The 502,299-nt window shown below is 41.2% G+C and overlaps 8 protein-coding genes and 1 long non-coding RNA gene across 21 annotated transcripts; 5 read left to right on the top strand and 4 right to left on the bottom strand.

The window, feature by feature from the left end:
- Nucleotides 1–16,371: 16,371 nt before the first annotated feature.
- On the top strand, nucleotides 16,372–72,057 carry CHM (CHM Rab escort protein). 2 transcript variants are annotated; one of them, XM_032702032.1, is made up of 16 exons: nucleotides 16,372–16,458; nucleotides 26,278–26,344; nucleotides 32,371–32,443; nucleotides 33,573–33,697; nucleotides 37,038–37,395; nucleotides 38,848–38,964; nucleotides 39,604–39,724; nucleotides 41,622–41,847; nucleotides 51,338–51,415; nucleotides 54,989–55,093; nucleotides 55,623–55,686; nucleotides 56,326–56,422; nucleotides 58,800–58,892; nucleotides 61,816–61,982; nucleotides 65,478–65,654; nucleotides 68,307–72,057. In XM_032702032.1, exons 1-16 carry the CDS (start codon nucleotides 16,410–16,412, stop codon nucleotides 68,391–68,393), a joined length of 2,004 nt encoding a protein of 667 aa, XP_032557923.1. In that variant the 5' UTR covers nucleotides 16,372–16,409; the 3' UTR covers nucleotides 68,394–72,057. The 2 variants fall into 2 exon arrangements, with proteins under 2 accessions (XP_032557923.1, XP_032557922.1); XM_032702031.1 differs by lacking the exon at nucleotides 68,307–72,057 and having other exon boundaries at nucleotides 65,478–67,501.
- A 13,171-nt stretch (nucleotides 72,058–85,228) lies between these two features.
- Nucleotides 85,229–102,558, top strand: LOC116793840. 2 transcript variants are annotated; one of them, XR_004359604.1, is made up of 5 exons: nucleotides 85,229–85,368; nucleotides 86,057–86,146; nucleotides 91,882–91,962; nucleotides 98,139–98,266; nucleotides 100,656–102,558. It is a non-coding gene; the product is annotated as an uncharacterized LOC116793840 (long non-coding RNA). The 2 variants fall into 2 exon arrangements; XR_004359603.1 differs by having other exon boundaries at nucleotides 86,026–86,146.
- Nucleotides 102,559–109,336: 6,778 nt separating this feature from the next.
- POF1B (POF1B actin binding protein) lies at nucleotides 109,337–125,020 on the top strand. Its single transcript, XM_032702349.1, is given in 15 exon segments — nucleotides 109,337–109,666; nucleotides 114,980–115,018; nucleotides 115,446–115,547; nucleotides 116,631–116,831; nucleotides 118,072–118,202; nucleotides 119,254–119,281; nucleotides 120,130–120,204; nucleotides 122,176–122,268; nucleotides 122,933–123,046; nucleotides 123,199–123,351; nucleotides 123,435–123,545; nucleotides 124,012–124,140; nucleotides 124,419–124,492; nucleotides 124,814–124,958; nucleotides 124,961–125,020. Coding segments are annotated over 15 exon segments (1,785 nt in total).
- A 5,239-nt stretch (nucleotides 125,021–130,259) lies between these two features.
- ZNF711 (zinc finger protein 711) lies at nucleotides 130,260–151,005 on the bottom strand. Of its 2 annotated transcripts, none has more exons than XM_032701787.1 (9): nucleotides 150,942–151,005; nucleotides 146,052–146,156; nucleotides 144,706–145,236; nucleotides 136,689–136,847; nucleotides 136,190–136,336; nucleotides 135,464–135,601; nucleotides 134,269–134,316; nucleotides 133,601–133,744; nucleotides 130,260–133,145 (listed from the first exon to the last, which is right to left on the bottom strand). In XM_032701787.1, the coding sequence occupies exons 2-9, from the start codon at nucleotides 146,128–146,130 to the stop codon at nucleotides 131,968–131,970; spliced, it is 2,424 nt and encodes an 807-aa protein (XP_032557678.1). In that variant the 5' UTR covers nucleotides 146,131–146,156; nucleotides 150,942–151,005; the 3' UTR covers nucleotides 130,260–131,967. The 2 variants fall into 2 exon arrangements, with proteins under 2 accessions (XP_032557678.1, XP_032557679.1); XM_032701788.1 differs by having other exon boundaries at nucleotides 133,709–133,744.
- Nucleotides 151,006–153,740: 2,735 nt separating this feature from the next.
- On the bottom strand, nucleotides 153,741–164,137 carry LOC116793810. 2 transcript variants are annotated; one of them, XM_032701940.1, is made up of 10 exons: nucleotides 164,028–164,137; nucleotides 163,034–163,099; nucleotides 161,655–161,797; nucleotides 160,478–160,626; nucleotides 158,116–158,221; nucleotides 157,132–157,305; nucleotides 156,313–156,412; nucleotides 155,237–155,331; nucleotides 154,651–154,789; nucleotides 153,741–154,271 (listed from the first exon to the last, which is right to left on the bottom strand). In XM_032701940.1, the coding sequence occupies exons 3-10, from the start codon at nucleotides 161,672–161,674 to the stop codon at nucleotides 154,263–154,265; spliced, it is 792 nt and encodes a 263-aa protein (XP_032557831.1). In that variant the 5' UTR covers nucleotides 161,675–161,797; nucleotides 163,034–163,099; nucleotides 164,028–164,137; the 3' UTR covers nucleotides 153,741–154,262. The 2 variants fall into 2 exon arrangements, with proteins under 2 accessions (XP_032557831.1, XP_032557832.1); XM_032701941.1 differs by lacking the exons at nucleotides 161,655–161,797; nucleotides 163,034–163,099; nucleotides 164,028–164,137 and having other exon boundaries at nucleotides 160,478–160,889.
- On the bottom strand, nucleotides 163,451–177,263 carry APOOL (apolipoprotein O like). The gene is made up of 9 exons (XM_032701938.1): nucleotides 177,220–177,263; nucleotides 174,311–174,415; nucleotides 173,359–173,478; nucleotides 172,271–172,325; nucleotides 171,828–171,926; nucleotides 171,369–171,460; nucleotides 170,154–170,240; nucleotides 168,839–168,992; nucleotides 163,451–167,154 (listed from the first exon to the last, which is right to left on the bottom strand). Exons 1-9 carry the CDS (start codon nucleotides 177,229–177,231, stop codon nucleotides 167,057–167,059), a joined length of 822 nt encoding a protein of 273 aa, XP_032557829.1. The 5' UTR covers nucleotides 177,232–177,263; the 3' UTR covers nucleotides 163,451–167,056.
- Nucleotides 177,264–180,784: 3,521 nt separating this feature from the next.
- LOC116793858 (connector enhancer of kinase suppressor of ras 2-like) lies at nucleotides 180,785–352,731 on the bottom strand. Of its 4 annotated transcripts, none has more exons than XR_004359608.1 (25): nucleotides 352,281–352,568; nucleotides 287,611–287,774; nucleotides 267,959–268,161; nucleotides 266,593–266,680; nucleotides 260,047–260,088; nucleotides 255,790–255,909; nucleotides 246,455–246,514; nucleotides 242,700–242,768; nucleotides 233,478–233,624; nucleotides 229,230–229,363; nucleotides 228,441–228,646; nucleotides 225,617–225,703; nucleotides 224,179–224,432; nucleotides 214,995–215,029; nucleotides 210,714–210,762; nucleotides 208,200–208,248; nucleotides 206,691–206,866; nucleotides 205,176–205,249; nucleotides 199,605–199,676; nucleotides 188,867–188,937; nucleotides 188,056–188,159; nucleotides 186,190–186,697; nucleotides 185,665–185,864; nucleotides 183,668–185,020; nucleotides 180,785–180,797 (listed from the first exon to the last, which is right to left on the bottom strand). XR_004359608.1 is itself a non-coding variant. In XM_032702033.1 (25 exons), the coding sequence occupies exons 2-25, from the start codon at nucleotides 352,345–352,347 to the stop codon at nucleotides 184,805–184,807; spliced, it is 3,195 nt and encodes a 1,064-aa protein (XP_032557924.1). In that variant the 5' UTR covers nucleotides 352,348–352,354; nucleotides 352,616–352,731; the 3' UTR covers nucleotides 183,014–184,804. The 4 variants fall into 4 exon arrangements, 3 of the variants coding, with proteins under 3 accessions (XP_032557924.1, XP_032557927.1, XP_032557925.1); XM_032702033.1 differs by lacking the exon at nucleotides 180,785–180,797 and adding an exon at nucleotides 352,616–352,731 and having other exon boundaries at nucleotides 183,014–185,020; nucleotides 352,281–352,354; XM_032702036.1 differs by lacking the exon at nucleotides 180,785–180,797 and having other exon boundaries at nucleotides 183,014–185,020; nucleotides 185,665–185,852.
- Nucleotides 352,732–372,703: 19,972 nt separating this feature from the next.
- Nucleotides 372,704–416,528, top strand: HDX (highly divergent homeobox). Of its 4 annotated transcripts, none has more exons than XM_032701987.1 (11): nucleotides 372,704–372,825; nucleotides 376,902–377,047; nucleotides 380,600–380,746; nucleotides 383,874–384,992; nucleotides 389,317–389,370; nucleotides 398,450–398,596; nucleotides 402,156–402,363; nucleotides 405,108–405,187; nucleotides 407,896–407,979; nucleotides 410,030–410,152; nucleotides 410,391–416,528. In XM_032701987.1, the coding sequence occupies exons 3-11, from the start codon at nucleotides 380,600–380,602 to the stop codon at nucleotides 410,514–410,516; spliced, it is 2,088 nt and encodes a 695-aa protein (XP_032557878.1). In that variant the 5' UTR covers nucleotides 372,704–372,825; nucleotides 376,902–377,047; the 3' UTR covers nucleotides 410,517–416,528. The 4 variants fall into 4 exon arrangements, 3 of the variants coding, with proteins under 3 accessions (XP_032557878.1, XP_032557879.1, XP_032557877.1); XR_004359600.1 differs by lacking the exon at nucleotides 372,704–372,825 and having other exon boundaries at nucleotides 374,234–377,047; nucleotides 410,391–410,906; nucleotides 411,914–416,528; XM_032701988.1 differs by lacking the exon at nucleotides 376,902–377,047.
- Nucleotides 416,529–433,690: 17,162 nt separating this feature from the next.
- On the top strand, nucleotides 433,691–470,141 carry RPS6KA6 (ribosomal protein S6 kinase A6). 3 transcript variants are annotated; one of them, XM_032701827.1, is made up of 22 exons: nucleotides 433,691–433,805; nucleotides 441,523–441,582; nucleotides 445,266–445,382; nucleotides 447,706–447,787; nucleotides 448,552–448,632; nucleotides 449,176–449,255; nucleotides 452,056–452,162; nucleotides 452,434–452,471; nucleotides 453,429–453,571; nucleotides 454,369–454,439; nucleotides 455,703–455,791; nucleotides 456,181–456,245; nucleotides 457,811–457,913; nucleotides 458,949–459,073; nucleotides 459,371–459,493; nucleotides 459,946–460,035; nucleotides 460,650–460,808; nucleotides 461,225–461,386; nucleotides 461,783–461,859; nucleotides 462,551–462,668; nucleotides 464,046–464,186; nucleotides 465,084–470,141. In XM_032701827.1, exons 1-22 carry the CDS (start codon nucleotides 433,731–433,733, stop codon nucleotides 465,207–465,209), a joined length of 2,232 nt encoding a protein of 743 aa, XP_032557718.1. In that variant the 5' UTR covers nucleotides 433,691–433,730; the 3' UTR covers nucleotides 465,210–470,141. The 3 variants fall into 3 exon arrangements, with proteins under 3 accessions (XP_032557718.1, XP_032557717.1, XP_032557719.1); XM_032701826.1 differs by having other exon boundaries at nucleotides 459,368–459,493; XM_032701828.1 differs by lacking the exon at nucleotides 433,691–433,805 and adding an exon at nucleotides 434,235–434,253 and having other exon boundaries at nucleotides 459,368–459,493.
- The last annotated feature ends 32,158 nt before the right edge of the window (nucleotides 470,142–502,299 follow it).

The following is a 502,299-nucleotide window of genomic DNA, read 5'->3' as shown; positions in this document are numbered from 1 at the left end:
CCGGGAGCCGGGAGGATCCCGTGTCTCCCCCGCCTGAACCAGGTCGGTTGCCACAAGAACTGCCAAGACTTGTGCGCCCCTTCTCCCTGAACAAGTGGAGTCGAAAGATGGTCAGACAAGTTCTATAGAAAGGAGTCGAGTGACAGAATCACACCCAGCAGCAGCCAGGACACGCTGGCTACATTGGTTATTTGCTTATTACCCTCTCTCAGTGTACGTACGTTACATCTCTTAAACTCTTCCCTTTCTTCCTTTGCTCCTCTTGCCTTCTGTTTGTTCCCACTGTTTTTCAGTCTTTTATTTTTCCTTCTTTTCTAGTCCTTTAACTTTTTCACTCTCCTCCTCCTCTCTTTCTAGCATTCATTTCTAAGGCATTCAGTAAACAAAGCAAACAGTAAAGTATAAACAAAACTTTTCCAAGCAAGCAATACCAACAGAGCATTTCAGCTATTTCCATGATTCCATCTTCTCCTTCCTTTTGTCAGGCTTGCTTATTTAGGCACCTTTTCTGCGAAGTTGAATATTTTTGCATTATGAGTAATGAGGGAAGATGACTGTGTGCTAACTAAATTGCTATATTTGTGAACATAAATTATCTAAATTACACTCTGAAGGAACCTCCCCTTCTCCCCACTGATTTCATGTGTGTTCTAAGAAGCCTGGCCACTGGTTTTAGGCCCATAACCTGACTGCCTGAAGAATTTTCACATAAGTTAAATGAATGCCTTTCAATAAGAGTGCTCATATTTTAAACTAGTTTAGGATCCAAACCTTAGATTGGAAGTTCTGTGGGGCTGGGACTGTTTACCTTGGCAAAGTGTTTAGTACAACAGAGCACTGAACTCATCTGCAATTTTTATATACCGGGAATTATAGAAATAATAAATAACTGGCTTCAAATAGAAACTTTTGGGCGTTAATTCTCTGGACATAATTGCCATTAGGAGATCTAATAAATCAGATTCAAACACTGCCTTTTTAAGGACTTTTTTTTTTCCTTTGAGATTAATGTGACAATCAAAATCCACTGCGAGAATTCTTTTTCCTTTTTGACTTTAATATCTTCCATAAACTAAACATATTTCTAAATAAGCCTGAATTTTTGCAAGGCCAGAGGAAGCCTTGCGCATCAACACCCAGCAAGTTGGAGTGGCATGAAGCAATATAAAATCATAAAGGCTGTAGTAAAACCAGTACCCTTGAGAGGTGACTGTCCATGGAGAGAAGAACTGCTCTGAAACTTAGAAAATGCTCAAGGTTTGAGAATTAATGCCAGGCAGCTGTCCAGTTCAACTAAGCTTGTGCAAATCAACTATATCCATGAATATTATTATTTCCCTGTAATTTTGTTAAAGACAAGGCAAAGTTACCAAAGCCTAACAATCATACAGTAATATCTTGTCAGTTATAAAGTATCCAGATGGTTTATTTGAATGGAGTCCAGCAGGCTGTAATTTGAATGGGTACAAACTACTAAGCTTCCCTATAGCTGAAATAAATATTTTAGAATATTACTTTAAAACTAAAGTTTCAGTATTTTTGTTCCTTCCAGGCTGGTATGCAAAACGTTTTCTTAATTCTGGCAACTACAGCAATATTGGTGTATTAATCCTATATGAAAATTGGCTGTGTTTCTAGGGTGAAATGTCAAGCAAAGGTTCTATTTTGTTTGGGTTTGGTTTTGTCATCATTGCAGATGCCCCATTGGAGGGAAATGGGAAAGAACTCTTTCCTGATGCAGAAGAGAGAAGAGCCATTCCAGGCAGGGCCAGTCAACAGCGTTCTGGAATTCACTTCTTGCCAGCTGGCATAAACGTGGCTCCTGGTTCCCAGGGAGCCCATAGAGGAAGTGATGGGTGACACAACTGACTAGGAGGAGACAATGATAAAAACTAATGACAGCTTTCTAAGTGAGCACTAGGATATTAATTAAAAATAATAATTTTGCTTATAGAAGGCTGGAAAGCTCAATAGTGATGTTTGTGTTTCATCTCAGTTTACCGAGGCAAGACAATAAAAACAGGAATTCAGTGTAAAGATTCCTGGTGGAATTTTTTTAATATAAAGAATTTTTTCTATAAACTTCATATAGGTACGTCCAGTGTGAGTAGATTGTAGGAGAAGATGCTCCCTGTTAGTGGAGAACTTTGGTGGTCCTTAAAATAAATGTGAGTGAATAAATGTGCATATAAAGTTATGAGGGTCAGAGGTAGGCCCAAAATGAAGGATAAAAATAATTGGAAGATGTATTTGCAATGCACCCTGGTCATAATGAAATGAAACACCACTTTTTGCTGAATTCCAACCGAGTGACAATGACATTCTCCTCATCCTTAACAATGAGATTTCCCAGGCCCAGTCTAAAGCTCCCAACATACCCCAGTGATTTCTGAGCTTGTATCCTGAGCACGCAAACCACTGATGGTGCTAATTCTGAGTAAAGGCTTGAAAAGGAAGAAAAAACATTATTAATTTTTTGCTGGGTTAGTGTTTAATGCCTTGGATTACTTGGCAAAGACTAACCATGATTATATTAACTAATGTAGGCCACTGACGTGAGAAAGAGACTGAAATTAGTCTGTCATTCTTAGTGCCCACATTTTTCTAGACGCACTTGTACTTGACACTCGAATTCAATTTAGTTCTGACATTTCAGTTGAGGTTTTTTTGGAATTGTGGATTAAAACTTCCCACCTAAACATCAAAGATTTTACATAAAACTGATGAATCTAAATGTCTAAGTATCAATAGAAAAATGATCCCTTCTCTTAGGTGATTAAATGTATTGTATTAACGTGTGCATAATGCAGAATCAATAAATAATGAATTACCACTGATTGTAATTGAATGTTTTCATAATTTTATTGTCAGCCATGATAAATAATCAGTACGTTTATACTGCATTAAATTAATTAGTGTGTCATTTCTATTACATACATCAGCAGTGAAGTAATGCAGTGACATCTGTTTCTAATGTTTTAAAGATGTGGTATTCCTTATTAAGTAAAAGGAAGAGTTATTAGAGGTATTTCCTATGATTGGCAGTTATACTGGTACAGTCAAAGGGATCAAATAAAGAACTTGCCCTCCTGGCAAATGCTGCATTTCAACCCCTAATGGCAGTGAGTTACAATGATTGGAGTGAATTTTGCTTCTTCAGGCTTTCAGAAAATCCTGCCCACCTTTCTAGAGAAAGTAAGAACAGATCTTCTCTCCCTAATACCCTCAGGGAGATTCTAACATGGAAAATAATTAAAGCTTTACAGAAGAACCAAGCATCCAATCCATTTCTATATTAATTCTTCTGCCCCAGTCCTCTGCACATACAAAGGGATTCCCCTCATTAAAAAGTCTCAGATTAAGCCTTTTATGGCTGTGATGTTCTTACGTGGAAGGATCTGGACTACTGGGACCTTAACCTTTCCTTGGAAATCAGACCAATTTGATATCTCAGCACTTTGATGCTGTTCATGTACATTACTCGTAAAGGAAATGGGAAACCGAGTAGATGTTGCAAATGTGGGAATGGCAAAGGGAAAGAGTCGAGTAGGAGGAACAGAATAAATGGAAGGAACACAGGAATCAAACTGTGCCACAAAGAGGGCTGCTTTCTAAATGACCCTGGGTATTATAAATGGGGTGACCACCTGGGAGCAGTGATAGCAGTAAAACACACAGAGCAACAACAGTTACAGATTCCAACAGAGGTCCAGGATTCCTGATTAATGCTGTCTTTTCCAAGACATTTACGGACATCCTTAACTGCTCTGTACCATTACATCATCTTTTAAAAGAACAATTGGAAAGTCTCATGTTAGAGCTTATCTGACCAGAGTAATTCATCCATAAAGCAGCCCTTAATTTTAATCTTAAATTTTTCATACTACCAATGTACATCATGATATTTAAGTCCTCGAAAGTCCTCCACAGACACAGCCTTTGAGACAAGTTCCCAGTTCACAGAACTGCCCTGAGCTCACATGAGGCAGGAAGGATTGGACTGTTTACTACAGGAACCTGAGATAGCTAAAGCACAACCATGACTCTCAAACAAGGTCCCTTCTACTTTGCCCATTCATTAAAACTTCCCTTGGCTGCTCTCACTGAGGAGGGGTGACCTGCCAGCCTTAGACACCATCGTTTTTTGTTTAACCGACGTGAAAATGCCTTTCCCTGAGAGCAAGGAGTACACTTGTCATATAAAAATGGGAGTGGTAATTTTAAGCTTGTTCCAGTGAAATACAGGAGTACAAGATGCAGTTGTTGCTAATGATCCCCTACTTTAATCTGGATTTTGATTGAGGACAGAGGGCAGCAAAATTGCAAAGGCAGGACCTCGGTGTAACAGGGCTGTTTTACATGAGATACAATCATCATTAAGGTTCAGTGTTGTTTGCATCTTTTCTTCTTCAGGAAGAAAAATTAATACTATTAGATGTGTATTGAAGTTAAAACACACTTTATAGCAAACCACTGTGAACACAATTCCATGTACTCCAATATATTCAGTAAGTCATTACACCCAAATGCTTGTTACTATCCCCAGAGGAACAAGATTATCCTCATCTCTCACTCTCTACATTTGCAGGTCAGCTAAGGAAAGCAAAAGTTTTGCTGCTCTGTCTGTTTGAGCATCTCAGCCCTAATCTGAAGGCACCACCATCTAGTGGGACAAGAAGGTATTTAATTTTCTGTACATTTTTTTGGTATTTTTAAACATGGACATCACATTCTACTTCAAGTAACCAAAAAAAAAATCTATTTTTTTATATATTTATACGTAAGGCTCATGTGGACTTTTCATTAATTCTCATTCTCCTGTTTTAACTGCAAAGCATTTTCCAATAAAAAAATTTAAGAGTCATTTCCTTGAAAGTAGGTTTCTGTAAACAGAATTGTATCAATGAGGAAAATATTTATAGCTATCCAGGCTCCGTAGAAGTGTAATTGATTTATTGAATAAATATTTTCAGTATTTTATTGAATCTACTTTGTGGAAGTGCAAGTGGCAGAATTATTCATATTGTGAAAGTAATTATCTTGAGCTCATCTTTAAAACCAATATGTATTTTAGACAGTAAAGATCCATCCTTGCAGTTTTCCATAGAGCCATTAACTGCACAGCATTTGGTTGGAAGTAGAGTCTGACCATTAAGTCCCATCAAAGCCAAACTTCCAACCTGAATGCACAGCATTCCTTTCACCTTGATCTGAGAGTGACCATTTATTGTACTTTGCTTGTGCTGATACACTGACTGCCCCCTGCTCTTATTTGGTTTTCCTTTATGCATTTACAGTTGGGCAGGATAATGGCAGGGATTTTTCTGTGGGGGAGGGAGAAGCATCAGGGTGAGCAGTGTGTGTTCATTTATTTTTTACCAGGGAATGTGTGCATCTGCAGCTGTTATCCTAAGATGCCTCCTTGTGTTCAGGTCTCATTGATCTTGTTACAGCATTTCACACACACAGGGATAATTGATTTACAGCATTCAGGAGTCCAGATCTTTTATAAGCATGAGAGTAAATATTAAGAAATTACTATATTTTGAAATTCTGTAGATATTTTTGGTTTTTATATCTATACCAGTAATGCAATAATAAAGAATTAAATAATTCCTCACACAGATAATATTTTAGTATTCAGGATTTGAGCCTGATTCTGTTTCCATGGAAGTGAATGGTATTTTTGCCTTGGATACAACTACACATTTCAGTGTTTTACTATCCTCAAATTATAGAAATCTTATCGACAGAAATGGGGATCAATGGGTATTTTGCTTTGTACATCAATTTTATGATGCTGTCTTTTAAAACACTACCTTTCTTCTGAAAGCCATAACATAATATCAATCTATGCTGCCAATTCTTACTGAAATCCATCTGGAGTTCTGAGTAAAAATCAATGGAACTGGTCCAAACTGGTTGAGGTAGTAAATGCCAGTTTTGGCCCTTTGATCCCTAAACCATGTGCCTGAGAAGGTTCGAAGTATTTAATTTAGAATGCAAATTTAAACAATTGTAACCCCTTTTGTTTGGGATACTGTTTGCAGTTCATCAAGTCCAGGATGTTCTCCCTTACAGGAGCAAAATCCTGCCTGAGTAAGCGGTGTAGGATGTGTGGGGAGTTAAGAGGGCAGTCTGGGATGTACAGGGACATGTACAGGCCCTGATCTGTACAACTGCCCACTCCTGACTTCACCCAGACTTTGCAAAAACCTCTCCCTCAGATTCCTCATCTCTTTGTGAACTCCCCAAAGAGTGAGCCTGGTCCTGAGGCCTCACTGCCACTGTCTGCCAGCCCTCAGTCAGAATTTTTCACATGCTGAAGAAAACAGAGTGAACGTAATGTTTGTTTGTTTTTATAAATAAAGGTAAATATTTAGTGGAGTCAGTCACAGGGTACCGTACAGTTCTCTCCAGCAGGGACAGCCCTCACTGGGCTCACGCAGCTGTTTCAGCCCCGTTCCAAAGCACCACCTGCAGAGGCTGAACCCACTGCAGAACTGAGGCTGAGTCTCAGTCACAGGAACACACAGTGGGATCAGAGTTAAATATTTAACTCTGGTTTTAACTTGATCAATCTCCGTGCCTCAAAATCACTCTCAGTATGTTCTGTGGACTTTTGGATATAGTGGAAAACAGTCACATGAAAAGAAGTGTCTCTCTTCATCCCCAGGTAACAGTGACTTTATCAACCCTTTTCCTCTTCCTTACTTTCCCATCAAGTTTGATGTGATTGATAACCTACACAGAAATATGGAATAAACCTGGCTCTATATGCTTTAACTTCATTGACTTTCTGATGGAATTACTGGTGACTTGTGGAGGCATAAGGGTGATCAAGCCATAAATTTAAAGTACAGGTTGGAACACCTGTGATCTTAATTATTTAATGCATAACCCTCCTGTAGTCTGAGTTTTTAAAAATTCTCCTTACTCGTATTTACAATGCCAAAACCTCTTAGTGCCCTGTGAGACCACTACTAGATCTGTATTATGAATTTTAGAGTATTTTGCGCTGGGGAAGACTGTAAAGCAAAAGTATTTATTCAGATTTTTTTCTGAAGGGATGTCTTAGCACTTGATTCCATTATCTCTATTATTATTTTAAATATGCTATGACAAGATCTTCCCTAATTTTTTAATTCCACAAAGTCTACAAATATAAAATAGAGTACAGTTTAATACAGACCTTGGAATGTAAATATTTTTTTCCTAAAATGTAAATGTATGATATAGTTTTAAATACAAAAAAAAATTTCAGCTGTGAGTTCTTTTATATTTTAGATAGTCTTTAATTTGATATAAGCAAAAGAATCAAAGAAAACTGTTGAAAATAAAAAAAAATGTTTTTGTTTGGAGTGACAGAACTTCAGACATCAATTTGCCTTGCTACTTTAATAATTAATGTTGACTGAGCACATTGTTGTCACTTCAGTGCATGAAGTTAGCCAGGAATCCCAGGTTTGATATTTCCCATTAAGAGAAACTCATCTGAACCCAGTATATTGCAGTGCAATCCTTTTCTATACAAAGTATATGTTAAAAATTCAAATTCCTGGACATAGTGAGGAAGCAGAAGACTCTCAAAACGTCAAAGTCTGTCTTTTGGCCAAAGGTGTTGTGCAGCTGTGCTGCAACTCATCAGTTGTCAGTCCTTCTAACAGGCACTTCAGGGAAATCCTTACTACAGGTTCTCCCTTAGTCTGTGTCTTGGACAGAGACATCTAATCTGTGAGTATTTACAGCTCAAAGCGTGTTTTTTAAGAGTTGCTCCTGTCTTTCTGTGTAGTGGCATGAACAACTTCTATTCATCCCAAGAAAATAAGAAAGAAGACATCATCATTTTATTTAAAAAGCAAATAAGGCTTCCACTAGGCTATATATTCCCTATTCCTGTTTAGGGAATTCCTTGTCACATAGGAAACCATGTGAAAACAGACTATCAGGAAACTGCCTTCTGCAAGACTGCAGGGAGCAATTGTTTCCCCAAGGCACAGTAACCCTGGGCAGGCACAGGATTTTAACACTTGGCTTAGTAGCCCTTATGGAAGTGCAAAGGAACCAAATAAAATGAACTCATGCTAAAGGTGAAGTTATGGAAGATGAAGCCCTGTTTGTGACAGATGCCAGGTATCAGGAATTGCAGCTATCACACCAGCTATGATGATCCCTCTGTTGCAAAATGCTTTCCATAGTCATTTCAAAGCCATCAGGGAAATGGGAATTATGACACGTTTTTTGCTATGCACAGTACAAGGCCTTTGTAGTCCTGATTGCTCATCTCGGGTTTGATGTGATACTCAGTAAAAAAGAAACTGCTTTCACCAACAGATATTGTGGATCTGAACCCTTCATAATTGCCAATCCTGATAAACTCACACAATATAGATTTACTACTGAACACACAGGTTTTACTGTAGCAGCATTAACAGGGAATACAGAATATCAGCTGAACCACTATACATAGTATTGAAATAACAAACTATTAGTAACTTTGAGAACCTTTAGGAGCTCGATGTCTACCTACAGTTCCAGTTTATTAACAGACTTGAGTGATATCCTCATCTGGATTCACTACCACTTAAATGAGTTCACCTACTAATTTGTAGGCAACTGTCCCAGTTTCACCTCCCTTGTCTCGTTAAAAAGGCCAGATTTAGGTAGCACCTTGCTATTTATAATCTCTTTCTTAGGAGCATTTCAAAGTGCCATCCCACAACATCTATCCACAGGTTTTCTGTACAGTTTGATGAAGTTTCACTGAAAAAATAAAGTGTACATATGTAGTACTTCTAGATTTGACTTCTTTTGAAACATTTTTCCACCTTTTAAGAAAATTACAATAGCTTCCATGGAAAGTTCAGACTGAAAAAAGCAAATGAAAAACCCCAAGCACTGAAGCACAAAACAGAAAAGAATTGCACTGACATGTGAAATGTGTTAAAAATTCTTCTTTGAATCAGTCATTTAGACATACAAAGATAATGATGATGATTATGATGACAATAATTATAATCAACTAAAATTTAAATTCATCCATTTTCTTCTATGCAAATACCAATTATATTTCTTTTCTTTAAAATGAATGTGACCATTTTAAGTAGTTATTCTTGCAAATCTTCCTAATAATCTGCCTCAACATTTACAACAGCATAGCATTCTTCTGAGGGGGGGGGGGAATTCTGTCTCTTCTGGCTTAAGGGAAGGGTCGATACGAGGGTCCACATCAACTATCTGGAATTAATATTCAGATTGCACCCTCAGAGTGTGAGGAGCTACAGCCTATTGTTTTATCTAATCAAACTGAGGAGGAAGTGCTGCTCATAAGGTGCTAAGTAGGTGCAAAAAGGGGGAGTGGACACTGTGCTCTCGGTAGTTCTGCTTTCTGGGATCTGAGTCCCTTCAGGCACAGAGCAGAAGTGAGGTGGAATGGCTCAAAGTCTCCTGGCTGCCCTCAGAGAGTCTGTGGTGCAGAATGGCTGAGGGAGGTGGTTGTAGGAATAGCAATAGGAACAGGAATAGCTGCTCTGCTACTGGAGAAATTGCCCTGTCAGAGCTGTACTGTATTGTGTGGGTCTGTGATCTGCTAGGGCTGACAGTGACCAAGCCAACATCTTACCTTAAAAAGATGATGCTAAGACTAAACAAACAAACAAAAAAAGCCTTCTATTGAGTACTATGCATCATGATTTGTCACATTCGAACCTAAAATTCTCACTCACACTACAAGATTTGACTTGTTATTGTTTTCATTTGACACAATATCACTCTAGTAACACACAACCTGGAGAATAGCCTGTTATCAAGGCAGTGGGGTTGACAGTCAGGTTGCAGTTACGCTACAGTGCTCAGGTCCATCATCCCCTGAAAACAGATTAAAACACAAACATCTTAAAAAACTTCCAATACTTTAATATAGGTGGCACACACAGTGTTTTCAGTAGGAGCATTCTTTGCCTAGACATGTACAGTTTAATTGAAGTTCACTAAGTGCAATGTGGAACTCTTCTGCACAAGGAAAGGCAGCATTTAAATGGAGTGTACTGTGTTTGGATTAATGAAAAATGGATGTTAAATCATAAGTGTCCATCCTGAACTCTCAGAAGCATCACACATACATGCAGTCTGGCATTTGTTTCCATCACTGCAGCTGCAAAGCCTCAACTAAGTCTTTGCTCTTATGCAGAGCTCTAAGTGGAGCAGTGACAGACCCAGTGCATTGGGACTGAGGCAAATCAACCTCAAGCCCAGACCTCAAAGTAAGAATAATGTTTGCTTTATCAATTTATCCACCTGCTTACAGAATTTCAAATGCAGTCATTACACTTCATCTTTTAACTTAGTGTCATCACTGATACCCTGCCTCACCTGAAAGTCAGTCCCTGGCTGTTACTCCCTCCTAACTTTTGGATGTCTCTCGGATACAGTTTCGTGTTTGGGTCCTTGGTGACGTGTCTTCACAAGAATCTGAGCTGGCAAGAACTCATTTCATCTGAGGCCTTTATAGTCTTTTGTTTATGGTTTCTCTGGTGAAGTCTAGGTAAAAATACTGCATATGAGACACATCAATTCACATGGCTTTATGGACTACTTTAAACCCTTTTAATTATATGAGAATATTTATGGGGAGTTTCCTAAGGGACCTCTATCAGTTTCAGAACCTAAAGTCTTGGTTTATCCTCTCTTTTAATTTTAGCCAGGTGCCATTTATGATTTTCAAGACTTGAGAATACTGCTTTTTAAAAAATTACTCAGAAATCTTGCACTTGTCATTCTCCTCAAATAGGGAACTACAGCCTTCCACTCTGTGGTTGGTTGGGGTTTTTTTTGCTTCCTATGCTCTATCATCCATCTCTCAGATCAATTCCTGTATTTTTTTCAATATCTCTATGGGCACATTTTAAATATACAGTGAAATGAGATAATTACTCCTCTCTCCTGTTTAAAGCAACATACATTTCCTCTCCAACTGTAATTATTGTTGGTTAAACAACCAGAAAAGACCAGGATGGAGAGGCTGAACTTTGCATGGTAAAACTTGTGCTGACTGGAATGAAGTAGGAACGTGCCCTAATGGCTAAAGGATCTGTATCCATAAACTGGCAACAAGTCAAGAGAAATGAATAAAAGAAATGCAATATGAAGAAGAACAGGAATAGTTCCAGAGAAAAGAGATTAGTTTCTTCCATAAGCCCCAGTCTCCAGATGTGCTGGAAAAGGTACAGTTTTCCCAAACCTGGAAAGCACAAGTATGAAAACCTTACTATGCAATAAAACTGCTCCATGTAATATTGTAAATTAAATAGGGTAGTAAATGAATATCACGAGACACACTTGTCCATCTTTACTTAATCTTGATTAAATCTTAATAAATCTTGATTTATTGCCCAACTTTATACAGCAGTCCCATATATCCAATCCATTTCTTTTTTCTGGTGTTTACTGGCAATTCCAGAAATACCATGATTGACCAAGATGCTGGAATATACAAATAATGGAATTTGTAAACTGTTTTGTAGCATCCTGGTTTACAATGGCATAATTTCAGTAATTCTTCCCAATTTATTCTGCTGTTATGGATACCACATTTTGTTATAATGCTGCCATTTTCAGTAGATGAGAAGAAACAGAAGAGATTGGTTATTAAGAGTATTTAGAAATGCCAATCTTGGAACATGTAATTTAGCTATATAAACATTCTTTGATACATATACAAAATGCATTTATTCTCTGAGAGTTTATACTTTAAATCCTTAGAGGGTCAACTGTGGTCATTATTTCAGTGGCCACTACAAGAGAAGTAATCAAGTCAAATAAACCCATGACTGACCCTATATAATGTACACAATAACATGGGGTTAGCTCACTGTAAATCAAGATACAGTCTGATTCTACCACCACTAGTTCTCCATGTCTCCAATTCCTAAAGTAAGTTTTCCTCCACGTCTCTGAGAGACAAGCAATGAAAACTGCAGCATATTAGTCATCCAAAGTTCATCAGCTATTTTAAGATTAAAGATTATCCTGTAGCATAAAAAAAAAACCTGCATTTTGAGGCTGCTGCAAAGACAATCTCCTTCATCCTGCACATCTGTAGTTTTAGGAGACCTGGAGACCTGTAAAACTCATTGGTAATTCTCAATTTAGCTGGAGTGGAGCTTTCTTTCCATCCTCTGCCACCCAGGCTGGGCAGAGCAGCCTGATCAAAGCCATGATCCTGTTTTTTCTCTCCTCTGTGTTCATTTGGTACAAGAAAGTTTTGACTGCCATGAGAGACCTACAGAATTGTTGCAGATTGTCATTAATTAAAGGTTGGAAAAATAGACTCCTTGCCTTGCCTGCTTACAGAAGTCAAGTGAGATGTAATTCTCTTTCCCCATCTCCCTAAACAATCCTATCATTTACCCACATCTTAGTAATCAAAAGGGCAACTTCAACATTAGTTCCAGTGCTCCTTAGGTAGAGAATGTGGGTTTATTATTCAGAGTTTTTAAGCTGTGTTCAGTTCACTGATGTCCCAAGGCCAAGATGACTGTATCAGAGGAATATTCATCCCATCCATGGGAACTGAGTATCTCCATCTCATGGGAATTTGTACTTTAGGGTCTAATGCCATTAATAAAAGACAAGATTTGAGGGCACGATTAGGACTAACTACAGGAAGAAAGAAAAACTCAGTGGTAACCAAGGAGGAGATAGAATAAAGGTGTCTGGGAGTTTGGACTAAATTTGGAAACAACTAATTTTTTTTGCTAAACATGCTTGAGCACAGAGTGGCTGTTCCTGTGGTTAATGAACAATCCAGTTGGTTCATGCTTGAGCGAGGGCCAGTCGTGTAACTGCAAACTCCATATGAAAACCACGCAGAACTGCAGCCACACACAAACATGTCCCTGCTGCCTGAACTAATGAGCCATTTGGTTGGGATAAATCGGGTTATTCACGAGATGTTTCAAGCAGCTAATAGGCCCGATCCTGCTGCTGAGCCTTATTCAAACTGGTACTGGAGTAGAATTAAATTCTGTAGCCATTGAGGGAATAATAGAATGAATAATGAGATTTCACACGTGAAGTCACCGCAGGATAAAGAGGCTGCAACTCGAAAAAATTAAAATTCATCATAGGGAATATGAAGCATTTGCTGTTTGTTTTTGGAGGGAGACACATTTGATCAAATGATCTGAGACTAGATCTCGAAATAACTGGAAACTCCATCGTTCTAATGCTGATTCTTGCTGATTTTCCTTCGAGCTTCAGTGTTTCTCCATGGGAACATAAAAACATGAGGTTTTGCTCAGATTACTACATTTCTGAAATGCATTTTGATAGAGGTAAATGGTAACTACACAGACTTTAAAGGAACAGAGGTACTTCTATGAATATGTGAAAATCCCAAATAAAAGTTATAAAGCAAAACACCATGTTTTTAGGAGAGATGTTTTGCTGGAAATCAAAGTAGGAAAAGTTGCTCACAGAAAAAGTATTTAGAACTGCTCAAAGTGGAGTCTTAAAATTGATCTTTTTATGTGTCCTTCTGAATTGTTTTTGCTAAAAATGCTGTATAAATCCCCTGCAATATATAGGATTATAGGATATACTTCATAAAACATAGGGGAAAATGTATTGAATACAAATGGTTAAGAGAATTACATTTAGTTTTTCTGTATGCATTTTGGAATGCATTTTGGCAATTCTAATTGATGAGACCTAGTTTAACAAAATACAGGGAAATTCAGTAATCAGGCCACAGGATGTGCAGTTTAATTATGTTGGTGTGCATTTCTATTTGTTTCTAATGTAGAGGATCTATTGGTAAAATGAATGCCCATTTTGTGGTCTGTTATGCAGAAAATGTTTAATCCAGTGTTTGATTTACTCTGTTAAATCTTCTTTATTGAATGTGTTTATTCATCCATGCAGAATTGGGTATGCTGCTTTCTGTTAATATGACATTGCAATTAAATAGCTAAAGAGAAAAACATGGCAAGACATTTTCTCAAGGTCCATGAAATTCTCATAAAAATTATTCATACTTACATATTTCACTTCTTACACTTGCAGATATTAAAACTGTAAAGTGCAGAGAAATACTTTGGTGTTGTGTGGGACTGACAAACCTGGCGGTTAGAGATCCTGAATAATCATTTTTGTCAAATAAATAGTACTAAGGAGGATTTCTGGTCCAGTGGATAATGACTGTCATCATGAAATAGGATTGCACTGATTGCATCTTATGAATGAAGCTCACAGGAACTCACAGCACCAAACAACAGCATTCTGTGGTGGGATAAATACTTAAGCACTTGAGAAACAGTAAGACATTGACAGTGAAATAGCTCTGCTCCAGCGCAGTCCTGGAGTTATGTTAAACAATAACAAAAGGGTTTCACCATGATGTTATATTTTCATGAGTGTGCCCTCCCTCAGCAGGAAAAGGATGTGCAGGGGGAATTTGTCTTATCTGATCCAACCAATATAGTGATGCTTTGTTCCTCAACACAAGACATTTAGGTCAGGATGATCCAGCCCTGTGAGAATTCTGGAGCTAAATTTCCGTGCTGCATGTTGAAAAGTAGAAATGACAGCTCCATTCACATTATTGCAGAATGGAAGTCTGAATCAAAATCTCTGTGGGGTGATTGAAAGCATAAATATAAGAAATATAAGACTTGATCTTACTCCTATCTGAATTAATAACTACTCATTTCCTCTGTTATACATTTCTCAGTGTAGTAATGAAGCACTGATGTTTAAATCTATATATTTTTTGTCCTTCTGTTGTTTGGTGTTTCCTGCTAGACCAATTTCTGTGCTGACTCTGCTCTAGCAGGTCTGGCAGTACCGTGGGGGTAAAGGTGGGCTCTGGTTTCCATTAGTCACTTTATACTATTTTCACTATTCTTTTGCTATGTGAACAAGGAGCTTGTAATAAGGTGTTAACAGGCTGCTAGCTGGTTTATTGTTATTATTGATTTAAGGTGTTAAGACTTTAATATAATCATACACAATGAATAACATCAAGAGATTAGTTTAAAGCCATATAAGCCATTAAATGCAAAATAAAAAGCAAAACTTTCCAGAAATTTCCCGAGTATTCTGGCACAGGTGTTCTGCCTACGTTGCTGTATCTGGGTTTTTCAAATATTTGGTTTTATACTTGCTGTTCTTTCACTCAGACTGGTAATACAGGAGGAGTTACTCTGGACCAGTAGATCCTGGATTTCATTCAAGATTCCAACTTCTTTTCTTTGTAAGGTGCAGGAGGAGGCAAAGTGTTACTTTGGGCTTTAGAGGGAAATTAAAAATGAGTTAATTGATGCGTTGAGAAAAACAGAGAGGGTTTTGCACACAGAGAACATAATACAATCAAACATACAGTATGGCTGTTAATTAACAAAAAAGGGCATTAGATTAATGATTCACTTTCTAACTTAATGCACTTACACTAATAACTTAATGCACTTTTTAAATCTGCAGTTGACATGGTGGCTAAAGGAAAAAAATTATTGCAGTTGGGGAGTAAGGGAACTTTTTAAAATAATTAGGGAAGTACTTTCTTGGATATATTAATAAAAAGCACTAAGCAATGAGATTGAAGAAACAATAGGAATTCTTTTGGAAACAGCGCATGCAGGGGAAATAAGAAAAGTGACATCTGTTGTCTCTGAAGAACTGGTTAGCCAAGAAACTTCGGTGGAATTCACAAAATCACACGATGGTCTGGGTGAGAAGGACCTGAAAGCTCATCCAGTCCCACCCCCTGCCATGGGCAGGGGCACCTTCCACTCGCCCAGGTTGCTCCAAGTCCTGTCCAACCTGGCCTTGGACACTCCCAGGGATGGGGCAGCCACAGCTTCTCTGGGCAACCTGTGCCAGGGCCTCCCCACCCTCACAGGGAACAATTCCTTCCCGATGAAGAATTTCTTCCCAATAATCGACCCATAAATCATTAAAAAATACGTGTGTTTGCACTGAATTTTCTTGCATTTGGCCAAGCAGGGGGAATGCCGCCGTATGGCTGAATTTGCGGAGTTTACTCATGGATGCTCGGAGCTCGCGTGCCTTCACCGCCGCGTCCCACGACACTCCTGAATCCCGGGTAAAGGCTCGATCTGCGGACGAAGAGAACAGCAGAGGGGCGAGGAATGGGAGGGACGGCGTGGCCGAGGGGCTGAGAGGTGGAGGCGGCTCTGAGGGCTGGCAGGGCGCGCCCGGCGGGTCCGTGAGGGCGGTGCCGTGAGGGCGGTGCCGTGAGGGCGGTGCCGGACCACTCCCACTCCCGCTCCCTCGGGGCCCCTCCCTCGGGGCCCCTCCCTCAGGGCCGGCCCCGCCCCCGCCGCGGCCCCGGAACCCCCCCGGTGCCGGCCCCGCCCCTTCCGCCGGCGCCGCGTGACGGCGGCTCCAAGATGGCGGACAACCTGCCCTCGGAGTTCGAGGTGGTGGTGCTGGGCACCGGTACGGGACGGCACGGGACGGGCCCGGGGGGCAGCGCCCGCACGGCCCCTCGGCCGTGTCGCCGAGGGGGCGGCGGAGGGGGACGCGGGCGGAGCTGGAGGCTGAGGGGAGGCAGCGGCGTCTGGGCAGGGCGGGCTGGGGGCTCTGGGGCTGCGAGCGGCTGCCGAGGTGCCTGCGGGGACAGCTGCCGGGACAGCCGCCCTCACAGCGTCCCCGGCAATCGCAGCCCGCCCCAGGGTTGCTGATAACACGTAAGTGTCCAGATGTGTTTAGAAATAGAGATGTGGCGGAGGTGCGGGTGGGGCCGTCTCTGTGCGACCCCCGGCCCTGTGAGCGGGCACTCGCCCGTGCCCCGCACACCTGAGCCGGGGGTTCCTTCGGTGCCTCAGAAAGCCTTGTCTGACTGACTCTGCCTCCCCTGCCAGCCCTTTTTCCCGAAACACCGTCCTGCTGGGCAGGTTTGCTTTTGTGAGCCGAAAACAGCTCTGAAGAGCTAAACCCCACCTCGTTGCAGTATAGGTGGTATATGCTGATAATATATTTTTTTAATCATATCCTACAATACAAAAACTTTGATACTTAGGTTTTTTTTCCAGTCTCTATGCGTGCTTAAAAATAACAAAAATTTTTTGAGTCCTTCTCATTAAAGCATATTTTCTAATCTATGAACGATTGCACACACCTTAATTCTGAACTTCCTGCCGATTTTATATCCTGTACAAGTTCATCCTGTTCTGGTCAATAATGATGGAGACCTGGAATGTCTCACTGAAACAAACCACAGTGTAACTACTGGAGAAATTTTAAAATGCTCCTTGAGAAATAAGATTCTTGCTGCCTGTGGATTGAAATAATTTATATGTATGGAAGTAGATTTCTGTGTGTAGAACCCAGTGATAGTGGCTTGGTTCAGACTGGTCTTGATAAACCACCCACCTTCAATTCAGCATTGAGCTCTAATCTAATATTAAAATGCTCCAAATGACCACTGTTCGTAGGTCCCAAATTTACACCTGGATTTTGTTTGCCTTTGTGAAGAGCTCAGGGTGTTGATTGGAGCACAAATGGGAAGACGCTTCTAAATGTTCTTGTTTTCCATGTGACATCAGCAACTCTGTTTTTGGAGTCCACTAATCTGTCAAATTGTGTCCTTGGGATTTAAGATTTCCAGTCATTTGGAATAGAATGAGTGGGTTTCTTATTGTAATTTCAGTGTTTAGCAGGAAAAGAAAGCAATTCCTGTGCAGTGTTTGTGTAATTGCTTAAAGGATTTCTGATTTATTTATGGAGTTTCTGAGAGTTAAGAAAACATATTACCCCGCTGTTGACCATAACTCTACTAAAAATGCAAAGTTAAGGTTATTGAGCAAATGAGGAGATCCCTTCTGTGCTCTTAACCCTCTTGTATGGAGTGGAAGCCCTAAAAATGAGCCTGAAATTTTCATATGTCTACAGGTTTGTGAGTATTTTGTGTGTATGAGAAGAACAGTTAATAATGAAAAGCTAAAGTATCAAACTGTGAGGGTATAATATTAAAAATTGCATAACTTCTATGATTTTTGAGGATAATCCTTTCTTTACTGCCACGAAGTAAAGTGTTTATGTACATGATGCAGAAACTCAAAGGTTTATACAAATTATGTTAAGCTATTTAGCTGTTTTAGCCACTGGTATTCAGAGGTGACTTTTTGCCCACCTGTAGAGAGTTTTGCTGTAACCAGTCTCAGAATTCTGCATTTTAGGAATTGTTTTGTCTTTTCTCTGCATTCCCTTTTCCTCAGAACATACGTAAGTGGTGACTAACACTGTTGACTGACTGATGTTTTTAAAATCTCTGTTAAATTACTCAGTATGGAAGATTATTTGTAGTAAAACTTTCATCTGTCTTCTCTTTGGGAAGTGACTCCTGAGGGAATATCTTACCCTAGTCTTCAACTGTGTTTTGTAATGCTGTAACCAGTGCTGAGTGTACCTGTGGATATTTAATTGTCATATGAAATAACTAGAACCTTTGTTTAAATGGTATTTTTAATGCATAGTAGTAATTGCATTCTTTTCTGCATGTGTGGCCTTTTCCTGGTTTTGTAACTTGTACATCTGTTAATTTTAGTAATTAGATTGAGTGGTAAGGTTAGATTTGAATTTTATTTCAGGCTCATTTAGCTGTTTTAATGTAGGAAGCTTAATGCAAATGGAACCTCTTTTTTGTGAATTGATGCTTGTTGATTTTTATTGTCTAAAAGCCTGGAGGATCCAAGTTGGGATTTGGGAATTCAAGGTGGGCATTAGTCATGTTCAGCTAAGGGGGTTCATTATTGAAGTTGTCAAATAGGAGAATTCATAGGCAAAACATTCAGCAACACTGAATTTAGGGCAGAAGCTCCTGTAAGTGCAAAGATGTGCAGTGTGGCTCTGCCCTGTGCTGTGGTACAGGAGCATCCTTTACCTTGGGGTTTCTTCAGTTCATTGGGCTGTATTCAGTCTTGACTCCTTAAACTTGTTTCTGATGCTCCACGAGGCCTGCATGACTGCTGGGCAAGTTGGAGAGGATATGGCTCTTTAAAAGGTGTTGTATTCACAAGTTTGTCTGCCAGTAATTCTAATTTTTTTCTAAAAAGGAGTTATTTTTTATAAAAGCAGTCAGTAAATTTTCTAGTTCTATGCAATTTTCTTTCCATTCTGGTTTTCAGTGGTTATAAATAACACATGAAATGACTTTCAAGGTGGAAAGCAGGAATCCATTTTGAAATATTCTATAAAATAAAGAGTGATTTATGGTTTCATATGATTTTGGCTGAAAGCACTCGGGCTTTGCCAGGTCATCAAAGTCCTGTCAGGAGAATCTACTATTTATTGTTCGATATGCTGGGAGTGGTGTAAGTACTTTATGTTTATCTTATGTAAGTGTAGTGTTAGGAAAAATCACTTCCAGATACTAACACTATTTTTAAAATACACCTTGAAAAACTAACCTGAATATTATGGATGTGAATTTTGAAGTGAACACTGAAGGTTGATTTTAAAAAAAATAAATAATTCCTAATGTTTTTATTGTTGCAGGATATTTTTAGGATGTGCCAAAAATGTTTTTTAATACATCTTTTAGGCTGGTATTTTGGTTATGTTACTTTATATAACTGCACAATCTTCAGTTTCCATCAGCAGCTATTTAGAGTTGAAAGCTCGATGGCAAACCAGCTGAAGGTGGATATTTGTTGATGTCACTGGTCACTGTGGACTAACACAGTGGCACTGACTGGTAATGTTGATGTCTGGAAGGAGGAAATAGAGCCACGTTTTTATTATCATTTGTGAATAAGTCATTGCCTGTCCACGTGGATGTCAAACAAAATGAACACTGACTCACCGTCCTGTGCCGTGTCCCGTGTGTCCCCCTTTGGTTTTTTTAGTATTCTCCAGATGTAAACATGCCTTTGTCTTCTTTCTGAGTTTTTTTAACCTAGCTAAAATTGAAGGGTTGTGTTCTGGCCTGGTTTCCTGTCTGGATTTTGGGGTGTAGCAGAGATGCTGTGACAGCCACCTTGGAGGTCTAGGCTCCTACTGCTGCCTCAGGCAGGTTTCTTTCCCAGATCCTGTGCAATGTCCCTGGCTGCTCTTGGGAGAAAACTCATTGTTCTGTGAACCCTTTGTTGTCCTTCTCAGCCTGTTTGTGTTCTTCAGGTTTTCAGATTATATTGCTGATCTTACAAAATAAGAGATTGTTGGACTCCTGTGCACCTACTTTGAAAAATACAGAGTAGGTCATCTGCATATCAAGGTGACAAACTCCTTTAGAAAAAGGCTCAGCAAAGTTGTGGCTGAATCAGGAGCACTTGAAAAGACACATTTGTCTGTTCCACTAGGAAATGTCATTCCTTTCCTAAATAACATTTATTTGTACCAACTGTCAGAGTCCATGGTTTGCATTGCCAGGTTCCCCTGATGGGATACAGATAACTATATGGAATTACAGTGTAGGAGAAGAAACTCTTTACTTGAGGCTCCTTCCTTGACCAGTTATGATTTTTCACTTGTCTCAGTGGATTGACATTTCTATACCATATTCTGTAATGTAGAAATATTTTCTGATAGTGTTCTGCAATATGAGCACATATTAAAATTAATCAAACCTAATATTCAAATTTAATTAACTATCTTTAACTTGTTATATACAATAAATATTTTAATTTCCAATTAAATTATGAAATGCCTTTAAAGTTCCATTTATACCAAAAACACACCATGAAGATGGTGTGGTGAGCTCCTCCAGAGTCAGCTGCTGTTCTCTTCTTAGAAGTTCAGATGCAAGCAAAATTTATTGCAGCTGGTCAACTGTCTGACTCCAGAAGATTGTTTTGAAATTGTCTGTGTTCCAGCATTTTTAATATATTTTCCTTCAACTTTTATGTTATGAAAGAGCCACATGTGATTTATTTAGTAGATACAGTAAAGCAAATTAAACATTTAAGCCTTTTCAAGATGAATCTCATGTAATTCAGTAAAAACTTATCAGCTGGATGACTGGGAAATAGTTTGCAGTGAACAGCTTAAGGAACCAAGATACTTCCACACACATGAAGCTGTTTATAAATTGCTCAGGGCAGTGACTGTGTCCATTTAAAGGCAGTGCATCACTAGAGCATCATGTACAGCTGCTGAGCAGGAGGCACAGTGTGTAAGCCCAAAATTAATTTTTGATTACACAGAGGTGAGTTATAACTTTGAATTATTTTGTAACACTTTTTAAAATTAATTGGCTTTTAAAGCTGAAGAAAAAAGTTCTGTAGCTCAGCAGTTATCTCAAATTTGAATTTTGCTGTGTTGAAACTAAAAGTAGAATTGGTTTTTTGGTAACTAAATAATGTGTAACCAGTTCCTCTATTTCTTTTTTACTTCTACAACACTATTCTTGAAAGTGAAAGTGCAGTTGATTTTGCTTCATAGGGAAGCTCCAAAAATTCATGTAATGGAGATTATCTTGGTCAGAGGCTGCTGGAAACAGCCAGATGCAGAATTGAAGGTCAGCTTGCAGCAGCCACCTCTGTGAGATTTATTTGGATTCATGTGCCTGTTCGTTTCCAGGAAGGTGTGATGGAGACAGTGCTCAGGCAGTGGCAGTGAGAGGGGGCTGAGGGCACTGTGCTCTTCATCAGAGGGTTGTCCTGACCCCGTGGTTGTGCTCTGGGCTTGCTGGGTGCCTTCCCCCCGTGCTGCAGCTGGTTCTGGTGCAGCCCTGGAGTCTTTCACAGCAGCTCCCAGTGCCTTCCACACAAAAACTGGTCCTACAGACCTGATGTGGCCATGCCACAGTGTTTGTTAATCCAATTAGAGCCAGTGTGGTATGATTCAATCTGCTTGCCACTCTTTTTCTTTCCAAACAAGAAGTCCAAACACAGGAGGGCAGGTGTGTAGTCAGCCTTGCTCCTGGACCAGTACTGGGGACTCCAGTTGGTTCACTTTGACTTTGCACTCGTGTTTCAGTGAGGCACCAAATGCATCACCTGCTGGATGGGTATCAAGTACTGCCTGTGAAATTCTACCTGTTAGAACATGGTAGCAATCTAGGGATCACTAATGAGTAAAATCACTCATTTTATGTTTATATCTGTGTGCAGATGCAATGTCCAACCTCACTGAAATTTTAAATTACTGTTTCCCTGGCAAGGCCAGAGAGGCTAATTTAATAACTGCATCTGATAAATGAGGGTTAGTAAGTGGAGGAAGAAGGCAGTGGCTTTAAGGAATGATGATAGAGATTCCAACTGGCACTAACCAGTCCTCCTTCTTGAAGGAAAACTCTTTATCTTTCTTTTTCTAGTAAGAGAAATGAAGTGCATGACAATCTGACCTAATGCAAATATTTCACATGTAAGCATTCTAAAGTGGGATATGAAAGGGCCAGGAAACACAGAAACTATATAAACATTTCTTGGTAGCAAGCACTGCTATTTCTGAGTTGATTCTGCCTCAAATACGAAAAACTTCTGAGTCAGCACATTAAATGATACAAGTATTGTATGGACTCCTTATTCCTCCACATAAATCCCTTTTATGCTGCCAGATGTTTATGTATAACACACTGAAATCTGGATCTGGTGCTGCTTTCTTGTGGTTGGATCATGCAATTCCTACTCAGACTTCTTATTTCCTGCTAATACCATTGCAAATCTAAAAATTGTCTGGATTTGAACCTTATTTGAGGAAATGTTCTTTTGCAGTAGCCCTTTTCATTTCAGATAGAGTGAAATGTGTGCTGTGCTTCACAGTAAGGAGTATGCACAATAACTTGGTAGAAACATATTGGTTATTACTAATTGTAGCAGAAGGCAATGATGATTCAGTAATTTGATTACTGATTTTGATAGCAGTACAATCTTAGAATTCTTTTGTAGTAATCTAAAAGGAGATGTAGATTGTCATTTAGATCTTGTTGTTCTTAGTGATGCAAGTTCCTGGATCCAAATCATTACTCAACTGCCTGTTGAAACACTTCATGAGTGGTACAGGTTATAGTGCTAAATTCTGCATCCCTTGAGATGACCAAACCAGCAGATGCCTGTTCCCCAAGAAGGATAAGTGGCAGGAAGTGTTAGAATAACCCTCAGGAGGAAAACAGCCTGGAGATGCCCAGCTTTATTTACTCATTAGGCATAAGGGAAACTTCAGAATCTGGACTCTGCTCTGCCCTGTAGCGAGGGTCTGAACACATTTCAAAAGCTGGATATAATCCAGCTTAGGGTTTTTGACAAATCAAAGTCCAGAATAGAAAGCTGTTTCCAAGTAGGAACAATTCATAAAAAGATGGTAATATTTCTCTGTTATTGGATCATCTGGAGAGGACCTATCTTGCACCAGTCTGTGAGCATCCACTAGGAGACAGTTCAGCTTCCCGTGCTGCCATTACATAAATGAGCATTTCTGTGAGGAGGCTTTTCCTATTTAGTTTTATCCTAGATAGAGAAGGACTATCTGTACCTATATGATGATGGTGTGTTTACCAGAACATTCTTTCTTGGAAAAGGCTTTTGTCCAGTAGCCATCCTGCAGTCCAGATCCCACGTGGGAGTAACTGGCACTTGACAAAGCTGCCTCTTTCCTGTGTGCCTTTGTTTCTGTTGGAGAAGAGAATTCAGAAACTGGTGCCGCAGCACAGTCTTATTTCTTGGCTTTACTGAGGTTTTGTCACAGAACAATTGGTGTCTTGCTCTCTCAGGTTGTTGGAGAGCCTCTCCAAGAGGAGGAATTCACAGGCCTTGCCTTTCAGCCTCACTCTATCCCCAGTGGGTACGTGGGGGGCCACGGGATCTGAGAAGCAAAGGGTTGGTGCAGAAAATTGATGCCAGCTTTCAAGAGCAAGGAAGCTAATTCAGGGAACAATTTCATCCAAGGTTAATGGAAGAACAGACCTCCAACACAGTATCAATTGGATCAAGCTTAAAGCAATCAGTTATGCCCTGGTAGCTATAACTCCAGCCCAGGTCAGCCAGGCAGCACTGGTGATGTTTTACAACACTTTCTCAGTGGCTTTTATCAATAAGGAAGGAGAAACAAGTTTCTCAATTCCATTTCTGGAGTAATACTCTCTGTGCCCCATTGAGGGAAAGAAAACCTTTTCCAGGAACTCCCAACAAAATAGCAGTTGTAGATTCTATTCCAGATAGTTTATAGAGGGAGTGAAATGGAACGTGTATATAAATGGGGGGCAGCTGAACGTGGAGCTGCTCTCCCATGATCAGTGTGTGCAGCCAGGGTCTCCTGGCAGTTCTGAGGGGTGTGCTGCAGTGGAGTATTTTCTCCTTGTTCACAGTGCTCTGTGTTTTGAGTTCTTGCTTCCAAAAAATTCAACTCTAAAGGTTATTGGCCTTTCTAGGCTGCGAAACAAATGCCCAAGGAACTGGTGTGATTGTTCATCCCTCTTTCTACTCCCAGAGGTTAATTGTCAGCCTTCACTGCTGTGGAGTTTTGCAATGCAAAACTATTGTCACTTTTTCTGCTTTATCAATTCAGAAAAGGATTTTCTCCATCAAAATAGTATTCATTAAGCCAGAAAATTTGAAGGGAAGTTGTAGCTGTTTTCCTGGGAAATTTGTCATGCCTGTCCTAAAACCTCCATTGTGTTGAACCAAGCATTTATGCTTTTGGACACCACCGTGGAACTGCTCTCCCAAAAACTGACCCTTTGCTTGATGTAGAAGGAGGTCAGGAGTGGCAGAAGATCAGGGCCCAGAGGTTGAACCTCTTTATTTTGATGTCTGTGTTTGCCTTTGCTGGCTTAAAGGATTTGTGAAACTGTGGTCTAGTGTCTCTGAGTCCCACGAGATGTTTCCTAGACTGCATTTCAGGTTCTAGCATTAATAAAGGTTAGCTTAGCCATTTAAAATTATTTATTTGTGTCTCTGTGAGGGCTAAATTGTGCTTAATATCCCATTAAAGTCTAACAGCTTCTTACTCTAAGTAAGTGAAAACTGCTGCCTTACAAGTAGTAGGGAATTATTCAGTAACCTTTAACTATTGGGTTGTGTTTTAAATGAATCATCACATTGGTAACGTCAGGATTTATTTGTATGTGAAATCAGTATTCCTTCTGAGGAAATTGACAGCTGGAATAGGCCTGGAATTCTGCCAGAGATGATGTTTGTCATGAAGCAAGCCAAAAAAGACTGTGCTCTCCCACGCCTGATTTTTCCTCTTGCAGTTCTGTCTCTGCAGTTGCACTGGAGCAGCTGCTCCTGGCGCTGCTGTAAATCAGATCAGCCACAACTCCTTTCACTTTGTTTAATCTCATCCCTTAATTGAAGACGTGGCCTAAGTGTCTCCTAATACCAGCCCCTCAGAGTTTTAATCTCTGTTACTGAATTACCTGCTTAAACAGCCAAAAAGAGATTCCAGTGGAGTTAGTGCCGTGCAGCTCCTCGGCCCCTGAGCTGTCCTGCAGCTCCTCAGCCCCTGAGCTGTCCTGCAGCTCCTCAGCCCCTGAGCTGTCCTGCAGCTCCTCAGCCCCTGAGCTGTCCTGCAGCTCCTCAGCCCCTGAGCTGTCCTGCAGCTCCTCAGCCCCTGAGCTGTCCTGCAGCTCCTCAGCCCACGAGCTGTCCTGCTTTCCTGAATGTGCTCAGAGATCCCAGTCATCCAGCTGGGCCTGGGAAATCTGCTGAGTGGGAACAGGCATTACAGAACAGCCTCATTTCTTTATTAGACTTCCAAAGGGGTTCCTGTGCCACCCCAAGCATGTATTGCTGGTAGAGGAATATCACTAACCTTTTGGTGTGCTTTTTTACTATGTAATTTTCTCTAAGTGTAGTGAAGACATACTGATTTGACACAGTATAATTGCATGACATGGGAGATTTCTATAGGGATATCACTTTAAGGACAACCACAGTCTTTATGTCAGACACTTGGAAGTGAACAAAAATACACAAAAATGCCCTCAGGTAATACCTGTCTGCATCAGGAGGGATGCAGTTACAGAACATCCCACTAGAATTTGGGTATCAGTGTGCTGGCAAGTGCTCAATCTGTTTATGATCACAAGGTTTCTAGAGAAAACACTGGTGCCAAGCTTTAACTCAGTAGTCTTTGCAAGTCATGTATCATACAGTTACTAAACAAAAAAGTTTCTTTGCATTCAAGAGTGTCATAAGAAAATGTTAACACAAAATAGTGTTCATTATTTTAGTAGCACGAGACTGTTAAAAGTTTCAGTGACATTGTAAAATTTCTGTTGTTTGAGTTGCCTGCTTCTGACCAAGTTCTACTTTTATTTCAGTTTTTAATATATCTTGGCCTACTAAGTTCTAAAAACTGCCACTGTCATTCCAGGTTTGCCTGAATCCATTGTTGCTGCAGCGTGTGCCAGAAGTGGCCAGAGAGTTCTTCACGTGGATTCGTAAGTGACTCCAGTAATTCCTCTTTTTAAGAACTGAACTGTGTCTGTGTGTGTGCCAGTGAGCGCTGCAGGGCTTCTCTTGTGTTCATCTGGCATCAAGTAATGTTATGCTTCTGTCTCTGCCTTATTTTGGGGTGTTATTTCCATCAACAGAACAGGCAGTTTTTGCCTGCTGGCTCAGGAATTTGGAAAATCAGTGCTGTGCTGAAGGATGCTGTGATTGCTCCTTTGGTACAGGCAGCAATGGTCACAGCTTTAGTGCCCTTCATTCTCATTCCTAATTATCCCTTTCTGTTTGGTGAGGATAATTTCTGTTATTTCAGCATTTTATTTTCATTGGCTATCAAAGTCTGTAATAATATGAGCCCCTGGGTTTCTTTTAGCCATGCCTGTTTTTAGCTTTGATGGAGAGCTTTCAGAAGATTATAGGAGCAGCAATTAGAACAGTGGAATACAGATTTTGTTCATTCCTGTTTCACTTAAATGTGCTTATTTACATTCAGAAATGCTTTTGTAATGAAGTCCTCCACATTTGATGCCTTTCTTCTGTGGAGTTGTTTCCCAACTCTAGTGCAGGAAAAGGTGTTCTTAACCAAGGTGTTCTCCCCTCATATTAATAGCTGCCCCTTTAATTGGCATATGTGCTTCCTGGATCATGGTCTAGAATCCATACCTTGGCCAAGAAAAATAGAAATGTTTAACTGTAAAGCCCCAGCCCCATAAAGAGGGAAGCATTTCAGGCCATCTGCTTTTTGTGTTTAAGTGTTCTTGCAAAAAAAGCCTCCAAAACCAACAGAAAACCAGCACCTGATGCCATTTGAATTCTAAATGAAAAGTTGAGTCATGGAAAGGTTGCCATCTGAATTAAAACATTTTATTGTTACTTACTTTGTCTGGTTTAATATACTCGCTTCTAGATGAATTTTCAAGTTTTGTTTTACTGAGGTAACAGTATAATTGAAAATTCATCAACCAAAAAAGCTGTTTATATTCAGAATATCACTGTTTAACAGTGTATAATTTTCCTTCTTTAAGGCTCATGAATTTAAAATGTTCTCAGGGTACAAGGGAATGAGATTTGGGGTTACTGAAATGCTTGTGTTATGGGTGCTACTGTGATTAATCTGTTGTTCCCTACAAAGCTCTGAGTTAAGTTGGGCACAAGGTATTGAAAATGTATATGCATAAAGTCTTTGTTTACAGTTTACTTGCACTCATTACCTTGTGTACCTCACTTTATTATTTTTAATCCCCAGCCATGTTTGCATTTATCATAATATACTGCATAGGTGATTATGGGAGATAGTTTTGAAGTGGCCTATTATAAAATACTAAGTTCTAAGTTTGATTTATAAACACTGTCCAAGCATCACCATCAGCAGTAGCTAATCTTATTCAAAATAGTCACTTCACTGCAGTGTTGCCATAAATTCCTGCAGACTGATTTTAAACTGAAGTTAGCTTCTGCCAACTAGTAATTGAAGGAGCTCTATTTCTCTGTGCCAGCTATCTGTCTCAATAAACATAAAATCTGTGGTTCTTTTCAGAGAGCTACATTTACTGTAGATATTAATGAGCTGTTGACATGTGAAATTTCAAGGATATTTGTTAAGTGATTTAGAAAAGTAATTTGCAATTTAAAATGTGGAGATTGGCACTTTGTTTAAACTTGAAGTTGCTGAAGAAAGGTAGATCAAGACTAAAAGTGGATTACTTGAAGTGAATATACTTCCCATACTAATTGTGCTTATGCAAAGGACTTTCTCCTAACAGTCTGCTAAAGCTTCTGCTTTTGGTCCTTTGCTCATTTGCCTCTTACAATTGTATCTCTGTAATAATTATATCTCTGTTTGGATACTGAAGATGGGGCAGTTTGAGGTCAGGATGCTTTGCTACCTCTTGTGTTTGATTTTCAGCAGCTAGAATACAGCATTCGTAGGCTGTATTTTTATTATCTATGTCCTTCCTCATTGACTTATTCATCCTCTCATGCAGAATTTAATTAGAGGCAAAGGAATGTCAAGATGCAGAATTTTAACTTCAACAAGAATTAGAGTAACCTGGGCATGTCTTGCTTCTTGACACCTTATTTTTTGACCTTACTTTGCTTGAGCGTTCCTTGTGTCCAAAATTCTCCCATCTGAGCATGCAAAAGTGTGCTGGGCCCTCTCCCTGGACCTCCCCCCTCCAAGATACCTGCTTTATAGTTTGTTCCACACCTTGTTAGACAATCTATCTCATTTTTTTCAGAGCTTGTAAAATGTATGTTGTAAGAGAACCCTGTGTCTTCATCCAGCCTTCTTTTGGATCTTGAAATGAGGGAGCTGTGTAAGTACAGCAACCAGAGAGCAAAAAGGTTGCTTTTTAAAGCAGGTCAGCTTCTTGCAAGAAAAATAAAGGAATTCTTTAATTTCAGTAACCAATACTAGGCAAAACATCCTTAATCCTGGTATCTTCTGACCTTTTTTGGAAAAGTTGGTTTTATATTTATTTTGATTTAGGTTATGATCTCCAAAGGTGTTAGTAAGATGGTCTCAGCTGGTCCACGGTCACGTTCATATCCCAGGGTATAATGTGGTGTAGCACAAGTGGCTGCCACCATCACACTTGTTGGGTCAAGAGCTGTTTGGGTTAAACCCTTCCTCCTGGAAGGCCAGGAAGTGCAGTCCTCTTCTCGTGCTCCTCAACATGATCCCTCTGCCAGAATGGGAATTTTTCATACATTTAACTGTGTTCTTAGTAGGTAGCACAGGAAACTTTATGGGTTTGAAACATAAGTCATTTTGTGTTGAGCTCCTTAAAATCGATGTGGCAGTAACTTCCTTTGGAAAAGACAGCAGCTCTGATGGGTCAGGACTTCTTTCTGGAAGATCAGATGCAGGATGGACACAGAGAGGCAGCTCTTGGGCACAATTGTGAGGCATCAGCAGCTTTTCTCCAGCCATCACCAGCTCTGAGTGTTCCAGCCTGGCGGTTCTGACATGGCCTGGGAACAGGCACGGGCCAGGAAAGGCTTTTCCAGTTCTTACTTCTATTGAGTCGTGTTTCTCCTGCTTTCACAAGTGGCCACTTTCTCAAATTGCAATCTGCCTTCAAAAGAACACGTTAGATATTCTGTTGGTTCAGATTCCAAGATTGTTAATCAGTTGGAAACAAATTGTGGTTTCATGGTTCTGGACCGAGATTTGCAAATTCATTTGAAGGAAAATGGTGTTAATAACTGAGAAAAAAGTCACAAGCTAATGTAGGAGAAGAGAGAATTAAGCTTTTTGCAGAGGTGAATTTGTACTTGGGCTGCATTTCCAAAACTTTACCAAATGGCTTCAGTAGTTCTTCTGTTGACTCTGAACTACATATACAAGATTTGAAAAACGTGGAGTAAAAGCAGCAGTTTTGTAATTCAGGTGAAAGCCCAGGTAATACAGGAGGAGTTTTGAGCAAATATAACCTAGGAAGTAGTGTATGGTAGGAAAAGAAAACATCTGTGCTCTAACTTAGTAGAAAAAATGGTTTCTGCCTCTGCTGTTACTCCTTCAAAATATTTCCTGTTCTTAGTTAGGGGATAATTGAATTATAACCCTAAAAAAAAGAGAGAGAATATCCATCTTTGTAATTTGCTAGTAGAGCAAAAGAAGAGAGGATTTTAGTCCTTGAGATTTTGGGACAATATTTTAGCTTTAATTAGGCTTTGATCTTGACCATTACTTTAAGGAATTCCTCAGTTCATCTTCAGGGCAATTATAACAAAAATGTTTGGTTACAAAGGACCCCTGATTGTAAAACCATTAGTCAGCTCTTTTCAGAATTCCTCCTCAAGATTTTTGCTAAAAACTTTGCTCATTATGTCAGTAATCATGTCTCGTCTGTCTTCTTCCTGTAGTGTTTTCAGTTGAGAAAATTAAGCAATCTGATTCATCATGGAAGGCAAGGCAAACTAATTAAAATTCCAGGATAAAAAAACAACCTGGAAGCTGCTGCTTAAGGAGAAGATGATATTGAGCTTGGAAAGGGTGCTCACAAATAAACTTATGTAACTTCCTGTGAAGATAACATATTCATTTCTCTTACTGAGAGTTGTAACTTATTAAGTATTCTAAATATGTATGGATTTTACTGGTGTAGGTTCAAGAAACCCACTCCTAATTTTAGGCAGGTGTTTTCTGCAATTTTGGTGATCAATGGCCTTGCTTGCTCTGACAGCCAGATTGTATTCCATATTCAAGAAACTTGCAACTAAAGCAGCAGATTTCCTTAAAAATAAATCTTCATGGCTGTGTTTTTTGGAAATCCCAGACGTGACGGATAATACAGGGATGTTGAACTTTTTATTCTATGGAATCTTAACAAGCATCAAGAAGTTCACCTGCACCATTGGCAGGTCAAACAAAGCTGGAGATGATCACAACATGCAACTACCAGGGACTGGTTTACAGGCTGGAATCTGACAGAATTGGGTATTTAATAGGTTTAATCCTCATTGCTTTGTGTTCTATGTGACACCAAACAGCGGTACTTTTTGAGCTCACCCATGTCATTCACACAGCAAGGTAAGGACGAGCTCCTTGTTAAAGTGGAATGGAATTTCTGATTGGAAACCATCTGCAGATGGAGCTGTGGTGCTTGGAGTGACCAAACTGCAGGGTCTGGTCCCGGTGCCCCCAGCTCTGGGACACCACATTCTGTCGTTGGAGCCACCTTTACTCAGAGGGTGCCAGATTTTGTTGTCTTTGCACAAGATGTCCTATTTATGTTCTTCACTGTTGCCTTGCAGGAGCTGAAAGACTTTTTTAGGTCAGTTTGTAGTCAGGAGCAATTAGGCCCTGCTCAGCAGACATCTGTCCTTCATATGCTAAGTAAGCACCGTGGTCCAGAGCATCACCCTCTGGTGCTGGAGCGGGGCTGACACTCCTAATGAAGTCTTTGTCAGGGCAGATCAGCCCTGTCAAAAACATCCCATCATAAATCCAGGCAGGAGAATCTAACCTGAATTCAGCTGTGCACTGTTATCACACTTAGCTCCACAGTTCAGAAGCAGAGGAAATTATGATAAGATTTTAAGATCATTTGATTTAACAGCTTTTGCATTATTCTGTAAAATGCAAGCCCATCTTCCTCCCTAAATTTAATTTTATTTTTTTTTAGTGTTTGCAGTAACATTAGATAACCCTTCAGGAGGGTATTTTTGGTGTCTTTCAGGCTTCTGAACTGTCAGCATACAGTGCCAGAAAACAGAGTTAAATCCTGAAATGACTGTTTTACTTTGCAAGAACTGGTGATTTTTTAAAATGTAATTGCTCTTTTGTTCTTTCTCTCAGAGTTGTTAAATATTTAGGATGTGCTATGCATGACAACAAAAACTAACTTAATCTGACTGATGTTTACAGAAATGTTGATAGAACATTTTTAAAAAGGTGAGCATAGACTCCCTTTGATTAACAACGGAACTATTAATTTTCTGTGATGTAAAAGAAGTTAACTAATCTTTTTCAAGCAAGAAGGTGGTAAATAGAAACTGGGAAGTGCTCAGGGAGGGATGATCATTTTGTACAAATCAGTTCCTTTGGCTCCACCTGCAGTACATGGAGTTCAGTAAGAATTTTGCCAGAGCATCTTCACAGGCTGTAATAGGCAAAATCTGTTCAGCAGATAAACAGTAAAGTGAACTTTCCTTTATTTGACATCATGGGTAAGAGGGTCAGTCTTGTCCAAGAAGCAGATTTACCTGTATTTTCCTTTTCCTCACAGTATCCCACATGCTTTTCTCAGCATTATCCATTTATCCCCCAAATACTTTGATTTTGGACTATAGTCTGTTTGGTCAGAGATGGATACAAATGAGGAAAAAGGGAAATTTTGCATCTCATTAGGAGTTGTGAGATACCAATTTTTATATATTCTGCATCTGAAAAATCTGTCACGGAAAAAGGTTTTGAATGTCTCAAACTTTGTTGTTTTTTCTTTAATGTGAAAAGGCTGTGTTTTATCTGTCCATCAAGTTTTTCTGTTGGTATTTTTTTTCTTTACAGGAGAAATTACTATGGTGGAAGCTGGGCCAGCTTTAGTTTTTCGGGGTTATTATCCTGGATTAAAGAAAATCAGGTAAAAATTTCTTCAATGACTTCTTTTAGCCTTCCTTAACATTAAATCTGTGTTGTTTGCGTGATTTATTACAAGACAAATCACCACAATGCTCTTTTTCTTTGGTAATTTGACAGATCAAAGAGGTTTCTAGTTTCCAGCTTTACTGGTTGAGCCTTACCCATCTGGCCTGGCACTCTGAGGCTGTGCCTGGGTTGTTCATGTTACTGAGACCAGTCTTGTGCTCAGTCATACTTTGAGTTCTTGAATTTATGTAGAACCCACCAGACTATTGTTTCAATTCCTTTCCCAGCACATTCTGTAAATGATAATCTGGTCTTTTCCCTTTCCTGTTTGATTATTTTCCACTCCCTGATGTTTCAGTCCCTTCCGGTTTTCTCATTTGCATTCAGCTGATTCTTCTTTACTGGATCCTTCCATTGAAATGTCCTGTAACCAGGACAAAAAGATTAATGCTGGTAGTGTATTTTTCAATGACCAAAGTTTATCTAATTCATGACAGTCCACTAGAAATCTCCTGAAGAGGATATTTATTTAGGAGATGGAGCACTTGGGCTGCATTAGCAACTGCCTGTTCCTGTTATTTACAGAGGCGTTCAGAGCCTGTTGGGCCGTAGAAGATGGAAGTGTTTCAGCTCAGTCTCATCCCTGCTCATTCCACTGTGCTGCCTCCTGGTATAATCAGGGGAGTTGCTCAGTGACAGAACTTCATATTCTCAGGGTTCTGCTACATGATTTAGAGATTCCTGTGTGGGCAGATTGATACAATACCCAAATCACTGGTGTTTTTCCATGTGGTCTCCATTCAAAGAGTTTTGTCACAAAATTTGGATCTAACCTGGCTGTGGCAAACCTTAGTATTCAAAGTTACCTTCAGCTCACTACTAAAGCTTGTATTTCATTTAACACTGTGTTTTCAGATTACTGGAGTTAGTCCTGTAGTACAAATAGTTGGCATGCTGCAATAAACCAAGCAGCTTTATTGTTTTAACTCCAAAATCTGAATAGAAAAAACATTATGATCTTTTTCTTGTGTTAGATGGTACATATTATTTTGGACTGCAGAGATTTGTAGCTCAAGAACAGCTCACACAGTACAATGTGTAATTGTATAATTGTTCTTTGTAAGCAAAAGACAGATCTCGGTGATGAATGTGAAGACTGGAAAAAACTGATCCTTGAGGATGAAGAAGCCATTCCTCTGAGCAGGAAGGATAAAACTATTCAACATGTAGAAGATTTCTGTTTTGGAGAGTAAGTAGAAATATAGAAATGTGTGAATAATTTTATATGCCCAGAGGGAAATGATCATATTGTGCTCTTGGCTTCAAGCATTTCACCACACACATGTAAAATGAGCTAAGTACACAAGAACAGGAACACAAATGGATTTTAACTGTGAAATACTTCATTGTGCTAAAGTGATAAAGGAATATTTGCCTTTTGTCCTTTTATATGCAAGGGATTTAACTTACTGAGGTCAAATCCACTGAATATAAATTTAACTAACTGCACTATGTATTTATTTATCATTTTTATCTTCTGGATTTTGCACTGAACTGAACACTTCTGAATTCCTGAGAGGTTCTTTGTGATAGTTATGTAAGTTTAACCTTGAATCCCTTAGAAAATCCCTTAGGTAGCTAAATGAAATGTTGACAGATACTTGTACAGAAACATGTATTTCTTCCTGTAAACATCATAAGTAGGGGGAAAAAAAAGGTGTGAATTAGACTAATGCAGTCTGAAGGTCACAGGCTCAGACTTTTCCAGGGTTCAGTACTGCACAGTAATGGCTGCTTGACTGCATAGAAAATGGAATGCTTGTTTGAAAGAAATATCACTTGAATCTTGTAATTGTAAACCTGCTGCCATAATAAATATTGCTCAGAAGCAGTAGTAAATGAGATTTAAGGGCGTCATAGTCTCTTAACTTTGTGTATGATTTTTGACTGATGTCTGGCTCACAAATGAGTCCCCAAGCACTGAGATTTCACACTTTGGAGAAGTGAGATTATACTCGAATCAGGACCAACCATAAGATTTTGCTTTTAAGGATTTAACTCAGCTCAGCAGTCCAGAGCTGTCTGTCTTGGTTATCACCAAAAACCCCCAAACCCACAGGGAACAATGATAAGATTAATAAACCTAGCAAAGAAAAAGTTCTCCAAAAGAACTAAAAACTTTTTGAGAAAGTCACTTACTGTGTATCTGACAATTTACATGTTCTGGCTGGATTCTGTTGTTTTTTGCTTAACTTTTATAACTCCTATGAAGTAACCATTAAACATTTATTTTGAAAGAATAAACAGCTGGGTAGCAGTATAATATACACAGTGCAAGTCTGAAATGAATGGCCTTAGAACAAAGTGCATCCATCAAAGGAAAAGAATACTGTGTCTACAACAAGCTGTATTGAAAAAAGGCAAATGGCTGAAAAATAAATAGTGAACACCTGTGCTGAATAAATTAACCAGCTGGTTGGCAATTTTTCATTTGACCTATCTGAAGGGGTTGCTGTTACAAGGCATTAATAAGACACATTCATTTTAAGATATTCCTTTGTTAGTACCATTAATTGATGAATGGTGGAAGATAATATTCTAAATTTACACAACAATTTGTCTGCAGATGTATTATTTTTTTCTGAATTAGGAGAAGAATTGTCTGTACAGAAGTTCAATTTGAGTAATTTTTATAGACAGTTCTTACATTATTCAGAGATATTTGTTCCTATAGGAAGGATGTCATGAATTTATATTATATACAGTTTTTAGGCTTTCATTATAAAAAGTGTAGAGCTGCAAATCATGGAGATTTACGTATTCTTTGATGGGAAGTGAATAGAGATTTAAAATATGTAAATATAGCATTTCTGTTGCTCTGCTTTTCAGAGTGATATAGAAAAATACATATTATGAATCCAAGTTTATTTTGCTTTAAAAAAGTAATAATCAAGTATGTTTAAAATGGGATTGAAATGTACATTGAGATTGGGAGAAGGAAGAAAGAAAACCTTCCTCTGAAATTTTATGTTATGAAAAGGTTTAGGATGAATTAAATAAAAGTTTCACTCTTAGATAGTGCATTAATGGCAAGAGCTTTTGCAGTTTTCACAAATACCATGTTCTTAATTCCTGAAAAATAAAATCCAAAATCCAAACAGAACCTAAAAATTTAATTGACTTTCATTTTTATTTGTTGCAGGGATTCCTTTTTTACAAACCATTTGACCAAGTACTTAGCTTCCCTTGAAATTTTATAGTTATTTAATGCTTGCAATAGGAAGCAAGAAGACATAATTAATGTACAGCAGCAGACTTCTCTCGTTAGTGTTCCCTGTAGCAGTTCCTGTGTTTCCCAGGGCAGTATTTTACTCCAGTCAGGAGTTAAGTGCTTCCTGGTGGCTGTGCCCAAGCTGATACTCCTTCCAAACTTTCCATGGGTCCCTCAGTTCCCAAGTGAGAAGCAACTTGTTCCTTGTTGACAGAAATCCTGCCCCCTGCATCCGACTGTGAGGCTGCAGGTGTGTGAGGGAGCATTTTGGTGTGTTTGCTGAATAATTCCTCGCTGTCTCCTGAATTTTAACCATCCTGTTAGTGAAATTTGGTGCTCTGTGTTTGCAGGTCACCTTTAAAATCATAGTTCGTTAGTTTTCAGCCAAGATTAAATTGTTTATTCAGTGCATTAATGGCTTGTGGTATAAAGATAAAAAGATAGTGTGGAATTATTACTGAAGTCCTTTCACTTGCAATGACATTGATTTGATTCATCTCAGCTGGTAGTGTAAACTAAACCAAGTTCAAAAGTACTACTTTCTAAAGTAGGTGTCATTGAAGATCAGGATAAAAAGAGTAGATGAGATTAAAAGTGGAGGGCTGCTTTATAAGGGGAATTGTAAAGGAATGTTGTGAAAAGGAACCAGCCTGTACAGAGTTTTGGGAATGTCCCTCCTGTGAGTGGCTGCCTTCAGCCACAGCACAAACTTGTAACAATTGCATAAAAACAAGTATTACTTCAACAGCTAATTAGAATACAAGGGCAGAGCTGAAAAAGGAATCTGAAGATTTTACTTAAACTTTGGGTGAAAGTGGCCTGGTTCTGCTGAGATTGTGGCTGCAAAGGAGGCTCAGCCTGCAAAGCTCTTCTGTTTCTCTTCTGTGAGCTTGGTTTTTACAGTATCCTACCTTAATGAATATTTGTATTTCAGTTTCAAAGGTGTTTTTAATCCATAGGGAACACCAAATCAAATTGCTTTACTGTTTCTGTTTTAAAATATTACATTTCTGTTGTTTCTGTAGCTGTGTGCTGTTTCACCATGAAGGTCTTGATTTTCATTTTGAGTACATGTAAAATAAGAACCCAAATTTTTGTTGTTCTTTTTTTCTCAATAAAAAAAGTCCTCTTGAATTACAGCTTTGCAGTCAAAGAACTAGAGTTCTTTAGTGGGGAGTATACCTGTTTTGGTCAAGATAAAGAAATTCTAATGCTTTTCCTAGAAATACTGGAGGTTTTAATTCTGGCACCGACTCAAAACTTTAAAAAAGTTTTTAAGACTCTTCAAGACTTTTCCCCCCCTTGTGTTTTTAATCAGTCAGGATTCAGCTGAAGGTGTTGAAGAAGCTGGTGCACTGCCAAAGCTGCCTGTCCTTGGAGCCTCTGGTGCCAAGGGAGTTTCTCTGGAATCAGAGAAAGAGTGTCCAGCAGTGGAGAGCCCCTGCCCGGAGAGCCGGGAACCAGAGCAGGGCACGGGCACGGAGCCAGCGGGTGCCACGGAAGGGAATGGGGCAGGAACCACCCCTGGGACTGAAAGTTCTCCTGGAGAGTCCACTCTGGAACTGGGACAGACAGAAGCTGCACCCTCAGAAACTCCCACCCAAGAACCAAAGAAAATTACCTATTCCCAAATTGTCCGAGAAGGCAGAAGGTTTAATATTGATTTAGTTTCCAAGGTAGGAACCGAGTGACTTTTTTCATTGCTTTTTTTTACTTTGCTTGAATTGCTGAAATTTTAAGAAAATCTTCAATGTTGAGGAGAGTGACACAGTGCCTTTGAGGCAATCTTCAGATGTAAACAAGACTTGCTATCCTTAAAACAAATGGCTGTTTAATGTATGTTCTGAAGTGTTTGTTTATAACCAAAGAGACCATAAAACGTAGCTCAGAAATATCTCCGTAAAAGTGAATTTTATGAAATTTAGTACTTAAGTAATACCTGCAAAATTGCTCCTTTTAAATAGTACTGTTAAAAAATGGTATAAGGAAAATCAATATACATGTGGATTTTGGATCTTTTTAAAATGAAAAGTAATTTTCCTATTGGAGTGCTTCCTGGGTGTTTGACTTTCCTGTGAAACTCTCATTACTTCTCTGTATTCAGACTAAAACACTGAACTGTAATAAATTTTATTGGAAGGAACAAGTAATTACAGTTAATCCATAGCATACAAGGTGACTAAAATTAGTTATTAATGTGTTTAATTCCTGCTGGTGTGCATTTTACTTAGAAGAGAGAAACTATTAGTCTGACATACGTGTCGTGCTGTTTTAACTCTAAAATCTGCCTTTTATGTGCTTCAGAGTATTTGGATGTGGCCTTGAAAACTGTACTTCAGTGGAAATTTTTCTTCTGTGCTTTAGCCTGTATGTGTACTCTGCCGTACAGGGAAGTTTTTTCAAAGCTGAATGCTTAATTTTACATATTCTGCATGAAAAGATTTTTTTCAAACCTCTGGAAACCGGAAAAGAAACTTTCTTCACTAATACATTAAATTCTTTGTGAAGACACTAAAGGATGCAAACTTTATGTTCCAAATTTCGATCCCACTTCCATGGATCATTGCAAGGGCATCATGAAAACACCAGTCAGGGGACAGTGGTTGAGCAGATAATTTTATTTTATGCCTTTTCTGTCGCACTGTGTGACACGGTGTTAATTGCAGCGAATTCCAGAAATTCAGGCACAAGAACAGTCAGCAGGACAAGTCCAGTAGTTTGCACTGGTGTTTCCCAGGCTCAGGGACAGAGGCTTCCTTGTAGTGTCCTCACTGGTGTTCCATTAAACCTTTATTTGGAAAATTCCTGTGTCATCTTGCAAATTCTGTTACTCGAGACCAAAAGACTTTTCAATCCAGACAAACATCTTCAGTTCGTAGTTATATTTCTGTCCCTTCTGTATTTCATTGTATATTTGTAGCTTAGAGAAAGAATAAATGTAGCCAATTATAAATTAATAGAACAGAAGTGACTAAACCTTAACTGAGGGGTTATGGAATTTACCTGTGGAAAAGGTGACACTGTCATTTCAGGTAACTTAGGGAACAGCTACTGAGGATTTACACAAACAGCATCAGGAACTTCACTGACCCTCTTTGCTCACCCTTTTCTCTCTCCTCCCTGTGCAGTTGCTTTTCTCCCGGGGTCTGTTAATTGACCTTCTCATTAAGTCCAACGTGAGCAGATACGCCGAGTTCAAAAATGCCACACGAATTCTGGCCTTCCGGGAAGGGAGGGTGGAACAGGTACTGTGAAAGAACTGCTGCTTGGGTTTGATCTCATCTTTTTACACTCAAGAAGCTTGAAATCGGTGCTGTGTGAATTTTGTAACGATAAGCTGGTATTTTGCCTTAATTCTCGTTTTTATTTAATTTCTGAAAGAAAAGGTGTTTGTGTGTGTTATATATAAATATAAAAAAAAAAAACCAAACAAGATTGTGCAGTCCAGTAAATTGACATAAATCTTTGCCTCAGGCTAAATATTTAGGCTGTAATTGACTAGGCAGTTAATTCTTAAAAATTCATATGGTTTAGGTTTTAAAATTCATAGCATAGACTTGATTTGTGTCTCTGCTATTTGCAAGAGAAGTCAGTGTGGTAATGGCAACAGGAGATGTTGGAACAGTTAATTAATACAAACTCTGCTGATTAACTCTGCAGTCAGAGATGCAAGTGAAACTGAAGGGAAATAAAAAAGGGAAGAGGCTGAAAAAGATTTAAAAATATTCTTATTGTAGAGAATTGGTAACTTTTATTAGTTATAATAGAAAATAACAAAGAAATCTGTACGAAAATAACTACAGTAATCTAAAATATTTGTTAGGTATTCAGACTGATGTTGCTTGATGCTTTTACATCTGAAGTTATTAACAAATATTTTGCAGGTGCCTTGTTCTAGAGCAGATGTGTTCAACAGCAGACAGCTCACCATGGTGGAGAAGAGAATGCTAATGAAATTCCTGACATTCTGTTTGGACTATGAACAGCACCCTGAGGAATACCAAGGTAGTGTCTCCTTGAACAGGGCACAATCCCTTCTTAGCAGTTCTTTCAGTGAGGCACAATTTTGAGAGCTCTCCTGTGTTTTCACATGGTTTATTTTTATGGATTCATTTTCTAAGTATGCTTTGACCTTTTCATGACCTTTTCACTTCGGTGTTAAATTCTTCTACTTAAGCACTTGCTCTTCTAGTTCCCACATCATTTATTATTTACATTTTTCTTTAACAGCAAAATTATATATTACATCAAGGTTGCCGATTGCTTTTTATCACTTTTAGGTATTTCCTCCCCCTCCCAGGTGTTTTTTAAAATAATGTCATACATCTGATTTTTCTTTCTGATTTTTTGATACTGTGTAAATCTCCACAATATGTCACCACAAAATCAGAAATGGATAAAATGAAATTTTTTAACTTTGAAAGTAAATGTAATTTAATGCCTTGTGGTTGTAGAGGGCAGGTTCAAAGTGCCTTTATCAACTGTTGGCTTACTTAGATAAGAGGAAATCAGAATAGATTTGAGGTATAATGTGTGGAGAATAATGAGCATCAGGTCAAAGAGGGAAATTGGCTGACAGGAGGAAGGTGCTTTTGTTTGTGCTCAAAGAATGAAGTGACTTTCTCAGTTCTTGGGAGTCTAAAAGTAAACTAAGGCAAAGAAAAAAAAATCTATCAAAGAGAAATAACGAGGAAAGAGGAGTAGTTCAGGTATTGAAGTTTCAGACCAAAAGAGATCAGTGCTTTTGGAACTTGACAGTAGCTTAACCAGGCAGTATTTTTGCAGGAATCTAAAGGAGAAGTAATTGTTGGGACAGTGGTTTGAAGAGTTGAACAAGACTCTTAGATTAGTACAAACATAAGAGAAAATTAATTTAAACATATGCAAGAGAAAATGAGTCAGTACTGAGATCTGGTAAGATTAGGAGAAGGAGAGTGTGATGAACTCCAGAAAATCCTGAGGAGGTAAAGACTCATTAGGCTGAAGTGGTTTATTGATTACAGGTGATCCCAGTTTGCTGCTGCTGGAAGAAATGGAGGTTCCCAGAGTGAGGATCATAGTCGTATTTAGAAAATTTATTAGTAAAAAAAGGAGATGCCACATCAATTTTAAATGAATCCATTGATTCATGTACCTAAACATCAGATTTGTTTTACTTCCAGAGACAGTTAAACAGATTTTGTTCCTACATTTTAAAATAGCCTGGGAATATTTTGAGTCAGATTAGGCTACTGTAAAGGCTTCAGAAATTTAAAATTGCTCTTGGTGAGATCATTGCATTTGTGGGAAAGTAGACTTTTAATAGGGAGAGTTCACGAGAGTAAAGAATTTTTTAAAGCTTTTTTCTGTAAAATACAGAGTTATGTAAGAAGCTGAAGTGAGGAAAAACTTGAGAATTTTTTAGAATGATAAACCTCCAAACCCATGACTTACTACATGGCTGTACAAAGGGCAGTAAGGTACATTTGTAGTAAAGCAGTGGCTGACTCTTGAACAGAATATATATCTTGATAATACTGCTCTCTGCATTGATGGAAGTGTTTCTGAATTACTTATGAATTTATCCAGGACTTTTCTCTCAGGACTGGGAGATGGAGTTAGATCAAGTCTAACAGAATGAGTAGGTGAAGCCATATTTACAGTCTGGAGACCCACACAGTGGGTTTGTGGTATTTTGAAGTATTTTAATGGAGTGATATTTCTGTCTTGTGAGAAAAATCACCTTCTGGGAGTAAATTTCATGAACTTCCTTGACGTGGACGATCCATTTTCAGCAGGGTGTTTGTTGAAAAACTCACTTGCTTTTGTTTATTGACATGTAGAGGCACTTGTGTAAGTGGGAGCATATGGGACAATACAGAAGTAACGCTGTGCTCTGCACCTCAATGTGCTTTTTCCTCAGACCACGAGAGCAGCACGTTTGCTCAGTTCTTGCAGACAAGGAAGTTGACCCCCAGCTTGCAGCACTTCATCCTTCACTCCATTGCAATGGTTTCAGAGACTGAGAGCAGGACTCTGGAAGGTCTTCAGGCAACAAAAAAATTCCTGCAGTGCCTTGGCCGCTACGGCAATACCCCGTTTTTGTTCCCTCTCTATGGGCAAGGGGAGATCCCACAGTGCTTCTGCAGGTAAACCCCACTTACCCAATCCATGCCTTCCCCAATCCATGCCTTCCCCAATCCATGCCTTCCCCAATCCATGCCTCCTTGGTAATCTAATAGATGTCATTCAATAGGAATCTTCTTGCTACGGGTTCATGTTGGTTTTCTGTGCTTCACATTTTCATTGGCTGTGAAATTCCCCTCACTGCAAAAAGAAAAAGGAAAAAAAAAATTTGGAGAGGTCACTCCTGTAATACTCTGCAACAATTTTCATTGTGTTGCAAATGCAGCTTGTAATAGCTGGTGGCTATGGTGGCTGCCTGTGGTGATAAGTCCTAGGAAATGAGAAAGCCTTAATTTAACTCACGTGTAGCTCTCACTTTTTAAATCTGGCAGAGGAGGTTTAGAGTGATGTGTGTCCAAAAGGGTGGCTGTGCTTTGGGGTGGGTTGAGAAAATCTGTGCTTTAAGTCTTCCCTGAAGTTGCAGGAAGATACACGTTGTCAGTTTGTGTTTCTAACTAATGCTGAGAATGCATCTGCCATTTAGAGGTAGATATAAAATAATGGGCTGGATTTTTATGAAAGTAGCAAAATTGTGCCACGTGTGCAGTTTATTATTAAATTTAAATCAAAACCTAATTCTTTCACCTTTCTTATATATCAGACTTGTACAAACAGGGGAACTGATGTGAAATCATGTTCTTGTCCTCTTGGCATCATTCTGTAGATGTGTCTAGACCACAAGCTTCCCCCCACGAATTGAAGAGCAGAGAGGGTCCCATGCAGCCCTGTTGCACTGAGCCCCACACAGGCTGCAGTTTTACATTCCCACATCTGAAACAGCAGCCATATGTTCTCCACTCCTTGAGCCTTAAGTAATTAAAAAAACCCAAACAATTCATTCCAGGATAAAACAGGATCCACTTCAAGCTCTTTACTTACCTATGGTCAAGTGACAGTGTCCTTATCCTGAGGTGTCCTGTGGTCCCAGCAGCAGAGCTGGTGACCAATGCTTTTGTGACCCATCAGGAATCCCTGTGCAAAGGGCAGGTAGTTTTAATTTTCAGTTGTTTCCAGCAGTTCAACTGGCTTTCAAAAGGCTGAGGGTGTTTTTCTCCTCTCAGCTTTTGCTGGCGAGGCAGTGTTTCCATCTGCTCCATGTGGGTTTTAATGTGGTAACCTGTAGGTCTGAAGTAAACATTAGCTTTGTTAAAAAAGGCAGCATTGCCTGATGAGGCCAGTTTGGCTGAGTGATATATTTGTACATCAGTCCTTTAAATAGCAGTGCAGGCTCTTACCTGCTTTGTTTGTGGTGGACAAGTTCTTACATGTGTGCTACTATTAAATTCTGGTTGGCAACATGATGTTGGGCATTATCTTCCTGTCTTGTCTCTTTGATAGATTCTGTTTCTTTTTTCCAGAGCAGTACTTAAATTACTGCCAGAAAAATGGCCTTAGCAGCTTGAACCTGTTTGGCTGTATGTAGGATGGATGCAATTATGTGTTGATAGAAACGTTCTGGGATAATTGTGCTCCACTGAACAGAAATGTTATTTGGTACCATCTTTTGTCAATAGCCTTTCAGCTGTTCCTTACACTGTGTTTATGTGGCAATTTTAAAAAATGTGGATTTGTGTAATTAGGTGGTTGGACAGACAACCTGTGAACAGGAATTGTTTTAGGAACTGTTCTGAATACAGTAATGGAATAGAACTTGTGTTCATGGATTTTTACATGTGTGGACTTACTGAGAGACCAGGTATCTGTATGTGACCAACAGATTAATAAATCAAAATATTATCAGAGCCATTATACTGGTTGGGCAGTTAGACCTTCCTTGACTTCAAATACTTGGGAAAAAGAAGTGAATTTATATTTAAAATTAGAATTTTAGTTGCATTTTTCCTCTGTAGGTTCTTCTCCATATCGTTTTTTTTTGCATTCTTGAAATTCCTTTGGCTTTATTTTGTTTATTAGCCAGCACATGCAGTTTTTTGATCTGTAACAGCAGTATATTTCAAGAGTTAGCCCTAGTGCTGTCTAGAAGTATTATAAATATTCTTATCATAAAATCATTCTATGATGACAGGAATTCTTCAGATGGCCTCAACTTTCTATTTATGTCCATTGATCGCTGCATTTTAGGGGCTTTTTTGCTAAAATGTAAAGTCCTACAATGAACATGGTATTTTAATAGTTGAAGCAAATTAATCTGTCAAACCAAGAAGTAACTATACTTTCAAAAGGTTTGTGTTACAAAGATTCTAATACAATTTTTTTTTTTTAAATTACCTTTGGTTTTAAGGGAACAATTTAGGAGGCAATCACAATATTTTTTGAGCTGAATCACAATTTTTATCTGTGATCTTCCCTCAGGATTATTTCTCGCTGAGAGTGAGCCGTATCCAAGGAATGCTGCTCAGGCTGGGGAGCAGAGTGGTGACACAGAGCCTATAGATCACAGCCCAGAGCTTTTATCACCAGCTTATCAGAGGAAGGTGTCACCTGCCCTGTGATTTCTCACCACTGTTCTATATTCTGTTTAATGTAAAGCTCTTAAGCGTTCCTTGCAGCCAGTGACACTGTGTGTTCTCATCAAGGCTACTGTTATAAATGGCACACATGCATATTGATGGGAATGAGCCAAAGGCATTTGGAAGTCACATCCTTGCATCCCAAATGAATTCTGCATAAACACCACAACGTTTTAGAACTGCTGACGACACCTGAGCGAGTGAAAGCAGCGTTAGTTCTTTATTGGTTTAAGCAGGTATGGTTTAGGAGAGAAAATTAAAACTTTTATGTCACTGTAATGTACATCCCAGTATGTTGAGGTACAGATGTGAGATTTCTGTCTCCACAAATTGGATTAGTGGAACAAGGAAGGGCATTGGAAGCCTCGTGCTCTCCCAGGCAGCAAAACTTTACTGGCCTTTAACTGCTTCCTTTGCTTCAAACTTCATGGTACAAAACTGTTCTGTCTCTTCCTTTCCGATGATGTAGCAGTGGTTTGATGTTTAGCAAAAATGAATATAGTAATATCTCATCCTTGAGGAATATCAAAATGATGTGGTAAATGTAAGACACCAAAACATCAATGTCTGAGGCAGCCAGGGAAAGCAAGATGTGGTTTGCAGTTTGCTGTTGACATGTTGTTGCAAATCTGTGACCCAACTTTCCTTTCCTGGAACAAATGTCCCCAAAACAAAGCTGGAATTGGGCATTGCCGTAAAGTCAGTGATACAACAGCTAGAATACTTAGTGTGATTTTTGATGGAGGTGTTTTCTGGTTGTAGAAAACATTAGAAAATACCCCAAATATTTTCTGATTTAGGAGGTTAATGTTAAAATCGTCAGCTTTCAAATTTTCCTTTGTAATGGGGAAAAAAAAAGATATTTTACTTAAAAGTGTGAAAGAGTTGTTGAATAAGAGTCCATAGTTGCTTTTGTATGCTTTACAGGATTCCTCTTTGGTAAATTGAATTTCCTTTCTTCCAGTTTTTCAGAAGCAAAAAAACTTTGGGTTTTTTTATGATTTTCAGGGGTGTTTGGAATGCTATTTTCCAAATATTTTTTCAAATAGTTTATTTTACAGTTCAACTCTAGCATGCCTGTAATTTTCAATTTTCCTCAGAGAGGATTTCTTTCAGTTGTGCCTCTCCTCACCCCTGGCCAGTGCTTTCAGTGGGTGACAGTGGAGGTTGTGGCCTCACCTCTGTGGCCTTCGCTCACTTCTCCACAGGGTCTGTATTTGGTGGGCAGTGTCACCCTTTTTAGCAGTTGCTGCAGGTTCCAGCTGAAATTGGTAATTTTTGCCTCAGTGACAGTGACAGCAGTAATTTTGTGATGGAGGAAAGATCTGATTAAGAAGTTCCATCTCTTTCAGTCCCCATATTTACAGGAAGATTAAGAGTCTGGGCTGAGATAAGATGAATTGTATGATTGATTTGGAGGGTTCCTGTATGTATTTAAAAATGAATAATCAGTTTTTACCCTTACATGTGAACTGTTATCTGCTGCAAGTGTCAGAGCTTCTGAGGTAGTCTCAGGTCCTTTAACATTCCCAATTATGTCCCTGTTACAATCTCTTGGAAGGTTTTAGTGGTCTGAAATCAAGACCACACTTCAGGAAACCTGACTGTAATAAGCACTTAGAATTGATACATCAAAACTGGAATGCAACACCCTTTTCAATTAACTCCATTCATAAGTGTCATGACTCTACATGTAAGCAAAATACAGAAGTTTTCTGTTTGTTAATTGTGTGATTTGGCATTTTAATGAGAAATTCAGATACTGTTCATTCTTGTACAATCAGATGTGACAGATTTGAGTCTCAGCATGTGTGCAATCCTGTGCAAGTGTGAAACAGTCACAGGTGATTTAAAAACCATTGGCTGTATATGAGATAAGAGTTCAGTCCTCCATTTCATTTTCACATTTATATATCTCTTACCACTTACAATTATTCCATTTCTCTGCACCTCAAAATGTAAATTGAAATTACTGATAAATTGTCACTGTTCTCTGATTTGTACTGAAATACTGAATATATGAGTAGCTGTAGTGCTACTCTCTTTGCTTTCCTCTTGTTTCCGCCTGCATTTCAGGGAAATAATAAAACTTCCAGTGTAGTTGGGCTTTTAAAGACAAACTTGATGTATTTCTCCTCACTTTGTTGGCAGATGAATGTGAAACAGGCAGGCATAATTAGCAGGATTGTTTGTAGGATCAGTTGTTTGTTTTTCCCTCTAAGGAGAAACTCTTGCTTGGGATAAACATGAGGGAAGTGAGATAATCCATCATTCTGAGACCTGTTCACTAGTGATGGATGGATAGATTGGTAAAGTAACTCAATAATCTTCATTTTTTTCAGGTTATTCACAGATCAGTGAGCCTTGTCGTTAATAAAGCTATGGAATGCTTTTGTGTCCTTGCCCACATTATTCCTCAGAATTTGACAGGAAAGACTTTTAATTTGGAAATAACCTTTGTTGTGAAATGCATTAAGTGTATGAACTCGGAAAATACCTTCCCATTTTAGATATTTTTCTTTCTTCTCAGTGAGTGTTTGTCAGTTCTTTCATGTCTGGAAATTATTTCTTAAAAAGAGCTTTTCTGATCCTCGTTATTTCCCTGACCAAAAATACAGTGTTCTGCAGGAGTTTATACCTTCAGCCAATAGAATATATCACATGGGATGCTCTGGATCATATGGGTCTTGTCAAAGTATATTGATTTCAGATCCCTAACTAGGCATGGAAAGTTTTCAGTCAAGGAATTATAGGGGTTGGAATTACATTGTCCTACTCTCGATCATTCTTGGTACATTTGAAAAACATATTTGGAACCTAAAAGCACAAAAAACAAATGCTGTTATGAGAGGCCTTTTCAGGATTTAATAATTAGGACAATGATGGCAATATGAGGGAAGTATCTTTAATACATTATTTGGTATTGCCTCTTAACAGTCCCTTAGCAAGGAAATTCCCCTCTGGCTGGGTGGGGATGTGCAGATCTGACTTACAGGGTCTCCCTGAGAATTATCACTCAGACATGGGAATTACGTTCCAGCATTATCAGGAGATCTGTGGAAATGACATGATTGTTTATTATTGCAGCAAAGCTGAGATGTGAAGGCAAATTGCATTTAGCAAAGTCCTTTTTCATTAAACTAAAGACAGAAAGGGAGTTCCCAAAACGTGGCGGAATTAATAAAGCAGTCCTTGAATTCCACCGAGGGTTAAGATAACTTGAATTTTTATGTCTTTTCTGGAGGCAGAGAACAAATAAATGGGTTTTCTGGATGAGCTAATGCTTAGTGACTGGTTTCTAGTCACTGGTTTTGTGCCTCTGCCCACGAGTCTCTGGGGGGCACAGTTTGTTGTGTCATTGCAGCCGGATGACCTTGTGTGAGGAACAGCTTCTTCTGGAACAAGGGCGATGGAATTCGAGCCAGGCAGGTCCCATCCTTCCACCTTCCACGGGGATGAGTCTTGGGAGTGGGTTTGTAGTTAACTGCCATCACAGCAACACAGAAATAACTGGACTTTTTAAATTATTTTTTCCTTTTTTTCCCCTCTCCAACTCTGTGGTAATTTCTTACAATTCCCACAGTGTTTTTACCGTAATTTCTAGGATGCTTGTGAAATAGTTGAACATGTTTCCTGATGGATTCTCACCTCACTTTTATATAAATCATCTGGTTTTTGAGTTCAACATCCCAGAGAATGATGCTTAACCCAGATCCATTAAAAAGTGGTGTTAATTGCAGGATCTTTGAAAAATTTAGAGATGATAATGCTGTTATTTTAAGAAACAACACTTTTACATTGTGATTCTGGCCATTCTTAACAAAACTTCATGTCTCTGGAACTACTTACTTCAGACCTAGTCTCAAATTCTTCACCCCAAATTTTGCATTTTTGCATTTTGCTGACAATCACATCTCTCATTATCTTTGTACAGTGTCTGGATTTACTTTGCAGTTTCTGAAAACACAATAAATTCATTCTCAAACAGAACTTATTTATTCCCCTTTTTGCTTCAACAAGTGACAATATGTTTCTCATAATACTTTCATGGGACTTTTCCTGACTGTACTGTTACCCAGATAAATTTTCAGAACTTATAACTGTTTGCAAAAACTGTAATAATTTTAACTTCTCTTAAAATTTCCTTGTGAATAACTTTTTAAGTTGATTTGGTAAACACTGAACTTTGACTTTTGTATGGGAAATCTGTGTTGGGAAGATTAACCATCTATTTTTTTTTTAGCTGTAACCATTTTAATTATTTGATTTGTGTGTATTCTGCTTGTCAGGGTTTTTAGAACATGCAGCAACACTGGAGGAAATGCTGATGTTTGAGGGGCCTTCCAGGAAACACAGAATTTAACATAAGAACCAGGTCACAGCTTGCTCTGTGTGTAAAACTAAATTGAAAGAGGAAAATTCATTAATTCAGCACTTGGCATGTTTTTCTTTGATCTTTCTCCAAAGCTTACTGTGCTGGACATGCAGTGTTCAGCTTTAAGGAGAGAAGCAAGCAGTTTTTGCTATAGAAAACTGTACAGTTAGAGGGAAAAATAGTCAATTTTTAAATTAATTACTCCGTGAATTTCAGGAAGTAGAAGGCAAATTAGATGCTAGAAATACAAACTATTTTTTTGGTGTAAAACTGTGATACAGTTTTCAAATTTTTTTTTTCTGTAGTTTGAGTGAACTAAGGGTAAGTCTGTAATTTCAGTGTGTTTATGGTATCTCTGGGTTGAAAATCGAGATGTCAGATGGAGACACATTCTATTTTTGTTCAATTAATATCGGAGAGCATTACATCAAAGCAGCAAACTCCTCTTGTATCAACAGATGCAGCAACCCTGCAGCCTATTTTCTCTCTTGTTACATTAGTGTTTAATTAAAGAAAACAACTAGTTGGAGGCAGTTACTTTCTGTGGAATGTAATGAAGATTTATTTTGTAAGTGACCTTCACTGTATTAGCTGAATCAGTAATCAGTAAAATTAATAGAATAATCAAATTATATACAAAGTCATAAATCATGGTGAATATGCTGTCAAAACCTCAGCTTTTAATATGTCCTATTGTTTCACAGCTGTATTAAAAACTGCAACTGCTGAGTCCTGCCTTGATGGGGACTGAAATGGCATTTAAAGGCTGTGGATGATGGAGAGCTACCAGGCCAAAAATTTTCACAACTCTTAATTTAGCTGTAATATGATTTGATGTCAGCAGGGCAGAGTTGAAGCTGAGTACAGTGTTGTTGCTATCTTTCAGCAAAACTTGAATTATTGGGGTAGGCAGTCGCCAGTTAATTAGAGTAATATCAGTTTAAATGTCTGTCATTTAGGGTTAATGGTATCAAAGAGTTGCCTTGTACCTGAAGTACAGTCAAATCATCTTGAATAGCCCATTGTGTGAAAGTAATGTTAGCACAGTGATTTTACTTTGTCATAAATTACTGGGGTGCCATTTAGTTTAATATTTCAATTTCTGTATTTAAATAATTTTGGCAAGTTCTTCCCGATTGTGTCATTTTTCGTGCTGGGCTGTTTAATAGGTATTTGGGCTTTCTGTGATTGTTTAACAACACAATCAAAATTCCTTTCCATTTTCATTTAAAAAGAGAAGTTTTCTGCTGGCCTCTTATGAAAACAGGTCATGCCCTCCTCTTCTGGATAGAAGGCTACTCTTGGAAATAAGTAATTCACATTTTTGTGCAGCCAAGCAGCAAAGTTCTTTCAAAGCACCCTAGAAAAATCAAGTGCATATATCAAAAAGCCCCAGACTGTGGTTGAAGTCAAAGGAAAGATGTAATTTAATGTTTTTAACTAAGGAATCTTAGTTATAATTAAGTTAATAGCACTATTCTTACATATAACATATGAAATAAATTCATCTGAGTTGGTTTGAAAGATGCTGATATCTGCTTTGTCAGGCAAGGAGCCATTGATTGCAGCATTAGAGATAATCAACCTGTAGCTCAAGGCTCCCTAATAATCCTTCAGTGGATGTTTAACCTTTGTGTCATCTCCAACAATCTCCAGACAGCCAAGGCTGAGATTCAACGTGGGGATATTCTGCTGCTTCTGCATGAGCACAGGGGTATTTCCAGGGAACTGGGTGTTCCAGTTTGGGCAGTGTCAGTGCTGGTGCTGACAACTCCTTGGGCTGAGCCTTCTGGAGTGAGCTCAGAGGGGGTGTGGGTTGGGGACACACTTGCAGCCCTTTGCTGTGCTGCATCAGGCCATCCAGGTTTGAAAGGGGTTATGGGACTGACTGTCTTTGAATTGCCTCATAGGATGTTTGAGTGACAAAATTGATTCCACTTTAGGAAGTCACGTTTGGAAAGTGAAAGTTTTCTTTTCAAGCTGACCATCTACGAAGAGATACCAAAATCTTTTACTTCAAAATCCTAAAATTGCAGAATGGTTTGGGTTGGAAGGGACCTGAGAGACCATCTTGTCCCACCTCCTGCCGTGGGCAGGGACACCTTCCACTATCCCAGGCTGCTCAAACCCCATCCAACCTGGCCTTGGACACTTCCAGGAATGAGGCAACCACAGCTTCTCTGGGCAGCCTGTGCCAGGGCCTCATCACCTTCACAGGGAGGAATTCCTTCCCAATATCCCATCTAACCATGCCCCCTGGCAGTGGGAAGCCATTCTCCCTTGTCCTGTCACTCCAGGCCCTTGTCCAAAGTCCCTCTCCAGCTCTCCTGGAGCCCCTTTAGGCCCTGGAAGGGACTCTCAGGTTTCCCTGAAGCCTTCCCTTCTCCAGCTCTCCCAGCCTGGCTCCAGAGCAGAGGGGCTCCAACCCTTGGAGCATCTTTGTGTCCTCCTCTGGACTCATTCCAGCAGTTCCACCCTTCCGTGTGTTGGGGCCCATGGAGTCAATAAATCCATCCTACCAGAGGGCACAGAGCTTTGCCTGGCTGTGACACACAGTGATTACCATTAGCTGTGATGGGAATAACCTTTGTTTTTCCCTGTTCCCAGGCTGTGTGCTGTGTTTGGGGGAATCTACTGCCTTCGCCACCCCGTGCGGTGCCTGGTGGTGGACAAAGCCTCTGGCAGGTAAGGGTGACACAGTAACCTTCTGTTTGCACACCAAATGCAGGTGAAAAATGTGGGGAGTCAATTGGAAAAAAAATGATTCTTCAAAGATCCTCCTTGGTATTAATAACACATCAACCTTGATTAAAAGTAATTTGTGTATAGGTCCTCCAGAACAAGGAAAGTGGGTCTAGAATATAGAAACTAAATTAATTTCCCTCTGATATTACTACAGCTCCTGATCACCCAAGCTTGGAAGACAAATCATTTCAGCTGCCGGGGGGCTGGTGATGAGTGATGTTAGTTTTCCTTGTGGCCTTACCTACTCTAATTGATTTTCATCAGATGACAACAAAGCCCTCTGTTATTGCATTTTTAAAAATGGAGCTCACCTAAAGACTCATCGGATTAATCTTTGCTGATAATGCATGTCACTCCAAGAGAAAAGACTTTAATGAGTTTTTAGGTAGATTGTTGTCATAAACTATGCTGCCCTCTTATCCCAGAATAAATTCTTTTACAACAATATCAGACCTGTAGGCAGGTTTAAAGTTGAGCTAAGAAAAATCAACCCAGAGTTTTTCCAGTAGTGGCATTTTTCACACCTCTGTAAATTGTTATGTTTCTCTTACACACATTCTATCAGTTATCAGCCCAAACTGCAGAATTTACTCTCTTAAGAGTTTATTTTCAGCTTAGTTTATATAATTGAAAGTTTTAGATGTTCTGTTGAAAATTTTGAAAATTAAGTTAGAAATGATGTAGTAACATTTTATTAGGAAAACTAGTAGTTAAATGATGGGGGGAAAGTGTTTACTTTCCAGCTGCACTGCACATTGGATTCCTTGAGCTGCATTTGTCATGGCATGATCAAGTAGTAGCTGTTTTTCCCTGAAACTGTGTAAACAACAGATTTTATCTTTCTGTCAGTTCCTGCAGGTTCTGGAGTTCATTGCACACTTTCAGACTGTGAGATGTAAATGTGATAGCATTTCCTCATGTGTGTTGTTCTAAATGCATAATTCATATGCAGATGAAACTGTGCCCCTTTCAGAAACTCTGCAGTTTATTTTAACACTAATATTTGAACTGTTACTGTAGGAAGCTTTATTTTCCAATAATGTTTAAACAGTTAACTTACTCTTTCAGGGGGACATTCTGAAGACCTTTGAAAGTAATATTTTCTTTATAAGGTTATATGTGTTCCAAAAGAGGTGGAGTGCTGCTTTTCCATTAACATGCTTTTTTATGTTTTGAATCTAATAAGTTCCCCAGGGTTCAGCATAGGTTTCAAGTATCTTTTTTTAGGCTATTAGGCTGCTTTCCTGGTTCTCTTATGACATTTCAAAATTGAAGGATAGATTTTTGGGGAACAGAATTACTGAAATACTTTTAAAAGACTTTATCAGACTTTCATTATTCCAAAAACGTTGGGCTTTTAATAATGCCATTTTCTGATGGTGAATATGAAGAAGCACAACATATCCCATACCACTGTTTCCTTTTCTTTCTTCATGTTATCTCCATCCTCACTGTGTATTCCCTCCCTGCACCAGCTTGTATTTCCTCTTGGCTTTGGGCTTCGGTGTTTTGCCTAATAAAAATCAGCTATCAAGTTGTTAATGAGGCTATTTATGAGATACTGAGCTTTTGAGTCAACAGACCATTAATAGTAATTGGTAATAGGCAAATTCATATCTGGTTGTCAGTACAGCTGGCTCTGTGTTCCAGAGGCAGCTTCTCTTGGTTACAAATAGCTTACACTCCCCACAGGAGAAATTTAGTCACATTGTGGAGGATTCATTTTAGAGCATCTTCCACAGCCTTCCAGGCTTCACTCATATCTTAATGCAATTATTTTTTCACTATCTTTAATATTCTTGGTTTAATACCTGTAAGGGAAATTTATACTTCTATCTGCAGCCTTGGTTTTCTTCTAAAACTTTTAGTTTTGCATTTAATTTAAAGCCCCTAAATATCATCAAAGTTTATTCCAACTCCTTTCTAGACATGGCTAACATTGCTTTTTCACATTTTCCTACCCACACCTGTACATACAGAGAACAGTAGATTTCATCCCCAACTCTACAATTATTTTTCTCATTTTTCTGTAGTACTTTTAATAGTTTATGAAAACAGGATTCAGGGAAGACAGGGTGAAAGTATAGAAACTTGTAGACATCCCTATTTTAAGGTTTTGGTAATACACTTTAAAATACCTGGTCTTTATGTATTGTACCAGGTCTGCTGTTTTAATATGTTTGCAGAACATCCCGTGTTATTGGTAGAACTCTGATGCTCTGTTAGAAAATAAAAACCACATCATATTTCTGAGGCTGAGGAAAAAGCACATTGAATGCACGAATCATATTTTTGTTGTTGTTGCTTTTCTCTGTGTTTGTTGTAGGTCACTTTTGGGGGTACATAGGATAAAATTCCATAATAACGGGAGGCGTTTTTATGTTGATCACACTTTACATATGTTTCCAATTACATAATTCTGTCTCAGAATGGAAGAGATGTGACAAATGGACATTTATACATCTGTAATAAAAAGCTGTAGCAAACACAGTAATTTACATATCTGAAATACTGCAGGCTGGCTCTGGCAGTGCTGCTGAGTCCATTTCAAGGATGTCGCCCTTAGTCCATTAGTTTGGATAATGAGCCCTATAAAGTACATTTATAACTCGTGGCACTGCAAGGAGATGGATTCTAATTTTCATCCTTTTATCTCGACACATTGAAAGAAGGTCAATGGAGGGTTCGGGATGATTCATTGTCCCAACACAGATCAGATGACAGAGACCTGATAATGTCAGTGCACAAGTGTTTGCTGGATTTGGGAGCAGCACTTGAAAGAAATTCTCTCAGCATCACCCTTTGAAGTGAAGTGGGACTGAAATTAAAGCACTCTCTTTCCCTCTCTCTCAGTTTAAAATCTTATCACACGTATGACCTGATGCTATTCCTGAACAAAGGAGAGGAAACAGCACACTTAGCAGGAAAATAAAACATGTCGTTGCTTTTGCTGGCTTTGAGTGATGCAACATGACATTTAATCAACCTTTCCCCTCTGATAATGGTTGGGGGGTGGCAGGGAAATTGTTCCATAAACAATAAGAAAGGTTATAATTAGAAATGAACTGCAGCAGCTCCATTTCCTTGTTTATTTGCAGTATTCAAATGAGAGCTTGAGAATGAAATCACTGAAATTAATAGTAAGGGAAAACTTCTTAAAAGTTGCAAGTGAAGCACATGTTGAATAGAATTTGAAACTCTGAGAATGCTATGTGTTAAAACACTGCTTGTACTGTTACACTTCTTTTAGTTACTGTTTTCAAGGTACCTGTTGAATTTGAGTATAGGAATGTATGTAAAATTGACTGGTTTGAGTCCTGTATGTTAAATTGACTGAAACATTGATAAAGCCATTCAGAAGAATTTAATTTAAAAGAAAAGGTAATTTTCATACCTGAAGAAAAAGTTAAGTAAAGCTGATTTGCTTTATTTATTTATCAGTAAATGTTCTTATGCAAGCTTTTATTACCCTATATTGAAATTTCTTATTATGGTTTGGTTTCTTTTAAACAGATGCAAAGCTATTGTGGATCATTTTGGACAAAGAATAAGTGCCAACTATTTTATTGTGGAAGACAGTTACCTGTCAGAGAGCACATGCACAAATGTGTGTTACAGGTATGGAACAATTGGACATATCTGCCTTTGCCTTCAAAGCAGTGCAGATATTATTAGCAAAGCTGTAGCAGTGAGTGCAGTGCAGAAATAATCCTAGGCACTGGAGCAGCAGAAACTGCAATTCATGATCTCCCTGCTGTATTTCCCCTTAATCCCAAGTGTCCTGTGCTGCTTGGGACATTGAAGTCCTGGAACATGCTGCTGCTAATCTTGGTTAAATAGACAAAAGATTTTTTTTTTTTTTTTTTTTTTTTAATCAAAAGGATATTCAAACCTTTTTATACAACTGCATTGACTCATCATCTAGTTTGGTCACTGAAAATACTGCATTAATGTTCCAAATGTGTTCCTACTTCAGCAACAGGCAAAATATCCCACTAAGAATCACATTAATAAAGATTATATGGTGAAATAGCCTTAGTATTACCAAAACTATGATTCCAAATTGCTATTTTTTACATGTTTTATTTTTACATAATTATATTTTTTTATATAATTATTTTTACATATTTCTTTTATTTAATTGTAGGCAGATCTCCAGAGCAGTGCTCATTACAGATCAGTCTGTACTAAACACAGATCCAGAGCAGCAGGTACACACCAGTTTTGTATCTCTTGTCTTTATGTATTGTATGCATTAATATTTAATTGTGGGAGGAATTAATTCATGGTTTTGTTCCTGCTTGAATCCAGAATTACCAGTAATTGTTTTAATTTGTTTTAGTCTATAAAACTATTACAAATTTTAGTTTAGTTTAGTTCAATTACTTGGGTTTTCCTGTTTGGAAAATGACATTATATTTAATATAAAAATAAAATAATAAAATCACGCTGTAATTAGTAGAGTTTCTAAGCTGCTGTCTTTAAGGTAGTTTATTTTGCTTGCTTTTTGATTGCTTTGTAATAAACTGTTACCTTATCTTAGTATTCTGTTAACTGTTAATTATTTACCTTGTCTAAACTTCATTCAAAGTTCCTTTTTCTTCCACATTCTCTTTTACTGTTGGAAGATTTTACTATTCACTGCCAGATCCTTCCTTAAATGTTTCTGCTTCACCAGCCTCTGCAGTCTTTAATTTTAAAGGATACTAATCACCGTTGTGTTTCTTCTGTGCTGGTAAACCAGCAAACCAAATTGTGTCACTGCAGTTATTCCTGTGTTGAGAACTGTGCTGGTTGCCTCCTCCTCCTCCACAATACTCTGCTTTACCACAGGCTCTTCTGCTTCCCAGGTTTCCATCCTGACAGTGCCTCCCGTGGAACTGGGCAAACCAGCAGTTTGTGTCATTGAGTTGTGCTCCTCAACCATGACCTGCATGAAGGACACTTGTAAGTCGAGAGGGTTTTCCCCTTTGACTCTGTCAGCTCTGAAACTAAACTGAAAATGGTACAGTGGGAGCTTTTTATCTTCTGGAACGTGTGGTGGAGGTGGGATTATTTCCCTTTATGAGCATAGGTGAGAAGGTATATCATGGTAGACATATCGTGATATGTTTGAGGTAAAATGATAAAAATTCTTCTCAGAACTTCATTACCCCATTAGATGTTTGATTCTAAAAATATGAGAGATCACCTTTTCAGAAGGGCCATCCCAGTATTTGCATTAACAGTTTTCTAGGTACAGAGCTTTAGGACTCAGTTGTTGGTATTTTATGTGAACTGGAAATAAATGAGCAACAAAATGTTCTTACTGGGTATTTATTTTTCTTTCTAAATTCTTCTGCTGAATTCCGTTAAGTAGGACACTTGTGGAAGATAAATAGAATTGGAGGTGACCTAATGCTTTTTAACAAAAAATAAGTAACTGTAATAATAACCAATTTTTTTTACTGTTACCTAGGCTTGAACTCAGTTCTTTGCATATGAAAGAAGAGTGAACTAAATGATGAAGTCATTCAAAGTTATATTTCCTACTAAAATAATAATAAAAAAAATTATAAACCTGTAATTAAGAACTTAGTGCCATAAGGCATATTGTTATTAATTATCCCTTAAATAGCTGCTTTTTTTTTTATTTAAAGGTTCACAAAATATATATAGCAGAAAGTGAAACTAAAGAAGGATTGATGTTCAACAGATATAAATTACTAGTTTCTTGAAGGTTTTTATGGTGCTGAAATATTAAGATTTCAGTTATTTACTTTTCTCCATAAGTTCCTTTCATTTCAGAAGAGAAGGTACTGCCTTCCTTAATGAAATTTGTCTTCATGTGTTGAAATAATAAAGTTCTATATTAGGCATAGCTGAGTTCCAGTTATGGGACATATTTCATAATCTTTTAAAAAACTTTTACATCATTATCTGCAAATGGGTTTTAACCTGACTGATTTCTCCTTGGAACAATTATTTAAGATAAGTATACAAATACATCCCCTCTTTGATCACACTGCATAAATGACAGGCACATCATCTGTATTGCCAGTTGAGTGGAACCAAACTCCTTCACTTGCCCTAAAACTGGAGGCTGTAATGATGAAATCATGAACTAAACTCATCGTTCTTCTGGCTGCAAGAATTACTTGAAGACAAATGTTGGCAACCACTGTAACTAATGCAGTTATACCTGAGTAAATCAAATATAATCAAAATATATACTGATGACTGGGACTCACAGCCATAACCTTAAAGATAATAAAAAAGATTTTATAGAAAGTAAATGATGTGAACTTTAGTAATTTATAGCTGGCTATTTTTGAGGAAAAAATAGATTGTATCCCATTGTTTGGGATTGTAAACATCTAGTTAAGGTTACAGAGAGACTTTCATTATCATCACCAGTTTCCTTGTAGTTTTTTTAGTACATATTCCTTTTAGGCAGAAGGTTTGGTTTGGGTTGAATAAAAAATGAATATTAATGTTTGAATATAATCTGTTTGTGTGCAGCCTAAAGGAAGAGGAGCATGAAGGGTTAAATTTCTGGTCCTCATGGAACCAGTGTCAAACTGGGCAGGAAACCTCTTTAATATCTGTGTGATGTAGTGGAAAATAATGACAACAAAACCAGCCAGGCTTCAGAGGGAAAAGAGAAAAATGCCATATAGACTTAAAATAATACCCCAGCTCTGCATTGCTGTGAAGTGGATCAGGAATTTACAGTAATGAAGAAAAATTTAATCAGTCCAAACTTTGTACAGAGTTATGTTAAATTTCTTCATGATTCTCTGGTGGATACTTCTGTACTGAGGAGTTTCCAGTAGCAAATGAATCTGTTAAGGTGGTTTTATGAAAAGTTTTAAGATGAGGCTTTTAAATACCTAAATGAATGTGGCTGTAAAATCCAGCAGAGCTGCTGGTTCTGTGTCTGAACAGAAACCAGGGGAACAGAAAAGGGGTCAGGAGATGCATCAAGTGAGTATCTTTTTTAAGGAGTCCACAATTTCATAAGTTTTCAAAGCAGAGCAAGTAAAGGAATAGTTTAACAACTTTTATTTTCATGAAAACAAGTACATTAGCAAGAAATCTAAATATGAAATCCACATTATTCAAGCAAAACTGAATTTTCACAAATAATACAGCTGTACTGTATTATACTGTGTGCTATATATACACTGTATTTCCATAATACAGCCCTTCCCTGGATTAAACAAAGTGATTTATATGAAGAACTGTGATTTCTAAAAGCCTGCTGTGCCTTTTAAAAATTGTAAATGTTATTTATCTATCTCTGTATTGGTGATTGTAATTAGTTTGTGTTCTCTTTTAACAGATTTAGTCCATTTAACCTGTCCATCAACTCAAACAGCAAGGGAAGATTTAGAGCCTGTTGTACAGAAGTTATTCAATGTAAATGCAGAAAAAGGTAAGAATAAATAAATGAAGTATTAAGATATTATTTTACATAAATGTAATTTACCCTCATAAATACCTGTTACTGAGCATCTGAATCCATCATCAGAGGCAGCACATGGTGAGCTGCTCTTGAGATATCAGCATTTCAAAGTCAAGGGATTTATCTTGGGAGTGAGATTGATTAGACAGGTGTTGGGTTTGTTGTATTCCATGATCTGCTGTTCCAAATCTCCTTCAGCTGTGGTTTAACTTCGGTACCCAGAGGCTGTGAGTGTCTGAGACCTTTTTCATTTTCACACTTTCTTTTTACCACGGAACATATTTGCTTCTCAGCACACCTTCCAGGGATGCAGTAGGGAAATGAAATGTTTGTGAAGCTGATGTTTTCACACTGTCCTGTTTTAGTGGTTTCTGTCACCTGGGTATCCCTGACAATAGTTATCAAAACCCCAAGAGTTCATGATCTGCCTTTCTCCTCCAGCTGCCACATGTGCTCAGTGCTGGAAGCTGCTTAGTTTTCTTTTGCCTGCTCTTATTCCCAGACTGGTGCTCAGCCTTTTGTTGTCTTCAAGTATTTCCTTGTGTGCTGGTTTAGGTGAAATTCTCTGGATTCTGCTTGAAGCATAAGGTTGTTACATATTGTTACCAGAAAGACAGATTTCCAGGAATTTTCAGTAATGAATTATTTGGCCCTAAATTCAAGGAAACCTTGCCAGCTGCTTTCATGGACTTTGGCCTTGAGATGGAAAATTTCACAGCCCCAGAGCAAAGCAGCTGTTGACAAAGCAGGTGCTGCCTAGAAATTGTCCCTGAAATACTTTGGGCTAATTTCACACAAGTTTTTGAAATTTAATCCCAAGATTTTGTATTTAATCATATTTTTGGTAATGCCCACAGAATAGGTCATGTGCATATAGATGTTGCTGTGTCTAAGCCTGGCATTTTTAAATACAGTATCCGTGCTTCAAGACAGTAAATCATAGTTCTGTGAGGAAACAATGCTCAGCTGAAAGTGACAGTGGTTATGTTGCTATAAATACAAGTTACTATGATGTGGAAGTATTTTATAATATTTATAATTGTTCTATGATGTGGAAATATTTTAATATTTATAATTGGTTTGCCTATGATATGTAGAGTACAGGTAATAGTACAGGTAACTTTTTTTAGACTGGAGAGTTGCAAACACTTCTCATGTTGCTGTTTGTTAACTTGAAGCTTGCTAATTTCCAGCCTCTAATATTTAACTTAAATTCTCAAGGCAGTGCCATGTGTTTCAAAGACCCGGGTGAAGAGAAGATCAGCTGGCAGTTTAGTGTCTTTTAATCATTTGGGGAGGAGGAGCATTAATCTTAATGTGTAAAATGATCCAGTTCTGAAATGATATATTGTTTAGAACCTGGCTGAAATTCTTCTGGAGAAACTCTGTGATCATAGGGGTCCTCAGGTGCGCTGAGGCACTGAAAAGCTAGTTTTCCCTGACACATAGGCCTTTTTATCATCAGGATGAGGTAGTGGTCGTATTTTAATTAAAATGTCAGAACAAATACTGTTGGAGTTATTGAAAATGAATCACCAGATAAAGTGAGCACTGGGCCATGGCAGGTCAAAGAGGCAAAGTCACCTGGAGAAGAGGACTCCATTCATTTTCCTGCCTAAATGAGGAAGAAGTAACTTTTATGAGCAATGTGAACTTTTAAATATATTAAAGAGCATCTTGCCCTGTATTAAGGCTCAGACTTTCACAGGCTGATGAATTTAATTTATATTTCAAACTGTTCAGTATGGGTAGCACCTATTTTTTTTTAATTATTTGACAGTTATAAAAAGATACTGAAGGAATAGCATAGATTTATCTCTTTTTTTTTCTAATTCAACTGCTTTAAAATACTGTTTTGAATGCTGTTGTTATCTAGAAGTTTCTTTCTTGGAAAGAAGTAAATCTCACAAGGTCTTTTACAAGCTTCATTTATTTTAGAGGAGGTAAAATACCAAAAAGGGGACAGCAAATATGCCAAACAAATAGTATCTATTAAGCTAAGAATCTGTGTTGTGTATTCCTCCATTGCATTCTGGTCTGTTCAGAAGTGACCTTCATCTTCCCAGAGGCTTTTCTGCCTGTATGCAGAGGGATTAGAAGAATGTGCAGAGTAACTACAGATTATGAACAAAGAAGATGTAGTTCAGGATCATTTTGCATTCATGATGAGTATTGCAGCTCAGTAATTGTAGATAAATACAAATTAGTCATTTATTTTCATTTAGCTGCACTTCCACAGTTTAGAGATTCTCCATACTGCGTGTCACACATTTCAAATACAGAATATCTGGGGTTTGGTAATTCTTTATCAGAATTCTTTCTATTCTTCAATGTATTATTTGTGGATTTTTTATTTAAACCATGAGCATGAGTTAATCTCCTTAGGTTGTCTTGAACACTCTCAGTCTTAATGCACACAAGGGGGAAGAGTTCCTATACAGAGATAAACTATTAAATGGGAAGGGAGGAAAAATTAAACATCAAAAATATCTTTGCATAGGGAATGCAATGCCTTCAAGTTGGCACTGCCCAGGGAGGGCTTGTTCAGCCCATCCTGTGCTCTTGGAGTTTATCCACAGTAAAGCAGATAATGTGAAGTGGAAAGGTGTTAAATTTAGACCAAGCTCCTCAGGAGGAGGCTTATAGGTTCTGGTGTGGCATAGTGTGTACAGAGTAAGTAGAATTTACATACCCATGGTTGGAAAGGAAAGAAAAAGTATGATAAAAGACAATCTCAGAAAAAAGTGGGAAGTAAAATAATTGTCTTTTTAAAGAAAAAAGTCCTTTATTACAATAATTCCATGTTAAAAATTTGACTTTTAGTCTGCTAGATTATGTATTTACCTTATCACACAAGAATGCTGATTACTGCAAACACTTCTTTTCTTTTCAGAGACTGAAAATGAAGAACTGGAGAAACCTAAAGTCCTCTGGGCAGTCTACTTCAACATGAGAGATTCTTCAGGAGTTGAGAAAAATTCCTATTCTGGCTTACCCCCAAACGTTTATGTCTGTTCTGGGCCAGACTCTGCTTTAGGAAATGACTGTGCTGTCAAACAGGTTGGGCACATCAGTTTTTTGGTTGCAGAACTTTCGTTTTCAAGACTTAAGTCTGGGTTATTCTGCTTTATGCAGAAATATAGATGATAACTCCCCATAATTATACAGCCAGGTAACTGGAAAGATCAGGAAATAGCCACCATCTTTCACCTGAAAGGTTAGAGAGAGGGTCCAGTACAGGTCAAAAGTCACACAATCCTAGTTCAGATTGGAAGGATCATCAAAGAAGTTTGATACTTACAGGACATAGTCACAAACCTATTGGGGAAAAACCCAGCATAATTACTAATGTGGTAGATTAATTCCTGCCTCAGTTTACCTTCTTTTTGCCTTCATTTCACTGTATTAAAAAATGATGGTGTAGTTGTATCTCTGAAGGAATTGAGAGGAATGTTGTTCTATTTGTGACTCAGAAACAGTATTTGACACCAGATCACAGTTCTGGATTTTAGTTCTCAGTATTTGGGTGGCTGCAGATCTGGTCCCTGATAACTGGAACCCTGAACTGAGAACCCTGTAGTACTCCAGATGAGACAAACCCCCGGTGCTTTGAAGTGGGAGGTGAGGAGTGAAAGCCTTCTAAACAAAACTGGGGAGATCAGAGATGGTGAGACAGCACCTTCTGTGTGGCACAATGTGCAGGAACACCAGATCCTCAGAAAGAACCTCCTGTGGCACCTCTCACTGTGCCTTCCCCACCACAGTTGAGCAGAAGACAACAAGGTCATGCAAATACCTAAATTAGAACCTTTTCAACAAAAGAGAACTACAGAATGCTCCCCCTTCCCTTCAGAGATCCACCTCCATAAGGAAGGTGCAAATTCTTAGTCAAATCAACCCCAGCAGTACCTGTGGTGTCAGGGGCCAACACTTTACATCTTTGGAGGATTAACTGGCACCAGTCATTTTTAAAGCTGTTTTTTTAATGGCCATGCTCAGACAATGTGCATGCCATCTTCTAACCAGTTGCTGGATTTTTTTATGACTAAGTCATAAACCTCTTAAAAATAAGATTTTGAAGTGGAAAGGCTGACATAGGCTGAACTGCAGGGTCAGAACAGTGTCATTAAGGGCTAATAGTACCCTTCATTTTGCTTTACAAGGCAAAAATTTGCTTCCCAGAGGGATAAAGAACTGTAAAGACAAAAAATAGTGCAAGACTTTTTTTATGGTTGCAGTTTTAAATTGTAAGTGAATTTCTTTCTAAATTAGATGTTTTTAAACTGTTGTTTAAAACAGTGCAAATTAAAAGCTGTTTAAATACACTTAGCCTGTTTTTAATTCTGATAGCCACCTTTTGTAGCATTCAGCTTTGTCTTCCCTGAAGAGCCCTTTTTCTTCCCAATGAGTAATGGTGGTGTAGATCAAACCCTGTTTAAATATTCTTGGTGCTACAGTTCAGCCTCTGTGTTCAGTCTGGTGACCATCAGTGAGAGATCCAAGCAGATCTCAGAGGAGGAACCACCCAGAGCCTGAATCACTGCCTTTCAGACACACAGAGAGAGAGGCTGTGTTTTCTTGAACCTGATTTAAGTTTTGAAACAAATGGTCCCTCCTTGAAGTGACAAACATTTTAGTGTGAACATGTTTATAATTCAGAGTCATATGTGAGAAGAGTGAAGAGTAGGGTGAAGATGCAGCAGAAGTCCCAGCTGGAATACACTGTGCCAGGGACCTTCTAGACAAGTGGAAGAGGGAAATAGCTGGAAGCTGGTGTGCCTTCCACCCCCAAATCCCTGTCATCTTCCTGGCAGCGGGATGGGAATCTCCAAACAGGAAACATTTACAAACTCATGGATCAGAGCACTCTAAAAAATAAACAAAACCCCACTGTGTGCATTAGTCTTGGAGATAGCTGGGAAAATTGAATCTAATTTCCCCTTATAATTTTGGGATTAGTGTTTAAATGATACTTGCAGTGATTTATTTGTTCATTGCCATTAACATTACTGACTTCTATTTGTTGCATTGATGGTACATTATTTAGAAGGCAAGAAATCACAACTCTTCATGGGCAACTATCCATCTACACCTCAGTATACAAATTACTCCATTCTTGTTGTATTATAATTTACTGTTAAATTTTGAGTGTGATACTGAATTAATGTTGATATTTGCATTTCCTTGCCCTGAGGACAGGCTAAATGAAATGAAAATGCCAGCTAGGATTCCTTCAAATCCTGTATGTGTAGATCCAGGAAAGCATCTGGCTTCCAGTTTTCTGCTTTTCACTGCTGCAACCTGACATGAATTATTATGTTCTAAAGTAATGTGTTCCCTGAAGTATCTCAGATTTCTGAGGCATCTTCATGTTCATGAGAGGATGCACTAAAACTGTCAGGCCAATATATGTCCTTTAACCTGTTTATGTTTGTTTTCTATATCTGGGAGGGTTTCAGAGTTATTCAAGTGTGTTGTATTTCCAGCTCATCTTAGTTTGGTAGTGGTCCCTGTAAAAGTTGCTATGAAAGCCCACACAGCTTGTCCACGAAACAGGAACAAAATTTAGTTTTATTCGACTTCAGTTATCAAATTAGAGTATACAAGTTCATTACATGCTTGTGTCTTAATGCTTAATTCAGTTGTACACACACTTTTCAGCTGATAGACTTTACTACTAAATATTGAGGGAACTATTTACTACCTTAATTATTTACAAATATCAAAGTGTTACAATGAAAAAATTGTTGATTTTTTCTTGTTTATTCTGTATTACTTCAGCTGGATACAGTTAACTTAAAAACTTGGTAGACTTGAAAGCACTCCATGCCATTAAATTGTTCAGTTATAATCAGTGTCATGATGTCCTGCATAACATACTGAGAATTTCTTTCCTTGTTCAACCTCGTAATTGTTTGAGCATTTTTGGAGTGGATATTCACTGACTAATTGCACTGAATAATTGGTTGAAAACTGCCTAGGAAATATTTGTCTGCTTTCTCTCCACTGGGTGAGAATAGTTGTCAGTTGAGCCACGTTTGAGCTGTTCAGAAAAACAGAAATGGAAATTTTTTTACAATGTTTAAATTTAAGAAGGAAATCTGTACAGATATGATGTGGGTTGTACATATATGCAATTTCTTGGGTTTGCTTGTGCTGTGAACTGGATCCTTCTCTCTGGAAAGGGGCAAGATCTTCCCCATGATCTGCATTTGACTGCAACATGAGATACTTTTATAGGTAAAAAGATCATATTGCTTGCAAAAAATCCCCTTCTTTGTTCTCAATACAGGTGGAATGACCAACACTTTTCCCAAAATCCCATGCTGTGACTTCCCCAGTAGAACAATGTAAAAAGATAAATTGCTTTTTCTTTCTCGAGGACTGCAAGAAGGAATGGATTTCCCATGTGTTTACAATACTGTCAAAGTATTAAATCACTATTGATTTGAAAGGATGGAGGTTAATCTTGAATATCTGTACAGTATTGCCTCAAGGTATTGCATTTCAAGGGAAAGTTTACCTTCTTCTTCTTTTTTTTTTTTTTCTGAATAGGCTGAGACTATTTTCAAAGAAATGTTTCCAACAGAGGAATTCTGCCCCCCACCACCCAATCCAGAAGATATTATTTATGATGAAGATGAGATTGAGCGAGAAGAGTCTGGATTGAGTAATCCAGCAGAGACAAAACCTGAACCCTCAGCTGAGGGGAGCAGTGATGGAGAAGCTGCTGCTGTTACAAAGGAAGAATGAATGAATGAATGAGTGAATGAATGAATGAATGAATGAGTGAACAGTGTTCTCTTAGTAGGAGAGTAGGTTGACCCAAACTAGAACATAAGGGAGTAAGGTTAAGAAAAAGAGGTTTAAAACCCCCAGAGCCCTGGTATTTGCGATGGCCTTACTTCCCTTCAGCTTGAATCATCTTTGTCAAGTAGTTTCATTGATATGAGACATTCATAGGTCCACCAGATCCAGCAGGGTTTATAACTGAACAAAAAACCCAGAACAAATTTGAATTTAAAGTGCTAAAATAGGATTTATTGAGAGAATTTGGTTTTGTTTCACATTTTTTGAAGGAATCCTCCATCTTCTAAACAGGCAACAAGTCAACACTAAGCGAAAGGAAAAAAGTGCAAGCTTTCTGTCAGTGAGATGATCTTCTGCTAAGAATCCTTGGATCTGTGCTGATTAAAGTGAGGGTGAGGCTCACAACCTGTCTTCAGTGCTCTTATGAATGGAACTGGAAGGCAATAAAAGTGACACTTCTGGAGTGGCTTTCTTGTATGGTTTTGAAACCAATGCCATAATTTAGAAGCAAATATAATCCAAAAAATGCTCCTCACAGGGAACAGTTTTACATTCAGGGTTTTTTTAATAGGATCTAATAGATCACACGTTTTCAGTAGTGAATTAATTTACTGTAGTCAGGAAAATAGCACAATTTAAACCCAGTGCCAGATTTCCCAACAAAATTCCAAGTCATAAATGGAACATACCTGTGTTGGTTTCCCTGGATTTGTTGCAGTGTTTGGGCCTTTAGTAAGCCAGTAGTTAATGTTTTGAAATATGGGCTCTGAGAAGTTTAGATGATCATCAGTTGAGGGATTTTGTGGTAGTGGAGAGAAGTTTCAGCAGATAATTCCAAAGGTTTGTGTTGATCTCAAACAATAGGATTAAAATTCGTGTGATAGCTGTAAACTATGCATTTTGTAATGATAAATCATGAAGCATTTATACAATAAAATGTATTGAAGTATTTATAAACCTAGTTTGTATGAGAAAAGTATAAAATGAGAAAGCTCTTGTAAATGACCATATTAAACTTGCACTTCTTCTGAGCAATGCTTGAAATCAGATATTCAGATGATAAAAAGTATTTATCATGTACTTAAAGATTTACCTTAAAATGTGCACCCAGTAGATCAGTGAGTTTTGATGAGTTGGGGGGGTTTAAACTTCTACCTGAACGTGATACAGTTCCAGCAGTGCTTTAAATACTGTAAGTAAATAAAAAATGCCATGGAGTGATGACTATTCAGATCTGCCTGGACGTGCCACAGCCAGGTCTGTACAGTTCCCTGGTGCCCATGCCTGCCTTGAAAGTGGCTCCAGGCCAGAAAGGTTATTTATTTATTTTTTTACAGCATAACTGTTACCTTCACTTTGTCCTGCATCATCTGCCCTGTCCTGTTTAGTTCAGAGCCTGGGTTGTTCGTGTTTGCATCTTTTGTTTACAGGATAGCTCTGTGTGTATGTACCTGAATCCCAGAGTCCTCAGAAAATCCGTGGCTGAAATGTTCCCAGTATTAAATAACTGTAACCTTTGGATGCTTGTGATTGAGCAGTTATTTATATCTAGTAATCAACAGGCTGCCTCTTCATTTAGCTGCAATTCCTGTGTGTATTGGAAAGCATGAGTGTCTGGTGATTGTAGTTAACATCCACAGATCTGTAAAAGAACTAAGTGCAGGACTAGTCCCTGTTTGTCTCTCAAAAATAGGGATCATAGGATTTCTCATCCTCTGTGTTTACAAGGAAGTTGTTTGATGAAAATTAAAGGTTTGCTTGCAAGTGCATTGTTCTGTGTTTCCTTTTCATTTGTTTTCAAAGCAAAGCAGTTCTTCTGTTAGCTGGGATTTCCTGGTGATTCTGTTGTCTGCCTTCAGGATCTGCAGTAAGACTGAAGTTCACAGGTGTGACAGCATGTTTGTCCAAGTCAGCCAATTTATATAAAGTTGTATCTTGGTGCTTCGTGTCCACGTGATGCCAAGTTGGAAATGCTGCAGATTTGATTTCAGATCTGATGGAATGATCTACAAGTTGTGGGCTGTGACTTTACACTACATTGATTGCTTAAAAACTGTTTTCATGTCTCTCTCATGGGGTGAATGGAAACATCAAATGTTTTTCCTATGGTACTTGAGTACCCAATAGCTCACTCACAGTAGCAGTAGATAAGACACTTGTATTTTACAGAAATCATGCTCTGAACTGCATTTTGTTCTTTCTTTAAGCACACAAAGTCAGGGTTAGGCTGATTTGAAGTCGTTTTTAAGGCTTGTCATACACGATGTATTCAAAAGATAACATGACTTTTTAAAAACTGGCAATTTATCTGTAGGATTATTAATAAATCAAGTTAAAGAAAGATAAGGTTAATTGAATTTTTAAACAAGTAGCTGTATTATCCTTCAAGCACCTTGGAGCTCATACAATATTCACACCTTTTTTTTCTAAGGAGTGCTTTGATATGTTTGAATTCCTTCCTTAATGAGTACTTTCTTTTTAAATTGGTTAATTGGATTAACCCTTAATAATCAAACAGCGCATTTTGTGCCATTTCCCCCTCTGCTGTTGTGTTGCCTCATCTGTAGGACTCAGGTAGTTACTGCTCCTTTGGAAGGGTTTTCAGCCATGAAGCTGCTTCGTCTGCTTTTTCTGGTGATGATGATGCTCAGGCCCATTTGACAGGTAATCACTAGAACTTAGATCCTTGCAGACTATGGGGTCCTTTCTCCTCTCATTGCAGGGAGATTTATGTGGGTAACTGCTGTTAATGTTGATGGGACTTGCATGTGTAAATCCTCCTTACATCAATGGGAAAATTGACCCCTGGAAAAAATACCTCTGTGTTGGAGTTGCTGATTCAGAAACATCCAGGCACTGTCAGCCCCGGTGTGGGAATGTGGTGGAGCGTGTGCTGTTTAACTGGAGTGCTCTGAAGAGGTTTCAGGGGTTTATCTTTTACATTGTGTTCTGTATTTTCCATAGACTGAGTCTTGTCAGAGTTCCCCCAACATTTCTCCTTACACAGCTGGGACCAAATCCCTTTCCACGCTCAGGGGGTTGTATGGCTGCTTTGGCTTCAGACATTGTATTTTAGGCTCCTCTCTGTCCCCTCCAAATTTTTGCATCAGCAATGTGATTGCAACATCTTAATTTCAAGAATAATTTGCCAGTAATGTATTGATTAATGACAAGTCAGAAGTATTAATGTGCTGGTTTCACACAATAAGAGACTGGGTCACTTACAATCCATAACCTCTTCTGGAGAAAGGGTAAAATTCATTTCCTCAGCACTCAAACATGTTTCAGTACCTTGGCAGGATAAATAAGAGTGTTACTGTTTGTAGGTTTGTTTATCCATTCTGAATTGTGTATGTTGTTGCTCAGTCAGGTACTGCTGTAGATATTTTATATAATCCTCTGCAGTACACCTTTGGGTTTTACTTATCTGACAATTTTATATCAGTAGCAACTCATCCTCTTTTAAGTAAAATATTCCATGTTTGGAACTACTCTAAACTTCTCCAGAGATCTCCCCTGGTTTTGCTGCCATAATGAGTGTTCTCTTTAGCCATTAATTGTTCATAGTCTCTGCAGATTCTGGTGGGTTGTCTGCTGTTTGTGTCCTTTCTTATTTTTCCTGAGGATTTTGTGACTGCCATTAATGCAGTTGCTAATTTTCTGATGAGGGGAGCAGTTTGCTGAGATCACATCACATGATCTGTGTGCATGTACTGTTCCTAACAATTTTTCTGAATGAGTGTGAATTAACTTTGTGTGTGTGTGTGTGTTTATATCTTATGACAAAATCATTAACTCGTGAAAGTTTAGCATTTAAACTTTTGCAGAAATCAACCACTGTAGAATGTCCAAAAGTTAGAATTACATGTGTTACAAAACTGTCAAAAATATGTGGGAGAGTTGTGATGGCAGTTGTTTGAATGCCATGGATAAGTACTAATGCCAGGTATCTTTGGTAAGATGTAGAAGTAGTTGTGACACTGGAAGTTTGTGACACTGCTATAAAACATTCATTTATTGCAACCCAGTTTAAGACTAAGATTGCTTCAATAATCAGATGGAAATCTTAACTTAGGTGTATGATTTGAAGAACTTAGTTAATGTGATGGAAAGTTCCTGTAGAAGGATAGTTTGGGACGTAGAGGTGAGTGGTAAGAGATGATCAACCATGTGGAATTCATGTTGTCAGCCCCATCTCCAGCAACAGAATTACTCTTGGTGGAAATAGAGCTTATTAGCAATTCCACCATTATGTTTATTTACAGGCTGCCAGTTCCTGTTTGTAAGAGTGAGTGGTTCTTCCAAATCTGACTGGGAAGCCCAGCAGGAATGCTGTAAATCTCAGTGACATCTGAGATTTACAAAGTTGACAGTGAAGTATCAGGAAGATGCAGTTGTTGCCTGCATGGGAGTTCTGATCAGAGGGGACTTTAATGGAAAATACTCTTCCTGTCACCATTCCAGCAGACAATATATTTTACACTGCTTGCATGCATTGACAAAAGAGATGGAAGGTACCTGCCTGAGTGGAGATCAGACCCAGCTGTATTTGACTAAACAGTTTAGGAAGTCTCAGGACACCCACATTTTTAGATACAGGTTTTCAGGATCTCATACTTCCTTCTGAGGTGCTACCCCATAATTCATAGTATATTTGGGTCTCTGGAGAAGGCTTTAGTGCTGTCCCTGCATTCTGTATAGTCTGGGCTGTGCCAAAGCCTATGGACACTCCCATCTGTCCTTTCAGACAAGGAGGCTTCTCTTCTGAGGTGTTACTGCATGACAACAATCACCACTGGTGTCAACCAAATGTGGCTTTGGCTTTTTTAGGTGCTTTTTTGCTGCTCCAACTTCAGGGAGCCTATTTTCATGAGCTCTCATTCCTTTTTTTTTTTTTTTTTTTGGTCTAAGCATGAAGCTGGACTGAGAAATGCTTCTGTGTTGGAAGTGATTGTTGTCTGGATCCTGGAGCTGTGAGGTTGGTAAGGATAAAACATCTGGATAACGCTGTGCTGGACTGCAGCTCCTTGGCACCTCAGGACCCATTCACAAGCCATAAAACCAGTTTGGTGGTTGCTGGTGAGCTGGTCTGTTGTACCAGAGCTGAATATCCAGAGTGAGGAACCACTTTTTAATCACTGGCAACTTGAGTCTGGGAAAGGATGCGAGAGTCTTCTCTTCAAACCCAAAAATTTAAAAAAACCCAAACACTCCTGGACGGTTTTAGCCTCTGTGCATAATGGCCAATGTGGAATTCTGAATCTCAAACCTGAGCATATTTCTGGAGCTCACCCAAGGGACAGCCATTTAATCATGATGAGAGAGCAGCTGTCAGCCCGATGGAACCAAACACTTCCTGCTCTGGGAACTTTTCCGTAGCGTGAAAGTCACTGCAAGTCATGGCTGAGTCCTTTGTTGGGGATAAATTATCCAGTGAATTCAGCCTTTTCTCCTGTGCAAAAATCTGTATAAGTACTTTCAGTGACTCATTTTTAGACTATAGATTATTCAGAGAGAATCCACTGTGGGGTTCTTAGAGCAACTCATTAGCTAAGTCGTGAGGTGTTTTCCTGCTCCATATTTGAATACAGAAATAATACATAACAACGGATACACCTTATTCAAAATCACATCAGGCATTTTTAAGGCAGAAAAGGAGGCTTTTACGAAAAACAACAACAGAGCAGGACTCCCATGAGGCATAACACCAGCAGTGGGTGATGGATCAAATTGGGACTCCAGAGAAATGGATGTATTTTTTGGTTCTGGCACTGGTTTCCTCAGTGAACTTGGTTGAGTCATTTCCCTTTAACGTCGTAGTAAAAAGATGTAAAATGGTGACAGGTATTTTCTCAAGCCTTTTGAGGGTCCATAAAAGTAAATGTATCTGAGAAAGAAGATGAACAGTGTTAATGATACTTACTTGAGTAGAGGTGCCAGTGATTTTCTGAGGAAAAAATCAAATATAACTATTATAACGTGACTGGGATAGCAGATGCTTTGTTATTCAAGTCCTTTTTTCCATCTCTGACATTTTCCCTGTTTCTCAAATAAGGTTTCACCAATCAACACAAACTCTTTGTTTACAGCTTAATAAAAATAACATAAAATTATACTTATATTTTGAAATCTTTTTCTGATTATGCATATTTGGTGGCAGATTGTAATGCATATCGCTTCATTGTTTAATTAGGACTTAATGCTAATGTCATTAACATTCTGTGGGATAATTCAGTAAGTTGCCTATTTATAGACATAATGAAAGTCATAACTTTTTGTAGTAAAGTGCTTTTGACTGTGCTATTAAATTAAAAATAAAGTTCCTCTAACCTGACATTAGCTTTCAGTTTCGTTATCCGTGGTCCAGTGAATCTGAAAAATGCTGCTGCATGTACTAAACGTGAGGGGGTTTAATTATTACAATTTTTTCAGTAAAACCTTAATTCATTTCCTCTGAGAAAGAAAAAATAAATAGGCTAAATTAAGCAAGAATCTCAGAAAACTCCAATCTGAAGTTTGTAATATTGTCCTCCTTGAAGATAATTGGGATTTGGAACACTGAATTTAAGCAAGCAGAACCTTATCCAGTTTTATTCTGTGGTACTGCTTATAAATGAAGTAATTAGGCAGCACTTCACCTTTCAGTTTCTTACCACACATATGTGCTTTATTTGTGGTTATAAAGTGCAAAATAACTGCTGAATTTTGTATTCCATGTAATGTCTTTAGTAGGGACAATGAATTCCATGGGTTTCTTTCTTCATGGCATTCCTCTAATATATTACTTGCATAAATGGGCTTTTGTAGGACAATTTTAAAAAAAAAGCAGTGAGTTTGGATACCTGTCCCAAAACTCAATAAGCATGACCCTGTTTCTGACAGTATTTCCCTGCTGTCCTGAACTTCTAAATGCAGTATATATACAGTGACCAGATTGTGCATGTTCTTAATGTACCTTTTTACAGCTTGAATTATGCATATTTGTAGGCCTCAAGTTCTAAACTTTGTAGCACGTCCCAGTTTAATTAAATGAGTCTTTTTATGGTGTGCTCTACACTCTTAAATCTTTGAGTCAGATACCATCAAGGAGGTTTAATGGTGCCAGGTGGGAGTCAAATTTGGTGAGAGGTGATGAAACAGTTGGTGCTCCAAGCTTTGCACTTGATGAATTAGGTTTTCTCTGACCCAAGTGGGAGGGGCTGTTGTGACACCCCAACATCCAGCCTGGAATTTCAGCATCAGTGTTATCAGCAGTATTTCCAGCAGTATTTTCTGCACTATTTCCTGCAGTATTTTCTGCAGCAGATGAAGTGATGAACCAGCTCATCTTGCACAGGGACAACTAAATGCGGCTCTGGATGTAAACTTCGGAATTTTGTGATGTTTTAGAGGGGTATGAGGTAAGTTTTGAGTTCCATCTGGACACTTCAGTGGCTGCCATCCTTGGGGATTTTGCAGAGCACATTAACATTAAACAAGGTAAGAAAATTGTTCTCTGGACTTGACTGGTGTGGTATCTCTGCACTGCTGGGCTCTCTGGTGGATCCTGATGTACAGTGCAGGGTCTGGTTGGAGTTCTGGATGCTCTGGAGGCTTCACACTGGGGGGCTTAAACCTGTTCTTCCTCATACCAATTGGTATTTTTCTTATAAAGCCACCTGGAACAGTTTTTCTAGTATTACTGGGATTTTTGGCTTGCTGCAGATCAATTCATTCTGTTTCACAGCACTGAGTTACAGCATCCTATCTGTTGCTGGTATATCAATAAATGTCTGAAGCCAGCCTTAAAACCCAGTTCCTTTGTGAAGAGACTATTTTAAAGAATAAGCAGGAAGGATTTTTCCAAGATGCATCTTTTTCTCTGAGTAATGTTGCATACAGGCTGGAGATTGCTACTTCTATTGAATAGCATAATGAAAAATCAATCAGTTTAATGGTTGACAAACTTTGACATTCAAATAAAAATGTTGCTGGTATTTTCATAAAAGACCTGTAGGCATGACTAGATTCGGGGATTTTAATTTATGCAACAGTAAATGTCTGCCAAAACATTGTACAAACGACTGTATAATGAGGCAATAACAACCCGGAGGAGCGGAAGGAAAGCGAACAGAGGCCAAATTTCTCAGTTTTTACAGTTTATATAATTTCACAAAGCCTTTCAATGTAAAGTATGTTTGTACAGCCTCCTTTTCAACACCACGTTCTGTTTTGAAAGCAATTGCTCCAAATCATCCAAACACATTTATCTGAGGCTGTTGTGTGGTATCAGATGACAGTGTTCAGTTTTTCTACAACTTGGTTTTTCTGACTGTTTGGGGTTTTTTATTTTCTTTGATTCAGAGGGGAGAGAAATCCCAGGAAGGGAAGAGGAGGCCCCTCTACTCATCCATTTCTGTTTTTCTGTGTTTGAGCACCAGGAGGAAGCACAGGGAGTGCTGAGCTGTGCTGCTTCTGGGCACTGCCTTCCCACAGCACCAGGCTGGGTTAATAAATCCCACGAGCCTGTTCCTGCCCAGGCCTGGTCTAGACACAGACTTCCCAGTGCCCCTCAGCCCCATAGATTCATTCTTCCTCCAGTCACCTTTGCTTTGCTCTTTCCTTGCCCTGTACCTACATCCTTCTTGGAAATCTCCCAGCCCTAGGCCAGGCTGCAGGGATGACTTCAGGAGGATGAAGAGATCTCAGACTGAGAGACTGAGGGACACCAAACATGGAATTAAGAACCAGTGTCTTGGAGATCCTACCATCGACTGGAATTTAAAACAACTGAAGGGGAATTCTGCTTACCCAAATCTATTCTTTTCCCCCCATCCCCTTTGATTCCCAAGCATGGCTGGAACCACAGATGTGAGGTTTGGCTGTGACAGGATTTTTGGTCTCTTTGGACACAATGTCTTTGAAGGCTTTGTTAATGCCAGAACAGTGACTGGAAGTCTTGCCTTGCTCTTCTTCTCTCAGCACTGGGAGCTACTCCCCTCTAGTAAGCTTTGTGCAGCTTCCAGCCCCCCTTCCTGCAAGCTCTGGGTGTTTTTGTTCATTCTTTTTACCATTTACTACACCAGCTTGACCCAGTTTGTCCTTTTTTCATTGTCCTTTCATACATTATCCCAAACTTCGAATACCTTATAAAAGTGACTTAGAAGATTACTACATTTTTTTAGCATAATTATGCATCTGAATTCAAGATACCAACTAAACTGGATGTGGCTCTTACTGTACTAACAAGGAAAAAAAAATTAAAATTACTGCTGTGCTGCATTCATGCCCTCACAAGGTAACTGAGCTGCTCTACAACCACCTGCCCTTGTCCCTTCAGGTGTCACCTGCCTCTTCATTTGACTTGTGTTCAGTTCTCCAAGGCAGTGACTGTGTCTCTTTCACTAATGTCCACTAAACTTCATGGTATTATGTTAAATAATGTAACTTGCACATTACCACTGCTTAATTTTGCCTTTTCTCAGGAAGTTCAGGAGACTATTCCCTTCTCTTTCCATGGGATTCATGGTAATTACGCTTCTTTGCCCCCTTTAACACTCTTCTGATTTTTGTTTTGATATGATGACTGATTCTATCTCTGCTTTATAACTGCAAAAACAAATTGAAGAAGTTAATTGATTTCCCTATGGACCAAATGGTAGAGCCCAGTTTAAAGCACTGTTCCCATTTAATCCTTCTAGCTCAAATTAGAGAGAAGTTCCTCTATACCTTTGATTTCTATAGTATTTTGTGTGCTGAACCCCCAGCACTTCTCTGTCAAGAAGGCTGTGTGTTTTATTCAAGAGCTTTCCATTGCCACAGATGTTAATGCCTAGATGGAAGCTGGGATGTCTGCTCTCAAGTGTGAAAAGGGTTTGATATTTTAGCTTGTTTAAATATATCCAACTGTATTTGTAGTAATGGTATTTCTTTCCCTGTCATAGATGTGAATGAACTCTTAAGCACAGAGGATTTGGTATTTAAAAACTTCACCAATTCCTCATGAGGACACAGGTTGTTCTCAGAATGTGGGAGATTTATGTTTGCTGGGGTGAATGTAATTTTTTTCCAGTGATCCTGCATTCCCAGCATTGCTGGATCCATCCCCAGCCCTGTGGAATCTGTCATAAGTGGGACAGTGACAGCTGCTCATCACCATCCCATGGCATCAGGTCATTAGTAAACTTCCAAGGGGGGTTATTTTTGTTGTCTCCTTCCCAACAATTCAGAATAAAAATAGTGATTACAACTCATCCTCAATTCTCCCCAGTGCCAAGGCCTGGAGTGAGCAGCCCTGTGCACCAAGAAAGTTACTCATAAAAGGTCTTCTCTTCCTTCCTGATATGTAAAAAACATAAAAGACAAGATTTTTTTCCCCAAAGTTCTGATTTAGAATTAGATGCCTGAGAAGAGGCTGGTGTCAAATGCCTGTGTCTGCCTTTGAAATTACCCCTAAAACTATTCTATCCAACAAGGTGATAAACATTTTATGTATTCTCACTTCTCTAATTGACTCAGAGCTGCTGAGTTGCAGATGTGCTGCTGCAGACAGTCAGTGGGGGAAACCTTTTGCATCCAATGGTGGATCTAACTGTGTTTTTTGAGCCAGAAGGACTGAATTTTCTCACTTTGCAGCTCTGAAGTCCCAAATACCTTCATTTTCAGACTCTACATCTTTGAAGCTGTGGGTGGTACAGATTTGGCTTAGGTCATTCTTTAAAAAATGCCTTTTATCCTAAATTCTAAGGGAACCAATAGCCCCAGAATATGAAAATGTCAATCAAAATGGCCAAATTTCCTAAACATGTTGATTTGCATGGTTATATAATTTACTGTAAATATCAAGCACTGTATAAGATACTTAATAAATTAAGAAATAAGACTGATCCTGCTGATGTACACAATGGGTGTTTCATGGAAGTTGTGCAAAAGATTAGTGAACTGAGGCTGCTGCTGGCTTTAAACTCATATAATGCCCAATGCAGCAACAAATGAACATTGGGTATTTCAGGTATTTCAGATGTTAGATGAATTAGCATTTATTTCTCCTTACAGTGCTGTAGTTCTAGATGTAATCAATAAGCTTTCTGTAATACCAGGCCATGATTATTTCTGTGAAAAATGAGTTGCAGTGGGTTTTTTGCACACCATCACCCTTTTTTGTTCATTGCTAAAATGTCACAGAGTACTTGTACTGAAAGGAAACACTGAGTTAAATGATGAAGTGACTTTTAGTGTATCTTGTCCTGAAATAGGAGTTTCCTCCAGTAGGGTTCTTGAGGTTCTAAGCTAGCTGTTCATTAGGTATTATATAATTTAATTTTCATATGAAAAAAACAGATCTTAATTATATTTCCAGTCTAAGGGGCTCCAAGGTGAAGCTTGCCCGTAAAGAGTGGCTTGGGTTTTATTTCAGTTTTATTTTGGCTAAAATTAGTTATTTATTTAAACGTCCTTTCACACCAGAAAATGCAGAGACACGTGGGGGAAGGAATCAAGCTTTAAGGTACTGCTGAAAACTCCAGAAGATATATTTAGTCCTTTGTGTCTGAGTTAAAGTGAGGGGGCTTAAAACTGCTACTTCTTTCTAAACTCAGCTTCAGTTTTGGCAATTTTGGCTCTGGAGCAGCGTTGAAGTGGGAGCTTCATAAGTAAAGAACCGAGTAATTAAAAATGAAGCAGCAAAACTCCTCCTGACTAGGGCTGCTTCCTCAGCAATAGAACTCAGTTTGCTCACCTCCAGCACTTGTGTCAGCAGCCAAATTGAAAGTATTTTTTGTCACCTGCACTGCTGTCAGCAGGAAAAAAAAAAAAAAAAAAAAAAAAAAAGGCAAGTAGAGGAACATAATTTCAGCGCTAACATAAGTATCAGAATGATTTACCTGTCTGTTCTGCTTCACTTTCATCTCAGCTTTCAGGGCTTCATTCATCAATCTTTTATTTACACACGCATATCTCATTTTTACACAATTCTGCCTCCCTGACCAGATGGCTGCTCCCTGTTCATCAAAGGCAGGGAGAAAACACACGGATGCCTCGTGTCAGCTGGGCAGGACTGGGGGAGCTCTGCTTTTCAGCAGCAATCCTGTAAGTATTCGCCTAATGAAAAAGAGCACTTGGACGTTTCAGGAAAAAACCAGAGTATACTCGGGTTTTTAAAGGCATTACTGGCTTTTATCTGGCTGAAAATACTGTCTCTCAGTCTGGGCACCAGTTTGTTCCATCCCACATGGCCATTGCAGTGGCAGTTTAGCAGGATTAATACTGAAGTTGGTCAAAAGAAGAAAGGTACATCTTAAATAAAATGAAAAAGTCATTTGTTTTTTAATTTATTAATATTCATTTGAATAGCATATACAAGTGCTGTAGTAGTTCAATTTATAATTCACTTCTAGGACCCATTTTGTCTTTATACAGTTCTGGTTTTAGCACAAGCTCAGTGACTTTGTTTCCTGTGAACTTCTCTTGAAACACGTGGGACTTTTTAGGAAAAAGCTTGTTCTATTCTTAAAATGCTTTCAAATCTTAATGTAACTTTTAGCAAGTTGTTCTTGTCTAATTTCACATCCTGTCTTGTCTGCAATATTTCTAACAATATTTTGTTCCCTCCTTAGCTTCACACCTGAGCTCAGCCTATGGAATTTAGCTTTAGTGGGATCCAGTCATTTTCCCACCTTGTTCAAAATTTAATAGACTCAGTAGAAATAAATATTAGTAATTATGTTTCTGATTTTTCTGAGTCCCATCATCATAAGTTACATATTTCCCAAGTGTTTATTTGCTCTTTTTTGACCAGACTCGGTTCCTAGTTTTTATTTGATAAGCAGAATTTATGAGAATTACTTATAGACTGGTTTACTTTGGTAACCCCAGACAAGGAATGGAAAAGAAAAAGTTTGCAGGGAATTCCAGTCCTTTTGTCAGTCAGCACTGTATTATGGATGTATTATGGACTAGATCATTAGATGAATTTTATATCGTTCCTCAAAATTAATGTTCATAAAGGTATTTTTACAGGTGTAATATGTATTTTAGGTGCTAGCTGGGCTCCAACACAACAAATGATCAGAGGATTATGAGCAGAATGTGTGTAAAATAGGTTTGGATCAGCTCTGAGCCCTCACCCAGGAGCCAACAATGGCAAATACACTTGGAAAGGCAGCATTTCTGTGGAAAAGTGTAATGTCTTTAATATTCTTATCAATAATGTAACATAAATATTGCACTACCACTGAGGACATTTGCCACTGACAAAGTGATTATGGCCTAATGAGCACTGGCAGGGGCAGGGCCATTGTGCACAGGAATACAGTGGGAATGGGGAGCACTGGCCATTCCAAGGAACCTGCTGATGCTGCTGCAGCCAAATGTGTTCCTGGGCAGGCAAAACAGGGTCTCACTGCAGCAGGGACACCGTGGCCAGGCAGGGAGGGACTCTGCAAGGACTCTAAAAATAATGGGTGTAAATGACTCAGCAGAACCTCCCAGCAAAAGCTGTGTAATGTAGGAGAAATTTAACAATAATATAAAAATAGCCCTGTGCCCTGCTGGGGCCAGGAGGCTTTCTGTTTGGGTTCTGCAGTGTGTTGTTATTAATTCTGGTATTTAAATTGTAAACAGTGCTGGAGAACTCAGGGGATGGAGAGAAGAGCTTCAGGTGGGAGTTAGGCTGGAGAAACAGCAGCACATCCAGAAAAGAACTTAATAGGATGACTGTCAGTGTTCAAATAACTTCATTGGATCAAGGTTTGTTTGCTAAAGCCCCTTTAACACACATACAGAAAGGACCAGAACTTCAAGCAAAGTAATCTCATAACTGAGAACTGTGGCACAAGCAACCAGAGAAAGTGATGGCTTTGCTTTCTCAAAAAGTCCTTAAAATCTGAATTTTGCCTAGTTACTGTAAGGCAGGTGAGCCCAGGCAAGGCATGTAACAAATTGCTGGGATTTAAGGCTGAAATTCTGTGACTATGATCTGGAAATCAGAACAGCTCAATTAAAATGAATTTCTACTCTTTAAGTTAAAAAATACATGGTAATTTTTGGATATTGTCACTGTGATGGCAGAGGTGTGTTTGAATTGACTGGTTCATTTACTGCAGAGTAAAAAGAACAGAGCCCCCAACCAGTGGGGTCTCAGGACAAAGTGGAGGAGCTGAAGGGAAAGAGCCCAAAGTATTTGCTGGGGTGATTTAATCTCTTTGACAACAACCTACAAAACTGTTTTTACTTAGTCTGGGGAAGAGCTGATGGACATAAAAGAAACTGAGCAGCACTGAAAGAGATTTTGTGTTAAATGAGAACCAGGAGTCACTGAAGTGAAGCTAAACTGAAACACAGCCCTCCCCTCTCCTTTTTGTCTTTCCACTGAGATCACCTCCAGAATCTCTGCTGAAACTGCAGTGTAAGAAAATTATGCATTTACATCATTTATTGGTTTAGTATTTTTAGAAGTTCTATATCTACTGTTGAAAATGACTTTTGGCTCTGAGGACTGTTGGTCATTTTATATTGGACCATTTAATATGTATTTCCAGAGGAAAAAAATGCAAATGCTGAAATGTTGTCAGACCTGAAGTTGGAAACATAAAAGATTATGGCTCAGGGTTGAAACTCAGAGAGAAATACAAAGTTCTCTGAATGTAAAACAATGGGGGGATAGGGATTGCAGTTGGCCAGGGTCAGAGTTATGCCATTTTCCTTACAAATTGTCCACACTCTTGATCTTTTTGAATGAAAACATAATGCTACAGAACTCAAGGTGCTCAGTTTGCCTTTTCTGTACAAGCACTTTAAAGTTCAAAATTCAAAAAAAACCCCAGTGCCTGCAGCTCTAGTTGTAAATAGTCACAAGATCTGTCTGTGAACTTTATTTTAACTACACCTATTGTTGCACGTTATTTCCATGGGAGGAAAAAACCAACCAAGCCACAAGTTTCTTGCGAATTGTGGCGGAGAATCGAATTTCTCTTTCCTATTTCTGCCACAACTGCATCGTAGTTGTGACACGTCGATTTTGGAGTGAAGGAGTAAGAATTTGGAACGCTTTAAAAGGCTTTTTCTCCCCGCAGGGGTGTACCAGGCTGTTGTAGAGTCCTCCTCCTCCACTGCTCGTAGAGAACACTGCCATCTGCAGAGAGAAGGGAGCCGTGTGACACCCGAGGGCAGCAAACAGCCGAAATTCCGAGTTGCCGGAGTGACAGGGGACACATCTTCCCGGGGCAGCCTAATGGGCTCTGGGGACAGCAGGACATCACTTACAGCCGGCAGGACGACGGTGATTTCCGTGATGGAGTGTCCTCACCGGGCATCTCGGGGGCCAGGAATGGTGCATGTTAACAATAACTATCCTTCTGAGGCTCTGAACTGCCCCGGGAATGAGTATGAGCCCGCGCAGCATAGAAATGAGGAACTTCAATTTCTGCTGAATCATTTTTCTCTGTCTTGGAAGAGAATAGCCATGACAGATGCCCTGCAGGGGAAGAACAGGAGCTTCTGGAGTTCCATGCATATCAACAAGTTTCCAAGCTGCTATCCCTCCATCTTTACTGCGATATAAAAGCTATCAAAATCCAAATACCTCCTCTCCCGCCTCCTTTCAGCATTATGGGCCTTAATCCACAGCATCATTTGTTAGGTTGATAGTGTTTTTGCAATGCTGCTGTTGGCACAGCACATTGTGGGGTGATGAACACTTGGAAACCTCATAAACAGGGCTCACATCCCCATTTGGGGGAGAGAAAACTCCACCAGGAGGTTGTGACCTGCCCAAAATCGCAGGAGATTTAGGTGTCTTGGGTGTCAGAGGGTGGCTCAGTCCACAGATTTACCACTGCACAACCCATCAGATGAAGAGTTTTCAACTTCAGGGAGAAAACATTGAAGTAAAGTGGTGTGTGGGAGGGAAAATTAAGTGATTGTTGGGGATGGTGGCTGTAACTCAGGTCTAACCATCACGACAGAGGTGTTCATTCTTCTTTGGAATTGTCAGCCTGGAGTTGCTGCTGTGCCCACTGGCCACTTGGAAAGAGAAATGTTTGAGAGACAGAAAACTGAAAATGAAGATGCTCCTTCTCAGGTGAGGCCCTGCAAGTTATGAAGGTCACTTCTGCTTTGGCTCAGAAATAGCGTTGCTTCCAAAAGCATTCTGGAAAGCCAGGACAGCTGTAAGGAGGCAGTGAAATGATGGGCAGGATGGGGCAGGTTCCTTGCAAGGAGGGACTGAAGAGACCAGAACTTTGCAGCTTCCCAACAACCACGTTAGGACGAGCTGCCAGCAGGACTGGGCATCACCAGGGGGGTTTCTAACCAAACAAATTAGCCTGAAGAGATGTAGGATTTTTGATTTTGGGAAAAGGTCTAAAACCTTTCTAAAATTGAATTGGTACAGTTGCAGATACTGGCCATTTTTAGGGATGTGTAGTTGTGTGTTCTTATTAATAAGATCCTTGTTTCATGTGCTGCCTGTTGGCAATGCATTTCACAGATTAATTAGTTTTAAGAAGAGTGGGTGTTTTTAGCTTTAAATATACTTCTATTTTCTGCCTCTGTTATGAGAGTAAACAATTTACCTTCTTAAATGTTTGCTATTTTATCTATCACATCTTCTTTTGCTCATGTCTACTAAAGAAAAATGTCCTATTTTTCACTCATATTTTTTCATAGCTTTGCTCATTTTTGTTCCTCTTCTCTGGAGCCCTTTGGTCTGTTCTGTGCATTTTTATTTTTTTTTTGAAGGAGTGTGATCAGAATTGAAGACAACAATTGAGGGAGGAAGCTGTTTCACTCATTTATGAGATAGATTCATAGTAACATGCCTTCTGCTAGCAAAATAAACTTGCTTGACTGAAGAAAATCCTTAAAATTCCTGAGACTGCTCTGTAAGCACTTGATTTAATGTTCTTGGTAATTTATGACAATGAATTTGCATAAACTTCCCCCTTACACTTCTGCTTTTTCTTAGCTGCTCAGTATCTGTTTAGATGAGGATTTTCCAGGGCTTTAAAGGACTTTATGGAGCCTTTCTCCCACTGAATTTCGAACTCCACTAGACTCCTTTGAACATCCCATTCTTCTTAAAAGCCATTTTTCTGTATATCTCTGTATGTTTAAAGAGTTCTTTAAATTTGAAAGAAATAACGTAAATAGCTGTTTCTTTCAAGGATTTGTTCACAGTTTGGACTCATGTTTATACGTGTGGATATGTATTTTAACTCCATTCCATTATTTTAAATGGAAGAATTTATTTTAATTATAACATTGAAGACTGTGAATGTGGAAATTGAGTGTGCAAGGATGGTTGTCATGTCTGGAAGAGTTACCAAAACCCCCTAAGAGAAGACAGAAGATTTTTCACACTTATTCATTTCATAACTTACTGTCACAGAGGTTCATGAAAACGACTTCACACAGAGATCAAACTCAGACAGTGATGATGACCCAGAACCTTCTGGGTTGGGGGGCCCTGTCTCTTGGCCGAGGGGTCCCTCCCTTCCTGTTCCCGTCACAATTACGACCTACAAATTTTGTCATTCTAATTCAGGTGTCAGGAAAACATATTTCCACGTTCCTGCTGTGTTTTACACTGCAGTATATTTTTAATCTCCTCCTTACCAAAGGCAGACTCAAGGTGCTGCATCTCCAGACAAGAACTCCCAGCTTTTCCTCTTCTTGTTCCCCGGACAGTGAGATTCCTCGACAATGCCGGCGTCCACCCCTTTGGCTCATCTGGATGGGAAAGAACTATGGAATCTCCCAAAATATCGTGTGGAAGCAAAGCCAAAGGGTTTGTGATTCAATCCCCAGCCCAGTTAGGGATGCAAGACTGCTCCTCATTTCTGCAGGCAGTTGCCATGACTGTGGATGTGCATTGGCTAATTGCAGGCACAAATGACTGCTGGCATTTGCACACACATTTATCCAATTAGGGTGTGCAATCAAAGCCATTTCATGCACAAATTAGCTGCACAATTGTGTATGCCTCCTGCACATGTAATTGTGTGCCTAATTGGTCTGAAAGTCTTGTTCACAATGTGTGTCTTGATTTTATTGTAATACGACGTAAAAAACAGGTTTATTTGCAGAAATGCTGATTTTGCATAATGGTGGCATTTAGAAATAACTCCAAATTCTCTTTATGGATTTCACAAAATCAACATTTCTCTCTGTGCTACCTGTAGCTCACATTCCACAAATTAATGACAGCTGAAAATGTAACTTGCTTTAAGTTTTTGAATAATTACAGCTTTAATAAATCCCATAAATATTCTGTCCTTTACATAGAAATAGGGGCACAGAATTGCACTATTTTTTTGTTCCTTGTATGCTACATATAACATTACAAAATAATATTTTCTTATGAATGCTTGCATGCAAACATTGTTAAAAATATTGCCATGGTTTTATATTAAAAGAAAATGTATTAAGCAATATATTTAGCTCATATAAGCATGAAAACCCTATAGAAAATTGGAACCAGTGAATTCATCATTTCATTTGATGTAATTATTCCACATTTGATCATGTGCTCAGATCAGGGCTTTATTAACAGTGAGTTTATTTGGTTTATAATCATATTTACTGAGGTCAGTTGTTTTAATCTCTATTATAACAAGGAAATCAAAAGCTTAAGAAGGAAGGTCTATTTTTCTTCTTTTCCCTAATTTCTTCTTTTCTTTGAAGTGCCATCAAAAAGGTAAGTTTTGACCAGGCTGTGTAAAGGAAGCAGCTAAAGTAGAGAAACATCTATAATGGATATCTGTTTATAAATCATTTAATTGCCAAAGTTTGTCATGGCTTTTAGTATTCCAAATAACGGGGTACAGTATTTTTTGTGCTTTCTCATCTTGCCTACTGAGAGGTCGGTGTGGGAGAAGAATTTATAGATTGTGCCTCAGAAAAAACAACAACAGAGATATTGCCTGTCTTTGAATTTCCCTGGATTAGTTTTTAACTGTTTTGGTGGGTTTTTTTAAATCTGGTAGTCCTAAAAGCTGGCTTTCTAAAACCACCCCCAAAAACTTGCTTTTCCAACTAGAAGAGCTCTTTGTTAATCACAGTATCAAGGAGAGGTGATAGGTCAAGAACATGGCATCAAACTGCCTTTCCTGTGGGGCTGCTCAGGTGCCCCCTCAGCATCTGGACCAGCAAGTTAAGGTTTTCTTCTGAAAAATTAACCAAACTTTAGGCCACAGAATATCCAAAAAGGTCTCTGTCACCGTACGGGTCACAAGTAGTAAGTTCATTGTACAAGTGAACCCTCTGTCTCCATGGAAAAGCTTAGTAGTAAAGGGAAATCCTTGGCACAGTTCTTAAAATCAAGAAATTTATGGATATCATACTAAAAACTAGTTGGGCCAGACATAAAAAATGTTGAAAATTACTAACAGGTTTAGCTTTTAACTTCTCCTGGACCACACCTCAATCCTAAAGTATTCTCACTCTGTAATCCCACTGCTTGCAGCATTTACTTAAAGTTTAGTTGCTGAACTTCTGTTCTCATTCACTTTTTTTTAAAAAAAAAAACCCCAATAAGCAGGAATCCTTCCAGTCATCCAGAGATGGAGTTTTGCTTATTTGGAGCAGAAAATTATGACAAGAGCTGCCTCTATCACTGCTGATGGTGTTTCTTTAAATGAGTCATCTCCTATCCCTGAAGGTACAGCACAAATCCTATTTCTTTTTGCTTGGTTTTTAGAATTCTTTTGGGAATGCTTAGCACAGCAAAGCCAGCCTGCTTGCACGTGGATTTTAGTACCATGCCTGCATTTGACCAAACTCTTGTCCTTTTGTAACCCACGGGTTACAGGATAACTGGGGGATCACAGGTACTGCAGCTGACCAAAGTGAGAGTTGCCTCTGGGAATATTGAATAAAAATCTCACCTTAAAAAAAAAAGAACCCTGCACGTGTAGCACTTACACATTGCCAAGGCTGGTTTTTGACAGACAGTGATAGAAAGCCTGCACTCATCTAAGCTCATGCCCAAGACTCCGATTCCAAACTAAATTCAAAATAAAATAACTTCTAAACACTTAAACCCTAACCATAATATCTCAAAAAAGAGAAAGCTTGCACTGACACCAAATGATAATTGTAATACTTACTACAGGTAGCTGCAGGAGTTTTTGTTAGAGTATCAAATCAACGGGGGGGGGGGGGGGGGGCAGAGCCATACTTTTGGTATTGAGAAAATTTTTCCTTTTTCGTGTTTGAATTGTAAGATAAGAAGTAATTTCAAGTGTGAAAAATCATGAGAATTGCAGAAAAGACTAATAATTAATTTTTACCATGGTCATTAATTAATCTCTTACAGTTTGGTCCTTTACTGCATGACCTTCCTGCAGACTGTTGGATCGTGCCTCACCCTTTTGGGAATGCAGCTACATCAGGGGCTTTCACAGTCAGGCCTGACTTGCAGGGTAGGCAAAGCACAGGTACAGCCAAGGAAAGTCAGATTCAAACTGATCACAAATTTGGTTTGGGAAAGGCATCCAAAGTGTGTGGATGTTTTATTCAGAATTTATTTTAAATTAACTTTGGTGGTGAGTTTCTGATCCAGCTGAACCAAGGGGCAGATTTCCCATGGACTTAGAAGGGGGGGGTTGGATATAACGGTTGGTATGTGGAGAAGTGATTGGAAGTAAATGCAGGATGATTATTCACTGTTTCACTTAAAAAGCAGTCAATTGTCAACGTGGTGCTTTAGAAGAAGTAAAAGGCAGTACTTGTTCACCAAAGGTGGAGCTTTTAGTATGAGAAAAGAGCACAGTCTGACTGGTTCCTTATACTTTTTCCTTAAGGATTGGCTCCTGGACCATAAAGGCAAGATGCTCAGGTGGGTGCGGGTGCAGTTCTGAGCGCAGTGTGGCAGCTCTCTGATGCCCTTATTTGATTTGTTGGGACAGTTCTGGAGCTTAATTCTTGGAGCTTGGAATACAGTGTATTATCCCGGGTGCATTTCTACTTCCAGCTTTGATCCAGCCCTACTCCAGCAGCATTTTTTCAGGAAAGCACCAGCAGAGAGAGCTGTTCTCTCACTTTCCTACCGGCAGCCACTCTGACGTCACTCCCAAAAATCAGGTTTTCCCCAGGATTTGAGCGATCTCTGACTCCAACAGCTCTTACAGCGCTTTAAACGCTTGGTGTCTAAAACAGAAGGTGAAATAATGTGGTAAATGTCCAAGGGACTCAGCATATCCTCCGGGACTGAATGTGAATGTGTCCATTCAGGCACTTGGAAGGTTTTGTAACATTCAAAGGCAGACAATTCTGGTTCTGTAAATTCAAATAATCCCACCAGGGCTGACTCTAAGGCATATATTTTAATGAAAGTAATTTGGGCATGTTTTATGGATTTTGTGTGTCTGGAAAAACGTGATCATTGTGATTATTTTTAAATTTACTTTCGAAGGTCAGATTAATTGTTAAAATGTGATTCCAAGTTCTGACCTCCTTGTGGTTTCTTAGGGCTGGTTTCTGTGCAGTCATACAAATCAGGATGTGCTGAGCTGCATCTCCTTCCCCTCCTTGTTAATGTCCTTTGTTGCTTCCTCATTCTTTCACTGTCCCAGGAATCCAGTGCACTCCTCTCCCCTATCCTGCCCACACTCTGTTTTCTCTTACAGCCTCCCTGCATTAATCTGCACATGGTTTTCTCTTTTGGACACTCCTTTTTTCAGGGCTCAAGTCTTCTTCTCTCTCACCTGTCCTTGCCCTCAGTGCCTTTGGGGCCATTTGCTCCTTGTTTTTCCCACACAGGAGGACTCTCAATTTGATATATTTTGATATATTCTCTTATCACCCACTTATCACCATATTCAGACCCATGTTCCTCTTACCCTCCCCTCTCCATATTTCCTGATGACAGCTTTGCTTCTATTGAACCGTGAGGGAAACAGCATCGCATGTTGAAAAGTGTGTGGTCTCAATCCCAACAAAAACACGGGGACAGAGGCAAGTCCCCCTGAGCCAAATGTTCCCAGAAAACCTGCCACAGTTTGTGTTGAGCCAAACATTGACACTGAGCTGGTGGTGGCAGTGGAAGTGCCTGCACAGCCCCGGCTGGATGAGGTTTGTTCCGTCAGGGGATGGAAATCGGTTTTGCCACACCAGACACAGGGATCCCTTCCCGGCTCCTTCCAAAAGGGTTCTCACCCAACCTCCCAGTCACCTCCTTTGTAAAATGGGGGAACAATTCCTGCTGCCTTCGTGTGGGGTTGCTCAGCAATGGGGTGTTTGAACCCTGCCTGGGCTCTTGGCTCCTGTCCCACAGCACCTGTCCCTCTGTGACGGGGCTGTTTGTCCCTGTCCCCACCACGCCGGTCACACACACATTCCCAGCTGGCAGCCATATGGCACACTCACTCCTGGGCTGGGCCTTTGATTTGGTATTTTTCTTTCAATTAGATGGGGATTGTCAGATTGGAAACAGAAACACGAGGAGTGGCCGTTGGTGGAAGGAAGGTGAGGGCTGGAGGAGCTGGGAAGGGAGCGGTGAGAGGGGATGGGAAACGGGCACAAAATGTGGGACCAGGCAGTAAAACCTCTGACAACAGCACGGAATTGCACACCCACAGTTAGTTCTAAAATAGGGTTGTATAGATCAGCAAATTATTACCTTTGGTTTGCTTTACCAGAAGACAGAAACAAACCCTTTGTTAACCTTTTTTGTTCTTCACCCTATGAGTTGTTTTATGTGCAAATTGCAGTGGGACATTTATTTTCGTGTGTCTGTTCTTTCCTGTATGGAATCACAGAATCCCAGGCTGGTTTGGGTTGGAAGGGATCCTAAAGATCATCTCCTTCCACCCCCTGCCATGGGCAGGGAACCTTCCACTAGTCCAGGGTGGTCAGAGCCCCATCCAGCCTGACCCTGAACACAGAGATATTTAGGACACATGCTCCCGTTAATTTGGGAGTATGAAGGTATGAAAACTGTTGGTACATGGATACAGTTTATCTCCATAGATTCGTAACAAGTAATGTAAAATTGGCATTTTTTTCCAGTCTTTGTCACATATTTAATTTAATTCCTGCTGTGTTGTTTTCAGTATGGGGGTATTAATATGTGCAAATACCTGAAGCAAACTTCTATCACTTTTCCTAAGAGAAAATAGTTTAGATTAAAGTATTTTGCAGCATGGACAGCATAAAAAAAAATGCAACTTTGACTTAAACAGTAGAACATACACATAGGCACATTTAGAGAACTGTCTAGTGCTTGCTGGGGTTTTTTTACCATTAATATTAGCAAAACCCCACAGTCAGTCATGCTAAGAGTGAATTCTTTCTGCTTTAGAATGAACATTGCACTATTTTGACTTTAAAACCAGCAGAGGAATGCCCACAGTGCTGGTTGCTGGCAGGTGAACATGGAATATTAAAGACCAGGACTGTATTTTCATAGAATTTTCATGAGCAGTTATTTAATTTAGGATTGTAGTTATTGTGTCTACTCCTATCAAGCCATGTCATTGCATTTAACAGATACGCCTTTAGACACAATTTATATTTGCATCCAGAGAGAAAGTGTCATTAGGGAAAATAATTTCAGATCAGCCACTTTTGCATGTCTTGCTGGCACATAAATGGAATTTGGCTGGTATGGAAAATCTGCTAATGTACAGAGCAGCATCGAAGTTGGAATTCAAAATCCACCCCCTAGAATTCAGCAAGGCTTAAATGATGGAAACTAAACTGCTGGGGGTTGTCTAGTGTGTAGTACAGTAAATTTATTTTTAATTTCTGTGGTAGTTGTATGGAATCTAAAAAATGGTTGATTTCTTATGGGAAAAGTTACTAAGAACTGAGTTTTAACTGTGTCCTTGATAAATGGGATTTTGTGTGGCCCTTCATTTCAGAAGATTTAGTGAGGACTTCACAGTGATGTCAAATTAAGAACAAGTGAGCTCATGAACAAATCCCCCCTGCCCAGCTGGTAAGGGGAGGCTTCTTGATCTCACAGTTTGGTTAAGGAGGAAAAAGATCTTGAATTTGAGTGTAGCATCCTAGAAAAGTCCTGAGGGACAGCAGAATCATAAAATCTGCATGGAATAAGCAGATTGAACCATTCAGCTTGAGGCAAGTCACCGTTCCTCCATTCCTGTGCAGTGAGTTGCTTCAGGTGGAATTATCCTGAAGTCTCACTCCAAGAAGGTAAATTCATAACCTGACTAAGAGTGATCACTGGGCCAAAAAACTCTGCACAGTTTAAAACACTAAAGAAAGAGACATTAAACACGTCCCCGAAATCAGATGTGTGAGAACTCTGGAACCCCAGGCTCTGGCACATGTTTGTTCCACATGTCTGTCAGCTCAGAATGTGGGTTTTATGACATGTCAGTAGGACATGTCATTTAAGTGTTGATTTCGAGGGAATAAACATTTGAAAGTGAACAGGCTTGCTACTTGCAAAGTATCTTTGAATGACAGCTGTTCTGTTTTCCTAAATTTCAACAGGAAAACTGGCTTGAAGTGTTCAGGAGCTAAATCTGTCAGCTTTCTGATACAAAGGAAATTTTGCAGGGCTGGAGCACTGACAGAAGTGGTGGTGGAAGCACAGTGGCAGAACAAAAATCAGAAACAAATACAGCTTTACAAATACATGCTTGCCATATTTTAGAACCCAAGGCAGGGGTACTTTAAGGCCACTGCTAGTAAAAAATGTTTTTTGAAGGGCTGTGGGAGTGTTATTTGCCTTCCCCAGCACATCCAGGGGCAGTCAGAGCTGGGGCAGAGCTGGGATGTGAGACAGAGGCAGCACAGCTGGGGCTCTGCATCCTCAGGGGAACCCCCCCTGCCTCCTGCACTTGCCATGGGTTTATTGCTCTTGGGAGTAAATGATAATGATGATGGTAACCCCTCCCCAGGCTCAAACTCTCAGTATCTGGTGCACGGTTAGAAATTAATAATGCTTTGGGTATCACATCTTTGTTTCTGCAACTGCTGCTAATGAAAGCTCTCCCTGTGCAGGTTTTATTTAAATCCTCCTTTTCTTTTGATCTCGCTGTCAGCATTTGAAGTTGGCTGATATTTATCACTGTGTGCTCACTGCCTGCCCTGCTTTCCCTGGTCCATACCCCATGGCCCTCTTGCTTAATGCTGAACTGGCAAAGATGCTGCCAAGCATCAGACAGGCTGATGAAGGCTGACTAATGACTTAGGCTGGGTTCTGATCCCGAAGCTTTGGCCGTTTTGGCTGAGGTATTTCTGTGTTTGGATTTGCTCTGCGAGAGGTAAGGGGTGTTACACCCAAAAAAACCTCTTAGTGTGGAGCAGACACTGAGCCAGCTCAGCTAGTCTGAGCTTAATGTTTGGGGAGCATTCAATGATCCATCTTGGAGGCCTGGAGTGAGTCAAATAAGTAGTTCAATTCATGCACATTTCTCCCTCTCGTGGGTTATTCATGTGAAAAGTGGCCATATTTTACTGTCAGGACCATTTGAAAAGGAATAGTGCTCGTTTCAGTATAAATGAGAGCAAAGTGTTACCATAAGACAAATTTGTGACGAGTGTTCTTCTGTTGGTACAGATGGCATCTGTGTATTTTTATCACTACAAATCACTCACAGTTGGGAGTCATACTTAGTCCAATATCTTGCTTTATGTTTATTGACATAATCACAGTTTTAGAGACGATATTAATCAGTTCTTTGGAAACATTTGGATTGGTAGATGAAAAAACATATTTATTTTGAGAAAGCAAATGTTGCAATTAATTTCCACATATTTATGCATTTGTGAATAATAAACAAACTATATTGCAAACCAGTGAATTGGTACATTGAAATATTGATTTGTAAACCTTCTTTTTCTCATACAATATGCAAGTGAATGATAAAATAGGACTTCTCTAGTACCAGGAAATGCACTGGGGAGAGTTACCTGCATTTAAATGCAAACTGTATTTTTTCATGAGTTTGTCTGACTTGTACTATAACATGTACATAAAATGAACTATGAATGCCTGTAAATGATGCTGGAAATGTTCCACATCACAGCAGGAATGGGCTGTGGGCTGTGCTCCCCTGTGCTCTGTGTCTTTGCAGAATGGTAAAGAGGGAGCAGGTTCGCTCCAAGCTTTGCAAACAAAGCCCGAAGGAAAACAAAAAGAATAATTTCTTCATTCTCTCAAATGAAGAACATTTAATTTGTCCCCCGCTTTCCACAGGCTGTGTGAGGAAAGTGGGCCTGCATATCCAACAGATGTGGTGATGCCAGCTGGTTGTATAACCTCTGTGACCTGACCAAGGTAAATGACTTCTTACTCACCCACTAGTTTTTTTCATAATTAATGCAGTTTTCCTTTTCTGAACCTCAGCAATTACCCAGCTGAATTCACTTTTAAAGACTGGTATTCAAACTATGAAATACTTAAATTCAGCTAAGATGTAGCCAGCTAATTTTGCACCAGTAACACTCATTGAAAACTAGAAGAAAATGTGTGTTTCTATAGGCAGACACACCCAACCTAACCAGTTTCAAATTTGTACACACTTGCATTGGCAAATTGAAGCTTGCTTTGCTCAACTGAAGCATGAGTCATAAAGATATCAAAGAAAATAACATCCAAAATTCCACCTGAAGAGTAACACATAATTATAAAATTGGTTGACTCAAAGCAACAGCCTTCTTCATAAGCAGAATTATCTTCAATGACCTTCTATCTAAATGTGCCTTCACAAAGGGCAGTGCTCACTGTCCCTGTGCATGGGAACCCTCTGAGCAGAATTATTCCAAAAAGCCAGGATAGCTTTGGCACTGCTGGGGTGCAGGAACGTGGGAGGTGGGCTTTTAGTTTGTTTGTTGATCCTGTAGTAGATATATCAACTGGAATGTAGTGGTAATTACTCTGGGTGTACCCCAGGAGAACAAGACATTTTTAACTGTGGCATAAAATCTACTCAGAAAGAATTCCCTGTCCTCACTGGATTGGTGAGGGAATGGAAAGGAATGGGAAAAGAACAGGGAAAATTCTTCACCTAAGTTTTTCTGAGGGGAGTAATTCCATGGACTCCATGGCAGTTACTCAGTATTTAGTGCCACATCCCTGAGGTCACAACGTGCCCCCTTGGATTTGAGAACACTCAGAGGACAGTGGTGAGAAGATCACTCTGCGGGAGGCTGTGATGGGGAGAAAGGAGTATTGCAGAAAACAATTTGCCTAAGCTATTTTATAAATTCGTATTTACACATACATTCATTTATATTTACATATTTACACATCATAGGAGAGGGACATCAAAAGTCCCCCAGCTGCAGCCGCTGTGATGAGCTGGATCAGCTTTGCCTGGAGCCTGTTACGTGAGAAGGGATAGTTTACCACTGGGACTTGGAATTCTGCACTTCATAACACGGTGCAGGCAGCAGATAGAAAGGTTTTAACTTGAGTAACCTGGAGTTCATAACAGAACTCGAGAGAAAAAAGCCTCATCCCCTACAAACACATTTTCCTATCAACTGAGAATCTTTGCTGTCTTACCGTTCTAATGATGGATCTGTCACACCTACCAGCTGGCACACTCAAACAGGGGGGTTTTCTGTGGGGCTGGCTGATAATACTTTACATATTGAGGTGTTGTTAATGCTTGGAATAAATCTGGCTGTACTAAATGTACAGCATTAGCCATGCTCATAAACAGAAATTCGTGCTATTAAGAGATAATTGGGTGTATTTGTAATTAAGTAACATTCTCTAATGAAATGATACACGTTATACTTCCTATATTAGTTCAAATGTCATTAATACTAAAATACAAGGCAGACTTCTTTCAAAGTAACACCAGAAAAATTTTCATTTTAAAAAATGAGGTGCATTATGGGGTTATTTTCCTGTGTAGCTTTCCGTATCCACAGAGTCTGGAAGGAAGAGCTGGAGCTGTAAGAGCTCAGAATTGAGGTACTACTTTGCAATTCCTTTGGAATTTCTCTGTGAGAAATTAAATGTCAAACATGTCTGCAATGCCCTTAGAATCACAGTGACCTCAGGAAGGAACTTTTCATTTACTTCCTCCTCCTTCCCCTTTATCAGTCAGTTCAAGATACCAGCATTCACTAACTTCTTGTATGATCTTTATTAATGTCATGATGTAATAGCAAACACAAAACCCTATGGGAACTCCATATGAAAATACTGTATAATTATTTCTTGCACTGATTATAAGTGTACAGCAAGATTAAAGAAAAATATTTAATTCACACGTATAAAATATTGCTGGAGTTACAAACTGGAAGTTATCAGATATGAGAAAGCAGAAGCAGTTTCCCCACATGTGCAGGAATGCCCTGGGTGAGTTGACAGGGCAGGTTGTGTAGTTTTTCCACCAAATTTTGTAAGACTGCTTTGTAAGATCTCTGCCATCTGCACCTCGTTTCAGTGGGACCAGCTGTGCTGGTGTTCCTTTGACCACATCCAGTTATAACTGCAAAATTCATCTTTTAGGCTTTTGGATTTCATCTAAAATAAGATTTGTAAAGAAAAAAAACTATAAAATGGCAAACTGCAACACCAGATCCTGCCCTGCCTGTGCCTCTGCACTTCAGATGCAGTGGCTTTACAAGTCATATTCTGGCTCAGCTCCAGAATAAATGGGAATGAAAATCCAAAAATCCCATCAGAATCCCTTTTATCTGAGTTCCTATGGTGTATGTGTAGTAACAGGTTATACAATGGCACGTAAGCAAAAGATTAGATAGTATTGAAGCAAGGTTTTATAAATCTGTCTCAGACATCACACATGAAAGAGATATTTAATAGATGGGATTAAAAGTATTCATAAGTATTACAATGATTTAAAAGTTCTTCTTGATAACTTACTGCCTTGAATAAAAGAATGCATTAACAGAAAATTACTGGCATGTATTTACAATTTTTATTGAGAAAATAGTTGTTTAGGTGTTTGATGTCAAAAAAATATAAAATACTGTGTATGAAATGGTATTAAAGTCTGTGTGCAAAGTGCATCAGAGTAATTCTAATAACTAAACCTTTCTCCTTCTAATAATTAAACCTTTCAACTCCACCCTTCTGTTTAAATAAAATGTTATTTCTATAAAGATTTTTCTCCCTGCAGGTACTAAGACAGTCCTAATCATTTATTTTGACACAGCACTTAGATTAAAACCTATAATGATCTGTTGTTTGCTCAGATTATAACCAAGTTTTACAGTTTATATTTGTGTACATAGGCTCAGCTGCTGGGGTGCTGTGACTCCGTTGGCAGGTGAGGACCACGGCTGTTCCTACATCTTGTTTGTGGTTTTACACGAGTATTTCAAATGCAAATGCCCGACATTAACTAATCTTGGCCTCATCTTCAGCCCCAGTGCCTTGACACCCCTGCTGCATCAGGGAATATTCAGGAGTTTTAAATGTCCTTTTACTGGCTTGGAATATTATATGTTTCTTTTCTACAGAAGCTCAAAAGTGCAGCCTGTGTTCATTTAATTCCTCTGGCATTAGCTGCTGAAGAAAGGGAATTTATCAGATGGAATAGTTAATCCAGGGACTGGTTTATGTGTTTGATAATGCAACTTGTTCTGCAGTGGCTATGGACAGGTTGCAGCTTGCCTATAATTATAGATCATACAAACACATTACAGCAGGAGTTTCTATAGGCACAGTTCCAGGAACAATCTGGGTTTGTTCTAAATAACAAATATAGCAGCAGTGCAAAGTGTGGGAAACAGCACATCCCATCCAGTGCAAATGCTCCTGCTACTGGGGCTTCCATTTGGCTGCTGTGCACAGGAGAATAGAGGAAAAAAATTAATTAATTGGGGATTGTTAGGAAGCAGTTGGAAGTAATTGTTTTGCCAAATTAGGGGCCTTGAAGATAAGACCAAGTTCGCAGGAAAATTCCTTCCTGTCACTGTTTGGCAGGAATATGTGGAAGGGAGGTTAATTGGCTGTTCTTTAAAATAATTTTAAAAAGCTTTTTTTTTTTTTTTTTTGAGAAAGCACCTCCTTCCTGCCAGGCACTGTTCCTGCCCAATTCCTGCTGCAGGTACATCCAAGGGAGGGATGGACACGTGTGAAGAATGTGCAGAAGCATTTTTGGTTGGTGACATGGACCAAGCCGGGAGATTCTTGCGGCTCCTCATGACTGCATTCCTCTCTTTATCCTGAGAGGGAATTTTCTCCATGGGAGGGTAGCTCCTGGAATTCAGGCAGTAGCTTTTGTTGCATCTCTGCACTCAAAACTAATGATTTCCTCTAACAATTCTTCTCTGTAACTGTTTTTATCCTCCTGGAATACGGTTGGAACATAACGGATACCTGGCTTTTCCAAGGACTCCTCGGAACAGCCTTTCCTAACCAGCAATAAGGATATCACTGGTGTTTTTTGTGCTGGGTGGAAGTGGCTCTCTGAAAAATAAACATACAAAACCTCACAACAAAAGAAATTGGCTTCAAATAACCAGCTATTACGTGTGCTGGAAGAATTGGGAATGCATGAGGAAAAGACACAAAACCCACAGGAGGGACTGCTGAGGTCCATGGACTCATCTTTTCTTTTTCACCCCAAATACATCAAAACCTGCACTTTTGGGGGGTTTTGGTTGGGTTTGGGTTTTTTTGTTGTTAATGTTGTTTTTGTTTGGTTGGGTTTTTGTTTGATTTTTGTTTGGTTGGGTTTTTCCCCCCCCTTTTTTTTATGTTTCTGTCACATTTTTATTGTTTTAAAGTTTTACTCATAAGGTCTGAGGATAGGTTTAAAACACTCATTTACTGAAGGACAGTTTATAGAATTCCTGTGCTACAGAAATAATGAATGGATTTATCTAACTCAGTTTCTTAGGTGGTAAAGGAAAGTGGTGTAAAAATCAGAGAATAAAAGTGAGGAATCTTATTCAGGGTCTGCAGTTGCAATAGTATTTATGAGTTGTAGTGAATCAATCATTTGCCTTTACTTGCTCTGCCTCCTGTAATGTGGTGCAAAATGACAATTTTTAATTAATGTGTCCTGATTAAAAAGAGAAAATTATTTCCAGTCTTTATAGGGATAAACAGGTGCAATACAATGGCAGAGGATAGTTGTTGTTCCACTTGATGAGTAGGAACCGTGGGATTCTTTGCAAAGTTTCTCTTTAAAGAAAGAAATTTATCAGATGTTCCAAGGAAATATTTTGGACAGTCTTTATGCTCTGGAACGACTTGTCTGTAACAACTTTTAGAAACACTGGCCATGGGATCTTGGCTCGTTCTCATGACTTTTTGGTGATGATGCTTATCATTCTTATTACTATTATTATTTTTATGCAGCTGATCAAATGTCATAACACTTGGAAATTAGTGTCCTGTTTAATTACAATAGAGGGACAGCTGTTAGGTGTAGTGATGACTGGTCTTTATTTCACTGCCTTTGAAGTTTAACTCCACCCTACAAAGCACCTTCTTCCTGATTTATACCCAGAATTCCCCCTGTAAAATGCTTGCACAAGACTGATGTTTGTTGCCATCGACTCAAAACAACACCAGGGTTACAAACCAAAACTGGTTTGAGTCTGAGCCACCGTGAAGTTGCCTCGTCACTTATCTGTGCCAATGCTTTGGGTAAGACAATTCTGTAATACCCCCATTTCTGCTCTGATCTGTAAGGAAAGTCACACAGCCTGACCTGTGCTTTTCCAGTGTTATCTGACTAGAAACATTTGAATCATGAAACTAAATTACATACGCTTATTTTATTAAAATTAGCCAGATCACTTGTGTTCAATGCTGTATTATTTTGCAATTTTTCTATATTTTACCTTCATGGTAATTTCTGCCAGCTCACTCACTGTCCCTCTGTGTTGAATTTTGCCCAGTTATTGGCCCAGTAAGTAGTGACAAAGCTACTTCAAATTCAAGAACTTTTTTTCAAAGTTTGCTCATATTTTAGAAATCCCAGAACCAGGTAACTTCTAGAAATTACAACACAAAATTGGTCTCAGTGAGAGAAGTAAGGTGCAGAACATAGAACATAACCCATAATTTGTAAAGTTAAGGAAAAAAAGGTTGAAGATTCTCAATATTGTGTTTTATTGTTTGTCTAAAATTACTACACAGGGTAAAACCCATCCCCATTCCCATGATGCTGTGGGTTTGAGTTGCTGTGTGAGGCTGTTACTCTCTGTCTTTGGAGGCAACAAACTTGGTGTTCTGCAACAAATTCTAAATTCTCTCCTGTAATAATTTATAAAAGCAATTATGACACCCTGATGACCCTTATTTTGCAGAGAAGCTGCCCCATCCCTGGAAGTGTCCAAGGCCAGGTTGGACAGGGTTTGTAGAAAGCTGGGCTAGTGGAAGGTGTCCCTGCCCATGGCAGGGGGTGGAATGGGATGAGCTTTAAGGTCCCTTCCAACCCAAACTCTTCTGTGGTTCTATGAAAGTTCTGAATCTTAAATCTGAAATGAAATGTTGTGTTCTTTCCCCTTTTGAAGGCAGAGATTGGAGTAAAGCACTGCTTTGGTGCCACGATGGGGCCCCTGCTGGGTTTTGGTACCAAAGGTGGTGGTTCCTGGTTTAACAGTCCCGTGGAGGTCCCTCCCCACAGGAAGAGAACATCCAGGTAATCAGATAACCTGTCCCCTGCAATGAGCTCCCAAACACCCTGTCTGGCCTAAGGGCAGTTGGTAACTTCTTGAGCAAACCCAAACACCTTCCAGGCCAAGTGCAAGATTTGGGGGTTCTTTTGAGCACTTTTGCAACCCCTGACTAATTCTAGCTGCGTGTGTTTGGTTTGCCCAGAGAGGAGAGCCTGCCAAGACTGATTTCTCTGTCTGGTGCTCTGTCAGGTATTTCTAGAGAGTCTGTTTTGGTTTTTTTTTTTTTTTTTTTTTTAAGTGGAAATTTCTTTGAGATTATTAAATTTGATGTCTTACAGCCTTTGAGAGAGGAAATGGCATTTTTCCTTCTGTTTACCCCAAACAGTTCTAGAAATAATGGTCTTAAATGGCAGCAAGGGAAGTCTAAGACAAACTGAAGAAAAATACTCTGATGACAACAGTTAAGCTGTGCAATAGATTGTCTACAGAGGTTATGCTGTTGCCAGAAAGGGATTGACAAATCAGGATCAGCTATTTAGGTGTAGCTGATCCTGCCTTGGCACTAGCACACGTGTGACAGGACCTCTCAAGGTCCTTCCACCTTTCATTGACAGTGAATTAAGAAAAGAAATTAAGCTTATCTCATTCCTTTTCAGCCTCAGAGAGGCTGGATTAGATTCCTTTCCTTTCCTTTTCAGAAGTTATGACCCTGACATGCTTTTAATCTGTTGCTTTCTTGGTTTATCACCTCTTCAGTTTGTGTGGCTGGAGGAGCAGGTTTTGTGACAATCCATGACAGAGACTGTCCTGGTGCTTTGTAGATCTCTTTCACTTTTCTTCCAAGACTGACAAAGGATTTTACAGCATGAATGGAATTATAACGGGCATTCTTACATGCTTGAGATGCCACAGTCATAAAATACACACCAACAAATGCAAGCCCACACAGAAGTGTTGAAGGACAGAGGTGAGATTTGCGTCCTCAAAATCCTGTCCCTCAAAACAGGACACAGGGGGGAAAAAACCCCACCAAACTGTTGTCCCTAGGGAGCTGTACTGCATTTTTTCCTTGAAATATCTGTCATAGGCAAATTCAGAGTTTGTCATTTCAACTCTGAAATCCTAATCTGTGAAGCCAGGACAGTTTTTCCAGGTGCAAAGGTGTCTGACTCGCTGGGAGGGGGGAATGGTGGTGAAGCTCATTTGCCAGAGAGCTCTCTCGTGTCCGAAATCCCAGAATGAAATTCTTTGCACGTGTTTATGCATTCAGTGAAATCAGAGGTCTTGGTACTGTGTTTACTGAACAGCTTTTCTGAGATATAAATACCAGCACATTCTGGTGGGTTTCTAACAAACAGAATGGTCTGCTCAGCCCCAATATGGTCCTGTGTTAGAGCAGATTGGATGGTACCCTTCCATGATGGGAAATGCATTTCAATCCCATCCAATGGCAGGGACGGTTTATAAATTTAGAGAGGCTGTGGGTGTAGAGGAGCTGATTGTGTAGCATTACTCCTTACATGCCTTATATCAAGTTTTGGCTCCTATCCTGTTCAGTGATTGCACATTAGCATTCTTCTTGATCTTTGGTGCGTGACGCTTCCTGCAGGACTGGTTTGAACTAGTCCTCCTGCTTAAAGAAGATTCTTTCTTCTGCTCCTGTCATTAGAAAAACTTATTATTGATAGTTGATGATTTTCCAGAACTCTTCCCAGTTCCTAAAACTCCAGACTGGATACTCAGAGGCCAGCCATGTCTCTGGAACAGCGTTGATAGGTGGAGAGATGGATGGATGGACTGATGGATCATTTAGGAAAGGCTCCTGATGGTCACCTTCTACTTTGGCCACGGGTAGAAGGTTCCTGTGTGTCTTTCTGGCTGATCAGTTGGGTTGGCACCTGAGTTGTAATTAAAATAATGAGGTAATTACTAAGTTGAGTTCTAGAAGTGATAGTGGAAATTGCACTGACCACAGAATTAGCAGCTTGTGAGGAACACAGTTCTCTCTCTCTCCACTCTCACTGTCTGCAAAGCACCTGCCTCTTTCTACCACACTGAGTTTATTCTAACTCTGTGCTCTGTGGTGTAAAATACTTTCTCTTCCACTTTGAGGTTAATCTTCCTCAGAGACAGAGAAGCTGAGCTACAAGGAATGGGGAAACACCTTTTCTGATGCAATTAAATGGAGCTGGTGGTCATTGTTGTTAGTATTATTAAGCCAGATTTTTAGCAGTAGCTTTAACATATGATAAGAATAGCTGAGAAGTGAATAAAGCCAGGTATGGCACAAACCATCCCCAAGGACAGACACTTAGTGAATGAAATTTGCCACTTCTTATTTATCCTTCTGTTTTTAACTTAAGAAAAAAATTCCAATATTCTTATCTTAAAATAGTAAATCTTGTTTTTCAGATGATATAAATTAGCATGGCAGACCAACGGAAGTAAAATGCCAATTTCCATTGCAAAGGAGGTAAAAATGTCTCAAGTTGATTAACTACAACAGCCTCCCAAGTAAGGACCGTTCTCCTTATGGGTGTTACCAAATATCTCATGCTGCCTTCAAGATTTTATGCAAACAGGGTAGTCTTAAAACAGCCTCTTTAAAAGTTTTCAAGCCTCTCTTAATTTGCCTTAAAGCCTGAAGCTGTTTGTGACTGAACATCTCAGCCTGTTCATTGGTCTAACAGCAAGAGGTAGTGGGGAAGTTACCTAATATTGATGATTATTCCAAGATACTTGTATCAATTTGTGTAGGTCAGTGACTGAAGGGACTAAATAGGAGTGAAAATGTTGCTGCCAACTCCAGCTGCCTTAAGGTCACTTCTTTCAGCACTGTGGACAGAACAAAGGTCTAACACAACCCTTCACTCAAGAGATGCAGTTTAACTCTTGGTGAATAAATTGTCTGCGTAACAGATAAATTGAGATGGAAAATGTGTCTTCCTGAGCACTGAAATGTGCTCCAGGCAGAACTGAACTGCAAAGTGCTCCAGAACCTGCTGCTGTCTGAGCAGCTGGAAGGAAGGGGTTGTGTTATTCCATTGTTTCAGGACAAAAGAAACTGAGTCTTAAAGCAGATTCTTTAGAACTGAACTAATGCAGCAACAGTACATCAGGCAGAGGCTTGTTTTGTGTCTCTGTGTCAGTAAACTTGCTTTTTAGTATGTGAATACCTGAGAAATTATGCAAGGGGAGACTATTCTTGACAAATATAATAATGCACAAATAAAAATAACTGTAAAAGAACAGTTATGAGTGAACCAGGCAGCTGAAAGCAGAGCAGGGAAGCTGAAGTGTTACCTGTATGTGAACTAGGTAATATAGGAAAACACAATCTGGTGGTGTTTAAATGCATCTTTGTCAAATGGAAAAATGTTTGAGGAAACAGTAAATAATCTGATATAAACATAAAAGCACCAGCTAATTCAGATAGAAGTAACAGCGCAAAATGTTGGTATTGTGCCCACATAGGCTCACAAACCTGCTTAAATCATCAGCAGTCCCACAACAGGGAACCTCTCCAGAGTGCTGCTGGCTTAGAACACCAAAATCCAGGGATGAGGGGAAACTACTGGTTTGTTAAGCTGCTGTAAATGAGGAAAGGGAAGGCAATTAGTGAAAGCCAAGACACTTTAATCTCTCACTGCTCCATGGACTTTGTTCTTACTCTGTGGCTTTTATATACACTCTGTGTGTCTAGACCTACCTCGGAGGAAGGTGCAAAGTGTAACTTATTCCTAATAAACAAGTAATGCTCCACATCACCATATCACGATCTTCCAGATCACCAAAGGGTGTTTTAAAACGTCATTTGCAGCCCAGCTGAATGTGGTTGTCTGAGCCAGGAGGAAATTTCTGTAGCTGACAGAAGAGTTATCAGATTGAGAGGTTAAAACTAGAAAGGGCTTTGAGTCAGTGACAATGCTGCCCAAAATGGTGAGGTGTGTGTTACCCCACACCTACCAACTGATTCCCGAAATGTTGATGAGGGGGAAATCCTGAAGGAGAGAATCTTGCAGGGTGGATGTTTGCACTTCCCAAAGCTCCTTTCCAACACTGGCTACATTCCTGGCTCGGGGCAGTGGCTGGTTTTGCCAGCAGCATTGGACAGGGGGGGCTTTGCTGTGGTACAATTAATTATTGTATCCTAGTTTGGGTAGAGGGGCAAAGCAGACCGGGCAGCTGCTGTGCTTCCAGTGGGCACCAGCAATGCAAGGGTGAGAATAGACAGTGGAACTGGGTCAAAATAAAAATGCCTTCCTCAAAAAACCCCAGCAGTCCTGGGTTTAAACTGCAGTCGTTCTAACTGTGAAATTGAAATTAAAATCAAAATACGTATTTAAGTGGAATGGTTTGATTTTGACTTTTTTCCAACTTGAAATGTAAATAGTGGTTATAAAATGGAGTGTAACAGCAGATTCTGTCCCTATCAGCACAAGGATCTCACTTTTGGAAGAATAAATTAAAACTTGTCAGGTGGCTTGTGGGTTTAAAAAAAAAGAAATCCAAAACACACCACAAATCATACAACACAATCAGGAAACCGAATATTCATCGCTTTACATGAGGCTCCCCTCTGAATTCCTTCTTGTGCTAAAAGGTTTTAAAAGATAACTCAAACTTTTATGCTCAAGTGGGTGATAAAAGCCTTAAATGGGAGCTCTCATAACCAAAACGCCAAGTCCCATTTAAAAGAACTGTTTCATGTTTACTCTGCCAAGTTGCTGATGGTGCAAAAAGTTGTTCTTTTAATAATGAGCTGGGTAGAGGAACGCCCAGCACCCAAAAATGTGTTACCTCCTCGGAGATCTACATTTTAATCAGCTGATGAAACAGATGTGGGAGGATTGTCAGGAGCTCTGGCTCTGAAATCCCAGAGAAGCAACCACAGATCCAGGGGGGAAAGTCCTAATTTAAGGTCTCAAATTGAATTTTTTTTTTTTTAAATTAAATTCTGCACAATGTTCTACTTCGGCAAAACCAAAAACTCGGTAAATGCATCCATAACCTGGAAACTTCTCCATGTTGCATAAAGACTGCACTCACAGAAAATTGAAATGTCAGGTGTAAATTATAGGAATACAGCAAACTTTGGTCACTCACAGGTAGAGGGACTATGGAAAACCCCTTAAATTTCACAACAGAAAGATATATATTATAGTATATAATATTTAGCCAAATAATCTGGTGTAGAAGAGAGGACAAGGTGTTCCAGTCACCCTGTCTGGCTGCTACAGTTGTTAGTAGTTACTAGTGGCCCAGTAGCATGAAGCAGGTTAAACTATCCCTATTTATAATCCAGTTTCTGCGCCCAGATTGCCCAAAATATTGAGATATTTTGTTCTAACCTGTGTATATCCAGGACATGCACTGAGCAAAGATTTCCTTGTTACACTTGTTATTTTAAATTCCAATCACCCTTCACACTTGGCCATAGAAATCTTACAGCAGCTGAATAATATGGAGATGATGATGAATCAGAAATTAGGTATATCTTAAGCCATTCTTTCGTCTTGATAAGTTTTTGGGTGGAAAAATAGTCTATAAAATCTGTAGTAGATTTTATTTACAGATGTTAAGAACTTATTCCCTTGCTTCTAATAATTTTATATTCTAACCACTTTTCTGTGTTACTTGCTTAATGATTTCAGATTTTCTTTAAAGACACACCAGCTGTTTCTACAACATGTTTTAGTCGTGTCCAAGTAAGAGCAAAGATAAATAAATACCCAAATACCTGCCTTGTTTTCCTAAAGAAATGCAAAGTACCAGCCTTTATTTTAGTGTGTCCCAATCTCAGCTCCTTTATCTCCTTTAATAAAGAGGATTGTTCCTCAGGGAGTCTGTCCAGGAGAGGGAAATGCAAATTGTTGCTTTGGAGCTGAACTTGTTTCCTGCTCTTTGGTCATAATGAATGTAATATCTTGGCGTGAACCTTGAAATATCTGAGTGCTCAGATCAGCTGCTGTGTTCACATGTCTGCAGGCCCTGTCCTTTATCAGCTTGCTTGGAGCATCCCTGAACTAGAAATTAGACCTGACACCATAATAGAGACACCACTGCTGGCTGCTCAGAGGGCTTCTGCAGTGTCATGAAGAAAGTTTAACATCATCTTTTTATTTAGTACTAAGCCTTATCGTCGGGTAAAATCTTATCTTTATCATACAATGTTATCTTCCTGAGGTTTTTTTTTTTTCTCCCAGTCAATATTTGGTAAATGATAACTGGCAGTGTTTTATTAAACTGAGGCTTTCAAAGCTCCTTAGGATGCTGAGTAAGGTCTTTAATGGGGGGGAGAAAAGTTGCTCAGCGAGGGGTTTTTTTCTGTTTGATCACCAATCTCCTGCATAGGATCAATTATTTGAAACCAAGTAAATTGACTGTTAAATAACCTCAATAATTCAAACAGGAAAATGGTTAGAAAAAAGGAGTGACTTCTGCTTCAGAGTAAGGACAGCAGGGTATTGTTTCATTTCATACACCATCTTTTGAGTAGCTGAAGGTCGTGACAGCCCTCACAGTGTCCTTAGGAAACAAAGTCATTTATTTTATTCCATCTTGGCACTCCATGTACTGTTGTTATAGTATAATACAAAGTTTATTTTTCCTCTCTGCTGGTACAGGAAAAGTAGAAGGAGTGTATTTGCATGTTCCTTGACAATTTTGGATTATAATCATCCTATCTATTAACCAATAGATACAATTTTTAAGTCTAGATTTCTTTGTGTTTTCCAGTGGTTTCTCTTTCTTTTTGAAGTGTATAAACTTCAACTGATATCACAAGGAATATATTCATGGGATAAGAGAGTTTTCCTTCAAACTTTATGGTCTGATAATGAGTTAATGCCATCAAGGTAAATAATAGTCTATAAGCCATACCCAAAACTCTGTTCAACCACTGAATGTATAAAGAGAATTAAAATTCTAAAATCACATAAGAAACATTTCAGATCCAATCCTGCTGCCAGTATTGTGAGACATCTTGTTAAAATATATTTCTAAATAAAATATAAAATGATACAGCAGATAAGAGGTCATTGGAGGGGAGTACACAGTGATGCTTGTGTGGAACATGGGAAATGATGGGCTCTGAGCAGCCTATTGCTGCTCCAGTGCAGGACTCTGTGGTCAGGACAGATAATTCCAGGGAAACACCAGTTTAGGAGCAGTCAAAAAAAGCAAATCAAACATTAGAAGCTGTTAAGAAAATAACAGAGAACAAAAAAGTAGACATTATTTAACCATTGTGTAAATCCATGATTTTTCAACACCTGGAATATTGGTCAAGGGTCTATTAGAACAGGAAAAGGGTCATGAAAAGGACATTAATCACCCACTATATGGAATAACATATCTGTGCAGAAGATTGAATAGGGCTGTTCATCTCTAGACTGGAAGAGAGAGGACTTAGTGGAGAAATTATGAAGTTGCCTGGAAGAACTGAACTAGGAGTCAGGATCAAAAGGAGGTTCTTCAGTGGCAGATCTGCTGGAATTCCAGAGGACTGTGTGGGTGCCAAAAGTTTACATGAATACAAGGAGTGTAATGAGCAAGGCCATATACGTGAGACCAGAGGTTACTGGTGAGAAAAAACCATATTGTCCTTATGAAATACCCAGAGCTGAAAATAATTAATGAGTGGGAAAGTACTGAGAGAGAATTGTTACAGTGGCTCTTCCTCTTGGGACACTTTTTGGAATATACTGATGGTTCTTCAGCACCTGCTTCTGCTTGAGGTCTAGGTGGTGTCCTGATCTGAATTGGAAGAGCTGTTCTTATTTTTTTAATTAAAATATAAATAACCAACTACTGCTGTCCTAAAACAATTCAAGGTATTCCCACTATGTGCTTTTTAATTTTTTTTTTCTTGTGGGAAATAGAGTATGTTGTCATTGCAGAGGCATGAACCAGAAGGGCAAAGGATCAGGCAGCATGAAAAACAACTTGTCATCCTTTCTCTCAGCATTCCCTACCCTGCAATTCCAGTGGAAATGTGGCAGATGGGAGTCCAGGTGCCACAGAGCCAACACTCCAAGCCAACACTTTCTGGGTGGACCCCAGAAAGCACAATCTGCTTATCCAAACAGCTCCAGAGAAGTCAAGGTCACGAAGCCTGACCTGCAAACAGGGAGATGTGGCCATCACCAAGTCATTTTTGCCATGAACACGCAACTTCTGACTGAGCAGAGCTCAGCTTTTTAAAAATCAATGATGTACTTGTGATTAGAGCAGCAAGTTCTAGACATCTGCTCTCATGTCTGGAAATGCCTACAGGCATTGCTGGTGCTCAGGTTTAGCTGGGACCAGAGCAGAGCACTGTAGCCAGGCTGTCCCAGCCACTTGGAAGGAGGAGAGAGGCATCTTCCTGCTTTGATTCCCTCTCTGCCAGGTGTTGTCCCACTATCAACACGGCCTGATATGGATAGTCCAGGGTTAAGAGGTTAATAGGGATGAAGTGGGTGTACTGGGCTATCTGGATCAGGTTAATAGGGACACACTGGGTGCACTGGGCTATCTGGATCAGGTTAATAGAGATGAAGTGGGTGTTCTGGGCTATCTGGATCAGGTTAATAGGGACACAGTGGGTGTACTGGACTATCTGGATCAGGTTAGTAGAGACACAGTGGGTGCACTGGGCTATCTGGATCAGGTTAATAGGGACACACTGGGTGCACTGGGCTATATGCATCAGTGACTGCAGACAGGGCACCTTCCACCAAACCTCAGGTGCACTGATGGCTCTGCCTTCAAGGGGAGGATCACAAAAACAAAGCCTCTGCTCACCAGCTGGTTCTGACTTCACGAGCCTTCCTTTCAGCTGAAAGCAGATTTTTATCTCTGCCTCATCAAGATGCTTAAGGGGTGCAGCTGCCTGCCAGGCTTCTTAACCCTCTCTGCCTCAGTCCTTCAGACAGCTTCTCACCCCCACGTGACAAACAACCTAAAGGTTGTAAATATTGTTTCTTGTTCACTCTTCCCAAGTGAGTACTTTCCTATTTTATACCCAAACATAGTTTTATTCCTCCCAGCCCCAGCTGTCACAGCCAGAACTCCTCCAGAACAGGCAACATCCTGCAGGACACAGTGCAGTATCACCCCAGGTTTGGATGTAACTTTGGTCACATTAAAATTCAAAAGCTTTGTTTGAGGCTCTTTTTATTACCTGGTAGGGATATTACTTACTTTTGTGATTTATGACTCCAATAATCCTCCACATCTACAAAGCTTTCCGGAAGTTGTTCCCTATTTCCATTACAATGGGATGACTTGGGGCTTGCTTTGTGCTGACCCTTGTAGAAATTTCTTTATTAAGCAGGGCAATATGCTGCACACAGGTAACATTCCTGAGCTGGCAAACAAACAAAGTTCCCACACTATATATTACAGAAGCTTTCTTTTCCCTGAGGAGCATTCCTGCAGTTTCTGTAGTATCCTATTGAAGTATAGAATAGTTTCTTATGGTCTGTGTAAAACAGAGACTGTGGCTTACGGCTGTTGTAACCATATTTTATTCCTTCCAAGAAATGGTCTTTTTAAAATTGTTTTGTGAGAAACCTCCAACAGCTTTTCCAAGCTGGTGAACCAAAAATAGGGCTTTAAGAGAAGGTTTTCTTTGCATATATTTCCTTTGAAACCGGTGGGATAGAATTTACCTCAAATGCTTTTTATACACACTCCCATGTAAAGTAGGATGTCTGTTTGGGTTTAATGCCTGAAGGAAGAGTGGAACTTCATATACATGATGAGTATGTCTCCAGATTTCACAGTACCTTAAAATACTGAATTGTTGTAGGCCCTCACTCTAAAATGGATGCATTCCACAGCCTATTGAACAGATCTGGTGAGCACTTTTTAATTTCACAGAATAAGTGGCCAGTGTAGAACAAGGCAGCCAGTGTTGCTCCATCACCTCAAAGGAGTTTTGCCCTAACATGGTCCTATAGAAACTATTTTCTGTTCTGTGTGACTGTACTGTGTGACCTTACAGCACAGTAAGCATGCAGGGGAAACAAACCGACAAAATAAAGAATCTTAAGGTTTATTATTAAGGGTAATATTTATTACACAAGATTGTACAATTATGTGATTGCTACATTACCTTGCAGAACGAAGTTATGTTCTCAGTTAGGGCTTGCCTGACGCTGCCAAAGGAACCCAAACCAAAATATGCTGGATTGAGAAACTGAGTTCACATTTTCTCTGCACAGTGAGATTTTGAATCCTTTCTAGATAAGTGCTATGTTGTATTCTGTCTGTAATGATGAGGGATTTCTGACAAGGGCCCGGAGTGACAGGACAGGAAGAATGGCTTCCCACTGCCAGAGGGCAGGGTTAGATGGATATTGGGAAGAAATTCCTCTCTGTGAGGGTGGTGAAGCCCCGGCACAGGTTACCCAGAGAAGCTGTGGCTGCCCCATCCTTGGAAGTATCCAAGGCCAGGTTGAACAGGGCTAGTGGATAGTGGAAGGTGTCCCTGCCCATGGCAGGGGGTGGGCTTTAAGGTCCCTCCCAACCCAGACCTCTCTGTGATTCTGTGACCAGTACTGTTCCTGAAGGTGGTCTGTGCTCTCCATGCAGTTGCAGGGATCCATCTAGAGAACATTCTCCTTTCCCAGGCAGAGTTTGCTGCGTGGGGGTCAAAGCAGCGGCTCCTGCAGATGCGAAGGGCTCTGTGGGGAAGTTCATCATCTCCTGTGAAAAGTATTTAAGTCATTTAACTGAGTAGCAGACAACTACGAATTTACGCTCCTCCACACACGCTGCAAACAGATAATAACAAATGGCTTCACTGAACACGGTGGTGCTTTATTTTTCTCTAATTTTTGCATTAGAGGTGCTGTACCAGAAGCTCGGGAGTGTGGCAGGTACCGGGCTGCAGGTGACTGTGTTGCAGCTGCAGCCCGGGACCCGCGGCGGCCCCGCTCCGGTGCCATGTGCCGTGTCCCGTGTGCCGTGTCCCATGTCCCGTGTCCCGCCCGCGGAGGGGGAGCGGCCGGGGCTCCCCGCCCCAGGTGCGGCCCGCCCAAGGCGCGGCTCTGCAGGTACTAATCGCGTCCCGCCGCCCCGCCGCACTCGCTGCCGCCGCCGGGATGTTCGCGGGGCAGCAGCAGCCGCAGCCGCCCGCGCTGCCCCCGCACCTCCCGCAGCCGCACCAGCAGCAGCACCACTACTACCGGCGGCAGCAGCACTACAGCACCCTGCCCGCCCGCCGGGCCTGCCCGGAGCCGCCGCCCTGCCCCGAGCCCCCGCCGTGCCCGGAGCCGCCGCGGCCGCTGCCCTGCCTGGACCAGCCCCTGGACGGGGCCGTGGTGTATGACCGGGTGCGCACCTACGGACCGGGCTGCCGCCGGCTCAGCGCGTCCTGCTCCTCCCGGGCCGCCTCGCCGCTGGACTGCGGCCACGGCTGCGACCCGCCGCAGGTACGGGCACCACCCTGCTCCCGCACCCCGGGCCGCTGCTCCCGCACCCCGGGCCGCTGCTCCCGCAGCCCCGGGCCGCTGCTCCCGCAGCCCCGGGCCGCTGCTCCCGCAGCCCCGGGCCGCTGCTCCCGCAGCCCCGGGACGCTGCTCCCGCAGCCCCGGGACGCCGCTCCTGGACCCGCTCCCGCAGCCAGACCCTGCTCCCTGCCCGGCCTCGGGCGCTGCTCCCTGTCACGCCCGGGATGAGCCGTTCCCGGGCTGCGGGTCCGCCCGGCGCGGCGGAGGGTCGGGTCAGGTCGGACCGGGCTCCCCGCGGGGGTGGTTCGGGTCCAGCCCCTCACAGCCCCGCGGGTTTCCCTGTGGAAAATCCGCTTGAGCCGCTCCCCGCCGTCCCCAGACCCCCAGTGCAGAGACCCCGTCGCCGACGGGCGATGCCCCGTGTCCGCCCCGCAGCTCCGTCCCCCCTTTTGCCCCAGAACACCGCTTTTGCCCCAGAACACCGCTTTTGCCCGTTTCTCCCGTGGAACAGCAGCGATCCCGGCGGAGCCGCCGCGGGCGCTGCTCCCTTCCCACGCCGGGATGTCCCCAGCGCTGCTCTGCTGACTCGCTGCTGCCCACGCAAATACAGCATAAATCTGTGTACTTGTTAGTTCTCTTTGAATCGATGATGCTAACGAGGTCCGCACAGAGGTGTTGGAGTTCAGCTTGGAATGCCCTCACAATGCAGTTCAGCAGGTTTGGTCTGTGTGTGTGTTCAGGACGTGGCTTGAAGGTATCGATGGAATTTAACGTAGTTTTAACACATGCAATTGGTATCTGAAAACTAGAAGCCAATAGTTTAAGAACAGATTTGACTACAAAAACAGAAAAAGAGACCAGAATTTATTCTCAAACCATTTTTTCCTCATACATCAGTCTGTCATTAACATTAATGGGATTGCTCTGCTATACTCATAAGGCAAAGGACAGTTGTTTCAAGATGAACTCCTACTGAATTTTCTTCCCTGTGATACAAAATATTTAATTGTCAAAAAGAATCAGGATTAAGCCCGATACGAGATCTGATCTCCTTTCAAAGTAGTGTTTGCAGAGTTTCAGTTTGCCTTCCTCTCTAGGATGGCTCAAGGACAAGAGGAAATGGCTGCAAGTTTTGTCAGGGGAGGTTTAGATTGAATATTAGGAAAAATTTCTCCGTGGTGGTCGAACATTGGAACAGGCTGCCCAGTGAAATGGTGGAGTCACCATCCCTGGAAGTGTTTAAAAAACATGTAGATGTGGCCTTTGAGGACGTGGCCTTGGCAGTGCTGTGGGAATGGCTGGACTCGATGATCTTAGTGGGTTTTCCCAACCCGAATGAGTGTCTGATTGTAATATTTTTATCTGACTTGGTTATGGCAGAGCCATTCCCGCTGTTTCCAAGCTGTTAATCCCTCTTTTGCAAGATGCAGGGCAGGAGTGTAAACACTGTGTCTCACCTCCCAGATAAGTGATCTGCTCACCTAGGCTGGATGATAGTCTGAATTGCAGTCAATTAATTAAATATTCATTGGAGTAAACACTGCAGTCCCAGGCTTCCTCTGCCTAGATAAGTGTGAGCAGTGATTACAGACTCAAATGCTGTCGCTGCCCTATGAAGGATGTTTAATTTTCAACATCTCTTTTAGTCACTGAATCCATTAAGTCCTGCTGATGAAAACTAATTTCTTGCTGAAGTGTTTTGCTGGACGAGACTTTAAAGACAAGAGGGTGTAGCTCAGTCAGGCTCTGTGTGGGTTGCAGTTTCAGCGGCGGAGAGGGAAGGTGCCTAATACAGATTATTAGGAAGTTAATAAAGAAGAAAACAGTAACTAACAGGGAAGTCACGCACTTGGTGCTGAATGGGAGTTGGCAGAGAGAAGCCCTGGGAGGGGTGTAGGACATTCCCAAGAGCTGGTTCAGTTGCCCTTTGAGCTGATTGTGAAGTGAATAATGGAACGACACCAAACTCACATCCGTGTTTTAATGGAACACGAGCATTTTTGGTCAGTGGCAGCCCAGAGCTGTAGTTGAAGCTTTGTACTGCTGGTAAGGCATAGGGCTCTTGGAGCAATATTTAATTTGCTCCTGCAGACCTTGTGTGGATTAATGATAAATGTCTGTGTCCCTGCAGATACAGCCCTGGTGTTCAGTCACGTGGTTGGTGTGTGCTCCTGTGTTCATGTGTGTTTTTAGGGAGAACGAGAGGGAGGGGGAATTTGAATTTGAAAATTGGTGTGTGCACAGAGCACAAGTGTGGGCATTTTGGGGGGTTCAGGATTCAGTGGTTTTTTTGCTTTTTTGGTGTAACTTTGTAGGGGTCAAATGCTGCTCCCAGCCATGGCAGGCTTCATCTGGTTTAATTCACAGCAAATTTTGTTCTGCTTGATCTAAGTGAAGAGTGTTGTTTAGAGTAATTTCTTTTCCAGAATGGCTTATATGTATGAACCCCTTCACCATGTCATGAAAAGGTGCATGCAAATTGTTTGCTGTTAGTGCAGAGGGCAAAACCCTGCCAGGCTTTGTAGGGGTTGTCTGTCTGTATGAGAAATTCTGTCTTTCCACAGCTGGGCTCAGTTCTGTGACGTCCAAAAGGCTCTCGTGAAAGTGGTGTAACATTAACCAGCTTTAGGGTTGGTCTGTGTTGTAACAGCCTTCAAACACAGCCTGCCATTTCCCCATTTCACCTGCCAAATGGAACTCATAAATCCTGGTTAGATGGCTGGATTGCTTGTAATTAGCAAGACAATGTGTTATGGATCAAGGGTCTTGACAGAGGTGGAATTCTCACCTTCATCGCTGGGTTGGCTGAAGTGAAGGTAAACCTGTTGAAATAAAAGTGAATTTACTGATTGCTTCTGCATAACATTGCACACACTAAGTGGATGAATCTATCAATTTATTTTTTTTAATTTAAAAATCTTAAAGACTAACAAAAGTATTTATGAAAGTGTGTTACCTTTAGAAACTATCCTTATAAATCCCATGGCAGGGGTTGGAACTGGATGATCTTTACAGTCCCTTCCAACCAAAACCATTCTGTGATTCCATAAAACAGACCCAGACCGGCTGGTCAGGCTGTTAAAAATTCCAGACTCAGTTGTGCCACTGAAATACACAACAGCACTGAGCTCTCCCCTTTGGAATGCCACCTTCCCCTTCCTTCTCCCGTGCAGAAAACACTGCATCTCCAAAGCATTGCTGGAAATGAGAGAGTAGCCAGAGCTGCGGCTCTTGGGAATGATGGAAGATGAAGTAGCAGCTCCAGAGGCCTTGGAGGTGGCAGCTGGTTGTGCAGAGTGAGGAGCCATGTGTGGGGCAGTCCAGGCTGGCACAGACACAGGGTCCCCTCCCAGCCTGTGCCAGCCCATCCTGCTCAGCAGGAATGGGAGGAAGGGCAGGCAAATCCGTGTTGGTAAAGCAGTGAGGGAAGTGTATCTGCATCAAAGTTCTCTGGAAATGAAAGAGTTTGGGTATCTCAAAAATAAGCATAATTCTATCCAAGGAAAACATTCTTAGGTTCCATATATCATTGCACATAGGACTAGCGTGTCCTTGTGAATATTATAAAGGCCTATTTAAACTTAAAATGCTCCAGTCTTCTCCGTTCTGGATGTGTTCCTCTGGGAGCACACAGGTAACAAGGTAAAATAACTTCCCTTGTTATCCTCCCTAAACCAGTGAGAGTTATGTATCCCACAGCCCTGTGGCAGCGTGGTTTACTCCAGGCAGGTTTGTCCAACTTCCCAGTGAATTCAAAGAGTGCTTTTTGTGTCACACACAATGGTTGTCTGGTTCATGTGCTGTTCTGTCAGCGCTGAGTGAAACAATCCCTGCTCTCCCACGGCACTTGGGTGTCGCAGCTCCGAGTGCTCCGGGACAGAGCCAGTGACAGGCACTGGGATCTGGGCTGGAGGAAGGACCAGTGGGCGTCCATTTGTTGAGTATTTTACTTTTCAGTTCAAATTCTGCAGGTGTCAGTGGTGCAGGACTGGGCTGTGAGTTCTAGAGCTCTGTGTTGTGTCCTGGTACAGTCCGTGGGTTCCCTTCCACGCCAGACCTCCCTCTGGACAGTGTGGGAGGAGCACTGAGCAGCTTTCTAAGCTTCTGCAGCAGTTATTATTTTAAATTTTGTTTTAGTTTTTTAATTTTGAAATGTCTTAATTACTGCAATTGCTGCTAAAAGAGTTTCTTTCCTACTTCGGCTTCTCTTTCCTGATGCTGTTATGATTCACTTTTGGGAGATTTGGAAAACTGCTCCAGGCTTCCTAAACTTATGCAACAGCTGACCTACTTCAGAGCTGCTCTCACCCAGCTGACAATGTCTCCAAGACTGAACTGCAGCCACATAAACTTCCCCACGGGTTTGGGGAAGAAGTGATTTATTATGAAAATTGGAGGTTTTGTGCTGTGAGGAAAAATAATCAGGATGCTGTAAACCAACTAGTTGCCAAATCCTTAGATTGGATTAAGTGGGAATGTTGCTTGCTTGGATAAAGTATTGGTTGTGGAGACCTGAAGCAATGTGTGCAATTTATTAGAGCTGGTGGTGGCCCACAGGATGGGGGATAATGTCTGCAATTGCTTCTGGACAGCGCTGGGGAAAAAGGGAAAAAATAAGTTTGAAAAATGAACAAAGCTGCTGCCACTCATGGGTTCCTGTAATTTAAAAAGGCACTTCTCATTTTTCACTCAGGGATGGGTAGATGTTCCATGTGGGCACCATTTCCATAAGGGGCACTTGTGAAGTTGTGCCCTCTGGATATGACCCAGAGGGGTTGGTGGGCAGCTCCTCTGCCCTTCCATTTCTGAATTTAGGCAAAATACAAGTTTTCTTCCCTTAATGAAACAAAAAGTGTTGAAAATGCACCTCCATATACACCATCTGACCTTGGTATGTAAAATGAAAAATTGAAAGTGAAGGAGGGTGTCTGTGGAACAGGGAGAGGGAATCCATGGAGACCTCATCCAGTTTTGATTTGTAGCCTGTTCTGCTTACTTAGAGAAAATAAGGACTGATTCCATCCCACCTGCTAGGAGGTGATTGAGAAAACCCAAACTAATAAAAAGGAGAATGATGGAATGGGTGTTGCTGTGCTGGGCTAATTCCTTTGGGGTGGGAAGGCCCTGGATTTAAAACATCTCCAGGTGATTGTGGCCCGTGGATCCCAATATATTTACAGCCAGTGACTGTATCCAGATTACTTTGGGAATCCATGTGTTTCTGAGCTCTGCCAGAAATGTTTTGGAGATGGAAGTGCAGTAATACTGAACCTTTGCTTATTTTCCTCCTTGCAGGGCACTATTCGAAGGATCATTATCGAGAATCCCGATCAGGTAGGAGAGTGTTCAGTGCTGGAGTTCCCTCAGTTGCCCTCATTCCATGAAGTGCCCAGCTGCATCCCGTAGGGATGAGAAACTTTGGGATCACACAGCTCACACCTCTGATGGTGACAGATGGAATTACTAGGGATTGAAAATGCTGCAGAATGGCCAGTCAGGCTTCCACCTTCAGCAGTGAAGTTTTATTAAGATTAATTACTAACTGTTCCTCTGTATTTATTTCACATGGTCTCCATGGAAGCACAGCCACTTAGTTTCCAAATGGACGTACACTCAAATGGACACATCCTAAAGGAATGTCCTACAATACATGTGTCTTCAAATTACAAAAATCCCTTGTAGTTTTTTAGTCAAAATCACACTAATCCTGAATTTGCTGTTTGACAACGTTTATGGATGTTTTTATTTACATGTCTTGCAGGAGCCATTATCCCCATTTCTCAGAGCGGGGACTTTCGGTCCTGGAAATAATGTCATCTATGAAAAGACAATAAGAAAATATGAGCTATTAAATCCCCTCCAAGTAAGTTGAGTGTTTACATTATCTATTTTAAAAAACAATTTGATATTTCTGGCTTGGTTTGGTTCTGGTTTTTTGTTTGGTTTTATTGGGAATAGCTGCCAACCTGAGAATTGCCTTGCTGTGATACAGGACACAATCTCAAAGTAAATCAAGCAATATTTATGGAGAGCAGAAACTGAAATGTTTGCTTTATAATTCCTAGTAATTTATTCTTGCAGAATAACAAACTGCCATTGTATCTCTAATACTGTCAGTCAATATCCGAATAGTGACTGAGAATTGGTTTCTTGCAGTAACTCCACAACAGAACGACCAAGATAATTCTTTACAAAAAAGGCATTAATAAGACAAATTTATTTTTTTTTTACTCTTGAAAAAATGTATTTGGCAAAACTGTCTGGAATTTCATCTTAGAACTGCTGTTTTGTCAATAGCAAAAATACTACTCCTTTTTCTATTGCTCTGAAACATTTCCCAAGGAGAAAAGAATTGAAATTAAGGGTATTTCATAATGGTTTATCTGGGGTTTTTTTACTTTATTATTTAAAACTGAAGTTTTTGTGCCAGTCTGGATTTTAATAGGTGAATTAGGTGTAATATACATTCTCTGAAGTGGAAAAGGGGAGCGGGGGTGGGGAGGGGAGGTAATTATAAATAATAGCTTTTTTCTTTCCACAGCTGGTGTGCAAAGAAAATAATAAAAAATTCTGGAGTCATATTTTTACTTCTGGGGTTTTTTTACCCGGGGTATATCTAGATTTAAGTCAAATCAGGAGTGTAGTTTTGAAGAAAATTTCCACATGTGGTTAAACACACCATGGGAAAGGTGTCTCTTCTGTGCTTCTCACTTGCAGCCTCTAAAAGGTGAGGGGCTGGTGAATTCCAACCCTGAAGTACGAAAGCGTGAGGCAAACTCATGCTCAGTCAGGAAAAAAATGAAAAAGGCAATTTTATTGGGATTATTAAAATATCTGAACCCGCCATCAGCCTTCCCAGTCCCGAACACATTTCATTCATTTCGGTATCGAGCTCCCAGCTCGCAGGGCCGTGTCCAGCAGCTGAGAGCACCCTTTTTGTTGGCAGGAGAAGCAGTTCCAGGTGTCCCAGCTGTGCCAGCAGGCAGAGCAGTGCCAGCCCTGCCCGGAGCCGGCCCCGGTCACCCACCAGTGCCAGCACACCCAGACCAGCAGCCCCGGCGAGGTGTTCCCGGTGTTCCCGGTGCCGGGGAGCGATGACTGCCGGGCCCACACCGTCAGGAGGGTCCCCCTGCACTCCTGCGAGCCGGTGAGGGCCACGGGCTGAGGGTTCTGCTGCTCCTTTGGTTTGTGTGCAGAGGACGAAATTTGGGGGATGAAGGGGTTTGCGTGTCTGTGATCCCCGGGTTGGGTTCAAACCCTTCGCAGGTGATTCCTTACGAGCGCGTGGTGCTGAAACAGCAGAGTCCGGGGGTGTGTTACAGGGAACTTCGTGTGCTCATTGCAGACTGGTCTGGGACTGTCCAAGGCTCTCTCCTGTGCTGTTGGGGGGAAAAAAGGCTGGTTTAGGTGTTGTATCCTATTTCTGGTTGGCATAGACCTGTGCTAAGGTGTCTTGGGCATCATTCCGAGGTCCTTTAACTGTGTAAAGTCTTGCCGATTTGTTTGGGTTTGTTTTTCTTTGTCTGGGAGCGTTACCATTGACTGAGTCAGGTTTCCTCTGTCAGTCTGTGCAACAAAGACTGAGGGATGCACGACTTCTGCCCCTAGTTTTGGAGAAAAGACATGTTGTTCTATAACCTTGACAAGCATCAGTTCAGGATTTCTTTCCTCCTACGCTGATCAACAAGGGCTTCAAATGCATTTCAATTTGATGCAGAAGTTTTTGACACAGATTCACTGGAAATACTAAATGTTTGTTTCTGTTGTACCTGTACCCTGAGAGTGGAGCTGGGGAGGGAGTGCAGAGTCCCTCCTGAGCACCCAGTCAGCGTTTGGGTGACAAGACAAACATCCTGGGGACCTTGGTGTCAGACTTGTGCAGAACCTTCATTGCCAGGCACTCCCATAGACCAGCTCAGGCACACTTGGCTCGGGCTGCCTCTGGAATTCTTTTGTTGTTCACAAAGGAAAACATTTGGACTGTGCAGTGCCAACCCCACTGCTGCCCTGGGGGATCCTGCACCCGCCTGGTCCCATCTGGGTGCTGCCCACGGGTGTTTTATCCACCTCAGCTGTGGCAGCAGGTGTCTGACAGATTTCCTAGTTCCCAACACTTCCCATTTTAGCATCCTGACGATTACATTGCTGTGGAAGAGAGTACTTTGCCTACTTCTTGTCGTTGTAAAGGAAATCATTCGTTTCTGTGCAGTTTACTGAGAAGCAGGAGACACAAAAGACTCGTTACCAAGGAAAAGCACAGCGTAAACAAATTGCAAATTAGTACGAGCAAACCAGCCCAAATCCATCATACCTGTAGCATTCTCGTGTTCAGCTTTCACCCCAAAGAAGGGAGCTCCATTCTGACCTCCCTGCCTGTGTCCTGCCAGGTGAACTGCTCCCAGGAGAGCCCGGACCAGCTGGACTGTCGCTACTTCGGGGAGCTCCTGGCTGAGCTGCACCGCAAGGGCAACGACCTGTACAGCTGTTTGCTGCAGCACGTGGAGAAGATTGGAGGCAGGTACTGGCATTGGATCTGTGCTGCCCTTCCCATATCCCAGAAATCTGTGCACTGCACAGCTGAGAGGACAGTGTTGGTTGAGAGTTGTGCTTTTTTTTTTTTTTTTTTTCTTCCCGGACAACTAGAATTGACTGCATGTTTTACACGTTCATAATTTGCAGAGTAACTGAGGACATAAAAATGCTGCAAGCCAAGGAAATGTATTGAATTTGATGCTTTTTCAAATTCATTAAGGAATATGTATCCTGTGCCTGTTTGCACATCGGGCAAACAAGTACTTACAGCACACTCTGACTTATATTTAATGACATGATTCTATTGCTGTGTTCTGAAAAAATGACCCAAGTATCCAAACTTCCTCTGTCCTGTTGCGCTGCTGTGTCATAAAAGACAGCCACCATGAGGCATAAAGCCAGGTCTCTACATGCAAATTAACATCAAGCACGTTTTCTGCAGAGCCCTGCAGACTGTCTGTGGGAAGAAATGCAGAGTCACAGCAACCACGGCTCTGGGGCTCCACAGCCTTCCCACCCTTCCCTCACAACCCCCTTCACTCCCAATCCCCTTCACTCTTCCCTCTCACTTCCAGTCTTAGTGCTTCCCAAAGCCACTGAAATTAAGGAAAGTGGTCCCGTAAGCAGGGAAAAGGGGAATTTAACCATCACAGAAACCCTGACGCTGCCAAGTAAACACTTTCAGCATGTCAGTGGATTGCAGCAGAGTTGTGGGCAAACCATTACCCAGGCAATTAATGTAATTGGGTTAACTGCCCATAATTGAGGTAACTGCCCAAAGAAATGGGGATAGTCAGCCTGTGTCAGCTGTGCTGCTGTTGGTACTCCAGGCTCCTCAGGAATTTCCCCATGGAGCGGTGTTTGACAGGTCACATTGCCTGGCACCCCAGAGGGAAGGAAACGGCTCTTCAGCTGATGAACACCCTTCCCTGCTCAGTGTTTTATAGACAGGCTTTCAGCGCTGAATGTGGGTGTGAATTCTTAAAGTTCTCAAGCAGCTTTTTGTTAATGGATCCTTTGAATTTTGTGTTTTACAGGAACCATGACATCGAGTTCACATCTCAGGTGAGCACAGGCTGCCCCCTGATGTCAGTGCTGATACCAGTGAGGGGGGGCTGCAAGGGAATTAAGCCAAGCTCAAGCCACTTCACATAAAGGAGGCCGGTCTTTGTTAGTGAATGATTCCTGCTTGGCATTAATATTCAAAGCCTGACACCTACTGCCAGGCAGGTATTTGCAAATGTGATAATGCTGAAAGGAAACTTCAATAATTTGCATTATTGCAGTATGAGAGTCAAATTTTAGAAGTCTTCCCTGCAGTGTCAATAATGGTTTCTGTGGAAAACAACTTGCACAGGTACCTGTATTCCACAGTGTGCTTTTGAAAAGGATCCTTCACTCTCTTGCCAGTAAAGCTGCTGCTGAGCAGCACGAGCTGCACCTTTAAAGGCATTGTGTGTGTGGCAGAAATACTTGTCCAGGGTTCAACTGCAGACAGCAAATGCCATTGAACAGCTGGCACAACCTCCTGTTGGTCACCTCGTGTTCAATGAGTCTGTCCACTGGTCAGAAACACGAGATTTGACCCGACCATAAACTGCTGGGAGTTGCTGTAGCATCAGCTGTTTTTTCTTGGGAGAGGATTGGTTTGAATACTGTTTTTAAAATAAATGTGGAACTCGAGGATTTGAATATATGCTTTATGTACCACTTCATCTCACTTTGTATATGCCCCAAATATAAAAGACTGGAATTTTTTTTAAATATTCTTTAATCTATTTTCATTCTTATTTGCCTTGTTCTAAACATGTTTTTCATAGTAGGGCTGTGTAATTAATGAAGAAACCACATTACTATCTACCAGGCAAAATTCTTAATCAAGGTGTCTCCCCTTTCTTCCCTTCTTTGCTTAGACTGAAGATATTGAAGAATTAATCCCCAAAGGACTGTCTGAGGCAACAAAGCAGCAGATTCGTTATCTCCTCCAGGTATGGGAGTGTGGAAGCCAGCAGGAACTTGAAACAGCAGCTGGCTTACTCACAGCAGGGACTTTGTACATAAGAGAGTTCACTCTGTACTCCCCTCATTCCATTTTTCTGGTGTGCAGGGGATGGAATGGTCCAGGTGGCCGTGAGGGAAGTGTGGCAGCTGGACCTACAGTCCCATTTTTTAGACTGAGCTTTACTGGTGCTTTCCTGCAGTTTCACTGGAAACTGTCTTGGCTTTTGATCACTGACAGCAGAAACTGAGACCTTTCATCTTTCTGTCTGTGTTGTGTATTAATACTTTGCTTTAAAAGCCAAAAACAAATAGTAGGCACTGAAAACACATGGCAGAAAGTATTGCAGTGCTGGGAAACAACTAAATGCCAGCCAGGAGCAGAGCCTGCATCCCAACTGCTCACAGCCCAACCCCATGGCTGGGGAGGGAGCTAAAGAACAGATCAGGAGGACAAAACCCTTTACAAATGGAACCACAGCAGGAATGGGGCTGTTTGTTACCGAGTGCCACAAGCACAGCTCAGCACTTAGTGCTGCGTTTGCCAGGCAGGAATGTTGGGACAGAATCCAGAACAACCTGCACTGCTCTGCAGGTGTGTCCTGAGCCAGGCTCCCTGAGGTGGGGGTAGGGTGATCCTACCTGGGAGCTGCACACTGGAGTTGCTTCCTGTTAAAAAAATATCCATGGAAATGAAGTTGTGAACAAGCAACCTGGCCTGAGCTCAGAGCTTGTCTTGCTTTAAGCAGGAGGCTGGGACAAGATGAGCTCCCAAATCCCTTCCAACTTCTCTTAGAAGGAGGATGGACATCAACACCCAAGTAATTGCTGAGTGGGGTTTTATTTAAGTTTTATAGTGTCTAAATTCAAATATTTTGACTTAATTCCTTCTTTTAAACTGCTCTATAGTGTATTTAACAATAAACCCAACAAAACCAGAAGTCAAAACTGGAATTCTGCTTTAATTAAAAAACAAAGAGGTGGGTGACAACAGAAATGTGATTTTTGAAGCCTCAGTCACACAATGGCACCAGTGGGGATAAAAAAATCACACAAGGGCCAATCCCCACATGGATGGAACTGCGAGAGCATCCTTCAGCTGGGATGAGCAACAAATCAAGGGAACAGACAGGAAGGTTCCCTTTTGTCCAGGCAGTAAAAACCATAGCTTTTGCACAGAATATTCAGCCCTTCCAGGTGAGTCACAACTTAAGGATTTACTTGTGTGTCCTTTCAAAGTCTGTATTTCTTCTTTAAAATACCAGAAATGTATCATGAAATGCAACAACTTGTGTTTTCACCTGAATCAATAGACAGCTGTCACAGGCATTAAAATTAACATTCCAAAGGAGAACAGTGCTTGGCTGTGATGCACTTCTGCCTTTTTCTTTTATCCAGGTGACTCCTTTCATCTTTGGGATCTTTCTCCTTTTAATGGGAGGAGTTGGTTGTATGAACTTTTTTAATTTAAATTTTTGAAAATGTTAATTAAATTCCCTCACCCTTGAGCCCAAAGCCTTGCCAGATCTCAAACATGACTCATTCCATGGCTTCTCAGGCAGGGCAGTAATTTTTTTAAATCAGTGTAAGCATAAAGCTTTGAATGCTCAAACAATGATCGTGCAATATTAGCACGTTCATTTTTCCCTTTATTGGTATACAAAGGCAGTTCCTTACTCTCTTGTTCCTTCCATTTTAGAATGTTGTCCTGTGTTGCAAGGCAGCAATTTAAAACTATGGCATTTGCAGAACAAAGTGCATGAAAATGTGTTTCTCGTAGAAATTGTGGGCACTTCAAAGGATGTGCAGTATTTTAAGACTGATTTTCAGCTGTACAGCAGTTTCTGTTCTACCTCTTGTCAAGCATATTGTAAACAGAGCTAATGAATCCCAATTATCCATTTCATTTTGTAAACAGAGCTAATTAATCCCAATTATCCATTTCATTCTTTCCCTCCTAGATGAGAGCGACGTCGGATAAATCCCTGAGACTTGTGCTTTCCACTTTCAAGAATCTCCGTGAGGAGCTGTGCCATTTGCAGGATGATCTGGGGGTGAGCAGGTTCCTCCCTTCCCGGGGCTCATCCACCTGTTTTCCCTGGCAGCAGGAGTCCAGCGCTGACATTCCAGTGCTGGATCCAGGCCGGGGCTACTCTGCTCACGCAGCAGAGGAGGTTGGATGGTGCTGGTGGCTTTGGCAGCTCCAGAGGTTCTCTGGGTCCAGCGTCCCAGTCTGGAAGCTGGAGCTCTGTGGCTGTGGATACAGAGAGCTGTTAGGGAAGCAGAAATGTTTCCCACACCAGCCCAAGTGCTTGGCACCACTGGGAATGTCACAGCATTCTCCTGTAAAATGCAAAGTTTAGGGAGAGGGTGTTTTAACTGTCATCTTTAACAGAGAACAAGGAGGTCTTAGTTTTAGGTTGGTTGGGGTTTTTTTGTTGGTGTTGGTGTTGGTTTTTTTTTTTTTGGTGGGATTTTTGTTTGTTTGTTTTCAGGTTTTTTGTTTGTTTGGGTTTTTGCTTGTTTGTTTTTGTTTAAATTCTTTCTGGGGCAGACTGGAAGAGCAGTGTCCAGGATCCCACAAAGCCACAGACACTGCAGGGTGTCCTATGTTGACTATTTTCTCAGTTCTAGAACGTCCCTTCAGTGTGTTGCACTTCTTGGGAAGAGTGTACTGAAAAACTGCAGCTGTTGACTGTGAACACTTTTGTCCCACAGAAGCTGGAAACCGACAATGTGTTGCTGAAGAAGGATTTGGCTTTTAAGGATTCTCAAGTAAAAGAATATGAAACCATGCTGGCTTCTCTAAGGGAGAACAATCGTCAGCAGCAGGTAAATCCAAATGTAATTCAGATTTCAGCATAATTCCAGTCAGCCAAAAACTGGGCAGTTTGCTGACTTTTGGGTATTCTCTGCTGCCTGGTGTGTGTGGTGCTGTTACTGCCTTGAGGAACTCGTGCACTCACTCCCTGTGTGTTTTCCAGCAAGGGCTGAGGGACAGCACTGCCAAGTGCCGCTCTCTGGAGGAGCAGCTCCTGTCGCTGCGGCTCAGCGAGGGCGAGAAGGACTGTCAGCTGAAGGAGCTGGAGTACGGCAAGAGGGCCCTGGAGCAGGAGATCCAGAGCCTCAAGCTGCAGGTAACACTCACCTGCTCTGGGGGCAGTAGCTGGTACTCACAGACAGATTAAAGTATGCAAATAAAACGACTTATTTCCTGCAGAGCTGCTCCAGCCCCACGCTCCAGACCACCACAGATGAGCTCTCCAGCAGATACGTGGAGATGATCAATAACCTGAGGGAGGACAAGGACCGGGAGATCCGCAGCCTCAGGGTGAGTGGTTCCACCTGGAACGTGTGTGGGAGCAGGAAAAGAGCTGCTCTTGTCCCTAACAAGAAGAATGAGCTACCACAGGTACCTTTTGGTTCTGCAGTTACTTTATTCAGACACTAATGATGGCTCAGAAACCCTTATATAGAACATAAAACCATGATTAAAAAAAACCCCAACGTTTGTTAGATGTAGAAATTAGGGATCAGTCCAATTAGCAGGCTTTCCTAAGGGGTTATCTTGTGCGTCCTGATAAGGTAAGAAATTAGTCAAAAGACTGAGTTATTAAACTATTAAACTGATACTGGGTTGAATTCAGTCCAATCAGCACTTTCTGAATTTACTGTGCTGCTCAACTTTCTGAGTTGGAAATCACTGGGTCTTACTGTTCGTGCTGGTAATGAAAAAATACACCCTTCCTGCCTGGAGCACACATTCCTGACTGCTCTGCTCCCTGCCTGTTTTGCAGTCCCAGTTATGCCAGTTCCAGCAGGACATCTCCAGGAGGGAGGGGAGCAACAGTGACTTGCAAATGAGGCTGCACGAACTGACATCGATGCTGGAGGACAAAGAGGCTTTTATTAAACAACAGCAAGAGGTAAAATAATACAAGTTGTTTCTCTTTTAAGAGTTTGTGTATTAAAACCTCCATGTCCTGTGTAGGTGGAAGCTCACTGGGAAGTCACTTGTCCTCCCCTGGCTCAGGAATCAGGGTTAGGATTTGTTCTAACTGAATCCTCTGCCAGCCTTCTGGAAGGACAGACTTTTCAGACTGTTCTCTGGGAAGAATTTCTGCAAATATTTTGTAGCGACTTTACTGAACTGATGCTTCAGAAAACATTATTTCCTGTGAATGTTTTCTGTTGGTTTTCCCAGGAGCTCTTCAGACTGAAGCACGAGAAGTTATCGGGCAGTCAGTCCCCTGGAGTGACAGCCATCATCACTAAAAAGTAACGTGGTTATTCACCTTCCTTAAAAATACATCCTTTGGGTTCTCTTTCCTCTCTGCTAATCAAGCTATCCCTGTAAATGTCTTAATCCTGCCCGTTCAACCTAAAGGGGAAAAAGACAAGAGAGGTTTTCCTGTACAGGGAGGGTTCAGCACTGGGAGGGGGGTCCAATGTGTCACAGTGACACTGAAATGTCTCTGCTGGCTTTGTGCAGCTCTTTGGGGATTAAGGACTGGCAGGGCTGTGGGGCAAGGTCACAGTTAGGGATTTGGACACAGGTCTGCAGATCTCATTCTACAAGTTGGCAATTCTCTTTCACAGGTACAGGAATCAGTACCCTATTCTGGGCCTCCTGTCTGATGACTACAAGGTCACATCACCTGTCAATAAATCCCAAACTATTGTCATTGAGAGGACTGGGGAGATATGGAAACACGTAAGTTTACCTGGAGAGGGGCTGTTCCCTCCCAGCAATCCCCAAGTGTTCAGTTTAACTCCAAAGCAAGTATTGGCCAAACTGGCAGCTGAGAGAGGCTCTCATGGTAATTTAACTCCACAAAAAGCAAAGTGACTGATCACAGTTAAGGAACTGTCCCGGCTCTTGCAAGCTGCAGTAATTGGTGGGTGGGGTACAAATAAAACCTTTTGTTGCTTTCTCTGGCATGCAATTACCTTGAACAAAAGCAGCAGGGCTGCTCTAACACCAGTCCCGAGGGTGTTGCTGTACTGGGCAGGTGGGAGGGATGTGTCCCTGCTGTGCTCTCAGGTGAGGAGGGTTTTGGGTGGGCAGTGCTCCTTTGAATCAGCAGCATTAATGACTCCAAGCTATTACTAAAACATACTAAACACCACATCCCTGAAACTCAGCTTGAGCCAGGGCAGTGGCTAACCCAGGAATGCAGAAAAGGGGTGACACTTTAGGCAGTGATTCAGAGTGCAAATAGAAAATAGGGCTGCAGAAGCTATTTCTGTTACAGGGCAGGGGCTCGTGAGTCTGCTTACACCAGACTCAAAATAAAGTCCAAGGCTGGAGAAATGTCAAGGTGCTGGTCCCCAACAAGGTGTTCTGGTGCCTGCAGGTGCAATGACACAGCAGCACATGGACATGGGAGTTAATAGTGTGGTTTGGGGAGATACAACCAAGAGACAGTCGAAGGGTAACACACCTGGTGTATGTTACCTGCAGTAGGATTAAGTAAGTAAAAGGCAGAGCTCATTGGCCAACAGCAGAGTTTTATTACTGATGCCTAAAATTCACCAAGTTGCATTGCAACCTAGTGAAATGTCAAGCAATTAAACATTAATACAAAAGTTAAAAAATAAAGAGTTTGGTACAGAGGAAGGGCTCACTGGTTCCCTCAGACACTCAGGCTGCTGGAGAAAACAAGTAAGATGCTTTATTACAGGTAGTTTTCTTTTAAAACAGAACTAAGTTTGTTTCTAACCAGCTGCTTGTTTCTTTCAGGACTGAAAGAAACCTCTGGGCCATCAGAGCTGTTTGAAGGAGTTCACAGCCACTACAACTGCTTTACTTTCTGCTACTCTGCACCCAGAAAAGGTTCAGTCGTGACAGTGAGGAGGGCTGGGAACACACTGAGGACTCACTTTTCCCTCAGAAGAGCAGGATGCCATCCCTCTGTGGACTTCAGCTTTTCTTGACTAACTCCTGTTCTTCAGCCAGTCCTGAAGCGATCTAAGAGACAGAAGGAAGACACCTGAAACCTTTTCCTCTTTGTCCTGGTAGCCATATTCCCCTGTCCTGTCTCCTCATGCTGAGAGTGGGAATGGCACCCATGTCAGTCCCACACATCATGGGGCTGCTTCCAGTGCAGTCTCAGGCTGTCAGCTGGAGATGATAAAAACCCCAGAAACCACCTCCACAGGGAACTTCAAAAATACCTCACTGAAAACTGCTTACCTTCACCTGCCTCTGTGTGGGAAGCTCAGACACAAAGGACAATTACTTAACTTACAGCAGCCACACAACTCCTCAAACCCAGCTTCTGAACTGGGAAATGCCAGTAGGATCCAGTTCAGTGAATGTTTGGGGAAATGGTCATTTTAGAGAATGTTTCTGACCTCAGAGGTGATGTATGTTCAGCCCCAAAACAGCTGTAAGTATTTATTTGCTGTGCTTGAAATTTTCAAGAACTTGGTATATTTTTATATAGAAGAACTTTGTATGAAAATAGCTCATGGACTAAATTTCCTCGTCAGACCAACCTGCCTTTAACAATTTCTGCTCCTTCCAGGCCCACAGAAATTCTTTCAAAATAATTCAGTATTCATGAGTAAGTTGTTGTCTGAGCAACACAGCACAGAGAATCACAGGGCAAAGTTTAAACCAAAGGTGCTTTTTATAGTGGGGTTCTTGCTTTGCTTTACTTCTGCAGCCATTTCTGCTCACAAATAATATATAGCACAGGCAATGCTGGAGGATACATGTAACCATGAAATAAACCCAAGTGTAACTTTCCGAATCACGTCTGTCTGTCCTGGAAAGAGCTGGAGTGGGGAGTGAGGTGGTGTGGTGCCCTGTTCCTCCATGTGAATCTTGACAAGTGAAAGACCAGTGCTGGATCCCTTTCCTGGCCCCTGATCCCAGGCCTCCCCAGAGGTGATGCTGGATGTCCAGCTGGGCTTGTGTTCTTCAGAACTGGAGAAAGAGCCACAAGTAAAACCTGTTCCTGGTGCTGCTCTCTGAGTGTGTCCAGGCTGAGATGGACCAGGAATTTCAGGAACCAAGTAAGAGTTTGCACCAGCAACTATCAACCACTTCAGCCTGGCTCTACAGAAAAAGGGTTTAATTAGTTAAATGCCATCCTTTGAATGAGGATGGCCATGCCCACCTGAAACCAATTATTATTCTGAAACAACCCCCCCCTTTCTGTAGAGCAGTGAGATGTGGGGTACATCTACAGAGCTAACAGAGAAGTGACACAGAACAGCGTCAGTGTCTTCTATCCCAATAAATAATCTTACTTAGACTGTCCTTAAATGACTTTTCACCTTTGGTGATCTATGGGAAAAAAAAAAAAGGCTTAAAAGAGGTAGAAGGCCATGTTTGTTTAATGCCATCACTTACCTGTGCCTGACTGGGCAGGGGTCCTGACTGCAGGTGCCCCAGGAGCACAGGTGCCTCGCTGTGGTTGTGCTGGGCAGGGCTCTGGAGAGGCTGCAAAGAGCAGAAATGTGAGTTACTGATGGGCACAGTTACTGTGGGCTGGTGTCAGCCATTCAAGAGCAGTGCACATCTACTGACCATGCCCTCAGTGACACCAACCCGTGTTTCCTCAACTCCCTGGCACAGCAGAACACACGCAGGGAACGCCCCTGAGGACAGACACAGACTCTGAACAGGAGCTCCTGGGTGTGGTGGGACAGTTCCCTGACAAAGGCCACCATTAGGCAAATGATGTGTTTTGCATATGCAGCTGGCAGGATGGTAAATCCCAGTGAAAACAGCACACCTGTTCCCCACACTGGAGCAGAGAGGCACAGGCAACCTGTTCAAAACGAGCCCAGTTTGCTGCTCAGGACAGGTGGCTGTACTGGAGGTGTAGCAGGCTCAGCTCCTCAAGACTTGGGGGTGTATTTGAAGACTGTGCACTGTAAATGCTACAGAGCACAGGTCATAACAACACACTGTACTCACAGATAAAGCAACAGAGAGTTGTTAGAAAGCTGAATTAGACTAGTAGGTAAAGCATATGTCCATTCCTTTATGGGCTGGGTTTTGTTTTCAAACCAGATTTATTTAAAAAGTAGATTTAGTACTTTTCATTATAAAGTACCTGTTACTTGCTGTGGTCTCAGCTGTCACCTCTTTTCTGTTGCACTGGAACTGATTTAACCTAAAAGTGCTTTTTGCTGGAGTTTACAGAAACACATTTTTCTCATTTACTCAGCTCTGTAAATGCTAGTTATAAACACTTTGTTTGAGATAATTTCCCACCTCAATGTCAGGCAACTGCAACAAGATTTATACATTTTTTTCCAGGAACAAATTAGAAAAATCGGACAGCATTTACTTCATATATTTACAACAATACACAGTCTGTCCTATTTGACTGTCTTTATCAACAGTGTTATTAGATAACCTCTCACTGTCTGAACAGAGTCTGGTTTTGCACTGAAGAGCAGGAGAAAAATTGTCTTCTGGTTTTTGTGACTGACCTTTCTGTAACAAGGAAGTTTCTCTCCCTCAGCTGTGAAATAAAAGCCAAAGAGAGCCCTGGTTCAGAAGTTCCTGACAGCTCTGGAGTCACACAGACCACACCCAGTAACTCACCCTCACTTCCAGAGTGTTGTGCTTCTGCTCTTCCCTGTTTTCTCTTTATTTTAGTAATTGTGGGCATTTGAAACCTGAAGAAAGAAAAACATAGATGATCAAGACTCGAGTAATGTTTTAACTGCACCTGTCAGTCTGTCACTCCAATAAAACTGCACCAAACAACTGCCATTCCAGAACAACCCTTGCACAGTTTGGGAACTCCCCTTGCTCAAGCACCATTTGTCCATCAAATCCAGCATGGCAGGAGCAGAGGAGGGACACAAACAACAGCTGAGCTTCCTCCACCTGCTCCCAGCAGTGACAGCCCCACCCACAGCAGGTACTTCACTGTACCCTGTTCCCACTCCAGGTTCTGTGGAGTGGCATCCCATCACAAACACTGGGAAAGGGACATGTGGAGGTACTTAGAGACACACTTTACTGTGTCTTGACAGGAAGCATTTTTAGAGTCGTGACACCTCCATGGTGACAACACAACAACAAAATTCTCTTCAATATTTACTGGGAAAGTGCACTGAAAAGGGACTGTGCCTTAAACTGCTGAAGAGTCAGGTGACATTTTATTCTCGCATTTCAGAAGATTAAAAATGCAGCTTTCTAGTAAAATCTTATGTCAAGAACAGCAACCAACCTCCTGCTTTGCTACAGAATTATTACCTGATTATTCTATCCACATGTAAGGTGGAGAAAAGGAGCCAGCAGGGCCGTGGGCTTTGTCACAGTGCCAGGGTGATCATCTTCGAGCTGCTGCAAAGAAACTCTTTCAGTCCAAGTATTCAACACAATGTTTGGGAACAAAGCATTAACATGGTCAGAAAAGCACAACTTTTTTTTTGAATGCTACCTCTGACTGCTGGGCATGCAAAGCAAAGCAGCAGCAACAAGAACCAGATAAATTACATTCTCCCTGTTTAACTTCTGCTTTTTGGTGCAAAACCTACGAGTTCAGTGGCTCAAAGCCTGTTGGAAATCCTTGGTGAACTGTTTGTTTAAAATCACACTTCCTTCTTCAAGTTTTTAATCTACTACTGATGTTGTAATTCAAGTATCCTAAAAAGAGAGGGAATTTAGGATAGCAGCATTTTTACTATTTCACTCTGCAAGCTGTTCTTATTACACAGATAAAAAGAAAAAAAACAGATAAAAAGGAAAAAAACGTACCTGAGTTTTCCCAAAACACGTGAGAAGTTTTATGTTCTCTTAAAGGAAAAATAATGTCAAAGGAATGTCAGTATCACATTTGAGAATAATTTTAGAAATAAAATAAGCACATTACCTGTAAGTTTAAAGGGTTAGTCAAATCAAAGCCAAAGCTCTCCCCTCAACAGCCTGACAAATACACCTCCAGTAACCTGCTTCTGGTTAAATGTTATTACATACTAATCAGTGAATAATGCAATTAAAAATATCAGGTAAATTTCCACAGAATGAGACTTTCCTAAACACCATAAATGAAAAGCAAACTCCAAGAACTTTGGAGTGCAAGAGATGCGTTTTATTGTATGCCCGTTACGATGAGTAACACATTTAGAAATAATAATCCCACAGAACAGTGACAATCTTATTTTACAGCGTGTACATCATTTTTTACAGCCACATAAAACACGTATTTGTCTAAGAGATTTCCCAAATTTAACTTTCTGAAGTTTAGAAATATAAAAAAAATTTATTCTCAAGGAACTGATTCTCATCTGGTGCAAAAAAAAAACCAAAACCAAAATATGAACATTATCTGGAACACAAAGCCACAATATAGCATGAAGTTACAATTTCTCATGTGAACAGCTGTGTGCAAACATGAAGCAACTAAAAAAGTAAAAAATACACATTATATGCATAACATTTATGACCAGGTTTTTCATTAAATAGCCCTAGACCAGCTCGTTATATAAGCGCCATTGGATCTGCAGCATGCTAACACAAAGCATTGTAAAGGGATGCATATTTTAAATGTATACACTGTAAACTCAAGATCCACCTCCAAACTCTAGTGGCAGCAGATTTTTCTGGTTAAATACTGCATATATACTTTCTTACAGATTGAAAATGCATGTTTATAGCATGGTATAGATCTTTTTTTTTTTAAAAAGAATCCACTGAAAGGTGCAATTTTATGTCTATATGGAAAATTTCCTATTAGGAGGTAGGACAGTAATTGTCATACCTGTTAAGAACACTGTCCTAAAGAACTTCTAAGTACTTTGAATTTTAATTAAAAAAAAAAACAACTCTACAGTTTTCAACTGTTTTTAATATTCTTTTTTAAAGAAGATTTTTAAAGTAGCGAGAAGAAAAACTAGTGTTGTCACAACACTATGAGCTGCATCCATTTTATCCTTAAAAAAAAAAGTCAAATTCAAAGTTAATTTTGTTATATGTGCCATACTGAACAACATTCAACTGTAGTTTCAGATAAAAAAAGGGAAATTATGTACATATATATCTTTAACCCTAGCACCAGAACACCACCTCTGAGACCATAACATAGTGCTCTATTTCAAACATCAAATCCTGCAATAAAATAGGTTAGCAGCTTTGAAAACCAGTAAAAAAATGCTTCTTGGACCTAAACTAATAAAGGAAACCAAAAAGTTTCCTGATGAAATGTTCAAAAAAAGAAAAATAATAAAAAAAAAATCAAACCAAACAAGGGACAACCCCCCCAACTTTGAGCAGTTCTGGAATTCAATTTCTAGGCACAATTAAAACGTTGGGATGAAGTGACTGACTAAAACCCCCCCGTTCAAAACTGCACAAGAAGTGAAGACTGGGCTCCTTTGCAAACCTTTTGTAACTCACCCCACCACGACTCTGAACTCTTTTCATATTGGAGACAAACGTTACTGACAAAATGGGTCACACAATCAGCTCTGCTCTGTCTTCTGTACTTAGCCATGGCAAATACTATTCACCCGAAGACATTCATCCATCTTCCTGCAACTTTAAGACATTCATCCAACCTCTCCATTCTATAGTGCTCTTTAGGTTCTGATAAGCAACAATCGTAGGGCTATGAGATCCCCTGCCAACCCTAATACTTTTAAGACTTTTAATACAAAGAATGTAAAGTTATGGTTTAATATCAAGCTTTGAAACCAGGAGAAACAGTTCGTGAGATTTATTTTTTTCCCCAATTAGCATTATCACAGTTTCTACACCGCCTCCTCCTGCAGCTCCTCGGTCACATTATGGCCTCCTTGTGGTGCCTCATGATGTGCTGATTTTTCTCGGAGGGCCTGCGGAAGCCCTTTTTGCAATACTCACACCTGTGGGGGTAGTCCTTGGTGTGGATGGAGATGACGTGCCGCTTGAAGCCCGACGCGTCCGTGGTGCTGTACTCACAATACTGGCACTGGTACACCTTCCTCCCACTGTGGGTCTTCATGTGCTTCTTCAGTTCGCTCTGCTGCCTAAAGCCTCTTTTACACCGTTTGCATTTAAAAGGCAGGTCCTTGGTGTGAACTGAGAGGATGTGCCCGCTAAGTACAAAAGGATCTGAGGTTTTGAAGTCACAGTGCCTGCACTGGTGGATCTTTTTCCCTTTGTGGGTCTCGCTATGCTTTTTGAGCTCCGAGGGCCGGTGGAAGCCCTTCTCGCACACCTCACACTTGTGGGGGAAGTCCTTCGTGTGAACCGAGATAATGTGTCGCTTCAGGTCGCTGGAATTGGTGCTCTTGTGGTCACAGTGGGGACACTGGTGAGTCTTGTGCCCTTGGAACAACTCCATGTGCTGCTGCAGCTCCTTCTCGTCGGCGAAGGCCTGGGGACAGTGCTCACACTTAAAGGGCAGGTCAGTGCCGTGTTTGGTTTTGATGTGAGTTTTCAGGTTGGACTGGTCAGCACACCTGAACACACAGTGCTGACACTGGTATGGCTTTTCCCCCGTGTGGGTCCTCATGTGCTTTTTCAGCTCCGAGGGGTGGCGGAATCCCTTCCCGCACTCCACGCACACGTGAGGGAAGTTCTTGCTATGGACTGCCAGCAGATGTCTGTTCAGTAGTCCCTGCTCTGCAGTCTCATAGTCACAATATTTGCACTTGTGTAGCTTGGGCTCCTTGTCCCTCAGGATGAGTTTGTTGGAACTCAAGGGGCTCGCTTCTCTGTATCTTCTCGTGTACTCTGTAAACTCATGCGTTTTATCAACCTTATTTATAAGTTTATGGCTTTCCAGATGATTGTGGAAACTTACTTTTTTGTTAGTTGTAAAGTCACAGTCCGTACACTGGTACTTCTTCTTAATCATATGATCAGGATGGTTCTTCATATGCCTTTTCAAGAATCCTCTGGATTTAAATTTTTTCCCACAAATATGACAAGGGTAAACTGTTAGGGGCTGTCCATCAGGACCTATTATAACAGCTGTTTTTAAACAAACAAAAACAAGTTATGAAGGAAACACATTTACTGATGAAGTTTTAAATCAGCCAAGTGCTGTTCAGATTCATGCACTTACACTTGCAGCAGAGAGAGTGGTTCAGTAGTTTAAAAACAACCAATCCACAGCACCTATAGTTTATATAATTCTAGGAACTGCTCCAATAGATCAGGAATTATCACATGTGCAGTGAATATAGCCACAGTTACTTTCTAATAGCTTGCAACATTCCAATGAATTGCATCAGCCCTGAGTGTACTGACTCTGAATAGCAAAAATATGACATTTTCTATGCACAGAACTGGAGGGGGGAAGGACACAGGAAATATGCAAATCATCATTTAGAGCTTTTAATTCTGCATCAGCTTAAAAAAGAGAAAAGGAATAGCACAGGAGCAGGTGGCACTCCATGACAATACCGTAGCCATCCAGTGTTTACCTGTTTGCCATTGCCTGGCCTCTCCTCTCCTCCTTTTCTTGGCTTTTTGTTTGAGCACTCTATTAGTGCCAATGCTATCACAAATCTGCAGGTACTGTGTTGCATTACCGTTTTTGTTTTCTAATCGTGTATCCAAGTTATTTCCTAGAAACAAAAATTAGACACCATAAAAAACCTTAAACAACTTGTTTCTTTGGGACTGATGACTGGAATTGCACAGCAGCATTTTAAAAACAAATATTGCCCTTTCCTCTACCACGAACACACATAAAGAAGAGAAATGCCAATATAAAGCACTCTCTCTTTCCTGGCAAAAGTCAGGAATATAATTGCTTAAATACTGATTAATTTTTAAATATATTTCTTGATTTTTCTTACTTCTCAACACATTAATTTCTTATGAGTTATGCTGGTTGTTCCCTTCTACTTAACTTATTTTTACTTCTTAAGAGCTGCATTATCCCTCTTCTGTCTGCAACACTGCATTAACAACCTGGCAGTGCCTCCCAACTTCCCACCCCTCCAAAGGCCTCCAGATATCTAGAATTGCTTTAACTCAAAATAGTAGAGAAAGACTGTGGAGTCCTTCAATACAGAATTCCCTGACACATAAATGTACACATTTTCAAGGACAGCACAGCAGTTTTAATGTTGTTACAAGTTCTCACCTGCCGCTTGACCATCTTCGTATCTTCGGGGAAGCCTTCTTTCATCTCCTGCAGAAAATAGTATTTTAGTCATTATAAATTAAAATTATTTTTAAACATGATGGCTTTGAAAGTCTGATAATGAGAGAAAACTAACTTAGGTAATAAATAACAGCTTGACACCATCCAAAGGGAGATGTGCAGCTCACAATCAGTTCAGCGTTCTGTAATCACGAGCCCCAGGAAACAAAATCTCATCTTTGTGGAGAGTTAATATCCACTAAATCTGTGCTTGCATGCTTGCCATGCTGGCTTTCCTCCTTTTCAAAATTAACATGCTTGTTTCTGCAAACTTTTAACCTCATCTATCAGCTCAGATTCCAATCCAGAGGTTATCTGCAATGTTCCTGAGATGGAAGCACGTTATCTTTCTGGAGTAGGACCAGACTAATAAGAGTTCTTGGCCCTGATCAGCTTCTCAGCACTGATGTACATGAGGCCCTGGGAAGTTCTGGAAGATGTACAAGGAATACCTTAGGAGTGTATTCCCCATTTTGCACTGGAAGTGTTCACTGCTATGTGTCAAAGCTCTGTGGTTCTGAACCCTTTCATCAACCCGGGCTCACATCATCACACCAATGAATTTTAACTGACTTGATTACTTAACTGTAACACAAACCACAGATGACCCAATACCCTCTTAACAAACATTTAATGCACCACAATCCAAGAAAATCATATAAAAGAATAGACAGAATTCAGAATATATCCTAAGACAGTTCCACTATTTGAAACATGGCTACAGAGAACAAATCACCTTTTTTCTTTCTGTTTCTAACCTGAAGGACTAACAGGCTTACAACACTTGCATAAACTGAAATTATTAGGAACATGTTTACACATTTATTCCTACTTCAGGTTTTCCCCCCTTCCCCCCAGCCAATGTAAAATACTTAAGGCTGTTCTTGTTGTTCTAAGACCTTCAACAGTCACCATGAACCATCAAACCCCACACACGTCTGAGCTGGGATCAGGAACAGCATAAAACCTCTCCTAACAGCTTTCCTTTCTACCTCATGAAACAAAACAGAGATCAGGAGGAGCTGTTTCCAAACTCCTAGGACGAGGTGAGAGATCGTCACGTTTGCCCAGAGATTCTGGAAGCTGGATGAGGGAGGGAATAATGGATGGGATTTCAGGAAATACAGATTCCTACCGTAAGCAGCAGCCCAAGCAACAGGGACAAACGTTTTATTCACGCCAGAGTCCTCGAGCTGGGTGTCTGGAAGGGATGTAGCTTCTTCTTCACCTACAATAACTTCCATATAAACTTCATCTGCTATTTCAGCACAGCCTGGACAAGGGGAGAAGAATAAATCTTCAGTTTTATTCTGCTCATCCTAACTTTTCCTTCATTTAATTTGCTCCCACTCTGCTTGATACCCGTTATAAACTACTTTTCTTCCTGTGGCATTTAGAACCACCCCTGCCCTTAGGGCATCACTGGTTATTCAGACATTCCTTAAAGAGAGAAAACACTTATCAATAAATGCAAATCCAAACCAAATACCAACAGAATTTCACATATGCAAACTTACAACCTTGCAAGTGATGGCATTTTCTACCTTGCCAGAAAGCTGCTTAATTCACAGGAGGAAAACAGAAAAATGAAAGTTTGACTAACCTCATTAACCCCATCCATGGACATGTTAGATTTAACATAAATAATGAAATGACTGCACACAGTAAGCACAAAGTGCACTATCCACAACACTTTAAAATAATCATTGCCTGCTTTTTATTTTTAGGGAAGATGAGCTTAGTTTTCTACTACTCCAGGCTGAAGAATCCTTCAGAAAAAAATTAAAAATGTCCTTGAGAATGATGGTTATATTGGCATACAAATAGCATGAGAAACAAAAATGTTTCTTGTTATGCTTACTAATATCTTCATCTTCCTGAGAGGAGTCCTTAACAGCCATGTAAACCATTTTTTCTCGCTGCATTCTCCCAACACCTCCTTGTTCAATCACTCCAGCTACAGAATGGCCATTGTGAAAGTCACTCTCAGTGACAATTTCTGTCCCACCTTTAACAAAAAGAAATAACAAAGTTACACATGTTAAGTAAATGTGAACAAAGCCACCTTTAATTTCTCATTTAAGTATTTTTTCCTGTTTACAACAAAACTGTTTTTCCACAAAATTCCAGTTAAGTGTTTTTACATTCAGGTCTGTCACAAAACCACACAGGTTTGATACTCCAGAATAGAGGAGGAAAAAGGTCTCTCAGTGTACCCTGAAAAAGTCAAAGCTGAACAATCCCCATGTCTTGTCCTACAAAACACTCCGCTCACTGGTTTACGTGGAATAAAGAACAACAAACAAAAAGACCCTGAAACTCCTCACACTACTGGAAGAATAAATAGAATTTAAAGGTACCTATTTCAACATCATCTTCAGCTTCAGCTTTAAATATGTACACTTTGATAACTTCTGAGCCAAACCCATCATCTTTGGCAACGTCATCGTTCGCCACCTCGGTGCTGATCTTCAAGGGAGTGCTTCCTATGTGGTCCAACTTCTCCCCAACATCATCCACTGTAACGAGAAGAGAACAATAATGAGGTTCAAACACATTTCTAGAAGTCAAAATAAACCAGCAGCATGATTTTCTCCACTATCCTCCCCATGCACAGTAAAGGTTTGTATTCATAAGTGGCCTTTACAAAACAGTTCATCTCAAGGAGATTCCAGAAGTTCAGTATCATTTTACTGCAATTCAAGGAACACAGCAGGAATTACAGAATGAAGGACACAAGAGGGAGCCTGTCATCAAAGGGAATGAGATAACTGGTTATGGCTGAAACTATTACATTTAGAGAGCAAAAATGTATCAATAATTTCACATCTATCTGATAATGTTAAAAACTAACCCAGAATTGCCTGTTACAGTCTAAGAGTCCCCAAAAGTTTCAGTACTCTGACACACTGGTGACTCAGATTTAGTAGCTGAAACTAGTCAAGTGTGATGACTTGGAGTATATTCCCAGTTAAAGTGTGCATCAAAAATCTGACATCTTCTTCCTAAAAGAAATTATGATTTTATCCACTTTATCACTTGAAAACGTATTAATGAAGATTATAGTATAATACAGAGCTGATTAAATGATGCAGTGACAATAAATCCAAATACTGCTATGTGAGATTGACTTCTCATCCTTTATGTACACAACTCACTGATTATTTGGTCTATATAATCAAAATGCTCATTGTAGTTGTACAACAAAGAATACATTCAAACTACTAAAAGTAGCACTATTTTGGTAAAAAGGGCATTCTCATAGATGTCCTAAGATTTATCCCAAATTGCCAGCACAAAGGCCACTGAACTAAGCATCTTTCTGACATATGTACCAAGACACTTCTCTTGGGGGATAAAATTAGCTCCTGTGCAGCACAAAAATGGGTAGCACAAACCTGTGTGATGCTCAACACCCACTGAAGGGGTCTAAGTGGAGGAGAATTCCACAGAACGGAAACAAAACCTGAATTAAACCCATTCCAGGGAAACAGCAATTTACTGCACACGGGACATTAAAATATGTGTACACGAGTTAAAAAATTGGTGGCAATGAGCATTAAAGTGACAGCAGCTTCCAGGACTCCGTGTGGATCCCTGAGGGAAGGTTGGCTCACCTGGGGAGAGCTGGGCTGGTCCCCAGTCCCCTCCCAGTTCCTGCCCCAGGGCAGTGGTGACAGCTCCCAAGAGCTGCTTTAACCAGCACTGGGCTGAACTGGAGTTACTGGAGCCTTTAACACTCCAGGCAGTCCCAGGAGGAGGGTCAGAGCCTGCCAGGGAATGTCCCTCCTGCAGCAGGGCAGGAATCCACCCCAGTAATCCCAAACTAAGCTCTTCCCCCTCACAGACAGGATTCCACAGAACACTATCCAACTACCACAGCACTGAGAAACTCATCTCTGCTCCACTAACCTTGGATTGCAGCACATGAGCACAGAAGTTACTGTTTACACGACTAGACAAAATGTAGGTAAGTACAAGGAAGTATTTCTTTTAATTTTAGAACCTCTGTAAAGTAAGAAAATTAAATGGAAAACAATTAAAAAATGCTGGTTTAGCTGGGGATTTTTGTATACAACAGATTAAGTACAATGCTGAAAAAATACCAAACTTGGATCAGGAGAAAAAAATTAAAAATCTGCTTGGGAAATTGTTTTTTTTTAAATAAACCCCATTCTAAATATCTACTGAAATTGATGCCAGCAACATCAGCACCTTAATCTGGGAGAGTCTGACATGTAGTGCATGGTGTTCATGTTACCTGGCAGGACAGAAGAGTCAAACACCAGAGCTGAGAGAGCCACAGAGCCTGGAATATTCCTTTGACACTCAAGTTTACCAGGTTATTAGAACACCTTTATATCCACTTGGGAGTGTTACAGCACCTGCTGTAACAGACTGATATTTGTTATGCTGCCATGGTGGATTTATTAGAACTCCAAAAGGAAAAGTGGAGAAGCTAAAATATACTTATTTTGGAAAAAGTATTTCCATACATTTACTATGCTTGAATTTATTAAAGACCATTTTCTTTTCTGCAAGGCTTTTCTAAAAAGTTTCTTACAAAAGTTTCTTATCCATATTCTTCAAAATGATAAGTATCTGTTTTGAGTTTTAGTACAATGACCATTTCTGCTGCATGTCTGAGTCTTTGAAGGACTGGAGGTAACTCACAACTCATACAGAGTTGTATGACTAGAAATGCTGCCAAAACCCTGAGAGAATATTTCAAAGCTTACTAACTGGAAGCTGTTCCTGTAAATTTAAAATTGGGAGGTGGTAATAAAGTTATTTTCAGATCTTTGACTCAAGCAACGCCAACTTTTTCTAAATTCCTAAATTTTATAATGTTGTAACATTTTAATTTTATAACATTATCGGTTTGACAGAAATGAGTATTTCTTTATTGGGAGGTTATTTAACAATGGCAGAACAGGGGGGCAATCACATATGTGATAAGAAGTTTTCTTTATGGCAAAATTTCCAACTATTTAACTAGCATTGTGGGCCAGTGACTGTGCACCACTGTGGAGCTGGTGAAATAACGTAAGAAAAAACCCACATAATTTCAGATAGTTGCCTTCAGATCAACTGCAATGCAACAAAAATCACATAAAGGGAAAAAATGAGGATTTTTTCAATTTTTATAGGAATATTTTCAGAAAAAAAACCCCAAAACATGAATATAGCATGTACACTCAAATACTAGGTTCTACTATTTCAAGTAAAACCCCCAAATCTTCAATATCCTTTAAAAAATGGGGAGTTCTGTCTTAGAGGGGCAAACTTACAACAGTACTATTAAAATTCATGGTTACTCCCACACATTAACCATCCTGTGTATATTCAAAGACCTTCAGTCTTTACAATTCAAGCTTAAAAAAAATGGAAACCTAACAGGAAATCTGTGTATCCAGGGGCTCTGGAATGACTTTTCTACAAAAACAAATGCGTAATACAATGAAATTTGGAAAATATAAACTGGACTGAGAAAATGATACCAATATAGACTGTTATCTGTAAGATGTGCCTTTTGTTTCAAATACCACCACAACAAAACACACTGAATTGCCAACTGCTGCTGCTTGAATTGCTGTCTTAAATGAAGGGAATTTCGTGGTTTCCATCTATTTTTTAAACACATTTGTATAAGAGGAAAGCAACCAACACAGCAGGACAAGTAATCTTTGTCAGATTAGAAAATGCTACTTTTTCTAAAAGCAGATAATGAAAATATTCTATTGTCTTAGTAATATGACTTCAATCACTGCTACCCCATCAGTGCTAAGTTATCCCTGCTTTTCCCAAGGATGGCTCACAGCAACAGGAATGTTTACTTTCCATCAGTGGAATATCAAAGTGTATTCCAGATCTGACTTATCCACCAGAAACACTATGTATTATTATCTTGTCACTTAAAAGTGAGTGAAAAAACACAGCAGAGAACCTTTATAAATATATGCTGAATCCTCCTGAATAAACAAGGTTTAAAGGAAAACTCAGCACAGCTCCAGTGTTAAACTTACCTTCCTTGGCTGTTTTCAGGTGTGTGATGTCCAGATTCACCGTGGATTGCCAGCTCCCAGTCCATGTGATGCCTCAGCATGCACTATGCTGGTGATATCACACCCACCACAGGAGCCAGAGGGACAACACGAGGGCAAGATAAGTCCCATGGTTTGACAATTCTCCGTGTTTTTCTAATGTCTGATCTACTTGCGTCCCGTAAAATAGAGGAGTAGGAAGACTAAAATGCTTAGCAAATTATGCAACACTGTACTGTAAGACACTAAAAAGGAGGTGTTGGTGGCACAGTACCTTACCCCCGGGGCCAGCTCCAGGGTGGATCTGTGGTGGGATGGGGGTCACCAGCACAGTGCATGCGGGGCCGGCACACGGGGCGGGGGCTGGCAACCCGCCGGGGCTCTGAATATCGCAAACCTGAAAAACAAAAGAGGGGATGCTTTCAGCTCCAGCCTGCCCACTGCCCCCTGCACACAGGGGGCTGTCACAGCCTGCCCACTGCCCCCTGCACACAGGGGAGCTCTCACAGCCTGCCCACTGCCCCCTGCACACAGGGGAGCTCTCACAGCCTGCCCACTGCCCCCTGCACACAGGGGGCTGTCACAGCCTGCCCACTGCCCCCTGCACACAGGGAGCTCTCACAGCCTGCCCACTGCCCCCTGCACACAGGGGGTTATCACAGCCTGCCCACTGCCCCCTGCACACAGGGGGGTTATCACAGCCTGCCCACTGCCCCCTGCACACAGGGGGGTTATCACAGCCTGCCCACTGCCCCCTGCACACAGGGGAGCTCTCACAGCCTGCCCACTGCCCCCTGCATAGAGGGGGTTATCACAGCCTGCCCACTGCCCCCTGCATAGAGGGGGTTATCACAGCCTGCCCACTGCCCCCTGCACACAGGGGGCTCTCACAGCCTCCTGCCTCACCACAGATGGGCTGGCTCAAGAGCCCACTACTGCACTCATTTCCTCTCCATCAAGCTATTCTGATGATTTAAAACAAGGGATTGTGAATATACCCCATGGTATTCACACAGAGAGATGTTGTGAAGGTATCAAATGAAGATTTTTACTTTATGCTTATAAAGCTGGTTTAAAAAAAGCTGAATTCATCTGCACTGAGACACAGCAGAGAGGTGATAACCCTGTGAACATTTCCAGTCACAAAGTCACATGCAGCTGGTCACACAACTATCACGACAAACTTACTGTTCTCCAAATAAAAAATATCACTATCAAAAGTGTATAAAGTACCTACAAGGGAATGTCACCTCAGAATGGTGAAAAATTGCCTTTCAGCAAGATCCCTTCCAACCCAAGGTTCAATCATTTAAGCCGTAACTCCCAGCAAGTTAAAATTCCACACTCAGCTCAGCTCCATACACTAAAATGAAGCATTGTGGAAGTTCCCAAACAAGGAATTCTCCAAATGATACCCATTCTCCAAATTATACAAATAAACTAATTTCTGTTCCACAGAACAGCTCATGGTATTCCCTAAGGACATTATCTGGCATTTTAAGTCTCCCCTTTTCAGGTGCTAAATTTCATTAAAAGACAGTTAAGTATTTTGAGATTCTTTAAAGCTATCACTTTGATGTGATTTACATAATGAAATAGTTCAACAGCCCTATATGTCCCAAAGGAAATACCATTATGTTCACTTTCTACAGTATTTACTGAACACTTGACAAATTAAAAATATAAATAAATAAAAAGGGTTTTGACCTGCTTGATTTTTTTTGAGGTCTATCCATTCTACACAACAGATTATATTCATATAAAAAACATATTCAAGGCTAATTTAAAAAAAATTAGAAAAATCCCCCCAAAATACAACTGCATGATTAATTTTTGCTGACAAAAATACAGTAGTAGATACTTTGTGGGGTCAGGCTGTCATACCCAGCACAACACAGCCTCAGAACAGCAGGGACAACAGACCTCATCTGTACCAAGTGTGGCCCAGGGGATCAAGTTTACAGATGACACCAAGGTGGGGGAGTCTTGATGTGCTGAAGGGCAGGAAGGCTCTGCAGAGGGATCTGGACAGGCTGGATCCATGGGCTGAGGACAATGGGATGAGGGTCAACCAGACCAAGTGCCAGGTCCTGCACTTGGGTCACAACAACCCCATGGAAAGCCACAGGCTGGGGCAGAGTGGCTGGAAAGGAGCTGGGGGTGCTGGTCAACAGTGGCTGAACATGAGCCCAGACAGCCAAGAAGGCCAAGGGCACCTGGGCTGTCCCAGCCATGGTGTGTCACAGCCCCAAGGCAGTGCCTGTCCCTGTGCTGGCACTTCTGGGACCCTCAGGACAAGAGAGACAGTGAGGGGCTGGAGCGTGTCCAGGGAAGGGAATGGAGCTGGGGAAGGGGCTGGAGCACCAGGAGCAGCTGAGGGAGCTGGGGGGGCTCAGCCTGGAGCAAAGGAGGCTCAGGGGGGACCTTCTGGCTCTGCAACTCCCTGACAGGAGGGGGGAGCAGGGGGGGCCAGGCTCTGCTCCCAGGGAACAAGGGACAGGACAAGGGGAAATGGCCTCAAGCTGTGCCATGGGAGATTTAGGTTGGATGCTGGAAAAAATTCCTTGCCTGAAAGGGCTGTCCAGCCCTGGCACAGCTGCCCAGGGTAGAGGTGGAGTCCCCATCCCTGGAGGGATTTCAAAGCCATGAGGATGTGGCACTTGGGGACATCATTACTGGTGGCCTTGGCAGTGCTGGGGTAATGCCTGGACTTGATCTTAAAGGTCTTTCCCAACCTAAACAATTCTATGACTGCCTTAATTTATCTAAATGATTACTTAAAACAAAATCCCAGATGAATAACGTAGCTTCCAACTGTGATTGTTCAGGCACACCACGATTATAAATGTTAAATAATTTGCTGAAAACCAGGTCTCAAAGTGGCTTTGACACATTGCAAACACCATGGGTAGGTCTGGGAACACCTGACAAGGCCAGGACTGTGTCAGACACACCTGGGGCCATCAAGTAACTGGAAGTTTAGGATGCTCTGTTTGAAGTGCAGTGATCACCAGCATCAATGACACTTTCTCTGTCTCAGAAGGAATTCCAAAGAGGGCTGTACTTACAATTACAAGGGTGCAGTGGAAATAGCGCAGTTACAGAATAACAAGTCAGCAAGTACTCTGTCAGAAAGGAGGAATTTGTTCAGTGAAACAACTGACTGCGAATATGGTGCTCCTTTAGTTACAAAAACACACAGGATCTTCTTGTTGTAGGTCTAAATTGCTTTTGAGGTTCATTTTTTTAGTTCTTTTTTCAAAAAAACCCACCTTCTACTAGTGATGGTATTACAGTAATGATAGAGTGCTTTAAAAATCATTGCTGTTCATCCCATACTGAATAAGTATCAAAAAGTATTTTGTATAAGGGACATAAATGCTATGAAAGATTGAAATCATAATCATGAATCAGTTGTGTCCTCTGTCATGAAATTTTTAATAAATGCAGCTTGTTGTGAACAGACTGACACTTTGACACACTTGGCATTGACTTTTTTCAACATATTGCTTCTGACTAAAATCTGTTTTGACCTACTCACATTTCAACAACTGATTTGGAGAAGTCAAAAATTATAAAATTAATTATCATATATTTTATCAAATTTGTGTAACAGTAACAACTGGTACCTTGGGTATAATTTAACCACTGAGGAAACATAATACACTCAAGGTCCTTTCAGCAGCTTGCACTCAACAGGTAGTAGAGGACCATACAACTTCCTGGAGTAAATGCTGTGTGGGAACTGCAATGGGAAGCCACTTTCCAGTGTTAATGAGCCAATCAATTAATGCACATGACCCCCTAATGCCAGGTTCAGCCCAAAACAGCACAACAGACAATGAAATGCCGATTATAATTTTTAATACACTAAACAAACTGTATTTTGTGGACACACCGAGAAAACTTTTGAGAGTCAGAGATCTTAAAACCCTATTTCTTTGTGGATTCTCCTGATTAAACCCAACATGTTATTTTTACAGGAACCTGCATAACATTGTAATATACCTGTGGATTTCTTTGAAGAAGTGGCATACTCAAACTAAGCGGAATGTTTAGCTTTCCGAGGTGTTTTCCTCAATTTCCTGGAATATCTAGTTTCAGAGACACAAACATACACACACACTCACTCAACAGCATGAATGTCCTTCTCTTTCTTGCTGTATCACCAATAAGGGATTTTCCACCAAAATACCCTAAGAATGAACAGGGCACCAGCCTGAGCGAGCATTCCAGGATGGAGTGAAGCAAGAGTCCAGACACAAAAACTTCTCCCCACCAGACACTTCTACTCCAGCTACTGCCTGTTTGTATGTACCTCTGTTGAACTTACAAGAGATCATTAAGTAGTCTTCAGATGTGCTCTTGCCATCATCGTCATCCTCTGTTTTGATGGTCACTGTGGAGCCAGGCACAGTCCCAGCTGCCTGGATGACCGCTTCCGAGTCCGAGTTCGTCACCAGGACCTCCTCCGACACCATGGTCGGGGAGGCGGCTCCGGACACCGAGTCCTGCACCACGTGCTCCAAGTGTCCCTCGGCACCCGTGACGAGGTCGGCCACGAACACCTGGTCGGGCACTCGGACGGTTTCCGTGATTAGGTCAGAGGTCAACACGTGGTCAGTGGTGTCCAAAGCCTCTTCGATGGCCACGTCAGCCTCCAGCACGGAGTCGGGCACAATGACCCCCTCCGTGACAACGTCGGTCTCGGCGATGATGTCGGGGCCCTGGACAACCTCGGCTGCCAGGCCGTGATCCAGAGTGATCCCGTCGTCCGTGACGACATCGGACACCAGGACAGCTTCGGGCACGGACACCACAATGTGGTCTCCATCGATGTGGGCAGTGCCAGCCATTCCAGCCACTGAGGAACAAGGACGAGCCAGGAGAAAAACGTTACAATCCTTGCACTAGGAACTGGTTTGTGTAAGGAATGGAATTATAGAGACAAGTTACACACAGATATAAGAATCTGTTACTTCTCAACATCCACATTAGCCCAAGCAGCCCGTATCCTTTAAATTAAGAAAAACAAAACATACCACTTCAAGATATAATGTGGAGTTTTCCCCAAATTTAGGTCTTTTAATACTGATCTGTTAAAAACTACAGGCCAGTTTATAATTTAGACTTTTTTTTTTTTTTTATTCCAGTTAGAAAACATTTCATTACAGCAGCAATTTGAACATTCACAGAATTCTTGCATGAGGCTGGAAGTGTGGTGACAAACCATTAATTGCTGCTACAATAAAAGGACTCTTCATCCTTTAGATTGCATGGGCCTTGAGAAAAATAAATGCTCAGTTGTATCCAATATTTATAGTACAGTTTCCCACAAGTTGCCACATCACAAGGAATGGCCAGAGGTAGAAACCTGGTTTTCATTAACAGACTTGACTGGCTGACTACTCTTCTAGACATAACAAAGAATGCACAGTGAATTATTTTAACACATACATAAATAGCAATTTTAATCTTAATGAACAAAACACTCAAGAAAATGATTCTTATCAGAATGAAAAAAAAAACCCCTGGCATTATTCAGTATTGTACTGCAAATGCAATTATCTTGGTACACTCCGAGGGGTATTAATTCATGTTAGAACAAAGACATGGTCCTTCCTGAGAAGGCCATCTCCTGGATTTTACTAATTATTTTTAATAGTTAAAATAGTTTACCAAAATCCTGCATAATCATAGTGTGAGGCATTTTGGATTCTTGTGTTTGCAATCCCAAACTTCCGCCACCTGGATCCATATTCAGCTAAGTGCATTCACAAATAACTGCAACAAAACAAAAAGGAGAACTTATGGTCAGCAACGTTATTGTGTTATCAGCTTTACTGGATTAATGTGTCACACTGACACACACAGAGAACTATTTACCCAAAAATGCAAGAAAAACATAAGCAATACTTTGTACAATCCAGTTTGCTTTATTACTTTGCTTTCTATCTTAGCATAATAATATATATTAGCTACTGTGCACAAAGAAGTCACCTTTGCTCTGCCTGTCTGTCTGTCTCCAGGATGCTGAATCTCTTTGTTGAGGCACAGCTACACAAAGTCACTTCCAGAGCAGGAGAAAGCACGTTACCTTTCTTTGACAGTGTTTCCACAAGATAGCAGGATAAATCCCCATTCCAACATGCTATTTGCATTGCTCCTAAATACTGAACTGTGGGGAATCTGAATTATTTTGCAATTTGCTGCAATCCAATAAGTTGGGTTTTTACCCAAGTTCTCAGTGCAAGATGAAGTGGCTCCAGGTCACACAGAGCTCAAGGCTTTCCCAGGTGAAAAACCCGTGGCCAAAAAAATTCTCTGCTGCACAAGATTAAAAACTTGTACTTTCCTGCCCTCTTGTATCCAAGAGTCAGGAAAAAGTGACAGCATCACACCGAAGACAAAGAGTTTTAGGAGCTGTTGGAAGTGAACAGAGAGTAACAGTTGAACTCAGAACCACATGAACTGGGTGGTGCAGAGAGGAACAGGGAGTGCAAGTGCTTTTGTGAGTCTCAAAAGTATAGTCCTTTCACTGCTGTAGCATCAACCTTGACTTTGCTCTTCTGGATCTCATAAAAAAAAATTACCATTACCTACCACAAGAATTGATTAAGTCTAAGCATCGAAATCCAAACCATGATGGAAACTCCAATGACTTTGGGGCAGAACACATCTGACAGCCCCACTGCCATGAGATCCACCCCAGGAGCCCAGAGTCAACAACGGCCAAGGAAGGTGGACAATAAAATAAGCCAGGCTGTAAGAATAAAGGCTGAAGTGCCCAAAACCTGAGATACCTCTAAGGCAGAATCATGGGATCCCCCTGACCTCTTCCAGCAAAGGGAGCAGCAAGTGGTGCCCAGAGATGGTGATTTCAAGGGGAAGCCACTGATCCACCCCAGAATATGAGACTGAGAACACAAAGGAGCAAAGAACTCACATCCCCTGACTGTGTGCTGTCAACACTTCCTCCCCAAGTCATTTACCAAACCTGCTTCTCTCCAACTGGCTTTAAAGCTCCAGCACTAACTTTGGGGATGATGAGGTAACAATCCTTCCTGCAGAACTACAACAATTCCCCAATGGAATTCCCCGATGGTGCCATAACAGAGTAAGTCAGGTCCACGGATCAGATAATAATATAAACACAAATGTGAAACATTACCATTAAGGATTTTACTAACTCAATTCTGCTCCAAAATCAAATTCGTTCACCATTTTAAGGATTACAAAGCATCTTCAGAACCTCAGTGCAATGCTCCATCACTCCCAAATTATGGTCACAGCCATCTGAAATTCCTGCAGTAGCAAATGAATACCTGCTAGTACAAAATATGATACAGTTCTAGACCATAAATGGCTAATTTAATGTAACTATCCCAGAATTAATGCAATGCTCTAGCATTTCCTGACCACAGCCTTTACACTCAGTTAATCCTTCTTTTTTAATGTAAATGGATATGAAAAATTATCTTAAATTATATCAACCTGAGATTACAGGAAGAATATGGCAGACTCTTCTTCCTTTTTTTTCTTCCTTATTTTCAGTTAAATAGTTAGATGCACAACCAAATTACATATTGTGCTACATGAAAACATTCAATACAAAGTAAGACTATAATTTAAATTTAAATTCCTGCAAGGAAAGCAATATCAATAACATAATCATTTTCCCAGTAGTTAGCAGGACTAGAAAAATTCCTAAAGTCATGGGATGGCACCTTCTGTGGATGGAGTACTATGAATCCCTTAGCCTTCCCCTAAAACCAGAGAGGAGGATGACACAGTGGCAACAACCACAGTGAAGCTGTACCAACCCTACTGAAGTCTGATCTTCTAAACCCTCACTGCAGACAAAGGATGGAGTTGCATCAACCATACAACCACAAATGTATTTGTTATATCCACTTTGGGGTCTTGCAGGAATGCAGTGACAGCAGCAAGAGCCCTTCCTGCTAAAGCTGGAAGAATCCCCCATGGATAAGGCCCAAGATTCCCCCCAGGAGGGTGGGTTTGCTGCCAGGTTGCAGCAGTGCAGGAGATGCAGTTTCACAGCCACATGTGCAGGGAAACCTTGTTATTGGAAAGAGCAAAAAAATGCAGAGCAGTGATTAACTGTGGTTCTTCACAGCTTCCTCCTGTAGTACACCATGTTACACACCCACGCAATCCCAGATGGATCCAATTGTGGGTTTCCAGCAGAGAAATCAGGCATAAAGCCACAATTCCATACATAATCCAAACTTATCCATTCCTCTCTCGCCTCTAACCAGTAACATCTCAAGCTTTTCCTCTCAATTCCCCTTCTCCTCTGGGTATTTAAGACAGTGAAAACACTTGATTAGCATCAGCCAATAAAATATTCACTTTACAACCTTCCATTAATATTTGCATTGATTTTTTTAATTACAGCATGTTATCCTGGCCCGGGAAGGAGCACGTTCCCACCAGATCCCAAAATGAAGTATTTCACGAAACCTACACTGAGACTGCCAAAGCAGTGTCTCAATGTTAATTTTTTAAAAATATGTCCGTATCTAAAGTGGTTTTGCTTTTCTGAAAAATAACAGTTCTCTTTCTAATGAGCTTGAGCTGATTTCAACCTATTTCACTCTTTATGCCAAAGCTCTTGCTTAGGACAGGGCTCAGCTGAGACAAGCAATGAATTTGAAAGCAGAAGGGGAAGGGATATCTGACCTCTCTGTCCACAGACAGGAACACCACTGTAAATTACTCCTGCATATGGCATTTTTAAAAATCAAAGACAATGGCTGGCAGTTTGGGATGACCTAAGAACACACAACAGCAACACTCAACCAAAAAGCTGGCAGAAGTTCCCAGCAAACACACTGATCTATTCTTAGCTTACCCTTCCTATAAAAATATCATAACCATTAATATTTTAATTTTTGAGAAAGTTTAAGAAAACACCCTAAATGGAGAGATCTTCAGCAAAGCATTTTAAGGAGGAGGGATAAAAACCATTGCTTCAGGACACACGGGGTGTCATTCGTGTACCCAAGGGTGCAAGGAAGCTCCCACTTCCTACACTGGCTTCCAGGCACTGCTGCCCTAATTAAAACACATATAACACAAACAACATTTCTGCAAAATGCCACTTGCTAATTAAATACAGGCTCTTATTTATGAATACATTTTGTTATACCCTAAACAGTGTGGTCCTGCAAATGTTAAGCATCTCCCCAGTCTACACATGATTTATTCCCAGTATGTTCAGGTGATGCGTTTTCACATAAAGCCTAATTACATGGTCAGCCCTTAATCTCTCCTTTAAAGGAGTAGATTTCTTCTAAATAATATTATTATTTATAGTATATAATATTATTTCCTCTAAACCATATTATTATTTCTGCTAAATAATATTTAGGTCTTGTTTACATGTTCTAAAGGAAAACACACCACCGTGCTTTGTCGGTGTTTTGGATATTCACAAGCTGCGTAAGATTTTGATTAAACCAAAAGGACCGGGCTCAGATACAGAGCAATGGAACAAAAAATAAACCAATGTAACAATAAATAAACTTATACGCAGTTGAAAAACACAAACCAGATGTTTTGTAACCATCTTATTTCTTAAATAATATTTAACTTGAAAAAGGGAATAGTCTTCCTCTTATGACACTTCATGTTTTGGGGATTTTCCCCCTCATTTTTAATGCAGCAACCAACAGAAACGCAGTGAGAAAACCTTAAGCAGAAAACCAATTAATAAAATACGGTGCAGGTTAACACGGACCCTTCGCAGAAAGGCTACGAAAAACCAACACATCCATTTAAAAATCCTTTATTGTGTCCACCTACAACGCACCCAGGAGAACTTATACTCTAAAACCATTTAAAACGACACAGACAAAACCAGCGAGCGAGATTTTGTCTCGCTGCCTAAAACGCGCTAAACGCCCGTAATAAAAAATAATAAATAAAACAAAACAGGGGAAAAAAAAATCAATGTGCATCCGCGGCAGTAACAAAACTTCCCCTGGTAAATAAAACCACGGTAACGGACGCGGCTGTTTGAGGGCCGGGGCTGCCGGTCCCCGACGGCACGAGCGGATCCCGGCGCATCCCTCCCTCCTTCCCTTCTTCCCTCCCTCCCTCCTCCCGCGCGTGCCCGGCGCGGGCGCGCCCGCGGTGTCGCGGGGCGGGGGAGGCGGCGGAGCGAGCGCGGGGACAAAGGAGCGGGAGTCCCGCGGCCGCGCTGGCCGAGGCGCGGGGATGGCGCCGGGATAGCGCCGTCCCGGCGGGAATAGCCTCGTCCCGGCGGGATCGCCCCGTGCCCCGGCGCGGAGCCGAGGCCTCCCCGCCCCGCGGGCCCGGCCCGGCCCGGCCGACATCTTGTGTTCCGCCATTTTCTGCCCGCCCGCGCGGCCCCTCCGCCGCGGGGCCCGCCCGCACCACCCGCCCGCCGCGGCACCGCCGGGCCCGCCCGGGGCTCCGCCGCCCGCCCGCCCAGGGCCGTCCGCGGCCCGCGGCGCCCGCGGCGGGGGGCCTGGAACGCGGCCGGCCCGGCCCCGCCGTCCCCGCGCCCGTGCCCCGGCTCACCTGTGCAGGCCCGGGGTGCGCCGGGCCCGCGGGACTCGGCGCTGGGGCCGGGCCGGGCCTGGGCCCGCTCCGCCCGCAGCCTGGGCCGGGCGGCGGCCGCGAGCGCGCGCGGCCCCGCTCCGCTCCCCGCGCACGTCACGCGCGCCCCCGCGCGCCGAGCAGGCGCAGCCGCCGCCGCCCCCTCAGACCCCCCCGCGCCCCCGGCGCCGTGAGGGGCAGCGAGGGGGGACCGGGTGGGACCGAGGGGTGACCCCGCACACACCCCCAAGGGGACCGGGCGGGACCGAGGGGTGACCCCGCACACAGTCCCGAGGGGACCGCGGGGTGACCCCGCACACACCCCCGAGGGGACCGGGCGGGACCGCGGGGTGGCCCCGCACACACACCCTGGGGGCACAGTGAGAGCATGACGGGGACCCACCCCCCAGACCTGTTCCCTGGAGGGCAGTGAGATAATCTCCTGAATAAAACACCCAACCTTTAAATAGCCCGGAGCATGGTTTTGGTTCTGTGGAGCTCTTTTATCAGCATGGAACCCCTACTTATTTTGTTAAATGTGAGATTCTATATGAGGTTGAAACAATAGTATTTTAATACATAAAAGAAGTTAGGATACAGATATGAACCTTTTCATGACAAGCATAAGAACTTGTTTTGGGAATTTTGTATTCCTGTTTGTCACAAGATTCAGAGCCTGCTGTACAAATATGAGCAAAAGAGGACTTGGGCAAGGCTTGGCACACCTTTTATTCATTGGCAGCCAGGGAGAAATCCAGACCCCAGAGCTGCGTTTCCAGGTAGTTTGCAGTGTAAAGGCAGAAGTGGATCCCTGAGAAATGTGACCCCAAACCCTCATATGTTGAGTAGGGTATTGCTTAGACACACCTGGGGCAGCATGGGGGGACCACACCATGAGCTGACACTGTGTCCAGGGGCCAGGAGGGACAATGGGATCCTGTGGGGCATCAGGAAGAGTGTGGCCAGCAGGTCAGGGAGTGATCCTGCCCCTCTGCTCGGCCCTGGTGAGGCACAGCTGGAGAGCTGTGTCCAGTTCTGGGCTCCTCAGCACAAGAGAGACAAGGAGCTACTGGAGAGGGTCCAGCAGGGGCCACAAAGATGATTTGGGGTCTGGAGCATCTCTCTTACGAGGAGAGACTGTGGGAGCTGGGCCTGGTCAGTCTGGAGGAGACTGAGAGGGGATCTCATCAATCCATACAAATATCTCCAAGGCAGGTGCCAGGAGGATGGTGCCAGGCTCTTTTCAGTGGTGCCCAGCAACAGCATGAGGAGCAATGGCCATAAACTAAAACACAGTAAGTTCCACCTCAGCATGAGGAAGAACTTCTTTCCATGAGGGTGGCAGAGCACTGGAACAGCTGCCCAGGGAGGGTGTCAAGTCTCCCTCTCTGGAGACATTCTAAACCCACCTGGACGTGTTCCTGTGTCACCTGCTCTGGGTGACCCTGTCTTGGCAGGGGGTTGGACTGGATGATCTCCAGAGGTCCCTTCCAACCCCAACTATTCTGTGACTGCTGGGTGCCCCCACCATGTCCAGGGGTCTCCATGGGGGCAGAGCCATGTGGGTGGGATCACTCGAGCCCCCATTACAGACCCAGCACGGCAGTGGGAGCTGAGGGGTCCCATACCAGCACCATGGATATGTGACAGCATTGCCTTATCTCTTCCTCCTATTCCTTTTCAAAGTAGTGGTGGAATATCAAACTGAACACTCCTGAATCCTGTGGTCACTCTGAGGTTGGTAAAACAGCTGGATCGAGGTCAACAACAACCACAGTTTGTCAGATTGTGGCACTTCCTGAGGCTGAGAAGGGACAGAGAAAGGCAATTCACTGACACAATTCTCTGACACCTTCAGATCTGAATTTCTGAGGTCAAAAGGGCTTAAACCGATCGCCTGGGATCTAAACAGATGTGCCAACACCATTTCTGTGTGTTTCTGAAGATAACAGAGAGGGAACCATTCTCACTTCTCTTATTTCTGATAGAAATTGAAAACCAGCTGGATGACAGGAGGATGCTGTTACTGAACACGTCTGTTAAAGGACAATGGGTGAGACAAGGAAAAGCAGGGACATCCTTCCCTCTTCCCCCTCTAGTGACTCCAGCACAAGATGCTGCTTCAAGCTGGCTCTGCAGGTGTTACCACTATGAACATTCAGCTTCTTTGTGCTTTAACCTGCAACTAAATTCTCAACACTGATAAGCACAAGCATTACTTTAAGCTGGCTGCACTCTCAGAAGACGTTGCAATGCAGGTTTGCAAGCAGTCCATGCCCAGAAAAATCTTTGGATTCTTTTTGATGAATTTCTGTGCCTGTGATTTCAACTATCCATGAGAAGTTCCTCTGACAGCATTAGTGATTTAACAGTTGGCAAATCTGCCCTCAGTAGTTTCAGACTGTTGTGAAAGCCAGTGAAACTTGCCTACTTTGGGTATTTGTGACTTTGGGGGAAAACCAAAAACCAAACCAAACCAAAAAACCCCCAACCTTTCTAAAAACCTTACGATTCTGGTTTTGTCTTATACTTTCACATATTACCTAACACTAAGGAAAAGTGTTCTAATATAAATCTCAATAAAATGTGCTTCAGACTTTTTGGAAAATGGGAAATAAATCCAGGACTTCAGCCTCTTTAATTTGTTAGTGGCAAGGTAGTCAATCTTCCACAGCTTCATTTATTTTCATCATTTACAGAAAAAGTTACAAAGAAAGCCATGGCAGTTTTAAAGGCAAACTATTCTAGCTCAGAATTATATGTAATTTTTTGTTTTCTTTCTTTAAATATTGGCCGTTAAGGGGAAAAGCAAAGCAATGTCAGTCAGGGTGCAGCAGGCTCTACTTGCTACAGTGCCCTGAAGAATCTTCAAAATTAGAGCTAAGAGAAATTCATGGCCCTGTAAACAGCATGAGTGTCTTCTGAGGCAGCTTCTTGTGACAGGGACTTCTTGTCATTTAGGCACAGGGCACGAGGTTAATCCCAAAGAGCCCGTGTCCCAACAGATGTGCAGCCACCTCAGCAATACTGAGCAGCAGCTCTGGGAACTGTAATGTCAGGCATTCACAAAGAGTTGCCACCAATTACAGAGTAAACAATCAGGTGCTAAGATCATGTAATATCATGTTTTGGTTTATAATTCTCTTCTGTACCTTTTCTTTCCAATAACTTTTAGTGCTTTCTAATAGTGATGCCCAATTCCTCTGTGTCCCAATCCACAGGGTCTCACTGCTCTCTCAGCATCTGGATTACCCAGTGATCAGCAGCATTCCAAGATATTTGTGATATAGCAAGCACTTGTTCTCAGTATCTCTGTAAAGAGATTAGAATTAAATTAGTAGCATGACACACCCTCCTGCTTGTTATTAAAATAATTGATCTAATTAAACTACATTTATATATATTTCTTTTGTTAGTATGTGCTGCTTCTGAGTGTGCACTCACCAGGAGCTTTGGGAGGTGATTTTCACACAAATAACTGAATGTATTAGGACTGTGTCCACACAAACTGAAACAGGTTTTGAAATATTTAAAAACATTTCAGCAGGGGCAGTTCCTGTAAAATTCCTGAAGAAAACACCCGCATAGGAAAAGGTGGCTTCGATTTCTATTCAGCACCAAGATAGATGATTAAATAATCTATATACATAGGTATGTAATTAGTATGCATAGGTATGTAATTAATATGTACCTGATATTGTCTCCCCCCTGCATAATTTGCAGGAGGCAAATTCTTGCTGGGATAGTCAAATCCTTCCCATTGGGGCCTGGGCAGAGAGAAGCGGTCTGTGGTTGGATCTGGTCTCCTCAGGGGCTGAGAATACATGGAACTGTGCAAAAGAGAAAAAGGTTATTAAAAACCTGTGTTATAATACCCTACAAATTGCACAAAGTGTTCCTTTAAACTGAAATGTAAAAATATTTAAGCTCACTACTGCATTGAGGCAACACCTCTGCAAAACTTGCAGGTAGGAGCTGCAACAGTTGGCTGGATAATGGGGAGGGTCAAAGTGAGGAAGCACAACAAAGGAAAGTGTGTTTCTAAAAGTAATGAAAAGGAATATGTTTGGAATTATTAGAGGAAAACCACAGAAGCCCCTGGATAAATCAGTACTTTAGGATTTATGTATGGGAGTGTATGTCCAGTCAAAAGCTTTGCCATTTACTGGACCTTTGTTGGTTACTGTGCCACTGGCAAAGCTACAAAGTCATTCTGAGTCTCCAAGCCAGAATATAAAGTGAAAATGAGCAAATAATACAGAAGAAGAGCAGCATACCTGTCATTCCCTCTTTGGCTTGGGATTGAGATTTCATCAAAATCTTGTCTTCTCAGTGAAGCTTTCGGAATTTGTCCACCCCAGCCATCCTGATCCTGATGGAGAGGATCAGGTGGTCACACAGAGCAAAATGACAACAAATGACAAACCCCAGCTCACCAGGTACAGTGTGTTGGAAGTTATAAACCAATCCAGCACTTACAAAACATAATGTTTGTTATGTTCACATTTTCAAATGTATAAATTCAATTTATCTAAAAGACTCGGTAGAAAAGTCTTTATAGACTATATATTATATAGTCTATATAGATATAACAGAGAAATACCCACCCAGGTAAGTCTTTGCACAATTAAGTAAACCAGTTATTAACCTCGAAAACAGCATTAGCTGAACCAAATTCTGAACTAGTTCAAAATTAAACAGCACCATCTCCTGGTGAAGGCAGGATCAGGCTGCTGCATTGCCAAGATAATGATGCTTTACAGATAGATTTAACAGAAAATAATGGATCAGAATAGATTCCTTTCTTTCTTTTCTCAGGCAGCCCACAATGTATTCTTGTCACACCCTGTACACTTCTTAATATGTAAAATAATCACCTGAACTACTGAATGAGCAAATGAACACACACAAATATACTCCCTTTCGTGTTTCTTTTTATTTCATGTTGGTTTTTAACTGCATTTATCCATCTTTTCCATTAGTTCAAGCAATGATCTCTACTACATCTTGTCTAATGGAGAAAACTGGCCCAGTAGAGGGTGACCCTGGCTCAAAAGGCAGCAGCTGGTCCTCTGGGGACCAAAACTCAAATCCCAGCTCCATCACAGACTATAAAGGTGGTCCTATAAAACACTCTACTCTGTCTCACAGGAGTCTTGAAGAGTTTCACCTTTCTCACGTGCATTCAGCTGATCTTGGAAATCAAATACTGGGGAGATTTTAAACCTGGAGTACCTTTAATTTTACCAGATGACCTTTTCTTTTTGCTATTCATATACTGTTCTTCTGAATCACACCCCCCTGCCTGGCTCCCCCAGCCCCAGGAACACGTGGTGTGCCCCCCCTCTCTTACCCTGGGTGGCTGTGGGTACCTGTGCCCCGGGTGGGCGGGTGTGTCAGCACTGAAGGCAGGGTTGTGCTGTGCCTCAAGGTAGGGAGAGTTTGGCTGCTTCCTGCAGGGGGGAACAGTGGGAATTTAGAGCATGAGCAGTGCTGAGGGTCTTGACAAATGTTTTTGTCCTGCAGATTGGTTCAACAGCCGTGGCACAGCTTCAGATGACCCGTGGCAGTGGCTGTACAAGAGCTATGTATTATTACAGCTTTTCTGTGACACACATTACTGGGGCTCAGTGAAAGAAAAAAACCCATACTGTCTATGTACTGGGGAGAGGTATCAGTGGGGAAAAAAAAAGTGTTGGAAGCAAAAAGCAGCTCCAGTTGCCAAAGTCGGAGACCAAAGAACGGGAGGAATTGAGTTTAATTGCCCAAACTCTTGTCAATGTTTTGGCCTTGTTCCTTTTTTACTAAACTTGTGAAAAGCAAGCCAATCCTTAAGAGCAAATAAATCACAAAGACACATCTGGTAGTCTCGAGTTTAAGTAGCAAATGGACTTATCAATCTTTAAAGCTTGTCTGGTGAGCCCTAAAGAAAAGAGGCAATGACTCAGAGTGAAGTTCTACACGTAGTAGTAAAGTGCTGAGTAAGTGTTGAGTGCTCAGGGAAGACGCTTTGATTTAGTTTTAAATTGTACAAACAGTATTTTGGCAGAGGATGCTCCAGGGCAACCTTGTCCATTTAAATATCCAGAGGTTAAAAATTAACCAGAATACCAGACTCCTTTTGCTTTCCTTCCATATAAAACCCCTTCTATCTGCACCCAAAGTCACTTACCCAGGTTTTTCACTTTTACAGCAGTAGAAACAGGAAAATATTACAGTCACTATGAGAACCAGTACTACTGCAGGAACGGTAGCCACTAAAATGAAATCTAGAGTGTTCCAAAGGTGGTTACATTTGGGGCCCATGTACCAGTAGTCCTTCCAGCCCACTCTGAAGTAATCACATCTGCAAATAAAAATACTCATTTTCAGCAACACCATTTTAATTCAAAAGTAAGTAATACCCAAAAAAGGTAAAATATTTTGCTATATAATTGTTTATTATTGAATACTGCAGGGGCCAAGAGATTCACTGGTTTTCCAGTTTGCCTGAAGGTGTTACTTTTCTTAGTAACACACATCTTTTCCCAGATTTGATGCAAAAGCACTTTGCCAGGTTCTGGGGCAACAAGTCCAGGTTGGCATTTCAGGAGGAGATAATGAGCTTTTCTGGGAACAGGGTGCAGTACCCAAGTCATGACATGACTGAGGGCAAAGATCCCTGTGCCAGCTCTAAGCATGACAAAGGTGCTGAATTTCCAGACTCTGCAGATGTAAGTGAAATGTGACAGTGATATCTGTCATTATGACACTGATTTTTTAAAAGGAAAAAAACCAACTGTGTAATGGAGAATAGAACATTAAGATATCCTCTTTGGGGTTTTTTAACTCTAAAGAAAATTTGATCAACCTGGGAAAAAAAAATGAACTGCCACTACACAGATAATGCAGTTCTAAAGTAAAATATCTGAGACAAGAAGGAGCATGTGAAAATTAAGGATTACAGTGATTACCTACATTGGGAATTGCTTGTTTTTAAAAAGAAAACTCTGAGCCCAGATGCTTTGTACCAGAGTTATAAACTTATGCAGATTGTGAATGAAGATCAACATCTACTTTCGTGGATCACATTGCAGGGTCTAAATTTAGTTCATCCTTAAGAATATATTTGACATTTACATGGTGTATATTTAAACAAACCAACCCCACACCCTACCTGCAGAAAGGTTCTTCATTTTTACACAGACAAGGAATATTAGTAGGGCAGAATTGAGTTGTGTTACCCAGGCAGGCCTCAAAGTCCTTAACTCCACTGCAGTTGGCTGTGAATTAAAACAAATCAAGTACTTAATGCAATTATCCAGTAACATACTGTCACTGGGCTGGATTGCTAATGGCACCAGAAATTTAAGCTTCATGACATACTCTAGATGATACTAAATCTTACTTTTCAGTGCCTTGCCCTTGGAAATTTTTGAAATTATTTGAGAAATGAAGATTTACCTGCTTAAATTACTTTACCCTGAATGGGCACCCATCTCCCAGTTGCCCAGTAAATTGTGTGTTATTATGATTTTTATCACATCATTTAAGTGTGGTTGTATCTGAATTCCACTGTGTATTACCTCTGGATTGCTGGGAAAGGCTGAAAGTCATGAGATCCATTTGAGATTCCAACCTTCTAATTATAATCCCAATTAAAACCTTTGTGTGTGTTTTGCATTGGGATTATTCCTTATTTTGGCTTACAAAAGGATCTGGTTTGTGTTAATTCAATTCTCAGCTGTCTCCTTTGCTGTGTAAACATTGTGGGCTGTAAATCATGATCCAGAAGCTGAGTGTTTACATATCCACAGGTGTGTGACTGGCTAAAACACCTTCCTCAGCAGCCTTAGGCAGACATCAAACATCACCAGGTTTGTCCCTCACACCCTGCACTCTTTGCTACCTGTTTCTCTCCCACGTAGGACTTGGACTCAACACTAAGCACCAACCTGAATACTCAAAAAAAGCCCCAAAGAACCAACACAGCTGAGTATAATTTGTCATAACTGTTCCCAGTGAGAGGATACACATTTAGAATGAAGCCAGAGAGTCAGAACTGAAAGATCTCTGGGCAGATCTTTCCGAGCCCCCCAGAGAACTGACTGGAAGCAAGGAGTATCAGAGCATCCCTAATGTTGCTGCTTTTGTGAGAGGGATTTCACATCATGAACAGGGGCACTACAAACTCCTGACTAAAGCTTTATTAGCTAGAGAAACTCTGCTCTGAGCAGTCTTGATTTCAAAAAGAGGTGGGAGCCTCCTTCCTCCCCAGTCTTCAAGGCAATCTAATCCAACATTTCCTGCTAACTAGAGATAAATCTAAATGATTACACAGTGAATCAAGGCTTGCATTTGTACAAATCTATTTTCATGTACTGCAGGCCTTTCTCTCCAAAGGGCATCAAGCACTGAAGCATTTTCCAAGACAACCTCAATACAGATCCCATGTTACGCCTATAAAGCCCAGAACAATGAAGTCTCAAGTAGCATTTGGCATGGCTTAGGAGATAAGCAACAGTAACATAATCACAATTCTTTTAGCAATGTTTCAAAAAATACTAAGGGAGCAGAAAATAACCAGCTGTGACTGTGCTGGGGAGAGAGGGAGTGTGTGCCCTTGGACATTAATGCTCTAATATTCCCTGTCATTGAGGAACTCACTGCTGAGCCCTTCACAGGACTCGAGTCTATATAAATGCAAAGTTAGCCTTCAAGTGGGAACTTTTTGTTGGTGATTGAAAGGCTAAAGCAGCAGAAAAAAATTCCTCAGATCGCAAACCAAAACTAGTAACTAGACAACAGTACCTGCAGCTGGTTTCCATCACTGTCAGGTTAGTGATACCTGGTTACTAGTAACTGGTAGCTACCAGGTAAAGAACAGTGATGGTAAAATAAATAAATATATAAAATCAATCAGTAGAAAATCCTCCCATTAAAAAAAAAATCTGACCAATACTGTATACTATAAGAGAATCAGAGACAATTCCATATTAATTAGCTTATTTAAAACTACTTTGCTTTCAATGCATTCTTGTTGTCCTGCTCTTAATTACTGATGATTTTCTCTGTTAGTATCAAAAAATCTAAGAATACTTGTTCTCAAAAGAATGTGTAATTCTTTAACCTCTGTACAAAGTATTCCTACTGAAAAAGAACCAAGGCATTCAACTAATTTAAAAACATCCTTTTGACATGGAGAGACTGACTCAAAATGATTCAAAGCCACCAGAAACGTGAGTATTTCAGTTGTAACTCATATGGTTGGGACCTTTTTGATGTGCAGAAGGACAGAGTAACAGGTGAAAGCCAGAGCACATCTAGATCTCTATGGAATATGCTCTTGGCAGTACAGAACTCAAGAATTATGACACAACACAGGAAGGCAGCTGTTTTCCTGTAATTTAAAATAAACTTCACCTAAGGCATAAGGAGAATTCCCATTGGGACTGCAGTGCCACAGCAGCACTCCCACAGTGGATGGACATGGACACACCCCTGTCCTGACAATCAAATCAAATCCCACCATATCTTACGTTTTAGAGCTCCATTTTCACCCAGGGATCCGCTGGCCAGGAACAGGACACAGAGCAAGACTTCCAGAAAGGACATCCTGGAGCCAACTGGGATAAAACACTGATTCTTCCAGACTTGCCAGCAGCAGAATGAGCTCTCCTTTCTGCTACTGTAGCAGAGTCAAGGATTGTGGATTTTGAGCTTGTTTTACAGCATCCTTCTCTATGAAGAATTACTAATTAACTTAAAGCTGATAGAAACGCCCTGATAACTTATCCAGCATATTTTCTTTTACGAAAACTGGGTAGTTCCATAAAAATGTCTCATTAATCTTGCTACTTCTGAATTTCTGAATACATATGTAAAGTATTCATTTCAGGACATAAGTTTCAACAGACTGAGGTATCAGTCAGGAACATTTATCTACTCTCCTTTTAGGGTTATGTTACCTTTTACAGATAACACACTTGGAATGTATTTGAAGACAAAGTTCCTGGAACAGATATTGTTTTTAAAGACATGCCAAAGCCACGATCCTGAAGCCAACTAACAGGGATGAGACAGGGCCAGGAGGGAATCCTGTCATTGTATGCATCTACCATTAAGTTTCATTGGTTAATTTTTCACTTTTCTGAGAAGAGAATGGAAAGTCCCCCTCTGGCAATGATGAATGACAACAGAAACTGATGCCTTAGCACACCCTCAAACTGTCATCTGGCCTTTTTATTATTTAAAGATTGTCTCTAATATTCTCAACATTCACTGCACGAGGTCTTCAATATGTGGTCACTTCTATGTGAATGATTTGTCCTCCTGAACACTGTACAGGACAGCCCAGAATTTGTGAGAGGGGAAGTGTGTTGCAGTTTCAGTTGGCACAAGTGTTTTCAGGATGGTGCCCTCCAAGTTTCTCCACCACTGATAAAATCCCGATGTGGATTTCCTAATTTGACAGGAGCTGGCTGCTTATGCAAACATGCCAACCACAGTTATATTAACAGCAAAAGGTAAACTTTAACCTTTACCTTTCAGGGGATAAATAATGATCTCTGAAAATCAATGCCTAGCAAATTCTTTAAAGAATACTGCTCTGGCTGAAAGCCCAACAGCACTTAATTTTACAGCAGGGGATAAGAGATTCTCAGCTCTGCCAGAAGATTGCTGTACAACACCCAGGATCAGAGAAATTACACAGACCTCAGTAAAAGAAATTGCATGATCCTTCTTCAGATGAAGGCAGGAGTGTGAAGAACCAGTTCACACAGATGCTTTGTTCTTGTGGCTCACAGGGAATCCTGCTCTGGCTCCAGCTCACAGCTGCTGAGTGCCGGCGCTTCAGGCTGGGTGAGGAACAAACACCTTGACCTGGGGCTTTGAGATTTCATTCAAAGATGCAGAAATGCAATTTGCAGTTTTTACTTGGGTGAGATGTTTTAATGAAGCAGATCACAACCCCCAAACTCGTGACTTTGTTACACCTTTGGCATTTATGAACACAGCAGGTTTGGACATGGTTCCACAGAAGGGCTGCAGAGCCCATCAGGTTTCTCTTTTTAGTACTCACTTGGGTAACAACAAATAAACCCAGTGCCAACAGACCTACACAGCTGTGAGCATTTTATTTCACAGCACACCCATTTCCTCCTCTTGTCTGAGTTTCTGGAACACAGCAGAATCTAGTGCCAAGTTATGCATTCTCTGACTAGACTAGGTACAGTACATCTAGACTGATCTCACTTCCTCAAATACAGAGCTATAACTAAAGCAAAATTACTGTCCAAAATGAATGGTGAAAGATGGTCAACTGCTCATTAGCTTTACTCTTAAATAATTTTAGATGTGGTTCAAGATGGCTTTGCAGAACACCCTCCAATCCTGCAGCATTGCAGGGGTTCTGAGGGCAGTGCAAACAGAACACAAGCTACAGAGTCCTCAAATATTGGTACTGGGAGTGCTACAGATACAGCACAGGAAGGGTTCCCAACACTTAAAACCAGCACAGGCTCAGTTCAGACCCATTCCCTGCTCACAGCAAGGGAAACACAAACAATTCCTTTCAGTTGTTGCAGCAAAAATCCATCTCCTGCAGCTGTTCACAAAAGGGCAAAGAACCCTGGACAAGGGTGGTGGGACTCTGCCCCAAAGGGACCTCAGGACCCCACTCTGGTTTGGACTCTGGCTCTGGGCTGCAGGAAGAGCACAGCAGTGCTGTGGTGGGGTAAATAAAATGCTGATTTCTGCAATGTGTTCAATCACAGCCCTTCTTGACTGCAGTTTACCATCAGCACAGGGCTGAGCTTTGCTTCGTGGAATCCCTGCCATTTAAAATAAAAACTACACAAAATCTAGTGCATACTGATACTCCTTTATAAAAAGTCAAGGCTTTGTAGGACCCCACTTTCTTTTTGGATTTAAAATACATTTTCAGTATTTCAGTGTGATTCAAAAACACTCCAAACTTTCACTACAATGTAACTACACTGATGCATTAAACTACCTTCACAGTAATTCTTTCCTAAGTTATTGAAGAATCACAATGACAATGTGCCATTAAAACAGCCACGTTTCTTACTCACACAGTTTGTCTCCTTTTGAGTAGTTCACACTGCAGGTTACACCACTGGCCTGGCAAATGACTTTACCTGGAAGATCAGCACAGAGCCACACCGAGATAAATACATTTATCTGCCTCAGTCTTTAACAGTGTGAGCCATTCCTCCAGCATGGATAAAAGCCTTCGTTTCTCCAAGTCCTGGGCTATGGAATTCTTTATAAGGAAACACCAAGGAAAGAAAATGGAAGCACTTCTCAAAATTTAAGACATTCAGCATTAATATGTCCTGTCTGTTATTTCAGTGGTTTCTTCCAGGAATGTTTCAGTACTTTGGGGTGAAGCTGTTTCCCCAGGTGTGACTTAGTTACATTTACCAAATTAATTCTTAAAGAGGAAAAGAACTGACAATTTGTCCTACAGATGAGACAACAGACAGAAGTTCAACTTAATTTTTAAAAAGTGTCTTATCACCCTTTATTTCCAGGTGCTTCACAGCGATATGACAAAATAAAGTATCACAATCAGTTTTATGTAAATAAAAAATTAATATCAACAAGTTCCAAATCTCCCTATATCGAATACAATCAATCATAAATAAAAAAACATGCATTAAAGCTATTTCTGTATTAGAAAATACACGTGACCCAGTTCTTTAAGACATTGAATTTTTCACAAATATATAACATATAAAAATTACTGTATATGTTCTTACTGTATTATTGCATTATGAAATAGACTTTAAGTGATACATTTGAGAGACATTTCAAACTGTTTCACTATAAATTAATAAAACCATGTCTCGCAATGCAACTTTTCCCCTGGCTTATGTTTTCTTTGTAACAGATTTGCCTATTGGGTCTGAAATCTTGAGGAGATCAAGTCAGGCACATATTTACACTGAAGACTCACAAGCCATGGCATCATGGAGATCTGAATTTGCTTTTTTAAAGCCACTGCATAGCACCTTTACTAGAAATTACTAATACAGACATGTGGCTACAGTTGCTTGCAGTTACCTGGAACAAGTCACCTGTAGAGTATTATATAAACCCTGGAGGCTCAGATGTCTGACTTGAAAGCACAGAACACACCACACAGAATACAAAACCTTCCACACTTTTGTCCCACTTTCTCTGGCTGCACAGAGGGAACAGTTTTCTTCAGCTGGATGTGTTTCAGTCCTAAAACCCAAGCCTCTAATCTTAGCCCAGCTTTTCAACTGTGGAGGGATATTAAACAAAAACTGTTGACACAAACGAAACAACCAGAAAATTACCTTGCCTTGTAGAGAAGGATGAGAAGGAGAAATCTCAGCTGATGGAAAAACTAAGAAGTGACACTAATATCATCATTATGATGATAATGATGGTTTGAGTTGGAAGGGACCTTACAGACCATCTTGTTCCATCCCCTGCCATGGGCAGGGACACCTTCCACTAGACCAAGTTGCTGAGGGCCCCAAAGAACCCAGCCTTGGACACCTCCAGGGATGGGGCAGCCACCTGGGAAACCCTGGGCTGGGCTTACAGCTCTTACCCACCAAGAAATGACTCAGCACAGGCACACCATTCTGTGGGCTCTAGGGCTGCATCCCTCATCCTGCTCATTCATCACAGTGGGCAGGAACAACAATTTTAAGTTATGTCCCAGAAGATGTTTGTAAGACTTCAGAATGCTGATTTAACTCTGAGGTGTAGGTCTATTACAGTTTTGTCCTGAGCAGTAATTTGAGACTGAAATACAGCCTGAGGACAGCTTTGTGTACCATGGCCATGCACAGCATGAACAACTTGCAGAATCAGGGGGTGTAACACAAGCTGTTTGCATAGAACACCTGAGTCTTGTCTGCCCAACCACCCAGGAGCCAAAGGACCTCGTGCAGACCAGACACTGCACTGGTGTCACAAGGCTGGAATGGAAATGCCCTCAAAGTCTGGGAAGGCCCAAAGCAGCTTTTGGCACTTCTCTTTGCCTGGAAAGGGCAGACATGCTGGTTCCCTAACAGCTATCCAAGGTGGCTTCTCTCCCTGCTCCCAGGAGTCCTAGTTATATTATTACTATTACTCTTAGTCATAGTTTTTCACTATATCCTGAAAAATCTCACCACAGTAAACTCCTACAAAATCCAACCAAATCTGCATCCCCTTACCTTTCCTGTTGACTTGTGGTAGCACATCATCAAAGGGCAGTTAGAATTTAACAGAATCAAGGAGTAGAGGAGATGGGTTTTCCTTTATGTTTTTTAACCAGAACCTGATCACAGGGAGACATAATACAATTTCTGCCATCCAGTCTTGCACTTGAAAATCATAATTTCTCCACCATTTCCACTTCCTGCCTTATGTCTTCACCTGTTTCCCTGGAAATGGCATATGAAGCCCAGCCATCTAATTTTTCTACTCCTTTCTCTGTGATGAAACACTAAATGTGTCTTGTCCAGGAGCTCTCTGAAGACTGATTTAATATCCCTCTGATTGCTGCCTGAATTCCTGGGCCTTAAGAGATGATTAAAGAAACAAAACACATCAAATCCTAAGTCAGCTGTCCCAAGCCAGTTGAACTAATAGAATTCCTCTTCTTTAAACTTCACATTTACTGACTTCACCTTCCAGTGGACCCTGTGTAACAAAGTCTGACACTCTGCCTGAAATTTGGATTTTAAAATACCAATACTTATCTGTTTCTGAACCATCACAAAAGCTTTAGTACTTCTTTTGCTCATTCACCACTTGTGCCTCATGCACATTCCATCCTGCAGCATCTCCTCACAACTCCTGCTGGTTCCACAGGGACACTGGGAATTCTGTTTCCCTGTATGTCACCAGTCATTTGCCTTGGCATCGGCAGCCTTGGAAGAAGGAATCAGGTTGTGAAATCTCTTCTCATGGAGAACAGGAGCAAACATCCCTTCACATCCCAGTGCTGAGAACACATCCACATGAAGCAGCATTTCAGGTTTTAGCCTATCTGCTTGTATAGTTTGTTCTTGCTTCCACCTCTACTTTATAGCAAAGCCCATAATTTCATGAATTGGCAGAAAAAAGAATGAAGAGAAATGGAGGATGAACAGAACTAGAGCAATAAACACAATGATAAATGTAATGTTTGATAGTTTCATCATTAAGGAAACTTAATGAACTTCTAATCTCATTCTTATGGAAAAAGAACATCACAGAAATCCTCCCAAGGTCAATGGGTATTGCATACAAAGTTCTGGGGAGAAAAAGTTGGCTGTCTCTTACTTCTGCATTTTTAATATCTGTCGGCACTTAACACCTTGAAATTACAGGTTTCCAACATCCTAAAAGTTGTTAATGGATTTTATATAATCTCAGTATCACTTTCATGGATTGAGCAATTTACACACAGTTCTTCAAAGTATTAGAAGCAGGTGAAAAGTGATTCACGGTCTATAAAGGATGTTTAGAGATCAGTTGTGTGTTTTTCCCACCTTCAGCGACACTTAAAAACATCAGAAGCAGGACAAGGAGCTGTTTCCATTCACCTCTGTGAAAGAGGCAAACAACATCAAATTATTTTGCAATGAAAAAAAGTTTACAGAAGCATTAAAAACAATGCTGTTCATACAATATAACCACGAGCTTTCAGGGGTACTCAGACCAGCAAGAAGTTGCACTTCATTCCAGAGCTGAAAGAAAGCAGGCAAAGAAGCCTTTGTGCAAACCCCATCCCTCACATTCCTCTTTCAGATCAATGAACATCTGAGCCGAAGCAGAGATATGTTTACATTTCCAAATATCCTTTGTGAAGTGACATTTATTAACAAGTTTGGCACAGAGAAACCTCACTGGGAGAAGACACTGACAAACCTCATTTTCTCAGTGTCTCCCTAATGGCACTGAGTGAATTCTCAGTCAGAAATAAAATATGGACTAAACAGAATCTTGGAAGTCAATAATGCAAACTGAGATAGGAAAATGTCTGATTAAATTATACCTCACAGAGTATGTATTGTAAGGATTATTCCTTCCCTTCTCCCCTCCCCCTTATCTGTGACATTTTGCAGTTTGTAAGCAGGCTTGGCTTAGCTTCTAGTACTGTACATATCCACATCTTCTGGGCTGGACTGTCCATGGTCCATAAGTTTGGGATCAGGCTTAAATTTTGGTGTCTTCACTGCTCCTGTTAGAGATGTTAAAAAATATAATTAAAAATAGACATGTATTTGAGCTGTAGGGGAAAAAAGCTCAATGACACATTTTGAGAATTTCTGTATTATCAGACACTTACAAAAGATAAAAATCTGTCTGTTCTAGTTCAAACTCTGGACAAGGCAAAGGGGTTGGAATTATGAGCATACAGCAGTGGATGGAGAGCAGGACTTCCTCCCACCCTCTCTCCAACACCACTTCCTGAACACAGCAGAGTGAGAGAAGAAATAGTGATGCTTTGCCCTACACATGGAAAGGAAGGGAAGTTTGAGGCATGGAAAATATCTCCAGTCTTTCTTGCCCCACTGCTCCCAGGAGCAGAGCTGTCTCCCAAAACCAGCCCAGTCAGGATCTTCCCTGAAGCTGCTGCCAGATGGTAAGAATTCCAGATGAAGACAAACACTCTTACCTACTTTCACTTCATCACTTCCAAAAGCCTTGAACTAAGTTTTTGAAAACACTGAGCCCTCACACTCACCCTGTATGATCAGGCACAGACTGACAGGCTTAATAACACTCCAATTCCAGCACAGGGAATATTAAGGCAGGTTTTCCAGGGCTGTGCCTCCTGCTCCTGGGCTGCTTCTTTTCCAGCTACATCCCTTGGTTTAACAAAGGGTGCTGTGTTCTCCTGAAAGCTTTGCCCCATTTGGACTAGAGAAAATAAACATCTCTGACAACACAGATTAATTTAGGGCATGGATATTTTTGGCTATATTAGGGACATGAACTAATTCCACCTATGAAAGCAGAGACAGAAGAGATCTACATACACAAAACCATTAAAGACAGTCTGGCCTGAAGCAAATGTAAAAATGCATCAAAGCATTCCACAAACTAAATCAGAAAAAATACAGGTGCAAAGAAAAGATGTGAATTTAACTAAGTGAAAAAAAAAATATTAAAACCCCCATTCAAATACATTCTGCTTCTTTTCCAGGAAAAAAAAAAAGCTCTGGTAAAGAACACAATAAAGAGAAGTAACAGGTTTCAGTAACAAAATTCAGAAACTGCCCTTACAAAGGTAGCAATATTTTAAAACAAATTTAGTTCTCCTTTAATAGGCAATTCCACTATTTCCTGTAACCAATTGGACTACCAAATATTTGTCTGTAAATAGGCTGTCACATGATCTAGCTGATTATCTCAACCACTTGAGATGCACAAAGAACCCCTGCAGAAAACCTGCAAAATAAAATCCAATGCTTCATCTCTCAGTTACACATTCCTCTTTTCCATTGCACTATGTGTCATCTCTGGATTGCTGGCAAAGGCTAAAAGTCAAGAACTCCATTTGAGACTTCAACCTTCTAATTATGATCCAAATTAAAACCTTTCTGTGTGTTTTGCATTGGAATTATTCCTTATTTTGGCCTACAAAAGAAGCTGGTTTTCATTAATGTCAGTTCTCAGACATTACTGAGTGAACAGCAAATATATAGAAATTCTGATACTGTGACAGGGTCCACAGTGAGAAAATTATCTCCTCCCTGAGGCTCTGAAATATGTATTAAATGAGAGGGTGTAGAATATACTCTCAAGAATAATATGCAGTGACAGTCTGCTCCATTTTAGAGCAAGAGTAACTAGAAAATTAAGTCAACTAATTGGATTTGCAAGTTGCCCTGAGATTACACTTGAAACATTTAATTCACCTGATGAAGGCACTGGATCTTTATTACTCCAAGACTCTACTGGAGAAGATTCTGTTCTGTTCAATGATCTTGACTCAACAGCAGACTCAGGTTTGTTACTAGAAATTCCTTTCTTCTTATCTTCTTGTGTAATTGGTTTTGACTCTGGCTGCAGCTGTGAACCAAACATTAATAACAGAAAGCACATGAGGATATGCTTAATATATTATTATCAAATCAAACTTTCAATCTGGAAGCTTCTCTTCTATGAAATTATTTTCAGATATGACATCATCCAGTGATATTCAGCTAGTCAGCTGCACACAAGGAACCCAGCTGGAAAAAAATGAAATGCATGGAAGAACCCCACAGATCAGACAGAATAACTTGATTATCATGTGAAAAGGACTTTGTCATGAGTATATATTTAAGTCTGATACTGTGTTTTCACCTGAGGCTCTCAAAGCACTTCACAAGTTCATTTACAGCCCAGGAACCTCAAGCCTTACACAGGGTTGAAATAGCATTGAGTTTTTACAGAACACTTACTACCCCTAGTTAGCAGAAGAAGGAAAGATAAATCATAGTAACACCCTACTAATGAAAAATAATATGTTTGGGGAACAGGGTTCACTCAGGGAAAAAAGATGAAGTTAACAGAAACTGTCTGTACCACATCAGTTCTTGTTTCACTCTCAGTTTAATGCCAGTTATCTGAATGTCATTTTCAAAACTCAGGATTCCATTTGGGCTCCTCAGAGGAAATAAAAGGTGAGGGCTACATAGCAATAAGCACTGTAAATTTAAAGCAAAATTCTTCTAAATGCTAATATAACTGAGAAACTTTCATTTTCTTTGAAAGAGTAAAAAAAAATTATGTGCAAAGCTAAAATTTTACTCAGAGAAGTGCTACTTTTGTCAAGAGTTTTTAAGTTTCCACTTGAGAAAAAACTCTTTCAGGTTGCAGAAACACATTTAATTGTGGGATCACTAACCCAAATTCCAGATGTGATTTACAGGGGGTTAATATTCCCCTCTACTCACTGTTGGCAAGGCCTCAGCTGGTTTACTATGACCTATTTTGACCACTTCACTTAAAAACCACAAACACCACACAGAATCCCCTAAAGACAGAGAAGAAGCAGAGAAACCAGAGAAAATTCAGAGGAGAACAAGAATTATGTCACGGTTAGAAAGTGTCCTCTGTAAGAAAAGGTTATCCTGGAGAAGAGAATGTTAAAACCCAGGATAAATTTTCCATATGCAACAGGTCAATATAAAGAGGTTTTTTCTCCCTCTGAATGTATGAGTTGCCAGCACTTCACAAGTCTCCTACCTTGGTGACAGGTTCCTTTTCTGCCCACAGTGATCTCAGAGCCTCATAGGTCTGACGACTCCAACAAAGTAACTTCTTCCCTGTTACCTATTTTTTTAGAAAAACAATTTTACAACAGCTCTAGAAATACAAAAATACACAGGTGATTCAAATGCAGTTCATCACATTTGCATGAGAACATGTTTGGCCCCACACCCAGACATTTGAATCATCTACTTTTCAAGATCTACTGCCTGTTTCTCTTACATCAAGCAAATCCCAAATAATGCTTCAATTGGTATTAGAAATCCACAGGTAACATTCCCATGCTAAATTCACCTCCAAATTCAACTCCAAATCAAATCAACATTGTTTTGTTGCCAACAACTGTTTTGTTGCTAACAGTGTGCAGCGTTGGCACAACAGGCTGAATGCCAGTTTGAAAGGATCCAAACTTGTCTCACTAAGTTGGAAATGATCAAACACAGAAACAGAAAAGCAAAAAGTCCCAGGAGATGCCCTGGCCCAGTTTTTTCCCAGTCAGATTTCAGGATAATGTTTCACGAATCTTTCTGTCAAAACTTAAGCCTCACCATTTAACTAAAAGATTGGTAAGTCCTAGAATCAAACACAACCAACTACATTTTCCTGTCTCATCCATTTAATACAGAAGTGAAATTTTGAAACTATAAATCCCGAGTTCAAGGAACTACAAGGAATTCTTATGGAGCAGTGTGTGCTTTTCTAAACAGGGAAACACTGGAAGACTTTTTAATTTCCTTTTTGTGCAGAACAGTACTGGGTGCTAACAATTCTTGCATACAAAATAAGAAATAAGGTTCTGCTTTTCTACATAAACAGCTAAGCCCTAATCAGGTAGACAATGGCAAGCTGACAGTAATTGGAAAACAAGGAATTCTGACAAGGGAGGTAATTGAGCAGCATCTCAAATTGCATCTCTATGAAATTCATCAGGGCTTTATTTTATTTCAGCAAATAAAATAATCTTCGTTTACTTGAGAAATGATGGTTAAAAATCAAAGAGACTGTACTTTTAAATTCAGTTCTTTTATTGATTTTTATAGCCATGCAATTAACACCTGTGATGCACTACATGTTTTAATGAAGATGCATGTGGATTCTGACTCCCAATCCCACAGTGCTTAATTCAAATGAAATGGGAATGCTATGACCAAATTCACTGTTAATTCAATATTCAAATACCAGTAAACTTACCTTAGCAATGACCACTGACTGAGCTGGGTAACACACAGAAAACCCTACAGTGGTAAGTCCCAATGGATAAGCAATTTTCTTAAATCTAGAACCTGTATACAGCCAAATATTTTGAATAATTAGACAATAATAATGAAATGTAAAGCTAAGTAATTGTAGCAGTTAAACACAACTATTACTATATGTGCAAGGAGATACTGATATTCTGAACTAGGCTTTCCAATACTGTGGAAAATGAGAAGAACAACTGTGTCATTAATCTGGCTAATCCTGCTCTGTGAGCTCTTAGCCAGCTTCTAAAAGTAGTATTGAATAATGTCCCTTCAATTTACCAGGAAGGAGCTTTTTAATACAAGTTACACAGGCTTTTGGCAACGTTTCAGAAAAGTCTTCTAACCATTGAAACTCTTACATGCTACAGATTCATCACACCAATAATGAAAATAAGCAAACTCCTACCTTGTCTTGCCAGTGCCACTCCAGCCAAGCCTGAGACTGTAATTACACCAACCTTGGGAAGAAATTCGGGTGGGGGGTTCTTCAGGTAAACATAAGCATCTTAGAATTAAAGAAAAATAAAGAAATACAGCAATTAACTTTAAATCCTTTCCTTTCCTACTTAAGGAATAAAGATGGAAGTAAAATTATGACTATCCAGAACTGCAAAGAGTCCATGACTGGATATTTTTAATGAATGAGAATGTGCATTTTCCAGATGTGTTATCAGAACCAGAAGCACAGCCCTCAAAACACAGCAAAGTTCACAGTTTTTCTCCATAAGTACTTTTTTTTGTGGTTTGCAAAATGTTAGAACTAAGCTTTCCTTTTTCTTTGTTAAAAACTAAGTTTTGATTGTACTGTGAGTTAATATAGATGAAAGGAGAGATATGAGACTTGCTTACCTTTTCCAAATTGAATTGAATCCGTTATTCCATTTTTAACAAAGACATAAGCAGTCTAAAGAAAAAACCAAAGAAGGATTAAAATCTCTGCAAAAGTAGATGTTTACATATGGCTTAGCACAATGAGACAAAGAAATCTTGTGTAACTTAAAAAAAACAAACAGATCAGTGAACTTCTATGTGCAGAGATCTACCCCCTTTGTGACAAAGGTATTTATACTTATAAAACTTCCAGTGACAATTAATTAAAAAAAAAGCCCTTTAATGTAAGCTCACTTTCAAAGCTGACATCTCAGGAACAAAACTGTAGAGTAGGAAGACACCTGGACACTGACTGTATAAGCTAAGAAAACTCAATTATAAAATATAAACTTCTCTTCTCTAGAGAGACCTTCCCAGGAAAACTGACTTTGCCTTTTAGTTTGTAAAAGCAACAGGGAATTTGTACCACCAGAGGTCACTGCTACTCAATGTCAGGAACTCTCACTCAATGATTAAGGGCATGTAGAAGGTTGATACAGATTTATAACCAGATTATTTCAGCCATGCAGTCACTGACAAGACTTTCACAGACCAATGGAATCACAATTTCAAGAAAATACAGGAAGAGTATTTTTTTGCCTTTTTCAAATATTAGGGTCTAATTTGTTTGTAAGAGCAAAATACAAGCAGAAAATCTATTCACAAAAGCCAGGGTAAAGGTGTTGTTTACCAGCAGGTATCCCAGTGACAGGTATCCCAGTTCTACACCTCCAACATGCAGTAACAGCAGGGAGGTTGGATGACTAGTTAGTGACAGCCTGTTTTAACAGGTACATGAGATGCAGTTTGTCCTCCCTAAGTACCTAAACCAGGTCTTTTAACCTGCCCTTTGGAAGTAGCTCACTCCACGGACTGGAATTCCAGACTCCTAAACGCTACCAAGTTCTGCCAAGAACTGACCTACTCCTACCGTGGAAAAATGGTTCATTTTCCCATCCTAAATCATCAGTGTATGCTAAGACAAGGCCCTGCAGAGAACCCTGCAGGGTGAAGGGAGCTGTTTTTCAGTGCTGTGGGCAGTGCAGGGAGCTGTGGGTGTTTCTGACCTGGCACCAGCCCAGGTAGCGGCCGGTTGTCTGTCGCACTGTCGAGAGGTGTCTCTGCAGCTGCCCCGGCTGCTCCTCGACGTACCTCGATGTCACGGGGGGTGCACTGTAAATGGGGAGCTGCAAAAGAAGGAGATTGTTCTGTTTTCTCATACTGGGGACACTGAAGAGGGGTTTTCAAGCCTGCAAACCCTCAGTGTTCCCATCACAGCAAACAAAGCCCCCGCACGGGAGTAGGAAGAACTGACTCCGCACAAGGGTGACCTCACGTTATTCGTTAGAAATCAAAACTGAAACTCTTGTACAGGATCTGAGAAACACAACTACTGAGTGTGACAAAAGATCTTTTGTTCAGCAAAGGCATGAGCAAGAACAGTTGGAAGATGGATGTGTTTATTACTAGAAACTGCACAATAGCAAAAGACTTTTCTGGCGCCAGCCTGGATATATTGTAACAAAGAAAATGAGATAAAACTTCACTAATTTAGTATTGCAACACTTCAGGTTTTATTGTTGTTGTTGCTGTCTAACCCAGTGAATTCCTGGTCTAAACAGTTTTTCATTTGTTTGCACTGTCAAATTAAATATATAATGTGGTGGTTTGGTCCCCATCTCCCTTGAAAATAATAATGCACAGCTAGATATGGTTTAAAAAAGTGGCTTTAATGATCCCTGATATTTAATGTATTTGTATAGTTTTAAACTGTGTACCAAAATAAACATACTTGAGGGGTTTTTTTAACAAACACTTGATGATCTCAGAGGTCTTTTCCAACCTGTTGATTCTATGATATGATTCTATGATTTGAACTATAGTGGTCAGTTATTTTATTATCATGTATTTCTTTGCTGTGTGTTTGATTTACTGGGTAACACAATCCAATGGAAAGAGCTGGCATGCTGGGGGTTTTTCTAGCATTGGTTAAAGAAGAACAAACAGTAACATCTGTACCTGATCTGGCTTCACCAGCTGACTTTTTGATCCCTTTTCTGTTGCTGCATAGACAGTAATACATATAAAAGGCAGCCCAGAAGAAACAGCTGCCAGCTTTGCCACCTGGGACACACAGAGGAAAAAAGGAAGTCAATGCAGAGATAGAAATTCCCCTTGGAATTTTATACACCTTATGCCTTTTAGGAACCTCTTCTGACTTATACAATGATTTTCTCAAATTACAGCGGTAAAGAAAAAGTTGGAGATCACTGACAACAGTTCTGTCTAAAATACCAGGAAGAATTCTGTGTTCAAAGCCACGCTGATGCTTCCATCACCCCTTAAGGAAAATTAAGTTCTAATCCATTCAGCACAGAGGTACCTCAAGGCAACTCTCCCAGCACCCAACAGCTCCAGGATACAGAGAACAGGTGAGAGAGGAGGGGGATAATCAAAATAAGTCCCAATTAACACAAAAACTGTCTTTCTGACTGTGTGCCTTGGAGCAAAATGCCACAGTCTGAGCTACAGAAGAGTCTCTGTAAAGAATCTAGGAAGGGATGTCCATCACAATAAGTCTGTATGTTTGAAGATTTATTGAAAAAAAACCTGTTTAAAACCTATCATAATTCAGATTGCTTATTTCAGTACAAAATGCTACCAGGACAACATCAATTTTCTGGAGCTACAAGAAGAAAAACAAAATTTAAAAGTGAGAAAGCATGAAGAAATTGTTTTTGTTTATCCTGTTCCTTACCTAATGATCGGGTGCATTAAAAAGACCTCGATTACCTAAGTTGTTTGTAGTATCTATTTATTAAAATTATTTTATTAAAAATTACTTAAAAAGCCCTATGAATGAAACAAGAAAATTCATGTTTAGCTAAAGAAATCAAAAATCTTCCTTTTCATGAATTCAGGAAACAGCTGCAGCTACAACAGCCACGAGCCCAGCTGATGTCTCTGGATTCTGTCTGGACACAGACCCAAACACCACCAGAATTACAGGCACTAAAAATTACCAGCCAGAATGTTCTGGAGGGAGGGAAGGTCAATGACAAGAGTTCAAATATTCTCTGTATCACCACTGCCATGCTCCTGCCACTGCAGCACTTAGAACCAGCAGGTTTGTTTTCCCCAGGCATGAAAAGCACACCAAAGAAAAACAGACAGGGTGTTATTTTTGATGAGAAGACTGAACTGCAATTATCTGCTGAAGAAATGTATTAGAGGCTCTCCCAGCAGGAAATTGTTACAGCTACGCCTCTTAACAGTAGAACTAGAGTAAAACTAATCAAAATAGCATAATAAAACTGTCAAATGTACCTGGATAACTTTGGCTTTAAGTCTTTGCATTTCAAACAATCTGCTTCAAAGCGTTGGAATCTTATCAAGTATCAAAAATACAGATTCTATTAAAAAAGAAGTTAAAAAGCTGCATCACTACAAAGAATTCACTATCTTCCACTCAAAAGATGCAGACTACAAACTAAACCATAAGAAATCCATATATTTAATTTATGCTAATCTCCAAGACATTGTTTCTCACTGAAACTGTAAATTCTGTGTGCTTGCTTCAAGAACTGGAGCACGAGTCAGGAAACTTGTCCTGAAGGCAGGAACTGCCTCAAAACAATCAAGGTAATCAAAGAGTGGAGTATATGCAAAAATCTGATGCATTTATATACAAAAAGACACAAGTTCTCTATCACAAATTGGAACAGATTAAAGAAAAATTAACACTTAACAGTAAATATTAATTAAAGAATAATATCATGGGTTTATGGCTTTCTCCTATCACTCAGATGTCTTGAGGTAGATCACAAAAAGGTCTCACATATTTTTGCTTTATTTTTCCCAGCAGTTACAAGAGACATGAGGATTGCCAGAAGCTTCTATGCCAAGTCCAATATCCTAATTTGGGTTTGTACTTATAAATCTCTAATGACAACTATGAGAAAAACCACACACAAGGGCGGCAGAGCATCCTCCTTCCACTTCAACTCACTGACACTCCAGGGATTTGGTTTTAATCTTTGTGTGCCACATGGGGACCCATAGAATGAAGTGCTATTAACTTTTTATAGTAAATAATAAAGAACATACGTAAAGTTAGGTCACCTCACTAAAGGTACTGATACATTCAGATTTATGTACTGATCTATAACAGTTTAAGATCATCCAGCCAAATAGCAAAGCCAAAGCAGGTCCTTTTCCCATAATACACTAATGTAAAACGCTTCATTTTCATTTCTCTGGCTGTCCTCACTTGCGTCAACGTTTTCTTTGTGGATATAAATACATTTTAAATACTCTTATAAAGTAAATATGAAGATTCAAGTGAGAACAACCTATTCATCAACTTAACTATGAACACTGCAAAACCTGCCTAAACACTCGAGTAAAAGCCTAGGCCCTTACATGCACGTTTTTCTATGTTTAAAGACACTGCATTGTCTTTACAACTAAAGGTATTTCAGAAACTCGCGCCCCTGTTAGTTTGTAACAGCGCGATTTCGTAGCCTTGTTTCAGTGATGCACAGCACCACCAACACTTCATAACGTTACTACCGAACTATCGCCCCGATATTCATCTCCCCGGCAAAGAGCTGCAAGTGTTTCAGGAGCTGCAAGTAGACGGAGAACAACCAGGAGAGAAATACTTATTTTATTCCCTGCTGCACAACTGAACCACCCTCTTGAACCAGCTCCTTCCACCTACAGAGCCCTGTCGCTGCCCAACTCCTTCACCTGACCCCGCGTTCCGAGGCACCCGGGGCTCCTTCCCGGCCGCACCGGCGGGGTCGGGCGTTTCTGAGCGGCCCCGCGGAGCGTCCCCGGCTGCCCCGAGCCCGGGAGCCCCTGAGGGGAGCGGGGCCGGCGGGGCCGCGGGAGCAGAGCCGGGCTGAGGGCAGCGGGACACTCACCTTGGCCGCCATGTTGGGCAGCGCCGCGTACGGCGGGCGGGAAGGGCCGCGCCGGGCGGGGCTCGGGCAGCGGGGCGGGATCGCGATCGGGCGGGGCGGGAGCGCCCTCAGGGGGACGGGGAGAGCGCTCGGCCGGGGTTGCTATCAGGCGGGGCTGGGATCGCCTTCGGGGCGACAGGGATCGCCTTCGGGGCGACAGGGATCGCCTTCAGCCAGGGTCATCCTTAGGGGAACAGGGATCGCTCTCAGCCGGGATCGCTCTCAGCCAGGATCGCCCTGAGGGGAACAGGGATCGCCCTCAGGCAGACAGGGATCGCCCTCAGCCGGGATCGCCCTCAGGCAGACAGGGATCGCCTTCAGCCAGGGTCACCCTTAAGGGAACAGGGATCACCTTCAACCAGGGTCACCCTTAGGGGAACAGGGATCACCTTCGGCCGGGATCGCCCTGAGGGGAACAGGAATCGCCTTCGACCGGGATCGCCCTGAGGGGAACAGGGGTCGCCCTCGGCCGGGATGGCCCTCAGGCAGACAGGGATCGCCCTCAGCCGGGATGGCCCTCAGGGAAACAAGGATCGCCCTCAGGGGAACAGGGATCGCCCTCAGCCGGGATCGCCCTCAGGAGGACAGGGATCAACCTTAGAGCGGGCAGGGATCGCTCTCGGCCGTGGCGGGATCTCCGTCAGCCGGGATCACATATAAACCCCCACAAACATCCTTAAACACACAATCTAAGTGCAGATAATTCGTTTATTGAAGTCCAAATTTACAACTGAAGTTTACAACTTTGTTTGTTTTTTTTTTTTTAACCCTCCCAAAACAAAAGCTTTGTTTGAATTTAGGAAGAATAAATGTTTTTTTTTCCTTTTCTTTTTTAATAATGTACAGACTATATCTCTTAAATAAGTTAATATCTTTGAAAAAAGAGCAATATGTTCCTTTTTTTTTAATGTTGCAGTGCAACTTACAACTTACACGTCTGTGCAATGTACCATGAGGTATATGCCCAGTGAGCAACACACAGTGAAGTTTTCCATTCATAAATTTTCATTGTAGACACACAAAAAGTTAACAAGTTAATAATCTGTGATAGAAAAAACGCAGCCGGTTACAGTAATTCACACAGAACTCATCTGGAAAGAGGGAAGAAAAGAAACCTAATTTTCGTTGCCTATAGAAACTATTGGGTCATCTCTCAACATAGACAAGTATAAAATTAAAAATACTGTTGGGAAACTGAAGAAATACTGTATTATCCAGGGGTTGAAACCTTGTTTGACCTGTATTAGTCTAAGCAGTTAATTTTGTCTCTGTAGCATCTGTGAGCTGAGGATTTACTGTGGAGTATCTGCTCAGAAAAGCGCTTAAGCAAGGTGGGCATTATAGAAAAGTTGCAGAATGCTCAAAAAACTTACAACTCTGACGTTTTCCCTGGCATGGACAGGGGGTTTGCCATTACCTCTCAGTTCTGGTTAGAAAAACAAGGCTGAAACATGGAAGATTGCTCGTATTTGAAGCTTGACGCTTCAAACATCTCAAGATGGCTCTAAAATACTTACTTTTTCTTAATGACAGAGAACATCTTTTTGTTTAAGAAAGAGTCATCCACAACATAACTTTGTGATAAATAACAGTTCTGCCTCTAATACATATATACATACTGCTTGTAAACAAAAATGCCCACAGGTCATGGAGTCTCCATGATTTTTATACAAGGCGCTATAGATTTATTCTTTTTTTTTCTTTTTTTTTCTTTTTTTTTTTTTTGTTATTGAAAACAGTCCTAGTGAAAGTTTGGTTTAGAACCTCCTATTGCTACAGAAACAGTAAGAATGTTTCTATTTACAAAGAAACAAAGACCATGGAGACCCCAGAGCGTTATTTGCTAAAGGTTTGAGTCCGTGGGGTTTGCAGAACACACGTGGGACAGGTTGAACACCAGCAGTACGATACTCCAGTGCTTTGGCATTTCAACCCCTGAATATACAAAGACATTACTACAGCCTACTTCACAGTTTAATGCAAGTAAAGTGCAAGCCATAGTACAAGGGTGTCATACATTTTCATACATGGAAGCGTTATCTAAAAAAGGCTCTATACAAGGTTTATTAGCTAGTTAGTAACCTAGACAGAAGTCACCTATGGCCCAGCAATTAATGGTCTTACAAGGATATTGTCTTTGTAATACAGTATGTGTCAAATGTAAAAAGTTTATTAGTACTAGTGCATTTCTCTTATATCCTAACCTGTTTTCTCATCAGATTTTTAAGCTGAAGTCCTTGTTTCTCAGTAAAACAGAAGTCTTAAGTGGTAACAGGGTCTTACTGGTATTTTGGCCAGTGAACACGGTTTGTTAAGACGTATTTTCTTCGTGGTTGCTAGTGAAAAAATGCAGTAGTTAATATGTTTAATGGGACATCCTTAGTTAATCTGCAGCATTCGGACAGACGCACTTACCGTCAGTAAAAAGGTCTGTGTTGATACCCTCACCAATGCCTGAGGATGAACAATATTCTAGAAATGTGAGGACAGAAGCTAGAGGGCTGAGCTGCTCAAACAGCAGGTTGTCGACGTGTTTTGTCATTTATACAACATTACTTCCTGTCAAATACTGCTCATACAGTGGCATTAATGCATAAAGTCACTTCTAACACACGTGTGTGCTCGATGAAAATAAAGATAGACCTGCCTGGCCTGCATTAAGAGTGAATATGGTTCTTTTCCTGAAGGCAGTATCTGTCTGAATTATATAAATTATATAAATTAAGAGTAGCTCCCAGCAGTATATCACCTATCTCAAAACCTGATAAAAGCTTAAACAATATTATCTCTAATCCTCCTCCTGAATGTGCAAGTGTGGTATAACCCGTAAAATGTAGAAACTGAGCTTTAAAAACCTGTTTCTCTGTCAATTAGTTATATCAAGAGTAGAGAGTCCCCTGCCTACATATTAGTGAGTGGACCTGATGAGAAACACATTATTATGCTTGTATGTAAAGAGTAAAGAAAATAATTATAAACATCAACTAAGAAAACACAATTTACTAGTTTTGGTTTAAATAAACATGTATTTTCCATACATCAGCTGACAGAGCTCAGGGGTGATTTTCAGATGTGATTTTCAGATCTGTGCCCACTTAACCCACTGAGAGCCTCAGCCACGCAATGTGAATTCCTCTGGGATGGGACATGGGGGACCTTTCCTCACAGCATTTTGCCTGGAAAACCTACCCTGAGCCTTAGTTTTAATGAGGGAAACATTCCAGAAGAAAAAGAGCTTTTTATTACTGAATATAAATTAATGAGCTAATATTGCTTCTTCAGTATTTTCTGCTATTACCCATTTTGTCCCAGTGGTAAATAAACATCATTTGGCAGCAGGGAAGACGCTGTGCTGTCTCTAATGAGATTTTAGCTCAGTGGCCTAAGGCATGTGGTACGTGGAAAATCTACCATGGAAAACCTGTGCCCTTCTGTCTTCCCTGGAAACGCATCATTTCCCTTCTGTGAAAACTAAGGAGAAATTAAAATCCTTTATGAGATCAAGTCACCACTTATTTCTCTAAAATTTCCCTACAGGACTCTGGGTGTCCCATAAATGGGGTGTTCAGGCTGAAGCCCAGTAAATCAGACAGGCCTGTGCTCTCTTCCTTAAGGAATCTCCCCAGGACTGGATCCAGATTCAGAGTCAGGATCTCTTTGTGTTCCAGTTTGGGGGCAGCTGCCAGCTGTGGCAGATGGGGCTGGATTTGTTGAGACAAATATAAGAATTTTCTTCATTCTCCTCAGATTTGTGCTAAGTTAAACAATTCCTACCAGATTCTTCATTTTTCTCCCAGAAGTCCCATTAACATTTAAAGCGAAGCCTTTTAAAGGTCAGCAGCAGAATTCCACAATTTTTAAGGAGACTGAGCCCTTCCCAGTAAAGTAACTCCTTCCAAGGTCCCTGCCCTGTCCTTCACAAGACCTTGGACCAGAGGGAGTGTTCTGGTCTGAAGGGCTGTGACTGCTGAAGAGTAAGAACAGAGTTAAGGGCCATGTACACAAAGCAATTCTCTGCAACACTCCTTTCATTTTCCTTGGAAAAAGCCAGTGGAGCTTAAAAGGCAGCAGCCTGGAGCTGAATATACAGACTGGTGAGAAACCGCTGCTCCTCCATTGGTTCTTGTTCATATCAATTAGAGCAAGCTCAGGGAAATTTTCACTTAAATTATTGAAACCAAGAAAAATGTCTCAGTTTTCTCAGGAAGTGACGCTGAGAAAGAGCTACCAAGATGCTTTCAGAGATCTGAGATATCACCTGAATATAGAACAGTATCAAAACAAGAGAGGAATCAGTAGCTCAGGGGGAACATTAAATCAGTTGTAATGAAAAATAGCCAGTTACAAAAAGATTCAGCTTGTGGAGTCTCAGGAGAGTCTGTGGGCTGAGACATTTTACCTGCAAGAATTCTCAATGAAGACACTAACTTTAATAAGATCCAGATCAATAAAACACATCCAAATAGTCTCTTTGTGTAGCTGTGCATGTTAAGAACCCAGTTTTACCTGAGCATTCAGGCAGGAAATCTTGTAAATTAATAAATGTATTGTACTGGGACTGTTTATTTCCCTTGATGAGCTCAACAGCCAAGACTTGTTTTTTTTCTTATTGAAAACCATGGGATCCAAACTACCACAACAATTCCGGCTGCTTTGTACAGTGTGTTTAAGTACCTGTTGGTCTAGGAAAATTTAACATATTTTAATACAGAAGCAGGATGTGGTGCATGGATTTTTAAGTACAGTGTCTGTATTGCACTTTGCTTTCCAGTGATTTCAAGGGTGGTGAGATTCTGGGTGACTGTGCCACCGTGACTTTGGACATTACTTTCTGCAGCACAGCCAGGTTGGTACCTACAGCCAGGAGGAAGAAACTCGTGGTGGGGAGGGCAGGGCTGCAGGTTGGAGCTGAGTTCATATGCAAGAAGTATGACAAGTTCTTCTGAAATGACTCCCAAAAGCCAGCTGACATTTGGGAAAGAATAAAGTCTTTGTATTGCTTAATTTAGCAATTAGATTTTGCTTGCTCTAAGGCACAAGCAACGCCAGATAAATCTTTCAGACTTTTCTCCCAGTTAATCTTAAGCCCATTACAGGAAATTTCTCCAGTGTATCTCATTTCACCTTATGAATGTCCTGGATAATTTATCTGGCCTGTTCAGTGCAAATCACGTTTGCTGAGAGCTGCTCTCCAGGAGCAAAAGGCAGACTCACGATTCTGAGAATTTCAGAATGACACTGCAAGATTTGAAAGATAAGCTGAGCAAAAGTATGAATTTGCAACTATTTCTCTCTTCTACTCGCATTTCAGAAATCTATTTTAACTTAAAATTGAGATCATCTACTTTCCTTCCTATTTGTGTTAGTTCTGAGAAATATATCTTCCAAATTATGTATATCATTTTCAGCTGCATCTATAAGTAGCATTTTAGAAGAGAAATACCTTATTTCCCTGTTTACTCAGACTTCACTGAATAGGCTCAGTGGACAATTGTAATTTCTCTCTTGAGTGACAATACAGTGGAAAGCTATTTAAAAATAATATAGATCTTTTTATTATGAAAGCACAAAACATCTTTTGGGTTTGAAACAAAAGGCAAATTTAAATTTCTTTAGGAATATTGAAAGTTCCATCTATTTAACTAATTCTGTGAGCATCCATCAGTGCTTGCATGTAAGTATGAATTGCTTTCTAAATAGATTCTATAATTTATACTGTTGCTTGCTGGGAATGAAGGGATGAAATTGAACCTGGAAAGAAGAGAGGAGGCAAGGGAAAGGTGTTTTTAATTTGTCTTTTTTTTTCCTCACTATGCAACTGTATTTTAAATTGCCAGTAAATGAATTTTTTCCCAAGTCAGGATTGTTTTGCCCATGATAACCATTAGTAGGTGATCTCCTTGTCTTTATCTCAACCCAGGAGCTTTTCCATGACATTTTCTCCACCTGCCCTGTTGAGGAGGGGGAGTGAGGGCAGGTGGCCAGCCAAGGTCAGCCCCCCCAGCTGCTCTGTGGAGACAGAGCTAAACACACAGGATACCTTCACCTGCTTCTGGACTTGGGAAAAATTAAATCTCTTCCTGGATACTGGGACCTCACTGAGATAACATTTTAAACTAAGTTCAGTATTATGTTGAATGGCATGGATTTTATACACCTTGACGTATGGGAGACAACTATGTTTATCTTGTGAAAAAATTCTCAGTGAATGTCTGTGTTTCAGTGAAATGACATCAGTTTTAGTCACATCCCCTTCCTTCTGCCTTTCAGAAATATTCTGGTAAGCAGAGTCAAAGAAAACCGTGAATGTGTTTGAGCTTCATGTTCACTAGCATTCAGAACAACCTTTTTTTTTTTTTTCTTTCCCCAAGAATACAAGTATTTTCTCCAAAATCTGATTCTTAGAAACCGTTCTTCACCCAGGCAAGGAAGTGAAATACCCCGTGTGACTTGTGTGTCTTCCCAAACCAACCCATACAGACTGATTTTCAAGTGATGCTTTGAATCACTTCACCCACGTGCTAAAAGTACTGCTACCAGTTAAAAATTATTGCCAGACATTATATAACTTTGAATAATTTACTCAGCTATAGATGTCACAGAATGTAATTGATTAGCTCAGGAGTTTTTTAAACTTCCTTCTCATTCTCCTTTTGAATTTTGTGACTCACAGTCATGTGTCACTTAAATTCACAGTGAAGAAAGGATGAAAACCTGCAGTAGGTACCTTACTCAGCCCAGATGATTTTTTTTTCTTTCACCATGAAATACTTCAAATTCTACTAAAACCAGTTGAAGTTGCAGCATTAGTGAACAACCAACATTGTTCTACCTCTGTGCCTCACCTGCTTGCTCCTGTTCCCTCGTTGGAAAGGCAGGCACAGCATGTTAAAAACACAGTATCTAATGGCATGTACAGAGTGCCCATAGGGCCAGACTGGGGTCTATTTGTTAGATGTACAGTGTACATTTTAAGGCACACTATAGGGATTGAGTTTACATTTTGCTAACTCTGTCCTTTTATTTGCAAAGATGGTCACTACCTGGAGATGTTGCAAAAATAAACGGTCATCTCTGAGAGCGGCCAATGGATTTATGCCTTCGTTTTTATATTTTTTTTTCCCTCAAGGAACAGTGTGTGAAAATGTGAACTTTAGGGCATTTTAAAAGGAAATGTCAACTACCATGTTACATTTTATATACATAGATATGTGTTTATATATATCTAAATATATAAAATGATTGTAGGAGCTCATACTATAAGCTTAATTTTAGTACAGTACTTTAAATATACTGGTATTTATATTCAGTTACACTTCTGCACCACTTCTTCCTAATGCAGAGCTTGATACGGACATTGGTCGATAACAGCAAACAAAAAAAATCCATTTAAAATATTATTGTCTTCTCATGCAATGTAGGAGGCATCCTGTGGCACTATTCTCTTACCCAAGTATTTACAGTACTGCTGAGCGTGTTATCAATAAATATGCCAGTGTTTGACTCGATTTTCAGGGCACCCAGCAGCTACTCAGGCTGAGTCCTGTCACACGTGGGTCTCGATGAAGGAGTGTGTGTGTGTCAGCATTGGGGCTGAGCTTCCCAGTTCAGAGGCTCCATTTTGGGATTTCCCAGCACCACTGTACTCACAAATGTCCAGGAAAAACTCATAGTTCTTTAGTTTCCAATCTTTGAACTTCTTTGATGTTAAGTTGGGATCATCCAGAAGGCTGTTGATAACTGTGAGGTCCCCTTCCTTTGCCTGGAAAATTCCAGAAAGACATGTCAAAATGAAATCTTATATTTCAGCACTTTATTTCTTCTTTTACTTTAATGCAAAGTGCCAGGAACACTTTAATATTTTACCTAAATTCAGGAACCATAACAGCTTAAACTATTTGACAACTCAGTCCATGGCACTTGCTACAACATGCCTATACAGAGTGCCAAATATTCATTCTTTTCTTTCCTTAAGCTGGAACATGTTTGCTTTCAAGGAGTTTTAGTTTATTTGCAACTTAATTTTAAAGCTACAAAGAAAGCCTCATCCACGGAAAACATTAAGAGATTTAGGGCACAGAGTGACACGACAAGGGGGAATGGCTTCCCACTGCCAGAGAGCAGGTTTAGATGGGATATTGGGAAGAAATTCCTGACTGTGAGGGTGGGGAGGCCCTGGCAGAGGTTGCCCAGAGAAGCTGTGGCTGCCCCATCCCTGAGAGTGTCCAAGGCCAGGTTGGACAGGGCTTGGAGCAACCTGGGCTAGTGGAAGGTGTCCCTGCCCATGGCAGGGGGTGGGACTGGATGAGCTTTAAGGTCCCTTCCAACCCAAACCTTTCCGTGACTCTGTGATTACACTTTTACAAGGTTATGTTCCTTATCCCAAAGCCAATGCTAAAGCCTTACTTTTAAAGTGCTCTTGAGAACTCTGATGTGGTGCAGCTTTTCATTGATAACGGGGTCGTTGCATCGTTTCACGAAGGACTTGCGGAACTCCTGCTTGGTGGAAGGACGCTGCTCCCCAAAAGCTGACAGACTGGCTTCTTCCAGGGTTTTGTACAGCTCCTGCAGACCATCTGTGATTTCTTCAATCTCTTTTATGTTTTCTGAAAGAAAATAAAGAAACCTGACAACAAATCCAATTGCTTCGACAAAGTCTCTAAACCCAGCAATACTGCAGCTTCATGAGTAAATTAACCCTATTACACAGTTCTCTGGTGTTTGTCTTGATAAAACAAGAACTTTTTGATCATCCCAAAGCTCTATTCTTAGTGTTACCTCCTGGAATTTCATATATGAATTCCTGTGTAGTGATGGATGAATTTGCCAACGTCCAGCGGTTCAACCACAGAAAACTTGCTGGGAATAATGGCAATACTGCCCTGGCTTTTGATGGCAGTCAGGAGGATCAGAACATCTCCCAGAGCTCACCTTCTGCACAGAAACTGTTGTGCCTCCTAATGGGAACTTTCTCTTCCAGACTGTCATCCACCCCTTCGATGGACTTTACCCGGCCCTTGCCCCTGACGTCTCTGTTCCGGGGGAGGCTCTGGCTGCGTTGTTTTTGGGGCCTGCCATGGGAGCTGTGTCCCCTGGGGCACTCCACCAGAGGGAAAGGCCCGTCCTGCTCAAAATTATGTCGCCTCTGGACCGGCAGCGTGGCTTGTCTTCGTTTGTCCGGGGACATTCCGGGCCGGCCGCTCGAGTACTCGGCCTCGGGAGGAACAGTCTGCAGGAAGTGCAGCCCTGAACTGGTCAGGGGGGTCTCTATGAGGTCCTGCCACGAGCGCCGCTCTCGGTAGGGGGGTCTGCATCCCGAGGAGTGTGTGCTGCCTGCTGCATCCTGCCGGGAATCCTCGGCAGAGGAATGGGAATACGTCGATTCGCTCGAAAAGTGTCGACCTTGTTTGGCTTCGGGGAATGGGCTGGAGGAATTCACCTGGGAAGACACAGAAACACCTGACCATGAGACAGGGTTTTGAACAGAGCCAAGGAAGGGACTGTGGTGTAGAAAATTATGAGATATATATAGTAATCAATGGACTGATGTGCTTGATATGTCATAACATGAACCTCTGGAAACAGAAGATAATTAGAGTAAACAGAAGATAATTAGCAGTGAGAACTTTTATGCAAGTGCTATATTTTAACCACTCCCTATTCTTGTTTTGCACATTCTCTGCCCACACACAACTCCTGATGGAAAGAACAGTATAACACTGATGCAGGTTTCCTGAAGACCTGCCCAGCTTACACTCAGTCCCACAGTATGCCATGAAGACATGGGAGTCTCCAAAAAGAAACCATAATTGGATTTACTTTCTCTTTTTAGGGGATATGTATCCACCCAAAGGAAAAAAACCAAAAACTAAACCCAAAGAACAAAAATTTCAGCACCCAGGAAGATTTTTGACTGGGGGACTGCTGAACTTCTGGAATTATTTGAATTAATTCTGCTGGGTCTGTGTATAAATTTAATTCAAAAACAAAGAGAAAGGCAAAAATGTGGAAAAACAGAAAGGGAGGGGCTTAACCTGTATCCCAGTTGATAAAACAGCATCACATGGGTGAAAATCAGTCTGAACTTCACCCATGTGATGCTGTTGTCTCAGTCACTCTTTCTTTGGTTCTGGCTGTGTGAGGATCATGTCATTCACGCTGAAGAAAAATCTGAAAGAAAAATAGAGAACAGTCCTATCTGTGTTTAGAAACATAGAATAATTATCACAGCCTGTCTGTGTTTTGTCTAATAGAAGCGTTCTATTTGCAATACTATCAATACCATGGTATTGTGCACAATATTGTAACAAAAACCCCCTACCTAGAAAGATTTGTTCTGAGAAGAAGAACTAAAACCTGATTACTGCGTGAATGTGAGCTGACCTTAATCTCCATCCCCCAGTATCCAATACTGATATTTGAAAAACAGTCTCATTTAATCCAGACTATCCCATCCACCACATTCTTTTCGTGCTCTGCAGTGAAGTCAACATTTGAATATTTGTTCCTATTATCAGGTGTAGTCTCACCAACCCTAAAAAAAAAAAGGTCATATTTACAGTGTGGTGGCAGATCCGTGTCAGGAGATATTTACCTCTCCTTCCTTTGTAACTGACTTGCTATGGAAACCTCCAGGTCTTGGCTAATGAGGAACAGCAATAATTTCACCCTTACAATGAGATCCGGCTTTATTCCACCTTGACGGCAATTAAATGTTCCGAAACGGGGAAAGTGCAACTCAAGGCACACAGAGATTTTTTTGGTGACCTACTGTCAAATGCAACATTTGGGACTCACTGAGGGTGTTCGATGGTAGGTGTCACACAGTGTTGAGGAGCCCTCCTGCTTCAGGGTGAGCGAGCCATCGATGTCGTCCTGGTCACTCTCGCTCCAGTAATCTGCTAACAAAGCATTCCTGGTTTCACTCCTGTGCTTTTCCACAACCCACATTTTAAAAACATCGTTAGCAAGGCAAGGTAAGCATTCCCCAGTCACCCACAGGGCTTGGCAGCCACAAGGAACAGGCCTGTGGAAATGTCTGGCACTGAGATACACAGATCTGCACGTGAATCTCCAAATGCTTTAGGGCAGCGCTACAGAAAGCAGGTTGGGCACCTGACTCCCACTGCACCTAAACCCCAACTTCAGGTCACAGACTGTCAAAGAGAAACTTCATTCCAGATGCCTCAACACTTTATTGAGTCAGCATAATTCCACTGTGGGTGGTGGGAAAAGGCAAGGCTGGAACCTGAGCTCAGGAGGCACAAAAAGCACATGTTGCCTGGGTTTGTGGTGTCTTCACTTGCTTTAAGGGGCATCCCTGAGGGCTGAGATTTGGGAGACAACACCTCAACCTGAACCCTGAATTCTCTTTATCACTTATTTTAAATATTTCTAAAAATATTACTCAGGATTTTATTTTCTTTATTTACTTTCTCCAATAACTGGAGTTCTTCAAGGGCAAGGATTCTTATAAAAGTTGGTATTTGAAAAGATACAGCCAAATGTTAATAAAGGAGTCAGTTATGACATCTCCAAGTTTGTTGAGACACTGAACAGATCTCTGCTGTCTGCTCTCCTCTCCTAATTATAATCACTGAAGCATTACCTTCATCTGGATGAATGTCCTTGTCATCAGGTGTGTAACCAATTGCTGCGAGACCCAAACGATTCATCCATCTGATAGAATGACAAAAAAATGAGGAAGAGATACTTAAAAGGCACATCTCATGTAAATCTGAGGGCACACACATTCCTAACATCCGGAAAAGTCAGAGACAATGGTTACTGCAAAAGCTGAGCACTGTTCAGGCTGTTAAAAGCACAATCCAGGCGTGTTCAGAGGTGAATAACTGCGAGTGAAGGACATCCCAGTTCAGGCCACTGCAAATGTTCTTCTGGACTCATGGTCACATCTGCTGGAGGTCTTTACCTTGAGTAGGATCAGACCTTGGCATTTTATTCTGCTGCCTGGAACCCTGAAGGACCAGGACATCAATCATCCTTCTATCATCAGGAAAGTGTGAGCTCACATACAAACATGCCAACTTCAGCAAAGAATAAGTGGGATTTTTATGGGCTGTGAAGAACAGAGAATGTCCCCTTAAGCAGAACCAAACCCTCTCTAAGCTGCTTCTGCAAATTTGTGAGGAATGATTTCCAGAGACGCGGTGTGCAGGAGCACATCACATTTATTCTGATTGCTACTCCTATTAATTTCAAGAACTTGCCTGAATTTCCAAAATACTAGAAAATAGAATGATGATAATTATTTTATGAAAACCTGTATTAGGGAATAGCTCGTATTAAATTTGCATCCTCAGAAAGCTAAAACAGCCTAGGGCAGAATTCCACTCTCTATTTGCTAGTTTGGATTCACAATACTGGTGATATAAATGTTTAGTCTGGTTGAGCTGTGATATCAAATTCATTTTCCTTTTTTTTTTAATGGAATCTTAGTTTCTAAACCAAAACTTGGTAAATTGAAAGTACTGCAAATTTTGCATTTCACATCAGATGTTCTGGTTTTTTTCTTTATCCCAAAATTAATTAGTCTGATCAAAGATAAGATTTTCTGCTTCACTGGGAAAGTATTTCAGTTTATTTTAGGTTCAGAGTTTTCTTCGTGTGAGATTACTGGATATTCATACAATATATAATTGAAAAACGAGAAAAAAGGGAAATTAGCACACAGAGGGGAAAGTTACTTCTTAATCTTCAGCAACTGGAAAATCAAGAATTAGCTTATTTTTGTCAAAAAGGAAACATAACCAAAGAAAAAGCCCTTTAATACCATCTGTAATGGCTGGGATGTTTTCTGAAGCATCTCCATACTCAGTGACTAAAATTATTTACCATGTCATTAATTTCCCAATATATTGCACATGAAGGTTTTCTAGGAGCAGCTCTTTTTTCTGTTTTAACATTGCAACATCAAATTTGTTAATAATTATGTTCTTGGTCGATGAATAATGACAAAAACATCTTTCAGAGGCTTTAAGAAAGACATTAGTGAGCAACCTGTGCAGTATCATAAGGACAAGTTGCTTTGCAGATTAAAACAAGGAAAATATCCAGCGTAATTCTTTCCCACTTGTAATAGAAGAGAAAAAAAAAGCTTCTGAGGAGATGTGTGATTATTATTCTCTATGAGGGGTGTGTGGAAGGTGGTAGGCACAGCAAGGAGGCAGAAAATGAAGGAAGAGTGAACTCTCCACTAAAAATAGCCCCCAGTTCAGCAGTATTGATCTCCTGGTGGAGGCTCTGCAGAGCCCAGAGCCACGATCTTAATCTGTAATATTGGATACAGCACTGACTCACTGCAGCCTTCAGCAAAGCCCTCCACGGATCTCACGGCTTTCCTGAGGAGCCAAAGGGAACAGCAACATTTCCTCCTTACAGGGAATTGTGAGAGGGCTTAATTTACTTGCAGAACTATGAAAATATAAAGGATTGTACAATCACATTGCTTTGCCTTTCAGGAAAACAGAAGTGAGCAAATTGGAAATGAAACTGGGAATGAAGATTAGTTTTTACAAATACCAACTGCAGGGTTTTAGCACTGCTTACAGACGTTGTTTGTATCAGCACATCAATAACTCATCTTTATCACCAAGAAAGTACATTTAAAATGGATTAACAGGTTTGCAGAGCAGCTTTTCCACAGTGCTCACCAGCAGCATTTCACTCTGCAAATGATCGTTTGGCATTTGCTGCCCCTGCAAGGCAGATTCTTTATGGCAGGAATGGAATGACATCATTCCCTGGGCATTATTAAGGGTTTGTATTCACTAGTTTTTCAACAGTTCCTGAATTTCTATACTCATTAGCATTGGAGCAAACTAGTTTTAGTCATACTTTGCCATATGCCTCTGGCAATTAAGCAGGATGGCTCAGTGCCTTCAACTGAGGTTCTGCTTAAGCACCAATGATAAATTAGGACTAATTACCATTTTCCAAGTTAAAACAGACTCAGCCATTTGGGTGGGCAGTGGATGGAAATTCAGATTGTCTTAAATGTCTCGCCAAATTTCTCCTGTTGCTCATTGTTAATTTGAAAGTTTCGGATCTTGGAAGCACACATAGAAACCAAAGTGTCAATATTGATCTCCCAGAGCACATGGATATCCTTAGGATACACAGAGTATCAGCTTTACACATGGCCAAAGCTGGAATTAGCTGAAGATAATCTTCCTTCTCTAAGGCTGCTCAGACTTTTCTCTTTCAAAGGCCAAGATGATCCCCAGCTCTAGTTACAAGGACTTTCTTACCTCAGTTACCCCAGTTCAGAGTCAGCTCTTTGTCAAGCCGACATAATGGGTTATCTGATGACATTCAGTGGTTTATAATGATAAAATCTCTTCTGAGAAAAGAAGTAGAATCTCCATTTTAGGCTTTGTGTTTTTTAAAAAAAGCATGAGTGAATGTTTTTGAGGTTAATCAGGAGTTATACAAGTGCTGAGATTACAGATCATTTTCTTATGGTTAACATTTTTTTTTTTTCCCAAGCAAATGCAAACTCAGTTCAAAAGGAACGCTGTATAAACTTGATGAATTTCCTTGATGAGCAAACCACTCTCATTTTTAGGAAAACTGGCAGTCAAGGTTATCAAAAGTTCTTTATGGGGAGCTTGGAAACTCGGGCATTTGGTTCTGAACTGTGCACTGAAAGCCTTGGGGGCAAAGGGCAAGTCCCAGGAAGGCAGTGGGAGCATCCATGAGCTCTGGGCTCCTCAGGGATGGATGGGGAGCCCCTGTGAGCTCTGGGCTCCCCAGGGATGGATGGGGAGCACCCATGGGAGCTCTGGGCTCCCCAGGGTTGGATGGGGAACATCCATCAGCTCTGGGCTCCCAGGGATGGATGGAGAGCACCTGTGAGCTCTGGGCTCCCCAGGGATGGATGGGGAGCACCCATGGGAGCTGGGCTCTCCAGGGACGGCTGAGGGCATGTCTGAGTGAAGGTCAGGCAATGCCAGGCTGTGTGTGTCACACCTTACAAGCAGCTACAGCAAAACCTCTGTTTGGGGTTGGTCTAATTTGGTTTTTAAGCTGTACCCCAATAGCTCTTTGACTGCCCTGTGGTCACAAGCAGACACACATGTTCTGGCAGGTGTCATTTGCAATCCCACTGTACCTCAGCTGGACTCCTCTCTCCCCACCACCAAATCACACCCTTTTTCTTTGGCAATTTCAAACCTCTTTTCTTTTGATAAATAAACAACTTAACCAGCATGTTTCACTAAGTTTGACTCTAGGCCACCCAACAGAGCACGGGGTTTGCATTTCAGAGAGAAATTGTGATGACATGGAGTGGCACCAAACAGCCCAGAGATCCTTTGCCTCAACATTTCACCTTCACTATTGTACAACATCCCCATGGATATATAATCTCTGTCTTACCAAGGCACGCTGTAACAACCTACAGGGCACCAAGAAATGGGTTAATTATCTTTTATTGCCCTGGTGAACCAAAGGCAGGGAAAGGTGAGCCTCAAGTAAAGTCATTAAAATGCATAAGTAAGTTTTATACTTTGCCTCAATTAAATTCTAAATAAATCAGACTTGGCTTTAATTAATTCTGTTGGTATCAAACAGGCACTGTTGTCATCGCTTTGGGATAAAATAGAGCTGCCTGGTAGGATGTTAAGTTAAATTTACTGAGATAATTCTGGTTAGAATGAGGGGTTACAGCCCAGGGCCTCCAAGAGTCTGTCCCCCCCCCGGCTGGACAGTGATGAGCACGAAGGCACCCGGGGCACAGAGGGACTGACGAGCTGCTGCAATAATCAAAGCTTGGCACTGCAGAGTGAATCATGCCTGAACTGCCCCCAGTTGTCAGGAGCACATTTGCTTTCTGATCACCCAACAGAAACACTGGAAAATGTTACAGTGGCCCAAACAACCAGGAAACTATTTCATGTTGCCTTGCTCTTCAACACACTGCGTTAAAAACAAGAATATGCCATCCCTCAGTGTACAAATGCAATAATTTCTGGTTCCTGGCTGCTGGAATTTACTCCTGCTGAATGGGGGGCTGAGCCAGCCCAAGGTCAGAGGGAGGTTCTGGAACTAAAGGCAACTATGCTTTTCATAGTGGCATCACATTCCCCCCCTTTTTCACTCTCTTCCTTTGTAACAGCCCAGAGTCAGAAAAAGCACAATTAAAAAAATAAAACAACTCGACAATCCCAGTCATCATAAATCAGAGAGAACTAATACCTTTAGAGTAGAAGAATAAAAAGCAAAGGCAAGAGGGAAATTTTTTTAAAAAAAAAGAGCTGCAAGGCTGTTATTTTTAGGGTTACAGTTAAAAACTGTTTCATAAACTCACAGATAACAGGTCAGGAAGAAGTGGGTTGCTGAGGCTCAGATAAGTTTCATTTGCTAATATCCTCTGCACACACTTATTGCACACACCAGATGGCTGGTTTAGAGAAGAAACTGTTTAATTCAAGTGAAAAAGTAAATAAAGAACATGCCCTGAGAAGGTGTAAATTCAAGAAAAAGTCCACTCACTTTTACTACTTCTTTCTGTTCCTTTAAAAATTAAATCAATGAAATCCTGAGGTATTAAAAGATAGAATAAATAAATAGGTACATATTTCATATATATACATATAAATAAATAAATATAACTGGAATGCAAGAACTGCTTTCTTGCTTCTTTTCATCAATAATTCTTGCACTCCTTTGTCACCTCAGGTTTGAGTTATACATGTTTCAGTGCAGGAATATCTCTTTCTTCACTTTTGAGATTGCTTCTACAATTGAGATTTTTTGGTTAAAATGAAAAACTGGAACTAAAGTGGAAGTTAAATTTCACTTGCATCGAGTTACCTTTAAGTCTATTAAAATAGAGATTGCCTTGAACCATTTATTTAATACACAGAATTTATTCAGTGCAGTTTATATTTAATTTCTAATCAAAAGCTTTGTATTATATTTTTTTACATCAGTGGGATAATCATATTTCAGAATTCACTGCAAAATTCTCTGCAACACAGAATTAGATCTCAAAATTGACTTTGTACTTGTTATGCTGCTTCTCCCTGACCATTCTTTCCTACTGGACACCTAAAAAATCAATACATTTCCCATTTGGGTTCCTAAAGTACATTATTTTCACTGTTTCCTAAGGTTGTTCAGGTAACACGTTCATTTAACAGGATAAAGCTTCCTGTGATAGGGGTGGTTGAAATGATGCTTTGATTTTCCTCAACACAAAAGAAGCCCAAAAATGTCTCCCAGTGAAATATAACACAGAGCAGAGCGTTCCCAATGAGCTCATCCCTCCCAATGTATCAACCCTCAGCAGCCCCTGTTCCCACTCTTTTATTTGTCACACTTGCTGGGATTTGTTAAGTAAAATCATTCATGGGATAAACTGTAAGTACTCTCTGATTTGATAATTTGACATGACTGTTGATCTTGTTTCATGCATTGTCTTCTTAGATTTGTCAGCCTGGAAAAACAGGAAAAAAGCCCCAGACAGCTCCCGAGCTGACAAGTGAACCGTGGCAATTCGTGCCCTCCTCGCATGTGCATCTACTTCATGCACTTAATGGGATATTTATTTTTATTTGCAATTTTTTTTTAAACTTCACCCTGTCAAACAAAGGCACAATTATGCCTCTCTACTCAGAAGTCTGGTTTGGTGTGGGTTTCTTTGTTTGGTCTTGGTTTTCCCCAGTGGGTAACAGACAAAGGAAGTTTATTATTTCTGTAGCAAATAAATTACCCTTCTGGTAGTAAAATAGCATTTGTGGTATAAATATAGTCATGTAGCACCAAGAATATGCACACAGTAACTGATAGACTATAATTTCACATAAAACCAATAATAATCCCTAAGAAAATCTACCAAAACAGTCACAAAAATTCACTCAGCTGGAACTACTCTTTAGTCATTTATTCAAGTCTTTGCCCCAGCTTTCACCAAATGATTGGGCCGAAAGAAAGCTCTGGAGAAAGGAAACATTCCTTATAAGCAACAGAACTGAGTTTAGCATGATCTAAAGTTTGGGTGGGGTTTTTTTGGGATTTAGAGGGGATTTTTTTTAAGAAATGGGATGATTTACTTGAGAAATTATGTAATTCTACTTTCACATAGTCTTAAAGAAATCAGATCAAATAGGCCAAACAATCCTCTTAAGTGCCCAACTATTTAATTATGATATTACTTATTTGTCTTACTAAATCTTCAGGTTTGGCAGTGTTAGCTCAACGTCTCACACCCCAGTCTGGACTGGGACACATGCAGAGCTGGAATCACTAAACCTGCAATATTAAATGCAGCTGAACTCTTTGGCTCCCAGAAGAACTGGATCAACCCACAATGGTATTATTTACAGCAGAATATGATTAAGTTAATTTTGTAATTTAAATTAGTGCAGAAAGCCAATGCAGATCCTGCTCCTGCACCAGGGAGGAATTCACACCTGAATGCTAATTTGGGTGGATAATTGCAATTGTGGATTGCAAACTCCTTTAGTGCAACTCTATAAACCAGGGAGTCTCAAACTGAATTAAGGGGGAAATGGTAATTCATGGCTCTATAGTAAGTCATCCATAAATCCTAGAAATGAGGAGCTGGGTGACAAGCCAAGGAAAGGAGATTTGGAAGACTTACAGCTCACTCTTAGGAATTCCTGGTGTTCTCCTCCACTATTGCCCTGCTCACTCCCATAAATGTTGTGGTTTCACCCCGTCCCCGGGCCTGCAGCTCATTCTGATCACAAAATTGTTCTACTTGTGCTGAAAATTCTGAGCTTTTATGTGAGAACAATAAATTAGAGGGCTGATGTGGCCTCGAGCACGGGTTTGAAACAAGTTTATGGGAATATAAAGGAGGAATGGGAAAACCTGCTCTCTATGTCTACTTACAGCACCATTGGGAACTTCCATTTCAGGGATTTCTGTTTGAAAAATACCTTTCCTGTTCTGCAGAATTCTCTCCTTGCTTTTCATGGAGTAAGACCTCTGCAATAACTCAGCCCTATTTTTAAAGAACTGTTAAATTAGGCCAGGCAGATGTGACACTTCTCCAGGAGCTCTTGTTTTAGGGGGAAAATGTCTAATAGGGCCACATGTATGAAAGTTTTAATTGCCAAGGCCTTTTCTGAGGTGTTGGTTTCTTTAAAGTGAAGATAAAGTACATTGAAACTGTAAAAGCTGTGTCAATCCTGGCTCACCATCTGATTTGGCCAAGACCTCTCAAGGACACTAAACCACCCCAAATTTAAGGGAGGCAGTTGAACAAACTTTAGTAACAAACAGGATGATTTAGGGGAAGTCTGGAGTAACTCAGTTATACTCCATACATAAATGTAGATGGGAGACACCGTAACATTTGCTTATAAACAATAGAGACTTAATTCACAATACTTCAATTTCCAAGCAGTTTCATTTGAAAAGAAATATTGAACTATAATATTTCAGGTCTTTCCTTGAAAAATATTGGGTAACCCCTATAAAAATCAATCATTATTCTCTTTCAGTAGCAGATTTTTGTTATGTGTTTTGAATGAATGCAAAAGATTTATTAAAATTGCAAAGTTAACCCAGTTATTCAAATCAAATGTGATCAGATTATTCAGCTTAAAATAGAAACTTTTTTAAATTTAATATTTGGAGCCCATGAGGAGGTTGTAAATGCACCGCACTGCAGACTTCAATGACATGGAACTTTTAAATAAAGTAGATATTGTAAAACAACCGAATATTAAACTCAATGCTAATTAAAGCCATAAACAGGTTATGTGTGGGGTGGTAATAGATGAAGCACTTCTGGGAAATAAGGCCTTTAACAAGCCTGGAGTAGCAAGCAAAAGATGAGCTCATCAATTCCATTATTAATTCATTTCCAAGAACACGACTGTGCTCGTGTAAGACCTGACAAAACAGCACGAGCATTAATTTTGCAGAGCCAAGTGTGTCTGCACTGGAAAGCACAGCAGGAAAAGCTCAGCCCCAGCTGAGCACCTCGATCTGTACAGACAAATCAATTCCTGCCTGTTGGGTACAACCCCCCCACCAGCAATGCTGGGTCAAAGGCAGATGAAAATATTCTGGAGTGGGAAAAACTATTAAAACAGGAAACCTGATGTAAGAAAGTCTAAAAAGAGCTGTTAAAACAAGAGCTGGTGGCAAAGGCAGCTGAAGAAAGAGCAAAGATTCCCCACATAGTGAATAAAGAATGCTCCTCTCCACGTTAGAACTCCTTTCCTTTTCAGCATGAAGGATCTACCCTTCTGTCAGCATGGAAAATCCAGTTAAATTTTGTGGTGCCAGCAGGAAAGGGAGATACCATGCAAAGCATTTGCCCTATTTCCTCACATTACATGGTCAGCAATTTGCTGGGAAGAGAGAGATTTGTGAAATTAGTATTTTAAATGCACTTCTCCTCTATGAATCTTCCTTCCTCACTTTGAATTTCACACAGGGCGTGTGGGAGAAGGAGTTCCAGGAAGCATGGAAAAGCTGCAGGGGATGCCCAGGGATTTCACAGAGGTAGCAGAGTCATCCATCATTTGGGTGAGGAGAGAATTCTAAGTGTTCTACAGGAACAGTGTTGCTGAACGGAAAATGCTGCACAAAAACACTTCAAGCAGAAGTTCACCCTTTGCCTTCTCCTGTGGGAATCAGACCCAAAAAATCAGGAAAAAGGGTCTTGTAAATTCCAAAGTAAAGGATGTGAAGTGGTGGTATGATATGAAAAGACGTGCTGGCACCTTCCCAGCTGTTCCTCTGCTCAAAGGCTGTACACTGCCATAAAGGCAGCTCCTTTGGCTCCCCGTGGAAAAATCAATGGATATTATAAAAGCAGGTTACTGAATTATGTCAAGACTTGCAGGTTTTCCTTGAGTCAGAACCCTTTATGTATAATAGATAAATATGATCGATGGCACTTCAGCGAGCGAGAGCTCCCACAGTAACTAAAGCCAAGGCAGAGACCACGCTGAGTTAAACAACAGAACACCCTCCCTTTGGTTTAGCCTGAACAAATCTGAGCCACACAACAGAACTGAACAATGGAACATTAACAACAGGGAAAAAAATACGTTTCAGCAAATTTATACCCTGAAAGTATCCTGGTGACTGAACCTCATCATCCTCCTCAGTGGACAGTAAACTGGCCTGAGCTGCTTCAACCCAGCCAGTCTCCTACACCAACACAGTGTCCTGAAAACCTTGGAATAGAAATGTTCAATTCGATAATAATTTTTAGGCATTAGTATTCCAAAGAAAAATCCAGCTGTATCCTGATGTAGCTCTGTCTTTCCAAGTAATAACAAAGTAAATCTCAAAGTTTTAGACAACTGTGCCAGGAAAGATTTCAGACTTCCCAATGTGGTGACATTGTCCCACGTGTCCTTGCTTTTCACCTCAGCTGGGAATACACAAACTCCTGATGTAACAGGAGGGGGTAGGACATTTGACTGTGCCTTTTAGAATCAAAGGCACCATCCCACCTTTTCCTAAGCTCTCCTTTCATCACTGAATCACCAGAGAAGCACAGAGTAATTTGGGTTAGAAGAGCTCTCAGGAGGTGTCTGTTCCCACACCCGCCCAGGTAGGACCAGCTTTAATGTGGGATCAGGTTGTCCAGGGCCTTGTCCAGTCAGAAGTTTGGAATGTCCTCCCAGCACACCCAAGGACATCTAAAAGCACACTACAGCCCCCAAAATGGAACTTTGCTGGCCTCTGCTGTGTGCTGGGACAGTGATGTGGTGAACAAAATTAGTTACTTCTGAGTTTCAATGTTGGGGTTTTTCCTTGGGGGCAGGGAGGAAGTTGATTCTTATTTCTTTTTATACATATATATATATAAATTCTGGCATAAAAAATAAATGCATCTCAATTTCAATCCCGTTCCTGTTACAAAAATTACTCCAAATTGTTTTTCTCTGGTTTTAGGTCCTGTCATGTTACTGTGGATTTTCACCAGAGCTAACTTTAAAATACCTTATCCCATCACTGGGCATACTCTGCATGAGCCTTGTTGTGCTTGCATTGTTTTTATATAAGAGAAACATTGATCCCACTAAGACTTCCAACCTTGATTAACAAAAAAAATCACAAGTGTGATAAACCTTATACCCATAAACAAACCCCAATTTCTAATTAATGTAGATGAGACCAACACAACTGACTTTCCTTTGCAGAAAATTTCAGCAAAGTGAGCCACAGAATGTGATGTGTTTACTAAAATTAATGGAAGCCTGAGTGGACTAAGTCCTGAGAACCCCATCAGCCAGCATGATCTCCAAGAGTATATTCCTGTGGAGATGAAATGCTGAAGCACCAGGATAAAGAACATCCCACGATCAGGAGGAGACACAACTCACCTGTTCATTTCTTCAAGGCAGTCGGTTGCAAAGTAGAAGCTCTTTATTTTGGGGTGACATGCTTTGAAGGCACTATGAAAAGAGCACAAAGAATAAAACCCACCTTTTTTCAGCTTATCTACAAATACACAAGATTGCCCTGCTCAGTGATTCCTCAGCATGGGACAGGTTTCACAGGCATTTGTAACCTTCAGGCTGAATCTTGCTGCACAGATTTATAGCTGCATTCCTCCTGCTCTGGTTACATCTCCATTTGTGAACCTCATGCTTTGTAAAAATTCCAAAAGCCCTTGAAGGACTTAGAAATATAAATCCTTTCAATAACCACTGATGTTTCACATCTAACAAATTCATGAAAATCTTATTGAGTATATTGAAGTACATCCTAGTTGTATTCCAAAGATCAGCTAGAGGAATAAGGGTTTGATCCCCCCACCTCTGCTCATATATTTGGATTTTTTTGTGTCCTACAGAAAGAAATATAGAGGGCTGCCAAGTTCTGTTAAATTAGAAATCACTGGAATAATAGATAATAATCAGTCTGACAGCACGGGTGATTATAGTTCACATAAAATGCTTTTTATTAATGCTTTTATGTGATCTAATCCCTGGGCTCTCCCTCAGCTAAGAACAATAGTCATATTTTTACAAATTTTTTGTATGGGTATAATGAAAATGAGCATTGCTATCAAGGAAACCACAAACTCCCAGCTTTAATGACTATTAATTTGATTAGGTGGCAAATGTTAAAAAAATGCCACACTATCATTCATAACATTTATGTTAAAATACTGACATTTAGGTAGTAATTGCCAGATGTAAGAACCAGATTAGGAATCATTACACGTGTAATTATGAAGAACCTGTGATGCAATGTTTCCACTATTAATAGCTTAAATGCAAATGAGTGTTTTATTAATTACTACAATTTCTTTCAGTTTTCAGAGACAAAATGAAAGCTGAGGAACCTTCCCTTGCTCACACTGATTTTCCTATATATTGTATAAACTAAAATGCATCCAGTACCAGGCTTTCTTAACAAAAGTCCTACAGAAGAGTTGTATTTATGTGCAGTTTCCTTTTTCGTGAGATTAGAGGTATAAAAGGGTGAGGTTATCTTTGCACAGAAGGTCATCATAAAACATCTAAATTCCATAAAGAAGACTGGAGAGGTATTTCAGCATTGTTTTGGTGTCTGGACAGTGATAATTCCAACTGCAAAGCTTCATCCCCCTGGCTACTTCTATTTTGCGAATAAAAGCAGTGACTAAATGTGAAATCCCACACGGGGTAGAACCTTTCTGCTGCCCACTAGATGGCATAGGCCTGTTAATTATACCTACTTGGGATCATTATATAAATGTAGTTTAAAGGGTGCTCTGATCAAATTGATGAGTTCTTTTACCCAACTGGTATAACAGGATTTTCATGTCAAAAATTCTCACTATTAGTGTCCTGCTTCTTGTTGCAGAACTTTTTTGCTCCCCTGTGCCCACCAAGTGCCAGCAACTCCAAGTGATTCTGTGAAAACAGCTGTCTGTGGGTAAGAAAAGTGGAATAGTTTTGTGCAAGCCTTTATACCCACGTGAATTAGAGCAGGACACTACACATCATTAATTACACAGTAATCAGCAAACACTGCACCTCCTCACAGAAATTCCTCACAGGGCTAAATTTTTCATGCTCAAAATAGAAAGTCATGACTGAACAAACACTCCTGCAGAGTTATATTTTTGGTCTGAACTCTGTGCAACATCTACACCTTCTCCTGTTCCATTTGCCCAACATCTCCCAGTGCTGAGGTGTAAGGATTGGCTGGAACTGGGGAGGATTATGTGGTGGATCTAAAGATCCTAATCCTCTCAGCTAATCCTGAGAGAATATCACATGATGGACTGCCTGCTTGTAAATAAGATTATTTTCCTAGACAGGACATTTACATACATAAAGGCATTAAAATGCCAATATTGGGGTTTCAAATGAACCTTTTAAAAGTTAGAAAACATCAGAGTTAGTGTGATAAACACAATTTAATTTGGCTCCACTGTGCTCTTGTAATGTCATCCAATCTGTGATCAGTGGATCATTTTCTAGTGGAAGGAGTCCCTGCCCGTGGGCAGGGGGTTGGAATAAAGTGATTTTTAAATGATCTTTGAGGCCCCTTCCAACCCACACCAGTCTGTGATTCTGTGATTATTTATTTGACTGTTACATTCTCACAGGAACTCCACCTCAATTAAGGGACAGGGAGGTGAAATCAGGACTATGCAACAAATAAGGCACCACAGGCTCCTGTCTCAGTTGGTAAAGAATTTGTGAATGTGTCATAAAATGCAGAAACAGCAAGAATTTTGTCAAGGGTAGATCAGTTAAATGCTGCAGGTCTTCCTGCAGAGGAGTTCTCACATGCCAGGTCTCAGCAGACTTAATTGGCTACTACGTGAATGTTCCTTAAGATCTTTTTGCCTGATATTTTGTTGATTCCCTGAGATGGTGACAATTCCAGCTGCAATAATGGATTGCACTGTTACATGTTTACAGACTCAGAAAACAGCCCTTTATTGTTATGACATGGAGATCCTAATTCTGTGCAAACTCTTCACTGAAATGTTTTGCAGTTCTGTGTCAGGGCTGCAAAATATGACAATAAATCCATCTTCATCTCCCAGCAGTGTCACCGAGATTATTATTAGGGAAACATTTAGATACGCCAGCATTTGGAACAGAAGAAAAGTCTCCAGGGAAACAATTCAAGATGCATAAATATGAATAATGCAAAAGAATGATATCTGTATATTTTACATTTTGCTTGTTTTGGAGGGCCCCAAACTGGATGCAATGATGTAGATGTGGTGTAATGAATGCCAAGGATAAGGCAATAATCACTTCTAATATAGCCCAGGAAGCTTCTTCCCTGTGGGGACCCAGTAGTTGCTCAAGTGGGGTTTGCTGTCTGCAAGCCTGTCAAGTTCTTTGCACAAGTAATAAAAATTACTAAAACTGTAGTAACACTTAAGCTAGAACTTCATCTCTGTGTTGCTCAAAACTTCATGTCTACTTGTACCACATCAATGACATTTGTGTAGAGCAACTGCACAGGCTCAATACAAAGTGCCAATTTATCCTTGATAAACTCGAGACCTAAATTTGCATTAACCAGGCAATGAAAGTTTTCACTGTGTGGAAATTGCTGAAGGTTCAGGCAAAGCACTAGTTAATAATGATTAATGATATTACTAGTTCAATTAGTCTTTATATCTGGGGATCAGCTTCATCATGGGGCATTATAATTACCAGTGTCTTTGAAAATAACACAATGTTCATGTCATGCCACAGCATGCAGACTGAAATAACTATGATTCCTCATACAGGATGACCATTTTTAATCAGGAAGATGCAGGTGTTGCCTAAAAGCAGTGGAAAGGTTTTCAGTGTCAGTGCAAAAAGCCTCCTTTCACAGGGATGAGGTCATTCTAGGTCCAAATATAGCCCGGAGAGCTGAACCAGTCTGAGATAATAATCAGTGTACCTTCATTAAATGCATTACTGAGGCAAATCATCAAACCATACAGAATAATGCAATTACTGTATATTCTTGTGAAAGCTTTCTTAAGGCTATTCCATTCCCTGTGTGCTGTGGACATCAGGAGCAGCGAAGCTATGGAACAGAACTCTCCATCCAGCAGAAGACTGGGAAAGAGAAATCCATTAATTATCCCAGTAAGACTTCAAATCCTTTTGTTCAAAGGGGTTTGAACATTTCACATCAGTGGCTCTGAAAACAACAGAAATCTGAGGGGAAATCCAAGCTGAGTCCCCAAATGTTCTTAGCTTTGCTTTGAGAGAGAGCTGAAGAAGTGACAGTGGGATTTTAGCTTTTCAGTGGAATCAGGCAATGGAATCAGGCTCCTGTCCTTGGTAAGACAGCACAGGACAGGGAATGCTTTCCATGTGTGCTGCTGTGGGTTGGAGCTGGCTGGATACAAGCAGGACCCTCCACTCCCACATGCTGGATATACCAAATTTAAGTGAGCCTGACACTGCACTTACATCCTCTGCAGCTTCAGAGGACCAGATAAAACAATGGCAAATGTAAACTGTGGGTTTTATGATGGGGGAAATATATAAATGATAGTCCATGAAGGAAGAAATCAAAGGGAAATTCAGCTCAGGAATAAAGGGAATATACTATGAACATCTTCATTATACTTTTACCTCTGGACCTGCCTCTTTCTGAAAGGATTCAAAGCCTGAAGGTTCTGAGCTTTCAGCCACGTGCAAAGTTTCAGTTAATCAGACTTTTTCCTGAGCACACACCCTCCAGAAGTGCTTCTCTGAGCAGAGTTCTGAGGGATTGTGCTCTCATGCTTAGAGGAAAGCTCTGGAAGCTATTTCTAGCTATGCACAACGACCTTCTGTTTGATCTTGCTTAATTCACTTGAATCTGTTAAGTGCTTTATATTCTAACAAAAGGGTATTATTTTTCCTGTATTTTTGTTCAATATCATTATTAATATCTACTCATTGCTCTGAGGTATTTATAGTGCTCAGTTCATGTGTAATTTCTATAGTGATACCCTCAGCTGAAAGGAGGAATAGAAGTATAAATTACACTATCTTGTACTTCTCAGACACAGTAATAACATCTCCATGTAAGAACAGGCAATGAAGAGATTTGATTTTCTGATGAGCAGACTCTGTTGTAATTCATATCTTCAATATTTCCATTGCACATGTGTTCATAGTCATAGGACTTGTGTTCCTCAGACTAAAACTGCATTCAGTCATTGGAAAAGCACACCAAAAATCCAGGATGCTCAGTTAAATTATGAAAGCATAAAGAAAACAAATGCAAGTAACTGAGGAGATACCAGCAAAGTGCTTGTCTGAAAGCATTGGTATTATTCTGTTAAACATGTTAATTCCAATCCCAACACTGCTTGGAAGTAATTTCCAGTGAGTGTCTGTTATTAAATATGCCTTAATTATGGAAAAGCTTATAATGTGCTTTTTACTTGGAGCAGAATGTAAAAGTAGCAATCTGCACATAAGCAATAATGCAATGCTCATTTTGCATATGGAACCTAAATATTTTAGCAGTTGAGAACAACACAATATTGGGTATGTAAAGCTTCCTCCATAAAGGAGAAAATTAAGATTATATTTACCATCCATTGCTATGACATTTTTAATGCTGTTTCCTACAGGCAATTATTGCACACTTGATTCTTACCAATGTGGCTGTTGTGAACCTGAGAAAGTTTTATCTCTTGAGTAAAGTGTTATCTATGTTTTACTTTACTTACTTAGCTGAAGTTGTAACTGGTCTATGTGGCAAACTGAGCAAAGAGACTCAATTCACTGTAATCCAGCTATGAAGTTTACATTACATTATATCTTCTATAATAAAAGAAATACTAAAGCTTAAGGGGATCTATGCTGCATCATTTACAGATGTCAAAGTTTTCTGAGTAGCTTCCTTTGGTGGACTTTGCAAATGTTTATTACTATGCACAGTAAACTTCCAAGAGCGATCCTTTGGTTTACAAACAAAACTGGCACTTTACTCACTGTTTTCGTCTGCATTCAATTGCTCTGTCTATCCTGAACTCGGGTAAACTAATGAATCCTTCTGCTTTCTCATCCTGCCAAAAGAGGAGGAAAAAGTGATGGTGAGGGAGAATATCAAATTAAAGAAGTGAGAAATGAGCACCAGCCATTTGGGTTTTACACACAGAACAACCACCCAATCAAACAAAATACTGAACATATTTTCCCCATACTGTTTTTACTCTGAAATGTGTTTAATTCATCACACATTGTCAATAACTTTGTGAAGTAACTCAACTGACAGTTTCTCAAAGGAGGCCCAGCCATTCTAATCCCCCTTTGCTGAAGATCATAGAAAACCTTCCAGCCACAAACACAGCACCTAAATTTGCATTTAAGGCCTTAACAGAGAAGAATTCTCAAGTTTCTTCCTGATATATCTGCATTTTACAGGTGTTTGGTGGATGTCTCCCATTAAAGGCACAATTATCAGCCCATCTGCCCTGCTGACAGTAACTGAGGAGGCTCCTGCAGGGACCTCACTGTGATTAAACGGAGAGGTAATAACTGGGAAGTGCATCTTGTCACTTTTTTTACTTCTTTTGAAGTAATTCAGCAGGAAAAGCAAGGAGATGCATTAACACCTGTCAGATTTTTGAGAAGTATTAGCAAGTGCATGATGAAGTCTGGCTTGGATGTACTGACAGCCTGATTCTCAGTGGGACCCCCAGTGCCACCACCCCGAGTGCAGCACTGTCACCAACACGTACAGCACAGAACCCGAGGGCCTTCATCACCCACACTGCTTTGGCTGACAGAAAAACACAAAAACGAAGGGTAATCGTGTTGCTAAAACTGTTCTCCTGAAGAAAATGGGAGATATGGAGTAAAATATCCAACAATCACTGCACCTGCACGCTGGGGCTCCCTGCAAACAAATGGAAAAGCAGCACTGAACCATTTGGGGCTTCTCCCTCTGTTATTTTCCCCTACATTTCTGCAGATTGTGCCAGTGGTTTTCAGTAAAATTTCACCAAGAGCAGCGTTTTACACACGAGAAACTGCAAACTCCAGACTAATTCAGCAAAAAGCAAGAGGAGCATCTACATAAAAATAACTTTTAGAGAAAGAGATCTACACATTCAGATTTTCACATCTGCTTCCCACAATGCTTGACTAAGACAAATACACTTTATGCATATTACATTTTATGCATCCCCTCACACAACTGAAACTGAGGAGGGCTGAGTGTGAACACTGTGTTAGTCCAAATAAATACGACCTGTGGAAAAGTATTAACCACTGACATATTCATTTCTTTGTGAGCATCAGGAACATCTGCTGTTTTATTAAGCTTGAGCATGGACTTATAGACCTTAAAAAAGGATTTCAGATGAAATATTTCCAGCTAGAGCAACCCAGACCAGGCAATTAAATTGGCAGTTCAGGGACATAACCAACCATGCAGTAAAAACAGACTTTAGCCAAAAGAATTATAAAGCCGACGGTTTCAGTTTTACTTTCTGCAATACTTACATTCTGGTTCGTGTACCAGTACAAGGAGGAATCCTTCAGAATGAACCAGTACTTTTTCCATTTCTGTGTGAAATAACCTTTGGCATCCTTTTTCTTCCAGAGCCAGCCCTCGCAGTCGCCGTGCCCCAGGTCTTTGCAGGAAATGCGTCTCCTGCTCACGCTGGACAGGGAACTCCCTGAGAACACAACCAGGAAAACCCTGCTCAGTATAAACACATCACTCATTTTTTAATGATGGTTCAATTCAAAACCCTCCAAGCCAAACCCTCTCCAAGTTTCTGGGAGAGGAGGTGGAAGGAACAATTTCCAAATTCCACAGTGCTCTGCAATTTTGGTTCCAGAGTGAACACGAAATAAAAAGGGCCTGGTTTGTGCAGTGGTTTATTTAATCCCTTGAGGTTCATCCCTCTTAGGGCTGCACTTTTGTCTGATTAAGAGGGGCAGCATCATTCCAAACTAAGAATTTGTATTTATTTATTTATTTATTTGTATTCATTTATGTACTTATTTAGCCTCAGTCAGAAACTCAGAGTATGACACAATCTGCACACAAATGTAGATATTACTTTTTCCTCTTAGCAGCAGAAGGCCTGTCAAATTCTGGGAATTTTTAAACCCAATTTTTATGGTCAATAAAAAAGAAAGATTGTTCATTTCCATAACAAGGCAATGCTTACATGTCTTTTATGCTGAGTTTAAGTGAACAGCAATATTTTAACTTCACAGCATTCTGTTAAAGGCACAGCACCAGGAAAAGGTTTTTCCCTTGGTGTTATTGCAGTAAATCCTAATGAAGAGGCTTAGAACTTTAGTTGTGCCTTGTAAATATTATAAACCAGGGAGTTTAAATTATAATATCATTTTTTCCTGAAAAAAAACCTCTGTAAGAAATTTCCTTAAGCTATTAGACTTTTTTTTCTAAAAGTGAAAAATCAAGTTTATAAAGATACAAGAATTACATTTGACCTGCAGCTGTGAAACAGGGAAGAAATTTAGAGAACATCAAAACACTGTCCTTTGTTCTGCAACATTCCACAACCAAGTTCTCAATGATTTTCTCATTTAGAGTAACTATATGAGCTGTGTCCTGGGCTGGTTTAGATGTTCCAAAAGCGTGTAGTATAATAAAAAGAACATTTTAAGGAGATTAAGCCAACCAACTGAATTAGAGCCACGTATTTTCATATGAATTTATTAGGTTATAACTATTTTTCTGTTTATTGTTTGATGTCTCAAATAGGCCATAAATAAAGAAGGAGGAAATAGCAAAATATACAAATACTACCTGTCTTCTTCCTCAGTCAAAGGAAATTGTACCACTCAGCCAAGTAATACTATACCTTATAACACATTTATTTCGGTATTTTAATTCGGCATTTTACTTTGGTGTTTGCCATCACATTTAGAAACACTTGAGTTAAGGTGAACTTTGGCACTTGACCGAGCTCAGTTGTTATCAGAGAAGGAGCCCCAATTTCTAATTTCAAAATGTTAACTGCAATCAGTTACCTTTTGACCATTTCCTGCTCTTTACCCTGAGGGAAGCGTAATGGAATGACTGTAAGAAAAAAAGAAATAATTATGAAACACCAGTGCAGGTAATAATAAAATTATTTGTTACTATTGCAATCAAATCATCAAGGATTATCTGCATGAACAGCTATGATACAGTTTGAAAATCAAGGATACAAACTCACATGAATGATGCATAAATGACTGATACTTGAAGTTTATTGTAAGTATCAGCGAAATAGTCGTACAAATATTCATTCAAAAAGAAATATCCACCCCAAACATTATATAGTTAATGTGGAAAGTCATGTGCTCAAAGACATGTTGAAGTCAGGTTCTTTAATTGTTTCCAGCCACAGAAACAATGAAGTTTGTTGGGTTGGTAGGTTGACAGAATACCTCTGAGGAGAAACAAAAATAATTCTTTCTTTTTTTTGTGGCTGAATTAGGAAATTGTTACAGATTCCGAAGAAAACCCTAAAGGTATCTCATTATTTAGACCTTCTAAAAACAGGGTTAGTACTCAAAAACTGGAAAGAATTTACCTCAAAGATGTAAATGTTTAAGCGCTCTAGAAAATAAACAGCTGAAAACAAGGTTCCAGCTACTGGAGAGACCAAGTTTGATTTTAAACAAAAGTAGAGGAGGGGGGAGTGGTTCTGGACATTTACACACCTATTTGTAATTTAGCCCATTCACAGCTTTGAACATTTTCTAGTGACTTGCAGGAATCAGCAGTTCCTGAGCACTAGAGGAGACAAAGGTTAATATTGCTCCTGTGCTGGAGGAAATGGAGTAAAATACAGCCACAAAACCAAAAGTCTGTAAGAAAGTATCAAATGTGCACAACAGCATTGGGGGTTTTATTGATGTGCTTCCAATCACAGCAGCAGCATTGGTCAGTCATTTGTGGCAGCTGCAGGTCTGTGGTGACTGGGACTGAAACAATCTGTTCAACGTTCCTGCCTCCATAAAAATGCACGAGGGCAAAGCAGATACCTTTCTGAAAAGGACACCACCAAATTTTGCCACAATTTAGATTAAAGAAATATAGTGATGGAATAAAACCCTATAATTAAATGACAGGTGATTAAATTTAAAGAAGTGCCAGCCAAATGGCACATCTGGAGGAGATACACATTAGGATACTCACCAGAAACTGGTGTGCCATCATTTAATAAAAAAGTTTGAAAAATAATGAAAATACAAGCACAACAAACCAAGGAGAGCAGAAAATATTAGTTCTTCTAAAGAGCTAAGTTAATTAGTCTTACTCTGTTTTGTTTCTGCTCACATATAACACATTCAAAGCAAGAAAACCAGAGAAAGTGAAAGGTTTACAATACCTTGGGAATCAGTAGTTAATTAGCACTGCTAATGTACAGAATTCAAACTCCATATTCTGAGAGATAAAGGAACCACTCTGACATAATTAACTTGGTGGCAAACACTGTAAGAAAACAGTCAGAACTCACAGCTCTGAGTGACTCAGAGTTGCCATGGGAGACAGGCAGATGAGGGGAGAGCTCACCGGGGCTGACAGCGTTTCAATCCTTGTCTCAAAACCACACCACAGAGCAAATGTCACAGAATGCACACCCTGCCACCCCAGCCCAGAGCAGCACGGGGGGGGAAGGGAAAAAACCAAAGAGGCAGAGCTAAATCTGTGCCCCACGAAGGTGAATTAATGAGGTCTCAGCGTAATCAGAGGAAGGAGAAGTGCTGTCACCTGAACACTAAATGAAAAGCAAAACTGGCTCCTTGTACCTCCACTAGTTTGGACCTTAGGAGTTTTTAAGAAAAACTATTGATCAGAGAGTTATCCCAACCACAGAATGGTTTGGGTTGGAAGAGACCTGAAAGCACATCCAGTTCCACCTCCTGCCATGGACAGGGACACCTTCCACTAGACCAGGTTGCTTCAAGCCCTGCCCAACCAAATCCCTGTAAAAAGTGCCAAGTCAAAGTGAAGAACTGACATCCTGCAAATGACAGTTCTGTTTTTTGTCCTTTGTATGAAGTATTTGCCAAATACTAAAAAATAAAACAATGTCTGGCTATTTTCCATCGAAGAATGGAGTACCTCAAAATTGGTACAGCAAAAATACTTGAAAAACTTAATCTCATCCCTCCCTATCATTGTATTTATACTGTGTAAATATTTTTTAAAATTATTTTAAAAACTTTCTTTACCTTCAGGGCAACCCTTCCTCCAGAGGTATTTTCTAAACTAGACGTCGTGTGTGATTCTTCACCCCAAACTAGCACATACTTCAGAACTCACACTAAGGTTCCCAAACTTAATTAGTACTGCAGACACACTGACCTGCTGTGGTTGCAGCAGCCAATTTTCTGAACATGGAAATTATGTCTAGATTTTTGTTTTCAGCTGTTTCATAACAGACAAATGTCAGAGTTTGGGATATCTTAAATATCTTTTAAAAATATGACAATGAATTAAACAATTGAGGATTTTTTTCGTTCATTTAAAGTACATTTATAAATCATTACCTTCCTCATGGATGTGTTTCCTGGATGGTCAATGGCAGAACTTGCATATCTAGGACAGAGAGAAGAAAGATGTCAAATAACCACAGGAGAAAATAATAATCTGAATATGTGGTGCATACACACAGACACTGTGCATTCCCAAATCTACCCACGACATCCTGCAGCAGAGAGTTTGTAACATTTTGCTACAGGATGCCACAAACACAAAAAATTTTATACTTCAAAATGCAAAAATACTCTCTCTGGTATATCTGAGCTTTCTCCTGGAGTTCTCTGGAAATGGAGAACAAAGCAGGGCAACATCACCAGAGGCCTTTCTTTGTATGGTGCAAACAGTGTTGGCCATTGATGGAAATAGGACACTGAATCAGGGTCAAATCTGTCTGATCTGGAACACAAATTTTTAAACACATTTTCCACTCATGCTTTCAAAAGCAAGGAGAAGGAGAAGCCTTAAAATCGTGCCTGTGTTTCCCTTGCAGGCTTGGCTGGTGAGCAGAGCAGGGAGCTCTGCACAGCCCAGGGCTCCGTGGGGATGGCACAGTTACATCACGCGCTCGGGGAAGATGTCAAGGTTTCCTGTCATCAACTGAAAAAAGTCTCCTAAAGTAAAATAAGGATGAAAGAACACAGAGAAGCCTGCTAAGCACGGAGTTTTATAAAAAAGCTGCAGCAGTGACTCCAGGGTGTGTGCCCATTACTGTTTTCTGCCCCGTGAATGCCCAGCAGGGCAAAGGCTAATCAGGAAAACAAAGTGGGTGCTGCTCCAGGAGCATTTAGTTCAACTTGCCTTCCTAAACCTCAGAACACTCCCACATGTAGTGATTCCACCTCCAGTTGCAGACTGTCATTTCCTAAATCACAACACCTGCTCAGAAGTGGAGTCACAACTCCCTTGTGTCATTTACCAGAAGAGCTTCTCGAGAAATCTTAGTGTGCAGGAAACCACCTGCACGTTGTGGTTTGGGTTCTGCAGTGTCTCCTGCAGAAAGCAATAGCATCTCATAGTAAGAGAAGTTTCTGAACATCATAGTTGGAGACCAGGAAGAGGTTTGAGTTAAAGCATGTTATATTTACAGAAAATTACCTGTTAGATAATTTAAAAATTGGTATTAGTGTAAGAATTAGAAACAGATTTGATGAATGGCTTAAAGCACCACACTGAGTACTAAAAGAAGGTTATACTGAAAGGGGAAACATAATAATGGAGGAGGAATAATAGTGAAGCTGCTCAGCTGAGGTAGTAACCAGTTTTATTTTGTATTTTTGCTAAGAACTATGGGCTAAAATGAGGCCCCAAAGATGGGGAAGACTGAATTTCCCAAAGGGACTTGCAAATGTATGAGAGGAGCTAAACTACCTCCCTTGTAGAAATGCATTTCAATTTAGTGATATAAAGTGATGTGCCAAGTCCTGATTCAGGTAAGTAAACAGAATGTTTGCTGTCAAACCATTCAAATTTGGTAGTAGGGAAGACTGAAGCAGGGTTTGAGTGTGACTGGACAGTGTCCTACACCCGGGGGGGGTGGTGGAGGTCCAGCCCTGTGTGAAGTGCTGGCCCAGCTCTGTGGATGTGCCAGAAGAGATTGGTGAAAGCAGAGGTGTCAGGCACAGATACCTCACTTTTATTCTGCTAGAGGCTGTCTCAAAGCTGCTGGGCTTGCCCTACATTCTGCTCATCTGAGGGGTTTGAGAAGCTCCCTATTCCCAGTGACACTCTGCAGCCTCGTGTTCCTCACACAGCTCCTGGGGCTTTCAGCACGTGTTCCCTGCAGCCTGTGAGATGTTCTTCTACGTACAAGAAATGACTTCTGTTGTTTGGCTTTTGGTTTTGTTTTTGGCTTTTTTTTAAAGCAAAGGATACAATAATGTCACAGAAACTCAATAGGTCCCTGAACAGTTAAAATCCCAGAATCCCAGACTGGTTTGGGTTGGAAGGGACCTTAAAGCCCATCCAGTCCCACCCCCTGCCATGGGCAGGGACACCTTCTACTATCCCAGGTTGCTCCAAGCCCAATCCAACCTGGCCTTGGACACTCCCAGGGATGGGGCAGCCACAGCTTCTCTGGGCAACCTGTGCCAGGGCCTCCCCACCCTCACAGGGAAGAGCTCCCTCCTAATACCCAACCTAGATTTTCCCCTTTTCAGTTATTGGAGGTAATGTTATTTCATCCAAATATATCAATCTGTCCACACAGTTTGTCTCCCACTCCCCAAAGCCTGACTCTATGGGATAAATATCTGAAAAATTGGTTTTATTTTGGTTTAAGCTGTTCGAATCACTTAAAAGAAGGTTATTAGGGGGAAGAAGATGTAATTCTGCCTCTTAAATTATTTTTCAGCATATTGAAATGATATAATATGGTTGTGTTTTGGGCCTGAAATCTGTGTGGGAGAAGGATTAGGAAAGGGAGAGTCATTCTATAAAAGAATATAAAAGAATAGCCTTTTGCCATGAAAGTTTGCCAAAATTTCATCAAGTCATATGTCCCTGGAAACTATCTGTTGGCAGATGTCCTGTGGAGACGTGTGTCCTGTCCACCAGGGATGTTCCATCTGGATTGTGATGTCCCTGCCAAACTGAGCATGTGCAACCCTCAGAATAATTAGACACCCTTTGCTCTGTGAAGAACAAAATTCCTTTGCAGCTCTTCCTTGTGGCTGCACAAAACTGTGGCTTGGAGAAGGAAATAAAAAAGGGATGAGGCGTGGGACTGTGGTTTTGTGAAGGGTCTGTGGTTTCTTTCTGATACAGAAAGCCAGGGTGAAGGACCCAAGGAGGGCACAGCCAGAAGAAAGGGGAGAAAAGAGAGTGACTAAACACAAGGAGAAGCAAGAGTGAGGGAAGAACAGGACAACAGCACCTGGAAAAGAGCTGAGAGACTAAGTAAAAACAGTAAATAATTTGGATTTAAAGACAGCAGTAGGTGTCGAAAACTCAAGTATGAGATAAGAGCAAAAGGTGAAATCCAGTTGTTACTTAAAAAGAGACTGAGAGTGACACTTTTCCCCAGGTAACCCTGCCCTGCTCAGGATGGGGAATGCTCTGGGTCAGAAATGGAACAAAATACTGAGCAGGCCTATATTTAACTTACTGCAAAAATACCCCCCCATTTAGCTGAGGTAGTGATGGTGAGATAACAGAGTATGCCCTGGTGATAATGGAGAGACAAGACTGACTTTTGTAAGGTGTCCCTCACTTTCCTCTCTGATCCCAGTGCTGCTTGATTAATTAAATGCCATTTTAACCATGAACAGCACCTACACCTGAGAAACACCAGCACATTCTTACCACTAGAACTGCCTGGCAACTGAACTGCTGTGTTTACTACTCATATAAAGAGGTAAAAATGCTGCCAGTCCTGAAAAATCAGGCACGAAGTAGAGTGTGTTGGGTGATCAACAACTGGTCCTGTTGTAGCTCTGATTTGAGCTGTAATGCAGAGGTGTTTGTGGCACTGAAGGAAATCAGCAGCAGCTGTAAATACTTTAGATTGGCCAAAGCACTCGAAATGTGATTAATTATTTTATATCCAGTGCATGGTTCAGCTTCTTAAATAGGTTTAGTCCATATACCGGGTGAAAAAGTGTAAAAAAGAACCAGTATCTGTATGAACAGATTCCAATTAAGCTTAATTAGGATGTATGATGATGCCAAAGTATCTTTTATTTCGAACTTATTCTTTTAATGTGACTTATTGGATGCAACACGAACATGAACAGACATCATCAGACAAACTGTAAAGGAACAAAAGAAAAAATCGCTGTTTTCTTTGTTATAATTAATTGATTCACTTCAGATATAAAGGCCAAACTAAAGACCCCGTTCTTAGTATTTATCAAATATGAGTCACAAACGTAACCTGTAATTTTTTACTGACTGAATTAGCATGTAGGTGTCCACTGAAACATTCTGCCTGTTGGTTTCAAAAATCATGTTAGACACACATTGTGGTTTCATCCTCGGAGCGAGTCAGAAATAGTGCATTTCAAAAGTAAAAATAAAATATGGGGCAAAATGTATACTACTTTGTAGAAGTATAATTTCCCCCTCCTAGTAATATTTGATAAACTTATATTTGCACCTTTGTAATCTATGTTTATATCAGATGTTAGCAAATGAAAGTTCTGACAGTTACTAGATGATATTAATGCTGATATCTCTAGCCCCTGAAAATTTATTGCTCAAATGCTGCAGCAAAGTTTCTCAAAGTAAACCAGTAAGTACAATTCATAAATATATTGTTTATATATCTCAATAGAGAATAAGAGAAGTATTACCTTTCAGTATCTCCAGTGACTGTGTCCCCTGCTCTCTGTGGAAGAAAAATAAATAGTATTAAGCATGACTATAAACCAGACTTCCTTGGTGCTCTGAGCACATCAGTGTCTGCAGGGAAACAAGTCACAGAGGCAAACCACAGTCATTCTGTAACTCTAAGGCAAAGGAAGTGGAACATTTAGTTCAATTTCTAACTAAATGTTATTTTAAAATGAAGATCATATTTAAACCAACTTGTATCTGCACTTGTAAATTAGTTTAACCACTGTACAAGTGTGAGTAAAGCTCTTCAAAAGAAGAAATTTGTTCGAATGTCAGTGTTTGCAAACATGTTAACATTTGAAAGAGAGTTGAAGTGTAAAGGGCAAGTGTTACAGTACAGAATACAGAATATCAGAAGGACAAACTGTCATCCAAAGTTTCTTTTATGACATTCTTACACAGCTTTACAGAACTTGATTTACTACACCGATTACTTCTCTGAGGTTTGGAAGTGAACATGTCTTTTAGTGCTAAGTAGTAACTGATTTAGGATTAAAAATAAAATCTTCAGGCTGTTTATGTTACTTTAAACCAAACTTTATGTGGGAGAAGTTTTCCCACAGCTAAAAAATTAAATTTACAAAACCTGAAATTACAAAAAAAAGAGAGCATTTTTTAAAATTAATGTGTATTTTTTTACAAATGCAGAAACATGCACTTGCAAAATCTTTGACAATACACTTTTCTGAATAACCAAACAGCAAACACATAATTTTTTAAGTATGATGTTCATGTTTTAATGTCACTACTTAGGCCTACAGGAGGTGTTTAATCTCTCATGGCTTCAGGGCACAGCTACAAAACCAAAATGTAAGAGGCAGGAAGTTTGCTGGGGCTGTTTGACCACAGGGCCCTGCACAGGGATATTTTTTCATATTTTCTAAGAAACCCTTAAATGTGCAGGGGACAAGGACACTTTTTGCCACCTCCTTCTTCTCAAGCCCCACTGGGGGACCCACCTACAGAACCAGTTACCAGCTTTTACTGGGCTGTTTCTGCTGCAGGAAGAGCAGAACTGCCACCTGGAGCAGGCAAAAAACCCTGAGGTGGTCAAGTAATCCCCAAAATAACCAATAAATTTGAAGGGATTGATGATCCCACAGTGATATTAAGATACCTCAGGAGCTGAGTTCATGCCCTGCTTGCACCCAGTAAGACTAAGGGCAGAAAGACATTTCCATGTAGATCCACACAACTACTTTCCTTCTTTAAGCATTTGTGATATTCAAAGCTTTCCTCAGATCCAAAGGAGAACTGGGAACATGCTTTTACCTTCCACAATAATCAGGATGCTACAGATTTTACAACCAGCTTCATTTCCTCCTGTTGCCACATGAAATACCAGCCTTTTACTTGTCCTGCTGGTTGCCTCAGCTAAAATATTCCAGCCACTGTGAGTATTACAGATGGTACCATGCAAATAAGAGACCTTACCTGATGAAAAATAATGAAATAGTGCCCTTACAGTTAAAAGCAGGGAGTTCTCTGACACACCTCGTTGAAATCAGGCAGGGTAGAAACTCCCCATTGAGGGAGTGGGTACACAAAACTCTAACAGGCTTTGCCAAGTGCCATAAATACCTCAATTCTCCTTAGAGGACACTGAAATCCAGCCTAGAGAACTTATAAAAATAAAATACCATCTAGAAATATTCCCATTTTCTCAGAGCAGACTGTAAGAGGTAACAGCACACACAAAATATCTGCTTGAAGAGCTGTTATTTTGGTGCTGCCAATGCTCTGCTAAATACCAGTGAACCAGTCTGATCATCCCTGGAATTACTGTGGGCAGCCCAGGAAAAGATTGTGTGGCCAACCAAGCAAAAGCACTTTGACAGCAGCACTCCCCATCCTGCTGTTATAAAAATAGAACTTATTCATACCAGAAGGCTCAAAGCTTCTCTTATCCCTCTGACTTCTAGAGTTTCTAATTTTAGCAACTAAAAGTGGGATTACTGATTCAGACGGGGTTGCCCATTCCATTTCTTCATTCTCTTTTTCAAAACTGCTCCCAAAGTAAAAGCAAATGGTTCCAAACCAGGGTTTATTCACCTTCTCTCCCAGATGGGACTCATCCCACACTCCCTTCTCCCAGAAAGCTCAAACAACCCCCCTTACACTTTGCTGCCCGTTGTTGTTTCATCACCTGTGTTACACATTTTCACTGCTGCTGCAGAACTGACTTATTTCCTGCCAAACAAATGCACAAAGAACACCCACATCACAGGTGATCACCTTGGATCGTGGTTCCCAGATTCCTTTTGATCAGATATATTCCATCAGCTGTAAACTTTCACGAGGGCCATGTGAACCTGCATATATTAGGCTGAAAAAAAGCCATGCTGGAGTAAAATGTGCTCCTGTTAATAAAGCACATCTTTCTAGAGGTCAGTCTTTCAACACCACCAATTTTCTGCATTACCAAGCACTAATTTTCAAAGATATTGAGTAATATAATGTAATTAACTAAAGCATGGTTTGTAGTAGGGAAGTGTAAAATGGTTCTATAACATGGGAAAAACAAAAATAGGAGTTAAGAATTGAACTACTCATAGATTATGTAAATTTTAACTGCTTATAAGTTCACTGCAACTAAGAAAAGAGTGAAGAAGAGCATCTACATAAACACAGAGAGGGAGAAAATAGTTGATATGAGTACTTGAAAGGTAGAAAACCTATTTATGACCTTTTAAGTTTTTATCAATACTTAATTTGTTAAGAGAAAAATCTCTGTTCCTGACCAGTGCATTACTAACATACAGATTATTACCAGTATTTAAGTATGGACACTGAGTTTACTACAGACCTTTATCACGTATTTATGACCTTTTATTTGACTGATTATTTTCCCCCAAAGAGGCTGCCATGGGAGTACAATCTAGTTGCTACCAACCTTTAAAAAGGATTTCTGACGGTATTTATGGAAACACCCCCACACTGACATTTCTATAAATGTCTACATACAGATATAATTAATTTCCTTGTGTAATTGTAATTACATGCAGATATAATGCTGACAATGATTTCCATGTGGAAGAGTCCTACCTGCAATTTCAGCAACCTTATACATAATTTTTGAGCAGTTTGTGATACTTGAGAACAAATTGTCTTATTCCTGTTCCCAAACTAAAACTTCATCTTTCTAAAAGGCCACTTTCCTGACTTGCAGACGTGTGGGAGGCTCAGGAGGCACAAGTCTTGTCGTGCTGTCAGAGACTATAAAGCGCAAATTCTGTGAAATTCAGGTCACTGGCACCTCTCAGCCTTCTTTAGTCAGCTCCACATTTAGGGAGCTCTAGGGAATCCCAGGGATCTGCTTCTGCCTTGCACGAGTAGAAATTAAAGGACAAAAAGCCTGTTATGGTCTCACAGACAGATCTGAGGGTCCTCTCCCAGAGGAAATCCTAAAACTTCTATAAATAACTTATAACAAAAAAAACGCTTCCCTTGAATCAGAATTTCTTCTTCTTCTAAGAAACAGAGAAATCACACAAACTACAGAAAACAAAAGACCCCTGATTTGCAGAGATAGCGTGGAAAAAGTCATTGTTTACTAGAGGAAGACATTAGAATGAGATTAATGAGATTAGAATTGTTTGATAATGTGTGTCACTAATCTCAATTGTCAAATGCAATCTAATCATTCCATCTGGATATGTCATTTATTCAGATGCATAAAAGATTCTTTATTCTAAACACTGCTCTTCCTTTCTTCTGTACTCAGATACCGGATTATTATTAATAAAAGTAAAAAAGCAGAAATGTTTCATCTTCTGCTTCCTTAACTCACACATTCAATATCCTAAACATTTCTTTACAGGGTGTCTGCTCAAAACTGGCTTTGTTGTCAGGAGCTTTACTTATCTCCCCACCTCAGTGAGCTGATGCTTCAGCCACTGAACATACTTTCAAAATTATTATGCTCAGCTAAAAATGAAAGTGGCCTTTGAGGGTTTCATTCGCCTCCGTCTTGCTGAGGGGAGAGATAATAGAGACAGGAAATCATCTAATGCAATCTGCATCTGTGTACGGTTCAGAGGGACTCAAATTCACGCTGAAGAAACAAAAGGGGCAGGTGAGAAAATTAACTGGAGGCAGAGGCAAATTATCCACTCGGAATCTGTAATTATGTGGTAATTCTGAACGCTATGGCAGCGCTGTAGGTAAGAGAGGAGGCAGCAAAAGGGGAGGGAAGTGGAAGAGGGGAGTTGGTTGTTGGTTAAAAGGATGCAGTGAAGCTCCAGAAGTTACACAGACCAGGGAAAACCAGTCAACTCCCTCCCCTTCCTTCTCTCACTTTCCTGCCGTGCAATGCTTTGGTCCTATAAACCCCCACCTCCCGCTGGGGAAGGGAGGGAGCCTGAGAGGGGAAGGGGACCACGGACTGAGCCAGGGACTGCAGGGGAAACTCAGAGGAGAGTCCCCAGAGAGTTCCAACTGGCTTCCCCCTGCACACTGATCCTTTCAGCAGCAGCAGCAGGAGATATTTGGGTGATAATGGCGATATTTGTATTTGGTGCATCTTCTGGATGACAAATATTGCCATTATCACAGCAGTAATATCACTTGTAGCCAATGTTTATGAACAAATGCGGAATTGTATCAATCTGAGTGGCTGTTAAGTTTAGCTTTAGGCTACATATCCCATAAACCACTTTTTTTTTTTTTTTGAATCCTGGTGATATAATAAAAACAAACCACAAATTCATTTGCTACAATAATACAAGACAGTGAAATTTAGTTCTGTTGTGACTTCTGGAGTCAAGAACTCGAGAATACTTTACAAATGGCAATTTACACATGAAGGTACAGTAGGTTAATAAAAGCTTTGTTTGCTGACCTTCATTAGTAGTTTGTAGCAGTTTGTTTGGAGACTGCAGAATATCATAATTTAAGTACGCTCTAATACAGCAAAATTACTTGTGAAAACATTGCATATGTTTGGATAAAGACAGCTCATATTTGCTTTGCTGTAAGGTGTCCTAATATAACTAACAATTTAGAGAATTCTAAGCCAGCAAGGGAACCTAAACATTTGGAAAATGTGCCGTAAAATACCTTTTTCCTTTTGAACTGTTTGTAGATTAATGAGGAGTGCAGTTTAGAGAATCATGTCTGAACAGGACTGCAAGGAAATACATTACTGGATGATGCTCCTCAAGGATCCACCTCACAGTCTAAGAGAGATACTTGTCAGCTCAGCCTTTCCTGTGACTGTTCTGGTACAGTACAAATGCAAAATAATAGCATTTCACAATCAATACAGCTGGATAGAGTCAGTTTGCAGCTACAGAAGCCAGAAATACTTCCATTAGTTTCTCTGAGCAGCCAGAATCCAGACAATCATCCTCAGAGTGATTCCCCTGCGGAAATGCACGGCAGGGAAAGAAGGTTTTCCATGTTACAGGTACTTAAACAAAAAGCCAAGGTAAAATTTATTCAGCAATTCAGAAAGGAAATAAAACTCTGAAGAAGGTAATTCTCATCCCTGGCAGCACACTTTTGTTTCTTCCTGGAAAAGCAGGAAGGAATAAATAAAACATGAGCACTCTTCCTGCAAAATTGGCAATAGAAGACTCCCCCTTCAGTCAGAGGAGCTGAATACATGATTCTCCCAGACTATCTGAATTAATATACTTATCACACTAGCACTCAGACTGCCTATCTCCCAAAAAAGCATCTGGAACATCTGGCACATCCCAGCATGCCCACACTGCAGGAAAACCAGCTCTTCATTGGTTTTGCACACGTTGTAGTTCTCAGCATGTGCCGTTAAACTTTATATCATTTCTCAAAGCTGCCTCCGCAGCTCCAGGAGAAATTAAAGAGCATTTCCATCACCCCGTGCTAAAGGGATGCATTTCCAGCTTCCTGTCAGCAGCAAGAAGGAAATAAAAAGCAAGTTAAGCCAGTGCTGTGTAACAATGATTAACCCTAAACTACTATAATGCTTCAAATTACCTTTACAATAAAAAGTGACTACTGGCACAGCACTCTGGATGACTACCCTAAAGCAGCCATTATTTCTCTTTTACTATGTAGGGAACATTGGAATGAAAGAACTGATCTTAAAATTCGTTAATAATTAAGTCTTTCTACACAGTGAATTCTAATTCACAAAAAAATAAAATAAAATTAGGAGATTCCAATCCATACTCCAGTTTCTTAATGTATGATACTACAGAGCAAAGTATCCAATTACTTTGTAGATAACAGGCCCAGAACATTTATTGCCAAGTAAAACCAGATGAGAGGTCATTATCCTATTGGAAAATTTAATGTAGAAACCAGCAAATTGAACTTCAGAGCTTCAGAAACTCGTGTAAATCTGAGGCAAAATCACAAATTTGAACACCAAGTGGATTTCCAGCCTGGATCTGGAATAAGAAATTGAATAGTCTTTTTAGATGGAAGTTGGTTCCCACAGAGCAAAATTGAATCAAGCAGCAGAAAGTGTACAATTTTCTGTTTTTTTTTTAAAACCATGAAGATTTTTTCAAGACTTTCTGTGTTTTGTTTCATGGGGAGAAATGAAAAATGAAAAATTCCTCACGTACATCTGGTCTAATGTGCAGAAGTCGCACGTGGCAAGTTAATTTTCTTCAGAATGAGCTCTGGTAATATAAAACAAAAGCATGTTCAGATTTTAACTCTACTCTTGTAGGCCCAGAGTTTATTCCAATAGTGCACTTCAACAAAGCTACAGTGGACATACTTTTGTGATCTTCACAGGTACCTCACTGTTTGGGCTGAACCTGGTGAGCTCTGTCACCCCAGAAGTGAAGCATTAGTAAACACAGAAAGTCATGTTCTAAGAAACACTCTATTAATTATTAATTATTTATAACAGCCTTGCTAATTGTAATTGACTCTTGCTCAGGTTCTGGGACATGCATCACAGAGCTGCATATCAATTCAATTAGAGTAGGAAATACATCCTGAAAGGGGGCAGTGTTTCTTGACAGGAATATTTTACTGCAACGTGGCTTCATGCATCAGTTTGTATCCTGGGCATACTGCCAATATTGCATTACCTAAATATCCATTTTATATAGGAACTCTGCATCCTCACAGCAACTTATGAAATCAGGCTAATTGTTTAATTTTAGGTTCCAAATCAACATTCCTTGCAAAGCATTAATCTGGTGGTGAATCTCTGCAATTACCAATTTTGCAAAACTTCTTATGCCTGGTAATTTAAACTACTGTTAAATAAGTGCTTTTTTTTTTTGTTGTCGTTACATATTTGTGTAAGTGCTTAGAAAATAAAGCCATGGCTAAGTGATGCTCCCTTTCTCCTGCCATCAAGCCATCTTTGTTTGCTGACAAGACATGTTGATCTACACCCAGAAGTTGTACTGGGCATCTGTTAAGTGGAGAGGAATTCATGGAAATGTGATTCTAACAGTTCTGCAATTTTGACTTCCATTAAAAAACCCAGAACAAATTAAAAAAAAAAACCAACAAACAAACCAAAAAAACCCAAAAATCCCTAAACCAGTTTTGTCAAGTTTTCTAATACAAATGTAGCAAAAGGTGTTTTAAGGTGATTTGGTTGGGTAATTTTTAGAGGTATCTTGTTTTGATTAATCTTAGTCTTGTTGCAAAATGGATTCTTGACAGAATAAAATCTCCTTATCCAAACAAGCAAACATATTAAAATGCTTATGAAAATCCTGACAAAACCTTTAGATATTAAGGAAGTTGAGCTGACCTACTTAAAACCTAAATTTCTACCTAAGGACACAACATCTCTGATACTTTTCTTTTTCGATCCCAAGCTGCCATGAAACGTTCTGTGATATTTACCATTTTCACTCTGGGTTGCTCTCTTTCAGGATAGATATGCCAATTTTTTTGCTTTGCTTTTCAGAATTCTTTCAATGTTGCAAGTGGAAAGACGTTAATGTGGATGATTCTGTGCTGGCAAGGACCCAAAAAATCTGTGTCAGCAACTCTCGTGTGTTTGTCGACTCAGTTCCTCTCGAGCATTTAAAGGCAGTTGTCGAAGTGCCTGAGATATTCTGATTCCTGGGATTATCTCCTGAAGGGCTGCAAGGGTCTGTTTTAACGTTGTTGGAAAATTTATGGTGATAAAGGAATTGATACCACTCTGTCAGTCCATGAATAATCATTTTCCATGTGCCCTCCTCCACAGTTACTGCCCATTATAACAGATTTTATGGGACAGGAACTGCACTGATGTGTAGGGTGGACCAACCACCACATGTAAAGTTGTCTCTTCCCATAATAACACCTGTTTTCCAGTTTCCTGCACTTCCTTCACACCTTTTAGAGTTGACATATTATTTCACTGGGGTATTTTTTAATACTTATTATGCTACCAGACGATATTGTACTGCTAATTTATCATGGCTATTTCAACTAGTTGCATGATGGTGTGGAAATCATGCCAGAAAATACAATTTCAATCCTGAAATCCAGGGTGTAATTAGCATCTTACCCCACAAGACCCATTTCCCTTTCTTCAGAAGTTAGGGGAATCAACAGATAATCCAGATTCTTCCAAAAATTGACTAAAGCCAGCTGATACATCTGCCAAGTTATGAAATATTGTTGGGTTTTGTTGCAGACTTGTCTAATAATTTTCTCATTTATCCTAGTAAATGAGCTACTGCTTTTCTCTCTGGGTTTGAAATCCTTTGCTTTGACTTTGTGGTACTGATAATCTCTGCAAGAGATTTAAATCTCCACAATTTAAATAAATAAATTTAAATAAACAGTAACTCCATTAAGCTCATCTGTTTTTATAAGACATAGTAATCAAAGTGGAAATATAAAGCTTCTAAACTAATCTATAATAAATTATTATCAGAGGCTCAGTACAGGATCGTTATGAACCTTCAGAGATAATACAGTCAAATTAAACTAAATCAGCGAGACTGAGTAATTAAGAGCACTATTTTATTAAAGCATCTGATAACTAATGATCCTTGCCCTGTATTTTTCTGCCTTGTTTTGACTCTTCTTAAGAGAAACTCACGACACTGGCACTGAGCAACTTCCTCGGACTATAAAATACAGCATTAAAAGGCAAAGTGGAACGTACAGCTGTACCAATCCTAAAAATGGAGCGTTTCCCATGTGGTTTCTGGAGCAGAGGTTTGTTGAGGCACTTACATGATAAAGTGGGACCGTGTTGTTCTCTGCCAGGGAGAAGCTGAGCACGTCCTGCTGGGCGGGCTCCAGCCTCACGTTCATGGTGGATGTGAGCACGGAGGGGCTGATGGGGTAGCTGGGATTCCCTGGGGGTTTGCCCTTTTTCCTTGACCTGCGCCCTGTGTCCCTTTTGTTGTCCTTCTGTGCCAACGGCTCCTCCTGGATCACCAGGATCTTGTCGTCGCTCAGGTACCGCAGCAGGGAATTCTCAGAGTCAGTTGTTGGAGAGGGGGAAAAAAAACCAGAGAAAAGGAAGATTAGGAAGAGGAAACAAACAGAGAAGCCTTTTGGTTGGCCAAGGACTATCACTTCGTGCTTTTAAACTTGGAAAGAACCATGTGAAATGGTGGGACTGCCCTGGACTGGGTCCCACATGTAGTGACACCATCCCCTGCTGTCTGAGGGGACAGGGAGTGCACACAGACTGTGTCATGCAGGGAGCATCTCTGGCACCATTCCAGAGACCAGGAAAGTCCTGTCAGGGAACTTGACAAACTGGAATAATGGTCTTAGGGAGATGTGCAGTGTACTTGGGCACAGTTTCAAAATGGGACCCGGCCAGGCAGGGAGCCTGAGGAAAGGAATCTGTAGCAGTGAAATAGAAACTAAACGTAAATCAACAGATTTTGGAATAAATCAGAAAAGGCTTGTGCCTTAAATGAAATTTATTTCTCCTTGGAATGGAAGATTACTGAAAAAGTAGTTTAAAATCCTGTCTTGATTTTCAAGAATATCATTGTTTTTATCACATTTAAAGGAGTCAAGTTGAACTCTCAGCTACCAGACTGGGCCTTAAAGATTCCAAAAAAATAGTATTTAAGAATCTTTAGCAATTGGCATCACAATAAATGTTTGTGTATTTGATGACTATTCTTCTGATTTACCTAATTGTTTTCCATCAGAGGAAATAAAGGGAAAAAGGAACTTTGCTATCACCATGGTTCTTGCAAAGTTGGTAATTCCCTCTGGAATCAGTAGAAGTTTATATGACTAGAACTGCTGGTCTGAACACTGACAGCACAATTGCTGATTCTTGTTCCAAATTTTCATTCACACTAATCAAAATGTGTCTTCAAAGGATGCTATATCTGTAACATCACTTATTGTTTTCTAGAACTGTGAAGACTTAAAGCTGATTACAATTAACATATCTCCTTCCTTAGAGTCTTCTAAGTCTTTTTTCCTTGATGTTTGTCATTCTCTATATTAGAATTAAATTCCTCTTACTAGTATAAACTTTTTAATTTTCAGAAATGGAAACACAAAAGCACAAATACTAAACAGGCTCTTTCACATTCTCGGGGACACTCAGAAAAACAGATTTGGTTCCTGTGATGCTCTTTATGTTAAAAAAGGCAAAAAAATGTCAAAGAACAGCAGAGAAAATAAAAATACTCACCTCTGCTCCCCCTCTTGTACATGTTCTGTTCTTTGGACTCCCCTATCCAGCTGTACTCAGTGGGCATCGAAACAGGCCTTAAATCTCCTGGAAACAAGTCAAGAAAAAAAATATGATTTTTAAAGACTAGAAATAGGAGGCTGTAGAGCCAGTAATGGCAGTAAATTCCAGGCATGGCATGACCCTCCAGAGCAATCCATTCCTGGAGCTGCAGCATCCAGGGTCAGTTAAACCTCACGTGTGCTGGGTTCTCCTCTTCATCACACCAACCTGAGGGGAAGGACCACTGGCTGTGGTGAAATTAGTTGTGAATGTAAACAGATTGCAAATTTATTTTGAATAATTTAATAATTTCTTTTGTTGCTCGCTCATTAAACAGGGGAGTTTTTTTTCGGAATAAAGAGAGAAGCAGTTTTTAAGTGGACTAATATACTTCAGGAAAACTAGAAAGACTGTTAATGTAGATAAAACATCATAGATCTACCAGTGAAACAGTAAAACCTGACCTGGAAAATCACATGGTGAGTAATGAGGGGATCTCATTTCCAGGAACATTAATTTCAACTGGCTTATAAAGCAAACATGGAGCACAGTTTGGTAACAACAACCACAACAAAGAAGATTCAGCCATTAGGGGTTTAATTAATAGGATTTTAGGGCACTATGGCTGTAAGATCCTGATGGGACTTAGTCATTCCCTAGTGGAGTATCAGGAGAGCACTGATGGCAGCAAACCAGGAGCACCCCAGAACTGCCCAGAAAGCATCAGCATCACAGAGAAACACCCTCCAGATCATGGGTTAAATTCCTTCTAACTTGTGAAGCCAGGGAAATTTAGTCTGTTATTTTAACACTCAAGTAAATTTTTTTAAATGAGTTTTTAACTGTTTTTTTTCTTGGATAGTTACAGAATTTAAATGTGAACAACATTTCCACTCTCATTATCAGTTTCACCAGGTTTATTACAGTGTCAAGGTATTTCTTGTGGATTATTTGTATGCTAATATAGTTTTTGAGTCACCATTCTTCCAAAATACAGCTTTTTAGTTACTAATATGTTAGGAGGGTTTAAGAACAGGTATATATGACAATTATTCCTCTGGATAAACATGATTTTCTGACAATTGAAGGGGTAACTGAGATTTTCCCATATTATACTTTGGTTCCTATTTTAAAATCAAATTCCTTCTGGATTTTCAAAGTTCCAGAAAACCAGAGCTGTCCATCACAAACAAAAGCAAACTCTTGTGTATTCCTGGGATCAGGCAGAGCGCCCAACATTTGAAGTCATCATGCAGCAAGAATTCATGAAAGCAAGCCAACTACCTCCATCTGGCTCCAATTTTAATCACAGTTAAGGTTTATCTTTATCTTTCATTCTAATTTTGTTATAAAATAATGTCACTTAACAGGGAGATAAAGTTTGAATAGTACTAGTCTTAAGATGGAATCCTACTCTACAGTGCCACAGCATCAAGTAAATGGCTGAAGAAGTCACTAAAATATCCTGTGTATAACAAAGAGTTATTACAATTTCCAAATTCTGAAAAGGTTCTGTGTATATATACATTACCAAGCCCATTTTACAATTGATATTCTGCCATTTTTTACCATAAATCCAGCAAAATACAAAAACAGGAACTGCCTTTGGGATTTGCTGCAGCACCAGTTTATTACCTGTGTTCTTCACAGGCACATCTCCCTTTACTACTCTGAGCCTGTGAGAGGTTTTCCCTTTCCTAGATTTCAAAGACAAAAATTTAGGAACTCTTTTTTTTTTTTTTTTTTTTTTTTTTTTAAGAAAACGAGAGAAAGGAAAAAACCACTTTGTCTCAGAGTAGGCTTCCTATGTATATATATATATATATATACATATATATATATATATATATATAATGTATATATATGTAAAAAAAGATAACAGTTGCCCATAGGGAATTCTATGATGATTGCTTTCTCCAAGGTTCAGAAATAATGACATTTTCAAAATCAGATATAATTACAGTTTTAAAAGAAATCTCTTATCTGAAACATTCAGGCTTTACGAAAATATCTTACTGCCTTGAAAATAAAGCCACTGAAAACACATGGAGGATAAATACACTGCTGTATTCCAGTAGTATTTTTCTCAAATTCACCAAACACCAACTAAATCAGTTTAAGCAGACAAGCAAAACCAAAATTTGTCAATTAACTTTTAAGAGTAGCTTTTATAAAGATCCATATACTCATACACAAACACATATTGATATACCTGTACACTGAATATGGATTTACACATACTTGAAATTTCAATATAAACCAGAGTTAATTATTGTTTTAATAGTTTTTTATACATTTAAGCAGTCCCCATTCTAAGATTTTGGAAGATGGTTCTAGTACTAATAAATGCACTGCAGGAAACTCCTCCTGCATTTAATGCAGCACTGAATTTTGGAGGGCCTGACAACTTGGAGACACTTTCATACCACGAGTCTTTGCAGGCCCTTCATTGAAGTTTAATAGCCCAGAACATTGCAAAGAGAAGCATCTCCAAGAGCTGGGGAGGGACAATGAGTAAATCAAGATGCTGGCTATCCAAATGATAGGAGCTTAATTATCAGTCAACACTGAAGTATGTGCTGCAGGATAAATGCATAAAAATCCTACTCCTGATCTTGAATGTTAGAGTGCAATTATACTGATTATTCCTTCACATAAGCTTTTGTCTGGTATTCAGAGCCAACAGGCCTGACAAAGAAGGACAAATTTGGGGGTGTTGCAGCGTTAACAGCACAGTTTGTGAATTTAGCCAGTCAAAGAGGGGTCAGGAAATGCAGTTTACCATGGGTAGGGGTTTTCTCCCTCCTCCTCACTCCTGCAGCTCTGCTTCTCTCGTACTCAGAGCCCCCGGGGTGGCCTTCACCTTCCAGTAGAGTGTAGTATTTCCCACTTTCGTGCTCCAGAAAATAGTTTGGAGACTCAGAGCCTTTCATCCCAGACTTTCCAAATTTGCTGATGTCGTCACAAGACATTATTCCAACTTCATCCCTAAAAAGAGCAAACCAGATAATGGAGAAATTAACCATTTTATGACAAAGTGCACACATAAAACTGTTTCTACCAAACACTACAAATAAAACATCCCATAACTGAAATGCTCTATGTGTGAACTTTCATAGAAGTGACATAATTCAACAAATGTGTATGAATTAAATAATCACTAAGCTCCATTTTTAACTGTAAGATAAACATAGGTATTCAGGAATTTTCTAGTATCTGAAAAGGAACATAAGGAATTGTTATAAGCTGAGCAGACAAGAGTTTCCTTTGCAGAAATGCTCGAGAATGAAATACAAGTGAACACAAGAAAGTAAATAAAACTGATTAAAGACTTCTGTAAATACTTTGTTTAGGACTAAAACCAGGTTCTACTTGGCTTGTATCTAACTAAGTGAAAAATAAGTCACTCAAAACAATGATATGCTGCTTAATGTATTTATAGCCCTTTAATTTTACTAAATATTTAGTTTGATTGTGGGGCTGTTTGGTTTGTTTTGCTTTTATTAATTGAATGAAACAAAGGTGCAACATTTTATTTTTCAAAACCTGACATGAGTCAGGCCATAAATACCTGGGCCCATAAAGTCCTGACATAGGAGAGAGGATGAAAACATCCTGGAGTGCTGAGTTGTCCATCTTTGAGGACATGCCCATCGTGCTCGTGGGTGTTGTAGAGCTGCTTGTTGGGCTGGTTGGAATCACAGGCTGGAAAAAAAACCAGGATAAATTAATGTTTTCTGTGCTACAAGTAACAACAGAGTCAATCTGTATAGTTTTAGGAGTCTGGACCTCTTTTTTTTGGATTAGACATTTCTTGAATTTCCGAAGTTTCCTCTAAAAAGATGTTTATTGAAACACTCTTGTACCAAAGACCTCAAGACTAGTTATGAAAGAAACTGATAAAAGACCATTAAATTAATTTAAAAGCCATCTCATGGGAAAATCTGAGACTCAATCAAGATATGATTTTTAACCAAAGCAGAAAATCAATTATATAGGGAGGAAGGACATACTCTGTTAGATACCATTAATACAAAAATTAATTAAAGAACTCTGGAAAACTTGTACTGAATGAAATTATAATGTTGGTTTCAGTGGAAGACTTATTGTTAACAAGGACAGAACACCTTGATTTTTTAAAGGAAACAGAATTCCTATTAATTTGGTTTCCACAGCTGTGATCATTGTACCACAGTGATACAAATACAGGTTCTATGGAAACTAGGAAAGAAATAGAAATTAACCTAAGCAACAAATGTGAGCATCATAAATACTAAAAGTAATAATAAAGTGTGAGAGTCCTTTCAGATTTTTATTTTTTAAAGTTTTACATGACATTAAACAGGATTTTTTTGATTCAAATGTCTTAGGGAAGCTCAAGTCAATGGTTGACAAGAACTAAAAGGACTATAATCAAATATTCTGTGCAGGATATAAAGGTAGAAACAAAGAATATTTTTCAACCAAGGTGCAGCCTGTGTTGATATTCAAGAAAGAGAAAATATTTTTATTTACAAAATTGTGCTTTAATAGATACAACCACTTTTCTACAGGAGGAAGGAAAACACAGTGACCTAAAATTTGGATGAAAGCTACAAAGACCAGCTACAATATTTTTAACTACAAGGCTTTCAATCTTCTAGAAATAAATACTGAAATTAGTTTTGTGTAATACTACAACTGTTTAACTTGCCCCCAACAGTGAGATAACCAAGAGATTTTTAAAAATCTAACTTTATCACACGATTTCCAAAATCTGAAATGAGCTACTTAAACAAAACTTATTCTGAAGCTCCTTAGAAAGCTGCAGAGCATGACATGTATTTTCTAACACGTCAGAAGAATTATAAAACTGTCCCCATTGACATAAGCTTTTCTACTCATGTCTGCCAGATGCTGTGTCTCAAACTAAATCATAAACAGTGTAACATTCTGGATCAAGCAGTTGTGACAGGAAGGATTGTTCCAACTGGAAACTTTCTGCAAATAAAAAGAAAAAAAATCCAAGAAATGTTGTATTTTATGGGAATGCAGTTGCTGGTGTGCTCACTCGAAAAACAGAGAACAATTTGTCGTTGCAGATGAAAGAACCATTTTTTCTTAAGTGGGAAGATAATCACAGAGGTTAAAAATTCAAATAGTCTTCTAATATCACATAATGCCAACTAGAGACAAAAGCAGAAAGTGGTGTCACTGATGTGTGTCACTGAAAGATAACGCAGCACAAAACTTTGGCAAATATTGCTGCCCTGCTGTTGGTAATTAAGCATCAAGGGAAACTACACAGCAAAGGAATACTACAAGAAGATCAAGAAATACATTTTATAAGGATTCACAGACTCTGTGTCATCAATAATTTATAAATTAACTACGTGGTGTAATTTTAAACATAATTATTGTGGAGGAAATATTAATAACATCTCCAAGTGCCTTCAGCAACAATAGAAAACATGACATCTTTAATTTAAAAATTCCTGCTGTGCATCAACCTAAGGTAGCAAATATTATTCCTGGCCTCTGAATTTCAAGTTCCTGAATCCTGTTTCCTTTCTACCTTCCCTAGTTATGCATTGCTTTTGTTTTGGTTTTTTTTGCCAGCACTACACCAGAATGGAAACATTTCTCTGCGTGTGGGTACACAGATAAATGGAGTGCACCACAAAATAACATTGCAGAGCAATACCTGTGGATCCATACATGTAACACACCATGAAATATAACATTATCCTTTTCTGGAGCAGTCTGACATTCACTGAATTGTTTGCAGTTTTGATCTACTTTCGCTGAGATATTTTTCTACAGATTTGCTTCGCTGGCCATTGCACATGTTACTTTTTTGTCGGGAGAAACCTCCTGTCTGTGCTGAGTGAATTCTGCTTATTCCCCAAAGTCTGTCAAAAACCTTGTTCCATGAGATCCAATTTAATCCATTAGTGGTAGAAAACTCCAGAAAAAAAAGCAAAAAACAAAAAAACCCAGAAACCTTCCTACCAATTGAACAAATTAAGCTGATCTAGGGGGTCTAAAAAAATGCCAAAGTCGAGCAAAGGCGAGGGCACTCTGAGCCAACAGGAGAGGGAAGTGAGATCACTGCTTCCAGCAGCAACAAGCTGTTGTGTCAGCTGTCCAGGAAGCACAGGCTTTAGAACCATCTTGAAATTTAATTCTGCTAGTTCCAAGTCATTACTGACAATAATAACCAGTACCAGATCCAGGTGAGAGCTGTAGGAAACAGGCAAACCCAAAACCTGCGCCCTGAAACGGATCCAGGTCTGAACACTCGAGCTTGTATCCCTGGCAGGAGGAATAAAAGACCTGAAGATGCTAAAAAAGACCTAAAGTTGGCTTACAGCATCTTATTACAAAATCTACTGTTAAGGAGTAACACCAACAATGCTCTTTTTATTTTCCAAAGTGATTTATATTTTTATTTAAATCCCTCCCCACACTACTGTCTGGTATAGAAGAAATATATCCCAGTAGGGAGGACACTGAAAACACTCTTTGATCCTCAGGGGCTTTTGCAATCTGGGTGATCAGGAGAGGACACATCACAAAACCAGAACTGTTGGTAATTCCACACAAACAGCTTGGTGCACTTCCACTTTTCTGGCTACCACGCCAAAGGTTGGCATGCTCTGTGAACAATGCTGTGCCATCTTTACAGTACAGACTGTTCTCACACTGACAAAGCTTCCAGAACTGGTTCTGCTTGGGAATTGTGACTCTTTAATATATGAATATAAAGGGAGGATCTCCATGGAAGCCCTGTGCAAATGCAATTACCACTTTGCTGCCCCTCGAGGTTCCCAAGTAGATACATTGTGATCTTGGCAGAGCAAAGGATGTCATTGCTGCAGCGTTGTGACAGAAAAACCCCCCTGGGTGTCACAGGGCCCCTTTCCTCTCCCCCAGAGGCAGGCACAGAGAGAGGAGAGGTGGCCCTAAATCCCAGCGTCAGCATTCCTGAGAATTCCTGCAAGGATTACACAAACTCCTGAAGTGAAGCCACTGCGTAAGGATTCAGGCACTTTGAGGAATGAAAGATTTAGGAAGTGCCAGGCAGGGAGGAAATCTGCCAGGGGAGGCTTGAGGGGTTTGTTTTTTTTCATTAATTGAAAAATCATTCAGAAGCACGTTCATGTATTGTTTGATCCAAACAAAACAGCTCTGAAAAACTTCCATAATATGTAAGTGTTACATGGCATTAATGACAACCACAAAGAGCTACTGACTTACTGAAAAACCTTTCCTTTAACACTGACATTTTTAGTTCAGGGTTTCACCCAGTTTCTCCTACATATTGTTGGTGCTGCAGGAAAAAAACAGCTATGAAGTTCACTCTTATCTTTTTTTTTGGTACCAACAGGTTTTCAAGGAGCACACAGGAAATACCAGAGGTTCTATTAGCACTGCTACCAAAATCTCAGCTTGATGACGGGTGTGGAACAGAAGCAGAATTCTCCTGAAATTTAATAGATCTGACACACTTGATTATGAACCAAGTAGTTTTGACAGATTAAAATAATGGAAACAGGGAGGCACTGCTGCCTCTGCCAAAGCAGCTGCTGAACCTTGTTCCTCAGAACATCATCTGTAAATATTCTTTCCTTCTACGAATTCCTGTGGCTCCCAATGCCACCAAAACATGGAGAAAACAACCTTGATGACACACAGAGCACTGCCACACAGACTTATCTTGGCACCCTGTTTCAAAGGAATTTGGGACAGGCTCTTATTCCTTTCACTGGAAAAATTCCAGTGTTTTCTCAGGAATAAAGGATTTACCACGACACCAGTGTTCCAACAGCTGCCTTACCTGCAGTGCAAGAGGCTTCCACCTGACATTCTTCAGAAGGGCAGGAGCAGAGACCAGGGTGTTCTGAGGACGTTTTTTCAAGGTTAAAATCACTCCATTTGGGTCTTCCCACAGTGCATTTACCAGGTTCTTTAACTGCCAGCCAACCTAAGGAAAAATTCCATCACTGAATTTTGAAAGCTTTCTGTTTAACTTGAAATGTGAAGAAAATCTTCTGTTAACCAAAAAGGCCCATTACAGCCTCTCTTTGCAAACATAAGCAGTTTTTATAAACTCTGATTCCTCCTGTTGGACTGAAATGATGCTGCTGAAGTTGGATTTTTATAATTATTTTAGTTCTGTTTCTCAACAAAATAAGGCAGAAGTGAACACTGTTTCCCTTTTGATCATTTTCGAGATCTCTGAGCATTTTAAATCATAAAATGAGGATTAGAAATCATGTTACAACAACATATGTAACAGGTATGTAACAGCTATAAGACCCTAAATGGAGATAAATAGTCATTTATTGATTTATCTATACAGCCCCTGGACACAGCTGAGTCACCAACTTACTATTAAATGCAAACAGAACCATAAAAAAGGACATCACTGGTACTGAAAGGGAAAAAATCTACTTAGAGACATTTCTTAATCTTCTTGATTACTCAAATATTAATTTACCATGAATTATTTACACATGAAAACAAAAAAAATATTTTTAGGGCTTTCCTTTTTTTCTCCCCTCCCTTTTCTGTCCCAGACATGGTAGATTTTTACAGTGGTAATAAATGGCCACAGTAAAGAACCTGCCATAAATGTTATGGTCATCACAAGTCCTAAGCCCTGGTGTTGAGCAGGAATGGGAATGCAGCATCCACACAGCAGTTTTCCAGACACAACCTCCCTGAGGCCAATTGCAGCAGCCTTAAAGTGAAGATTTCAGAACAAAAATCTTCAAAAATCCAAGAGCAGAAACTGTACAAATTTATGCCAGTCAGTGCTGTTGTGTCTGCTGTACTTTTTGGCTGTGTTTGACCTCTCAGAGTTTTGGTTTTTTTTGCTAAAATTAACGAGTCAATCATAAATTTATTCTCCTGACTAAAATATGTATTCCCACTGCTATTAAAAACCAAGAAAATAAAATATTTAGGTGCTCAGAAACAGAGCAGTCTACATATATCTCCATGTTATATATATATATAGATATAGCTATATATAGGTCTAGTTTATAATTATATAGGTATAGTTTATAATTACTTCCCCTTAATGAAAGATAATATCTGATTACACATAAAGGTGGAGGGAAAATAATACAGGCAACCCCGAAGGGATTTTAATTAAAATCCTCTTGTAAGGGCTGAAGAGAAGTTGGGACACAGACTGCAGGGTTCTGACCTGGCCAGAGCCAGGATCCCAAGTGGGAACATCCACCCTGGGTAGAACTGCAAGATCTGTCACCATTCTAAGAAGGATTTTAACAGCTTTTTAAAGTTTTATTCTATTTTTAATGCTGCTGTTCTATTGAAAACTTTCTAAAAATGCTCTGGCCACAGGAAACCAGAAAGCAGCAGTAATTATAGACAGGTAAGAGCCAAACAAATCAAGGCTGTCAGCTTGGATCCCCAACACTCCTCCAGTCTGTGCTGTGTTTGGAAAAGGACAGAGGCTCTCTCTATTTTTTTCCCTTTTACTCAATTGTAGAAATGAAAAGGAACTCCTTTTGATTTTTATAGATTGCTGTAATTTTCAGATTGCTGAAATCTTTAGAGTTCCATGAGCTCCTTTTAGAAAAGAGTGATAAATAATTAAGTTAACGATAAATTATTCCAATGAGAACCTTAATGACAAAACCATTAAATCCCAAGATCTATTAGAGAAGAGTCTGCAGTCATTACTACTGGGTGATGATAAAATGCTCTTAGGAATTTGGACATGTTATTATAAATTGTATTACTAAAAATACCTTTGGAAAAAAAGAAGCCATTACAGTGGATTAAAAATCTCAGTTGAAAACCAGTCCTTGAGACAGATTTTGACATTTGCTCTTAAAGAATCAGTCTTTAAAGCAATTACCAACTTCCAGCTATGGTGAGACGGATTCACCAAAAGGGTATTTTGCTCCTTTAAGATTTTTGGCACAAACATTCAGTCAATCAGATGCTACAACATGGGTTAAAATATTTCAGCAATGCAAGTTAAATTAAAATTTGACTAATGAAAAAAAGGCTAATATGATACTTTCTTTTTTATTTTCCTGCCTAAATGAAATTGGATGCTAATTTAGATTCTAAATATGGAATAAACCCAGAAGAATGTCAAAGAACTCACTGAAAATGGTCAGACAGGCAGAAGTTTAAAATTTTGCTGGTTACTCTTAGGATTACTCTAATCATTAATTTTAATTTGTTTGTACATCCTCAGTGTGGAAAGAAGTGCTCTAGGGAAAAAAACCCCAAACCTGTGTACTTCTATCTATATTAAAGAATTTGTTAGTTTTCTCATGAAAATAAAGTGGAAAATTAAGAATATATCAACTTCAAAAATGATAGTTCCAAAAATATTAATCCCTCCTACAGTAAATTTCTTTACCAGAAAAGTCCAAAATGCTGTGGCAATTTTGTAGAACTAAATTTGATAATTTTCTACACCTAAACCTGATAATTTTGTGTTCCTAAACCTGATAATTTTGTATCTGGGACTGCATGACTATTATGTTCAGAAAAAACTCACTTTCATTAACCAACAGTAAAAGAAGGTTTCCTAGTTCTCCAGTATCTTCTTTAGGTTCTCTCTATAATGACTTTGTTCCTTCTCATTCAGAAGATCTGGATTTGCATGGATGGGATTTGGGATGTGCATTACCAGCAACAGGGATTTCAGTATTTTTATAAATCCAAACTCTGTTCCTGCTGGGCAAGCACCTTTTTTCCTTTTTAGAAATGAAGTCTACCTGGCCAGTGATGACTCACTGAGGATTTGCATGAAAAACAAACTAATGCCAAAAATTCCTGACGTTACAGACACACAAAAAAAAGCCTGAAGAGAACGCAGGCTGGTGCATTTGGGGGTGACTGCAGAGGCATGAAGTGCATGATACACTTGTCTACTAAAAGGAGCTGAAAAAGCAGCTGAACTGGTGAACGTGGTGATGTTTACCACAGGATTCCAGGGCTCTAAACCACCCCAGCACTTACTCACCTTCACACCAATTCCAAAATACGTTGTACATATTTGCCAGGTTAAAATTTGGAAGGGAAATTTAGCTCAGGTAGTGGAACCAGGGGTGCAGAGTGGATAGAGGACATCTGTTCCTTCCTCTGCTTGCCCTCAGAATTCTGGGGACAAGGCAGGGATGTGGTTCCTCAGTTCCTTCAGTGCCTTATCAAACCCCATCAGGACTCTGAAGGATGCAAAGGTTCACTCAGAGCACTCCCAGGGGGAAGGCAGGTTACACCTGCATTTGTTTGGGAGACTTGTGCCTGTTCTGTTCACTGTATCACCTGTCAGCTTTAATCTTACCTGGGGTGGAGAGAGACAGAGGGATTTAAACTAACAGGAATTTAAAAGCTCCCTCGTTAAGCATTTGGTCTGGAAATCAATTGTGCAGAATATTTCCTAAATATTCAGCTCGGATGATATTGCACAGCACCTGAAAACAAGGAATTCTGCTCTGACTGCAGTAACCCCTTCCATGAACCAGGACAGATGTTTCCCCTCAAGACTCTTCAAATACATAAGCAAGGCCATCTGGATGTTTACTCAAACCTCCAAAATTTGACCTCTTTTCTTGTTTGCATTAAAAAAACCCTCAAAACAGCAACTTGTGTAAACTCAACTTTTTTGTTAAGGAAGCAGACTATCATCCTTTCTTATTTTAAGTCTGTAATTCACTTTGTGTCTTTAGGGAATTAATCAAGGGAACTGGTTTGATTAACATGGAAATCAGAAATTATTATTAGCCAAAAATGTGCTGGAAGATCATAAGACTTTCTGTCACTGAAGGGGAAGCTCGTCATTAACACCTGTAGCTGATTCACCCTTATTAATATTCTGTCTGTTCCCAACAATAATTGATGATGGAAAACCAAATGTTCTCCCATTATCTTACATAGTTATTTTCATTAACTAATGGAGCAACACGGCAAGAATCCAAGCAGCAGCAAGATGTACTACTGGAAGACTTGCTTTACTAAGCCTTTTTGAAAGGCAGAATCTGGAGAATAAGTAACATGTGGTACTTTGTTTGGAAACAGAAGGACATCTTTTGGGGAAAGAAGCTGTAATTCTCATGACATCTTTTGTCCTTTTTTTTTTTTTCCTGTTTTTATTTCACAACACCCAGTGTGCTGAAACACAGATGGTGTGACCTGGCACCGCATTTACAGATTAACCTCCACCTAAAATGAGCTCTCATTAGGACTCAAATTTACAATTCAACCCTACACTGAGGGTACTGATTCAATAACTACCTTAACTCCAATAAATTAGTGCTGAAATTATTTCATTGTGACAGGTTCTTGACACACTTAATTTCAAGGATGTAATTTGACAGTGAATGGTATAAAAGGGCTGCTGGATCATGTATTTTGAATCACAGAATATTCTAGGTTGGAAGGGACATTTAAAGGTCATCTAGTTCCACCCCCTACCATGGGCAGGGACACCCTCCACTAGCCCAGGTTGCTCCAAGCCCCATCCAACCTGGCCTTGGACACTTCCAGGGATCCAGGGGCAGCCACAGCTTCTCTGGGCAGCCTGTGCCAGGGCCTCCCCACCCTCACAGCCAAGAATTCCTTCCTTATATATGGTCTAAATCTCCCCCTTTTCAGTATAAAGCCTTGCCCCTTGTCCCACTACTAAAAAACCTGTCCCCATCTTTCTTCAAGCACTGAAAGCACAACATCCATCAGTTCAGGGAACAACCTCGTCCAGTGAGAAAATGCAACTGTTTTAGTTAAACTGTTCTCTTTAGACATTTAAAGAAAACATAAGAAACATGTAACAACACATTTATTACAGATATTTCTATGGCTGTTTGCTCTTGCACAGTGTTTTATACCATAAAGAGTTATTTCTCTTTCTGGTCTTTATAGTCTCTGCCTGTTAAGAGAAAGTAATTCTGTCTCAGACCTCACTGGCTGGGTTACTCAAACTGAAATCCTTAAATAATTTCTCTTCCTATGAGACAGATGACACATTTACTCTTTTGCCCATTACATTTTTGTAGTGCTCATATCTAACTTAACACCTTTGGGGGCTGTAAATGACCTGCAGATCACACAGTATTTCAGACCAGATATTACTAATGTCAAGACAATGGTATCAAAACTCAGTTTCTCCTGGAAACCTGTTCCTGATTAATTCCAAGTTCATCTTTGCCATTTTCAGTCCCATCAGCTCTCTGGTGCTCAGCTGGTTTGGGATTAATTAATACATTCTGGCTCCTGGAATCTTGCCAGTTGCTCCTAAGTAACATCTACCTTTCAACAGGAATTACTAAAAGCATTATTATTGCTCTCTGTCCTATGAAATAACCTTCAAATCCCAACCCTAAGAAAAAAAAAAAAAAACAACGAAAAAAAGAAGAAAAAAAGACAGAGAAAAGTCAGTTTTCCCTAGTTTACCAAGCACTTTTCTGTACAGAAGTATAGAAGACCTTTCTAAAGAATAAACCATTCTACAGATGGTCAGGGGGCTAAATCAACACTTGCTTGGATCTCCAATGTTTCTGTTGTCTGACAGATTACCAAAAGTGGAACATCAACACAACTAAATGTTCATAAATTTATGCTGAAAAATAATCAGATTTACTATTTCAACCAAGCTGTAGAAAATATCCCATCCAAGGAACCCGAGTTGTAGTTGTGAACTTTGCAAACGAAGAGATGCCACAGTGGCATCTTCAGCACTTCTGTATAATCTTTATGAGAGAGGAAATAAAAATCCACAATGCACAGGCAGAAATAATGCCTGTTGTTATTGCAGGGAAAAATAAAGAGTCAGGGTGGCAGGAATTTAGAATGTATAACTTATTTTTAAAGTTTCTTACGCTTTTTTTATTAAAATCTGAGAAGCAAGAAGAACAAGCAGAAAAGCAAATAAGGAAATTGGATAATGATTAAATGATCTTAACAGCCAGTGGTGAATCGCCTGATTTAATTAATTTCTTGCTTTAAGTACTATTATTTTTTCTTTGATCTTTATAATTATATTACAGAGTGTTCCTTGGTTAGACCAGATTCCACGTAGTAAGTCTTTTATTTCTAACTCTTTCAATTGTTGAATTATATAATTTGGAAGCAGCTTTCCTTTGATACTTTCTGAACTCTTTTTAACTCTCAACTCTGTTGAAAAGCTACTTGAAAAGTAAAGTAAAACTTATAAAAGTCTTGGTTTTGTTAATAGTTTATTTGTTAATGTAACAGAAAAAAAGAGTATAAATATAGCTACCTCCTAACTATCTGATATTTCTTAATAAAGAGAATGCTTTGTATAAAAGGAGCATATTTCAGGAGCTATTTCAGCACCAAGTTTTGCTCTGCCTAGGAATGAGCCCTTCCACTGGGCAGCTCCATAACTCTGTGTTAAAAATGCAGGGTTTTACAGTTGTCAATTTAAAGAGGTTGCTGAGGAGGGTCATGCATTAGGATGACAAACTGGAAGTGCTCAAATTATCCAGCTTACTAAAAAAAGTGATGAGCTAATTTGATTGCATCCTGAAAACACCTAAAAGAGAAACCTGCTCTCCTGCAATTTAATAGATAAAAATATATCAAGATCAAAAGAACTGGAAGCTTGTGCCAGACAAATATAGACTACAAATAAAATGACTTTTTTCCCCCAGCAATGAGAATAATTAACTACCGGAACAATTTATCACAGGTTGTGGGAACATCAATGAAAGTTTTAAAACTCGAATGATTATATTAAATGAGTGAATATGAATTTATCTAGAAAATACATTGGCCTAGTTCAGTCAAAATCAGATTAAATGATGCCAATAATCAGCTATAAGATTGGAACCTATTAAAAGAGGTTCCATACTTTCTCTACCCAGGGGAGTGTTTTCACTAGTGGCAATAAAAAAATTACTCTATATAATCATCTTCAGAACAGGTTCTCTCAATACATGCTGTGTTGAATGAGATTTAGATCTGATAGACTACCAAAATGCCAAAGAAACATCAGTATTATAAAAAGGTCTTTGTTAGGATAACAAAGATAAAATCTTCTCTAGAAAATCTGTAAGAACTCCAGAGATATGGAAGCTCTCTTACTGAGCTGAGCCCCCAGTCATTAATTACAATTGGCTTTCACCTCTTTTTATGAGCTGGTCTTGCTAATATTAAAATATTGATTATGTGGGAATTTAATGAGCTGCTGCCTTTGAATTATCCCAGTCCACTAATGGAAATAATGCTAATTATAAGCATGATATTGATCACCACAAGGGGATAACTTGGGTGAAGGAGGAACGCAGCTAAGTGGAGTTTGCAGCAAGGTGTCTCAGAAGTGACTTAAAGGACACACATGAAGATCTAAGGGGTATTTAAAACATTAACAATTCTAATCCATGAGGGAAAGAGGATTGGACAGACACCTCTGAAACATGCAAACACTCAGTATTAATCTGTCTTTCCAAAGTCCCAGGGCAGACAGAATGAGGCTTTTCCAGCCATGTCAAAGGAAGAATAAATTTCCAAAAGAAACACGGTGCCATTTATCTCTTCCTTAGCCTGTTATAAACTTCAGAATGAATAATTAATGTATTAGAGGGCTTTTAGAAAAAAAGAGTATTTTATGCCACTTGACTCAGCTGTTGCTCCTGTGTCCTTATCTGGAAAGGGATTACAAGTATCCACCACTTTGAACCTGTTGTAATAACAGCCATGGAAAGAGTCATTGTCCAAAAAGTCAATTCCTGAGCAGCTGAATGTGGGGATTTCACCTATGGGAGTAAAGATTAAATCAGATCTGTCTCTTGAAGAGTGTGTTTAATGGAGAAAGTCAGTCTAATACATATTTCAACTTGTAACTATGACAACTCCTAGAACCTCTTTCATACAGATAAGAGCTGTGTGTTGCATTAACATTTAAAGTATAAATGAATAAGTTATACTTCTTTTCAAGGGAAAATATTTGCTCTCTAATCATAAGATTTTAATAGTCAGCCTTTCATATTTCCACTTCACACAAGTGACAGACAGAAAGAGATTTCTAAATTTTGCAGCTGCTCTGTCTGGAGATGGGGTTCAGCAGGACAAAGCTAAATGGCTCAATTAGAAGTTTATTAGGAAATTATCAGGTCATTGTCACAGTGTTGCTCATGCCTAAGAAGTAATAAATGCCAGTGTTCCTTTCACCTGTAGCTCCAGCAGCACTGCTCCCATTCTTCTGCAACACAGAGTTATTTGTTTTAAAAGGCACAGTCTCTATGACTTCAGACAGCACAGGACAAAATTTGACTGCATTTTTTTCCAGTAATCATCAACTTTGGAACCAACATCAGTTATAAGGAGCAGCTTGTGTCACCACAAAACAGGAAAAAAAATACAACCATTCAGCCTTGGGTGAGACTCTTAGAGAGGCCTTTAGAGCTCAATTACAAATAATTCGATCTTTACAAAGAATAAATTATTATTAAATTAATAAATATATTTTTCCTTACCTGCAGTACACAGTACAGCTCACATTTGTGAAAGGAATTCAACAGTGGACATGTTTAAACGTATTGAAATATTATATTGCAATACCTGAGGCTCAGCATACATTTCTGCAAACATGTGCTTATGTGCATCTTAAAAATAAATCCTCTTGCAAGAATTCACAGACCTAAAACTGACAGTTTTCTATCAACACTTTAATAATTTTTACATTTTCCCCCCAACAGCACTTCTGCATTATTTATCTGACTCCTGCATTAAACAGAATGCAAAATTCTGATTAAGAGGAAAAGTTAAACCAGCTGGCATATGCATAATGAGAAGTCTAAGAAATTCAAGGAAATATTCTGGAATCTCCTTATATAAAGAATAAAATATTGAACAGCAGCTGTGCAAAATGGAAATTTGGCTTAATCCTTCCAGGCTGGTAACAGACTCAACTCATGCCTTTAAGCACAGGTTTTAAAAGACATAAATAATAATATAGTTGGGCAAAGTTACCTTCCAAGAAGAATTATTACCTTTTCAGTAGTGGGAATAGGCAAAGCCTGCAGGACAGAATTTCAAAAATACTTACCACAGTTTGATGGTTGACCTGGATCACCTCATCACCAGCATGGATTTTCTTACACTGGTCAGCAGGAGACTAAGGACAAGAGAGAATAATTAACTTTACATGGAGAGCGTGGAGGGGGAACTAAAAGAGCAAGAATTAAAACAATGAATGCTGAAGGCAAGAAAGCTGTGCTGAAAGTCTTATTGCTATGAAATAATTGGTCATATTTATGAAAACTGTATTTATAAGGAACAATTTTTTTCCTGGTCACATTCAGTGAAGTAATCTAGAATTCCACTGCCATTTTTGACTGGTGGAACTATTCCATCTTGTTTACCTCAGCAGTCCCAGTCTTGCTGGGCATACACTGGGTGAATTTACATTCCAGAGAAGGAGATCTTTAAAGTCAACAATCACAGAGCTGGACCAGCTGTGGTGGAACAGAAAAGCAGGTCTGTCCTTTATAGAGCAGTTTTACTGCACTGAGGATACTCAGCAATGTAGAGTATTTGTACCTTCAAACACAGCTCCAGAACTACCAGGACAGCAGATTCACCATTTGGACACAGATGGATAATGTCAGCAATAAACTTGCTGTTCAAAAGATTTGATGTACACACACACTATTCCATATACACAATTCACATAATTTTGGGATCACTGAGCTGACAAAACACCCTTATTCTAAATATAGCTGCTTCTGATCACATTAAAGCGGATTAAAAGCCATTGAAGAGCACTCGAACACGGCCAACTGCTATTTAACAACTAATTTTTAGATGCTTTAATGAAACCAGCTCTTAAATGTGTAGGACAAATCCGTAGGGCATTCAGGAGAGGAGCAGCCAGGGCGTGCAGGGGATCAGCAGTGACACTTGGGAGCAGAGAGCTGAGAATTCAAAGCAATTTGCTGGCACTGTGATGAGCTCACAAGAGTGTTCTACTGACACAGAGCACACAACTTGGCAGTCAAGAGAAAACAACCAGGAAAGAATTAAAGAGCTGAGACATCACCTTGAGAGATAAATCCCACTGGAAATTAGCTACTAATGAAGCAGACCAGTAGAAAGGTTGAATGTTTACTTGCTAGGTATGGGGTCAGAGAGAGGAGAGGAGAGGACACTGTCCCTTCTCAAACAGTGCAGAAACATTTAAAGCAAAATGCTCTTTGAATAACAGTTCAAATTCTCTGTCCAGGTAAAGAAGAAAAGCAGAAAAAGAGCCACTTGTGGCTACAGAGAATGGCCTGGCTCTAATGCTGTCGAAGTTGTTACTCACAGAAAGGAGTTATGCTACCAAAATTTAGCTGAGTGCCTGGATGTCTTTTGGAGCCAGCATATAACATAAATTGTTAAACACAATAAGCACAAGAGCCAGGTGTCAATGCCAAGGAAGGAAAGATTCATCTGAAGTAAATGTGATGTGTAGATGCTCACAGTCACGACCTCAGTGTGTACCAATCCTGACTTCCAGGGAACAGGCAAGAGCTCTTCAGCTGCACTACCTTCAACCTAAAATCCCACCCATCCCTTCCGTGGATGCAGATTAAAAACATAAGATAAACAAATAAAAGGGACAAAGACAAGAGGAGACAATACAACAAAACCCCCAAATTACCACCGGGAAGAAAATGACTGCAATGATTTCTGAATTAAACGCAAAGAGACTCCTCTCTGAGGGGGTCAAAGAGCTCAGGGACAGTGGCATCTGCTGCCTGGTGAACAGGCACTGCAGAGAGCACAGCTGTGGAGAGCAGGAAACCTCGGGCATTGTTCACCCAGGAAAACCCCAGCCAAGAGGGCAAAGAGCCAGTGGCTGACACAGCGATTCCAAGGGTGGCACAGGTGCTGTTCCAAGCACAGCTTTTTCCTTTGGCCTGCTGCTCGTTTGCCATTCCCAACCTCCCTGTGCCCAACACAAGCTGCATTCCAGCTCCTCACCAGCTTGGCTTTCAGAAGGGCTTTGGCCATTCCAGTCTGGAGCTAAGCCCTGGTCATTGGAGTCACCTCCGGCCACCTGAGTCCTTCTGCACTGCAGGAAAAGGGATTTCACCTGCACATTTTACAGGATGATGTGAAGAACCACCCGGCTCACAGTCACCTTCTCCTTTCAGTGGGACCTGGCAGAATTTTGGCTGACTGCTCTTTTGCACGGGACTAAGCATGTAACAGAAATATTTCTAGAATTCAACATCAATACCAACTTGATTGCTTTAAATGGTGAGCAAGGTGAGCAGGAAACTGCAGTGAACACCACCATTCTTGATGTTTAACTTCAGCTGACATGAGGTAGAAAAGCAAAGGCCTGGCTCTTTCTCTTTTTAGCTCCTTTCCTGACTTGGATGAGGCTGAGTTAATTAAACACTGGCTCTGAGGTCAATTATCCCTTCAAAAGGAATGAAAAATCAATTTGCTGAAACACCAGAAATTAAAGGTCTTTGAAGCTGGTTTATCTGCACATGTGATTACACTTCCAGCAAAAACAAAAAAGCAACTTCTGCTGGTGGTATCCTGTCAAAAAGTTTTGGTAGTCAAAATAAAAATAAAAATTTTAGTGGCTGCCAATTTAGTAACTCTTTCTGTGAATTTCAATTATAAATATATAAATATTTTCCCTACCAACTACATTATATTTCTGAAATTAATTAGAATTACACTAAAAAACTGGATTAATTACAGCATGAGTAATTCACTCTATGAACATAATCTGTCCAACATAATCAAGATGGATCATTCATAATTTCCAGGACTCATGATACACATGTAGTTATTTAAAGACTTCTAAATGTTGCCAGTGGTGACAACATAAACAAGCAAACAAATTTTGATTTGCATTAGAATTGTCTTCCCAAATTGTGACATACAAATCATGAAGCTTCCCATGGGTTTGCACTGCCAAAGCCCATATGATGCAATATTGGTCAATATACAGAAGTCAAAGAGGACAAAATATGACACATGAAGCTCACCCACATGGGCCAGCCAGGATTTCCATCTTTGCCCACCCGCCCAGTGCCCCTTTCACGTTCCCTGGGTGTCAGCAGTGCAGAATTTTTCAATATTAGCTTTATAAAACCTAAGCTTGTCGTTTCCCCGGCTCTCCCCTGTTAAACAGCCCCGAGCCTGAATGAGAACAGTGTGACTAAAAGCTTAGATGAAAACCAGAAGGGCCTTGTTATGAAGCCTGTCACAGTAATTAGATTGCAGCAGTTGAAGTCAATTTATTTTTTTCACATTTCTAATTATGAATTGCACGTTAAGTAACGGGGAGGATGTTTAGAAGCTCCGTCGTTCCCCTTGTCACACTGTTCAGTTTTGCTGTGATCACTCACACTGATCTATGGGTGCTTTTGGTTCAGATTTGTCTCACAGTAAAAATGATCATTAATACATTTTTCTTGATCCCGTCTGCATTTTTACTACAAATGATGGCAAATATAAAATACAATTTATTTCATTATAACAGAACCCATTTGTGCCAGGGAGAATGTGGGCATGAATACAATTAGAGAGGTGGATTTGAAGAACCCTTCTGGAGAGAAGTTCAAGAATTTACTATTATTATATTGTTATTTATAGGTAATTTCAACATAGATGCTTTTCTATATCTGTTTTCAAGGGTTACAGTTTTTACAAAAGTTATATATATACATTAAAAAAAATTATTAATAAAAACTGACTTGATTAAAAGCAAGTCTTCATGTCACAAAATGCACTGCACATACCCAGAAAATAATTGTATGCACGATAAAAGTATTTCACAATAAAGAATCTTACATTTTCAGTTGTTCCTGTGATTACATGCAGTCCATCATATGTTGATTTGATATACATTCCCTGGAAAAAAGAACAGAAAGGGTAATTAATGTTTGCAGGAAACAAATACATGACATTTGCATGATAATTCAAATAGAAGGTTTACTCCAGTCTGAAGCCCATAACATTTGAACAGACTGGAAGGAACGGTGGTCAATTAACATTTGCAAATCTAAGTTGAACAAATATATCTATGAAGGCCATTATACATAGCATTGTTTTCTCCCTTAATGCTTTTATTTTATTCCAGAGTTTGTGGACAGAATTGAACACTGAGCATCAGCATAAAGGGTGCCTATTCAGTACCTGAAATATTTAACAGGACATCATTTTAATCCCAGTGATGTGAAAGAATGGGAGGAGCTTTTAAACTTAAATGCCCCATTTTCAGCCAGCTCCTGATCCAATAAAAACCAAGCCACAGCCTAACTCAGAAAAGACACAAGCTCATATTGCCAATTTATGGAGAAAAACGAGCTGGGTGAACTAACAGGAACTTTGTAATTAGTCCAGCAAGAATTCTGCTTCAAGGAGGTGACTGACAAGACAAAGAGAGACAGGCAGGGTGGGATCTGTGGAGCTGTGCACAGACACAGAGCCTTCAATGTCAGGAGCCTCAATTGCTGGTGTGCCTGTGTCTCAGGAGGGAGGTCAGAGCTTCACAGCTCCATGTACTGTGCTTATTCCATCACATCTTGCAGTCTAATTAATCTAATTGGTACATTGTACTGCTGATTTATTGCCCTTTCAGTAATTCTGCCTCACCTTGTGCTGTCAAAACCCAAGCTTAGAGCCCCCAGCAACAAGGAAGAACATTTTGTTCAGTGAAATCAGTTCCAAGATTCCTGAATGCTAATGAAGAACTTTGGGTGAGGTGTTCACACGAACACCACCCCCAGTCCTCCCCCCAAAACCCCAAAATTAAAAAACTACAAAGTTTAGATGATTTTGCTCTCTACATCTACCTGAACTGGAGGACTAAAGAGGAGGTGGAGCCAAACTCTTCCTAAAAGTGGAAGGATGAGAAGCAGGGGACACAGGTTGGAACTGAGTTAAAGAATTTTTATTTTTCAGTTTTATCATGAGGATGATAAAACATTGGAACAGGCTGGCAAGGCTGTGGAATCACTGACTTGGAGAAAGTCAGGTCTTGATAGGACAAGGTTTGAGAAACCTGCTCTTATTGCATCTGTTTGGATTTTTCATCAGCAGTAAAAGTGACTTCTGCCTTAATGTAAACTAAGTCCACTTCAGCAAGTTTTAAATTTGTTTAAATCTTTAAAATAAAGACTGGGTAAACCTGATAAGGTTGCTTAACTCTGCTGCATAAGAAACTCCATTTCAGATTTTATTCCTCATGACAAGATATTTTCTTTAATGAGACTGCTTTATGAGCTACTTCATTTGTAAAAACCAAAGATGTCCAAATTAAATCTAGCAAGTCTTGAAACCACTTTCATAAAATATGATTATTTGGAAGAAACAAGTTTGTGGTGAGTCTTCCAGGATATTCTTCTCCAGAGATGGTTTAATTTTATCAGTGTTTGCCATTCCAGTGTCTCTGTGGTACCTTCAGCAGTCACTGACAAACATCTGGTTCTTTCTCTTTGCCATCTCGAAGACAGAAACAAGAGCACCAGATCCTGAAAAACTGGGAAGGTTCTCATGGAGAATGGGATGTGGAGCCTCCATATGAGCCATAAATAGATATTGAATCCCTCCAGTTTGTGTTATGCTGGATTTCCAGAGTGAACTTTTAGCCTGCATGTTACACAACATTGCTGCCCACACCGAGGGAGGCTGTTCTTTTAGCACATGGGAGACCTCAATAGCACATTTCCAGCCACACTTTTAATATCAAATTTGATATCACAGCTCTGACATCCTACTTGCTTTGACAAGATTCATTTCCCACTCAACAAACCAACTCAGTAAGATTTTTGAGGCCAAAAGAGGACACGGTGCTAAACTTTTCACTAAATTTGACCCCCTGTTTCTTCCTGAAGTTCTTAGCCTCTTGTTAATCTCTGGGTATTTTTGGAAAAAATCAAATTACAATTTCATCTCTTAACATATGCCATCTGAGAGGCATAAAACCTGACTAATGACAAAGAATTACCCTACATTTTGCTATCTACTCTTTCATCTCAGCTATTAGAATTTAAGAATATATAAAAAAATAAACAATTTTAGTGAATGACTCATAGCCTACAAATTATCTTAGACAGAGCTTTCATCCTTATTTTCCCAAAAGAAAGATAATGAGCTTGTTTCTTGTTGACCATTATAGGAGCAGAGTATCCCCTTGACATCTCTGTTACCTGAAAACCTGGAAAGATTGTTCTATGTAAAAAAATAAAGAAAAGTTGTGGGTTTTTTTTTACTTCATGTAGTTGAGAATGCAAGGTACTTTATATAAAATAGGTATATATTACACCCACATATTCTACACTTCAAAAATTTAATTTGCTCATATATATATATATATATACACAAAGTAGTTTGTGGATATAAACAAAAGGTTTTAAGGGGATTGCTTTTATCAAATTTCCTGTGAAAAATCAAAATTATCTGTTCTGGCTTATAAGGAACAGTCAAAACTGCAAAACTTAGTCATTTAAAGAGCTGTTAATTCTGTGACCCCTGAAAAAGCAGGCAGGTATTCGTGGGCTAAATTAGGCAAAAGAGCTGGACCTTTCTTTCCATTTAATGGGCTATTGGCTGTCTTTGTGTTCATCATGGTTTCATTCTGTTTCCACTTATGTAAGCATTTTTTAAGGTTAATAAACCTAAAAAAAAAAAAAAAAGGTTCGAAAAATTTTGTCAGCTAATATAAGTTCTGGGCAAATCCTGATGTAATGCTGCAGCTGAGGAACTGAACCATAACCCTCTTTTTCCCAAGCCCAGATCCTGTTGTGACAACTGCTGACACAGCTGGGACAGTTGGGGGCACTTCTTTGGTTTAAAATGATTTTCTCTTTTACCTGTGGCTCAAAGCAGTCACATTGATGCAGCAAATTCAAGAGAGTCACATTCTGTAATTTGGAGGTGTTGGAGGTCAGGCTGAGTACCCTGGGCTAGTGGAAGGTGTCCCTGCCCGTGGCAGGGGGTTGGAATGAGATGAGCTTTAAGGTCCCTTCCAACCCAAACCTGTCTGTGATTCCGCTATTTTTACATAAGCAGAACCTTTAATTAACTGGTACAGTAATTAATTAAAAGAGCATCCCCATATCTGCTATTTTGATCCTAATCATTTCTGTTATAAAGCCTGATGGAAATTAAGATATTCTCTTGTAAACTAATTACTCTCATATAACTTTTTACACAAGCTGCTTGCAAACTATTTCATAGGTTTCAGTCATAAAATAGCAAAAACACTGGGCTAAGACTAAACAAGAAGAACCTTTTGTCAGTGGTTTTCACAGACAAAAACCACATAAACAAGGGAACTTCTGGAATCTTAGAATCCATTAGGCTGTGGATGGGAGACCCTCAGTGGGAAATGAGGATTTTTTTCCTGTTGTCTCCCACATCCTTCCATGTCCCCCCTCTCAATTAAGTCCTTTTGCCTCTTCAGTCCCCATAACATACTGGTCTATTTTCTGCCCTTAGAAGGAGACTTTCACTGGAGTCCTTTTTCAAAATTACTCATCTCCCCTTTTTTTAAAGAATGGGGTTTTATTCCCTCTGGTTTCTTCTGGAATTCCACTGATGGTCTCAGAGCACAGAACAATGACAAGCTAGACCCCTTATCTCTGGGCAAGGGTGGAGGATTATCCCTCACTCTGGGAAGGTGGCTCAGATTCGTCAACAATTAGTGGGTTAGAAATAAACAGCTGCTCTTTAACAATAATTATAATAGTCCTCAGACAGGAAACTCTGAAAGGTATTACAGAATAAGGAAGTTTTTTACAGGCATCACATCAAGAACCTCACTGTTCCTGAGTAACTCTGTCACTGTCCCCTAGTGACAAAGTGAATTAAAAGTTTTTAATTAAAATCTGACCTTTGAAAGCATATGGGGAGGCATCAGCCATTCAAAATCCCATTTTGAAGAGACTTTTCCCCAGAAAACATTCCCTTTGTCAGGGGAATTTCCTTGAAAAATTTCTTGCAGAGTCATCTTGTTAATTAACCAGGATATAATGACAGCAGTGTATTTTTAAGTGACAACATTTATTCCCAGGTTAATTTGTGGATATTTCAGACAACACTTGAAGAGTTCTGAATTTAACAAGAATAAACTCTCCTAGGATGAGCATTTCTGGCTAGCTCTTCCAACACTTCCAACTGTTGGCCATTACTCATTCTTGGGTATCAAGGAACTATTATCAGATGATTCATGTTTGCATAGCAGTTATTTCCTGGAATATGACAAAACACCACATAAAAAATCTGTTTGTTGGATTTTTTTCCCAATGATACACAGCTGGTTTTATGAAAATGTTTATTCCCACAATCTTTGCTTTCCTTAAATTCTTAAAATGAAAAAGGAAAAGTTCCCTCTGCAGAAAAGTTAACGAAGTTGTGGATATAAATGTACATCTTAATTAAATTGTGTCTGATTACACTGTTTCTATCAGCAGTAGGAAGCTCAGACAAAAGAAAGAACAACTAAGTAAGTGAAAGGAAGAGGAATAAAAGTGCTCCTGCATTCCAGAAGGAAAGAAGCAAAACATTCCTCAGACATCAGAAGATACAAACCCAAACCACAAAACCCCAACTGCCCCCCTGTTTAGAATCTCCTGCGTAAGAGGAATCATTAATCTCATCAAAGCAGATTAAAGCTGCATGTTACACAGAAGTATCTTTAAATATATGGACAGCACATCAAGTTCAGAAGATTAAAAAAAAAGTTTAGTCCAAAATAATACTGGCTGTGATACAAAAAAAAAAAATAAAAAAATCTCCCACTCCACACAATCCCTGATCATCCAAGAGCAGGAGGGGGAAAAAAGCCCCAAACCTCAAAAAGCATTCAGTGATCCCATCCTATGGAAAATCTCTATATCCACCATCTCAAATAAAACACTGCCTGTTTATCTAATGCTAAAAGTGCTCCACAGCTGGCTCTGGCCTTGGTCTGAGGTGATTGATGGTGAGGTTCTCACAGCCTTTCACCTCCTCTCACCCTCCAATTTAGCAGCAAGCTCAGGAGCTGCCAACAGTAACACAAACTCCTGACTCAAGGGCTTGTTTCTTAATGTGGACCCATGATGCCAAGAAATTTGAAGTGGGAAAAGAATCATCATAAATCATTATTTTACTCTATTATATTTCCTACAAATTTAAGTGTGCATGCTCTGTTGGAGCTAACAGTGGTTCTCACAATCTAACACCTTTTTAGTACAGGAATTTACTTGAAATTTGTCAAGTTGACAGTTTGAAACAAAGCTTTGCCTTCCAGACACCTTATTCAGGCTGATCACTTTGGATATAAATGGTATTACCATATCCACTACTTCAGTCCAGGAGAAAAAGTGGTTTACAGTCTTTAAAGTTACTTTAAAATGAAACAGAAAATTATTTGCCACAGACGATTCAGTGGCTAAACAGGGAAAAGGAGGAACTGGTACAGCTTGGGAAGGGATGGGAAGACAGAGGAAAAAAAAACCCAGTGTGTTCCTGGAGGCCAACAAATGCCTGCAGAGATCAGGATGCAAGCACAGCCATCAGGGCTTGGAACGGAACCTACAGCCTGTATTCCCCAGATCCTTTTGCCCAGCAAACTGCCATGAAAATGCCAGCAGAGAGGGGCAAGGCAGGAGATAAGGTTGTGTTTCAGTAAAGCAAACTGGAAAGGAAGGTATTTTAGAGAGGGGGGGGGGGGGGAAAAGTTGACTTTAAGGTCGTGAAAGCACAAACAGAAAGTCAGAAGTGCTCAAACTGAAGATACACATTCCAAAGACTTAAAGTCCCTTTGTGAAAATGCTTTGTGATCCCGAATTTATTTACACAATTAAACACACAGACACTGCTCCACAGGAGCCCTGACTCCGTGCAGGAGCCACATGGACTTGGACCTGGAAATTAATTCCCTTTATGTGGGAGCTTGTGCAATGTCCATAGGATTCCTGGCTCATTTGGTGTAGAATTAAAAGGCACATAATAAAAATTTTGCAAATGGAGTCTTGAAAATAGTGAAAGACTCGTAATTAAGTCAACTGAATATCACCCCAGATAACCGAATTTGCATAAATCTGAGTCATTTACAACCCATTTTTCACCAGTGGTGAACAATTGTCTTCATTTTCCAGGTGCCAACCCTGTGTGAACCCTGTTCTCAGGAGCTGTGGAAATCTTAGCTACACTTAAACCCAAGAGCGGTTGTTTTAAGCTATGCTATGAAGGTAACAAATGTTCTGAAAAATTATACACTAAGCTGCTCTTGAAAAGCAGATTTTTGGTGACTTTGACACAAATTGCTGTGTTAGATTCCTACCTGTAAAACTCAAATTACAGTATCCTTTTCACAAGCGTGTTGGGAGGACGAATTAATTAGTGTCTGTGAAGCACTCAGTAAGGCCATATAAAAAGTAGATAAACCAACTCACGATGAAATTAGTAACTCCAGGGAATGCAAAGCTTAGCTGAAGTGTGGTAAATCAGGCCTCAACCCCTACACTGAATGATAAGGATAAAAATGGAACTCTGAATACTTTCCATTCACTGAATAGTGCTCATTTTTCTCTTGAATGGAGCAGAGATCCTGTGGAAAAAATCTGCTATACAATCATGAGAAAGCCATTTGTAATTCATTACTGTGTTCTATATTTGATTCTGATTAATGTTTTCTTTTCCTTTTCACATGATTTTTCTTTTATTCCCATTTATAGTCCTTTTTCATATTTTCTTCTAAACAGAACACAGCGTCAGCAAAACTGAGTACAAGGAACTTTCCAACCTAACACGTTATAGAGCCTTCACAATTAGGCACAGAAAACTCAGTCATTCACTGTGATTTCACTTCATCTAAGGGAAAAAAGGGGGAAAAGAAAGATAAATTGTCAGGCAATTTTGATTGCAGTATTTGTCTCATGTCCTCTGTCAGCAGTGCCCACTCACTGCCCTGTTGTTGGCTCACTGAGGATGGAGAACTACACAGTGGTTCTTCCACCCAGAGAGAGTCCATCCAGCCCTCACCATCAGCACAGCACAAGGGATGTTCTGCCAGAAAAAAGGGGGATTTAGGACAAGTGTGAACCACACAGCAGGCCACACCAGCACAGTCAATATCTCTCACCGTGGTCACTCCTGCCTTAAAGGTTTAAATCACACCCCAACACTTTATGGTCAGTTCATTAGAACATAAACCTGTCACACCCAAAGTCTCCTGGCAGGTACCTGTCTCAGCCTGCACACCATTACATTTTCAGTTTTCCATTGGACATGTTATTTTTGGAGCTGGTTCCACTCCTTCTGTCCTTCCCCAGCCTCCACCCCATCCTAGATCTAGAGCCACCACTGGATGGGAAGCACCAGCAGTGCCAAGCCCTGCTTATTGTGCTCCATCATCTCTGAGGAAAATACATCCACTCTGTGTTCATGTTCTCTTCAGCACTGATAACACACTTTCCTCTTATTAGTCCAGCAGAAATACATCACATCTGTGCACAGAAAGGAAAGCCATCCAGAGAGGCAGAGTGCTGGGTGTGGGACTCTTGATGCAAGTCAAACCCACGGAGATTTACAGCATATTTACTTCAGGAGCTGCAAATACACCAACCTGTATTTCCTGGATACCCTGCACTAACCCAGAAATCGGGGCTAGAGGGGAAACTGAGCCATAAATGGAACATGTTTGGCCATTAGGATGCAGCAGCACAGCAAGCAAATTATGTCCATGTTCAGGATTACACACTGGGCTGAGCATCTGCGATGGCACAGAATGAAAATGAAATGTGCTTTATGCTTGGGAATGTTCTTTATTGACTAAATCAGTCTAAGAATAAAGTAAATTTGTGCACAACCCTCACCCGCATGTTATTAAAAGACATCATTCCCAAATTAATATGCATACCTCAGAATAATTATGCCCTTGTAACTTTGACAGGATTTGCATATGATGTTCGTCACTATTCAATGTCAGAACAAAGGGGAAGATGCTGAAATAATACAAAACGTCTCAACTGGCAGAAATTTAAAATAAATCCGTAAATCACGCTGAATGACAAGCAGGAAATGTGCCACACTGTGTACAGTGGCACTCAAATGGATTTGAATTTGTCAGTTATGGAATTTTCTGCAGATAAGCCTTAAAGATGCCAATTTTTCTACCCCCTTCTCCCTTTTTTGCTCCTCCAACTGCTTCCTCCAGAATGAACATTCCTCTTGTAGGGAAAAGGAAGAAATTAAAGAACTTCTGAGAAGGCAGCTGAAGACACTCTAAGAGGTTGTACTGGGAAAAGCAGCCTGGCTCTTGAGGAGAACACGCGAGAACATCCCAGTGCCACCTTAAATTCCAGCTTTTATTGGGATCTTAGGTTCCCAAGCACAACCCTTATCCTCCTGCAGCCCACCAACATCAGAATGAATGGTTGTAACGTGAGGGACTGTTGAGGGGGAGACAGAAACCTTTGCCAACCGAGCGCTAAAACTTCACAAAAATCCATTGTCCAAAAAAAATACAGGCCATGAATATTTAAAAGCTGTAGCCAAATAATTCCAAAACTCATCCCTGCAGAACATTTCGGTGCTGTGACCCATCACTAACACAGAGCAGCTGGGATGTGCAGGGGACACCTGACCAGGCTACTCAGTGAACAATTTACAAACTAAAGGGATTTTATTTTGCTTCTGGGCTGCTACTTCTGAAAGTTTGTTTCAACTGATCACGGAACTATTTTTATGCAAGTCCAAGAAACAAACCTTCCCCTGACCATTTTCAAATGATTCGATGTCATTCAAATGGTTAAATGTCATTAATTTCATGAAGGACATTTAGTTAATTTTGTTTGTGTGTCTTTGTATTTGGGGATTATTTCAGTACATTCCAAAAGCTGTAATATCACTATCAGAGGACCAGAACTTTTCTTTAGCTGCTCATACAGTCACCAGTTGCACATGAAGCCCTGGGTAAAACAGGTTTTAATTAAAAAATGTAAAATACAATCCCTTTACTCAGCTAAATGTCAATTAAATTGCCTTTAGAAATTTGATTCAGCTTACTAAAAAAGAACACTGCTTAAAAATACATTCTGATTTCTTGATAAATTCAAAAAAACAAACCACCCTGAGAAACTGAGGCTTGTGTTGTGTATTCTAAGAGTTAAATTTTAAACTGCTTTGCTACTTACCAGCCCCTCACTGGGCATGATGCTGGTGAGATGAACTACCTCAAGATGTGCTGACTGTGACACCAGAGAATCAGATGAGAGCGAAATGATGTGGTCACAAATCCCAGACAAGGTTTTACACTATAGAGAAAAACAAGTCAATGCAATTCCTTGTATTAAACAGAAAACTACCAGCAAAATTCTTATCCTAACTGAGAACAAACAGACCATTTTAATTCTTAGCACCCTAAAAACTACAGGGGTACGAAAGTCAAGAACAAGAGGTAAAGGGAACAGAAAACATCCATAAATGTCAAGCAAATGTACATGTATGTACAGTTCTGCTGAAAGGGTTTCACTGTGCACTGAGGACATCTGTATCTCTAAAATATCTTCTCCACTCCAACTATGTGCACTTCAAAAACAAAAAAACAAACCCAAATCCAATGAGCTTTATTTTATCTGTCTTTGTAATGTATGATTCTGAATACAGTGGAATTCAAGTGAAATATGTAAAAAGAAATGTCTTATGAATAACCTATTTTGGCTCCCAAATGATGGGATCATCCCTACCAACTGTGAAAATTAAGTGAATTCTGCTCTACAACTTGGAAAATTTTTCCTTTGTTAAAAATTACACTGACAGAGAAGTGCCTTAGTTAATCCATTTCCTGAAGTAAAATTCTTATGCATCTTTGAACACATCCTTTAACTGATATTCCAGATCACTCCAACTATGCAATAATTTTATTTTATCCTGCCTTCCAGCTAAAGATCTCAAAATCTAAATGCCAATCCACACAAACACCTTGCATGGCCCATTGCACAGATGGTGACAGTGGGTCTGACAGATTAACCCCATCCATCAAAGGCAAAGTCCAAGGATCAGAAAGGAGCTGAGCTGTTCCAGGGAACATTCATGTGTAAAGATTTATTCCCAAATTTCCACGTGTTGCTTAAAGCTTTCCTTCAAAACAACTATACCTAAAAATGCTTGAACCTAATATGAAAGCATTCGTTTAGATGAATTTCAGGATGGGTTTCCAGTTGAAGCTGTGCATCTATTTTCCTTTGGGGATTATACTCTCATTTTTTCCTAATTATAGCAAAGTCTAGTGAAATCCCTTAAGGGAAGTTTTATTTCAGGCATTTGCAAAAGCACGAGGCTTTCTAATATCTCATTTGACACTATACATATAAGTTAAACAAATAAAGTTGTCACAATGAATAAGTTAACTGCCTGAATTTATAGGCTGTGTTTCCATTCACTGTGCAGTTACTCATGTGGAAATCCAAGGGCAGCTCTGGAGTACTGGACGTGGCATCTGCATCTTGCAGCAGCTGCAGGATGCAAAGCATCCCAGTCAGGTGTGTGTGTGGCTGCAGCTAAAGGGCACCAGGAACAGAATTATTTCAAACAGTTCGGGCCAGAGCCCTGAAACAAAACTTTAGGTCCTGTCTTCTCCCACCTGAGATGGAGAAACTGGTTGGCTCAAAAAATGGACAGTGCTGCCCTTCCACAGAGGAACTGGTGGCTGCCCCTGCCTGTGAGCACAGCCCTCCATCCAGCTTTTGGATTATTGGGCTCTCAAAACATTACTATGATTTCCAACTGAAACTTCTCTTATGCCTTAAAATTCAAGGGCATATGTACAGACTAGATGCAGAGTAAATCCCAGAGAGAACACTTTTTATTTTCTGATGCAACGTTATAAAACTTTAGAGTTGTCTCATGCAAATACTTTTTCAGGAAAAAAACAACAAAGAACTTTTCAATCAAAGCAGCCTGGTCTGATGGAAAGTGTCCCTGCCCATGGCAGGGGGTTGGAACGAAATGATCTTTAAGGTCCCTTTCTACCCAAACCGTTTATGATCATATGATTCTATGAAATTAATTCTGTGAATCTTTAAGATCTCCTCATGATTCCAAAAGTCAATAAAAATCTATGTAGGAAAATACTTTAAAAAATTGTATTAGACTAATTAAAAGTACCAGTTTGCTGGAAAAGTAGTTCAATAGGGGCCTGAAACCAGCTGTAAATAATGCAAATAATGCTGAGACTGTATAAATGGGAACAACAGAACAGAATTTATGAATAAACCACAGGCTCAGGAAGTACTGTTTGGTGTGGTACTGGCAACATCAGAGAGTACATTAGCAAATGCTGAAGTATTTTTGGCATAAAAATACCAGAAGGGACCAAAGTCTTGTGTACTAGTTCCAAACCCATGGAGAAGCCAAGTGAACTTAGGAACATCTTGAACAAAAATGGTTCCTTCAAGAAGTTCAGTTGCAAAGGAACTTCCCACACGTTTTACAGGCCATCCAACACCTAAACCCATTTATTACATTTCTTTCAATGGGCCATGACAAGAGCAGAACCTTTAGGAAACCACTAAGTCTTGAACAAGTTATGCAAACTTCTACATCAGAACTCATTAATTTTGAGTGCTGCTCAAAACTAATGCTGGGGTGGTGCAATGGATTAAGTGAATAATCTATATTTACTGCTGAGAGAAAGAACAACTGGCAGGTTGCAGTTTTTAATTATCTCAGGTATATTATATTAGCCTAAAGAACTGATATAGTCCTGATAACCACATTTGGCTGCATAGGGATCTAAACAAGTATTCCAAAAAAGGACACCTGGCTCTGAGACATGCAGTTCAGGTGATCCCAAAGTGATCACTCCTGCATAATTTAGCTTTCCCCCTAATGCCTGGGTTGCAGAGTAGACACAGTCTAATCATGGGACTAGTGAGGGAATGGGAACTGTGCACCTGCAATCACATCTCCTGAGCACACCCTGCCCTGGAGCTCTGCCAGGCAAATCTGCACCTCTGTGAATCTCTCCAGTAACCAATGAAGAAAATCAATCATGGAGCATAACTTTACAAATCTCCTTTGAATTCTAAGTGTATCTTTCTCAGTATCTTTCAGAAATAAAACAAAATGCCATGTGGTGTTTAAAAGTCAGAGATTCTATGTCTTACAACTGTAAAATTTTACTTTGGAACATCACAATTATTTTTCTTGAGTATTTTCTATAACTTTGGGTTTGATTTTTAGGAATAAAGTGACCATAAAAAAAAAGGACAATTCATAAATCTTATTCTTGAATTCAGTATCCTTTAAGTAATTTTTGCTTTTAAGATGGTGTGAAAAAAATAGTGATTCTTCTCATTTCACCAAAAGTTACAATGCTAAAGGGGTTGATTCTCAGAGCCTGGGTTCTCTGAGATGCTCAGGTTGTTTCAGGTGATTTTGCTCAGGTTAAAAGGAGTTCTACTGCCTTGGGATCCAGGCTCCCCAAGGTTTATAGCACTTTCACTTCTGAGCCTATGGAATACTTAAAAATGGAAACTTTTCTCTTTTCTATCTTTGTAGGCTTCCGTTCAGAACAGGCAGAAAAGTCAAAAGTAATATTCCTGCTAAAGGTGTATTTCTAGAAGTCCTACTCAGGTAGGATTGTGGACTAGAAGATGTATATACATGTGTATGTATGTATGTATATATATGCATTCCAAATTCCAAAAGATATCAGGTGCTTTTAAAAGTTCTTTGCAGACCCAGGTTTGCAAAAGTACACTTTTTTTTTTTCCCCCTGAAAGTCACTGCATGCTTTCTGAATTTAACAGCACATCAATGTTTTATGAAAAATTTTAATCCCTGCTGGAAGCAGACTATGTGTAAAAGACTAAAAAAAATAAAAAACCAAGTCAGGCACTTGGGCAGAGCTTGTCAAAAGCTTATCTGAACTTGTAAATCCTTTGAGAGTTCCCTTTCACCACAGGCTTTAACTCTATCTTAGTGTCAGGACAGGTTTTCAGTGCTGGTATCAGGAATACATGAAATATTTGAAGTTAAAGGCTAATATCTAATCAATAATCTTGAATAAGATTCTTCCATTCCCCTTTGTCACCAGATTTTTTGAACATTGAAGGCACAAAGTGCTCAGTCTGACAACCAGTGATGCACCAGGTCTGTGGCTCTGAGGGCTGGAATTCCACACCAGCAATCCCAGTAAGACTATAACACTGGTAAGGATACTGTGAAGCTTCCAAATCAACCTAAGAACAATGACTATATATGCAATTAACTGTAGGTATAACAGACAGCAACACTGCAGGGAACTTTGACTTTTAGCCACTGATACAATTCGTCAGAAATTAAGTCAAATAATAAGGAATTTCATTTTCCTAGAGTAGCCTTTTTTCTTTTTTAATCATTAAAGCATGCAGGGTAAGATTAGAGAATACCAAAGTAGAATTACTTACCACATGAAGAATTTTATTTTCTGTTTCATACACTGTACAATCCTGTGGTAAAACAGAACAAAAGCAATTAATGAACATCACATTAAATTTCCTGCTAAGAAATAAAAGAAGGCTTTATGCTGTTAACTATTTCTCAAGTATCCCTGATGAACCTCTTAGTTAGCTTAAAAGTTGTAACTTTGAAATAATAATTTGCTTATTTTAGCTATCATTTTAAGAATAATTGATCTTACCAGTCCACAACTGCAGCATCACCACACCCTTACCTTGGCTTTTGATACAGTGATATTACAGGGGCTAGAATGTTGATTTTCCTCCATCAAACAACCATACAAACTGTTAAGAGAGTTCTGCTGCCTCTATTGCTTATTAATGTTTGAAAAGTCCCCAAGTACAGCCCTCTGGACAGCAGGGCACAGCCATGGCATGGTGGCAAGAGAGAGCCCAGATTAACTGAGGCAGCTCTGCCCCCACCTCCTCCTGCCAGTCCACACTTCAAATCTCAAGCTATACTTTAGTAAAATGGAAAATAATAAGGGAAATATGGAAAATAACTCTTCCAGGCAGAATGAGAAGAGGATAGAGCTCCTGAGAATCTTGGTGCCCTCTGACAGCAGCCCCAGCCCTGGCCAGGCTCCCTCTGCCCTCAGCCCCACCTGGGAAACACCAGCAGCTCCCATCTGTCAGCATAGAGGGAATTTCTGTTATAAAATCCGAGGAGAAAATGTTCCTGAGGTATTCCAGGAAGGCTGACCCCCATCCCAGTGGTTGGTGGGAGTCCCAGACCCTGGGAGGGAGGGAAGGAGCCTCATCTCACCGGGCACGTTTTTGGCACAGGGATCTTGTTTGTAATGCTACACTGGCACAGATCATTTACATTTAAGTGAATTAATGGCTAAAAGCACAAATTGTGCTGGGGAATTGTTAAATGCTTCTCCAAGGGCTATGCCACTTTGGAAAAAGCTTTGTACAAAGCCAGATATGGATTTCAGGACGTGTTTTTAAGGATGAGGATACGACGAGTCAAAAAACCTGTCTCATTTATTGGGTTTTATTTCCCTGAATAAGTTTTCAAGTAAAATTTAACTGTGATATACCTGAAAGATCCCTTCAAGTAACTTAAGATTCCCTAGTCCTCTTTCCTGGATTTTAATATGTTAGCAATAACAGTTAATTGCTTCACCTTCCTAGGACACAATTCCAACATCCTCACTCCATGCACTCCAGGAGCAGGTCAGTGTATGGTCAGTTTGGGCTGGATGCTCTCTGCCAAAGAAATGGGAGCTGCCTGGCAGTTCTCTGCTCCTCTAGTTCAGCATCCCAAATCCTTAGCCAGCTCCCAAACCTTCTTCCTTGGGTGCCACTTTGAGGATGTTGTCCCTGATCCCATCTGAGGCCGCTGCAGAGTAGCTTCAGTCTATCCAAGCCCTCAGCCCGGGCACAGGGAACTGTCACACCCTCAGCTCTAAAGTCAACTTTTGTTTTGGTGCTTCTGTGGAGAAATTAATTTCTAAGTGAATGCAGCTTCAAGAAAATTGCTATGGAACAAGAAAGTTAAAATCAGAAGATTGTGAGCGCCAAGGAACGCAGAAGAATTTATATTAGCATTTCATGGTCAAGTATCCCTTTGATGTTTCTTCTGTATTCTAGCTGTTATTTTCTAGAGCACAAAAAAGAATTCAATTACTCAGTTTGGTTGACAATGCCCAAGGCAGTTTTTCCTACAAGTTTTACACACTTCAAACAGCACGTCCGCCGTCTCCTTTTAACCCTCCCTGCACCAAGAGAACAAAATGATCACAGCAGGGCTTCCAGCTTGACTTCAGAGCTAATGTTCCTTTCTAAATTATTCCTTTAATTTCTGCACTAGAAATACAATATGAGCTTCATTCTGAACAAACTTAATTACTTCAGGTCAAAGAATAGAAGACTTATGTGTAGTAAAACTCAAATTTTACTGTTTTGTAGAGCAGAATTAATGTTAGCTGTACTTATGTTGCACATTCAAGATTACATTAGCATGAAAAATGTTAATGGCTTTGGGATTCCTTCCAAAATAGATGCATATTGACTTTTTTCTTTTAAATACATCAGACTAGTTTAACTGAGAGGTTAAAAGCACTTGCAATATTATACTAAAACATTAAGATATGTAGGTCACAATATTCTTCTGATTTATTTCTCTCTGATACACAGCAATGCACTAGGGATCTCATTAAAAAATAATCTTCCAGGCCTACCATTTATAGAATGTTGATCTATTTTTCTTAGAAAATAAATAACAGTTATGGTTGTATTCTTTCTACATCCTCCAGTAACAAGATGACACGATAAAAATATTTCTTCTCAGAGTTTTAAAATAATCGTTAAAAAATTAGAAGCTGTGTTCTGTTTCCCCTCTGCAAAAGGAAAAAAAATACAGGAATTACAAAACCAGTCAGAGCAGCAGTACTGCAAACAAGCCAAGTTCTGCTCTGTCCTGAACACCCTACCTTTCAAAGGTGCAGTACACCTTCATCACTCTGATAAAGTGAAACAGCTCTTTTTGAATATTCATGAAGAGAAAAGGTCAGGAGGACTCGTGCTCACCCACGCAATGTTCAAAATTAAAATTTCTAATTCCGAGAGAAAAAACTGCAAGTACTACAGAAATTTGCAGAGGCCATAAAGAATGTTTTATGGCGAGTCTTGAGGACAGTTAACTACACATAAAAATATGTAAAATACTTAGTTCATTAACTTAGTACAATAAAGCAGCGTGAGTTAAGTCGACTACTAAAAAGAAACAGAGACCCTATAAAGCAGCAGCTTGGAAGGGAACTTAAAACTTTGTGGTGTTTGCCAGTTGACTGACATTTCCCAAGATAACACTGCAGTAAAGTCCTACATCAGCCTTGGAGGGGTGGATATGACAGAGTGATATTTAAAGATATATTGCTTACACACATAAAATGAAAGACTTCTGAAATTCTCCCATTAAACAGAAAGAGGTTACTCTGAAATTAGGCAAAGATAACGGTAAATGCACCAAAGCAACTTATTTTACCTGAATTAATTAAGGTAGAGACTTGATCATAATCTATATTTAGAAAAGAGTGAACAGATGTTAGATAACCACACGTTCTTTAGCAAATGCAAGCAAAATAAGATCGAGGGGCTGAAAGCTGAAGTCTGCAAAGTTCAACCTGAAAATAGCACCCACATTTTTCATGGCAGTTGCTGAATCACAGGATAATTCAAGTGGAAGGGACCTCTGGAGGTTATCTGGTCCAAGTGCCTGCTCAGGGGAGGCTAATTTAAAAGTTGCACCACGTACAGGAAGCTACTAAGAAACAACAATTTCTATCAGTTGCAGTGCAAACAAGACAGCTCTAAAAAAACCTTCATCCTAAACACACTGTATTTGACTAAAAACTGGGTAAAAATTCATGATACAGTCTCTGAATTTATCTCAGTGAGGTTAATTAAATATTAATAAAGAACAGGCAAAATTTTGTTTGGCTTTTGTTGGAAAAAAGGCTGAGTTGTGCTGACATCCTTTGGAAACACACTTTTTGTTATGAGGATGGTTGTTCAGGCAGGTTAATGGTGTATAAAAAGCATCTATCTCAGGTTTAAACGTCATTGACATGATCAGGAAAAAATGAGTAGAAACCCAACTTTCACTAGAACTGCTGAACTCTTTCTACTCAACAAAAGATTAACCAATGGCTACATTTTATGAACAAAAGTGGAAACTTATTTTGTCCCAGTTATTCCAGTTGACTTTCCCTCGGGGAAGTCTTGGTGCTAAAGCAGGAGCGAATCCAAATTCAGGGAAGTTAGTCTGGTGGATTCCTTTTCAGAGCAAAAAGTGTGCCTTGAAACTAGAGCTATATTTCAAAATTAATCCAACTGAGAGCTGAAATGTTTCAAGACTCTGTTCTAACATGCTTTTTTGCATACTATTATAAACACATTTTGATGGGACATTGCATCTCACAATCAGGATGTCTCTGCAGTTTTCTGCATGGTGCTATTCTTTTATAGGAGTTTAGGGGAGGTGATCAAAGAGGTTGAGAAAACTGAGTAGAATAAATTACATTTCCAAGCATAAATGGAGTACTTAATAGAGCTATAAAACTCCCCTAAAATAAGAGAATAAAGATCAGTTTTCTCATAACCAGTGTGAGAAGATGCTGTTTACAGATAAACAAGTGACTATTCATCACAGCATTTACATGGTATGTAAATAATAATAATAACAATAATGATACATAAAAATAAAATTTTTGAATGATCTCATCTTCACACTCACACAGAGAAAGAACATGACCTAGAAGCCAAAAAAGCTACTGTCTGCTTAGATCTAAGGGTATGTCACTCACATCATTCAGTACATGAAGATTCACAAGCAATATCTGTGTTAAACTAAGGTTCCAGAGTCATGTCCCCAGTTCAGAAGGAAGTTCACCTGGAGTGGCAGCTGTGAGTTATGCACACAAAGCCTGTTCATTTTGCACAAAACAACTCTACATGTTGAAGACATTCCTCACTTAATGTGCCAAATGGGTAGCCTCGACTGCTGCTTTCACACTGGCTGAATTAGGTGTTTAAAATGCATATAATTCATAAAACAAGGATTATCTGAAAGGTTCTGAGACCTAGGTTTGCATTAGTTATGCCTTTCAGTTCATATTTCAGCCTACAGTTCAGACTGCAGTTCTGGCTTAGGTGACACATTTCTGCTTTCACACATTAAGATCAATTTTCTTCAGATTTAGTAACAGCAAAACTGTCTCTCTATGACTGAGTTGGTTTTATCAGCTCTGTCTGATGCTAAGTTTAATACACTGTAAAAAGGTCATAATAGACATCTATCAAACAATCCAGATTTGACAAGAAGATAAGGCAAAGACAAAACCTGATTTGTAGCCAACCTGAAGTACTAACTAAGCATTTTTCACCTTGGAAGATCTTGGAGTTTATGCTAAAAGATTGGTTTCAAGTTGTCAAAAGAAGGACAGCTTTGGGACTGGAGCTGAAGAACTGGAAAAAATAGAGAACCAAACTATTGCTGGCAGAGGAGAACAGAATTTCATCTGCCAAAAGCAGGGACACGAATGACAGAAATGGAGACAGCAATCCAAAATTACACTTTTTTTTCACCCAGACCACAGGGAAAAATCAAACTCATACAAACAAAGTGCAATATCAGCTGAAGGGTGGAATCGGAATCCAAACTTTTTATACTGTAGAGAAGGTCTTTTTGCTTAGTCTGTAAATCAAAAATAGCCTCGTGCTATAAACACCTTGTAAGAGAAAGCTTAATAAAGATACATAAATAATTAAATGCCGACATAGGAATTTTTAAACTAAGAAAAGACAAAAAGGATCATTGTCTTGCACTGCAAAAATGCATAAAGGACACAGTTTCCAAAAGGAATAAAGCTGAATACTACAAATTAAGGATAGTCATGCAAAGTACAATGGCATATTTATCAGCCTTAGTTCTTTTTCTCCAAGAACTGAAATAAATTTGAAGAGGAGGGGGAAAAAAGTTTTCAGAATGTTCCTACTCCCAAAAGCTTCTGGAATGAAGTGAGTTCTATGGTTGGTCTGCTATGAGGTTACACAGAAAACTGTGCCAGCACAGGACAGAGGCAGGGGAGTCCTCTGGACAGGAGGCAGGGCCAGCTTAAGGTCCTCACAGAGCTGAGCTTTAGCTAAGCTTGATTCTTCTTTCCCCCTCTACAACTCTTTCATCTTTCTCTTTTACTTCATTCCAAGACAGCCCATTCCTGTCCTCTCCACGTATTCCAATAACACTGTTCTGTCTCTTCGATATTTGTATTCACTCACAGGGGGAGAAGCTCTCTGTAAACATTTGTAAAACTAATTTACACTCAGTCTTTCTCTACCTGTGTGTCACCCCTTGTCTTACTGCAGGGGCAGACACTGTTAGAGGCTATTGTTATTTATATACCATATAGAACTACAGACCAGATAAATTAATTTCATGTACCTGTGGACTGTGCCATATCACAATTAATTAATGCCAGTGATGATAATACTACTACCCTTATTTGTTCCTTATTTGGGTTGTTTAATGTTATAAATATTTAACGTTCATCACTAAACAACTTCCATGTAACTGGCTCTCCTTTCAGTGAAGAGGCCACAGTACAGGTTCAGGATATATTTGTATGTATTTTAAGACCTTGTCCCTGAAAGATTCTGGATCATTCATATTTTAATCTGCAATAACCTGTTAGCAGCAGTTAAGCTGTTTCCCACTGTGGCTTTTTGTGTAACATTGCATGGTGGGAGATAACCTGACACCAAATTGTCTACTCAACAGCAAAGAGGATTAAATTCACACTGTCCTTCAATCTCTCCAGGTGTATGAGGATCACCAAAGCCCAAAATTTTTCCTGTCACTCCCAGGGAATGGGAATATATGCTATAACAGCTTTTCTGGGGATGTAAAAGCTCAGCTGTTTTTGCTATTGCAGTTTTTCAGCAGAGGTGTGAAGAGGGCTCAGAGCAGAAGACAACCCCTCCTACCTGTTGCACAATGGTTGTGAGTTCCAGGCACAGTTGGACAATGTTGTTTTTCAGCAGTGAATATTCTGTCACGCTGACAAACGGAGACCTGTGAGAGGGGAAGGACAGGTTGAAACAGCATTAGGGGGTTTAAGTCCTGATTACAGCATAAGCAGATATATTTCACACAGAGATCAGTTTTACACCACAGAAATATGGAACACCAAATTATAATCTCCAGCAGCAAGTTACACAACTTTTGTAATGTATGCCTTTGAAACAAGAAAATACGTAGGCAGGATGTAAACTGGCTTTTGGCCAGAACACCAGAAGTTTTCATTCTTATGGAGAGCAGAAACAGGATTTTTTAAAGAACTCTAAGCAGCCCAGATTCCCTTTGTACTGCTCATTAAAAGCATGGCTTTTGCAGCATGACATCACTCTTCAGCAGCAATCAGTACCTTCTTTCAGGGAGCAAAGCAATGCTTACTTAGTCACCAACAGCTTCCTGCACGCTTGGATTTTCTTCAGGCTTTCCAAACTCCAGCTGAATCTGACCCCATTTGAATTCATAAGAGCTGACAAGGTCATAGCCTGAGAGAATATGACTGCTGGCATTAGGTTAGGAAGATGTCACCAGGATTATACAAATCCTGTAAAGGAGGGTGATTCACTCTCACTGTGATTTTTAAGGTGCCATTTATAAGTTCCAGAGCATTCAGATTCAAGATAAAGCTATTCACTGCTATACCTTCAAAGAAAAACAAACCTTAAATGCTCTGATGCTATTTTACATTTTGCTTTCTGTCTTGCCACAGTCAGAGAGATACTTTTCACCAAATTCTCAATTCCTAAATTTAAAAAAACAGTGGCTGATTACTAACCATTAAACAACACAATTGTATCTAACACATCAAGCCTACTCTTGACAAAAACTCTAATAAGAAAATTTAATTTTCAGACTAAGCAAGTGCTGTAATTTATTTTGAATATTCTTAATTGGCTTGCTCAGCTCCAGGTTTTTGTGTCTTTTTCATGGCTGAAAGACAGTTCAGACTCTACAAGCTTTTCTTCCTTGCCCTTCACTCTGAAATTTCCAGTGGCATTGCCACTTGCAGCAGTGAGATGTCACCTTGGAATGGCACAGAAGTATTCATTTCACACAAAATCCAGCTGAAAGAGCAAACATTAACACCTGCCTGAAAGACAAGGGGACTAAATTTTGCCTCCGACATTCGAGAAATCCGTAAAATAAAATTTAGAGCCAAAATTCCAGCCCCGCCAGTTGAATATTAGAATGACAGAGCATAAGAGACAAAGAAAGAACGAATGCAAAACTCCCCAAAGAATTATTCCCACGCTAAGGGGTCGAGGAACAGTTAATTACCTGTCCAGCCAGGCGAGCAAGTTCTTGGCAGCACCAATCAGGTCAACTACAGAGGTAAGGAAATCGTTTGGCAGCCGTCTGGAGGCTCTGCCGTCGTAGTGGCCACTCCTCCTCCTACCCGTGATAAAGTTCTGAAGGTTTTTGGCTGAGGCATTCAGCTTGTGAGACAGAGTCCTCAGGTTTTCGGTCTCCAGCCCATAATTCTGAGGGGAAAGAAGAGGATGAAGTGATGCCGTGTGCTGTCAGCTCTGCAAACACCACCGTGAGGTCACACAGCCTGAGTGGCACTGCCTGAAGGGACGGGGCGGTTGTGGACACCTGGTTGGACACTGAACAACAGGGTGCTTTGTCCAGAACACACAGGGGGCACCCACAACCACTTGGGTCTGACTGAGTCCCTGAGGGAAAGGCAAACACCATCCTCATGTGCTGAGTGCCAAGGTCTGTCAGGAGTCAGTGCCCTGTCCCCTCCCCGTGCCTGCCCATGGCAGTCCCACTGCTCCAGGTCTGTGTGAGCCTCCCTACCTGCCTGGAATCCCTTCCCCTGAGCAGAACTCCCCTTTCACCTGGGCTGGGAACATGGTGTGCAGCCCTACGTGGCTGACAGGTTTTTGCAGGAACGTTCCTTCCTGACCCCTGCTATTGTTGGAGAGCAGCTGTCCCCCATGGAATGTCACATGGGAAGAGTTGAACCAGGTCAGAGCAGAGACGTGGTGCTCCTGCTCTCAGTGGCTGCTTAGGGAGGAACCTGAGAAGAGAGCAGGCATGTATGAACAGCTGTCCTGGTTCAGAGACTCCAGCCAGCAACAGTGCTTCCTATTTAACAGTTCTGACTGGGTTTTCATCCATTGTTCTAATTCTGAAGGGTTGAATCTAATTAAAGGTTTCCAAACCTTTATCCACATTCCTTCATCCGTGTTTCGGTCCTTTAATCACCAAGCCAATTCCCTACTTAGACCAGGTAAGAAGCACAAAGATATCTCAGTTCAAAGACATTAAATAATTCAAATTCACACAGAAAGTGTCAATCATGCTGAATTGGACCCTGATTTCTTGCAGTCCCAACAGGATGTAGCACATTAAAGAATTTAATGAGCATTAAAACAAAACCAACTCTCAGAGTTTGAACTGATTGCCCACTATTAATTCCAACTATGCTTGTGTTACAGAGGATGACTGACTATGAACATCACATGTTAATTTTTTTTGGCTAAACTGAGAATAAAGAACTGCAAAGAATATACTATCCTGAGGGATAGATATTTGTACTAGAAATAACAATTTTCAGCTCCATAAAGGAAAACATAGTGACCAATAACCAGCTTGTGAAATGGGATTCTGCGGAAGTCAAGCAAAGTAAAAGCAAACACTTGGTGAAGTGCTTTGGAGCACTTACAGTTGGCACTGAGCACGATGCCTTCTCTGCCAGACATTCTCCCTGTCAAAGTTCACTCAGAAATAAATCAAACCCTTGCCTCCAGCTTGGAGGGCGACCTACAGGGAATGAAGCATTTTGTTATCTCATTGAGCTCACTGTGAACTCAGACTTAAAAATGATTTTGAATATTAGGGACAGAATTAATGCTGTTGTTGTTGTACACATATCATGCCTAAAGCATCATGATCACTGTGGGCTGGAAGATCCAGATGAAGACTGAACAGTGACACAAAATAAGTCGCTGCAGATGAGAAAAATTCATCTTTTTTTCAGAACAAATTCTGGACAATTAGCCACAATCATTCTATTTTGGAAAAGTTTAAACTTCAAAGACAAGTTCTATTTCATATCAGTATGCCATCTGTGTAATACTGTGGGTAATCTTTCTATTATTAAAGCACTGAAGGAATTTCCTCCCCTACTGTATTTTCCCCTCAGCTTCTACTCCTGCCAAGGTGATCACTAAGTGGATGTACTGGGATGGCTTTTCCAGCAACAACCAGCTCAACAGAGTTTGGTTTTCCCTCAGAAAGGGTTTCATTTTGCACACTCAAGAACATGTTACAAGAATGATAAACTAGATCCTCCTGGTTCTGTTTCCCACTTCAACATTACTTATTCCTGTGGAAACAAGTAGAAGACATTTTTCCCAATAATTCATTATCACATAAAAGCTCTGGAAACCTGTCACTTTGCTTTTAAGAAAAGCTAAGCATGAAAGAAAACACTTTAACCACTAAATGTATAAAAACCAGAGAGAATGTGAGATATCAACAAGTGTAATCAACCAGAGCAATTTCTCAAGTCATTGGAAAACACAGAGGATTGAACAGGAAATGTGTTTGAGGGAATCCACCCAGTGAAGAAGTTCTTTGTTTTATCTTCAGGTTTATTAATTGCACACCGCTGGCAACCTCGATGTCAATATAAAATACAGCACAGCATAGATAAAATGTGTCCATAAAGATAATCAGGAGATGAAAGGGATTTTTTCAGCACAGTAAAAGTGCTGATGCAAGTTGGTGGTTTAGCTGAGACTGAGTGAGGTACAATAAATGGAAAAAGATAAAGATATGATGAAAATGACAGTGAATCAATACCTTTGGAGAAGACTGAGTCATTGGATTGCTCTTGATTTCAGCTTGCCTCAAATGCAAGCTTTTAATTTTTGAATTAAACAACTATAACAAGCTACCACATGGGAAAAAGGTGATTAAAAATAGTCCTTGAAAGCATCCCCTCCAAGCACCTCATCCTGATGCTCTGAGGCCACCAAGCCTCACAAGCCCTATTCCATTGTCAGCAATCAAAGTGATGGCAAAGAGAGGAGATTGTTCCAAAGGAGAAAAGAGAAAGAGAGCAGATACATCCCCAAGTTTGAAGTACATGGATTATTATTCAGTGGACACCTTTGGAAGTGAAGAGCTGTGGTTGACAATGAGTAGGTGAGGAGCCTTGTTGTGTGTATGTGGCACTGCCAGTCCCCAGATCTCCTCTAACTCCTGTAGCCATCTCATCTACGTGTTGCCAACTGAGAGAGTCTCCAACCTGCCAGACTAAATCACTGTCACAGCTGACTTCAGTTTTCACAGCCACACTCTGCCCTCCCCGTGTCAAATACATGCTGTTATTGTGAGCCACACCACGGAAACGATGCTCCCGAGCCTGGAAAATTCTGTCTCCTGGCAGGTGATTTCTCTCTTGCACAGTAAATCCTAGATAGAATTTCTGGTTTAAAAAGATAGAAAAATAAAAGATAAAACCTCTAAAAGGGACAAGAGGGTGCCATTAGCGTAAGCAGGGTTATTTTTCATCCAAGAGCAGGAGAAAAAAACAAGCAGGATTTGTTACGTTCCCTGGTTTTGTTTCATGATGCTTCAAGGTTGTTGCATCATTGTTTTTATCAAGTGACTGAATTAATGGAAATGGATATACAGGTTTAGAGAATGAATCCTGACTGTTAAAGCAACTCCAGATGCTGTCTGTCTAGAACCACACAGCCAAGCAGTTTGTCAAATTCTCATGATTTCTGGATCAGAAACTGCTTAGTGGGAATAGAAAGTCAACTACGCTCCTTTTCAGTGAAAGGGGCCTGGACAGGGACATTGCAGAAAGGGCAACTGCTGGAAGGAAGGGCTGAATAACAGCCCACCTTGAGCATAGAAAAACATGACTGGTAAAGCTGTTAAATATTTACTTAAGCTTCTTCCCATAAAAGCACAGTTCAAACAATAAGCAATTCTGTATATCCACTAAGTCTAATATATGACAGCATTATTACCTGCACACACCCCAAAGAGCCCCACACAGATTATCTGATTTGCTCAGTGACAGATTGATTCCGTGTTTCAGGTTGGAGCTCAGCAATTCCTGACGCCCTGTTCAATGACAGGACTTGGAAAGAAGGATTTCAAGAGGCAGAAAGTGTGAGATCAGAGGCAGACAAGCTTATTATAGAGGAATATCATTAGCAAAATGCCAAGCTGGAGCTGTGCTCGCAGTGACACCTCTCAGTGAGATACACAGCTGATTTAGGTGGAGGGATAACTCTGCTAGCAGCCTGTGAAACACAGCTTTCAATCCAGCAATTCCATTCCCTAATGCTCCCAGGCTATCAGGGAGCATCCCTGCCCTGCCCTGGTTCCCCTCTCCTGGCTCAGGCTGAGCTGCTGTTTTGCTGTTCCTGGTGACTGGGGTTATTGTAGGTGGTGAGGGAACAGACAGCACAGGTCCCCTCCAGGGCTTTCACACTTGATCAGCTTTTCTGAAGTACAGAAAACAGGTGGCTGTTGTCAGAAATGGTAGAATTCAGGAGACAGGGGAAAATGCCTTTTTTTTTTCTAAGCAACCTGAAGCAGGCTGTTATTTTTATTAGTGCAGAGTAGAAGATGTGGTGTAAGGGGTAAGTTGTTGAATACTCCACAGAATTAAAAATGCATACTGGAAACTGAAAAATAGGAAATCCGCCTCCAAACAGATAGTTCTTCCTTTTTATGTCATAAAATCAAACATGCAGAAATAGCTAAACACACCATGGTCATGAACCCTCCCACCTTGTGTCTGTGTCACAATTCCAGCTGTGACACACAGCCTGTTTCATACATACATCCTGGTTTGAAATTCCATTTTTTAAAAGACAGAGAGAAAATTAAGACAATTTTTTTAATCCATCTAACAATACAAGATATGAGGTTTTTTACATTCAAAGGAATGGAATGAAAAAAGTCTTCAGCAATAGCTTCGGGTGTTTTCATACCTTACTGCAGGTATGCAATAACATCACAAATTAGGATTTTATGCTAATAAAGCAATCCAGAAAAATTTTAGCTACCAAGATAAAAATAGGCCAAATTATTGTAGCAAACATCAAGATAAAAAATAACAAGTATAATGGGGGGAAAAAAGTTAAGTGCTAATCAATGTTTTTGTAGACAGCAACACCCGAAGATCAAAAGCGGAGCGAGAAATCCCTGTAACATAAGAAGAGTTTATTTCTTTTGTGGAAACCCCCCCCAGCATCTTCTCTTACAGGTACTCAAATTGTTTTGCTGTAACGTGACATACAGTGATAAAAATAATGTATGCACATCTAAGTTTAATAGACACAGGATATGATTTTAGCTAAATAGTTTATGTTGCATAAGTAATGACTTTAACTTATCTTAAAAACAGATTTCTTTTTAATTATAGTAATTTTTCTTTATGTTGTCATTCATGTAAGTAGTCAGAGTAATATATGTATAAATACATGTATAAATATGTATAAACATGTGGGTACATATACAGTTTTTCAGTAGGTGATGCTCTGAGACTTAAAATTTTCACTCAACCGACATAAAAGCGCAGGGTAGGAGATCTGAGCAAGGAGATTAAAGGAAACAGCCCTGACTGAAATTCAAGTATCTTGCATAAAATTCACCATGTTCAAGGCATTTCAAGCACCACAACCTAAATCATGTGCCACACTCCCATTTGTATGTTTGATGCACAAGCTGGAATCCCCCCCATTTATGGGTCCAGTCCCAAACAGCTCTGGACCCTTTGTGTGCCCACCCAGCCTTTGCCCCCGTGAGTCCCCTCCTGCCCCAACACCCCGAAGTGCTTCTCCCCATCCTGAAGGCAGCACATCTGGCCCCCTGGCATGCTCCACTCCCCCTCAGGGCTCATTTCCCACTTGCTTTAAGCTGATTTACCTGTGAACTGCCCCAGAACTGTGTGCTGTGCCCTCTTCCCAAGGCCTGGCACCACTGTGCAATGAGCAGGCTTAGGAAATTAATTTAAAAGCTCCATCTTCAGGCACATCTTCCCCACTTCAGCCTGGTTTTCAACCCACCCTGAATCACCCATAATTGACTTAGAGTTGCTGTGGACCTGCACAGCTGAAGCAGCTCTGCAGGGATGCTCCAGCTCAACCCTGGTCCTTCCAGGCTCCCTCCTGGTCCCCAGAGCCCTGTGCTCACAGGGACAGGTACCACAGCACATCACCTCTGCCACCTGCCTCCCTGGGGCTCTCAGATCACTGGGAAAGAAATCCCCAAAGGAGGTCTGGGATTTTGGAATCCCCTTTGGGAAAACACAGCGTGCCAGATGGGATCCCACCCCTCCCTTCTGTGTACACTGCTGTGGCTGCTGCTCCTTCTCTTGGCCATGGAAGTGACAGTGTTTGGGATAGCATGGAGCCAGTCAGCACTTCATAAAACCAGGCAAACACAGCCTGTTCAAAAATAAAATAATTAAAATAATAACAAACCCAAAAATCCCAAATAATCACGGACTATGACTTTAGCATAAATAGTTCTGACACTTAACTAGAATAAAAACCATCAAAACACACTTTTAAAATGAAATTTCCTTCCTGGAGGTATGTTTTTAAAGGTTAAGAGCCTAACAGATAACACAGTGCAAACCTGATTCTAAAACACTTATCTCTGTAAACATTTCTTTGATTTCATCAGAGATCCATTACAATTTTGTGGTGATGTATTTCTGATGCAACTTTAAATTTAAGGTATCAAACCAGTATGAAGTTAAAGTATGTGAGGCTGTGGATTTCCTTAAGGTGTGGTAGTTTTTCCTCTCTAAAAAGAATTTACAGGCTGACTGTCCTTTATATGAATAGCAGTTTGAAGAAGTAGGTAAAATAAGTTTTTCATTAGTGATCCTGTGAATCGGTGCACAAGTTCATGTTCTAAAGAAGTTCAAGTCTAGAGACTGGAATCTAAAACTTGACATTTCCTGAAGGGTAAAAAAATGGGACAATGATTATAATCAGATGCATGTTTTGACAACACTTGAAAAGTTAAACAAAACACATCAAAGAAGCAGTGTAAGTTGTATTAAAGAGACTCCGTGTCAGATGCAGTTCACGCACTTTATACACTAATATATTCAATAATTTATGTATTTTATGTCTATATAAAATCCTAGCACTGTTATTTTGAAACTTATAAAAGTATTAGGAAAATCCTTTTCATCTTAATGGCGGGGGACTGCAGTTGCACTAAAACATGGCCCAAAGGTGCTTAATTTTTTTCTCTGAAAGCTCTTCTCCTTCTAAATCAGTAAATTAGCCACTCCATACAATAAAACCAATCCTTCTCCCTATCTTTAATAACATTTGCCTATCATTTCAGTTAAATTGCAGTATTATAATGTGGTTTATGTGCACAGAAGGTGATGTTTCATAAAAATAAAAGTCTGGAATTCATTAATAACTATGGTAATTCTATGCAAATATGCAACATCATACTACAAATCAGAGTCTATTATCTGAAACACCTCAATGCTTTTTTATGTGTAGTTTTCCTCCCCCTTGTTCTCCCTTCCATTATAATTATCCCACCTTGCAGGAGCCAATTGTGTCACAATTCTTTGTCTCCTGAGTCTATAATTTGGAACTTGTCACAGTGCTTCTAACACTTCATATGCCTTCCTATTACCTTGTAAATAGACAAATTAAGTAGATCTAGAACTAAGATTAAATATTTTAACTTACTAAAAAAATTAACATTTGCATTGTAGTTTTTACCTCCTGAAGGAGCTTTAGCCTTTGCATTGTAATTGATATATACAAATGTCATCAAGCATAATTAAGGTGCCCTGGAAAGTATTTTATTTAAAAATGTGGGGTTTATTTCGGAAAAGAATTAGAACAGGATGGTCTTTCCTTTAAAAATCAGACTCAGACTGTAAGAGCAACATCTGAAATATGGGGTGTTTTCTTTGGTTTTTTTTTTTAGAAAATGGTATTTAAATAAATTTTTAAATTTAAGACTTAAGAGAGTCAGATGAGTGGGCACCTGGTAAGAGCTGGAGAAAAGCAGCAGATGAGGTTACAGACATAGAAGCAGATTTGTTGTTCATGGGTCTCAGGAGAAGAATCACTGATTACACAAGACTTACCCCACTCTAGGCCAGCCTAAAGCTGCCCAGTGCACCAGTTGCTGTCAGGGAATGATTAGGATGATCAAGAATTAACCGGATTTCTTATCTCCTGCCTAAACATTTTATAAGTAGCTTTTACACTGCAGCTCTTGCTACAGATCTCTGAACAAACTCTTCTTGGTCTGCTTAATCCTAATGAAGCAACATGATTTAAGTTGTGTAATAGCCAAATACTCTCCCTCATTGGGTGAGCTTGAATAAACTGGAACATGCCAGTGTTTTGTTTATGTAGGTCTATGCAGCAATCTATGGAGAGAGAGAACAGATTACTGGGGGACAAGGATCTAAACCTAAAAAGGTACGAGGAGATTTAAAATCATTACACGAAGCACAGATATTAACCAACCAAAACCACTGATTTCATGAAGATACTTGTGTGAAAAGTGTGCATTTTAAGAAAATGCATTTCAAGTTCTCCCTCACAGTGCAATCCAGCACATCCTGACACGTCATCAGTGGCATTTTGGGTTTAGACCTGTAAAGTCTGCTACTCGCTTATATACCACTGCTGACTGCCATAGTGACATAAAATAGAAAGACAGTGTAGCTTGATGCAAACAAAAATGCTGTGATCACTATATGACTTGGGCCACTGGTCTGAGAGACTTTCAACATAACCAAGGTTGACTTTATGATAAATACAAATACATTTTTCAAGACCACGCTGCTCTGAGTAGCTGACCATGTCCAATGAATACCTTAATTACATTTTTTCCCCATATATTTTTTGTTTTCTTCCTTTTTTCCCCACCCCTTCAAGAGATTTTATTAATTCTTTCAACATCTGAAACTTACTTAAATTTTTCACAGTTTTAGATTACCCATTCAGCAAGTCCTTGAATTTTATTCTGTTTGTAAACAGCCTAAATACCTGAACATTAACCAGATATTTGTCTGTGCAATGCCTATGCTCAAAAGTTCTAAGAAAGGAAACTTTTAAGAGAAGAGATTCCCTCTGAAAGGAGAGCTCATGTCTCAGCTGTAAAGTGGAGCAGCATCATTTCCACATCTGAACCACCAATAGTTATTTCTGTGGAGGCATTGAACCATCTGGTTCAGAAACAGGAGAGATTGACCCAAACCTGTGCTTGGAATAGTGCTTTAATTTATCTGAGAAAACCCTTTTCCTGTTTTCCTGTGAACCTCAGCAGCATCCCTTGGATCTGTTCCTGAGTGCCCTCCCACTCTGCTTCTAATTCACATTTTCTGCTCAGCTCTGGCTTCACAAAGAGTTTAGATCTAAACTCCCAGGAAATAAATTTGCATTTTAAAAAATGTCTCCATTTCAAAATGCATTCAGTGCTTTCTCGTGGGTTTTTTTGGGTTTTTTTGAACAAAACCTTAATATTACAGCAGCATGAAATAACAAAACCTTCTCAGAACCATAATAACCTTCTCAGAACCATAATAACCTTTTCATAACCATAATAACCTTCTCACAACCGTGCTGGCAAAGGGGTGAATGCATTGCACCATCCACTCAGCGTTTGGCCTCTGCTAAACCTGACATCTGGGCATATTTAACAGCTTCAATGTCAACTCACAGCAAAAACACCAGTAGGAAAAAATCAAGCTGTGGCAGCATTTCCTTTCTGATAGGCACAAAGGCAAGACCTGTGCCTTTATCCAAGAGGATAAAGGGAGTTGGGCTGTTTTGTGGCTTCTTTTCACATCCCAAGATGAGTTGTTTTATTTCAGCATTAAGGAAGGCCTGATCTGCGTATGGCTGCAATTAAAGAACATATGCAAGCCAGGCAGCCTGGTGGCTTGACCTCTTCCATATGTGTGGGAAAACAAGCTCTGAGCAATGTGCTGACTGGGGATACCAGGATAAACAAACAAGAGCAAAGGATGACTAGGAGATATTGCCTCCAAAAAACCAGATTGACTGTGATCTGCTGACTGTTCAAAGTCAGTAGCAATTCCTGCCTGCATTAGTCATTACCAAGCCTGGTGGTGCTGTTCCCCAGTGTGCTCCTGCTGATATGTCTCTCTTAGGAACACCTAAATTACACCCAAATTCTTCTTTAGATTCCCTGTTGTCAGTCCAGGGAGCTCCACTGGCTTTATTTCAAGGATAAAATGTTTCTAAAATATATATCCTTCCAGTACTCTTTGATCTTTATGGATGTCCTGCACCTTTCTCCTCTGTATCTTAGGAAGCTGCACATGTGTAATGTGCTGTTAAACAACCACAAACTTTTATTGTTTGTTACTAAAACCTTGCATCCAGTTCAACTTTGCCTCCATAATAATCATAGTTTTGTGTGAGAACCAACCATCTGATCATAGGAAGTCTCATTTTCTCAATGTTTTTAAGTACCTCTCAAAATGAATTATGAGGCAGAAACGCAAGATTACGGAGGAGAAGAGATTCAGTACATAACACAAAATTAGAATTTTAAACAGTGCTGAATTATTCAAAGTTCAGAGAATAAGTGATAGGTTTGTCTTGGAAATACAATGTCAACACTGACCATTTCACCTGGGCCAGACATTTAACTCAGATTCCTGCAGAAATGTTAGTTGCACATAAAAAATCTGTCGTTCAGGAGAAATGTTCCTTCTATTCATAACAATTCAGAGAAGCATCTAGAAATTAAATTAGTAACAGGATTCTTCTGAATGGGCATTAATGAGTGTATGAAAAAGTTCATTTATCAATTTTTATCGTGAATTTGCTGCTCAAGCAACTCAGTCAACACCAGTGACATGAATATGCATGTGCATGCATATCTATTGGCATGCATATGAATTTATCTCTGACAATAACTGATCACAGATAATTACTCAGGAATTCAGGCACCTCACAGCCATTGATAAAGTAACACAGCAGCATGAAAAATGTCTCACTGGGAATTTATGAAGGAAATTGCTCCTTGCAAATTAGAAAAGCAATTTTCTGGTAGGGAAGATGTCATAGTTTTTAACTTACACTGACCCACTCCCTGTGTTTCCTTGGCACAGAGAATCTCCGTGGTATTGCAGGGTAGCAAGATATAACATAATATAAAACACTCATTGCATATTATATGTTATTAATATTATTATTAGTGCAGATTTCAAATCAGGATCCTAAAGAAAAAGTACTCTTTCTTTCTGCAAGGGAAAGAAGATTTTGCAAATGAAACACACAAGCCATAAGTACAATATAATCATTTCCAGTGGAAAACAAAATTTAAATCTTAGGAAAAAAAATTAGATGCTAATTTTAGTTGTTCATAATATTATTTATAGCTAATTATTTGAAATACTGTATAAGTAACAGTGCAATTATTAAAAGCCTAAGAATTACCAACGTACTTCATATGGATCATTGGAGACAATAATTTCTTTGATGTTTAAGATTTTGAACCATGAACAAATCAAAATAATTTCTGTGTATCACTGAGCTTTTGGGTTATTTTAAAGAAATTTAAATCCACTAGCAGTGAAATTTAGATCTACTATTAGAATATTTTTTTTCATGGAAAGGGGAGAAGTTAACCTCTTCCCTACAATAGTGTGTATTATTCTTCCTTTTTGTTCCAAAAATAGAATCCTCTATCCTCTTTAATCTAATGTACCTTCCCCCTCCTATTTAACATGATTACCTAGGACTGAATCAATATCCCATTAGCTGGATCCAGTCAATGGAGTGTCCCTCAGTGTCTGTATCCATCCAGTTCTCAGGGATTCAGTCCTGCCACAACCCAAGCAGGAGTGACTGGAATACCAGGAGCCATGCACAGATATTTATCCATTCAACACAACCTCAGCAAACCTCATCTGCTTTGGGAATGACTCCCATTTGGATGGTTGGCACACCCACATCAGTGTGGGAGTTCAAACAGCTTTGGCAAAGACTTTTAATAAAGCACACCAAGTCAAAACTATCAACCTCAGCTGGCTAATGGATATAAATTATATATTTAATGCAATGACATTCAATTAAGAGTTGTTATGCAGCAACAGACCCAAACCCCACCTGTTTCTGACAGAAAACACAAAGCCCTCTGTGCTGCAAGCCATGGCTTTGGAAAAGCAATGTTTTCCTTTCATACACCCTGGTTGAAGTCTGATTTCTGTGTTTGAAATAGAAGAATCAGAGTGGAAATGTTACCACTGAGCACTGCAGAAATCAGGACTTAAAATTACTCTGTTTAACTCCTGTACAAAAGGATGGTGGTTTAGTGGCATTTTTATGAAACCACAGCAAACTGCAAGATCTGGATTTTTCGGCTTTACTGAACAGAGCACTGGCATTTTAAAATCTCAAAATGAGAACAGGCCAACAATTCCCAGCTCTGTTCACTGTTACAGTGATGTGAAGTCAGTAATAAGAATTGTTATATATAAGAATTAGCATATATATGAGTCACATATATATGACTCATATATCTGTAATAATCTAATAAGCAATAAAATGCAAGACAACAGAACACAGAACTGAAAAGTTGCCAGTACTGAAATGCAACTCTCACCACTGATAATTTTCGCCTTCATGATCAAGAATTCAAACAGGAAGGATAAATTAAATTAAATGACCATTTTCTGAAGGCCCTGTTGAAAGATAAACACATTCTCAGCTCAAAGTACCCCACAAACATCATCCAGAAATGGAAAAAAAAAAAAAGTGTAAAGGACTATTTTATCTCCTAGAGATTGTTTGTGGGAGCAGTGATGAGAATCTCTCACAAGATTTCATTTTGTGGAAAGATTTGGTAACATTAGCATGTGTTTGATTAAAAGTAATGTAGGAATCCAGCAATACATTTTATCATGAGTAGGAGATGAGACAGGATGCAAATATTACAAACATCCTTCTCTCTAACTCCTTTAGTGTAGAAAGCAAAAGATGGAAAAGAGGATGTGAATGCTCTGCTGCACAATGTGTTCATGTGTCACTGGCAGGACATTCCATGCTCTTCACACTGAGATTCCAGGGAAAGCAATAATTCATATACGTTAATTGGATCTGTCAAGTCTAATTGTTCCACAAAGGCCAGGTGAGCATCCTTGGGAGACCACAGGGTATGCCCACATTTCTGCACACAAATCAAGTATCCAAATTTTGGTTAGTCTGAGAGCTCAGACAGAGCAATTTAGGTTAAAATTAAGGTTAGAACACACAAGTTCGCTGTCCTGCTTTCTTTCTCCACTGGTTTTGGCAAACTGGATGACTGTGCAGGGAAGGACTCCTGTGAAAGCCAGAGAAATCAAAGCAAAAGAAGCAACAAAACAGTCACTTAACACTACTCCCTGCAATGTCCCAGCAGCTGGTTCCAGTAGAAACAACCATGGAGTGAAACATGGTGTTGCTTTATAGGTTTTTCTTTTATCTCTGTGCAGGGAAAACGTCCATTCCTTCATCCCCAGGAGTGACTGTGATCAGCCTTGGAGAAACCAGACACCCAGAAGGGCTGAAATTACAAACACAGTCACTGTCTCTCAGCTCTAAACCTCGAGAGAACTGAAATTGTGCCAGAAAGGAATGTTCAGTTCATGTGCCCTAAACCAAGGATACAAAGATACACACAAATTATGATGTATTCTGACACTATCTGGATTAATTTAAACCAGTGTTTTCCCTCTTGCCCTGGTCTACAGTGTCAGACACGTGTGGTTTTTAACATCATGTCATTACCTACCTATTCATTTGCCTAAATTTCTGCAACTGCATTGGCCTAATAGGCAGCAAAGCAATTTAACTGGACAGGTCAAGGTGTGCTGTCCTCCACCAGGGAGGGACAGGAACTCAGAACAGGCAGAGGGGTCCAATGCTCAGTGACTGAAAACCACTGAGTTTACCCAGACACACAACCAGCGTAAAATACAGCACTGGATTATTGTAAAGGGATTCTTTGATACATTTATAAATGGAAATAAGTACATTTATTTCTCAGAAGCATGCAGGAGCTCCTGGAGTAGCCCATTCACCAGCCCAGCCTGCAATGGATTAGGATCCTCATTCTCACTGGTGCTTAAACAGATACGTTTGCAGAAGGAAATTACAGGCTTTGGAACAGGTTTAACACTTTGAATAGAACATGTTTCTCCCCGTTTTCTGAAATGGAATTATTGTGTGACAAGAAGACATCTCTCAGCTACGTCCAAAGACAGGAAAAACAGAACACTCTTTCCTCTTGTTTGCCCATTAACATCTGGTGAGGGAGCACTGGGGGCTTTCAGAGAGGAAGGATTTCACTTGTGTAGGTAGTCAAGACAAACAATATGGAATTACATCCAAACTTCTTTTCCAGCACACCAGATTAACAATACCATGGAATTCTTGCCTCTTCCCAGTAAGACAAAACTATTATGCACAGACATGTGTAAAATATCTGTAAACAGCAGTACTTCAGGCTACTCTGTACAACTACCTTCCTTCCCTGCCCTCATCCTAAGAGATATTTGAAAATGCCAAAATTGTCAGCAGGTTTTAAAAGGAAAAAAACAACAGCCAACCCTTAAAATAAGTTATTTTTCCAAACTGCATGATTTGAAAGAATGAAGCTGCTAATTAGACTAAGCAAAAGATGATCCACACTTTTCTAATATGTGCAATAATTAACTAACTCAATTCAACAGTATTAATTCAATGTTTTGGCACTGCACAATAAATAGCACTGGACTGCCAAAAGCTGAACTTCTTCTCCAATTGAGATTAATAAAGCTCTCTGGATGCATAGATGTTTGTACAGCCAAAAATAATGGATGTGCCAGGTTCCTCATTACACTGAGGAGATGGAATATCTCTCCATCTCTCACTAAGAGGGATGGTATTCCACTCTAAAGAAAGAAGATTTATGTCCATATACTCAAGCATCAATATATATATAAAATGAAGATTTTAGTCTAGTATAATCACCTTTGAATAACCCCTGAAATATGGGTGGAAAATAAGTATTTGACATATTGAATGACTTTCTAAAAATGAAACCTGATTACAAATCAGGTAAAGTAAGAAAAAATACTTCCCAATATACTCCCAGAATTGGTAAATCAAAAAGTGCATTAGCAGAATGAAATATTAAAAGGATCTCAAGAGAGATCATTGTAGGTATGGCCACTAAAAGGTAGTATTAAAGTAAAAAAAACTTGAATAATTTTAATTCAGAAGAAACAACCTCATCAACAGACACAGAGACACCTATGAAAGGCTGGCTGCTTCGTCTCCAGCATGGAATGCTCCAAAATAAATCCCTGCAAGCTGCTTCCCAAATGACCAACAAATCCCCATTGCTGTTGTAATTTTGTTAGAGAGATGCCTAATAAAGAAATATGTCAGAAAAATGATAGGAAAAAGATTTTTTTGGTAGCTATGCCCTATATATTATTTTTTTTAAAAACTGTAAATATGCAAATAAATTCTACTCCTGCCAGTTGTCATAAACATGTTGACCCACAGGTGACTTTGTTGTTCCTTCTGTTGGAAAATCCACCCTGCCTGGATTGTAGCTGTGAAGGATCTGAAGAGAAAGTTTCCAATCTTTATTTCTCCTTGAAATCTCTCCACAATACAGGGCCCAATTGCACTGGTTGAATGCCTGGGAATTAAGAGTACTTTTAATTACTGGAGATACAATCTCCATTGGAGCATTCATTTCATTTCCCATTCATTTTTCTTCCTTTCATTATCAAAGTCTTCCTTCCCACTGGAGTGTTTATGTTTTAATTCGTGCAGACCTTACCAATATACTGACTCCAATACTGTCCTAATTAAATTAAATTTACTTGCACAGGTTTGAACAGCAACCCATGTTGACCTCAAAAATGTTCCTCTTCTCATTTCCAGTATCCTTTACTCTCTAGCAAAAAGTGATTTTCCCCAGGCCCTACTGCTTCTTCAGATTCAGCCTCTGTGCAACAAGTCCTCCAATACATATCTCAATTAATATTTCAACTTTTAAAAAGTTACAGTCCAAATCCAAAGTGGCCCACACTTTTTAGTCCATAGATGTTGTTTAGATCACTTCAAATAAATAATTGCAGTTCCTGACCACACCAACGAGAAAGGACTTTGATGTTCAAGGTAGGATTTTCCCCCCCCAGCCATCATTCCCAATTTTCTTCATAATTAAAACCCAACTCAAAAATGTCTTTCCAAAATAGTCAAAGAACTGAAGCTGAAAGTAAGGCTTACCTCTGACTTTCCCTTTCATAGCACATAAATTCAGCCCTGAGCAATCCCAAGAAAGTGCCTGTACTTACTTTCCCACAGAGAAAATTGCTCTCACCTTTTGCACTTTGATTTTACCCTTTCATAAATGAGATTATTCTAACATTTTAAATTATTGAGTTTTAAGGTAAAATCCATATGCTTCTATATCCCTATACAGCCACTTCTCTTATTATGGGTGTATCAAATACTCTTATTATTCCTTATTTACATTTCTTATATTTCCTTCTTTCCTACTGCAGGTCATCTTCCAGTTTGGAATCTTTCCTGCATAGGATTCTCATGTGCAATGCCTGGTTGAAGAAAGCTCTGAACTCAGTTATATTTCAAAAGAAAAATAATGATCTGTGATTTTACATATTAGTAGTATTTCTCCTGGTTTTATTCCAAAATAACATCGTGGTCGAATCAATTAACAAAGACATAATATTAGTCTCTGTTTCTCATGGGGGTTTTTCTGGAGAAAAGTGGGCATGAAATCATTGCAAGGGAAGATGTGTAATAGTTTGCATTTAATAATTTGCATTTGGAGTCTGGCTAATAGGTGGTTTGGGACAGGGAATAAAAAACACAGGAGGTGCCTCCTTTATTTTTTGTTTTCTCTTGCTCTTAGAAACCGTCCCTGTGGGTCAGCACCTGGATCTGTGTGCTGTACAGGATTTTGCATCCCTGTGACAGAAGAGCAGTCTTGCTCCTTGGTGTGTAATCCCACCAAATCCCCACTCCCAAAAAATCCTGGACTCTCAGGAAAGACAGGTGGAAAACATGGCACAGCAACACACACGGAATTCCTGATCATCACCGAGCCTGAGCCTGCCTGGGAGATTCCTCCAGAGCATTGGAGCTGCTCCTGCTCCAAGCCTTGCACAACCCAGCTCCCTGAGATCCTGCTGACACTGCCTGGGAGAAATAGGTCGTGGAGCCTGGGCACTGCCAGCTGCCAACCAGGAACCGATGGAGAAATCCATGCTTGGAAAAAAACCAAAATAAATGGGTGCTCATCGACGTGGCCCCAACGAGGGGGGACAGGCAGGGCTCAGAGCAGGGCTGGTGGGTGTGGATATGAACAGGAACAGGGCTATCCATGATCCAGAATGGGAGAAAAAACAGTGGATGCTCTGCTAGCAGGGCACTGGGAGTTCTGGGAGCTGAACAGGCAGAGGGACAGAGCAAACTCTGCTCCTGCTGCTACCCGCTCTCCACAGGTGGGATTTTGGACCACGTTGTTGGAGTTGCTGTTTCCCCTCTTTTATTTTATTTTTTTTTTTAGAAGAAGCTTTTAAAAAAAATATTAAAGTATATATATTTATGAATCTACAAACACACTGCATTCTGCCATTCACTGCATTCTGTCCATACACACAGTGCATCAAAGGATTGACTCCTGACTGGCTGGGGCTCTGTTTTAGCTGCTCATAAACTGCATTAATACAACGTGCCTCAGGGAATCAGGGGTAAACTGACAGGCTCCTTAAGACTTTCTGATTCTAATAATTTCTTGTATGTTAATTTCTGTTTAGTGGCATAAACAAAAACCAGACACTGCTATACCCCCTTTAAAAAGTACTTTTAAAATAAGGTATTTCCTCTGGTTTTTTTCAGACTAGCTAATCTAAAAATCTATAACAGTGAGGAGCTCCAGTTCACAATTTTCACTAGTCACCAGCAGTCAGGTATCAGTATAATAATATATTAATGTTTCAAGATTTAGTACAGAATAGGAATAAAATTGTGATATTTTAGAAGTGTATTTCAATTATTAAAGGCAGCATCAGATCTTCTACCATCCAATAATTGCCATCCTTTGAAAGGATTGAAGAGAAATTCTTAATAATGCTTTTTGGTTAGATGGATGGAAATTCTTCTAAATTATTATAGTTTTTAAATAGCTATTATACTTAGTCTGGTGAAACTTTTCCTTGTGATCCTGCAAGAACTGAAGGATGTGCTGTGCATGGCAGCAAGGCAGAAATGTCAGAAGCAAGAGAATAGCCCAAGAGCAGAGCCCCAGGCTCCAGACTCACTCAGCAGAAAGCACACGGAACAGGCAGGGAGAGAAAAATTTAGAAGCAGGGGAAAAAAAGAAAAAGGCATTTTAGAGCAGAGTGAGAAAGGAAGGGTAAGGGTTTAAAGGCAGGAGGCTGAATAAATGATACCAGGAGCTGGAAAATCCCCATCCTGCTTCAAAAGAAAGAGGAAGGTCACAGACAGCACGGTAAGAGCTGCACTATTGACCAGCAGCAAGAGGTACATTTTCTTTGCTTAAGAGAGAAAAAAAAATCCTCATCAAAAAGCCCAGCAAGGGTCCTCCCAAAGGGCACAGAGACTGAAGGGGAGCTTTGTCCAGGGGAAACTTCCTGGCTCTGCTGTTGCTGCCCGCTGTCAGGGCACGGTGGCACCGCTCTTTAGGTGACATAACGTGACACTGGGGGTGTTGTGGCCCTTTTCGTGTGGGGCACAATGTCTCAGAGGGAAAACTCTGGAGCTGGAGCTCCGATGTTTCCAAAGCACAGCTGGTTGCTGGTGGTGCAGCCCAGCCACAGGTACAGCTGCAGCGGGGCCGAGCATCCCCTGCTCTGACAGATGTGTTCTGGAGTTTGTAAGGACACATCTCGAGCTACACTGAGTCTGTTTTGTCACTCAAGAAGAAGACTAATAAGAGGTACTTCAAACTGGGTTGTTGTTTTTTTTTCTCCCTCAGATCAAGTGCATTTTACCCCATTTGTTTTCCGTCTTACTTTTTAAGTGCCAATTTCCCTCTCGGAGGCAATTTATCTTATCAAAATCCCACAGGATAGCTTAGTTATGCAAAAGCAGAACTCCTGATAAAGAACTAAAATACTGGGAGTGTCATATACAATTTACCCACATAATTTTACTGTTGACTTTTACTATATTTTTTCACCCATTCAAGTAGAAGAGAGTTATTTCCTCTTTAGGGTTAATACATTACATTTTATTAGCTGGCGGGAATTAAACAGCAGAGGAAAAAAGATTTCTTTGATATCAAATGCTTTGTTAAGAGGCTAATTGAATTAATAACCTAATAATTAATAATATGAAAAAACAGTGTTCTTCCAAATGCTTGCAGGTTGCTAAAAAAAACCCCAAACCTAACTTTTAATTGACACACATGTCTGTAGTTTGGATAAAGTCAATTTTACCATTCCAGTCTTGTCTTAAAGCTCATTTCAAACAATCTTCCAGTCTAATTAGCATTACCTCCTGGCTCTGTAGTACCATCCTTTTGAAGGCTGGCATGGTTAAAGCACTCAGGTCTGCTTGGTTCAGTACAGTGTGGCAAATGTCCGTGAAATACCAGGGCATATGGCATATAATTACAGGACCATATGGATGCCAGCAGTGATAGTCAACAGCATTTGAATTCAGGAGCAAGAAATTCAGAGGAAAAAGCAATAAAAGACTATAACACACAACCATAAAATCATTAAATTATAGTTCCTCTACAGCTGAGAGAAGCCAGGACATGCCTGTCCTTCAGTGAAGCAAAGCCACTGTAGCTGGAGAGAACATTCTACATTACTTTTATGCAGTTTGGAGATTTATAAACCCAGATGATTAAGGTGAGTGATGCAAGAAATCACTTACCAAAGCACAGAGCAGATCAACTGCTTCCAGGATCAGCTCCTGGTGGCCGATGCGAGTGACTCCCAGCTCCTCCAGCTCCTGGTGAGTGATGTGCAGCAGCTGCTCCCCATTGATCTTCTCCCTTTCAAAATTTTTGATGTATTGTTGGAGGCAATCATCCAGGCCTGTTTGGAAAAGCCAACAATGCATATTCAGAGAGCAGAGAAAAGAAAAAAAAGAATCCCAGTTCCGTAATTCGTGAATAGAGAAATTTCTTGGAAATGCAAGTGTACTACTTCCTTGTTTGGAGCTATTATGGAAAACGTGCAAAAAAGTGGTTACTTAACTTACATAATACAGCACATGCTGCTAAAGAGGAAAGTTTAGATTACTGATGTTATTTACAACATTTTTATACACTTTAGTACTGATTTTACACCTTCATGGTACTTCATAAGGAGACCAGGGAAGGATGAAACAGCACAGAGAGTGACATTATAGAAAAGCTTTTTCTCCTGATGTCACAAAGACCTAAATATAAGTTTATCTTATGATTAGGAACATATTCTTCCTGGTACTGCTCTTCCAGGACTCTTCAAAGTCAGAAAGTATGGCTATCACTGGTTGGGAAGGGTGTTTTTAGGATCAGTTACCACCTGCACTAACTCTGCTACATCCACTGCCAATTCTCCCCCCAAAGTCAAATTTTCCAGTTTTCTGAATCTCAATAACACACAAATCATTTTGTTCCAACACCTTCAATTAATAATCCAACTTTGCCCATACACAAAGAATTGTTCTGTTTCTCCCTGAGACTTGATCAGGGGGAAAAACCAGATTATTCTATTTCTCAGACCGGAGAAGAGGCCGATGAACAACATCAACTAAAACACTTCTCATTCCTCCAAACCTGTTTACCCACCACACATGCTCTGAGCTTCCAGAACAATTAGCTGAGCACAAGGCTCTAGCACTAAAAGCTAAAAGTACTAAAAGCTACATGAGGTTACTCAAGAGTTCCCTCAAGGACTCTGTCAGATCAACCATAGCCTGATATGCACACGGTTTTCTGGAGACCTACAAAATTCACCTTCAATGACTTCACCTACCAAGCAGAGTGAGTAAAACACTTTGATCCTCAGTCATTTGATGCAAGTAAACCCAAGATCCATAAAACTACAGATATCCAGAAAGCACAGAAATAACCAACTTGGGCACTTAAGGAAGACAGAGCTTTGAAATATAATTTCTGCACACAGCAAGTTACCAGTGGGGCTCAATTAGGGAGAAAATGTGCAGCCAAGCTCTAAAAGACCACGATGTATCTAAAGAAAAGGAAAGCAACAGGCACATGAACAGTATTGTTCTCATTAGTCTGTTTAAAATTCTCACAAATGCAATAAAAACAGAAATAAAGCAAAAGTTGATGTTGTCTTCATTTCCTGGACTGTTAATCTGAAGAAGCAGATAATTCTGTCATGTGCTTTAGTGTCCCTTTAAAGAGAATTTTGTAATTGTTTTAACATTTTTTGAGCCACAAAGGTCCTTTTACTTAACCAGATGGTACAGTTTGGCAACGATGAACAGAATTATATTCCTCTAAATTAGCAAAGGAATGCTAAATGAGTTAAACAAGACAGTGTAGGAATTTCACCAAAGACAGATTAGAAAATTGCATTACTATCTATTATTCCATTTCTAAACATACCTTCTTAGATAATATGAAGTGATTAAGTTCAATCTATTAAAACTGGTTAATTTAATTGCCATAGAAAGCATTAACACATTACTGACAGGGAAGACCTTGGCCTGAGTGAATGCTGGGATCAGTGCCCAGAGATGAATTTCTAAATGTTATATGAGAAGTTATCAGAATAACCAAACCATCTTGTGGATATTCAAGTCAGAAAATGTGAAATATATGAAATTTAAAACTATCCTGTAGGCAAAAATAGTTGATATTGGCCACGTTCTGCAGAATATCAGAGAAAGAGAGATCTGACACCTTGTATTTGGCATGTTGGGTGTCACCACTGTGAGTCTCAATTAACACAACATAATTCAGTTGAGACACAAGAATTGAATAAAACACAACAGTGTGTGTTTGTCTTCTGTTCATAAATACAAGGGGATATATTTCAGTTTCATTTAATTAACTTCTCTTTCAGCACGATCCAATTATTTACTCTGTAAAGTGATAGTCCTAAGTTATGGTATAGGTAGAGCTCATTTATCATTTACCAAGTCATGTTCACAGCTTTATAGGCACTTATACCCCATGCAAAATTAGACCAGTGTTAAAAATATCATATTTCATGTTGTAATTCATAAGCAGGAGGTAGTTTGGGCATTTTTTTGGGGTGTGTGTGTTTTTTAAAGCTCAACTCAGCAGTCTGTTTGCAACTAATACCTAAACCTTTTCTCTGCTCTGGAATGGTTTGCAAGTAGAACACTATTTCTCTGCATCTGCTCATTATTTCAAATAATCTCATGAATAGTTTTACGTAAGTGTATTTCAGTTTGGATTGGTTGAAGGCTGTTCACTGAAAATTCTGCAATTAATATTTCACATTTAAATTCCAAGCCATTACACATTTCTCTTCCCTGCCTGCCCAAGAACAATTCTTAGAGCAAAAATTCCGAGCTCTACATATTCCAAATTTGCTTTTAGTGAATATTTCCCTAAAACTCAGAAGAAATCACTGAGACTTCTACTAGATAATAAATTATATTGAAGCAAAGCAAAGCAAATTAATTAAAAAAATTAGGATCAGTGGCCACAAATAAACATTTGTATATTAAGAGAGATTTAGAAAAACCCAAATGAACGTGGCATGCTATAAAAACTGCACAGTGAGAAGTATTAAACCTGCCCTTGTGCCAGAGAGGATGTCTGACAGCAGAGCAAAATACGAAATTTGTATTATTGGTCCTGCTCTCTAATAGCTCCCCAGGGCACCTTTAGAAGGCTTTACTTACTGGTGCAAACAGTGAGGCAGCTGACACCAGGATCCAGGGATGTGTCATTAAAGGGCCAGGCTGGCTCAGGGCCTGACAGCATCCAATAAACATCCACAAAGAGAGACATTTGTCCATCTGGGTTTTTTTTCTGTCTCTCTGGGAGCCAGGTACTGCAGTGTGAGAGGTTACCCAGCAAAACTTCAGCCTCCAGGAGCTTTGCTCTTCATTGTCATGGCTCTAATTGTTTTTAGCAGGAAAATATCGAGGATGCAATTAGGAGGGTACAGGATGAGATCGTGTTGACTCGCCAAACCCAAATGAAATATTTATTTCCTCAAGCCACTCAGGCCTCATTAGTGCTCTTTATGCAATTCCTGACATAATTTCTGTTTACAGATAAGTCCTAAAGTAGTTAAGATTCACAACTACAAAGAAGTAAAGGGCACTAGCTCTGCTTAGATGTAGGTAAATAAAATTAAACCTCTATTCCCAAGTTACACAGTATCAGTGTCACAAACTTGCAGTTCTGTTACTGCACATTGTTTACTTGGGTACAGTTTATAAGTAAACTATATATCCTTCAGAACGCAACAAATTGATTCAAGTAGAAGTATTTAAACATATATATTTTTTATTTTGAAAGCCAAGGCTTAACACCCACAATGAGAAAACTACGGTTGGTGGTGGAAGAATTTTTATTTTTCCAACCCAACTTGGCTAAAGGACTTAACTCACATTAACAGGGAATCAGTGAGGGTTGAAGACATTTCCTAATCTTTCAGTATTATTTAACAGAGCACAATCCAACAAAAGAGTTCTCCATTCAGTGCTGACTGAATCAGCTGGGAAGCAGCACTGGCTGAACATAAACCCACATGCTCAGCAAATGGTCTTGTAGAAAGAAATTGGGTAAAACACCCCATAAACCACATTCACCTGAAAACCCTGATGGTTGGGCTTGATGATCTTAAAGGTCTTTTCCAACCTAGAAAATTCTATGATTCCATCTTGTCTCTTTCCATTTTTAAGTAAAGGAAAGTTTAATAAATCCACATGGACCAGGAAAACTCTCTCTCTGAGCAGAGGAAAAGTAAGCAACTCTGATATGTTGACTCACCATGTTGATGATTTTGCAAATAAGACATTGTCTAAATCATGGAAATGTGAAAGAGAAAGGAGGCGGAAAAAATTAGAGAGAAAGGGCAGGAAAAAAAAGCCAGTTAGCTTGAAAATATTTATTTTCAGAAATGCATAATTGGGAAAAAAAAAAAAAGTCATTGAAATAGAAAAGCAAACCAACATCTTAAAAAAATTCTCTGTAACACTGGCTAAAATCAGATTTAGGAATTAAATCAGAGCAAACATTAAAAAAGGGATGCTCCATACTGTGACAAATAAAGGTCCACTGAGGTTAAATGAATCTTTCCATTGGTGTCAACAAATGCCAGGTTTGGTTCACATTAAAGCACAAACTTGGTGCCATGTTATGCAAAGATCTGTCCCTTCCTCTGCCATTGGCCAGAGATACTGGAAAATATTACCATTATTGAAAAAAATTACTATGGAATAAACAGAGGGAAGGCCCAAGTTTTTGCTCTTTATGCAGGAATGATGCAGACAGGGCAGCTCTCACAGGGAGAACTGGAGGGACAATAACTTTGTCAAGTGCTATCCATCACAAAAATAACTTCTCATTTAAAAGTCTGTAACTTCCAATTTTTCATAAACCTCTCCCTAAGCTCCGTTTACTCACTTCTTCTTTTTCATATATTTTAATATGTTTTTTTATTACTGACCAGATGATGGGCTTGCTGCTGCTGCTGCATCATCATTCCCAGGGGAAAATCCAGGGCATCTGGCTGGAACAGCAGGACCCTGGCTGGGAAGGGAGGGGTCACGGGGAGGGCCCTGCCAGTCCAGGCTGTCACAAACACCACTGCTCTCCCCAGGTCACCCTCCTGACAGATGAGGACGTGCAAAACCAGACCCTCTGTGAGGAAAATGCAGCCTTGCTCGTTCTGCTTTAGGGATGAACAAGTAGGAAAGCAGCTCAGTGGAAATGCTTTGACCACTCCTGACTTGGGCAGCTCAGCACTGATGTACGAAGTGTTGGAGTCCACTGACAGCCAGCTGGGCAAAATCACTTGGATTCAGGGCCTGAGAAAGTATTGAATGTTTTTCCTAGTTAAAGTTATCTTTAAAATTGAAAGCACATAGAATACTAAACTCACAGTTGCACAGCAGCTTACACACAACAGCAAATCTGAGGTACAAATGTCCGTGGAATCCGGATCTGAAGGACAAAACCTCAAAGTCGATGGAACAATCTGATTGCTCAAAAGAATTGGGCTGCCAAGATAAATTAATAACCTTTTAATGTTCCTCATTTGACTAGTAAAAGCTATACAACATTCATATCTCTGTTGCAGAATGGTGACTTGTGAAAAAAAGAAAAATCAATATATCAAAGTGAGGCAGGGACAAATACCAATTTTCAAATGTTGCTGTGCTGGATGTTGAAAGGAACCCACTAAATTTGCTGTGCCTTTCAGTGGAGATAAATGCCAACAGTGACTGTGCTCAGTGAGAGCTGATGTCTTGTGTGACATATAAGGCTAAAAAAAAGGACAAACACTGCAAAGAAGGGCAAAGAAAAGGCAAAAGACAACCAGAAGTTGTGTGTGCTTTGAGAAAGGGCATAGACAAAAACTGCTCAAGTAGGTTTGGAGCCTTGAGTATGGAAACATTGTTTGATTCCTGCTGGTTTTTGCAGGTGAACTCACACACGACCTTCCAAACAGAGAGGGCTGCACCTGAGACACCATCTGAACCACCAAGGGCTTCTCTTCCCAGGCAGAGCAACTTGCAAGGGCAGAAAATTAGATATTCACTATTAGGTGAAATGAAAACTCATTTCTGTGTGGAAATTCTCTTGATTAATTGGGGAAGGTAGCACAAACTTCTGCTCCTGTCACAGCCTTCAGTTTACACATGCAGATCTACTTAAGTACATCCAGTGTTTAACAGCATCCACAGCCTCAGTTCAAGTGATGGTTGTTACAGAAACCAAAGAAGTTTGGGTTTGTTTTTTCAAAGAAACACAGGGTATTTTCCATCTAAAGCAATATTTAGCAGAAAGATCTGGAAGAAGTTGACTGGTTGGCTGACAGAGAGAAGGAGGTAGAGAAAACATGCCTTTTCCTAAATGTGATTTTATTCAATACACACATCAATTCATCCATGTTCTCCATCCAAAACCTCTCTGATTTATTACTCTGGGCTCAGTCCCAGTGGATCTTTTTCCAATTCTTATATAACTTGTAACAAGGACAATCATCAGGTGGGTATTTTTGCCAATGACATTAAAAAGCTTTTTAAGAATTATTCAGTCCAAATAAAGAAAAGGAATAATCCTCGAGGCCTGTTCACACTAAGCTGACTCTCAAATACCAGATATTGGTTCTTAAGCCCTTCAGGAGAAATTAAAAAAAAATACGAAAAAGTGTTTAGAGTGCCTGAAGAAAAAGATCTTCCCACACTCACAATTCAGAGAGACAGAGGGGATGTGTTTGAGGACATTCTAAAACATCAAACTCAGAGCATTTCATAGAATCAGAGAATGGTCTGGGTTGAAAGGGACCTTAAAGATCATCTAATTCCAGTCCCCTGTCGTGTCCAGGGACACCTTTCACTAGACCAGGTTGCTCAGAGCTCCATACAGCCTAAACTTGCCTGAAGTTTAGAGTTCTATCTGTAAACTGAAGATTATCTCAAGGACTTTGCATCTTTAAGCCTACATGTCACAAATCTGATCTTCAGCAATATTGCAGCTAGATTACAAAATTTCCTACAAAAACTCCATTAAAAACCGCCAGGCGCAGCAGGAAGGCACAAACACACAAAAAGGAGAGAATTCAGATTATTCTGAAAAAATTAATCCCTCAGCTCTGGCATTATCTGACCTTTAAATGCTTGGCTGTGCAAGTAGAATGGGTTTAAATGTTGCTTCCCGGCTGAGTTTCCTCTGCGTCACTCCAACATTCACAGGGATACAGATGGATGTTTTACATGCAAATACAGGCAGACTCTGCTGCTTGAATTTACAGATCATCATCTGCATGAACAGGAACTGGGGCGGGATGAGCACTTGGCATTAATGTTTCCCAGGCACCAACTGACACCAAAAATGTTGGCTTCCATTCCAGGCTGCAAAGCGGATTGAACGTACTGGACATAAACTCTTCCACTTGTGTCAGACCTCTGGCTAGGGCTGTGCAGGTCCACAAAGTACTTCCCTCACTCCAATTTCTTTCCTGGGGGTACCAGGATCCACATCTGTCCCATCCAAGCCCTCTGCAGACACACTCAAGCCCCAGGACCCAGCTGGGCTCTTGGCAGCCAGAGCACTTCTCCGCTCCTGGCCCTTCATTCTGAGGGTTCTCTGCTCCTCATCCTCTCCATCCTCAGCCTGCAGCTCCATGCCACACCCAGCCACTGGCACTGGCCCAACAGTCCCTGCCACAGGTATCCTCTCATCACAAAATTCTCAGACTTTTCTCCCTTAACAAAATCCTGTATATCTTCAACTCCTTTCATTGACTGACAGCTTCTATTTCCCAATATCACATTTTTTCCTCTTTCCGTGCTGTCTCTGCTCTTTTATTTTCTATATGTGGACTTGGTAGCTTTGTCTCCTCCATAGCCAGCAGGGAAGCAGTGTTGGGAGATGGAGGCTTCCAACCTCATTCCTCTTCTCTTCCCAGAACAGGTCAGAGCTTCACTCGCGCTGACAGATCTCCTCAGCCACAAACACCTTTTGGAAAAGGGACACAACCCAAAGCAGATCCCTGAGCATCAAAACACCCTTTTTATCTCACTCCCAACTGTCCTCCTCTGAATCAGGACAAACATCACTGCCACTCCATCACAGTGCATGTCTGAGACACAAACCAGATTCTATTCTGAGACACAAACCTCCCAGATTCTATCCCATATGCAAATCCAGTGGGAATACCACATCACTGTAACTTCAGTATTGTATTTTTAGTATGGCTAAAGCAAGGGGCTTTCCCATAACCTCAGAGTCTTTAACTCCAAGCTCTTTTCAGCAGCAATTTTCCAAGATAACTATATTATCAAGACAAAAGCTCTGCTGAAATTATGAATATTTTAAGAGTTCACAGCAGCTGAGAAGGTTTCGTAAGGGAATGTGTCAAGCAATATTAATAACAAATGAACAAACTGCTGAACTAATAAAATTTGATTTAATGATATGCCATCCCCCTTAAATTGACATTCATATATATGAAGTAAATGACTTAATATAGTTCTGCCTTCATTACCTGTGACTGAATAATAGGAAGTGAGGACATTCTAACTTTGTCCTCGACATTTGACAGGTGTTGAGCTGTGGTATTACCACTGAAGTAATAAACAGCATTTTCTAGAAGCTTGGTAGAAATTAGTCCTGACCTTAAAGAAGTTCCTGGAAGAAAAGGGTGTCACAGAGAGAATGGATCACATTTTCAGGCACAAGTCCATGTTCCTGGCTGTCACATTCCACAACAGTCTTAACCTCGAGATATGTCACTAATGCTGTTACTGATGAATTTCTCATAAAAGTGATAAAAAACAGAGATGTTTTAATTAGCTCTTTGTGCCAATGCAAATTTACATCTTTCCTTAGCCTCATTAATTCTCTCCTCGATGAGGATGTATAACAACAGCCTCCAGTCATTTCTGAAGCAGCAAGGCTGAAGGGTGACCTGGAAGTGCCCTGAAGTCCTGTGTTCACACCTCCCATTAGTTTGATGAGATGCTTCCACATTCCAGAGTGACCAAGCTGAGGATACTTGCTCCCTGAATTTGCCTTGTTACACTGATTTTAAAAGTACCTTGCATTTGGACAAAGCATTCCAAGCACTCCTGTACTTCCTACACCCTAAGAAATCTGCATTTGATAATCCTTAGTTTTCTCTCTGAACTGCTGAGATGACAAACTGATGATCATCATCCCACCCACTATTCCAGACATCCTGGAACACATATCAAGATTTTAAATAACTTTTAGAATCAGCTAAAAGGACAATAAAAGAAAACAGATTCACAAGGGCAAAAATAGGTTCATATTTAGAATCTTCTTGATTTATGCTCAAACCAAAATGCAGAACCAGCACAACTTAAATTCTCAAATCACTTTGCCCAGTCACAAAGGAGTAAAGATCTCTGCATTGGAATGATTTTGGTGAAGAACAATCATCTCTAGGATCAGTAATAACAAACAACATCCACCCTGCACACATGTTCTTAGAAGTGGAGAGTTGGTGTGATTAGGGTTCATATTGCTCCTTTTTGCACTAAGTACCAAAGGTTGTCTTCACATCTCCCAGGGCTGGAGGGCAGTGATAGGTGATTCCAAGAGCCTGTTCCAGTTCTTTGCTTCCAAGAGGATGTTTTTGCAGTAACCACCAACTTGCTGCCAAAGATGATGGGGGGAAACAACTCAGAGTAATAAAAACTACAAAGAAACCACAACACCCCAAAGCCACCAAGAAAAAGGAATGATTCTTAGGTGGAAAGAAAACCAGGAAATCCATATCATTTCCTTCACTAGAGCCTGAGCACATTGAAAGGAGTTCATTTCAGACCCCTATAGTTTCCATTTTAGAAAGGTCAGGAAGTCTAATAAGGAAGGAACAGCATTAACCACGTCTCATCTGCCAGGACTGATCTTAAAAGTAAAAGTACAAGAAAAAATAAATATAACTGAAATCTCTATTCTCTGGCTTCTGAGGATTTATCCCCCTTGCACTCTCCACAGGAAAGTCTTAATCACAGACTGACCTGCTAAAAGCTAGTTTGATATCATACAAACCCAAAGAAAACTATCACACCAAGCAAGTTCTTGTACAAGTACTACAGGGATGTGCCCCACTTGTCCCTATCTTAAGAGTGAAGAAAAAGAAACACTGAAGAGAGAGATAACGAGTCTGCTTCGGCTAATCAATAGAGAGACAGTGACTTGCCAGACAAAATTCATGTAGTAGCAAGGCAGACAAAGTTGGGTGAAATGAATCCTGACCTAAAAGTCTCTCTGATCAACTTGTAATAGGGCTCCACATTAATTCAATTCATAATCATATCAAAACCCACCCAGGCACAGACGGCTCAGAACAGTGACTACCCAAAATACATGTAAAGAGACTGAAGTTTTCTGAGGCTCTTACACAGCTGTGGAATGTTATCAACTCCCCAAACTCACCCAGGACACCAGAATTCCTGATCATGCCCTCCCTCAGCGAGTGCTAATGATGCAAAGCTGAGTGGGGATAAAGAGCTGACAGAGGAGGATCAAACAGAAAGTGCTACAGATGTTTCAGTGCCAAAATACACTCATTCTTGTACCAGCTTCACTGACATATTTTGCTAAAAATCCTGGATATCAAAAGAACAGCCAAATTCACTGTAGGCTTTGGGAGTGAAAAGCCCAAACAAATCAGAGTTCTGCTCAACCCAATTTCTTCAGCAGCTACAAATCCACAACCTAATTCATGTGTAATGGTTTAGACACCTGCAAGAAACAATCCCAGGAGTAGAAGGGAGCCTTAGTAACTCCTCACACAGTTCTCCACATTGATGCTAAAAATCAGATTGCTGCAAGAAATAAAGAAAAGGGGTAGGATTCCCTTTTTTCTCAGGGATATTCAGAAGCTTTGGTGAAGGCATCTGTTGGCCAATATTTGGGCAAGGCTGTGGGTCAGTTGGTCTGGGGTTTCACACACATCCCTCTCTTTCCTTTTATTTCAAGGAAACCCTGAGGAAGCCACCTGCAGCATTCCTGGTCACCCTGGTGACTCTGTAAATCTGGATGATCTCAAATTAGGCTCTTTCCTTACACAGCTTGGAGGGATTGGATCCAGCAGACAGTGCTTAGCTCAGTTAAAAGTCAGCTCGTTAGCAGGAGTTGCCAATTCACTGTCAGGAAAATCCTGAACTAGGAATCCATGTTTTTATCAATACAAACTATAGGAAGCCAACAAAAGTAGGCAAATGGGAAGAAAAGAATCACAGGAGAAATAAAAATCAAACTGTAAATCCCACTGGAAAATGAAGCTTTTCTCTTTTCTTACATCTACCCGTTTTCATTCTCCATTTCTGCTGCATGGTGATGCCAGAAATTTATTATGGTTGTTATTGAACAAAACGAGAGGTAGAAATTTTTGTTCACTACCACTTTTTGTGGAGTACCAGCTTAAGACAGATTAAATCTCTGGCTTCAGCTACACGATGGAAAACATTACTACATCTTAAATCACTGTTACTTTGTGTTTTAAATTCTGAATTCTAAATGTTTTGCTACTTGATCTAGACATAGCTTATCCAATATTAAATACTTCTATGAAGTAACACAAAACAGGCAAGAATCTTATCATATCTAAAGAACTATATATCCAAAAGTCCATGAATAAAGTGTGATTACAGCTCAACGTAAAGAAAATTTTAATCCATTCAGCAAAGCAATAAATTTGCTGGTAATTCAGTACCAAAAAAAATTAAACCCCGAGTGATTACAAAACATTTCAAAGCCACAGGATGTCACTCACTCATGTTTGAAATAAGACTTTTTAATATGCCTAAGATGATTAAATCTTTTACATGGCAGCAGGCAAAAAAGGGACATAGGGCAGGACTGGTGCTTGAATTTCCATCTCTCTGACAAGGAAGCATCAGACTGGAAGAACTGCAGAGTTCCCTTCTACCATTCTGAGCTATTTTTATGCTCTTCATAAGGAAATAAAGTTTTTTTCTCAAGTCATCAGACAAGGAGTAAGAGATCCCCAATAATAACATGTCAGCAGTAAGCACTGTCCATAAAACCTCGAAATAGAGCTGCTGGTGAAAAGGTAAATGTAATAACTCTGTGAAAAGGTAAATGCAATAACTCTAAAAATACAGAGCCCACAGCCCAGAGCAATGCACTGGAGTGAGCAGGATAAATTAATTCTGTGTCAGCAAAAGGAGCACAATATGAAATAATGTTCCTGGGGACATTCCTCATGGCTTCTTCTGCACTGCCCTTGCAGCCATTCCCAGGAAAGCCTCAGAAAAGAAAATTATCTTCTGGTTTATTTGTCACATGTGCCAGAGAACAGAACATGGAAGGGTATTAGAGGTTGGTCAGTTCCTTAAGAACATTTAGGAAATGGGTTGCTCAAACAGGATCAAGCAAAGTGTAACAGAAAAAAGAAAGTACTGGAAAAAAGGGTTTCACAAATCAATTAAAGAACTACAGGTTTCTGTATAAGAGAGCTGCTATAAAAAAAAAAAAAGGCAGGAATATTAAGATTGAGATAATCCAAAAAGGTCAGAAGAGAGAACTAGACGTGGCCTTCATACTTATGAAACATTTTGTCTTTAAATCATTACGTGATTAGCTTCTTCCAAATTGCCATTTTCCTGAACTTCCAGAAATATGACACAAAACAAAAACAACTTCATCCTAAGAAATTAAGATAGCATTCAATTCTCCATGACAATTCATTTTGTTACCTATCACTGCAATTGTTTCTTCCTGTAATATTAGCAGGTAAATCTGATGGCTCCAACCTCCCTCAGCACATATGGAAAAAGCTCAGGGCATCCTGGAGCCACGAGATTTTCTTTCCAACTTTTACATATTAGTAAAAGCAAAAAGAAAACCTGAGGAGTTTGGGGTTTTTTTGTGATTATAACACCTGATTTCTAAAGGAAACGTTGCCATTTATAACAAAGTGCTCCAGCCACATCCACTGGTTCAGTGATTCCAAACAGGCTGAGGTGCTGCAGACTGGGAAAAGTGCTGGATGAGCAGAGCTGTTCCCGGGGATTCATTCCAGAGCTGGCCCGTGGTGTATCCCACCAAAAGAGCAGGCAAAGAGCAAATGTAACTCGGGTGCTAATTCCCCAGAGCACAGCAGAATTTCAGGCTGCTTCAGCACTAAGAGGATTTATCAAACAGGGAGTCACAGTCTGTGCTTCCCTCTCCGGGAAGGGGAGCACAGGACACCTGCACTAAGAGGATTGGGAAGGTAAAGGGGGGAACCTCCAGCTTCCCTCAGCCAGGGGCAGGGAAGCGTTTTTATGGCATTAGAGGATTTGATCAGGAGTTTGTTACTGCTGGGCTGTAGCTGTGTGGTGTTCCAGATGACCCCACTGCAGTTCTAAAACCCCAACCCCCCTCCCCACACAATCCCCAAAACCATCCTCCCAAGGCTAAGCCCGAGCTCCAGCCTTCCCAAACCCCAGCCCAAAATGCAAAACCAGCACAAGGAATTTTGGAAACGGATTCAGTCCTGGGAAATCACCTCAGGTTGCATTAATTGCATTGTGTAATCTTAATTTTTATCTTTTAAAAATTAAGTGCCAAGTGTATTACTTCCCCAAAGCAAACAAAGTACTGATTATTTTACGTTTGGAAGTGAACTTAATTATTTTATATATTCTACATGTGTTATGATCCTTCATTTTAAAAGCTTTGAGATCTGCTTTACATAAGGCATTTCTACCATCATATCCCTCCCTAGTTCAAGGCCTCTGCAATTGAGAATTTAAAGGTCTTCAGAAACAAAAAGGTGTCTTTTTGATCTCAAACACAGGAGATGTTTAAAATTGAATTTGGATTTTTCCTTTACTATCCTTTTGTCAGATAGGTTACACTCTCAAATGTAGTTTAAGTAAGCTGATAGCCTGAATGAACTGACAACACCATTAACAGTGTTTCTTTCCCCTAAAAATGTATAAATGGAACAGGAAAAATTCAAACATTGGTAACTTTTAACACACATCTAACCCTGTGAGCAATTTAAAAATCTTAACTTCAAAAAAAAAAAATAATCAGGTACCTGCAAAAATGCTAAAAGTGATTTACAAAACTGGAATGTCCTTGACTTACTTTAGGCATTTTCAGGGACAGGCTGAAAAATTAGTATTTCCTCTAGAGGGCTTCAGGCTCTGCATTATTTCCCAAGTCACCCAAGTTATATTGCACGAAGTGGCTGCACTAGTGAGGGTCAGAAAGGCTCTTTGCTGTTCTGATTGCTCCTGCTTGGGGAAAAAAATAATCACAGTTAATTAAGTGCAAGAGAAGCCCCTGTGATCCTGCCATGGCTGGTGTCCTAACTTCCCAACACCACTGCCAGAAGCCAAAATTGAGATGGTTGTATGATAATTTGTACTAGAGATGCTGAAGTTAATCAATTTTCACTTTATATTTCCCTGGAATATTGCTCCTTATGAGACCTAGTTCTTTCTTTAAGGATTATCTTAGTATTATGTTAATATGAATTTAGATTTTAACAAAACTATCTAAACCAATGTGTATATGAAACTCATACACTAAATAAAGTATTATTTATTAGTAGTTCTAAAATTTTTCTCTAAGCCTGTGTTGTGATAATCTTGCTAACCAAGCTCCTGAGTCAAAGAATTTATGTACTAATAGAAAATTTTACCAAAGTTTGGAACTTCAAATTTAATCACTCAATGTTTCCATGTTTCCTCCAGAAATCCTGGGCTTGATCAGCCAAGATATTCTATACTCTACAATTTTTCCTCTATTTTTGTGCAAAACTTGTCCTTCTATGTCTACTTTACTCCTGAGCCACCGTGTTATTCACTGCCTCTCAGCAGCTCTTACTTTTCATGTATCTGATGTGTAAACCACACTTCTAAATAGGATATATTTCTTATCTTTTCAGATATAAAAATGCCTCTAAGGGTGCAGTTCCAGAAGGGGGTTAAGCCAATTTCAGGCCACACCACTGCCAAAAGAGGCAACAATTTTCCTCCCCTCTTCTCTTGTGTTGGTGTTAAGAATTTCATGGCAGCACAGGGAATCAGCTCAGCAAAAAGAAGGAAAAAGGAAGCTCAGCCTTTCTTGTCAGCAACCTCTGAAATAACTTTGCTTTGAAAATTCAGCAGCTAAACCTCTCATTTTTTATCTTCTGTGCCTCCCTTGCTGCTCCCTCCCAATGCCTTTGTAGCTGCGTGTTCACTGAACTGGGGAACTGATCCATCTGAGAAATAGCCCAAAAAAAAGGAAGGAAACCAGGTTATTTTTTTGGCAGATGAATGTTCTCCAAGCCAGTTTGCAATGCAGGCACAGAAGCCAGAGACAGGGGTGAGGAGGAGCTGCAGGGACATGAGCAGCACAGGGAGAGGAACAAGGGGATAGAGCTACATCCTGAAACCAGGATTGCCAGGAACCAAGTTGTTTGATCAACTATATCTGTGAAAAAGCTTGGAAAGGAAAAATGATTCTGATGTACCAGACTGTCCCTACTTACTACAGCAAGATTTAAAAAATATATTCCAGAGCACAACAAACGAGTCCTTTTCCCACAGGCACAAAGTGTCTCAGTCTCAAGTGTCTCTGGTGGGACGTGTGGTCCTTTTTATAGATATGTGATGCAGGAAAGGAGCAGGAAACTGAAAACTATGTCAATGAAACTAGAAAAGTAATTTTGAGATCTTGCACTAGGAATTAAGAAACCATCAGTTAAATCATTGACAGTTACAGGAAACCTTCTTAAGATGTGTCTTGTGTTTAAATTCATAACTGAAACAGCTGCCAACCTGTACAACTCCATAAATCAAACACATTCTCTTTTAAATTGCAGTCTAATCAGATTTATCTCCAGTTTGATGTTCGTCAGATACTCACAGTCTGTGGAAATCAGAGCACTAAAGTTCCCACCAGAAGATCCCCTCTTCCACAAAAACCATTACTGGACACTTTTTTATGAATTCTGGTGATCCTGGAGGGTCTCATCCTTGGTACCACTCATGATTTAATACAGGAAGCACTGCAGTGATGATTTGTGAGTGTGGCCTTGATTCAACACAGAACTTAAGTGCCTGCCTCACTTCTCTGCCTGTTGCTAATCCTCCAATTGATTTTCACAGGAATATTCACCATTCAAATCAGACTTAAGTGCATTGCTGGAGCAGAGCCAGAGTGCTCTGAGCATTGCATGACTGAGCCCACGCCGGGCAAAGGTTTGGAGATGGTCCCATTCCACCTCACAGATCGAAATTCGCGTCTCTGGAAGGACAACCCACAGAAAATTTATACCTCACTTAAAGCCTCCTCCCTTTTGAAAAGCCCTCTGCAGGAATTAACATCTCCCATGATATTTCCTGGTTACATGAGTGCTAATTTCCTCAGTAAAGATGTTTTTTGGTGGCATATTTACATTTTCCAGTACTGACTGTTGCACCACTCCTGATGCCTCTTCCACTCCGGGATGGGCAATGATGTGATCTAACACCTGCTTGTAAAGAGATTACATTCCTCACAATACTAGAAGGGTGATGATTCATGGAAGAGAAACATTAAATAAAATTTCTTGTTCTGTCTCATAATCTATACATTAACATCCTCTGTCATAACCTTTGTATAGTACTCTGAGAAATTTGTTATAAAACCCTTTAAAATGTTACATAAATATTAGTTCAATCAAGAAAATACTGTATAACCTTTCAGGGACTCAAAGTCGTGGCTTTTCAGTTGACTGAAAAAAAATAAATCAGGGGATGGAAATATGAGACCAGTGGTCACATTCAACAAAGTGAAGTTACTGATCACAGAAGGATGATGAGAAGAAAGTTCCTCCAGACCATGACTGATGGTTGGGTCAGTGCTGAAGACCTGGAGCCAGTGGGGAGCCAAGAGAGGTGGGAGTGTCCTGCTGGGCACTTTTCAGCCAAGGGACAGGAGTGTGAGATACAGGGATGAAAGAAACTCCCAGTTCCATTTTCCCCCAGACAAGTCCCTCTTGTCAAGGTCAGAACGGTGCATACCATGAGTCTGAACTGAAACCAAAGATTTGGGTCTATTTATGGGAAGAGAAAAGGTCAAAACAAGTTTCTTTTTCAAGGATTGAAGGAAAAAAAAAAAAAATCCTTGGAGGTCCCACTGATAACAGATGGTACCTAAATGAATCCTTGAGACCTGGCAGATCCACTGAAGTGATCACCCAGGTTTGAACAACAAATCCAGGGGTGGAGCTCATCAGGGGACAAGTCAGGGCATTTTTTTCTCCCCTCTTTGCATCTATAAATGCCCAATCAAATTGCACGTTTTGATGAGATGGCCTTGGCAGGACTACGTGCCTCTTCAGTTCTATTAAAAAAAACATACTTTAAAAAAAAAAGGATGATAACAAGGCTGACAACAACACGTAATGGGTTTATTTTTCATGTTAGGAAATTTTCATGTTTCTTTCCCAAACAGGTTGTTACATCTTGCTACTACAAAGTTGGCAGTAGTGCTGTATTTTGGATATACTGTGAACACATTTTGATTGGGTTCTGGCAGGCTCCCAGTTAAGCTGAATTACAAAGAATGCCAACAACACATTACAATTTCTTTCAGTAAACATGAGCCCCAGCTCTCAGGCGAGCAGCCATATGCCATGTTCTCACACTCCTCTTTTTTAACCCAAAGAGCTGAATTTAGCTGTTGCTTATGAAGGAAAAAACACAGTCAGTGGATCTCCTCTCGTACTTGAAGCTGAGTTTGTCTCAGTGCCAGGCAAAGATCTGTGTGAAATGGCACTTTACACGTTGAGAAAGGTAATTCCACTTGCAAGGAGCAGGGACAGGTGACAGCAGGGAGGTGGCACCTCTGGGTTGACAGGAGTGGGGGGGACTGGTCTCTGTGCTCGTGCACAGGTTTCACAGCTGCTGCCAACCATCAGCTCCTGCTGCAGACATCCAAGCCTGCCAGCCTGAGAAGTGTTTTCAGACTGAAGAGAAGCCCCTTTGAGAATACAGAAATCCATTTGAGAGAGAGTTTCAGAATTCCTGTTAAAAATGCACGAAGAAGAGCCAAGGCACGGTCAGAACTCAGAGTTCCACCCTTGGAAAGGATCTCAGTTCTCACAAGGAACATGGATGTGACATGAGCTTTCAGCCAACTAAATATGGAGCTCCACAAGCTTCTCAGAAAGCTGTGTCTCTTCAAAGTCTACTATTGATGAAAACACTCCCAGAACTTCACCATTTTTTCGAGCCAGTTCTGACAAAACCCTTCTGATGTGTCAGTGACAGGCAGAAGGACTGATAATCTTTTTAAACCTCACAAAAGTGACAACTCTCTTCATTGAAGCCTGTCCAATATACAAAATGCAACAGGAGAGCTAAAAATCATCTAAAGAAAAAAAAAAACACGGGGGGGGATATTTTCTAGACTGGAGCACTCCCACAGGTGCAATCACCCTCCTGCTGCACGGGGTGGTGGTGATGGGCTCCTGCCTTTCCTGCACATTCTGATGCACTTTGCTGGCAAAGCTCAGATCTCATCATAATTCCCTATTTCACAGGTAGGAAAACTGAACTGAAGAAATGCAAAGCAATTTTCATCAAATCACATCAAAGAGCAGTGAGAGAAGTAGATAGAGACCCCATGTCTGCTCACAGATTTCAGGCATGGGCTTAATTAACTGGGAAAAATTAGAATCTTCTCTAACCAAGAGTGAAAGGAAGCACACATACTATCTGATCATCCACCAAAATATTCATGGTCTTGGAGAATAAAGGAAAATTGATGGCGTACACTTCACCCTTTGGTTTTTTAAAAGAATCTTTCAATATTTGCAATAAGCCCCGTTCAAGCCACATTTTCCTCTAATGCATTTTAGTTCCCAAGTGTTCATAATCAAAATAAATTCCAAGTACTGCAAATGAGACATGGAAAATTACATCCACTCGGTCTGCCCCATCTTTATCACATTCTTCATGCCAGAAAATTCAAATTACTGTATATTATGTATTCACACATTCTGTCGCTTGCTCTTTAACTCGCCTTGTTTTCCCACACATCTCTTGTTCATTTTGCAAATGTTGTCTTGTCCTTTTTGGTTCAGTCCTCTGTACTCCCATTGCTTTATCTCAGTGCCTCAGTTTTCAGACAGCCCTTCTGTTTATCCCATTTGCATCCTGCAATGTCAGCTCCAACCCCCATCTCCTAACCTGCAATTTGTGTTGCCATTTCTCCTAATGTGCAGCTGAGTGGCTGCTGAGAGCACAGTAATGATGTAGATATATTACAATTTGCAGTCCATCCCTCCGTGCAATCCACTCCATCCCCTCCTAAACAATTTTAATTCCACTCTAAATACGTGGCACTCCCTTTTTTCTCCCCTCCCAAAACAGCGTGCCAATGTTATGTCCAAACTCGTCCCCTACAAAGGCTTTTTTAATAAGTTAACAAAACCAAATAAATTCTATATTTCTCCAAAATTTAGTTGTGTACTAGCATAAAAATTCTTACTCCTTGATTTTCAATTATTTTAGCCCAAAGTGTTCTCAGAACTCTCCCACAATCCCCTCTCTCACTGCAGTACATCCCCAGTTCTCTGCATCTCCTCATGGTCTCAACCTCTGATCACTCAATGGGTCAATTGAAGAGTCAACTTCCAACTGCAGGAAAAAATCTTGGGGAAATTTCAGGAAGGTGTACAACTATGACCCCTCGAATATATGAAGCAGTTCACCATTGTTTCCACAGCTGAAAGCTATCATGGACTATAATATGAGTAAATTCTAACAGAAATAATTCTAGAGTGGGTCTAAGGTGTTTCTGCAGTGGCAGCAGCTCTTGACCCTCCACCCAGATGAGGGAGAGCCCATTCTCAAATTTTCACACCCAACTCTGGTGCAAATTCTGTCTTTTCAGAAGTTCAAGCAAGAACATGACTGTTGATGTACAATATCACTCTAATGTGCTGCAGAGCATCAGACCTCAGCTGAAAGACTCTTCATTCCAGGGTCACCCTCCAGGAAAACTTGTGTGATTTCACTCTGTTCATCTCACAGACATCAAACACTCAAAGTGTGAGCAAGTCTGCTTGGAACTTCTGAAACTAATTTTATTTGTGTGCTGCTGGATTTGCTGCCATACCTTGAACTCACAGGTAGAAAATGATTTAAGGTTCCCTCAAGTTTCCACTAATTGCCCAGATCTATTTTGTGAATTCTCACACTCACAAAAATATCTTTCCTCTTTGAGTCTTGCTCTCCTTATCCTTTAATTACTTTGCCCTGTTTCATCTTAAGCAGCCTTTGCCTCTTTCTCTCTTGTAAAAACTTCATGTCTCTCTGGGAATCCACCTCCAAACTCTTTATAGCTCCTCCACCACTTCACTTTCCAAGACTAATGGTGTATTTTCTTTTTCCTGCACACGTTTCCTTTCTCCTGCCTTTTATAAATTGGCTTCTTCCATCAAAACTACTCCTTTCATTTTCATAGTCAGAGTAGGCAGTGTGTGCTCAGGAAGCACATTAACAATAAACTTAAAAGGCTGCATCAATAAAAAGACTGAAATATTGTCTGAAGAGAACCGTGGGGCTTTGAGAACTAGCCCAGTAGGAAGGGAATGAAATACAGTAACACAACAGGTCGTGCCATCTGGGGACTATTAACAGATTACTGCTACTGTGAGGAGAGGCACCAGCTCAAGGGAAAAAGATAAAGAAAGAAAAAAAAGGAAAGAACCTGAGCATTCCAGTGACCAACAGCACTAAGATGGAGCTGTGAGGAAGGGAAATCCAATTCCCTTGAGCTTTGTGAGATAGATTTTTAGTGTTTTAATTTACTCATACTAAAATTAATCGAAATTCTGTGGAGGTTTCCTCCTTTTCTATTGTAAATCTGTCAAAGTTTCCTTAATAATCAGCTTTATTGCTGTTAAGCAAAACCATGCTGCTCAGATTTTGCCACAAATAGAAACTACTTGAAGCACATTCTAAAAGCTGATCGTCTTACTAAAAAGAGCAAATATAAAATAATTAAGTCAGGAAAGCCATACTGGATTCTCTTCAAATGCAGAGCCTACAAGGTGTGTTACCTGTCCACATTTCTTTTCCATATTCTAGCTCTTCTTTCCCTGAAAGCCACTATCATCCACAGCGTGGCCAAAACAGGGAGAGAGATGCATCTTACTCTCCCACCCACTGACACGAGAGTTAGCTGAAGAATTACTTTGCTTAACTAATTTTTAGAAGAGGATGTAAAATTTCAAAACAAGATCTAAAAGGCCACAATCGAATCAGCAGAGCAGCTTTCTCACAGCACCACTCAGAAAAATTAGTTCTCGCTTCCAGGTGTTTTCTGCAATGCATCCTGCTCCATCAGCATTTTTCAACCCCTCATTTTCCAGGAAAAAAAAAAAAAGGTAAATCACAAAATTTAGATCTTCACATTTAGGGTGTTTTATTTTCTGTTCAACTCGGTGCAATTCTGATTTCCAGATTTATCATAAATTGCCGGGTTCATGTCTAGGAAACTTCCCAGGAAAAAAACCAAGGAGGAGGAACAGCAGCACCAAGGACGTGGTGACAGAGCCCTGAGTGTGACTGATCAACAGAGTTTTCTTTATGACAGACCCATACACAAGAAAAATAATAAAGTGGAGTTGTATAGAACAAGTGAGGGATCCCATAGGGACAGTTCTCTTTTCCTGCTACATCTGCTCCTACAAGCTTTCACAAGAATTATCCTTTGCCTTGTCAGGTTTCGAGCGCCTTAGGAGATATTTAATTCACTGCCACTGAATTCAGCGTGTATGCAACCACCAGTGTAAGTTGCCAGCATAATTTCTGGGTTAACCAGGCACTTTTTCACATCACATTACATTAATACAGTGTAAAATTGGGTATTGTCACATTTATCAATTTATCAGATTACCAGTTATCACATTTTTCTAGCACCTTTGCAGTGCTTATTATATAACACCAAACGACCTGCTGCTCCCTCAGACTTTATTTAACTTCCATGTCATTTTTTTCAGGCCTGTGAAACTTTGTGCACAACTCTCAAGACTATAAATATATCACAGATGCATTAACAAGAATAGACCTGAATGTAAAAATCATCTGCTCAGGTGTGCAAGTCTTGCCATGGAGGGATAAACACAGCAAGGCTTCCCAGTGTAAAGAATCAGAACTGGAGGAAATAACCAACAATTAAAAGGGATTGGGGTTTACTGTTGTCTAAAAAAAAAAAAAAGAAAAAAAAATAAAGCTTGGAGCTCAGGTCTTACACATTAAAAAATAATCAGTACACAAACACTTGTAGGATTTGGCTGCAGTATTATTTCACCTTGGATGCTTGTGGTGTTTTTTGCCCCCTTTAATGATAAATTAAAGTCATAGTTGATATTTATATCTCATATTAAGGCAGAATGCCCAGAGGAGTTTTGGAAACAGTGAATCAAAGGACTATACTGAGGAGATTATAAAGTTCTACTTGTAGAGACCCAACCATTATGCAGGAAATACGTTCCACTGTTGCAGAGGAAATATTGATTAATGCTCATCTGTTATTAAGGCATTCCTTACAACATCTTCAAAGCAACCTCCCATCAGAGGTGTCAGAGATGCTGAAATGTTCTTTTTCTAAACATATCTGAATTCTTTAATCTTCTACTAAAATCTCCCAAAGTCATTCACGGTATCAATCAAGTGGCAGATCTGAGCAAGGAGATGTCCCAGAAGCAAGTAGATTTTGATTTTAAGTATTTTTAAAGCCAAATTAAGCCCCAGAAACAGCTTCCCAGCACGGTCACTGCAACTGCAGGAGTCAATGCTGCCAAACCCAGCATTGGCACCACTCTCTATGTCTGCCCTCAATGCACACCATTTGCAGCCAGCAGGTTACACACTAGAGCTTACATTCAAACTTTACTCCTTGAAGTATATGCATGTTTGAAATGTTTAATGTAAGGCTTACAACTCCTCCCCCTGTGAGTGGTACAAATGGGAAACACAAAATTAATATTTTAAATATTAAAACTCCGTTTTCAAGGGCAAGAGTCTCCTTTTGCTCTTCTCATGAATAAGGCAGGGGAAGAAATATGCCCTTTTTTAGTGAATTCTAACAGCATTCAGCTGCAATTAAACCTGGTCTATAAAATGAAGGGAATCTTAAACGCTAAGAAGACAAGAATTGCCTGTTACATCACACACAGATGTGAGATACCATCAACCAGATCAAGGGTGTCTCCATCTGCATGTTCACCAACTCCCACCAAGAACTCTGGCAGATATAAAAGCACAAGTCCATTTCTAAAACCCTTATTGATTCTTCTCAGTGTATTGTATTTTTTTCATCTAAATCTTAATTCTTAACAGCAATTTCTACCAAACTTGCCTAGCAGGGAAATCGGATTTATTTCTCCACTATACCACGGTCACATGAGAATTCCTTTTCAAGATTTATATTTAATTTGCAATCTTCTGCCCCACTGGTACTAGAACTGATTTGAACAAAAGGTTATATATCCATTATCTCACAGTTTGAAGGTTTGTTGCAGTTTGCTTTGGTAGAACTTTTAGAATCACTTTAGTAGGACAGTATGTACCAACTCCTTGTTGTCCACCAGTCTGTTACATAAACTGGCTGCTAACACTTCCATTTGAGACAAAGCTCCAGACACATTTCCTGTAAAAAACATCCTCCTGACCTTCTCTAGCAAGGAGTTATTTATTTAACATTATATCTTCAAGTCAGCAGACAAAAGACAAATGGTGTTATGTGTAATACAGTTTAAGAGGAGCATATAATGCTCAAATTAGGCAATTACTTGTAAAACAGTCGTGATGAATATTGCACTTAAACTAAATCATGTCCTTTTTTCAATATTTTTCCTCTACTGTGTACAGGCCACAGTTTCCTAATAGATGTAGATATGCAAGTACAGAAATGAATCATTAGCAGACAAATTAAACTTGTTATCCAAATGCAACTCCATTGTTAACAGTTGAAAAATGAGTGGATCAAATGAAAATCTAATAACAGCTCATCTGCCACCCAGCATCTCCTGCCACAGCTCTTAATTCATAGGAACACACTCTCACCAATTATTTTGTACCTGCATTTGTTTTTCTCTCTCTAGAGTCATTTCAGGGTTCAGCTATGCAACTTAATTCCTGAATTAGTGGTTTCCAGGGAATGGGACAGCAGAGCAATAAGCTGAAGGAAAAGAAGGGGGGGAAGAGGGAAGTTGGGAACCTTCTTGGAAAGCAGTAAGAAAAGTCCTTCAGTGTTTGATCATGAAATGATGGGCAGAAAAGAAGAGTCTACAATTCAATCATGACCTTCCCATCTCTATGTTGAGCTTATTCTGAAATTCTTTGTTGCAAAGACAGGATGAGAGAGAGGAAGGAGACAGAGGGACTGAAACAACAGCACACAGGGTCTCCATGTCACCAGTGTCAGCTGCGGAAACGTGTCCAAGTTTTGCTTTAAATACCAAGAGACTTGTTCATGTCACAGCAATCCCTGAGAGAGCAGGTCAGGGAACACAGACAGCAGTGCTGCACTAACAGGGTCCTGCCTTGCAGCAGTCTCTTGGAATTGGAGCTCTCCAGCAAGCAAGGAGAGAATCCTACTTTTGAACAGGAATTTTGCCAACCAGAGTGCTGAGGTTTCTTGCTCAGTGGCTCTCAGAGGTTTTACAAGTAATATTCTGTAATATATTATATAAAGTCCAAGGGTGAAGGGGGGACACAATCACAGCAAAGAGGCCTCAGAGTTTTGGAACTTTGCTGCTAGTCCAGTTAACACCTGAGAAATAAAGGACATTAGATAGAAGCAACATCACACAGCACAGCAAAGGGAAACTCCTGAGGGAACAATCTGCTGCTGACAGGAACCTGGGATAAGCTTTAAAATGCTGGGTTAAAAAAAAATGCTTTTCTAAAAATGAGAAAGCACCTCTTACTTCTTGACTGGCATTTATATGAATCACAGCACTGTGAAGAAAACACGGATTTGTCAGTTATATTCATTACTTTTCTGCTATGTTGTGATGATTCTAAAATGGCTCATCTGAACCATCAGTCATTCTGTGATCTTTGGGTTTTGAACTAGAGGTACAGGAGTGCTGTGAGACTGCAGCTTCCTCCTGCCTCACATCTGTACTCCAGTGGGGCTCTTCCCTTTGCTGGCATCAGGGAGAGCTGATTTCTCCCTAAGGAAAGGTGAGCTGGGAGCCAAGGGTGACGCCAGCACAGACAGGGTGTGATCCCAGCACCCAAATGCAACGGGCAGAACTGGTTGCAGGTAACAGAGTCCATCAACAGTGATCATTAAATCATATTTCTGATGATATACTAATAGATACAAACAGCACTTGTCGAACCACAGCTGATATATGAAAGGAAGGAACTGAAAAATTGAAAGGTGATCATCACACAGTGGAAAGTAAAATATACAGGCATCAATGGGATAATAAATCCTCTGACAGTATCTGGGAAAGCTCTGGAGCCGTCATGCCATTATTCAAAGTATTATTAATGTGAGGGAAATCTTCCTAGGAAGATTACCCTTATCTGCCTGTGAAATCCATGGTGCTTTGGAAGAAAAGCACCAAATTTTTCCATGCTCAGCTTTCCATCACAATCTCCTACTGATAACTTCTGCAAGCCAACCACCGAGGAGGTGGAAAAGGCTTTTGCTTGGGGTTTTTTAGATGGCAACAAAGGGTATAGCAAAAAAAAAAAAATCTTTTTATGCCTGGTTCACTTCAACCCTGAATTTTCTCATTTTCCTGAAAGGCAAAATACATGAGTCAAAAGGCAGTGCTTGACTCAGCAGGAGAAGGAGTGACCACCTTCATGTGCAGATCTTTAAAAGGCACATCCTTCATTTTCACAAGTATTTTGAACCTATTTCTGTCATCTGTAGTATTAGGAAGCATTTACAGCTTCACAGCTTTTTCAGTTCACTGCCATTATTTTTGTATTTTCACAAAAAGTCTCTCCCAAACACAGGTCCTGAAGTCCTCATCCCCATAAAACGCACGGCCGAAAACACGGCAGAGCGTGGAGGCCACTTCCTTTGTGCGTGTTATTTCCATAAATTTATTTCAAGCAAAAGGATTTCTTAAAATTGCATTTCACAGCTTTAAAATTTACCAGCCAGTAATTGCTTTTACCGACAGACTGAGAGAAGCCATTAGGATGATTTCAGTTCTGTAATCAACACACACTCCCAGCCACACAATTCCGTCTGACTCACTCCCTGCACAGACTCTAATTAACTTCCCAAGGAAAGCCAGGGGATTCCTGTTGGAGTAATAACGCTGTGGAGACATTATGCAAAACTTCACCTCTAGGAAACGATCCTGTCTACCCTGATTGCAGCAGCCAAGCAGAAAGCTTTCTAATTTGGTCAGGAAGAGAATGAAATCAATCTCTAAGCAGAGTAAGGGAAGAGTCAGTGGCTTTTTTGCTTTTGGAGTGAAACCATACCCAGAAAAATGATTTGGGAAATGCCATAGTTAAAACTGGATCCTACAAGTTTAGAATCCACACAATATTCAGGGATCAAAATAGGAAGTCAGTGGTTTCACACTCAGCATTGCTAAGGCTGCCCATCACCATCAGCTTCCTCCATGGACAGAGGGGAAAAGAACCAAAAAACCTCACATAACTTACAGCACATCTTGGAAATGGCAGGACTGAAAAATACAACTGAGAAATCCCCGAATTTTGATCCACAGAGAATGCTTTGGTTTTGGGGTTTTTTTTCAGTGTACTTTAAATTTATTTGAAAAAACATCCTAATGGGACACTTTAAAAGAGAGAGGCAGGCAAAAAGATGTCTAATTTCAGTTATTTGTCTTATATTTTTTTGCTCTCTTAATTATATAAGACATTGTAGTCCCTTCTCCCCTTCCTATCCAATTCCAACAGGATGTTGGAACTGGACAGGAAATTTACAGTATTTGCACCTTGTCTGCTTCTCCATCACAGTAAAAAAATCCTCATTTTCACATTGCAAGTCATTCTTTAACCTCATTTAATTCCTTTTGTGCATTATTATAATCATACCAATCTTTTTTTTTCCATTCCTTCCTTTGAACCAAGTTTTTAATGTCTCTTCATTATTCCCATCCATTGGCAGGTGATTCATTTTTGACATGCAATTACCACAATCTCCTTCTGCCCTTCATTAAAAGTTTCTGCTGGTATTAAATATTAGACCACTGCAAATAAAATGGACAGATCCCAGAGAGATGGATAAAAATGTAAATAATCATGACATTAGGGCAATCATCCAGCACAACGTGGATCATTCAATGAGCTTGATCCCCTCAAAGTAAATTTTTTAGCTGGCCAAGCCCATTTTACATGTTCAGGAAGGACACACTCTCAGAATGGGGCACATCAGGGAAATCAGATACTCTGGGAAAGACTTGAGATGGTCCAGTAAATTAATCTGAGCCCCAGGGTATAATTCCATGGTGAAAGACACGACTCAAGCTTAGATAAATATGTAAGAATGTACTGAGAGAAATAGGGGAGGGATTTCACCAAGGCTGAAGTGGTACTTAAATATTGTACCCAGTCTGATACCTAGAGTTTTAGGATGTTAATAAAATAAAACCCAGAGAAGACTCATAAAAGTGGTGCAGGATTTAGAAGAACATCCTCAGTTCATCTCCTCAATTTATTTAATTTATAGAAACTAAGACCTGAGTGATACAGCTCCAATTTATTTGTACCTGTTCAAAGAAAGGAGATACCAGGAACTGAAGCACTTTAATTTCAGCAGTGAAAGACTGGCTGGAGATTAAAGGCAGACAAAGAGATGGGAATGAGCTGCTTCCAAAAACAAACAAACAACAGAACACTGGAAAAGGGGTAGTGAATGTTATTAAGCAGAAGAACAAGCACCCCAGAGAAGGGAGGGAAATTCTGGGGTTTAACATTTGAAAGTGTACCTCTCTGGAAAATTCTGCTTTAGTAACAAGTTTGCAGTGCTTTGCAAATGGTAGCACACAAACCTTCCTGATTCTCTTAGAGTTGTTATTCCATCAGCTCTACTTGTCATAACTTACTGCTCACATAACTGTTAATTAATTGCCATATTACTATATTTAAATACTATGTGTAGTTACCAGTTTCAGTTCTCATTGCAGACCTTCAAGAAGCTCAAATCAACAGCTGGAAGCCTTAGGAAAAAACCTAGGGAAACCAAAACTGAGAAAAAACTAAGGTGAGATGGAGAATATATCAGGCACATGAGAAAAGAGCCAAACTGCTGAGCTCTCTGTGCTGCTCTACAGGTTCTGTGGGGTTCTGTTTTATTTTTATGAACATCACCTGGCTCAGTCAAGAATCCTCATTTTCCCCCCCCCTTGACTTTGATTCAATCTTTTTATTGATCCTAATCTGCACTTCCAGGAATGCTCTTCCATGTAAATAAAATCTTGCCCTGGGCAGCAGGTTCTGAAGAGTGAAAAAACAGCACTCGAAGGTCGTTAGAGAAACCTTGCAGGAGCCTTAAACGTCAAAAAGCAGCCTTCTGGTTGGAAAGGGGAACATTAGAGGGACTGTATTAGTGCATCATATTTATTTATCACTACCCATTTAGACAATTTGCCAAATCCCAGAGCAGGAATTTGGGCTCTGAGCAATGTGTTCGTGCTGTTTCCATTCAGCCAGACTGGGGGGGTTGGTGTAGATGTGCTCCCACTGAAATATTTTAAAAGATTATGTGGATAAGAGATGAACAAGCTCTTCAGTATCTCTCTGGGGCTTATTTTTGAGGAAACAAATGGAAGAGGGGGGGGAGTGGAAAAATAACAGAACAAGATTTCAGAAATCATCATAGTGTCAAAGGGTGTTTATGGAGTCAGATTCTCTAGACTTACAGCAGTAACACTCTTCCTTGCTTTCCAGTGTAATCTGGATTATTCTAAGATCCTTGGGACATATTTTTCTCCACTTAAACAAGAATCCCTTGAGATGGACATGATTAACAGTTGTTTCAAGAAACCAGAATGGGGAAACAAGTTTTTCTGGGCTTTTGTTTAAGCTTTTGTTTGCTTTTGTTGTGTCTTTACTTTACTTTTGTTTGTGTGTTTACTTTTGTTTGTTATGTTTCTGGGTTTACTTTGTTGATATTTTTTCTTTCACTACACACCCAGTATTTGCTTAGAGTTACACAGTTTTAGGGCCCTCTGAAAAGATTTTTTCTCCCAGCTGAGGGCTGGAGCTTGATTTTTAAAACTGGACTGTAACTTGAATTGTCATTTGCTGACCAGCACAAAATGTTACAGAATTCAGAGTCCTCAAGAACATGTTGGCTGTGCTGCAATTAGGGCTGCAGGTATTCTGCAGAAATCAAGCAGAGCTGTGCAAGGCAAGTCACATCACTGCCAGAAGAGATTCTGTACAACTTTCTCCCCTCCATCAGCAAAACCACTGGGAAAGGTCTCTGCCCTCTTTGCAGGATCCCTGACCCATCTGTTGAGCTGCTGAGAGGCTGCACAGAGCCACGTTATAAACAGGATTAATGACATGATCTCGCTTAAAATTGACCCTGGAGCAAGAAAAGGAAGGGAAAGAGGCATTTTTAGCCCAGTGATTTATTTCCCAGTCAACCCTACATATGGTTGGTACTTGCACAGGCAGGAGATGGGGACCCATTGAATTGGATTAGGCTGAATTTGATTAATCTCACTTAAATTAGATTTATCTAAACCTATATTAAATCGTGTTCGTTGAGCAGTAAAATGATAATCTTTGCTCCTCAGCAGAGATTCCTTCATGTAGGTGCTAAAAATCTCTGTATTACAGTAAGTACTGAATTGACAGAAATGGAATATAGCTGCACTTCTGTCCAACAGCTACGGTTTGAGTTTGAATTATGGAGTTAATTACTCAGTGGAATTAAATAACACCTATTAAGTTCACTATCGTGTGAAAGCCACTAAGGTTTTGTGTGTGAGAAAATCATTTGCTGCCCAAGCTCCTTAATTAAAGCATCAATAATCATAATCTCCACCTGAAATCTTGCCATCTCTAAAAGTCACCCCTATGTCAGAACTAAGATGCAGAAAAGCATAAAATCAAGCAGTGCTGGCATTATTTAAGGTGTAATAAAAAAAAAAAGAAGATAAAACCAACCCAAATCCAAACTTCATAGGTAGAAATGACTTGAAATAAATCCATATTTTCTAGATAAGAGATAAAAAGCTGGAAAAAGTGCTTTTTTATTCTCTTTCAATGAATTCTTGGCTATCTCCATTTATAACTCCAGTCTCAAGGTCTCATTGCTACACCTTCTTTGTACCCTAATTTCAAATGCAGGGTCTTGGTGATAAAAAGCATCAAATGTTCATATTTGCCAACAGGATAAAAACACAAAAGTGAACAGGAAACCCACAAAAATACAGCGTCTAACATACCACTGAGTATAGAAGGAAATTTCTCCACTAAAACAAGCTCTAAAGTAGCTGAGAATTTCAGATATCTTACTCAGGACAGTCAGAGGTAAAGACTAAATTTTCAAGGAATAACAGCAGAACCAGTCAGACCAGTTGCACACTAACACAGTCAGATGCCTCAGGAATCAGCAGAAGGTCATTTTGGACAAAGATATTCAGCACATGCTACAGTGACATCGATATTGAGATCCAGATCTTCAAAGGGCTTTCCCCAAATAATGAAATGCATGAAAGGGCTGTGGTTTTCCAGAGGGACCCTCCACCAGCCAGAAGACTGCAATAGATTACTGGGATATTTAGGACTGACCTTTCACAAGCACCATCAAGCACAGCAATAAATCACAGCTTTAATCCCCTTTCACCCACCGCACACACAACACCCAAGATTAATCCAAAATATTAAAAGAGAGTCGCAATGAAACTTCTGTCATGGACTCTAAACCGATAAAGGCAATATCTGAGAAGGGCAGCAGCCAAGTATTTTATATCTCAACCAAGATTTACTAACCCTTTTCTTATTACTAACCCTGATATGAACCAGAAAACTTCCCCTGGAGGTGACTGAAAGGAAAAAACAACCCAAAGCAAACACATGCCTCCCCCCCAGAACTGGGGGCTGAACAAGTTACTGGGTTGGGAAAGGTATTCTGGAACAGGGTAAAAAGCCTCTATTTCTCATTAAATCAGCAGTGACTCTGTCAGAAAAGTAGCATTTTCAGTGCAACTTGTGTTTCCAAGTTGTTATTTAAAATATCTTCCCTAAAACCACAGAAGTTTCAGGATCATCAAAGAGTTGTTGTGTATGATCAAGGGAGCTCATGAACCCACACTCAGCACTGAGGAGTGAAAGCTCATCAATGCATCACCCTGGCACTGACAAAGCACGAGAGAACTTTCTTTAGACACAGAACTGAAAGTTTAGGAGTTTTTTTGAATTGCAATACTGGATGATTTATCTATTTATGTTAAGGCTTGTTTCTTACTTGAGCATAACTACATACCGTGCCTAAACCACAGTGATCAGGAGCATTTATCCATTTCACACCTCAGAAATCATGGCACAGATTCTGCTACAGCAGCATATCCTATGGTATAAATGTGCAAAATTAGGTACATTAAAAAAGATTTTTTAAACTGAAGAGATATAAAGCAATTATAAAGAAGAAGAACAAGTTATGTACCATTTGTATGCATTAAAATGACTGAAATCCATCCAGGCTTTATAGAAGTCAACTCTGATGTTGTAACCAAAAATAAACTGATATTTTCATAGTTTTTCCCAAATATTTCAAGAGTTACTTTACCCTATACCTGGAATAGCTGAGGCTATCAAACATGCCTGAAAGCATTTTGAAAATGGAAAAATTTAACATGACATACCTGCTTTCTTCTTTAAACATCATGAAACCAAATATGCTTCTCCTGAGAGAACATGTAGCAAAGATCTCTTGGTTTTGAACCCATCTGAGCAACCACAGCAAACAAAATTCACCTCCTCAGGGGTCACAAACTCACTGGCACAATTGTTATGGTCACACACACATAGTGCTCTACTGGGAATGAAACTGGGCTTTTTAAAAAGCATTACTTAAAAATATATATTCTAGAACTGCTTTCCAAGTATTCCTTTTAGCACCAGAAGTAGCTTTGGGCTTAAAAATGAAAATTTCTCTAATATAGGTGTTTAGGGCACAGTACTCCAAGCCCATAAAAACTCTGGTCTAGTTCTAGGGAAGTAATTCCAGCAACTACCCAAAGCTGAGCAGAGGGAAGGGCTGCCTGAATTTATCCCCTCCCAAAAGGAAATCAGGCAATCACATAATGGAGACAAAAGTCTGCACCTGAGAAAGGTCAAACCTTTGCTTCTCAGATGATTTCTCCAGCTGATCTGATAGGAGGGGTTTATCATTAGCACATCATCTTTCATAATTAAACAGGAATTCAACAACCACAGGCAAACTTTGGATAGAAGTGGGTTCATCACCCTGAGAATCAGCCTCTTTCTATCATTAGCAAGCTCATTATTTACACTTCCTGAATACATTTCCTTGTTAGCAGAGATCTAAAAGTGGCTCTTTGCATTCAGCTGAAATGCTTGGAGCCACATGCCTAAAGCTGAGTTCATACCACCTCTAAAACACATAAAAAATAAACCCCAAACCCCCCAAATCCAGAGTCAATAACCCCTAAATCCACAACCAATAACTCTACAGGGAAAGGAAAGTATTTACTGTGTTCAAAACAAATCAAGGCTCAGCTCCGTGTCTGAATAAGCCCAGCAAAGAGCAATATAACATCTAATGAGGCACTTGGCAAATTACACAGACTGCTCCTTATTTTGGAGGGAAATGTGGCATAAACAGAAACATGGATTCTCCAAAGGATGACGTTGCACAGCCTGTGCATTAAAAATAATGTCCAGCAGAATCCTGCAGATATGGAACAAAATGTCAGTCGAATTTGCCCAAATTGTCTGCAGATGTTTGCTGGCCATGCAATCAGGCACAACCAAATGGATTTAATGCAGCCCTGAAAAATCAATTACACAGGATCCCTGTCCTCCTCTGCTCCTGAAAAATGCCAAAGCTCCCTGTACTGGTGTTATTTTCACTCATAAATTCCCATTAGCCTTGTAAAAAACTATTTATTCATGAAAGTTTTTATTGTGTCTGACCTCCAAATCCTTACTTCTACCTTCATGTGTGTGGATGCCACGAAGCCTCTGGAATAATCAGAATCTTCACATCATGGCAACAATTTGAATCTCTTTTCTACACTCTAATAAATTCCAAAGCCAGGATAAATTTAAGTGTATTGACAACAATATGCTTAAAAAGGAGATGTTGGAGTCAGCCTGTCCACAGAACCCCTTCAAAAGGAGCCCAATAAATTGGCAATTATTCTAGTAATGATTAACATTTACTGCATTTATATAGAATTAAATATAAATGCATACATCATCTTAGGAATGGTATTTTTAAGAGTATTCACCATTCCAGTTCTCACACCTTGATCAAATGTAATGGACTGTAAATGCCAAACACTGGTCTTTATTAATAATAATTAAATAATTAAAGTATTTGTTATGTGCAAATATAGCATTGTGTCACTGGCACGTTACAAAAAGGTTGAAAGGAGTTTTCCTTAAGGGAATCCATTTTTAGAATCATTCTATTCTGCTTTTAGGTCAAAGTAGATGATTCACACCAAAAATGTAAATGCTTAATGTTTCTATTTTCACAGGGTACTTAATATTTCCATTAATCAGGCCAACCATAAAACTGTACAGAGATAAATTTTATATCCTACAATTTCATTTTAAAATGAAGACATGTAGTAAATAAGTCCACATGCAGCTCAAAAAACTCTTCTATTTATAGATTGAGAAGGTTTTATCCAACTTCTATAAAACATAGAATGGGGGCCATGTTTATTTTCCTTTCTTCCAATTCCACATGCTGTTCAAGAACTCAGATAATAATGAAATATATGAATCCCTCTTAGCTAACAAAATAAGAGTTTTATTCAGCCAGTATATTTTCAGCAAGACTGATTTTGTGAATTTTAACACCATAAAAACTGCTTATAACAGCATTAATCGCTATTTGTTTTTCCTTCAACAACTGGCCAAGTAATTTGCTTTCCTTAATAAAACTCAGCTTTGGCCAGAAATGGCTTGAATTAAAAAAAATAGAGAGGAGTAGAACTATTCTAGCTGATATTGTGCATATCTTAGCAAATTTTTAAGTCACATTATTATGTTCTCGATAAGTCTGCATTCAGAAAATGCACTAAATGAGCAAATATCTGCTCATTCCTCCTTGCAGCCCTTCAGACTGAAGCCAACACTTATCTGCAACTGCTTTAAAATCTACATTTTGTTGTTTGGTTTCAAGCCACTTTAAAGGTAACCCGAAAATTTAGCCAAATAAGCAGTTAAAGGTTAAAAAGTAACAGGGAAAAGTTATGTTTCATTTAGAATTTCTCTGCAATTAAGTCTATTAAAATACCAATGGGAACAATTGCATAACTAATCAAAACTCCACCCTTTCCCTTGTTGGTTAATACGTTTACAGAGAAAATACTACAATCCATGAAATCAGAAGCTGAATTTTGAATTCCTGATTCAGAAATGAAAAAAAAAAAAAAAAAAAAAGATAAAAAATACATATTTCTTCTTGTTGAAGGTCTTGTAGCAGGGCTGTGCTGCAAACACACCCACATTGCTACCAATTTTGTTGTTCCAACCCCCTTCGGAGCACACTCGTGCTGGCATCAACACAGAGGGAAAAACTGGAGCATGAATAACTCCTGAATCACAAAGCCATTAAGGCATCACACCCATCTCCTAACTGGGAGCAAGTTTTAGAGATCTTTCAGCAGATATATAGGTCAGCATCTGTCACTCAGAGCCCCACTTGACAGAGCTTCTCCCAGGGAATGTTGGAAGCCAGGTTTGTCAGCAGGGCCTGGTGCTGGGGGACCAAACAGCACAAAATATTTACACTCAGCTCAGTTATCCTCACTGAACACACTGCAGATTATTCCCCTTCCTCTTCCCCCCCCCCCCCCCCAAAAATCCCTCATGCAAAAATCAGCAGGAATACAGAGTGCTGGTTGGGACTGAGATTTGCTCAGTTTTATGTATTTAATTACTGGGCCAGTGTGGTGATCCTTATTTACTATGAATAAATTGGACATGACTGCTTCTTGTATAAAACTAGGAAGTTTTGCTGAATGTCAATTGTTGTATAAATTCAGTTCTTAATATTAAAAAAAAAAAGGAGGCTCTCAACTGTAGTTTTGATTGAGTCTCTCAGTGTTCACTGAACCTCTTGAATAACTAAAATATTTTTTGGTTGTGAGATACGACTGCAAAACATAAGAACGAGACGCCAAGCAAACAAAGAGAAACTTGTTACAATCCTGCTGTTCAAATTAGTTTTTCATTCCACATGAGATACCTTCTTGTTTCACACCAGCAAGAATGGAACAACTTGGAACAACTGGAACAACTACCAGGACTCTGGTCTGGTAATCATTCCTTAGGATTGAGGGAAAAAGTTGCCTGGGAAGAATGCAGTGGCTTTCTGATCATAAAAAGTGGAATTATCCCCGAGAGATCAATTTGTGGGAAGATGAAAAATTACTACCATCATAAGCAAATAAAACTTTCCTCTACTTTAAATGGTAGAGAACTTCAGGACTGAAGAAATGAAGGCTGCACTCTTAATTCCCTGCATCTGTAGGTTGATGAGTAATGTATTTCTGGAAATTGTTGCTCTGGTGTCTGCAATGGAGCCTTGAAATAAAGTGAGTGAGCTTAAAAGCTGTCTGGGAGCAGAGAGCCAACCTTGTTGTTGTGGGTTGGTTCACTTTTGCTGGCTGTGGATTTATCTGGAGTTGGATTTGAGGGCACTGTGCTGCAGTTCTCACTGCAGACACTCCATTTATTTCCATTATCCTGATTCCTTTCGGAATGCTCAAACCAAACAAGAACATTTTTAAATTAACTAAAAAAACAGACCGAAGCAATCCCTAATGCCAAGACTGGTCTCAGAAAAACAAGATGTGCATGATCAAAAGGAGATGCTGTCAACAACACTATTTATAGTGGTTTAAAGTGTTAAATTTGTCTATTTTATCTTTACAGTTTGTCCAGGATTCAAGATTGATTTGTGGGAGTATTTCTCTGAGCAGCACAGTTAGAGGGGGCAGTAGAAGAGTTTGGCCCTTAGGTTGCATTGGAAGATTTCTCCATGGCAAAATCTGGAAACACTTTGAGAGCAACATTTCAATCCTTTATAACCCTCGCTCTCTTATCAGCGAGTGTTTGCAGACAAAAGCTGCCCAGCTATTTGTTATGCCCTTGTCCAATGACAAATATCCCACTCTAAATTCCTGGCAGGATTCCTGGCACGTGCCCCACACAGGAACAGCTTTGGTGCTGATGGACCAATCTGAGCAAAGAGTAGGATTTTGTCCAGGAAACATTTCTCTGCTGCTACAAACTCCTGAGCAGGTTATTTCCTTCTAGGAGTGCTCACACTGTGGCAGAATAACCAAAAACATTGCATGCAGATAATGTTTCTCCCAATAAAAAGGGATAACCTGGAGCTCTATCCAGGATGCAAACTGGGCCAATGTAACGGGTTCCTTTGAAATTCCAAGGCATAGGGTAAAATACCCTTTTTTCCTCCCATGAATATGTAATTACTATCTCACCTATAAGGTCTCCACCTTACACATTTTGCCCATGACTTGTTTGTTTAGAAGTGTACTCTTTTTACTTACATGTAAAATTAAGGGGCATAAGATTAATGTTTAAAACCTGCTGAATAGCCCCTGAAGCTCCTCTTTAACCTATATAATCAGGCCTTTGTTTGATCTCATTTCCCTTTTTTTTTTTCTCCATCCCAATCCTCCTTTCAAGTGTTAGACAAATCTCCTCCGGTCTAACATCAAACATACTGACAGGAATAAGAGCTGCAAGGCTGCTGAGCTCCTCTCAAGCAATGCCACCCATTGATCCATGAATAAATGTTCCAGCTTCAGGCACATCTCTGCTGTAAAGTTATCTCTCTGGGGATTCAAAGAAGAACTCCTTGTCTGGTGCCCAAAGATCTGACAACCTGCCGTAGTAACTGGAGGATTCAGAGACTTGACATCATGGTTTGCAGCATTTGCAGGATTACCCTCATTCTCTATGAAAAAGCAACAGAATGTTACAAGAACCACCTGGAAGATTTAAACACTCTATTTTCACATGTTGGCTGTCGGCTGCCAGTTTAATAACTGCTTGAAATAAAAAAACACCCTGTGTTCCAACCACTATATTACATATTATGATTACGAACCAAATTACCAAAGGTCTTTGCTTCATTTTGTGACATTGCTTCATTGTGGTGATATTGTAACAATACTTTACCTAAAAAATTAATAGAGCACTAACATTGCCTATGATATTCAAGGAGTATTGAAGATGTAACTGAAATTCTGAATTTCGAAAATCTTTGAGAAATTCTCCAACAATAAGAGGTTTTCAGGTGCCTGTGGTTTCACTGCCACGTAATGAATAAAACTCAAAATATGCAACTTCTGCCATTTTGCCCCAAAGGCCACTGTGAAGGAGTAGCCTAAGTGGATACTCAGACTGTGTTTAAATCCCACCCAAGAGTAGCTCCTGGAAATGGTGGTACAAGTGCTCCTGAATTACCTTCCACATTACATGTGACGGAAACTTGTTTTCAATCTCTGTGCCGTTCACAGCGTCAAACACTCCCTACTATTGAGAGATACAGGCTGAAAAATGCTAAAACATCTACACTTAAAGTGGGTATCTATAACAACACCATTTTCCTGAAATTTTGTGGCACTATTTCATTTGGGTCAAGTGCTCCGGTTTGTAAACAAAGCTGAATGAGACTGTCCTGAAAAGAAAAGGGGAGGAAAAAAGGAAAATAACAAATGCAACTGTTCTCCTGGGTGAACCTTATCTGAAGAGCTGTGATTGAATGCTGCTATAATATATCAAATGCCAGTTAACAATAGTCGCTACAAAAGAGCTGGCTTTGGGAGATATTACTCACGTCATTCTTGGCAAGCACTCAAAGTATGAGTCAGTCCGGGAACATTTAATACTACTGCTTTACAGTTAAAAAGAGATTCAGGTCTGACTATTAATATCCAACTCACTTTTAAAAACTGATTTTCTGCGTGACCGTTTCTTAAATTCTGACGTTTTAAAGTATATTAATTTTCTTTTAAGGAAAAGGTACTGTCTTGGAAGCAAGAGCCTATTTGTGAAGCAAAAACAGCGACATGCGCTGACTGAACCCGGTTCAAATTTATCTGAGCTAAACAGTAAAATTGAAATATTGGCTCCAACTAAGCTGCCCAGCTGTTTCTGACAGGGTTTTAGCTCAATTCCCTCACACCTTCTCCAACAGCTGCTGTATTTGCAAGAACTGTCATTAGTTTTCCAATGGAAAATGACTGTAAAATCTGTTCTGAAATCACACCAAGTTGCCAGAACCCCAAACACCACCACCTTTCAATTACCTGAAGTAATTGAGAGTCTGGTAACACAATTAAGGAAGAAACCAGTGGTTACACAAACACAGGCACAATAAACGGCAGAGAGCAGGGAAGCACCAGGCAGGTTGAGGACTGGGAGTGCAAAGATCCCACAGGGAGCACTGACCCAGGTCCCAGCAGTCCCGGATCGCGGCTCCTCCGCTTCCACACCCACGCAGCTCCAAGGGAAGCAGCTCCACAGAGCTGCACCTGCAGCCTCAATAACTGAGAGGTGATTGCAGATGGAATCAAAGAAAACGAGCAGCTTTTACCTTCTGCAGAGCTATTTATCACAAAAAGGCTGACTGCAGTGCATATGGATTGTAATGGACTAGGGAAGGAGCGGGAAATAATGGACCAGTGCTTCCCTCAACAGCTTAAAGTAATGTGGTTTCAACTGGAATATACCTCACCCCTTCCTAGAAAATTGTAGACACAAAACTTGCAGCAAATGTGGAATTTCAAATGCGATTTGGAATTATATTCCATCACATTCTCTAAGGACATTAGATAATGATAGTTATTCGTATTTGATGTATGAACAAACAGACACACACCAACACACACTGAGGCTGAATATAGGTATTTTTTAGTCAATAATATCCAAGGGAGAATTGCAAGTACTTCAGTGAGCTGTTCCTTTTGGCAGAAGGCACTAAAACTGTTGGGAAGAAAAATTAGATAGGAAATCAAGGTGTGGATGAGGTTAGAAGTGAGTGTGGTGTTTGTTGTTTTGTTTAACGGCCAGCACTTACTCAAGTCTGTGCTCAGGTTAAGAAACTAAACAGACAAAGCAGCGTGACTGACGACTCTGATTTTAACAGCTCCTCATCAATATTTGGGAAACAACAGCAGCATCTCCTTCACACATATTTGCTCGGTATCCCCCACATGGCATCTGTTTGTCCTGCTCGCTCCCACAAGCGAGTCAGCGAGCGTTCATCCCACAGGAACACCTCGCTGCAATCTGCATCCCGAGTGGGCTCCATCATACAGCCATGGATACACACAGTGTACAGAGAGCACACAGAGAGCACACAGAGAGACAGGCACTGATGTACCATGGTTTGCAGCAGTGGCTTGTCCCCTCTGCTCCAGGGCCACATCCAGGTCCCCTCCACGTAACCCTTCATGACGACGCTCTTCCCGCTCATTTCGGGCACAGTTTGGGCCCTCGCGCTTTGTGGCATTCTTTCTGCTAATGCATAGCTAGATAGATGGACAGATAGATAGATATGTGCATTGTATAGATAAGTATACACCATATGTATAGATGGGTATACACATCCTCATCCTCAGACACAAACTGGAACTTTTCCCCCCTCAGCCCTCACCCCAGACCCTGAGGAGGAAGCACTCGGGAAGGCAGCAGGAGTGCCCCCGGCTCACTGGTCCCAGGTCCTGCCATCCCGTTTTTTCTCACATTCCCATTCTCCTCCACCATCCCACCACCCTATCTCCTGGATGCCCCTCCAGAAACATTCCAGCCCCTGGAGCACCACATGATGTCCACTGCACCCTCAGCACCCTGTGCCCGTCCCACAGCCCTCCCTCCTGAGGCACAGCCATGCTTCCCCAATCCTGCCCCCCCTCACATTCCCACCTCACCCTCCAGGCATTCCTGGCCCCCCAAGCCCAGCTCACAGCAGCTGTGACCCCTCATCACAGCACCATTTTCTGAGGAGCGGGTGGCAGTCCCTGGGGTGAGGGTCCTGCAGGCTGCCTGGAGGGGAATCCCCTCCTCAATCCTCCCTCTTCTTCACGGAGAGCAGAGCTGCTGCCCAAACATGCCCACTCAGACAGGGAGCGTGGCTGTGACGCTCCTCTCCATGTCCCTCTGATGCCTCAGTGACTGGGACCACCTGTATTGCTCCCGGGAGGAAGGCTCGGAGCTGACGGAGCCCTGGATGTCACCCTGCCCTGGGCTCCATTCCCATGCCATGGGATGGACATGGCACAGGAATATCGCTGTGTTCATTGGAATCCTGGAATGGTTTGGGTTGAAGAGACCTTAAAACTCATCCAGTCCCACCCCCTGCCATGGGCAGGGACACCTCCCACTAGCCCAGGTTGCTCCAAGCACCGTCCAACATGGCCTTGGACACTTCCAGGGATCCAGGGGCAGCCACAGCTTCCCTGGGCAACCTGTGTCAGGGCCTCACCACCCTCACAGGGAAGAATTCCTTCCAGTACCCATCTAAATAGGAACACGAAATCAAGGCAGGAAATGCTGACAGAGTTGATCCAGTTTCTGAACAGCATCATGTTTTTGGAAGTGCTGTCTCTATCGTATTTCCACATCCTATGCAGTATGTTTTAGTACAGCAAAATGCAGAGAGGTTTGTTCACATTTATTGGTTATTAAGATGTGTTCATATTAGATTTATCTATTCAAAGTGTCTTTTCTTGACATCACCTTGGTGCTGTAAGCATAACATGTTATTAGCGTGCAATGTGATAATTTTTTAAATGTAAATTATTTCATGAAAATTATGTTTTAAATTCACACCAAAAAATCCATATCTCGTATACCTGACACCCATATAAAAATCAGGAGCAAGTTTTACTTGGGCAATTTTGTTATCTTGGAGACTCAGGCAATTAACTAAATGTCCAAGTGTGTTACTTAATCAGTGACAAGTGCTGCAGCTTTTGCTAAAATAGCTGGAGGTGGTATGAAAGATGTGAGTTTTACAGAACCTCTCACACCTTACTCCGTGTATTGGAGATCAAAGAGGACTCTTGAGTCTTTTTCAGAGCAGCTTTCTGGAGGCTGCAGGGAGAGCTGGATTCATAATCTGTTGCTCTTTTCTGCTCTGAAATGTTTCTATATGCTCAGGATATTGGATGTTTAAGGCATGAACAGCTCTGAGCTGATCAACTGTATTTTCTGAGTGCAGCTCAGTGTTAGCCTGGGTCCTATTGTGCAACATAATCATTAAAATATTGGTTCTTGGAGCCAAGCAATTTTGGTAGTATGTTTAAAATAGCACTATCTGCACATAGACATACCTTTTTCAAAAGCCTACTTAACTATATTTAAGAAGATAATAAACACCAAATAAATAGCAAGTCTTTTTAATTACAATTTGTCAGTGTCCAACATTTACATTATACTGGGTAGATACTGTGGGCAGATTTATGGACATTTAATGGTTAATAGATGAGTATCATTCATCAGTCCTGCTGCAGCCTGGTGCAGAAACACTGTCAGACTCTTGTAATGGGCTTTCTTTTCCTTGGATTTTTTAATTACTGCCTAAAAACTTAAAAATGAACACAATAGAAACCAGTGCTAGGCAAATAAAATAGAGACTACACACTGTTTTCATGTTTCACTCGCTTTGCTTTCCTTTGCTTTCTGATTATTTTGGGAGAAAGAAGCTCAGGAGAAGGAATTGATCAAATAGAATAGGAAAAGGCAGGAAGATCCCATCTCATGTGGAAGAACTGCACTGGACAGAGGTGAAAACTGCAAATCCTCATGCTAAAATGGTGGGAAACTTAGACAAACCCAAATGTATTTGCCTGAGGATCAGTCAGGTTGCGCTGGCATGTCTATAATTGAATCTGCCTCCTTTAAAAGTGAGTAGATAAAAGTTTGACCTTATCAAATCACAGGAATACATGCATTAATCTCTGTCAACAAAATATGTATGGCAATATTGAGAATAAGGATGCACATATATCGCTCTATATATACTATATATGTATATATATGTCTGTATGTATGTATCTTTGCAGGAATCCAAGAAACAGTCCTTTTGTGTGCAACTCCAAGGACATTAATTCACTTTCTGATATGGATGTGACTGGCAGTTTTCAATAAGGCAGGACCACAGTATTGGACTGACTGAGGTTCACTGTAAGACTTTTTCCAAAGGCTGAGTAGCTCGGTACTCAACTCTCACTTACATATTTATGTTGTCCTTCTTTCCAGACAAGTTACCTTTTGAGTGCTATTAAATATTTACATGCTGTCAGGAGTCACAAGAATGGAATAGGAACTGACATTATCAAAAATAGTAAAGACACACTTAATCTTACTTCTCTAGCTTTATGAGGAAAAAGACCACCGTCTGCTAAATAATTTTGGTAGTTTTTCCATGGCCAAGAACTTTGCAGAAAGCACTGGAGTTCAGGATAATTTATCTGCCAAGGAGCAAGCCAATTTCACATGTAAATATATATATGTAACTGAAGAAAAGTCTACTATCTGAAAACTGACCTCACATAATTATGCTTCCATTGCTGTATAGTTTTAGCCTCATGTTAAACCACAAACTTTAATTTTTTTTTTATATCAATGTGATCTAGTTCCTTATTTGAATGCATATGAAGCAAAAATACTACTTGTCTGCATTTAGCAGAAGCAAACATTATTTGACTCGGAATAATGACTTATAGTCATAATTTTCATTATTTTCTCTACCCTATTCCATAAAGAGATTAACTCAGAGAAGGTCTTCTAACTTCAGCATTATTCAAGGGAGTTGCTGATATATAGCTGTAAATTTAAGCAATTGTTCATTAATGGACATTGGCCTTATTATCAAGTTACAGCATTGGGGGTTTTTATGAGATTCAGTAATAAAGTGCTTACAAACAATTACTGAAAAATTGCCATTCAGTATTTTATTTGCTTTTCTCTTCTTAGCTCAAGCTCCTCCTTTCACATCAAGCCCCCTGTCTTTTTTGCACATGTGATCATCATTTATTCCTAACTTTTAGGATAACTCATTAGGATATGGGAAATAACACTGTTGCAATAACCTGTAATAATTAAGATCCTACAAATGCTGCCACTTTAAGCTCTGTTAGGTAAAAAGATCTGTTCAAGGCAATATTGGGGATTTAGGCCCAAAACTAATATAACATGTAGGTAGTTTTGTTGCTACAAAAGGAAAGGAAAAAACTGTTTATTTTGAAAACTCTCTTTTGCCAAAGAGAGTTTATTTTACAGGCTGTTTGTCTATGTTTCTGGATTTTATAGGTAAAGAAGACAAGGGACTTTTAAATTATTAAACAAGTAGCTGTCCCTTACTTTTGTGACATCTTGATGAAACCAAATTGTTCTTTCGGTTTTACACTTCAGCTTTGCAAAAAGAGTTGGTATAAATTATCCACATGTGCACATGAAGTTGCATTTCACAGCACCCACATTACTGCCTTCATTCACTGCCTCAAAAACACAAGAGAGACACGGTTGAAGCCAACAAGTATGAAAGGAAATAACTGACCCATTTATTTCGGTAGACTTAATTTAAAAAGTTAATTGAGTAACCTGCTAATTGGACAAATCATGAGGATCTGTTGGTAGAGATGCATGGTAATGCAGCACAACCTGTGGGACACTTCCAGGGCTCCAGCCCTGATCAAGGCACTGATTGCATGGCATCACCTCACTGGCAGAGTGGGCTGCTGAGCCACGGGATGTGACAGGGCTGCTGAAAGCAATTTCCTGTGTAACCCCTGGACTGGACTGAAATCAGCTGTGAAAGCCATCTAAACATGCACTTTATCTGTCAGACTGGAGGATCCCAGTGAAGTTTAGTGGGTATGTCTTCAACAGGATTCCTGCATAACCTCTCCAGGGAAATACATCTGAAAGGCAGCCTGCACACTGCTCTTCCTGAAGAGAAGGCAGCACAGTGAGTCATTGCTGAGCTTGAGACTGCTCAGGATTCATTCACTGCCTCTACCTGGAACACTGACAAAACCATCAGCACAGCCTCCCTCAGCTCCCCTCCTCCTCTTCCTCCTCTGTGGGTTCCACTCCTCCCTTTGATATTCTATTAAATATTACGTTGGGTGTAAGAGCTCTCTCTTGTGTCAGCGCTTGCCATAATTCCCTGTCTCAGACAAACCAACCAAAAGGACCACCCTTGTCAGATTCCAAGCTTCCCAACACCAGTTCAGGTACTCTCAGTTTCGTGTGGATACTGGAAAGCTTGGGAATGGTCTTCATTAGAAGAGCAAAGCAAAAATCCAAGGTCATCTAAACGAGTTAGGATCTGAGTCCAGAAATGGATGTGAAATTCCTGGCATTTCGTGGCACGTTAGGAGGCACCAACAGATGGATCATCAGGTTTCCATCGTGTTTCTTTGTCCTCTTCCAGAGGTTATTTGGTCCTTCCCCCACCACGTCTCTGGGTAGAAGCATACACATGCTGTTTTATTACTAGGCTGTCAAAAACCTCCAGGTTAGAAACCCTACCATTAAAGTTTGGACTCATTCAGAGAATTTTCAGAATTGATGTTCCAGGTAAGCAATTCCACTGCTTACCAAAACTGTAGTCACAGAATCACAGAATCACTGAGGTTGGAAAAGACCTCCAAGATCGTTGGGTCCTCTTCAGCTGGTGGAAACCAGCAGGTATTTACAGCTGGAGGCACATGGATCCCTGAACTATTCATGTGGTTTTTAACAGGCTGACTCTCATTTTAAAGTTTGATGTTAATCACTGTGTCTGATGGAAATAATACATCAAGATCATTTTTAGTGAGTGAGCTTTAGTTCTTCAGTTCATCCCTGGGAGTTTCTGAGTTAGGAAAGCTTGTCCTGGGATCATTCTTAGAACCAGTGGACTGAACGCTGGAAAGTTGTTTCTGTAAATTCTGTCTTGACAGAGGTTCCTGATCTCTGCAGGCTGATGTTGTCAGCTGTTATTATTGCTTTGTTAAATGCAGTTGTCTCTGATTGCCCTCAGTATTAGGTAAATCATTCTTTTCCCAATTCAGAGGCTGAGGACTGAATGCAGAAGTATAAATTTAGGCATAAACCTTATGTCTGTTCTTTTCCAGTTGCAAACATGATCCTGTGGAATCCCCCCACAAGGTACTGCAAGATCTCGCCCTCATGATGTAATCTTGCTTTTTCTGTCTTCCCAGCCAACTCTTCAGTATCTTATTGATTACTGTGCCACTGTGGAGGCTACCACCTTTCACAGTCTGCATTATGCATCTGCTTCCTTTTAATATTCTGAATACTTATCTAATGCTCTCTTTTTATTTATTTTTTTTTTGCAAATATAACTGGGTTTACTATCTATTTATTCTGGAAAAAGGCCAGGCATTTCTATCATCTGTATGGTCTTTTTTTGCCCTTTAAAACATGCAGACACACAGTCCTGCAAGGTTTGCTTGCTGTGGTGATCTTGATCTGAACTGATTGTCCTTCATTAAGTACACTGACTCTTGCTTCCAGCTTCAAAGTGAAAGGTGTTCACTTGTGTGGGATTCAGGCCAGTGGGAACCTGACTTGAAGTTCATGTTTCTGTGTGAGCAAGACCCTGAACTCCACTAAGTTTCCAGGGGACTTGTACATCATAAACCCATTATATCTTCTCTTACCTCCTGATGGAAACACTCTCTATGTGTCCGGGTTCTTGGAGTAGAAGTGTTTTAAAGAAAACTGTTGGAAAGACCATGAGATAAAGGCTGTTTTTTGTCATGTATTTCAAATTTATGTTCCAGCCTGACTGTATTTCCAACCGTCACCCACACTCACGTGCAGACACTGTGAATTCTTTAAGTGTGGTACAATACGACCCCTTGGCAGCTGGAGTCTCCTGTTATCAGGAGAGATGATTTGCTGAATATTCCTCTGTATAGAGAGAGGATTTGAAGAGGCTGTGATTTGCATGGCATGTGCTGATGTGCACTTTGCTGTCATGGGAAATGAGGCTCCTTTGTGTGTGGAAGAACACAGCTGAAAGTACCAGCCAAGGCTGCAGTGGCTGAATGACTCCCATACACACGGCGTGAAAATCCCCTGACATTTGGAAAAGGTCAATCAGCCTTCTGTTTGGTTTGGTTTGATTTTAATCAACACTGGATTTACTCCTACAAGTTCTGCGTGGCCAGTCCATTCTGTTGTCACAACCTTCATGAGATGCCCGGTTCAGGAGACTACTTATTATTGCTTTGTTTTAAAAACAGCTGGTGGACATTGGAAGGCATTCTCTTCATGCAAAGATCTCTCTTTCTCAAAGATCTTCTCTGCCCTCAGAGCTTAGTTTGGGTTTCAATATATTTTTAGAGAGCAAGCACAACACTTTCTGCCTACACAAATTTAAAATGAGCTGCTATTAGTTCATGTGCTTTTCTTGATTTGCTTCCTTTATAGTACTTGATGTCCTCAATGCTGGAATATCATCATTTCAGGCAAACTGAGCCTCCTCCCACACACAGAAGTTCCAATAACCATATGTAAATACTCCTGTGAAAATGTTTGAGACTGGTTATGAAGTAAAGGAAGAAATGTTCCTTCTTTATGGGTGCAATCACATCAGAAGTTTTCAGCATTTGGTATATTCTGTGGTCATTTTGTCCATCCAGGGATACTTCAGGCAACACTTCGGGGAAGCAAAAAAATTTTATTTAATCTGTTTTCCATTTTATTCAATTTAATTCTTTTGATTCTTGTGATTTCAAGTCATTCACACAAATATGAAAATCAAAGGCAAGTGGATGAGACAAATGCATTTTATTCTCCTACAGAACAAGGCACCTATGGGATAAACTAAATGTGACCCTGAGAGCTGTCAAGACAAATTAACTGGTCAAACCCATCTGAACAAATTCAAATTTAAACTGGGTAAAACTAAAAGAGAGGTCTCTCAGCTGTCATACTTAACATTTAGACCTACAGTGTTTAAGGAGTCAGATGTACCTTCCATTTTTTTCCTAAAGGACAAACTTATTTAAAAAATAAACATTAATATCTGAAGCATTACTGAATTCTTGCCAGCAGCCAAAAAGAGCTTAAAAAGTCAGGGAAAAAAAAGGCCTTTTTTGAGATGGAATTAATTCAGTAAAAATTATCATAACTGCCAAAGTGGTAATGTGATGATTGGGAATTTAAGTTGGTAACAAAAACCAATCTTAATTTTTTAGGCAGATGAGAGCCAAATGCTACGGAGAGTATTAAATCAGAGGTGTTTCTTTGGAGTAAAGTCCTTTTGGTGAGAAAGGTAATTTCTGATGCAAAGAGATACAGCCATATCCTGAAAATTGACTAAATCATACTTGTGAAATTAAATGTGAATGGTAAATGTTCCTAATTGAGCCCAATTAATTCAAGAAAGCACCACAGTGAAGATGTTGTAGACACACAGCGAGAGCTGCTGACCACAACAGTGGCACCAGATGTATCTGAAGTAAACAATACTGTTTTCCCAGTCAGTGCTTCCCAGAAAAGCATCCAACTGGATTATAATTATACTGAAGGTTGCCTTTAAATCTGTTTTCTTTTTCTTCTGGAATTGATAAATTCTATGCATTTAAGATACGGGAAAAGATATGTTTCTAAAACCTATAGAGAAAAGTACATTTCATCCTGTTTTTCCTGAACTGACCTTCCCTGTAGTTGTCATCTATCACGAGGGACAACCACGAGTGTCCGAGGGGACTGCCAGAGAAATCCAACCCCAATATGCCAGAGCCTGTCCTATTTCTGAGCAGTGTCCTCTGCTATGTGAAATCCACCTTTTCCTGATTCTCAGCACAGGTAAGTTATTTTGTACATCAATTGTTTGTCCCTGGCTCCCCTCAAGATCCTTCTGTCGTTTCTTCTTCCCTCATAAAAGCTCACTTGCTGCTCCTATCGATCTGTGCTGGAGCCTCTCCCCAGAGCTTTGTGCTACCACTTTTGTGATGCTCATAACAGCAGTGCTCTTCTGCAAAGTGGAGGTCCCATCTATAATTGATGTATTTGCCTAACAGAACAGCCACGTGTTCTCACAGGGTTCTCGTGCCAATTTTGCCTTTGAGGCAGTTCTTGGTCCAAGCAAATCAACTTTGACTGGACTCCAGAGTGTTTCCGAAGACCTTCGTGAACTGGGGATTGCAGGAGTTGATTCAGCTTCAGCTACACCCTGAGGAAGCCTGAATTCAGCTGCTGAACTCAGGATGAGCAAGATCAGGCATTTTAGGAAGAGAACATGCACATCAATCTGTGTTTAGGAGTATTCTGGGATGCTGTTTCCTGTGCTTGAAGCACTCGGTCTTCTGAGACAAAATGTACTGAGGAACGAGCCCTTACAACTCTATCTATGTAAAATAAACAAAAAAAATGTCTTATGGAATCAAATTTGATACAACATTATTCCTTCTTCCACCCCCCCCCCCTCCTTTAATTGCTTACTTCCATTTTCTCCTGCTGGAACACTTAAAATGGAGAGGTTGGTTAGAAATTCAAAACTTGAAGTGAAAATTGTGTAACTCAGATGCGCGTGTTAGTGTTCCACATTCTAACTGTGCCTTTTAATTTTGTAACAACCATTAGTGGTAGGGCTGACAAATGGTAGAAACCCGAAAAAAGGTGTCAGAATAATTTCTCGCTCTTCTCTTTTCTTTTTCCCTGCTACCTACAAAGAGAAAAGGGAGCCTGTGAGATTACATCAGCCGGGAAAAAATAGAATCAAGAGGGAGAGATGTGATGGAAATTCCTATAAAATCTATTCTCTGATTAGAGGTATCATAAAGTGTATGAAGAAACACAGGGGATTGCCTGGAGTTTTCTTTTGACAAAGAGGCATCAGCACATGGCAGGGCAGACAGCTGGAGTCTGTGAAGTGACAATCTTATCTGGTATATTTATTACAAGGAAAGGGAAAAAATACTATATGCATGTCTTCAAGTTAAAAAGAGATGGGTTGATAGCCTGTTTTGAACTGAGGCACAAAAACAGTGCCTTCTTCAGATTCATGAACTAATTAAAATCTATAATGCAGGGAGTACCAAGAGAGAAATGAGCACATTTTACATATTCTGTTAATGTCAAACACTGAGCGTAATTTTTCGTCTTAAAGCCTGTGTAGTGAAAAGAAATTAAGCACAGGAGTTTTACTCCATTAGATTGCTAAAGTAAATTTTCTGAGTGTAGGACTGGGCATGAAGAGAGAGCTCTCCCTTCCATGTTTTAAGATGGGAAATAGGAGAATGGGAAAATTGCCAAGGTTCTTGGTACTATGAAGCAATGCACTCCTGAAATCATTATGGTTTTGGACATTACCCATGGCTTTAGTTCTGGGAGTTCCACACCTGGAATTAATGCACGAAGAAACCATAATTTTCATCAGCTCAAGGGAAATATGAAAACAACCTGCTCCCCTTGCCCTGAGAACGGTGTCTCCTGGCTCTGTTTTACCTGCAGAGTCACTGTGTCTCTCCAAAGAGGACACACAGACCTCACGTGGCTCCTCTCCCACATCCACGTGGCCTGGGGGCTCCAGCTGCTGCTGAGACCCCAGTGTGGCACCCAGGAAAGTCTGTCATTAAATACCTGCTCAGGTTTCAGAGTTCAAGGTTGGAATTTGCCGTGAGGTGTCAGATGCTCAGCATGCAAAGGGGTGCTGGAAGTTTGGCTGAGGAGATGTGCTGCTCTAGTAGAATAATTTTCTGCCCAAAATTCAGTATTTCCTCGCAAAAAAAAAAGGAACATCAAAAAGGAAGACTAAAGAGTTTTGACACAGATGACAGTCAGAGCTTTTCCAGGGAGTTCTGTGGCAGAAGAGTCTCCATTTTGCTGCAATTCTCCTTAGTTGTGCCCACATTTATTGACTTAGAGTACACGAGGAAATATTTTCGTTTGTTTGTTTTGATGTTTGTTTGATCTTTGCACGAATGATCAACATTCTAGGCCAACACTCCCTGCAAAGAATATTGCAAAGACCCAGCTACCTCTTCCCAAAAAAAAAGCTGGCTCTTCAAACACGATGGTCCAGAATTGTCCATCTGTCTTATTTGATGCCTTCCTCAGCCTGCTGCTCCTCCTTTCTCGGTTTGGAGTGGAGTTGTTTTTAGGGATAACATCAAAGCAGGCTGTGACCGTCCCACTTCGCACACCACCAGGGTCTGTGTTATGTAAATGGCAGAGAATCGCTGCCCGAGGGAGGCAGCGCCAAAGCAGGTAATGATTTAAGGAAAAGCACCGCGACTGTGTGCCGGGAATGTTGAGGAGCCCGTTCCTGTCAGCAGCTTCCCTGCTCTGCTTTCCCTTCTCCCTCCTTTTCCAAGCCAACTCGAACACAGGGAACTGCGTGGTCAGGAAAACCTTAAACCGAGTCTGCAATCAGTCTGGCCGCAATCAATGCAGCACAGTTCATCATCTTTATTAACTGAATTAGCTTTTCTTTTTCTTTTTTTTTTTTTGTTCTTTTGGAGGTATCTGCATCTCTTTTGAGGCTGGAGCCCATATGACGTTCAGAAAACTTTGGGAAAACTCCTTTTATACTCTCAAAAGGAAAAACGAGGTGATTTTTTTTCTAATAAGAACATACAGGTAGTACAAATTTAAATAACAAAAACATGCCTAATGTATGGTTTAACACGTGGGTTTAGCTTCGAGGATCTGGCTCTTGAAGCAGTGAAAATGTAAACTAATACCACTGAAAGCAAAATTTACTGAAAAAATTGTAAAACTTCTCTTATACAGAGTTTGCTGGAGGAATTTCTGCTCAGCTCAGGGATGGGATTAGAGCCAAGCTCAGCCCATAGGTGTCTGGAGAGACACAGGAACAGACAAATGATCACTGCAAGAGCTCTTTAGGTTCACTGAGCCAGCGCTGGGTTTGGCTCAGCAAGTCAACAAATTTGACATTAATTCCTGTGCAGAAAGGTACAAAAGGGCCTTTGCCATTGGGGCACATCAGTTCCACCAAGCACTACGGATTTGTTGAGTTTATTGGTTCATAGACACAACAATTTATGAAATAACACCATACTCTGGATGTGGTTCATTGATTTAAGTGGATCATTCAGTGCATGCGCTGTTGATGTCACCCATGGGTGAATTAAGTAGTTTTAATTATCTGATAAAAAAAATATGAGTGGGTTTTCCTTTGCTTTTTGTAAGAGAGAATTCCTTTCCTTTCTAAACCAGTTTGGATTTGTAGCAGTTTGAGGCATCATATCCCTGGATGTGGTTGTTTTTCCAATATATCACAGAATTATAGAATGGTTTGGGCCGAAGGGACCTCAAAGTCCATCCAGTCCCACCCTCTGCCATGGGCAGGGACACCTTCCACTATCCCAGGTTGCTCCAAACCCCCTCCCACCTGGCCTTGGACACTTCCAGGGATGGCACATCCTAACTAAAAATTCCATTGTTACAGTAGCAAAGTCAAATTTTCTAACCTGTTGCATCCTTCAAAATAAATGAAATATCAAAGCATTCAACACTAGAAAAAGTAGTCTGGGTAGTAAAACATTTTCCTTTAATACAATTTTTTTTGGCACCACACGATACAGGAAATTAATGTTTTTATAGAATTTACTGAGTTTTTGATCTAGCACTGTTTCTTCAACATAAGTAAATACACTGTAGTATTTAAATGCCTTTGAATTCCAAGGGATTTGACACTCCCAAGTGTAATTTCAGCCTTTTAAAAGTAATAAATATTTTATAAAAACACAGAATATATCACAGTAAAAATACTCAGGATGTCTTGCCCGGTGTCTGAGAAGTTTTCTATAATTCTTATCCACTTTTTCTTTAGAAAAATGGTGTTATATCAAAAAAAAAGGACACCTACCCGCATACTGTTGATTAATTTTCTCTTATTCACATCTTCTTGTTTTCCTCATCATCCTTCTCAGCCTCATCCTGATGCAAATCAAGGAGCTAATTTGCATGCAACACTTTAATTTCAAGCCTGATAAGATTACATTGTTAAATATTTGCACTATGTATTTTTACCAGTGGATTCCTTTTCAGCCACATATTTCTGCAGCAGCAAATTTCAGCTAAAGTCAATGGGCACGTGACTTTATGTAGAATTTCAGTTTTCGTCCTGACTGACCTGCTTAAAATAATTAGCTTTTTTCCTTATGCTGAACTGACAGCTACCTGAGAAACAGCAGGAATTCTCAATGTTAGTAATGGCAGGCAGCCCAAGGCCTTTTTTCTTAAATTCTTAGCATAAAGAAGATTGCAGCAAGTCATATTTGTTGAATAAATTGTGAAGATATTTTAGCTTAACAGAATCAGAGATGAAATCAAAATACACAAATAAAGGAATGGAGAGTAATATGATATTTCCTGTAGGAAAGTGGTTGGCTTATGGTGACCAGATCCATGAGTGATTCCTGGTTAATACTTGGGCATGAGTTAGGATGTGACCTAGCAAAGATATCTGTAAGAGTGGCTTGGATTTAGACAAGGAGAAGGTTCTCCAACATGACCTGGAAGTCTTGGCTGTGAGGGTGGGGAGGCCCTGGCACAGGTTGCCCAGAGAAGCTGTGGCTGCCCCATCCCTGGAAATGTCAAGGCCAGGTTGGACGGGGCCTGGAGCAACCTGGGATAGTAGAAGGTGTCCACTGTGGGTGGATGAATGGGATGGGATGAGTTTCAATGTCCCTTCCAACCCAAACCACTTTGTGATTCCGTGCTCGGAACATCCGTACTCGGGGAACCCCCACCGAGTCACCGCAGGGCAACGGGAACCCCCAGCACACACACGTTTAGGAGACAGGACAATTTACCACCCGAAAACCAGTGTAACACAAAACAGTTTTCCGAAAATGAGTCCTGAAAGCTGTTTTGCTGCTCTGAGCATGTTTCAAACCGAGCAACCCCAGCAACCTGACAGGCATCACATGTGCTCTGGGAGAGCTGTGAGGCACAAAGGGCAGGAAGGAGCTCCCACTCAAGGGGGAGCACATGGAGCCATCCGGAAGGCCTCGATTCTCTCATCAAAAAGACATTTTTCTTGTATTTTTTGTAACAATTATCTAATGATTCCCAACCCATATGCTTGCACCAGATGTCTGAACCTTCACAGGCCAAATCGTATTTATTCCCGCAGACGAACCACTTCATATTACTTAATAATAATGCTCAAGATCATTATTATAATTCTCATCACTTCAAATCCAAACACAGAATATATGATGAATAACATGCCTCGATTTTTTTCCCTTGATTAATGGGCTATATGTGTGCACAAAAACACTTCAGCCTTGAAGATGTGATTTCCCCAGTGAAGCCAGATCTTTCCTGGAGCAGTTTCCCTGTGCTGTGGAACAATGACTGGAATTCTAAAGTGCAAACAGCCACAACAAAACTTTTTGCTACAGATGCTAATGGTATTAATTACCATCTCTCTGCATTTCACCATGTCTCTCTGTCATTATTAAGAGTCGTTGCTCTTGAAATACTTACTACCTGTAAAATTCAGAGCATTATCTGCGTAGTACTTGAAGTTCTTGTACCTCTTGCAATCCCTACCAACCCTGCCTGCCACTTTAGCAATCCAAAAATGCCCTGAACACGGAACACTGGAGCTTTATGTTTAAATATTGCTATATGGGAGACACCAGAGCCACAAAAAGAGTAATAGTCCACAAGGTAGATAAGGTTGTCATTAGCCTTTGATAGCAAATATTGCTTTGTCCCAGGTTACCTGATCTGATAAAGAGCAGAACCTCCCAGCAGCAGGATGCTGATAATGATCCTGCCTTCCCCAGGGCCTCTGATCTCAGCAGCTCTGAACTGCCTTGTAAAGCTGCACAGGGACAATGTCATCCTGCACTGAAATGCCAGCAGGGCTGAAATGTGATTGTCCATTAGAACAGAAATGAAGCACTCAGTGCAGGGAGAACAGGCAGTGCCATCCACCGCCCCTGTCTGCAGGAGGGGAGGAGGGAACAGGTTTTAACATTGCTTTTCAAAGCATTTTGGCTGCTTTCTATCACCTCAGTCTGTTGGGCTCTGTTTAGATCACACGAACATGTACCCCTGTTTACATTTTACCCTGTCATCAGGGTAAAAATGCAAATGCCACCATGATGATTTGGTTTAATACAGATCTTGAAAAATCTAGAAAAAACATAATACCATATTTACCTTTCCCTCGGTGTATGCACTCCCAATCTGATGTTCTGCAAACCAGTGCCAGTGCATCTGTTTATAAACAGTATTTTTTGTTTCATGGAATCACAGAACCCCAGAATGGTTTGGATTGGAAGGGACCTTAAAGACCATTCAGTTCCACCCCCTCCATGGGCAGGGACACTTTCCACTAGCCCAGGTTGCTCCAAGCCCCCTCCAACCTGGCCTTGGACACTTCCAGGGATCCAGGGGCAGCCACAGCTTCTCTGGGCAACCTGTGCCAGGGCCTTACCACCCTCACAGAGAAAAATTCCTTTCTAATATCCCATTTAAACCTGCCTTCCTATATCTTAGACCATTCCCCTTGTCCTCTCGGATGCAATTTAGAAACCTTGTTTATTTTTAACTCTCCGAAGAATCACAGTTCCTGTTTCAAAATGTATTTTCTTAGAGTAAGTTGGCCAATGTTTTAACATATTCACCATATGGACCCTTTTTTTTTTTTTCCCCTGAGAAATTTGTGTTTTTTCTCTGCACCAACCCCAAAATATGCCAATTCTGTTATCATTTAGGGAATGCTTAGTCATGGAGCTTCATTATGTTTTGGGGATTGTAGCTGTGGAGTAAAGAAAGCCACTGGTTCCAGAAGAGTTAGTGAAGGTCTGAGAGATACATATAATTTATTCTGGTATATCTTGAACTGCTATAAAATTATAATAATTATGTTAGCAGGCACAGATGCCTACTAGGGTTAATCAGAGATGCAATTTATTTTCTTCTGCCCTTTCACTGTTGTTGGTTACTTCATTATGAGAACAAGTGGAGACTGTTCCAGGGTGGCACTAACACGGCTTCACAGTTTGCTGTAAGGTTTAATCTTGTCCTTTTATGTGACAGCTTGCCAGTTTGCAAGCAAAATTGAAATATTGTCTATCATTACCCCTCAAAAGATGGGATATAATGAGATTTGAAAGAATAATTTCACGAGACTTTCAGCAATTCAAATCAAGTGTGACATCAGATGGTGAGAGAAAAGCAAGAGCGCCTGGGGTGAACCAAGGCAGTCTGACATCACACAGAAGAGTCAGACAGCTTGGCTTCACTTGGAATTTCTGCCTGGATCTATGACATGGAAGCTGGAGATCCATCAAACACATTAATTGGATATTTAAACACCTTTGAAAAAACAAGGCCTTTGATAAAGCACAGGGGTTATGTGGCATTAACTCGTTCCAAATGCCAGGTTTCCTCAAATATCAACATCCTACTATTGAAAAAGTTGTTTAGAAAAGAAAATGGCATATCCAAAATGTTTCAAGGGTAAACCATGTTATTTTGACACCAGAAAAGAGACCTTATTAATGAAATAACTACAGAACTAGCTTTAGAGACATAAAATGTGTGGAACTTAAGAGTCAAAGAGCAGCCCCAGAAAACAGGGAATAGAAAAGCTTCTTTCCACATTCTCCGTGACATTGATGGCTTTGGGAATGATGCAGAGGTTGAATTAAAACACTTCCACTGAACGATCATTTGAGCAGTTGGCTCCTGGTTAAGCATTTTCTCATTGCTGAGATGCAAATAATGATTTCTGTGCTGCCACAAAAGCCGTCGATAACTTGTCCTGAGAATTGTCAGAGAAACAAGAAATAGTCACAGGATGCCCCCAGTGCAGCTTTCTTTCAGCAGGTGATGGTTTCCTTAGCACATTTCCTAATGCTTTTAAGTCCATTATGAAAGTCTTGAGAAAGGTTTTCCTCCATTTTTCTAAGAAAATTACCATTATTTTAAGTTATTCTTTAACTTTATCTGTCTTTGTTTTTTATTTCCTGTGTGAACATTTCCTGTCTATTTATTATTATAATTTATCTGTTTTATCACTTAGATAATTATTTGTGTTTTAAATGGTGTATTCACTAACTCTCTTCATCTCCAAAATTTATTTCTGAAAGAACAGCATTGCTGAGCTACTGCCCATAGTGGATCCATTTTTTTATATGACATTCAAACTCTATTAGTTCTGAACTTCTCTTACATTACTCTGCCTGTTCCCTCCAACTGCATGACACAAATGCAAATTTCAAGGTGATTTTTCTCTGCTTTAATGTCTTTTTCCTCTGAAAACCATAAAGTCGTGTTTTGTACAACTAAGGAAAATTCTCAGTGTGACTTGGCAATGAACATCCAAATCTCTTGGCAGTGGGCAATTAAAACCTCTCCTCAGTGCTCTGTATTTAGGGCATTTTCCTTATGAGCTCATTTTTGATGCTGAGTGATCAATAACAGCTTCCTCCATCTGTCTTTCCTGGATTTAGGAATGTGCTCACTGCAGCACATTGCTGGCTACTGTAAGATGTGTTCCTATCCACTGGAAAAGATTTCATAAATAGGTGTTGAACTGCCCCCTCCACCTCTCCCAGGGAAGCAACATTTCCCAGCCTGAAAGAGCAACGAGAAGCATCCTGGATATTCACAGGAGGTTTTCATGGAGAATCAATGGAACATCAGTATTTGCACCTCAAAGCTCCCAGAGGCTCTGCCTGGCTTCTTGAGGCAGGTGGTTTCCACCTTCTCCTGGATTTTGGATGCAGTTCAATTCCAAATCATGGAGATCTCTCCAAGGTATGTGAGGCTAGACATTTTAATGTTAAATTAATGAATTCCCTCACAATCTGATGGTTACTCCCCACCTCCTTGTGAAAAAAGGCCAGAAAATGCTGCTAGAGGGGAATAGGAATAACAGGGGAGAGACAAAAAGGGAACAGGGGAAGCGGAGGAGTCAGACCTTAATTCAGGGATCATTGATCACTGACAGTCTGAGCTGTCAGATGACACCACTGCCTGCCTGAACTCAGAGATTTCCATGTAAACTGGAAAGCAGAGGAACCAAACGAATCCTTTCTACAGCTGTAGCTGTTCTGTACACTCACAGAAAACACAGTTTCTGCCTTAAGAACTCCCTGAAACCCGTGGGAGTTTTTCTCGGCTTTGTACGATTTTTAGAATGAAGAGGTGGGACACGTTTGTAGGGAATAAAGCTGAGTGTATTTCAGAAAATTACAGGCTGCTACATTTTTATTTTAAACATACCACCTACGTTAGAACTAAAAAGGGCACCACAGTCTTTACAATCATCTTTTCTGGAAAGCAGTTGGCAGAGGATTTGAGTAGGAAAACCCAAACACTGCATTGGCCTTGAATTCTCCTGAGCTCGTTGCTCCAGGGGGTCAACAAGGGCACCTGTTGGAGCTGTTGGAGTGTTAGTTAATCAGAAATAATTTCACTTTGATTCCTCACTAGAGCTCTTCACAAATACAACCTCATAATTTTTTCCTCCCTCTAAATCCTGTAATATAACTCCTGAACCTCCACTTTGCAGCTCCTGCCATCACCACTATGGCATTAGGGAAGAGAAGGTCATGTTTGCTAAAATACCTAAACTACAAAAATAGCATTTAGAAGATATCTACAAAATTATTCAGGGGGGGGGGGGATGAATGTATTTTATTGCCCAGTGATATTTGATACTATTGTAGTTTATTAAGTAAAACACTTCATTTAATATCAACAATGTCACTAATTCCACCAGCAGAACTACAATGTCTATTTCTGTCAGCATGGCAGGACATGTTTGAAGGATAAATTCTCTCTTTTTTAGCTTTTAAAACCCTTGTAGGTGTTAAAGAACTGCACAAAAGACAAATGTAACAAACTTTTTTGCTTTCCTGGCATGTGCAAGGGTTGTAATATTTGCTGTGCCTCTTGCATCCTTTTCTTCACTGCAACAGAAATGCAGGAATTAAACCCATTGGAATGAGATGTATGGAAACGTCATTAAGGAGGAACATTCTTTACTCAAGCCCAGTGTCCAGTTAGAAGATTACCTTGAGGACAGTCCCAAGAGTCCTGGAACTGCCTTCCCATGGGTTTGGAGACAGGACCTGGAACAGAACTCTGCCTGACACTCCACCATCTAGGCAGTGTTTTTCCAGCATGCACTCAAATGATATTTAGAATGTATTTTTCTGCAAAGTTTAATGTTTCTCAAACTGTTTTCCTACTTAGGCAGCCAGGAATCCTGTAACACTGAGATGTTCTGCTCTTTTGTAGGAAACACACGTTTCATAAACTGGTAAAGTGTTCCACACAGAGATCTCAATGGTATGGTACATGGGGTGGTGTCATTCCTGCCAAAGCAAGGAAAAATTTAGAAATTGGGATTAGCAGGGCAAGAAAGTCTGGGAAGAGACCATGAAAGTCTCCTATTGCTCAGCAGGATCCAGTTCTTTGCAGTCTCTTGACACACAGCACCTCATTAAGGTGGTCTGAAATTGTCATCCACAAGAGCCAGTTTATTCTGAATTTTGCTTCATAACATGAGGCATTGTGAAATAATGGAGAGCTGGAGAAGTTTGATCCCCTCTGATCCACTCTGTCCTCCCTGCAATGGTCAGAACTGGGAGAAGGTTGGGATTTTGCATAATGTGTCTTAACACATAGTAAAGGTTACAAGACACAGGAGTGCATGACAATGGTGTCTGACTGCTGATATTAAGCTGCAAGACAATAAAGCAAATTCCTTTACATAATGACCTGGAAGATTAGCTACGCTTGATAAACGTGACTTGAGAGACTTTCATTCAGCTCAGACTTTTCCCTGTGAGCAGAATTACCTTTCTTAAAAGGTCTGAATGTATCTGCTTTATAGATAGGGAAATTTCAGAATCTATTCCTAAATAACCTGATAATAAATACAGACCATTAAATTGCTAAATGTTGCTGAAATCTTTTATGGAGATAGTGCTAATCCAGTTGGTTCTTAGAAGATATATAGACCAGCCTCTAATTGGTCCTCAAAAAGATGGCAGTAAAAATGAGGTAACAGTGATAGGGATGCAGAAATACCTCAGCCAATACTTCACACATGCAGTGTGACAAGTACTGGGGAGGTCTTTGTACAGTACCCAGTGTGTAGGCCACGACCCCAGCCACGACTGCACAGCTACTGGGAAGGCACAAATTGGAGTCACAGACTCAGCAAAGGGTTTCCTTGTCCCTCCAGGCTGCCAGTGGTGCACAGGTTGAATTCAAACTGATAATAGTCAAAGCCTTGGGGCACTGGGCTCTTATTTATCCTGCCAGGCCTCTGAGCTCTGTATGATATTTTAACCTCTCAGGCTGAAAAGGAATGGCTGTTGTAAAGTGTCAGTAAAAGTAGGACAGGATTGTGTTTGCCTGCTGGGGCTGAAACCCTGATGAACACTCTGAAACTCTGCTCTCAGGAGGCTGTGCTGTTTGCTCCTCATAAAATACAGCACTGAGATTTTTGAGCTTTAGACATATTGTCCCACAGGTATTCTGGGAGATATAAGCCATAAAATATCCAGGAGGGAAGGCACAGCTGTAATCTCTTCGGGAATGTTTTCACGTGTCAAAGACAATGGTCATTCCCATGCGAGAAACCATCTCAAAATCTTGCTGAGGTGGTAGAAGCCCTGAAAAGACCTTAGGACACTCTGCTGTGGACAGGCTGGGTACAGAAACTCTTCCAGAGGGATGTTTGGAGCTCTTCTTAATTATATTCAAAACCACCTACAAAGAGAATGGCCAAACCTGCCCAGAGAGTTCATTCCAACCCTTAACTGTCCTGAACATTGGAAACCTGTTGCCTGAAACCTGATCTTAACCACTGACAGTGCAAAGTAGTCAACTCTGAGCTGTGCTCTGCTGACCCTTTTAAGGTGAATAGTTTACAACACTCAACAGTTGTTCCCAAAATTAATTACTAAAAAGTATAAGAGTCCAAAACTTGTAAGAGGAATCGGAGGGAATTGCAGCCAGTTCTGCTTCAGTGACTTCCTAGTGACAACTGGAAACGTGGTACCAGTGGAACACAGGAATCCAGGGGGAGCCACAACAGTAAATTGTTTGTTTCAGTTGTAAAACTCGTGAGAGCAGAAGGAAAACAACGAAACCTTCACTTTAGAACTGCTTGGAAATTCAACGGTAATTCTGAGGGCGCCTGTGTTGGTGGCTCAGGTCTCTTCCAAACCCATTTGTCTTCGGGAAGAGCTGAAAAGATGTTATAAACCCTACATTTTTCTAAATAAGGTATGACCTCGCTTATCCACTCCAGTTCCAAATTGTATCTTGTGAAATTGTGTTCCTGCATTATGGGATTCTGAGGTCAGGAAGGGGGTCAGGGCAGCCAGGTATCACCCGGCTCAGCACCCACAGGGCTGCTTTTGCAGCAGATTCATACTATTTAGCTGTGTTTCCAGTACATTCTGAGCTTTTACCAGTATTATGTCCTGCAAACAGAGGAGACTCCCTGGCTATGACACATTGCTCCAGAACAGGTAGTGATCTAATGAAAAGCAAAGGAAGACTGAGAGGGCTTTGCCGGAGCCCTGCGTGATGGGAATGTTAACAAGTCCACTCACGTCATCAGCTTCCCTGCTCCCCCTCCCTCCCTTCCTTTCTCTTTTATGAGCTAGCCTGAAATCAGGGAATTACATGCTAAGGAAAACCCTTCAGCTAAACATATAATTATTCTGCACAGGATCAGTGCAGCACAGTTAATCAGTTTACCAACTGAATTAATTTTTATTTTTTCATGTCTGCATCTCCTGTTGAGAGCGGAGAAATTCTAGACATAAAGATGAAAAAATGGCTTGCAGTTGTGAAATGAGTGTCTAAAGCAGAGCATTCATTGTGAGAAACCTCCACTGAAGGCTGTTTGGGCAGACAACCTGTCAGTCCCAAGACTTTGAATCCCAGACTCCGTGTGGAGTTATTACTTACAGGTACTTAAGAAATAGCTGGTTTCCCATTTTCATTTTCAGCTGTTCAATAACATTCCATTCTCTGAAAGTCACAGCTGTATTTCACTGCATTGTGTTTCATTTCATTACATTGGGCTGTTCTGAAAAGTGAGTATTTATTTAAACAGAGGTGTCACTTCCCTGTAAATGAGTTCACATTTTAAATGACCTACTTGTAAACTGCTTCCCTTAGGAAGCACAGCATCTTCAATGCTCTCAGTTGTAAAAGTACAGAGAGTACCTTTTAGATTGCACTTACAATGGAGACACAATCTAACATGCTTTTATTAATTCAGCAGCACATCAGACCTCCTCTCTGTGCCCCAAGCCCCCAAATTCTGTGCAGGACTCCCAGTGCCTGGTAAAATAGATGGACTTTGATTTTTGAGGGTCACTGAAAACCTGCAAAGTGTCACTGAGTCTCACACTGAGTTCCTGGGCCAAATAGCAACCAAAGTCTCCAGATAAACATTCCAAATGTACAAATTAAGTCTAGTTTGTCATTTACTCACATTAATATGTTAAAGTTAAAATGGCCAAATTAGAAACTACTCTGATCCTCACTGTACTTGCAAGTTCTGTGGTCAGTATTTGTTTTCCAACAGGTCCACAATGGAATTTGAGCAAGGCAAAGGTTTTTATTAAAGTACCTTTTAGGTCCTTAGTACAAACCCCCAGGAAAACATGTAAGTTATGTAAGAAATGGGTGTGTACCAGGGGAAATGCTTGTTCATTTTCTGAAGTAAAACTTCGGAAAATTTTGGGGGAAAAAGAACAGTGACTGAAAACTCTTGTTAAAAATCCCTTCACAATTAACATTTTCAACTCCTTCAAAAATATTCTTTTTGACCACAGTGCCTTCTGCTGTGTAACTGCTAAACTTGACAACGTGCTTTTGTACAAGGACAATTCCTTTAACACAAAAGCACCCAGAGTTTTAACTTCTAGATCCTCTGTGAGCCTCAGGAATCAATTGCTCAAGACTTGCTTGGCCTTTTCAGGTTGTCCACACCATCAGCTGCAGTTCCCTAATTGAATTCCAGTTGAATGCGCTCCCCAGAGAGCAACTGTGGATAAATACAAGATGCCAACTTGTCATAATAATGTTCCTTTAAGCCTACCCATTTTTACTTTTTTTGGCAAGTAACATTTCCTTAAGGAAAAGAACAGAAGGGTGTCTCCTCTTGTGGGGGGGGCTCGGGTTCTGATTTCAAACTGTAACCAGGACACATTCTGGGTCCCCAGGTCTCAAACCATTAACATCATTTCTGTGGCTTTCTTCCATCTTCTCTATAATTATTTGATGTTGCTGGTACTCACTGCTAGTTACTTTCAAACATGTACTTTGCTAGGAGATTTTAGAAGTAAGTTACAGTAGCTTAAGTAATTATGCCAAGTACAAGTATAAAAAGCGTATTGCTCCCATTTCCCTCTGAAATAGATTATAATTTCCAATCTGTACAGATAAAAAATATTGAATATGTATTTTAAGGCCCCCCAAATGCATATTACACTTGCAATATTTTTATATTGATTATTAACATGTTGCTATCAATAGTAAAGATAATATTGCTCATTCATAAAGTGGTGATTTTTCTAAAATGTCTTTAATGTATTCTTTATTGCTGTCAAAGAATTGTACCTTTCAGAATAGAAGAAAAAATTACCTTATCACTCAAATTTACCTGTGCAGACCTTGGACCTCTCTGACACATGGATTGAGCAGGATGACTGTATCCGACGGAGCTGAGCTACAGAACATGGGGAAATACAGGAAAATGGGCCACAATTGGGCAACTTTTTGCCATGCAAGATATTTACAAATAGTTTTAAACTAATTCTGGTCCACTGCCGTTTGTGTGGGTTGGGTCTTTTCTTTGGCTGCAACTGAACTATACACTGGAAAAGGTAAATAGTAGGATAAAAAGGGGGCTTGTAATATTAATGTGGGGAAAATGGACTAAAGGGCAACTGCCCTGTTTGTGGGTCTGCAGCTCATGTCACCAAGGAAAATACTGATGTTTTAAATACTCCAATGTTCATTGCATTATCCTTATTTATGCCTAAGCCCAGAGGCACAGCACTGGCAATCCTGCCTACTCCAGACGTCCCTATGGAGGCAAGATGCAGTCTGGTAGAGAAATCCTACTGTCAGGCACCTCCAGACATTTCAAACCTTGTGTTTGTATGACCTTCTTGCTTCCCATGGCATGCACTGCACAACATGGATTAGTGTTGCCCAGGATGTAACCAGCTGGCATCAAAAAGGATAAAAAAGTAGCAGGAAGTATTTTTAAACATAGCAACAAGTATTCTCTACACTTTGACATTTAATTTACATTATAATTCAAGTAATGAGTTAAAAAGCAGAAGGATCTGTCAACTTTTTAACTCTTTTATGTGCTGAAAATAAAGGTGTGGATCAGAAAGCTCTCCTCTGCACATACATTAGGATCTGCTATCAGGTAATGACCCCGGAGCCTGGGAATCAATCCTGTATCTAAAGGTTTCAGGATCCATCCCAATGACCTGCTTAAGCCCTTCCAATTACCCTGAGTTCCCAAACACCTGAGAAACAAAGTACATACATTCCCCTCGATCCCATTTGCTTCCCAATACTCTGTGCCTGTAAAAGAATAATTAGCTCATACTGGTAATGTGTCTGATGAGCACCCAAACAGCCCAATTTCAGGGAAGTATGGGAATGTAGCTCAGCAAAATGAGATCAGAACCGTTCCCTTATTCATGACAACACTTTGAAAGCTTTAAGGACATTACAGTGGGCATCCAATTCAGCCCCCCAATAAGTTAGTAATCACATTACTGAAATCATTTGCACGAGTAACACACCCCCCAAATTTGCACCTCTTGTCCTTATGTAACAGATCCCCCGTGGCAGGAATTGTCTCCGAGACAGACAGCGCATCAGAAGCTCTGTAAAACAACACTAATGCATCCCACCGTGGGAATACATCCCCCCCCCCCCACGCCGGAGAAATTCAAACCACTCATCATCAGGAGCAATCCCCCCTTCCCCCTCCCATCCATCCCGGTGTGTTTGCAGCACAGCCGAGCATTGTCAGGCACAACATGTCAGAGCTGACGGCTGTGTTGGGAAACTGCGAATGTGCAGGGAAATCATCCTTCCTGCCAACTTATCCCGACGAGTTTCCCCGAGCTCAGCCCTGCTCTGCCCGCGGTGCCCGAGGCACACGGGCACACGGGAGCCTTGGACACCCAGCTGGGAAGGCTGGACACATCAGGACGTGTCACTAAAGCAGCAGGACCCCCCGGTCCAGCCACGGGCACCTCACGCTCCTTGTGGTACCCGAAACTACAGCCAAGTGCTGCACAGCCACTGCATCAGATCACCTGATATGAGCAAACCAGACCTAATCAGGGCAAATTTAAAGCAGCCAAACATCAGGACGTTCCTCTGTGAGAGGCAGTGATGGAGCCCTGAGACACAAACACTTTCTGTCTGCATTCCCCAACAAACGCATCTGATCCCACTCCGCTCTCGGCAGCAATTCCAACAACATGCTGCACAGCTTACCCAGCCTCTGCTCAGCCTGCCTGTGACAACTACTGAGCAAAGCAGCACACGGATTATCACAACTGAATAAACTCTTCCCAAAACAAAGAATGCCAGAGCAGATATGGAAATTGCAAGGATCCAAAGTATAGACAATACACGGTAATAAATGATCCTACCTTTCATCCAATCCACTACTTGCTTGGGCGTCCACTTGCTAATAGGTTCCATAACGAGAGCCATCATCAGATCACTTTATCATTCACACCAAAATCAGGGAAAAAAGGAGAGGAAAAACGTATCAGAGCATGGCTGGGCTAAGAGAGCTGTCGGATTTTACAGTGCAGTTCAAAGAGAAGATGATGCTTTGTCCCTCCAGGTTTCTCCTGCACTGATTCAGTAATGTATAAAATTACACTGCTTGATCAGCTCTGGCACCTCCCCCACTGCACACAGCCTGCAACACCCGGAGCTGCGAGCCAGGAAATGGTGCAGTACGTATGGACTCACTTACCAAAGCTCTACCCACTGATCCACTTATTGCTCTGGCACAAATATATCAGCATATTACACCGAGCGCGAGCCACGCTGGAGCCGTTCCAGACACCGAGTTTTAAGGAGCTTTATTCCAACGAGCTCTGGGATCTTCATCGGGGAAAATGTCACTACTGTAACTTGATAGCAGATTGTCTTGGCTTCATTGTGAATATGCTGACTGTCACTCAGCTCAAAGTGAAGACAGAAACATCAGAATATCGCTTGGCATCTGGCAAAATGCTGAGCAGCTCCATCCTCACAATGCGAAATGTTGCTGGAGTCTTGCACTATATAATCAGGCAATTCAGAATGTCAAACACAGTATGACAAGTCTTACCCAAGAAAAAAACTACTGGAAGAAAACTCTTTCTTCTGGCCACATTCAGAGCCAGGATATTTCCTCCTATGAGCTGCTCATTCTGTAGTGAAAGAATGACGGCACTGGGGAGTCAATTTGTACTCCTACAGCACTTTACATAGACAAGTACAGCATGTATTTTGACTCTTAGCACTGGGACCACTAGTCAATCTCTCCCTTTTGTTATGAAGGAAGAAATGTTTTACATATTCCTAATCCTGAAGTTTAGTACCTTTCTGACAGATGAAGGTGAAACCTCTTACTGAGATGTGCCAAGCAGCGTTTTTTTGGCCCCATTTGTGACTCTCTGCACCTCCTGCAGCACAAGTTTTGCATCCTGTGGTTCAGGAGGTGCATTCTGACTCTGATCCATTGTCTGAGATCTGCAGCCCTACTCTTTTATGGCAGGAGGAAAAACTCAGATTCCAGAAAAAAAGGCAGAACAAAGCAGTTCCACCTTTCTCTTCAGTGATCTTTCCTCTGTGCCCTTTTCTTCCCGCGCTTCCCCGAGTTCCCCCGGCACATCAGGGGAAGAGGATGATGCTGTTCCCATGTCTGCTCCCCTCCACTGGGGCTGGGTTAAAGTACACAGGCTGAGATCTGTCCTGTGTTTCCCATCCATATGGGAGAACATGAAATACAAGTGAATATTAAACAGATATTCACAGGATGGTTTGGGTTGGGAGGGACCTTAAAATCATCCAGTTCCATTCCCCTGCCATGGGCAGGGACATCTTCCACTAGCCCAGGTTGCTCCAAGCCCAGTCCTACCCGGCCTTGGACACTTCCAGGAATCCAGGGAGAGCCACAGCTTCTCTGGGCAGCCTATGCCAGGGCTTCATCACCTTCACAGCCAAGAATTCCTTCCCAATATCCCATCTAACCCTGCCCTCTGGCAGTGTATGCTCTACCCTTCAGGGTTCTTGTTTATAGAGTTAAGGATGCAGACAGGCCTCCCCTTCCCCTCCCCAATAATGTCTCCAAAGAGCTGTACCATTCTCAGCTCACTGATGCACTCTATCCTTTTTTATTTTTCTTTTGCTTTGGGAAATAGTGTGATTAGTATTCTGTGATGTAGTTGGAGTGCTCAGAGCACAGATCTCCTTTACAAAAGGATTCACATCAATTCTCCAAGAAGACTGAACAGCACGTCAGCTTCCTCTCTGAGTTTTGGGAGACCACTTTCAGTAGCTTTAGTTCTGTCCAAATAGCTGTTAACAATGGACATAATAATGACAAAGCTTTCAAAGGCACAATATTACTCTTTTTAGGTAATAGTGGGCCAGAATTGAGAATAAATATTTCTATTAGCTATTGGAAATTGTACAAGTTGTTTTGAGGCTATTCTTTCTTAAAATTCTTAATTTAAATTCAATACAAGCATGGAAGAATTTGAGAGAAGCTATGTTGGCTGTGAACTTGGTATTTTGACACAATTACATGGAAAAAAAATCCCAAATCTTTGTTCACAAAGCCTAGCCATGACATGAAAAAATCTTCATTCATGATTGTTTGGACTATTTCCCCGATTCCTGTCATTTGACAGACATTATGTCAATGCCCTTTTGTCTCACATTTCCTACCCAGACTTCACTAGGCAGACTTTTTTATATATTCTGACATATTTTTGAAAGAGGATGGAGCCTGAATTCAAAGCCCATCAATGTCAGTGAGCATACTTCCACTCATTTGAATTGTCCTTGGATGACAAAAGAGGTCCAAAATTATTATTTTGGAATCAGGACTTCTCTTTCCAGAATGGGAACTTTCTAAGTCTTTTGTGTCCTGTTACTGAAGCTCCTCCTGACAAAGATGGTTTGCATTTTCCTTTATTCAGGCTGCTATGGTTTTAGTTCAGGTAGTAACTATAATTTATCTGAAAGAATTTGGCTATTTGGCTAATAAAGAAATCTGTGATTTCTTTATTAGTAGTACTAGTCATGGTTTGTCTGTATTTTGGGTTTCTGCAACCTTCAGGACAACTGTCTATTTTTTGTTCTACATGGAATAAAATATTTACAGCTGTTAAAAACAGTAACTCTGTTTCTCTCTTTCCTGAGCAGATGATTAATTCAGCTTCATTCTCCATTGCAGAGATCAGTGCACATGGCCCTGCTTTGTCACCAATCCCTCCAACCCCAGAGAAATGTTCCTTCACCTCCTCCCACGGCATTGTCATCGTGGCAGCCCATGGATGGTTGTACCTGGGCATTTCCTCTGCTTCTTGTTTTGTTGTCTCAAGAAAGATTTATTCCTCCCACCCACGAGAATGTCACAGAACATGAGAAGCCTTGTCTGGATCAGAAAAGGAGCCTGTGATGGACCACGGGACTCAGGAATGGATCCAACTGAGCAAGAGCTGAGGCCAAACAGAGGTGAGATGTGTTCAGACTAGTCCTGAACCACGGTTCAAGGCAGTTCAGAGCCCTTTTTAATACATTGTGCCAGCTGAGGTAATGACTTTGAAATGAGGAACCATGGAATGTGCCACCCATTGCATGGAGCCACTGCCCTCATTCCTGACAGGTTCCAAACAAAGCCGTGCTGGAGTGAAACCACCTCCCTCACAGTTCTTGTCAGCCACGGGCCACTGTAGTGAAATCAGGTTTCAAAAGTCACCAAACAGGGAACTTTTTTTAAAAAAATAAGCAAAGCTCTGTAATCTGTAATCCCTAAAGCTATTCCATGTGTTTTTCTGCCCGTTTATTGCAAGGCTTCTGCTCAGATCTATCCCCCAATCTCCCCAGCACTGCTTCCTAATGCCGACATAAAAGCAACAATGCATTCCCATGACTGTGTTTTTCTTCCAGGCTGAATGTAGCAAATCAAGAGAAGAAAGATCAAGGAACATCTTTCTCACTATTATTCTATCTAGGTCATGTAAATGAGCAGTACTTTCTGACTGAAGTCTGCATAAGCATCGGAGCAAAGTCAGACGTTTGCGACAGAGAAAGGAAACGGAGCCTTCACCAAACGCTGCAACAACGTTGTTGTCAAAGGCCTCTATAAAATAATCTGGTAATTGCAGGCCATAATCATCACTATCCTCCTTGACAGCAAAGGCCTGAGGCCCAACAGGCTGGTGGAAATGTTTGAGTCCCTCCTTCCTCCCAGCAATAACGCTGGTAGTGTTTTAGGTTTTGAGCACTGCCTGGTATCTCTGGGATTGCTAATTAAACCATCATTCTCTGGATTTTCATGGTCACTGTGGGAGGCACTTAAATGTTCTAGTGTGTTTCATAGCCAGTGATAACTTTCCAATTAAGGATTAAGCTCAAATCTGGTAACAAAGTCAGTCCAACACTTAGAACAATCATATATTTCTGGCAGTTTTCATTTGCTGACAATTATTCTCATATTCTTTGACGAAGAAATAGCCCATATGTTGTGAAATAAGTCCTTTATCAGCAAGTTAGTTCAATAAAATCTTGACATGGCATTTGATGTCCATTATGGAAAACCAGGAGCATGCAGTTCCAGATTAAATAAGTCATGAATGCCCTGGGAAAGTGGTATGTAATGTTGTAACTTAGGACATCTATAATTTATATTATTAATGGAAATGTAAGCAAAATCTCTAAGGAAATGACTGCGAACTCTTGGTTATCTTTAAAGTTTTTTATCATGTAACATTCATATATTATACAGCTGCTTTTGTGGAAGAATTTTAAAAAAAGGACGAAGTTAAATTATTAGTTTTGTTCAGTGCTGTTCTAAGCCAGGTTCTGCCTGGTGCTGCCTCCACATACCCTCTTCTTTTCCTCATAACCCTGAAACCCTTGTTTCAAAGATGGAGGGCAAGAAAATAGCCTTTGGTGGGTTTGTAGGAGAGAAATAAAGCTTGTGCTGGGAGGAACAAACCCCCAGCTTAGGCTGTGATAGGGATCAACAGATCTTCCTATTTAATGATAAACCTTTGCCTTACCTAACCCCGGGTTTACTGGCTGGGCTTTGACTGTCAGAAGAGCTGGAGGATGATCCTGTGCTTGGAGCAGCCTGTACAGAGGCTGGAAGGAATGGGAAGGCAGGATCCCTCCCAGCTTCCAAAAAGGATCAACAAGAAGATGCTACATGATCCATCAGTCCTCTACATGATCCATCAGTCCTTCAGGAGGATATTCCATTGCTGTGTCCAGAGAAGCTGTGGCTGCCCCATCCCTGAAGTGTTCCAGGCCAGGCTGGACAGGGCTTGGAGCAACCTGGTCTGGTGGAAAGTGTCTCTGCCACGGAATGAGATGGGCTTTACGATCCCCTCCAAGCCAGACCATTCCATAATTCCCCGATTCTGTGATTCCCCAGCTCACGCTGCAGTTGGTGCTATTTGGAGATATTTTGCCCAGCCCTTGTTACCCTCTCTGGAAGTCCCCGGGCTGTGACCCGTCGCCGAGGGGCTCCCCGATGCCTCGGGCAGCACCCCCAGCCCGCGGGGCCCCGGAGAGGATGAGGATGGAGTTCCACATTCTGGAGTGCCATCTACTGGCACCGCACCCGTGCTCAGCCTCCACCGAGCCCCGAGACACTCTCTGCGGGCACTCAGGAGCCTCCTTCTTAATAAGCACCAATTAATTAATTAATTAATTAATTAAATCTGATTTTCACTGCTGATGTTTATTGTCACGACGACTCACAGTATTTCTTCCCCAGGATTGCAGTCTCTGCTCTTCAGTCACAGGTATTAATATTCCAGGTTTTTTTACATGGAGCCTCATCAGAAATTTATATTTTTCACGCTCCATTAGGTGATCTAACTGTTTTATTAATGTGTGTTAGTCATAATTCATGATACTTTACATTAATTTGGTATTAAAACACCCTTGACAAATGGTTTGGAAATCTGAGCTAACATTACAACAATGCAAGAAATGCTCAGTTTTTTCAGAACTGTAAAGAAATTGTATCATAATTACTTGCTAAAAAATATGTCTTCACATCACTGAGATGTTTTTTGTGCCTTTTTTCTTAGTATATTTTACTGTTCATGTAAGGTCCTACTCTGCCATCTCTTGAGACTGAAGTCCTCTATGAAGCCACAAAACATGTATACCACGGACAGACACTGTAAATTTTATCCTGTCCTGCATCACTCTCTTCCTAATATCATCTATTATTTCAGAAGTTGCCCTCCAGATATCTTGCAATCAATAGAAATTTATATAAAACAAATTCTCTAGGTCACATATCTCTGGGAAGAAAAGAACACTTTTTGCAGCCACATTCAGAGTTTTAAATGCAACTTATGTGTGTTATTGTCAAAAAATTAACCTGAGTAATTTAATTCTTTTCTTATATAAATCCATTGACTTCAGTGAAGAGACTGTGAAGTTCCAACTGGGATAAATTCTTCCCAGAGACGATGAACTCTGAGTTCTTTGACTCAGAAAACAAATGTTTCTCTGAGCAGAGAATACTGAAATATTTTAAAATTAAGGGAAACAGGTCATTGCTTTTAGTCTACTTGCCAACATCACCAACATGTTTACAAGCTCCAAACAGCTCTAAATAAGAGAGAGAGCTCCAATCTGTGAATCTTCAAAGCTGAAATACAAGAAGAAAGACTCTTGAAGAAGTGCCAGGGAAATAGGCTCCCATCTTGCCAAGGAAAGGGATGTTTTCATATGGAGATCGGTGCCACCACAACCAGTCCCAGCTTCCTCCCTGAATAAACTTCATGAGGTCACAGACATTTGGGAAAATCTGAACTTTGAGCTGCTGGGAAACATGGGATTGGTAATGCAGGGGCCTCATCTGCTGAATTTATCTCTTCAGTTTGCCATCATTAGTTTGGTACAAACTGCAGAAAGGTCTTTTGTTATCATTTCTCTGCTCAGAATTCCCCAGGGAATAACTATAAAGTTCTGCTAAATTCAGAATTGACTGGAGAGGGACAGGAAAATATTTTGCAACAAGTCTGTTGAGTCTCACAAGGAACTTCAGAGGGGATCCTGGAGCACGGGGCAGGCAATTCCATGCTCAGAATGGATTCACTCCCTTCATTCAATTTTCCATAACACAGAGCTTAAAGTATTGACAGTCATAGGGCCAACATGAGAATTTCTGAGGGCAAAACCAGACAATCTCTTCCCAAAATATGCTCCAGCTCCACAGAAATCATCAGTGTATCACACATGGAACAATGTAGGTGTTATGTAGATCAAATTACATTGTCAGAACTCTTCTTTCTGGCCCTAAAATCTTTGCATTACTGAATTTAAAAATTCAAGTGCTACTAAATCCAGTTTATCTTCTTTACAGGAAACAAAATATTTGAATATTTATTACTACAATATGTTCACTTTCCTGTCAATATATCCATATTCGTTTATATACCATATCATTTATATTTACCTTTCTCCTTCTTCTAGTAAATAAATTGAAAATATTTATTTGACAGAAACACAAGAAATGTTCAATACACTTCCTCTGCAAGAATCACAGAACAGCTTATAAGCAATAAACCATCTGCTTCTCACTACATTAGGTAAACCATATTACTTTGGGAAAAAAACAGTAATAATGGAAAACTTGACAAGAGTAATAAAACTTCCAAACTATTGATACCAGATTCCCTTGTTATTCATTATTTGCTGGCTGGAAAGTTGGCTTTGAAGCAAAACTGCCCATTGATTTTCCTAATGTGTTCAGGGAACCTGGTCTGGATATTCTATGTAACATTGATGGTCTGAAGGAAACATCCAGCAACGTTGCAAAGGGACTTGTTTTGCCCTCGAGGGACCCTCTGTCTGGTGGGAGAGAAGGGACAGGCTCATATTCAAGTGTTCAGGAGAGCATGGGGTGCAATCCAGGCAATGGTGGGGAGAATTATTCCACTGAGAAAAAATACTTTATTCTTTTGTGTCCCGTCATTATTTTCTTCTCCATCATCCTGTGGCAAAATCTGCCTTATGGAAATATTTGAACAGGGGCTTAAATATTAAAAGAGTCATTTTGCCTTGCAGAGATGTCTGATGGGGTCACCCAGGATGTCCTGACAAGGAGAATGTCAGATCCATAAAATTATGACAATTATTATTATGCCATCTTCATTTTTCCATGGGATTTTCGGTCCAAGCTTGTCTTTCATGTTGCCAAGTGACTGGTGACAGGCAAAGCTTTTCTTCAAGGCATTCTCAAGATGGCTTTTTCTTTATCTTAGCATCTCTGCAAAGCCCTGCTATTATTAGGTCTTTCTAATGCCTTGGTTAAAACCTCAGAGATTATGCTTCTACTTTATAGTCCAGTAGCCTCTTCATTCCCCATGTTTAGTTAGACTCAATATTTGCTTGGGGAACTGGCTGTGCAGCAACTACAGAGAGATTCCCTGTGTGTGACTGGAGCCAAAGTTTGTGTTGCCTTAAAATTGGGAGCAGAAAGAGAGATAATAACCTGAAAGCTAGAAAGAGAAAACTCATGTGGGCTGTGAATCCCTGCCAGACTCACCTGACATCAGAACATCCACTGCAGCCTTCTCCATGTTCACTTCAGAGAATTTAATACCTGGAGCTCCCCATCCTGCCCTTGATGTACCTGTGAATAGTGAAATTGGGTTTTAATGCAGAGCTGGGAGTTTCTGATCCTCTCTGTAGTAACACACTGGCACAAGTTAAACGCTGATACAAAAGATGCAGAATAAAAAGGTCTCTTCCCTTCAGCCTGTCTCCCCAGATTAACTTGATTTGCTGTTTGGAGACCAGGAAGATGATGGTGATGTGTCCTGTCGTGTTCTCCTCTGCATCCCAGCAGTGTGGCCTTTGCTCTTAACCAGGAGCCTTTGCAGCAGCATCCAGCTTCCCTCACGGAATTAATTGCTCAGGACTCTTCCTCTGCTCCTTCCCTTCCACACAGCTCTGCTCTCTCTTCACATGCAATGGTAGCTTTATTTTTAAGGAGCTTGGGAAGCAAATAACATCATGTTTTCCTTTTGGACAACCTGAACCCATGTTAGATGGTGACAAGACGTGCTCTGATCAAGCCAAGGTAGGTATAAACTAATTACCCCGAGCTGGCAAGCTCTGTAGCTGTTTTCAGAGCCAGCTTTCATTTCTCTCTTCCTCCCTTGTAGTCACAAATTGCACAAGCTCAGCTCCAAAATAAAGATCTGCCATCCAGAAGCCTTGTTTATAGCAGGAGCTGTCAGAACCCCGAGCCATCTGCAGCTCCTGCTCTCCTTCCTCCTCCCGACCCGCAGCGTTTCCTTCCTTCTGCCGGGTGTCCCATGGTCCTTCTGTCCCCTCTGAGAGAAGGACAGTCTGTTCTTCAGCCACCAGAGAACATCCACAGCCCTGCCATTAAAATCTGAGAATATCCTTTCATCTTTTCTTGTTTCAGGGTTCTTCACCTATTGCAATTCCATAAATGCTCCCTAATTTCTGATATATCCAACCCACGGGTGGTTTCCTCAGGGCCTGTGCCCTCCAAGCCTTACAGCAGCTATTTTCTTCTCAGGTCTCCACGAGGAGTCCACCTTCTCTTTTTCAGTCTCTTCACAGTGAGACAAACCTGCATTTTTAGCTCTTCTCATACTGGGGCTTGTTTTGCCTGTGAGAATGATTAGAAATGCCCCCAATGGCAGCAAGGATCAAAACACCCAACCCTAAAAAACGGAGCCCAGGCTTTTAAAACAACTATGACCACGAGCCTTGCCCTTGGAGTCCCCCTGCATGTCCACCAACAATTCCCCACGTTTTCCTAGTTTTGTTCTTCAAGCTTCAGTTGGTTTCCCAGTTGAATTCAGCCCACCAGCTCCAGGACAGAGGTTTTCTCTCCAGGAAAACCCCTCCTGCAGTTTGAGCTGCTGTGGTTTAATTTTTCGGTTCAGTGCAGGAGCAGCAGCAGCAATTTTTGGCTACAAAGCCCCTCAGCAGGTGGTCCTACTGTGAGCCAGTGCTGTGAAAAGGTGAGACAGGTGAGAAACCTGCTAAGAACTTGACTCTTTATTTCCCAGTCCCCTGGAGAGAAGGCCCTGTGTCTCCTGCCTGGAAGAGCTCAGTGATTTTAATCACTATTTCAAGTCATAATGTTAAAATAAAACTCCAAGTCATATATTCCAATATTATCTCCCTCTTCCTCATGATTCCTCCAGGGCTAATCTCAGGATAATAACTTTCTATCATATGAGCTGCCCATTTAACATCTTCCAAACTCTTTGGGGAAGGGGGTGTAACTGTGCAGCTCCTGAAATTAATTTGAGAGAGTTAGAAAAGACACGGATTTCATTCATCTCTCTGTAAAACTATTCAGATTATCTCCATCTATTATTTATAAATTCATTTTGCATTCCAAAGTGAACCCCACACCGTCACTTATGTTTAATTCTGCCTGCCCATTTTCCTGATGAAGTGCCACGTTTGCTGCATTTCTGCATCGCATCATTTTAATAAATGTCTGATTTCTACCATCATGTATCTTGCTAGGAAAGTTCGGACTCCTTTTGTACAGCTCACCAGTTTTGTTGTATTGCTGCTTTCTCACAGTACATCATCATGAAACTCAGCAGAACATTCCTCAGATTAATTGAACGTTCTGCCCATATATACAGATATTTATAATCTCCTGGGGGAAAAACTGGTTTAGTGCTTTTTTTTCGCAGCACGATTCATTTTCTTATTTCTACTTATTCACAGAAAATGTTAGGATTAAAAATAGCTTAGGCTGAAAACTTTGTTGAAAGCTTTTTCCCCTGGAATTATAAATCACATGATTTCACACTTAAACAAAAATATGTATCATTAGCTGTAAAAAAGTGTCAGAAAAAAAGGATTAATTTTGAAATATATTAATTTCTTGCAAAGAGCCTTGTACGCTGTTTGCTAACATATCTTAGATGAACTTTTCTGGTAGAACACTGTCCTGGTTAGAATTCTAGTATACATAGTAGCATGCAAAAGTTAATTCTTTTGATGTTAAGGTACCATTGGTACCACAACTTTTCAGGAATTGTGATTCCCATTTTTCCTGTCTTTCCAGTTTTGGGATGCTGCTTGCAGGCTGTGACTCTGTTGGTTGAAGGAGCATTTTCAAATGTTTACACTTATCACAAATGTATGTCTTGGACACTAAAATGTCCCCCAGGCAAATAAATTTTTTATGCTGAAAATAAGCATTCCCCCTTGTATAATTTTAGCTGTATCACATTAATAGCTTTAAAAATATGACTTGATTTTAATCTCCATTTCTATGCACTGCTTTGCCAGTGCAGCACCTGGACAGTGCTACAGAATCAGGGTGAGATTTCATGGCCTTGCACCAGCACCTGGATGTGACAGGGAGAGGACTGATATTAGAAAGCAATACAGAATTGAATTCCTATTTTCTGCAGCTCAGGTCATCACCCTTTATGGTCCTGTTGGGTCAGCCTTATGCTTAAAAACCAATTGTGATTCTTGGAGTTCTCCTTCCCTGTCAGTTGTGTCCCTTCTGTGTCCCAGAAATTTCAGCTGGATCATGTTTCCAAGTTGGCTCAGGAAAATAATACCATTCATAGTAATGTCACATTTACATCCAGGAAGAATTTTGTCACTTGGAGTAAAAAAACTCTTTGGACTCATAACTTCCCTCTTTCTTCCTCCAGCCATAAAAGTGGGAGCTGTGGCAATCAGAATGTATTCATGTACTAAAGCACTTAAGCACAGCATAAGGACCTGCTTTGACTTGGAAAGTAGTTATGTTAATTAGCTTAAATTTGCAAGAATTTGACTCAATGGGAGCAACTTGACATTTAGTTTGAAAGGTCTAAATGTTTCTGTAGAGTTCAGATACCAACACTGCTGGAGAGATGTTCCTTCCCCCCCCCCCTTTTCACAACGTACAAAAAGTTCATTTGCAAATGTTTACCTAAAATAAAATGACTTACACGGGGGCCTATCAAGGCAGCTGACACAGATCCCGATTAAGTGGAATCCCTGGCAATAGACTGTGCCATGGAGTTGGGCTATTTGCTTTTCTTGAATCCTCCCTGGCTTTAGATGCTTTCAAATCTTCCCTAATCCTCGCTGAAGGGCACAGCTAATTAACCTGGGAAGGGGCTGTGCTGCTGCTTTGCAAACTCCAGTGACACACCTGCATAACATCCCCGTGTCTGAAGACGCCCCGAGCAGCTCAGGGAAAAATATATTCATGGAATGGCCCAAAGCCACCTTTTTCTCCCCTTTTTGAAGCCCCACAAAGGATCTCACTCCTGCTGCAAAGCATCAGAGACACTCTGCTTGCTGGGCTGTACCTACCACATCTGATTGATAATTATTAATTTATTTCTTTCCATGCCTTATACTTCCAAAGCACGTTAGTTCTCCAAGACACTCATCACCCTCAGCAAACAAAGGCATCTCTGGTGTCTCCTTTGTTGCCCAGTTTTCGTGCTGCTGTTAAAACCCTGCTCCTCTGGAGCTGTGCAAGTGGGATGTTGTGTTGACCACAGCTCTGCTCTCCATGTTTTTAATTCCCAGAGTTAGCCATTGATTAGTTAATGGAGCTTTAGCTCCATGGCTTGCAGCACATGCACCCTTTCATTAGGTGTGGATCCAAGATAAACACAGTGATTTAGGGCTGCCAAGCCAACCCAGCAGCTCCCTACCTGACAGGCTGCTCCTGCTTTTGGAGCTTTATTGGAATAGACTGCTCACAGCTACCAGGTTTTCCCCCATATTATGTCAAAAAGCTTTTTTAATGTGATGTGTGAGAGCACAGTGGGCCAGGTCCTTCCAGGGAGCCAGGAGCAGTGGGTGCTTCCCACGGGGCAGGGTCAGAGCCAGGGCTGAGGTGGCCCAGGGGGCGGGCAGGGGGTCCTGGGCTATGGGGCTGGAGAAGAAAGACACCAGAAAGCCAAGAGTATGTGAGTCTCTGCTCTTTCCAGATGCCTCTGCACCTTTTCCGATTCAAATTGTTGATTTAAATGATTTTTTAGTCATTCCTCATGAGCTGAGACACTGATAAATCGTTGCTATCCAGGTCTGGACTCAACTAACCCAACTTGTTGGGTGTTTAATTACAAATACACTTTTGTTTGGAGTGTTTTATTGGTATTTTAAAGGAAGCCAAGTGACAAGCTGATGAACCAGCAGGAGATCCTGAATGTTGGTGGTGCAGACCTTACTCTGACACAGAACTGGTGCACTTGAACATATCCTGGAAAGGCAACACACTCCAAAATGCAGGTCTCAGCTGAATTTAAATAGTGGCCTGACCCTCTGTGTCACAGTCTACACCAATTACACACCATTCTCTGCATATCACCATCTGTATGTGCTACTGTGCTTTTTGCAGTTTGGCATTTATTTGGGAAAAGTGGCTTTTCATAACAAAGAATGTGGTAAATATGCCTCCCTTTAAAGCAGTGCAGAGTTGTCCTGATTTTACTCACTGTGGAATTAAAGCACAACTCACACTGTTGCTGACACTGACATATCCACTGATGTTATGCTGCTTGCTTTTACTTAACAACACAAAATATTCTACTAAAACATACCTGATAATTAAAGAGTAAATATTAATGAGATTATTGAAACGTGAACCCTTCAACGGGGACATGGTTTAAAGTTCACCAGTGCTTTTCTGATCTTCAATTCTCTTTCCTATATGGAAGAAAAAAATAAGGTGGAATGAGAAGGAGTGATGAAAAATTGTGTTGGATGAAGCAACGGGGTTCCTAAGACAGAAGAATGTGGGGACAAAATGAATCAAAATGTCCAGGTGGAGTGTAAAATATATTATTATTTTATAATGAAATGTATGAAATTTATATTTTCATTGGAAGATAAAGAGATCAAAATTAGTTATTGATACTGATGAATGCTGATGAGTAAAGTTAATTAAGGTTTCGTAAGTGGAAACTCCTGGTCACCAATACATTGATACTGCGGGGAAACTCAAATTCCCACATTGGTGCACTAAAACAGGATAAATGAAGCATTTCTGTAATCTAAAACTGGAATCCAACTCTGTGGGTCAGTCTGTGTGTGAGTTACTCCTGCTCTTCACCACAAAACGTCGTCAGCCCCTGTCAGCCAGGACTAAAAAGGCTTTTGATACCATCCAACACATTAGTCCTGAGTTCCTGTGCTCTTACCTTGCATTAAAAAGAAGACAACTGTATTTCTGCACCAAAAGCAGCTCTCAGGGCCTCACCCCAGCAGCTCTGCCTCCTGATAACAGGCTGGGTGACAGTGGCTGGATCTGTGTCTAAACTGGACTTGGCATCCTTGTCTTAGCTCAGAGCAGATAAAAGGCATTTCCTAGATAGGGTTGTTGGAGAAGAAGTTTCCATTAGGAGCCCAACAGTACAACAGCAGATGCAAAGATTGGAAAAACTGTATAACCTCCCCCTCCTCTCACAAAATCTTCCCTCTAATGTTACGTCATTCCTCTTAATCTGGGCTGAGATTAAACAAGATTATATTTAAGGAAGAATAAAACAACCTGGAAACAATAACGTAGTCCTATCACAACCAAAATCTAATTTAAGGAAATTGCTTAAACAAACAGGGATTAATACAAAAGCTGTCTTCTTCCATGAAAGAAGTCATTTGCATTTAAACAAATTCCTCTGTATGCAGATGAAATAAAATGACAGGGTTACTATAAAGGGAAAAACATTTGGCAGCAAACCATCAATACTTCACTTTTATTGTTATCTCAAAGACAAAGATGGAAGATTACTTTGTAAACATATTCTTAATAGGATAATTTTCTAATGAGTGATAGCAGTTTGTGATAAGATTTAAACTTACAAAGTCTTGCTGTAAAATAAATGTGGTGCTGTGGGACTGGACAAAGTCGGGTATTTTATCTACAAAACACAGCGGCTCTTTCCCAAGGAGGACACTTCACTTGATGCACTTGGTCTCCCCAAACCTCAGGAATCATGCTGTGCTTTTAGAAACAGTCACAAGAAATTCATTTTTGTGAAATAGTTAAGGATGAAAATGTGCTTTACTATAGACCAGCATGAAAAACACCAACACGAAACAATAAAATCCCCAAATCCTTGCTGCCATCTCATGGATTTCCTTCCCTGCTTAGATTTGGTTGTGCCAGAACTGGCAATTTTAGCTGATCCTGTACTTTTAGAAACACATGAATGTCATGTGAAGACCATGGTTTTAGTAAGAGGTCCACAGGGCTCACAGTGGGCTTTACATTGTTTTGGCAGTTCCATGCTTTCCTTTCAGGAACTGCTAATGGATAATTTTAGCTCTTCCACATCAAAGAATTTCCTCTGAATCCTTCAGATTTTCACCCTTCTTCTTCGAGGTGAATGTGGAGCTACTGAGGAACACCAGGTGCTCTGAACCTCTATTTTATTTGTATTCTTGATCTCACAGGTTTTATATTCATCTTTGTTTTAATGATGCTGCATCATTTAGAATTAAACCTACACTATATTCATTTCCCTTACTTTGGCTTGCTGTGACTGGGGAGAAAACTTACCTTGCCTAAATCAAAGATCAAAGAAACTGAGAAACACTAGAACAAACTGGTGGATGATGGCTATTTCCTTTATTCCCAAGGACTTGGGACAGCCATTATGCTTATCCTGCTTTTAAAGGAAAAAAACCCCCACTTTTCAGATCCTTTCAGGCCAGTCAGGAGTACTGGAAAAAGGTGAGGAGCTGCTAAGAAGGGGGATGAGCTTTGGTGGACATGGAATAAAGTGTGGACCCAGTTAGAAATGAAGGAGCAGAGGAATGTGTGCTTGTGGGAGACCTGAGCAGATGGGAAAACCTTCTTAACTCCAGAGGAAGATAAGTCAAAGAGAAGGAAAGTACTGACTAATCTCATAAATGCTTTGAAGAGTCTAACTCAACATTTTCTCCGTTGCTTTTCCAAAAAATCATGGGAAATAAGAACTGCTCATGCATTACCTTTAGGTGAATCACTTTACCAATGGAACTGGGGCTTGCAGGGGACAACAAATTACCAAAAGAGGGGATATATAGATTTTTTTTGGAAAAAATAACGGGTCCCCTCCCTGGATCTTTACTTCCTCCTGTCTTTACTGGTTTTATTCTTATTTTTAAAATATTTTAACTTTTTCTTTGTACTACAAAACACTCTATGCTAGGAATATTAATGGGTGGGAAAAAAATATGCAAAAATTATCTCCCTCCTTTTTTTTTTTTTGGTTAATTTTTAGTGTATTGCATTTTTGTATGTTCCTCAAGTCCATAATTTTCCCTGCTCACTGTATGAAAAATTATCAAAGGCAACAAAAATAAAAGGCAACAGCACTTTTTGATTCTCATAAAAATATCTCAATAAATAAAAAAGTGGAACAAATTCTTAAAATATCTGGCCTGCCAGACTCTTTTGCATTTTTTCCCACCAGCACCAGCTGTTTTTTGCATACCAGCAGAAGGGACATATTTGCAGATTCAGTTTATGGGAGCTTTGTTTATGCACCGGGTGAGGATTAACCACTAATTTTAATTAATGTGGCAAAACCAAGTTCAAAGAAGACAGCAAGTTTGTAAATCTTGTAAGAGCACTAAGTCTGGCTGTGCTTTTAGATGCAGGAAATGTGCTGCACGGAATTTGCCATATTGACATTTTTCCTGAGGTTTACACACTAATCCTTTCTCCATCACTGTTTCACACAGAATCTGGATTTAGTGGATCTTTAACAACACCCTTGTGCCTCCCAGTCTTTACTGTGTCCTCACAATATTTGTGTAAAATGGATATCACTGTTGCCATTTCATTGAGCAGGAAACCTGTGAAACAGCAGGCGCTTAAACAAAGGGCTTTTTGGAGGTGTATTCTACCCCTACAAAGTCAACAGCGTCAGTACAAAATGAAGGAAATACACATTTTGATGGAAAAAGCTGGGATTTTGCAAGAATAAATCATGTCAAACCAACCTAACTTTCCGCTGTGGTGGAATAACAAGCGTTGTAGAGACATAAAGCAGGAAATGTTATATATCTTGACTTCAGTAAGGCTTTTGGAACAGGGAGACAAAGGAGGAGGAGGAGACAAAGCTCAGCACCAGCTGAGGAGCTTCTCACAAAACTGGCATTGCAGTTTTGCAACAAAATGAAAGGACCTGCGGGCTTTTCCTGTGGTCAGTCCTAAGTCTGAAGTTTAATAAAGCTCTTCTGAGGGTTTGTCAAAGATTCAGGATGAATGACAGCAAAATTCCCCAAAGGGAGGATGGTCGAGCACCAGATTAACTTCAGGCTTTTCTACACTGGATTCTCCACACATTTTCCCAAGTGCAAGTTCAAGACTTTGGGGATAAGGGGACAGATTCAGTTCAGATCCCTTTGTGGCTGACACTGTGTAGCTACAAGATTTAATGCCCTGGAGCAGTTTAATAGGTAAATTACTCATTAGAGATCCGGAATTCAAAATACAAAATTGCAGGTGGGACATTATTAGGCTCCTTTCCACCCTGTTTTCACCCCTTCTTGAAAGGTCACTGGCTCTGTCAGGTCACCCCCAGGGTTGGTTTAGAGCTACATCCTTTAAAGCATCACCCAAATAATGGGATCATGAGCTGAGTAACACTGTCCTGAGAAAGGGTTCGGTGAGGTGGGTTGGGTTTGTCTCATGGGCTCCCTGCAGTGTTTTCTCGACTCAGCAGAAAGCCAAGAAATGGAAATAGCAGCCAGGGCTCTAAACTGTGCGGCCAAAACTGTTCAGGCTCATGGCCCAAGGGTCACACACCAGCTTCCAATCCGCCTCTGGGAATTCTGGGGAATCCTTAGAGACTTCTCTTACCTGCATGATCTGTTAAAAGTCTGAAACTGTGTGAACTGCTGGAAAAGGGAAAGGTGGATGGAGGGCTGAAAAGAACCGTATGATTTTACAGTCGGGTTCCTGACTGCAGAACACAAATTAGAGCTTCTGCCCTACTCCCTGCCCCTGTTCCAGCAGGGAATACCCACACCCAGAGCTCGGGAAGCCACGCACGCAGCTCAGACACGCAGAGACAGGAACCCAGACCCAGCCAAGTAACCAAGAGTAAGCTGAGCTAATGAGTTTAATGAGCTCATACAAAGCAGCTCCATCAGAGAGTCTCGCTTTGATGCCAATTCCCCCGTGGAAGGACTCCTTTCATGTCCCGGGCTACTGTTTAAACCACTGCACCAATTTGCCAGCCCCTGTTAATTTACATCTGTTATTAATGAAGGAGGCAGCATGTGAAGCTGGTGGCAATAAGAAGAATATTTGGTTTATTTCATGCTGCCATAGTTTTTTCCTCGAGGTTTGTCTCATTGAGAGGTGACACCAGGGAGGGAAATAAATAACATGAAGTTCTTTCTGGAGCTGGGCACTCCTCTGCTGCAAACAGCAGCAGCTTTTTTAACCTGTACGTTGAGTTTACTCTTCTGTATTGTAAAGTACCTTATAGTGATCTATAAATCTTTTTTGTGGCACCAAGTCTGCATGCTGGTTTCTTTGACAACTTAAATACACAGCTCGTGTCTCCTTTATGAATGATTCTATGAGGTTTTGGATAAAAACTATAGAAAAAGCACCTGTGAGACCACTGTTAATCAAATTAGAGCCCTTGAAATATTACTTTCTAACATTCGACATTTTAAAGGAGTTTAACAAGCTGTATTTTATCAAACCCCACTGTATCTTTTTCAATGGATTTTAGAGAGACTGTCTCACCTGTTTTGTTTCCCAAGCCCCAGATTGGGAGTGAGAAGAAAACACACCAAATTTCTCAGGAATCATCCCACAGCTGATTCCAAAGTGGTGGTCTAGAGGTTTTATGGTTGCTCTGCGTAATTTTTACAGGCAGAGTGTTGATGGCACTCTGAGGAAGGGGATGTAGTTAGGAGATGAAGCAACACAATAGAAGATTTATGGTTTAAATACATGGAGTATTCCTAAGATCCTATTACTAAATTCAGGTATTTCCTACTGTGCCTAATCCAACCCAGATGGGGGATGCCACCCACTAGTTCAGAAGTCAGTGTTAAAATTGTTAAACAGTGTAAATAACTTGCTGTAATTTTAAAATAAACATAGGCACTGAGCTGTTTTCTCCTCCCTGCCCACAAAGAACCGGCAGCAATTCTTTTATTTCGGTCCTGCAGAAATATTTACCAAGGGTTCTGATTAAAGCATTGCACAGTATTAAACTGCCTGTTTAATATTTTAACATTGTGACTTGCAGAGGATACTATCTGGAATAGGGGTATAGGGGTATCTAGAGGCTTTATAATTAATACAATGAGGTCTCAAATCTGAATGAGACTTCTCAGTGCTCCTAAAGCCAAGGCAATAAATGATGATTTTCCATGATTTCTATCACACAATCCATCAGGAAGGTGAGCGGTATCTGCCTTCCTGCTCATTTCTTAGCCAACAAATGCTGATTTTACATGATTTCTACCACACAATCTATCAGGAGGGTGAGCAGTGTTGGCCTTCCCGCTCACTTCTGAGCCAATAAATGATGATTTTACATGATTTCTATCACACAATCCATCAGGATGGGTGAGCAGTATCGGCCTTCACACTCATTTGTTGACGAGGTTACCTTTTGGAAGGGAAACAGAGCCCCAAGGAGGGCTGGCACTGATGCACCTCGTTGTCCTGGACCCCCATAAGGACACAGTGAGTGTGTGTGGTTTGTCTTGTGTTCATACCATCACCAGGTGCAACCACGGCACTGAGGATGTGTCCTTGCCTTGTGCTGCCCCCCTGGATAGAATAGCATTTCCTCCCTTCCCAGACCAAACATATCCACCTCAAGTAATAAAAAATCTATTTCTTAAGCGCTGTAACTTTCATGCAATGGAAACCCTGGTCCTTCCAGGAGTTTTTTGGGTATCCCCAGGCACACCTCCTTGTGTGCCCAGGCTGCAGAGCCCAGTGCACTCACACAGGCAGCCATTCACTGAGTCCTGGGATGGTTGGCATTGGAGATCACCCAGTCCAAGCCCCTGCCAAGGCAGGGTCACCTGGAGCAGGTGACACAGGAGTGTCTCCAGGTGTGTTTGGGATGTCTCCATATAGGGAGACTCCACACCTTCCCTGTTCCAGTGTTCTGCCACCCTCATGGGTGTTCTTCCTCATGTTGAGGTGGAACTTGTTGTGTTTTAGTTTATAGCTGCTGCTCTCACCTTGTCACTGGGCACCACTGGCAAGAGCCTGGCACCATCCTCCTGGCACCCCTTGGACACATTTGTATGGATTGCGGACTCCTTCCCCCCCCCAGACACTCAGGGATCACTTCCCTAGCGCACCCCTCGAGGAGGGATGGCAGGGGGTGTAGATGGGGGGGGTCCCTGTGTGCACAGTGTTGTCGGTGTGGAGTGGGCAGTGAAGTGAGGCTGTGTCGGCAGTGGTCAGTGCGGTGTGGGCAGTGCTGTGGGGTGGTGTGGGCAGTGGGCAGTGCAGTGTGGGCAGTGCTGTGGGGTGGTGGGGGCAGTGCTGTGGGGCTGTGTGGGCAGTGTGGTCAGTGCGGTGTGGGCAGTGGTCAGTGTGTGGCGTGGGGAGTGGTCAGTGCGGTCAGGCCGGTGCGGTCAGTGCTGTCGGGTCCGGCTCTGAGGGCAGTGGGCTCGGTGCCGGCTGTGTCCCTGCCCCGTCCCCCGTCGGTGCCGGCTGTGTCCCCGCTCGGTCCCTGCCGGTGCCGGCCCCGTCCCTGCCCGGTCGCTGTCGGGGCCGCGCTCCGTGCGCGCCCCCCCTGCGGGCGGCGGGGGCGGGCGCGGCCGGGCCGCGCTGATCGCAGCGCGCCATTGGCCGCTGTCTGCGCGCACGTCACGATCATGATGAGAATTAATGATCGGGGCCGCTGATTTCATTGTGTGACGCCGGGACCGACCCAGCCGAGCCCGGCCGAGCCCGGAGCCCCCGCGCCGGCCCCGCGCTGCACGGTAAGCGCGGGGGGCTCCCCGCGGGAGGGGCGCGAGCGGGGCCCCCCCGGCGGGAGGGGCGCAGCGGGCGGGCGGGGAGGAGGAAGGAGATGCTGATGATGGTGGTGATGATGGTGATGATGATGATGATGATGATGCCGATCTCCCCCCCCCCCGGGCCCGGCGGTGGTGGGGGGGGTAAGGGGGGCGGCCGCGCGAGCTCGCGCGCGCGGACCCGCCCGGCTCGCGCAGGCGCCGCTGAGCCTCCCCCACACACACACACCGCGGGGGGGCCGCACCGGGCACGCGCCGGGACCCGCCGCCGCCGCGGGACTGCGCGTGCGCGTGCGCCCGCGCGCCCCGGGGGAGCGCCCAGTGCGCCTGCGCCGACCGGGGCCGTACTGCGCGTGCGCGGCGGGCCGGTCAGCGGCGGCTCAGCCCCGTCCTCGGAGCTCTGGGCTTCGGTCACTGGGCCCTCAGCGCCTTCAGGCGTCCTCAGACCCCTGTGCCTCAGTCACAGAATCATTTAGGCTGGAAAACAGCGCTGAGATCATGGAGTCCACCCTGTGCCCGATCCCCACCTTGTCACCCAGCCCAGAGCACTGAGTGCCACGTCTGGGTGTTCTTGGGCACTTCCAGGGTGGGGACTCCACCACCTCCCTTCCAATATCTGGCAACTTCTTCACCTCTTCTGTGAAGAAGTTCTTCCTGATGTCCAACTTGAACCTCCCATGGCACACTTACGACCATGTGCTCTCATCTTGTCACTAGTTGCCTCAGTCCCCGGTGCCTTAGCCCTTCAGCCCTTCATTGTCCGCGGTGCCTCAGTTCCCTGTTGGCCCTTCCCCACACGCTGGGTCCTGCTCATCCCCCCATCACTGCAGGCACCCCCCGAGGCAGGGATGGTTCCCCTGGGTACCGTGGGGATGGTTGGGGATGGGAAGGACAACCATCACTGTTGACTCATGGTGTGAGGCTGAGGGGCCACAGTGATGGACAGGCAGGGGGCAGCTGGGTGGCCACCAGACATCCTAGATCTTGTTCCCTCTGAGGCTCTTCTAAATTTCTCCAAAGGGTACCAAGAGAATGGTGCCAGGCTCTTCTCAGTGGTGCCCAGCAACAGCATGAGGAGCAATGGTAGAAAACTAAAACACAGCAAGTTGCACCTCAACACGAGTAAGAACTTCTTTATGTTGAGGGTGGCAGAGCACTGGAGCAGCTGCCCAGGAAGGGTGTGGAGTCTCCCTCTCTGGAGACATTCCAAACCCACCTGGACACAGTCCTGTGCCACCTGTGCCAGGTGACCTGGCTGATCTCCAGGGGTCCCTTCCAACTCCAGCTGTTCTGTGATTCCACCTCTCAAATGCATATGTGGATGCTCCATCCCTGGAAGTGTCCAAGGCCAGGTTGGACAGGGCTTGGAGCAACCTGGTCTAGTGGAAGGTGTCCCTGCCCAGGGCAGGGGGTGGAAGGAGATGGACTTTAAGGTCCTTTCCAACCCAAACCATACAGTAATTCCATGATATCAGCCTGTTGTGGTGTCGGGCACAGCCTGTGTGTGATGTGAACAGGGGGGCCTTGTGCTGCCAGACTTTACTCCTCAGATGTTTGGGGATGAGGGGGAAGAAGTTGGCTGTGCTGTTCTGGAGGGATGGTGGTGCCCTGGGAGTGCTTGTGGAGCACTTTCCTGCCCCAGACAATCCCCAGCCCTGTCTCCTGCCCTCTGTTAACCTGGGGCTTCTGATCCTATAGGTAAGATCTGATACTATGGGTAAGATCACATGTAACTAACCAAAGTAGTTTTATATCCTCCAAACTGGAGTCCTGAAGCAGCTCACACCTTCACAGGAACACGGCATTTTAGTATCCCTTCCCTTTTTCCTGGCACAGGTCTTACAAACACGTACATGCTTTATTTAAAACATGTGGTTAATCCAGCTGCAGTCAGGAGTCTCATTTGCATCAGTAAAGTGGGATGGGGATGCCTAAACCTGTGGAGTTGTGGTCATGGGTTATTATGTTATTAACTTACTGAGGGCTGTCTAATTTGTCCCTAATAAAGGGCTGCATTTTATAGGTAGGACTGTAATACAATCCTACAAATGCTGTACTTAGTGGAGAGGGAAGCAATTATGCTGCAAGTCACGGATATTTAGAAGTAGTTTTACAAGCTGGGCTGTACATTACACGTACCCAACCATCAGCCTCACCCACTGCACTGGGAGCGTGTGGCTCTAACTGGTTTGGCCTGTGTAGGAAAGAGGCACCAACGTGTCAATTCAGATTATTAAACATTGTTGCTTGATGTGTATCCAGTATCCCCACACATTACAATGTTGGTTGGTTGTTTTCTTTCCACTGGGGATGTACAAGAAATGGTGAGGTTTTGGCAGCTGTGGAAAGTGAATGGGGTTCCTAAAGCTGGAGGAGTAGTGTCACTACTGCAGTCTTGTTTAATTTATGTCTGCAGTATGCTTCTTATCATAGTTCCAGTTTTGTCTCAGATTTATATTGGCACTGAGACCTGTTGGTTTTTACCACAAGAGATTGTGGAGGGAACAGAAAAAAAGATAAATAGAGGAGTGTGCTGATTTTCTTGTTATACCTGTTATGGATGGACAGACTAAAACAGAAATAGGCTTTGCAAGATGACTTTTTTATAAATAAATACTTGTTTGGTGCTGAAGTTAAAAAAGAAAACTCTCAGAAACTGCTTGTTCCCTTTTATCACTCTGTGTTAATCCCTGACAGTTTTATTATGTTTTATACCATGAAGATTTTTATACTTAGTTACTTTGTGGTGGCTTGTGCTCTGAGTGAATTATTTATTATTTATCACATCCAAGACTATTTTTTGTTGCTGTTTAAAATGACTGTAGTTGGAGATTTTATTTCCTATTTTCAAATTAAATACTATTAATGTTGTGTTCTGTAGAGATTTACTTTGTAAATGTCTACTTGGTTCAGCAGTCTTAATATTTAGATACTTTTGGACACTGAGATTATACTGCTGTACTTATAGGCAGACTTTTTCTCCTTCTTATGCTACTTCTTTATTTTTGTCCCTTTTTTTGCCCCCAGATTTTTCAAGTCATTCCAGAACAGTTAAGTAACTCTTGAATTATTTGATTACATGATTATTCCCATTTTCTTTCAGTTGTTCTTTCTTTTGTCTTACTCCTTGACATCAAGTTGTTTCCATTAGTTGCTAAAAATATATGACCTGCCTTCACCAGGTCTCCCTGGAGAGATTCCTAATTTCTGGCTGTTGAATAAAGTAACTGGGGTGGAAGGACTGGGCATTTGCAGCAAACCCTGTGGGACAATCCCCTGAGTGCCTGTTCTGTGAAGGAAATGTTCAGGAGCAAACTCTGCTTTAGGTCTCCGTGTTCTCCTCTTTCCACTCCTGCTCGCTCTTCCCACAGAAGGGAAGGAAGGGGGATACTGTGAAAAAGTTGCTTAAACAGCCTAAGAAGCCTGAAAAAGTTGAGCTGTAAGAACACCCTTAATGTCACCTGAGAAGGAGCTGCTGTGACAGTCACAGGGTGTCTGTGGAATTGTGCTTGGGACAAACTGAAGGGCAGGGAGTTCCCATCTTTGACCTTGTCACTAATCACTCTGGGATGTCCCACATGTCACAGTCCTGCTTAACACCTGGGCTACATTTACATCTCCTAAACCACCACACATATCAGAGGGATCTTACCATGCTAAGTTTTTTTAATTAGTATTCAGTTTAGAAAGGGAATGAAGACCATCTTCATACTGTCGGGTTCACTGTAGGTTGAGGAGTGGGAGACCCCCAAAGTGAAGAGTTCCATGATGTTAGCTGGCCTAGGACACATCCCAGGGGTGAAGGTGCTTTTCCATTTGTCACAGGTTATTCTCTGCACTGTCAAGACTGCAAAACACTTGGCCAAGGCTGCTTTATTGTGCTAGAACAGGCAGATGTTGAATCCTTAAGTACTGCTTTGCCACCTCTGTCTTTTATTGAAGTGAAAATGCAGCTTACAGTCATGGAATTTGTTTGCATAATGCTTTGCCTGATTTTTATTAAATTTCACAGAGTTCTTTTCTGTAACAAACTCTCTTTTCAGTGCCAATGTGTTGCCAACCAGCTGGACACCCGGCTTCCCAAAAGCTCACATGCATGTTTGCTAAGCTTGGCAAGTCAAGATCAAAATGAAATTATGATAAAAATCCATGTGGATTTCTAACTTGGAGTCTGAGGTTCAAGACAAAGGTGAGAAATCCTGAGGCTGGAGCGCTCTGTAGGTGCACAAACTGGGAAAAGGAGTTTGTTTCCTTATAAGTTACTGAGGTTGTTTTGAATAATGTCTGTGATGAAGGAGTGTGACCTGCTGATTCCCTTGGTACTGATGTGACTGCCTTTATGTTCAGTAATTTTAGCAGTTTTTAAGTGATTTTCCGTGTTGGAGAAAATGTAAGACTTAATGTCTTGTTCTAGCTACGAAATCTGATGCTAAATAGGTAATACTTCCAAAAAAAATAACCAGTGTAATCCTTTGATGAATACACCCTGTGTTAATTTGTCTCAGAGACAGTAACATTATGTTCTCACAGATGTTTGAGTGCTCAATGTGGGTCAGTTCCCAGGTGTGAGCAGAACTTGTTGCCTGTGAAGATGGGACATGCAGAGGCAGCTCTTCATTGATTAACTCTGGACTTCATGGTGTTCTAATGGAGCTTCCAAACATCCAGGAATTGGTTTATTCAACACAGGGTACTGTTTTAGATATTCAAAATAAGCACTGAAGAATTGCTGATAGCAAACTGATTTCCAGCTGGACTTTAAAGATGACGTAATATCAGTGAACTTTGCACCTGCCAGAGACAGAGGATTGCCAAACATCCTACACACTGGTGTGAAATTAGTGGGAAATGGTCCAGAACTGTCTATTGATTTAGGATTCAGTATATCTAAGACACAAAATGCTTTAATAAATTCTCACCTTAATTGAAGGTTTAGATGTTGGAATGTAAACTCAAGTTATGACTCAGCTGCCATAACTCTGTGTCTGTAGGATCCTGTAATTTAGTTATTTAAATCACTTTCTGATGGCCTCTCACAGATGCCCTGAGCTGGACTCAGCTGGGTTCAAGGCAGAGGGTACTCAGGAATCTTCCCAGTTGGCAGCTGTAGCTCACAAGTGATTAAAATACACTGCAAAAATGAGTTATTAAACCAGACCATGCCCTCTCTGGAGCTTAGCTGGGCCAAGCCTGTCAGACAGTTTATCTGAAGTTCAAGTGATTTAATCAAAATGCTCCACCCTGTCTTTATCTAAATTACGAATGTCAAATGCAACAATGAAAGTGTTTTAACACAGAAGTGACCTTGGATACAGAAATCCCCATAATTAAAAACATGTCAAGGACCTGTCACACGTCTTCCCTCGCAGGTCATCAGGTCTGACTCTAAAAATTTATCTTGCAATGGGAAGAGTCTTCATTGGAGTAGATGAACTGTTTGGAGAGCATGATGTGATGAGCCTGTGGATGGAAGTGCTGAGCTTTGGGCTGACACAGCTGGATCTGGACACATGGAAGGTTCATAACTATTTCTGATGAGGTCGTTTGTGGGAACTGAGCTCCACTAAATGGAACAGGACCTCTGGTACTGAAAGAGGAGTAGACAGAAGTGGAAGCTGGACCCTACCAATTGTTCAAGAACCACAAAACTGCCTCTTGTGTGTCCTTTAGAAGGGGCATAAATCAGTCAGTGGCCACGTCACTGTGTGTATTCACGTGGGACATCTGAAGGCAGTTCCCAACATTATAGAGTAGATTATTATGAACTTTATTGATTTGTTAATGGACTAATAATTGTCTCCTCTGTTACTTGCTATAAATTTCTTTAAACAGTAGATTATTCAGAGCCAGAGTCTCCTTTGCCCAGCTCTGGCTGTGACTGAATACCTGTTCTGGGGGAGGCAGAGCTCAGGCAAAGCCTGATTTGTCATGTAGCTGGTGGTGCTGCATTTAATAATGCACTGCATTGAGAGGGTGAACAGGAGTTGGGAACAGAGGTAAAAGAGATGATTGAAACATCATCTTCTGTTTTAACTATTATTTCAAAGAAACAGTAATTTTTACAAATTGATTTTTCTATTGTCTGTTGACATAGAGAGGAAAGTAAACTCTGAAGTCACAGCTCTGGCCTACAAGCATTTTACTCCAAATTCTAGATATTAATCTTTTTTCTTTATGCAGGTCTGTTGAACTCTAACATCCATTACCATTACATAGTGTAATCATCTTGGAGAATAATATGAAAGCAGTTGGGTGTCTGCTCAAGCTTTTGAGCCTTTAATAATTTTATTTGCTCTATATCAGAAAGCAGTTCTTGTGCAAAGATTAGGTCTGTCACCACTCTCCTTTCCATTGAGTGTTTTCAAAAAAAGCTTAGTGGCTGCAAAGGGTTCCCTCATCCCCTTTATTTCCCTACAGGATGATGGTGAGGTTTTTTATTCTTTAGTTTGTTCTGCATTATTATGATACATGTACTGTATTAAAGTGACAATTTTGCTTCCCAAGGCACGAAGTTGGATGCAGGTTGTTCCTGGCCAGCACTTGCTGCATTTTGTTTGGGACAAATAAAGGCCCTGTTCTGGAAATTGGTGATGATTGGGATCTTCTTTCTGATCTCTAACCACAGGATTATATTTTTTGCTTGTACCAAGAACATAAAGCTCCAGTTTGCCCTCAGGAGTCTGTTCTGCACTTGGTCATATTCAGCTGTGTGCTTTACCAAGCCTGGGTGTGAGTTGTCACATGTAACAAAGCCATGTGTGCTTTAATGTGTCCATCAAACTGCTGCCCTGTCCTGGGCCACCTCCTGTCCCCAGGAACAGCGAGATTCTTGGAGGGACCCAGTGCTGGGAACAGGACTGAGGAGTTGCTGCTGGCCCTGGAGGAGCCTGGGGCTGATCCTGGTTGAGTTCCTCAGCACCACTGTGGACAAACCAAGGAGCAGGAACACATCCTGACATCCTGCAGTCAGCATTGGCTCATACCCCTGGAAAACAACCCTTACATGTTCTTAAAAACCCTGATTTCCAGCCTCAGGGTGCAGTTCCACAGGAGCTGGACCTTTCCCAGCCCAGGCTGTGACACGGGCAGTCCCTCCTCTGTTCTTCTGCAGTATTTGCATTGGGTGGCTCCAGAGCTGCCTAAAGCCCTTCCTGGGGGTTTTTTGCCCCAAGTTGGTCTCCAGTTCTTGATCTTTGTGACTTTGCAGCTGGAGGTGCTGGTGCTGACACAGCAGAAGGACCAACCATCACAGAGTGTAGGATTTGATGAAGGTGGAGACCGTGGAAACTTCACTCGTGTCAAACAGTTACCTTTAATCTTGGATTTTGTCTCTTTTCTTGGTAGGTGAGGAGAAACCTGCTGATATTGGATCTGCTGATGTTACTCTGTTTTGCCTAATGCCTTTATTTTATTTTATTTTTTTTAAGGGAGAAACTTTTTCTTTGAAACTAGAGCCTCATGGACTTAACAACACAATGTAATATTTATTTATTTATGAAAAGCTGTCAGTGTTGTTGCAGACTTATAATTCACCTGCTCAGCTTGAGTCTGTCAGAAAGGAATCACTAATGCTGACTGTAACAGGGTTTTTTTTAGAAAGTAAGTAAAAGCATTGGTAAAAGATTCTGTAGAGAAAACATGTCAACCCTTAGTGTTATCACAGGTATAAATGAGAGCCTGTGTATTCTGCAAGTCTTACAGTTTTTATTCCAACTTTCAGAGTATCTTCTTTTATTTCCAGATGAATCTGCGTTCTGTATTTACTGTAGAACAACAAAGGATATTGCAGCGTTATTATGAAAATGGAATGACAAATCAAAGTAAAAATTGCTTTCAGCTCATATTACAGTGTGCACAAGAAACAAAACTGGACTTCAGTGTGGTCAGGGTGAGTACTGAGGCCTTCCAAATTTGTTTGTTAAACTTGTACACATTTATTGCTTTACATAAAATATTTAGAGATGTGGAGTCTCTTAACTCCATCATGGCCTTAAATCAGGCTTCAGTGTGTGTATGTGACATGTTCATTTTTATAGTTTGTTTTCAGTGGAATGTCTTCACATGGTTGTTGTATTTAGCAGGGGCCTGGGTTGCACAAGGAGTAATTTTTGTTTGTCTTTTGCTGGGATTTTTTAAATTAGTCTTTAATAAATTACAAATTAGTTTGCCCTTTACAAACTTTGTGCAATGTATCGTATGAAAGCAAGAAGCAAGGTCATGTTATTAAGAAACTGTTCTTAAGCTAAAGAAGTTTCTATAAGCTGATGTATTTGGGGGAATAATTGTGGAACTATTTCTTTCTCTGTCACACTTGTATTCCACATCACAATCATAAATATTGTGGTCCCTCATGGCTATTTACAGTGAGGACATTCTTTTCTTATAAAACAAGAATGTCACCAGGGCTAACAGGAGCTCTTCCAAAGTCTATGAATTCCACAGGAAGGGAAATAATAACCCCTTTGTGAAACACTAGACACAAAATGGCTCTTGGCCGAGAGCAGAAATAGAAATCATGAAGCATTAGCTGAAAAAATAACAAGGGCAGTGCAGCTCCCAGGAGCTGCTGCAACACTGGACACTGAGGAGGAAGAAGAAGTGAGACCAGTCTGGGTTGTTTTTGTAATTGGTTTACCAGTGATATATCAACAACAACAACCCTTCCTGCTCCCTGATTATTACCTGGATTCCCCTCCCTCACAATAGTCTGGAAACATTAAAACTGTCCTTCTGAGCTCTTGGTGGTGGGAAGCTGTGAAAGTCAGCCAGGGATTGAGGCTCCTGGAACAGGCAGACAGTTGTAACAGGAATCTGGATGCTGATGGGGCACTCAGGGCCTGCTCTGCTATTTTTATGCTGATTGAATGTCCTGGAGGAGGCAGGCAGTCTCTCCTCTCTGGGCAGTCCTCCTTCACTCTCCAGATTTCCTTTCCCTCTCAGTTTCCCTTCCTGCAGTAAAGTATCAGGGCCTTTTTCCTTCAGTTTTATTCCCTTACTGAGCCCTGATTTGCAACCCTTAGAACTTGTGAAGGGTTTTTTTGCCACTTGTGAAGTGCAGTCGAAATGGACCCAGTGTTTGTCCTGCATTTGTCATATTTTTGCATGATCTTACCTTTCTCTTCTTTACACCCCTCCTTCTTTCCTCTCTTAATTCCCCCTTTTTTCCTTTTTTTTTTTTTTCCTACAAAACTCTTGGTCAGTGACTAGTTCTCCTTTGTACAACGTCCAGCAAAATGATACTTGGGTTCCAGCTGGCACTTGCAGATATGATTGTAATAGGAACATGAATTCCCTAAATGCAACTTATACTTCAAATATCATAACTGCACGAATACATTCTTTCCCAGAATCAGGATTTCTGCCATCTCATCCCATTGAACTGCATCCAGTCTTTCCAGTCTTGAGCTGGGTTGGAAAGAAAGAAAAGTCCTATTTTCCCATTTATGATTTGGTGTAAACCTGTACAGATCTTATTATTGCAATACATAAAATCTATTCTCCCTTGCAAAATTAGGAAATCTGAAGACTATTTGCAATCTTTCCAGTCTCCAAGATGGCAAATACTTTGTCTCCTCTCTTCCTTCTTGTGTTCATCATCTCTGGCTTTGTTAAGTTTCAGTGTAACCCAGGTAATTTTACTAACTTTACCTGAGCCTTTGTTCTTTTTTTTTTTTTGTTTTGCCAATTCAGTTTTAAGCCTTTTGGAGGAGTTCAGGTGGGTGTTTTGGATAAATGATGGGAGTAAGAACTGGGAACACAGTCAGGAGGACTCTCAGCAGAGTCAAATCTGACTTGTGCTGTCTCATGAAACTGTATTTTATTATTAGTGCTATTAAGGTATTTGCATTTCTTCGAAAGCATTTATTTTCAGGAAAACTGTAAGGAAAACCTTCATATTTTAGTTCTGTACAGTTGGAAAAGTTAGGGATGAAATCTCTTTTCCTGGTCCAAAATTTACAGTGTCTCTATTCAGCTGTAATTTCTCCCTTGAAAGTTTACTGATAGAACAGAAATTTTAAAAAAAAAGTAAAATTTAATCTTCTAAATCTGTTTTATACAGTAAAAGAAAATAACTTGAGGTCTGTGGCTGTAATTTTTGCATTTAAATTGGTTTTTAAGGAGAAAAATGTCATCACTAGTAACTCAGATTTTACTGCATGTAACAAATTGTGCCTCAAATTAGACATTTTGCAAAATTTGACACGCTTCCCCATCTGCTTCAAACCACAGCACGTTTCAACCTGTGCACAACTGCCACAGTACCTGCATTTTTCAAATATTTTTTCCTCTACTATCTGTTACACAAAACCATATACTGTCATTGTTACTGTCAGGAATGTCCATAATGGAAAATTTCAGTTGGAATCTAATCCCTGTAGTCCTGATCTTGTCTATCAGTGTCTTTCAAAAGCAGGTTTTGACCTCAGATCTTGATTTTTGCAGCTGGCAGAGGAGGAATTAGTCCATAGGTCTGAGTACTTCAAAAAATTGTTTTCTTCTTTTTCTTCCTCCCCTCCTAATTCCAGAATTGGCAGCTTCTGTTGGAGGCAGATTTGAAGGTCATATCTCTCAGTTATTGGGTTACAAAAGTTTAGCTCCATACCAGAGTGATGGCTCTGCAACCTAAGGTGCTGAACATTAAAAACTTAAATTTGGGGGGATTAGTCACAGTAGTGACAATGAAACACATCTTGACGGTAATTTTGGGAGAGGAGGCATGATACAGTATCAGGATTTTTTGAGAAACTGGGGCTTTGGAATTGAGACTGGGCTTCTCCTGTGTATTAGTGTGTGGATCCCAAGCAGGAGGGGCCTGGATTTCCACTCTGTGTTGTTCAGGCCTGGATTTCCACCCTGTATTGTTCAGACTCTGCATCAGTCGATGATTTACATATTTGTCAACTTAGGTCACAACTTGAACACTTAACATTTCACCAGACCTGCTTCAAAATGGAATTGCCTGATTTTTGTGAGTCTTTAATGCCTTGTTTCGTGTTTGCTGTTGTCGTTTGCAGACGTGGGTTGGCAATAAAAGGAGGAAGATGAGCAGCAAGAGCGCGGTGGAATCCGGAGGGACCCCCCCAGGGACGGCCCCTGCCACTCCCTCAGTGCCCCCAGAAGTTCGGAACGTGGTCAATATTGCCCGATCCCACAGCCAGCAATCCTCCTGGACCTCTTCCAATAATGATGTGATAGTGACTGGGATTTACAGCCCTGCCACCTCCTCGGGCAGGCAGGGATCCACCAAACACACCAACGCTTCCATGGCAGAGATGCACAAAACCTCCATCCCGAGGCTCCCGGGGAAAGGCAACGCGGAGTTCCAGCAGCAGCACATCCCTCTAGGCCGACAAGTACCACACTGTAAAAACGCTTCCCTATTAGTAGGGGAAAAGACCATTATTTTATCCAGGCAGACGAGCGTGCTCAATTCTGCAAACTCCATTTACAGCCACACGAAGAAAAGCTACGGCGGCTCCTCGGTGCAGACGGCGGAGCTGGTGTTACCTCAGAAACCCATGATATGCCACAGGCCCTGCAAGGCCGAGCCCGTGGGCTGTCACAGGTCACATAAACCGGAGCACGTGGCTCTGGCATCGCACGTGCCCCACGGGCAGAGGGCTCACCCCAGGGACCCTGCCTGCAGCACCCAGAACCTGGAGATCCGCGAGGTGTTCTCCCTGGCGGTGACGGACCAGCCCCAGAGGATGGTGGCGGGAAGCACAACGCAGAAACATTCCTCTCTGGAGGGCAGCTGCCTGTCCATCGCCATGGAGACGGGGGACGTGGAGGACGAGTACGCCAGGGAGGAGGAGCTGGCATCCATGGGAGCACAAATCCAGAGCTACTCCAGATACTGTGAGAGCAGCAGCTCTGCTCGAGTGGAGAACCAAAGCGCAGCCGTGTCGGGGCCGGGCCGCAGCGGGGGCTGTGGGGCACAGGGGGGCAGTGCCAGGGACCTGCCTGACAGTGTTCTCTACCACAGCAGAGATTACCACCTCCCTGCACGGACCTCACTGCACAGCACAGCCAGCACAATGTACAGCAGTGCTAATGCATCCAGGAGTACCTTTTCTCCTCATTTTACATCTTCAAGTCAACTGAGGCTGTCACAAAACCAAAATAATTACCAGGTAATCCATCAGTTTATCTCTGTCTTCAAACCTTGAAGCCAAGGTTGTAGATAAATACTGTATACAAATGTAATGTAGATAAATGTTGCCTCTCAAAGCTGGTGGCTGCTAAGCAATAGGTTCACCTTTCTGCAGGCTTCTACACCTTTCAGTGGAGATGGTTCCTTCTCAAACACAGTGCAGGCAGCACTGCAGGGTGGTACCTGTCCAGCTGAGCCCCTGGTAGGTGTATATTGAAGATCAGTGAGAGGTTCATCAATTCAACAGCTAAATTTTGGGTGCAGGAGGGTCATACCCACGAGCTGATGCTCAAACCTGAGCCAGCAATACCCTGGGCTGTTCTGTGTGCACACACATCACATGTGGCACAAGAACATGGGGTGGTGCTGACATTGGTGTGCTCTGCAGTTGCTCACCCTCATTGATGTCAGCTTGGATTCCTGTACCGCCTGTGCAGGTGCCAGTCTCCTGGAGCTGTGTCTGTGAGGGATTAAGATCTCCTGTGAAGAGTTAACATGATGGGACACACTCAGGGAGCAAATATTCATCCTTTCCTGCAGCGTCTAATTCCAGTAGCAGTTTTACATTCAAACCCTTTATTCCTCACCCTGTACAAAAGTCCCTTTAGTGATCCTGAGGGGAAAATTAACTGCAGATAATTGAAGAAGTAAAAGATGTTCAGAAGAAACTGCAACACTTGACACATTTTTTTTTATTATTATTTGTTATTACTAGGGGAGAGAGAGTTGTGCAGAAAACATCCAAATTGGTATTTTTCATGGATTTTTATGTCATGTGGCATGACATAGCCTAGAGACACTGAGATAAAAGTCTTTTAAGGCTGGCACGATGTGATCCTGCATGTCTTACCTTCATGCATTGGCTTGTTATTGCCTTTTTAATTTATCCTGAAAATGAACCATGTCAGCACCGTACCAGCTTTTCCTGTGCTTTGCTCAGTGGGATAAGGGAGCAAGACTTTGTGGAGTGCTTTTTATTTTTTTATTTCCTTTTTTCCTGACTTGTTCCTATCTCGTGTGAGGCTGTGCAAGAAAGCTCTTGAGTCCGAGTAAGTGCCACTTTTCACCCGAATTATTGCTTTTCTTGTTAAATCTGAGGTTTGATGAACAGAGATACTCTGGAGTGAATTCTGTGGAGTAGGTGGAACATCAGACAAGCTGTTCTTCCCTTTCTCCCTTCTCTCACTTAGGCTGTCAATGTTTGCTGTTACTGTTCTTACTTGAGTTGTAAAATTCATGAAGTGCTGTTTTCTTTTGACATCCCAGTTTCATAGGAAAGGAAGGGCTGTAAATGTGCAGATTTGTCCAATGAAGGGCTGGTAGAAGTGCTTATGGTCAAGTTAAGGACATTTTTCTGAAGTTTCATGAAGTGAAATCCATTAGTGACACCTCCAGCTCTGTGCTCATGGAGCTTATTTCACTCTTGAAAAAACATCAGAGAGATTTATTTCCTCTGGTTTTATTTTTTTAAATGAAATTTGGAATAACTTTGATTTTTTGGGGGGTAGGGATGGTCTTTTTAAACAGCTAAAACAGTTCATGGTAGGTGACATTTTATCCATCTGGGTAGTGTGATGTAGATCAGAACAAGATCTCTATAACTGTTTTTAGGTTTTTCTTCTGCTTCACTCCTGTTATAATAATCTACTTATTTTTTTGAGAACTGAATTCATCTGTACTTGTTTGACCTTCCTGTTGCCTCAGGGACCTTGTTCTTTGGATTTGGGAATGCAACTTATGTGGAGGGAGCTTTTTTTTTCCCATCATATCTCTTTTTATTCCAGAGTTTTAAACCTTGGAAAACCTGAGCAGGTTGCTATTAATTCCCTTATTGCTGTGAGCAGGCACCCTGTGAACCTCCTGGCTATTAGAGATTTCATAAGGTGCTGTCTGAATCCTTTTCTTGTAGTCAGTTCATGTTCATTTTATTGCCCATGTTTAGCTAATTTATCCAGCAGCATAGGAATGAAAATCCTTAAACTTGGGGAGATCTTCCTGAATTTAAAAATAGATTAAACTTGAGCTAAATGATTATTGCAATAGTTGGAACATCCAAGCAGATGCTTCTTCAAAGTCAAGACTGTGTGATTTGTGTTTTGATGAAGTAATTACTGTCGTGTATTGGTGAGGTATCTAATTAGCAATTAGTTATAGCTTCCTTACTGGTTCAATTAATCAAATTCATGTTAGTGTAACTTAAGACTAAATTTAATTAAGTGATCAATTTTAATGCCTGAGCAGTTTCAGTAAACAAATTGTTCAACCTTCTTCCTTGTCTTAGTTTGACTTTTAAATGTGTAGAAGTAGAGAGGCTGTTTGTGCTGTCCTTGAGGCTGAATTGGGGTTTAGTCTTGCTTTCTTCCTCCTCCCTAGGGGACAAAAATACTGTTGAAGATGTGTATTTTTAATTACTTTGTTATAAACACTGAAACATAGTATCTAATTTAACCCTATCTACTTTAAGAGAGCATCCAAAGCCTTTCAGTCAGAATAGATTATGCAGGTGTATATATATATATTTATTTAATTATAGAGTTGGCTTCGGGGATGCTGCTTTGTAGAATGAGTGGGGAGAACCTGTGAGGTTCCTCCAAAAACACCACATGTGGCCCCAAGCAGTGCTGGGACACAGCAACCAGCTCCTGGTTTGGTCCAGTGCACTGAATTTGGGACATAAAAGCTACAGGTGAATTGGGAAAAGATTATGTAGGGCCCTTTGATGAAGGGACAGCTCAAGGGTTGCAGCACCTCTGAGTGTCTCTGGCAGATCTGCAGTTTCTGAGGCACAATCTCTGAGTCAGGCATTTCAGGTCATCACTTTTGTAGCTGTCCCAGTTGGACCAGGACTGGAGTTACACCTGTGAATGCAGGATAATGATCCATCTTACTCTAAAAATACACACATTCCCCCCCCAAAAAACCCTAACCCCAACCCTTCTGCCTTTTTTTCATCATGACACTTCACAATTCTGCCATGCATGTTGTCTTTCAGGCAGTTCTGCTGAGATGAACTTGACTGTATTTGGCCTCCTACCTGTCAGAACCTGTGTGCATTTGTCTTCCTGGCAACCCTTAAAACTCAGCAACCCTGGCTGAGTTTGCTTTGTTCACACAGAAAAGCACTTTTTCTTTGTAGCCCCACTTGAAATTTGTGAAGAGGAGCCGCCTGGGTGGATGCTCATGGTGCCTTTACAGTGGATTCTGTGGTGTAAAGCTGTTGTGTGGGATATGGGATAGTAATAGATGTAGCATGTTTATACAGAGTTTATGACATGTGTGTGCAGTGAAGAAATTAATATTTCAGCCTTAAAATCTGATGCAGACTTGCCCTTAGGAGGGGATGATGCTCATTTCTACCCCCCTCAACCCACCTTGTGCTGTAATGAGAAAGTGTCTGACCTTGGACAACCTCCAAGTGCTTCCAGCTGAAAGCTTGAAGAATAAAAGTGTCTTGTGTGCTTGTACCCCAGCCAGCTGTCCCAGGGATGCTGGTTTGGTTGTGCTCATGCTGCAGGAGTCATCAGGAGAGCACCTTGCAAGTATAAAAACTGTTAGTGGAGTTTGGCTCAGGTGGCAGAACCACACAGGTTTTTCTTCCTCACATACATTGCAGATACAACCTGAGATGGATTAGTGTAAGAGCTGTGTTTAGTATCTCAAGCATTGCTTGTCTGCAGCAAAGATGAACATGGAATCCTAAATAAGCCTAAAATATTCCAGGCTATGCCACATTTCAGAGGGCCAGGGAAAACAGTCTGAGATTATTATTTAATAATGTCTGATCTCTGGGAATGATGGGGAAGCATCATTGGAAATTGAGGCAGCTAACCTTTGCCTTCACACCCCTTCTCTTTCCTTCTCCAACCTGATATCCCTAACTTTTCTGCTAATGCTCAAATCCTTGTCATCTGACAGTGAACAGCTCTGTGAACACGAGAGCATTTTTTCAGAAAGTTTAATTGATGTAGTTTAGAAAACTGTGAGGGCAGTTCTGTCGGACATCAGCCCTTGTCTGACTCGTCTGCTCGGTCCTGCCAGTCTGGGGACAGGCCAAAAGAGAAATCTGGTGAAATACAAGTTTTGAGATACTCATTATCTTACCCTCACCCAAAGAAAAACAGTGTTTTAGTCTTAACAGTGAGGCCCAGTGGGACTTTGCTTGTAAATCTTAACCTGTTTCACAGACATTGTTACCTGAATTGAATGTACAGTGTTGAAGTCTCGGGAAAGCTGCTAAGTTTTAGCTCTCACAGCAATTTAAGCTGCTCTTGTTTTCTGTTCTGTTTCCTCCTTGTCCTCTACAGATTTCAGGAAACCTTACTGTGCCTTGGATTACAGGTTGTTCCAGAAAAAGAGCAGTAAGTACATTTCTATTTAAGTATCTAATACATCAAGTGAAGCAATGGGAAGTTGATAAAAATGCGTTTTTGAAAATGTCAGTTTTGTTTACCTTGTGTTGAATTTTTTCCCTTTATACTTGGACTAAAACAAACATTATCTGCAGGTGCAGTGTTTCAGGTGAGGTAAAGTTTGATGTATATCTTTAAAACCAGGCCAAGGTCATAATCCTGTGTGAAGTGATGTGATGCTCAGGTGTGGGAATTGTCTATTAGGTGAAATATTACATTAGAATTGATGGACTGGGAGTTTGGAGCTCAGAATATGTTTTTTATATTGCAAATAAAATGATTGTTAATTGAGGCAACTGAATGCTTAAGAGAGTAACTCCCTGTGCAGCTTCTCTGCACATGCACAGAATTAGTCTGGGCTGTCTATAGGAACTTTAAAGTGTAATTTTATCCACATACATGTCATTTCACATTAGCAAAATCAGCCAGGTTGGTGTCCTCAATTCAGAAATTACTCCAAACCATAACACAACAGCTTTTGTCAGGGAAAAAAACCCTCTGTCCAACTCTTTTGTTTGATTACTTCTCACATTTCTGGCTTCTCTTTGAAGACATTTCAGTTCTGCTTCATCACCATGAAAATCCCCCCTGAGCCTGCAGGTTGGATGGTACAGCTGAGCTCTCCAGAGGCTGCTCCACCAGATCCAATAACTAGGGAGGTGTCTGTCATGGAACCCAAACTTACCCATCCAAACCCCCAGTCCATGGAGCTGGCAGTGTCCTGGCAGTGGGTGCTGCTTTGGCAGTGTGAGGTCTGGGTAATGGAAGAACCTTTCCTTGCCTTCTCCTGCTATAACAAGTAGTTTTTTCTTTATTTATTAACTTTGGTTATTCTGTTTAGTCTCCAAAAGGTGGGAGTTTAGTAGTTTCCTGCATAAGTAGGAATCTAAGAACCATGTCACTGTGTTTTCTCTCAGACTTCTTCTAGGTCTCAGCTGTAGCACTTCCAGTTTCTGCAGGCTTTGGTGGTATCACTTATTTCAGTTTACACAGAGAGCACTTCAGAAGAGCATCTCCCAGAGGAACTGGTACTTTCATACAAATCTTGTTGTGCTCAGTCCTTCTTTTCTCTTCCCTAAGTGCTAATTCTCTTGGGTAGGCTTTTTAAAATGTAGCTCTTGTCTGGAAGGCACCTTCCCCCCATCACTTAATGACCTTTTAAAGCAGCTGCTGAGTGTCCTCAGTACAGTTTCACTGTTGAAAAGGGGAGGTTTTCCCCCTGCCACCCCATCCACAGCCAATGTCTAATTGCAGGGTAGCCCAGGTGGAGTGTGTGAGCTGTCAGGTACATATTGTGCTGCTGAGTTTGTCTTTAGAGTTGACTGCCCTTACTGGGGATCAGGGGAGTGCCAGAGCCAGCTCAGAGTGGGCAGCAGGAGCAGGTGGCTGGGAGTGGGATGTGATGCTGGCCCCTCATTGCAGCACTGGCTGGGTTCCTGGGGCATGGTGGTCATGCTGATCCCTGACACAAGCTGGAGAAGACATTTCTGCAGTAAGTTTAAAACCTTCAGGGATATGGAGGTGCCTGTTTATTAATCATACAATCATTAAGGTTTGGAAAGACTTTGAAGATCATTGAGTTCAGCTGCCAGCACAGCACCACCCCTGTGTTCACCACTAACCAGGTCCCCAAGTGCCACATCCACACACTTTTTTGAGCATTTCCAGGGCTGGTGACTCCTAAGCAGCCTGTGCCAGGGGGTTGCAGAGCCAGAAGGTCCCCCCTGAGCCTCCTTTTCTCCAGGCTGAGCCCCCCCAGCTCCCTCAGCTGCTCCTGCTGCTCCAGCCCCTTCCCCAGCTCCATTCCCTTCCCTGGACACGCTCCAGCCCCTCAATGTCTTCCTTACAGTGAGGGACCATTAAGAATGGTTATTAGGGAATTCTTTTTCCTTAGACCTTTACCCCTTTGCATTTTTAATCAATAAAATGCATAAACCCATTGGTTAATACAATCTGGTTTGACAACATCAGTGTCCAGGTTTGTGGAGGCACTTTCCCAGTTGGAATGCAGAATCAGCCTTCCTAAGGAGACAGGGTTAGGACCTGGCACCCTAAAACTGCTGTGTACACACAGGTATAAGACAACAAACAGAGAGAAGCAGCTCCTACTTCCTAAAAAACTTCACTTTCAACTGTGAAATCCTTTTGAAGAAAGAGTGTGAGGGAACAAAAATAGAATGGCTGGAGTTGTAGAAGTGCCATTATGGCAATTACTGCCATTCAAACAGGAAAAAGGCTAATCTGGATTTTGTTTAAAATGGAGAAGATCGTCTTTTAGATGCTCTGAATTTTTAATCTTTTGCCTTGATGTTTTGTTTTCCTTGTCCTGTCCTTCAGCTGCATCAGGAGAGAAATAAAAGCTGTGCAGTTCTGCAGAAACTCTTTCTCTCTGCTGGAAGATGATGTAATCCTGATTGTTGATGAATATTAGTCTAGAAATATCACCCTCTCAGTTATTCATGAGAGGGCCTTTGGAAGTTACAGAGTTCTGTGTTCTGTCCTGGTGCATGTGCATTGGCCTTTACAAATGCATTGATTTTTGGTTTTTCACAGGGTGGTGGAAGGATAACAAGGATTCAAAAATAGCAGTAGAGATATTGGTTAAAGAGCATTAAAAGGGGGAAAATATCTTCATTTTTGCCCTTAGATTTAAGTCTAGTGTGTATGACTGTGTTTGAGCTCTGTGTCATCTGAGGTCCCAGCAGACTGGTTACTGTTTGGGGTACATTTAAATATGTTGGTATGATATGGAAAACATTTGTCACACAGGTGATGGCTCTGGGTAAGCTGTGCCTTAGCTGTGAAGTTTTATTTTGGGGGAAAAGAGGAGGTTTGGTTTGCCCAGAGCTTCATCTTGGGGCCTGGGGGCTCTCAGTCTGACATGTATTTGGGGAGGGGAAGTACCTGAAATGGGTGGAGAGAGTTCCTGTGCTGAATTTTGATTTTAAATTACTCTTTGCTCATGGCCTGTTTGAATAAAACTCTGGAGAAAGTGGCATTAAAGTGTCTCCCCTCAGAGTCCTCCTGCCACAGGAGGAGAGCAGTGGGCACACTTTGGGTCTGAGGAGGAGCTGCTCTAACCCAGGTCGGTGTGAGACCTCCACCAGTTCTGTGGCACATCCATGGGCATGGGGAATACAGCTGGATTGGGGGGGGGAGACAGCAGTGGAACTGCTGAGGAAAATGCTCCTTGGAGTGGGTCTGAAAGACTCCTGAAAACTGTCTGCTGCTGTAAGTGGATGTGAGCTGGAGAGAAAATACCTTGGAGCAGCTTTACAGTGAAGCCCCCACAGGGATTAAAGCTGCCTGGAGTCAGAGGGCACCTCAGCTGTGCCTTTTTGTTTTCAGACTACACCAACATGAAGTTCTCTTCACCTGTTCAGATTCCTGTGCTCTCCCAGAAGGGAAGAAAAGTGGTTTAGTGAAGTTGCTTGGAGCATGTCTGAGCGAGACAGTTGGGATCTTCAGGGAGGGAGATGAGCCAAACTGAGAGTCTCCTCAGGGCTGGGTGGGAAACTGTCCTTGTTCATACTTGGTGTCATTGGGAATATTGGTTAATGTATTTCCTCCTCCTGGGAAATACTTCACCACCTCTCTCAAGATACTTCATGAGATGATCCATAGCATGTCCTGGCCTTCCTCCCGGGAACAGCACCTTTGTCCAGCAGCAATCCTCAGGGAATGCAAAGGGGGAGCAAGTCTGGTCATCATTGCAGACTAAATACATCTTTTTATTTATTATATGACATGCTGCACCAAAGGGCCACAAACCACCTTGGCTTACTGTGTGCCATGAACCTGCAGGCCAGAAATATGTCACACCTGGGCAGGAACTGGAAAACAGACTTTCTGGTCTAATGTGAGGAAGTTATTAATAGATTAATTAAGAATCATGGTAATTACCATCTAAAAATCAGTTTACTTTGGGGCCGAATGTTCAGTATTTAACAAACTAGTTCAAAATCTCAAGAAGAAGGGCAAATTTTCAGTTTGTGTGGATTGAGGGTTGGTTTGGAAATCGCAGAGTGAGATGACTGGGGTTCAGAGTGTGATTTTTTTGGCTAGACTGTTCATTGCACTGATAGCTCTTTTTCCTTTTTTCCCTTTCTTTCATCTTCTTAGCTGAGTTTGGTTTAGAAACAGATATTAACAAAATACATATAATTTTGGCTGAGTGTTGAAGCTCATAGGAGAGTTACAGCTCTTCTCACACTGGGGTCCTGTGAAATATTGACGAGTTCTGCTTCCATCAGATCAAACTTCAGGCTTCCCCAGCCAGTGGGAAAGCATGCAAACCATCTCTGGTGCAGAAATCTAAGTGTGTACCTTAAGAGTTTGCCAGCAGTAAGAGTTTAAGGTGCCTTCAGATGCTGCTTTTCCAAAGTTCTTTGTGCCCAAAGTTTGTGCAGCTGTGTGTGAGCAGCAGGATCGGGGTGTCACTGACATGAGGGCACTGGTGAAACCTGAACCTAAAACCTCAGACTGAAGGAATGTGGCATCTGGCACAGCTTTAATGAGGTTAAATATCTTGGTAGTGTTAGGGGACAGTGCAGACCTTCAGAATTTGTATATGAGAAATCAAGAAATAATAAACAAGAGTAAGATTCATATTAAATGGTGCAGATGGGAAAGGGGAAACCATAGTAAAATGGGTCAGAAATAACCATTAATATGTATAAATAAGATCTTGAGGTAGGAATTGATAATCCCTGGAAAAAATCAGACATTAATTAGGGTCAGGGTTTAGAGAGCTGAACGATGGTGTCATTGGGAAGGAAAAACTGACACGGTGCTTGTACAGAAGAATCTGGGATTTGTTCATACCTTGAATGCTGTGCTCGCTTCTGATCTTCCCATCCCTCCCAAAATACAACAGTGACAGGGATCAAAGGCACGGAAAAATTGTTATGAGAGGTTTGTTTGCTAAAAATAACCATTACCTCAGCCCATTTCATCACCAAGCATCAGAACTGAATGTTGATTTAATGTGATTTCACTGCAGTTTAAATGAACCCAACACACAGTGCTCAGCTGCACCATAAATGCAGCAGTTACTACATTTATATTAGACTCCCAGTTCTCTCATTTTTTAGCATGTCTTTGATTAATAATCTGAGATTCGTGTACAGCTTTTGTGCACGTGGCCTGAAACATTTTCAACTCGTGCATAAAACTGGATCTCAAAAAGCAGGATCTAATAAAAGGCAGGATAAGGACACTCCACTGCCGGGCAATTATTCATCCCAATTATAGACACCGGATTTGCACCACAGATCCTGCCTGCACAGTGGGTGTGATGAGGGGTGGGCACAGTGCCAGGAATGTCTCTAACAAACTGGGTCATCTCTTCCAAGGATGTTGTTGTTACACTTGGGAGGTCGGGGGATAAGCCGGGTTTAACCCTGCGCGCGGCAGAACTGCTGATTCAGTTTGCTCGCCGGGATTGCTTTTCCTTGGGAACTGAGAGGCTGCTTGCTGCTGGAAGAAGCTTCTCCTGATTTTTTTTGGACAACAAAAGTGGTCAATGTGAGGAACTCAGCCAACAGCCAACACTGCTGGGGGTAAAGCCGAGCCTCGAATGGGCAAACCCGAGATCTGAAGAGAGGAAATGAGAATTGAGTTCATAGTTTGATTTAATGAAGTAAAAATAAGAACTGAATTACTGCCTTGTCTTTATCTGTAGATAGTATTGCCATAAATATGAAGCTTTTCAATATTATCTTCTGATATTTTTCCCCATAACTGTGAATATTAAGATATTTGTAGGACTTGAGTTTTTCCTCTTACTTCCTCAGTTCCCCTGATGATATTAAGCATAAGAAGGTTATTAACTATGTTGATGGAAGCATAGTTACATGTTCAATGTAGAAATTCTACCCTTTATTTTCTCACAAAAGTCATTGACTGTTGTAAAAGCATTATGTAATTTTTAAGCAGTTTATAATGCAGGAGTCAAACTTGAGTATAATCCATGTCAAGGGGATGATCCTGTAATTGAAGGTAGTTTGTGATTTCCCTAAGAAATTGCTGATTAAGGCACATGGCACAGCATGTTACATGAAGGCAGTTAATCTGGATCTGAAATTTGGACATGCTGAAGTGTTATTAACATCCAGAGAGCTTAAGGGCTGACACTGAGCCCAGGAGGATGGTGCAGCAAAGGAGAGCAGGGTGTGGAAATGATCATCTTTTGGGGTCTCTCTTCTCCATTTCCTCTGTGCCCCCTGATGGGTGTCAGGGTGATTCCTGTACTGCTGGGATGAGGGACAGGATGAGGTACCTGGTGTGGCAGCAACTGCAACAGCAAAAAGCAAAAATACACATTGTCAGCTGAAACACTGGGGATTGTTTTTGACAAGGAGGTAAAAAAAAAAAACCTCCTATTTTTTCCTCCTTTCATTTCCACAGCAAGTGGCTGCAAAAGACCTTTTTGAGAGTGTAGCTACAGGAGACTTCTCTAAACTTTAAAACATCTGCTTTGATCTAAACTGTTGAGACTGACTCTACAACCCTGGTCCTGTAGCAAAATTTTATAGCAGTTGTGAGGTGAAAACCATTGAATAGTGATGTATCTAATAAGATTTTTATTGAAACATTTGTAGCAGATGATCAGAATTAACATCCACCCGTCTAAAATGGAAAAGATGTGAGACTGCATTTTTAAGTAAAAGTTTTGAAGGTCAGGTGGCTGCTGCTTTCTTCTTGTTTTGAGTAAGTAAAAGCTGAGCAGGCTCTGCACCCTTCCTGAGCACCATCCCTTTGGTAACTTGAGTCAGTCACTGTGTGTCTTTGTCCAGTGCAGGATCCTCTTGCATCTCACATTCCTGTTGGCCAGTTCTTCCCTGGGTTCTTTCAGTAGAAGCATTTCTTAGATAATTGGAAAATCACGTGGCAAACAGAAACCTGAGCTCCCTCCAGCACAGCTGCTCTTTCTTTGGGTTTTGTTCTAATTTGGCCAACACAACAAACTTAAGTGGGAGAAGACAACCCTTTCTTTTTGCTTCTCCCATTCCACCCCTCTACTGGGAGGGGGAATGTCCACAGTGTGTTCCAGGGGGTCCTTTAGCTGTGCCTGTTGTGTTTTGTGCTCCCACTGAGCACAGATCACAGCGAGCTGGGAGTTCCCTGTCAGTGGTTGCAGCAGTGCTGTCACTGAGCTCTCCAGAACCAACAAGAAATGTTATTTATTTATGTTTCAAAAAACTCTCACTGTCCTTTGGAAGGTGAGGTTGCCCTGAGCATTCAGGAGTGCAGGCCAGGCTGGGGTGACTTGTTTCTCCGTGTATTTGGGATGTTGGTATCACTCTCCTTTCTGCCTTCCCTTTTCTCAGCTACCCCACCACAGAGCAGCCTTTTTGGAAGTCAGTCTATTTTGCCAGCAGCTATAAAAGGTGCTGTTGCTGCAGTGATCCAGGAGATAACTACACTTTTGTTCCTTGGAAAGGGCTTGTAGGTAGGAGCAGCTCAGGTCAGGTGTGCCAGGAGCACGACTCGGCTCAGGGTGAACGGGCACCAGGGATTTGGCTTTGCTGCACTTTGCTCAGCCTGGAGCAGTCTTGAAATGTGCCAAGTGGATTCCTTTTGGATGAAAATAGCCTGGAGCTTGCTGCCTGGGAGCATCTCCTGTGCTGTGGCTGCTCAGGGTGTGCAGGAGGCAGGAGAGCAGCTCCGGCTGTGCTGTGTCCATGGATGCCCCGCTCTGCCCCTGGGTACCATCAGCCAAGGATGGGTGGGATGGAAACAGCTTCTGTCATTCTGGACTTGGATGGATGAAATGATAGCCAGGAAAAACTCCTGAGTGCCTGGTTGCAGTTAATAATCATAGAATCATGGAATTGTGACAGTTGGAAAAGACCTCAAAAGTCATCAAGTCCAACTGGACCATATTTGAATATACCTGGTACATGTATTGCTGTGGCTCCCAGGATTTTTTTGAGGAGACAAGGGTTTGATACCCCTGTTTCCTGTTCAACATTTAAGTGATTCAAGTGCTTCAAAGAAGAAAATTGTAAGGATTGCCATATTCTGAAGATCAACAAAAGGTAGAACTGGTAACTCTACAAGGTTGTCAAATGATCCTATTTCTGCAAAATTCCCTTTTACTCCATTTTAAAATTATTTCATTCTAACTTTTCACAGGTTTTTAAATGAGCAAACACAGATTTCAGCTATTGCAATCATGAGCAAAATGAACTACTGAAATAATGACAAATGGGCTACACGGGCTACAAGTTCACAGTGCAGACTTTGTGGTTGCATTTCTGCACTCTGAATAGCAGGAGAGGTGACAGACATGGGTTGGTGTAAAGAAACTGTAGATTTTAGTTAAAATTCTGGGTGAAAAGCTTCTGATAAAGGTTGGAAGCTCTACCAGAGAAATACACTCTTTGCCCACCCCAGTTCAAGCAGTGGTAGGATGTTCAGGAGTTCTTTTTCAATGTTACTCCTTTTATCAGTGATCCACTATCACATATTTTGATAAGTGTAGACAAAGAGTTTGGGACTCTCAGATAAACAGTGGAACCAATTTAACTCAAGCTTCCCAAATAAACATTAAAGTATTCCCTTTAGGAAGTCAGAATCCTTTGAATTATGCATGTATTGTAGTTTGCAGTAAGATAAAAGAACTTTAAGGGGGGGAAGGGTGAGAAACTTGAAAAGCCTTAAGGAGTAATTTGCATAAATTGGGTGGAGAGAGTAAACAGCACAAGGGGAAAAAAGTTCTTTTCAGTAAGGCCTTATAGGATGAGATAAAAAAAATTACAAAAAAAATCAGGTGGAGTTGAAACAAAGCTGAAGTGCTTTAAACCTGCCACTACCTTTAAAGCAAATCCCAGGGAACTCTGAACTGCCCTGAATAAAAAAACCCCAAACTTTAAAAAAATAAAGTCTTAAGGGAGAGCTAAAAGAGAAGAAGAGCCATGGAGACAGTACCACTTATATCTTACTGTACATGAGACCTCTGGCAATGAAATGGGATCAGCAGATTTTTTTTTTAAATCTTAACAGTGTGTTTTTTATCTTGCAGTTACAGGACCGCACACAATTTAGTGACCGAGACTTAGCCACCCTAAAGAAATACTGGGACAATGGCATGACCAGCCTGGGCTCAGTCTGCAGAGAGAAAATTGAAGCTGTGGCTGCAGAATTAAATGTTGACTGTGAAATAGTGCGGGTAAGGAATCCAGAGTCTTCCCTTATCTTGTCGCTGGAGCAAAAATAGGACAGATGAAAGGCTTTAAAAATTTCATGAGGAAGCTTGAAATAGATATCACGTATTACATAATGAATGACCACGCTGGGAAGTGCTCTCCTGCTCTTTCTGCATCTATATATAGTACAAGCCCTCAGGTAAGATCTTATTGATCAGCAGCAGAAGCAGCACTACAAGCTGTTTGACATCCTCTGGAGTAAGATTTTAAGTAAAAATGCTTCATTTTGTAGGGAGATCCTAGAAGACTGAAAGGTGCTATTTGTATTGCTGTTAAGATACCAAAAAAAGACTTTTCTGTAGACAAAGGGAAAGGATTTCTCATTCATGCTTATAGGAAAAAAAACATGTGAAAGAAAGTGCTCCAAAATAGGAAAAAAACCATTTAACAGGAGCGTCTTGAGGGCAGGCTGAGATGTGATGGAGAGCACAGGGCACTGTGAACAATTCTGGGTTCAGCTTGATAGTCCATGTAGGTGTGGCTGAGGAGGGATTGCTTTACAAGGTACAGGGGTGGTGGAGATCACCTGACTCCCAAAACACTCCACATCATCTCTTCCAGAGGTTGGGAAGTTTGGTACAGCCTCAGTTGATGCCACTGTGTCCCTGATGAGCAGAGATACAGCATCACTCTCCAGCTGGGGGGTCTCAGTCACTCAAGGTGTGTCCATCCTGAGGAAAGAGTCTGGCTGTGCTTCAGTCTGACAAAAACATGACAAGAGCCTCCATAACAGGCAGGACAGTTGTGATCAGTCCTTTCAGTCTCCATCCTCTTTTTCCACCACTTTCCTAAATTCCTGACATTGCTGCAAAAGCAGAACTGGGAGCCCTTATTGAAACCCTCCTGTTGGGGAGACCTCTGGGTTGGAACATCAGAATGGTACCAAAGCTACTCTCAGTGTTAATACAGATCTGATTATTTACTTGTTTGCCTGAATTCTAAAAAACTAAACTGTACTTTTGGAGGCTGAAAAGAACTACTCTTTTCTCTGCAGAGAACAAAGCTGCTCCCTATTTCCCAAGCTCTTCAGTTTGCTTTCTGAAAGGTGGAGCTGTTCCCACTGCCAGCATCTCCTGGACATGACACAGCTCATTTCCAGGACACTGACATCCATGCTCCCTCAGTTTGCTCCCTCAGGAATCACACAGGGTGACACTGTGAAGTTCTGTACATACCTTTAATCTGCTGCAATGCTTTTGTCCTCAGGGCAGGGCTCTGGCATAACCTGTATCAAAACACACACAAATGAAGGAAAAAAAAGATATCCCACCTCTGCCCCACCTCTGCCTCTGGTTCCTCTATATGGCAGACTTGGGAATTGTAGCAAGAATCGTGATGTAAAAAATAAATGCAACATATATAAAGTAGTACTGAGTGTCTATATAAACCCAAGTGCACATACATATATATATACACATACTTGGGTTTATATATATATGTGTGTGTGTCTGTATAAAAAATAACACTTAACAAATTTCAATATTTGAACTCCAGCCAAAATCTCTTTAACTTAAAATATTTCTCTTTTTTACATTTTAACTATTGCTGATTACAATTTGGTTTGGGTTCTTTGTTTTGTGGGGGTTTTTTTTGTTTGTTTTTCCTTACACATCTTTATTAATTCATAGAAGAATAGCAGAATAGCCCTTTTGGCAGCAAGACAGACATTTGCTAAGGAGGGATGTCAGCTATGAAGCTCCTCAGAAATATGGGAGGAATATAAGACAACTGCATAACAATTTTATATATTTTTTTTTAATAATAGAACAGAAAGCTTTTGGATATAAGAGATCAAAGCTACTCCTAAGCACCCACTGTAGGGTAAAGACATCTCCTCTTTGCCAGCAGTTCACCAGGTAAAAGCTGGTGGCACTACAAAAACATGTTCATCTTCTATGACATATTCAATATGTTCAATGAAAGCTTTTCTGCTTTGAAAGGTGTATAAAAAAACAAAATCTGCCTTTCCCAAGTGCCTCAGTTTGCTCTGAATTTTTTACTAAAAAAGAAGTAGATTCAATTTTAAATTTTCTAGTTGTTATCACTATTTATTACCATCACAAGATTATGGGAAAATTTAAAGAATGGCAATACACAGCTTGGAAAAAAGAGATACAGATCTCAAAGGGCTGCTTGTGGGGGTTTTTTTTCTTTTATTTTTTTCCCCTGAACAATATATAATATACAAAATTATCTGGGTAGCTCTCTGTGTGCCTGTTGTGCATTCTTCAGAGAGGAAAACCAGCAAGCTGGGAAAGCAAATACCACCCAACAAAAAGGATTTGCCAAAAATAGTGTTCAGCATGTCACCTTTTAGCTAGTTAGAGATGCAGCTTGAAAAGATCTTTTTTTCAAGGTTAGCACAGCATGAAGCTGCCTTTAGTAGTTGGGACTGCTGTTAATATTTTTTTATTTTTCTCTTTGATAATCAAGGTATTACAAGCAACAAGTTTTTTACTAAACTTTTTTGTGCTCTATATCAGAAAAAAGCCTCATTAATGGAAGGGAAGGGAGAGAGTTAAGAGGTGAAGAGGTGCAGACAATTATCATGTTAAACCCTGTTTTGGGTCTTAAATAATTTTTAGTGTAGACTTTTCTTTGTCAGAGAAAGCAAATTAATGAACAGTTTTACAGATCCACTTGGAGAATTTGGAATGTTAGGGGGTTTTTTTCCCTTTTTTCTTTTTTGAAACTTAGTTTTATTGATGTAAAATGAACTTAAAGCATCCATACCCATCCCACCAGGAATGGGTTTCCAGGTTCCTGGGTCCTGGGACTGTTCCATCTTCCACCACTGTTCCCAGTGGGCTCCTCTGCCTTCCTGCAGGCAGTGCTTCCTAAAGCCTTGGCTTCCAACCACAGGGGACCAAAGGATGATCCTGCTCTGAACTTAAGTGTTCTGTCCTCAGAGAGGAGTGATGTAGATCTGTCACCTTGGCCAATTCCCTGTAGGAAATCCTAGAACAGGTGGGATGTTTGGGACACTTTAGTGCCCTTAAGGAAGTTGCAGAGTGGGAGAAACCTGGATCAAAGATCTTAAGTTAAATTTGTTGAATAATTTAAGTGGGGAGAGACCTTACAAGGTCACCTAGTCCTGCTCTTTATTTAGAGCAGGATTGACTTTGCAGTCAGGTCAGGTTTCCCAGGATGATGTCCAGTAAAATGCTGAGTTACCTCCAAGGCTGGAAGTGCCAAGGTTCCTATGGACACACTGTCCCTGTGCCTCACTGGAAAGAATATTTTTCCTTTTCTTCTCAACTCCAGTCAGAGCTTCCCTTGCTACCACTTGTGCCTGTTGCTGCTTTTCCTTTCGTTGTGCACCTTCCCTTCTCCCTTGTGTTGGAGGACTGGACACAGGATCCCAGGAATCAGCCTCATGAGGGTCAAACAGGGGGAATGACCCCTCCCCTCTAGTGCTGCTGCACTCTTGTTCCTGTAGTGCAGATGTGCTGATGTCACTTGGTTGGGGGCCTGTTGCTTTGTCATAGTTTCTGATTCATTCATGTTTATTTCTCTTACAAGACTTGGATTGGGAATCGAAGACGGAAATATCGTTTAATGGGGATTGAGGTCCCACCCCCTAGAGGAGGTCCTGCTGATTTCTCTGATCAATCTGAATTTGTTTCTAAATCAGCACTTAATCCAGGAGAGGAAACTGCTACTGAAGTGGGGGATGATAATGATAGGAATGATGAAGTGTCAATCTGCTTATCTGAAGGAAGCTCACAAGGTATTTGAATTGCAGTTACTGCTGTGCCTGTATTTTTAATTTTGTGCAGTGTGCATGCTTTGGATTCTGTTGTTCACATTCACAAACGTCTGAAAGAGTCTGTCTCAGTCACAAGGGCTCCACCTCGGCTTGTTGAAGGTACTGTTTGGTCTCTTTCTTCTCCCTCTCTCTGAGTTCTGTTGGCTTTGTTATCACAGAAATTGCAGGAGCCTTTTCTCGTAAGAGCTCCGTTTCTGCCTCATTCACATGACACTAAATGGCAAGTTCACATTTTGCTGGTGCAGCTGAGAGCTGGACTGACAGCACAGATGGAGAATCTCCCTTCCCCAGGAAGCCAGGTTTAAAAAATGCTCTCTGCAAACTGGCCAGAGCTGCACCCACAGGGTGCGTCCTTGGAAAACTGCTGGATCTGGAGTGAGAAGTGTCTCAGATTTAATTCCCTTTTCCTCCACCTCCCACGAGCACATGGAATCGATCCCTCCCTTCCCCTCTTGTCCATGAGCTCTGGGCCCCACGAGCTGCTCTGCACATCCACAGCTCACTAATTGCTCCCAGTGCTTCTGATTAGAGAGATCAATAAAGCCTTTGCTCTCTAAACTAAAAGAAAGCCTGACCTCGGGCCTGCTGGTGCAGCTCAATGTGCCAGACTTGATCTTGTCATCTTGTCAGAACAATTTCAAGGGAAGAATCAGGAAAAGGGAGAGCTGCTGGGAAGGAATTCGTGATGGCTTTGTCATAACCTGCTGGAAAGAGAATAAGATGATAAAGAAATGGGTCAAATGATTGAAAGGCAAGTGAGATGCAGAATCTCCGAGTCCTTGATTTGCCTGAGGTGTGGAAAGAGCCGATTTAAGTCAGATCTGCTTGAAAGAAAACAGTGACAGGGGAAGAGTCTGAACCCTCTGTAGTTAAAGTGAGAAATAACAGCACTTTTTTTGAGCAAGGCTTTCATAAAACAAGATAAGGCTGGAAGACTTTGCGTAGATTATTAGTGTCAAAGCTTAAGGAAGTGCAAGAAAAATGACAGGATTTCCACAGCATCCAGGAATCCCACTTTCATTCCTTTATTCTCCCACAACAATTATTGCTATTCATTTCTCCAGTTCAAAGGAGGAGGTTTCACTGCTGCAGCTCAGCTTGTTTTGAACTCCCTGGAAAATATTTCCCCTAATACTCATGTGTGCCGTTCAGTCACAGATAGGGATTGTTTTAATGTTTGAGAACTGTAACTTTTGGTCCTAATTTATTAAAAAAACCAAAGTCACCACAACAAAAACCGCTTTGAAAGACAGAAAAGAAGCTATTTTTGATCACCTGATTAGAGTGACACTGGTGATGGCTCTTGCTTTTAAAATGTATAAATATAAAAAAATAAAGTGAGCTGTACTGTGATGCCAAACGAAGCATTAAAGCTCTTCTATTGCCTCACCTTTATTAATTGTATGTTAATTGGATCCATGCTTTGTGTGAGCACAGCCCTGTGGAGGGTCAGAGCTGTGCTGGGTTCTGTGAGCTGAGGAGGAATATTTAAAGAGTTGGGAATGCTGTAGGGAGCTGCTGTGGGATCCAAGGGGTGACTCTCAGGGTTATGGAGTGGCTGATGCTCTGGAATGTTCCCCAAGTCCCTGAGGTGCCTCCTCAGTGCCCTTCACCCCCCTGCGTGTAACAAGGGCCCTTCCCTGCTCCTGCTCTCCAGTTCTCCCATTTGATCCCATTCCTGTTGCTCGTGGCACTAATTGTCCTCGGAAGCCACGACTGATGGCAGATTAAACTTATTCGAAACAATTTTAAATTAAATTTGCTCAGTTTAGAGATATTCAACTGGTAGAAAAGTTACCTAAAACAATTAACTGTCTCTGTGTGATCTGGCCTAAACATTATCCTGTCCTTGCAGTGTTGGTAATCCCAGGGAAATCCTGTTATCCCTGTGTCTGTGTGGAGCTGACAGACCCTGGCATTGCCACCCATCCCCTTCCAGTGTCCTACCTGAACCTTGCTGCCCATTCCCTCTTTTCCTCTTTATATTAAATATATATATTTATATATTAATGCAGAAAATTCAAGTAAATATGAGAAACATACTTAATTTTAGGGGTGAACAGACTTATCTTCCTTTGGGTTATGTTTTCTCGTTGGCCATTAAGGCAAATAGAATCATCTATTCTGTATTTCATCTATATTTCATCCTTGTGGTTGAAATATAAGGGTAAAATCTGCTCTATTTTCAAGTGCTTATACATAAAACAGCAGCTTAGGTTCAGTGGGGATACATTTGCCATATGAGAAGGAAATTATCTGCTTGCTCAGTTTTTGGTTCAAAACTAATCAATGTCTGCAGGGAGGAGGTGGGTTCAGACACATACCTATAATTTCAGGTGATATTCTGATATGTATCCTGTAATTTCAGGGAATGCAGAATTTTTCATGCAATAATTTATTTGACATTAAAAAAAAAGTTCTATACACTCTTTTAATATTCCAATCTGAATCAAAAAACAGGAAGATTGTAAGAGAATAACTGATAGTTTTCCTATTGTTTCAGGTAGCAATTGGCAAATTGGCTTGAAATCCTTGTGACAGGATGTCTTCTTTAATCAGACATATGTTATTTTTTATGAATAGACATTGTTACTATGACTTTGCTTTTGAATTTAGCAGCTGTGACATATTTATGGTAAAGACTATTAATGTTCCTGCAGCATAAAAGTGGAATGAAACCTGACAAATCTAATTTATTTTTGCAGAAGAGACAAATGAAGCTCTTCAAAATGAAGAAATTGGTCACAAAGATGATGACCAGAATCCAGTTCCTGCTGACAATGTGGTAGGTACCTTCCTTTGCCTCCTGAATTCCTCCTACTGGGGTTGTCCAATATCAGTCCAATATTAGGTGAAAACTTGAGGGTGCTAAGAGCCCTTCCTAGTTGGGAGCACCAGAACTGTACTAGAAATACTAAAACATAGTAGAAAAAAAAATACTAAAACATTCAGTGGAAATGGAATGACACATTTTTTCTGTATTCTGCCAATCTGCTCTTCTTCCTCTGGAGGGCCAAGCCCAACTCTTGGGTAGAGCTTTGAAAGTACCAAGTGTAGCAAAACAGAAAGAGAAAAAAACCCAGAATTAAAGCTGGTTTTCTGTACCTTTCAGCAGGTATCTCTGGTGATTTCTCTCCCTTGGGTGGGTGCGTCAGGTAGGGTGGGAATGTACTGGATGGTCCTTGGGGGTCCCTTCCCACTCACAGTGGTCTGGGATTCTGGGATCCTTCACTCCCATACTCTGGCCAGGGCATTATTCAGGTGTTTCTTGTTTTCCCCCTTGCTGGTTTAACTGAGAGCAGTGAGACAAGGCAGGACAGGTAGAGGGAGGAGTCCTGGCAAATAATGCCATAAATCCCTGTGTTCAGCCTGCCCTCTCTCAGGTTAGAAGAAAGGAGAGGAGACCCCAAGTGAGTGACTTACCTGGAGTTACCTGCAGAATGATCAGGGCATGGCCCAGCTCCCACTGCACTCCTGGGCAGGGCTGAACCCACAGCTCAGAACAGGGAACAACCTTTGGGTTCCATTGACCACCCAGCACCTGAGGGGGGAAGCAACAGGAGAGTCCCTTCCCCCTGGGAGGAGGAGAATTTGCTTTCCCTTGTTAATTATGATCATGCTTTGGATACACTGAAACCCCACAGGCTGCCTGAGCAGATCCAGCTGCCTTTTCCCTCTGTTCTCCCAGGTGTCCTGCTGTGACCTCAGCTAATCCCTCGGAGGTCTGGCTGATGTGTCTCCCGTGGAGATACAGGATCTGAAGTGACAGGCAAAGGGTTTGCAGAGATGATGTCTCAGAGCCTCAGCTCTCCAGTTCCCTGAACCCAGCACTGTGCAATTTGATGTAATAACGGGAACAAATCCAAGGAATAGTTTCTTCACACTTTGTTCTGAAAACACTGTCACAAAACTTTTTAAAAATGCAGTTAAAATTGGACTAAAATACGTTGGATTTGCATAAGAGATGCAATTTTCCTATTTGAAATTCTAATCTGTTCTTTCCCCTACTATCTTAAAGTGTATGTCTAAGAAAGATAGTGTGAATGTTTGGCACTTATTTAGAGACTCTTTCCTCAAGCTGAGCCTAAAAACAAAAATATTTGAATCACAGTGTTGCTGAGGGTAGGATGGAGCAGATCTCGGGGACATGGAGCCTTTGAAGTGTTGTCACTTCAGCTGGGCTGTCAGACACAGGAAATGTGCTTTATCCTCCCTGATTTCAACACACACTTGGGACCTTGGTGGGTCCTGCCAAGGAGAGCCTGGTAACCCCCCTGGAAGGGTTTCTCCTTGGGATCAGAAGGACATTCCTGCTGCCTGGAGTGCAGGCAGTGAGAAGGGACATGGATGTGCTGCAGGGAAGGAGCCTCCTCTGGAATAACACCTCAGGAACCAACCATGAGCCTGGACTGGGCCCTTCCCTACGTGGAATTAAACACTATCCTAAAACCATAGTAAAATTGCTTTATTATAGACGGTCTCATAGATGTTCACAACTATCAAACCAATTAAAAATAGTTAAAAAACAATCCCCTCTTCTTATACTACCCCTGCTTCCCTCTCAAATATAGTGAAATCTGGGCAGTCATCCTTCACAGCTCTGTTGAAAAATGCCATTCTTGTCACTAATTCACATTCACTTTGTCTGTTTGATATATACCTTAGATAGGAATAAAAATTAAAATCTCATAGAGGCACTAAAAATGTGTGCATTTTGTGTTTTCTCCTGTTGAAATAACCTTTTAACTGAATTTTCTTACATAAAAAGAAAAAACATTCTTTTCTGTTGGGAGAAAACAGAGCATGCAATTGGTAAATAATGTGAAAGTGATTTTTTTTTTTTTAAATTTGGGATAGCATTGGGATGTATTTCTAAGTTTTAATCAGCATTAAGCTTGGTCTTTACATCGTGCTTTAGGTGTCTTTAGAAACCCAATATAAAAACCTCCCCAAATTTTTGTGAATTAGGTGAAAATGTCCATGTTTGTGGATTTGGAACTGTCCTTTGGATCAGCATCCTCTGCTGTTTAGGACACTTCACTTGCCCTGTGGCCAGAGAAGGCCAAAGTGGAACTCCTTCATTTTTCAGGCACAAAATAGATCAGTACTTGCCATAACATCAGGTTTGCTCCAGAGGGATAAACTTCCAGAACCTCCTTCAGAGCAGGGCTGTGAGGGGATATAATGTTTGATTTGCTGCCTAAATCCTGGAGCAGGGAGCTCCTCCCCTGTACACAGCCCAGTCACCATGGCAGCAGCTCCCTGGGGATTCCTGGATCCCGGCTGAGGTGCAGTGTTGCCACCTAATGGGGCTGCACAGCTCGGGATTCCTCGGAGCCAGCACAGCCCTGCATCCTTTCTACCACTTGGAGACATGGATTTTTGTCTCCTGTCACCTTCACCCCTCCCTGGCACTGTGGGATGAGGATCCTGGTTTGTTTGTCTTCTCCGGGTGCTGGAATGTTCCAAATGAACCGTTTGCTTCTGTTGCAGAAAATAGAAATTATAGATGATGAGGAGAGTGATATGATCAGTAATTCTGAAGTGGATCAGATGAGTTCTCTCTTGGATTATAAGGTGAGTAACTGGGCTGTGTCAGGCACAGCAGGGCAATCCTCAGGGAGTTCAGGGGAGGAATTCAGCAAAGGCAGCCCCTCTGCTCTTATCCCTGTGTGCACATCCTGCCCTCAGTGCCCTCTCATCCCACCTCCAGCCACACTTTCCATATTTCAACCCCCAGGGAAGCAGGAAAACCCCAATTCCACAGAGCAGTTGCATTGCTGCGGGTGCAGCTCCTGCCACGTGTCCCAAACCAGTTTATGGAGCCTGTGAACCACAACTTCCTTTTTGTGGGACAGTTGTTCCTTGGAATGCTGCAGCACACTTCTCCTGCTGCCAGCTCTGGAAGGGGCATAACAGCTGGGATCCTTAATAAAATGGGGGGTCTGAGGAGAAGTCATTTCCCAGGACATGCCTGGAAGTGGTGACAGTGGGAGGGAGGAAAAGCAGTGGGATCCTGACAGCTGCCTAAGGGTGAAGGAGGTGTGTGTTACTGCTCCCTTAGCTGCCGTAATTCCATGTTTTATTGAGCATGGCTTTCCCTGTGTAGCTGATTTTTTCACTTAGAAACCAGGTCTGTTCTCCTGCCAACAATCAATTACCAAAATAATAAACAGAGCATCCCTTCAGAACAAAAATTACTCCTTCCAGCAGCGTTTTCCTGGGAAGGGCAGTGGGGAATGAATGTGGAGAGGGAATGACCTTTTCTTAATGTCACCTCTCACTGCAGTGAGAGGCTTGTTGTGACAGTGCCCTGCAGACCTGAGTTTGTCATTGGACATCACTGATTAATCCAGGAGTTTTCTACCTAAATCTGAATTCTTCCTTGGCTGGGCAAAATCCAGTGCTGAACTGCTGAGTTCCCATCTGAAAGAAACTCAGCTCATTTTTTTATGAAAGCCTCAAAATCACAGCCCAAATATTCCCCTCTCATTCCCAGAGTTGTTATCGCCTGAAGCAGTGTGGGGAGCAATGTTCTCGCTGAAAAAAATGGGAATTTTCTGGGGGAAAAAAACCCAACAAGACCAGAAAACCTGTAGTGCATCACATAATCTCACCTTTTCCTATCAGCTAAAGCTGAATTACAGCCAGCAAGTGTAAGCAGAAATAGCATATTTTTTTCTCCTGGAGGATGCACAGTTGGTGCTGTTATACAGGGCCCCTTTACAAAAATGAGCAGTGACTCTGATCGTGTAACCTGAATAAACAGTTTGATTTTCATGATCTTTGCGAAGGTAAATAACCACAGAAAATGAATTTTAGCTCTACACTGATCACCAGATTCAGCATTTGGATCTTGCCCACCAATCAGTTGGTAAGTTTGAAGGAGAGGAGATATTTGGAATAAACAGAAGTACTTACCAAATCTGAATTTTTAATTAAGGGATTTGCAAGTATAGGTTGGAAAAATGTCTTTTTAGCCATGACATGCACATTACTGACAGTTCCCCATTTTGTACATCTAGTTTCAATGCCCAGAAATAACTATATGAAGGTTGGAATGAGATGATTTATAAGCTCCTTTCCAACCCAAACTTGGGTTGGAAAATCCCTGTTTATTGTGTGACCCGAGGGACCCTGGGGAGGTTGGTGAGCTGACACTTGATGGTCCATGTCAGACCCAGCTCCACTGATGATGCTGCATTTTAATTTGTGGAAGCTTTGAGGAATTTTCAAGTTGTTTTCCCTGGGTTTTGTGTCAAGCCTTCTGCTGCAATAATGGAGTTTGTTTATCTCTTCTCACAGTCCCTTTGCCTTTTCAAGATCACTGCTAGGAAGAAACACTTGGGCTTTGGTTGTCATTTTCACTGAAAACATTTGGTTTTAGCCCAAGTGTGTTTAGATGTCATTAAAAAGCTGCAGTGGGGGTTATTCCAAAGCTTTGTCCTGCCCAGGGCTGGAGTCCCATCCCTGGAGGGATTTACCAGCCCTCTGGATGTGGCACTTGGGGAGAGGGGTGGCCTTGGCAGTGCTGGGAGAACAGCTGGACTCAAAAGGTCTCAGGGGGCTTTTCCAACCTGAACAATCCCATGAGCATTCCCAGAACTCCCTGTGATTTCCCCCCCAGAATGAAGAGGTCAGATTCATTGAGAGCCAGCTGGAGAACCACAAGCAGAAGTATTTTGAGCTGCAGACGTTCACTCGGAGTTTGATACTGGCAATTAAATCAGATGATAAAGAACAGCAGCAGGTGAGCCCTGGGGTGGCTTTAATATCAGCTGTTTGTCATTAATTTCAGAACATGTTTGTCATCAATATCAGAAGATGTTTGTCATTCTGTGTCCTGTCACTCCTTTGGGTTTATTCCACAGCTCAAATTATGACTGAAAAACCCAATGAAGTTTTTCGCTCTTTATTTAAAAGACATTTGAATTTTGACATTAAAAAAATGCACCTAATACTGTGTTGTCATGGTCTTTCCCTTCCAGGCACTGCTTTCAGACTTACCTCCTGAACTAGAAGAAATGGATTTCAACCACACCTCCCCAGAGCCTGATGATACCTCATTCAGCTTGTCCTCTTTGTCAGAGAAAAATGCCTCAGACAGTTTGTGATTTATTTTTTTTAACTGACAAACCAGAACCCCCCCTGGGACATGCAGGTTTCAGGAGAAGGGCATTTTGCTCTCCAGTGTTTCCTCAGCCCAAAAAAAAGCAAGTCCAAGGTGAAGGAGCCTGTCCTGAAGGATGGCTGGGGCACAGCCCAGCTGCAGTTTGCACTGGCAAGGAATTTGCAATGGTGGTTTTGCTAAAGGAAAGAACTGGGTGAGAGAAGGTTTCACTTGTAGCAGTTTGGCCTTGGTTGGGAGAACTCCTGACTCTCCAGAGTAACTCTGGCTCTGTAGCAAAGTCTTTCTGAGCAGGGATTTCTGAGTGGAAAGCAAATCCTTCAGCCTCACGTGCTCACCAGGCCTGTTTATTATATTTTTCCCCATTTTTACTCAGGTAGGTGGACTAAAAATTGGGGTTCCAAATAAAATAACGGGCTTTCTCTGAGTTGTGCGTGAACCCTTTGGAAAACCTGAAATTAAACTAAAGCGTTTTTCGTTCTCTGACTTGAGATTGTTGAATCTTCCATTTTCTGACCAAAATAGCTGAAAAAACCTTGAAAGGCTAACTCAGAAAATTGAATTATCACCAGTAAATTATTAATGTGAAGAAGCAGTGCTAAGTGTTGGAAGAAATGAGATGGAAATGGGAGCCCTGATACCTACAGGGCATGACTTCCTGATACAGTAGCAATGGGATTGGATGTTTACATTCTTTAGGGTTTTATGATTGTAGTCACAGTTTTGATTTGTCAAAGCCTGAATGCTGAAGTTCTGCTTATTATTTTAAGAGTGGGTTGTGTATTTTTCCACAAACTTTGCTCCATTTTACCAAGCCAGTCAGAATTCCAGAGCTGTCATTGCATCCTGAAAGGTTTTCCAGCGTTTGGAACTCCAGGATGATCCTGGGTGATGCTGTAGCTGCCTGCCCATGGCATTGATGCTCTAATTGGAATCTGAATCCCTCAGCAAGAATTTTTCACACAGTCAGGTGGAAAAACTGATCTTTCCATTTTATACCAAATAACAATTGACTCTGGGGAATCCTTATTCATCCAGGACAGCAAGTAATCCCCTTAATTTCAGTGGGAGGTCCAAGGTGTAGCTCAGAGAATCCAGAGTGCTGGGGAAATAACTCCTTTCCCCCCCCCAATACTGCTGTTAACTCAGATTTTAGGATTTTCTCAGTCTGATCTGTTCTTCTCTAATCACTTTTACAACTCTTTTTGTTTAGTGCCAGTAGTGAGCTCTGTCCTTTCAGGTTTCTTCTGTCTCTCTTGTCCTTGGGCATGAGGAGCTTTTAGCAATACTGTTAAATACCAGCTGCATAAAGGGTAGGGACAGTTTTAAAAGGTGTTTTAAAAACCAAGTTTCACAGTTCTGACCAGTGTATGATTCTGTTAGTTCCCAACAGACCTCTGACCACATACTCTGCAGAGCAACCCCAGAATTCCAAACTTCTGGGCCTGGATGTGAGTGGAGGCATTAAAACTGGGAGTGGATCCCAGGAGAGAGGGAAGGCCCCGTGTGAGCAGGAGGTGAGGGGTGGAATGTCCCATCCTGGCTGGCAAACACGTCCTTGTGGCCTCACCCCCAGGAGGAGCAGAGTTTGCCACACTGTGCAAGTGCCCCCAGTCTAAAATGAAGGTTTGTGAGCAGAGATCACAGTGCTGTCCTTCCCATGTAAGACACAGCTCAGCTGGAATTCTGCTGGCTCTGAAAAACTCATTTATAAAGGGTTTTCTATCCCAGGCTGACAATGGTTTCTATTGCTGTCCTCTCCAGACAGGAAATCAGGGCCTCTGACAACGAAGCCTCTTGTTTTCTATATTCTAGTACTGTCATTTGCCACTGTTTGGACCTTGTTTTCCTGCTGCTTCCACTGAAATTCCCATGACAAAAGGCAGGATACTCTTAATGGGAGTTCTCAATTTCATGGTCAATTAAGTCATCCACCTTTCTGCAAGAAAAGCTCCCACTGATGATTCCTATTTTACTGTCTTGTTTCTATTCCATCTCCAAACAAATGGAAGGAATGAATTTTGAATGAACTGCTGCAATTATGTCAGTCCCTTTGCTCTAGGAAGCTGGAATCCTCTTGGATGTACAGCTGAAAGGAGCTGCAGTCAACACCCACCCATCCCTGGGGGAATGTTGTTCTTTGGTCCTTTCTCCTGTAGGGAGGCACCAAAAACCCAGTGAGGCAGTGGTGCTTCCACAGCTGAGACACCTGACAACTTCACAGGATAGTCAGGAAGGAAGAGTGTGAATTATATCCCTGGTAACAGAATGCTGTGGAGGAAGATACTGTACAGCTCTTTGGCTGGTTTTTTTTTCACTATTAGTGCATATTTCCAAATTTTTAATGACATTTAAATTGCCATTAGTGGTATTTTAAGTGTTGATGGAAAGCAGTGGGGTGGCTCTGTGGGCCCCTGGCCCAGCAGGATTTGGGGTCTGGTTGTTTCCCCGTCTGTAGGACGATAATGGGAGCCCACATTAAGGGCTAATTTATCATTCCATAGACTTTCCATAACACATAAAGCTTTTTAGGGTGACAGAAATCAGCCTGATTTCCATTTCAGTGATTTGACTAATTTGAGTAACCTCTCCAGCGGAAGGGCCGCGTGTGGCTGTTTTACCACCCTGTGAGATCTCTCGTTTCTTTGTCCATGAACAGTGACTTCCCTGGTGTGTTCATCCCTGGGGCATCCATGGGAACATCAGTGCTGACGTGTGTGTGTGTCTGGAGCAGCCCAGGTGGGCAGAGGCAGCTCGGAACAGACGCTGAGCAGAGACAGGCCGGGCTCTCCTGGGGGAGCAGAGGCTTTGATGTGACAAGTTTGCTCGTGGTTCAAAACCTGTTTCCTGCAGCTCTGCCTCCTTCCCTTTCCCTGCTGCTGTCACATCTAGAGTCTGACAGGAGTGAGTAATAGTAACTAACAGGTAAATTTGGGGCAGATTTAAGGTGCCCAAGCAGATGTACATACAAGTGTCAGTTCTCTGCAGTGCTCGATCCTCAAGCTTTAATCTTTCCCAGGATTTCTTTTCACTAAGGCAATAAAAAGTCTGAGATAAGAAGCAGATCCTTGGCTTTACAGCCCTTTGAGTGAGGGAAGGAATGTACTGGTTCTGTCTTCAGCTTAAACTGGGAAGAGCTTTACCAAGTCCATTCTCCAGACAGAGACAGCTGTGTCTGCTGTGCTCATCCAGGTGAATAGAACAAATCCACACCACCATGGGCATCCTGACTGTGGAAATGGGAATTACTGCTGCAAATGGATCCACTCTCCCACTTGGGATCTCTTGCACTACTGTATTCCTGACGTTGAGAACAAACTCCTGCACAGCACTGACCTTCCCTCTGTGCTCCAGGCAGAGCCAGCTGTCGGTCTCAGGGTCCTGGGAGTGTAAGGAAGGACAACAATGTGGAAGGAAGGACAATAATATGGAAGGAAGGACAATAATATGCATTAAGGGAATAGCACAGTATACCTGAAACAGGAAGAATCCATGCCTTGTTCCAACCCAAAGCTTGCTGTCCTCCCTCCAGCCCCTGCCCCGCTCCCCCAGGCTGCTCTGAAGGACTGGCATCACTGGCAGGGCCAAATCCTGCCTTTTCTGCCCCAGATCATCACAAGTAAGTGAGTTGTTTGGTTGTGAGGTCCCTGAGCAAAGCTAGGGGCTGGTCAGTGAGAAAACTCCATCTGGTTCCCACAGAAAAACAAGCTGGTTTGTGGTGGATGATTTCCCTACTCCAGTAAAATTTTAGCCCGTTGGCCAAATGGGAAATCTGAAAAGTTATGAGCAAAATAAAGGATAAGCAATGCTACAAAATTAGTGTTTTCCATGGCACAGTAGGGTTTTAGTCTCAATATTCATTTCTCTGAAAAGCAGCAGCTACTTTGGTCAGAAGACAGATGGGACAGAACCTTGGGTTTGTTGTGGTGGTTCTTTTTCAACAAATGAGCAAACCCTCTTGGATGAAAGAGGTGCTTAAGAATGTTCCTGTAAGGAAAACAGGGCTGTGCTTTGGTTCTGGGAACATTTTCCTGTGTTACTGAAGGAAGTCAGTAATTCTTTTCCAGCTCTGTATTACATTTTACACACACTACCTCTGACACCACCCTTGAACCCACACAGAAAATGTGAACTTAAGCTTTTTTTTTTTAACCTTTTCTAGGCAATAAATTATTTCCAACATACATCCTTCAGTTCTCTGCTTGGTTTTAGTTGAGTGTGAGACATTCACTTGGTTTATTTTAGTGCTGCTTTTCTGTATTTGTCTTAAACACAATCTATGGACAAGAAAATACTGAAGGTGGGATATTAGGGAGAAAAAGATCAGCAGATGTTAAGCAAGTGTTCAGCAAAAATAAATCAGTAGCAGGCTAAATGTAGATTTAGACCATGTTTGTAGTTAAGTTTCATCTTAAAAGAGTCCTTTTGATCTTCCCCCTCACATTTATCTCCCAGAAATAGTAGGGGAAGTTTGTCAGGATGGACGAGGGATGGGAGGGGATGAGGCACAAGGAGGCAGAAATGAAAGGCCTGGGGTTTAGGCAAGAAAATTGAAATAAACTAGAAAATTTAAACTAAAGCTTCTGCTTTAGCTGCAAATTCTGTGAATTACAGCTCAAAGAGTCGTGGGCAAATCCACTGAGTTGTGTTGGGGGAAAATTGTCTTCTCCAATGGGAATTTTATCATTTCTGTGGTTATGTCTGGAATTACTGAGTGTATGTGGATACACTGATGCAGATTTATCATGTGCACAGATATACTGAACTTGATCATATTAACATCTACAAAGGTATTTTAACTTGAAATATTAATGTGATTCTTCTAAAATATATTTGATTTGCTTTTATTTTTATGTCTTACTATATATGGATGACATAGTTCTGAAAAATTAGTCAAATACATCCATGAAAATATGGTTTATTGTTCATCTCCTTTAAAATCAGTAACTTTTAGGCTTGGAAATTTATGAAAATGCCCATAAAATGACATTTATAAGTGAACTCGGCAAATAAACAAACTGCTGTATTTATGAAGAGATAATGAATCTTCTGCCATGACAATTCCTGCTTTATTTTCACTATAGGTATCAGTTTGATTTTTTTAAAAAAGCAACTATTCTGAAAGTTTAAATATTATTGTAAAACTTGGATGTTTTCCTTAGCCTACAAAACAATTGATGATTTTAAAACTTCTGTCGTTTCTTTCTGGGCCAATCCCTTAAGCTTTGTGTATTCCTGAGTTTCTCTGTGAAAATCTCTATTTATATTGCATTTTTATGATTTGTATCAGTATGTGTAGCAAAGAAACTACTACAAACCTTCAACTGAAGTACCTCCACTATGGTCCAGGACACCAGATCTGGGTGTTTGAGTGCTGGATGCCCAGAGAAGGGGTCCAGATGTTTGTATTGCTTTGGGTTCTGTGTAAATAAGGGTATTTATAATCTTGGATTCCCAGAGTCATCATGAGAAATGCTTCTTTCCTGCTTTAGGAGCCTGCTCAGCTATTTTTATATAAAAACGTTGGTCTTCGCCTTAATTTTTTTTGGTGAAAAGTTGTGCCATAGATATTTTAACTTATCCACAGATACTTTACAGAGTTTGCTTTGACTTCTCTTTACTTAATTATTTTTTTCCTCCGATTATTTGAATTTGTTTCCTCCTCCAAATGCATCTCAAGGTTGGTTTGCTTTCTTAATTTTATTTTTGGGGTTTTTTTTTTTCAAGTTTTGGAGGATCCTTTCATCTGCATGCTTTGGTAGGTCGAGTTTTTCCTCTGTAGTTTATTGTTTATAGTTTAGACAAACCTTTTCTTGAACAAAAAGCCTGAAGTAATGCTTGTACAAATGTATTTAGGGTGGCCCAGATGGTCAGAGAAAAGGGCTATTTAGCGTTGGCAAATTTGTCTACCAGACTCAAGGATATTTTTCTACGTCTGTCAAGTTTGGGACTATGGAGAAATGAAATAAAGGTGAACTAACTCCTTTTCCTATATGAACTTCTCTGCTTCTGTTGTTTTTGTGGCCTTGGAAATGTTCAGTTCTGTTCAGAGCAGCAACAATGAAATCCCCATCAGGGCTCGGGGCCATCACATTCCACTTCCCCAGTTCTTTAGTTTCCACCAGATAAATTAATTAGTTATTTATGAAGAGAGTTTTCAAGATTATAAACAGAATTTTGTGCAGACCTTGGAGCCCTCTGTCCTGGGGACACTGAAATGTTCTCCCCACGACAGGAATTTGTGTCTGATGAAGCCAATGCACCCCCAGCACTGAGAGCTCAGGTGAACCATTAGTGCTGAAGGGGTTTGAGCTGTTTTGTTGTTTGTTTGGGGTTTTTTTTAAGCTGTTTTAAAGCTAAATATGGGCTCTCTATGCTGCTGTAACCATGAGACCATTTCTTATCAGTACCTTGAAAATCTGCAGAGCTCAATCCCACGGCCTCTGCCCTCAGCCACGATCCCTGTGCTTTGACACAGGGATGGAAACTGGGAAAAATTGTGAGTGCCCATGGCGCTCGGCTTTTGGAGCACTTTGGTGCTGAAAATAAGAGCCCAGGTGTCCCGGAGAGCTCCCAACTCGGCCCCACGGCCGAGGGATGGGATTTAAACTTCATTCGGGACCAGGAATAGTGAAAAAGAGCTGCAAGAGACCCCCCGTGAAAGGGCTTTGGTGCCCGGGTGATGCCCGCGCACAGGCGCATCCCGGGACGGTGTCGGACAGGGATACACGAGCCATTCCCTGGGTTTCCAGGCTGCCTTTATCGGCAGAGGCTGGCAGAGGGCAGTGTGGCCGCATCCATCGGGATCCCACCGGCACAGGCTCCCCGGATCTGCCCTTAACCCTGCGGGTTTGCACCGACCTGAGGAATAAAACTCCCGATGCTCTGGAATCCCCCCCCCAGCTCGGAGCTCCGACCCCATCCCGCTCCTGGATTACGGCGGCGGAGGGGGAGCCCGGAAAAGCAGAGGGAGAAACAGATGAACGGAGAGGAGGTAAAGCACTCTGACCCCAAAGATTTATTATCCACAGCTAATGTCCGCCTGCCCCCGAACCGCGATGTTTTGGGAAAGCCCACCCCGAGCGGGGCGGTGGCTGCAGCTCCATTGCCACCTGGTGGCAAAAAAAAACCCCAGGGATTGGGGAAAGATGCCTTGTAAACTGTCCCCACGCTTCGTGTTTCGGAATGAGCAGCTTTTTTAAATCTCAATGGAAAATAACCGTAATTTTAAAATAGATCTGGCATCTAGTGACGAGGAAGACTGGATGTGCAGCTGGGAGCGTATTCCAGGTGGGGTTCCTCACAGGGATTTAGGTCTGGGGGCACCAAAGCTGCTCCATGAGATGAGGGGACAAGTGACAAGCAGGGACAGCCAGGGTGGCCACTCCATCTCCGGGGTCCTGGTGCGGGGGCTGAGGGAAAGGGCCATGGAGGGAAAATGAAACAGAAAAAAAAAAAAAGGTGTTTTCTGGTTATTTATTTGTCCGTGTTGTTTTAGTGGGGAAGGAAGGCGGAGGAAAGGGCAGGAAATTTGAAAATTTTCAGACTTTATCTACTATATTATCTTGCTTTTTGGTTATTTCTCACTGGAAATCCGGAATAATCTTGGACTAGGTAGAATTTTTCGCTAGAAAAAGCTCATTTGATTTTTTTCTGAAAGAAAAATTCTCCCCAGCCTCAATCTTCCTTTGACAATCTCCTCCTCTTTTCTGTGAACTTTTCAGTTAATGATCTGTTACTTTCTTGGGAAGGTTTTGTGCACAGGAGACCCCTCCCTGTGGTGAAGGGCAGAGGGAAGGATCGTGTCCCAGTGTCTCCTGCTGTGAAATCCTTCCCCAGCAGCACCTTTTCTCCCTCTGGCTGGTGTTGGGTTTCCAGCTGCTCCCAAAGCTCCCTCCTGGGAAGGACAGAGGGGTGGGAGCAAGGCCAGTGGGGGAAAATGCAGTGGAGGCTCAGAGGAAAGGGAAGAGACATGGAGCAAAGTGGAAAGATGAGCAAAGTGGTGAGAGGAGGTGGAGATGAAGGGAGGGGGGAGAAGAACAAAACCCTCATGGAAGTGCTTGGAACAGAGGGGAATTGGAAGTGAATGACAAAGAGGTACAACCCCCTCAAGGATGGAGGGAAACAGTACCAGGAGAGCAGCATCCATACCAAGAGGGCCCATTTTGGGAAGGTCAAATCCTCGGAATGGCACCTGGGAGTAGACACTCACCTGAGGAAGATTTATTAGCGTGGGTTTAATGTTCTGTTAACAATTCTCCTCTGGAACAGTTGCCAAGCCATTGCAACCAAAGCCCTTTAGACCTTGACTCCAATAATAGTAAGTAGATGCCTCACTGTGATCCGAACTATAAACAGATTTTATGAATTCTGCCAGAAATTTAATATTGAATTATTTCTTCATGCCCACATGTCTTTCCTGGTTTGCTTAATTCTGCCAAATATTTAGCTCAGCCATCTCTCCTCTCAGCAACCCACACTCTCCTGGCTACATCAGCCCATTTTTGGACTATTATTTAAAATTTCAGTATTTTCACAGAGCCTGGCCAAAGAACCAAAGCTGTTCTGAGAGGAATGAAACAACTGAAGGTGTTCAGCTCTGGTTTGGGGATCAGGTTGTTCACTGCTCATGTGACCCCTGCACAGCCAAGCAGAGGGTTTGACCCAATCCAGTGACACTGGCACAGACTCCCTGGTTTAGCCCTTTTTTGGGGAAGAATTCCCCTGTAATGTGCCTTTCACTTCCCTATTGAGCTCAGGGCCATGGGAAGAGGATGGACACATTTTTGCATGTTCAGGAATACATGGTTTCCTAAGTTTCCTTTCTTTAAAATATTAATTTATCTGTTTTTTTCTCATATAAACCTCGAATTCTTGTCTGAAAATGCCATTTATTGGGGGCTGTGAGTTCACTCAACACCTGCCATGGTCTGTGTCCCTGAACGATGGGTAGAAAATATTGAGGAAAGAAGCTCTGCTCAGAAATCAGCTGAAAACCACCCCAATTTTGTGCAAACATTCCCAGTGAAGAGTCACATCACCTTTGTATATCATGGTTCGTGTTGGTCCCCCCTTTTAAACCACCTTCCAGCTGAAGGAGCCAAGGTGACACATCAGACTGTCCACTCTGTGTCCTGATGTGTCCTGCCACGTTCTCCCACCGTGCCCCCAGCCCGGGGACAGGGACAGGGATGGGGACAGGGAGGGCTGGCATCACTGGCTGCTCGCTGCTCCCACGCTCAGGAGATGTGTTGATTCACTCTGTAATTGATTTGGGCAACTCGAGGCAATCGGTTTCCAAGATACCACATCCCTCAGATATTTAAAACCATAACTCTGGCAGTATATTATATTTAAATGTCGATGTATAATGTGTGTGTGTGTGTATATATATATATGTATACACAGATGGGGCTCTGTGTGAATCAGGGCAGGGTGTGTGGCTGGAGCTCTGTGGGGCTGGGCCAGTGGGGGCCCCTCTGGGTCCCCCCAAAATCAATAACCCAGCTCAGCCTCAGAGGTTCTGTCAGCTCTGCTGGGGTTTCAGTGCAACTCCAACTAACAGCCAAGTTACTAAAGAGTGATTTCAGGTTTTCCTTCACAGCCTGGGGCTGGTGATGGGGTCCAGCCAGTTGAGGGACATTTTGCTTGCTGTTCCTGCCATTCCTTGCTGTCACCTCCTCACCTCCATGCTGGGATTGTCTCTCGTAGGGATCGCTGCCTTCAGTGGTGAACCTTGTCTTCTTGGATAAAGGAAATTGGAAATTTCCACGGAAGAGAGGGGAAACTCTGCTGTGATCTCCCTCTGGCTTTCCAACAAAAAAAACCCAACCTGTAAATATTGGTTACATTGGGTGAATATTATGAGGCCTGGGGCTGCACACACACCTTGTGAGCTCGGTTTTCAATGCATGGAAAGAAAACTTGTGTAACATAGAAGAAGCCTTGAAGCAGCAGGAGAGGCAGAAATAATTCAGGAGCTGGATGGGGATAGGGACATATGGGTCACCCCATCCTGGACTGGCTCTGCTGAGAGGAATGACAGGAAGTGCCCAAAGAAGCCGAATTTCACTTAAGAATTGGACTTGATGACCCCGGTGAGTCCCTTCCAACTCATGGTATCCTGTGATTCTGTGATTCTGAATTCCCAAACTCCCTTCTTTGGACTTCTGGAGCAAGAGGAACACACCTAAATCCTGAGGCCTGGCATGAGCCAAACTTGGGCAATGCCTTGTTTTGAGGCCAAGACAAGCTGTAAAATACATTAAGAGCAGAATTGAATCAAAGGTTTGGGTTTGTGTCCTCCAGGGTTTTTCACCACCATGATCTGGGTTTAAAGTGGGGATCCAAGGTCACACAGGTGGTGATCAGTCACAGCTTGGTCTTGATCATCTCCAGCCTAAAGGATTCTGTGAAATCTTCTTTTCATCCATCCCTTGGGGTAGGCAACAGCAGGAGACCACAGAAGGTGAGGGAGCAGGACCACAGCAGTCTGAAATTGCAGCTAATAAAGGTTAAATTGAGAGACAAAGGGTAACCTGAGAGAAAAAGTTAAACTGGGAAAGCAAGGACAAGGCTGTGAGACAGGGTTGGGAATGCTCCAGGTGCCAGATGTGGACAGAGATCCTGGGAGAGAGAGGAAGAACGGCAGGAATGGGACCATCCCACAAGAACCTGCTGTTGGGGGGTCGGGGGGCAGCACCCGAAGGTGAGGGTGTCATCTGGGGCCACTCTGACTGTGCTTGGCCCGAGTTCAGCAGGAACAGCTCCCGGGAAGGGCCTGGAGAGGGATGTGTGAGCAGGAGCTGCCTGTGGGTGGAGCAGTGGGCTGGGATGACGGTGGATTTTTGGCTCGATAAGGAAAAAATAAAACCCAACCTTTTTTTGTTTGCTTCAATCCCCACTGTGAGCTTCAGATTATGGGCCTTTCATTGAACCGTTTCAGGGCTAAAACACTGCAAAAAAAAGTGAAATCTGTACACAAATTATTAATTTATATTAAATGCAGTGTAGCAATAAGCAAAAATTAAAATACAATCCATCAGAAAATTCCTGCTCCAGAGGTTTGAAGAGCCCTTTTTACCCTTCTCTACTAATAATGTTGAGTTACTTTTTCTTTTTCATACCCTAGAATTTTAGAATGACAAATATTTTCTCCGGAATGATTTCTTTGTTCAAGGAATGAGAGCTCAAGCTGATTCAGCTCATGCTCTGAAATCAACTGAGTCATTCCAGCTTTCTCAAGCCGAGATCTGACCTGATAACTTTGGTTTATGCTTTTTGGGGGACTCCTTGAACCGGTTTGTCACTTACAATATAACCACGGGCTTATAAATGCGTGTTTCTTATTTGTTGTAGAAGGAGGGGTTTGAAGCCCTAAGGGGCTCTTGCAGGAACCATCTGGCCCTGGAGGAGCTGGTGCTGTGGGAAGCAATGCCAACCCTTCCCAGCTCAGCCCTGGGCTCAAGCAGACCCTCCTGGGATGCCATTCCAAGAGATTGCTGGATGTGCTGCACCAGGATGGGGATAATGCACCTGTGTGTCTGGAGCTCCCCGAGGAGTTTGGATCTCTCCAGAAAGCTGAAGGATGTCACAAAAAGGGTTTTGCAGCTCTCTGGCAGCTGGAAGATGGACAGTTTGGGGCAAAAGAGCTGGTTCTAGAGCACTTGAAGCGCTTAATGATGTTCAGAAGACTCAAGAAGAAATTAAACACAGCTTGGGAGCACTGCACTCCTCTGGAGATAAAATAGAAGGAAAATGTTTTTACACCAAGAGTGGGATGAGGATAAAAGCAAAGAAGGGCTTGGGGCTGTGTTAAGGTTGATCAACCTGCTCATCCTTGGGGGGTTGAGTACCCCCATAAAAGTTCAAGCCAGGATTTCCAGCTCAAACACATCTTGCGGGAGGAGGGACTGAGGTCCTTGGAGGGTGTGTCGATAGGAAAGAGAATGGTTTGGGTTGGAAGGGACCTTAAAGACCACTCAGTCCCACCCCCTGCCATGGGCAGGGACACCTCCCACTGTCCCAGGTTGCTCCAAGTCCCATCCAACCTGGCCTTGGACACTTCCAGGGATGGGGCAGCCACAGCTTCTCTGGGCAACCTGTGCCAGGGCCTCCCCACCCTCACAGGGAAGGATTTTTTGCTAAAATCCAGTCTAAACCTACTGTGTGTCAGAGTGTGTCCTGTCACTCCAGGCCATTGTAAAGAGTCTCTCTCCATGTTTTCTGTAGGTTCCCTTCAGATCCTGGAAGGCCCCAATTAGGTCACCCCAAATTCTTCTCTTCTCCAGGCTGAACAGTCCCAGCTCTCTCAGCCTTTCCTCATAGGAGAGGTGCTCCATCCTTCTAATGAGCTTGGTGCCTCCTCTGGAATATTTCAGCACTGCTGAACTGTGGCAGTTGTTTTGGCAGGTGTTCCAGTGAACCCCAACCTGTGTGGATCCATCCCCGTGCTGGGGAAGGCTGGGAGCAGCAGCCAAGGTGTCTGCAGGTGAGCTCTCCCTTTTTTCCAGCTGTGTGGAGCATAATGAAATGGAGGTGTCACTGTGACATGCCAAGAGCTTTAAAAAAGCACTCCCAGAGTCTCCAAACGACTTTGGAAGAAGCCAGAACTGTGGGGTTGGAGTTAAACAAACAAGCAGACAAACAAGGAGTGACAATTCTGGGCTCCCCTGAGCTTTCCACAGCTCTCAGTGGGTTCAGCAGATCTATCAGTGTGACACGAGGAAGGAAATGCTGTGAGCTCAGTGTGTGTTTTCTGGAGGAAAAAAAACTTCTGTGGAGAAAATATTTATGGCAAAATGTTCTGTGCAAAAAATGATCCGTGTTTATCCCGCTGAAATCATACCTAACTTGGGAAGGGGACTCAGGCACTGCGGGGTCTTGTGCTGGTTCTGTGCTCACACAAGCATCTCCCTTGCTCAAAAAGTGCAATTAATTGAGTCCATCTAGTCCATTGGGTCAAAAAAATGCCATTAATTGTGTCCATTGGGCCCAAAGAAATGCTATTAATTGATCTTCGATGGGTCCACAGTTTTATTTGTAGCAGTTAATACAGATAGAACCATCTCAGAGTGAAAACATCTTCCACCCAGCAAGCTAAATAACCAATATTAATAGCTGAGGTAAAAATGTCTACAAAACCATCAAATACTTTATACCTGTCTTATTAAAATGCATTAAGCAGTGAGGGCTTTGTCATAACGGAAGGAATCTGTTACTTGTGTTGCTGAAAGCTGAATGATTGTGCTTAATCACCCATTGTTTGGTGATTCAAAATTTAGAAGGGTTGTTTGAATTTAAATTTTTGAGAGTTCTCGGAGTTCATTTCTTTAGAAAGGCAGTTGTGGCACTCAAAAAGGCTCAACTCCACAGTAAATCCAAGTTGCAGAGCTGCTGCCCAGCCACACTCTGCCTCAAGCCCTCGCTGCTGAGCTCAGTGACAATTTTAGATGCCATTTAACAAGGCTCCCTTCTTCCTTTGAGTTGATTTGAACTTCAGCCCTTTGTCATCTGCCTCTGTTTATGTGCTTTTATCCACACTTGAAAATTTTCAAATTAATATCTCGATGTGAACATTGCAAGTATTTTAATTCTGACTATCTCTTTCAATGGTTCCTGTAATTACAAGGCACGTCATTCATTTGAGATTTAAATCTGCTTCCTTCCCACACAAACCCAGCATTATTGCTTTTTTTCTTTGAGATTACTGTTAGCATATTTTAAAAGTGAGGCTTATTATTTTTTTTTTATATATTAAAAAAGCAGATCCTCCTCTTTAAGAGTCCTGCCAGGTGCTTTTTGCTGGCCTTCCAGAGGTGGTACTACACTGTACTGGTTGCAGGAAAAAAAATCAATGGCTCCTCCTCCTCTTTTTACCAGATAAAGGCTGATTGCTCAGAATTACATGTTTTAAACTTGCTTAAAAACCCCACGACCTGGTGAAATGTTGTAAACTTATACCAGGCTGGGGCTGATGTTTTAGGGTGTTTGAGGTGCCCCCACCAGGATTATTCTTGCTGTTTACAGATGATTTCTTGTTTACCCCGTGGCTCTGCCGCTTTGTGGGAAGAGCCTTTCTTTACAAGTCTGACCTCATTCTATTAGATGTTTCCTCCTTGAGTGCTCAGTGTTTCTCACTGAAGCCAATACACAACATTCACTAAAAAACCCTCCCATTAAAGGCAGTGAGAATGTGCCTCTCAGATGGCTGGGGCTGTGTTTTTTCCTTGTCATTCAGGAGTCTGCTCGTCTGTCAATTTTTACCCCTTTCAGCTGTTCTGCCACAGCTCCTGATGGATGCCTGAGACAGCTCATCATTAAGAGGAGAAGCAGCTCTTTTGGTGTCAAAGGCAACTTGTTGAAGACTCTTCATAGGTCCTAGTCCTCACAGATTTGGGGAAAGGAGAAACTAAGACAAAGAACTGGGAGGGATCAGAGCCTTGTCCTTCCTTAGCTCAGCATTGGCTGCCCCGTGGCTTATTAAGAAGCGGCAAGATCATGAAGTGAACTGTGGAGCATTTTGTGGCTTTTCCCTGTACAGAAGACACTGGTTAAAGACAAATTGCTGTGGTAGCTGCTGGCTCAGATTTGTCCTGGGAGCACTCTGTGATGGGACAGGCAGAGTGGGCTGTGCTGGGAGCACAGTGTGATGGAACAGGCAGTGGGAGCTGTCCTGGGAGCACAGTGTGATGGGACAGGCAGAGTGGGCTGTGCTGGGAGCACAGTGTGATGGGACAGGCAGTAGGGGCTGTGCTGGGAGCACAGTGTGATGGGACAGGCAGAGTGGGCTGTGCTGGGAGCACAGTGTGATGGGACAGGCAGAGTGGGCTGTGCTGGGAGCACAGTGTGATGGGACAGGCAGAGTGGGCTGTGCTGGGAGCACAGTGTGATGGGACAGGCAGAGTGGGCTGTGCTGGGAGCACAGTGTGATGGGACAGGCAGAGTGGGCTGTGCTGGCAGTGCTGTGCTGTCCCAGAGTGCTGGGGGCCAGGCAGTGACCCCCGCAGGGCACAGAGAGGGACAGTCAGTAAGGGGGAAAAGAGCTCTGGGATCAGAGTCCACCCCGTTCCCAATGCCCACCTTGTCCCCCAGCCCAGAGCACTGAGTGCCATGTCCAGTCCTTCCTTGGACACCTCCAGGGGTGGGAACTCCATCACCTCCCCGGGCAGCCCCTTCCAAGGCCTGACCACTCTTTCCATGGAGAAATTCCTCCTGATGTCCAACCTGACCCTCCCCTGGCACAGCCTGAGGCTGTTTCCCCTTGTCCTGTCCCTTGTTCCCTGGGAGCAGAGCCCGATCCCCCCAACTCCCCCCTCCTGTCAGGGGGTTGCAGAGCCAGAAGGTCCCCCCTGAGCTTCCTTTGCTCCAGGCTGAGCCCCCCCAGCTCCCTCAGCCCCTCCTGCTGCTCCAGACCCTTCCTCAGCTCCATTCCCTTCCCTGGACATGCCCCAGCCCCTCAATGTCCTTCTTGCAGTGAAATAAGGAGCAGGTTGGAGTTGTGGTGCGTTGATATTCTGTATTTAACACACAAGTGTAACCTCAACTGAGAGAAACGTGAGTTAGAGGCAACTCCCATCTCTTCTTAGTCTTTTCACCGGCCCGGTGTGTGGCTCTGGAGGCTCCTCAGCCTGGCATCCAGCCTAGTAAAGAGTTTCAGGTAAGTTCCAGTCACTTACCTGCTCATTTCCATTTAATACTGTTATTTGTCTAATTGTTTCTATTCTTGTATGTTTGCTATGTAAAAATGCAGTAAAGCCATTATGCAGGAAAAGAAAAGTGGTTGAGATGATTATTCTGTTATCAGTCATGACTAAGATGAAGAAAGATATACTAGCAAGACATTGTTCCTAAAATAGAGATCTTGCAAACAAGAAATGTCAGTCAAATGAGGTTTAAATTAAATTCCTGATAGCAATTACTTACAGAATTACCATGCTCCCATTGAAATTATTATGAATATTGTCACCATTTTTAATAGGAAAAGAAGTTGGGCTTCAGATACTGCTTCTGAAATGTTTCAGAGTGTCCTTAGCTTGTGTCCTGCTGAACCCAAAGTCACAGGGCTGTAAGGGGCATCCTTGGCTGAAGGGTGGCTCCAAGCAGGGCTCCTTGCACAGGGCAGTGGGAAAAGGAGAACCTGAGAGATGGGCACTTCAGGAAGTATTGAATGGCCACAAACAAGTGACCTCACTGGGAGGAGAACTGATGAAGTGAAGAAATGTGATGTGTGTTCCAAATAAAGAACTGATGAGTCAAGTTGTGCCCCAATTGGAACAGGAGCAAAGTCAAGACAGCTTGAAAATAACCTTGATTGTATAGTGCAGAAGAACTAGCAGTGGAGTTATGGTGACCCCCAGGAGCCAGGAGAGCAGCAGTGGGCTGGGAAGGACACAAATTTCTCTCCCTCCAGGAGTGGGGACTTTTTAAGAACTCACCAGTGCTGCAGCAATTACCTGAAGATCCAAACTGAAATTCCTGGAGTGGCATTCAGTGACCTCCTCTGTGTTCCAGTAACGTAGCTATTACTCATGCAGTCAATGTCTTTGTTACACAATATGGAGAAAACAATTTCTAAAGATACAATTTTAAATCAGTATCTTTATCCTGCAAGACACAAACAGCTACTGCTGAATTATTTCTGACAGATCCTAAGTCCCTATTTAATCTTCCAGGTTGAGGCATTTTTCTAAGCATGGCTCAGTAGGAAGTTAATTATAATCTTCCAAAATGGGAAGAATTTTCACCTGAGATGATTAGGATACTGGTTTGAGGCATGGTATGTGGGCTCCTAGCTAAAGTTAGGAACTGGCAACATCTTTGGCTCTCTCTCATTTCAGAAGTAACACCTTCTGCTGTCACAAAAACTTCCCTGAAGATGGAGATCACGATGATTCTGGATGCAATCAATCCCTTAAGTATTCAGCATTGTTGATACATTTGCATACTGGAACCCCATGGTGGGTTATTCTGTGCTCCGAGGCAAAATTCGCTGGGAATTCCCCTTGGATTTTTCAGGCTTGGTTTCAGCTTCAAGGATTAAACAGGTCTGAAGAAATATAATGAAGCGAGTTCTGGAAAAAGACAAAAAGAATGTGAGATTGAGTTTTAAAAAAAGGCTCAATTGCTCGTGGTGGCTTGGCCATCTGTTGGTGTGTGCACACTGCAGCAGGGGCTGATTGCAGGATTTAATTACGTTTTCTGACTGCATTTGGCTCAGCCAACCTTGGGAGTGTCTATGAGGAATAGAGTTGGTTATGTTTGCTTTGGTAGCTTTTGGAAAGGGCTGAATTACTGAAGAAATCCTTGTCGAGGAGCCCTCAGAAGGAGGTTTTCCCTGGCAGTCATTGTGGAGAGGCTGGAGGAGTTCTGTGCTCTCTGCTGGGCTTTTCTAAGCTCAGACTCCAAAACTGCACATAAAGCCTGAGTGTCCATCCCCCCAGTGTCACTCATGGATGTAGAACCAACTCCCTCCTCACTCAGTCACTGCTGTTCTCCAGCCCTTCTGGAGGGCCCAGAATCTACTTTGAGTCCCTCATGGTTTCCCACAGGACTTTGATAGCTAATGACTGCTCATCACTTTCCTTTCTCTTCGTAATTTGTGCACATATTGAGGGCTATTTTATGTTTATTTCCAAATCACTACTGAAAATGTGCACAGAGAAACAGGAATTTCCCCACCCTTCATTTACAAGTGACTAAGCAGCCCAGGAATCCTCATCCTGGGGAATGGCACAGCACAGGGTGGGACAGTGGAGGTGGGATATCTACCACGTGTAAAATCACAAATGATGTGGAGAGGGGGATTAATCCCTCTCCCTTGCAATATAAGGCCAGGGAACCCTACATGGAACTGAGCAGTAGGCTCAGAGTGAGATACTTTGGCAATGGGGTTTAGTTGTGGAATATGTGAGATGTTATGATTGCTGAACATTTAGATATCCAAGAAGGTTTGATGGAAGAAATATCCAACAAGATTAATCTCTGTGCAAGATACCACTCTTGGCTCATGAAACCTGAATTGCTGGAGGCTGAAAACAAATCTGGAGAAGTATTCTTAGCTATTGCTTACCCTGTTTGTACCTTCTGTCTAGCATCTGCTTTCCTGGCCAGCGCTGGAGACAGGACACTGCAGCTTTAATTTGAGCTTTTCCTTTGATGGTATAGAACTTGGAGATGTGCCACTGGGCTGGTTTGTAGCATTCACTCAATTTGGGGGGAAAAATACAAATTATAGGACATTTAATTTCAAAATGCATTTTGAAATGAAGAAGAACTGAAAGGTTTTAAGTGAAAAAACCATCAATAAGTGTAGTAGGCTCTTCATTCACTGTGCCTATCTGCAGTTTTCATCCCCTACTGTCAAAGCAATGTGATCAGCAGAGATAAATTCATTTTATTTTCCATATGGTTGAGATATTTCTCAAGCTCATTTTGGACAAATGTGGCAAAATTTGCTGCTAAGTCTGTCCTGTGGTTCTAAAATAGCCCAAAAGAAGAGTGTTTGCTTTGACAGTGAGAATGAAATAGTGGATCTTTCTCAAGGTGTTGATCTCGGAGCATCGTCTCCAGTTCCCTTCCTTTCTTATCCATAAGGGAGCTTTCAAAACCTTGCTACAAAAGTATGAAAGATGGAGATGCAAAAGTACAATAAAGCTGAGGCAGGGATTCAGTGCAGGCCTCTTCACTTGTGCTTTGTACATTCACAGAACTGCAATCGAGGATAAAAGTGATTCTTGCTCTTTCCTCACACAAGTGACTCCTCTTGCCTTTGTGGGGTGGGACAAAGTGCACAACAAACTGTTCAACAAAGTCAAAGTGCTTATATTTGACACCACATTTCTGTGGATACACACACACGAGCCTGGCTCTAGCTGGATATGTTAAATATCAGGATATACAGGATGGGATGTGGACTCTCACATTTCTATTTCATGTTTAGACTAACACAGATTTGGTCATGATACTGTTGCATAACTTAATCCAAATGCACACAGTTGTTTGGTATTGTGATACTGCTTTCTAAATTGTGAAAATCTTGCTGTGGTATTTACTACCTCAGGACCTGAGCAATTTACTCTGTGTGTAGGATCTCCACAGCTCAGTGGCCATGAATGTCCCACTTGAACTTGTCCTACGCCCCTGTGAGAGCTCCTCACCCTCTGCATGAAGCAGTTCCTCCTCTGGAACAATTCTGGCACAGACACAAGGATACAACTGTACGTTTTTGTTGCACCAGGACAGTTGTTTTTCCTCCTCATAGGAGAGCAAGTCCTGCTAACAGAGCGTGCTTTGTCCCCACAGACGTTCCTCACACAGTTGGGAAGAGTTGTGCTGCTCTGTGCTGTTAAATCCTATTGTACAAAACATTAAAGGTGAAAAGATGATGAACTTGGATAAACTCATCCCGAGAAATGAACTGCATCCCCCCCAAACCACCCTCCCAGTCAACACCAGAGTTCACAGCCTGCTCTGAAATGGATTTCCAAAAGCTGAATTTGTACCTGTTCCTTCACAGGGCAGTACCAGCATCACAAAACCAGAATAAAAACACCAGGGGTATCTTCTCCAAACTTTGCTTTTTGTATAATTTCCTTCCTGAGGTCTTGCTAAATGAGACACTATTCACATATTCCTCTATTCCCACTGTTTTTCTGCTTGGCTTTCCAGGATGGAGCTGTGCTGTCCTTGCTGGGGTTTGGATTCAGTATCACTAACAGGAGGAAAAAGGGGAACAAAAGACACTGGTCTGATGACAATATTATTATTTCTCCTTTCTTGAAAAACTTTCTGGGTGAATGAGCACAAAGTTTGAAGGATTCTCCTGAAATAATCTTGTTTAGGGTTGTTCCAGATTGACTGAAAAATGGAGAGGGAACACACCTCTATAATGTGCCTCTCTTGAGAAATATCCTGTTAGGAATGACATGCAGGAAATTTGCTGGGATTCTTTAATTCATAAATAATCTGTTGTTCATATTTTCAAGGGTGTGACTGCTACTTTCAGGGAAATTGGATAAGTAAACTAAGAGTGGATGTTGTCAGGCAGCTGCAGCCCTGGGGTGCATAAAAGGGACAACTGAGTGCTTGGAGTTCATGTTGCTGATACTGAACAAGCTGAATTTTGGCTGCAGAATCCATTTGATAATAATAATAATAATAATAATAATAATAGTTGTTGTTGTTATTATTATATTACTGATGGTGGTTATTATTACTCCTTTCCTGTTAGGCTCGGTATAAGACAATTCTCAGCAACTTCACCACATTGTAGAATTAATTTTGAAGTGGATATATATTAAGAAACTAGTTAATTTGAAACCCCCACCAAATGCAAGTGCCTCAGAGGAAAGAGTGGTTGTCACCCTGGTCATACACTGGCCTGCTGAGGGGCAGAACCTGCTGAACAGATGAAGGCACAGGAATGTCAAAAATATTCGTCTGCAAACTGCTCACCACGTGAGATGTGACACCCTCAGCTGAGCCCTGAGTACCACAGGAGATGTGATACCCCTACAGGCAGCTTGGGTGCTCCAGAAATAGGGACAAATAATATCCGACTATATAATATTTAAATATTCATTTGAAACCCGAGATGTGAGGCTTTGGTCCTCCTGAATCAATCCATTGCTCCTCCCAGCAAGGACTTGTTAATGTATTTTTGATGGTTTATTTCTCTATAAAAGAGCACGTGCGGAGAGCTTGCTAATTTTTACATTTCAGTGACACATTGTTGCCTTTTTTACTGAATATCTTTGGCTTCTTTGGTTGTGAGACCAGAGTAAAACAAATTCTGATTTTACTAATTCATTATTATATCTGCATGCATCATAATTTCCCTTTTCCAGCCTTTGACATAAATAACAATCCTGGTTCCTTTGATTATTGCTTTTCCCCGAGCTTCCCAAATCCCTGGGGATGCAGAACACTTGTCTGCAGTCTGTTATTATCTGGAGCAATACAAGTCAGGTGCTGGGAAACGGCATCAGCCACACGAGTTTTAGACACAAGTTCTTGCTGAACACTCCAACAACTTTCGAAGTCACTTCTCACTTGATTTCCTTTATATTTAAATTAGGATCTGCCTCGTGGCACTGCTTCAGTATGTACAGATTTAATCTCACAGAACAGACTTGGCCATTTGGCTCATTGTGGATGCACACCAGTGGCACCAGTAGAGGCACTGGGATATGGCTGCGTGTGCACCAACAGCCACAAAGCTGGGGTCTGTCCCCTCATCTCCTGTCACTTAATTGCTCTAAAAGCTCCATGTTCACACACTCCTACTGTAACCAAAATAAAGTGACCCAGCCTAAACCCTTCTAATTTAAACCACGAATCCTCTGTCGATATTAAGGACCGGTAACTTCGCTCCTCCATTTTCTCGCCCACTTTTGAATTTCTGAAGGATGAACATTCCCAGTGCACACTCCAAAACATTTGCCTTCCATGGTTGAGTTACAGACCTTTAAAAATAGGCTTGCAATGGAAACGCTGACATGCCAGCTGGCTGCTGCTGCAGTGACACATTCACAATAGGCAACTCTTCAGCAGGCTCAGCGACAGAGGAACTGGGCTTGGGGGGCTTTGTGGGACTGGTCGCTGGGATTTAATCATGGACTAGAGCAACACAGCATCTTACACTTGTCTGTACAGTGGCTGACTTCTGAGTCAAAAAAAATCAGCATGGGAAAGCCTTCTGGACCATGGGGTGCACCAGCTTGTTCCCTCACTCCTGCTCATTTCATCAAAATTATCTGGCAATTAAGAGCGGTTTGAGTCTTCCTTTTCCAGCTTTATCGAAAGGGCAGGGCTTATTAATAAGTCGTGCAGAGCGCTTAAATAAAAACTCAGTGCTATCGAGGCAGTTTTCTATCCTTGAAAACGTATTTTCTGACAGTCTCATCTCGTGTTTTCCAGCTCCTAAGACCAAAGGGGGGAAGGGGAAATATTATTTTTTCATCCGTGGTGTTTTTCCTGCCCCCTCGGGTTTTGGAAACGCTGTTGTTTCCTCTCCGAACCCACGCTCGGAGACAAAGGAGCCCGTGCCCGCGGTGTCCGTAACCACGGGGAAGCTGCTCCAGGCAGCTCCCTCCGCTTCCCACCTCCCGCAGGACCGGGCAGGGACCGGGCTGGGACTCCCCGCCTTCAGCCGCCTGCACTTTCCGTCCCGATACCTCGAAATTTCGAAAAAAACCCCCAAAATAAAGTAAACTTTTGTGGTTGGGGGTTTTTTTTATTTTTTTTTTTTCTTCCCCTCTGTCAGTTCTCTGGGAGAGCGTTCCCTCCCTCCTCACCGGGGTCCTTCCCCGTGCGTCGGGGCCGGTCCCTCTCACCCCTTCTCCCCTTATCCCTTGTCCCCTCAGTCCCTGTCTGTCAGCCCCGATCCCCCTCACTCCTTGTCCCCCCACCCCAAACCCCTCAGCCCGTCTCGTCACCCCGATTCCCTGATTCCTGTCCTTCACCCGTCCCCCTCGCCCCCTGTTCCCTCACCCCTGTCCCCCTCAGCCCGTCCCTCACCCCCAATCCCCTCAACCCCCGTCCCTTCATCCCTCGTCCCTCACCCCAATCCCCTCATCCCAATCCTTTCACCCCGCCCCTCACCCCCACTCCCCTCCCCTCCTGTGCCCACCCCAATGCCCTCACTCTCATTCCCCTCACCCTTCATCCCCACTCTCCTCCTCACAATCCCTCCATCCCAACCCGTTCACCCCGTCCCTCACCCCCACTCCCCTCCCCTCCTGTGCCCACCCCAATGCCCTCACTCTCCTTCCCCTCACCCCTAATGCCCACTCTCCTCCTCCCAATCCCTTCATCCCAATCCTTTCACCTCGTCCCTCACCCCCACTCCCCTCCCCTCCTGTGCCCACCCCAATCCCCTCACTCTCATTCCCCTCATCCCCACCCTCCTCCTCACAATCCTCCCAATCCCCCCATCCCCTCTCCCCTCGGCCCCTCCCTCCCGCCGCACCGGTGACGTCACCGCCCGCCCCCCCCCGCGCCCATGCAGGGGATTCTCTCCGTCCCGCCCTGACGTCATCGCGGGGCCGCGCAGGCCCCGCCCCCGCGGGCCGCCATGTTGGGGGCGTGCGCGGGGCAGCGCAGCGCGGCGCCGCCCCCGCCGGCCGGCAGCGCCCGAGCCCCGCCGCCAGCGCCGCCGGCCCCCGGAGCGGCTGAGCCGCCGCGCCCGCACAGCCGGGACATGGTGCCGTGCGCGCCGCTGGACGACGAGCCGCAGCCCTGCCGCAAAATGGAGCTGTACGTGAGCGGCGCCGAGGTCAGTGCGGGGCGGGGGGGGGGACGAGCCGGGCCGGCCCCGCGCCCCGTCCGCACCTGCGGCCGGCCCGGCCTGCCCCGGCCGAGCGGGGCTCCGCGGCCGAGCCTCGCTGCCCCCTCGGACCACCCGCCCGCCCTCCTCCGGGATCCCCCTCCGGCCCTCCGCGGTCCCCCGGCCCGGCCCCGCTCGGCCCTCCCGCGCCACCCGCCCCCGTGCCGGGCTGAGCCGCCTCCGAGCCCCGCGGCGGCCGCGGGCCCGGCGCTGCCCCGGGCGGGCGGGGACACGTGCGGGGGTAGCGGGACTCGGCCGGGGAGGCCGGGGCTTTGTGTAGCCCCCCCCGTGTCACAGGTGTCCGGCCCCGCTCCGCGCGAACTCGCTCTGGTGGCCGTGGAAAGTTACTTTAAGTTCTGCTGAATATTTGCGCGTGTTACCGTGGCTGCGCGTCCAGGTAGGTTGTCGCCGGAGAGGTCCCTTTGCCTCCTCCTTGGATAACTACACGTTAATTATCACACACACGTTCTCTCAGCGGAGAGAACGAGGAGTGCCTGAGTGAGCTTTGGATGCTTAAACGCTGAATAACTAACTGTACATTAATTATCACACACACAGCGAGCGGAGAGAACCAGGAGTGCCTGACTGAGGTACAGGAGTGCCTGAGTGAGCTTTGGATGCTTAAACGCTGAATAACTAACCATACTTTAGTTATCACGCACACAACGAGCAGAGAGAGCCAGGAGTGCCTCACTGAGCTCTGGATGCTTAAACGTGTTTAAAAACCGGGGAACATCTCCTCGGTATTGCTTAGCACTCGAAGTGCTTCCATCAGCAAGCACCAGACGCTGTTTAAAAGGAAATAAAAAGGTAAAGCTGGTTGTGTTGCAACGATCTCTGCGCCTCAGCAGAACGTGGTGCTCGGGTGTTAAAACTCTTGCACTTTGAAATCAGAAGCGTGGGATTGCGTATCGAGTATCGTCAGGTATGACAAATAAAAGATTGCACCGAGGTCTGTTAGACACACAAAAGATGTTATCTAAATAAAGCTGCTTCAAACTGGTCAGACTCGCTTTCTGGGATGCAGCAGACCTTATTGGAAGTAAAAAGGTCTGTGGCAAAATCACGTCTAAGTACAAAGTGTGCAGAACAGGGGTAAGGTAGAGTTTTGGGAGGAGTGAAAGGATGTCCAGTTGAATTTTTATGCTCTGATTAAAAATTCATACCTATAAAGGGGAAAAAACCCAAATCTCTTAGCGTTTTTAATATTTGGGTTTTTTTAGTGCCACTTCCAAGTGCAATAATTACTGGACATGCATTTTTACACTGTGGCTGCTACGCTTTAATATTTTAAAATATTCTAATGATCTAATAATACTTTGATGCAGTCCCTGTACCTTAATATTAGAGAAATCCTAATTATGTTAGCGAAGCTACAGGATTAGAAAGTCAGCAGAAGTATTAAGGGTTATTTATTTGCCTTACAGTTTGTAAAAATAGTGTGCTGTAGTTGAGGTCTGAAACTTAGTGAAAGTCTGAGAACTCTCTTGGTCCTGCTGATCTGTTCTTCAGGAACATTGTTGTTGTTCTCAACAATACTTGCTGTCATAACCCTTTCCATAAGTGCATCTCAGGGATGTGCTGTATTTTTCACTTGTTGGATTTTCATATTCAAGTGGTTTGGGGATTTACCAAGGCGTATTTTACATTAAAATGAATTTTGGTTTGGAGTTTCACTTTTAATTTTATAGAGTTAACTGTAGCCCATAGTCCTTGTATTGGCAGAGAGATCTTGGGGACCTGGGCCTTGCTGGAACTGCAGTCAGCAGAGTTACTGTGAAACAGGTTTTTATTTTGAAGATTAACTTGTGCTTCCTGGTGTTCATCTGTTGTGGAATAGGAAAAACCTGAGGAGTTTGCTTGTTGACTAAATTGAGGATTATTAGCAATAAGTGCATTTGCAGTAGCACTTGTGTTGACTTGAGTAAATACAGTTGGCGACGGAAGGATGTGATCTTGAAGCACCAAAATTTGTTTCCTGCCTTCAAGTCACAGTAACAACATGAACTTGTGGAAGAAATTATTGAAATTTAGGATTGGATTATTCTGCCCTTTTTTGGGAGGGTCTTTGAAGTGCTGAGGGTTTGGGGCTGAGCACTGTGCTGTTCCTGTCTGTCCTTGTATTCCTGTGCCTGTCACCTGTGGAGTTTTGTGACTCTGGGAATTCCCTAAGCCCGGGTAGGAAGAGTTGGTGTCATGCTGTTTAAGCTGCAAACATCCAGTGAACTTCTTTCCTTCTGAATATTGGATTAATAAGCATTTTCATGGTAGTAAGAATAGGCGTGAGGGTGTTGATTATAATCAGCTGTTGCAGATTATTAAAATGTGATTACAGTCTACAAAGAAACAGGAAAATAATTGTTCACATTTTATTGATCAAGCTGCATGAAGTGCAGAAGTACTTGGAATTGGGCAGAATATGGTAATTTGGGTATTTTCTGCCCACTGGACAGGGAGGATTGCATTTCACAGGACTGTGTAGTTGACGTAAGCACATGCTGTGTGCAATCCAGGAATATTGGGAATTGCATAAATGCAACCTCACACTCAAATACTTCTTTTTGCAAGAAGTACCTCAGAAACCAGTTGCTTAATTGCCTGGTTGTGACAAGGCAGGCGAAGCTGAAACAGCAAAGTGCCTGAAAACTCAAATATTCTGCTGGCAAACTGGGCTGCATTGAAAGTTGGTGCCCTCCCAAAGGCACGCTCAGGAGCTGAGCTCTGCTGCTGTTGTGCAGGAGCTGCTGCCCGTGCCAGTTGAAATAAATACATCTTTGATTTCGGGCAGTGTTTTCAGTGCATCCTCTCTGGAGCATGTTGGGAGCCTGGGCTGTCAGAGGCCACTGAATTTTGTCAGTGTTGGGGGTTGCATAACTCCTTTGTGAGTAATTACTGGCAGTGACGTGGATGACTCAGCTACCTAGTTGTGCATCTCCGAAAATCTCCACAACCCCGTGGTGTTACCTTAAGGAAAGAAAGTAAAAGTACTGCCCCTAATTTGAATGAAGTGCCCTCAGCCACTGCAACAATTTTAGAAAGACTTCTCAGAACAAGTTGCCTTTAAAAGAAAAAAAAAAGTACGCGCATTAATGCTCTTAAAGGGAAAACAATGAGTGTCTTTATGCATTGAGAAGTGCTGCAATGCAATAATAATGATTTTCTGGTCTGGAATACCACTTTTAAAGATAATTTTAGAAATGTACTGTGGTGTTCTGGGCTCTAAGAGGAGCCAGTGGGCTGTTGCAGGTGGCTAACCTTGCTTTCCTGCAGGATACCTTTGGAGAGACTTCACAATAACCCTAAATCCAAGGAATTATGTGATTTGTTAATTCATATTATATAGAATTTTGGTCTTTATGTAGATGTACTTCTTTACTACATTAAGAATAAAATTTGAAGTATGTTGTTTCCATCAAGTTTAAGTCTTACCCTTCTCCAGAATTACCTGCCATTAAACATGATTTTGAGACTGGCTGGTTTATGCCCTTTGATTCTGGAGTTACAATCATAAGGATCTCAAGTGCTTTAGTAATTTAGTGATCCCTGTGCTTGGGGTCAGGTTTGTGTCTTGTCAGAGCTGTAACTAGTTTGAGGCACACGTAATTCTGATATCTCATAATGGGAAGGATCAAAATGTTCCCTTAAAACCAGTAATTATATGTTGCTGAAGGTGTGCTGTCCTGGCTGAATGTATGATTTATTTGCCATAGGAAAAGAGCTTTAAAACTTTCCCTCGTAATTGATTATGGGTTTCAGTTTTTTTAATTTATTTTATTATAAGGCAGATTGTTTTATCTTCCTCTGTCAGTTGGTGTGTTAAAGAGTGCATGAGAATAGTGGCGAAGAGTTGGGGATGTTTCATAGGAAGATCATGTGTCTTTAAGCTTCAGTTTTGTTCACATTGACTGTTAGATATTTAAAAAAAACATAATAGAACCCCTCACCTTTTTGGCTGTGCACAGAACCCTCAAATTCCTCAGAGCTATCCCAGGAATTACTCAGTAGGCCAGTGTGTTGCTAATTAAGTTAATGATTCAAACTCTCTATAAATGTAATTAAGAATAAATGAGGAACAAATGTAATCGTCCTAACAGGATTTTTGTTCAAAGGATTTGTTTTCAAAGTCTTTTTGAAATAATTGGGGTTTCCAATGTAAGCTTCCACTGGCATATTTTGAAATAAGTGTTTGAGGTGGTACTTCTGTCTGTGGGGAAGGGAACTGGTTAGTCCTGTGTTCATTTGGGAGAATTAAGGTGCAGGTCTGCTGTTGCTGCAGTGACTTCTCAAAAGGAAGGAGGAACTGTGGAGGAATCAGGAGCTTTTGGTAATCCTTAGGTAGAATTTTACCTGTTTGAAGCCACCAAGATTTTATGGGAGTGGAAGATGCTTTCCACTTCTAAGAATTGTGTGATGATAAAATTCCCAGTTCTGCTTTTTCTAGAACATTTTTAATTCTGTTTGAATTCCTAAGTGAAGACCTGTAGGAACAGGGCAGGATGAACCAGCTTTACACCTTCTCCTGCTTTTCCTTGTGGTTTGGCATTTTTGCTGACCTTTGGCTTCTTTCAGCCAAACCATCACACATTTACCACCTAAGTGACCAAAACATCCTTAATATGGGGGGAGAAGAGGGTTCAAATCTTTGGTAACACTGGGATTCCTCTGTAATTATCCAAAGGAAAACATGTGCAATAGTAGGTAAGGCTTTTAGCAGCCCACAACGCCCTTTGGATATTCTCCCAAGGGAATGGGGTCTGGTCCTGGCTGGTCATGGGATCCAGGGCAACTATTTAAATCAGGAGCAGTTGGGACTCAGAGCATTGGCTCCCTGAACCTGCACCTCTGGAAAAGTAAGTTCTTACCTGCCAGGGGGTCCGACCTAAGCTCAGAACTCATCTATTGACATAGTTTCTTTCGTTATTTTATATTAATCAACAATGTGAAGCACTTTCTGTAATTTCCCAAAGTTGCATTTGGAAAGATTGTCACTGTTTGCTAAATGTCTGAGTTTCAGGTTGTGTTTTCATGGAAGTTAATATTTAAAATGTTCAGTTGGTTGTAGGACTCTGGCAGCACTGAACCGTAAAATGATTCAAGGATGAAGGAATCTCTTTAGAATCATAGCCTGGCTTCTTTAACTGTTCTCTTTATGGAGATCTGTGTTTCTACTGCTTAATAATAATTTAAGTTTTTGCATTCATAGATATTTAGTAGTATAAGTAATTACTTAGAGGTGAAAATAGTTGTGTTCTACGTATGTTTGTGCATAAATATTCATGATTAAATCAGTAAAAGGAGTTGCACTTTGATTGAGGAAGCTGAACTTTGTATCTGCTTTCCACAGAGGTGGGAAATAAGTATTAATTGTCACTTTTCTTTTTTGCCTAATAAGGGGGACAGTGGAAACTTCTAGTCACTGCAACTTGTACAGTATAAGTAATTGAACAGCAGAGATTTAATGTTTGCCATTGACTTTTTTTAATTGAATGACTAAAACTACTTGAGTTCCAACATGTTTGTTGTGTTTTGTTACTTTTTTTTTTTCTTTCTTAATGGACAGTGACCAGGGTTCACAAAGAAATAAGGCAGAAGTGTAGTTGTTATATTAAGTAATAAAAGTAGATTCATGCCCTTGAACATGAAATTCTTTGGAGTAAAAGTTGGCAGGTGTCCCAGTCTGTATCGGAAGAGAGAGACTGGGCAGGAAAAAACAAACACAATCCAAGGAGCAACAATGAAGGGGAAAAGTGTACAATAGGAAATTGTTAATTAAGATGATTGCCTGCCATAAAAAATCCAATAACTTAGTGTATTTGATTTGCCAGCAGGTTGAAAGTATGGTTATATGGTGTGCTCAGGGACAAAATAGATCAAATAACACACTGATTTTTGGGTTCAAACCCCCATTTTTTGTGGCTGATTGCCTGTTTTGCTGTTTTCAGTGTATGCACAGTTCTTCTGGCTGGAAGTGTTGGTTCCTGAGATAAAATGTAACAAAATTTGGAAAATACTGACCATAAATAAATAAAGGTGAAATGTACACTAAATTTGCTTCAAAATAAAGTCAGTGAATGACAAATGAGGATCTTGAGTGGAAACCCCTTTTATTACTAGGTCCAGATAAGTTTTTTGGACCATTTTGGTGGGTCTCACATGAATTCACACTTGAGTGTAATCTCATGATACTGTGAAAGAAGTTACATGACATCATCTGAAGTGAGGTTGGAGGTCAGAGCTGGGCTGAAATTTGGTATTTTTTTGTGATGTATTGAGTTAATTCACACAGTAACAAGGCATAGTGGGTGTCTCACCCCTCCCAGCATCTAATTTGGAAAAAAAAAAAAAAAATTGGGCAAAAAAAGGAAATAAATGATGCCAATTTGTAACACTGGGTTCTCAATTCAGGGTAATGGGTGAGTGATTTTAGGCTTTTAGAAATAAGGAGGGTAATACAGGAGAGATGGATGATGAACATGGGTTGAACATAGCAGGGCTTGGTTAAACTGGGTGAGGATATAATCCAAAAATAAGTGCTGGTGTCTTGACGCAAAAATTAGAGATTTAATTTTATCAAAGTCATTAATTTATGAACTAGCTGTTAAAAGCTCCAGTTAAAATCAGGAGTGTGCAGCAGCAGTGGAAGTGGTTGAGGTTTGCTGGGGTGGTACCAACCTGCCTCTCCAGCCCTTCCTGTTCATCCACATTTGGGGGTTGGTTTAAATAGGGGCATGGTCTGGGTGGCATTTCCAGAGTCTCTGTAGTCCTGTGTTTTACCAATTCCCATAGTTTGGTATCTTAGGCAGGGATTTTAGATAAATTCAGAAGTACAACAACAACAAAGAAGTCATTACCCAGTCTAAGAACTTAATGGTTCAACTTCTTCTTTCAGTAAAAAAAATATTGTTTGAATTTCCTTCTGTTATTTCTGATATTTTGTGGTGAGATCTGTGCCACATAAAGGTAGTGGTGCTGAACAATTCACATATAAAGTAGCAGGTTTTACTAGCAAAATCCATAATGGGATTCACCCATTTTTGTCAGGTATTTCCAGTTTTTAATTAATGCTTTGCATGTCTGAGCAGAGCACATCCTTCATATTTCTGAGGTTTGGTATTTTTTTACAGTTTCAGCATTGAATTGTTTGTTTCTTAGGGAGAGCTTTAACTTTTAAACTTTTTTTTGTTGCAGCCCTGGACTTGCTGTTTTCAAAAAGGCTTGAAATCGCTTGTGAATCTTTTCTCTTCAAACAGCAAATTAATTTTCATCATGAGATTTTAGGGTTTTAGGTCTCTGAAAAGCATCTGTACACAAACTTTGTGCATAACGGGGATTTTATATGAGTGTCATCTTGTATGGATGGTGTCTATAGCTTTTAAAGAAGGAATTTTAAACTAATTCCAATTAAATAACACTGACATAATAATAATGATGGCATTTACAAAGGGATATGCTAAATGATACATAAGGGAGATGCTAAATATAACTACTCAGTAGTAGTGTTTGTTTGAAACTACAGTTTTAAATTAGAGCAACAAGAACATGAGTTTTCACTTGTGTGCTCTGAAATGTAAATTGGTCAAATGAGGAACTCTGTTAATTTGGAATTGTTGTGTTTTAATGTTGGTTTTTTAATTTCTTTTTTTCTTTTTCTCCTTCCCCTCTCCAGCTAAATGGCCTTAAAATGGCAGATGAGCCCATGGAGGAAGGTGAACCATATTCCTACCACGTAAGTGTGTTTGGTATCTGTTCACCTCAGACACTCAGTAGCGTAACTCGCTTTGGAAATAAAATGTATGCGTTCCCTGCTCTCTAATAACTTTTGAACCCATCATTTTCTTTGACCGAGATCTGAAGAGACTCTTCAGTCTCAAAGATGATTTTGGAAATTAGTGCCTGGGTAGAGGCTTTAAGTGACTTGTTTGGGAAAATCTGCTGCGTGAGGCGGAGCTTTATGGAAAGATTCCGTGTGCTGGAGAGCCTCAGAAAATGCTCAGGCCACCCTTGAACCGTTTATACAGATGCTTCATGTTGCTCTTGCTACACTGTCATGTGCTCTTCCTTTGTGTTTTTAATACCTTCAGAGCTCAAAGGTCCTTAATTCCTGCTGGTTTAGAACAGAATTAATTTTTACACCAGTATGTTAATTTTTGCTTTTATGTAGAAATACCCCAGATAAGCCCTATTGAGCATGATTTTTGTCCAGTGCCTCGATGATGGGTGTATTTGGGAGATGCTGAAGGTGAGTGTTCTGTGTGCTGGCTAAACCTGGGACTAAACTTCACCCTAATCCTGTGTGTGGTGAAACACCCAACTTTGCCAGGAAAAATTGGACATCATTTTTCAACACAACCGTCCCGATGTTTTTGATCAAAATCATAAAGAGGGTGTCAGGTATCTCTTGCCCAGAGAGGTGGTGGACTCCCCATCCCTGGAAGTGTCCAAGGCCAGGTTGGATGGGGCTTGGAACAACCTGGGCTAGTGGAAGGTGTCCCTGCCCATGGCAGGGGGTGGCACTGGATGGGCTTTAAGGTCCCTTCCAACCCAAACCAGTCTGGGATTCTATAAGTAAATCTTACTGCCAGCTGTAACCACTGCTTTGTGTTGCAACAACTTTTGTAAGTAAGGGATTTGGAGAATAAACTCTTGGGGATAGAGCCATGTGGTGCCTGGACATTTCCTGGTGTGGAGCAGTAAATAAACAGTGTCAGAGCTGCCTCACATGGAGCAGGGAGAGCTGAGCAGCGGCTTGTCTGTCTTTTCTGTCTTTCACTGTTCTTCAACCAGGAGGAGGATGTTGCTGAGCTCGTTTGTCGGGTGCTGGAGCCACATCCCAGAGAGGCTGGAACAAGTCAGGTGGCACAAAGCCACCCGGTGTTCCTTTGAGCACTTTGGCTCCTGGAGAACCTGCTGGGAACAGTTCCCTCTGGTGCAAGGCTGGGTGGGAGCTGGTACCTCAGCTCAGAAATAATCTGCTGCTCGAGCAGCAGAGCACAGAATCAGATAACCAAATCTTGCCGTTTGTGGAGACCAGACTAGAAATGAAAATGAAAATGAAACTGGCTGGTGGCTGTTCAGCTCTTTATCTGCTCGGTTCTTGTCGAGGTCTCTTTATACTTCAGTCGTGCCAGTTTTTAGTACCTTAATGCTGGTTAAGTAGGTGAAATTACATAGACATCTCTTGTGAAGGTAAAACACTTTTTATAAGAAAATAGCTCATTTCATCCATCTCAAGTTAGTCTTTATTTGCATGGAAAACATTTTTCTCCCGAGTTCACATTCAGAAATACTCTCAGTCTCCGCAGCAACCACGTGTGATGTCACAGGCTAATGACTCGAGGTGGGTGATAAACACCGGAGAGGGTGAACTCTTAAAGAGCTTTTCTCATGCAAAGGTTCCCAGTGTTTAGGAATACAAATTAGGATGGTGAAGAAAAAAGGCTTCTAAATAGAGTATTTACATATTTCTTAGGAAGAACCAGCCATTAAGTCTGTTGTACAACTTGGTGTATAATTAGACAACTTGCTACTTTCATCAGGTGACTTGAATTGCTGCTGTTCTTACCTGCCTTAAATTAGGCAGTGTTTAAAAAAATAGATGAAAATGAAAAGATAGGTGCATCTTTGCTCTGACTACATATTTGCATAGTCACCAAGATGGATGGAGGAGATGAAGGTGGGACATTTACCCTGGATCTTCAGTGTTTGTCAGCTGGGTTTTGTGACCAGAGAGGGAAATAAAGTAGTTTGGAGTGTGACTTACAGAATTAACGTTGTTTCCAGCAGTGCCTTGTGTTCAAACCTACCTTTGTGTGGGAAGCAGGCAGAACAAACAGGCCTTTCCCAGAAAGAGAGTGAAATGAGAGATAGAGGGGAGGGGAAGGACTCGTGTGCTGGACTACACTCTGTAAACACACTAAGATGTGTGTTTGAACTCTTTCTTTTTCCCTCTGGACAAACAAAGCAATTAAGGCAGAGGCAGTTAATGCAGTGTGATGATTGCCTCTTTTTTTACCTTTAATTATTGCAGTAAGTATGTATGAATTTAGGTGATCTGATTTCTAGACTGAATTTCTGTGTAAAGCCACTTAGAGAATTTCATCCAGGTGCTTCTGTATCAAGCCTGAAAAAGCTGATTATGAGTTTTAATTCACAGTCTTGGGCAGCAAGACTTTCTATAGTGAACCTGACTATAGAAATGTTATATAGAATGAATATAGAATGATGTTCTGTCTGAAAAGCAAGCATTTCATCAAGTGGTCAGACCTTTTTCTGGTGCTGTTTGCACTTGTCATCCAGGAACAGTAATACTCAGGAGGTTGGTTGGGTGTTTCTCTGAGTCTCTGCTAAGAGAATCTGTCAGGCTGAAGACCTTAAAGAGAGCTTAGGAGACAGTTAATAATAATTTGGATGCCCCAAAGGTGAAGTACTGCAAATCAGGTGGGAGTATTTTTGTGATTGGGCTGTGTACAAGAAGTTTGTTGATGTTCTGTGTAGGACTGAGAGGTGCTGTTCCTTCTCTGTGCAAGCTGAGCTTGCTGTTGTAGGTCTTAGCACGTAATTTTGAATTTCAAGGGTGCTTATTTTGCCATCTCACTCGTTTTGGCTCCCAGCAGCTTCTCTTACACCATAAAAGCTGCAATACATCATCAGATTTGTTTTCATCATGAATGTTTGTCTTTTCACAACTGGAGCTGCTTTGCTCAAGACGAGAGGGACATGGAAAAGTCAACAGAACATTAAATCACTCACCTAGCTCAGAATTACCCTCCTGAAGGAGGTCTCCACACAGGATAATCTTCCCAGGAGCTCTGCACCCAGAGCTGTTCTTCTCTTGGGTACAAGAATTCTCAGAGTCTTTAAGATGACTCACATTTTATTTCTGGTCTCCAAACGATGCGTGTTCCTCAAGCTACAAATGGATGGCCAGAGTTATTATTTGCTGCCGTGAAAAGCAATAATTACCCTAAATGATGAAATTCAATTTGGCTTTCATTAAGACTTATTTCAGGAAAGGGAAAGATGAGAAGAGTAATCACTGGGAAAACTAAGGGCTGCTGAAGAGAAGTGAAGCACAGAAGTCTTGGTTGAAAAATCTGTACATTTATCCCTTTCATGGGGAAAAAAAAAATGCATTTTTGCCGTAGCTGAAATATTTCTGGCAAAAGGAAATGGTCATTCTTTGAGAATTTTGTTTCAGTTTAGAAATTTTAGATGCATCTATTTAAGAAAGGATGGATGGGAAAACTCTTCATTTGAACAGCTTTCTTTTATGCCTTGTTAGAATTTCCAATCTTTTATTAAGGTAAAACCAAACCAAGAGAAACCCCCAAGTATTTACATGCTCTTCTAGCAAGAGTTGGTTAATCCAGGCCTGTTCACTGTTGTATTTTGTTTGCTTTGAAACAACAGGATGAAGGAAGCGTGAAAGAAATTCCTATTACACACCACGTGAAAGAAGGATGTGAGAAAGCAGATCCAGCACAGTTTGAACTACTTAAAGTTCTTGGACAGGGATCATTTGGAAAGGTAAGATGATAAAATAACCTGGGAAACATATTTCAGGTTTTTCATTTTGCTGTATCTGTCAAGTGATCTGCAGCTTAAAGACACTAAGTGAACAATTATTCAAATAGCAAAGAGAAGAAACATGGCAACTTTGTTACAATAATTTCTTTTTGTAATGTGCCACTTGGTGTCACATTGCAGAAATGAAATCTAATATCTCAGTCACTAGTTTGAAACAATAGTAGTTGAAATATTAATCCAAGTGTATAAGAAGGTAATTTATTTTTTAAAACCAGACTCAAACTAGATCTTTTACAGCACATACAAAGTAGTCTGTCAGCTTTACATATGTTTCCATATTCCCCTTCTTCTGCTGGTTCTGTGTGTTTAAGCAGGAACAAACCTCTGCATGGAATTGAATGAGAGGAAAAAACCAGACATTAGGAAGGCATTCTGTGAATAAGTGATAGTACAGAGAAATATTTCTTAATGTTTTAAATATTTCTTAATGTTTTACAGCTTAAGAAAGATTTCTTTATCTGCTAATGTTGGTTGCCAATTCCCCCATACACTTCTCATTGTCAGAACCTAAAAGGCCCCATATATTTATTACTCCTGAGTTGAGAAGTCCTAAGCTGTCTTAGGGTTTAGCACATCTTAGCCCTGACTCAGACACATTTTACTTCCCAAAGTTCAGGCTTTTGAAACCTGGCAGTGCTTGGCTCAGGAACCAGCTTTAGGAGCTGGGTGGTGACTGACCAGAGATCTTTGTATCTCTGTTGCTTTCCATTGGAAAGAGAAAACAAACAGGGAAGATCAGTGGCTGTTGCCTTCATGGTGTTTTGTTTTCCCTTTCCAGTTCCCACTTCCCAGGGCCCTTCCTTTGGGTTTGGCAAACACCAGGTTGGTTTGCTGCAACCTGTTTTTGACATCAGGGCAGGATTTAACACTTCCACAGAAATAAAGGGTTAAACTTGTCCATCACTGAATTTCTCTCTTCCTCCTTTGATAACTTTCCAAGGCAGATGTGGGGCTATGGAGACTTGGTCTGCAAATTAAATAAATCAGTGGTGCTTCAGTTGTCTTCAGTGGCAGCTGTTTTGGACCTTATCAGCTAAAATTTGTAACTTGTACATGCAGTCCTTACATCCTCACAAGCTGCTAGTTGTCAAGCACTGAAATATTTGTATGTGCTTATTATTAACATTTACTTGTGTAATTGTGATTGTGTTCATCTACAGATGTTTTCTTAGTTGCTGGTGTTCAAATTATTCCCTTTATTTGAGCATCAACATGACCTGAGAGGAGAGCAGTGCTGTAGGTCAGTCATTGGGCAAAACTTCATAGAACAAAAGACCTGATAACCTTGAAATATGATGACATTTTTCTTCTAACCAGAGCTTAAAATAAAAACAACCCTCTTCCAACCCTGTCCAATTTAGTCAGTGACAGCGTTTGAATTTCTGATTGCAGAATGGAAAATTTGACAGGATTATGTTAAAAATACATACAATTTCTAGATAATTAATAATTTCTAACAAAGTATATGTGTAAATAAATCCAGTGTTAATGAAAGGTGAATAAGGTGAGATCAGAGAGGCAATTTTGGGGAGCTCTTGGCTCTCTCTTGTGACTTGTACATTGTTTTTTACAGCAGAAACATTCCTCTTAACTAATAATTGCTCTTAAAAGAACAGCAGTTTAAGAACAGAAGCACCTACCAAGCCATTTTGTCAATTGAAAAACCCAGGAGTTTGAATATTAGTAGAGATTCCTCTATTTGGAACGTGTTATTTTATTTCATATTAGGCTTTTCTTAGTGTCAAGTTATGTTCCATCTATCTTTAAAACTCTCCTGGAAAGAAAAGAGTGGAAAAACCTGTTGGGGTTGCTATTCCAGAGGGAAAGGGTGCTTTGATCTTAAATGATGAGGTTTCCTTGCTTTCATCTCACCACTTGTACAGAATTCATTAATCAAACCCATTCCATATTTGAGACTTTGGGTCTTAAACTACAAAAAAAATCTCTTGGGACGTGGCAGAGGAGCCAGAATTGTCCTTGTCCAAGAAAATGATAGAAAGAAACAAATTTCTGTAAATGATTATTTGGTAAATAAGGAAAGAATCTGTAGCTTCTGACCACTGTGATAATTCAAAGAGCTTGGTGCTGCTGCAGCTCTAATCTGATTAAGGAAATGCAATTTTGCTCTTCCTTGAAGGTGTGGGCTCAGGAAAGAACACTGAAAAGTGCCTGGAATTAATAGGAGCTTTGCAAATGCTTTGTGAAAGTTGATATTTGATTACTCAGCTTGCAGTAATTTTAAACATGGGCTTTATCTTGCCAGGTCTTCCTTGTGAGGAAGATAATTGGTCCTGATGCTGGGCAGCTTTATGCAATGAAAGTATTGAAAAAAGCTTCTTTAAAAGGTATGTGTATGTCTGAATTGAAACTTGAAAACATGGCTTTCAGTGCACCTGTATTTTAAAAGGTTTCTTTAATGTTTGTCAGTGAGTTCATACCAGTAGCTTTTTTCCAGACTGACTTGTGAGTTCATGTTTGAGAATTATTTTAAACCTGGCCAGGTAGCTTTAATTATGTGGTCAAAAATACTCTTTCAAAGTATTAAATTGCATTATTTAATTCTGGTTAGGTTTTTTTTTCCTTATATGAAAACAAATTAATTTCATAAACAGTTCTCCTTTTCTCTTTTGTTATGTTCAAACTTTGCTGTGGTTAAAATTCAGTCATTCCCTCTCGTTCTGGGAACCAGAGCCAGGAGTGTTTTGGCTTTCAGGAGACACTTTAATGAGTGCAAGTCCACTGTGTGTAAATAGGGACTGTTATAGTTTAAGAGGAAAAAGTATAAGAAAATATATATTCAGTACAGATAATTAATTCAGAAGTTGATGCTGAAATCCAGATGGGAGCTTATTTTCTGGGAAGTAATGTGGATTATCACCAAATACTGGGATGTATTGGGAAAATGATGACAATGAGGAAGCTGCGGCAGGGAAGGAAATAGAGTTTTGAGTGTTTTTTGAAGGAGACTTAAACATTAAAAAGAAATAAAGTACAAGGAAAGATATTCCTTTAGACAGCAAAGCCTTTCCACATACCCATTTCTGCTCTGTTTGTCTTGTACCAAATGTATTTGTTTCATTCTGGGCTCTTCTTTTCTTCTCACCCCCAGTTCGGGATCGAGTTCGCACGAAAATGGAGAGGGACATTTTAGTAGAAGTAAATCATCCCTTTATCGTCAAACTGCACTATGGTGGGTATATATATTTTTTTTTCTTGTGCTACACTTTCTTTCATTACTTGAAGGCACGGCTGCTCTTGTTCTTCCTCATTTTTTTGTAGGGTCCGAGTGAAGTTCTGGTAACTTTAAATCACAGGGCTTAAAAAAAAAAAAGGAATGTAAATACACACCTGTATAAAAGCTTTAGGTGAAGTTCTCCTGAAATTAAAGTTTTGGCAAATTCTTACAAATTCAGCAGAGATTTTTTTTTTTTTTTTGCTTTTCATTGAGTAAAACGAAACCAGAGTAATTAACATCCTTGCTGTTTCCCTGTTTGACAGAGGAGAAGTGAAAGAGCAGTATTTTAATCATCTCTCATGACTAAGATTTTCTTCTGTGAAGAAGTGAGGAATCATTCAATAAATTACCTCATGTGCTGCTGAATTATTTCAGCTCCATAACAAAAGTATTGCCTGTGACTGAAATTTCCTGGTTGTAAATCACTCATCTATTTTGTAGACCAGCTTTGTCACACAACTATTGATTTTTATTCTCTCTCTTTTTTTTTTTTTTAAGCCTTTCAGACTGAAGGGAAGCTCTATTTAATATTGGATTTTCTCAGGGGAGGAGATGTATTCACACGATTATCCAAAGAGGTAAGTACCTAACATTTTATCTCCACTCTACTCTTAGACAGAGGTTGTTTTTTCTTGATGTGAGATTGCCTTTTAAAGCTGTTTCCCCCCCATATTTCTTGTCACACTCAAGTTTTTATAACTTAGTTGGGCTTTCCTTACATATTCTAGAATATATTCTGTCCTTAAGAAACCTGAGTGTGTATTGATTAGTAGCCTAAGTTTTAATTTGGTATCTGCAAAGTACAGTTCTTTTGTCTAAAAATGTTTTGTTGCTTGGAAACGTAACTGAAGTAAATGAATATTTAGCACTGAAGAAAGGGGATATTATAGTTCTCCTGCTCTTAGTCAGCTGAGGTGCTCCTGGAATCCTGCAGCCCTGGGAGATTTCTGCTGCATTGTAAAATTTCACGGGGCTGGAATACAAATCCTGATCCTTAATCCCACAAAATGTGAACATGGAGTGGTTTGGAGCTCCCTCTTCTCCCCCAAAACTCTCACACACAACTAGACCTTGAATTTTTCATTTCTCTTTCTGTTTTCTGGAGAGAATCCTCAGAGGATGGAATGTGATGCAGCCTGTTGTTATTTTTTTTAAACATTTCCCATCAAATATTTATCACATGTTACCATAAGTGTTATGAACATGTTTAGAGGACTCTTATTTTCTTTTTGCAAACCTTTTATAGAGATCTAAATTTTTAATGGCTCAACAGCTTCACAGTAAGAGAGCATTTCAGTGTTTTCACTGAGCTTTTCAGTGTAAATCCACTTACATTGCTAAAGCACAGGAAAAGCCACTTTCTTAGATGAGAAAACAATGTTATCTGACTGATTTATTTTTTTTTCATGGCACGAAGGAGGTGGTTTATCCCCAGAATGTGAGGTCATGAGATAATTTGGGGTTTTTTTCCCATATACTTTCTGTAAAAATCAAGATTTTAGTTTAGGAACAGGCAAAAGAGAAGGAAGAATTTAAAGGGATTTTTGGTTTTAAGTTCTATAAGAAAACTGAGCTTGGTAAACAGTGATAATGTCTAAGAATTGAGCTCAAAAATTAATTAATGGCTGTTAAAAGCTTCAAGTGGCCAACTTGTCAAAGGTTATTGGAGCAGTAGGTAGGAAAGAGGTCAAGCTTTGTTGAGTAATTATAGAGGAAATTCTGGTAGAGCAGGAAGAAGAATTCTCTTGCACCAACACAGCTGGGATTATCCAGAATGCAGCTGAGATTAAGAGTTACCTAAGGGATGTAAATCTGTCCATCATAACACTTGCTGGGGGTTGAAAGAGGTTCCCTTTGGGAATAAAGAAATCCTAATTGTCAAGTTTTCTCACTGCTGAGGCTCTATGTGTTTTTTTGGAAGACTTCAGTTACCTTCTGTGGTGACTTTTAAATATTTGCTGTGTACCTAGATATAAAAAAATCAAGTTTTTGTATTGTGATGGGAAGACAAGGTGATTTCCAAAGTCCAGTGGGCAGTGCACATGAGGGGAAATTCCCCAGGGCATTTCACAAGGATTATTTTAAGTGAATTTGGTTTACTGTGATGTTATTGAAAGACTTTGGTCTTTAAACTCCAACGTGGATACAAGAGCTTCAGCTGTGGAAGTGAGATGAGCACGTAAGGAAGTTTTTATTGGTGATGTTTAATGAAGTTGACTTGCATCACCTTTAATTTGACACAGGGAACAGCTTTAAATGTCATTATTATGGGGAGATGGGAGTTTGCCCTTTAGCATCATTGTGTTCTGAGATTTGCATTTTGGCTGCTCCAAGGAGTAATGCCATCCAAGGAGTAAGGACATTACTGTTGCTTTTCTGATGCAGATGCAAACCAGTATCCACAGTGCTCTTCAAAGAAATCCAGGTGCCACTGTGTGGTGTAACAGCTTTATTGTTCCTACAAGGTTAACCCCTGTCATTATGAAAATGAGGCAATATTTCTGTGCCCCTGGACCAGATTACATATGTAAAATTCAAAGTACAGATCAGGGCAGCTCTAAATCAGGGAGCTCAGGGACTTTAATTTAAGCCTTGTTAGGCAGCTCCTGTGCAGCAGAGTGGCTGCACCTCTTACTCCTGCTGCTTTCAACAAATAAGGGAATATTTCACTTAAACCTCACATTCAATCCAGTAATTTAAAGATTTCAAGGTTCTCCAGTAATTTGTAGAACATGACAAGAGCCAAAGCAGCTACAATTTCTGTGTGTTAAATTAGAAGCAACCTGTGGAGTATTTGGAAGGGCATCTCTCTCGTGCTTTATAAGCAACATCAGTTTTTCAGTGTCTCACCAGGGTTCTTGAATTTTATTTTTTTTCCTAAGAGCAGAGCAGGTTCTCCAACTCCCACTGCAAATTGTCATTGTTATTTTTAGCAGTGTTTTGTTTTTGCATGCTTTTTTCTCAATTACTTCTATTTTTTTCTTTCCTAAATATTTCTTAAATATTGTTAATGTGAATTCACAGTCACCCAATACAGCAGCTAAATCATTAAATTTTATGATGCAGTGGAAAACTCTCTTTTTAGGATTGTGCCAGAAGGAGTGCTGGTGGTTAATTACACCAAATATAACAATTAAATTTATTACCTAAAAGTTAACTAAAGCTCTGCAGTAACTGCTGATGTTATTATTTAAATATTACAGGTAGTTCTTTGTGTAGTTTATAATTAACCTGTATTAGTAAATAATTTCTCTTGGGTGAATTCATGAATTAGGAGGCTGATTTTGAAATTTAGGCAGACAGGACTATATTTTTTTAGATTGCAGTTTTAAAAACTGAAGACAAGATCAGAAGGTAAATCTATACAGTTCTTATTAGGTTATGTTTACAGAGGAAGATGTGAAATTCTACCTCGCAGAACTGGCCCTTGCTTTGGATCACCTTCACAGCTTGGGAATTGTGTACAGGGACCTGAAGCCAGAAAAGTAAAGTAAAATGTATTTTACCACTCTTATGTGTATTTTGCTTGTTGCTTTACCTTTTCCACTGTAGTGATGTCAAAAAATTAAATACATTTTTGCTAGACTATGTAAACAAATATAAAATATAAAAAAATATATTCTTTAAATTAAATAATGTTCACTTATTAAAGTAATAAGAGAAGTTGGATATAATGTTTTTTAACTTCTATTTAAAGTAACTATATGTAAACATTGCTCTTTATGTGTTTTGGTGAATGTGAATTTTAATTTTCAGCATTTTGCTTGATGAAGCAGGACATATCAAGTTAACAGGTAGGCAACACTCATTAGAACTTTCTGAACATCTTTCTGCATAAGCTTTTTTGTGTGTTTTTGGATTATCACTTTGAAATACATATGAAAATGCAGGAAAAGAGTTCTGTGAGGAAAATTAAAATAGATCTATTGTAGGAAGTGATGTAAACAAAAGATGATTTGGAAACCAAATTGCTGTGAATTTCTGAAAGCTTTAAATTACTTTTAAGGTGATGCTTTTGTCCTGTAGATTTCATTGTATTTTTGGATCTAAAATATTGCTGTTAGATTCCAAGAGAAAAGGAAGTTTTTTAAACTCTCGAAGATTTGATGGAATAATGGTGATGTTTATGAAATTCTGCATGTGTCTGTTTAAATTTAATTCAGTCTTAAAGTTCTCTCTTCCTTCTGCAACTGGAAATGATAATGGATTATTGATTAGCAATATTTCCCCTATGAAAAAAGGGATATTTAAGAGCCTCAACCTGAGAGCTGAGCCAATATCAAGGACTTGTGTATTCACTGGCAGGAAAAAAAAGGATCCTGGGAATTAAGGAGCAAATGTGCAACACTGTTCTTTACTGAACTTGAGTCAGGTTGCAGAACCATGTTGCCTTATGTAACAACAATATTTTTAGTCAGATTTTACTTATTCATCATTCAGTAATACCAGACCATGCAGGCTGTGTTCCCTCTGAAACTCCTTTTTATTTCTGTCCAATTTTTTTGTGTGAATAAAGGAGGCAGTAGACACAGAAAAAGGGAACTTTTGGTTATCTTAAGGCTCTAAATGTATAATATTTCAAATATCAGGATATTTCAGTAATAATATTGATGGCTGCCTGTCCATTTAATGACTTAGAGAATGGTTTTGGTGATATGTAGTGAACTAATGTCTGTGGTATCTCTAGATATATGCTGGTTTTTTCCCTGAAATTCTTTACTGGCTGTGTTCTTGTGATGCTGTTGTTGTAGACTTTGGACTCAGCAAAGAATCAGTAGATCAAGAGAAGAAGGCCTATTCTTTCTGTGGTACTGTAGAGTACATGGCACCTGAAGTGGTAAACAGGAGAGGGCACAACCAGAGTGCTGACTGGTGGTCCTTTGGGGTCCTCATGGTACTGTGCTTTTGCTTCCCTTCCTAAGGTCACAAACACTGCATTGCTCTGAGAGAATGTGGTTTAATGCACTTTAGAATAAGCTTGTCCAGTTTTAATTATCAATGCTTGGGTAAGGGGGTGAATTCAGTAACTGAATTGCCACTGTAATGGCAACTTGTTTGAATAAAATTGACTTTTCACCTGCTTAACTCTGTATGGAATCCTTACGAGGCACCATAAAGCTCATCTGTGCCTTCCAGACAGTGAAATGCCACTCTGTGTATTTATTTTGCATGTTACTTGATAGTTAAGGGGAAAAAACCCATACTTGAAGCCTTGGTTTGAAGGAGTCTGAATGGCATTTTGAAGAGTGAGCCTGTGGAAGGAATGAAGGAATGCTGGAGTGGAGCAGTGGAATAAGTAACTGCTCCCACTTCTGCCCTTGCTGGGATGCCTCACAGCATCAGGCTGACATGTGCAGATTGGCATTAAAAGTAAAGTACTGTTCTAGTATTTATTATTCTTGCAGTTTTTAAAAACATGGCAATGTCTGAAACTTGGTTATGGAGGAGATTTTATTGCCTTCAAGTGGCTTATAAATGGGTGTAAAGTGTTCCTCCACTGTCATTAGGTCACCTTGCCACTGTTACCATCCTGTAACTGCCAGGGAGGATTTTAGATTTGTGGCATTTTGATAATCTTTTCGAAGCTCAACCTAATGTAGAGATGATTTAGGGAAGAGTACAGTGCTTAACACTTTGTTTCAGCAGCTGGGGGAAGAAGTGTTGATTGAGGTGAACATTTGTTCTCTGCAGTTCGAGATGCTCACTGGGACCCTGCCGTTCCAAGGTAAAGATCGAAACGAAACCATGAATATGATACTGAAGTAAGTACCTCTTCTTACTCTTTGGGAAGTCACAAAATGTAATTTTAGACATGTTTTAACAGCTTGTTATAGCTCATTGTGCAGCCTGGTCTAGTGGAAGGTGTCCCTGCCCGTGGAAGGAGCAAGATGGTCTTTGAGGTCTCTCCCAGCCCAAGCCATTTTATGATTCTGAGAGCATTCAGTTAAAACAGGAGCAAAAAAAAAAATCAAAGCTCCCCGATAAGGTTTAGATCCCAGATCAGAAATACCATGAAGTATCTACAGCAATTAAAATCTTAGGGATGAATTAGTTTCCATTGTAGGTGTGTAATAAAGATAAGAAGGGTACGGTGAGTTAGAGCAGCATTATTTGCACCCATGTTGTTGTACTCCCTTGCCACTGTTACAGCACACCTTGTTTTGTAAGCAGCAGGTGATGGATGAGGTGTTGCTTTGTGTGTGGATGGATGGAAGGCACTTAGAGGCTCTCAATTCTCATCTTAAATTGCCTCAGTTACAGCAGAGGCTGTTGAGCCAGACAGACTGGGTGAACTGGTGCTTAGTGAGCGGAGCTGTTGGGCAAATATGTTCTTGTCTGTGTTTGTGCTCAGCTCACAGAGAGTTTCCCCCAGAGCACACGAGAGCCTTGGGCCTTTGAGGGGGTGATGGGGAAGGGCAGGAGGGAGAAGCTTTGTTCCCTCAGTTGGAGCTTGCCCTGAGTGTGCGTTTATATGTTGCACGTGTGAAGGGATGGATTAGAGCACGAGCTGCCCCACTTGCAGCTCCCAAGTGGTGCTGCAGTTCTGCAGAGGAATTTCTTGCCTTAGCATAATAGTTCTCATGAAATAAAATAAATGGTAAAGTCAGGGAGCTTTTATATGATGACTCAATGAGCTACTTCAGGCCCTTGCTTCAAGAGGAATAGTAGTACTCACTTCAGGGCAAATAATTGGGATTTGGTGACACTCTTCTGGTGTTGATTCTGGTGATATGAAAGTACCTTTGAAAATATTTAGGTATTCCTGAAATAATTATTTTACTCTGTTTTAGCATAAAGCTTGCTTGGGGGGCTTGGTGGTTTTGGTCTGACATGTTCTTTCTTTATTGTTTCTTTTAAACCACACATATAATGTGAAACTTAAAAGTTGATGAGTTAAATACGTGCACTCTACAAGACTTAAGAATAGATCCTTGATGTACATCAAACTGTTCAGTAAAAATCTGTGTAAACAGGTTTTAGTAAAATATATTTCTTTCCCTTACTTGTTCTCTGGTTCTTTTTAGAGCAAAGCTTGGGATGCCTCAGTTCCTCAGCCCTGAAGCACAGAGTCTTCTGAGGATGTTGTTTAAAAGGAACCCATCAAATAGATTAGGTTGGTTCATTTATTTGGATCCTTAAATAACTCAACTACTTTCATTTCAGGCTCTGGGTGATCAGTAATATTTAGGTTTAGATCCTGTTTCTTAGCTTGGATCATGACTTCTGGGTTTGGTAATGAATGATCAGAGCTTGGATCAGTGACTCTTGGTGAACTTTGGCAGTGTCAGAGCAAAGAATATTTACTCTGTATTTGTGGAGTTCTTGTACTATGCCTCCTTGATGAGGTGTACTCTACTGAACCCCATCCTTGGAATATTTCTGTATTTACAATTCATTCAGATAACCACATCTGTGCAGATTTTTTAGAAATGAACCAATTTTTAGTGCAATCTTCAAAGATTTACCCAAAAGTGTGTTAAATACAGTATTTTCTCTATTCAGGAGCTGGTTCAGATGGAGTTGAGGAAATCAAGAGACATCCTTTTTTTTCTACTGTTGACTGGAATGTAAGTACAAAATGATCTGAATGCTAAAGCCCTTGTTAATTTTCCTGTGTGTTGTAGCATTGTCAGTATTTGCATGTGAATAGGGCCCAACAAAGTGCAGCAGTGCTGACTGTCACATCCTGGCTGCTGCTCTCATCTTCCTTGGCATCTGGAGCTGGTGTATTTACGGTACAGAGACTATTAATTATGAATTGGGCATTTAATTTTTAAATAATTAAGAGTTGCAGCTTTCGAAAGCTGGAGTTGTCTGTTAGAGCATTTGTAGCTGGGGGAGGATGCTGGTGTTCCCTCTGGGCAGGAATCTTCCTCTGCAGTGTCTGTCTGGTGCTTCCCTGTAGGGCACAACTCCCTGTGAGTGTAATTCTCTTGGATTTCTCTCCAGTTGCCACAGCACATCCCTGTTTTATCAGTCAGATCCCATTCCCAGTTGGAATATTGACTCTGGTGCTCTGAGATGACCCAAAGTCTGCATGAGATCACAACTCTTGCTTACATTTTTTAACAAACACCTTATGATTTTCCTCTTTGGTTCTCCCATCTGTTGAGATGTGTTTCCCAGAAACATTCTCAAAAGCAGGATGCTCCATATCAAGTAAATCCCCTCTGAAAACCCTCCTTTGCTGTAATTCCTGCAGAAGGGTAGATGGAATAAATAAGATGTTGCTGTGCTGGCAGGACTATCAGGCCAATGCTGTGCTCACCTATTTCTTTTTCTTATCCTTCTCTTTTTCTCTTGGATTTATTTCTGAAAAGGTGGTTTTATTTCTGAAAAGCTGTGTTTATGCAGAATCCACCAACAAGAATTCTCAGTAACAGCAAAACTTCACTGGTTTATGTGAATACACTTTATAAATTGTTGTCTTGTTTTGGCTTGCATATCTACTTACTTTTATCTTAAGGGACTGATGTTGAAACAAATACCAGCAATGAAGTTTGAAAGATCTGCAGTTCTAGCTCTTTCTTTTTAATTCATAATTTTTTTAAAAAGTTGAAAGTAATTTGTATTTATTTCATTCTGGTGGTGTTGATGACCACTTCTGTATTTTATTTCATTTATTTCATTATCTCTTTGGGATGAATTTAGATCCCTGTTCCTTGGTGATTTTTGTGATGTTTGGTTTGCTTTTTTTTTTTTTTTTTTAGAATTGAGTTATATTCTGTGTTCATGTGCAGGAAGATTAAATAAAAAAAAAGCCAACCTGCAAAAAATAGGTCTGAAAGGAGAAGAGAAATAGCAAGAAAATGCTCTCAGAACTTCCTGACCTTTGCATGGGGCTTTGACATCATTTAACATGAAATTTTCTGTTCCTTAACAGTAAATGGGACTTATTGCTGCTCTGAGATCACTTGGACACTGCATTTCTCTAAAGCATGTTGAGTACAGGAGGGGAAAAAAGCAGAGCCATTGTTCTGCTTTCCCTGATTTAGTTTGGTGGATTAGGGAAAACTTGGACTAGAGCTTTGAGAATGGGCAGTTCCAGCCCAGGAGGATGTGCCTTTTCCTTGGCAAAACCACCTGGAAGGCTCAGTGTCTCTTGATTAACTGAATTTTTCCTTCTTCTCAGAAACTGTTCAGAAGAGAAATCCAGCCTCCATTTAAACCTGCTTCTGGAAAACCAGAAGACACCTTTTGTTTTGATCCAGAATTCACAGCAAAAACACCAAAAGGTAATTAACTGTGCATGGCTGTAAATTGGTGAGGTTTGTGGGACAAGAAGGTCAAATTCACATTAAAACAACAAGCAAAAAAACCAGTGACAGAGTTAAAAGGAGAGGATGCAACAGGGTTCCAGTGCTTTGAAGGAGTGTTTTCTCCTCACAGGGTTCCTGGTCTTTGAAATATTCTGCTAAACTTTGATTCCTACAGAAAAAAATCAAATAAACGGAATGTTAACAGCTGAATTGTGGTTTCTGGTTATGATTTAAAGTCAGACAAGTACTGTTTGGGGGGAATTAATACTAAAAGTAAACCCAATTTGATAGCAGCAGTGATTATTTTTAGGGTCAGTACTTCACTAAGAAGGACTTGCTTTAAGTAATGATTGTAATTACTGTTGCTTAGTCTGCTTCAAGTTTCACTTCAGGTTTTCTTTTGTGATTTTTTTATTTCCTTTCCTACTGCATCCAGCTTTTAAAGCCACTTGTTTTTGTTTGGAGAAGGTCTGTGGTTTTAACAGGCCGCACAATATTATCAAGCTGTGCTCACTGTGAGACTTCACAGTGAATTTAGAGGTGCACATAATATAATCTGGGGAAAACTGGGTTCTAATTATTCAGTAATATCACTAATTAAATATTCTTGCGCTGCCTCACTTGTGCCTTGCCAGCAGCACATGCACCACTGAAGCAGCACAATCTGGTTACTCTTCTGTGTTATGAAGTTGTTGAACACAAGACCACGATCTTTATTTCTTTTTCATAAGTAAAGTTGTGTTTCAGTAAATTTCTCCCTAAAAACATATGTTCATACACTAATTCCTGCAGTGTTTCCCAGTTCAGACAAGACCCAGGAACACTTGCTTTGTGTTTGTTACAGAAGTAAGAGGAGACAGATAAAAAACTAGAAGTCTTATCTGGTGTTATTCTTGTTTGCTTCCCTTCCTTCCCTCAGAATGTTTCTTGTAGGATAACTCTCTTAACTGTATAAAAATAACCTTATTTTGCTGGGATTTATCCACACTAATCACATGTGTCTGCCACCAGATTCTCCAGGAGTCCCACCGAGTGCAAATGCCCATCAGCTCTTCAAAGGATTTAGTTTTGTTGCAACTACTACTGTAGAAGACCATAAAATATCCCCTCTTACCAACATCCTGCCCATAGTACAGGTAACACTTGGGTTTTTGGGAAGCTTTTTTGACATGTCAGAGACTGACCAATATTTAGTATTTACAGCCTGTTTTGGTTTTTTTTTGGGGGGGAGACCATTGTAAAATGTGCCTTATTAAAATACTTCCCTGGGATATTTTTGAATTCTAAAAAGTCAGCTGCAGGTTTTCTGGAGGCAGAATTCAAAAGAGAAATCATGGGCAAGCAGGAGAAACTTTTGCTGTTGGAAACTGTTATGGCGAAGAGCATCTTGTTGGTTTAGATGACAATTTGAATTTGGTTTTTTTTTGAAGCAGCTTCATGGAAACAGTGCCCAGTTCACTGATGTCTATGAACTGAAGGAAGATATTGGTGTTGGTTCCTACTCTGTTTGCAAGAGGTGTATACACATAGCCACAAACATGGAGTTTGCTGTGAAGGTATTGGAATAAATTTCATTGTTACAGTTCAGAAATTATTGTGTAGCAAATTTGTAAATTTAAATTTATGAATTTTCCAGTTATTGTAGCTGGTTTTATAAGTCTGAAGCCTGAAAATACTGTACAATTATGAGAATGCCAGAAATAAAGTGAGGTTCACAAGGGTATAACTGGGCTGCAGAGGGAATTAGTGATGCTTCAGACAGTCCATTGCATTTCCTTGCCCACTGGAGCAGGATAGGCTGCATTAATGACAGAATCTTAACAAGGATAGAGCAAGAAATGAATAAACTGTGGGATGTGAAAGAACATGAATTAATCAGGATTAATAAGAAGTAATTAACTCTGGAATTTTTTTGTTCTGTTGTTGAAGCAAGGATGTAAATAGAAAAAAATGTCTTTATTAAGCAGACTTTGTTTAGCCAAGTTGTTTTTCCTGTTATATTTGGCAGATAATTGATAAAAGCAAGAGGGATCCCTCAGAAGAAATCGAGATTCTCATGCGTTATGGACAACATCCAAATATTATCACTCTAAAGGATGTATGTACCTCTTTCTCTGCTACCTCTTACTACACAGTAGTCAAAGAACAAGTACAGATGCAGGGAGTTTATTGGGATTCATTAAATTTCTTTTACATGGTAAAATGTATTGTGGGAGCAGTACCTAACAGTAAAGGGAGTATTTCAAAATACAGTGTTGTCCTGACATTAATTTTTTTCTAAAGGCTGTTTAATGAAGCTGAAGTGAGAAATGCTGTAAAGGTTAGAAATGCCATATTTCTTAGTTTAAATGAGTACTAATGTGTTGGTGATCTGAGAAGGCTGTTCATGTTGTCCTGTGTATGCCAACTGCCAGCAGCTAAAAGTTACCTGTGGAAGGGAAGAGCAATAGGGAGTGGTAGGGCTGCTTTCCTCTTGGAACAGAAGTTCAGGGACTGAAAAATACAATTTCAGAGTGATGAATCAACTCCTGATTGACACAGGAGCTGCCTCACACTCCGTGCTGTGCCAGGGCCTGCTGTTTGTGCTCCATGTTCATGTGGGAGCCGGGGAATAGTCCAGTGGGAAACTTCAGCTTATCGGGATGTGTAATGGGAGATATTTGCTTTCAATAGATACATTTACATGAATACACTTGTTAAACTTCTCCTCAGGTGTATGATGACGGCAGGTTCATCTACCTGGTGACTGAGCTGATGAAGGGGGGGGAGCTGCTGGACCGGATCCTGAGGCAGAAGTTCTTCTCGGAGCGCGAGGCCAGCGCCGTGCTGTTCACCATCGCCAAGACTGTGGACTACCTGCACTGCCAGGGGGTGAGGGTTCCTGCCAGGCACAGCCTCTCCCACACCTCTTAGAGTTACAAATCCCTTGTGCTATGTGCCTTTATGGCAGAAGGGAGAAAGGTTTTGTATTTTATTACGAAGGTGAATGATATCAACAGCTCGTCCTGTTATTCTGGCAGACCCTTTTGACTCTACAGTTTATGAAACAGCAGATGTTTGTTCTCTTGTGCTCCTTGGCAAATGGTGATGTCAGTTCCAGTTACATTATGAGCTTTTTATTACCTTACTTGAACTAGAATTTTCCATTACTATAAATGAATATAATTACTTAGAACTGTTAATAAGTATATTCATCTAGAAAACAGTTTTTGTGAATTGCAACTAACATACAAACAAATGTACATGCTCCTTCTAAATGGTGCCTTTTCAAATTTCTTGGTTTAAAGGTGGTGCATCGAGACCTCAAACCCAGTAATATTTTATATACAGATGACTCCAATAATGCTGATTCCATCAGGATTTGTGATTTTGGATTTGCAAAACAGCTTCGAGGAGAAAATGGACTCCTCCTAACCCCGTGCTACACTGCAAACTTTGTGGCACCAGAGGTATTTTAAGCTGCTCTGTGTTTTCTTTGTGCTGTTTTTGATGCATCAGATACTTAAACTTTTTAGCAATGCTTGAAAAAAAGAAAAATTCTGCTAGTTTTCCTTAAATATAGTCACACATCCTTTACAAACACTGGTGCATGTTTATTATAAACCTGCTTTAAAATAGCAGAGTCCACCCTCAAAAATAAGATGTAAGCCTGTTGAAAATCTTAAGAGATGATGTTCTGGGAACAAGAAATACTGTTGGTATTTACTACAATATTGAAAAATCAATAGTCAAACCTGTGACATGATCCAGGGATTGACTTACCCTTTCTTTGGGCTGGGTAGTGGTGTTGGTTTGGGGTGGTTTGTGATCCATGAAAAGTCTTTAACACTCCCTTTGTTTCACAGGTGCTCATGAGACAGGGATATGATGCTGCTTGTGACATATGGAGCTTGGGTGTTCTTCTTTACACCATGTTGGCAGGGTGAGAAAGATTTCTGAGCTGTTTTGTTTACCTCAAATTCCAGCATGCTGCATGAATCCCTGCTTCCCTTCCAATGGTGAGGTATTACCTCATGGAATGACACACTCAGGTAGAACAGGGAGCTGTAAGTAGAGAAGCAAACACATAAACCAGCCTCATCTTACAGGGAAGTTTAAGGCTTCTCTTTTCCATAGGACATGACTGGGGGATGCCAAGGACTTTCCCCAGTTTCCTCAGAGAATTTAGCCTGTGAAAGTACCTGGTGGTTTTCTTTTTACCCTCCAACCTCTTGTCCTCCCCACCCTACACCCTTGGAGTCACCTTCTTGTATCTCCTGGCCCTGTTGTAGAACACGCTGGTTTTTAAAAATCTCTGGAGTTTTCTAACTCATCCAGACTGATGCAGCTCTAGGAAGCATCTAGTGGCCAAATGAGAAAAGGTTTCATGAGTTTTGCTCCAACAGAAAACTAGCAGGCTTTCTTGTCTTATGGCTAAATAATTGGAAATTATTCTCTTCATAAATTGGTACTTCTGATGTAATATGAGAAGTATTAATAGTATTTAATAGTATCTGTATATTCTGTGATATGTTTCTGTTGGCAGTGGAATATTGACTGATTCATGAGATTTGTCCCAATTCCTTGCAGCTTTTTACCCTTAACAAGGTGTTTTGGTTTTTGTCTCTCAACAGCTACACTCCCTTTGCCAATGGTCCCAATGATACTCCTGAGGAGATCCTGGTACGGATAGGCAGTGGAAAATTCTCCCTAAGTGGAGGCAACTGGGACACTGTTTCAGATGCAGCAAAGGTGGAAATGTGTTCTGTTTTTTATCATTTTGTGGAATTCAAATGAATGTTACTGAACTTTATAACTAGACTGATCTGTCAGGGCAGTTTGTTATTCTTACCTGTAAATTTTATTGCAGGGGAGGACACGTGGTGCAGCCTCCTGCTCAAGGCAGGGCCAACTGGGAGGTCTCACCAGGCTCAGGGCTTTATTCAGTCTGGCTTTAGAAGCCTCCAAGGGTTGGGCACTGAACAGTTTGCCTGGGCAGTCTTTTCCAGTGCTTGACTGCTATAATAGAATCAAAATCAGGTGTTTGTGGAATTCCTTTGGTGGAAGGATGATTTTTACAGTTATCTGTCAGTTCTAGTAGCTACCCAGTGTGCTGTGAAGTTGAATTTTTTATAGTGTCATTTCTCTGTTGAAGTCATCGAGTGTCTTGTCTTTGTTAGTACTTTAACAACCAATTAGATCTGCATATCTTGCCAAAAATCTTCATTATGCAGCTGTCCCTTTTTATTTAAAAATACTCCATCTCTTGCTCAGTTCCCTGGGGTCAGTGTTGACCTGGTGTGTAGGTATCTTAATCACCAGTGTTACCTTTTCTAAAGATTGGCATTAATATTAATAATAATTACTAATATTAGAATATATTTTCCTGATCCTTTGGAACTGCACTGTTTGTTCAGTTCAGTAGGAGTGATTCAGAATGCTGCTGTCTTAGCACAAGAAACTCACTTCTGTGTATTTAAGAATGCTTAACATTTTGTACCTCCAACAAAGGGAACATTCTGTCAGCTTGTCCATATTTTGTTTTTAATTCAAACTATTCCTGTCTCTGTTCTGTGCCCTTCCCAGCCAGCTCTGCTTTTGACCAACATTGTAATTAGTAGCTTATTGCTGATGCTTCTAACAGGCAAAACCAAGTGTCCATTGCTGTTGGATTTATTCTTTATGTGGTTCCTTGAAGGAAAAGTTCACTGCTGGTGTTTCACTGTCAATTAATTCAACTGTAATGTGTAGTCAGACCCCAAACATGTAGAATGAACAAGGAGAGATGTTTGCAAATAACAGCTTTCCTCCATAAGTTCTGCCTGCTAAATTTTAATAGGATTTCTAGTCTTTTAAAGATTCTATTAATAATAAACACGAAAGGCACCACAGTAAGTTCCTTTGCAATAAAGGCTTGCTCTGTTGAACTGCTGCAATAGTACAACACATTGTTTTGAGCCTTCTGCAGTGTCAAGGCACAGAAAGATCCAATTTGTCTCCTGATCTGGGTGTGTGTGTGTGTGTTCATTGTGTTAATCCCTCTGCCACAGTGGGTACTTTGCTGGTTGCTGCCATCAGTACTGCTTTAAAGATGATTTGAAGTGAACAATGTGTTTGGTTTTCCTGCAGGACTTGCTCTCCCACATGCTGCACGTGGATCCCCACCAGAGGTACACGGCAGAGCAGGTGCTGAAGCATTCCTGGATTGCCTGCAGGGACCAGCTGCCACATTATCAGCTCAACAGGCAAGATGCCCCTCATCTAGTAAAGGTAAAACACCCTGCATCGTGCTCAGGGTGGTGGGTGTGCAGTGGGTTGGGTTGGTTCAGAGCTGCAGACAGAGCTACAGACAGAACTCCCTTCTGTTCTTTAGAACAGGAATTCACTTTCTCTTGTTTTCCCTAGAACCTGCAGATTTAACTACAGGAGAAATTCATAGAATGCTTTGGGTTGGAAGGAACCTTAAAGCCCATCCAGTCCCACCCCCTGCTATGGGCAGGGACACCTCCCACTGTCCCAGGCTGCTCCAGGTCCCATCCAACCTGGCCTTGGACACTTCCAGGGATCCAGGGGCAGCCACATCTTCCCTGGGCAACCTGTGCCAGGGCCTCACTGCCCTCACAGGGAAGGATTCCTTCCCAGTATCCCATCTAAACCTGCCCTCTGGCAGTGGGAAGCCAGTCCCCCTTGTTCCATAACTACACACCCTTGTATAAAGTCCCTCTCGAAATTATTGATAAATAATTTTTTTTAGCTTATGTTCAAAGGAAGAGGTTTTTCTGGGTGTTTTCAAAGATTAAGGTAGTTAATACTGAGTTGTCTCGTGAGTCAGGATCTGAATAGCCACTGAACCTGCTGTATTTGGTAAATTGGTGCTGATCTTGCTTGGAAGGTACTAATTCTGCCCTACATTAAAAGGTGACTCCTACATCTAAGGTATACAAAAGGAATACACAGGAAAGAAAAAAACATGTCAGATGTCACCCATGCTTAAAAATTGGAAGGATTCAGCAGTAAATGTATTTTTCCAAGCAAACTTCAGAGATGCTCATGACTTGCTATAAGTAATTTGGGTTTAATCAAGAACTTAATTTTGAATTGCTTTATTTTCTGATAAAAATATTTATATATATGTATGTATTATTATTTTATTTTTTTTTCCCCTAGGGAGCCATGGCTGCTACATATTCTGCACTGAATCACAAGACATTTCAGCCAGTGTTAGAGCCTGTTGCAGCCTCCAGTTTAGCTCAGCGACGGAGCATGAAAAAGCTCACATCCACAGACTTATAGATCCACTGGGACACCTGAGCACACAGAAGCAAGGGGGAAACTCAACAAGTGGCTCTGTTTTGCCTGACCTGTGATCAAAAGGCATCTATGGTTTCCTGCTACACTACTTGAATTCTGTAAAAGTCCTTTTTTTAAAAAGAAAAAAAAAAATCCACAGGTTCATACTGTGTTTGTTTTACAGGCTGTATCTGTTAAATTAATTTAAACATCAGGTACATCATAATGAACTTCTCTACACTGTCCTTTGAGATCTGTTGCAAATATTCTTTCACATTCTGTATAGTTTTGCTGGGTTCAGTTAAAAAAAAAGAAGTGGTTTAGGGGACCGTTGCCAATGACCAAGTTGTACATAAAGTGTCAGTGGGAGTTTTCTTTTCTTCACACCTTCAGACCCCGTTGTGAAGGACAGATTAATTTTGTAATTGGGCACTTATTTCATTCAACTTGATTCATTTCACTTGTCCTTGACTATTATGCAGAGTTGGCTCACGTCTCGTGCCAGTGTTCAGTTCATTAGTGTTGATTTGGGAGGTCTGTGTTTGCACGGTGCCAGTAACTGATAAATTCATGTGAAAATACAAACAAAGGGATGTGGAAGATTCTGCACTTGACCCATCAACTTAATTTGATCACTTGTGACCCAAAAGAAGTGCTGGTTGTGGCCTCTTACAGGAAAATGAACATTTCTAGTTTTTACCATAAATTGTGTCCTACACTGAGCTGGAAAAAGTTCAAATATGCATAAACTGTCAAAAGTAAGATCTCAAAACATTTGAGACAACATCATGCAGCTCAATCCTTTGTTGTTTCTGTTTGCCATCCATTAGTAAAACCACTGTGTTATTTCCCTCAGCAGTCTTTCCATTGAATATGAGGTTTGTTTGGCATTTGACACAAACTGACACTTTATTATAACAAATTTGGCACGTGGATTTTTATTTATTTGATTTTTTTTTTTTTAATAGAACGTTGTTGCTTCTCTCTGAACCTCTCGCTGCATGTACAAATATTACAGAACAGAAATGCAAAATTCTCTTTGCCTAACTGTAGGGGTAGCTTGGGGAAATAAATAAGCCTTGCAGTGTGCCCAGATAAGGGAATTCTGACCAAGGAATGTCACAGTTACGGACAAGTTCCTATTGCCAGCACTCCCTTGCCCTCTCTGTCTGGTGTTAGGACTTGAGCTGTTCCTAAATGCTGTGATGAAGAGGAAATTAATTGCAGGGCCAGAATTATCTTGGAGTTTTCTGCCTCAGAACCTTTGCTAAGTGCTGGTAGACTGGGAACTAATGCGTGCAGAGATGAAAGTGTTTTCCAAAGTTGTAGACACAGAGGAGTTGTAGTTTCGTAGCAGAATGACACACGTTTTAAATATTAAGTAAATTAGTGGTATTAGACTGTGAAGAGGTAGAAAATCCAAGTGACCAAAAATCAAATCTGGTTTGTCATCATTGAATTTCAAATTACAGGATGCCAGTGATGGCAGAACTTGGCATTTTGAGGCAGGGGAAAAAAACTTCCCAAGAGAATTCTGGCCCAACCACCAGGAGTGGTGGTAGTAACTCAGATCTTACAAGAGGGTGTTGGCTGGGTTTTGTCTGTACCTGTGAAGTACTTGGGAGTGTTGGAAGTTCTGTTAGATAAGCTGCTTTCTTCTGTTGTGGTGGGGGAAGATGGGAATTACCTGGCCAAATAGTTAGGTCTGAATATATCTAGATTTGAGACTTACTGAGTATAGCAAACATAGGTGTGCTCTTTGTATCCTGCAGAACATACCCCATGTGGAATTTCTAGAATGTTGACAGGTGTTGGAAGCTTTAGGGGCCATGTGTGCCTAGTTTAGAGGTGCCTGTTTGAAATGCTTGAAAGCTTCTCAAAGAACACAACTGCTTCCTGGAAAAGCTCCTTGTTTAGGACAAAATCTGCCCCTTTTGCAGCTGGTTCATCTTCCTTTTCCTTACTCTGGAGACCTTTGCCAGCAAGAATGCCTGTAAACCTCTTGTCCACACTCTGTCAGGATAATTCTGATGTTAATTCACAGAAGAATTTGAATTCACTCAAGAAAAAAAAAACAACAACAAAGTGGTGGAAACGAAGCTCCCTGAGCCAAGGTCAAGCTGTGATGTGGGTTGAAATGTAGCAGTAAAAGCTGTGGTGGGGATGAGAGGTAAATGCAAGGCCTGGAACACAATGGAAATGTCAAACTTGCATTGTCTTCAGCTTTCCTGTAAGGCAGCAGCTGGTCTTTAATGGCTTTACCCATGAATCATTTAACAGTGTTTCTATTGGTATTTTCTTTTAGCTTGTAGAAGCACCACATTATAAGCACCTTAAAAGCATTTTGCACAAGAGCAGTTGGAAGCAGCTGAAGGTACTGAAGTTGTTCTTGATGTGCAGCACAAAGGTGGTGAGAGGAGAAGTACACAGACAAGGCAAAGAACACAAACAGGGTGGATGTTCTGATTCTTAGCAGAGTAAAACATCTCTAAAGTTATCCCTGCTGGTTTCATATCACTCCTGGCCTTTAGGAAAAATGGTACTCCTGGGGTAAAAGCAAAGTTTCAGTGACTGCAACATGACAAAGTTGTTTTATCACGAGGAAAACATATGGATATGTTATATCTGACAGGCCAGTGTACCCTGGTATGCCAATTGTAATCCTTAATTTGGGGAGGAAAGTTCCCTTGCTATGACTATTTCAACATATCAATCTCTGAAACGTTTTGGATGTGCAGGAATACAGGAGAGTTCACGTGCAGTTTGCTCTTTCTGTATGTAATGATCATCCTTGAGATGCTCCTTTTGGAATTTCTTCCGTATTTCTCATCCCTTCTTTTCCCAGCTTAGGTTTTGTGATATAAAAGTAGCATGGGCTGCTCATGGGCTGTGAGTTAAATGTTTGAAAGGGAGGAGCAGGTAACTGGAACGTGCTCTTCCTGGAGTGAAAGGTCAGTGCAAAGGGTTTCACTTTCATATCATCTGGGCACAGCTGAAGTTTACAAATTGCTTTACTGAGTTAAGGGAAAAAGTGAGTCAGATTTTTACAAAGGCTCATAATTACACAGCAATAGGCATTCAGGCTAGAGGAGTTCCCACAGGACTAAGACTTAAATGATACAATATTTTGGCAGTGGCTTCTGTTACTGCCAGCAAAGCTCCTGCTCTGATGTTTGGTGATAATTATCAATAAGCTCCAGGTCTCTGGTGCACAGAGAGCAGATCCCACGGACATCAGCTGGAGCTGGAGCAGGCTCAGGATGTGCTCTGCTGTTCTTTCACCCCTCAGATATCACCATTTCCATCTTCAGTTATGCTTTTGATAAAAAGTAAGGGACTCTTGTATTCCTGTTACATATCTAAAAACTCTGCAGTGGCCTTGGTGTGAGCCAGTGGTGGGTGACACAGAGTGCCCACACTGAGAGCTTTGCCTGGGTGGGTTCAGTCAGGCCACTGTTCTGTGGCTACTGTAGTCTCAACTGTTGTGTGGTTTTGGCTCTTTTTCCTGTTTTCCTTAAAACCAGTAAATTCTTGACCACACCAAGAGCCTGAGGTGCAGGTGCTCCAAGTGTGCTGTTTGCTGTACTGTGGTTTAAATGTCCCTGCATCCAGAGAGGGAATCCAAAACCTCACCCAAGTCAGTCATGTCGAGCTTGAATTCTGTCTTCCCTGTTTCAGTTCATTTTTCAGAGCTGATCTTCATTTGTCCAGTGGTTAAAATAACCTCAAGCAAACTTCAGCAGTTGGAAGTTCCTTGCAATGGTTACAGACTGGTCTGTAGGATTGAGTTAAATGGATTACACAAGGCTATAATAATTCTGATTTGTATCAGTGAAATTAGGCTAAAATATCAGTGCAGATGTGGGGGTTTATGTACTTCTGTAGCACTTAAGTTTTTTCAGTCCTATCCAGAATTAAAAGTTTGCAAATATTTGTGGGAGGGGAAGAGAGGAGCAAATTTTTCTTTCTCACAAGTTTTCAGAAGGCTCCTGAAGCTGTGATGATGATAGAGCCCTTAAATAATCCTGTAAGGTTAAAAAATATACAGTTCTCCTTGGAAGTTAATTCAGAAACCTTGTTGGGTGTGTGCTGGTACCTGTTGGTAACACCCTCCACATTCACACTGTACCATCCTTCTGCATTAACATCCTCTGCTTCAGCACATTCTGAATACTGGTTGTCTCTGCTTCAGTGTAGTTCTTAAATGTTTGCTCCCCCAATTTATGTTCCTTTGGGAATAGGAGAAAATACAAATTTGGCAAAACCCCACCCTGAGTGTGTAGCTAAAGCTGACTTGAGCATTATAATAATTCATACAATTAGAAGCCCCCATAAGATCATCAGCAGCTGGTTTTTCTTGAGCTTTTTCCTGTGTAATGAAAGCAAACTTTCTCTGAAAGCTTTAGAAGATACTGGATTGATTATATCTCGATATTTGGGCAACAGCTCATTACCAGTAGGGAGTTTGAATAACACTGAATCCTCTTTGGGGGTTTTTCTGTGACAGCTGAAGATGCTGGGGGTGAGTCTCCTTTGCAGGACCAGGGGTTCAGGTTTGGGTGTTTTGCCCTGGGCTTTGGAGCAGTGTTGTCAATGAGTTGCACTGTCACCATGTCCCAAGCACTGTGGCATCTTGCACTGCTCCCCTGGGCAGAGCTGCAGCTCCTCTGGCACAGGGGTGGTGACAAATCTCCGGCTCCGAAAGGGCATTAAGGGCGAGCGGTGCAATGAACTCCGTGCTCTCTGAGGTACTTCAGAGGTGGAACTATCCAAAAGGTCCCCGGTCTCAGATATTGTAACTGTCATTTTCTCTCTCTCTCTCTCTGAAAGCATATTGTGGATTTTGTATCATACTGTATTTATTTCATTTAATTTTAAAAGAAATGTTTTCTTTAAAGCTCTGTATATATTGACATTAAAGTTTGCATTGTACTACGTTCTCCTCTTCTTGCAAGGCTGAGTCTGGCAGTGCAGGGTGTGCTGTGGTGGTTTTCTTGGCGCTGTTGTCAAATTGCAACATGCCAAAACAACCTCAAAATGGTATTTATTTTTGTTAAACTTTGTGAATAATCCTAAAGGTGCAGTTTTAAATAGCTGGCAGTTCCTTGAGCACTAGAATAGAAAAGTTGCAAATTCATAACATTTTATAATTGACAGAAATCCATCACTTATGATTTGGAAGTTCACCAACTCTTTTTTTTTTTTTTCCCTTTTAATGGATGAGCAAGCATTCCTAAATCAAATATAAACTGTATTACTTGGTAAACCTTGCCAAAAATCTCACATACATCAAGAGCTATTTATGAATTTATCCTCAGTCAAGTGTTTCATGCCACACTTGTAATAAAACAGACATTCACTGGTAGGATTGATGTGTTAGGGGGGGATGATCTACCTTCTCTGTGTTTTTCAGGTATCTATTAAATTTGAGTTAATGCATTAAGAGAAAATAATTTTCCTGCAAAGATCTGGTCCTTTGAAAATAGCAACTTGGATTACAAGTGCCAGGAATCACATTAATATCTGCCCTGCATAAACACCTGGGCAGGGTTATGATGGTAAATCATTGCAGATTATTGAACTCCTCTGTCCTAAACATGAACTGTTGGAGCAAAGCCAAATGTTGATGATGTTCTCACTGCCAGAGAGTGGAACAGCTCAGGATAATCCCCATCATGGCACAGGAAAATGAGATTTCTGTGTAATGGCATTGATGTTAAATTGCAATATCTGGGTTTTAAATCACTCCTGAGGTATTTGGTAACTCCTGGTGCTGTTTGTATTCAAAATGACTTGTGGATATTTTTTTTTCCCATCATTCCCAAGGCACAGAAGGGTTTTCCCACGGTTGCCTCAAGTCCATCTGTTGAGTGATGTTTGCTCACACAAAAGCACTTTGGAGCCTGTCTGGTGAGTGACTGAAACCATATAGGAGGCACCAGGTAAAAAAGATTCCAAGATGGTGATGATTTTCTTGATTTCATTGAGAGTAGGCAGGAAAAAAATACCCAAATTGGGCAAAAATATTACTCTAAAATACTTTTAATAGCCCTGAAAACCCGAAAGTCTCAGTGGGTTCCTGTAGGCTTGGTGAAGATGTTGCTGGTGGGAGAAGAGACAAGGCATGGATTAAAAACCAACCTTACTGAAGGTTTTCAGAAACCAAGCACCAGGGACGAGCACCAGGGACGAGCCAAGTGTTAAAAAAAGGACTCCAGAATGTGCCTTAATCACATCCTGCTCTCCTTGTTTTCCTGCACATCTTGGTTCTCAGGAGCTGTTTTCCTCATGAAGCTTTATGATTGTTGAGAGGCACCTTCCCACATCTCTTTTGTGCTTTTATGTGGTGGACAATGTTTTAAGGTAAAGAAAACGCTCTCGCCTTTGCCCCGGCACTGACACGTAGCACGAAGAGGGAGCAGGTGTCTGCTGGAAGTGGGGGCAAAATAAGGATTTAACTGTATTTATTTTAATTTTCGTTTAGCAATTTTCCCCAAGAACAGGTATTTTGTCGTCTTCCACTTGTTTTGGTCTGAATTCAGTCGTGTCAGGGGGGAGGAAGCAGCGAGTAGCAGGGGTGAAGCACAGCCCCGGGGGCTGCTGCACAGAGGGGATACAATTCTTCACTGCTCTTCTCTTGAGAGCCTAAACCCAAAACTGTTTGAATCCCAGTGTTGCTGAGGGTAGGATGGAGCAGCAGATCCCGGGGACATGGAGCCTTGGAAGTTTTTATCACTTCAGCTGGGCTGTCGGACGCCGGAGCGAGAAAATGTGCCAGGTAACCCCTGGGGGAGGATTTCTCCTTGGGGATCGGAAGGAAAATCCTGATGCTTGGGGTGCAGGCAGGGAGAAGGGACATGGAAGGAACCTCCAGGTGGGTACAGAGTCACAGCGAGCCCAAAACCACGGCGAATGTCGGTGCCAGGCTGGGGGTATCAATGCCAGGCTCGGGGTATCGGTGCCGGGCCGGGTTGGTCCCATCGCGGGGCCGTTTGTGGCTGTTCCCTCTGGCTGAGCCCGTCCCGGGGGACCTGCGGGGGGCCCGGGGGTCGCAGCCTCCCCTTTTCCATCCCTGAGGCCGGGCTGGTCCCGCGGATCCCCGGGAACGCCGGGAGCCGCCGCCGCCCTGCGCTCCCCGCAGCTCCCGGGAGATGGAGGCAGCGACCCGCAGCTCCCCGACATTCCCACCCAGAGTTATCCCGCGGGGAAACCTCCCCGGCTGGAGGATGCGCGGCCAGGAGTTGGAGTTCGGTTGTGGTGCTGGAATTCGATCGCGTTTTGGTATTTTCATTTTTTATTTTTCCTGGTCGAGAACACCTTGTTCTGCTCGTTCCCTTGTTTTCCTGCCTGTGGGATGTGGTGGTGGGATCCTGTGGGATCCCTTCGTGTTCACGTCCCAGAAAATTTTCTGGAACAGCTTCGGGTCTGCTGCTCAATAATCTGTTCTGGCTGAAGAGCAGAGAAGCAGCACCAGCAGCTCCTGCTCACTGTTCAGGACCAACCTTGGAGCATCTCCCGGAACCCAGAGTTTAAACCCGGGCAAGGATTTCCCAACAGTAGCAACACTGGGAAAAGTAGAGTAGGAATCATAAAATCACAGACTATCCCGAGTTGGAAGGGACACACAGGGATCATCCATCCAACCCCTGGCCCTGCCCAGGACACCCCAACAATCCCCCCCTGTCCCTGAGAGCGTTGTCCAAACCCTCCTGGAGCTCTGGCAGCCTTGGGGCTGTGCCCACTGCCCTGGGGAGCCTGTGCCCTCCAGGAGGATGAATTGTGGAGTGGGCAGGATGGCACACGGATCCACGTGGACACCTGGCATGGGAATGTCTGGGCAGTGCCTGGATGTGGAACTCCCCTCTTGCAATACTTCATCTGCCCCTCCTCAGCACACAGAATTTGTGAACAACAGCAAGAGGCAGATTTGGCTACTTCTGATCTAGAGCAAAACCCTCAAAATGCAGATTTCCGAGGTAAATAGAAACATTTTGGATCGGAATAGAGACCAGGTGTATATTTTTAGTGACTTTTCAAAGCTATGGAACTGAAGCAAAGGTGACATAAACACCTGTATGCTTTAAATACAACTTTGTACATGTTTACTGTTTTGATGAGGGAATTCATTGCAATTTAATATGCTCTGATACTCCAGGGTTCAGCATCTGGAGTAAACTCTATGATAGAAAAACTCTCCTTAAATTCTGATAGTAAGATGAGAATTTAGGAAAAAAAGTTATTTAAGGGCTTGCCTTGCTAAGTCAGAAAAGCACATTATGATCCAGTTAAGGGTGTCCCTGCCCATGACAGGGGGTTGGATGAGATGGGCTTTAAAAAAAAACCAAAATAAGGGATTTCCTTATGCTGCTCAGGCTCCTGGTGGAGACAGGGGAGCAGAAAATGAACCTCATGTTACTTAAGAGCTCCAGCCCAGGAATAAGTGGGATTGCTCATTCCCTGTGCCCCATGGAAAATGATCAAACTCAAAAACAGCTCAAAGAGCTGATTTAGATGCTCTGGTAATGGTTGTCAGGGAGGGAATAAGGGCAGATTTGAGGAAATTAGCAACTTAAAAGATCCCAGCAAACTCCTGACAAAGGCAATGTAAACTTGGTCTCGAAGTAATTATTGCAAATAAACATTTGAAATGCTACAGGCCAAATTAATATTTCAGAATTCTTCACTATTTATTACTGTGCTTAATTTTCTTACTTAAATATAATTTGGGCCTAGGGCTGTTAAGAATTTAATTTTTGAGGTACTTTAATGGATTATAAAGCATGTTTTAAACAGAAATGAATAGCTAATAAATGCCAAGAGTAATTAATTTTCTGACACGCGGGGAGGCCTTTGTATTTAATTTAAAAAAAAATGCCCTAAATTGTTGGAAAGTAAAGATGAAGAAAATACAAAGTGGATCGACTGAAGTTTTGATTAATTTACTAAATCAGAAATTGTTTTTCCTTTGCTGTGGCAATATTTTCTTCCATGTAACCCCAATCCATTTTTTATGTCCTCTAGTCAGGGTGATGGCACGTGGAGACCACCTTGCTCTGAACCCCAGCTATCTGGATGAACAGCACTTTACCTTGTTTAAAAATATCTGTATCTAAACTTTTCCTGGGATCAAACAACATCAAGCATTCTTGATTCTACAAGCTCATGGTTTTCTGAATATTTTAATATGTATCTTTATATAAAAATATATTAAAATATATTATTGTAATATATTTAATATTTTTAGGGGTTTTCTCAAGTGAAAACAAAATAGTGAGGATGAAGAGGTTTTCACAGGTTAGGTGAGCTTTTAATATAAATTTTGCATCTGGGGCTTGTGTGATGCTTAAAATTATCTGAGCCTGAGCTCTGTGGGGATTTATGAGCAGAGCTTCCTGCACGTTGAGATGAGAAAACCCACCATTAATTTTTTGTGCCTTGAAACTGAGCTTGATTTAGGTGCTTTCATCCCAGGGGAAGAGACATTTTCTGAGATTCCCCCCGGTGGTAATTGTTTGGAGTTCAGAGTGAACCAACTGAAATTCCACATGAATCAACTGTGCGCCGCGGATGATTTATGCCCCGGCACATGCCTTCAAATGTCCTTACAAATCCTCCAGGGCTCAGAACAGGATGATTTGCTGCCAGTGACACTTGGTGGGCTGTTCAGCAGAAGTGTTTGCTTGCAGCTCTTGCTGGAGGAAGCTCCTGCTCATCAATAAAAACCCCAATTCCCTCCAAATTTTCCTTTTTCTGAGTGTGTGCAAATGCGACGCTGATGCTCAGCAGGGTGAGGTGTGGCCCAGGTGTCCCTGCTGTTGGACAAAGGTGTGAGATCAGGAGAAGTAATTTTTGGGATGCGGGGATTGCCTTGTGCAATTTAGTGCTTGGATGAAAGTAAAAAGGGAAATTTATCCTCTAAGCCATTAAGAAATTTTATTGATGTTTCATTTTAAAGTCACCAGGAAAGAAACAGTAAAAAATCTCTACCTGTGATATTTTGCATTTCTTGGCAAGATTCTTTAACCTGCTGTATTTTCACTTTACTTTTGAAGGTAGGATTTATAGAAGTCAGATAAAGTCCTTTGTTTTTTCTTCTTCTCTGGGCTTTGAAATTTCCTAAATTCTCTTTACTTTGAAATTATTTTTCTTGGGAGCCTTTTGAAGGCTTGAATCGATTTCTGTTTCTTTTCTTATTAATGAAACCATTCATCCAAGAAAACTTTGGAGAAGAAGAGATCTAATTTACAGCCCTACCCTGGTGAAAAGAAATCAGGTGAACAATCAGCTGGACCATCCAAAGGATTATTACTATTGCAACGTAAGCTATTTAAGAAAATGTCTACAGGGAAATATCTGGAAATATAATAACTTAATCCTAAATATCACAAAAACAAAGCAAATTACTGGGTATAGCAGAGGTGGAGAATGGAGCAGAGACAGACACTCACCCAGGGGGTTTGTTTTAGGCAGGCAGAAAGTTTTTGTTTCGCAGCAATTTCGCCCTGAAAAAGGGCAGAATGTTGCCAGGATGGAATGCAGGCTGCTGGTTCACTGGGAAAAACCTCTTTTTGTAGTGTCTTGATGATGCAGGACTTGCATTTGATGTGCTTCAAGGCCAGAGGGGTGAACAGTTGTACAGATGATACTGAATTCAGTTGTGTCTGCTCTGGCAAGTGCTGATTTCTGCTTGAACTTGCACATAAATTCTCTTCACATTAAACACTTCAAATGTCAGAATACCAAGGATCCTGCTTGCTGTTTGTTGGTACATTCCTTCATGCCTTAGATTCCCATTTCTCTCTAGGCTGTTTGATATCAGGAACTGCACGAGCTCATCACGACTGGCCAAAAGTTTGTTTGATTATTTCTTGCCTTTAACCAGCCTTTTCATCCTCCTTTTAATTAACTCTGCCCAAAAAAATGACTCCTCTTTCAGGCTAATCTCGGAGGAGGGACATAAAGAATGAAGAGATGAGTTCATTTGGGGATGGAGGAGGAGCTGTGTGCAGCCATGGAGAGGGTACAGCCGGCGCCTGGTCCGGGCACACCCAGTTCTTGCCAGATTATGGAGGCAGCCACAGGTTGGACAGGTGGGACAGTGCCCACATTTTGGGCAGCTGGGGGTGTTTTGGAGCCTCTTTGCTGTGGGATGCTCCAGAGGTGTTTTCTGTAGGATCATGTGCCGCTGGATCAGCTGTCTCTGCTCTCCCCATCCCACCCTCCCGGTGCTCCGCGTCCCGCCCGCCCAGGGGGAGCGGAGCCAGGGGGCTGAGGGGAGGCTGGCTGGGTGGAGAGATGTCAAGAAAACCTGGGCTGTGCCCACTGCCAGGCCTGTGCAGAGCAATTATTCATGCTGGAGACCCAATGCTAGGAGACATGGGCTCGGGCAGAGGGAATGTCTGGTGCTGGTGGGACGAGATCATTGTGCTGCAAGTTGAATGAAAGGCATTTTTTTTTTTCATAACAAAGATAAGACAGGCAGTGAAAGACACTTTTTGCCGCGAAGGAAGAAGGCGTTATCCTGCTTAAATGATTTAGACAGACTTTATTTTCTAGGAAAGCCATGAGTCTCTTCATGGATCATTGTCTCCAAACTGAGTTGCTCAGTGAGACCTTTCGTCGACGGAAAAGGGACCCAAAGAGTGTGAGGGGAGCCCGTGACCTTCCACCACTGTAAGTCAGGAGCCATAGAAATGTGTGTCAAGGCTTTGAAAAGAGATGGTTGTACTCGAGATGCTTTCCTTGGAAAAATCCCTCCATCTGGAGCTACAATGAGGCGAGATTTCAGCCCAGATCTGCCGGGACACATGGGTTCCTTTTTCCTTTCAAACCAAGTTTGGAAGTCAGCTGGGGTGCCTGAGCTTTTGGGGTATTAGAGGGAAAATATTCCATCTTCTTATTTTTAATTCAGGTGAGGTGAGCTCTGTGTATAATCAGCCTTTTTGAAAGCAAAACAAATATTCTTTTAATACTGGGAGAAAAACAGGGTGAAAAATCCTCTGTGTGAGAGCTGGGTTTGGTGGCATCCCATCTGGGGAGCAATCCTGGAAATCCCTGGGTCCCAACTCCACCAAAACATGTGGCCACCAGCCCCGAGGGCATTTCTGCACCCATGGAGATGAAATCTTGCCTGATGTGCATCATCACTCCACAGAAGCACAGAATGTGCTGAGTTGGAAGGGACCCATGGGGATCAGCGAGTCCAGCTCCTGGCCCTGCACAGGACACCCCAGATGGAACTTTAAATGTAAGTATCTCTTACTTTACTTCTGGTAGTTCATGATCCCAGACTGCTTGAAACCCAGTGATTCTTCCTTCTTGACCTGGGAATTTCCCTTTTTTTGCTTCCCTCCCCTTCTTTCCCCAGTTCTTGACACGTATAGAAAAAAAAAAGGTGTTACCATAGATTGAACCGTGGGCTAACAGTAGGTGGATGATATGTTTCCATTAAACAATATTCCTCCTTCTCATTTACAACACTCAATAATTCCTGGTTTGTCCCAAACCTGGTTTTTTACCTTCCTTTTTTCAATTTATTTTTTTAATAAAGCAGGGCAGCTTCTCAAAACCACACGTAGTGGTGTCCCTGCCCATGGAAGAGGGGTTGGAATTTAATGATCTTTAAGGTCCCTTCCAACCCTTCCCAATTTTGTTTACCTGGCAGGATTAACCCACAAAGTTCACTTATCCATATTCCATGACACAGGCAACAGAGGATATAAGTAGATATATTACTTAACCATGACCTGATGCCATATATTAAGTTTCTACCCATTAATTTGTTGTTCACTGATAGAAAGGAAGGAGAAGTGGGCATAAGTTGGCCTCATTCTCACCCTGGCACGGTGCTAAACCCCCACTGCTCTCAGGCAAACCAAGCAGGACTCTCTGCTGGGACTGATTTGATTTGTATGCGAGGCTGCAGCCAGGGAAAGCCTTGAACAGTTGCCCATGGGATGTCTGAGAAGTGTCTTCTTAAGGAAATCTGTATGAAAATGGAGGAAATACACTGTCCTGCAGAGGAGGGGCTTTTCTGTGGGGGATAATGTGATTTTTCTTCTTTAGAAATGGTTGGAAATTGCCTTGCTTGGGGTTGTAGGTAAGAACATATACTCGTGTAAATGAGCCAGAACGTTAATTCCTCTGAAATCATCACACTGATATTGGTAGGTTGGTAAATAACAACTCTAAACCTGTGTAGGGACTCTTGACCTCTAAATAAGACAGCATTTGGAGGAAAATTAGTTGGATTTGCCTGTCCATGGAAGAGGTGACTCCAGAGGACGCTGTCCCAGTGCTTATAAACAGGAGACGTTGAACTGGTTTTTCTGAGGGAAAAGCCACTTTCCCCTTAGCAAATCCTAGCAGGTTGAAATGAATGGCAGGTGGGAAAAATGGGCAGCTTCTGCTGCAAATCAGAGGGGTGAGGGAGTAAAGGGATAACACTTTTTGAAAATGTTGGTGTTATTTGCAGACTGAGCACCTCGAGGTGGGTCCTGTGTGTGGAAGCCCACCCGGGGTCGTGGGGGGCTCTCCCCTGGGAGCAGCTGTCTGGGAGGGGGGATTCCCACTCCAGTGAGCCTTGTCTTGGCAAGTTCCTCTCATGGGTATCTTCTTTCAAAATCTTTATTTTGCCTCTTTTGTTATTAGGTGTGATGTCTATCTTTTCTCCACATCCTGAGGATAAACCAGAGCTGCTGTTGGTCAGGCAGCTCTGACCCACACAGGGAGGAACCCGTCTGTGTTCAGGGAGTAAAGGTAATCAGAGGAGGGTGAGTGTTACAAGGCAGTGCAAAAGAAGTTGGCTCTAAACTTTGTTGTGTTCAGCATTCTTGTGTGAGAAGGCTCAGGATTTTGCAGAGAAAGCAGACACAGGCTGGCAAGGAAAGAGGCTTTTGTTGCAAATTATAAAACAATGAAGATGTTATTTTCACTTCTCAGTGAAAATACTTATTTAAATTATATTTAGCTACTGAAGATATTAAAATTCATCACTGTAGTTTACATTAGAAAGTTTTCCATAATACCTTTGGTTTTTTTCCTTTCTTTTTTTTTTTCTTTTTTTTTTTTTTTTTTTTTTCTGGAGCTTGTTTTTCAAAGCTTTGAGCTTCAAAGAGCTCGTGGAAGTTGGAGGGTCTCCTTCCTTCCAAGCCTTGCTGCTGCTTTGGCTTAACCCTCCATAAATCCCCACATCCAATGGGGAATTTTTGGATGTCTCCTTCTCTGGGTGGAAGGCTCCTGCACAGAGTTTTGCATTTGCTGAGGAGTTTCTTTCTTCCAGGCAGCTCTTTCCTTCATTCCTTGTTTGTTGTTTATGGGGGAAACATAAAATCACTCTCTGCACTTACACTCGTTCTGGTAACGCTCTAAATCCTACGCTTAAGGATGCATTTAATTAAAGATTGACTATGGCATAAAGTGGAGGTTAATTAAATACCAATCAATTCCTGTATAAAATACATATAAAGGGGCTTTCACTCAGACAGCAAAATGAGTCTCCAGGAGGAGATTCCCTCTTGCAGCTCAAGAATGGCTTCCCACATGCTTTTCCCTGCTGTATTTGCCATTCAGAATATTAAAGTCCCTGGAGAAAACCTGTGTTTATGGAAACAAAGCCATGGTCTGACCCATTCCTGCTGTTCAGAAGAAATTTCACTTTTGCATTGGTTTCAATCAGATCTTCACTTTGTTGTGATGATGTTGGTGTAATTAGGAAAAACTCTAATTGATGGAAGAATAACTTAATTTTCTTTTTTTAAAAATTTTTCCAAACATTTTTGAGGAAGTCCCTTATAGAGGCATCAAATGAAACCAAACTGTCCAAAGTTAATAAAACAGGACAACTTTTCATGGAACAACTTGTTAAGCCGTAGAGGGCCCTGCTGTAGGATAATGTTCATGATGAAATTCAGGGGAGCTCCAGGGAGGAGTTTTGGAGGGTCTGGAAGAGGATTCCAATGGCAGAGAAACAACATGTGATTTTTATTTTTTCCCCCCCTTTCTATTTTCCCACAAGGGAACATTTTGGGACATTTCACAAAGATATCTGGAGTTTATGCCCCCTTTAATGTGAGGCCAGATGGGGAGACCTGAAACAAGAGGCTTAAAGTTTGCACAGGGGATCAAGGGCAGAGTTAATTTCTCTTCTAACTAGATCTGTTTCTTTAGAAGCCCTTAGAAAAATGACTTTAACATGCTCACTGCTCTCCATGCTCTGTAGTACTCCAGGAACATGGCTTACATGGTGAAAAGCAAGTTATCCTACTTCAGAATAGGGCTTTCTTTTAAAGAATTTAAAAATCCTTGATTTTAAAGTTGTTCAGAACTTTCCTGTTGGACATTTTTATGTTTAAACTACCAAAACTAAACATATCGATTTTATTGGGGGGGGCAAAATAATTAATGTAATTTTAAAATATTTTCATTTTTAAATAAGTGGTTCCACTAAAAATATTATTGTTCTTTTCTTTCCCATAAATCCCCTTGAACCAAAGCTTTTCTCACTGGATCTTCCAGAGGTTTCCCTCTCCTTGAGAAATCTGCTTTCCATGACTCAGTGATGCCCCTCCAAGGAGCTCAAGGCACCTGGTTAGGATGGCAGGACCTCTCAGAGGTATTTTTCCAGAGGGAGAAAGGTGTGGTAAAGCCTGTGAAGAACCAGCCTGGGCTGCAGCAGCACCCTGCAAAAAATGAAGTTGGAAGTTAATTGTTCTTGTTGCTAAAAAGCCCAGGTCAGTCTGTGCCATTACACTCAATTTTTCTCCCGTCTCAGTGACCTTCATATCACATTAACAATTTTATATTATGTTAGCAAATTGCTCAGTGAGAGCTGCTGCTCTGATTGCATTCTGAAGGTCATTAATATGATATGAAAATATTATTGTATTCTCTCCTTTCATATTTTATTAGTGATATGGAAAGCAATAAAGAGGCTGATTTTTGCTGGGGGGTTCCCCAGGGAAACATGCTCTACAGCAGTGGTGTCCCACATTGGCTCCTAATCCAATCTCAACGGGAAGTTCAATTTCCTCGTCATTAATTATTTAGCTGTATTTAACTGCTGTAAATTCTCAGATTAATTTTTTTAACTGTTGAGTTTGATGACCTCTAAAGACATTGGGATGAGCCAGAGCAATATGAAACACGGTTGCTTCATGCAAATAGACCCGACTCTTCCACAAGGATTTGTGTGGAGGAATAATAATGGCAAATTTAATTTTTCTGCTACGAGGGTGAAGGTTTATTTTATTACTATCTTTGGTGCAATTCAGTGTTGCAGAACGAAGGAGGAAGGTGATGGCAGGCAGGGTGTTCCCTCTGGATGAGCCTGGCTCAGATGGTCCCTGGCACCAGGGCTGTCCCCAGGACTCCCTTTCCATGGATTTCCCAGTGCCTTTGGATGCTGATCGGCTGCACCGTCTCAGTTCAGTCACTCCCCATCTCAGTTTGGGCTCTAAATTCTATTTATCAAATAATACAGACTGGAAAAGTCCCAACACAGGGCCAAGTGTGGAGGCAGGAACATTTGGCAGACTTTGTTATTTAAGTGCAATGAAGCTTTGGACTTGCAGAAAGAGAGTTAGAAACTTTAAAGACTTAATTAGAAAAGAAAGCTTTGCAAAGGCAAATTAATTTTAAGTTAACAATGCTATATTAGAGTGACTTCAGTCAAAAGGATGGCTTTGGTAAGCAGCAAGTTAAATGTTTTAATGCTTTAACAGCCTTACAGTCCCTCCACTCGCCCATGAATGACATGTAACAGTAATTTATTGTTACCAATGATAATATTGAACTATATTATCGCAGGGCCCAAACTGGGGTTTGAATGTGATTTTGCCACACAAAATGCTTTAATATTTGAATTTATGCTTTAATATTTGAATTTATGCTTTAATGTTTGAATTTATGCTTTAATATTTGAATTTATGGTTTAATGTTTGGATTTCTGCCTTGTCCCTGCCACAGTGTGAGGCTGCTCTGAGTCCATTGGCTTCAGCCCCACGATGGCACAGGCAACACGGAGCCCCTCAGATCCCGGGAAAACACTTCCAGGACAGATTTATAATGGGGTTGGTGGTGGTCAGGGATTGCAGGAAAGCTGGTCTGGAGGTTCCCACAGCCGGGGGAAAATCCCAGCGGGTTCCTGTGCAGCACTTCAGCAAACAGGATTGTATTATTCCATGGAAATCCGGGCTGAGGGATGGGGAGTGGATGGAAAACTGTGCAGTGCTGCTGCAAGGCTGTAGATGGCAATGCTCCACCGGCGCTGGGAGAGGCTGTCGGGACCCGGCACCGATCCTGGATCCCAGCATCAATCCTGCACCCCAGCACCGATCCTGCACCCCAACACTGATCCTGCACTCCAAAACCACTGATCCTTCACCCCAGCATTGATCCTTCACCCCAACACCGATCCTGCCCTCCAGCACCGATCCTGCATCCCAACACTGATCCTGCACCCCAGCACTGATCCTGCACCCCAGCACCGATCCTGCACCCCAGCACCGATCCTGCATCCCAACACTGATCCTGCACCTCAGCACTGATCCTGCACCTCAGCACTGATCCTGCACCCCAGCACCGATCCTTCACCCCAGCACCGATCCTTCACCCCAGCACCGATCCTTCACCCCAGCACCGATCCTGCACCCCAGCACTGATCCTGCACCCCAGCACTGATCCTGCACCCCAGCACTGATCCTGCACCTCAGCACTGCTGTGCCCCCTGTCCTACCACAGCTGCAGCTCACACAGGGCTCTGCTCCCCATGGTTTATCCCGAGAGCTGGGGGTGGTTACAGCCCCCCAGGCTCTGGTGTGTCCAATCTAATCCAGCCCTGTGTCAGTGGGAAGCCATTCCCCCTTGTCCTGTTCCTCCATCCCTTGTCCCAAGTCCCTCTCCAGCTCTCCTAGAGCCCCTTTAGCCCCTGGAAGGGGCTCTCAGGTCTCCCAAAGCCTTCTCTTCTCCAGGTGACCCCCCCAGCTCTCCCAGCCTGGCTCCAGAGCAGAGGGGCTCCAGCCCTTGGAGCACCTTGGTGGACTCGCTCCAGCAGCTCCACAGCCTTTATATGGGGATGCCCAGAGCTGGAGGCAGCTCTGCAAGTGGGGTCTCACCTGAGCAGGGTAGAGGGGCGGAATCCCCTCCCTGACCTGCTGCCCACGCTGGGGATGAGCCCAGGACGTGGTTGGCAGTAACTCCATGCCCACGTGTGATGCTGCTGCTTCCCCTCAGGTCTGTGGCCTCACCCATCCAGGGCAGGACCCCGGTGGCAGGAGGTGCCCCAGAGGCCCCACACAGTGCAGCACCAGGTCATGGTCACTCAGGGCACATCCATGGCACCATCTGGCCGCAAATATGGGGCTGTAAAACTCCATGAAAACCCAGGACAAAGCAGGCAAAGCCACGCCGAGCCCCAGGAGGGATTTTATGGACAATAACAAAGTTCTTTGGTGTCTCTTGCAGGAGAGGGGAGCACATCGAGTGTGGTGCTGGGTAACATCATCTGAGACAACAGTCTGAGGGGACTGAAGGTAAGACCCTGTGCACTGAGCCATATTTCATAGCAAATAGAGCCCTTTAACCAGCAAACTTGTTCTGGGAAAGTTTCCAACTCAGACAATCTCTGGTGTTGTGGGGTGGTGGGATCTCTCACGCAAGGAGCATCAAAGGAGTCTCCGGAGACGCTGGAAAAGAGGACAGGAGCCTGGGAGGGAGACTTCAAAAATCCTGGCAAGTGTACAAATAAAATACACTTCGGTCTTAAATTCATGTAAAATTTTATGAAACTGCCTCTCGGAGATTATTCCCAACGTGGAGATAAAAAACAAACAAGCAAACAACCCCCCCCCCCCCCAAAAAAAAAAAATCCCTGGCTGGTGTCCACAGTGAACAAGTGCTGTGGTTCCTAACCTCTGGATGACACTACCCTCCAGGAGTTGCCTCTTTGGGAAGACTCCACATCACCAGGCTTTATCTGCATCCTCTGCTTTAAAAAAAAACCAAACAGGAGACATCCCAGGTCTCTGAAAAAAGAGAATTTTCCCTTTGGTCTAAAACACTGATTTATGCAAAGGCTTTCCCTGGCAAATTCTGTCAGGGTTGTGTCCACTGTCTTGGATACCATGGGGCTCCATGGACTCCAGGCTCATCCTGGACAGCAAAGCTGAGCTGGGAAAACTGGCTCTCCCCATCCAGGGCCTCTGTATGAGATGGGATGTGTCTGTCCTGGGAAGCAAATAAGAAATGCAAAGCAAGAGGAGGAAAAAAAAAAAAACAAAACTGAGAAAACCCCCAGCAAACAGAGCTTGAGAAGAGAAGGAATTAGAAGAAAAGATAATAATAATATTATTAATGACAAATTTTAATTAATAAGCGGCTAATTAATTTTATAAGCACCATAAAATTGCCATAACGGCCTAATTGCTTTGCTTGTCTTGCCAAGAGCCAGTGAGGAGATGAAGTGCTCTAATCCCCCGGATTTCCACGTGGGAGGCAGAGATGGAGGGGACACTGTGGGGTCTGCACAGGCAGTGCCACCACACTGGCACCTGGCCCGTTCCTGGGCACATTCCCCCAGGAGGAGCAGAGCTGGGGCAGCCCCATGGCACTGGCCAGGGGACCACAGGGGGGCAGAGGCTCTGCCCACAACACGGGTACAGTGACCACAGCTGCTCTGCAATTTAATTTCCACTCTGCCATAATTCCAGGGAGAAGTACCAGGACGTCCTGGGATCCCTGCAGCCGCTTCCATGCTCTCTTTCAAACCCTCCTGCTGCCCTTTTGAAAATATTTTTTGACTTAATGGCAGCCCAGATTATTATTTTTATATTTCTTACTCTGTAACAACAACGTACTTATAGGAAATTACTCATGGTAACTCAGGCTGGAGAGATCCCAGATTCCAAAGGCACAGGAGCTCCTCTTGATGCCCTTCAGAAGAGCCCCCAAACACAGAGGCTCCCTGTAACTCCTGGGGTTTGTTTCCCTCACACAGCTCAGCCACCTCCTGTTCCAGGGCACTATTCCAGTGGCATCCTGGTCACATTTGCAGCAGTTATTCAGGTAGATGGTTTTTTTTCTGGGCTGTTTTTGGCAGTTACACCCTTGCCATCCGTTGTGATGAGCAATTTGGATTTATCTGCACTGACCCCTCTCATGTGCTGTTTTCAGGACTTAGTCCTTTCCTAAAGGTGGTAATCAAGTGAAGTCACATCCCTGTGTGCCAAAATCTTATTGATAAATGAGATTGTGTCTTATCCTCTGATTTCTGAAGAGAAAAACAATGACTGGTTGGGCACTATGGGTTCTGTGGGGTACAGCACAAATTCTATTATTTCACATAATTGGTGCTGCTGACTCTTCTGTCTTTGCATATTTATCTTCCTTCCATTCCTAACAAACATGTTTCTTCAGCACTTCTTTTTCATAAGGATGATGAGGATTAACTAAATGCATGTAAACATAACCACAAAAAGGGGGGAAAAGTACACTGCATGAGCAAACCTGATACTCTTCCCAGTTCATTAGAATTTAATGAAGAAATACTCAGTGCCCAACAGGGGAATCCTAATTCATTATGTCTTTTGAATTCTCATTAAGTGTATGTACAGTGACTACCAGAAACCTGCACCCTTTCAGCTCTGTTGTCCATTACACTGACTAATAAATAGTCATTATACTTAAATACTGATGAGGAGACTAAAGGAAGTTTTATTCCTGTAATTAATTTTCCCTGGTTAAGTCCTGATGATTTTCCAGGGCTATACTGGTGGTGGCTGAATCAAAATCATTGCACAGGTGAGGCTGGAGAGAAACTGCTCTAAAAATGCTTTGAGGATGGAGAAGAGGATGGACCACAACAAAACCTCACCACATCCCTTCTCTCCACCTCGAGGATGTTGCTTTAGGGTCAAGGGGCTCTGCTGGGTTTTTATAGAGGAAAAAAGCTTTTCATCATTTTTAAACTCCTGGAATTGTCCAAGGCCAGGTTGGATGGGGCTTGGAGCAACCTGGTCTAGTGGAAGGTGTGCCTGCCCATGGCAGGGGTGGAACAAGATAAGCTTTAAGGTCCCTTCCAACCCAAACCATTTCAAGATTCTAAGTGGTGTCAACTGGTTTTGTCCCATATCTGAATGATCATGTAATTATCTAAAATTATCCCAGAGGTAATGCTTGGCACAGTTTTCCACCATTCCTGGGTGAAAGCTTTTGAAGGAAGCTTCTATCAAGAAACATGGTATTACTAAACCCTTCTGACTTACTGTTTTGCTTAAGGCAATGTTTAAAAGCTGCTTAATCACTCAGAGCTATATTTTAGTTCCATAAGTGGCAAAGGGGGTTATTCATTTCCAGATCTCTTCCCATTTATTAATACCTTTGTCTTTTACCTTTATTACTAAAAGTGGCTGATAGCTCTGAAATAGGGAATCTCTTGGGGTGTTGGAGTCTAGGAGTGACTGGTTCTATCACAGCTGATTTCCAGGGGATTTTTTTCCCCTGTGCCTTGCAGTGTGTGAAGAATTTATGGGAGGCTCTTGTCTGGCTCTGCTCTGAGGGGGATACCAGCCCCAAAAATCCCCAGCTCACGATGTCTTGAAGATGTCACTGCCAGAAATGGTTCAGTGGTGTAGGAGGGGCCCTGGACTCACAGGTGGGGCAGAGGTTTCTCCCTGTGGGAATTGGGATCTGTGTTGATTAAGGTGGTTCAGGGACTGAAAAGCAGCTGATAAACTTGAAAATCAGAGTCAGAGTCGTGATAAATGAGTCAGCCAGGAGCTGCAGCTTCCCTGGAGATCCCGGCCCCAAAAGGAGCGAGGGGAGAGGAGGGAACACTCGGGTTGTTGTTGTTTACAAGGAGCTCTGGCGGCTTGTTTGGGATGACTTGGCACTTGGCATGGGAACAAAGGGGATTATGAAGGAGCTCAGCAGGAATGACAAAAAGGACTGTTGCAGAGGAGCATTTCAAGCTCTCAGGCACCGAGTTCTCGATTCTTGTCCTGACAAGGCGCGGGAGGTCGGGGCTCTCCCGGGGCACAGGTGTGTGGGGAGGAGGGGACAGGAGCACCCCAGCTTCCCTTGGGAATGCTGGAGCATTCATCCAGGGAATTACACCTTCTCTTAAGCCTTAGAGCCCCTTCCAGCACCTAAAGGGGCTCCAAGAGAGCTGGAGGGGGACTTTGGACAAGGGCCCGGAGACAGGACAAGGGGGAACGGCTTCCCGCTGACAGAGGGCAGGGTTAGATGGGATATTGGGAAGAAACTTTGATCTTGTCCTTTGCAGGATGACTTTAAGTTGTTTAAGTTTTCACAGCGGTGATAGCTCTGTCAAAACAAAGTGTTCTCTGGTGCATGTAAAAATAATCTGTGTATCCCATCTGAAACCCATGGCAGCAATTAGAAAGTTGATCTGACCCAGACTGAAATTAATGGGTGCATTCCAATCAACTCCAGGTGTTTTCCCAAAGCTTCCCCCCTCCCCCTGCTGTGGCACAGGTGAGCTCTTTGGTGGTGATGGAGCTTGTGCCCATACATTGCCTTATGTTGTCCCTATACTGTTCCCTGGAAGGGCTGTCCAGCCCTGGCACAGCTGCCCAGGGCACTGCTGGAGTCCCATCCCTGGAGGGATTTAAAAGCCCTGTGGATGTGGCACTTGGGGACATGGGTTAGTGGTGGCCTTGGCAGAGCTGGGTTAATGATTTGACTGGATGGTCTTAGAGGGCTTTTCCAACCCCAGTGACCCTATAATTCAATATTGTCCTGGGCTGAATTTGCCTTACCACTCCACTTGCACAAGACATGTGAACTCTTCTCAGATTTTTATCGCTTTATATTAGATTTTATTTTCCTTATAAAGGTGCAAGTGAACGTAGTAAACCTGTATATAAAAATAAACTGTATTTGTTGGTGTCTTCTAACCTCTTGACTGCTCCTGGCATGCCCAAACTGCACATGCTCACTCTTGCTCTCCCAAGCTTTAGAAATTAGTCTTTATTTGTGTCACTCCACTGACAGATCACCACTATGGCGAGGTTTTATCCTTTTAAACCAAAATAACTTTTATTAATACCTTGATTTAATAATTGAAGCCTTGACTTTAAGGGGGGGTGGGGGGCAAGTGTTTGTTGTGATTAATAGGACACATTCCCTACGTATCATATAACTTTACTAAATCTTAGTAATGGTGTGGGGGTCAGTGTCACTGTTATTATAGCAATGATAATTATATCTTTGGGAAGCTGTCAGAAAAGTATCTTTTATAGGAGTCACAGCAGTGTAAACAGACTGTACAGGCAGGCACTACCCTTTCCATCAATAGGTAAACAATCTTTGTTAAGCTCATCTTGATAGTCTTATTTTGTTGCCACATTTTAATTACTCATCCTGTCTGTTTATATTCCGTTGCGTTTTGCTGAAGATACAAGCTCTAAAAATCATTGGTATTTAGGAAAATCCAAAGCTGGGGTGATGCATGCTCAGGTGCTAATTTATTTACATCAATTAATTTCAGGCCCCTGATGTAAACCAATTAGTATTCAACACTTAATGGAGTCATTATCTGTCAGATTAGCTTTTAGAAATGCTTGTCACTGCTACAGGACCAGGCAGCAGAACTTTGCTAATAAAACTAGCAGAATTAATGGAGTGAACAGCATAGATAATGACTTAATGTGGAACATACAGTATAGAAAAGAGACTGAACAACTGTCTTCAAGAAATTAAGATATCATTGAGCTGGCTACTTTATTCCAAAAGTGAGCTCAGATGGTGCTCTTTGGAAACATCAAAGGTGTCTCAGCCTTGGCAAAGTTTTATTTCATAATGAATGACTTTCCCCCTTTGTGCCCTCACATACAGTCCAGCCTGGTGTGGCACACAAATAGATGCTTCATGTCGTGCCCCCCTCCTTGGGCCTGTTATTCCGAAAGGATTGGGAGCTGGTGGGAGTGACAGTATCCAGGTTACGGAGCTGTGTCTGTGGGAGCCACCTGCAACTTCCCCAGGTGAGTCCTGCTTTGTGAAATGCACTGATCACCTGCCACCAGGGCTGTGGGACACTGCAAAATAAGTTATATTTGAGAAAGTGGGGCAGGAGATGGAAATTGTTCAGGCAGCAAAGCCTGGCATCACACCTACCATCACCAGGTGGGACCTGCAGGCTGCAATGAACCCCAAAAAATCAACACTGCAGTTATGTGTGTTTTCAGGAATCTTCCTTGTGGCTGTAAGACAACAGCACTGGCCCACTGTTTTGTTCTTCCAGCTTAAAGTTTCTTTTTCTATGTCTCACCAAGGCAGTTTTCCACGTGTGCTTTGTGGTGTGGTCAGCCTGGTTATCTCAGTGCCTGCTCTGTGCTGAAGTCATCCCTGCATGGAGGGCAATCACAAAACTTAATTCCCATCTCAACTTCTGAAGAAAAATTCAAGTACAGCTTAAAAAAATCACAGGTGGTGTATTTGCACAGCAATTCCTGTGATTTGTGCTTTTCTGAGGACTGTGGCACATACCTGGATGTGCCTGTGCTAACACTGACCTCGCCGTGGGACAGTCCTGCACCTTCACCCTCTCCTGTGTCCTGCTTTTGGGGGCTGGGGGCTGGTTTGGGCAACCCTGGGGTCGTGAATATGTTCGTGATTGCATAAAGAATTCCTGTGCAGTAATTATATATATGACTGTTTTTGAGAAAAGCCACCAGAAGGGACTGTCTAAGCCACGGTGACGATGTCCCTGTTCCCAGGTGCTCTTTGCCTTCAGATGTTTCCTTGGCACAGCACCAAAACTTGAGCTGAACCATAAAATACAACAGAGTAAAGCTATTTCTGTGTCATTTACTATTCTTATTTAGTATAAATCATGATGTCTTGCCATCTCTCTCCCTGTGCTGCCCAGCTGAGCCTGATGACCTCTTGTTCCTGCTGGGTAACCAGATCAGCTCTTACAGTTTTAGGTTATGCACCACTTAGGTAACACTGTTGTCTTAGTTGTCTTCAACCCTGGGCATAATTTCATCTTATACATATCTTGAAAGTCTTCCATTTTTAAATAACTGCATTAACCCCTTGGGTAGCTCACCTGTCCTTACAGAGGTGTTGTATGTAAGCCCTGATGGCCATTTACACCTAATTTACAGTTATATTGGTTTTTGCACTGGTTCTGGTTGCTCTCAATGGTAGTTTTCCACCACCTCAGAGGAACTCAGTTTATGGCTGTAAAATCAATGTTTACATTTGATTTTCAGCATGGCATGTGGCTGCTGAGAGTGACTGAGTGAGAAACTGTGCACCCCCCTGCAGGAAAATCATCGTTTCAGCTCTGCTGCCCAAGAAACTTGCTCACCTTTCCATGGCTTCCTTCCAGGAGGATCCTGAAGGAGGAGGGAGACAAATGCCTTCATCTGTGACTCTCAGGGCGTACAGGAGGTGATGTAGCACTCCCCTAACTTCCAATATTCAAAAAAGCACTTGATGGCAGACAAAGGGCATCCTTTCCCTATCCTATCCATCCCCCATGGAACAATTGCTGTCCCGACACTCCCGTGGCAGAGGTTTTAGAAATATCAGTGACAGAGAATGTTTGTGGATTTATTTTTCAGTAATCACAGCAGAAAATCCTCAGCTCTGTGATTTCCTCCTCCAGCTGTTTGTCTACATGATCCCTGGAGTAGGAGAACTTGGACCACGAGGAAGGAAACCTTGGCCAGCAGCCTTGGGAAGGTACAACTGGTGACAGGGGACGTGTTATGTGTCTGGGCAAACGGGCATCAGCTTGGAGGGGTGGAGGGCCAGCAGCCAGAGCATCTGTATCACTTTTGTGAGCAAGAGAAACAAGCTGATTTGATGAACTTCTGGCTCAGCTGAACTTCATTTCAATATCTGTAAAGAAACTTAAACCCAGATTAACCTCCACTAGACTTGGATTTCATTGTGAACATTTTTTTACAGCTGTTCAGGGTTTTCTGCTGTTCCAGAGAACAATTAATTTGGGTAACAACAATTTGTGGCTTCAAAGAGTGTATCCATATGGCCATCAAGACAGTTTGTAATTCCATAATTGAAATCATAGATCGCTGCTGCAGCATCCTCAAAGGGCATGGGGTTTTTTGGATGTTTTTTGTTTTCCTTCTGCTTAGCCTTTCTTGTCAGTCTCAATATTTGCTGGTCTTACCTCAAAACTGGTGATATGACCCCACTGTGTCCTTTGTAGAGGCACAATATGAGGTGTCACATTCAGATGCTGCTTTATGGTCCTACCTACTGGAGATGCCCCTTTGAAAGGAGAGGAAATTGCTTTTGGATAACATCACTCCCTCCATCACAGCTGGCAGTTGGCTGCTGCAGATACATGTTTACATTTTGCTTGGAAAATGTAAACACTAATTAAGCATTAATGTTAATAGGGCCTGGGCCCCCGGCTCTGCTGCTGGTGCTGCCCTGGCTGCAGTCCATCCCACCCCACCACTAGCTGTGTTTCCTGGCAGAAAACAGGGATAATTATTTATTCCTTTCCGAAGAGGGAGGGAAGGGACACCAGGGAGGGTCATGTAAGGACAAAATATTGTGTTACTGGGAATAAAACTGAATCCCACCAGCCTGATGAGAAGGGCAGGAGAGGTTTGTTATCCCAGGTTCCACCGTGGATGTGGTGGCTCTGGAGCGAGGCAGCCTCCAGGGAGAAAGTATCCTCTGTATTTCCTGTTCTCATTTCCTGCATCCAAACTCAGCTTTCCCAGGCAATTTACTGGGAAAAGCCTCTACAATATGCCATAACAAAGGTTCCAGAGGTATTCAGCAGTGAACGTAGGGGATGTAAAGCTGCACCTCATCCTGCCACGGACGCAGTTTTAATTCACTTTATGAAAGACTTTCTTATTCTGGTTCCCCTTTTTATGTCCTGCAGTGGGATGAACTGGTCCCTGAGGTGCCTCTGCTGCTGTCTGGTCCTGGTGTGGTTGTAGCCGTGGCCGTTTCAGGTCTTTGATGGCAGATTTTCCATTTTCCCTTCGCTCAGCCCCAGCGAGAGCAAACAGCAGCACTTCTAATTAGGGAGTGTAATTTCTCCCAAACGGGTCCTCTCCCTTTGTGAGCCCGTAGATTTGCCAGGAGAATAAAAGCTCCCTGATTGTCCCCTCCTTTCAGCCCTTCCCCTGATGAGGAGTGTTGCTACACCTAATAAATTAAAGGACACAAAGTTAATGAATTTTTCATTTGAACTCACAGCTAGGTATGGATTAGCGAGGCTGACGTTGCTGAAGAGCTCAGAATTAGGAAGGGTCCTACAGGGACATTTTCCTCTTTGCTAAAATCTTTTCATTCACCTTTTCAAGCATTATCTTGCTGGGGAGAAAGAGTTCTTTTCACGCCGCATAGCCCGTGGGGTCTGCTCTCTGTCCGCGCCAGAAATGGGATCATTCATTTTGTTTGTCTAATGGATAAAAATAAAGGGCAGCGTGAGTGACATTCAGACAGCCTTTCTCCTGAAAGAGAAGGGATTCATAGGATCCCGAGCAGTGCTCTGGAGCAGACCTTCACTGAGCATTAATGCTCCCAATTCCTTTAAATTCCAGCTCTGCCAGTTTGCACCAGCACTAAAGGCTGGCTTTCCTTCCGCTTCAGCAGGGCTTGGCCTTACAAATAAAACTGCACTCAATTGGTGTAAAAAATAACTGTAAATTAATGTCAAATGACCTGTGTGAACCAGAATTATTTTCTGAATATAAATTTCTGCAGCTGTTTTTAGTGTGCAAACTGATTTCTGGGGCCTGAAGCTAAAGCCGCACGTGCGACCACTGGGAAGGAAACTCTAGTTTGTTATCCCTGTATTTCCTTTCCAAATTAAACCTTTTCCTAAGACCTTCAGTTTTAATATTCACTTGCCTTTTGATGCTCTGAAAGGCTCATTTAAAGAGTGAATCAGGTTTTGGTTAAAAACAGAGGCTGTTTGAGTGCACAAGATGCTGGGGAGGGTGGTGGCACCAGGGCTGCCCCACTCCCAGTGGACCAGCTGAAGCCCCATTCCCAGGGAGTCCTGGCCTTTCCCACCCCCTAAATATGTGGCTGAATTAACGTAGAAATAATTTCTCATTAGCACAGAACCAAGGGGGATCTCTTGTGATGCTTCAAGACAAGATGGGGAGGAGGGAAAGGAAAAAAAAAAAAAAAAAGGAAAAAACCTCACAATAAATCCCCCGGGCTCTTGCAAAAGCCCTGGTGTCTGTGACCCATAGAGGAGATCAAACTGGGGAGCCTGAGCATCCGTGGGGAAAGGGAGAAGATGGAGAAGGGTGAGAGCAGGATGGATGGGATGAGGAAGCTGCCTGCAGCCATTTGTTGGGGGAACTTTTCCCAGGATCTGTTTCTGCCTCTGGGCTTCCATCCCTCTGCATTCCTAAAGGTGGCTCTGGGTGTTTCCCATTGGAAGAGTGTTTGCCCAGGTCCTCCTGTTGGGATCTCATTGTGACGTTTCACTGTCTCAGGTTCTCTCACCATTCAAACTGGAAATGACATTTTTATTCAATTTCTGCTCTAAACTTTTAAGTTATGCTCCTAAATGCTTTTAAAATAACTGTATGTTGCTCCTATAAATGCATTTCAGTAGCAGATTATTTTATGCCAAAAAAAAAAGTGCAAAAGCCTTTGGGATGAACCCATTTCAAGTAGAAACGCCCTCTGCATGAGAGATTTCTCCCCTTCCTAAATAATTTGGGATCAAAGATCTTGGCACTGGGTTAGGCAAGGGTGAGCATAAATCTGGGTTTAACTGAGGTTCATGTTTCCATTAAAAAGTAATTGCAAAGAACGAACCGTGATTGTCTTAATAAATGATATTTATGCCCCTGAAGCAGCAGAACGGATCCATCATTTTATACATGGCTCTAAAAAGGAATTAATACTCCTTATATCCCTTTTTCCATCACTGTCCTTACGTCTGTATTCCCTACCCCCTTGTCTTGGATCTGCCTCTCCCAGAGCCCACATTTGAGTGACCTAGAATTCCCTTTCTCAACAATTTTACTACTGTCTCCTTCCAATTCAGGTAAGTAAGAGCTGAGAAACGATCCCAAGTAGGGAAAATTTAATTTCTAGTCTTAGAAACTAGTTTAAAAAACACAAACATGATTGGTGAGGAACAATTCCTGTGCCTTTGGACCTGCCTGCACTTGCACCATATGCCAGTGGGAGTATTTTGAAAACTTTTGGGGGTGGAGGAAGGTTGTTCCAGAGGGAAATGTTGCTCTGAAGATTCATTTTGATCAGATCTCGCTGTGAGACACTATAGAAACTGATGCCCTTGTTAGTGGGGTTATAACCAAGGTCTCTCCTGCTTTAATGGCAAAGGAGGAGTTCCCCCAGCAGCCGCCAAGGGGGCACTTTCCAGGTGAAGAGTGAAGTGCACTTTTAATCCAGAAATTAATTAAAATTATTAGTGAAAGTTAATTATACATCTGTCTCAGAGATTCAGATTTTTAGCTTATAGAACAGGTTTAACATTTCCTTCTGGATACTTTTTTTTTTCCAGCATGAGAAGAAAGTTATTGCAATCTGTTGATGTGCATCAGCACGGGCTGGGAGTGATATGCCAGTGTCTGCTTTCCCAGTTAAAATATTTCCAAGTGCTGCTGGTTCCCTCTTTTTCAAGGATGACTAGTCTTGCTGAGCATCTCTGTGAGTTGTTTTTTCTAATTTCTTTTTTTTAAACGAATATCAGACGGATCAGACAAAATTTCAGTGTATACATTTGTTTTGTGGCACTTTCTAATCTGTCCAGGCTGATTTGCAACTCAAATACTAAGAAAATATATTTGTGAATGTACTTTTTAATGGAACCAAAACAGATTTCAGAGGAAATATTCAGAGACAGCCAACATTTTAGCATCATGAATGTGCTGTGTTTCTTCTTAGTTTCTCTGTTCGTTATTACCCTCGCAAACAATTCATTGTTGATAATTAATATTAATTCCATCCCCTTAATTGACAGTATTACCAGGGGGTGACTAGATGGGTTTCCCAGTATTAAATAATTTTTACCAATTTGCACTGCTCAGCTTGCTGCTCTGCTGATTTCCCAGTTGCTTCATCTCTTCTGCATCCCCAGCCACACACAGGGGGAATCAAACCCGAGCGCCGGGCAGAGCGAAGGCGCCTTCGGAAGAGCCTCGCTGTGTGATCCCCCTCACCACTGGAACACCAGATGTTTGCACAGGATATTGCTGGGGTACAGCACGGAGAGGCTCAGCTCTGCTAAGAAAGCACCATTTTTGTCTGATCATAGAGTCATAGAATCAGCTGGGTTGGAAGGGACCTCAGAGACCATTCAGTCCAACCCTTGATCCAACCCCGCCCTGTTTCCCAGCCCATGGCACTGATGCCACATCCAGTCTCATCTTAAAAACCTCCAGGGACGGAGAATCCACCACTTCCCTGGGCAGCCCATTTCCAGTCTGATTGCCCTCTCTATAAAGAAATTCTTCCTAATATCCAACCTAAACCTCCCCTGGCACAGCTCAAGACCGAGCCCTCTTGTCTTGCTGATCATTGACTGGGAGAAGACACCAACCCCCACCTGGCTCCCCCCTCCTGTCAGGGAGTTATAGAGAGTGAGGAGGTCTCTCCTGAGCCTCCTCTTCTCCAGGCTCAACAACCCCAGCTCCCTCAGCCTCTCCTCATAGGACTTGTGCTCCAGTCCCTTCCCCAGCCTTGTTGCTCCTCTTCTCTGGACCTGCTCCAGCCCCTCAATGTCCTTCCTGAGCTGAGGGGCCAGAACTGGACACAGCACTCCAGGGGTGGCCTCACCAGCACTGAGTACAGGGGAAGAATCACTTCCCTGGACCTGTTGGCCACACTGTTCCTGACACAGGCCAGGATCCATTGGCCTTCTTGGCCACCTGGGCACACTGCTGGCTCATGTTCAGCCTCCTGTCACGAGCTTGCCTGCTCAGCTCGACGGTGCTCCACCTTCCCTTCCTCGCCCTCGTCCACACCGGGATGTTTGCCCTGGGAACACGTCACATTAATGTATTTTCACGTTCCAGCAGGACAGCAAAAATTAACGGTCAATCCCTGGTGTTGCTGTGGAAGAGCTCAGAGAGACCCCTCCAAAAGATTTACAGGAAGAAATAATATCTGTGCTCTAGAACGGAGACCAAATGTTCTGTGTGTTGGACGTGAGAAGGAGTGAAACAACTCCTACTTTGGGAATTTATTTTATTTGGTCAAATGAACTGAATTTTAAAGGCTGCTTTTTCTGTAGTAGAAGAATAATTCTCCTGGCTTACATTCAGAGGTGATGATTTACTATCCAGGTGTTTCTGGAGCATGACAGATGTTCAGAAAGGATCTGTATTATGTGCAGCAGCTCAGTAACAGCCCCAAAACTTTGCTGTCTGAACCCAGCACTCCCTAAACAGCAGAACACCCCACAGGCTGCACCTGTACCCCAATTAATGATTTTTCCTATTTTTATCTCCCACAGATCAACCTGTGCCAAAGCACACCCAGCTGGGCACAGGGGAGGCTGAAACCCTCCCATCTCCTGCTCGACAACCTTTTTGGCTTCTTCTCTTCCCATGCCTCTCATTCCCCTTTCCTCCTCCCTTGGTTTTGCAGAGCAGGAGGAACTTCCCTTGGCCAGGAGGACAAGGGGAACTCATCCCTGCAGGGCTGGGATGCCACACATGGAGCTTCCTCGAGTGGGGTGAACATCCTGGGAAAACCTGTTCCTAACTGGGAATTTCACAGTGGTTCAACAAGGGAGGTAAACGATGGACACAGTCCAAGAAAGAACATTGAGTTCCTGTGACTGGCTTTAAATGGCTGTGAAAACTGGTGGGACTTCATTTTTTTCTTTTTCTATAACTTTAATTTTATAATATTTTGCTTTTCATAAAGTATTTAGGATGTAGAGTTTGTGATAACTGGTTTAACCATGTGCCTTTTCCCACCCAGCAGCCCAATTCTTCCTGTCCTCTTCTCCTGATCCAAGGCACCTGCTGGGTACCATATTTTAGTTCACATTAAATCCTGTATTTCTATCCATGTGATACCAATCCTGGCTCGATGCCTACACTACATTTCTAATTCTTTGCAACTGATGACATTTTATGTACATATGTATATTTTTAATACTCTGTTACAAAACAAATAAAAAGGGATGTTAGTGATATAGCAGAAAGTAAGGTAAATATCAATGACATCATTATATTTGATGTCTTGGTTTTACTTTTCATACACTTGCAATAACTTCCATCTTAATGACCTGTTATTTTCATTACCAACTATCAGATCAGTTGTGATTTTGAAAATAAAGTATAATTTTCCAAAGTAATTTGTTTGAGGTAATAGTAGGAAATAATACACTTACTGGTTTTGCGTGTTTTATTTTCACAGCTCTTTCAAAACAGAAGTTGCCTCCAGTTCAGTCCCTGAGTAGCTCATGGGAGCCCAAGGCTGCTGATGGTTTGGGAAGTTTTGCCCTCTCCAGCACTTAGAGGAGACCGAAAGGAGCATTATGTTTACTCTATTCCCAGAAGAATTTCTGTGTAAATACAGCGATTTGTGGTGATAATTACAAGTTTTACAGTGGTAGGATGAGACCTTTGAGTCCTCAGGCAGCAAGACCCTGCTCTGCTGCAGAGCTTTAGCTTTTGGTCGTGGACCAAACCCCACCAGCTCAGACCAGCACTCCAGGAATCCTCATCCTCAAGAGTTTCCTGTGTCACCTTTTTTCAAAGCTGCAAGAAAACCAAAGTCATTGTGGAGTAACTTCCGTGAGGATGCAGCTTTCTTTTCTGGGTCTTCCAGGTAAAGCTACTCTGTGTTGGCTTCTCCCCTCTGTCCTAAATTTGGTTTTAAATTTGCTTTAAAACACAAGTTTGCAATAGCAGGGAATCCAGAGTCATCAGAATGGGTGGGAATGTCCCTTTCCTGAAGGTGTTCAAGGCCAGGTTGGGTGGGGCTTGGAGTAACCTGGTCTGGTGGAAGGTGCCCCTGCCCGTGGCCAGGGGTGGGACTGAATGAGGTTTAAGGTCCCTTCCAACCTTTTTCCAGCCTGCCATTGAACACAGTCCCATGTGTTCACAGGATTGGATTTACGTAGGGGATCAGTAATCCAACCAGAGCTGAGGGATTTGTTTGGAGTCTGGCTGGAGAAGGTGTAAATTGTCCATGCTCATGAGCACTCATTAATGTACCATGGGCATCTTATGGCACACAGTGGAATTAAGATGTGATATATTCAGAAGATATAAAAAGAAAATAAAATATATACCGTGTTTAATTGGCCCATAAACCCCCCTGTTACACATAAAAAACAAGCAAAGAGCTTGTGGTGGCCTGGGCAGCCTTAAGCAGCTTGGGAACAGGAATGGTGTCCCCAGCAGCACAGCTCTGTGCTAGAAATCTCCAAAACATTTTACCTTTCTGCATTTTAGCTTAAAAACTCTGAGGAGTGATGGAGATGCCTGGTCTCTGTTTGGGTTTGCTGGTTCCCCCTGCAGCGGGTCGGTGTTGGAGATGGGAGGCTGGCTGGGATGGGTCACTTGTACCTCCTGGTTGGGTGATATGCTGCATGTCATGGTTTAGGTTCATGACATCATCTCTTCCTCTTGGACTGTTTTGCAGGAGTGAATTAACACTGTGCAGGTTTTACCCCCTCATTCCAAGCTCTGCCTTCAGCCCAGGCTCGTGCTCTCCGTTCCCCGCTCTCGTTACAGTGTTTGTTATGAGAATGAGATATCATAATTTTAATGCCTGGTGTAGCCTGTGAAAGCCCATAAACATTTAATAGACTCATAAACATCGACTTTAACCTTTTCAAAATGCTGTAGCTGGAGTGGCCCCCAACACACTGTGTCCCCACAGGCTCCTGCTGAGAGCACGAGGGATGGACACGGAGAGCGGATCCAACAGCACAAATCCCAAAAAGGTCAGAGCAGCACAGTTTATTATTATCTCCCTTAGAATATATGAGGCATTACAATCTGATAGCACAGTTTTGTGGCTTAGGGTTGGGGCGAGAGGAAGAAATGGCCTGGCATAAATCCCTTGTGAAGACAGTTGTAATAGGGGTGGAAACCACAAGACACAAGGGGTAGTAGCAACTCAGGACGAATTGTGGATGTGTTTTCTTTAGGAGATTAGGAAAAAAAACCCTCAACAACCTTCAAATAAAATACTTGTTTGGTATTATTTCATTGGTGTGCTTTATATTGTATAAACCAGCAAAAAGTATTTTATAGGCAAGGATGAAGGATGTTACAGAGAAGGGAATGTTCACGGTGAGTTTGACACTTGGAGATCATCTGAAATGGGTGTGCAGCAGAGTAAATGGGCATAAACCAAGGCAGACTTCGGGTTTTAACCTGGATTTAGGATGGAGGTGCTGTAACAGGTGCTCACATTCACAGACCCGGGTTTGAATTGCTCCAGGCACTATTTTTGTCCCAGGAATGGTGTTCAGAGAGATTCAGCAGGGTTTGTTCCCGGGAAGGAAAAGCTGCACAGACTGTCGAGAGCCAACGTGGATGTGAGGTGTTCAGGCTGTGACTCCAACCCCATGGAGTCAGAGGAAGGACAGAACAGCTCACAGGGAGGGGAGCCCAGGACCTCACTCAGTGACTGTTGTGCTCATCTGAATCCCATCCTGGGATAGCTGGGACACAACAGGGACCACAGTTTTCTCAGGTCCAGCTGAGACAGCCCAAGTGATGCTGAACCACAAAGGTTCAGAGAGAACTGTAGGCTCAAAAAAAAAAATCACAGTTTATGATTTTCTCATGTACCATCCTCCAAAATCTTTGAACTTGCAGCTTTGTACTTGAAATCTAATCCTGTTATAAATATCTTACTATGCATATTTTTCTGAGCAAACCACTGCCAGCCACATTACCATGTATTCACTTCTGCAGAGATCTTGTTACAAAGGCAGATTTTCTTAGGCTCTACTACAGCTTTACTACACTGTGAAGAACCTACAATAGTAAAACCCATACTATGTTGTTTTCCATTAAAAACTTATCGTGGCTGTATAAATGGGAGTGTGTTGCATCCTCTTTCTGCACCAGTTAGGAGAAGTTTGGGCTGAGCAGGGCAGGATTTTGTGTTTACAGGGTGCTGTGTCGTACCTGTGCTTGTTGGGTTTGTTTAGCATCACCTACAGAGATTTTCCTACTCTATTGAAAGCAGGGTTGCACAGAAGGATTCGACCCTGCAAAAGCTTCACATGGACAGAATTCCCCCTGCTGAATTATTTCCTTTGTGAAGAATCTCTATCAAAGGTAATAAAGTTTTAAATCAACAGTCTGAATGTATGCAGAGCTATAATCTTCCTGTAGGTTTGGTAATCCCCCATGACATTTACAGGACAGTTTCTGCAAACTCAGAATTCCAGGGCTGAATTAGCATTTCTTAGGTGGAAGAGATCCCCTGTGTGTGAAGCAGCAAAGAATCACCAACTCGTGTCTGACAACATTTGTATTTATGCATCAGCAATTCATTTTCAGGATTTAGAGGAGGGGGGGTGGGAAACAGGTTTTGGCTGATTTTCCTTGTCTGCAAGTGTTTTCTGGCAGGATTTTGATTTTTTCCCCTTTCTCCCCCACCCTTAAGGAGCCTTGGGCAGCCCGGCACAAGGCCAGCCCTGCTTTCCCCCCGTAACTCGCCGAATTTGTGCCGCAGAGTCGGACCCCCAGCACCTGCTGGGCGCCTTTCAAGCTGCTTTAACTGGATCACAAGTTCCCAACTGTAGATGGATGTAACAGAGACTAATCCCATAATCTAGACAGAAGTACAAGCCCTGGATGGGGAGCAGCTCGTGTTACTCCAGTTGCCCTCCAGCCGACATGGCAGCGGAGCTCAGACCCCGTCGTGTCCCCCCCAACCATTTTTGGGTGAGTAAGATCTGGGGGGCTGATTTGGGTCGATTTTATTTTTCCTTCCCAAAATCTGAAGATAAATATGCAAAACAAAACTTCATGCTTCGGCCAAAAAGGAAAACAACCTCAGAAATGGCGCTTCTGCACTGGGTAAATATTATTTGTACTCGAGGCGCAGAACTCAAGGACTGGCATCATTTAAAAAAATAAAATAAAATCCAGCGGCGGAATAACGGAGCAGCATTTTGGGTGTTGCAATAGTACCAGGGGTGAGGAGAGCTGCTGCCCAGCTTTTCAGAGTCATTGCTTGAGATACCCACATTTTTAGAAGTGTTTTTGCAGCCCCCACCTCCTCTGTGCCAGCAGAACATCGATCAGGAGCTGCCGAGCCCGGACCTGGCGGTCGATGGCTCTGCAAACCCAGAGCCTGCAGAAATGAGATTTACCATTGGCTTTTTAACTTCTTGTTGACAGGCTCTCACCAGTGACAGCTCTTCCTCGCTCTCCTCTTTCTCTCCCGTTCCAAGATTTAATACTGTTTTACAACTCTAATTAAGGACGTGATTCTACAAATATTTACAAGCTGCCGTGGTGCTCGCTGGGAATCACCAGCCACGGATCCACCTACAGATCCCTTCCCAGGCGGGTGTAAAACACGGCCCCACCGAATCCCCACTGTGTAAAATGGGAATTTTAAATCCTCTTTCTTACCCTGTTTTCCCAAATCTTAAAACTTCCACCCAAAATCCATCTGGAGCAAGATTTCCTCTACTGTTCTTCAGCAGAGAACTCTGGCTTTCTTTCCATGACATTAAACCAAAAGTTATTTACTTTGGCCATTTCCATCTCTTACAGTGTTAACAAAAATAGATGCTTATTGCTTTAATAAAGGTTTTGATTTGGAAATTATTTACCATTTAGACTTTGTACACTCTAATTGCTTTTGATTCTTTGGAATATCTCTAATGGAAAGCAGCTGAAAGACTGAGGTTTAAAAATGAGCTCTTGCACATTTGAAGTAAATTTTATCCTGCAATCAGTCGTAAAGATCTTAACTGCAGCTATCACATATCCTAAATATGTAATTGCTGTGGAGCCTTTCCAGTCTATTGGTTACAGGACTCTAGGAAAAGGGGAAAGTGAGTACAAATGTAGGCCCTGATGTCTGGGGCTTTTAGGGGATTAGCAGGACTGATCACCTGCCTGAAATATTATGTGTGTATATATAT

The sequence above is a fragment of the Chiroxiphia lanceolata genome, chromosome 14 (genome assembly GCF_009829145.1).
Source record: "Chiroxiphia lanceolata isolate bChiLan1 chromosome 14, bChiLan1.pri, whole genome shotgun sequence".
Classification (NCBI taxonomy): Eukaryota; Metazoa; Chordata; class Aves; order Passeriformes; family Pipridae; genus Chiroxiphia; species Chiroxiphia lanceolata.
This window is presented reverse-complemented; position numbering and strand designations above follow the sequence as displayed.

Bases quoted from the DNA above. Each gene is read 5' to 3' on its own strand.
- APOOL (XM_032701938.1), bottom strand. The intron at 173,479-174,310 runs GTACAGATGTTA...CTTCTTTTGCAG, and splicing joins AGCTGGTGAAGCCAGATCAG to CTCCCCATTTACAGTGCACC. The intron at 168,993-170,153 runs GTAGGAGACTTG...TTTGGTTCACAG, and splicing joins AAAAGGAACCTGTCACCAAG to CTGCAGCCAGAGTCAAAACC.
- RPS6KA6 (XM_032701826.1), top strand. From the start codon at position 433,731: ATGGTGCCGTGCGCGCCGCTGGACGACGAGCCGCAGCCCTGCCGCAAA. The intron at 449,256-452,055 runs GTAAGTACCTAA...AGTTCTTATTAG, and splicing joins TCACACGATTATCCAAAGAG to GTTATGTTTACAGAGGAAGA. The intron at 456,246-457,810 runs GTAAGTACAAAA...CCTTCTTCTCAG, and splicing joins TTTCTACTGTTGACTGGAAT to AAACTGTTCAGAAGAGAAAT.
- ZNF711 (XM_032701787.1), bottom strand. From the start codon at position 146,130: ATGGATCCAGGTGGCGGAAGTTTGGGATTGCAAACACAAGAATCCAAA. The intron at 145,237-146,051 runs GTAAACTATTTT...CTTGTTCCTCAG, and splicing joins TATGATTATGCAGGATTTTG to TGGCTGGAATGGCTGGCACT. The intron at 136,848-144,705 runs GTAAGTTCAACA...TTCTCGTTACAG, and splicing joins AGACTACTTAATGATCTCTT to TGGATGATGTTGGGGAGAAG.
- CHM (XM_032702032.1), top strand. From the start codon at position 16,410: ATGGCGGACAACCTGCCCTCGGAGTTCGAGGTGGTGGTGCTGGGCACC. The intron at 51,416-54,988 runs GTAAGGGTGACA...TCTTTTAAACAG, and splicing joins GTGGACAAAGCCTCTGGCAG to ATGCAAAGCTATTGTGGATC. The intron at 61,983-65,477 runs GTTGGGCACATC...TTTTCTGAATAG, and splicing joins ATGACTGTGCTGTCAAACAG to GCTGAGACTATTTTCAAAGA.
- LOC116793810 (XM_032701940.1), bottom strand. From the start codon at position 161,674: ATGCAATTTCTTTTACTGAG. The intron at 160,627-161,654 runs GTCTGTGTAATT...ACTCTGCTACAG, and splicing joins ATGCAATTTCTTTTACTGAG to TAGCAGAAAGGAGAGCTCAT. The intron at 156,413-157,131 runs GTAAGTGACTTT...TCCCCCCTGCAG, and splicing joins TGTAAAAGTGAAAAACCTGG to GAAGCAGCCAAACTCTCCCT.
- HDX (XM_032701988.1), top strand. From the start codon at position 380,600: ATGAATCTGCGTTCTGTATTTACTGTAGAACAACAAAGGATATTGCAG. The intron at 380,747-383,873 runs GTGAGTACTGAG...TGTCGTTTGCAG, and splicing joins TGGACTTCAGTGTGGTCAGG to ACGTGGGTTGGCAATAAAAG. The intron at 410,153-410,390 runs GTGAGCCCTGGG...TTTCCCTTCCAG, and splicing joins ATGATAAAGAACAGCAGCAG to GCACTGCTTTCAGACTTACC.
- LOC116793858 (XM_032702033.1), bottom strand. From the start codon at position 352,347: ATGATGGCTCTCGTTATGGAACCTATTAGCAAGTGGACGCCCAAGCAA. The intron at 215,030-224,178 runs GTAAGTGCCTCA...TTTCTTCCACAG, and splicing joins ACACGGTCCCACTTTATCAT to AGAGCAGGGGACACAGTCAC. The intron at 188,160-188,866 runs GTAATGCTTCAG...ATGCTTTGTTAG, and splicing joins GGACATTCATCCAGATGAAG to CAGATTACTGGAGCGAGAGT.